Source organism: Talpa europaea (genome assembly GCF_964194135.1).
Source record: "Talpa europaea genome assembly, chromosome: 4".
NCBI lineage: Eukaryota > Metazoa > Chordata > Mammalia > Eulipotyphla > Talpidae > Talpa > Talpa europaea.
The window spans coordinates 15993060-16569775 of NC_140070.1; the positions used below are offsets into that span (position 1 = coordinate 15993060).

General features: G+C 34.8%; 1 protein-coding gene across 4 annotated transcripts; it reads left to right on the forward strand.

Annotated features, from left to right (window-relative positions):
- Window positions 1-110473: 110473 nt before the first annotated feature.
- On the forward strand, window positions 110474-409760 carry SPOCK3 (SPARC (osteonectin), cwcv and kazal like domains proteoglycan 3; the record flags this gene model as incomplete). Of its 4 annotated transcripts, XM_084231677.1 has the most annotated exons (10): window positions 110474-110662; window positions 226934-226979; window positions 262657-262771; window positions 311227-311347; window positions 329420-329534; window positions 387727-387846; window positions 397836-398057; window positions 404297-404359; window positions 407703-407840; window positions 409588-409760. In XM_084231677.1, 10 exons carry the CDS (start codon window positions 110474-110476, stop codon window positions 409758-409760), a joined length of 1302 nt encoding a protein of 433 aa, XP_084087803.1. The 4 variants fall into 4 exon arrangements, with proteins under 4 accessions (XP_084087803.1, XP_084087804.1, XP_084087806.1 ...); XM_084231678.1 differs by lacking the exon at window positions 387727-387846; XM_084231679.1 differs by lacking the exons at window positions 226934-226979; window positions 262657-262771 and having other exon boundaries at window positions 110592-110662.
- Between the last annotated feature and the right edge of the window lie 166956 nt (window positions 409761-576716).

The window sequence follows — 576716 nt, forward strand, 5'->3', positions numbered from 1 at the left end:
CCCACAGAATGAACTGTAAATTCTTTAAACTTATAAACTTATGCCAGTATCAATCCACATTATGGTAGAAAAACTGGTTCGCAAACTAAAAAATGTCACACAAATATTAGACCTAATTTCTAATCCCTCATTCTTTGACTTTCTTTCAGCCTTGCTATGTCTCCTGTTAATAAAGCACCACATTTATCTCATCATTACAAACAATATTCTCAGAGATACTCTTAGTGTATATTTTTTTAACACCAGAAAAAGGATTAAGCCCAAGAAAAAATAAAGAGTGTGGCTGAAGAGGTAAATTTATCCATCTTGATAACAATGTTTTGAAGGTCATCACAGAGCAATGATGTATCAGAGAGACTCTTGGCTTCTTTTCCCCTACAGGGTAGAAGTAATTTTTGTGTATCATTACCTTTAGCTACACTCTACTTCTTCTCAGAGTGACCTTTAGCTGTTTTTACCCTGGGGAAACTGTTAAAATTGTTATAGGTACAGATTTCTGTATTCTAGAGATTTAGGTGCAGTGGATTCTGGGTAGGGACCAGCAATCTATATTATTGATCTCCAGCAGATGAGCCCAATGCATCCTGTATATATACCAGAAAGCCAAGTGCTGTTCTAGCCAACTAAGAGTCTGGTCTTAGTAGGTTCATAAAAATAAAATTTTATTTACAACTCAATTTATGGATCTAGGTCAGTTATAAGTCCTAGTTATCTTCATGCAATTCTTTACCACTTTATGAAATATGCTTAAGTATTTTGTTTCCCTAAGGGACCAAAGGAATTGAATAACATATTACAACTGCTTCCTTTCCAATTTTTTCTCTTCAAAAATCCTTTTAATCTGACTTAGATTCATCTTGTGTACTGCTCTTATTTACTAAATCATTCCTTTGTGTTACATGAAATGGAAGCTAAATTTTCAGAAAGTTATTTTTTCTCAACATCTTTTTAAAATCTATGCATCATGTTTTCCAAGAAGTTCTTCAGCTATGCTATGGACAGTCTGATGCCTGCTCGCCATATTCTCTCATGTGAATTGTTTTTAATTCAGTGTTAAGAAATATATGTAAATGACCTAATGAATGATTTGGGGGGATAAGTCAAGGAATATATCTTCCACGTAGATGGAGTCATACAGAATCCATGCATTTTATTGAAGACTTAATCAAGGCTTAACTTACAGTCTTTCCAATACAAGATCTTGAGTCCTTTTCTAAGGCAGTTGTTATTGTCACACGCATCATACAAAGGAGGAATCTGGCTTATGGGTGGTTCTCTGGAAAAGTTCACACATAATGCTAAGCCATTAATGCTTTTATTGACTTTGCCTGAAGTGAGTATTCTGTTTTGGGTAGTAGGTATTGGGGGTAACAGACCATGCCTCCTCTTCTTCCTTTTTCACTTTTTCTTCCCTTCCTTTTCTGTGAGCCCACAAACCCATGTACCCACTTTCTCCTATCTAGTCAGGGGAATTATTATATAAATAGAACTATGGAATGCTACGATTTTTAGACTTCTAATTTCTCTTAAGAATTTTCCAAGGACACACATGCGCATCAACATCTTTTTCTCATTGGTGTCCAAAACAACTACTACAAACATAAACACTAAGCAGGATTTAAAGATACAAATCTGTGTAAGAAGGGGCTTCCCTATATTTGTTGCCTTGCTTGCACCAGAAGTAAGTGCATGAGTACCACTAAAAGCTAATTGTGTCACTGGATCATAGCTTAGGAATGAAAATCTTGCTTCATTTTTAAAATAATCAAGGCATGACCCATAAAAGAAGAACCATGTCATTTGAAATGGATAGTTTGAGTCACAGTTTGAAATCAATTAAGAATAGTTGAAAAATTTACAGATAACTCCAATTCTCTAATCCTCAAAAGACAAAACAACCTGAACTTAGATTTTCCCGAATAAAGTTTTAACATCCAAATGGCATTTCAAATTAAAAAAAAAAAAAAAACTCTAAATAAAAGCAGTACCCAAAATCTCTAAATCCTACATATTTAATAATGTATAGAGTAGAGCCGCCTACTTAAACTAAATTAATATCTAGTGTATATTATGACCTTTCCTATCACATTTTATTATGTGATTGTCCTTAGTGTAATTTTTCTGATATTCCCATACCTTTTAAACTGCAGACGGAAAAAAAAAAAAAAAAAAAAACTACAGGAAAAGGTCACACAGCAGCATGGTGTGCAGCTCCAATTTCAAGGGAATATGAAATTCAGATACTGAGTAGCTCTGGATCACTTCCATGAAGCTGTCAGGAGAAAGAGCTGCCTTTAATGATCACAGGCCTCTATGTTCAATTGAGTGTGACTAGATGAAGCAAGAATTCAAACTGAGTCTCCTCGGTGAATTGTCTGCTGATTGAGATGTAGCTCAGCAAGAGGAAAATGCTCCCAAGAGATTGTGATTCTATTGAGAAAGCAGGAGCGAAACCTGATTTCAGGCTTGGGAGTGCACTTCCATTTAGGTGCAGTACAGAATTCTAATGCAGTAAATAGACAAAAATAGGTTCACATTCTTAAGGTGCTTTCTTTCTTGTCTATTAGATATTCTAAAAATCACACAGGAAATATTCTGTATTTCCCAAAATCTCAAAATATTTTTATCTTACTAAATCATGACATCTTTAGAGTACATATTATTTAAGTTAAAAGAGATCATTGAAATAGAGTCCAAAAAAACTATTACCTTCTTTTTGTGTGTGTTTGTCATTATTTATACATAACAAACAGGTTTTGCCCCTGCAAGCTTAAGTTTGGATTACAAAATGCTCTGAATAATGTTTGAGCATAAAGGTATCATGTTTTTTTAATACTATCCACCCATTTCACAGATGAGCAAATTGAAAGCCTCAGAACATTGCAAATCATTGGCATGTTAATCCTAAGAATGCATGTGGTTTTCTACCATCCTAAGGATTTTTTTTATGATTATGTCATGATGAAAGGAATGACGTTTCGGAAACACATACCAATGCTGCAGGCACACATATCAATTGCCCAGTGGTTAGCAGCATCACGTTACCAGGAAACTTAGAAATGCAAGTGTTCAGGTCCCGTTCAAGCGTAATGAACCAGAAACTCTGGGTACAGTACCCAGAAATCTAAATTTCACAGCTCTCTGACTACCCCCCTGGGATTTTGATGAACACTAAAGTTTGAGAACTTCATTGACGCAGATAACCAGACCTGGCACAACTTAGACTTTTTGTTATAGCCACATAAAAATCAGAAACAGTTTGTCCAATCCTATGAGAAAAACCCATTGTTGAGAAAATGTCCTTACTTGTCACAGGTCTATCCATTTTTCCCAAACATTGACAAGACAGTTTCTTCTGTACTTTGACTGTAAGTCAATGATTATATAACTTGGATGAACAGACATTCAATATATAACTTGGATGAACAGACATATCCCCAGAAATAATTTATTCATGTTATTACTGCATATTTTTTTCATTTCTGTAAGTTGATAGTAATACCCCCCATCTTTGATTATTGACTCTTCTACTTCATTGGTTAGTTGAGTGTGAAAGGCTGTGTGTTATGTTATTTAGCTGCTTACTACTCCATCTTCTCTGCCTGCCATTTTCCCCTAATTAACTTAACACACTTCTTGATTGACTTATTCTCTCCTGACTCAGGATATTCATATACTGTTCCCAGTGATGTCAAAGTTCTACTGGTCTTTTACCAACTTAGCTTTCATATCTCCACTTGTGTGTCCTTTAATAGAAATCTATCCATTTCCAATGCAATTCTCCCTATCTCTGTCTTTAATGAGAGCTCTTCTCTCAATTATTAATAATGAATAATTTTGATTATTTGATAAAGATTCATTCCTTCTCCTGGTGTGAAAGTGTAGTGAAAATTAGCACATCAATTTTCTCTGCTTCATAACCACTATCTGGGTAGCATGGTCACATTAAACAAATTTCTATTTAAGGTACACAAAAAGACAAATAGATAATCTCTTAGTTCCAAATTCACATTGTCAGATAACTATATAAAATCAGCATATGGAAATATATTTATTCCATATGTAAGTAGAATAAAAATAATTTGTAGATAAAGATGTGGATGGAAATCAGTAGATGTGAAGTACACACAGTTTTTGATATTTAATGTAGATGTAGGAAGTTTATGAAAAAATAAAAGAATCTTACTAGATCACCTAGATTCAGCTTTCATCAATTCCTGCTAGAGGGCTAGATCACACAGTAAAATAATTACTACCAGAATTCCAAACTTGAGGCTACAAAAGCAAGTCAGTGGGTATTGTGAACCTAAAATACAGTTGACCCTTGAACAACCCAGGTTATCAGGACCAATCCACCATCTACCCCAAACTATAAATTTTGACTCCCCCAAAACTTGACTACCAGTCATCTTTGTTATCTGGGCAATTCGTTTCAGGACCACCTCTCCCCATTATCGGTACCAGTATTTGATTGAACTGAATCTTGAATGCACAACCTGTGGAAATGGAGTGTGACCCATATTCCTTGGGGGAAAAGATCTGTATGTAAATGGACAGACACAGTTTGAACCAGTGTTTTTCAAAGATCAACTGTAAACATAAATAGGAAATTGAAAATTTCCTCTTCAGTATAAGTTCCATGTGAATGAACTTCTTAGTCTAATAATTGCATTGTTTCATCACACCCAACATCAACACAAAGACTTGTGCATAGAAGATACTCAGAACTAAGCACATTTAGTATCCTAAACTTAGATATTTGAGATATTAGAATTTTAAAATTGCAACTTAACTTTCAATATCTCCTTTTCAAGAAAGTTTACATCATTATCTTTACCAACATAAATGATGTTTTTACATCATCATTTACATCAGTAAAAAATTCCATGAATATTTGTGGATAACTATATAAAATCAGCATAAGGAAATATATTCCATATGTAAGTGGAATAAAAATAGCTTGTGGATAAAGTTGTGGATGGAAATCAGTAGATGTGAAGTACACACAGCTTTTGATGTTGGATGTAGATGCAGGAAGTATATGAAAAAATAACTATGCTTACAACTGGCTCTTCACAATATTTATGTATATGATTTCCAGTGTTTGACTTCTTTTAAAAGTAATCGCACTGGTTATTTAGGAGAAAAATCAATATGGTGTTCTTTTTACATGGAATGTATTTTGCTCTAGAAACATATTGCTAAGAATAAACTTTTAGCCAAGAGTCAGTAAGGAATGACATTCATAGGGCAAAAATTGGGAGAAAAAAGTACCCAAGAGTAGCTTTCTTGCATCATTGCTTAAACTTATTTAATGAAAAACTATGAATTTCAATTAGACAGTTTAATAGATACAAATTAAGAAAATGGTAATTTAAAGTGAAGGTTAGGAATATTGTTTGCATAGGTGCTTAAAGAGGTGGTTAAAGAGGTTCCCTGGGATTACACTATGGAGTTGCTCAATTATTCACATAGGCATTTACATAGCATTGTGCTTTTTCATAAAATTTATATACTTAAAGTTTGTATTGTTTGACTATAGAATGCAACAAAACCTAGCTACAGATCCTTAAATGCAAAAAAATGAACTTTTTTGTCAATGTATTTTTAAAATGGAATAGTTACAGTAGACATCCTCAAATTTTTCCCAAAAAAATGACATAATTGACATATCCTATTATTTAAAATGTTTCCATCCCTTGCTTCTAATTTAAGTGATTTTATTATTTCAGATTCAGAATTGAGACCCCAAGGTTTTTTTCCCACATTAGTTTAAATCTTTGAAATTTAAGAAAGTCGTAAAATTGCATAGCATAGCTGAAAACCCAATCAGTGAGGCAGAGGCATCAAGGGACATATTGTTCCTTATGCTATTAAACTTCTTAATGATTTGAGTCAGAAATTTCATTAGTGATTTTTCTATCTTAATTCTAATTCAACTATGTGCATGAACATTCAAAGTCTGACACTTAACAAAAGTTACTTTTGTGAGCAAGAACCCCACTTTTACTATAAAATTCATGTTAATTACTTTTTAACTTGAAAAATCTAATATTTATAACAACTAATCATTGAACAGAAAAATAAGTATTTTCCATAAGGAATATATTGCACTTTTAAAAAGGGAAAGTTATAACTGACTAATCTATTTTAGTTTATAACTAGGCATAGTCACTAGGAGAACGCTAAGAGTATTTCTACTAAAGAATAATCTTGTAACAAAAATTTAGATAAGGTTGAAATGATAGCGACAAAAGTACTTTAAAAACCTTATAAAGAGTTTGCCTGGGAATGGAAGACCCTAGGATTGGGACTAGGCCAGGTACACACAGAACATCTTAATATCACCTGATTGAGTGCAAATATCCAGGATCCCACAATGTGCCATTTTGACCATCACCCACTGGTTTCTTCTTGAAGTTGCTTTAAGCATTTATTTACATACTTTGCTTATTTTGTATTCACTTAATACTTTTTCATCAAGACACAAAGTAATCAACTCTTTATTTATTTATTTATTTATTCAAGCACTGGGTACAGTGAGAAGTGTGGGAGGGTGAGAGAATTCACCAGAGCCAGAGTGGAGTGCAGAACATGCAAATTGACGAAATACACTGCTGAGGGAAGCAGCGGGCGTGGCAGGAGAGGTCTGCGCGCCATGTGGGACCCTCGCTGGCAGCCGGGGATCAAACCGGTGCTGCAGAGGTGGCGGGCAGCTTCGGTAGCCCAGAGCTCAACCGCTGCGCCACCAGGGGAGGCCCAAAGTACTCAACTCTTAATCACACATGTTTATATATTTGCACATGTGAACTGCAGCTATCTATCACCAAGTTTAAATGCAGAATATTTCTACAGGTTTCCTCCATTCCTTTTCACACTGAACCCTCTTCTTTCCTGAAGTTCCGAAGTAACTACAATTCTGACCTCCTACCACTCATTTCTATTTTTCTTGTTTTTGAATTTTTTTATAAATGTGAACTTATAAAACATGCTCTTTTGTGTCTGACTGTCTTTGCTCAACATTATCTATGAAGACCAGCCAAGCTATTGTGTGTATTGATTTGTTTTTACATCTGAAATTGCATATATGTCAAGGTTTTCTTTCTTTTTGGAGAGGGCATGCTCATGTGTTACATTAGTTGATGGAGTCAAAGTTTTGAAGATGACACATTTAAACACTGCAGTAGAGAAAAATATTAATACAGGTATACTGATGAGAATTTATGGCCTGTTGTAAGTCAAGAGCCAAGAATATCAGCATTAAACCTAGAGAATGAACTCCTCCCTAGAATGAAATATTCTGAGAAGCAGATGGTGGATATTAATTAAATGACCTATCACAATTTCTTTTTATCTCAAATCTTAGTAATATTAAATTGAAAAGTCCAAAGGATACAACATTCTAATAAATTGACATATGAATTACTTCAGAAGGCTATGACATATGGAGGACTTCCGTTTTAATTTACCAACTACCCATTCTCACTACTTCTGTTCAGTAGATCTAGGGAATCATTGATATATGTCTCCCTTTGATGTTGGAACCATAGTATTTAGGATTCTCTCCTCCCTATTTTCATTAACCTTACAAAGTATGACATAAAGATGCTTGATATCTACAGGAAGCTATTTACTATTTCCATTGAATGGCCAAAGTTTTAAATAGCTAACACAGACTTAGTTTTTCTACTACAATCAATGTCTTTTTACCACTTGCAACACTATGAGGATTTGTGTCCCAATTCATATGGTCCCACACACAAGCTTTCTTACACCATAACCTGTGCTTAATGCAGAGTCCTTCCTGGCTCTGCATTCTATTCAGAACAGGTAGCCCCTCATGGTGCATAGTAATTAGCCCAGAACAGTGTCCTAGTGAGGAATATGTGGAATTCAGAACTTAAAGAGACCCATCAAGTAACATGCTTCCATTTCATGGTATGAACTACAAACTGTAGTAATTTGCTTTCTCTTTAGATAGAACATCAGAGATTCCCTAAACACTGGACTCCTATAATATGTGCATGCATGCACATGTATCTGATATATAGGAATATATATCATATATCATATATATGATTATATATACACACATATAGATTCTGTAAAATTTATCCTTCTCCTCTGGAGTACATGCATCTTACCAGTGCCATCAAGATTCTAGCTAAGCTTTTTCTCTTCCAGACCAATCAATATACTGAATATACTGTCATTAATGTAATGAATTGATGTAATTCTCCAGGAGTATCACAGGTAGTACTATCATAGATAGAAATTTAGAACCATCCAATTGCTTTCTGTTGCAGAAAATGCCACATCTACTTGATGCTTACAAACTCTACACTGGTCTCTGCATCTGAATCTATATGCCGGTATTGTTCTGCTGATACACTTTAGTTCTGGGAACAAAGGCATTTTACATGGGGTCCTTTCCAAAGTAGTTCAGAGTTGACTTCATTTTGTAGGATCTATGTCTGGTCCCCAGAGTTATTCAACATCTCTTGTTACTATTTAGTTCAAAGGCAGACACCAAACTGGATAGTTCAGAAGTCAGATATCTTCCCTTGTGCTATTCTATCTCCAAAGTACACATGCCGAAGTCCACAAAATGTTTACCTTGAACTATTCCTTGCATAGCTTAAAGTGATAGAGGTTTATCTCCAGAAGCACAGTGAACTGGAAGTTCCTATGAAATATATACAACTTTCAAACAAATCTAGTTTATGTCCAGAGTTGGGTAATAAACAGGGTCACAAAACAATTTAAAATATCTTATCTAGTCATATTTAGGTCATGTAGCACACATTTTACCTATTGGTACCTCAAGGAACTCTCCCCAAACTTTTAGACAAAAGGAAAAGCTTTCTTTAATATACTTCTGTATAACAGACTAACTTCTCCAGACATAGAAATAAACCATAATCCTGCACTGGTTTTTTGCAGAAAAGGGTAGGTAATGAGAAGAGACTGGCCTAAGATTTCATTAAGAAAATAGCCAAAGTTATTAAATTCCAATATAGATTACATTTAAATAGTTTTGTTTTCATATATCTTTCATTTTGAGGATATTATGAAATAGTAAATGCCTACTACATATCATGGAATTTGTTCTATTTGATTTTACAATATATCTGAAAACATGGTACCACAAATACTTCTGCAACTTAGGTTAGAAAATTGAGGCTCCCTGATTAATAAATTCGCTAGTAAATCATGGCTCATATCTCAAATCCAGGTCTGCTAAATTCAGAGCCCAAGTATTTCCAAGGACAATTTTCCAGTCAATATTTATCTATGATCAGCAATGAAGACCAAAATTAAAGGATACACTTAATCAGCATACATTTACTTATACATTTAAATTATCAGGGTCAAATTTTAATTATAATTCTATTGTGCCACTAACAACTTTTCACCCAGGCATTAGTGTGTCTTTAAACAATGTAGTCTGTTTGCACTGAAAATTATCTAAGTTTGAAATGAATAAACTCAAAGTGAACTCTGGGGGTGATGATAGCAAAAATCTCAATATTAATTACTTTACAAAGCAGGTATTAAATAATAATTATTGATTCTAATTGGTGGAACCCAAAGAACAGATGCATATATATATATAACATTTATTCATATATGTCATATATGTATCTGTACATGAATGTATCTCTGTGTGTGTGTGTGTGTGTGTGCGCGCATGTGGAGAGAGAGCACACATATAAAAGAGAGAAGACGCATTTGCACAAGGGACCAGAATACGGATTAAGAAAAAAACACAATTATTCTTATAGGCAAAATTAGCAGGAGTAGAGTATATTTTGGGGCCACCCCTAGATACCTATTTAGTCTAACCACAATAAATATTTTTAGGTATCTGCTATGTTACAAGTGAATAAAATAGACATAGTCTTTCTCCATGGGGCTTACATTTTATCAGCGTCAACATCTAACCAAATGATAATAATTATGTTGGTTTGGGTGTTTGGTGGCTGCCTCCTTAATGCTCACCACATGCTCAACTCACATCAGTAATTAGAGGTAATTAACAATCCCCCTGTTTCAACAAACAATTGTAATTACGCTTTCCTAACACTTTTAAAACATTTAGTTTTTTTTAACCAAGAGCCAATCTTAAATTATAAAGAGAGACTATTAGTTCCCTCAGTAGGCAAAAAATATTCCTTAAGGTGAATTCAGGAAATGGATGGAAGTCAGGTTTCAGCAGCGAGTTTTGGGAAAAATTCTTTTCCTTCTCTTGGAGACTTCCAGGACCTACTATTCCACATGTCTCCCTAGAGATATACAGGGAGGGTACACATTTGGCTCCTACATGCTGGGATTTCATATTTTGCTGATATTATTTAGAGTTTGTATTTGACTATGTCTATGCTTTTATTCCATAAATGCCAAGAATTGTAAAATGAAACTATTGCATAATTCTAAAGGAAACATCACTCCATTGCACAGCCAATACACTGAAAATACATATATTTCTTTTTTGCCAGGTTAGAATATGAAGTTGACATCACATTTTATTTTGATTTTTGAGAGAATTTATCACCAAACTATGAAAAAGTTTCACAGACATTGTATTTTAAGTAAATGAATTCTCAACAGAGCTGGCTATTTGAAGTATATCCATGAAAATTTGTCTTCCCTCAAAAACAATCTTTTTCTACCTACATCAAAGCACATAGTACATTCCTATATCGATAACATTTCAGTCTATTCTCCCTTTGTTATCTGCAAATTTCTATTCTCACATTTCTATATTCTTATGAAGGCATATGCTTTCAAGAATTACATTTTTTTCCTCTTCCTTTCCTATTAAAAAGTGTACTTCTTTTGAATGTGGAATACCCATCACTCATTGCCATTTTCCAATCTTGATTTCCATTTCACAAAGTCACAGTGATAATAAACTTGTATTTACTGTCCTGTTTTAGAATCTCAACTTAAGTTTACTTATTACTGATCCTTGGTGTGTTGGTTTATAGATACTAAGTCCATAAATATACTGCAAAGATAGTATTTTAAGCCATAGTCCTGAAATCTAATTTCAACTCATGGATGATGATTTCAAACACAGATATCTCCTTATAGATTTTATTTTCTGTTCTGTAGTCCCAAAACTCTAGGATAATCTGGTACAAAATTGAAAGAATAAAATAAAGTTTTGTTGGACTTATTGGGTTTCTAGATTTAATACTCAGAATACTAAAAAAAACATTATTAATAGTTTTTTTTATATACATTACAAATGCAATCCCTCTTATAAGAGTATCAAACTTAGAATAAAGCAACCTGGTATTGATAACAAGGAACTCCTTTTATTCCCATGTTATTTTTGTAGAGCATTTATTAATGAAATAAGATAGCCTGAAGAAAGCTAGAACTAATTTATTAACCTCTAATAGTAAATTTCATGATAATTCAATAAATAATTAGCTGAATGGATGGCTGAAAGGACAAACACAATTATGACAACATGTAGAGTAAACCAAAATAATAACAACATTATTTTATAGATTTTAGAAATGGAAAAAGAATATTTTATAGAAGTTATTCTGAATATAAGTGAATGAATTAATTCAAATATATTTTATTAGGTATCTATTTAGTTTTATCCAGAGTAAATAGTGAACAAGTAAATAGTGAAAAGGCCTTGTCATTCTTAGGATACATTATAGCAAGGGAAAGATTAAATGTATAAATGAAGAAATAATTTCAGGAAATACTAAGTAATAAGAGAAAACCATAAAGAAAGGTAAAAGATCATTGAATGATCAAGACCGAGGTTAGATTGTGCATGGGTCTGGGGAAGAGACACAAACTAGATGATACGTAAAGCCTATGGTAAAAAAATAAAATTTAAATGTGCATTTTAAAAATGTAAAGACCTGGGAGAACAGCATTCTAGATAAAAAGAAAAGTTACTCAAAAGCCCCAGACTTGAATACTGGGGGGGGGGGGGGGAAGAAAACAACAACAAAAAAAAACCAACAACAGAGGAGCCAGTCTGGCTGCAGAAGTAGAAGCCAGAAAAATAGCTGGAACAGAGAAAGGCATTGAGCACAGAACCTGGAGCCAGAAAACCTTGGTTAAAATTGCAAACACCATGTAACTTAGTTCCTCTGAGCTCAGTTATTCAATGTCAGTTTGACTAGTAGCACACTTACTCTAAATCATTGTTGGTACTGAGTGACTAACACATCCAAAGGACACTAGGTGCATTCCCATAGCTCCCTGGTGGTAAATGATGTCAGGGCTAGGCTGGACCAGATAATGTTGACACTGGAGAATTCTAAGTAGCTGACAGACATGAACTGATTTATCTTTTGAACACATCACTTTTTTGGTGAGGTGTGGGATTGGAGCATGAAGAAAAGCAAGGAGAATGGTTAGGACAAGATTTCAGTAATCCCAGCTAAAGATGGCCTGTGTTTATGTGAAATTAAAATATTCTCTTTTGGGGACCTCCCTGGTGGCGCAGGGGGTTAAGCACCACACTATGAAGCAATCCGCAGCCTCTGCAGCGCTAGTGGATCCCCAGCCAGCCAGGGAGCAACCCACATGGCGCAGACCTCTCCTGACTCACCCGCTGCTGCCCTCAGCAGTGTAATTCAGTCAATCTGCCTGTTCTGCTCACCACTCTGTCTCTGGTGAATCCTCTCACCCCCCCCCCCCCGCATCTCTGGCCTGTATCCCAGCTCTTGTATGCATAAATAAATAAATCTTTAAAAAAAATTCTCTTTTGCTTTTTTGACTATAGCTTGCCTCCAGATCTGAAAAATTTCCCCTGTACTTGTAACCAGATGTAATAGAACATTAGGAAAACACTAATCATTAAAGGATGAGAAAGATAATCTTATTTTTAGTTCTACATATGCTAATAGAACATTCTATTAATTTGAGTGAATCATTTGATATTTCGAGCACTTATTTTTACACAAAATCTACCACTGACTTGATGATAATAGAAGATACTTCTGGATCTAAAATTATCTGCTAAATTTTACTAGGAGTTTTGAAAGTATATTTTTATATGTAAAGAAAAAAGAAATATCACACAATTTTATCAAAAATGACTTTACAATTAATGGTCCACTTAATTTTCTTTAAAGATTTTTTTATTTATTTTTGCATAGAAGACCTGGAGTGTGGGCCAGAGGTGTGGGGTGTGGGGGTGAAAGGATTCACCAGTGGGGAGCAGAACAAGCAGATCTAAGGGGAACAGGCCACAAGATAGGAGAGGTCTGCTGCACCATATGTGGGTTAGCTCCCTGGCCAGGTACAGAACTCAAGCTATCTCAGTGATAGTGCTGAGAAATAACCCCTGGTCTACCAGGGGAACCCCACTTAAATTTAGATCTTATTATAAATGAATTGTTCTGTTTGAAATTAAAATTTCTATGTTAAATACGCATTTTTAATAACACAATAACCTGATAAACCTCATTCTTACTAAGGCAGGTATAATTCCTTAATTTTAGGATCATAAATTCAGATAAGATCTTAAATATTTCCAAGTTCTCATTTAATGAATTATTCAATAATACATGCATGTGTCTACAAATGTTAAAAATATATGAAGATTTTGTGTAAATATTGATTTAGATTTTTTTCCTGTTGACCTTACTAGCTTTTATCTTATCTCTTATCTCTGTTTCTCCTGTGGCCACCATTATACTACTTTCTTCTGCATATATTTCTGTATACCTTCATATTCCTGTCTATACTGACAACCCCCCTTCTACAGCAATTCATTCTTGTTTTTTTTTAAAGGCATGTCTTCTTATCTGTTGAGCACCAGGGCATTTTATGGAAATATACGGACACTGCAACCTAAATTACAGAAATAACGATCTATACCAATTTTTTTATTGATTAATACTCAATATCAAAAATATTTTTCACAAAATATAGCTCTTTCACTTGTTGCATATTTCATACTTTACTTTTTACCAAAAGGTCACTTTAAAAATTGCAACAATAAAGATTTTAGTATTGAACACTACTTAATTAAAACACTGCATTGCCAAAGGACATTTAAGTCAGGAAACCTAGTACAGTAAGTCCCCACTTAATATCCTCAATAGGTTCTTAGAGAGCCTCCCTGGTGGCACAAAGGGTTAAGTCTCAGCACTGTCAAGCTATCTCGGGCCACTGAAGCACAAGTTCCATCCATGGCCAAGGAGTTACCCACATGGCACAGTAGATCTCTCCTATCTAGCCCGCTGCTCCCCTCAGCAGTGTATTTCAGTAGATCCGCCTGTTCTGCTCCCCTATCTCTCTGGTGAATCCTCTCACATGTCACACCTCTGGCCTGCACCCCAGTTCTTGTATGCATAAATAAATACATGTTTAAAGAAATAGGTTCTTAGAAACCACAATTTTAAGTGAAATGTTTAAGAGATTACCGTAAATTAACTGATATAAACAAGACCTAAATTCATAGGACATATTTCTAATTACAAAATCATTACTAAACATCTAAAAGACCTCAGATGTTCTAATATTAAACAGTTACTTGTATTCTTTCATTTATGGGACAGCTCAGGGTACAAGGTGGGGACCATCCCACATGCAGGGCACAATCACACACACTGATATTCACTCCAATCTGGGCCATTGGGACACAGCAGTAAACCCAATGTGACCTCTTTGGGTGTAGGAGGAATTCTTAGAACCCAGAAAAAACCCATATTGACCTGGAGGGGGGAGATGCCAGGAGTGGACTGTTTGTCTTCATCAACTTTATAACAGAATTCCTTTGTATAAAAGCAATTTGCTATTTGAAGACCTGCTGTATTAGGCTAAAATAATCTGTGTAATAGTTACTTCAACATTAAAACAGAATCCAATTTCTTCCAATAATACCATTGATGTTAGAAAGTGGCAATGGTTAGTTTGCCGGAATCTGATGCATATATTACTTCCCCTTTTTGTTCATCATTTTTATTACTTTTTAAATGATAATGTTAATAGGTAGTTTTTAATTATTATCATGGACACGTTTAGAAAGCAGCTGCGGTTAACAGTGTTTAATTTTTAATTTTTTTTAAAGATTTATTTATTTATGCATACAAGAACTAGGATGTAGGCCAGAGGTGCAGGGGTGGGGGGGTGGCGGTGAGAGGACTCTCCAGAGACACACACTGGGATGCAGAACAGGAGGATCTACTGAAATACACTGCTGGGGGGAGCAGCGGGCAAGTGGGAGAGGTCTGTTGCACCATGTGGTTTAGCTCCCTGACTAGGGATCAAATTCAGGCTGTAGTAGCTGGCAAGCTTGATAGGACTGAGACTTAACCCCTGCGCCACTAGGTAGGACCTAGATAATTTTTAAATTGTAATGTTTTTATCCAAATCCATTTTTGGAGAAAATGCTAAGAACTAGTTACACTGAAATAATGACTGTAAAATGAAAGGATAAATGCAGTTTTAAAAACATATTCCAAAAGTCTCTGAATATCATTAGAGCAAATATTTTTGATAATAGAAAAAGATAGGAAAGAAAAAAATTCATTTTTTGAAATGCTTTTGAACTATAATAATACCATTACTGTAATACTCCATAGACTATTTAAATTTATATGTTCTGAAATTTCAATATATTCAAGAAAAAAGTTACCTAAATGGTGTCTATAATCATGTTGTCCTGATTATGATGAGGTACTTTTGGTTGTTACCATGAAAAGAATATTTCTGTGTATATTACTATTAATGTTATGATAAAGGGATATGATTACCTTCCATTTTTATGTATTTTTCTTTCTTTGTTAAAATAGACTATAAAATAATTAGACAAGAGGAGCCTTGGAGGCAATTTTGTTAAGTGCTAAAATAATGGCATCCAGTTCTTGTTTGAGTGCTATGAGGGAATGTGGAAATAGCAGAAGGATGTTGGGTGAACATAAGGTACTTGAGCAATGAGGTTACAAAAAGTAAGGAAATAGGTTTCATCTAGAAAGTTTGTAAATTATTCTTCCTCCAGTGTTTTTGGAAAATTGGCTCTAATGGTTTACTTCTAGAAGGAAAATAAAAACAATTATAATAATTTAGTTATCCATTTTATTTGTAACTTTGCTTAACTGGGCAGCATTGAGTCAGTTAATTACTTATGATTCATGATGAGGGAAGTTTGCCTTTAATTTTAATATTATTTTAGCTGATTAAAGACTATTATGTATAAAAAATCATGCTTATGTCTAGTCTCCCATCAATGTGTCCAATTAAATGTATACAACAGTTTTCTAGTGAGTCTTTTAAATCAAAACAATTTCCTTTGTAGATACATACAATGGAATATTATTCAGCTATGAAAAAGGAGGAACTCCTGCTATTTGCAACAACATGGGTGGACCTAGAGAGGAAAACTCTAAGCAAAGTAAGTGAGAAGGAGAAAAACAAATACAGAATGGTGTGACTTATATGTGGACTATAGGGAAACACAACAAAGGTCAGTAAAAACCAATATACTCCTAACATCTGACTGTAAAACTGAGGCAATCAGAGAGGAATGGTGCCAGGGTGGGAGTGGAAGAGGGAAGGGGCTAAATGGAATATTGTGGAGTATCGTTGGGGCACTGGTGGTGGCCAGGTGTGAAAATACACATTTTTAGAGGTTTGGACCTATAATCTCCAGAGCAGATACAAAGATATAAGCCAACTTTCCCTCAATAACATAATTTAGGAAAAAAATTCCTTCCAAATGACAAAAATCATATGAAAATTAAATATCCAAAACAGTGTACTTCCTTAAATTAGTATTTATTTTACTCTATAAGAAAAAACTCTGAAGAGAATATAAATGATAAAAAGGATTGAACATGGGGTGGTGTGGAGAAAATACTTGTTTAGAGAAAAGACAGTGGAAATAATACTTTTAAATCAGTTTAAGTTCATTCCTTTGCTTGATAAATTCAGATTCTATTATGAAGAGAAAAATGGGGAAAAAAACTCATGTTCTTCAATTTCTGTATTAGTGCAAAAGTGTCTATATGCAAATAGTTTTGTTGAGTTATCTGAGGAGCTAAACCTTCTCAGAGACTGTAAAATTTAGAAAAATTATATAAAAGTTCTTATAACTTGAAGTGTCAGAACAAAAATTTAAACATATGTATTTTGACTTCAGGCCCCAACCTGTTAAAATTAGGTACTAGGCCAAATGGCCTTCACTCAAGGCTGAATTACATTTCTCAAATATATAAAGTTGATAATTTGCCCTACATTCTTTCCTAAATCTAATAAAATCTCAGATAATCTAGTTAATTTTCTGAAATAGTCTAAGCAACAAGTTACAAGTTTCTTTTTTTGAAAAATTTGTATCCAATTTTTCTACATACTGTTTTTGGACTGATTAGTCTTACTCCGTTAAATTGCCTTCGATGGTGGCAAAAAAAAAAAAAAAAAATCAATCAAGTGTATGTGTGGCTCTTTCTGGACTCTCCTTTCTGCTCTATTGATCTTTTTGTCTATCCACCAATACTGCACTGTACTGATTACTGTAGTTTTGTAATAAGTCCTGAAATCAGAAGGTGATTGCCAGTTTCTACCCAAAAGACTTCTGCATTTTGATTAGATTTCATTCACTCTAGTGGTCAGTTAGGCAAAAACTATTATCTTAGTTTCATTGATTTAACCAATCCATAAACATAAGTCTCCATTTAATTAGACTTACTTTCATTTATCTCAACAATGTTTTGCTTTTCTCTGTGTTCAAATCTTGAACATTCTTTGTCCTGCTTATTTCTATATATTGCTATTATAAGTGCTATTGTCTTTATATGATTTTAAATTCAATACCAGAGATTGGAGACCACCCAGTATTTTTGGCCGAAATACCTTTGTTTGGTTGCTAATTTATGCCTGATTCAAGCTTTATTCAACAAGAGTGGTCACAGCCCAGGTAGTAAGATCTGTTGTATCATAATAACCAGCAGACATAGCAAAATTATGTATCAAAATGCCTAAATAAGATTTCTTAAAGATTATTTCATAGTTTGTTTTATGAACAAATCATATACACTGCAAATATATATTCTACCATTGTTGGGTTTCCTGGTCTATAAAATTAATTACATCAAGTTAATTAACAGTGATATTCAAGTCTTTGATACGATTATTGGTATCTATTTTACTGATTCAATCAATAAATTAGAATTATTGATGTCCAAATATAATTGTGGATTGTTCAATTTACTTTTTATTTCTTATCAATTTTTGCTTATTTTGAAGCTTTTTATTATATAACCATCATAATTTTATGCCACTCTGCAGATTTACCTCTTTATCATTTGAAAATGTTCCCACTTTATCTTTGTTAATAGTTGATTTTAAGAATATTTTGACAATATACCTTTTCCAGTTTTCTTTGGTTTATACATGCTTAATGTTTTTGTCCTTTTTCTTTTAACCCAGTGTAAATTTTTTCTTACTTTAAATGGATCTACTTTATACAGTATGTAGTTGGGTCATGCTTTGATAAACTGCCTGAAAATGTTCAGTTAGTATTTGACCATAAATATTTATGATATAATTGATATGGTTGCAATTTAATCTATTATCTGGCAACAGCAGTTTTTTATGTATACTTTGCTTATTGAAGATAGGTACAATCTCTACACTATCAAGAGCCAAACTAGAACTATAATATTGTATCATTATTGTCTCTTAGAGTCTGTGCCTTGGTGTTATATCCTTTATTATGGAAACGTTTCTTAGAAATAAAGATTTTCATATCCAGATGATTATCTCAATAGATGCAAAAAAAGCATTTGACAAAACACAATAAACTTTCATGACAAAAAACTGCAGCAGCAAACTGAGTATAAAGGGAACATCTCAACATAATAAAGGCCATATATAACAAAATACACAGCACACCACACACTTACTATAAAAGATTGAAAGTTTTTCCTCTAATATGAGGATCAAGACATGACTCCTGTTCTCACTCTTGTTCAATATGTTACAAGTCCTAGTTAGAGCAATTAGGCAAGACAAAAAAATGAAAGGCATTCAAATAAGAAAGGAAGAAGCAAATTCATCATTATCTGCAAATGATTTTATCTTGTGCAAAATCCTAAAGACATGACTAAAAAACTTGAAACTAATCAACAATTCAGTAAAGTTGAAGGATATAAAATCAATGTACAGAAATCAGTGTCATTTCTATACATCAACAACAAACTATCTGAAACAGAAATAAAGGCAATGATCCCATTCACAATGGCATCAAGAACCATACAACACTCATTGTAAAGCAACGACTCCAAGAGTTTGATGAAATTGAAAAAGAGAAACAAAAAGTTATTGGGTGTTCAAGGATCAGAATTGTCCATATTACTCAAAGCCACTTATAAATTCATTGCAATCTCTGTCAAGCTACCCATGGTATTTTTTTACAGGGATAGAAAAGATAACAGTAAAACTTGTATAGAACCATAAAAGACCTCAAAGAGATAAAGCATTCTTGAGAAAAAAGAACAAAGCCAGAAACATTAAACTCACTGACTTCAAACTATACAAAAAGCTCAAACCAGTATCTTACTAGCATAAAAATAGGAACAAACATTAATGGAGTAGAATAAAGAATCCAGAAATAACGATTTCACAAAGGAGACAAGAACACTCGGTGGGTAAAGGAGATTCTCTTCAACAGTGTTGGCTAACCTGGATAACCACATGGAGAAAAATTTGGCTCATCTTCTACCTCTCACAAAAATAACTTAAAGTGAATAAACAATTTAACATAAGATCTGACATAATAAAGCCTCTAAAAGAAAATGTAGGGAGGAAGCTCCTTGATATTAATCCTGGCAAAGATTTTTTTGGATAGGACACAAAGAGCACAAGCAACAAAAGCAAAAATCAACAAATGGGACTGTGTTGAATTTAAAAGTTTCAGCACACCAAAAGAAAACAGTAAAAAGGCAACCTACAGGAGTCAGTTTTTGAAAACCGTATTTTGAAAGGGGTTAAATATGGACAGCATTCTACAATTATCAAAAAGAAATATGAAATACTTAAAAATGGGGAAAGAATGTGAATAGGCCTTTTTTGAAAGACAACATCCAATTAATCAATAGCTACTGAAAAGACAGTCATCCATAAATAAAAATGAAAACCACAATGAGATATCACCTCACATCTGTTAGGACAGTTATCAGCAAGAATACAAGAGATAACAAGCTTCTAGGGAACAGCCCCTGAGGACAGACAGCTGTTTGCCAGAAGTGTCCTGGGGAGTGCCTGAGGGAACAGCAAGACTGAAAGCAGGGCAGGCAGAGGAAGGAGAAGAGACAACTAAAGACTGAGTTGCAACTGGAGGCCTCCTGGGGTTGTGTGTAGCCCTGCAGCTAAGATGATCATTCAAAGTTGTCCTCAATGGAGGTGAAGGGCTGAGTCTTTGCCTGAGAAGGAACAGATCTGGAGTAAGAGCTCCCTTCTGCTGATGGAAATGCCTGGGAAGAGACTCAGCTATAAGTATCAGCAGATAATAGCACTGGCATCTGATGGATAGAAGACCAAGGATAAAAGGAAGAGTTATGCTAATGTCACCAGGAAAACAGGCTCTTTCAGAACAGTAATAGGGTTAAGAGGCAGTATACTGTGTTCATTTGAGATTGAGAATCAGATTGCTAAAGTATAAACAAGTGCTTCACCTCAGGAGACAGGATACATGTTAGGGTTTTAACAGAATAGAATGAAAGAAAGACATAAGAGAGTCAAGGGTGATTTTAAGGGGATGATCTGTGATGGGTTAAGGAATCTCACAGGATAAGGAGTGTGGTAGGGAAATAGGGAGAACATATTGTAGCAGGATCAGCAAATATTTGCAAGTACAACAATCATGACCATTCTCTGTCTGGTAATTCTGATTTCACTATTCCTCACAAATCTTCATGTGTTTTCTTGCTGCTCATTTCTGTTGAGTGCCACCAGGTAATCTGAGATCACACAACATCATGGCCTCATTTTCGGATTTTATCTACTTCTTTAGAAGATATTAACATAAAACAAAATTATATATCTTAATTCTCCTTCTAATACATTCATTTGGAGATTTCCAAATATAATTTTATAAAATCACTTACTGGTATATTTAAACTTTAGTTAAATAAATGAAAACTGAAGTTTTCATTGTTTGGGATTTTTGTGAGTATGTCGATATTTTTTTCATGTGTAAATATGGGTATTTGGCTGTCACAATGACTTTTTAATTGGCCAGCTTGGTTGTCATTGTTGACTTCTTTATCTACCATTGGAGGAAACTTCTTTAGCCTATGGCTTGAAATTTCAGCTATAAGCAAGAAAATGTCTGTTTTTATGAAACACCATTTGCCGCCTCTAGAACTTCTTGTAATAGTGTTAATTTTTCATGTAAAATAGCAACTCTGCATGTTGATTCAAGAATTTTGGCTTTCAGGAAACCGCAAGCCATCATATATATTTTTTATTTTGGAGACAATGGACAGAACAATTAAGCATGTCTATTTTCGCACGCTCTCTCTCTCTCTCTCTGTGTGTGTGTGTGTGTGTGTGTGTGTAACATTTCTATGCAGGTTCAATTTCTTACAAGTTTAGATAGAGGGCTAGTGATCAATTATAGTGGAATAATATTTAGTATCTGGTCTTCGAAGTCTCTATTCTTTCCAAAGCTTTGCAGCTCTGAACTGATTATATATGTCATGACACAGGACTGGACAGATCAATAATTAGTCTATGAGCCTTGAAAGTAGTTTGACCTCTCATATCAGACCCAGCCTATGCCTATAATATTAATGGAAATACTTTAGTAACCACCAAGGATTGGGCAATTATTAATTCCTGCTTACTTAATAAAGCCAGTCAAGGCCAATGCTTTGTGAACATTGTATAGCTTTGTTCATTCTATGTGTGCACTGGTTTGTTGAAATTTAAACGTTGATTAATACCTTACATCTATTAGTCAGTGTTGCTCAATGTGTTTCCAGTATGTCTTAAAGTTGCTTCCTTTTAACTACTTTTTCTAACAACCTCATTTCCTGAATAAAAGCAATAGAAAAAAAAGGCATATCCTCCCATAAACCTTTGATCAACGTGTGCAGCTGTTAAAGAAACTGAAGTTGATTACTCCTACAAGCAGTGAATCCCATTTTTTTCCCCACAATTGTGTACAGTCATAAGTGGGCAAATACCATTCACACCAGCTTCTCTGATCTAGTGTTTGAATTTTTAATGATGACAGCTAAATAACAAAAGCTCCCAAAGGTAACAAACACATAGCAACAGGCTGGAGGGTTCCTGTTGTCAGATGTGGAGACAAAACATCTGTGAAAAATGCCTTCTTTTAATTCTATGGAAGACATGACCTTTAAAATGTGTACAAAAGCAAATCTTTAACTACATGCTGAGTAACAGAGGGTACTGTTTATGTCGCAAGTGCTTCCATTCATGTAAGTGGAAAACATTGTGAAAGTCCACAGTTGCATTGAATGGCTACATAAAGAATAGAGATCACATAGAACACTCAAAATGTTTTTAAATCTCCCTATTGCATAGTTTTGTCTGGAGGTTACATTTCTGGGAGTATGTAAAGCAAAACGGTGATTAAGAACCAGGGACTAATGAAAATGACTTTAAATGATCAATCTCAAGGAATAATAACTTCAAGAAAAAGTGTTCGAATGACACCATGTGGGAATAAATAAGATTTTAAAATATTAAAAGCCAAAAAAAATTTAAAAGAAAAAATATCTTAATATATTTAAAATTACAGTTGACATCTTATGGAAATGTCCTTGACCTTCAAACACTTGACATTCATAAACATACAGTGATGCCTAAAGTTTGCATATTTATGCAAGATGTAGTTTTCCTTCTATCATTTGACAAATAATAATTTGCACCCTGACTGTGCTGTTGGAGAAAATGCCCAGATCTCATCCAAATTGAAGTGAGTTTGCCAGCTTTCGATGTGCCCTAATAGACGCACCTGTTCTCTATACCCATTGGTGTATGAAACATAATTTTATATCATAGGTTTTGACTCTTCCATATATGACCTCCCTCATAAATACATCTATAGGTGATTCTTCACATAGCCTGCTTTTCGTTTTCATAAATGCTTTAGCTACAAGTCAAAAACCACCTCTACATTTGCAAATCAAACCAGGCTAATTTGACTCATCAGGTTCTTTGTCTTAATAAAGGCATTTCAGGGAATTTCTTTATAAACATCATTAAAAGATTTTTAATATAACGGCAATTATAACTATTCCTATAACATTAACTTGTATAAGTTTTCCTGGTTCCATCAACCTGCCATTCATCTGAGCAATTATGTAATAGTATCTATAGAGTTTCTAGAGAACAGATATTGACATGAATAAATATTTTCACAAATCACAAACTACCTCTTTTGCTTGAAGTGCTAAAAAGAACAATGTTTGGCAATTATCTTGAAATAATAGCCTTTGCAATATATTTATTTCAAAGAATCCCTAATGTTAACCCCTCCACCTCCAGTGTTACAGAAAGCAATGGATTTGTATAAATAATCTTCTTTGTGATTATTCTACAATAACTAGAATGATTCTGACCCCAAGAACTTTCACTTTTTTTCCTTCAGTGCTTAATTCAATTCTCCTCATCTCTTCTGCCCACTTTTACTTCATTATCTATAATTGATATTTCCTCTCCAAATTCTTTAGGAAAAAATATGTTTCTTAAAAAGCACAAGTTCCATTTAGTTAGCAAATTTAATCTGCAATGCTGGATGACGGAGGAACCAGAAATGGCAAGTAAGAGTTGGTCAAAAATAAATCGCCCTTCTCAGAAGATGTACAAGATGTACTTGCTACTTGTGTTAGAATTAGAGTTTAGCAAAAGCACAATATGAGAGAGAAGAGAGAGAGAGAGAGAGAGAGAGAGAGAGAGAGAGAGAGAGAGAGAAGAAAAAGATGGAGAAGGGCTTGAAAGATTTCTTTGTATTTTATGACATCCTTCTAAATAAATAATAAGAATGCAGTGGTTATGAGTTCAACAGGGTCTGATTTGGGACCACTTGGTTTAATATTGACTTTACCAATTCCCTGTTGTGTGGTTTGAGGAAATAAAAACATTTCATTTCTCAGCTACCACATCTGTACAATGGGGGTGAAATTAGTAACATGACCTCCGAGGGTTTGTCCTGTGAATTAAATGAGTTAATACTATAACCGAGTAGTGTCTGATACATGGAGAGAGCCAATAAATGTTAGTTTTATTTCCATGTGTGTGTGCACGCATGTCTGCATGTGAGAAAACCTACTGAATTACCACCTCTGAAATGTCCCAGGTATAAGGAAAGGGTCCTCAAGATCACCTGTCACCAGCACTCAGCCCATGTGTGAATCTTCTCCATGACATCCCTGTCAAGCAATCATTTAACCTATGCCTCCACCATTTGTTTTGCCCATTTTTCTGAAAGTCATCATTCCACCCCCAGCACAACTTGTGAGTACACTGTTAGAATATGTGCCACATGAAGGGCCTCCCCGGTGGTGCAGCGGTTGAATGCTGGGCTGCAAAGCTGCCCACAGCCTCTTCAGTGCCGGTTCTATCCCCAACCACCAGCGAGGGTCCCACATGGTGCACAGACCTCTCCTGCCGCCCACTGCTCCCCTCAGCAGTGTACTTCGTCAGTCTGCCTGTTCTGCTCCCCGCTCTGGCTCTGGTGAATTCTCTCACCCTCCCGCACTTCTGACTGTACCCAGTGCTTGTATAAATAAATAAATAGATCTTGAAAATAAGTGTGAGACATCTCCTATCTTAAAAAAAAAAAAAAGTGCCATATGAAGCACAAAAAAACTTCATTATGGAAATAGAATGATACTAACTGCTGAGATCAGCATTCTAGGTGCTGTTTTCTTTTTATTTGTGCAGTTAAAGATGAACTAGACTCTTGGGAGCTGTAACACTACTGATTCCATTCTCCGTTCAACAAATTTTCATCATGTCGATAATTTTCAACAACTAACTGTGATAGACAAAGTTATTTTTGTGCTAGTCAACATTCTTCTCGTAATCCACTAGCAACTCTGATGATGAGGCAGAACTTTTGCTGAGAAGATCACCAGTGATCTTCTAAATGTGTTCTAAAAAAACACATTTTCCCCCATAATTGTAATTAAGCCAAAGCATTTCATGTTTGTTTCCTCATACCTTTATGGATAAGATATAAGAGCTACCTACATTTTGAGCAATATTGCATGAGATTGAGTCTGATCTGTTGATTTATTCCAACTTGCTGAAGCATGTCTATTGACTGTATTATTTCTACTAATATTTCTAATATTTGTATGTTTAATGTTATCTATGTTTCACTCAAGTGACTGAGTTTCATGACAGAGAGCTAGTCTTGCTCCCTTAATACACAATTTTCCATCCTGAGGCCAGAGTGATAATTTTGATAATATTTATATTATATAATAAGATGTTGCTAGAAATTTTATATATTTTCTCAGAACTGTGGCTGAAAGTAACTTGAACGTCAGAGAGTCTCACTGCTAGCATTTGGCAATACCCTACCAGTGCCAGAACTTACCTAGCCATCAATAGTCCACCCTCACCCAGGTGATAAAGAAGATAGGAAAATGGATCATTATCAACTTTGTGGATGAAATATTTTGAGAAATTATTCTCTATTTTTTCAAGGGAGTGATAATCCCTTAAAGTCCAGTGAGTAAGGAATCCCAAGGAAAGCATTCCAGTAGAGGAATGATGGTTATCCTGATGGATGTTGCTGATATACAGAACTTACAGATACACTCTAGTGTGAACATAAGGATGGAGTACAGTGGGAGAATTCATAAGCATTATGGGAGACTAAGAGAATGGTGGGCTGTCCCCTTTCTGCACCCCTCCTACTTGATCTAAAAGTGGGGTATTTGCCATGAGTTCTCTGGACTTGGGGGCATCACACATGATCTTAGTCTGTTACCACCTTCAAGGGTCCAGGGTGATTCTCTTTAAAAAGTTCCACTTCAGGGCCTCCCTGGTGGCACAGGGGTTAATGTCTCAGTGCTATCATGCTATCGCCAGCCACTGCAGCATGAGTTTGATACCCGGCCATGGAGCTGTCCCACATGGCGCAGCAGACCACTTTTGTCTCCCTGCTGCTCCCCTCAGCAGTATAGTTCAGTAGATCTGCTTTTTCTGCTCCCCACTCTCTCTGGTGAAACCTCTCACCCCCCCTTCCCCCACAACTCTGGCCTATACCCCAGTTCTTGTATGAATAAATAAAAATAAATCTTCAAAAAAAAGTTCCACTTCAATTAAGTTTCCCTGGCCTCAGGTGATATGCAAAAAGGGGCTGTCATTCTTGTGGCTTTCTGCTAGACCAGTGGATGGTGGTAGAGTAGGAACAACACATCCCACAGGAAATGCATACTCCCACATTGGAGAAAGAATGGAAAACATATCGCTGAGGAAAATGGATCACATGAAATAACTCCAAGGGTTCTCTAGCTACAAAAGGCAAAGCCAAAACCCAACCTGTACCCAAAGCACAGCAGCACACTCAGACTACAGTATCATCAGAGCCACCAACACTGCACAGATACTGGCTGAACCAGGGAAGACCGTGGGTCCCTTTCCATGGATTTCCAACACATCATGTAAGGAGACCGCTCTACATCTCTAGCCTTAAAGACATCTATGCCTGGAAAATACTTAAGAAGCCAAGACCTTGAAGTCTGACTTCACCTACTTTCTTATATGCCAAGCAGCTGTAAACACTTTAGTAACCACCACTGGGGGAAAAGGTGAAATCAATATTGAATTGAATGTGAGATTCAGCTTTGAAATGAACCAGTCTGAGGATTAAAACCTGATAACAGACTGTCTTAATAAACCAAAGTTGTAATAGGAACAGGGAGGCACACAAGCCAGTGAATGATGGTCTGGATAGAAGCCCCAGCTGCTCCACTCCAGTAAGATCTCAGGCACTGAGGATTACAACTTCCACATGTCTTGAACCTGATTTCCCGAATGGGAGCTGCTAGGAAATACGTGCTTCTTGGAACTAGGGGCAGAGTTAAGTTACAAGCCAAGCATGGCTACTTAACACCTGCTCTTCCTCTCTTGCCTGTCCGCCTTTGACTTGCACCCTGGTGCCTCAGTTCAAAAGACGTTGCTGGTAGAGAGTGACAACCAATTAATATTTCTCTCCCTTTCCCTCCCCCTTTCTACCCCCTCTTCCCTGCTTTTCCTTTCCCCTTGTAAATAAACCTTCTCTGGTGTCTGCTTCAGGATCTTATCCCAAGTTCTTCAATGGAAGAGTGAGGACTCGCACCTAGAACACCAGTTCCCCCTGGGGTTGCCATAAAACAATGTGACAAGATAATTATGCATCCAGGAAAGGAAAAAAAAGGTGTTGGTTTGGCCTCAGTCATCCAGTGGGAAAGGGGCTGTAACTGGAAGAAATTAAAACATAAAAGAGCTGAGACTGGTTGCACATGTAATAGACACTTAAATGGATTTTATCTAAATTTCTCTGAAATTCTGTTCCTTGCAAAAGGATTACAGTCACGCAGCTCTAGCCTTAGGGTGAGTATATATTAGGGGATTTTGAAAGAAAACTGACAAGTATTTAAGTCACACTGTGTACATAATTCCCAAGCACTCATTATCCTCCAGATTAGGCTAAGCAGAGCTGGAGGGCTTGCACCATAATCAACATTTTAATAATAACCTCCTGTCCTATTCAGTACCCTCCATATCTATAGAGAAGTGGGGAGACCATTTATGCTCGTAACATGGCAGTGTGCTACCAGGTCAGGGCTAGAAAGGGGGGGGGGGGGTCTAGGTAACACAGGGTGGCCTTCAAAAAAATTCTTCCTCTGAGTTATGCAATGCTCCTAGGTCAAATCTCTGAAACTCAAAAATGGGCTGAGGAATTGTGTGCCCTCCCCACTCCCCAGGCCATCAGATCTTCCCAGGCCTTAACCCTCAGGTATTTGCATTCCATTAATGTAGCTGTTCTTCCTGATCTGCTATTCTAGTAACTCCCCCAAAAGAAATGAGGCTAGTTGATATGAATTGCACTTAAATGTGCCCAGGCCAGGCTTTTATGATTATGCCTTTGTCTCCTAGGCACTCACAAATCATCATTTAATAATTGGATTTAGAATTGTTTGGGGATTTGATGTCAAGCTCACAGATTTGCAGTTTACATAATGCGCATGTTTTCCCTTCCAGCCATCTGAGCAACCTCTTTGGTCCTCTACTGTTTGCTAGGCTCACACAGAGCCCCTGCCAGTGATCCCCCTGGTGAAATGTCTGAGCAACCTGACAAGTCCTTGTCTGACCCTGCAGAGCTAAACTAATTTAAAGTTGCTAGGTGTTTTCTGATAAATCCAATTATTTTCCCCAAATTTTCATTCAAACTTATTTTTTGTAAGAAATTCATTTTCTATAGACAAGATGGGAGTTAAATCAATATATTGATATTCACTTTGTTGAAATAGAATGATTGTAAATCTTATGTAATCTGTGGATTCTTTGAGCTTGGTGATGTATTCAATTATGACACTTAATCTGCGCCTCCACATGAGACATCGCTCTAAATGTCTCCTTGTGACTTGCTTTGAGAGATCTTACTCATCCATTAGGCCCCTGCTGAGGCATATGCAATAGCTAATGTTTAAGACAAATGAAACTACATAAATTTCAAGTCTAACTTCTAAAAGTCAGTTTCTGATAGCTAGAAAATAGCTTAATAAATATTTGTGGTAAGACAATGTCTGAGAATCAGAGACAGTTTATCAATTGTTTAAATTTGCTCATCTGATTTCTAACTTCTTTTTGAAACCTTGCACTATAACATCCAAGTGCATGTCTTTAAGATTGGCAGTCAGTTTCACCAACTATATGAAGGTAAAATCAATATTGAATTGATTATATTATTTAACTGTTAACTATTATTTCATCAACAAGAGAAGCAAGGCCCTATCATGGGGGAAAAATTAAAAACATTTAAGCTAAAATTCCTTTACTATTTATACATCTCATTCTTAGATTTTTCTTTACTGTTGTACTATAGGATTTTTCCTTTTACTTACTCCCACACTTAATGCATATGGTTCTTGTTTGACACAATTCCCTATAGTATTTCAGAATGCATGAACTGTTTTGTAAATATTTGATTTGTATTTCCTTCATCATATCCACTGTGGAGTTATAATCGGAAATGGATTTCTACTCATAAGAAGCTCCAGTTAGCAAAATATATCCCAATATCAACTTAAGATAGTGATAAATCAGGACGGTGACTAAAACAACTCCATCCTGCCCACACTTGTCAACCCCCAATCCTAGGAGATTATTTTTTTTTCAGGTTGGATATTTAACTATTTAAACTCTCATTAATTCTAGAAGTTTGAAAGGCTAATGTTTTACAAAATTAAGAAAACTATTGCTAATTTGTTTAATTGATAGAAGTAGGTTTTGCATTTACCTTCATGACTTGGAAATTTTAAACTTCTTACCAAAAATCACCAATTTTAAGAGGGTACCCATCCTTGATCTCAACTGAACCAAGCAAGCCAAGAAGGTTTGCACTCAAGGTACCTTTGGTCTGGTAGAGTGAAAAAGACTAAACACAGAAAAAATACTGGCTCTGGGCAGAGCAGTTAACTTCAATGAAACAAAGACTTAAAAGTTTAGGATGTTGGAGAACTGGGACACGGAAGATAAACGGACGACTCCAGCAAACTGCCCGAAGAAGAAAGTTGCCATAAAAGAGGGCGAGAAGGGAGGGAAGCGCAGAACCCTGCTCCCCTCCCCCGCCCACAGAGGCGGCACTCTCCGACCAGCAGAGACGAGGGAAACAACAAACCAAAACGCCCAACAAGAAAAACGGATGCAGCAAGCGGGACTGTGAGTGGAAAGGAACTATTTCAGCCACCACACACCGTGAACGGGAGCTGAGGCGAACCCTGCAGGATCCGCCGGGGAGGTGAGCTCCACAAGCCATTAAAGAGAGCCCCGCCCCCCAGGAGGAGACCAGCACCAGCACACAGCCCCGGCCGCCCGGTAAGCTTGCTCGAAAGCGGCGCTCGGATTGCAGCTGCCCAGGTCCCCGTGCGACCTAGGCTTGCGGGGAGACGGCGGAGGCCCTCCCTGAGTGAGCAGGAAAAGGTGCCCAGGCAGGGGAGCGGGATTCAAAAGGCGCCATTCCCGCGCCACTGATCTGGGCTACAGCCCGCATCCTGGAACTGAGGGCTTCGGAACTGAGACCCGGGCGGAGGCCCTCCCTGAGTGAGCCGGAACAAGGCGCCCAGGCAGGGGAGCGGGATTCAAAAGGCGCCATTCCCGCGCCACTGATCTGGGCTACAGCCCGCGTCCTGGAACTGAGGGCTTTGGAACTGAGACCCGGGGCACGAAATTAGGGGCGTGGGTTCCCCATGACGGTGGGGCACAAGGCAGACACAGCACCCCAAAGCCGTTGAGGTGTACCCTACCATCCCCGCTCTGCTCCCTGTCCCACGGGGTGGAAAATCAGCTCCCCAAGGGCTCTAGGAGAGATCTCTGGTGCCACCTAGCGACTTGACCCCAGCACAGGCTACTGAAGGAGCTAGTGGCCAGCTGGGGAGTTAGCCCACACCGGGCCCCTTCTGAACAAGTAGTCTGAGCCCACAGGGAGAGCGAGCACCCACAGCCGGGGCAGACCAGGCGCGCAGAAGAGTGTGCCTGAGACCAGAAGCGCAGGGAGTGTGTCCCACATCACCATTTTAGAACAGGGACATTTCTTCAGTAAAGACTACCTGCAGAAGGCTTCCTCAGGAGCCAGAGGTGAGCGGGGGAAGTTCGCCCACGCCAGACCCCCTCTGGCCTGCAGTCCAAGCCCAGAGGGGAGCAGGAACCCACCGCCGGGGCAGACCAGGCGCACAGGGGAATGTGTCCCCACATCGGCATTTTAGAACAGGGACCTTTCTCCAGTAAAGGCTGCTTGAAACTGACAGATGACTCCTGGAAGAACCAGAGGGGAACAGAGAAGCCCACCCAAGATGCCGGCAAGTCCCAACAACACAGTGTCCCAACGCATACGGCAAATTAGAAAACAGACAGTAGGGAGGAGAAGAACCACACGCAACCTAGCAACTCTCCAGAGAAAAAGCACACCACAAAAAGAAAGCCAGCCCCCAGATTGCAACGACAATAACTTGGAAGAATTTCTGAGCCTTCCAGAAAGAGAATTTAAAATTGCCGTGATTAAAAAACTGACAGAAGTCATAAAGGAAAACAATGATAAGGGAAAAATAATCAACGATCAGAAGAATGCAATTGAGTCCCTAGAGAGGGAAAACAATGGTCAGAAGAAAGAAATTGAGTCCCTAAAGAGGGAAGTAAAAGAAATGCAGGAGATCAAAGAATTAATGGAAGAACTAAAGAATTCTGGGAAAAGCAATGAAAGCAGAATAGATGAAATGGAAGAACGAATAAGTAATCTTGAAGACACAGAAATAAAAAGAACCAAAACAGAAAAGGAAAGAGAAGTACGAAGGAAAAAGAACGAAGAAAGACTTCGGGAACTATCTGACTCCATGAGGAAAGGAAATATAAGAGTTATAGGAATACCAGAAGGAGAGGAGAGAGATGTAGGAACAGAGAAAATATTCGAAGAGATAATTGAAGAGAACTTCCCAAATGTGAAGAAGGAGCTGAAAATTGATATACAAGAAGCAAGAAGAACACCAAACTTCCACGACGAAAGGAAAAATACAGCAAGACACATAATAGTAAAGCTCCCAAGAATCCAGGACAAGGAAAAAATAATGAAGCTGGCAAGAGGGAAGAAACAGATAACATTCAAAGGAAAACCAATCAGGCTGACATCAGACTTCTCCGAAGAAACACTACGGGCAAGGAGAGAGTGGAGGGACATAGTCAACAGACTCCAAGAAAACAGATGCCAACCAAGAATACTCTATCCCGCAAAGCTCTCCTTCCTCTTTGAAGAAAGAATATGGACCTTCCCAGACAAACAGAAACTCCGGAATTTCATTGCAACTAAACCCCCACTCCAAAAAATACTACAAGGAGTCCTAAAGCCAGAACCTCAGAGGGACGAATAACAATGAAAGAAGGCCAAAAAAAAAAAAAAGTTATTAAAAGAATAAATAAAATCAAAGGAAAGACAAACACAATGGCAAATACAGATGCTAACATATCAATATTAACTCTAAATGTAAATGGACTAAACTCTTCAATAAAAAGACACAGAGTTGCAGCCTGGATTAAGAAACAAAACCCAACCTTTTGCTGTCTCCAGGAAACACATTTAGCTACAAAAGATAAAAATAGGCTCAAAGTTAAAGGATGGAAAACAATCCTACAAGCAAATGGACCAAAAAAGAAAGCAGGAACAGCTATACTTATATCAGATAAAACAGATTTCAAACTCAAAAAGATAAAAAGAGACCCCAATGGTCACTACATTATGATCAAGGGGACAATACTTCAAGAAGAAATAACACTCATTAACATATACTCACCAAACGAAAGAGCACCAAAATATATCAGACAACTGTTGTCCTCTCTGAAAACAGACATCAGAGAAAACACATATGTAGTGGGAGACTTCAACACACCACTATCAACAATGGATAGATCAACAAGACAAAAAATAAGTAAAGAAACCAAAGCTCTAAATAAAGACCTAGAGCAATTGGGCTTAACAGACATCTATAGAACACTAAACCCCAAAAAAATGGAGTACACATTTTTCTCAAGCGCACACGGATCATTCTCCAGGATCGATCACATACTGGGGCACAAGACAAACATCAACAGATACACCAAGATTGAAATCATATCAACCATCTTTTCTGACCATGAAGGCATCAAACTAGAAATAAACCATAAAAAGAAGGCAAGGAACTTTCCTACCTCATGGAGATTAAAAACCACACTACTGGAAGACCATTGGACTAATGAGGAGATCAAAGAAGAAATTAAAAAATTTTTTGAATTGAACGACAAGGAGGACACCAATATCCTAAATGTATGGGATGCAGCAAAAGCAGTAATAAGAGGAAAATATATAGCAATAGAAGCTCACATCAAGAAACAAGAAAGAACGCAAAGAAACAACCTAATCTCGAAGCTCAAAGATCTAGAAAAAGAACAACAAAAAAAACCCAAAACCAGTAGAAGAAAAGAAATAATAAAAACCAAAGCAGAAATAAATGAAATTGAAACTAAAAAAACAATCCAAAAGATCAATGAAACCAAGAGCTGGTTCTTTGAAAAAAATCAATAAAATAGACAAACCCCTAGCCAGGCTCACAAAGGAAAAAAGGGAGAAAGCACAAATAAACAGGATCATCAATGAAAGAGGAGAAATCACAACGGACACAGCAGAAATCAAAAGAATAATCAGTAACTACTATGAACAGTTATATGGAAACAAGTTTAACAATCTAGAGGAGATGGACAAATTCCTACAACTCTACCATCACCCAAAGCTAGATAAAGAAGAAATAGAACACCTAAACAGACCAATTACAATTAGCGAAATTGAAATGGTAATCAAAAACCTCCCCAAAAACAAAAGCCCAGGACCTGATGGATTTACAAATGAATTCTACCAAACATTCAGAGACGAATTAGTGCCTATCCTTCACAAACTCTTCCAAAAAATTGAGAAGGAAGGGACAATACCAAACACGTTCTATGAAGCCAACATTACACTAATACCAAAACCGAACAAGGACAACACAAAAAAGGAAAACTACAGGCCAATCTCCCTAATGAACACTGATGCAAAAATCCTCAATAAAATTTTAGCTATCAGAATCCAACAATGTATCCATAAGATAATTCACCAGGACCAAGTTGGATTCATTCCAGGGGCACAAGGATGGTTTAACATCCGAAAATCAATCAACGTTATCCAACACATCAACAAAAAGAAATATAAAAACCATATGATAATATCAATAGATGCTGAGAAAGCTTTCGACAAAGTGCAACACCCATTCATGATAAAAGCCCTTGAAATTCTTGGGATACAAGGAACATACCTCAACATCATAAAGGCCATCTATGACAAGCCAACAGCCAGTATCATTCTCAATGGTGAAAAGCTGAAAGCAATTCCATTAAGATCTGGAACAAGACAAGGATGTCCACTCTCACCATTGCTTTTCAATATAATACTGGAAGTCCTAGCCAGGGCAATAAGACAAGAGAAAGACATCCAAGGAATCCAAATAGGAAAAGAAGAAGTCAAACTATCACTATTTGCAGACGATATGATATTATACATAGAGAACCCCAAAAACTCCACAGAAAAGCTAATTCAACTCATCAATCAGTTCAGTAAAGTGGCAGGATACAAAATCAACACGCAAAAGTCAGTAGCCTTCCTATACACAAACAATAAATCTGAAGAAGAAGAAATCAAAAAGACCATCCCTTTTGTTATTGAAACAAAAAAAATCAAATATTTGGGAATAAATCTAACAAAAGAGGTAAAGGACCTATACAAAGAAAACTATAAAACACTGTTAAAAGAAATAGAAGAAGACACAAAGAAATGGAGAGACATCCCCTGCTCATGGATTGGAAGAATAAACATTATTAAAATGGCCATCCTTCCAAAAGCAATATACAGATTCAATGCTATTCCAATCAAAATTTCAATGTCATTCTTCAAAGAAATAGAACAATTATTGATGAAATTCATATGGAATCACAAAAAACCCCGAATAGCCAAAGCTCTCCTGAAAAAAAAAGAAGGGAATGGAGGCATCAGACTCCCAGACTTCAAACTATACTACAAAGCTATAATCATCAAAACCGCATGGTATTGGAACAAGAACAGACATACAGACCAATGGAATCGAATAGAAAATCCAGAAATAAACCCACAGGTTTATGGTCAACTAATCTTTGACAAAGGAGCAAAGACTATGCATTGGAGCAAAGAAAGTTTGTTCAATAAATGGTGCTGGGAAAACTGGGTCGCTACATGCAAAAGAATGAAGCTTGACCACCACCTCACACCATACACAAAAATCAACTCAAAATGGATTAAAGAACTAGACATAAGACCTGAAACCATAAAATATATAGAAGGAAATATAGGCGAAACACTACGTGATTTGCACATCAAAGACATCTTTACAGACACATCACCCAAAGCAGTGATAGTGAAGGCAAAGATAAACAGCTGGGACTATATCAAATTAAAGAGCTTTTGCACAGCAAAAGAGACAATAACAAAAACAAAGAGAAACCCCACCAACTGGGAGAACATTTTTGCACCCAACACTAATGATAAAGGACTGATCACAAAAATCTGCAAAGAGCTGATGAGTCTCAACAACAACAAAGAAAATAATCCAGTCAAAAAATGGGCAGAAGAGCTTAAAAGAAACTTCTCTGAAGAGGAAATGCAAATGGCCAACAGGCATATGAAAAAATGTTCAACATCACTTGTCATCAGGGAAATGCAAATCAAAACTACCATGAGATACCATCTTACACCAGTGAGAATGGCACATATTAAAAAAACTAGCAATAACAAATGTTGGCGAGGGTGTGGAGAAAAAGGAACTCTTCTGCACTGTTGGTGGGAGTGCAAACTGGTCCAACCACTGTGGAAAGCTGTGTGGAGATTTCTGGACCTACTAAACATAGAGCTTCCATATGACCCAGCAATTCCACTCCTAGGTATTTACCCAAAGGACACAGAAACATCAATTCCAAAGAGCACCTGCACCCCTATGTTTATAGCAGCACTGTTTACAATAGCTAAGCTTTGTTAACAACCCAAATGCCCAAAAATAGATGACTGGATCAAGAAGATGTGGTACATATATACCATGGAATATTACTCAGCATTCAAAAAAGATAAACACATGCAATTTGCTGCAACATGGATGGCGCTGGAAGGGATCATGCTCAGCGAAATAAGCCAAAAAGAAAAAGAAAAATACCGGATGGTCTCACTCATAGCAGGAATCTAGAAAACTTAAATAAGGGACCAGGAAAATGAATAACTATAAGAAAGTGAAAATCAAAATCAACAAAAAACTATGAACCAGAGACACTTTTAGGGGGGCGGGGGCGGGAGGGGAGGGATTGGGGTCAGAATGGGGGGCTGCAATTGTATGGGGAATATAACAATAAAATTTATAAAAAAAATAAATAAATAAATAACATCAAACAAAAAAAAAATAAAAATAAAAAAATAAAAAAATAAATAAATAAATAAAAGTTTAGGATGTTGCTAAAACACCCAGTTCCCAGAAGATCTGGCTCTAAATAGATTTTAACAACCCTCTAAGATTTCCTCAACAGATAACAGGTAAATATATTAACCAGACCACAATCCAACTTTTCTTTGCTCTGCAGAAATCCCCGAATGAGTATCTGTATACCTCATTGAACAACTCAGAATTTAGAATATTTAGACAGAGCTATTTGGAAACTTCCTAGACTCAAGTCTTCACTCTTGATTCTTTAACAAACTCATTTAGTTTTGCTTGCCTCAACTTATTTTAGCCAACAATCTAAGTTAATAACTCAAATAAATATTAGAGCATGCAACACATCTTATATCTCAAATAGTCTGAGGTACTGTCAAGAAATACTTTAAAAGTTAAGCAAAAATTCACATTAGTCATAACTATAGCTTATCATCTACAAAGTCAAACTTTTTTATTTGAAAATACATGTAGAAATATGAAAGCTTTGCATAATTAAAACATGATATATAAAAATTGTAAGGGACAATGGGATTGAAATACTTTTTCCTAATTAATATTAGCAGTAACCTCTGTACCTAAGTCTTTTCTGGTATTTTTAGACTAACATGCAAAATTCTGTTCATGATTTTCCCAGTGTGATTTTAGTGATAAGAATTCAGTGATAGTTCAAAAATACCAAATGAAAAATGACTTGTCATTGAACTATAAAGCTAGGTATTTGCAATATCGTCAGAGTGGGAATGCTTTAAAATATTGAAAAGGACTATATATTACATCATTGAAATTTGCCAAGTAAAATTTGTCCAGGTCAAATCAGGAAAAATGGAAATCTCAAAATTTTACTGTGAGAAAAGTACCAATAAATTGTTTACATCTTGATTTCAAATCTTGATTTATTTTTCTTTGAGGAAAAGCAAGGTACCATCTATAAAGCATAGATAATGACAAATTCTGTATGCCTTAGTTTGTTCTATCTGGGGGAAAAAGATTCTTATAGATAAAAAATAAATACTGAAAATTCATTCGGAAGTGTCTGAACTTAATTAATATAGTTTATAGTTTCCAGAATTCAAAAAACATCTCCTGAATGGTATAAATGGTATAAAAGTGTAAATAGAATATGGAAACCATAAATCTCAGAACTGTGAGCATCCTGTATAACCAACAAGAAATTATGAAAAATGCATAACATGTCATTCTTACTATCCAATTTGCTCTTTTTTTTTTTTTGGTATGGGAACATAAACATTTATTTTACTAGATTTTCACACTATTATTTATTACTATATTATTACCTTATATATCCTGTCGAGTATTACAAGGTCAGGCAAATTAGGCAATAATTTATCAAAACAAAAAGTAATACTGTTAACAGAGAAATTATTCTAGTTATAATTGATAAGGTAAATCTTTTCTCACCCTCACCTTTAAATCAAGAGTGGTGGGAACTGTATGGGGACTATAATCAAGATGAAAATGCATACATTGTACAAAAATGAAAAAATGATGTAAAAAATATACAAAATTAAAAAACCAAAAATAAAAAAAAAACAATTTGCTCTATCTTAACACACATTTTTATCAGCCACTTACACTGTCCCAGACCATAACCATGGCCAAAATCAAGACTCTTAGCAGAATACTGATTGATTTTAGAAATGATCACTTAAAAATATAAGACAGAGAAACAGAAGAGTTAAAACATGGATGAAGTATCTTGTTATAATTCATAATTGTCTTAAATAATTGATATCCATGAGTATAACAAGCTGATAGTGAGTCATCAAAAAGCTTGTGTTCAATGTCCATATTTAAAGAGTGAAAGATGTTTATTATATTAGTTCCCTAGGCATGCCATAACACATTACCACAAAGAGGGTGGCTTAAAATACAGAGGTTTGGGCCTCCCTGGTGGTGCAAGGAGTTGACACAACCTATGAAGCTATCAGCAGCCACTGCAGCACGAGTTCGATCCCTGGCTAGAGAGATACCCACATGGCGCAGCAGACCTCTCCTGCCTCGCCCGCTGCCCCCCTCAGCAGTGTATTTCAGTACAGCTGCCTGTTCTGCTCCCCACTGTCTCGGGTAAATCCTCTCACCCCAACTCTGGCCTATACCCCCATTCTTATATGCATAAATAAATAAAAAATAAACCTTAAAAAAAGACATGTTAATTATTTGGGAATGCAATAGTTTTCCTAGTTGAAAAGCATTACTTTAAAATAAGTTACATAAAGTCAAAATGAACTGATATTTCAGGAATGTAAGACATTCCTCCTTTGCATCTACCTTTTAATCAACAAATTAGACATCCCTGCATGAACAAAAACAACCTTCTAGTGCGAATTACCAAACTTTGCACATTGATGGAAGGGACCCAAGAGGAATCTCATCTACCAGTGCAACCATTAGGAAATAAGAATGCCTTCATAGCATTGCAGAACCAGCAGACCCAGCTGACTGCCTGCACCCTTCCCGTCAGTGCTGGGCAAGAATCTGCCAAGTATAGAATCAGGCAGGCAATCCCAGCAATGGAAAGCACAGAGCTCAGATTTGCCAAAGAGAAAATGCAGCATAACATTGGAGGGGGGGGAAAGAAATAGATTAGTTGGGTCTCAGAGGAGGTCATAAGAGAAACTTGCCCCTGGAAACATCCCCCAGGAGGAACTGCTTGGGCAATCAAAGTGACCTCTCCTGCCCGGAAAGAGGAGGGCAGGGAGAGAGGACCCACCTCACCAGTTTGGTTGGATGTGGCTTAAAAACCCCATTTCTCTCCTGTAATACCTGGAGCCCTGAAGTGGCACACTCTTTTCCTGGGGAAAAGTAAGATATTGGCAAATAGTCAAATTAAGAATTTTTAACAGTCTTGAAGGAATTGTGCCTAAGGAAGAAAGTTTCCTCGGGAACCTCTGGCAGATGTCCCTGTTAGTGTGTTGGGGGCAGCCACAGACTGAGTACTAAAGTTATACCTCCTCCACTATGCTGAGGGCTCCTTGAGACTCTCCCCAGTGCATTGCCACGAGCAAGCTCCAAAAGGCAGGACATGCTCAGAAAGTAGACCCTAGGTAGTGGGAAAGGAAAATCAACAAACTTGAACTATAGTGCCACCTTCTGGAATGCAAAAAAGAGGTAGTTCAGCCTAGTAAATTACCGACGACGTAATAGTTAAGAAATTACTTGCTATTTCAAATATGAAAGCAGAAGCATGCAGTGACAAAACCATATGAAAAAAAAAAAATCAAGGAAATATGGCATCACCACACAAGATATATTCTCCAGCAACTGAATTCAAAGACATGGAATACTGCTGGCTAAATGACAAGAAATTTCAAATAGCTGCTATGGACAAAGTCAAGAGCTACAAGAAAAAAAAAAAAAAAAACATGAAGACAATTTAATGAATTGTCTACTATTGACTAATGCTAACAAGTAGGAGTCCTTTACCAAAGAGATGGAAATTATTTAAAAGAACTAAACAAATTCTGGAATTGCAGAATTCAGTGACTAAGAGGAATAATGAAATGGAGAGAATCCACACCAGATGAAGGAAAAAGTGACAGAGGACAGGGATATAGGAAAAAAACATAGTTAAAAGAGGAGATGGAACTAAAGCTTAAAAAAGAGTGAAGAAAGAACAATCAAATTCCATCCGAAAGGAAAATATCCAAACAACTGGTATCTCAAAAGGAGAAAGGAGGGAGAAGAGGACAGAGGGATTATTTAAAGAAGTAAGAGCTGAGAACTTTCCAAACCTGGGGAAAGATAGGCATACAAGTTCATTAACAAATAGAACAGCCTAGAGTCCCAATGCAAAAGACCTCCATGACACATTTTAATGTGTTGGTCAAATTAAATAACAAAGAAACAGTCTTAAAAGCACTTGGGAGGAAAAAAAGAAATGTTACCTACACAGGAATTCCCACAAGGATATCATTGGATTTCTTAGCAAAAACTCTATAGGCCACAAGAAAGTGAAATGACGTTTAAAGTGTTGAGAGAAAACTTATCAAGAATACTTTACCTGGAAAAGATATTGTTCAGTTATGAAGGACAATTAAGAGCTTTCCTAGACAAACAGAAGCTGCCTTGCAAGAAATACTGAGATGAGCTCAAGGTGAAATGAATAGATGTTAATCAGTGACATGAAGACATGAAAGCACGCTGAAAATCAAAGTCATGTTGAGACATTTGTAACTATATTAGGATGATGTGTTAACCACACAACTATAATATGCATGTTAAAGAAAAACAGTAGTAATAATGATAGCCACTATAATTTTTTAATGAATATACAACATAGAGTTAATGACAAGAATATTAAAAGGAGGTATAAATGGCTAGGGCCAGCACAGATGTTTGAAGATAAGCTGCTATCACCTAAAATGGATCATTTTATCTGTAAGATGTTTTATGTAATTTATAAGGTAACATGATGCAAACAGAGTTTTTGGAAAAGACAAAGGGGAAACACAACATACCACCAAGAAAATTAATCAATTTACATAAATAGGCAGAAACAGAAAAATTAACAAAGCAGACAGAAATAAATTAATAAGGTGGCATTAATAATTCTTTATATATTAATAGTTACTATAAAATAAATGGGTTTTTAAAGATGGGTTCAATTCACCAAAAGGGACACAGTGTCTTGATGGATTAAAAAAAAAAATAAGATGCAATTATAAGCAGTCTAAAAGAAAATCATTACAGATGTAACAATGTACATTTACCCAAAGTGGAGGGATGGGAAAAAAAAAATCCCATGCCAATAGAAAGTAACCCAAAGTACAAGAGAAACAAGAGGAAAAAAAAAACTGGATAAAGGGATCAGTTATTCAAGAAGTTATAACAATTAAATATATACACACGCCTACACTGGAACAACTAAATACATTGGCAAATACTTATAGATATGAAGGGAGAAATAAACAATACAAAAATGGGAGGAAACTTCAACACCCCACTGTGAACACTGGATAGATTATTCAAACTTCACTTTGGGTAGTGTGATGGACTGAACCATACATTAGAGTCAATGCAGAAATAGATTTCTACAAAACGCTACATCCAACCGCAAAATATACATTTCTTTTCAAATGCACACTAAACGTTCTCAGGAACTGCTTTTATACTAGGATACAAAATCAGACTTAGAAAATTTAAGACAATTAAAACCAGACAACAAAATTCTCTTGTACAAAGTAGGCTTGACATAAGTATTTGTTGAAAGAGTGGATGATGTATATTATTTGAAAGCAGTATATTATAGATTTTGCTCTATAATTTAGGTAAAGGCAATAGTTCCAGCTGAGGTGACACTTCTGGCTAATATACCTATCAGACTGAGGTCTTTGCAAATGATCATGCCTCACATCAATTTAATATGGGACAAGTTTTGTGCTATGAAATGTACATGCATCACCATATTTAATCTTCGTGATGTCCCAATGAAGTAAGCAATATCTGGACTCCCATTTTGCCAATAAGAAAGTGAGTCTTAAAGACATTATATAACTTGCTCACTTGGTGAATAGCAGAGCCAGGGTACTTTGTGTCTCATTTTATTTCATAGATTAAACAATAACAAAAAAAAACCAAAACTAGACATGAACAATGTTACAAATTGACCTCTACATCTTGAACATCTTGAACAGCAATTCAAAGCTCAGATCCTTTAGTGATTGCTCAATATCACCATTTTTAGTCATAAAGACAAAAACATTATAGAGTACACTTAAAATCCTGACCCACTTAATACCAGATCAAAGAATTATGGGTATTAACTAATTAGGAACTAAATAAAGTTCTCTAAATCCTTTAAGTAAAATGTGTTTTAGACAAATTAGCAAAACCATTGCCATATTTCTGGTTCATTTGCCTGAACAGTCAATTTCTGCTATTAATAACCAGTGCTCTGGGTATTGAAAGCCTTTAAAAATCAATGGCTATTGCTCCTGTGTAATTGTCAGGCTTCAGACCACATAGCTCTACATCATAGATTTTCAATAAGGTGGTAATTGTGGACAAAATTGCAATGGCAATTTGCTCCTTTGTGATGTAGATTCATACTGCCAGCATTCACTGAGAATTGAGACCAGCTCCCCCCCCCCTTTTTATGGTAGGTCTGAGAAATAGGAGATTATGGTTGGAGTTAATGAACTGTTAAGATTTTATGACAATAATCAGCCTTGTTCCTATTTAAAAGCCAGCGATTTCCAATATCAAAATACCATTGGCTGGGAGTACCTAATTATCTTCCTGTTACCTTATGACATTAGTAAGGAAGAGCTTATTTTTGATTCTTTGTGAAATGTGATTTACGAAATGCAGTTATCATTACCATCATCAGAACTTTCACAGTATGTGTTATCGGCTATTGGAAACCACAGTTTGTCAAATCAAATTATCTCTAAGAAAATAATACAGGCAAACCAAAGATGGAAAGAATATCAACTGTGGTTAGAGGTACCCCACGTAATTGTAACTATTTCCCTTGCTTTAAAATCATTGGATAGGGCCTCCCTGGTGGAGTAGGGGTTAAAGACAGTGTTATCAAGATAACTCCAGCCACTGCAGCTGGAGTTTGATCCTAGGCCAGGGAGCAACCCACATGGCACAGCAGACATCTCCTGTCATGCTCGCTGCTCCCCTCAGCAGCATATTTCAGTAGATCTGCCTGTTCTGCTCCCCACTCTCTGGTGAATCCTCTCACCTCCCGCACTTCTGGCCTATACCCCAGTTCTTGTATGCATAAATAAATCTTTAAAAAATAAATAAACAGAAACAGCCTTTCCTTAACAGCCTTTCCTTATCATTAACTCTCTTTCCCTGCTTTACTATCAGACACTAACTCAAGCTGAATAAACTAATTTTAAATCCCATTTTAATAGTTATTGACAATGCTGATGACTTGCTCATTCCTAAGCATTTCCCTTCACTACTTTTTTGACACCACCATATTGAATTTCCTCTTTGTGTTGTAGATATTCCTTACTTTGAAGACTTGCTCTTCCTTATTAGGTCACTAAATGCTAAAGTTCAAGTTAGGATCCTACTTCTTCAAATTATCTTGTGAAGCCCCATGACATCAACAATTACCTACAAATACACTATGCATAAAGATATACACCTAGCCCAGAACTTTCCTAGTAGCACTTAATGCATAATATTACCTCTTACTGGTTATCTTCTCTTGGATGACAAATAAGTATAAATTCTATTATTTTGACTTTAGATTTGTGATTACTTCCAAATGTCATCAACTTTCAGTGATAAATTTAGTAAGTGGTATAACAAACTCAATCCTATCACTTCTCTTTCTCAGCTCTAATTTACCATATTTGATTCATCACCAATACTACCAATATTATACCCTACATCTTCATTCTATCATCTAACTGGTCCCCTTTTTATCAGTTATCTTAGCTAATTTCTCTTTTAATTTATTAAAATAGTCTCCGAACTGTTGAGTCACATCTATCCTATTCCTTCCTCTAATTTCTTCTTCATAATACAACCCACATGATTATTTTACAAGACAGTTATAATATGGAGTCCTTTCTTAATGCTATGAATGGTTTATAGTAATGTCCATTCAGAAAAAAAAAAATGCAATAGGCATTTCAAACAGAAGATTTCATTCAAGAAATTGATTACTGCTGTGTTGGAAAGCCAACAGTGCAAAAATGAGATAACCCAGAGTTTAATGACTACAGGGCAAAAAACAACTACCTTCAGGGCTTCGTAAACAAAAGGAAATTAGTGTTACAAGAATTTCAGGGTTCAAAGGAGGTATACTGCTGGGATCTTGATCAGACCTTTGAGGGAAACTTTCATGCAGCTGGTGCCAGTAGTGGCAGCAGAATTTTGGAGCCCGCTGCTGCTGCTACTGCAATGCTGATGCAAACTAAAAAAAGTAGAAAATCACATTTCCCCTTGTCCAACCTTCTAATCTCCCTCTAGCCTACTTCCTTAATTGCTAAGCCTAATGGAAAGACCTCTGAGGAATATGTTTTAGTTTGTTCTGACTGCTAGATCAAAAATAGCATAGAGTAGGTGGCTTATAAACAATGGAGATTTATTTCTCACAGTTCTGGAGGCTGGAATTCTAAAATCATGTTGCCAAAAGATTACATGTCTATTAGGACCTGCTTCCCAATTCATAGATAGCTATCTTCCTTTTGTGCACCCTCATGGTGGAAGGGAAGGGGGAGCAACCCTCTGAGGTCTCTTTTATTAAAGCATTCACTCCCACAAGTCCTACCTTCAAACACCATCTCATTGGAGGGCTAGGATTTCTAAGTATGAGCTGGGATGGGGGTGAGGGACACACACATTCAGTCTATAGCACTGTTCCCTGAACTCTCAATATTCTACTTACATACAACACAGCACAACAGAATGGTCTCCAGTAGCTACCTGCCTGAGTCCTGTAGTAGCTCTTGGTGGAGGCCCTATGCCCACAGCTCTGCTAGGCAGCCCTCCCTGTTCTTGAAATCTAGGTACCTGTAGTTATGATTCCATGACTTGTGCCCTCTGCTCACCAGCAGAGCTGGCCTCATACAGATGCCACCAAGGTGTGCTCTTCATGCCCTCTATACCAAAAGACATTCTGCACTGGAGCTGGCAGGAACCAAAACATGGGGCAGCCAAGGAGATGGCAGCAGAGTGTTGGGGTAGAGTCTGCAATGTGAGGTGGCACTTGGCCTTTGTAACTCATTCTCCCCCACAACTCACCACCCCCTCCTCTCCCTGGTCCACTCCTATTCCCCATCTCTCCCTCACACACACATTCTGTGATAAGAGAGTGGCAGTCCTGATATCTCTAAATTGCTTCCAGTTCATTATTTCATTGTCTTGGAGAACAGCCTGGCTTCTGTTGAGAAAGCTGATCCCTATTAATCTCTTTAATGAAGGATTCCTTAGCCAAACCTCAGGGTTCTCTTCTTAGTCACTGGGTTCAATTTTATTTTATTGAAAGGCACTTGGTCATTACTTAATCATATTTAAAATATATCAGTAAAAGTAGTATGATAAAACACTTTCATCATTTTCTACATTATCCCTATATTCCCAAACTTTCAGTTCTGCTTCCTTTTTGATTAACAATTGACCTTTAAGTCACTTCTTTTTCTTGCAATTTACTGTAAACAGAGGAACAAGGCTATACCTTCAAAACTTTGCTAAGTGACTTCCTCAGCCACATAAACAGTCCCATGGCTTGTATGTTCTACTTTCCACAAAACACTCAGGCATGGACACTGTTCAGATAATCTCTTTGCAACCTTATAACAAGGGTTACCTTTCTTCCACTTTTCAATAACAATTCTCATTTCTGTCTGAGACTTCATCAGGCGACTTTTACCACTCACATTTCTACCCATCTCATCAGGATCACCCAGGTATTCTTTCAGAACATTGAAGCTGTTCTACCACTCCCTCATCTCCTCAGTTCATCAGAAATGCCCTTCATGATGCATTCATGACAATGCAGGTTTTTTCTAGCACCGACCTCAGGTCTCTTCCAACCTATAACCATTACCCAACTCTAAAACTGCTTCCACACATTTTTGAAGGTAGTTGTTACAATAGCACCTCATACCTTGTACAAGTTTCTATTTTATTTCCTTCTGGCTACTGTAACAAAAATATCAGACTGGATAGCTTATAAATAACAAATATATTTCTCATTGTTTCTGAAGCTGAGAAGTCAAAGATGAAGATACTGACAGGTTCAGTGTCTGGTGAGGAGCCACTTGCTGGTTCAAGGATGGCCATCTTTCTCCCAGTCCTCACCCCTCATGGCCCTGATATTAAGCTCCTAAATTCGTTACCTCCAAATACCAACACTTTGGGAGTTAGGACTTCAACATATAAATGGAAGGATAGACACAAACATTCAGTTTACAGCAAACCCTGATGGGAGAGGGGGAGAAGTCTGATATTTTTCCCAAGAGTTAACAGTAACAATTATGATTGCTTATTATGAGTCTGAAAATAAATTTAAATTTCTTTAAAGAGCTTATCCTACATGCAAGGGAAAAAAAAAAGTGATATTTGTGACCTTGACAGATTACAGGTACTACAAGCCCTGCCAAGTCTACCTTTTACATAACATCCCTTTCCTATGTTAACTACGGGTCAAGTTTGGAAATAGTAAGTCAGTCATTACTTTTTCTGATATATTTTTGAGTATGATTAAATAATCCAAGTGACTTCTTTAAAATAAAATTTACTGCAATGACTATATTGTGTCTTACTGTATGTGATCTTGGGACTCAGTTTTCCTTGGTCTGTATTCCATAAGAGAAGGAAAATTTCTTCATTGAGGTATAATATAATCACTGGAAATTTCTTGAAGCTGTATTCTAGTGACATATAGTGAGTTTCATTAGTAGAAGCAGTGTTTTAATAGATCTAAGGATTAAATTGTTTTAGTCTAAAATTTTTCTTGATATCATGAAAATTTAATTGGAGAAAATTTCAAATGGGATAAAAGACAAATTAGGCTGGAAGGTGATATTATTAATAACATTTTACTCATTAGAAAGTCAGGGAAAATGTCATAATTATATAATCTTAAAGCCAATTTAAAGATGTTCTCTTTAGTTACACTGCCAAAGTACAAAAAGAGACAGAAATTAATTGTACTCAAAGCAAAAATTGTCAGTAAAAAGGTCTGTTAAAACTAGGTTTATATCTCTAGGACTCAATCAAAATTTTAATGAAGGATTACAACTGGGACTTTCAAAAAATAAAGAACTCTGTGGATTTAGCCTGGAAAAAGTCATTTAGACTAAAACACCGATGATTTAAGGATTTGAGGACTTAAGCGATTCACTTTCTTGTGTGTATTAAGATTATTTTATAAGTCCCTCATTAAATTTTGTTTGAGCCATTAAGGAAGCATTTGCCAAAACAATTTTTTAGTGCTGTCCAGCTATGTAGGGATTTTTTTCCTTTGAATTTGTAGATAGGAAATCTCTTTTTACTTTTTTCTATAATTGAAAATATGCTCATCTCAAATCACATGACTTCTTTTTGACTATTATAAATACTAGAATAATAATTATATTCATTTTTAAGATTGTTGTATTTCTCACCACTCCATAGTCACTTCAGTTAAGCATTGCCTATCTCTTGTATCAATAACTTTGTGAATATGTATTAGTATTTTGATTTTTTCATGGATAAACTATTCATTTTTAAATTCATATATATATATATTACATCATTCTTCCTTTTTTGTACAATGCATGCTTTCTCCTCTCATGTTCAGTCCTCACAGAATTCTCACCACCAATTCACCTATGAACCATCACTGTAGTCCCTGTGCTCTTTCCTCCCTGTTTTGCTCTCTCTCCCACCCCCTCCCCGTCATTATGTCTCTGATTTATAGTTGCCTGCTAATTTTGATTTTTTTCCTTTGAATATACTCTTTAAAACCTTATTTGTTTCTTTTTATAGTTAGGAGCCTTTTAAAATATTTTATTTTTAAATAATATTTTAAAGGAAATTAAAGTTACTTTCTTTTATGAATATATGTGTAAATTAAACAAGAAAAAATTTCAGTGTTAGCTTTAGTAGCTTGGGAACCTGTGGAAGGTTGAGATACATATTTAAGTATTAGACTTTGTCAGATAACATGATTTACTCTAAGGAGTCAATTTTTCTCTATTCCAATCTGAAAACCCAGTTATTCTCTATTTAGATATTCATGCTAATTTATTTCATACACTTGCTTATTAGAAGATGACATTTAATTTGCATTTTAAAATTTATATTGATTTTAAAAATTGATTTTCACCAAGTATGAGACATCTGCAGACTTTCTGCTGAGCCTGCCTAGTACTACAAACAATCATACTAACATATTATACATCTGCCATCTTTTATAATCTAAATTGCTGCAAGAAGGAAAATGCATTTGTATTTCATAATGAAATGGAAGTGTCTGAATGTTAACTAGTACACACAAAAGATTACTATCTGAGTTGCCAGGCTGGGGTTGCCTGACATTAAATGTTTTAGCAGTTAATTCCTATGAAATATTGATGCTCTTATCATTTAGCAAATGGATCACATCACTATCATAATTAGCACCCTGCTTCTTCTGCTTATCCTAGCTAATGTGTCATGAAAAAGCTTAGTTTTAAGATTTAAAAAAGTGATGAGATCTGTTTATATTCCCATACTAAACAGAAGATAATTTTATTCTTAAGGATAATGTTCAACAAGTTTATGGTCTCAACATGGTATGAAGGAAACTATTGTTTCTTTTTCTGGAATTTCTTTTGAGAAAGTAATAAAGATATGTTCATCTGGGAAGATAGAACTTAATATGCTTCCAAGTTACCAAAAATCATATCACTTAATAGTGTACAATCAACAGTGTGATCGAACACTATTAAGTAGTGATTTTAACCAGGCAGAGAAAAATAATTTCCAAAATAGTTTCCACTTTATAACTTCAATATCTATTTTTCTTAGCCAGAGGGCTTATAAAGCAGACATACATTATCACGACTAACCATTAGAGTTATTTGGAATTGTTTGGTGAAGGACAAGGTGCTCATTCAGGCCAAACTGGTTAAAGCAACATGCCCAGAAAGGGTAACCTAATATTACTTTACGTTCATCAACATCCATTTACATAATAAAATCCTCCCTACCTAAAGGGGTTGCTCAGTCACCACTTTGACCATCAGGTACACACAGAGCCATGATCTGGTCTGGTCATGAAACTACCAAGTGTCCACAACCAAGATTCCACTCTGCCCCAACCCTCCAAAGCGCAATAATCCTATAAAAATCCTAACTTCCTTCAGAAAAGGGAGGCAGAACTTTGGGAGTTAAGGACTCCTGCCACCTTACCTAAGTAAGTAAAAACTCTCTTGAACCTGAAACCTTGATTTGGTCTGGTGCTTATGGTAAGGTGAGCCAAGCGACAAACTTCTTATATTCTATGACATTCTTCTTTATTATTGGCAGTTACAACTGAAAATAATATAATTTAAAAATATATATCTTAAAATAATTATCATGTAAATACTTAAAAAATAATATTATGTGGTATGGATATCATCTTTTTTCTTTTTGGTTTTTAACTTCAATTTGCAATGCAGTAATAATGTCAAGGCTTCAAACATTATTGCACCTGAACTACATTTAAGGGTTCTCAAGAATAGAAAAACATGTTATGCAGGGATATAGTAATTTTTTGGCAATTTTAATAAGCAAGGTTCATTCTGTTATAACCATGAAATTCCTTATTGTACTTGATACTGGAAGTAATTCAATTTTGCTGGTCTAGTATTCCTACTAGTCAAGTAATTTTGGCTTCAAACATACTCTACTATGAAAATTCATTTAATCTAGGGATAAAAACATGTCAGATCCTCTTACACCTTGTCTAATTGAACATCAAAAATGTAAAAACCCAGGATTCTACCCAAAATAGCTCTCCAAAAGTTTGTCCATTTCTACTGACAGTAGTTATTTCTGATTGTTGGTCAAGTGATTGCACATGTTTTTAGATTCCTGAGTTGCTAGGAATGTGGTAAGTTCGAAGCCAAGATCTACACCCAGTCTCTCCTCCTTCTGCCTGCCTATTTGCTACTGTCTATAAGTGATGAAAATTACATTTGTCTTCTGTCTGTAGTCCCATGCACTGGGGCTGTTAGAAGAACAAGAATTATTGGAGCAGGAAGTGACTTTATTGATGGATACTAATTATATCCCTAATAGCTTGAGGTGGGGTGTGTGTACTTGTAGGAGAGCATTTCATGGAAATTGTCTTTGCCCTATGAAGTTTGAAATTAATGCAAGGAAGATCTTGGCAATCATGAAATATACAAACAAATCACGAATATATGTTTGGCAAAAGTAAATCAAGATAAAACATCAAGTGAGAAAAGACAAGTTTCTATAGATTCTGTAGTGATAAGTGTTTTTACAAAATTGAAATCAGTGAATACAAAATCTTAACTGCAATTAGAGTTTGCTGTTTTTTTTTCGGAGAGCAGTCAAGTTACACGACTCAACACTGATTTCCCCTGAGACCTGTTTTACTCGACCCCTACAGCACAACTCAGACCTGAAGTCATCAGGTCTCCAGGTCTCTCTGGGGAGACAGCTTGTGATTGCACAAAAATAATTGAGCATCACAGTTTGGTGTAAAAACTTTAAGCTAATTAATCTCTTCTGGAATTTAAAACATGAACACATTTGCCTGTACTGTATACAGTGTAGAAACTAACTATCCAAAGCATTGATTCAAACCATATTACCTCCTTCAAAAACCATAACCAGACACACTCAACCACAGAAACAATTTTTAGATACTCTGTTTAGCTGTAGGATTAGCATTCATTACTAATGTTAAATTAGTGCAATTTTATGAACCTATTTTAATATATCAATTCTTGACACAATCTTTGCCTAAGAAATTTGGCGCAGTAGATAATATCAATATTTTCTCAGTCATCCAACCAGATCTTTAAAGTGGCAAAAAAGTGAATCAAAATATATGTATATTAAAATATCCCAAACTATGTTTTGTCCATGCAAAGAATATAATAGTAAACAAGAGACACTGAGTCTCTGCTCTCAAATAAAGACCTGCTTTCTATTCAGAACACTCAAGGAAAAAAAAATAGTAAATAAAACATTTTGGTACTAATGCAAAGATAAGATAGGATGTGTGACAGAATTTGGGTTTAGGGTTGAAGTGCTACTTTAGTCAGTACAGTAATGGAGGTATTTCTTCTTTTAGAAGACAACTTAATTTAGAAAAACACAGTCATGCAGTGATTCAGGACTACAGGATTTCAAGCAGAAAAAGCCTCTTCTCCCAGAAATGGTGCTCTCACTGCAGTGGGACCTCTCCCCAGCAGCCCCAGTCACACTGTGTCCTGCATTTGGGATCAGGATACCACAGTACCTCATCCTCTATGAGGCCATAGCTGTTGTTGCTTTGAATCCTGTCCCTGGTTCTAAGGCTGCAGCCTTCATCATTTCCAGTGCCACACTGCTGCCTGGGTCCCTGACTAGGGCTTTCACCTGCCATTACGGGGGTTATGCAACAGCTGTTCCGTGCCTTCCACCCTGGGCCCCCACCTGCAGCCTTAATGGGCCATTGCCACGGATATGCTGCTACTATTCTGTGACTTCCCTTTGAGTCCAGAGTTGGGACTTCAGCTTGGAATTCCCAGGATCTGTTTCTAATGTAACCTAATCCTGGTACAAAGCCACTACTGCACACTGTTATTACAGGTCTTATAAAGCTGCTGCATCTCTTTCCTTCCACATCACTGTGGAGAGTCTCAGAGACTTGGGCTCCACTTCTATATATCTGCAGACACTTGCATTTCTGACCCGAGCATCTTTGGTGAAGCAAGTGTAGCTTGCCCAAAGGCCTGTGGTAGCTCTATGTGCACTGATCTTGCCAGCTCTACTGCTGCTCTCAGGCCCATGCATCAGACCTGGCACCAAAAGGTATTCGGAATGGGTAGAACTTCTTCCCAAGAACACAAAACAGAAGAACCACAGCAATCTTTGTCTCTGAGGACCCCAATAACCCTAACCCTCATTGCCACACATGGGGCCTTGGCATTCTTGCCCACCAAAGTTTTCAAAACTATGTCAACAGATAAAGCTTTATGGATGCTTTAATGCAGTGCCCACTCAGGAATCAGACTGTTTTATCCCACCCAGCTGGCACTCACAACCATCTTCAAGTGCAAGTCTTTCCCCAATAAAACCTGTGTGAAAGTCTAGAAGATGATACTTATGCTTCAATTGTTCAGACATCAATGCAAAACCATCATAAGTAGAAAAAGGCAAGGAAACATGACATCAACAAAGGAACACAATAATATGCCATTAAACAATCCCAAGGAAATAGGGATCTTGAAACTGCCTGAAAAAAAAAATAATTCAAAGTAAGTATTTTAAGGAAGCACAACAATATTCAGGAGACCACAGACAACTCAAAGAACTTACGAAAACAATGCATGAAAAAAATAAGAAGTTCCAAAAAAGGATTAGAATTCATAACGAGAACCAAATAGAAGATCTGGAGCTGAAAAAATACAATTAATGGAATGAAAAATGCAACAGAAATATTCAACAACATGTTCAATCAAGCAAACAAAATAATCTGTGAACTTGAATATAGCTTTTTGATATCATGCAATTAGTGTTAAAACATGAAAATGAAAAAGAGTAAAGAAAACCATTATGAATTATGGAACACCATAAAGCCAATCAATATTCCCACTATGGGAATCCTAGAATGAGATGATAAAGGGGCAGAAGTATCGTTAAAAGAAATAAAAGCTGAAAACTTCCCGAATCTAGAGAGAGATATGGCCATCTCTGTACATGAAATGTAAGTGCCCTACAGAGATTCCTTCCAAAGAGGTCCTTACAGAGATACATTACTATTAAGCTCTCAGAAATCAAATAATTTTTAAATTAGCAAATGAATAAAAAATGACTAATTACATGAAAGGAATCACAATAATGTTATACGCAGATGTCTCAGCAGAAGCCTTTCAGGGCACAAGAGAGGGATAAACTAGACAAAGTTCTCAAAGGGAAAAACTGCCATCCATCCAGAATACTGTCAAGTAAATCTGTCCTTCAGATATATAAAGGAGATTTACATTTTCCCAAATAAAAGCAGAGGGAATAATTACCACTAGCCCTGTTTTACAAGAAAAGCTAAAAGGAGTCTTTGCATAGAAATTTAGTAGTATTCAGTGAGAAAAGTAGGAAAACCCTTCCATTTGTTACAACATGTATGAACCTGGAAGGCATTATGCTAAGACAAATTCTATGATATCACTTATACATGGGTCTAAAAATGAAAAAAAAAACAAAATAGTTTAGCACCTCCCTGGTGGCACAGGGGTTAAAGACATGGGTACTATCAAGCTATCGCCAGTCACTGCAGCATGAGTTTGATTTCTGCTAGGGAGCTAAACCACATGGCGCAGCAGACCTCTCCTGTCTCCCCCTCAGCAGTGTGTTTCAGTAGATCTGCCTGTTCTGCTCCCCACTCTCTCTGGGGAGTCCTCTCACCCCCCACAACTCTGGTCTACGCCCCAGTCCTTGCATGCATAAGTAAATCTTTTTAAAAAATAAATTTGTAAAAAAAAAATGGTTTAATAGAGTGTCAGTCTTGTATTAGCTGTGACAAAACAATGAAAGAGAGCTGTATCAGGGCTTGGAGTAGAGTGGATTAGAGAGACAGCTTGGAACATTTGGCAAGAAGGGACTGTAATAAGCTTTTCAAAAGTTATTGGAGTGAAGCTGGGGTTTACTGGTAAAAAAGTAAGAAGTGGTATGCGTCATAGAGATTACAAGCAATCTCTATTTTTTTTAAAAGATTTATTTATTTATACAAGAATCGGGGTACAGGCCAGATGTGCGGGAGGGTGAGAGGATTCACCAGAGACAGAGTGGAGAACAGAACAGGCAGACTGATGAAATACACTGCTGAGGGGAGCAGTGGGCACAACAGGAGAGGTCTGCTGTGCCACATGGCACCCTCACCGGTCAGCTGGGATCGAACTGGTGCTGCAGAGGCTGTGCTCAACCACCTGCACCACCAGGGGAGCCCAGCAATCTCTGCTTCTAAAGAGTCTTCAGAAATAGTCTGGTGGAACTAAGTTTCCTATTATAAATTAGTCAATTAGAGGCAATAGTGTCTCCAAAAGATAATCTCAGAAGAGTCTATAGTTGGGGATCTATAGGAGTAAAAGCAAAGCCATGTTTTCACAGTACTCACAGTGAAACTTCCCCAATAGTTTCATATGCAACTTTAATGAAATAAATCCATAATATCTCCAGGATTTAAGTCCAGTAGTCCTGTGCTCTGCTCTGCCACTTTAGGGACACCCATCCTCGAGTGAGGGAATAGGTTACATTTTTATTGCAAGCTAGATATCTAAGTTATGACTTAGCATTCCTCTAGGCACAAATATAATACATGTGAAATCACTATGCAAATGTCTTATTCAAATTGGAAAGAGCTTCTTAATTGCTCTAGAATCTATCATACATTTGAGCCACTAAAATTATTTATACTGATGAGGAAAATGTCTGATTCAGACTATCTTTTAATGTTATTAACTTTATTCCTACTACGAAAATGCAGTTATTTCTCAGAAGAAACACATTTGATAGTAGGTGACTAATCCAATGTGTATGATAATTTTTTTATTTTGCAAATCAATGTGTATGATATATAACCACACATTTGCTAAAAATGGGACAATAGAGTTGCAGCCTACCACACTATTGCAGTGAACATTTCAAATGACCATCTACCAACCAGGAGCTTTACTGTTTTGATGACAAATCAAATTTTTCTCCATTTGGAACTATAGAAGTTTTAAAAATTCATTTATTCTTAATTGTATTCAATAACTTTTACTATCTTACCCACAAATGTTCCATAACATTATATTTTAAGTGCTATACAATTTTACAAGAAATACAAAGGGTATTTTATCAGAGAAGTGCTTTTAAAGCCTGGAGGAAAGTGTGTATTAATAAAACATTTGGCATATAGAAGAGGCCACAAGAATCTGCACCAGACTTTGATTTGAGTCTCAATTTTACAAGATACCATAATAAGCTCTACAAAATGAAGTTTATAAAAGCTCTACTTTGTAAAAACTATACTCTGGGGAGTTTTTTTGGGCAAGAGTTAAGGTGTTAAATAGCTTGAATATAGGAGATAATTTCAGACGTGAAACCATGAACTCATTTATCCTGTCAGTCTTTGGTGTGGCCCTGGTGGCTGGAGAAGAATGTGGAGCAAAACCAAATATAGTGTTGGCCATTCAGAAACATTGGTAAGTAGCTACTGATCAGGTGCTCAGCACCTACATATTAAAATCCAAAGGTGATAACTGCATTGAGGATTTCTGATGCTGTTAAAGCTTCTAAGAGGGGATCTGCCAAGCTTCACATTAACTTTTTACGTGATTTTACAAAATTAAAAACTAGCAATTTAACAGGGAATTAACTCCCCTCTTCTTCCCCTTTCTTCCTCTGCTTTTATTTTTTATCTTTCTCAACTCTGAATCTAATAGAAAATACCATTAACAATCATTTTTATTTTAAGGAGTTTCTTAAACTTTACAACAGTGGTATATGGTTTTGCATCCTATTTTATGAACACAGCTCAATTTCAATTTACTTAAATTTATCATATCTCTGCACTGTCCATTCTGTCATACATATTTCTCCATTTAAATGAAGCTGCTATCTCAGAAATATGAAATGTGTGCTTTACCAAACCTAATTGTACTTGTCAGGAGAGAACTGTATTGTCATTACAAAAATTGTCAGAACAAATTAACTCACAGAGAATGTGATAATTCATTTGGGAAATCATGTTTTACAATTTGTTTCATTTTGTATGACTTAACACAGTTCTAAAAAAAGAAATAAAAATTTTACACTCTTTAGAAAATGTATGAATACCATAAAGAAAGACAATTTGGTGAAAAGCTGTCTCTAGCTAAATGATATCTACTTGTAGCCTTGAAAACAAATGAACAGTATATTAAAGGTTGATATAAAATTTATTATCTTTGCTATATAAACACCTTAGTAATGTGATTCCTGTAGAAGGTGTGCTTAATCTCTCTGTCAAGGAAGTTTATGAGAAAATATTGTTAAATGCCTGACACCACCTTTCAGTCACATATTCCAATTCACATCTATCACTAGACAGAAAATAGTGAAAATGAAAAAAAAAAAACTGTTTAATGATTAAATCATTTTCACCTCAGTCTTCCAATTTATGCATTAAGAACTGACAGGACCGGCACAGATACCTTAAAACCAAATACAACCTTTAAGGGTATAATAAATTATACTTTCACAAAAACTCTTATGTTAATATTACTGTCAACATAAGCCCAAACGGCATTAAATGTTTTATTTCCAAAGTTCTCCACTTGAACTGGCACCCATTAGTTTGAGAGGGAAAAAGTTAAGGAGGCAGCAAAAAAGGATGGAAAGAATGCAGATGTGAAGACCAGAAAAGTTAGAGTTGAGTTGTATCTTTACCGCTTACTAATTATACTAGAGCAAGCACAGTCAGTATACTAAAAGCAAATATGTTAACTAGACTAAAGCCAGTATGAAACATCTCTGAACACTAGGGGGAAAGGAAGATAATAACAGTTAACATTCTTGGATGTGATAAAGATTGAAAAAGATAATGCATTGAGAGTGCCCCAAACAGTAGCTGCTACATGGGAAAAAGCAATTAAAGATAATTTTGATAGTTCAGTCTTACGTAAATGAATACTATTCAAAGTTTGATTTTGCACTATCACAAAGCAAAAAAAAAAAAAAAAAAAAACCTCATAAATTGAGCCATCCTGAGTTGGGACTATCTGTACGTACCTTCTCTGAAGCTCAAACCTAAGGGCTCCATTTTCCAAGGCAAAATAATGAATACTTGGGGGCAACCTTGACTAGTAACCCCAAACATCTGAACACTGCTACATTTCTGGCCAGATACTTCATTCCTCTCCCTGTGCTCATTGTATTTTCATTGATTCATGGGACCTTTAATGCTTGTTATCAGAAAATTTGATTGATCATCCTGAAGGACAATCTAAAAAATGGAAAGACCTGATGCACTCCAACTTCTATGTCCTGTCTGATATACTAAACTTGAAAAATTCCCATTTTACAGATTTGTAGGAAATATTAAACATGATTTTGGTTGATTAGAATCGTATTAAAATAAGTTATTTTTGTTTTATGGTATTTAACATCAATGAGTTACAGTTCATCGATTTGTATATTTAATTTTTTTAAATTTACATAGTATATTTTGTATGCATATCTGTGTATGGGAATGTATGTGTGTGTGCCTGTGTTTAAACCTCAGAAATTTCACATTTTTGCAAAGCTTACTAACTGGATACTGGGTTTATGATATCCAGTGTTTATAATGGCACCCCAAGCCCACCACTGAGCCCATGTTATCCAAAACTGAACTGCAATCACTTCATACAAGAGCAGAATATAGGAGCCTGGTCCAGATTGTCCCAGTTTCTCACAACTCATTTACCTTGTCAATATGAATGCAAACAAAATTCTGAATGTTTTTCCTCAACTACCTGGGGTATTCTTAAAGGCACTTTACAAACCTGTTCATTCCTCTTTCTTCAATGTGCTCTTAATATTTTCCTACCTTCCAGTCATTTTAAATATAAAAAAATTGTTTCATTCTATCTGGAATGCTCTCACTCACCCAATCACTTACTATATAAAATTTCTATATATTCCTTTTAAAAACTGAGTGACTTTTCTATTATAAAGGTGATACCATCTTACAACAGAAACTGCAGAATATTAGAAGCAAAATTATCTGTAGGTCTTCAGTTCATTTTTAATTAAAATTTCAGTATAGTCTCTTTACATAACTTTGCATTTACATGGCCTTAACAAATATGTATCACTACTTTTTAAATTGTTTTTTTCTGATTAGGAAGGTAACAATTGATATCACATAAATTTTGGAAAATTTCAATGTATTAGATTTAAATGACAACACCCAGAAACCTCTTAGCATAACTAGTAGCATTTTTGAAATGTTCATCTGGTTCTTCAATGAATATTGCTGTGCTGTTGATACACTCTACATGTGTCTTTCAGTACAATTTATCAAGGAAACATTCAAAGGCACAAAGCATGATTAAAAGAAAGGATCTTATTGAAATACCTCAAGGTGAGAGTCTCATTAGTGTTTCTCAGTTTAAGACACACGAACATGAATTTTAATGATGAAGAGAATAATTTCTTACTTTTTTGAAAGTAATGCAAACAAACTAATGATAGGAGGTAACATTTAATAATGAGATATCGTAGTTTGGATATTGCTATTTGAGTTTCCGTTATATTTTATTCCAACTATAAACAACACAAATATACATATTTTTCCCCTTTACAGATGAAACTATTGCAACATGAAGTGGTCACATAATAATCATTTTTTCATTAACTATTTTTGAATGTCCATTATGCTAGTTCCTGCATAATTTCCAAGAATGGAACAGTGAGAAACACTTTTCATGCAACAACTCCAGGCCCTCACAATAAGTAGCAGGCCAGGATTTGAGACCAGTCTCTGCCTGTAGAATGTAGGTGTTTATAATTTTTCAGGCGACCATAGAGTCGCTTTCAAGTCTTGTATATGTGTAAAGAGAATTTGTTATTTATCCCAGCAGAGTTTCCTAAATGAAAATAATTTGTATTTATTTATGTAAGATGCATATATATATTAGCAATGTGTGTAAGTAATTAGTAGATCAGAACATAACTACTTTATGATCATTAAATCTGGCAAAATATTTCTTATCATATGTGGAGGAAAGGATGTACATATGTAACATATCTTCTAATAGGAAGAGTACAGAACAGCTCAAGGCAAGATAAGGGACAAGAAATCATGCAGTTACAGTTTCTGCAGGAGGATCAACTTAAGGAAGAAAAGGTCCACAGAATGTTCTCATTTACAATTTCCCCATTTTATATTTCTTCCTTCTATTCAATTTTAAGCTAGCTGGAAATTCCTTCAACAACTTTTTATAATTATGTGGATGATATATCTTCTAAACTTTTGAATATTAGATAATTTTTTGTTCATCTATGAAGTCAAATAAAATTAACAGTATTTCAGTTTTTCTTTTTTCAAAATTATGAGATATTGCTTTTTGAATTTAGTGTTACAAGGTGGCATGTTATCATCCAGGCTGCTTTGTAGAATATGTAATAGTCTCTCTTTTAATGATTTCAACACCTGTATACACTTACAATTTGGATTTATGTCATTCTAAACTTACTAGAAATGCCATTACTAGCTATGTCATTCTAAACTTACTAGAAATTTTCCAACCTTAGTCTAAAAAACTAGAATGGGGCTTCCCCGGTGGCACAATAGGTTGAGCACAATGCTATGAAGCTGTCCATAGCCTCCGCAGCACAGGTTCGCTTCCTGGCAGACCAGGGAGCTGACCCACATGGCGCGGCAGACCTCTCCTGTCTCGCCCACTGCTCCCCTCAGCAGTGTGTTTTGGTCCTTCTGCCTGTTCTGCTCCCTGCTATCTCTGGTGGATTCTCTCACTTTCCCACACCTCTGGCCTGTACCCCAGTGCTTGTATAATAAATAAATCTTTAAAAATAAAATAAAAAACTAGAAGGTATTGGTTACCCTTGAAAGAATACCAAAATGGAAAAGGAGAAACAATTTACTTTCTGAGTGTTGAATGACCAAAATTATCTTGTCCTAGTTCACTCTCCAGGCAAGAACTCAGGTGTGGCCTCTTGAATTTAATAAACACTAAAAGAAAAAAATAACTAATGCTAATGAAAGGGGAGTGTCCCATTTTAAAACACAGTTGAAACCTCAGGAGTGAAGTTAACCATTTACCATCACTGTCTTCAATGTTCAGAATTTCTAACCAGATTTAGTCTCTAAAAACAGGTAATGCAGTGGTGATGGCAGGAAGTGCCTGCGAAGAGCATGGAAACAGTCTTCAAATAGCAGGTATGAAACAACCACAATAGCAAGAACAACCATTCTCCAGGACTCTGGCAATTAACCCAAATATTTGACAAGCATGTATTTATGGAAAACTGGTAAAATTTTGTGATTTTGGGCAAGAGTAGAAGGCTTCAGCAGAATTATGCTAAGTGAAATAAATCAGACAGAGAAAGACAAATTCTGTGCCATTTTACTCATACATGGAAGATAATGAGACAAAGTAAATAAGCAAAGTCACACTAAAACAAACCTTTAGATTCTCACAACAGAGTGATAGTTGCCAGAGGCAAGAGGATTGAAAGATTATAAAACATGTCAAGGAGACAATTGTATGGCTGTAGATGGAAACTAGACTTCTGGTGGTGATCATAACTACAGATTGCACACCTGAAACTTACATGGTGTTATAAAGGTTAGCTCAATAAGGAAAAAGGAAAAAGGACAGGCAGCTCCAGGCTTTCTTGCCCACAGCTGCTACCATTTCTCTCACTCCACCGCAATAAAAGTACAGTTTTAACAGGGAAGAATTTACTATGAAAATCCACAACTTCTGTGCCAGGAAGTGGCCTTGATTTTAGAAAGCGGACAAAAATTTCCTGGCATCATTTGTAAGTGTGCAGCAACACAGCACTAATTTCTCTGGCAGCCTGAAGTTGCAAGACCAGTGTGGCGAGGCTGGTCTAGTTAAAATTTAACAAAGAAACTCTGAAGTCAGAAAGCCAGAGAGGCTAGAGAAGCCGACCAGGGTTCCTGACTGGGAAATTCTGTGCCCCAACAAGGAAAAATGGCATCTACCTGGAGATGCCAAGGCAGACTTCTGACGCAAATCAGCTTTGGATGTATTCCCCACCCCACACACAGATCCAGTGGCCAGGAGTGTCAGCTTACAAAAAATGAGGTGTCCCCGTACAACCTGACCCCAATAACTATCGGATCCCTAAGCTGCGCAGGCACACAAGAGACTCCCAAAAATCCAGGCTAGAAAATAATATTTAGCAAAACTGAGCAGCATTATCAACAGTTACACACATCAGAGGAAACCGATTCAGTTATTAAGTCTTGGGAGGAAAAACAGAATCAGGAAAATAATTGCCAAAATATGTAATATCATATAAAATGTCCAATTTTCAACAGCAACAACAAAAACTAATGAGGTATGCCAACAAGCATGATATTGTAACCAATAACCAAGATGAAATATTATCAATAGAAAAATGACACAAAGTGAACCAAGCTGGACCCAACAGGAAAACATTTGCATCAGATAATGTAGCATGTTGAAGAATATACAGAATTCAAAAAAAATATATATCACAATGACCCAGCAAGCAAAGAACCTCAATAGATTAACAAACACTATATTCTAAAAGAACGAGGAGCTGATCGCTTCTCGGCCTTTTGGCTAAGATCAAGTGAAGAATGAGGAGCTGAAAATTACAAGAGGGACTCAACCACAAAATTGAAATGGCAGAAAGAAAGAACTCAAAAGATGAGATGGTACCTCTGGATCAGGTCCTGCAAATCATCCTCTTGGACGTTGTTCCTCATCTTCTTAGAATAAAACTAATTTCAACAAACTGAAAACCAGTGACTTTTCTTGGATCCATCAAAGCCCAGAGGTTGCAGAGCAAACAATCTCAAATCTGGAGAGGCAGACAAACGTGGATAGTCATGGCTGAGATTTGTTTACTGGGAGCAGAAACTGCCTGCTACCCCCTTAATAAACCGGTAGTGACAATGAAGGCTAATTTAAGTAATTGCTAGAAGCTGAATGTGGACTGTTGTGAGAATGAGCAACTCCTGGGTCCCATTGTATTGGGGCATCTGCAATTGTGTAACCACACCGGGTTCCCAATGTAATGCAAGGAAAGACACCACTGAGGAAGAGAATCCTTTGTGAACTCCTCCAGAACATTCTTTATTACAAATGCCTAATCTATAAAAGAGAGATTCTACCAGAAACTTCTCATACTCAGGGAAGAGCATTTCTCTGACTTCCAAACCCTCTAGGTGCTTCCAATGTCATATAATGGGGGGAAGGGAAGGTAATACCAGAGGAAAAAAAAAAAAAAACTTGCAGATGGGCTCTTTAGAGGAAAATTGATTCTAGGCCTGAGCAGGAAGTGTGGGAGATGTACCCAAAGCATCTTACAGTGCCTGGAGGTAAGGGAGTGCTCGCCCACTCCTTGACACATACATGAGCTCCATAATGTCAACCACATACAGTAGTCAACTGAAAGAGTGCTCCAATTCAACAAAATTGGAGCAATTAGAGCAACCAAATAGTTTAGATTATAACCTAAGGTATAAGATAAATATCCAGGATTCCCTAGTTTTGTACTACTATAAATGAAGAAATTAGTGGGCAGTGATAAATCTGAGCAAAAGAATTACAAATTACATTCATAGATATTCCCTCTTAAATGAGGCAGAGCATAACTCTTAACTCTGTAAGTGTGGTTTATCCATTGTGAATTCCTTGCAAAGAGAATACGTGGAGAATGGGGAGAGAGTGACTTTATAGAAGAGGGAGCGAACACACACTATGCACCAGGTGATCAAGTTTAACACCATCAATAAAAGCTTGCCAGTCTACCCTTCATGTGATAGACAGAATGCAGTAACTTTGCTTCTGTGTTCTTTCTCTCAAAAGCGCATAAACATAATTCAAGCATAAGAAAACCCCAGACAAATCCCAATAGAGGGCTATTTTAAAAACACCTGATCAAGACTCTGCAGAACAGTCAAGGTCACAACCAGGAGCAGTCTAAGGAGATTCAATTACTAAATGTAATGTGGTTTCCTGAAACAGAAAATGGAAATTAGGCAAAAACTAAGGAAGTCTGTGAAATATATAGTTTAATTAATAATTATGTAATGATATTGATTTTAATAATTATAATGAATTTACCCGTATTAAAATACCATGTTAACAATGGGGAAGCTGTATGATTTTTCTGCAAATCTAAAGCTGCAAGAAAAATACATTTATCTTTTAAAAACAAACATTAGAGAAACAATCAGAGATCTTCCAAAGGGTAAAACTAAAATATTTTGAGCACGATGACATTTTTAATGCAGTCCAAAAGTCAAATCCTTATTAATATAAAGGAATAATAGAGGGGGGAAGTTAAGGAGGCAGCAAAAAAGCATGAACAGAACACAGATGTGGCAACCAGAAAAGCTAGAGTTGAATTCTATCTTTATTGCTTACTAATTATACTAAAAATATACAAGTATAATTAGTATATTAACTAGTATGTGAACTAAAGCAAGTGTGTTAACTAGACTAAAGCCAGTATAAAACATCTCCAAACACTAGGGGGAAATAATAATAACAATTATCTTTCTTGGATGTTATAAGGATTGAAAAAGATAATGTATTGAGAGTACCCCAAACGGTACCTGGTCCATGGGAAAAGGCAATTAAAAAATTTTCATAGTTTAACAGTATTATTTAAAGGGATACTAATCAAAATTTGATTTTTGCACCATCACAAAGTCAAAAAACTCATAAATTGAACCATCCTAAATTGGGATTGTCTGTATGCACCTTCTCTGAACCTCAAGTCTAGGGGCTCCCTTTTCCCAGACTAAATAATGAATACTTGGGTACAGCCTCGACTAGTAACCCCACTCATGTAAATACTGTTGCACTTCAGTCCAGAAATAAATATATACATTTATAAATAAATATGGGAGAAAGATACTGCTCTTTTGTGCAGAAGAATTCAAACTGACAAATGGAGAAGGAATATAAGAAATAGAAATTTCCATTAGAATAGCACAGTAATAATTATTTCATTGTCAAAATCTAATAATGGATTCTAAAATTAGAGCAGAATTTCAAGAGAAAACAGGCTATTTGCATAATCTTTGAGTATCTCTCCAAAGATATTTATGGATTACTAGAGGAAAATGGTTATTTTACAGTAGGGAATCTAACAGACACTACCTTATGAGTTAAGGTTAACTTAGGTTAGTTTGATGTTTCTCAAGATTTGATTGAGGTTATTTTTGACAAGAATACTGCAAGGTGAGAGACTTCTGTTAAAATAAATGAGCAGTATTCTTCCAAAGTGTCAAGACCATGAAAGACCATGAAGAAATGTTACTATGTCCCCTGTTGGAACTATGCCAAATCTCCAACTGGATCCTTAATCCATAGAGCCTTAGTTGACAGATTTATAACTATTGGCAAGAGCTCAGAATAAGACATTGGATGAATGCAAATGTTGCATCCTTGAGGATAATGAACTCCCATAGTGCATTTTACCAACGCTAAAGCTAACTCCTTAGCTTAGTAGTCGTGTAGCCTAACATTGTGTTTGCATCAAGATGAGGTGCAAACAAGAGATGAGTGGACTGCATAAAATTGTCTTAAATGAATCTCTTGCAAATAAATAGGCCACTCTGTAAGATTACTTGTAGAATGATGACAGCAATAAATAGCACTGCAGGCAGGAAAAGCAAACACATCCAGTTATAAGTATCAATTCCAGTAAAGATTAATTACAGACACCTTCAGAGTGGAAAGGTCTGATGTAATCATCTCACCACATCATTTTAGAACTGGTTTTAAGAAATGGCACCAGATAAAGGTCTGAGCTCCACTCTCGATTCCTGATAGGATGGAAAAGCAGCTCTGTGAGTTGCCATATGAGCCTTGGTGAAAAGGAAAAGCCTTGGTGAGTCCATTTGTAGTTTCATTGCTGACTCAACTCTAGGACTTACATTAGGACGAGGATGCAGGAATGCTAAAGAGAAACTCTGTGGTGTACATTTATAAACTTTCAAATACTGACATTATTTAATTATTTAAATTTATTTTTATAGTCTAATGTCAGAAATATATATTACTATCAGGAATACTTCCTGACATTTAAATTTTTTCCTTTATTAGAGACTGAGAAAGATATAAATCTATTATATTGCATTGATCTATTATAACAGGTTCAGAAATGAACTTAGTGATCAAGTTAGTAATCAAGCTTTACTTAGCTTTTATACTTTTCTCAGATTTATTACATGACCAACGAATTTTTTTAATTGCATATATATAAAAAGTATAAAAGACAAAGCATAGAAAGAGGTTCAAATATTGAAACCTGAGTGGAAATTTACTCAACAAGCTTAGTCAAAGGCTCTCATATCTGTGAAGTCTAGAATGATAATCAGTACATGAAGTTCTGTGGAGAATGACATAGATTAATCATTTTATATAAACTATAAAACTTTAAAAGTGCATAATCCTAAATGCAGTAGAAATTTTATAATGTAGGTGTGCACACTTGAGTTTGCATAATTGCATGCAAATTTATGTAAAAAGACATTGTATAATCAGTCAAATCTGAAAGCAACCTATGTTATAAACTGTCAATAAAATAATTTTATATGTCAAATATATTTTCAAAAGTTAAATATTTACTAAACCTATAATTGGAATGTCAGATGTTAATACAGTCATACAAATAAAAGCAAAAGCTCATTAATTAACTACCCTTACTTTTCAATAAAAAGTAAAATTTGCATAGTGTAACAAGCATGACTTTAAGAATTGACTATTCTAATTTACATATTTAATTTATACTTTTGTCCAGTAATGCTAATAGTATCCCAAAGCAATTGGTAATCATTAAACAAATAAACCAATCAATAGGAAAATGATAAAAAGTTGTGTATATAGCTAATATTTTATTGGTTAATATGTAAGCAAAGATTATATCAAGCTACATTGCTTCAATTTTAGTCAAAATCATCTAGCTAAGCATTATAAAATGTTATGGGGATCATTATTGTTTTGATATAGTCAATGAATTGAAATAATTCAATTAAATCATTATAGTCAGGAATTATAATAATAGCTTTTCTGAGTTCTTTCCAGATTCTGAAGCTTTCAGCTTCCTGGAAATATTGAACTGTGTACTTTTTAAAAATGGAATGCCCACATTTCAGCAAACTACATGGTATTGACCTTGACCAAAAAAATAATTGAACAAAGTAAGTTGAAAACTAACTCTTTTGACTATTAATAAGAAGGTTATGGAAATATAGGAGATTGATTTTAGTCTACCAAATATTTGTGAATTAAAACATATTTTTGAACTATGCTTGAATTATTTTATATAGGCTTATATAAAAAAGGCAAAAAATAGAAAAATATTCAACAAAGGTCCCACATAAACTAATTCTCTTTGTCCTTAAAAATTAGAAATGAAATATTGGGTTTCAAAATTTTGAGGATAAGTATGGCAAAACAATATGGTAAGAATTATACCACACAAGCACTCAGCCTCACTTCTCAACATCATCATATCAGTATGTTTACAAAGGAACTTCAGTTTTGAAGATACAGTAATGAATGAACTGAACTATCAGCTGAAAATTAAATTACTTCCTCAGAAGAAGTGTATTTTAACAAATAGGACCTTGAAACTATCAGAGCAATAAATTGCCTTAGATCATTTTAATCAAATTTTAATAACATTTAAATAAAAATCAAATCACTCTGATTATGTCAAAGGATGCATGACACATGCATGCTTGCATAATTTTATGATTTGGAATGCTTTATGTGTTTCAAAAGTGCTTGAAAGATAAAAGCCTATACTCAACCATTTGAGAATATTTTATTCAGTCTGTTTATTAATCGCTATATCTCAGTTTCCAGAGTCCTCAATTTCCCATAAAGGGTAAATGGATTAAACTAGTAATAACATATCAATATCTACCATATATGTCAAAGAAATCAACAGGTACATTAAATCATTAAATCATAAATTATTTAATACATATAATTATACAGACATTTATTGTTTTATCATAATGTCCCCCCAGTTGATCAAAAACTATCTGTAATGAAAATTTTCTCTCATAATCATAAGGTTAGCTTTGCTATGTTTTTGAATTCATATATAACATTTGAATTACATTTTAGAGCAGCCCTTAAAAATTAAACTTGTTACGACATTTCTAAATAATTTTTCCCTGATGGAATTTAAACTGCATGGTTATATTATGCATTAGATCCTACATGTGCTAAATGTAAGCTAAAAAACTCACCTTATTTGGATTATAATAATAGATGGACATCAAGTCAATCCTCATTTATAATAAAAACATGTACTTAGTATTTGACTGTTTAGTACATACTATATGAAATACACTACATAAAATTATAATTGACCAGTACTAATGAATCACTTTCTTGTAAAGTATGTTTCTCTGTTTAATTTTAAAGAGGTGAGTTAAGACAAAAGCACACTCTTCTACAGAATCTTTGTCATATTCTTTCCTTCCAGGCACCAACATGAATTCCATGATGGCAGGAATTTGTCTGTCTTCTTTGAAATGTTCCAATTACTATGAAGTTGTCCTGGAAGGAATGAAAAGTCTTTTCCTCAGAAATGCAGTGTAGAATCTATCCATCTTTTCCAATCTCTGGGTTTCACATAAGGTCATAATCCCCTTTCTGAACATATTTCTTTATTGCACACCCTCAATTGTCATCTTTTATAATTTTTCAAACTAGAGTATATTATGTTTACACAATCTTTTAAAGGGAATGTGGCCAATGAAAAAATTGTGAATAATAATTTGTCTAAATTTGTAGAAATAAACTACTTATTAAGAAAAGAAAATATGAAAGCATTTAAAGAAGTCAGTATAGCAGCCAGGGTGCGTTATGAAGGTACAGATTTTGAAAGAAAAAAGTATTATGATGCCATTATTAGCAAGAGGAAACACAAAATACTAAAACAAACCCAAAATAATTTGGTTGGAATTATCAAGAGCAAAGTATAAAACACAACAAGCCTAGTACATTTTTCTCAGTTCTGCCTGAAGTATAAAAGCAAAAAAGGATATGGGTAACTCCCAGAGATAGGCAATTTGTTAGCAGATGGCAAGGCAAGGAAAAAATTCTACTTTTTGGATGGATTTTATATCATCTAATAAAGATAAATACCATTAATTAACAAAGGAAAAATATGTAGAGGGCAAAAAGTATTCTTGTTAAGATTTCTGCCAGTCCCCATATTCATATTCTGCTATAACATAAATTAAATTATTATTTAGATGGTATGTGTGGTCACTGAACAAAACATAACTCTATCCTAAGTCTCATTCATTAGGACTATCATGAAAATCAATTTCTCCATGGATTCTTAAGTAAAAGGAAAGGTAATTTCTTTAAGCATACTGTGTGGAATCTACTGGCAGTTTTGCATAAATAATTGGATATTATGCAATTAGAATGTTTTATAGTTAATTATAGATTTATTCAAAGGGCATTGCCTAATAACATTGAATAAAATGGAGAGCATTCAAGGACTCTCTTCAGCCCTACCCTATTTTGTATTTCAATCAATTACATACATAAAGATATAAAATACAGGTTTATAACAATATTAAATTGTCAGTAATTAGCAATATGTTGAATGATGGAATCAAGATTGAAACTATTTGTTTGACTAGATTTTAGCCCTCTGCATAAGAATACATTTATCATTCATCTCTATAATCTAAATATTTCTTTTTAGAGGGTTGAAGAAAATTAATTGAATAAGGAAAAGAATAATAGACTTGTGTGACTAGTTTTTTATGTCAGACATGAAGGAAAACAAATCTTGGAATTTTTATTCAGCAATCAAAATAGTCTATTCACAAAAGATAAAGTCGTTTAGTTGTTTTAATAATAGATTCACAAGTCACATGTGATGGTTCAATGTTCTTCATTCAATCCGAGTCGAGATGTGGCATTGAGTTGAAATTATATATTGTGAGGGTAACTGACAAACTAGAAAAGACTCTAAAACTAATGACTCAGAATCTGAAGGCAAGGAACCAGTTTAATGATTAAGTTAAATAAATGTATAAATAAATAAAAATTACTTGAATTATATAGTCCGGAGAAGAAACGGATATTATATAAGGAATTTATAGTGGAACTTAAAGTCCAAATGGGGACTGTATGACTTAGATTTTGATGTCTCTTACTATGTGACATTCTAGGAGTACAGATGTGTATGTCAGTAGTAAAAAAATGTAGAATGACTTATGTGTCAAGATGAAGAAATTTGGCATAAAATTAGTGTAAAGGTTATGGAGTTGTGAGGGTGGGTACTGGATGAGCAATACAAACCATGAAATGATGGGAATCCAGTCATAGGGTCACGGGGATTAGGAAGAAGAATCTCCCAGATTGATGCACACACCACGGAGACAGATATAGGAATGTAAAAAGCTTGATTAGTATATAGCAAGTGGTTCAAATTGATTAACATTTTTCCCATAAAGGTTAATCATCAAGAAATTATTTTTGTTTTGTTTTATTAGAGGAGTGATATAATTAATCTGTGCTAAAGAAAATGTAGCCTGGCAATGGTGATGGAGATAAAAGACTCATGATGATATTTGAAGCAAGACAAAAGCTGTAGGAATAAAGAGAAGTCAGGGGCATTATAAGATGGACAGAATTTAGCAACTAATTTACTATCAAAGGAAGAGAACTGAATAATGTATAATCATATTTCACAAAGGGAAGGGGGCAATGGATGATGTCTGGAAGATGATTGGTGCCATGACAGAAATAGGGTCTAGGGAAGGTTAAGCAAGTGAAGGCAGAAAGATGACATCAGCTCTGCACCTCCTAAATTTGGGGCACTTCTCATGTTACTGGAAACTTCTATCTGTGTAATTGAAAATTTTAATCAAGACTAACTTATTATCTGTTTACTTTATTTCATGCAGTTTTAGTTCATATTATCCTAAAGCCATATGTGCATATTTTTTTAAATAATGCATGCTGACAGACACCATAAATACACATTAAAAGAATCCTCTAATTTCTTCCCTCAAGAATTCCTTGATGTTTCTTAGACATTTGCGTTCTGATATAAATGTTAGAATGAACATTTCAGTTTATTTTTTCCAACTTTATTGAGGAATAATTGACAAATTTACTTCTTTAAAGAGCACAACATGATGACTTGATATGCATATACATTGTGGGGTGATCATCAAGGTCAGGATAATTAACACATGTATCACCCCATATGGTTAACTTTTTGATTTTTCATTTGTGGCAAGAATGCTTGAACTCAACCTTCAGTAACTCTCAAGTATTCAATACCATATTAACTATAGTCAACATGCTATAAGAAGAGCTTGTTCTTCTTATAACTGAGAGTTTTTTTACTCTTTGCCTATATGCTCCCATTTCTCTTGTCCCTCCTCCCCAGGCCCTAGTAACCTCCATTCTATTCTGTTTCAATGAAATTGGCTTATTATAATCTTTTGTAAACTCCACATACAAGTGATAACATAAGTATTTGACTTTGTCTGACTTTTGTCACTTATAATGGCTTCCAGTTTCATCCATATTATTGCAAATGGGACATTTCCTTTTTTAAGGCTGAATAATATTCCATTGCATAAAGTACATATATTTAATATTCTTTACCATTCATCCACAGAAGGACATTTCAAGTTATTTCCATATCTTTACAATTGTGATTAATTGTGCAATGAACATGAAAGCATAGATATCTATCTGAAATCTTGTTTTCATTTCCATTGCTATGAACATGGGTTAGTTTGTGAAATTTTGAGTAACTTTGGAAAACACACAAAGTGAGTGACTAACTGTGGGCCTCTTTCATGCACAATTCATTTACAAATATTACAGAAGATAAGCAGACTATGTTCCTGATCCACAAATACTTGCTGAGTGTCAGGGATACTTACAGAGTCTCTCTATAAATAAATAATAAATAAATATAAATATATGTAAATAGTGCCATATTTATTGTTAAATATAATTGTGAAGCTGGGTTTTAAAAGATAATATACATTTGTTTTAAAGAGGTCATTATATTCTAATATAAGATAAACAGAAAACATTCTGAATTGTAATAGTAAGGATTTTTTAAAATTACATTTTTGTTTCAAATGAAACAATAAAGGATTGTTAAGGACGCAGTTTTTTTTTTTTTTTTCCTTTGCTCATACTATCTGGAGAATTATTTCATAAATAACACTTTAACAATCCCTCTCCATACTTTTTAGTATTTAATAATTTTAAAAAGTATTTTAGACTAATACTTTCAAAATTCAACAACATGTAAATTATCTTCATATGTTCACTGAAATAAGCAAAATATAATAGTTCAATCATGGTTTCAGAAGGCAAAATTAAAGACTTGCTAATAATAGTTCTGAAATCACTTTCCATTGATTAGTTCCTTACAATTACTGAAATTTTTCTCTTATTTTCTAATTCTTATTTTTAAGAAGAACATCACCTGAGATGTGTGCTGTTGTTTTGTTTTGGGTTTTTTGGTAATGTTTTTTGAAAAGAGAACAGAAATTCAAAGAGAAGAAAACGGGAAGCAACAGGAGACTCTAGATAGGGCATTCTTACCACAGAATTATAGACTGTTTCTGAAGAAATTTAAGAAAAAAAGATAAATCAAGAACTTATCATTAACCATGTTCTACTTATTCTACTTGATAAATGTTTATTTTTGCCAGCAAGGATACTGCTCAATTAACAATGAACTTAAGCCCAAAGAAAAATACCTAGTGCCATATGCAATCTAAATTAAAATTATTTCTAATTTTCTCATTGGCATCAATCTCCTTGCATTTTAAATATTTTTAATTTTATGATCTGGTAAGTAAATTCTAATAGCTAATTGTGAGATCTGTGATAAGGAAAATTGTCACATTTGATTGCCTTTTCTTAAATTAATATGTAAAGTACTTTGTTAAGTTATGGTTCTATGTGTTGAATTAAATAAGCTTTCTTATTATTTTTGAACATTTTTTATAAACCTAGTCTTAGCAGATAGGAGATGCTGACAAATGTTTTACAATTTCTTTGTGGATTTTATTTTTTCTTTATAAAAATATTTTACAAAAAGAGAAGGACCTAAATGGAAATTTATTTTAACAGTTTAGATTTTGTAGATGAATAAAATACACTTTATTAATAAATGTCTGCTTACAGTTTAGGGTTTGTTAGAAAATCATTGCTTATTATTTAGCATAGTAAAACATATGGAACATTCACATTTATTATACAAGACAATATGAGGAATGTATCTTTGAAGAAATATTGCTTTCCTATTTATTTGGTGAACTATTCCCTAATGGTTTAAATACATTTAAATAAGTTTTAAATATTTATCTTTCCCTCAATATAATCTTTTCCATAAACAGGTTATTGAAGAAATAGTCTAGTGCTAAGCAAAATTTCTGAGTAACACTTTTACCTTTTAAGAGAACATAATATAAATATGAAGGAAAACCCAAAATTCCTTTTGATAAAATTGGTAAAATATGAATTTGATTCTAAATATATATTTCAAGCATTGATATAGCATTGACCTTGAATCCAGAAGTTCTCTAAGCCCCATATAAATCATCCTCAATATCCAAATACATACAGATAAAATAATATAATGTCTTTTTGTGTCAAGTTACTCTCCAATGTTCAGTTTACTGGTTACTTTTTCATTTTCTCTGCATGTTTTAGGATCTAAGAGCTCCACACGCACCCAACAAATGTCAACCCTACATTACAAATGTTTTCTTTTTCTACTGTTATGCTTAATGCAACATCTATCATTTTACCTCAATTTATTATTATTTCTATTAAGTTAATATTTTCATTCTCGATAAGGAATCATTTAGAAATAAATTTCATTAAAACATTAGACACAAAGCACATCTGGAAAAAGTCTCTTATCACATAAAAGAACTGGGTCGATGAAACAGCAAAAGTTTTGCTGCCGGTAGGGAGACAAATGAGACAAGTGACGACTGACGGTATTAACAAGAGCATTCACGGGATGGTGGTGACCTGTGCCAGTCCTTGCCTTTCTTCCATTCAATGAACACGCATTTGATTGAAGGAGTTTTCTCAGGTAGACCTTAACAGTTACTTCCCTAATGATTCCAATTTCAACCAGTGACCCAGAAATGAAACACTACATTTCACAAAACTCCTGGAGTGCACTATAAACAAGACTTACAAAATGTCATGTCCTTGAAAACATGAAATCCAACATACTGGTATGTGTCTTTTACTCAAAATTGAGTTCAGAAATAAAATGTTTCATGGGCCACAGAAGGAGGCTAGGTCTAAGTTTAAAAAGAAACACAAATCTTTTCTCCTCTTGAAGTTAAACATCAGAAAATCAGAAATGTGAAGGTACAGTGGATACAAGATGGTCTTCACAATTCTTTTCATACCCAAGTAGTGCTGGTTGGTTCAATACTATTTAGAAATCTGTAAAGACTGTAAAGGCTGTTTTGTGGTTTTTATAAGGTGCTGTTTTAGGAAGCTCCTGTTTGTCTACACGTGAAAAGCATTAAATCTATTTGAGCACTAAGTGATAATCTAAGTGATATTTTTTAATCCAAATATTAATTAGGGCTTCCCTGGTGGCACAAGGGGTTAAGCACCGCACTATGAAGCAATCCGCAGCCTCTGCAGCACGAGTTTGATCCCCTGCTAGCCAGGGAGTAACCCACATGACGCAGCAGACCTCTCCTGACTCGCCCACTGCTCCCCTCAGCAGTGTGTTTCAGTCAGTCTGCCTGTTCTGTTCCCCACTCTGTCTCTGGTGAATCCTCTCACCCCTCCCCACCCCCACACCTCTGGCCTGTACCCCAGCTCTTGTATGCATAAATAAATAAATCTTTTAAGAAAAAACAACAAATGATAATTACTGTGACCTGTAGGGTAACGTAAAAGTATCAGGCTTTTCTGCCCTCCCGCTATTAGGATGGATACTGGATCCTTGGGGTCCTGAATGCATGCCTGATGGTGGGCACCTGGAATAGGGTGTGGGCATAGGTAGATGGGATTCACCTGGGCTAAGACTGGGCTTTCCTGGGCAGAGTCACAGGGACGCCAGCAGAAGCAGAGAAGCAGAAGCATAACCACTAGAGGGCAGAGTAGCAGAGACCACCAGAGAGCACCGGAGAGCCCAGAGTGAAGACTTGCTGGAGGCTGGGAGGCCTGCCAGCCTCCCAGGCCCCCAGTATCCTGGCCTGCTGTGTACCAGGTAAATCCCAATAAAAGCCTGCAAAAGCCACTGATGGCTCCAGGACTCTCTCCTTCTTTACCCCATGTGCATAGAATCATAGAGAACCTGCTCCTTGTCCTGCCTTCTGTTCCTTACAGACCCAATTCTTTAAAACACTGTTAGCAATTTATAACTTAAAATTTGGTATGTTCTTTGATTCTTACTACCAAAGAGAAGTACACATTTAAAACTAACAAATATTCGATTCAAATGGCTTATTAGTAAAGGATTTTGATACCAACCTACATAGACATTTCTTTGACTATACACCTAACAATTAGATCATAATGTTGCATGTGCTCACCCAAACATCAGGAGACATACCATACACACACACGCACATATATGGTTGTGATATAAAATAATTGATTCTGTGATTGCTGAGCTGCTGATTTTTTTTTACATCAGTGATTGCTGAGTAACAGCTGCTATTGTGTTATTTAAAGTGCTCTGATTTTTGTTCCTATCAGTAATGTAATTTAGTTTCACTTACTACTAAGAGCATTATCACCAGCATTCAGTATTGCCAGTTATAATATTTTCTAGACTATCTACACAGTGTACAGAAGTATCTTACTCGGTTCCACTTGCAGTTTCCTAATGATTAATGACTTTGAGCCTCTTTACATATGTGTAATGTACACATTTTCTTTGGAAAGTCATTTGTTCAAATCTTTTGTCTATTTGTATTTTTAATTATTATTTAGATTTCATAATTTTCATGTGTTCAAGAAATGTCTTTTACTACAAATGTGGTTTATAATTATTTTCTCACACTCTATGCTCTGCCTTCTCATTCTCTAAGTAATTTTTGGAGACAAATTGGTCATTTTTATGTTATCAATCATGTTTTTAATATTTTATCTAAGTAATATTTATGTAAACCGGGGTCAAAAATGTCTATGTCTATATTTCATTCTAGAAATTTTAAATATTTTTGTATAATTACGTTTTTGTTTTATTTTCTTACATCATTGTTCTCACCTAAAGTGTAGTTCTGTAGTTCTCCCACTTAACACCAGTGAACCAGTGCCTTAACACCAGTGAATCAACATCATAGTCCCTTGTGCACTTTCCTCCTCCCTTTCGACTCCTCTCTTCCCTGGCTATTTGCCTCAACTCTATGGTCAGCTTGCAAGTTTTATCTTTTTCCTGACCCTTTGTTCAATTTTCCTATTTTCTACCTGTGAGACTTAGCCACTATTCCTCCATCTTGTGTATAACCACCATCTTAGTATTTCAAGTTTTGCTTACTCAAGACTAAATAGCCTGATTCCAAAGAGGGTTTATGACCCCCACCCCACTCTGGTCTTATCTCAGCCAGCCAGCCACAGCGGAGCCGAGTAATGGGTCTAACTGGCCATAAAATAGAACCGAGCAATGCAGGCCACTAATGGGGTCAAACTAGCCATAAAATAACTGTGTACCCACCGTTGTTAAGAAATGCACCTGTGTAATCAATGAATGATGCCCCTATGTAACTAATGAATGATTGCCAACATGATTAATTTTTAGAAATCTGGGCCTCCCCGGTGGCGCAGCGGTTGAGCGCTGGGTTGGGAAGCTGCTCGCGGCCTCTGCGGCGCCGGTTCGATCCCCGGCTGCTCCCCGGCCACCAGAGGAGGGTACCGCATGGCGCGCAGACCTCTCCTGCCTCCCGCTGCTCCCTTCAGCAGTGTACTTCGGTCCTTCTGCCTGCTCTGCTCCCCGCTCTGGTTCTGGTGAATTCTCTCACCCTCCCGCGCTTCTGACTGTACCCAGTGCATGTATAAACAAAACAAACAAACAAATAAATAAATAAATAAAACATGCCTCTATTAAAAAAAAAAATCTATAAAAAAAAAAATTTTAGAAATCTACTACCCCTATATAAGATCCCTGTTCCCTTTGTTCAGGGCTCCTGACCTCCGCTGTTACATTGGTGCTTGTCACAAGCCCGGACTCAAGCCCGTAATAAACTCCTTTGTGTTCTTACAGCGGCTGTCTGTGTGTCCTTGGGGGCTGCACTGGTCGACATTGGGCACAACAATACCTATAAGTAAAACCATTCAATAATTTCTTTTTCCTTCTGACTTATCTCACTTAGCATAATCTTAATGTTTGGTTTAACATATAAGTTTATGACAACAGTTTGAATTAAAGTTTTTATGTGGTGTGAAATATAGATCAAAGTCCATTTTGTGTATGGATACTCATTGGGCTAGCACCATTTGCTGAGAAAACTTCCCTTGCTGCTTGAATTGTCTTTGTACCTTTGTTGAAAACAATGAGTGATGTGTACTTGGGTCTATTTTGAAATTCTCTACTTAGATTTATAGATTTATATATCTGTGCTTTTGCCTAAACCAAGAGTTGACATCTATTTCTGTAAAGGGCCAAACAGTAAATGTGTTAGGCTTTGAAATCATATTTTTCTTTTTGAAATCTTTAAAAACATTTCTTAAAAAATCAACTTATGGCACCTCCGCTGGTGGCGCAGTGGTTGAGCGCTGGGTTGAGAGGCTGCCCACAGCCTCTGCAGCACCGGTTCGATCCCTGGCCACCAACGAGGGTACCACAAAAAAAAAGAAAAAAAAAATCAACTTATGGGTCATACAAATAGAAACTGGGTGAATTTGACTTCTTAGACATACATTGCATTCCCTTGGCCTATGCAACATTCTCTTGATTGCTTTAACCTTACAGTAAATAATTGTTATGCAGGAAGGGTTTTCTCAATGTCTTCTTGGCTTTCAATTACTGGTTTTCCCTTTGTTGAGCCTGGGAGTATCTCTTTCTTCCTAGGCTGTTACTTCTTATCCAATAGAAACTGCTCTTTTTTATTACCCTAGAGGTAGGGGTACTTGGTGGTAGGGAGAGTGTTCTCTTTTCTCTGCATCTGCTCAGATTTTTCTCTGTGCTATGTTCCTGGTTTTAGAAAATGAACTTTATCAGTACTCCTGATAGATCTTCACCTTTGGTCTAATTCCAATGCTCTGGACCCAGAGCATTTTCCTTTCTCTCCCCTAGGTAGGCTTTCTACTAATGCTTTGATAATTAAGTGATTACAATCACATTATTATGTATATATTTGGTTCTTCTATTGTCAAATACAAATTTGAATTTTTGTAATCTGGGAAATTTCAGAAAGAAAATTGAGTATTATTTAAGTATCTATCACCTGATAGAAATAACAAACACTGGAAAACTGGTGAAAAACATTCAAATAACAGCATCTTTTATAGTATTTCCACCTCCTCCCTCCCCAATCCAAAGTGAAGTGACATTTAGAGATCATCTGATCCAACAGTCAACAAACTATGACTCACAAGCCATGTCCAACCTGCTACCTTTTCTAAATATGTTTTGCAAGTAAAAATCAATCATCACACTCCTGTGGCATATGCATAAATATCTTCAAATATTAGACAAGTTAAAATTCTTCAATAGTCTATGGGTAGTTAAAATTATTCAATAGTCTATTTATTATGTGCCAAAGGACTAAAAGCTATTGTGTTCATTCTTTAAATTTCAGGCTTCCCACCCAAGATGCCGGCCAGTCCCAACAACACAGTGTCCCAACGCATACGGCAAATTAGAAAACAGATAGTAGGGAGGAGAAGAACCACACGCAACCTAGCAACTCTCCAGAGAAAAAGCACACCACAAAAAGAAAACCAGCCCCCAGATTGCAACGACAGTAACTTGGAAGAACTTCTGAGCCTTCCAGAAAGAGAATTTAAAATTGCCGTGATTAAAAAACTGACAGAAGTCATAAAGGAAAACAATGATAAGGGAAAAATAATCAACGATCAGAAGAATGAAATTGAGTCCCTAAAGAGGGAAGTAAAAGAAATGCAGGAGATCAAAGAATTAGTGGAAGAACTAAAGAATTCTGGGAAAAGCAATGAAAGCAGAATTGATGAAATGGAAGAACGAATAAGTGCTCTTGAAGACACAGAAATAAAAAGAACCAAAACAGAAAAGGAAAGAGAAGTACGAAGGAAAAAGAATGAAGAAAGTCTTCGGGAACTATCTGACTCCATGAGGAAAGGAAATATAAGAGTTATAGGAATACCAGAAGGAGAGGAGAGAGAAGTAGGAACAGAGAAAATATTCAAAGAGATAATTGAAGAGAACTTCCCAAATGTGAAGAAGGAGCTGAAAATTGATATACAAGAAGCAAGAAGAACACCAAACTTCCACGACGAAAGAAAAAATACAGCAAGACACATAATAGTAAAGCTCCCAAGAATCCAGGACAAGGAAAAAATAATGAAGCTGGCAAGAGGAAAGAAACAGATAACATTCAAAGGAAAGCCAATCAGGCTGACATCAGACTTCTCCGAAGAAACACTACGGGCAAGGAGAGAGTGGAGGGACATAGTCACAGACTCCAAGAAAACAGATGCCAACCAAGAATACTCTATCCCGCAAAGCTCTCCCTCCTCTTTGAAGAAAGAATATGGACCTTCCCAGACAAACAGAAACTCCGGAATTTCATTGCAACTAAACCCCCACTCCAAAAAATACTACAAGGAGTCCTAAAGCCAGAACCTCAGAGGGACGAATAACAATGAAAGAAGGACAAAAAAAAAAAGTTATTAAAAGAATAAATAAATAAAATCAAAGGAAAGACAAACACAATGGCAAATAAGATGTTAATATATCAATATTAACTCTAAATGTAAATGGACTAAACTCTTCAATAAAAAGACACAGAGTTGCAGCCTGGATTAAGAAACAAAACCCAACCTTTTGCTGTCTCCAGGAAACACATTTAGCTACAAAAGATAAAAATAGGCTCAAAGTTAAAGGATGGAAAACAATCCTACAAGCAAATGGACCAAAAAAGAAAGCAGGAACAGCTATACTTATATCAGATAAAACAGATTTCAAACTCAAAAAGATAAAAAGAGACCCCAAAGGTCACTACATTATGATCAAGGGGACAATACTTCAAGAAGAAATAACATTCATTAACATATACTCACCAAACGAAGGAGCACCAAAATATATCAGACAACTGTTGTCCTCTCTGAAAACAGACATCAGAGAAAACACATACGTAGTGGGAGACTTCAACACACCACTAGCAACAATGGATAGATCAACAAGACAAAAAATAAGTAAAGAAACCAAAGCTCTAAATAAGGACCTAGAGCAATTGGGCTTAACAGACATCTATAGAACACTAAACCCCAAAAAAACGGAGTACACATTTTTCTCAAGCGCACACGGATCATTCCCCAGGATCGATCACATACTGGGGCACAAGACAAACATCAACAGATACACCAAGATTGAAATCATATCAACCATCTTTTCTGACCATGAAGGCATCAAACTAGAAATAAACCATAAAAAGAAGGCAAGGAACTTTCCTACCTCATGGAGATTAAAAACCACACTACTGGAAGACCACTGGACTAATGAGGAGATCAAAGAAGAAATTAAAAAATTTTTTGAATTGAACGACATGGAGGACACCAATATCCTAAATGTATGGGATGCAGCAAAAGCAGTAATAAGAGGAAAATATATAGCAATAGAAGCTCACATCAAGAAATAAGAAAGAACTCAAAGAAACAACCTAATCTCGAAGCTCAAAGATCTAGAAAAAGAACAACAAAAAAACCCCAAAACCAGTAGAAGAAAAGAAATAATAAAAACCAAAGCAGAAATAAATGAAATTGAAACTAAAAAAACAATCCAAAAGATCAATGAAACCAAGAGCTGGTTCTTTGAAAAAATCAATAAAATAGACAAACCCCTAGCCAGGCTCACAAAGGAAAAAAGGGAGAAAGCACAAATAAACAGGATCATCAATGAAAGAGGAGAAATCACAACGGACACAGCAGAAATCAAAAGAATAATCAGTAACTACTATGAACAGTTATATGGAAACAAGTTTAATAATCTAGAGGAGATGGACAAATTCCTACAACTCTACAATCACCCAAAGCTAGATAAAGAAGAAATAGAACACCTAAACAGACCAATTACAATTAGCGAAATTGAAATGGTAATCAAAAACCTCCCCAAAAACAAAAGCCCAGGACCTGATGGATTTACAAATGAATTCTACCAAACATTCAGAGACAAATTAGTGCCTATCCTTCACAAACTCTTCCAAAAAATTGAGAAGGAAGGGACAATACCAAACACGTTCTATGAAGCCAACATTACACTAATACCAAAACCGAACAAGGACAACACAAAAAAGAAAAACTACAGGCCAATCTCCCTAATGAACACTGATGCAAAAATCCTCAATAAAATTTTAGCCATCAGAATCCAACAATGTATCCATAAGATAATTCACCAGGACCAAGTAGGATTCATTCCAGGGGCACAAGGATGGTTTAACATCCGAAAATCAATCAACGTTATCCAACACATCAACAAAAAGAAATATAAAAACCATATGATAATATCAATAGATGCTGAGAAAGCTTTCGACAAAGTGCAACACCCATTCATGATAAAAGCCCTTGAAATTCTTGGGATACAAGGAACATACCTCAACATCATAAAGGCCATCTATGACAAGCCAACAGCCAGTATCATTCTCAATGGTGAAAAGCTGAAAGCAATTCCATTAAGATCTGGAACAAGACAAGGATGTCCACTCTCACCACTGCTTTTCAATATAATACTGGAAGTCCTAGCCAGGGCAATAAGACAAGAGAAATACATCCAAGGAATCCAAATAGGAAAAGAAGAAGTCAAACTATCACTATTTGCAGACGATATGATATTATACATAGAGAACCCCAAAAACTCCACAGAAAAGCTAATTCAAATCATCAATCAGTTCAGTAAAGTGGCAGGATACAAAATCAACATGCAAAAGTCAGTAGCCTTCCTATACACAAACAATAAATCTGAAGAAGAAGAAATCAAAAAAACCATCCCTTTTGTTAGTGAAACAAAAAAAAATCAAATATTTGGGAATAAATCTAACAAAAGAGGTAAAGGACCTATACAAAGAAAACTATAAAACACTGTTAGAAGAAATAGAAGAAGACACAAAGAAATGGAGAGACATCCCCTGCTCGTGGATTGGAAGAATAAACATTATTAAAATGGCCATCCTTCCAAAAGCAATATACAGATTCAATGCTATTCCAATCAAAATTTCAATGTCATTCTTCAAAGAAATAGAACAATTATTGATGAAATTCATATGGAATCACAAAAAACCCCGAATAGCCAAAGCTCTCCTGAAAAAAAAAGAAGGGAATGGAGGCATTACACTCCCAGACTTCAAACTATACTACAAAGCCATAATCATCAAAACTGCATGGTATTGGAACAAGAACAGACATACAGACCAATGGAATCGAATAGAAAATCCAGAAATAAACCCACAGATTTATGGTCAACTAATCTTTGACAAAGGAGCAAAGACTATGCATTGGAGCAAAGAAAGTTTGTTCAATAAATGGTGCTGGGAAAACTGGGTCGCTACATGCAAAAGAATGAAGCTTGACCACTACCTCACACCATACACAAAAATCAACTCAAAATGGATTAAAGAACTAGACATAAGACCTGAAACCATAAAATATATAGAAGGAAATATAGGCGAAACACTACGTGATCTGCACATCAAAGACATCTTTACAGACACATCACCCAAAGCAGTGATAGTGAAGGCAAAGATAAACAGCTGGGACTACATCAAATTAAAGAGCTTCTGCACAGCAAAAGAGACAATAACAAAAACAAAGAGAAACCCCACCAACTGGGAGAACATTTTTGCACCCAACACTAATGATAAAGGACTGATCACAAAAATCTGCAAAGAGCTGATGAGACTCAACAACAACAAAGAAAATAATCCAGTCAAAAAATGGGCAGAAGAGCTAAAAAGAAACTTCTCTGAAGAGGAAATGCAAATGGCCAACAGGCATATGAAAAAATGTTCAACATCACTTGCCATCAGGGAAATGCAAATCAAAACTACCACGAGATACCATCTTACACCAGTGAGAATGGCACATATTAAAAAAACTAGCAACAACAAATGCTGGTGAGGGTGTGGAGAAAAAGGAACTCTTCTGCACTGTTGGTGGGAGTGCAAACTGGTCCAACCACTGTGGAGAGCTGTGTGGAGATTTCTGGACCTACTAAACATAGAGCTTCCATATGATCCAGCAATTCCACTCCTAGGTATTTACCCAAAGGACACAGAAACATCAATTCCAAAGAACACCTGCACCCCTATGTTTATAGCAGCACTGTTTACAATAGCTAAGCTTTGGAAACAACCCAAATGCCCAAAAATAGATGACTGGATCAAGAAGATGTGGTACATATATACCATGGAATATTACTCAGCATTCAAAAAAGATAAACACATGCAATTTGCAGCAACATGGATGGCGCTAGAAGGGATCATGCTCAGCGAAATAAGCCAAAAAGAAAAAGAAAAATACCGGATGGTCTCACTCATAGCAGGATTCTAGAAAACTTAAATAAGGGACCAGGAAAATGAATAACTATAAGAAAGTGAAAATCAAAATCAACAAAAAACTATGAACCAGAGACACTTTTAGGGGGGCGGGGGCGGGGGCGGGAGGGGAGGGATTGGGGTCAGAATGGGGGGGCTGCAATTGTATGGGGAATATAACAATAAAATTCATTCAATAAATAAATAAATAAATAAATAAATAAATAAATAAATAAATAAATTTCAGGCTTCCAACACTTAACTTTTTCTCCCCTAGCTCTTGTAACAGATTTATAGAGACCAATTAAACTAGTACTTAGTTGGTTAATACTGTTAAGTGAACAAGAGGCATGGGAGAGCTGAGAGCCCTTAGGGTCAGATTAGAATAGGAAAAGCCTCAGGGGATAAGGAGGGCTCCAGAGATAATGGCAACAAATTCCAAAGGGGACTAATCAAATACCCCAGGACTAGGGGCAACAGGTTATTCCTGGATAAGGACAAGACAAAGGAAAAAGATAGGGGCTGGGACAGAGACTTAGTCCTGGGCACAGAGACATCAGGGTCATGAGTGAAACCACCAAGAACTAACCAATCACAAAGATACTGATGGGGCTTTAGAATAATGAGGGAGAGAAGGTGCATATTCCCTGAGGCATGACTCCACTTTGGCTTCCTTGCCCCTCCCTGGCTTGGTTCCACCAGCCTGGGAGTCCCACTTTATTTCTGTTCCCTTTTTCCTGAATAAACTTTTTCTTTCTCTAAGCAAATCTGCCTCTTTTCCCTTGCTTGCTTGAGCATCAGCAAAGTTCCTGCTGCAGGTTCGTGAGACACCAACCTGTGGTGGTCTAGTGGCTGGGATCAGCAGTGCCCCTGTGGGATCCATTCCTGGCTGGGAGACTACCTGAAAACCTGATGTTATGGAATTAAACATAGTACACTTTGGAAAAGCACATTTAAACCCACTGTATTTAAGATCATGATACCAATCTTAATTTTGGATAGGAAAAGCCTTTTCTTGATAGCCAGAAAACTAATGTTTAGTCCAAAATAGTATAAATGAATGGTTCAATGACTACATATCTTAAAATGGTAAGGTTGTAGGGTCTGAATTCCTGCCTGCAAGGAATTCAGTTTTTATTTAAGTGAATATTTTCTCTAACTATGAACTAAGTCTTTTAATAATTCTGTATGTGAGATGGATAGCCTTAACATAGTTTTTTTCTGAGTTGATTAGAATTCTAAGGATTTATCTATTGGTTTAGTTTCATACATCTGTCAGGTGGAGTCTTAAATGATATAGCTATGCATGAAGGCTAAATTTCTTTGTAATGGCATTGTATCAAGATGTATTATGCTGATTACTCCAAATCTCTAAATGGCTTCTTTATTGTTTGTAAATCTCGATTCAAATGAGGGAACAATCTGGGTTAATTGTTCATGAGTTAGGTAGAGACTTTTTCCCACAGTTGGAAATTAACTCTGTGTTTTTTTTTTTAATATTTATTTATTTGTTTGTTTGTTTGTTTAGATAAGCACTGGGTACAGTCAGAAGTGCTGGAGGGTGAGATAATTCACCAGAGCCAGAGCGGGGAACAGAGCAGGCAGACAATGAAATACACTGCTGTGGGGAGCAGCGGGCATGGCAGCAGAGGTCTGCACGCCATGTGGGACCCTCACTGGAGGCCGAGGGTCGAACTGGTGCTGCAGAGGTTGCGGGCAGCTTCACAGCCCAGCGCTCAGCCACTGTGCCACCAGGGGAGGCCCCTATGTTGTTGTTGTTTTTTTTTTTTTTTCTAATATCATTATATCTTTTATCTATTTATGAAGGCCAAAGTGTAAGTTCAGTGTTTAAAAGAGTGAAATTGAGATATCAAAGTGAGGATTATGTTTATGGGCATTTCTACAGCTTTCCCTGAGAAATACAAATATATGATTTATTTCTTAGAGATTTTCAAGTGCATTCTACATTTTCCACTAATCAAGTAAAGGGATTAAATGATTTTGTTTCATGCTAGAAAATTAAGAATATCAACAATTAGTAACGAGTTAATGAATCATTTAAAAATCTCTGCACCTTTAGAAAGTACTCACAGGTACCATTTGATTTCCCTATGATTTTCAAGATTCTTTTGTACTATTCCCATAAACACTGACCACTAAAATACACAATACAAGCAAATTATTCGATTTGCTCAACTCATATACTTGGCTCTGCCAGGAAGAGAAAGAAGAAAATAAGTTTAAATGAATCCCATACTTAAGTATTTGAATTTGTAAAATAAAGTTCCATAAAGAAAAAAAATATGTTCTTGGATTATTGTCACCTTTGGAGAATCTAGAGTACCATTTTTCAAAATGTAGTTTGTAACAGATAATACAAATGTAGTTTTTAACCAGATAATAGATTTCTGAGCTCCACCCCAAATATCTCCACCCCATGTAGGAGTGGGAGAGTGGGTAGGCGTAGGAAGACAATGATAAAGCCTAGAATTCTACATATCCATTTATAATTTTTCTTTACACATAGATTTTTAAGATATCACTGTTTTGAAAGATATGACAAACGGGTGGATTATTTTTTAAGTAAAAGAAGAATGCTAATATCTATACACAAGGTTTTTCCTTCAATGTGTTTTCAAGTGAAGAATATGACAAGTGACATGAAAAAATCCTAGCTGAGAAAGCTTTATAGGTCAGTTAAATGTAAATTTCTAGGTCTCAAGCAAGTTTCCCCACCTCTGCACTTTTTCCAGGGGACAATTCTTGGTATGATTCTGGGATTTTTTTTTCTTGTATACTCATTTACAAGTGTTTCATAATTTGATAGTTAATTCTGGACAGACCGAGTAATATCTACCATTGATGTGGTTGTTTGTACTTCTGATTTATATCACAAATAGTCTACAAAATTTGATCTACTTCAAATTGACATTTTCTAGGCAAACTAATTTCCCATTGCTGCTTCCTCTTTTCTTTTACCCAAATCACATTTCTCTTTCAAGATTATTTTTTAACTGAGTAAAATTCAGAGTTTTTTTTTTTTTAAAGATTAGAAATGGATATTAATGTATAGAGTTAAAGTTATTTCAGGACAAGCTATTTTGTTTTATAGTATGTTTTTTATCCTTCCTAGAGAGAACCGTGTTACTGTGAAAAATTAATTAGCTACATTGTTCATAAATTATTGACTGAGTATATAAAGTGGTAGGTATGCTCAGACTAGTAACTGTGCATAAACTCTCCAATATTCCACTAACTTAATTTCATAATTTTTCCTTGGTAACACATTCTGTTTGATGCTACTTTGAGATGTTCTCCAGTGTTTCAGAACTGCATGATCAAAAGTCCCCAAAGTCATGGCATTCTGTGTCAAAATGTGAGCTGTGCTGTTCTTTTCATCTATATAAACAACCCCTTGTTGACATTGCTCAGAGACCCACTGAGGAAAGTGAGAACATATGGCCTTTCCATTATGTCCTTAGGTTCATAATGAAGAACAAGTCAAAATAATGCTACAATGTGAGGACAATTCTAATGAGTGTGAGCTCAGTAGCTGTATTCTCTAGGAACATGTGTCTTTAGAGAGCCTCCTACATAGGCATAAAAATGGAAAACAGCAACAGTATATTGCATTTCATAAATTGAAGTTCTAGAATGTTTAGTGATTTTGTTAAAATGATTTTTGATCAGTGCCCATGAAGCATTCTACTTCACTTCTAGTAAAATAAATTTAAATTTAAAATTAGTTTCACATTTTAAAAAAGAATTTGATTGTATCTTCAAAATGAAAGCTTTTTTTTAATTATGAAAAGTCCCCAATATTAGTAGATCTTGCTGCTTATACTGTATAAAGTTTTAAAAATCACAAGGGGGCACTCTTTTACTAAATACATCAGGAGAAAGGGCAACCATGTAAGTGTTTGACTTTTTTAAAAAATAAGTTTTCAAAGACATAATAGTTATAGTCATACATGACTAATGCTACTTTTCAATGCTAAATTTAAAATATTCTAAGTTTTTGCCATTATTCATAAAAATGTATTTTTTTAAAGTTCCATAAAATGTATTTTTTTAAGATTTATTTATTTATACAAGAACTGGGGTACAGGCCAGATGTGCAGGAGAGTGAGAGGATTCACCAGAGACAGTGTGGGGAACAGAACAGGCAGACTGACTGAAATACACTGCTGAGGGGAGCAGTGGGCGAGGCATGAGAGGTCTGCCGCGCCATATGGTTATCTCTGCTCTCGGGCGAGGCATGAGAGGTCTGCCGCGCCATATGGTTATCTCCCTGGCCGGCCGGGATCGAACCGACGCTACAGAAGCTGCGGACAGCTTCACAGTGCGGCGCTCAACAACCTGCACCACCAGGGAGGCCCAAAATGTATTTTTTTAAAAAGGGTTAAACTTATTTTAAAATTATAATGCAATAAAGAACTCTCTTAAAATGAGTAAATACTGTGACTGAGAACATAAGTTTTAGAATTTTTCTTTTCATTTGTTGTTCTCAGCATGAATATTTTTGAAATAGTATCTGTTCTTCTTATACTAAGAAGAGTATTGATGAACTGATTTGTAATTTTTTTTGTTTGTAAACAATTTATCTTTCCATGAATTTTATGGAAAATTCCATAAATTGGAAAATTCTAATTTAGACACTTAAGTAGAAATCTATAATATATCCTGTGTTAATATGAAATTTTATTATTTTTCTTATAAGACTTTAATGCTATTTAAGTGATGCAGGATGATGATGATATTTGAAGATGAACAGAGATACATTATTTATCATTGTGACCAAAACTGAGTCTGAAAGTGTTAGATAGTAGAAATGGAAATAAACTAGTACACTTGAATATAAAATCAGCATTAAACTAAGTAGGAATATAATCTATTTGATTAACAGTCAGAAATAAAAATAAAAGTGGAAGACCTCAAAATAACAATTACAATTTTAATACCTTCCTTGTGAAGAGGAAAAGGTATTCCAACATAAGTAATAAATGTGAAATCCATTGAAATGTTTCAAAAGATTCTAATTATAGTAAATCCAAGAGATAAGAAATTATAAACCATAAGTATAATCATACTTAGGACTTACCAAAGGACTTACCATAATACCTAGAGAAGAACCTAGAGCAGTTAAAGTCTACTATTACTAGCACAAAGAACCCTAACTTACAATGGCGAATCTACAATCTACATATAACGTCTTGACACATGTTCTAAGATTGCAATGACCAGATGTTAACATAGAAAAGCAATAAATATTAATAGTTTACATTAAAGCATATTTCAGAAATTTGGAGGATCTAGACAAACCTCTCAGCAAAGTTTTATTAATTTTGAAAAGAAATACTCTTGAACCAACACTAGAGATATCACAGTCATCATAATGAGATTGTTTCTTATGATTTCTTCTCACTACATAAAGATTGTCTTTTAGAATTTACAGACATAATCCTGTCTTGTTTATAGTTGTGGGTATAAATTTTTGTTACATGTTTATGTATTCTATTTTCTGATTTTTAAAAATGTTACTATTAAATATTACATCAACCATTCATTTTGACATTGGTTTTAATCATCACATTTCAACAATATTTGATGAATTTGCTTTCATATAAATCAAGCTGTATGTCAATGGTATACAACAAGTTTTAGTTGTAGGCTTAGAATCAGAACTTACATTTAGAATCAGAACTTAGGTTTAGAATCAGAACTTAGTTTCCTCACTCAAATTCCAGTGTTTTTTCTTCTACCATTTCTTCACTACCAAGACATGTTTTCTGTGCATGGGTGACAGGATTTAAAATAACTTAATTTTAAAATAGTAGATACCTGAAGAAGTTATGTTTATCATGAACTGTAAATAAATCTGAAATGCATGCATTTCATACAGAAAGTTGCATCCTCCATCAACACAATTTTATTAATACTCCATCAATACACTTTTAGTAATATTCCTATAGGATATATCTATATTATTACTAAAACTGTTCTCTCATTATAAAAATATAGCAATCTTACAATGGATGATAAAAGCAAAATTGAGATCACTGAAGAAGTATTTATAAGCTAAAACAAGATTTGCGCCTGAAATATATGCTTCCCCTTTTTCCTTTCCTTCAGTTCTTCCTTTAACTAATTATTTTCACTTATGAGTCATCTTTACTCTTATCCTTCCCTATCCTTGTCCCTAAAAAGACTTTGTTTCTGTTTAAGAATATGTCTGATTGTCAGACTTTTTCAGTGTCATGTAAGTTACCTGCAATATTTAAAAGTATGTTTTAAAACATACTCATGGGGAAATACTAATATTGCTATTTTTCTTTTCTCCCAAAGGGTTTACTCAAAAATTAGTTACTGGTCATAAAATTCAACTAGAGTTTGATGCCAATGGAAGTATCAACTCACTGAATTCTTGCTTTCCAACACACCTTCTATGAAATTAAGTAATTCATCTTTCTTTACATTTTTGTAAATTTTCTGCTTTTACTAAAGGAGGAATTTTTTTATCCTTGTACAGTGTTAAGTATGCATTTTATATGAAGCATGAGTATTGCTGACACTATTGACTATTTAAAGTGAATCCACCTAGTTGTAGATATAAATGAATTACAAGTACTTTTGAGTGCAATATCTTGTTACTATTGTTATTATATTTCCTTTTAGTAGACACCTACGAATTAAATTGTCACAAAGGATGGCAAAGAACTTAAGATTCTTGATAATAGATGCCAATACGTTCCCAAAGATGGTACTATTTAATTTTCCCACTAGTTTCATATGGAACAACCATTTGATAACCCACTCTAGTAAACTGTCGGTGATTTCTCATTTTGTGTTAATCTAATTTCCGAATCATTGCAAGTTGTGTAGCATGGTAGACTTAAAGGAGGATGTGGGCTTCCTCTGTTACCCATAATGGGCCTAGTGCTGAATTACCATTGAGTCCTTTCAATTTTCACAATGGAGACCTCTCAGCCAGAGGTTTTTAGGAGGAGAAGGAATATTCCAGATAAGGCTTTTAAATATATATACTCTGCAGTTCAGTGAGAAAGCAGCTATATACAATGGTGACAATTGATTTTCATATCAGTGTGCATCCTGATTGATTAAATCAGGCTGATTTTTTAAAACTAGTAGTCTTTAATCAGTGTCAACTTTACAGGAGAAGCCTTATGTTCTGCATACTACTGTTTTAAAACAATCAGTATGAATGTGTATGTTTGTGCATGATTATGATTGAGCCCATTCACCACAGCCTACACTCTTTATAGATGGGTAGACTGGCAAAACAGTATATAGTATGATCTCAATTTTATATAGAAAAATCTAATTCAATAAAGTCTGTGTCAAAAAAAAAAATCTATGTTGATCTGTTGCAAGAAACATGAATTCCAAAATGCGGCCAATGTTCCATTAGATGTTGTTTTCCCAGCAACACTAAATGGTACCAAGCAAGGGAAAATATACTTTTTAAAAATCAAAATTGACTTTAGGAGAGAACTCTCCTTTAATCAATTAAGAAGCTCTTGCTAATAACAAAAAAGTAAGTTCTTATCCATATTTTGACAGCTGTGTTTTGAGAATTTTTATTGCCCTTTTAAGGGTTTTCTTTTCTGTCCAATTAGCATGTCACATTTAGGATAACCTCAAGAGTATTTTTCTCAATGACATTACATCTATGTATACAAGTTAGAAAGAACACTAGAACACTACCTCAGGCTAACATGGTAAATTGTTTGTATTAAAGGACTATGATTAAGCTGTATCAATACCCAAGGTCCTTTTCAGGTTTTCTAACTGTCTAGGCTGACCCATATTACTTAGCATCCCAAATTGACCTATATCTTAAACTAGGTGTGTGTAAAAGTTATCCAAAAATGATTTGAGTATTTCCATTCTTTTTTATTACATCAAATTCTATTTATTAAAGAAATGAATATTTAAGAGCCAAACACTGGGCTACATCATTAGTAAAGGACACATCATTAGTAAAGAATCTCCCTGCCCTTAAGCAGTTTAGATTCTAGAGGGTAATGAGACAGACACATAATTAATAAGAAAAGTGATCATTTCATGTGTAATGAGCAACTGGAACAAAAGACAAGAAATAAGGGAATGTAGCCTAGAGAAACTTGGGAGGCTTCAGAGGCATTTGAAAGAGGAATGGAAATTTAAAAGGAAGAAAGTATGAAACTGTCTAGGAAGAGGAAACAGAACATGCTAAGGCATGGAAATCTTTACACATGTATTATGAAACTCTAAAGGAGGAAAACAGAGTAAAGGAAGATGTGGTCATCTATGTAAATGTCCATAGAGAAGCCAGACATGCAGATACACTGTTATTTGTGACCTCAGAGGAGTCAGCAGTGTGGTCTGAACAAAAGCCAGATAATACAGAGTAAAGCACCAAATGGGGAGAGGGTGTTAAAAGACATTAGAGACAATGAAATGCATAAAAGATACTAATTAATATCTAGATGGAGGATAAGATTAAGGGAGGCTGGTTATTAGTAACTCACTATTTTTTTTTCAAAGATTGATTTATTTATGCATACAAGAACTGGGGTATAAGCCAGAGGTGCAGGGGATAAGAGGATTCACCCAAGACAGAGTGGGGAGCAGAACAGGCAGATGTACTGAAATACGCTGCTGAGGGGAGCAGCAGGCGAGGCAGGAGAGGTCTGCTGGGCCATGTGGGTTGCTCCCCTGGCCTGCTGGGGATCCAACTCGTGCTGTAGTGTCTGGCAGTGGCTTGATAGCACTGTTTTTAACCCCTGAGCTACCAAGGAGGCCCAGTAACTCACTATTATTGGCCATTTACTCTGCCATCTAAATGATAAAAATATAGTGGAGAACAAGAAAAATCTCTGTCCTCAAGTTACTGTCTGTTGAGGCAGATGCAATATCAACATTTACAAAATAAATGAGAGAATCATCGGGATAGATACAGTGAAAGGTTTCTTCAAACAAGGGAATGTGGCAGCTAGCCACTGTGAAGAGCTTGGGCGAGGGGATCAGTGAAGTCCTTTTGTGGCACTAAATGTTGAGGGCCTCCCTGGTGGCGCAGGCGGTTGAGTGCCGCACTGTGAAGCTGCCCTCAGCCTCTGCAGTGCCAGTTTGATCCCGGCCATCCGGCGAGAATCCCATATGGCACAGCAGACTTCTCCTGTTTTGCCCGCTGCTCCCCTCAGCAGTGTATTTTCAGTCAATCTGCCTGTTCTGTTCCCCGCTCTGTCTCTGGTGAATCCTCTCACCCTCCCGCACATCTGGCCTGTACCCCAGTTCTTGTATAAAATAAATAAAGCTAAAAAAAAAGAATTAAATGTTGAAAAGGAGGAAGTCGTGAAAAGATGTGCGGAAGATAAGTCTGAAAAGGACAAGTCTAAGGTTTAGAGACAGGCTTAGGACAACATGTAATTCGTATTCTAGTTTCAATGGCAAACTATTAAAGACTCTTAAGTGAGGAAGTGACCTAATCTACACTTTAGGACACTTGCTGTACCTGCTGCGTGGACTTTAAGCGAGGTTGGAGAAGACATGACAATAGGCGGAACCAATGGGAGTTGAGTCTGCTGCTAATAAAAGCTGCTACATTGGGAGAAAGTTGTATTCTTTTGATAGCTGCGGTATTTTCTTGGGTGTGTTACAGGCTGCAAAAAGGCACAGGCTACTTGAACTTTGTTAGCTTCTATTTCCTTACCCTTATAATTAATTAATAGAAATAACTGTCCTGCTCCTTACTTGTTTGCTGCTTGGATTAAATAGATCATCTTTGCAAAAGCCTTGAATCAGCTATAAAGCATTCACCTAGTGTTGTTATGGTCTGTTTTGTAAAATTGTCATTTGCAAGAACATGTGCTTCCTCAGAATTGATTCTGGTGTTGAAAGTATAAAAAAATATATAACAGTTTGCTTTGTGAAACACATCAAAACACGTACATTTCAGAGAAATATGACATAGTGGCATTGTTTTTATTGTTTAGTGACTTACCCAAATTTCCACTATTTAGTAGCAGAGTTGACATTAGTTCATTTATTATGTTCAGATATATATTCCTCAATATTCAGAGATCAAATATTGTCATTCCAGCCAAGAGTTTCAAAGAAAGAGATTAGGAAGCATGCTCAATTTAATCAAGTCAGACATATGACAAGTTATTTGTCTACCTACTCATCAAATAAAAATTATTTATTTTGATGGTTGTTTTCCTGATTAGGTTCAAAAGAATGCCTGAATAACTTTAAGGAAACGGTCAAGACTTTTGATGTTATCACCCAATAATGTCTCCATGGTCACTCTAACAAATTTCACTTTTAAATTATTTTTTTTATTATTATTTTTTTTAATAGAGGCATGTTTTCTTTCTTTATTTGTTTGTTTTTGTTTATACATGCACTGGGTACAGTCAGAAGCGCGGGAGGGTGAGAGAATTCACCAGAGCCAGAGCGGGGAGCAGAGCAGGCAGAAGGACCGAAGTACACTGCTGAGGGGAGCAGCAGGCGGCAGGAGAGGTCTGCGCGCCATGTGGGATCCTCCGCCGGTGGCCGGGGAGCAGCCGGGGATCGAACCGGCGCCGCAGAGGCCGCGGGCAGCTTCGCAACCCAGCGCTCAACCGCTGCGCCACCGGGGAGGCCCTCACTTTTAAATTAAAGAACACTCTGTGCTACTTAGTCACTAATAGGATGTCTGATTTTTTTTTTTAAAGATTTATTTACACAAGAGCTGGGGTACAGGCCAGAGGTATGGGAGGTTGAGAGGATTCACCAGAGACAGAGTGGGGAACAGAACAGGCAGAAGGACCAAAAGCAAAAGCCTGAGGGGAGCAGCAGGCGCAACAGGAGAGGACTGCCGTGCCATGAGGGTATTTCCCTGGCTGGCCGGGAATCGAACCCATGCTGCAGAGGCTGTGGACAGCTTCACCGCGCTGCTCTCAACCCACTGCATCACCGGGGAGGCCCAGATGTCTGATTTTTGATGTGCTCTAAGCACATTCTCTTTTCTGCTTACTCAACTTGGAGATACAAAGAACAATCTAACATCTAAAAGTTGTGATTTTTTAAATCTAGTATTTTCCATTTATTTTGCCAACTCTGAATGAATTTGACTATCCCATCTTGGAACTTAGTTGATTTCTTGAACTGTAAGTTTACAACCAATTCTAAACTTATCACACAGCTCCATTTCATTTTTGATAAATTTTTCCTTTGTTGAAACTCTTTAGATCGGAATAATGTCAAATTTTTTAGACTGTGCAAAAATTGAATAATAAATCTGTAGCAAGAGTATATATTATGTGGAATAAATCTGCGATTTTGAGATGAATCCAATTTATAAATTCATTTGTTTATAAATGAGATACTGTATTGCCAGGCATAACGCCAAGCACTTGGTACATGTCAATGGAAAATAAAAATCCTGACAGATGTGGAACGAAGTTTCGAGTTGTGGGAGACAAACAATAAGCAATAAGCATAAAGTTGAATAAATTGTATACGATTTTAGAAGAAGATAAACACTATGGTAAAAATAAAGCAGAGTAAGGTTTATATGTTAATTTCCATCTTTCTATTTTCTATGCTGATCTACTTTTAAATTGGCAGCCTTGACATCAAACTCTTGCCTTTGCAATTCCATTTTGGTGTTCAGCCCAGACTGGCAGGAATTTCTTAATGCAATTTCCTAATTCCTGAGGGAGAGAATTGGATTGTTCCAACATGAGTCAGGGTTCCAGTTAACTAGGGACCAGAGCCAAAACACATCCTATAAATCTTCTGTTAGAGGTTCATCCCTGTATAAAGAGAAATCCTTTTAGAAGAGGGTTGTATCCTACATACACAGTCCATTGAATGTCTAATCTCCAGTTTATAAATGTAAATTTGCTTCCAGAAACCATATTCTCAGAGAAAATATCAGTATTATGAATTAAGAGTGGAGAGAGTTAAACTCACACATCTCTTTCTTACAGGGAGGAGGGTCCCTCAGATTTCTCAGATCACATCAGTCAGGACCAGATCATTACATTGGAAAAGTCAGTATCTGACATTTTGATATTTTTGTTTGGGAGGCAAGTCCTTACCAGTAAGGAAAAGGTGGGAAAATATTTAGGCAACTTGTGGTATCAACTAGTGTTAGATTCCTGGCTATTTTGACATCCAACTAAAAAAAAAATATATATATATATATGTATATATATATAAAGGATGCATATTAATTCTTAGCTGCAAATTAATTCTTCTATGATTATTAACCCTTGTGAACATTAAAAAGAAATGGAACGTTTATGTCTTTCTATTAGTAAAACTAGCTTGGTTAAAATTTCCAGGAAACAATAGAATGTTAGTTAGTTAAAAATTATAAATACCCTGAAACCAACACTTACTATCTCACTGGACATATATATTTTAAAAAACTAAGATCTCAAGGAATTAATAAATGATTACTACCAATAGTTTTTCTAGGAATAGCCAAATTAAAATATCTATATTCATGTTCTCATTAGTAAATTCACTTTAAGTGAGCCAATGTCTAATGCATGGCACATGAACTGAACTGAAGTATGGCAAACCCATAGAATCTATGAAAAAATTAGAAATTTTTGAAGAATGGACTTTTTTGCATTGCTTTCCTTTCTCTTTGAAACACAGGAACATGCTTCCTGTAATGAAGACTAATGAAGACAGTAAGCGTGTCACTCCTTCATTTAATAGCTTGACTGACAGTTACTATTTTGGAGCTTAGGGTGCAATATGGAATTATTCATTTGCTTTGGTCTCAGTGATCACAGTCTTTTGATAAAGATATTGACGTGAAAAGTATTTCAACCAAACTATAAAAGCTAAAATAGAAACACGAACACAAGACATAATATATTCCGAAGTAGAGAGGAGGCATTTCTAACATTGGTTAAAGAAACAGAGAGTATTTCCAGGGAAGGGGACATCTGTGCTGGTCAAATGAAAATTATTTTCCCAGATACTTAAAAAAGAAGGCAGGATTAGGGTCAAAATAAGGAGGGTGGGAACTGTTTGGGGAATATAACCAAGATGAAAATGCATTCATTGTGCAAAAATGAAAAATGATGTTAAAATATATAAAAGAAAAGAAAAGAAAAGAAAAGAAAAGAAAAGAAAAGAAAAGAAAAGAAAAGAAAAGAAAAGAAAAGAAAAGAAAAGAAAAGAAAAGAAAAGAAAAGAAGGGGGTTCGGGGGAGACACAGCATATACTAAAACATAAAGACACATGTGGGCACATCAGGAAATATTTACTATGTATATTGGCATGAGTCATAGCCAAATGAAACTAGAAATGTGGACAGAAAGCAGACTGGATATCGGAGCACCTTGATAGACCCTGATATGAGATTGAGGACTAGGGACTTTATTTTGCAGGAAGTTACAAAATCACCAGAAGTGCTAAAAGAGGGGATGGTATGAACTAATTTAATTTTTAAGTTATCATTCTGACAACCAACGTGAGACACCATTAAACACCCACCAGATGTCAAAAACTAAAAAGACTAATAACATGAAAAAATGTCAAGATATTGAGCAACGGGTGCGCTGAAATCTTTTTAGTGGGAAATCAAAATGCACAATCACTTTGGAAAGTGACAATTTTTTACAGTGTTAAAAAAAAAGACCCAGGAATTCCACTCCCCCATATTTACTCCAAAAGGAATATAAACATATGTTTGCAACAAAGAGGTGTATAATAATGTTCAAAGTGGCTTTCTTATAATAATCAAAAATTAGGTGTAATCCAAATATTCATTAATAGCAAAGTAAACATGTAGTATATTTATACAATGCAATACTACTCACCAATACAAACTAATAACCTAGCTTAAACAATCAGCATGATGAATCTCAAAAATATTATGCTGAGCAAAGAGACCAGACACAAAAGAATACCTACTGCATGAAGCCATTTATATAAAGTCAAGAAAAGCCAATCTGATAAATTATTATATAAACCATTACAGTGGAATTCTAGAGGGATGGGGAACAACTAGAAGTAGCCTTGAGGGGATATTCTGGAGAGATTAAAATTCTTGAAATCTTCTTTCATGTCTTGGTTAATATATTTATTAAAGCATACTGAACCTTTAGGATTATCTGAATTTTCCCAAACATTTGTTGTTTTTTTAAAGCAATAACTTTTCTCAATTTAAATGGATATTTACTTCACATTGAGTTACTAATTTTTTTAAATGTTGAAATGCATGAAATATAAAGACAAATGCAACTTCTCATACATTTTTACTTTTTAGTTGTGATTATACAGATATACATAAAATATCACCCCCTTCCCCCCAAAACTATCCATTTGTATGGTTGCCCTTTTCAGGATAGTTAAAGATTATACTCTCAAGAAAGTCATGATATTGTTTAAATTTTCTATTGGGGGCAGTTGGATCATTCCCACAAGACAACTTTAGAAATTAGTAAGAATTCCATGATAATAAGCTTGCTATCAACAAAGTCCTTGTCAGGTTGCTATGGTCAATGCAATTAAATTAAGAACCTTGGTTGGCATAAAAATGGTCATATTGCTATGGGGTAATGACTAATAATTGTAGAAAATTCTGAATCTGCTTCAGTTTTATCTAGGATAAATAACCACAGTATAAAACAAATGTAATCATGTTGATGTAGCAAAAATTTGCAAGAATATGAATGTATAATAACGGAATTGGTTAATTTAAATATAGTAAAATCATAAGATGTAATACTATGCAATCATTTAAAATTATATGTTGAAGATTATGTAATAATGCAATGGAGATTTATAATTTTGGTTAAAGGGAAATAGTCTCAAAAAGGGCTTTGGACAGGAAAGACTAATCCCTATTCTAATAATAAGCAGTGACTCTTCTGTAGCTTCTTGAGAACTTCTCCCAGACTCGTAGCAAGATAACACTAATTTTACCATCTTCTGTCTGTGCTTAGATTGATGATGAATTCATAGAAGAAAGAGGTTTACTACTACTGGCACTAGCATTTATGATCCATAGTGGTTTCATATACCTACTTCAATATGTACAACAACAAAGAAAGTCATGATTTTAAATAATTGAATCTAAAAGATGATAAAATTTGTTTCAGATGCAGAATATTTGATGTGATCAAAACCCTAGGACATATCTAGATTCACTTGTTATTTTACTGATAGGAACATTGAAAGACTAAATTTTAGGTAATTCTAAGGTGTACCATTGATGGCACGTTGGTCGACAACATAGGGGTTTTATGCAGAACACTTCATAGCTTTCAAATGTCAAAAACAAAAAAAATTAAAACTGACAAAACTTGAATAAGTCATTGACAATTCCTCAACTTCTGATAGCCATTACAGAAACATAATATGTACTACTTAAATTTGATAAACACAAAAACCTTTTAAAAAATCCTGTATTTTCTTGAAATAGTTTTGTCTATTAAAAGAAAACCCGTATTGTTCAAAAATCAAGAAAAATAATCTGAAAGCTATCACCCATACAGTAAACCTAGATAATCTTATGAATGACTTCTACCAACTCTGCAAAAATAAGAGGTACCTATTTTTTAACAGTTTATTCAATTTAGTTAAAGGACAGAATATTTTTACATTCATTCCACAGATTAAATAAAATTATGACATAAACTCTAAACACAAAAATTCACTAGAAATTCCTCCCTTATAAAAATAAAAATTTTGAGAAATATTAGGAAATGAAATCCAATTCTATATTAAATAAGTCATAAATAAAAATGATTGCTATCTATGTGGAATATATCTTAGTATAATTCATCACATTAACACTTGTTCATAATGAATAAGAAGAATGTGAATCAAAATAGTTTATGAAATGTGCTACATATAGACAAAAAGCTTTATGAACCTAAAGTGACAGTATTAGTTACCTATAATAATAGGTAATTTAATGAAGAAATATTAGGCATAATCTCCTTAAATAAGAGGAAGCAAGATCACCTTTTCTCATTATTATTATCTAGAATTTTACTAGAGGTCCTAACCAATTCTAAAAGACTAAAAGCAATATATATATATATTGGGGGCAAAAGAAGCTAAATGTCATGATTTTGAATTAGTTGTTGATTAGAAATAATAATTGCAACAGGATTCCTAATAACACTACCCAAACCAACAATAATATATTTCCAAAGACTAAGAAATGTGAAAAGATATGAAGTGAAAATTATGTGAAAAATGTGAAAATTATGAAGTGTAACTGACACTAGAAAAAGAAGACTAATATTAATTAAGAGACACACTAACATCATTACTAGGTGGGTAAACTCAGTAGGACTCTCTTCTTCGGGCAGTAGAACAATCTGTTTTATGTTTGGTAAATATCAGTGGGACCCTTGAAATCACTGATATCTTTTTTCCACAGATTATTTCAACATACATTAAAAGTTTAGGGTGTGATTATATTTGTTTGTTTATTATATGATGCACTAAAGAACATTTCCTTAAACTTATTTAAATTAGCATGCTTTCTGTTTTATACCTCTCTTAATCTGTCTGCTTTCCTATTGGATTGTAAAACATTTTCTTATTGATTCATAATTTATCTTTGCATAATAAGTGAATGTGTCAAATATTTTCTCTCAGTTTGTTGTTATTCTTTTGCTTTACTGTTGGCTGTTTTCATTTGTTTTACATAACAAGCATTTGCAATTTTATGTTATCAAATTTCCGTTTTCATGTTATTGCTTACTGGGTTTTTGGTTGTGCTTAATAATGCATTCCCCATTCCAAGATTACAAATTTAATATACATTTTTAAAAGATTCTGTGTCTATGATTTAAATATTTAATATATCCAAAATGCATTCCAATTTGATAAGTGAGATATTAAATTTCAGTCAGTGTTATGCTGATTTCTACAAGATTTCTTTCTCTAACTTCCACACAATTTATGTAACTTCAGAATTTTCTGCTGGTAGACTTGATCTATGTAAAGATCTAAGGCTGAATTTTTTTTTTTAATTCATGTGTGAGTGGTAGCACTTCTAATGTATTTCTTTTCATCTTTTCTGTACTTTATAAGAAAATTTATATTTTTTACTGAAAATCATCAGTTTCTTCCAATTTTTAAATGCACATGCTTATAATTATTTAACTATATTCTTATTGTTTTCCTTGGAATACATCTTTAGTTCTCCAGCAGCAACTCAAAATTTTTTGATTAGTTTTTTTATTTTTCTCAACTATTTAATCAATTTCTTTTCATATTAATATTTCCTATTTTTCTTGATATTTAAAGGTTTTGATGGGTCTCTTTTGTTCTTTTTGTTTACAAGTTTTTGTAAGACAAATGTTTAGTTCATTTGCTATAAAATTTTGTTCTTTTCAAAGATATTCAAAGTTATAGCTTGTTCTAACATAACTAATTACTAATCTATACATATTTTACAGGTAATTTTCCAGCTTTTGTTACTGCAATCAATATTCTAATTTGATTGAAATTCAAAAAAGGGGACCCTCACAGATTTGAAAATGTTAGTCAACAAAAATAAGGAATTACAGGGCCTCCCTGGTGGCACAAGGGTTAAAGTCTCAGCACTATCAAGCTATCTCCAGCCACTGCAGCATGAGTTCCATCCCCAACCTGGAAGCTAACCCACATGGCACAACAGACCTCTCTTGTCTAGCGTGCTGCTCCCCTCGGCAGAGTATTTCAGTAGATTTGCCTGCTCTGCTCCCCACTCTGTCTGTCTCTGGTGAATCCTCTCACCCCCTGCACTTCTGGCCTACACCCCAATTCTTGTATGTATACATAAAAATAAATCATTTTTTTTTAAAAAAGTAATTACAAATTACAATGCACATTTTCCTTTGTGGAAAAAAAATGTAACTCTATGTCTTTTACAAATTCTTTGTGATAGTAGTTTTTGGTCAAGTACAGGACCAAGCCCTCCATTGCCCTGTCTTAGGAAATAATTGATTATATTTTGCTTCTAAATTCACTATCCTTTGCTTTTCTCTATTACTTTTATCCATTGAAATAACTGTGATTTTTTTTTACGATTTATTTATTTATTTATACAAGAACCGGGGTACAGGCCAGATGTGCGGGAGGGCGAGAAGATTCACCAGAGACAGAGCGGGGAGCAGAACAGGCAGACAGACTGCTGAGGGGAGCAGTGGGCAAGACAGGAGCGGTCTGCCTCGCCGTGTGTGGGACCCTCGCCTGCTGGCTGGCATCAAACCTGTGCTGCAGAGGCTGCGGACAGCTTCACAGTGCTGCGCTCAACTGCCTGCACCACCAAGGGAGGCCCTGTTTTCTTTTGTTTTAATATAGTTAAGTATTTTTCTTGATCAAAATTTCTGAACTCAAAAGTCTCCTTTGAGCTAATTGATATCTAACCCAGGATCTAAAAGGATAAACAGGGCATTGTGATACTGATAAAAATATTTTAAGGCTCACCAGACCTGCCTGAACACTGGCAGAATATAAATTTACCTAATTTCTTACCTTGTAATTTCAGTTCTATGTAAATTTAACTGATTGCTATTCAAATTTAATGGTTGCTATTCAAATTCTCATTGTGGTTTCTATTTACTCCACCTTAAGATAAGAGGCATTTTACCATTTATTTCTAAGGATAGGATTCTCCTTCATAATAATGGATTTTCCATTAAATGTTTCATGAAGAATCATTTTACTACCAAAATATCTAGTGGAAATATACTGTTACGTTTTAAAATGAAAAACCTAGGGTTTCGGAGCTTGCAGTACTCAAGGGAACAGACAACTCTGATCTTCCAATAATTCCCAATTTGTGGTTTATGTGAGTTCTCATTTTTAAGGCTAAACAGAGATCTTATCAAATATTCTTAAAAATTATTTTTGGAGAGTTAGTTTTTTCTTCTTAAACCATTGCATAGTTTTGGTACTAATCTGAGAGTGGAGAAAGATTCAAACTCCAAGCTCACCAAAGATTTCATTTTATTGAAAATAATTTCACACTAAGAGAAAACTTCAAACAAACTGAACACCCACATTAAACTTCACCCCCCTTCGAAATCACCACCAAGTAAAGATGAATAATTTTTGAAGATCAGTAAGCCATTAAGGAAAAAGCACAATAGATGATGTCAGCTATAAAATGATACTGGAAGTTAAATGGTCAAAAGGGAAAGAAATAAGAGAATCAAAAACTCAGATCCCAAAAAGTGGATAGGAAAGCAAAACATACAATAATGATAACACTGAATCATCCCCAGGAGACTCAAAAACTAGTGGCACCCAATTACTTGTTCATGATATGTAAAAGGAGAAGGCTAAAACAGGATTGGCAGAAAATATATTTAAGAAGCAGTTAGACTACAAATTCCTTTTTCTAATCTAAATAGTTGACCTCCCCTCACCACTGTAAGAGATTGTGTTTTATTTTCTAGATAGGACAAAACCCAGGCTGTCCAGATAAAAGATCACCATGCAGAGATGAGTAGAGTTGTATCCAGAAGCAGAGATTAAGCAAACACATGTCCTCTACCCCAGTCCATTTCCCCTTGTTTCTCTCAACTTTGCGAGAGACATTCCACCTTGTATGCATTCTAGGAGAGACTTCACATCAGAATCTGAGCAGAAACAAGCACAAACACAAAGAAACTAAAACGGCATGTTCCCAGGTGAGGTTTATCCAAGATTGAAATTTAGAATGTAAAAGGTTGATAGATTGTAAGCAGAAAAAAATGATCTAATATGAGAAAAACAAAACATCTAATATAAAAGGCAGCGACTAAGATAAGCAGAAGAAAATAATATGGAGAGACCAAAGTCCATACAAACTTATTTTTAATTCAAAAACTATAATTAGCATCTTCAGACAGAGAGTAGAAAATATTGTAACCAGAAGTCAAGAGTGACAGAATAAAATTGAAAACTGTCAGAGAAAACAAAATGTGTGTGTGTGTGTATATGAATTTACATTGGTGTTATTGGGAATTATCTCTCAGAGAGAAGAGGAATCATTTTCTCAGTAAGTAGAGAGAAAGGCAGAGGTCCATAAAATGGGCAAAACATTTCATAACTTAAAACACTTGAAAAAATTCAGGAGATTAAAAATAACAAAGTAAAGGAATTGTAGAAAAAGAGAACCTAGAAAAATCACTAATGAAACAATTCAAGAAAATGACAGCATAATTTCTAGAACAAGTAAGTGTGCAGCACAGTGAGTCGAAATCGGTCCATGCCAAAGAACTTCATTATGAAAACATAGACTATTACAAATTATTTCTGAATAAAATAAATCACATGTAATGTTATTAGCTATCATCCTGAATCTACTTTTACATGGTAACACTGTCAATTAAAAGGCAATAGAGGGCCTCCCCGGTGGCGCAGCGGTTGAGCGCTAGGTTGCGAAGCAGCCCGCGGCCTCTGCAGCGCCAGTTCGAACCCCAGCTGCTCCCCGGCCACCGGAGGAGGGTCCCACATGGCGCACAGACCTCTCCTGCCGCCCGCTGCTCCCCTCAGCAGTGTACATCGGTCCTTCTGCCTGCTCTGCTCTCCGCTCTGGCTCTGGTGAATTCTCTCACCCTCCCGCGCTTCTGACTGTACCCAGTGCATGTATGAACAAAACAAACAAACAAATAAATAAATAAATAAATAAATAACATCCCTCTAAAAAAAAAAAAAGGCAATAGAATAACCATTTTTTAATGATTTTTCAGTAAATGTAATTTTTAAACTAGAAATCTACATCTAGCAAAGTCATCCATCACAGTTGAGGGCAGAATCAACACTTGAAGCCTCAGATTGTTTATTTCCTCTGTGCATGTATTAGATGGTAGTTCCAACCAAACACAGGCAGACAAAAAAGAGGATCTTGTGTGTACAAGAAATGGTAGCTCCATCACAGGGAAGAGACATCAGGGACTCTACAGGGCAATGATCAGGTGACCCCAGCATGAGAGCTGTGTGCCTGCAGAGAAGGCCACATGGTCCAGATGGAAGCAGTTAGATGACTCTAAATTAGATTTCTTCAGAAAGATAAGTCTGATGAGACTGTCTGATCTGGATATCTTATTTTTTTAAGATTTATTTTTATTTATTTATGCATACAAAAACTGGGGTGTAGAGCCTCCCCTGGTGGCGCAGCGGTTGAGCGCTGGACTGCAAAGCTGCCCGCAGCCTCTTCAGTGCTGGTTCAATCCCCGGCCTGCCAGGGTCCCACACGGTGCAACAGACCTCTCCTGCTGCACTCATTGCTCTCCTCAGCACTGTATTTTGTCGGTCTGTCTGTTCTGCTCCCCGCTCTGGCTCTGGTGAATTCTCTCACCCTCCCGTGCTTCTGACTGTACCCAGTGCTTGTACAAATAAATAAATCTTAAAAAACAAACAAAAAAAAAACTGGGGTGTAGGCCAGAGGTCCATGGGGTGAGAGGATTCACCAGAGACAGAGTGGGGAGCAGGACAGGCAGCTCTACTGCAACACACTGCTGAGGTGAGCAGGGGGCGAGACAGGAGAGGTCTGCTGTGTTATGTGGGTCAGCTCCCTGTCTGGGGATAAACTCATGTTGCAGTGGCTGGAGATAGCTTGATAGTGCTGAGAAGTTACCCCTGCACCACCAGGGAGGCCCTGATCTGGACATCTTGAGAGAAGATTTAGATAACTGGTGAAAAGGTTTACATTGTCAAATATTTAAAAATGTAAAAGAAATGAGGGGGCCTCCCTGGTGGCGCAAGGGGTTAAGATGCAGTACTATGAAGCAATCCACAGCCACTGCAGCACAAGTTCGATCCCCAGCCAGGGAGGTGACCTACATGGCACAGCAGACCTCTCCTGTCTCGCCTGCTGCTTCCCTTGGCAGTGCACTTCAGTCCTTCTGCCTGTTCTGTTTCCCACTCTGTCTCTGATGAACCCTCTCATCCCCACACCTCTGGCCTGTACCCCAGTTCTTGTATGCATAAATAATCTTTTTAAAAAGATTTTAAAAAAGAAAGAAAGAAATGAGTTACTCCAAGGAAATAAACAATTATGCAAGAAAGAAAAGGCATTATAAGGGTCAACTGTGAAAAGAATTTACCTCATCAGATGAAGGCAAATTCTATTTCCATCAAAAGGACATACCTATACTAGGATGACAGGATAATAAAAGAAAATTTGTGTGTGTGTGTGTGTGTGTGTGTGTGTGTAGAACAACAGGAAGCAAGGAGACTCAATATGGAATACCTAGCAAGGGGAAAATGAAAAGCACTAGCAGTCACCTACTGAGTATAATTCCTATCTTAACACTCATCATGTTTTACTTTAATGACTAATTTATGTATTTTTCTCTCCAACAAGCCTGTGAGCTTGTTGTCAATGGGATCATGCAGTAGCTTAATCTTATTTTTAACTTCAGTTTCAAGCTTGTTGCATAGCATTTAGAGAGCAATCAATAAATATTTTTAAGTAGCAAGAGAAAAGCTTTATAACTTAGAGGAGAAACTTACAATAATTGTGACTTGTTTATATTTTAATTAATTTTTATTTAAATACTTTCTTTGCTTTCAGCAATTCTGTAAATCAAGATTCTTGACTTTGTATATATAGACAGTAATTATAACCTTCTCTCTTTTTTAGAATAACTTCCTTCCAAAAGGAGAATTCCCCATTTATCCCAGAGGACAAAATTAAGTGGCAAGAATTGATAGTAGCACTTGGGATTGCTTTTATTCTCTGAAGATAGCTAATCAATAATAATTTAATAGATGATGATATGACTGTTTTTGCAATAGTCAGCATAAAATAAGTAAACTAACAAAAATTCACAGAGATAAACATAAAAGGTTCCTTGTTGATCTTGATTTATATACTCTATCTATAGTCATTTGAGAACATAATACCCTACCAGGTCACATGACATACTGAGTCAAAGAATATTCTCTCTCTCCAGACATTCTTATATGAGGTCAGTATATCAATACTACTGCAGGTCAAACAATTTGTAAGAAAAAATACATCGTATTAAACTCAAGGACAGAGATTTTTTTACAATAATTTTGACTTACAGATTTTTAAATTTGACAACAGCATCAGAATCTGTGTATTTCTGTACATATAGAAAGAGTTTATTGTTTAAATATCCTTACATATTTTATTTTATTCATTTTATGTCACTATCTTATAATCCTCAACACAATTTATGTATTTATGAATATACAATTTATGAAAAATAATTTTTCATAAAATATAGTCAATAAATATATATCTCAGTATAAATAAAAACAAATTTTAGTTGCTTTTTTGGCCACATTCCAGTATCATCTACTTCATAATCGATTAATTTAATTAGATTCACCTTCTGGTTTAAATGTTGAAGAATGCCTTTTTAAGAATCGAATCAGTAATTGAACCGATTGATGTGCTACTCATATTTATTTCAGCTTTTAAGGTCTTTTTATCAAATTAGGTTATCTAATATCTTCTAAGTTTGCTTAAGTGGAAATTGGACTCTACAAACAAATAGCCAATACCTACCAAAAAAGTCTGTTGTCCTGTTCTGGCATTTCCATTCCAGATTTTATTTTTGTTTATTTCTGATTGCCCTAATGCAAATTTTAGTAAATATCCCTACTTTTATTAAATTAAGAGCAGGTGATTTATAAGACATAAATAGTATTAATATATAAAATTCCAAATGAGGACATAAAATGCTCCCTTTTGATATATTTTTATATCAGCAGGCCTTTAATGTTAAAGTTTTAATACTTGGGATTTTCCCTCCTTTCTCTTTCATACCCTGAATTTAAGCTTATAAATGAATTTGTCATAAAGCAGCAATCGAGGTGGTTGAGTTTTATAGATCAGGTGTTACTTCCTTACCTTCTAATGCCATGTAGATATGGTCACTGTCTCTTTGGGATAATGGCTCTACCATGAAACCAGTTTCTGGTGTTTGCATACTCCGAGAAAGGCCCTCAGTACCCATCATGCCTTAGTTTCCACCAGCTGGCTATAATGGAAAGACAAACAATACTTGCTTGCTGGACAAACATTTTGCACATAGACAGGGAGTCAGGCTTAGTGGATTCCCTCTCATTCAACCCAGTGGCTTGCCCCCAGGGTTCCTGACTCCATGGTGCTGAGTGGGGGATCTGATTGGACATTGAGGTGGGGGCTAAGGGACTCAGCTTGGAAATGGAGTGACTTCTCCCTTAATCTAGCAAGCTGCCTGATGAAGCTATCTCTTTCTTTGTCTGACTTTACCCAAAAATGAGTCCTAGTTCTTACTGAAATAAAAGTAAATAAATACATAGGAGGTGGGTGAAGAACTATATGGGGGCAGAGGAATTAAAGATGATGATGATCCAGACAGAGATGATTCCATCTAGAGGGGGGCACCTATAAACAATGTAGCATGATCCTTCTTATAACAAACCCCCTAAATCCTTCCTTTGTGCTTACTAACTATGGGTTCCTGGGCAAGTTGTGATTAGTAGTATTTATGTAAAGTGCCTGGCTTTATACCTGGAAGACAGAAGATGTACAATAGCTTGGACTTTTCCATGATAATAGCTAGGAATAACAACAATGTTGCATGTTTTTACAGTAGCTGAGAAAGAAATAACCAATGGGAGACAACTGAGTGAGTGTGTGTGTTTAAAGAAATGATGATCCATCCAGGTCTTAGTAGGTCCCATCTCAAAGGTTGTTAGAAATATTCTTTGTCACTATATGCTTAGTATTTATCGTTTGCAAATGGTGGCAAATCTAAAAATGAGGGTAAGAAAACCTAGAGGAAAATTCCTAGGAACTTGTTTTGCATATATTTTAGAAAATATATTTGTTGATTGATTACCTAAATATTTAGAACAGGAAATGTTAAAAGGATAAAGAAACAAGTATAAAGGTAAGCTCAAGCTCAGAGTGGTTCTTAAAATTGGGTTTTCATAATATATATAAACTGTTACTTGAAGTGACAGAAATGATAGAAATGGTGTTGGGAATCAGGAAACCTGTGTCCTGCAGTGAATTTCAGTTTTGTAAAGGATGATCAGAAACACAAAACCAAGGTCCAGCCCCACGACTTACTTCTTGGCACGAGTGCCCTACTCCACTTACTCCAAACACCCCTATTCACTTTTGGCAATTTTGGCTTTTCCTGGTTCTCAATAAAGCCAGGAAGCAGTCAGTCACTTATTCCCCTGTGTATCCACCCACCTTGACTTGCAAGGTTTCTAACTACCTTCCCATACCTTACCTCCCACTTAAAACATTCCCTGTATTCTTCCCTGCTATGTTTTGCTCTCAGCAAACTTTCAATTAATCGCCATTGAGGTGTTAACTGACAGCCAAGGTGTTAGTTAACTGAAGTGTGGATTCTCTCAGGATTATTTAAATTTTGAAAGCAGTTTCTTTGAAGACCCAAACTTTCAGTTATATAAAGAAGCAGAGAGGAGACTTCCCTGTGATTAATAACAACACATCATTATACTTAGTAGACTGTAAACTCAGGACTAGCATGCCCAGAAGCTTAGCCTTTACAAGGGCAGTGGCTTTGGAGGCAGGGCGGGGTGTGAGAGGGTCTGCTTGCAAGTAGAAGCAGGACGTGAACTGGTCCAGATCAGACAGCACAAATACACTGGAGAAAGGTTCACTTTGCATTTTCTGACTCAGAGTATGTCAAGCTTGCAGTTTGTTGGTAAATCTTGCTCTATAGTCTGTACTGTTGGAAACACTATTTAGAGGCTTTTTTTTCCCAAGGCAAGTTGTTACTTTGTTCTTCAACAAGTAGTAGTCCCTGTGGTGCTGCATTTAGAAAGTTGCAGTGAGTGTTAAATGTGAATAGATTCTGTGAATATGTCAGGTTGCACAAGAAAATACATGCATTCTAGGATAAAGGAGGTATAAAGATAAATGGATGCTTACATAAATATAAGGGTGGTCCTGTAAGTTTTAGGTGGCAATTAGTATATTAAAATATAGAATGGATATTAAACAAGGAGGATCACCCCCCTCAAATATTTTGTATCTTTTTTTAAGGTAGGTTACAAGGTCAGAAGGTCATTGTAATTGAACAATTAGTGACTTCTGTGCATCAGGTGTCTTCTAGGGCATAAAATCGGACCTTTCACTTGATGTTTAAATAAAAGGAATGAGGTTTATAAGCAAATTCATATCTCCTTACTGAACTGAAAGGAAATCCCTCCTTCAAAGTTTGAGGAGAGGATAGGGTCCTAGGGGGCTCTGGAGGATGGGCTGCCTAATGATTATGTGCCCTAAGCAAGATAAAGAAATGCTACTGTACGTGACATGGCCATTACAAGGAGGCCAAAATAAATTTCTGTGGGGAATTAGTACACACCAGTGATTTAAAGTTATCTGACAGTGTTTACATCAATCAGGGTTTCTATGAATTGCATCTGTAGATTGCCCCTCCCCACACACACACTGCTGTGCATCAGGTTGGACATGAGGGCAACTGATGAAAATATTTTTGTGAAGTTAAAGAGTTATCTTTTCCTTTCATTGGACATATTATGCATTCATTTTCAAATCCTACGTTAAAAGTTAAAAGTTTTATCATTATGTTTGATTCCTATTTTAATAGTTTGAAAACGTCACATAAGAGTTACAGAAGGCTGCAAAGGAAATATGAGAAGGTTCTGCTGCTCTTCCAATGGCTGCTATACTTTAGGAAGCCACATGAAATTTTCAAAGGCCATAGCTTTGGAAGGTGTAGTTTTGCATGGACTAAGCTCTAGGTATTCCAAGAGAGATACATATTGGAATTTTTAGCCTCCACAGATCTCTTGACACCTAATTCTGGACACTAATTACTGGTTTTCTTCAATTTATTTAGAATATGCGGAAAACCTGAGGAGTACCAAGTATTTCGTGATAAATGGAGGTTTGGAACTCAAAATTAGTAGATAGGTCTTCAAAAATCGCTTCCATTTTGCAGTATGGAGACATAAGTCTGGCTTACTGGCTTTTAAAGTTTTTGATTCAGGTCTAGAACGTAAAATATAATGGCTGGAATAGTGGAAAATAATCTCGCCCGGTATATGGGAAATTTAGATGTACTCAAACGCCCTACCTGGCAATAATTCTCTTTAAAGAAAAAAAGAAAGGAAAAAAAGAGAGAGAGAGAGAGAGAAAGAACAAAAAACTTGCAGCCTTTCACCTGAAAGTTTGCACTCTGTAATAACCCAGAAGTTCAGGCCCGCACACTTTACACGTCTGAAACGAAGCACACCACGAAGCACACCTCCCTGGAGCCTGGCGACCGCTTCGCCTTAGGGCGGAGCTCAGGACAAGAGCTTTATCAACAGACAAAGTCCAGAGGATTCTTGACTTGGTGATGCATAAAGTTTTCTTCCCGATCCTACCCCCCACGTCTGCCTGGCCAGCTCCGAAATTGCAGCGCAGAGGCAACTGCGAGAAATACAGCACGCCTTGTGTGCCTCGTGTTAAATAAATCCAGGAGCAGAGAATGATCAGGCAGCTCCAGACCGGGAGAGGCTCTTCTGGAGGCGAGAGGTTAGAAAGCAGATAAGGCTTCCTAGCGCGCAGCTCACCGTCCTCCGCCGCCCGCCCAGCGTCGCCTCGGGAGACTCTGCAGCTCGGATCCACGGAGGAAGGTGGGACAGGAGGAGGTGCAAGAGGGAAAAGACGCTGGGGAGGGAGGGGTGAGCCGAGGGGAGCTGGCGAGAGCGCCGCGCGGGGGGAGGCGGCGCAGGGGGGAGCGCGCCGGGCGCTGGAGCTGAGTGGACCGCTCGAGACCGCGGCGCGTGCAGCAGCTCCAGAGAGCCGCGAGTTGGCAGAACCGGCTGCATTTCCAGCAGGCGCTGCGCGCACCGTGCGGGCTCCCAAGGTGATGTGCCCGCAGCAAGCATCCTTGCGCCCGCCCGGGCGGCTGGACCGCGGCTGGCTTGCTCGCGCCCACCTCTCCTCCCCTGGGTCTGCGGGTCTGCGTGTCTGCGCGCCCGGGTTTGGGGGCCAAGCCTGCGGGGAAGGAAGGGGCACCGTGGTCCCTGCTTGTCTCCTCCCCCCTCTACCCTCGTCGTTGCGAATGCCGGTCTTGCAGGGGCTCCCCGGGCTTCGCACCCCGTCTTTGACACTGCGCCCTCCGCCCCCCGCTTGTGTCTCCTTTCGCAGATGCTCAAGGTGTCAGCCGTGCTGTGTGTGTGCGCGGCCGCTTGGTGCAGTCAGGCTCTCGCAGCTGCCGCGGCCGGGGCTGCGGCCGGGGGGCGGTCGGACGGCGGCAATTTTCTGGATGATCAGCAATGGCTCACCACCATCTCGCAGTACGACAAGGAAGCCGGACAGTGGAACAAATTCCGAGACGTAAGTGCTGCGCACCCCGGGGCGCGGGCTCAGGGGCGCGCTGCCGCGAGGCGGGGCCCGCGGGCGGGTGGGCACCCGGGGGCTGGGGCTGCCCCGAGACGCGGCGGCGCGCGGCGCCCCGAGAAGTTGGCACTTCCGACGCCCCCCTCGCGGCTGGTGCGCGGGGAAGGGCTGGCGTGCACGGGGCACGGGAGTTCAGGTGTCGCCAGGTTCCCACCCTACCTGCACCGGGCCACTGTTCCTACTCCACCTTCCCCCCGCCCCCGGCCCCCAAGGTGTGCAAAGTGCTGGCTCTACCTGCTCAACTTTTGAATGGTGTTTCTGGCTCTAGTAAACACAGCCGCCGTGCCTGTGGGGTGCATTGCTACGGAAGTAACTAGCATCGATCCCGTTCCTAATGGTCCATTAAGGAATTTGAGGGAGCAGATAGGGAGATGTAAGATTTATAAATGCCCGCTCTCCAAGGGTGGGGGGTTGTTGGGCGCACCAGAAGGCAGAAGTTAACTGCTCCCCATGACATGAAATTGCCGATCACGGTCTGTGCTTCTGCATTAACTTTAGTACAGGGTGTGTTTACAATGCATTCGGTTACGATTTATTGCAAAATGAATAAAATCTGCAGGGGGAGGGGTGGAAGGGTTAAACTGTAGATTCCTTTGGGGACTTTTCCTAAAGGGGCTTTAAAACAGGAGCCTGGTGCAGAGACGGCCCATCCGTCTGTGTGCCTTGGAGCCGGTGGCCTTCACCGGCAGGTCGCTTTCCCCACCTGATCTGAGTGGAGCTCAGCAAACGCTGCCCACGTGCGGAGCGCAGTTCACGTCGCGTGCAACGCGCTGGCCCGGGAGTAGAGGTCGTGCTGGCAGTAGATGGCCGCCCCCCAGCACACCCTTTAAAAGCCAGGAGGCCTGAAAGGCAGCGCGAGTGATTCAGACACAGTGCCACCCCTTCCTGTGACATTTGAGAGAATTTTTTGAGGAGTCCATCTGCAGTGCACTACGTGGGGATGAGCTGAACTTCTTTCATCAGCTCACGCTGTGTCATGATTTGGGAAAATAAATGTCAGGAGCTTAGGTTAGTTTTTACATCCTGGTTCCTTTATCTCCCCACCCCCCCACCTACACACACACACACACACACACACACACATACACACCCTTCCCATGAAGTAACTGACAAGTCAGAAAGTCATAGCTAACACACGTAGCTGATTCTAGCAGAGGAATTCCTGAACACATGCTCATTTTACTTCAAAATTAAATGTAGCTAATTGATGGTAAGCATGGAAACTTGGGATGAAAAATGATAATGGCAATATTTAATGGAGGACTTCATTTTACATGTTTTTAGAAAGCTGAAACGTTTACATTGCTGAATGAACGCCTTGTAAAAGAACCCTCTTTGCACATTTGTTTCCAAGTTCATGCTAATCTTGAATATAATGACATAGGCAAGCAAGCAAATGAGATAAGTCTAAAGGTGGAGAATTTCTGTTTGTCATGGCCTCATTTAGGGAAAAAAAAAGTGAAAAATCTGCCAGTATTTGAGCAAATGTCTCAAGTTAGGACAATTCATTACTCAATGGATGCTTTACATTTTTAAGAATGAATCTTAAATTCACCTCTGTTCAATTCTATCCTTCGCCATAAAAAAGTTTTTGTCACAGTTTACCTACTCCATTCCCCCCTCTTCTGATAATCAGTTTGTCTTAATAGTCTGAAAGTTTTTCTTTGTTGTTTAGTTATCTGTTTGTTTTCTCTTTATACCACATATAAGTGAAATCATACAGTTGCAGCCACATATTGATTTTCAATAATACGCACCTGAAACTTACATAATATTATAATGCATTATTACTTCAATAAAAGTTAAAAAATAAAAATGAATTTAGGTTTTCTTCTCTAAAGCACATATTAAATCTTGAATATCTTAGTATTCAGTGACTTTGTTCAAATCACTGTATTGAGTGATAAGCACTCAGTCTATACTTGGACAGTTTGTGAATGTGTTTGCTTTAGTGAGGCTGAATTGTCCTTAAGAATGAAATACTGTAGGATTCATGCAGTCAACTTTTATATAGACAGTGTAGTGTTTTATTGCTATTGTATTTTTAGCTATTCCTATATGATGGGGGAGTGAGAAATCCATTAAAATTTTGTATTACATTATATAAATGATTTTCTGAGATTTTTCTAACAAATATTTGTTTGGAAGTACATGCAATACATAAAACTATAATGGTTTACTTGAAAATCTTGTATCAGGCTTTTTTTTAGCTTTACTACTTTAGTAAGACAATTAATTTTTTGTAAAGATGACTTCTGGAGGGCATAGAGAAGGTAAGTGCTATCTTTTTCTCCTTTAACCACCTGTTGCTTATTAACATGATAAAATTATGCTGATAGCATGGGGTTTCCACTCAGAATGCATAATATGGAAGCCTTATTTAAACCATTCCATTGGTAATTTTCCTTCCCTTTGGGGGAATCATTAGCTTTAATTTTTTTTCTGTATCTTTCAGGAAGTTGTTTATTTTTTAGTTCATTTTTCAGCTGGAAGCAAAATGGTGATGAAGCATTGCTTGAAAAAAGTCTGCACAGCATAAATCTATCTTTAAGTGCTCTGCATTTGCATTGATATCTTAAATAATGGATTTGCATGCTTAGTTTATAGAAGGGAAAGAACAAAGGCATTTGAACTTTTAAAAATTAAAGTTCTTCTGATTAATTCTTTTATCCCATAAAAATATAATGAATATTTTTATTTAGAAATAATGATTTGACGTGCTTCAGCATAATTCACACTGAAATTAATTGTTACTTCTTGTGAGTGCTTTGCTCAATGACATCATTTTATAAGTCAGTCCTTAGTGAAAACTTGAACTATATCTCCTTTTGAGTTATATTTGAAAGCTAGTTGAGATGCTATTTAAAAATAAAATTTATCATTATATCTTTATTAAGTAATTTAAGAAATAAATATTACTCTTTATCATATTTTTGTATATATAACAAAGCCTTAGGATTAAGGAACATCGATAGGAAATAAGGAGTAGAAGAGCATAGGAAACTACCACTGATGATTCATTTTCTCGGTTTCTTCACTATGCATCATATAATAAAATTAATAAAACCAAAGGAAGGTTTACAGTGACTATCAACACAGGAGAAACTTTGAGTAACTTTGACTACCCAGAACTTACAGCCCTCTCTGGATAAAGTTTTGTTGCTCTTAAAAGTGTACAAAATGACATTACATAGGCATAGAAAACTTTCATACTTTAGAAAGGAAGTATATATACTATATCATTTAGAAAATGATAATATTTTATCAGTGTAAGCATTCCAGTAGAGAATCTAATATCATAGGATATGTTTAGTAGAGCCATTGTTTGCATGGTATTTGCCACTTTTTTGCCTCTTTTGAGTAGTCATAAGGAAAAGACACAGAATTTCTCAGTGGGGGATTGTGGGAATACCACTAACATCACCAAGAACAGTGGTAAAGGAAACTCTCACCCCATTCTCACACAGATAAATATATATCCTGGCCTATTAGGAGAACTGGACATGAGGATCATTATAAGGAAACTGAGTCATTAGTTTATGAATCAAGTGGTTCTCATATTCCATATTCCAAACATTTATGTGTTATAAATCAATTAAATCATGCCCTTATCATGTAATAAATGAGTATGGAATTGGGAAGCAGATCAATCTATTGGTAATGCATGATATTGTATCGCTATCGATTTCATCTGCTATTGATTTCGCTGAAGTACATATAGTACTTAAAAATGACAGAAAAGATAAAAAATGAGAAGCTGTAAATGCTGTATGTTGTAAGCAATATAATAAAAATATTGCATAGGTACCACTGATGCCATGCTAATTTTAAATAACATATAACAGAATCAGAATTTTACCCTTAGTTTGAAATTCAGAAAGTTATAGATTAGTTTTTCTTTTTCAATGAAAATGCTTCAGGGTAGGAGCTAATGGAGTGGATGAAGAAATGGAGCATAGAGGATTTTTAGGGCAGTGAAAATAATTTGTATTTGTATAAGGCAGATATACCCACAAGCCCACCATCATACCCAGAAGCCTATCATCTCAACAAACAATAAAAAAACCTAGTTTTTTAAAATATTGCTTGAAGAAATAGTTACCATTTGTGTTGCAAATTCATAATCAACTTCAGTTAACATTTATTCCTTACATGATTTTTCATATCCATTATACATAGTGAAAGCCATAGTATAGTTGAACAATTTAATTAAAAAAAATCAACTTCATTCTAAGTCAAAGTACATATACAACTTGAAAATATAAATGCAAGGTACCTCAGAGGCACTCAAATATTAAGTCAACTTTTAAAAAACTGCCAGATTAGAATATATTGACTAGTACATAAATTTTTCTAAGATTCTTTTTACTTTTATTTCCCCTTTTTACCTGAGCTGAGGTTCTACAATGTACAGATTACTTAAGAGATAATGACTAATGGGGCTGGTTACTTCCTGGTACTTACAAAGCTTTTGTGAAGCCCCCCCCCTGCGCTCCCCCTCCCCCCCAGTTTATCAACTTTATTGTTACTAGGAAGTAAATAAAACAATTGAATTCTGTGTCTCTTCCAAGTAGAGTATTCTATTGTTTTAAAAGGCATTAAAATTCAGGGCCTCCCCTGGTAGCTCAGCAGTTGAGAGCTGGGTTGTGAGGCTGCCCGCAGCCTCTGCAGCGCTGGTTCGATCCCCGGCCACTGGGCAAGGGTCCCACATGCCCCGCAGACCTCTCCTGCCTGCGCCCGCTGCTCCCCTCAGCGGTGTATTTCATCAGTCTGTCTGTTCTGTTCCCAGCTCTGGCTCTGGTGAATTCTCCCGTGCTTCTGACTGTACCCAGTGCTTGTATAAATTAATTAATTAATTTTAAAAAAAGGTGTTAAAATTCAAATAGTGAAAATCTTTACAGAAAACCCTCAGTGCTTTCTTTAGATTTATGGCCGACCCTGGTTGTATTTTCTGAGCAGTAGGCTTACCCATAACACTGAGGGTTCCTTCTTTGTGGTAACTTTTTCCCAAAATTATTATTTTTTATGGAGGTGTAATTGACCAATTGAATTAAATATATTTAACATGCAGGATATGATTATATCTTGTTTATATTCATTGTGAAATGATTACCTTTATGATAAGTTTAATAGTAGCCAATAGAGTTTTACCACTTTTCAACAATATGGGCTAAAAATAAAATCTAAAAAAAAAAAATAATTTGGAATATTTAACAATTAAACCACTATTCTTTGTGTTTAGGATTGCTTTCAACAATGCATATCCAATTGTGACCAAAAAAGCACGTGAAATAATATTTTTAGCTGTTGTAACTATTACCTCTATCTTGACATAATTAAGCACCTACTGTCTCCTTGGGAATTCTTCAGGGTTTATGCATTGCATTATGATGAGTATTTTCCTCTCTGTCTCTCTCTCTGTCTCTCAATATATTTTTTTAAAATATTTACGCATACAAGAACTGGGATACAGGCCAGAGGTGTGTGTGTGGGGGGGGGTGAGAGGATTCACCAGAGACAGAGTTGGGAACAGAACAGGCAGATTCACCAAAGTACACTGCTGAGGGGAGCAGCGGGCGAGTCAGGAGAGGGCTTCTGGGCCATGTGGGTTGCTCCCTGTCAGGACGTGGACTGAACTCCTACTTCAGTGGCTGTGGATTGCTTCATAGGTTGAGTCTTAACCCTTTCTCCACCAGGGAGGCCCATGTCTCTCAATATTTTTGATGAATATGAGCCACACCATTTACAAGCCCTTAAAAGCCTGAATACATGTTTATACGACAACACTGGGAAAGACTATAGCATGGGCAGCGTTTTTTAAATACTTGACTATTATACAAATTGTTTAAGTCATTAGGCAGTTGACATAAAGGCAGTTGACATAGAGAAGCAATGGAGAGAAGGGTCTGTGGCTGGTGCAGCTGCCACCATCCTATTTCTTTCTTTTTTATTGAAGTAACACTGCATTATAACATAGATGCATTTTAGGTGTGCATTGTTGAAAATCAACACCTGTACGTATGTATGACCATTAAGTTCAACACTGAAAGTCTAATTCTCTCCTTCACTATATAATTGACTTCTTTTACCCCATTTTCCCAACTTTCCTTCTTCCCCTTTACATCTGTTAGCTACTCACATGGTCATATAGTATAAAAGTTTATTTTTGTTTAATTTAGTTCATTCATTTGTTTCTTTGTGTACTACATTTGAGTGAAATCATATGGTGTTTGTCTTTCTCCTTCTGACTTATTTCCATAAACACCTTACTCTCTAGGATGGCAATATTTCATCTCTCTTACAGCTGAGTAGTATTCCACCGTTACATCTTCTTAACGCACTCATCTGTCAGTGGACACTTGGGTTGTTTCGAGCCCTTGGCTATTGTGAATATTGCTGCAATGAATATGGGGGTGTATATGTTGCTTCCAATGAGTGTATTTGTATTCTCCGGGTAAATGTCCAGAAGTGGGTATAATACCTATTTGTTAACCCCAACCCCACCCACCCACCACCATCACCATTAGCACTCTCACCAGCCAGAATTAAGATTGATTTTGTCAGGTGAAGTGTCCCAGGCTGTCAGAGAATGTCCAGTGATCTCCTTTCTGGAGTGTGACTCTTAGGTAGAGTGGGGAGTGCATTGCAGACTATAATAGAGAGTTTGAAGATAGTACAAAATGTTACCAATTTTCCATTAGCTCATTCTATAAGATTAAAAATAATAAGAAAAGACAATATTTTTAACTCTCTAGTTCTCAGAACTTCTAGTGAATTATTAAGAAAATTGCAGCTATGTAGATTGGGGAATAGATTAATCTGTGTGAGTTTGCATGTTACATGTGTTTATTTCCATGCATATATAGCTCTATGCATGAATATGATATGTATTATATGTATAGACTTTATATGTGTATGTCTTCAATTAGGCAAATCAAATGGAAAATTGAAAAAGATTACATATATATTATTGATATTTTTATATGCAACATAGACATCTAAAATGTTCAGATGTGCTAGTTTCTCCTCCCACCCTACTCCCCCATTGGGTTTTCTGCATCTCATAAATTGATGACACAATCTCATTTGCTGTTCCTTGTGTGGTTACTATGTGCTTTCCAGGTTCTTAGGAAAGTCAGTTTGCTCCTCATTATAAGCTGAAACTTTTGTGCTTGACATGCAAAAGGAACATTGTGTACTGCTATGAAACATTTATTTTCCTACTCTTACAATAGAACTACAATAAGGCTGTTTTTGGAGCTCATGATTCTGACTCAGAGCAACATTTTATGTTCTTATGCAACTTTAGTTTTCATGATTACATGATGTGGGTTAAAATTATCTAGTACTATGCTATATATTTATTTTTCCAGGCTGGTATTTGAATCTTCTACACACAATATACAACTGTTGCAGTGTTTACTTGCATTTTTCCATTTATGCAAATCCTTAATCCTAGAAGAAGTCTTTGTACTTCTTCTAGTTTGTAGACTTGGCTACTGCTATTAGACTGTAAACTCTACAGCTATAGATAATAGTGTCAACTCCCCTCAAAATCCAACAATCAATTTAGCTTTACCACAGTGACTGACTTAGAGTTAGCATTAGAAAAATATTTACAAAATAAAAGGATGTTTTATACATGTACCTTGCCATGTAGACTAACTCCTAATTAAAGGTTTTTAGAACTGCTGTTTTTTATTGGCCATGTAACTTAAATGAAAATTTAATTTTTGTAAAAGATAAGATAAAGTTTCAAGTACTAAACTACTTTAGATCTGTAAGTTCCAAAATGCACCAAAATGGAACTGCTTTGCCAAAACCTGTACTGTCCCATTTTGGAGTGGTAAAAGTAAACCATCATTTTATTCATGTTGGCACATTGGTACTTTCTTTGCCAACTCATCCCATTTGTTTCTAATAGTTTCTCTTTAACCACAGAATTGTATCATTCAAAATTTTTTTTTTTTAAGCAAAATCAAAGACCAATATTTTCCTTTTTCCACTACTGCAGTTCAGTGAATGGCAGGGTAGGTGAATACAGATATTTCACAGTTTGTCTTCCACTTCTGCCTCACAATTGTCAGTGCCTAGTTAAAGATAGGTTACGTTCCTGCAAAATGGAGACCTTGAGTCACAGTGCCTGGATTAAGTCAGAATTTTATTTTCCTGCTGTGTCGCCATTAAAGAGTGAGCTTCCAGGCTTGGGCTATCAGGAGAACTGATAGCCCAAGAACTCTCCTTAAATTGCCATTTCTTATCCAGCAGAAAGGATTTACTAGATTGTCTAGGATAAGCAGCTTGTCCTAGAATTGACCTGAAAGTTATCACACATGACTTCTATTGGTGTTCCACAGGCCTGAACTTAGTGCCATGGCTACCTTAGCTGCAATGCAGGCTGGGAAATGTCATCTCTAATGAGACAGGATTAGCACTAAAGGAGATAAAATGATTCTGAGAACTGGGAGAAAAATGATGATAATGACTGTCTTATGGTAACTTGTATATTAAACATGCTCTAAATACCCCTGGATAATATCCTCTCTCCACTCTGATGCCTATTAACTATCTTGTTTTCAATCGCTTTCCTTCCTAATTTCATATTATCCTTCTATCTTCCATCCAGGGTAGAACTAGGATGCCTGGTATATAAGATTGTGGGTGTAGAACTTGAGGGCAGGTATTCATGGACTCAGACTCACGGCTAAGAGGAAATGTAGGTCAGAACCAAGGGTATCACGTTCAGGAGTGCCTGCTTCTGATGAGTTATATTTTCTAGTGAACTCATTTAGCATTGTCTCTGAAAACTTTTTTTTTAAGCAATGGATCTGTGGTCATATATCTAGAATGCTTTTGTGTAAGATAATAGTTACCAGTGGAAAGGAATTAGTATTCATTTCTCACACCCTTTAGTTGAAGGACCAAATAGTTTTCCTAGCCAAACTGTATTTCCTATGGGAAAAAAAAAAAAAGGAATGTACCATTAATGCAAAGAAACTTGAATAATAATAGAAATTATGCATTGTAGGACTCATGAAGCTCTTAGCCTTAGAAGTAAAGAAAACTTTTTTTTTTTTTTTTTTAGCACAAGTGTCTCTGGGACATTTGCAAGGCAGAAAATACACCAAGTCAGATTTGCCAGCTGATCCACAGAGACTTTCTTTACGCTTTCGATTTTGTATCTTGATATCAGAGATGACTGACAGCCAGGGTGGCTGAGCTCCCTGCCTGGATCATAAGCAGAGATGTAAATTACACCATGTGCCCATCAGTTTGTTTATTTAAAGAAGTTTTTTTTTTTTAAAGATTTATTTATTTATGCATTCAAGAGCTGGGGTATAGGCTAGAGATGCGGGGTGGGGGGGTGAGAGGATTCACCAGAGACAGAGTGGGGAACAGAACAGGCAGACTGACTGAAGTACACTGCTGAGGGGAGCAGCGGGCAAGTCAGGAGAGGTCTGCTGCGCCATGTGGGTAGCTCCCTAGTCAGCAGGGGATTGAACTTGTGCTGCAGAGGTTGTAGATAGCTTCATAGCTTGGGTCTTAACCCCTTGCTCCACCAGGGAGGCCCTTAAAGAAGTTCTTGAGTCCTTCCTTGATTAAATTTGTTAAAGGAAAACTTAGTAATTTAAATTATTATTTACCCTTTTCATATGCTTTCATGGCATGATTATCTTACAAGTGATGATTATATAATTTTGCTTATTTTTTACTCATAAATACCTTTTGATTAAATTATGATACTAAATAATAGGGTGTACAAATGTAAAAGGTAAAAAGACAGGTGAAAAAAAAGCCTTTGTAAAATTTACATTTTGCCACTGCAGAAATTTTTTTCCCCAAAGAATTATGTTTTCCCCACCATTCTTTCAGTGGAAGTCACCTTGCTCTCAGTAGCCTGTATATAAGCAGCTTCTTTTCTCAGGGAAATAATAGCCTTAACCACAAATGCCTCCCCCTTCAGAGCATGTATTGTAGATTTTTCTATTCAGAATCTCCTCAATCTCCTCAAATGACTTAAATAAGTTAAATGGATACATTTTCTCTCTTTTGTATAAATAGGCTACTCAAAGTTGGATTCATTATTTCTAGAGGGAGTGACGATGAGAAAAATGTTCTCATTAAAATACCAAATAATGGAGAACTACAGGTGCCTTGGCAGTGTGTGTGGTGTGGCCATGTGTCTCTGAATAGGTGCCACCCTCCATTTCTGAATCATGTACAATGTTACTACAATAAAAAGAAAATCGAATTTTTAAAAAGGTGGGGGGAAAGTTAAATAAAATATGACATAAGACAAATATTAAAAATAAAATAAAAATATAAAGACATTCTTATTCAGATACCAGCGTCTTTCTTATTCAGATACTACAATATATGAACACATACTTTTCTACAGCTTATTTCATGTGAGCATTAGTATACATTTTTTATGTATTAATTAGCAACATCCTGTAGTGAAGGCACACTTTTTTTTAAGATTTTTTAAAATTTATTTATGTATATAAGAATTGCGTGCAGGCCAGCGGTTTTGGGGAGGTAGGTGAGAGGATTCACCCCAGACAGAGTGGGGAGCAGAACAGGCAGATTGACTGAAATACACTGCTGAGGGGAGCAGCAGGCCAGATAGGAGAGGTCTGCTGCACCATGTGGGTAGCTCCCTGGCCGGCCAGGGATTGAACTCATGCTGCTGGCTGCCAGTAGCTTGATAATACTGATATTTAACCCCTTGCGCCACCATGGAGGCCCCCAAGGCACACTTCTTACCCAATTATAAGTGAAGAAAAGGGGCTGAGGTCACAGCTAGTAAGTGGTGGTAGGTGCTGTCTCTCTACTGCTGACATTTGGCTGCACAATCTTCTTCTTCCTGTGCATAATATTTCTTGATCTATAAATACTATTTTGGGCTATATATTAGATGCAGACACTTTAAGTATCCTGTTTAGTATAATCTGTTAGGTGTGTAGCTCAGTGGTGCTAAGTAGGTGCACATTATTGTGTAACCAAATGCCGTAACTTTTTCATTTTATAAAACAGACCCATTAAACTACCATACCCTGTTTTCTCCTTTCCCTAGTCCTGGCAAACACCATTTTACTTGTTTCTGTAAATTTGACTGTTTTAGCTATCTCAGATGAGTAAAATCATACAGTATTTGTCTTTTTGTGATGGACTTAGATCACCCAGCATATCTCAAGCTTTATCTTTTTGTGACAAGCAGCAGACTTTGCTTCCTTTTAAGTGTTGACTATTATTCCACTTTTGTTCATTTATTGTTGATGAATGGGTTGCCTTTACCTTTTAGTTGTTGTGAAAAATGCTATGAGGTGCCTCCCAGGTGGCACAGTGGTTGAACAAAGCTGCCTGCAGCCTCTGCAGCGCCTGTTAGATCCCGGCCGCCACGTGGGGGTCCCACATGGTGCAGGGATCTATCCTGCCACCTGCTGCTCCCCTCAGCAGTGTATCCTCAGTCTGCCTGTACTGTTTCCCGCTCTGGCTCTGGTGAATTCTCTCACCCTCCCACGCTTCTGACTGTACCCAGTGCTTGTGTAAATAAATAAATAAATCTTAAAAAAAATGCTGCTATGAATATGAATGTCCAAAATCTCTTTGAATTCTGCTTTCAATTTTTTGGAAGTGGAATTGGTGGGTCATAAGTTTTCTTTAGTGACTATCCTCCGCCCACCAATAGGCACGAGGGCCCCAAATCCTCCTCACCTGGGTCAACGCTTACTATTTTCTATTATTTGATAGTAGCCATCCTAAGGGGGATGGGTATCATCACTTGGTTTTGATTTACATTTTCCTAATGATTAGTGTGTTTTTCATATACTTATGGACCCTTTGTGTATAATTTTGAGGAATGTCTATTCAAGTCATTTGCCCATTTTTAAAATCAAGTTGTCTTTAGTGTAATATTTTAAAATGTAGACATTATTAATCTAATTTCATAAGAGAAATTTAGTTTCATCAAGTTTAATTAGCATGTTCAAGATTAGTGAAACTGAATCTGCTTTCTCTAGCTTTAAAGATGTTTGTTTTCTTATTAAGAGTTGACCACTTAGGGCCTCCCTGGTGGCACAAGGGGTTAGGCACCGCACTATGAAGTAATCCACAGCCTCTTCAGCATGAGTTTGATCCCCGGCAGGCCAGGAGCTACCCACATGGCATGGCAGACCTCTCCTGACTTGCCCGCTGCTCCCCTTAGCAGTGTATTTCGGTCAGTCTGCCTGTTCTGTTCCCCATTATGTCTCTGGTGGGTCCTCTCACCCCCCAAATCTCTACCCCAGCTCTTGTATGCATAAATAAATCTTTAAAAAAAAAGAGTTGACCACTTAATGTGCTAATAAAACTCTAAATCATATACAGTGTTGTGAACTAGTGTGAACAATGTGAACAATGTGTGAACTAGTGTTACCTCAATTAAAATAAAATTGTTGATCACTTTAAATAAGTTATTACAAGTAACTCGAACTGGTTTTCTATCTTTTGAAATGTTGTTTGGCCCTTTTAAATGATCACATTGAGCTATCTTTATTTCCTTTTCTGCTATGCAAATACATCATTAATAAAACCTTGGGATTTTTTATCAATTATTGAGGGAGTGTCTAATACAGAACACAATGATATTACTATAATTTGATCATTTTATCTTGAGACTACAAGACTTCTTTGCAGTAGCCTGTTCATTAGTCTTACATTAAGTAACATTGGTGTATGTAAAACCAGTAATTGCAGATCACATTATTGTTCAAGAATAATGATTATCTCTTTAGGCATACTACATTTGACAATGACATATTCTGGCATTTTTATTAGAATTTTTTTGATATCACAATGCAATTCTGAATATCTTAGTTGGGCAGGAGTGACTGGTAAAAGGAATACTAATAGACTCTTATGATAGTTACTCTTTGATCGTAAAAACAGGTGCAGTAGATTTGGAAATTTAGCCAGGCTCGTTGTGCCTCAATTTCATCTACTACAGTGGTAGATTTTTATTTTCAGAGACGAAAGAAAAAAAGAAAAACAATCATTTCCTACATTTTAATGTTAGTAATTCCAAAATTACTCTATGCAATCTTCACATGCACATCTAAGAGAAGTGTGATCAGGTAGCAGGGGCTCTCAGACAGCCTACCAATCTCTGTCCACATTAGATCGTATGGTTTTCTGTTTTTTGTGTTGAATATCAAAGATTAATATAATGCTATTGACTTTTTAAAAAATGAATTCACATCATATAAGACAGGTGAGGGTACAAGTCCTCGAATAACTTCCTTCTTTCCACTCTGTTTTGTTCATTTTTTTACAATGTTATTTAGGAAAAAAAACAGTCCCTTCCTATTGTGAACACACAATGTTATGAAATAACGTTATTTGAGGACTTGTTTTTGTTACATGCCATTTCACTTAAATTGCAGTGTCTACAAATCTATAGTGTCCTTACTTGAAGATTTTATATCTAGTTTTTAAAATGTATCTACATGTATTACATTGTATTACAATGTTATCTACACATATTTTGGAGAAGTCTCTATCTTGAATTTCATTGACATTATTAAGTATTACTGTCTCATTGAATATAGGCTCATAGAGTCTATATTCTTTTGCTATGAGAATGGAAAAAAGTATATTACATGAAATAATTTCTATGTTCTTATTCAAGTTGATTCTGAATATATTTGAGGCTGTATTTTTTAAACTAAGTGCATGATATAAATTTCTCTATGAGATATTCTGTGAAAAAAGTTAAAGTAAATTTACAGGGTCACAATTTTGAAATATGTTTGGATACTTCTGTGGGATTTTGACTCAGCATCATGAGAAACCCATTCTTTAACAGGAATGAAAGAAAGAGAGGGATCAAGAATTCAACAACTTAATCTAATTGTGACTCCAAATATATAAAACATCTTCCTGATTGTGGTAAAATGCATACTCAATAGAGTTAAAAAAATAGCTATTTGATAGCCCATTAGTCACAGCTCATTTTTACTTTTTTATCACCAGGCTACTTTGTGACTTTCAAAATATTTACATAGGATACTCTGGGCAGGATACTCTGAAATATGAGCTTGCTAATTGCCTTGGCACATGGTATTAGCATCTGCTGAAGAACCAGTTTTAGAATATCAGGAGAATATTTATAGGTCTTTCATGGCATACAGTAGAGTATGAAATCATGGCAGCCTCCTTTTCTTCCAATAAGATTATCTAAGGTGCCCTTGGCAACATCTGATATTCTCCCCAGCCTGATATCCCCAGGCTGTCACATTCAAGTAAAATGAGCATTCCCTAAGGCAAAACTTCCCTAGAACATTGTATTGACAAGCATTAGCCTAGATTATCTGAGAAATTTTTCTTTGACATGAAATATGATTTCCTGGAGTTGAGATGTTACACACTTCAAAGTTTTGAAGCACTGCTGCACTTAATGGAACTGTGAATTAAAGGCCCACTCCACACTGATAACTGAGAAAGTGTTAGTTTGGAAGCTGTGAAATTTGAAAGTAACCCTAGGCAAAGTAATAGTTTTACATAGATCAACATTTAGCACATTGTCCCTGGAATTTCTTGTTGATTAAACATGCTAACTTGGCTAATGTTGTTATTTAAAATAATGATTCAGAATTGAAAGTTTTCTGTTATTTTTTTGTATTCTATGTATTTTCCTAAGTAAAAATTTAAAACATGAGAAAATTGCTAATGGGAATATCTGTTCAATTCTGTTAGCAAATTAGTAGTAAACTTAGAAGACATCCCACATAATTTTTGGAGAATAAAGAATATTTGGGAAAAATTATCTTAAAAATATGCTATGCATCAAGTTTTGAATATCATTGAGACCCACAAGCAGTTTATAGATCTAGAAATCTAATTTCAGATTCTGCTTTGTTTGCTCAGAGTAGCTGAAAGCCGCCCTGTCTTTGCTGCCAAAAGCTTGTGTTTGTTCTTGGAATGAGTGCCCCTTTATTTATATGTATTGTTTGCTCTGACATGTGGGCTTGGAAGGGTACTAGAGGAAGCTTGTCATCAGATTCAAAGGTGACAGAAGTACCTCTGGTCTTAGTCTCAAGCCTCACTTGCTATTATCACCCCTGCTGCCACCACTGGAAATAGAGTAAAACTCGAAGCACTGTCTAAGGTTGGGTTAATGTCCAAGAGGCATTAACCTGGGGCAGTTATTTTGCTGTTCCCGTGCAATCACGTTTGAGCTGAAAGCAATTTGCAGACTTGTAATTGATCTGCCTGTGTGTCTCTGAGCGGCTTCTACATTTCCTTGCTCCATAGCCTATGATTTCGACTCCACATTAAGTTCTTGGAAAAAGTAGTCCTTGTAAGTAGCAGGTAGTTGTAGGGGTAGATAATCTTAGATGCAATTAAAATACATCTGTTCTTAATATTTGATTTGAATACATAATTTAAATTTACTTTTTGTTGTTGGATTAGGCTGTGATGTTTTTGATTTGTAATACTTGTTGTTGAATAAAAACCATTCTTTATTTTATTTTTTTTTACTTGAGTTAAAAAAAAAAAGTATAGGGCCTCCCTGGTGGTGCAAGGGGTCAGGCACAGCACTATTAAACAATCCGTAGCCTCTACAGCATGAATTCGATCCCCCCAGCTGGCCAGGAAGCAGCCTACATGGTACAGCAGATCTCTCCTGTCTTGCCCAGTGCTCCCCTCAGCAGTGTGTTTCAGTCAGTCTGCCTGTTCTGTTCCCCGCTCTGTATCTGGTGAATCCTCTAACCCCCCACCCCCTGCACCTCTGGCCTGTACCCCAGCTCTTGTATGCATAAATAAATAAATCTTTAAAAAAAAGGAATACATTTAAATTTCTTTCTCCTACATGATATGATAAAAATCCCACAATCCCACAAGGGTCTATCAATACTGGTATTGCATATATGTTAGAACATCAGAGGTTCATTTTTTTTTTTTAAATATTTATTTATTTATCTATACAAGCACTGGGTACAGTCAGAAGCACGGGAGGGTGAGAGAATTCACCAGAGCCAGAGCGGGGAACAGAACAGGCAGACTGACGAAATACACTGCTGAGGGGAGCAGTGGGCGCGTCAAGAGAGGTCTGTCACGCCATGTGGGACCCTCACCAGTGGCCGGGGATCGAACCGGTGCTACTGAGGCTGCAGGCAGCTTTGCAGCCCAGTGCTCAACCACTGAGCCACCAGAGGAGGCCCCAAAGGTTCATTTTTAAAATATACATAAGTTACGTGTTTATTATCATGTTTTTTCCTTAAAAATATTGACTAAATCACATAAAAACCAAAATAAGTTATAAGGAGCATATGATGTAATTACGGATGGTATGCAAATTTGAAGTAATTGTTACCGAGTTTTTATATTGTAATATATTACAACTTTTAAAAAAAAGATTTATTTATTAAAAATAGATAGAAATAGATTTATCTATACAATATAGGTTTAGGTGAGTTGTGCAGTACATTCATTTCTATAGAACTTACGACAATCTTTGATTTTAAAGCTAGGTGAAGATTTTTTTTTTTTAATGTTCTCTGATTCCAGGAAATAAGTCATTGAAGGTAACTTGGACATTGTCTTCCTTCCTACTATTCCCAATCAAATCTTACAAATACTGTCGAGGTCTCTGTAGTACTTTCCAAATCCACAGCTCCTATTTCTTCCTTAGTTATATCCTCATTATCTCTCTTCAGGCTAGTTGTATAGATGACCTCCATGGTTTCAGACATTTTTTTTGCCTACAGTTTCTAATGCTTTCTTGATAAATTAATTTCCCCCAATGATAATTCTGATCTTATTGTTCCTCTGTTCAATAGCTTCCATTGACCTTTCATGTACTGCAGAATAGGAACACATAGATCACTGTAGCTGTAAGCTGCCCATCAAAAATTTGTGACTAGCCTTCCCTCCATGAGAGCAGCCCCACTTGATGGATTAACTCATGTATATCTATTGTCATCGCTATGGGAGTTTCTGTTATTCCTGGTCTGTTAGAGTTAATGTATGCTGTTTGAATATTATGTTTAAAGATTTATTTTATTTGTGCATACAAAACTGGGGTGTAGGCCAGAGGTGTGGGGGGTGAGAGGATTCACCAGAGACAGAGTGGGGAGCAGAACAGGCAGATTGACAGAAATAAACTGCTGAGGGGAGCAGCAGGCAGACAGGAGAGGTCTGTTGCATCATTTGGGTCACCTCCCTCACTGAGAATTGAACTCAGGCAGCAGTGGCTGGAGATAGCTTGATAGCGCTGAGATGTTAACCCCTGGGCCACCAGGGAGGCCCCTGTTTGGATATCTTAAGACATACTTGGAGAAAGATTTTTCATCAGAAGGAATCTGAAATGAGAGAGAGGAAAACAATTGACGTAGGCCAAGCTTAGGCAGTGCTCAAGAGAAAAGACAATGGTCATGTTAAGGTTGATCTAATGTTCGATAATGTGTGGATGCCAAAACAATTCCGTGTCTCCAATTCCATGCTCACCCAGCAAGCGTCTGATTTTAATGTGGCTCAGCCTCAGGGACAGAATGTACCAGTCAGGCTGACACGTGTTTTCTGCTGACAGAACCAGGTTTTGGAGGCTTCAGGGCTGAAGGCCAGAACCTAGATGGTAGCAAATTCATCAAGGTAATATCACCATGTGAGGTCTTTGTGAGGTGTCAGGATCTTCCTGGTGACAGACAGGTCTCCCCAGGAGCTTTCTATTCAAATGTCAGTGCTAAATAAAATCCAAATTTCATATCTCCAGATCCAAAATTCCTGCCTTCAGTAGCTGCCTCCAAACTATATTGGCTTTCTGACCCTTATTTTCTCTTTCATGCACTCTTCAAACCAGTCAAATGACGTTTTCATCTAGCTCCTGCTGCATTCTGCTCTCTTTTAGTGTGAAATTCTCAGTGTGCTTTGGGATGGAAGTTCTTTGCCCTATTATTTATCCCTTTCCTACTATTTCTAATTTTTCATCTTATGGCCTTATTCTTAATCCCTTTCCAGATTTCCATAGTCAAATGCAAACTCTCTTCTCTGAACTCCTGAAGCAGTTTTTGAGAGGCTGTGTGACTATCGAAAAGAGACATGTGTCCTAAGAGGTCTGTGCCTTGAACTCCAGGAGTGTGTAAGTGACACTCAGGAATAGATTAATACTAGAATGAGTGGGAGGATGTGGCAGGTTCTCTTCAGATCTAGTACAGGAGTTAATAGTTAATGTAAATATGAAAGCTCGGGTTAAAAGTTGATAGCACATCAATTTATCTTATGTTTTTCCATTGGGATTGTATTGATCACACTATTTATAGACCCCACATTCATTCCAATTTCTAGACAGTCTTTCATAAATATCTGATGTATGCATTTAAGTTTTCTTTATTTTACAGGAATGTTGGTTTTGCTACCATTTTTGAAAATAGTAAAAAGAAAAATTAGCAAGTCTTTGTCATGTTATATGTGACACATTTTTGCTTCTCCATGCAGTTAGCTCCTGATCTATAATTACTATGAAAATGTCAACAGTAGACTGCTGGGTTTTTGCCATAAGTCATCACAGAAATTAGACCACCTCAAGACAACCTTTTAAAGCTAGGTAAAGGATTCTCCCTGCTTCTTTATATTTAAACTCAAACTTTCTAAAAATGCGAGTCCTATGTAAGAAGAAATATCAGCAAACTGCCATTAAGAATGTAAGGATTGATTTATTCACTATATAGTGTAAAGACGTTAAACTGTGGAGACTTATTTTTCTTTTCTGGAAGAGCATCTGTTGAATGGTAACTTTGTACCCTGATTTTACATTAAAAAAATATAATGTTATGAATAGTTGTTTGCAGAACACCTGAAAAAAATACAACTGCTTTGAGAACTAGATAGCCTGAGGCTTTATCAGGCTCTATCAAATTAAGAAAATTATGCTTATTACCCCAAATGAAATTGATTTTGCAATTTCTCACTAACTTTTTTCTTTTGACTTAGAATATTATAGTTTTATGCATTCATCTTTGGATAATCTAAAATACCATGAAGGACAGTAGATTTACAATTCATAATATAGGTGAAATTTTCCAAAATAGTGACAATATTGTTTATAGGTATTTTATTCTTTAAACTGTATAAAAACAGGGCCTCGCTGGTGGCGCAGGGGTTAAAGTCTCAGAGCTATCAAGCTGTCATCAGCCACTGCACACAAGTTCCATCCCTGGCCAGCAGAACTCTCCTGCCTCACCCACTGCTGCCCTCATCAGTGAATTTCAGTAAACCTGCCTGTTCTGCTCCCCATTATCTCTGCTGAGTCCTCTAACCTTCCCCCAACTCTCGCCTACACCCCAGTTCTTGTATGCATAAATAAATAAAAATAAATCTTTTAAAAAAGCAGAAATCGGGTCTTTGATAACATAATCTACAATCAAATCATGTGTTCTACTTGCTGTTAATATCATCATGGCATCCTAAGGTATAGTAGTGTGGGATTAAGTAAAAGTTTTGATTGGCATTATAATAAAAACTCAGAGTATTTGAATCATTATACAATGGAACAAATGAACAATTCATGCAATGAAAGGTGACCTTGTAGTTCACAGGTATTTTTTTATAGTGACTGCTTGTGACATTATAATCTGATATTTAATATCCATTGATCTTTTGTAAACATTTTGAGAACTTAGGAATTGCATTGGTTAATTTCTTATGATTTCAGGACATAAATTTCTTAATACAAGACTGTTGAACATTTATTCTAACATTTAGTTAGAAAAAATACTTAAAAGTATCTTCATGTAAACAAAGAAATTTAAAAAATAATTACAACCTTAGAATAAATTCTCATACATCTATAATGGCAGTATTAGCAATATCCATGTATAGTCACTTCACATGCAATTTTAAAATGATGTTACATTAAAATAATCAAATAATAACAAAAAAGAAGAAAATTCAAAAGTTTGTGTTATATTGTTCAGAAAAAAAGTTAGACACAAAAGAAAATAGATTTAGATACTGTTTGTAAGTACCATTAATGTGTTGTCAAAATAATGGAAAAGTGAATATTTTTCTCAGGTACTTTTTTTTTTTCTATATGCAAATACTCAATGACTTCCCTTTTCCCATATTTCCTTAAACTTGAAATAAAAAGGATGATGCATAGGGCTAAAAGTAGTTGTTTATTATTAATATTACTATACTTTTCTTATTGGATCATTATCATTAATGGTTTGAATAGCTATAGATGAACTTACTTTCTGTTAGCATTATTTTGGAATTGTATGGACTCTCCTGTTTCATTATTAATTTCATGACACAGAATAACATCTGCCTTAGTACAAAACAGAGAGGGGATTATACATGTAAACAATTACCTGCATGCCAAATTTAAAATTAAAAATAGATCATTCTCACATATCAGTGGCTAAGTTTATTTCGAATAGCTACAGAGCAAGGCTGCTTTCTGTCCAGAGCCCTGGACTGAGACCTAGGGCAGCAGTGATGCCATTGACTGTGTCACACTAAGCATAGGCTGACACCATGCTGGCTCTGTAAAACCTCAGTAATTCAGGCACATGCTACAGAGAGCAGTAAAATCACTGCAAATGAACCAGTGGAAATGAATGGAGGTTATGCTCCAGTGTTTACATGTAGTAGCTGAACCAAACATTCTAATGCAGTTCTTACATTCACTTGGACTAATGCTTTTTTTTGTATTTGTTGTATCTTCCAAAAAATGCAGCTATTAACTTCAATTTTCCAAAGTACCTTGACTGTGTTGCAATATTACTAAGACATTAAGACTACATGTTTCTACTGACATATGTAAGCAAGTTTAAACAAATAATGGTGTATCAATTTTGAAATGATTTTAAATGGATTTTAGATTGAAGGGTTTCTGTTCTGTACTCTGATCTAGCTAGAGAAATGTGACCCCAGGTTGTTGATTCTCTGATATACATCAAATCACTTACTATTATATCTTCTAGTAATAGGAATAGATACTAGAGAAGCAATAGGAATAGAAGGAAATAGATTTGAGTTAAAGTATTCAAAATATTCTTACATCCAAATGTTTGTCTACAGTTGAGTGGTAAAAGAATAAATTTTAAAAAAGTGAAAAAGATAAAATGACACATTACTGAATTTCAAAATAGGATTACTTCGAATATCTAACCAAGACCAAAAAGCACTTATTGAAACTGGTTTTGTTATGTATCAACAAAACCCTGTAACATAAAAGTTATTATCATATTTAACAGAGAGCCTAAGTTGTCTAGTAGAAAATAGAGGCTGGAGACTTCTAAGAAGTTAAAAAATCATGTCTAGGATCCTTGTGTTTACACTGTTCAGTATGTCTTGGGCAATTAGGTAAATAGTAATGCAACTAGATCTTAAAGTCTCTGTAACATGCAATTTCATGCATTGCCCAATGTAGGAAAAGTGATTTAAGATCACGGATTACCAATATGCTGTTTTTGTTAAAAAAATAACATGCCCCTCATTGACTGCATTCTAACATACGTATCGATTTATTTTGAGAAGACTTTCCTGAAAGTGAAATGAATTTTTATATCAGTATGAGGATTTAATATGGTGATGTATTTTTTGTTTGTTTCTAAAGCTATTGTTAAATAAATAGGAAGATAGGCACAACACTCATCTGACTTGAAGAGAAACAATTATTAAAAATTTAAAGTACTTTAACTGTATACAAAACTGATTTGATTAATTTGTATTGAGTTGTCTATTAAGATTTGTAGTTCAATGTCCACTGTTTGATGGTCTATAAAAAGCCCTTTTAAAGCAGTCAAAACTGCAGTGCATGTACTTAATTAGTCTTTGACATCATTTAAGATAAATACATATTAACAGCTGACTCATTGGATTATGTGGAAAACATTGGTATTTTACTTGCAGAAAAATCATTTGAAACTAATTATCTCATCTAGGAGAAACAGTTGTCATTTTCCAAGATTATTATTCATTTTCAGTGAAAAGATAATATCTGGAAATGTAGTGTCTCCCTTCTTGGAGGGGTTATACATAAAAGCTGGCAAGATTCTTTGCCTCCTTGAACTCCACATAAGAGTATATAAGCTAATAATATTTAATAATAGCTATAAGATGATATGTATAAGAAATTTTATAAAGTTTTTTTAAAGAATAAAATAATTGATGAGAAAAGCAGAGTTTTGCTGTGTGCTGTTTTTTGAGGTTCTGATTAAACATGAATGACTCCATTCAGAAATTCCTAGATTCTATTTTTCAGTGATGCCTAGAGATATAGGCACCTGTTTCTGAAAGTTCTTCCTAAGTTCTGTATTATTAACATCTTAAAATCAAAGCCTGATGTTATTGATCTGACTGACTGCTTGGCTGAATACATTCAACAAAAGTAAAGCTAGGAAATGCTTCAATACACAGTAACAGCAAGGGGCCTTATTATAAGTGCATAAACATAGCGGAGATGTCATTTATTTAGTTCAATACAGCCTAATCTTGCCATTGACTATTACGAGGTTAGGGCTTGTGACTTTAATGCATGCCATTATAGCTTGATTGTCATTTTGCAGTCAGGCTCCCTGAGCTTGAACCCTGATTCTACCACTTATTTTTAAACAATTTCAGGCAAATTATCTTTTTCCATATTCTCTGGTTACGTGAAAGAGGGGCTGGTGACAGTAACACCTTCTTCCTAGTGTTGTGGTTGGAAGCTTATGTGTTAATACAAAGGGAGTTCTTAGTTTACAACATACACTAAGTACTAAGTACTAAGTTAATCAACTTTATTTCTATGTTGAATAGCTATCAATAGTTAAATTTATAATTTATGTTGAACTTTTAAAAAATCATTCTTTGATCAACAACTGAATCATACTTAGATTAAGCATACTGTCTGAGATATGTAGGATCTGGCATTTTACATTAAATGACAGTTATCTATTCAATAACAAATACTATCAGAGAGTAAGAGAAATATATATACATATATGTCCATATATAGAGAAAGAAAATAATTGCTGAAGTTTTATACCATTAAAAAATTCCTCATTTGTTTATCAGTCTAAGTCCATTTTTGCTAAATATGTACATTAATTTTCAGTACTTACAAAGTTTATAAAAATGAGACTAAAAATATATCAGAACAATGAGGAAAAATCTGCTTTAGCTTTTAATAAGTATGTATGCCACTTTTAGCAAGACATGCTATCTCCTCCCAGGAGAACCTTGAAATAGTTGAAGAGATTGACATGTTGAAGAATGATTAGAATGTGTTGTGACAAGGGGAGAAAGATAAGTACATGCACATTACATCTGTAGGGGAGGTGGTTCAATGCGGGCCTTATGGATTCCATGACACTTAACCTGCATTTTGATGGATGAACAGCGTGCCCTTTGGACAAGTTGAAGAAAGTATACCTGACATGGGTTTGCGTGCACAAAATAGGGAGGTGAGAAAGGACAGCATGTTTTATAATTAATTATAAAACAAGAAATAAGTGTGGCATAGATAAAGAGTGAATGAGAGAGAGGAAATCACTGCAGACGAGACTGAAAAGATTGCCTTTTTAGACAATGGAAGGTTCCTACAATATCCACTAGCCGTGGCTGCTTGATTGATTTTGATGGATGTTCACAGGTTCAGAGTAAGGACTTAGCCGATCTGAGTCCTTGAAGGAACCCCTTCCCTGGCCCCATATGTAATTCAAAATTAAAAGAAAAGGGTGAAGTTAGTATATAGGAATTGCTGTGAAGTTGTCCCTTCACCCCATCTATGATGTTTACTTTGTTTTATTTCTTTCAGAAAAATTGAAAAAGAAAATAAAATTTTAATTTTTATTGTTTTGGTACATCTAGTTTAGTGTTCCAAGAATATGCTTCAGCTCAGGAATGCAGCGCTAAATGACTAGCTTTCTACAGAATGGCTAATGAATGCATTCACATGTGATGATCTGTCTATTTCAGTGAGAATGAGATCTGATATAATTTTTTATTCCAAATAGTACAAGAAATCCCTAAGAAAAATGAGGGTATTTTGAACATAATGGCTTATAAAGATTTAAACTTCTGTCTAGCCTCCAAAGACAGAAAATACCATTTAATTTACATACTGCATCAGATTGTAATTTTTTCAATGTTTGCATTAAAATAACATTTTTCTTTGAAATCTGTATGCATTTCCATTCTTGCACAAATGATAAACTCTACCTATTCCTCTAAACTCAGATTAAGCACCATAAAGCCATCTTCAATTAAAAATAATAATTTCCAGTACTTACTACTTGGAAAACTAATATATTGGGAGTTTAGAAGGAACTGCAGTGGCTTTGAATATCCCATAGCATGCCCTCTAATACACAAACCACAGTCTGAGAAGCACAGTTTTAACAAAAGCTAACTAACTCACCATTCTTTTTGCTTATTGAAACCAAACTACTACTGATGACCTTCCAGCTTCAGTTGTGACTTTAGTAGTTGAGAGAATAATCTTAATCTAACACTTCTTCATCCAATGTTACTTGTATATTAAAATTTCCAAGGAGAAACTTAACAGCTATTCACCTTGTAGAGAAACAAATAATTATATTATTAACTACTATTTTTAATTGTTGAAAATTATAATGTATTGGTTGTAGTTAATGTATGCCAGATTTTAATATGTGTACCTTATTAGGATCATGTTTTAGATTCTTACTACTATTTACTGCTATATGGAAAGAATGTTTTATGACAAAATATTAATGAAACAATGGCATAATTTAAATAGGTAAAATCATGCTGTTTATAGAAATATTTTCAACAAGATCTAGTTGTGTAAGTTAAAATCAAAATTGAATATATTCAATTTACTAGCATCAAGTAGTAAATATATATCCATTCCAAAATGTGCTTAGTTCAAAAGGATATAAGAATATGAAAAGAAAAAGAAAACATGAATTTCAATTAGCTTGGAAAATACGATTGAGAATTTAAGTTATATGGTGACGATAACTTAGCTGTTAAATCCAGGTGACCTTTTTAAGTCTTAAGCCCAGTGACCTTATGGTCACTGTTGCCTACTAACTTCCCAAACTAGGATGAATTTTCCTAAAGTTAAATGACTTGAGTCTCTGTTTGAAATTGTAGTTCCAAAATCAAAGAAAATGTCTATATTTTTAATTATTCCCACTCGGAGAGAGAAACATGTAGAAATATAATGGCAAACTGCAAATACATGGAAAGTTATCTTTGTTGCTACAACATTTTAGTTTTACTTATTCAATAAATCTCTATAATATAACCTTTCACCAATTTTTTAAAAAATTATTTATTTATGTATAGGCCAGAGGTGTTCGGGGGTTGAGGGGAATCACCAGAGACAGAGTGGGTAGCAGAACAGGCGGATCTATAGAAATACACTGCTGAGGGGAGCAGCAGCAGAATGAACACAGGCTGCAATGTCTGGTGGTAGCTGAGACTTTAGCTCTTAGACTTTAACCTGCACCACCAGGGAGGGCCCCCCCCCACCCCTTTCACCAATTTTTTTTTCCTACTGTGTTAGGCAATGTGAAATAGAGACAAATCTGTATGGGCCTTGCCTTCATCTTGTAAGCCCAGAATATTCTCATAGAAGGGAGATTCTCTGGTTTGACTATTGAGAAATGAGACTCTGCCCAGTACTTAGTGATTGAAGAACAGGGTAGCACTGAGCACAGAGACACCAGTGAATGGGAACATGAACTCCAGGGAAATGTGGAGGACCTCTTACAAATCAGGCCTTTTTCTGTTGCATTCCTGATCATAAACTAAATGAAGGCAACTGGGCTAGAATTTTAGCGGATAGCAGAGGCAGTCTGTAGCTTAATTTTTATCATGTAAAAAAAATGAGTAATTCAAAACTTTCATTGCATATGAACTTACTGAAATAGAGTTTCATTTGTATTTGCCACTGTTCAAAATAATATTGAAAATATAATATGAATATTACATATAAAGAGAAAATTCTTGCATTGCTTAAAAAGGAGAATGAGATATCACTTTCTGAGCAGAGGCAGATGTTTGCTTTGATAACTAATGATTTTGCTTTGTGCTCATCACTGATTAAAATGTTTCAAATTTCTTCATATTAGAAAAAATATGTACCACCGTAGTGATTTTTTAATAAATATATTTGCTATAGAAATTGAAAAAGATTATTCTAGTGTTATTTTCTTATAGTAACTCTACAGCTTTCTTTGTTACAGAACAAGACCGCACATTGTAGTGGCAGGATAGGGATGGAGCCTTTTTTCTGATTTGAGCAGACTGAATAAAGGAGTCTTGGAGCCCTGGGTGGCTTTTTCAGGCTTTTACTGAGCTTTTACATGTAGAGCAGCAACCAGGTACACAGGAGGCAGGGGTGAGGGGGTGTGCTGGGTCGGGGCAGGAGGCCAGGAGGCCTCCAAGCCCTCAGTCCCCCAAGCCCCTGCAAGTCTTCACTCTGGGCTTCTCTGGTGTTCTTTCTCCCTTTCTCTCTCCTGCCTCTTTCTCCTGCCTCCTGCAAGCCATGGCCCACAGAAGTAAACACAGCTTACAACAATGTAACAACTGCAGATGCCCCATCAGGCAGGGCAGTGCTAGCCATGGGAGGGCAGAAAAGCCTGAAAACCATTTACCCTACACATATTAATATCTATATTAATATATTCCTAAAATGCATTCATAATGCTGTGTCTCTGTATTAGACCTTGAATATTCCTTACTTCTATGATCAGGTCTTGGTGTCTTTAGTTAAGGTAGTAGTACTTTGACATGTTTACTGTTAGAGATCATAAATAAATAATAGTAAATATTCAAATAGTAAACCAAATCTGTCAAGATTTATTAACTATGCTTTCTCATGTAATTTTATTTCAGTTAAATAAAAACAATTTGAAGACAAAATCCATGGAGTATTTTCAAGTTGACAGCTGGCTCCCTTAGTTACAGTTTTGATAATTTTCAGTCATACAACTTGCTCATTACATTGAAAACCTGCCAAAAAGTCAAGCACAATAACAGAAAAAATATATTGTGACTTAAAAAGAATGGATTTGATATCTAGTAACAGAAATGTTTGAGTGAATTTTAGTATGTTCAATTGATGTAATATTCCATTTGAATCAAGTAATACTTCATATTTCCCTTTATTTTTCCTCAAAACTCATGAGTTCCCAGAACAGACATGTATTTTTGTTGTGGAAAATAACATCTCATTCTCCTTGGTGAACCTTTAAGCACATGATACTTTTATCTTTACTCATAAAGTTTTTATTTTTATTTTTATTTTTTTTAAAAGATTTATTTATTTATACAAGAACCTGGTTATAGGCCAGTTGTGTGGGCGGATGAGAGGATTCACCACAAAGCACAGAACAGAACAGGCAGACTGATGAAATACACTGCTGAGGAGAGCAGCAGGCGAGATAGGAGAGATCAGGAGCGCCATGTGGGATTCTCGCCACTGGCCTGGATTGAACCCACACAGCAGAGGCTGCGGACAGCTTCATAGTGCAGCACTCAACCTCCTGAGCCACCATTTTTAAAGAAAAGGAGTGAACAAATAATAGAAACTGAAACATCTCAAAATAATGTTTAGAGAAAAGGACCGTAATGTTAAAAATAAATTTAAATGTTAAGTCTAGTGGCTTGGAATTTTTTGTATATCTTAGTATTGCTGAGTCTGATTGTAAGGATGCTTGAATAAGATAAGGAAAATACATTCTCCTTGGTTCATTCATAAATACTCGTAAAACTATTTTATGCATATTTTTTAAAATTAATTTATTTATTTATACAAGCACTGGGTACAGTCAGAAGCATGGGAGGGTGAGAGAATTCACCAGAGCCAGAGCGGGGAGCAGAGCAGGCAGACTGACGAAGTCCACTGCTGAGGGGAGCAGCGGGCGCGGCAGGAGAGGTCTGCGTGCCATGTGGGACCCTCGCCTGGTGGCTGGGGATCGAACCGGCGCTGCAGAGGATGCGGGCAGCTTCGCAACCCAGTGCGTAACCTCTGTGCCACTGGGGAGGCCCAATATGCGTGGTTTTTCTATCAAAGTGTATCAAAGAGCCCTATTTTACAGGACAAGGGAGACGTGTGCATCTCTGCCTTTTAGTTGAGGCTCACAGCATGCTTAAGACAAGTATAGAAAACAGAAGAGAGTTACAGAAATTGATTCTATTGCAATTAATGATTAGTCTTAACAATTTTGGCATAAATGCTAGGGTTTATGTGGTGTCCCGCAATATGTTGGTTGGAAAAAGCTCTCATGTAATCAAATGTGCTTGTTATTTACTTGTTGATTAAAATGGCCACTTTTGGGCCTCTCTGGTGGCACAAAGGGTTAAGATGCAACCTATGAAGGAAACTATCTGCAGCCACTGCAGCACAAGTTTGAGCCCCGGCCAGGGAGCTACCCACATGGTGCAGCAGACCTCTCCTGACTCGCCCACTACTCCCCTCAGCAGTATATTTCAGTCAATCTGCCTGTACTGTTCCCCACTCTGTCTATGGTGAATCCTCTTACCTCCCCACACCTCTGGTCTGTACCCCAGTTCTTGTATGCATAAATAAATCTTAAAAAAATGGCCACTTGCATGAATCTGACTGTATTTTATGTGCTTTGTGTAAAATGTCATGTGCTCAGTGATGTTTCTTATCTATCTCCATCTATATCTATATCTGCTGGCTAAAAGTACACCAAATGACAGCACAATTTTTATCTCTTTAGTCAGATAAATGGGATAAATAATGGATTGCAGTTGCTATCATAGAACTGCATAAATGGCACACAATTTGATGAAAATTACATTGTTTTGATCATGCAGGCAGAATATGGTATTTAACACTAACATTTAACACAATTCAAACATTCTATTGACTTTTCCCATTAGACCAACAAGTGAATTCTAATAATGGTCATAAAATTATAACAAACCATTGATTTCCTAATGATTAAATCAGTTGCATTTACTTTGGAAATCAAAATATAGAATTGACCAAAAGATTAATAAATTCTGGCCTATAAGTTGGACAAAGGTGAAGAAATGTAATTATAGCCTCAAGGGTTTATGATCAGGATATATTGAACTGAGAAATTGTTCTATAGATGTCACACCTAAATCATATTATTAATTTGGGTGTTTATGATCAGGATATATTGAACTGAGAAATTGTTCTATAGATGTCATATTATTATGCCATATAACCTAAATCATATTATTAATTTGGGTGTATTCTGGGAATGTCTACATATACAGCTATAATTTTTCTTTAGTCAGGATCAGTTGCAGCTGTTCTACTATAAATCTATATTCCTACTGTATCAGTAACTTGGAGTATGTATTGTAACTAACAAATAAAATATTTGGCTTTAATTTTCAAAATAGGAGAAATAGCCACAGTGATTATAGGAGAAATAATGGATATGTATTCGTTATAATTTTGAAAATGTGTTTTGATATGCATATTTATGCAAGAATAAATTTTTACCTTCTATTCATTACATGCACTATACAAATCTGCCTACAAATCAGATAGTACTGCTCTTGCAGAACTGGGCAGGCTTCATTTTGAATTATTTCCAGTAATGGATTTGGCTTTCATTTGAAGACGTTCATGAGATATATGTAGGAAAAGATGAGAGGTTTTATGATCATTCTTTATATTTCTTTTCTTCTCAACTTTTCATATGCAAAATTATTTACTGAACATGGTTTTAAATGACCAAGAGAGATATCATCATCTGAAATCTTTCAGTCCATTAAAATGTAGTAACCATGTGTAGTTATTAATTTGTTACTACCATTAGAACAGTGATAATACACACTATAGTTTCAATTTGCAAATCTTTTATGTTCTCACTTAATTCTTAAAAGAATATGTTTTTTGTTTCCTTCTCCTGGCCTTTTTTCTGTCTTTCTCTTATATGACCTCTTTCCCTTTCTCTCTGTTTCTCCCTCGATATTGCTCACCAAGGAGGAAATTTTATTCATCTCAATTGCCTCAAAGGTTGATGAGAAGCTTTAATAAACTATGCAACAAGAGTTAAATTAAGTTGGATGATTATAGCTGGTGTGTCTGTGTGAAGCCTCAGGGGGGTGGTTTCTGCTGAAGGGCTATGTTTCGGATGAAGTATTATACAGAATGCTAAGCTAAGAGGATGCATTTTAATTTTTTGTTAATTAAAACTTCAAGGTAATTTTACTTTTAATAAAATAAATCTTTTTAATCATTATATTTAATATGAAGTGACATAACTTAAAAGAATTTCCAACTTGTTTTTTCAACTTCCAAGGTTAGAAATACAAAATTCCTGAGTGATGATGAAATCAGCAACCTCAGGGAGGCACTTTGCATTGTTTGAAGTTCTTTTGCTTCTTAGTATCCTTCAATATCTGATGACTTTGCTATTCATTTCTGTTATCACTGGTAATACTATATTTATGTTATTACAGCAAAAATGCTTACATATGAACTATATGAAAAAGATACTTGTTGAGAGTACTCAGTGGTATATCTAGTGACTGATTGAGTCCATTACCTTTTCAGTATAGCATTCCCTGCTGTATGGTGTAGTTTGTAATTTCAGGCTATGGGTTTAAATGTTAATAAAATCAAGTCCTTAGCCAACACTATTCATAATTGCATTGGATCAGTTTCAGTGGAATTGTCTGAATTTATTGTTTATACTATTCCTGTGTGTTTATGCCAGGAGTATATAACATTATATGCCAATATTCTTCTTTTTTATTAATAGCATTTTTTAAAAGATTTATTTATTTATTTATACAATCACTGGGTACAGTCAGAAGTGCGGGAGGGTGAGAGGATTCACCAGAGCCAGAGCAGGGAACAGAACAGACAGACTGACGAAATACACTGCTGAGCAGAGCAGCCGGCAAGACAGGAGAGGTCTGTCTGGCCATGTGGGACCCTCGCCCGGTAGCAGGGGATCAAACCTGCTCTGCAGAGGCTGTGGGCAGCTTCGCAGCCCAGTGCTCAACTGCTGCGCCACCAGGGGAGGCCCACTCCAATCTTCTTTTATCCAATAATCTGTTAATGGGCACTTTCCAACTTGAGGCTATTATAAATAATGCTGTGATAGGATGAAGATATTGCTTTGAATTTGAGTTTTTGTTATTGATTCCTCATTTTTAAAAGAAGCTATATGTTCAATGAGAAATAAATTCATATTTATTTCTCTAGAAACTTCTGAATCATGTTCTATAACCAAACTATTAGAAAGGGTTGTTACTTGGCAAATTGAAAAGCTACTTTAAACACTCTGTTTTGACTTTGGGAATTGTTCAAGGGAACTCCATGGACATAAATTTTTGTTATTGTTTTAATGCTAAGTAAGTAGGAGGGATCTGTGGTGGCATTAAGACTATATGGATCTCACCATAGCCTAAACCTGATCAAATGGGAGGTATACAGGCATGTGGTGCTTTTGATAACATGTAAGTGTAGTTTGGAAACAGTGAAAAAGTATTTAACTGAACACTTACCTTAACTAATGCAATAGTGTATATCAAAGTGTGTATGTATCAGAATTAGAGAAAAGTGGATGAAAGGAAAGCTGGAACATTTTGATTTTTATTAAAAAATACATTTTTAAAAATTAAAAACTTCTAAAATAATTGATCCCTACCCCCCAAATAAATGGTAGTTAAATGCATTTAGATTTATCTTTAGTCAACATTTACATTTTTTTCCTATTATTGCGTAGGAATTTTTTTACCCCTACAATTTGAATTTATGTGAAGGGGCAGCTGTTACTAAGGAGGAATGTCCCTCCTACACTATTGGTTTAAACTGAAATGTAGGGAGCTTCAATCTGTCCTGCTTTTTTCCTGTTTCTTGTCATAGGTGTGACCACTGAATACTGTATATTCCTAATCAACTCAATTATTTGTGGGCGCAGAACCCACACAACAGATGTCATTTACATAGGGAACCTGACTCATGGTTGTGAAAGAATTGTGGATAACTTAGAGTTGGTTCCATGGTACGGAACGAGAAAGGGAAGATAAGGAAAGTAGAGTCAGGGAAAATGAGTTAAGGGAGAGGACTAGAGAGAAAACACCACCTTTTGCAAGTATGTGGGTATAAAGTTGGACTTATTGAGGGAGTGAGTGTTCTTGGAGACTTACTTGGGAAGTCTGATGGATTTATAAAGAGGTAAAATATTTCAGTAAAAATAAGTACATCACATGCTTGTCAACTGAGTTTAGCCACTCTCTTAATATTAATTGAAAGTATTTTTTACTCCTCCTCTCGTAGTTCATGTTCTAAGGAAAACACCATTGCCTTAGGAAAGGTCTTAAGCTTTCTGTGGCTTTTCAAGAATTTTTCATTGTTTTGGTCAAAGCCATGTTTTGTTTTACTTTCATTATATTCATTAATATATATAGAACAAGAGGTAGAAACTTGAGATCTTTGATTGCTGACTCTACAACACATAAAGCTGTTGAAATATCACTCATAAAAGCTTGGGGAATGGAGCTAACTTGCTGAAATTATGGGGGAACAGAGTTTTATAATACAAAATCAAACAGCTGAATGTCGAATTTCTGACATCTCTGTTTTTAAACATAATTTCTACTTCCTTTTCTGCTGAATGTGACCGTGCTCAGTTTCACTTATTCAACACCATATATTCCATATTTAATGGAATTTAGTGATTTCTTCTCTTCCCTCAAAAAAAAAAAAAAAAAACTGAGATAATGAATTCTCTCAACTTTCAAATGAAAAAATTTGCCAAGGTGTTTTTCAAAGCAGACTGTTCTCTTCTAAGATTAAATGTGGTGACAACTGTTTTACTTTCCAATGTTTTAGATTTCTGATATAATGACTAAAATAGTCAGTCATCCCGTTATATTGCCCTCATTCTATCTTTCTTCAGCAAAGCGAATCCTCACTTGTCTCGATTGTAAAATGGAGATGACAATAGAATCTGTCTTATAAAACTTAAAGGAGTTAATTCTGGTAAAGTGCCTCTGATAGTACCTGGTTAGAGTGAATACTTAGTAAAAGCTATCTTACTAAATCTTTATGAAAGTAATTTTCATTGGAAACTTAGAATACCAGTGAAGATAGAAGAAAATACTACCAAGTGAATTAGGAATATTGAAGACATAGATAGCCAGTGTTCATGCTGTTGGCCTTTTGGATTCCTAGGAGCTGAAATATGACACCTAAAACTGAGTTGTCTAACTCTAGTGATACATTCTCTTGTCAGACCAAAGGGATTGCTAATGTCCAGATATATATATATATATATATATATATATATATATATATATATATATATATGATGATTCTTTCGGGAAAATAGGCCTAGGAGTGATAGGGATTAATTTCCAAGTCCCTCCAAATTGAAATTTCCATTTAAGAAATATTCCGTGTGCACATGAAAAGGCTAATTTCTTTCAGTATGTATATATTTAACAAGAACAAATGGGACTTTAAGCAAATTACTTTCACAGCCCGTTTGATTTATTAGCATCTTGGTGACTCATGAACCATTTGGGCTTCAAATAAATGATCCTGGTATGATATTCAAGGTTTCTCAATCAATGTTTTATGATGAACTCTAATAAAAAGTTTCTAAGTCTAGATTTTTCTTCTATATCCTCTTTTAATGGATCCTGAGGGTAATGTTAGGTTGATTCCAGTAAGCTCCCATGACTGAAGACTATTTGTTGGCATTGTACTTCGTAAGCTTTTAGACCCTCTCTTATTTACAGTCTGATAAATTATATGCTTTTCTTTATTCCATTTTAAAGGCATTTTATTATTCTGGGAATTCATTTCTTTTAGGCAAACTATAGTTTTGTGTGTCTATTGTATGCTAAAATTCTTTGTAGAATAATAAAATGCCAACATCAATGACGATCACAAGGTTTTTTCTTCCCTTTATTCCTATTTCGTTTTGTTCAGACTCCTTTATCATGAAAGCACTTTCAGTTCCACATTTTATTCATAGTTTTATAAGAAAATAATTCATTAGTAATTCTATTTTTTTTAACGTGTCCTTTTTCATGCTTAATGTTTTGACCTAAATTCTGGTTGGAAGTCATTTTATATTTTTGTACCTGGTTGAACTTTTCCTGACTTATCAAAAATAAATCTTTTTAAGGAAGTTTAAGGTATAGTTTGGAGAGATTATACTGGCTTGCTATCGATGTATAATAAGCTACCTCAAAACACAGCTCTTAAGACAGTGATCATTTACTATTCTTCCACTGTGTGTGGCTTGGCATGGCTTGGTTAAACTCACCTAGGCTGAGAACCTTCTTTAAGCTATTGTAAGCGGGCTCTTTTTGACTCTGCTAGTCTGTGGATTGGTTGGACTATATGGGCTTTATTCCATTGCCTTTCTTTGTTCTTTAATATTCAGGGTAGCCAGGTTCTGCACTTATCATTGGAATGACCAGGAACAAAACTACAACCAGAAATACACAAACCTCTTTAACTCTGTCAAAGCTGTCAGATTCTCACTGCCTTCATGCTATTGGTCAAAGCAAATTACACAGCAGAGCCTACAATTAAGAAATGGGCACCTGCTCTTTATCAAAAATGAGGTCATGCAAAGGATGTGGTTATAAGACATAGAACAAATTGAAGTTAATGATATAATCTACCAAAGAAGAACATGAGAAATTTGTTTTATGAGTGTTGTTAGATTTAATTTTTAGAATTGCTGATTTTACATTCCCTTACAACTTTTTCACATATATTCAAACATGAATATTAGTAATAAATATTTTGTTTTTATCTTTCTTTTGACTTTAGAGAATTCCTCCTAGTGGTTCTTGTTTTCTTTTTTCTCATATAAATGTTGGAGGGTTGGGTGGGGCTGGGTGGGGGTTAATGTTCATTCTGAATCACATCATTATACTAAATATTCGTTGTTCCTGTTCCAATTCTGTTGGAAAAATGGCAGATAGCATAGTCTGGTTGTATATTGAAGGTTCGAAAATTGAGCATGATTAAAATTGATAACCATGGGAAGAAGTTAAAGTAGCCAAACTATGTACACTGTGTTCTCTAATAATTTGTTAAAAACATAGAAATTGCTAGATTTTTAAACAATATTTATTTATGCATACAAGAGCTGGGGTACAGGCTAGAGGTGCAGGGGGTGAGCGGATTCACCAGAGACAGAGTGGGAAACAGAACAGGCAGATCTACTGAAGTACACTGCTAAGGGGAGCAGTGGGTGAGACAGAAGAGGTCTACTGCGTCATGTGAGTAGCTCCCTGGCCGGGGATTGAACTCGCGCTGCAGTGGCTGAGGATAGCTTGATAGTGTTGTGCCTTAACCCCTTGCGCCACCAGGGAGGCCCCCCAGAAATTGCTAGACTTTTATGAATCATACCTTTGCCACAAGTGTGAGACACTTAGGAAGTCATGAATGACTAGATTTAAAAAAATTGGAATTTCTAATATTTTACTTTATTTAATTCATCCAAAAGACCTTTTAGAACATGTGATATACATGTATTGGGGATAGTATGGTGAATGCAGTGGACAGTAATAGACATTCTCTGGAGGACGTTAACTGCTCTCTCCTCCTGACCTCCATGCCAATCTTAGTCTGTTATTTTTATGAATTATTTAATTCTCACTGATGTCATTTTTGGAGTCAGTGCATTTGGAGTTTTGGGGTCCTTAGGTTCACTCTGGGAAAGGTGTCACCAGAGCTCCCCTTTCAGGGCACATAGCAAGTTCCCCAGGCGAGAACCTAGCCAGGCCTCTTCCCCTGTGGACCCTGTGGCTAGACGTGGCAGCCTACCCACCCTTTGGCAGACATACCAATGGCTAGACATACCCACCCTTTGGTAGAAGTTAAGGATTTCCCTGCCTGGTTATGCATAGTTTTATTTCTATTTTCTGTATTAATCCAATTCTGTATATCAAACTTACTGCCCAGGTTCCACTGCTCCATTTTTAGGAGACTTGACAGCACAGGGGTGAACAAATTGATATCCAAGAACAGAAAGACATATAGGCACTATCTCTGTGTACAACACATACCATGCATGGTCAATAGAAATATGGACAACCAAAAATGCCAATGACATCATTTAGGAAGGACACAAACAACCGAGAACAACTGTTTTGTGAAAATACAATGAAATTCTAAAATGGGAAAGCTATGACTGTACTCTCAGAGGTGAGCAGTAAGAATTATTTTAACCATAACTTTCATTTGACTAAGGTAGTTCTTTTAAAGGGCAGCATGATATTGGGAATTTGCCATGTTGTACAGTTTCTTGACTTATTGGTTTAATAAGAAGTGGTAGCGTTGATACTACCGCTGGGATACAATTTCAATTAAGGGAAATGACAATTTAATAGTTCTAAAAACAACTCCCTGTTCATAATTATAGATGATTTCCTTTGTGGTGGCAGAAGTTCTTTAAGTCACGCATGCTTCCTCCTGAGGTCTGTGTAAGTATGTAGTTATTATCTCATTTGAGCATCCCCCAAAAGTCTGTAGGTAGTAGGCAAAAAGCATGTCTAATATAGGAAGTGGCAGCTGCATTTCACTACAGAGGAAGCAAACCAAATCATATTCACCACTGAAATCTGACTTTCATTAGATTTGTCCTGAGTCAGTCGAGTTTAAAATTTCAAGGACTCCTTTGAGAATATATATTACAAAGAAAAGATTCATTTCTCACCAGAAATGTGCCATTGTGTCTGTCTCTGTGTGTGTAAACACAAAGTTTGCATAAATTTTAAACTCTTTGAAGGAAGGCATTTTAAAGTTTAGTGATGAGCCCCCGGGGCCCTGCACTATAACCTTTTTTCTGAGGCAGTTTCTCCTGAAGGCCTTGTTGGCTTTAACCTCATCTCCAAATGTGGCATCTTTATTGGCTTCTAGAGCCTTGGTTCCCATTCCATAGGCTCTAGGTTTATCTCCTTCCTCATGGCTCTTTGTCAGCACTCACAACCTTGTATATGACCTTACTGATCCTTGGAAATTCTCTGAATGCCACACTTTATAAGCCACCCTCTGCCTCCTTTCATTGTGGAATGTGAGAAATCAATAGTTGTAAATCCCTCTACATTCTGGTCAGCTATTACCTAAGTTAGCTCCTTGTTTTAGGGAATGATTTTTTTTTTTTAAAGTTTAGAGTACAATTTGTAGTGCATTTATAATGAGTTGTTTTGCTCCTGTCTTTGTTCCATGAAACATAAAAAGCATCCTTAAAGTGCATTTTTCCCACATATACCATATGTACCACTGTTTTAAGTCCTACACTTTTTATTAACCTTTAAAACACATATTATGCTTTTAAAGGAAAATTTGCAATACAGCATTACTATTTGGTATATTACTAAAAGAATTCTTGAATGATACTATTGTATTAGACAAACCACATATAACTGTAGTATCTTATGATGGCTTTTAAAATCCGTATCAAGTAATTGCATACTTTTTATGGGTTGGCTGTTCCATTGTATTTTCTCACAAAAAGTCACAACTAAAAGGCTACTTTTTCTCTCAGAATCTACTAGAAACTTTAACAAAACATTTTTATTAACAAAACTTAACTTGGTATAATTCATATTGCATATTCCCTTGGTCCAGCTGTTCCTTCTGCTTTATCTTTTTTGGAAAGGTGCAATTTGATCCATGAAGTATTTCCTGAGCACCTATTGTCTTCTTGGTTCTGAATCTCCAAATCTAGGAAAACTCCCTATCAGCAATTATGACATTAGCTCATAATCACTGCTTTCTCCCTCTCTGTCTCCTTCCCCTTTTTTATCAGCCTCTCACATTGTATTCAGATTCTTCAAGTCAAAGTTGGTTATTTTTGTAACCCTAGCACCTACCTTAGTTCCCTTTAGTTAAGAGGCACTCAATCAATACCTGTTGAGTCAATAAAAGAAAGATTAAACCAGTGGCAAAAATAATTGGAGGCGTGAGTTGGCATACTCTTCATATTAAAACTTTTTTTTTCTCATTGTCATTGTCACTACTGAATAATTTAGATGAAGAACTTCATATGAAGATATTCAGTAAGAGTGTTATAGGGCAGGGAGAGGGGCAGCCCAAACCCCGCAAACCTGCCTGTTCTAAATGGATTCTGCCATCCGCCGCATCAACACAAAACATATGAGACTTTAATGGGAAGGAACTTTAATTAGGAAACAATACAGGAAAGGCAAAGAATTTAGTTTCTAAATGAAGCACCCAAAGTTACCCATCCCCTCGTGGGTAGAAGTCCATCCATATGGGAATGGCCCAGAGCAAGGCCCCAAAGACTGCCACAAGTCTAAAGCATCTTCCAGTGGGGACCCACAGAAAAGGGTCAGAAACAACCAGACAAGCCCGGAAGGAAAAGAGCAAAATCAACATCAAGATAAAAGCTGCCATTGTCACCTCCCCATGGGTCTCACCCACATCTGTGTCACCCTGTCCACGACCAAAAGACAAGCGCAGTTTCTTCACATGTCTCTAGGGCAGGGAACCTGGAACTTCCCCCTTTCCTGGGGACCACCCTATTACAAGAATATCTAATCTTTTTAGTTTCAGAACACTTCCTGGACATGGGGGAAAAAGAAAAGACACTGCTTTTAGGAAATTTGCAAAGCAGTTGGAAATATCAGCTTAAAGTACCAGAAAGTTACTAAATGCAAAATAACTTAAAAATATGAAAGGCAATATTGTGAAAGCTATTTACATATATATTGAGAAGCTGTAATAATGGTGATTGGTCCTGCTCTAAGAGAAAGAACAGAATATAATGAAAAGTAAAAATACAGAGATATTTCAGCTTTTGTAGCAACATCAAATGGAGTGCCACTTATGCATAGATAAACAAAATGCTTATGGGCATCCATTCCTTTTTCTTTAATCCTGGTGAGTGAAAGTAGTCACACAAATATAACTCAAGGCAAGTGAAACATAAACTTGCAATATACCCTTGGACTGCAAGCACATGATGCTAATGAATGATAGAGATGAAAGGAAGATGTTTGATTTGCATATGGCTATGCAAATATCCAACTGATGTAAAAAATATTAAAAAATTAACAATGATTCATTTCCATGATCACATTTGCCATATTCATTACATGAAAAACTAAAATTTTTAAAACTGTGTCCCAAGAAATAACTACTGTATAATATAAATGAACAGATTTCAATCATCTGGACAAAGTAGGGTGAATAACGTGAAATTTCTTGTGTGTTAAGAAATATGGTTTCTGTCATATTTGTGCATTATAATTTGAACTATATGAAGGAATAAATAATTATTAGGAATCCTATTTTAATAAATAATACAGATGGTTAGTTGTCTGTTTATATAAACATCAAATTGAGCAGCCTTAGCTTTCACTGAAGATGCCTTTTTTAAGTAAATGAATGGATTTTTCTTAATTGGGTAAGCATTACCTTGAAAAATGATATTCAATAATTACTTGCAAATTACCACAATAAAATTCAATGTAGTCTATGTCAGAATAATTCTAGATATAAAATGAATGCAGTTAATAAAAATTGCCTGGTAAAGAAATTCTGATCATAAATTGGATCTGCAATTGTGGGTCATGAATCCTGGATTTGTAAACAGCAGTGTTGTAGCTGTCTCCTTTTTGGTTTAACTGTCACTGTCTTTCTCTTTACAGACCACACTCTTTTAGGGATTCCAGACTGTCCTGAATTCACTTCACTGCCTATATACTCACACAGGCTGCCATCTTTTGTGTATTTCCTTTAGCTCTTCTCTTTTTCTTCTAAGTACAGTTAAATTCATTCCATATAAATCCATCTACCTCTGTAGCAACCTTTCTCATCCTCTTTCTGCCACTTACATATGTATCTCCTATTTCTCCTATTGCTTCTTAAGTTATCTGGGGGGGAATCTCCCTTTTTTTCATATTTTTTCCTTTTTAATTTTCTATTTTGGTCTTTCTATTTATTCCTTTTGGTCTTTCTTATTATTCTATTTTGGTCTTTCTTATTATTCCATACAAGAAAGAATTGAAGTAGATCGTGAGAAGAATACTTAACAAGATATATTTCCACATTAAAGAAAAATAATGTCATGGGTTTTAATGTGAAATTAGATACAGCCCCCAAATTATTAGAATCATTTGTTCTCAAAACATTCTTCAATTCTTAGAATTGAGTGTCTTGTGCTCCTCTATCCCCCTTCCTCATTTTCCTCTAAATAAATCTATGTTGTTTTCTCCAGCACTCATTTAAAAGAAAATTGAACTTCTGAATCATGTGGTAATGACTCCATTATACTATTATTATCTATTTATTATAAATATTAATATTTCATTAAGGCCAAATTAAACCATTGATAACTGGTTAAAATAAAGGTTTATCAAGTCATTGATAATTAACTTACATTATACATTTTTTCCCATTGGAAATGGACTATTAGCTTCAGATAAGTAATTTTTTTCATTGAGGTTACATTGGTTTACAATATTGTATATGATGGAAAGGTAAAGGTCACACCCTTCAGGTGTATGTCACCACCACACCCACCACCAGGCACCCATAGTCCACCACAGTTCACTGTACCTCCTCCCTACTTCACTCTAGCCCCCCAAACCCACCCCCCTGCCCCCACCCCTGGTAGCCTCAATTCTATAGTCAGATTTCCAAGATCTGTTATTATTTTGGTCTTATCTGACCCTTTGTTTTGGTCTCTATATTCCACATATAAGTGACGCCATCCGGTATTTTCTTTCTCTTTCTGACATAATTTGCTTCGCCAATCCTCTTCCTGTTCCATTCATGTTGTCACAAATGGCAAGAGTTTACCGTTTCCTATAGCTGAGCGCTATCCTACTGTGTATGTATACCACATCTTTCTAACCCACCCATCTCTCTCTGAACACTTAGGCTATTTCCATAGATGGACTATTATAAACAGTGTTGCAGTGAACATAGGCTCGTATATATCTCTTTGAATTAGTGTTTTTGCTCTTTTTAGGTTGATACCTACGAGTGAAATTGTTGGATCACGTGGCCGGTTGATCTATTTTTAATATTTTGAGAAATCTGTAAAAGGTTTTCCATAGGGACTGGACCAGTTCACATTCCCACCAACAGCATACAGGGTTCCTTTTTCTCCACATCCTCACCAAAGTCTGTTGTTTCTGGTCTTTTTACTGTGGGCCATTCTCAGTGAGGTGACATTTCATTATGGTTTTGATTTGCATTTTCCCTGATGATATGTGATATGAGCATTTTTTTCATGTGCTACTTTCTGCTTCTTTATGTTTTAATTATTTGTTTTCTTAACATCTTTGTTAAATTTTGGATAGTGTTTGCTTTCTCCCTTCAGGTGTAGTTCCCATGACTTTCCTACCAGCATAGCACCTGTGATCATCACCACGGTCCCTTGTGCTCTTCCCTCCCTTGATTTTTCCCTTCCTCTTCCCCCTCCTCTGCAGTATGCCTCAGATCTATGTCAGCTTGCAAGTTGTGTCTTTTTTTTCCCTGAACCTATGATTGGTTCCTCTAAATTCCACATATTAGTGAAACCATGTGATATTTCCCTTTCTCCTTTTGGCTCACTTTGCTTAGAATAATCCCTTCTTTGGAGAAGTGTCTTTTTAGCTCTTCTGCCCATATTTTGATGGGTTATTTTTGTTTTCTTTTTATCATAGTGATAGTTTTTTTTTTTAACTATTCAGAAGCCTTTCAGTTTTATGTAGTCACGATCAGTTGGATATAAAAGGGACACAAATTGGGATAGAAGTGAAGCTATCATTATTTAGAGACCCCATGATAATAGACATTACTCTAGCCAGTGCTTACAATACCAGATGAGTGATTTTTTTTCTTTCAAATATTTCTTGATTTGCCATTGTTCTACAGTAATATAAATTTCAGGAGTACAGCTTCATACCACTATATGTATTTATGCACCACTGCACTCATCACCTAATTTTTGTGGCTATCAAACAATCATATTGATTCCCGCTACCCTTTCTTCCTAACCCCTTTAACTTTTTTGGGGTAATCATCTTATTTTTCAGCGTCTAAGAGGTTTTTTTGTTGTGTTTTGTTCAGTTTGCTTTGTTTATATTCCAGGCACAAGAGAAACGATTTGGTTGTTATTTTTCACTTTCTGACTTTCTCAGTATAATCTTAAAATATATTCAAATAATTACAAAAGGAAAGACTTTATCTTTTTTAATAGCTGAGTGGTATTCCATTACATATATGTATACACACATATACATCTTTCACGGTCCAGATAAGTATTTTAAAAGTACGTTTAGAAACCAACCCGCTTTCTCTTAGGAAATGTCTATATTATTTTAGGCTTTTAATGATGAGTAGGGAGCTTTATGCTGCTTAATGGAAGTAGTCTTATAAAATTGTATAGTTTTAGTTTTTATCAATCTATGCACTCTCAACACTATGTATAATTGCTATCTAGGAGAATCATGATAAATCGTTTGTCAAACAGATGAGCTTTCTCTTCCAAATTCACTCTTTTAATAACTTGGAATTTCATTTTAAAAAAAGGTATTTTAACTAAAAAACTTGGGGCATTGCATGACTTGGGGTGTCAAATCATCTGTTCTTAATATAAAGAGAGTATCTGGCAACTGTCTTTCTGGTGATAGTTTCTGTGTCTTGACCCTTTTGTTCACAAGTTTCTCTTTTTGTCTTTTTCTTCCCACCCCACTTCCCTGTCTTTTGAAATCATAAAATCCAGAGTAGACTTGATATTTTTTCAGCTATGAGTCAGGTCCCCCAAACTGTCTTTTGATTTTCTAAACCAGTAAATAGAATAATCCAAACTTTGAACTTTGAAGGGTTTAAATGGTTGACATTTGACTCTTCTCTACCTTAGAGGTCTCCTTACTCCACATTGGGAAACAAGATGGTTTTTTCTGAGGTATTTTCAGGGTCTGGATGATTGTTTTCTTATAAAATGATAAACTTATGAAATCAATAGAAACCAGTGGTTTAAATCTGGACTTGAAGCTAAATTGCCAGGATTCAAAGATAAACTTGGCTGCTTTCTAGGTGTGTGACTTTAGCAAGATGTTATTGGCTGTGTATACCTTCCTTCTTTTCATCAGTATAACAGGAATAATTAGAGAATCATAGTGAGAATTTAATGAGTTAAGAGAAAGTATTTAGATCAGTGCCTTTCTGTTGAAATTGCTCAGTAAGTGTTAGCTTTCTTTATCTCAGCTTGGAAAATTATGTAGCATATCATGGGCATATAGTAAATATTTGCTGAATAAATGAATGATCTATCACTGCTCTATTCTAATAAACACCTTATGCATGTTTAGAGCCTTTTGCTTTCATTTATTTAAAGTTATCAGGTATTCAAAAACTCTTAGTGCTTGTAAAATTCATGTTGATTTATTCTGGTATTTAATGTGGGCCAAATTAATTAGACAATATTCCTTATTTATGTGAAATACCTGATGAGAGTATCCAAATATCACCTCAATTAAAACTAAAAATTAAAAAATAATTAAAGCTAAAGATTTACTCCACTCTGGAGACACTAACAGTTATGCTATGAGTTAAAAAAAAAAATAGTGAAACAGTAACTTTCACTACTGTAAGTTTCACTATTATATAAATGGTGACATTATATAAATGAGAAATGGCTAGTCTTTTAAACTGAATTTTAGCATTTTTAAAACTGTAATATGCTATTATATACTGCTTTTTGACATTGTTTATACATATGTTTCAGGGACCAGTAGAGTCAGTCTCCTAAATGAATAGTGCCCTCAATACTTTATTTATGAATATATATACTAAGCTAAATTATTTGTTGACAAATTACATCTATCATTCTGAACTACTTGATTTTGGAATAAATGTTCCCTGTCTACATTCATTTCTTTTATTGAATTGCTCAAATTACATCAAATGATTGATGATTATTAATTATATTTAATTTAATCCCATCACACCTTCTTACTATACAAATTTCCTATCATAAATATGGCATTTCATATTTGTTAGCCTGAATTCTTATACAAAAATGATACTATTTTTTTCATATACTCCTCCTCATAACAGTGGAAATGCCATACCATTCAAGTCTGATTTATTACATTTTCCAAAACTATTTTAAAAGGCAGATCAAGTTTGACTTAAGATAATTATACTGAATTGCAAGATATTTGCAGTAAGTCCCTGCTTTCAAACCATATCTAATAATTAGGAATTGACTATGACAGGTGGCAAAAGAGGAATATAGCTTAAAATCACCACTATTCAAATCACAAAGCTCAATCTGGTCTCAAAATGACTAAAGGACTGTTGTTCTAAAGCCCAATTCAGAAATGATTAAAAATTAAAGTTTCAATATCGTGATTATTTTTTGTATACCTGTTTCTGGATTTTACTGATGATCTCATATTTCCTTGAAATCTTATTACATCATTCTTAATCAAGAAAGATATAGAAAAGATTACTAGATGTCAAGGCATAATTTGCAAGTGGAGAAGACAGAAATGGTCTAACAAGAATTAAAAAAAAAAGGTAAAATGAGATGTCATGTTAGGGCTTTTGACTAGGGAATGTTCCATAGCTCATGGAAATATACTGGAATATTTTTCCTTGTTTTTCAAACATATTAGAATATGAAACTCCACGATAAAAGTAATAACTCATTATGAAAAGTTTCAGTCTGTTTCTTGTGATTGAAATCTTTGGGAAATACTCAGAATAGGTTTGCTTTAAACTTAATTCACTAAGGAATCATGGTGCAAAAAGACTCCTGGGTATTTTAAAACTATTTCCACTTTCAAAAATCCCCTGCATACATTTTTAACAGTTTTCAAAAGAAATATATAAACTGCTATTCTCCTGCTGAGGAGAGAAATTAATGATTGGTGGGCTGCATTTCAACAGACCATTTACCTTCCATTGTCATAAATATTAGCTATCTGACAGGAGACTATTAACTAGTCCCCAGGAAACTAATTGCTGAAAAGGCTTACAGGTGCTTTTATAACTAGAGTTACAAAAATGCAGAAAACTCTGTCAGTAAGAGCACATGAACTCTTGACAGCCTAGTAAGAAAGTCAACATTTTTCTGCTCTTGAGAGATGGATTGTAGTACCAGTGTCACTGACAGATCAGTTTACCTTTTAGTGCAGTACAAAGGGAGAGGGTTGTAGGCTGTCAAACACTTCAGCAAGTAAGAAAAATGGTATAGCCTTAAGGTACAGTTGAAAAGAATTGAACCTATTGGATTCTGTGGAACACTCAGTTTTGTTTTAATTTCTTAGCATTTAGTAGACATTGACCTCTTATTCCAAAGAAATCTGAAATCTTCTATTTTTTTGTGCAGGGAATATTAAAATAGTGCAAAACTTTCTAGTTTTCTGCAATATCAAAAAAAAATAGCCATTTTAAATTTGGTAAAATATGAGTTTTATAGCAGTAACTTTTCCCCCAAATTTTCTTTCTCCATTGAATCCCATTAAATGTGTGTTTTTTGTAGTTGCCTGTCTTGAATAATAATTTGCCTCCTTGCTTAGAGTTCATTGCTTTCTCAGAAAGATGGCATTTAAGCTGTATAAATTTTCATAAATCAGTTTTCAGAATTCATTGTTTTTACTCTTTCACTTTCATTGGTTATTCTGATGATGCCAATCATTGGATGAAAATAACAGAAATTTTAGTTCTCCTGCATTCCTCTCAATGTAGTGAATTTCTATGAATGGAGATTTTCCTGACTCATTCCGAAAGTATTTTTTTCATTTAATCCACATGTGTCCTCTCAACTAGACATAAACTTTATCCATTGACATTTGTTTAGATTTTTCTTAAATTTCTGATGACTCCCACTTGTGTGCAGTTACCATATTTTTGGAACTATGATATTTTGCTGTGCTCAGCAGTCTTCCCTAACATTACACACTCCATTGTGAAGTCTTTATTTGGCATTTGATATCTGTCTTATATGTATACAGAGAGTTAAAGTAGATATATTGCTTACTTTATGTCTTTATCTAATTTATATAAATTTAATATTGGAAGAACTTAGCTTTTTACCTTGTATGAATTTGTTTCTGCTAAGTCTCATTTTACCTTGTTAAATTTTTGAATTCCCGTATTTTTACATGTTTTTCCCAAATGCATATATACAAACTGAGGATAATAAATACTTTAAATTTTAGAATAATAAAACTGTGTTGCTTATAAAATTCACATAATTTTTGTATACATGTGACTATGCTGAAATATCCTATTGATTAGAATGTTATTCTCAATGACTCAAAGTTGGGTTGTTTGGTGACAGAATAAGTTCCTTATAATACATTATATTGCTATTTTCCATACTTAACTGGAACACTGGACTGTTCTTGTTTGGATAAGACTGAATAGTCTTATAATCTCTGGATTTGATAGTATGAAGAAGACGAATAGAGACACTTCAACCTCAAATCCTGTGATCTTATTTTTCATTTCAAAACCTCAAATAAAATTCTAGGATTTCATCATGTTTATTTAATAGACTAAGAAAGACTTTTCAGACTTGGATAAACTATAAAATCAGTTATATCATATAAAATCATTATTAGCTTTTTTATATATATTTAGTTTATCTTCAGGTTAATGTTTGGCATCTTTTTTGAATCGTACTGACTTGAATTTTATACGCTATCCACTTAAGTGATTTGCATTTAGTTTGCTGATTTAGAAAATCTGCTATAAAAGACACATGTTAACATAATGGCATTTTCTCATATGCCACATAGTGTGGATTGCCTAAAATTTAGAGTTGTCAAAAAAAATCCTGTCTTTTAATTTCAGGATTCAACTCAACTTTACAAAAAACTGTTTAAATAAAAATATAATATATAAAACTGTATCTGGATCCCTGCATTGCCTAAAGGCCACAGAGCAAGAATTATTGGGCTTGAAGCCTGCTGGCTTTGGCCCACTGCTATTCCCCCTCATGCAGCCCCAGCAAGGCCAGCTCTAACCATGGCTCCAGGGAGCTCACAGGCCCACAAGCCCACCCTGACCAGAGTGCAGGCCAGTCTAGGCAGTGACCTAGACTCCCTTTTTATCTATTATAATTTATCTATTATAATTTATCTATTATAATTTTGCTTGCTATTATTTTGAGAATTTAATGTAGCATGGTTATTGTGTGAGTATTGTACATCTTCATATTTGATTTTTAAAATCATCCTATATTTAAAGCTTTATAAAAAATGAGAGTACATGCAGTCATATTTATTGAATATTTGCCATGAGGTAGGAGGCCAAATTGTGTAATGGAATCAGAATGCCATGATTTCATTTAGTGCCAGCCCTGCCTAGTAGTATTGGCCTTTGGCAAGTTCCTTCATCTTTCACTAACTCTCTTCCCTTTATTAAATGGAGATATGAAGTAAACACAACTATATGCCTTATGGCAGTGCTGTCCAATAGGCCTTTCATTGTTGAAGGAGTTGTTCTGTATTCTCTGCTGTTCCTGTGGTGGTCACTGCAACTAATTTTTAATTATAATTAATTTTATTTTTCTAAGTCTAAAGCATTTTATTTTGTCAAATAATTCACTTAACCAAATCCTTTGATAATGTGGACCGATGTTTCTATCAAGGGGGTGTAATACTTTGTCTGGCATATGTAATAAGTATTTAGCATAGATGTTTTGGCAGAAACAAAGGGAGCTATTTGACTAATTTGAAATGAAACATAAATTTTCATATTTTTCAGAAAGATGTCTAAATGTCTTATTAAAAGAAATTTTTAAAAGATGTTTATTAGGAAAAGTTTGTATAGCCACACTTAGTATTGTTTCCAAGCAAGTTTTCCCAAATTTTTTTTTATAAAATTGAGGTTACATTGGTTTAAAAAAGTGTGTATGTTTCAGGTATAAGATTTAAACTTTGACATCTGTATTAATTTAATTTAATTTTTTTAAATGGCAAATAACATTTTTATTTTATTTTATTTTATTATTTTTTTAATTTATACAAGCACTGGGTACAGTCAGACGTGCGGGAGGGTGAGAGAATTCACCAGAGCCAGAACGGGGAACAGAACAGGCAGACTGACAAAGTACACTGCTGAGGGGAGCAGCAGGCAGCAGGAGAGGTCTGTCGTGCCATATGGGACACTCGCAGGCGGCTGGGGATCGAACTGGCGCTGCAGAGGCTATGGGCCACTTCTCAACGCAGCCCTAGCCATATGGGGCTAGTGACTGTAGTATTACAAAGCTCAGACATAGAGGATTGTTGCTGTGTTGTTAAATAAGATAATACATGGCAAGTGCTTAAAATAATGCCTAGCATCTATAATAATAATAGTAATCATCATGGTGCATAAGGGTCTGTTAACCATGTGTTAGGGTCTCCCTGGTGGCACAGGGTTAAAGTCTCAGCACTATCAAGCTATCTCCAGTCACTGCAGCCTGCACTGGATTCCTGGCCAGGGAGCTGACCCACATGGCTCAGCAGACCTCTTCTGTCTTGCCTGCTGCTCTCCTCAACAGTGTATTTCAGTGGATCTGCCTGTTGTGCTCCCCACTTTGTCTCCGGTGAATCCTCTCACCTACCTCCACCTCTGGCCTACACCCCAGTTCTCGTATGCATAAGTAAATAAATCTTTAAAAAATATGAGAAGCTACAACTGAATAATCTTAGATTTTTTTCTGTGTTCCTATATTTATTCTTCTCTGTTCCTCCTCTGTCTATAACCAATTATTTTCATCCTCCAATATCTTGTTTATATTAGGTTGTAAAATGCTATATATGGTGATTTTACATTTATACTTTTGACCAGCTAAGTCCAGCTCTCCAAAATATTTGCCAATGCCAACCAAATATTTAATAAAGAATAGAAAGGAGAACTTTCTTAATTATCAAAATAAAAATATTTATTAACTTGCACATGTGACTTACTGCAAAATCTGTTCTTCCATGAAAACTCCCAGTGCAGTAGAATTGATGGTAATCAAAAATATAGGCTAAAAGAGCTGTAGATGCCCATGCTTAGTGAAATATCAGGGAAAACAAAATTAAACCTATTATATAGATATAGATATCATAGTTACACTAGGGAAGCATTTCTAGAAGTGTTCATTTCAGAAATCTAGATGAGTTATGTTTACTGGTATTACATACAATATGGTTATAAAAACCTAGTTATTAACTAGCTATTTTTGAGGAACTTTTAAAAATGTTCATTAGGTGAAAGTGCATGGCAAATGTTCAGGAAAAGAGATCTAATATGTAACATTTTCCAAAAGCTTTTACCACCAGCATCACTGCTGCCCACATTGCTTTTTAATCTGTTAAATCTCTGGGGTTAGTAAAAGTTTAGAATTTTTAGAGTGCATTGCTGGTCAGGGAAATTTCTAAAAACTTTTTTATTGTTTTATTTTTTTAAAAAATCTATAAATTGCTAGACATTTTAATTTGCTTCACATTTTTAAAGTCCCCATCTCCCCAAGCCGTCCTGTGTCCTGGGAAATAGCATGTATTAACCTAAAGAAACCCCACCTACCAACTTTGTGTAATTGATTATTCTCAAAGATATAAATAAAGCTAGTTAAAATTTGTGCTTTTGGGGTTTCCCCCTCTTTCTACCTCTATCATTCTCCAGTTCATAATTTATTTCATAAGTTATTAAAACAGAACTTGGTGGTCAAAACTACAAACAGATTTGGATGGAATGGTTCTGGAAATTGTATTCTCTGCCCCACCACTCCCAGAATACTGCAGTGACAAAACTTTATGAATAATTCTTATTCTTGGGAGCCTGCATTTATGCTGCGTTTACACTCAGCATCTCAGATTAGGATACAGCACTATGATGTTTGTTAAAATCTACAGATATGTTCAGTGAGTACTTTGAGTAGAAATACAGTGTTTGGCCAAATTCCAGTTCAAGTAATTATATCCTCTTTTCCTAAATCTCACCCTGTAATTTTCATTCTTGAATTGAGTAAGAGTCTTAACAGTTATGATCATTTAAGTCTATGCTTCGATTTTAAACACTTTAGATGTTTTGGATGGGAGGCTCTGGGTACTGTAAATGCTTAAAATGATTTTGACTTAGCTGGTTAGGCTTTAAGGGCATATTTCTAAGAAGGTCCATTAAATGGAATAGGGAAATTATACAGACATGAGTTAGTTACAGTACCTTATTTTCCAGGTTCTTGCTTTCATTATAGCTTTAAGTAAATCCTATCTTTTACATTCTTCATAATTAAAAGAAAAATTCTTTATCTCATAGGTTTTCTCTATCAAACTGCTGTTGCTCATTGCCTTACAAGCTAAATTACAGAAAGGAGGCACAAGCACTATATGATTAACAACATCCATTCCATAAGCATGTGCTTATGGTGCAGAGGAAGTAAAGTTGCATATGTGTATATATATAAGTGAAGATATTTCTTAAGTTCTTACAATATAAATGGGTGATGACTCAGAGGAAAAGAGTTGGGAATTACTAACTTTATGTATTTTTATGGATTGAAGTTGGAAACAGGGGACAGAGTCACTATAATTGCACCGTACATATCCCTCCATCTGCACTATCCAATATGGTGGTTGTTGCACACTTAAATCATCTTGAATAAATTGAGAGTTTGCTGTAAATAGAAAATAAATCCTGAAATGTTAAAAAGCTCAATTCTTAACTGATTGGATATTACAATAATATTTTGGATATATTGGATTAAAAAATATCTTTTAAAATTTATTTTAGCTGTGTTGTTTAACTTTATATGTTTGGCTACTAGACAATTTGAAATTGCATATGTGGCTCACATAGTGTCTTTTAGACAAGGATATTTTTTATATTTTCAATGCTATAGTCAATAATCTTCTCCCTACCATTTTAATTTTTTGATCTTTCTAAAATTTTTATATTTTCTTGTTAGCAATAATCCTCATTTAATATCTCCTCCTACCCAATGAATATAAGCACTTTCTCTGAGGTTAGTACATCTCAAGTGAATTTAAAAGGTGCCATAGGGGTTTTAGACTTTTATGATCTGAAAAACAATAGATTTTGAGTTGGTTACACAGCAATTTTTAGCATAGATCATGTATTTTGCTTTATTTCAAGGTTTGGATTTAACTTAAGTTAAAATGCTTGGGCAGGCCCTCCCTGGTGGCACAGGGGTTAAAGACTCAATGCTATCAAGCTATAGCCAGCCACTGCGCTTGAGTTTGATCCCAGGCCAGGGAGGTAACCCACATGGCACAGTAGACCTCTCTTGTCTTGCCCCCTGTTCCCCTCAGCAGTGTATTTCAGTAGATATGCCTCTTCTGCTCCCCACTCTGTCTCTGGTGAATCCTCACACCCCTCAAATATGTGGCCTATACCCCAGTTGTTTTATGCATAAATGATCAAAAATAAATATTTAAAAAATTGTTTGGGCATATTGCTTTGTTTCATTTTCTGCATCTTAAAATATTAGACAAGTGAAAAAATCATGGAATAAATTACATAATGTTGCCAGGCATTGCATGTAATTTCCTGTTCTAATGGCTATAGACACTTAATTGGATGGACAATTTAACACAGGTATTAGATTAAAATAATTTCAAGGCAAAATATTAGGATAATTGAATACTGGCTTTCCTTTCATCATCACAACTATCAAGTAGAAAGAAAGTAGGGAAGATCAGAAAGCACAGCATTATTGTCCCTCCTTTGCTAGATGCTGGTCCTTTCATGTAAGATTCATGCAATCAAATTTGAGAGCTCCTTTTCGATAGGCCTTATGTTTCTCAGTCATTGACTCTAGTATATATGGTGTTCTGTAACATCGATAGCAGTTTTAGAACATGAACATTGATTGATTTAGAACACAGAAATGATAGAATTTTTCCTGTTTGTTTTGAATCGTAATAATCATAGGAAAAGGATTTTTGAAGAGGTCACAGTTGGATCTTACTGACAGTGAATGTTGAGCAAACATTTTATTCCTCGTTTGTTTTCTTTTGCTTAGTTGCTTAAAAGTATCTCTGCATAGAAACCGAGGTCTCAAATATGTTTTGGCCTGGACGCCACTATTTTTTATTTTTCTTTCCCCTAACTCTCTCCTATTGAAAGCATAGGCCCATTTCTCTCAGGTTCTACATCCTCATTTCACATAGATAATTTTTGCTGGGGAAGGTGTTTGTTCTTAGACCTCTGATCTTGATTCTAAAATGGGCACCTGATCCAATTGGTCAAACTGGGTTGGTCAAAACCTTTCCTGAGAATTTTGGAGTTGAAGCCAGAGACAATATAATTTTAGTTTCTCTCCAGATACAAGTGTTTATCAATGTGTTTTTTTGTGTGTGTTTTGTTTTTTTGTTTTGTTTTTGTCACAAGAATCACTGATAAAAGAAATTTATGGTCCCGGGCCTCCCCGGGGGCACAGTGGGTTGAGCGCAGTGCTGTGAAGCTGTCTGCAGCCTCTGCAGCGTGGGTTCGATTCTCGGCCGGCCGGGGAGATTCCCACATGGCACGGCAGACCTCTCCTGTCTCACCTGCTGCTCCCCTCAGCAGTGTATTTCAGTCAGTTTGCCTGTTCTGCTCCCTGCTCTGTCTCTGGTGAATCCTCTCATCCTCCTGCACCTCTGGCCTGTACCCCAGTTCTTGTATAAAATAAATAAAATCTTAAAAAAAAATAAATCTATGGTCCCTTTACTTGGAATGTTTTCAGATGTGTATAATAAAATATGTTGGATATTAAAGAAAACAAATTATATTGAAATGACAGCTTTCAAAATGTAAAAGACAAACCAAATGGAACGATAGATGATTCTTAACAAAGAAGACAACTGGACTCAGCGGGATTGGGACAGATAATGAGACAGAAACAGGTCTGTTGGATAAGAAGAGATGGAAAGTGGAGAGACAGTATTTTGACAGTGATTAAGACACTGGTTTTACATTTTTCCATGTAAATCAGCCATATTGCTGTCATTTTTTCCCATTTAAATTGATTTCAAGTTGCTACTGTCACCTGAAATCAGCATATTACTAAGTAATATCATTACATGTTCTGGCTGATGACTTTCAAATAAAAAGCTTCTCTGTGTGCTTGGATGCTGTCATTTGACAGGTAATGTTGCTCCATTATATAATTGACATTAAACAAGTTAGGGGAACACTTCTAACATTTTAAGTCACAAAGTTAAAGATCATGATATACTTTCTGACTCTAAAGTAACAGCATATAGTACTGTCCAGCAGAACTTTCTGTGATAATAAAAAAGCATCTGTATTGACACTGCCCAGCATGGTAGCTGCTAACAATATAGGAAAGGTGACCAAGGAGCTGAATTTTAATATTTGATTTTATTTTAATTAATTTGGTTAAGAAGTTACATGTGGGACAGCAGAGGTTATAAAGCAAACCTCTTTGATTTATGTAATCTAATAATTTCTTAGGCATAAATGTCTCAGATTGATGCTTAAAGTTGCTCTAGTTACTGTGCTGTAGACATTCCATTTATTTCCATTTTTTTAAGTTATTACTAAGAGCACAGTAGGAAAATGGCTCCATGAAAAGGACAGATGTGGGGCTTGTAAGTCAGACAAGTGACCTGTGATTCAGCCTGCACTGTTCACTTGCCAGCTGGAGGGAGTAGACTTTGGAATGTTGTCTAATCTCTCTGAACCTCAGTTTCATTACCTGCAAAATGAGGATTTCAACAATTCTTTACATAGTATTATTATAAAAGTAACACAAAATATATTTAGAATATAATAAAACATATCTAAAGAGTTTAGTGTTTAACTCTTATTAATTGATAAACATCTGCTATTACTGGATTTTTCTTTTACCTTGAATAAATGTTAAAATAACCAAATAGTTGTGTTTACTTCAGTTCATGCAAGAGAAAAGATAATACAACTTCTATCTTTATCAAATTAATTTTTTGTCTCAAAATACTTAGAACATATATTGAAAATCATATTTTTATATGATAACCTGGTCAATACATTATGCTAGATATGAGAGTATTATTACTAGACTATGTGATATTTGTTTTACTGCTATGTTGAGATTTTCCTACATTTTTGAAGGAGGATTTATTCTGTCATTATGGGAAATTCTGCTCTTGGCTATCAAAAACTGCTTATAATTATATTCTAGTTAGATGTAAGTGCATGGTGATTATTAAAGGAATTTGAATTTTAGTGATTATTAAAGGACTTTAAATATCAGTTTTGTTCAAATTTAGATGATTTTAAAGTATTCAAGTGATGCTTTAATCACATAAATTTGTGGGATGTCTGTTACCACACTGTTAGGGAAATGAGCCTATAATAATTCTTGATTATACTCTATATCCAATAAATTGAGAAGCTACTCAATGGTAAATTGTTATATATGTAAAATATCCATGATGGCCATATTCTCCTGTAATGTTAGTACCCTTTATCACTTGGTGCTCTCTATTTTTTTTAAAGATTTATTTATTTATTTATACAAGAACTGGGGTACAGACCAGATGCACGGGAGGGTAAGAGGACTCACCAGAGAAAGAGCAGGGAGCGGAAAAGGCAGACTGACGAAACACACTGCTGAGGGGAGCAGCGGGTGGCAGGAGAGGTCTGTGCACCATGTGGGACCCTTGCCTGGCGGCTGGGGATCGAACCAGCACTGCAGAGGCTGCAGGCAGCTTCGCAACCCAGCGCTCAACCACTGCACCACCAGGGGAGGCCCTGGTGCTCTCTATTTATGGGCAATCTGACCTACATACAATGAAATTTATAGCTAGCTAGCAACTGTTCTAAAAACACTTTTCTGCAACAATTATATTAACAGTATACTTTAGCTTGATATCTTAAGTTGTGAAATTATTTATGGATGTCCCCATAACTAATGGCTACTTTAGGATGTGTGGTGCTATATTACAATGCTTATCTTAAAACACTTATTCCCATTTTTCTGTGCATTGCATTGTTCCTTTTTATTGATTTGTATTTGGGCCACATTATGTATTAAATTTTGTATTTTAAGTAAAAATTGGAACCAATTATTGCATTTTTATGGAGAAAAAGCTGGTAGAGACCCTTTACAATCAAAGCAGAAAGCCATTCTGATACTAATTTTAACTGAAGTCATAAGCTGTGAATGGCTTTAATTTGTCCTGAATAGCATGGGAACTGGATTGCTGATGAAAATGACAATATTTTTCTGGTCAGAGGAAAGATATTTAAGGCCTGATTTCACATTCTTTAATTGAGGGAGGACCATGCCCTGCACTTGAACATGCTTTACCAGATGTCTGGCTCCAATGGCATATTATTACCTTCAGCTGTGTCAGTTGAACTGCTATAAAATGAGGCCATCAATCTAGTCTCTTGGTTATTTTTAATTCTTATCATAAAACTCTTAAATAAATGACACACTTACGCCTTTAGTAATCTGGGCATCTATGTTCGTGACTCTGATTTACTTAAACTTGTACTTTCTCGATTTTCTTATGTGACTCAGTGAGTGTACAGCATTGACCACAGCTACTAGCTGCCCGTCATTAAAAGCACACTGGGGAAAATTCACTGCTGGGAAACGAAGCCAACATTTCCACTCTGATGCAATAAGATGACTTCTTGACAGTCTCACTCTCTCATTTATGGACCAAACATAACACCTTTATGTCTCCAATAATGTATTCATTCCTCCTGACACACAGAAGGCCGATAGATGTGTCACTATCCTAATATCTTTGGGAGACTTGTTTCCTACTATTTCTCTCTGCTTATCTTTTTCAAAATTGTCAGAGTTGGTTTACTCCTCTCAGCTAGTTTAGCCTTTTGGTCTGCATCCCACTCATTTTACCCTTTTTCAGGATATCTTTGAAATCAGTTTTATTTTCAACCTTTTCTCCATCTCTTCAGGTTATGCATACACTTTCTTTTGAAAAACTATCCATTCTTGTCACTTAAAAACCATCTATTCCCTCTCTAATGTTTTTGCCAAATAATTTAATCCTTGAATTGTGTTCATTTGTATATTTAAAAAATCATATGTCAATAACTTCTTCATAGCTTAAAACCTCACATTCAAACTTGCTCTTCTAAGCTTCCCTTTAAAAATTTGTGATAAGCTCCTTATTGCCAAATTCAAGGATGTGATTTCAGATATCAAAGTGCTCTAGCAAAGTAGAATAAAGCCATTATTCCATTCATACATTATTTTTAGCAGTTGTAGGCCATTTACCTCAAGGTATCTCTGAGAGATGGACCTTTAATAATTAAGCTAGTGATTCAACTAATATTTATTGAACAGTTCTTGTCTATTGTATGCTTTGCCCAGACCATCCTGCTTAATCCTTATGGACAGTTCTTTCTTTCTTTCTTTCTTTCTTTTATTTTATATTTGTGTAGAAGCACTGGGGTGTAGGCCAGAGGTGTGTGGGAGGTTGAAAAGATTCACTAGAGACAGAGTGGGGAGCAGAACAGGCAGATTTACTGAAATACACCGCTAAGGGGAGCAGTGGGCAAGACAGGAGAGGTCTGATGTGCTTTATGTGGGTTAGCTCCCTGGTGGGAACTCGAACAACTCGGGCCTTAGAGGTGACAGCACTGAAATTTAAAACCTTAAGGGTAGCTATTTAAATTAAAGTCCTGAAACTTAGTGATGTTAAGTAACTGACCAAGCTCCAATTCAAATTCAGATGTTTCTGACTACCAAATTCAATTTTATGGCACATATGTAAAGTGTTTCCCACAATTCAGTAGATAACAGTTTAGTGTGAGCATAATAATATTAAATATTTGATTATGCTAACCAAATAAGAGAAAGCTATGTGTTGTAAAATGGTAACAGCCTTGCTAATGGGTTAGCACTGATGAACTAGTAAACATTTAACATTTGACTTGACTTGAAAATGTTAATAAATAAATTAACGATTGAAAATTATGTGTTAATGAGCAATGCCAAAGAATAGAAGAATCTGCATTTCTCTTCAAAGCATAATGGAAATGTCAGGACACAGCAGTTTGTAGTAGCCCATTAACATGCTTCCTTTGACAGATATTCTCTTAAGAAGACTTCACAGACAAATTTAATTGTGTGCATCTTAACCATTTTTAGCCAGGAACTTTGCTCTCTATAGCAAATAGGGATTGCTGAGACAGAAATGAAAAGGACGAGTAAATATATTCAGCATGAGGCCAAAGGTCATGCCTAATTTATCAGGACTTGGGAAACCAGTTGATATAGTGGATGAAAAATATTTGCAGGAGAGAAGAAAGAATGACTGTTCTCACAGTCATGTGGCCTGGAGTTCTTTTTGATTAATTTTCTATATGCATTTTAAATGTTTAGTGAATTTAAAGGGCCATGTCTAAATATCCTTAGATATTCACAATTCAAATTAATCCTTTCTTCAAAGTGAAATAGATGTTTACTTAGAACTGATGTGGAGTATATTTCATGTCTTTGGCTGTCCTTTGTTTCTTAGAATGATGTTTCAAATAACTGTTTTTTTTATTTTCAGAACAAATTATTCACCTTGTTCACTTTGTCTTGCAAATCACTTTTAATGTGCGTGAACAACTTTATGTAATTTATTCACTGTGGATTCAAGGAAGACACTATATTTAAAGGAAAATATGCTTACTAAATTATTTCAAAATCTGAAATTAAGCAAAATACATGTCCCAAGAGCAATTGGTTTGTATGTACACATACATGTGTATATGTGGGACTATTCACTTATTGTCAAATTTATGGGGAGCTTAGGGAGATATCAGTATATAAGAATTCTGTAGTCAGAGAATCATTTACTTTTATAGAAATGATTTTCTAGTCTGTGGTCCTCATTTCAATGATGACAAAACAAACAGCTGTAAGTAATAGCTTAATGTGATTGGTTAAAGTGAATTAGTTATAACCTGTAGTAAAACTTAAACTACTATACCTCATTTGTTAACTCTTCTGTCTCTGAAGGACTTGATAATAATAGAAGATACCATTAGAAAAGGGGTTTTCAATCTCACCATCATTGGCATATTTGGCATAGCAATTCTTTGCTCTGGAGAACTGTCTTGTCCATTTTTAAGACATTTAGCATTGTCCGTACCCACTAAATGTTAGTAGTTACACTCCCAAGTTGTGACAATCAAGTGTCTCCAGATTATGCCAAATGAGGGCAAAATCAGCATCAATGTTCAGAGTAATGAAATTGGAAAACAAGACCTTCCAACATCCCATTGCAACTGCTATTTTCAAGATCACCAGTGAACTGCAAGATGCAGTGCTCATTTTTCTGGACCTCAATTTATTGATCTATCTGCATCATTTATTAGCTGATCTTTCTAAATAAAAAATTCTCTTTTCATTTGGCTCGAAGAAAACCACACTCTGACCATATTGAAAGAGAGTTGAATCACTACTTGGATTCTGTAGTTGCTATGCTGGAAAAAAGCAAAGTGATTTGGATTTTGAATAAAATTGGAGGTGATATAATTTATTGTTCACTGATATAGATAGTAAATTACATGCAAAATTAATTTATATATTGAACATGGTTATTTAAAATATCTTAATTTTATATTAGTTTAGTATACAAAATTTTGCATTTGTCCCACTAATAAATGAAAGTGTCAATAGTTTTTTCAGTTATCTGTTATAACTGTATACTATCAGGTAAATTGGATCTATTTGAGTAACAATAACGTTATTTGCTACTGATTATTTTGTCAGCCAAGCTGTGATCATTATAAGACTTCACATATAAACTATACTTATTAAGATAAATGTGTATAGCATTTGTAGTAAAGTTAACCTTCCAGAATATATACACCTGTCACCAACAATATGTTCCAAAAGATTTATTGTTTTAAAAGGGTTTGCTGGAGCATATAGACTCATTCAGTGTTGTGTAAGGTGCTTTCTGCTGTAAGCAACTAAAAACCAAAGAAATTCAAAAGTAAATTAGTTCATCATCTCATATGAAGAAATCTAAGGAAAAGTGATGCCATCTGGCTAATAGAGTTATTAATTATGTAAATGAGCACCCAGATTCTTTTGATCTCCACATTCTACTAGTTTCTGAGTGACTTTGATTGCAGAATTCAGTGCATCATTTTAGCAAACTAGTATATACCCAGATGTGACAGTGCCCAGGAGAGTAAGAGTAGTTATCTACTTCTTGTGTATCTTGGTAAGAATGAGAAAACTTGCCCCAGAAAATCCAAACACATAATTGGGTCACATGGCCCAACTGGGTGATATGGCCTTTCCTAAAATAAAAATTGGTTAGGGTAATGTAATTATCATGATTGACTTAGAGTAATTATTTGACATAGAAAGGACACATGCAATAATGAAAATATTATTTAAATTTACTTTTTTTTTTTTTTTTTAAAGATTTATTTATTTATCCATTCATTTATTTAATTATACAAGCACTGGGCACAGTCAGAAGCGTGGGAGGGTGAGAGAATTCACCAGAGCCAGAGCGGGGAGCAGAGCAGGCAGAGGGACAGAAGTACACTGCTGAGGGGGGCAGCGGGCGGCAGGAGAGGTCTGCGCGCCATGTGGGACCCTCCTCCGGTGGCCGGGGAGCAGCCGGGGATCAAACCGGCGCTGCAGAGGCTGCGGGCAGCTTCGCAACCCAGCGCTCAACCGCTGCGCCGCTGGGGAGGTCCCTAAATTTACTTTTTAATGAATTGAAAAATTCGTACAATGAAATTTTCATGAAGTATTCACAGTTTCACAAATAAAATGCCTATGAAAATGTCATTGCTGATTGGGTTAAGAAAACTTAAGTATGTTGTTTTGAAAATCCTCTTGACCATATTTTTTAATTTCACATTTAAAGTGAAATAAAAGCAGTTATTTATTTTTGAAATATATCAATAAATTGCTGTGGAGTTGTTACCTAATATGTCTGCTCCATTGACTTAAATTGTCTCTGTTACATATGAGCACAGCCTGCAGAGTAGCTCCTCTGGAATTATTTTGTGTTCTTTCCACTAGAATTATTTGGTTTCTCACACAAGTTTAAGATACATATTAAAATACATTTAAAATATCTTTTTTTCATTCTTTCTTCTTTCAGTGTAATTCATTTCTTTGCTCAGACCCTATCAATCAGCTGAGTGAATAACACTCAGGGATAGACAAATAATTATTTTGTAAGTACATTCTGAAAAATTGTTTAATACAATAAAGTTGTTATATTTATACAATCAGCTTTTTATCTGCTATCTTATCTGGTTTTAAATGGATCATTGCATAAGATATTAGATGGGCTTACAAATGAAGCAAAGACTTAAATTTAAGCACTCTGATAGAATCCCTTCATATTTTAGAAAAGTAAACTAGAATTAAGATCTTTTTGAAAGTGATTCTATTTAAGTGAAAATTTCCTTTACCCTCTAGCATATTTTTCCATACTGAAGTATTAACACTTTTGTTATTGTTAAATAATTTAATGAAATAATTCACTTATAAGTCATATTAATTGAAGATCACACATCTACCTTAATTCACACCAATTTTCTGAATCTTTACTCCTTCTTTTTGAATAATTGACTCCTGTGAATATTTGTTTTTTTTTTTTTTTTCTGTGAATATTTGGAAGAGAAAACACCTGGGATAAATATCTCTCTTCCATCCGTTCCTGCCCCAGTAACTTCTGTCTCCATTTGTGCTTTTCCTTTTTTTTTTTTTTTTTTTTTTTGGAAAAAGCACTGATATTTCCAGGAGTGTCTGGATGCAAAAGTAATGCAAATTTACTTTTTCTTAAGGCAAGTCTTTATTATCAACAGGAATGCAGCAAGAAGTGAAACTCTTCTTCATTTCCTCCTAACCTTAAGTTTTCATGATATGGTTCAAATTTATTTTTTATTTACTAGTTATACAATAGTTTTTCTCTCTAGAGAAAATAAACAGTGTAATCCTGAGTAAAGGGAATATAAGTAATATTTCCTTTTTCCACTGAATACATGTTATTAAATATCTAGCCTGGAAGAAGCCATAAATGTAATCCTGAATATAGCTATTGTTCTCTGGTCACCTCCAGCAGTCTCTATATAGGTCTCCCTCGGAGATAAAATAAATCTTCAATAAAAAATTTTTTCTATCCGAAAATCAATCAACGTTATCCAACACATCAACAAAAAGAAATATAAAAACCATATGATAATATCAATAGATGCTGAGAAAGCTTTCGACAAAGTGCAACACCCATTCATGATAAAAGCCCTTGAAATTCTTGGGATACAAGGAACGTACCTCAACATCATAAAGGCCATCTATGACAAGCCAACAGCCAGTATCATCCTCAATGGTGAAAAGCTGAAAGCAATTCCATTAAGATCTGGAACAAGACAAGGATGTCCACTCTCACCACTGCTTTTCAATATAATACTGGAAGTCCTAGCCAGAGCAATAAGACAAGAGAAAGACATCCAAGGAATCCAAATAGGAAAAGAAGAAGTCAAACTATCACTCTTTGCAGATGATATGATAATATACATAGAGAACCCCAAAAACTCCACAGAAAAACTAATTCAACTCATCAATCAGTTCAGTAAAGTGGCAGGATACAAAATCAACACGCAAAAGTCAGTAGCCTTCCTATATACAAACAATAAATCTGAAGAAGAAGAAATCAAAAAAACCATCCCTTTTATTATTGAAACAAAATAAATCAAATATTTGGGAATAAATCTAACAAAAGAGGTAAAGGTATTTTTTGTCTTGTTGATCTATCCATTGTTGATAGTGGTGTGTTGAAGTCTCCCACTACGTATGTGTTTTCTCTGATGTCTGTTTTCAGAGAGGACAACAGTTGTCTGATATATTTTGGTGCTCCTTCGTTTGGTGAGTATATGTTAATGAGTGTTATTTCTTCTTGAAGTATTGTCCCCTTGATCATAATGTAGTGACCATTGGGGTCTCTTTTTATCTTTTTGAGTTTGAAATCTGTTTTATCTGATATAAGTATAGCTGTTCCTGCTTTCTTTTTTGGCCCATTTGCTTGTAGGATTGTTTTCCATCCTTTGACTTTGAGCCTATTTTTATCTTTTGTAGCTAAATGTGTTTCCTGGAGACAGCAAAAGGTTGGGTTTTGTTTCTTAATCCAGGCTGCAACTCTGTGTCTTTTTATTGAAGAGTTTAGTCCATTTACATTTAGAGTTAATATTGATATGTTAACATCTGTATTTGCCATTGTGTTTGTCTTTCCTTTGATTTTATTTATTTATTCTTTTAATAACTTTTTTTTTTTTTTGGCCTTCTTTCATTGTTATTCGTCGCTCTGAGGTTCTGGCTTTAGGACTCCTTGTAGTATTTTTTGGAGTGGGGGTTTAGTTGCAATGAAATTCCGGAGTTTCTGTTTGTCTGGGAAGGTCCATATTCTTTCTTCAAAGAGGAAGGAGAGCTTTGCGGGATAGAGTATTCTTGGTTGGCATCTGTTTTCTTGGAGTCTGTTGACTATGTCCCTCCACTCTCTCCTTGCCCGTAGTGTTTCTTCGGAGAAGTCTGATGTCAGCCTGATTGGTTTTCCTTTGAATGTTATCTGTTTCTTCCCTCTTGCCAGCTTCATTATTTTTTCCTTGTCCTGGATTCTTGGGAGCTTTACTATTATGTGTCTTGCTGTATTTTTCCTTTCGTCGTGGAAGTTTGGTGTTCTTCTTGCTTCTTGTATATCAATTTTCAGCTCCTTCTTCACATTTGGGAAGTTCTCTTCAATTATCTCTTTGAATATTTTCTCTGTTCCTACATCTCTCTCCTCTCCTTCTGGTATTCGCTACATGCAAAAGAATGAAGCTTGACCACCACCTCACACCATACACAAAAATCAACTCAAAATGGATTAAAGAACTAGACATAAGACCTGAAACCATAAAATATATAGAAGGAAATATAGGCAAAACACTACATGATTTGCACATCAAAGACATCTTTACAGACACATCACCCAAAGCAGTGATAGTGAAGGCAAAGATAAACAGCTGGGACTATATCAAATTAAAGAGCTTTTGCACAGCAAAAGAGACAATAACAAAAACAAAGAGAAACCCCACCAACTGGGAGAACATTTTTGCACCCAACACTAATGATAAAGGACTGATCACAAAAATCTGCAAAGAGCTGATGAGACTCAACAACAACAAAGAAAATAATCCAGTCAAAAAATGGGCAGAAGAGCTTAAAAGAAACTTCTCTGAAGAGGAAATGCAAATGGCCAACAGGCATATGAAAAAATGTTCAACATCACTTGTCATCAGGGAAATGCAAATCAAAACTACCATGAGATACCATCTTACACCAGTGAGAATGGCACATATTAAAAAAACTAGCAACAACAAATGTTGGCGAGGGTGTGGAGAAAAAGGAACTCTTCTGCACTGTTGGTGGGAGTGCAAACTGGTCCAACCACTGTGGAAAGCTGTGTGGAGATTTCTGGACCTACTAAACATAGAGCTTCCATATGACCCAGCAATTCCACTCCTAGGTATGTACCCAAAGGACACAGAAACATCAATTCCAAAGAACACCTGCACCCCTATGTTTATAGCAGCACTGTTTACAATAGCTAAGCTTTGGAAACAACCCAAATGCCCAAAAATAGATGACTGGATCAAGAAGATGTGGTACATATATACCATGGAATATTACTCAGCATTCAAAAAAGATAAACACATGCAATTTGCTGCAACATGGATGGCGCTGGAAGGGATCATGCTCAGCGAAATAAGCCAAAAAGAAAAAGAAAAATACCGGATGGTCTCACTCATAGCAGGAATCTAGAAAACTTAAATAATGGACCAGGAAAATGAATAACTATAAGAAAGTGAAAATCAAAATCAACAAAAAACTATGAACCAGAGACACTTTTAGGGGGGCGGGGGCGGGAGGGGAGGGATTGGGGTCAGAATGGGGGGCTGCAATTGTATGGGGAATATAACAATAAAATTTATAAAAAAAAAAAAAAAAAAAAAAAAAGAGGTAAAGGACCTATACAAAGAAAACTATAAAACACTGTTAAAAGAAATAGAAGAAGACACAAAGAAATGGAAAAACATCCCCTGCTCATGGATTGGGAGAATAAGCATTATTAAAATGGCCATCCTACCAAAAGCAATATACAGATTCAATGCTATTCCAATCAAACTTTCAATGTCATTCTTCAAAGAAATAGAACAATTATTGATGTAATTCATATGGAATCACAAAAAACCCCGAATAGCCAAAGCTCTCCTGAAAAAAAAAAAGAAGGAAATGGAGGCATCACACTCCCAGACTTCAAACTCTACTACAAAGCCATAATCATCAAAACTGCATGGTATTGGAACAAGAACAGACATACAGACCAATGGAATCGAATAGAAAATCCAGAAATAAACCCACAGATTTATGGTCAACTAATCTTTGACAAAAGAGCAAAGACTATGCATTGGAGCAAAGAAAGTTTGTTCAATAAATGGTGCTGGGAAAACTGGGTTGCTACATGCAAAAGAATGAAGCTTGACCACTACCTCACACCATACACAAAAATCAACTCAAAATGGATTAAAGAACTTGAATAAGACCTGAAACCATAAAATACATAGAAGGAAATATAGGCGAAACTCTACATGATTTACATATCAAAGACATCTTTACAGACACATCACCCAAAGCAGTTATAGTGAAGGCAAAGATCAACAGCTGGGACTACATCAAATTAAAGAGCTTCTGCACAGCAAAAGAGACAATAACAAAAACAAAGAGAAACCCTACCAACTGGGAGAAAAATTTTGCACACAACACTAATGATTAAGGACTGATCACAAAATTCTGCAAAGAGCTGATGAGACTCAACAACAACAAAGAAAATAATCCAGTCAAAAAATGGACAGAGGAGCTAAAAAGAAACTTCTCTGAAGAGGAAATGCGAATGGCCAACAGGCATATGAAAAAATGTTCAACATCACTTGCAATCAGGGAAATGCAAATCAAAACTACCATGAGATACCATCTTACACCAATGAGAATGGCACATATTAAAAAAACTAGCAACAACAAATGTTGGTGAGGTTGTGGAGAAAAAGGAACTCTTCTGCACTGTTGGTGGGAGTGCAAACTGGTCCAACCACTATGGAGAGCTGTGTGGAGATTTCTGGACCTACTAAACATAGATCTTCCACAGGATCCAGCAATTCCACTCCTAGGTATTTACCCAAAGAACACAGAAACATCAATTCCAAAGAACACCTGCACCCCTATGTTTATAGCAGCACTGTTTACAATAGCTAAGCTTTGGAAACAACCCAAATGCCCAAAAATAGATGACTGGATCAAGAAGATGTGGTACATATATACCATGGAATATTACTCAGCATTCAAAAAAGATAAACACATGCAATTTGCAGCAACATGGATGGCACTGGAAGGGATCATGCTCAGTGAAATAAGCCAAAAAGAAAAAGAAAAATACTGGATGGTCTCACCCATAGCAGGAATCTAGAATACTTAAATAAGGGACCAGGAAAATGAATAACTAAAGAAAGTGAAAATCAAAATCAACAAAAACTATGAACCAGAGACACTTTTTGGGGGGTGGGGGGCGGGAGGGGAGGGATTGGGGTCAGAATGGGGGGATTGCAATTGTATGGGGAATATAAAAATAAAATTTATTAATTAGAAAAAAAATAAAAATCTTTCCTCCATTAAAAAAAAAAATTTGTTCTATGGGGTCACCGTGGTGGCGCAGGAGGTTGAGCGCAGCACTGTGATGCTGTCCGCAGCATCTGCAGTGCCAGTTCGATCCCAGCGGCCGAGGAGCAACCCACATGGCGCAGCAGACCTCTCCTGCCTCGGCCGCTGCTCCCCTCGGCAGTGTTTTTCGTCAGTCTGCCTGTTCTGTTCCCCGCTCTGTCTCTGGTGAATCCTCTAACCCTCCTGCGCATCTGACCTGTACCCTGGTTCTTGTATAAATAAGTAAATCTTTAAAAAAATAATTTGTTCTATGTATAAACAATAATTGAAGCAATAAGAATGCTAAAGACTCTAGTTCAATCTTAGAAATTCAGTAGAGTTAAAAATTAAAAGAAAACTTGCTGGTGGTAATAGTTCTGGGGATCAGGTTAATGCTTGAATATCTTCATGGTTTTCTTACTTCCCTCTTCTACAGCTTCCTTTTACAGTTGATCCTATTAGGTCTGCAGAAACTGAAATGGAAAGGAATAGTCTGTAGGAGCCTGCATTCTAGTTATCTAAAAATCATCTGGAAAAAGGTGCTTGACTGTTGGTCACTTAACAAGTAAAATAATATATTTTTTATTGATTTATATTGGTTTAAAGTACCACAATTTAAAACTAATTCTAAAATAAATTTCAGGTTATTTAAAATATTAAATAGTGAAGTATGACATTATTAGAAAAAATGTTTTTTTAATTGATGGATCTCATAATTGAGAAGGATCAATTAAGTTCAGAGTCAATAGAAGATTAATCACAGAAGAGATGACTGTTTGAAAACAGAAATATTTCTTAATTTTTAATTGAAATCATGCATATTTTAATATACAGTAGTATAAAAGACTGAGTATACTTAAATAAAATATTTTCCTAGGTATTTTATGATATGTATTCTTTTATTATGTTATAATTGACATTTAAAATTTGATGTTAGGTTGTAGTATTGTAATGCTGACAACTAATACAGCCAAATTAAAATTTCACTTACAAGTTTAAAAACATATACATAAAAGGTTAACAAAATGATAAGATACTGCCTATGTGCCTGGTTTTTTAATTGCTTCAAATTTCTGGTACACTTTCAGTGATATGACTCATATAGTATTTTGTTAAATTGCTATTAAGTGGCCAAGGCAAGTGACCTTTCTGCAGTGAAGTTGCTGAAAGATGAAGAAGATAACAATTTCTTGTGATTGAAATTAAAAATTATTATCTTACACGAGGAACATCCTTAAACTATTCTTTTTGATCTGTGTAATTTTTAGGGGATAAATAGTAAGATCAGGAGTTTGTTTTTTTCTTTAACCTGCACTAAAATTTGAAATTAAACATTTTCATATTTTTAAAACTTTGATATCATTAGTATGTTTTGAACACTTGTGGAGATAGCTAGGTTTAAAGCAAGACCTTCTTTTAGTTCTTATAGATAAAATAATAGAATAAATTACATTTTCACTTCTTATCTAGATATTATTATGTTCTACTGTGGAAAATTCAAATCAGTTAATAAGAGTTAAATATTTGTATATCGACTTAAGTGTATCTGAAACAATGAAGAACTTATAAAATATTCCGTTACATTCTACTCACAACTAGAAAGTCAAAATCAGTGTAAGGGTCAATCTTTTTCACTTTATGGATCTGACAACTCTAAATAGAACTGGAAATAGGGTATTAAATAGTGCTGACCAAGGCAGTAGGGGAAAAAAGTCAATAAAATGAAATGGAGAAATAATACAAGTTACCAAGGTAAACTTGATTCATACTTATATCCTTTCATACTATTTTTTAAGAAAAATGTAATAACAACTAAAACATATTAAAAAATGAAGTAATCTTATTAATGGTGAATATAACATGTAATTACATTTAAAACTCCTTATAGTCTTTGAGACATATTTTTAACTTTAAAAGGAAATTAAAGTTTGTGATCCATAAATGAAATTAGAAATTCTTACTGTGACAATCAAAGACTGTAATAACTACCCAGGATTCATTTTTCACAGGATTAAAATAGCATAGGAATAAACAAAAATAGTAGCAAACAAAAATTAAGAGACTGATTCATCAATTTCAGTATTCCTTGATGCCACTGCTCCTTCCAATATAACTTAGTTGCTTCTTTCAGAAAAATGTAAAAACAAGATATACAAATCATCACTGTTATAAGCAAATCATAATATAGCATATAACAGCATCTTGACTTTTAACAAATGTCAGCTCTTTGAAGTAGAATAAAATAATTTTTGAAATTGATTAGTTATCTAATGCTTTTCAAGTGAGATTTTAATAAATACAACAATTTAGCTCATAGTTTTTAACAGACATTTTATTCATTCTATTTTTATTTTTTTAAAGAGTTATTTATGCATACAAGAGCTGGGGTACAGACCAGAGGTTTGGGGGGAGGTGAGAGGATTCACCAGAGACAGAGTGGGCAACAGAACAGGCAGATTGACTAAAGTACACTGCTGAGGGGAGCAGCGGGTGACTCAGGAGAGTTCTGCTGCACCATGTGGGTTGCTCCCCGGCCGGCCTGGGGATCGAACTTGTACTACCAAGGCTGTGGAAATTTCATAGATTGCGTCTTAACCCGTTGTGCCACCAGGGAGGCCCTTAACAGACATTTTAGACACTACCTTACTAGAAGGAAGTGACCAGTAAGAATAGTTCCATACAGTGTGCTGTGTTCATCTTGTACCATCAATCACAGGTATTACTTTAAAAGTAAAGGGAAAACAAACAATGCTTCCAAATATTGATTATGTTAGCTTTGAATCCCATTTATGTAAAATCACTCACATCATTAAAAGTAAAATTGATTTTACTTTACTTTTCTCAAATCAACAGAACCCACATGGTAAGCTAACATCAAATTAAGTTCTATTCTTGAAATCATACAACCAACTGTTAATCTGCCTTGTGTACTATATTGTTCTCTGTTGCTCTTTAACAAATTGATTCAAATTTAATGGTTTAACTTTCACATACTATTCAAGGTGTTAGTGAAAGTTCTAGTTAAAGCAATCAAACAAAGGTACAGTTATCAAAGGAATACAGATTGGGAAAGAAGAATTAAAACTATCATATTTATAGGTGACATGATAATGCACATAGAAAACCCTAAAAACTCCACTAAAAACTAATTGAAACAAAAAATCAGTACAACAAAGTGGCAGATACAAAATCAATATGCAAAAATCAGTTGCATTCCTATATACAAACACCAACAAAGAATGCCAGGGAATGCTAGTTCCTACCCAGAAGTATGAGAGAGATTTTCTTCCAGATCTTCTGCCAATACTATTAGCTATGACTTCTAGCCTCCAGGACTGAGAAATAAAACATTTCTGTTGTTTCAAGCCACCAAGTTTAGTCCTTTATTATAGTGGCCATAAGCATGTAATACAGTCTCAAAATATAAAGTTGTTTGACGATATACTTGGAATCATAGAAATTTTTCAAAAGAAATTTACAAAAAACTTTGATAGTCATGTTTCATAAACTATATAATCTGAAACACATTCACTCGTATGATATGTTAAGGTACATCTTTAAAAGACCATATAGAAATATCTCAAGGTATACCCAAAGGAGAGTTTTAATTTGTGATAACAATTGAAATATAAATACTTGTTTTTTGATATAAAATGTTGCTTTGGGGTTCAATAAAATTTTATAGGATTAAAAAAAGGCTTGCTCTAGTTTTGTTGTTGATGGACTAGGCAAAGTATATTTATAAACCCACTGTGTTCATATTGATTCAATCAAAAATAAATTTATGAGAAAAAGAAGAGATTGAATATGACATTGTGTCCCTGGGTAGCAAATATAGGCTTGTAAATACATTCACAATATACTGAGTTTTCAAAAAGATATATAATAGAGTATGTAAATTTCTTATTGATTCTTATTTATATTTCTCATTATTTATAAATTTTCTTGAATTTTTGCTAGATGGAAAAGTAAAGTTGAAATGTTAAGACCTGGGCTTCATTAACATTTTCCAAGGAGACAGGCATATAGAGATGTACTAAATAGCATAGGAATACAAATCAGCAGGAGCCTTTGTTTTTGAGATTAGCAGTAATTATACTTTATGGGTTATCTTTATTGTCATGTTCCCTTTTTTTATATTGACTATATATTTTATTTCTGAACCAAGTTTTAATAATGTCTCACTTTTTAAAAAAAGATTTATTTATGCATACAAGAACTGGGGTATAGGCTAGAGGTGCGACGGTGGTGAAAGGATTCACCAGAGACAGAGTGGGGAGCAGAACAGGTAGATCTACTGAAATACACTACTAAGGGGAGCAGCAGGTGAGTCAGGAGAGGTCTGCTGTACCAGGTGGGTCATCTCCCTGTCTGAACTCGTGGATAGCTTCATAGTGCTGCGACTTAACCCCTTGCACCACCAGGGAGGCCCCTAATGTCTCACTTTCAATTCAGAGTTGTCAAATGATGCAAATGACAGTGAGAACATACAGAAAATGTTTAAAGTAGGATGGCCTGTAGTTATCAAAGGGGTAAATATGTATTAGAATTGAAATATATTTGAACCACTCCCTGTCTTTTAATTCCAAGTTTAGCACATGTTTTTCCCTTTGCTTATGGCTCATTTGATTTTAATAATTTGATTTTCAGTGTGCGGGGGAGAGGGGAGTAAAATTTAAGCCACAAACAAAATAAATGATCTTATACAAGATTTAGTGTGTGTGAGTGTGTGTGTGTGTGTGTGTGTAAGTGATTTAACATTTAGTGATTTAGCATTTGAAGAACACCCTAAATCTTAGAATGGTTCAAATAATATAAATTTAGAATATTCTCTGTTGGGGGTTAGTTGATTTTTGTTCACTGTTAGTTCCAGAGACTCAAACTGTGCATGGCATCAATGTATTTGCTTAATGAACACAGATGTGAAATGTATTTATAACCTGCTTATTAAGAATATTTCCCCCTGGAATTAATGCATCTTTTAAATCAAGGTCAAATTTTATTATCTTAAAGTGTTTATGGGTCTAATGTTTTCTAATGACTTGCTTATATCCAGTATTCTATGATTCAATCCATTTATTATAAAAAGGATTTCTTATAGTTTTATTGACTACAACACTGATTTTATGTATTTTTATAGTATCATCTAGCTATATTGATTTACACAAAATGATGTGATGTTTAGCTGACTTTTAGTGGAAAACAACTTAATTAAATATTTCCATTTGTCTAATGTTATGTTTTATTCAAATATTGATAATGAATGTGAGGAATCAGGAATTTATAGGTATTATATCATTATACAATATGTATCATATCTTTGTTTTCTCAAAATTGCTTTACCTCTTATTTCCCATGTTCAATGTTTTATTTAGTAATTGTAGTTTTTGTTTATTTTTTCCATAATCCCCCCAAATTTAGAGTCTAATTTAATTAAATTTAACTTCAGTATTAGATCAGAACAATCTAATATTAAATTTAACTTTTGAAATTATATTAATAGATATGTTTTATCCATAGATTAGTTCCTTAATCACTAAATTAACCATGATGACTATAGAAAGAGATAAAACCAAAACCTTTCAATTTAAGGTCAGGAAATCACTGCACAATTTTAAATAATATCTACTCTAAACTGTGTGGTTTCAAAACTAACATTATTATGGAAAATTTATATTTTATTTTGTACCAAGTTTTCTTTGGTAGTCAAATACAGACTTCTAAATTTATAAATTCTCAAGACCATAAGTTTAAGTATGTTTTTACTACTTGTTTTATGATAATTCTGGGCTAAAGCAAGATGCAGCAAGATGATTCTGGGCTAAAGAAGGAATGAAAAGAAATGCAGAGAGCTTTTCAAGATGCTTGAGCATTTAGGGAACAAGCTAGAAGGATTGAATGCCATTTGCATTTTGTAGCAGTCTATGTTCTATCATATTTTAAACATATCATTATAGTTGGAATGATAAGGAAAGAAAGAGGCATTGCAGAAAGAAAGAAAGAAGGAAGAGAAGAAGAGACTGAGGTAAGGGCCATGTCTGGAATTGCAAAGACATTTAAGGAAGAGGGAAGGGAATAGCTTAAACACTAAATGGAATAGGTTAAAAAAGATGAGGTTAAAAACTGGCAAATAGGAAGTACAGGAACTAAGAGCTGTTCCTGCCTCCATCAGCGAATAGATTATTACAGAGATTCAAAACAGATAATATGTTTCCAACAAAATATGTTCCCAGTTTGTATAGTTCTCACTATAAAAAAGTAGAATATTAATATTTGCAGTTATTTGGTGGGTTTTTTTTTTAAGTTGGGGAAAATTAGTTATCATTAGTTTATATGGAACATTTTAAGCCTGGTATCATACTCTACAACTGTGTTTCTCAACCTCAGATCTATAGCAATCATATATACATTAGCTAAAATACAATTATTAGGGCCTCCCTAGTGGCGCAGTGGTTGAGCGCTGGGTTGCAAAGCTGCCCACAGCCTCTGCAGCACCGGTTCGATCCCCGGCTGCTCCCCGGCCTCCAGAGGAGAGTCCCACATGGCGCACATTCCTCTCCTGCCGCCCGCTGCTCCCCTCAGCAGTGTACTTCGGTCCTTCTGCCTGCTCTGCTCCCCGCTCTGACTCTGGTGAATTCTCTCACCCTGCTGCACTTCTGACTGTACCCAGTGCATGTATAAACCAAACAAACAAATAAATAAAAACATGCCTCTATTAAAAAAAATACAATTATTAGGTCCCACTCTTAGTGTGTCTAATTCAGTAGGTCTGGGGTGGGACTTGATAATTTGCATATCTACCATCTTCTTGTTTATTGGTCTGAATCAGTAGCTTGAAAATCACGACTGTGGTGCCATTCCCACTCTTACACCTCCCTGCTCTGTTAGGATATTCTGATGGGATGGAGTGGAGACTCCTGGTGGAAATGGAAGAAGGATAAGCTAAGTATGCAGAGGCTTTTCATTCATTTATGGACAGTGACAGCTGGGAGGAGAAGGGTTTATGAAAAGGCACTCTAGGCATAACATATAAACACCAGAAGAATGAATCCCAAGAGGACAAAGACCACTATTTTTTTCCAACAAAATGGTGAGTGGCTGCTCCCCAAGTTCATATGGAGAAGAATCAGAAGAGAGGTGAGTGATTACATGTTTCAGAGCGGTACAGGATGATAAGTATAAAACATCTAGCTTGCAAATAAGAAAACTAACTGGGAGAGTTTTGGTGAAGTGGTCCTGGTAGTAGCAAGATGATTCTGGGCCAAAAAAGGAATGAAAAGAAATACAGAGAGCTTTTCAAGATGCTTGAATAGAAGGATTGAATAACTTTTGCATTTTGTGGATAGAAAAAAATATCTGAACTTTTTAATCTGCTGAGAGTAAAGATCTGGTAAAGTGAGAGACTGAACAAACAGGATGAAATGGATAAGTAATTCCAGAAGAGGAGAGAAATATCTGACTTTGTAAATCCCTTTAGGAAGTGAGAGGATTTCAGGGTGCATAGCAACCAGGAAGCTATTAAATGTCAAAAACTGCTTCAAAGGTATTGCTTGGGACTGTTGTCACAGGTATATGGTAATTTATTTTGACAATTTCATTTTATCTCAGTTATAATGAGAAATTGAAGTTTGAGGAGTTTAGGGCAAATTTTTATTTTCTTTTCAACTTATTCAAGACATTGCTATTTATCATCACTCTTTTTGTACATGTCTATTAAATGAATAATTGGTCACCAGCTAAGAATTTTCCCAGCACTGTTTCTTGTATTTCAGGTGGCTTACTTGATTTATTTTTTTCTATAATTTCAAACAGCATTCTTGGAAATATCACAGAGTACAGAGAACATCAGTTTGACTCAATTAAGTGTGTATGTGTTTTGTTTTGCTTTTTTGCTTTTTGTTTATTTTGTTTAGGTATAATATATTTCAGCTAGGATACCAAATTTGAAAAGTAGTGTCTGTTAATTCATCTCATGTACAAAAAAGTGGCAATGCTTGATTTTGAATCAAATCTTAGAACCACTCCTCAGGAGTACTTTAGATGATATCCTTTTAAACTTTATTTTTTTTTCCCCAGAGCATAATAACTAAACAAACATTATTTTCAATAGGTAGAGCAATCGGTATTATCAGTAGGGTATGTCCTCAGTGTACTTTGCAAAAACAATCTGTAATCATGATCAATGGACCATCTTGATTCAGATAGATGTTAATTTTGAACCCTAATCAAGTCCATTCTAAGATAGATTATCTGAATAGATGTAGATCTCTATATTTTAACTTTAGCACAGCTACCAGTGCATTTGACATGTTCTTTGGAACATTTTTTTTTTTAAGATTTATTTATGTATACAAGAACCGGGATATAGGCCAGATGCGCGGGAGGGTGAGAGGATTCACCAGAGACAGAGCAGGGAACAGAACAGGCAGACTGATGAAGTACACTGCTGAGGAGAGCAGCAGGTGAGAGACAGGAGAGGTCTGCCGCACCATGTGGGTTGCTTTCTGACCGGCGGGGATCAAACTGGCACTTCAGAGGCTGCAGATAGCTTCACAGTGCTGCTCTCAACCACCTGCACCTCCAGGGAGGCCCTCTTTGGAACTTTGAAAATCTTAAAGTGAGTGGCTTATCAGATAGAAAAATCCCACCACCGTCTTTAGGAGATTACTTGTGACAGTAAATTATTAAAGCTATACTTTTCCATAAAAATTGATGCTGCCTTCAATGATACATGGGTATCAATGATGTTATATGTTTATTATTACAGTCATGTATTGATTAATGATGGGAATGTTTTCTGAAAAATGCATTGTTAGTAAATTTCATCACTGTATGAACGTCATAAAGAGTAATTACACAAACCTAGATGGAATAGACTACATCCACCTAGGCCGAAGGTTATAGTCTATAGGGACTGCCTTCATATATGTGGTCCTTCTTTCACAGAAATGTTGCTATCTGGGGGCCTCCTTGGTAGCACAAAGGTTGAGACACAACCTGTGAAGCAATCTTCAGCCACTGTAGCATGAGTTCGAATCCCAGCCAGCCAGGGAACAACCCATATGGTACAGCAGACCTCTTCTGGTCTGCTTGCTGCTCCCCTCAGCAGTGTATTTCAGTTAATCTGCCTGTTCTGTTCCCCACTCTGTCTCTGGTGGGTCTTCTCACCCCCCAAACCTCTGGCCTCTACCCCAGCTCTTGTGTGCATGAATAAATAAATCTTTTTTTTTTTTTAAAGAAATGTTGCTATCTGGTACATGAGTGTATTCATTAACCTGTGAATTCCTATGTCATGTATATAACATCATTCATAATAAGCAATTTTCCTGTCACTATCTTGCAGTATAATCTACTGCTTTTACATACTGTTTAACTTTTCTACATTCTAATCTTTTGTATTCCTCACTTTGATACATATTTTTTAAAGATTTATTTATGCATACAAGAACTGGGGTATAGGCCAGAGGTGCAGGGGGTGAGAGGATTCACCAGAGACAGAGTGGGGAACAGGACAGGCAGACTGACTGAAATACACTGCTGAGGGGAGCAGCGGGGAGACAGGAGACATCTGCTTTGCCATTTGGGTAGCTCCCTGGCCCTGCTGCAGTGGCTTTGGATAGCTTCATAGGTTGCACATAGGTTGCATCTTAACCCCTTGCGCCACCAGGGAGGCCCTATTTTCATATTTCTTAAAAGATTGGAATGTTATTAAATTTCCTTCTACTGCCCTTACCACCTGTACTACCATTTTTGGTTTAGAATAACATTATGCATATTGAGCACACAGATTTTTTTAAAGCATCCCCTTACTTCTGAAAACTCTCATTATTTAATTATTTGGTAGCATAGTATCTAGTTTTATTTACTTTTACTCTAAGTCTGGTATTGTTATTGCTTTGAATACAAGATGAACATGTTTGCAATAGGGAGCATGTTTTAATGAATTGGTTATTCCTTAACATGCATGATCTAAAAATATTGGGAATATAGTCTATAAATTTAACATTTCTCCAGAAATTCTAAATGAGTTTTGCAGTAATTATGACTCTACCATATATCACTTCACTATATTTACCTCATTCTTTAAATGCCAGTCATAGAAATGAAGAAAGAATGATTGGCATATGTGAATATTATGTCAGTGATGTATTACATCTGTCTGAAACAATGATAACTTCAGTGATACAATATGACAGTGTTTTCGCCCTACATTGTTGTTTTATAATCTTCACTGATGTTTTCTATCCCCACAAGAAGTAATAGTGACTTTCCTCTACTCTGATAGGAAAAAGTTCATTGATTACCCTTGAAAATTTTTTAAACGGGCCATCTACTAAAGCAAACATTGAAGATAATTGATGGAGAACTTGGAATGATAGTTTCACACAAATATTCTTTTGTATTATTTTGTACTTGTGGTTACATTTACTAGAGTAATTTTTCATTTTATTCATATGATTTATTCATAAGTAGTCATATTATTTTTGTTTAGGATTTTATGAATGGTTTGTTAAAATTACCTATTATAGGTATCTTATAGGACATGTCTTCTTTATGCCCTCAATCCTTTCAAAGGAAGGATTGCCATTATAAATCATTCTTGCATTTCTCCATAGATGGGTTGACATGACATGGTTTCTTTGGAACACTAGATGATCACCACTGTCTCTGTTCTGTAGGTTGGAAAAATGTGGAGTTAGTTGGTGAACATGAATCCTGATAACACCCAAGACTAGAAATAAATAACATAACATTTTGTTAAGTGATCATATAATACAAGGAGTCCTGTCAGATCAAATTTACCTTCTACTCTCTCTTTCAACATTCTCTTACTTCTGTTGCTTCTTACCATTTGATTTAGCTCCAGAGGAAGGATTCTTGTCCACATTCACTTTTCTTTTCTTTTCTTATTCTAAATTTATTTATTTATGCAAATAAGAGCCAGGATGCAGGCTAGAGGTGCAGGTGGGGGTGTTGAGCGGATTCACCAGAGACAGAGTAGAGAGCAGAACAGGTGGATCAACAGATATACATTGCTGAGGGGAGCAGTGGCAAGGCAGGAGAGGTTTGCTGCACCATGTGGGTCACCTCCCTGGCTGGGGTCGAACTCATATTGCAGTGGCTGCGGATAGCTTCATAGGTTGCGACTTAACCCCTTGCACCACCCGGAAGGCCCCCACAGTCACTTTTCTTAGTTGAAGATTGGGAAGAAATTTCTATAGGGAACTGAAGAATTCTGACATGTCTTATCTAATGGTATGACTCACAGCTTAACAGAAGATAACAGTGAGGTTGCTGGTAGGAAGAGGGATACACACTGGCTGAAAGAGGAAAAAAAATAGCTAGTTCCATTGTTATGCTTTCCAACAAATTTAAGTATCATTTTATTTTCATACAGTGAATGTAACTTTTAAGGAATATTAAAACGAAAACCTTTCCAAACACTTTACAAGGCCGAGTCTTAAAGCATCTGCTTTAACATGCATTTAGTAGGAATTTATTCATAGGTTTATTCTGTCTTTTAATCAAAATCCTCTCTTGTTGGTATGCTTATTTTTGGCTCATGGCTTTTATGTGTGAGAGCTGATTGAGACTCTGTTACCTATCCATCTTGGAGCATACATTCCTATAAAACCAATAGAAATTTTGCTTCTACTTAATTCCAGGATCACCAATACAAATCATTCTCATAGCTCTCCATAGCAGAAATGAGGTGTTGCTTTTTTTCCTTCTCCTCTTCTAGTTCGGAACATAAAATTGCATTGAATTTGCTTTGTACTTTATATGTATTGATACATTTCTCGTATACTCTGGAGCCACAGTGAATTTCTCCATTCAGTCCTGAGTACTAAGCATGTGAATGGAACCGAAGGGCTGAGATGGATGGAGGGTGGAGCAGCAAGAGCCTAAAATAGCCTAAGTCAAGGTAAGAACAGCTGGAAACAGAGGAGATACAAGAAGTGATAAAAATTTGAAAGTTGGTGTGAATTATATTAAGTTTCTTCACATAGATTTGTTATTGCCATTTGAACATTTAGGGAGAAAGTGACAGAAAAGCCCAAAGAAACTAGCATTTCTATTTCTTGAGCAATGAATGATGCCAAGTTGTCCTTTTTTCCTGAGGGAAAAAGAACTTAACATACTTGTAAAACAGGACATAATGCCACTTTGATGAAGCATTTTCAAGAATAACTAGTACATGAAATATGAGCAATTTGTCTATTTAAGATTTAACTAGGATGGCAGCTGGCGTTCAGAAGGATTCATTGACATGAATTTTAAAGTTGAAAATGCTACATAAGCAATCATGAAATATAGACAGTCAAAATAACTGAGACAGTCTCTTAAGGTATAAACTATTCACAGGAACATTTCAACTCTGAAACTGCACAGCCTTTTAAAGTGAATAATATGGGTATTTCTAGGTATCATTAGGATGAATTTATTCAATTAAGGCTGAACTTTAGAGATAGGCATTCTTTGAAATGTAATGGAGCACTCACTGCAAGAAAAGTAAGGGAATAATTATGTTGGGTTTATAAGTGATTATGGAAATCTTCTGATAAGAAAGCTTTTCAATAAGATGTGTGTTTCTCATTATGGGACCTAAGCTTCAAAATTCCTTTTAACATCTAAATCCAGCCAATTTACATTTTGGATTAAATTATATATACACAAAAAGAAACATCACAGCCAATATATTATTGCTCAGAGAAATTCAGAGACTGGCAAGTAGGAGAAGGTGTTGTATATTGAAAATCTTTCCCATCAGGAAAATATTGGTACAACTACAATATTGGTGCAACTGCAATAGGGTCTGTTGCTCCTATTTTGAGGTCATATAGCCCCTCATGCCAAGCATTTTATGTGAAAGAATAGTAGCAATGACATAAACACCATATTCCTCTGCCCTTTCTGTGTCATGCCACCATGGAGTGATGTCCATCTCACCTACCTGCATTTGTGTTGAATCTGTTTTTTTGGTGTTTTTTTTTTTTGTTTGTTTGTTTGTTTATTTTTTTGGTGGGACCCTCGCCAGCGGCAGGGGAACAAACTGGCACTGCAGAGGCTGCGGGCAGCCTCGCAGTCCAGCGCTCAACCGCTGTGCCACCAGGGGAGGCCCTGTTTTTTTTTTTTTAAAGATTTATTTATTTATGTATACAAGAACTAGGGTGTAGACCAGAGGTGCAGGGGTTGGGGTGAGAGGATTCACCAGAGAGAGTGGGGAACAGAACAGGCAGATCTACTGAAATACACTGCTAAGGGGAGCAGCAAGGAGTCAGGAGAGGTCTGCTGCACCATGTGGTTTAGCTCCCTGGCCAGGAATCAAACTCATGCTGCAGTGGCTGCCGGTAGCTTCATAGTGCTGAGATTTAATCCCTTGTGCCAACAGGGAGGCCCCTGGTATTTGTTTTACAGATTTTCTCCTGAGTATTATTCCAATCATCTTTACCTAATCCATGAGTCAGTGATCTTTTCCTGTAAAAGTTCAAAAAGCACATATCCTATATCTTTCATACATAAAGTCTTATTTACAGCTACAAAACACTGTTATAAAAAAAGTCATAGCATTAACTAGATGGATATACTTGTCTCCCAATAAAAAGTTATTACCAAAACAAGAAGTATTACAGATTGGTTTGCCAATCCCTTGTCTAATAAAATCCACTAAATTCATAATTTCAATTATCGTAATGTTCATGTCTAGAATTTACTTTTGACCCTATTCATAGAATCTAGTTTCCTGGTGAAATCTAATATAATGCCAGTTATTTTCTGAGCATATTAATTGAAATTATTTTAACATGATTGTCTGATGATTCCAATTTCTGTATGAACTCTGAGTCTAATTCTATTATGTTTTTTCTTAATCATAACTCATGCCTGTGAATGTTTTATATATGTTGAAGTCAGTTATGACAATCGATAAAGGCTCTGAATGAGACATTACCTTTAGCATGTAGTTAGCACAGGGAAGACCACCTAGAGCAATCTAGTTTTAAGTTATATCAGTGCTGAATGTTAATACTTACAAAATGATGGTATATTTCTGCTTTTCCCCTGCTAGGGTTAATTGTTTTCAGGGGCCTCAAATTAAAATGTTGGGAATCTATTAAAAATTATATTCACTGTAATATCCTATATGCTATATTTCATCTCCCCAGTACTCTGTGATGCTGAAAACTCTATTCAAATATTTACTTGTTATTGGAATTTATATTTCTATCCCTACACAGCTTATAAACTGGTACATACCTAGAAGAGATATGTAGCCAGCTCATTTATTTGACTTTCTTTTTCATGAAGGATCAGGTCTACTCAATTTTGCTGTCCCAGAAGCTGAGAAGTTCTAGATTTCACCTACCTGCCATCAGAAATGGGGAGAAACTGTTCAGAGCCCATGTCTCCTAACATCCATTCTTTTATTCATTCATTTATTTATTTATTTATTTAAATTTATTTATTTATTTTTATATTCCCCATACAACTGCAAACCCCTGATTTTGAACACAATCCCTCTTTTCCCCGCCCCCCCCCCCAAAGTGTGTCTCTGGTTCATAGTTGTTTGTTGATTTTGATTTTTTTCTTTCTTATAGCTATTCTTTTTCCTGGTCCCTTATTTAGGTTTTCTAGATTCCTGCTATGAGTGAGACCATCCGGTATTTTTCTTTTTCTTCTGGCTTATTTTGCTGAGCATGATCCCTTCCAGCTCCATCCATGTTGCTGCAAATTGCATGTGTTTATCTTTTTTGAATGCTGAGTAATATTCCATGGTGTATATGGACCACATCTTAGTGTTTTTTTTTTTTTGTGGGACTCTGGCTGGCAGCCGGGGAACGAACCGCGCTGCAGAGGCGCTGCAGAGGCAGCCTCGCAGCCCAGCGCTCAACCGCTGTGCCACCAGGGGAGGCCCTGTACCACATCTTCTTGATCCAGTCATCTATTTTGGGGCATATGATCCAGTCATCTAGTTTCCAAAGCTTAGCTATGTAAATTGTGCTAACAGGCATTGTTAGAAACCATTTGTGTTTGGCTGTTCATTTTTCAGCTTAGAAACAGAACTGTGTCTTGTAGTGAGAGCCACATTTTCTCAAGAGCTCCCCCTTCCTGGACCATTACTTTTGAAGTCTCAGCTCACTTGTAGTTCTTTGGTGTTTTCAAAGAAGTGTTTGATGTTGGTTGCTTCCCAAGTGTGTCTTTAGCTGACAGTTCTGTGATCTAGTTCATCATTCCAGGTGGCAGTGGGGAGGTAAATATTCATCCACTACTTATTAATCTCTTGAAAACAATTCAGAACAGTGTTTTTCTCTCTCTCAGTCACTTTGTAGATTTTCAGTTTGCTCTATCAAATTCCTTCTTTTTGTTTTTCTTGCCTACTCTGTGCCTCAGTGGTTCATCCAACTCTGTTGCCCACAGACACTGCTGGCTGCCTTCCAGTTGAGTTTAGGAAGCATCAACAGGTATCCACGCACTGCAGCAAAGTTTCTGGGGCTGTCATTTGATCTTTGTAGAAAGAGGTAATCTGAAACTTTGCCCACAGTTCTGTGAGACTGAGGCTCTTGCTGGTCTGGCTTCCATTCGGTGCTACTGTCATCATTCTCTGTCTCTCATGACTAAGGTAGGAAATAGGATTTCCTGCTGTTGCCTGAACCCTGGTGTTTAATTAGCCCTTTGTTTTCCCTTCATCCTGTCAACTCCTCTAGTCCTTCAAGTTTCATCAGTTAATCCCTTGGGTGTGCCACCTGCCTAGACCCTGAGTGATATACATCCTCAACCTAAATCCTGGTAACTAGAGAGTCTGCTGGGGATGTATGACTAGTACCTTGAAGTTTTTTTTTTCCCCCAAATTATGGACATTTAACTTTTGCAGCCTTGCAAAAGTTGAGAAAAACTAACATAAGATAATGAATAGTAAAAATCTTATAAAACTAACTTCCCAAATCTAAGTATATATTAATGTAAATTTGGGGGTTACATGAAGACACAGAATTAAAAAGCAAATGTTAGATTATTGTGTAGAAAAAATGTGTTAAGTTGTTAAATAAGACTGTAAGTGGTAATGTACTGCAAAGAGAAGTCAGTAATTAAAAATGCAGTGGCCTGGACTAAAATGCGGTAGAAAAAGCTCAACTGGCTTTACTTTGTCAGTGTCATTGACTTTGAGTATTTTTCATTAGTCTAACAATTGGTCTAAGATTTGCAGTTCTTCCCTTGACATGCTGACCTTTTCACATTGATTCTTTCTACCTGCTGCTAAGATACAAAATCAATATAATCAAGCAGGCAAATCACTTGATACTGAAATAACCTGATAACAGGGGAGAAAATCTAGTTATCTAATGTCCTTGGATGTGCTCATACTTGTATTAAGACAGCCACACTTTAAAGAGATCTTTATTTATATGTACCATATCATAATGTAACATCTGTGTATGAGGCATCAGGATCACCACCAAATGTCTAATTTCTATCCATCTGCATTCAATTGACCACCTTTACCAACCCCCTTCCCCAAAAAAAGCAACGTTGTGCAGTATGCAGGAAGCAGATATGTTAGCCTGAGTTGGATGGCATCTGTCCTTGATGACATGGCCCAGTCTTTTTTCCCCTAAAGCAGTTTGGTGAGACTTCCTCCAATCCCTGTTTTTCTACTGTTCATGCATTTCAGCCGACACCAAGTCTGTAATGGAAGCATCTTAAGGGGTGATGTAAAGGGATGATAAACCCTTGATGTTTTCCTTCCTTTTCCATCTCATGTTGGAGACTTGACAGTCACTTGAAGTATCTACAACAGGTCTTTCAAGTCCTGTGCTTTTCCTACCAGAGTACTGGGTCTTGTTCATAAAAATCCAAACCAAGTTATTTCTTTTTTTCTTTTTTTTTTTTTTTGTTTACAGTCCTGTATGGGTTTTAGAATGTAGTGATTTCTTTCACATGAAATTGCATTGGGTGAGAGAAACCTGACTCAACATTTTACAACATAGTAGGTCAGTAGCCACCAGTTTACCCGTTAACTTTAATAGACTAGTCAAACAATTATACAAAAAACTTGTGTACTTGTAACAATTTTAAAAAGTCATTCCTAGAACACTGTGCTCTTTTCATGAAGTGTCTAATGCTACCGTTCTACCTCCTGTGCAAGAAAATACTCTGAGGGATTAAAATGACTTAAATATTTGCTGGAAACCATTTTATTCAGGAATGTAATATTAATAGTTTTCAAGAGTACTAAAGCATACATGCTAACTGAAGATGCTACTTATTTAGATATTTCATTTTGAATATTTCACTAAAATTTTAAAAAGTTACTTTTTTAAAATAGTGACAATATGTATTATTATTGTTGTTGTTGTGATTATTATTATTACCACTATAGAGGCAGCATTGGTTTATATTGTTGTTTGCATTTTGGAAATCCAGGAACCCCCTTTCTGGTGCTGCTAATGTAGAACTTCCTCCTCCAAATCACCTATAGTCCACCACCACACTGGTGACAGTGTATTTTATAATTCCTTATTACAGATGAAGGCATAAACCTTAATAGCAGGATAATTTACAAAATTTACAACATATGTTTCCCTTTTATAGTAGTCTTCATGTAATTCATCTTTGATAATGATACTAGATTTCTCAAAATACAATGAATTGATGATAAGAGAAGGTATTCATTTTTAGTATCTGGTTGCAAATTATTGGTAGTATCAATTTTTAAAATTGCCATTTAAAGAAATAAGCAATGTTATTACAGAATGATGTGTTTTTACAGGTTTTTTGGGAATTGTTCAAGAAATAGGGCAGATGGGACTAGTTGGAAAATCATCTTAGACAGTACCTCATAATGTTTACTGAGAATAGGTTTCAGCACTATGATATAAAAATGCTTTCTAAATAAAGACCAGCCAATTATTTCAATTTTTAATGGGAAAAATAGGGATTGGTCATGGCGTTTAAATTATGAACTTATTTCAGAATTGAGTTATAATTGGGAAATAAAAATATTTTTAGAGCAATTCAAGGTACACAACAGAAATGGAAGTTATAGAGATTGCCCAGATTCCCTCTATCCCCACACATGCATACCCCCCACTGCCTTGCTCATCAGCTTCATTCATCAGAAAATTGCATTTGTCACCACCAAGGGTGAACCTAGTTGATACACATAACCACCCAAAGTTCACAATTTAAATGGACTAGGAAGATACAGTATATACACAATGACATACCACTCAGTTATAGATAAAGTCCTGTCATTTATAACAATATGGATAGAACTGGAAGGGATTATGCTAAGCAAAATAAGCCACAAGGAGAAAGAAAAATATTGGATGGTATCATTATCTGTGGAATATAGAGGAACAAAATAAAGGGTCTGATACAAAACCAATTAACAAACCCTAGAAATATGTAGAATGGAGACTACTGGAGGAGAAGGGTGGGGTGAGCAAAGTGAAAAGAGGGACTCAATAAATTGTTGGTGGGTGTGTTGTGCTAACATACACCTCAAGTATGTGATCTCATACCTCTGAAGCATAGAGTGTTGTAAGCTAAAATTGCCTCAATAAAAACAAAATGAATAGAACCCCCCACAACATCTGTAATTTATCTAGTTTCACTCTTGGTGTTACACGTTCTATGGTTTGAACAAATGTATAATGACTTAGATTCATCATTACCATATCATACAAAGTATTTTCATTCTTCTAAAAATTATCTCTCACTGTCTGTTCATCCCTGCCCCATGCCTTCTAACCTCCTGTCAACCAGAAGCATCACTATGCTTCTCTGGTATCTGTAGTTTTGTCTTATCCAGAATGCCATATGGTTGGAATCATCCAATGTAGCCATTTTAGAATGGATTCCTTCACTTAGTAATCGTCATTTACATTTCCTCCATGCCTTTTCATGCTTTGATAGCTCATTTCCTTTAAGCATTTAATATTTTCCATTGTTTGAATGGTCCACAGTTTATCTATTCACATAGCTGAATGATGTCTTTTATGTTTGCAAGTATGGCAACTATAAAAAAAAGCTGCTATAAATATCCATGTATATTTTTTTGTGTAGATGTAAGTTTTAAGTTCTTGTGAGTAAATATCAAGAAACATAATTATTGATGAATATGTTTGGTTGCCTGTTTGGGAATAATTTGGTTTAGGAATAAAATGATTTGATTGATGGGTATTTTGCTTAATTGAGGATAACTCATAAATTAACAGGCATTTAAATAATTAATATCCTATAAAATAGAAACATTAAACTCTATTTTTTAAATAAATTAATTGCTTTTGAGTTGATATATTATGCCCTAATATTTCAGTGGAGTATATGCAAAAGGATTGGGTGGGTGTGATGCGGTTGACTTTACATTGACTCTTTAATTTACATGATAAATAATTTTCTGAGAGAGAATGAGGTAGTGTTTGTATATTTGTGTGGTAAAAGAAACATGCACACACCCGCCGACACACTCACATATGAGGTGGGAGACTAGGAAGAGATTGTGAGTTCTGAGATCTTTTGTGATTTTTTTTTTATCACTTAGTTAAGCAAGCAGTGAGGCTATCATGAACATTATTGAATAGAAGAAACTGGTTAGAAGAGGTCAGTCAGAAGAGAAAGAGAGAAAAACGTCTAACAGTAACTGATAAAGTTAAATGACATTTGAAATTACTGAGATAATTGATCCTTGGCAAAAGTACACCTTGTGTTGCATTATTTATTGATAGAAATAAAACATTTTATAAGAAGAAAGTTGATAGTAGGTATTTTCTATTCAGTACTTTGACAAGGATGGACTTATATTTCGTAGCATGAGCATAAATTGATACAGAATGTGAGAATAAATGAACTAAATACATTATAGGACAAAAAGATATTAGGTTATACTTATTGTAAGAGCTCAGACAAAATCACAGAATGTGATTTCTATGTGAATGTCACATAGAAAGAAATTAATATGTCAAATTGTACTTCAATTTTGATAAGATCTCAACTCTTTTCCAAAGTGATTTCAAATAGTCTATTGTCATTTTCTCTTTGAAGTAATAGAGGAATCATTCAAACAGAGAAAATTTAAACAGAGAAGAATTTAGAGGCACTGGCAGACATGATTTGAACTGAAAACCATTGAATTCTAATGCATATACTTTCTAAATTAAAAGGAAAAAAGTGGAACTATACAGCAATTTTTAATTGATTTTGGTATCAAGGTAATACTGACTTCATAAAATGTGTTTAGATTATCCTCCTGAGAGCAAACAGGGGATCCCCTCTCAAGCCATCTTTCCCTCTCATTAGGTATATATATATTTTTTTTAAGTTTTTTTTTAAAGATTTATTTATTTATTTATACAAGCACTGGGTACAGTCAGAAGCGCGGGAGGGTGAAAGAATTCACCAGAGCCAGAGAGGGGAGCAGAGCAGGCAGAAGGACCGAAGTACACTGCTGCAGAGGCTGTGGGCAGTTTGCAGCCCAGCGCTCAACCGCCTTGCCACCACGGAGGCCATTAGATATATTTTTTAAAGTACTTCTATGTTCACAGCAAAATTGAACGTAAGGTAGAGATTTCCCGTAAGCCCCCTATACCCACAAATACTTAATAGTCTCCCCCATAATCAATATCCTGTACTAGAATGGTACATCTTTATAATTCATAAAACCAAGTTTGACACAAAATAATAATCATTCAAAATCCATACTTTACGCTATTATTCAATCTTGGTGTTGTATATTTCATGGGTTTTATAAATATATAATAATTTGTGTTTACCACTATAGTATGGTACCAAATAATTTCAGTGCCCCCCAAATCCTCTATGCTCTGCCTATTCAGTAACCTCTGGTAACCTCTGATTATTTTTTTTTACTATCTCCATAGTTTTGCCCTTTTCAGAATGTCATAGTTGGAATTACAGTATGTAGCCTTTTCAAATTGGCTTTTTTCACTTAGTGATATGAATTTACATGTCTTCCATATATTTTTATAGCTTGATAGCTCCTCTTTTCTTTTAGTACTGAAAAATATTCACTTGTGTGGATAAACACTTTATCCATTCACTACTGAAGGACATCTTAGTTCATTCTAAGTTTTGGCAATTATGATTAAAATTGTGATAAAAATCCATGTGTAGGCTTTTATACAGACTTAACTTTTCAATTCGCTTGTTGAGTACCAAGGAGCACAACTACTGGATGTGTGGTACAAGTATGTTTAGTTTTGTGAAAATACTACCAAGCTATCTTCCAAAATGTCTATATGATTTTGCATCCCCATCCAGTAATGAATAGAGCTTTAATTGCTTCACATTCTTTGCCAGAAATTGATGTTGTCAAGTGTTTTAGATATTTGCTATTCTAATAGATGGGTATTGGTATCTCATTTTAATCTAATTTAATTCAATTTAATATTTATGTAATTCTCTGATGACATATGGTGTGGACTAGATTTTCATATGCTTATTTGGCATCAATATATATTATTTCGTAATGTGTCTGTTCAGTTTATGCATTACCCATTTTTTATCCAGGTTTAACCAGGTTACCCAAGTATATGTACTACCCATTTTTTAACCAGATTTTTCTTTACAGATTGATTACCACATCATAACTACCCCACCAAAATACTAAAAGTCTTCCATAGTTTTGATTTTCTTTCATTTTAGGCAGCTCTTCACAGTTGGTAGATCAGTGATAACTGGGAGAATACAACTCACAAGAATATCTCTGAGGCTAGGTGTAGCCAGAGCTGTCAATTTCCTGGCCTCTATGTTTACAAACTTGCCTTTCTGAGTTTGATAAAACTCTGCATCTTTTTTACTTCATTTTTCCAGACACTGAGGAAAATGCTTATAAGCACTCAAAGATGTAATAGGAGTAATGGAGAGAATTTTTCATTCAAAAGCTTGAGTAATTCAGTAATCCATAAATTTAATATCCAGCTCCGAAAACTATTGCCTTTAGTAATCCTTAAAACATCTCTGAACAATGTGTTCTTTTTCAATTTTCATAGTCATCATGATGTCAAATAAATAATAGCAGTTTTTCTTATTTGTCTATGCATTCCATTTTTTCTGTTGCCAAATCATTTGTAAATTTTATCAAATTTCATATAATAAAATAGAAGACATTCAAAGCATGACTGATTAATTGGTTCACTTTTATCCTCCTCAATTATTTCAACATATCCTTGCTACCAATATTATCCATCTTATCAAGTTCAATAACCGGGGATGTTACCTTTGTCACAATGACTTATAGGTGTCGTTTATTTTATAGCACATGGCATATTATCTGATAAGAGTATTAAAAATCTTCAAAAGAAAACTTTTTGTTTTCATGATTTATTCAACTTCTATTGTGAAAAATCGGTGCCTACTGGTAAATAATTAAAGTAATATGACCTTTGTTGTTTTATATTTGTTTTATTTTTAAGTGTGGCAAAGAAAAGAAGTAAATAGATAAGTGATATAAATTCAGGCATGATGAAAGCTGTTTACAAAATAAGACCATTCTAAATGGGTAGAGAGTTATGGACAATTTTAGTAAGGGTGAGAGAAAACACATTTCTGAAGTGACATTTTAGTGAGATCTAATAAAAGAGTGTTAAGAACAATTATGATTTGTTTATGGGTAGCAACAAGAACTGGGTTGCTAGGAGGAGAATGAATAGAATTGGACTGGAAAAAAGGCGGCCCAGAGAACTCTGGGCCTTGTACAATAGAAGTTGATAATTCATAGAAACCATGGAAAATAAAGTGAAAATGAAAACTCCTTGGGTAGAGTTTTCTCACATAGCACCAAGGACACTGACTGGTGTATTAGCAACACTTATTAAAGAAATAGTTAGTACTTAATAAGAATAAACTCCAAGTGGGGGATAATCCTTGAGAATCATTTTGTGCAAAACCTCCTACTGCTGCTTTTGCTTCTGTTTTGGCTTCTGTTTCCTCATCCCTCTGCTCCCTTGCCCTGCCTCTCCTTTCTGTCTTTACTTTCCCTCCTTCTAAATGAAGTAACTAAAACTCTCACAGTCATCTTTGCTACTTGCAGGTTTCTAAATTTAATGCATTTTCTAAATCACAAGAACCACCTCTGAAATGGAAATTTAGAGTATTAGTTTGAGTATTAGTAGTAGTAGTTTCACTTCTTTTTCTACTGAGTTCTATTTTTGTTCAGTTGTCACTTCTAGAAACACATGGGGAGGATTATGGGTGCTTGGGGGTGGGTATAACATACATCTGAAGAGATGTGAGCCTGTAGCCCTAATTCATATACAATATTTTAAGTCATTGCTACCTCAATAAAAAGTAATGCAATCTTTAAAATTCTAGATATATATCTTTTGTTGATCTTATATGTTGCAAATAACTTCTGTCGCTTGGTGGATACCTTCTGAACTCTTATTAATGGTTGGCTTTGATGATGTAAGTTATGAGTTTTTATGTGTTTAGATTCATAAATATTTCCTCCTTGTAAGCCTTTCTTATTTCTTTTTAAAGAAATTCCACCCAATTTTGAGATCATGGTGACCTCAAAATGCAGTGCACAAAGCTCAGTATTCTGCTTTTAACTTTAAAATTTAGAAGATGTAAAGTATAATGATCAACTACATTTATTTTTTTATGGAAAAATTGTTCCCTAAGACCATTCCATGGAATAATACCTTTGAAAGAATCTTTGATGAACACCTTGTCTTATATAAGGTGCATGTATGTTTTGTGGGCTTTCTAATCTCTTCTAATTGTGTCTTTGTACAGCATCAAACTATTAGTAATTACTGTATATATGTAAGTCTTCATAACAAATCTTGATATCCTACAAGACAAATTGTGCCCATTTTATTCTCAGATATTCTTGATTTTTTTACTTTCTCAAGATTTTTGGAATCTGACTATTAAATTTTGTCAATACAATTTTTGGGACTTTGCTTAGGATTACCTTAGACTCTTTTTGGAAAGAAATAATCTCTTTCTCGACATTATTACATTTTCTTGTCCATATATATAGCATGTAGTGATCCTTCTGGGGGTGTTCCCAAGGGCTTCCAGTTTATTCATTCTTTAACTTGTATGTAATGTTATTTAATGTTGATCAGATCTTAATGTTTACAATTATTGCATTTATTTTAAGAAATTATGTTGTTTTTTCCAGATCTGTTTCTGATTCTACCACAATCTTTTATTACTTGCTTTTTTGATATAGTACATTTCTCTTATAGCTTTACTGTACTAGCAATTTATATTATTAAAATCATAGTTCAGTTTTTCTTCATGTTATACTTTTTTTTAAGATTTATTTATTTATTTATACAAGCACTGGGTACAGTCAGAAGCACGGGAGGGTGAGAGAATTCACCAGAGCCAGAGTGGGGAGCAGAACAGGCAGAAGGACCAAACTACACTGCTGAGGGGAGGTGGCCGGGGATCAAACCGGCGCTGCAGAGGCTGTGGGTAGCTTCATAGCCCAGAGCTCAACCGCTGCGCCACCAGGGGGGGCCCAGAATGTGCACTTGTTTCTAATGATAACACTATATATATCTCACAAAAGTTTGTGCCCACAACTATACTTAACAAACGTATCCTAGTAGAGGATGTGAATTCCATATTTTTAATACCTGAATAGCTAAAGTATTAATATTTAAGTAAATAGACTTCATTTACAAAGTGATTTTGTATTTGTTATTTTTTAAGATTTATTTTTTTATTTATGCATGCAAGAACTGGGGTATAGAGAGTTGTGTGGGGGGTGAGAGGATTCACCAGAGACAGAGTGGGGAGCAGGACAGGTGGATCTACTGAAATATACTGCTGAGAGGAGCAGCAGGTGAGACAAAAGAGGTCTTCTGTGCCATGTGGGTTAGCTCCTTGTCTGGGGATAAAACTCATTCTGCAGAGGCTGGTGATAGTTACGCCACCAGGGAGGCCTTGATTTTGTATGTTAACTCTGTGAGGTAGCTATTGGTATCATCATTTTACAAATGAGGAAAAATTAGGTTCTGAAAATAAACATAATCTTGGCACATAACTAATAATCTACAGAGACAAAATTGCATACTAGTACTTATAATCAGCTCATTTTCTAGGTTATTTTTTGATACTATGTAGACAACATTCCAAAGTCATTTAATATGAATGGAATGCAATTTTCTATTTGGTGCACAAGCTAAGAGGGTTAGTTAGGAAGGTTTCCAGGTAGAATCTTCAGGGGACAATTTGCAGCAGTTTAGTGTAAAATGCTTGGAGCACATGGTTTTTCTTTTATAGGGGCAGGATTATTAGAAAAAAGAAAGAAGGAGAAAGCCCTTGAATAGACATAGGCAGGCAGAGAGCTGCTGTCTTTTTAAAAGGGATGGGTTTGTTAGGAGTGATGCCTGCAAGGACACAGGTGGACAGTTTTGGGACAAAAACTGCCACAAATGGTATTTGTAATTGTCATATTTAATTCTGTGTTTGACCAAGTATGTAATAATAGGAATTACAAGCATTTTTATGTGATTATAACTGGCTGTTTTGATTAGTTGTCAAAGTTTTAATGGTAGTGTTTCCTGATCTCAGTTATATATTCTCATTTCTACTTTAATTCCTCATTGCTTAGATCTGAATAACCTGTTAGAACAATATTATGTTAATGATAATGTTGCTGCTTTTGGATTTTAAAACATTCAGTTATACTCATATAATTGTGTTGATATATTCTCATAAAAGGTGTTTTAAAATACCCACATTTATTTATAATATCTTAGAAAGTAAAAATATTACATGATAAAAAAATACGAAGACTTCATCAAAGAGGAGATATGGATGGCAAACAGGTCCATGAAAAGCTGATCAGCCTTATTATCATTGTGGAAATGCAAATTAAAGCTAGATCTAATACTATTAGGATTAGAATTATTGGAATGTCAAAGAAAAAAATGTCAAGTGCTGAGGCAGATGCAGAATAACTGCAGTTCATATATATCATCAGTGGGAAAGTAAGAGGCCCAACCAAGTTGGAAAACAATTGGGCAGTTTCTTATAAAGGTTTTTTTTTTTTTAAAGATTTATTTATTTATGCTAGAAGAGCTGCGGGTGAGACAGAGGAGGTCTGCTGTGCCATGTGGGTTAGCTCCTTGTCTGGGGACTAAACTCATTCTGCAGTGGCTGGTGATATCAAAGGACTCTGAAATTGCCACATCCCAGACATTTTAGTCCCTTTATGTTTTTTTTTCTGTCCTCTTTATCAATTATACTATATGAAATATTCAACTTATTTTTAATGCAATAGTACAGTACACATGAGAAAGTTATGTTCATTATTTTTTCATTAATTGATACCAGCATTTAAGTGCAGGTCAGTATGTACTTGTGAACTAGTACATTATTGAATGTAATGAGTAAGTTTAGTTTTTGACATCCCCAGTTACAAAAAGAAACAGGTCTTTAGTGAATAGAGACACTGAAATGGCCAAAAATAATCAAATACTTACAACCTGTTTAATACAATTGCAAGAGCTGTGAAGTTACAATACATCATCAAATGTAGTGAAGAGCTACCATAAAATGAATTTTAAAAAAGTTTGAAGTTATAATGCCAGAATTGACCTTAAAAATGCAAATGATTAATTCAGAGAATATAAATATTTCATAGATCTTATTTACAAAACAGCCTACATTTCCTCCATGTTTAGGAGAATATTAAGTTTGATGCCTTTTCCCCTGAGAGTTCCAAGATATGATTAAATGCTAAAATCCCAAAGTGATGATTCTCAAAGACTATTCCCAGATCAGCAACATCAGCATCACTTGAAAACTTGTATGAAATGCAAATTCTTAGGCACCACCTAATACTAACTTAATCTGAGTCACTGAGTTTTGATTCTAGAAGTTCATAACAAAGTCCTTCAGGTGATTCTGTTGCAAGATAAAGTTCATAAGTGCCTAAAGCATGTATTAGGTGCTAATTTGTTTCTTACACATCTAGAATCTTAAATACCATCCCAAGGGGACATTAATAAAAGCAATCAGTTGGGCCTCCCTGGTGGCACAAGGGGTTAAGCACAGCACTATGAAGCAATCTGCAGCCTCTTCAGCATGAGTTTGATCCCCAACAGGCCAGGGAGAGACTCACATGACACATCAGCAGACCACTCCTGTCTCGCCCTCTGCTCCCCTCAGCAGTGTATTTCAGTCAGTCTGCCTGTTCTGTTCCCCACTCTGTCTCTGGTGAATCCTCTCACCTTTCTGAACCTCTGGCCTGTACCCAAGCTCTTGTATGCATAAATAAATAAATATTTAAAAAAAATCAGTTAACTTTCCATTTACCTTTAAGATACTCCTTCTAGAATAAATATCGACAATAAAACTTTCTCTGAATGATACCATTTATAAATTTCCTTTTGTCAGTTGATTGTATATGATACTATTTTGTTTATTTAGTACTATCCTTTTCTGATTGCCTTAAAAAAACACTCAAAATGTATATTTTACATCACTGATTTTATTAAACACAGTTGTGATAGCCCTATTTGGGCTATAAATAAGCACTGTTCTGAAGCCATGTGTTCCAGAATTTTATAATGAAAGGCCATGTTAGCTTCCTAGGATGTGGAAAGTAAATGAAACATGAGAGAATGAAGTGTCTTTCATGTCAATAGTGGCATTTATTTTCTATATGATAACTTGAAATAATGTCAATACCTTTAGGTGATTTGCTGCAGGAACAATCTCAGATAACTTGTACTCACCATTGAGTGGTTCTCAATGAGAGTGAAGGGCTGTCAGCATTTATCTTGTGATAAAATGCTGTAAGGTTTGTTTAAGAACCCAGGGGAGAAAGGAACAGAGGTATTTCGGGATAAGATTTGTAGCTGACGTATTTTGTTGTCACACACAAAAAAATAGTATTAAAAAAAAAGATCCCCTAAAAGTAGTTCTTATTATCACTTTATTATATCTATTACAAATAGAATTATAGTGTGTATTTTAAGAGGGTAATAATGACTCATTTGTTCTGAAATATTTCATTATAATGGAAAGTTTGGAAAAGAAGAAACTGGAGATCCTCTAGTCTGGATTTGCATTTTGGTTCTGGAATTTACAAGCTCTGTGATCTCGGACATGTTATTTATTTAATTGTATGTTGCAGTTTTTTCATTTATGAAAAAGAAATTATGGTAGTACCTTTTACCTCTTAGATTTGTTATGATTAAGTTCATGTCTTAAAGTTTTTCAAACATTGCTTGTCACAGTGTTATGTAAGTAATAAATAATAGGACGTGCAGAGAAATTGGTAATCTAGAAAATTTCGTTGAAAGAAATATCTCTTATTTATATACTGTTGGAGATGCAACTTCAGGAGCATCCCAGTTATTATTTGAATCCAGCCCACACCCACAGAGGTTAGGGACAATGAAGAAAAAGGTATTCCACTCCCAACTGGTAGGTATCAGTTTTTTTTTTTTTTAAGATTTATTTTATTTATTTATACATAGAAGAGCTGGGGTATAGGCCAGAGGTGTGGGGGATGGTGTGTGTGAGAGAATTCACCAGAGACAGAGTGCGGAGCAGAACAGGTAGATCTACTGAAATACACTGCTGAGGGGAGTAGCGGGTAAGACAGGAGGGGTCTGCTGACCATGTCTGTCAACTCCCTGGCTGGGATCGTGCCACAGTGGCTGGAGAAAGCTTGATAACACTGACACTTTAATCCCTGCACTGCCAGGGAGGCCCTGGTTGGTGTCAGTTTAATGAGCAAGGGAATTTTCTTACATGACTCTTCCTGGGTGATCATTGTACTCTTGACCCCTTAAAATCTTAAACATTTATGTAAGGATTTCAGCTTTGTTCACTCCATATGCTGTACAGATAGTTTCAACAACACATTATACATTACAACACAAATAAATTTCTAAAGATGATATCCTTGGAGCAGATTCTGGGAACAAACATTCCAAGGATAATGTTGTACATGTTCCAAGGGGCAAAGCTATAATAAATGTTACTAGGGGAGGGAGCTATAGCTCTCAATTTCTGGGTTTAAAAATGCCATCCTAAACCAGTTTGTATTTTAAACCTGTTCATTCATTCAATAATCAAATATTTCTTAATCAATGGGTTTGTTTATGACATTGTGTTAGGGAATGTAGGGACTATAAACAGAAATACAGTTGTTGATTTTAAGGCGCTTGCATTCAGTGGAGTAAATTAGATACATGTGCAACATATAAGCTGAGTGATCCGAAGTAGAAAGTGAACACTTGCATCTGAAATGGAGAAGAAATACGATAGTTTTAATTCCATTTATTTGGTATTTGGCTGAATAAAAGACAATTGAATCTCACAAAACTCCTGTGAAATAAAAATTGTTGTTAGTTGCCTTTAGCAGGGGTAAGCAGAACAAAACAGAAATATTAAGGTAACTTTTGAGGTTACAGAGTCTGTTAGAGTGGACCGAACCCAGAATCATATTCAGACTGATTTGATTCCAAAGCCAGATCCTTTTGTGGTTTACTTTATGCATAAAATATGACAGAAATAAAATTAATTTCAACTTCTACCATTGACATCCTTTTGTTTCAACCTCTGATATATCTAATTTATTGAACTTTAGTGATTGGAGAATGCTTAAGTATTAACTGCAGTAAACTGATTTTATTGTGAAACTATGATGTAATTAGCATGTGACTCATTTTTCAATAACAAAACAAAGAACTGAAATTAAATTCTTCTGATGTACTATTATGTTAAAGCATTACATTTCCTGTAATCTTTTAGAAATTATTAAATCGAGATCAGTATTATATATAACCTTTTATTTATTGAGGAATAGATAAAAAAGTAAAGTTTAAAAATTACTTAATTATGTTCATGAAGAAATGTAAAAATAAAGTTTTCAATGTGATTTTAAATACTTCCTAGTGTCCATTTTATTCAGGTATCTATTTTGTCCTTTCTTTCTGCATCATCATTTTAATCTGGGTAATTTGTTTATCACAACAATGGATTTTTTTTAATTAAGCACCTGCAATGTGTAATAACATGTCATGATGTTCTTAACATAAATATCTACATCATAATGTGACCTTCTTGTATTGTGGGAGTGTAATGAAAACATATATTAGTCTATTTTGGAAAAGTCATTTACCATAATGCCAAGGGACCTGACATATGTATTGGGCCTTGAAAAAAATGGAGAGCATCTCTCCAAGTAGAGATGGCAAGGGAGGGCATTTTAAGGATCCAGTGTAGCACAATATCAAAATCTATAGTGATCTGGAATGTGTATATAGAATGGATCCCCTCCCCTTTACTATGTCATTAGATTCTCCTGGCAAAGCTTGAATTTCGCTATACCTCTTTCTTCCATTAAGAGAAAAGAGATCTCTAATTCAATAGCGAATATAACTCACAATTTCAGAAGTACAACCAAGCTAATATCCCAGAAAGTTTAGAAAATTCTTTATTAAACAAAAATTTTCCTCAGTGTAACTTCTGAGAACTCCTCGTTCTGGTCCATGTATTAATGTGGTTGTCATAGTCATATCAATATCATCCTCATCACTATCAATAGCTATTAATAAAAGACTTCCACTCCATACAGTCATATTATGTGGAATTTTATGTAAATTATTCCATTAACTTTTCATCCTGATCTTCCAGGTTGGCTGTCATTCTTCTTAGTGAAGAAATTGACACATACAACTATTAAATAATTGACTTGTGTCAAATCACTTTTAAGTAAAGAAGTAGCTATTTCAATTTAGCATTGCTTGATTCTGAAATCGCCATACCTTTGAGAAATGGCCAGAAAGAATATTGGACTGGATATTGAAGTCTTGGGCTAAATTTAACTCTTGCCTTTTAACAGTCAATATGACCTTTCTCAGTGCTTGTCAGAGTTCTGTTCAATTTGATAAGCAATTTAATAATAAATGAAAATGTTCTTTGAGCTTTTCTTCCCCCTCTCTCCTCTATATTCCCCCTGTTCTTTGAAGTCTTTTCTCTTCCAAGATAAGCATCCAAATTCCTATAACCACTCTTCAGAGGATGTGATTTCTAGATTCTACTTTCAGACCAGGGAAGAAGGAATTTCAGCTATTACTTCCTTTGATCCTGACATTTTACTTCCTAGCTTTAGATGGCTTTAGCATTTTTATTGAGGTTATTGTTAACCATGTCACATGACTGGTTCATATCAGCTTGTTGGCTCATCACTCTGGGTTCCCTTTGACTAAATGGAAGGGAGGAGGCAGGCTAAACGGGATCATTCAGTTAATAAGGTCCTCAGAGTCAAACTGAATTTCCAAGGACTGTTTGCTCATCTATAAAATATATGTTATGTAATAAGTTCTTTTTTTTTAAATTACCATTGTCTTTGGCACACTTATGACTCACTCTGCCACCTAACTTTACAGTTTGTTATGCAACTTTTAAAAATTAAAATGACTTGCCAATTACTAATAGCAAATGTGTATTTATATTCATTTTTATTCTAACTTTCAGTAAAGACTCCAAGATAAGGAGAGAATATTAGGGAAGTAGGTATCTAGCTCCATAGTATGGGTCACCCTAAAACTTCTTGCTTCCTAAGGAAAGGAATCTAAGACAATTTTAAGAGCAAAAGCTATGACATTGTAATCATGTGACATTTTTGACAATACAATCCACATAGGTCAGGGTGATTGTAAAATCAGCAGTCAAGATAATATTTCTGTACTATGCAGGTTCTATCCAGATTTCAGTTGACAACAGTGTTCTAGCCCCAGGCCTGTGCAGTGACACTTAGTGCCAACAGTGGGCATATTCTAGGACAGAAAAGAGCACAAAAAAAGAGAAAAATATAAAAGGGAAAGTAATGCAAAGAAACTTAAAATTAAAGGGGGGGGATAATACTGGAAGAAAAATATGCAGTCCTTTTTCTTTTTTTTTTTTTAAGATTTATTTATTTATTCATACAAGCACTGGGTACAGTCAGAAGCATGGGAGGTTGAGAGAATTCACCAGAGCCAAAGTGGGGAACAGAACAGGCAGACTAACGAAATACACTGCTGAGGGGAGCAGCGAGCGACAGGAGAGGTCTGTGTGCCATGTGGGACCCTTGCCGGCGGCCGGGGATTGAACCGGTGCTGCAGAGGCTGCGGGCAGCTTTGCAGCCCAGTGCTTAACCAGTGCACCACCAGGGGAGGCCCTGCAGTTGTTTCTGATGGTATATTTATCAGATGTTGTATTTATCTTCCCCATTTTGAGACTAAGATGGTAATTTCTATCATATTCAGGTAATTCTTATCTGTATTTGTAGCAACTTTTAATATATAACTGGAAATTGAATAGCCTAATAACATGACTTCTTACTCAAGTGTATTAATGGTATATATAGTCTTAAAAAAAAAAAAATCATGAAATGTGAACTCAGTGGTTACACTAGGGTATTCTCATATATTCCAGTATCTCATGCAAAATATTTGTTCTCCATACTTGGAGTGACCTTGAAAACCATTTAACTTCTCTATTACATAGTCACTCAAGTCACAGTCATTTTATATTAGTAAAAACTGTCAGTTAGTTTAACCCAGATGATATGTCATTATTTAATATTTAGTGATTTTAGCTGAAAAATGTAGCAATTCAAATTTATATGCCCTGCATCTAAAGAAATTAACGTCTGGAATCCCAGTGTTATAACTGATATTCAGGAAATATTAATAAAGAAAACTAAGTTTGTGTAAATTTCTGTTACCCTTTTTTTTAATTTAACCCTTTTTAATTTTTTTTATTATACAAGAACCGGGGTACAGGCCAGATGTGTGGGAGGGTGAGAGGATTCAACAGAGACAGAGTGGGGAGCAGAACAGGCAGCCTGACTGAAATACACTGCTGAGGGGAGCAGTGGGCGAGACAGGAAAGGTCTGCTGTGCCATGTGGGCATCTTCCCGGCCAGCTGGTATCGAACCACCACTGCAGAGGCTGCGGACAGCTTCATAGCTCTGCACTCAACCACCTGCGCCACTGGGGAGGCCCTCTATTACCCTTTTTGCTATCATTAGTTTTCTGAAATTAGTATTAATATGAATTCATTAATGAATTTTCACATTATTAATGCATATTTATTAATACTCTCATGAATTAAATACCCCAGTTTGACCACAGCATTTCAAGTAGACAATTCCTCTGCTAAGACTGCCCTGAATGTAAACATACATTGAACTTTAAATGAAGAGTTATGTTTTATTTATATAAAATGTCAATATAGTACCTCTCAAAGTTTAAGAGCCTCTACATGCAGAATCCAGGCTGTATACTTGGCTATTTTGTAGCTGGGGGTCCTAGAAAACAAACAGGAAGTGTATTTCAGCCAAGCCCAGACAGGACAACTGATAGTTGAGTAAGGGAGAACCATGAGGTAGGTGGGAGTGGGGAGTAGCTCAGGGGGTGGGGGGCTGGGGTAAGAGTGTGTTAGAGGAACACTGATACAGGATTTGGGCTTTGAATATTTTTAGGAAGAGTCAGTGTGGGTTTACTTTACATTGATGTCAGAAGTGACTTGTCTGTCTCACTCTATCTTATCCTTAAGGAGAGTATTCTAGACTGAGGATAAAGTTGTGGTTATTAAAGAAGTACCAGGTACTCATTTAGCAAGAAAAGATGCTATCTGGTATTTTTCAGGCTATACAGTGACTTTTTTTTTAAGATTTATTTATTTTTTTATTTATACAAGCACTGGGTACGATCAGAAGCGCGGGAGGGTGAGAGAATTCACCAGAGCCAGAGCAGGGAGCAGAGCAGGCAGAAGGACCGAAGTACACTGCTGAGGGGAGCAGCGGGCGGCAGGAGAGGTCTGCGCGCCATGTGGGACCCTCCTCCGGTGGCCGGGAAACAGCCGGGGATCGAACCAGCGCTGCAGAGGCTGCGGGCAGCTTCGCAGCCCAGCGCTCAATAGCTGCGCCACCGGGGAGGCCCATACAGTGACTTTTTACTGAAGTTTATGTTCTGTGTGATTATTAAGAACCAACAGGATGTATGAATTAGCTGGAAGTCAGAGAAATGTGTAAAAATGTTGAGACTGAGTTGTGGATTGTTTTTTCCTTCCCTCCTCCCTCCCTTCCAAGACTATTTTTACTTCCCTTCTTTCTGCTCCTATCCCTATCTGTCTTTTTCTTTATGGGAAAACGGAAAAGTAACGCCAAACCCTGAGCCCAGTACTCTTCAGAGCTGGTGTTCCTACTCTTCAGTTCTCATCTGTGCTCATTCAGGGCACTGGACCTCTTGGCTTCTGCTCCCACACCTGCAAGAGGTGAGAACAAGAAAGTTTTAGGCCAAATTCTGCAAATCCACTTCAGTAACCAAACAAAAATTGGTCATAACTTGCTGTTGTGTGCTTGAGAGCCTTTGCACCCTCTTTCCTCAGAAACTGACCCACTCCCCATAGGAGAGGTTCCCGCACACAGGGAAAACAGGGCCTGGGACACTTTTGCACAGAGCCAGGTAGCAAATTTATGGAGTTTTCTGGTTTATATGATTTCTTTACAACTACCAAACTGCTGTGAAGTCCTCAAAGGTCAGGGCATGCTCTAGTTTTGCCTGAAGTCATGGGATCCTCCCAATCCAAAATGTCTATTTGAAAACACTCACTGCAGGGGGTGGGGGGGCTGACCTTCCGGGAACAGTGGGGGGCAAAGGAGTGCTGGACTATCTTTTAGATCAGAGGTCTGTCAACTCTTCACAAAGTATTTTTAAGTAAAATATCACTCAGTTGGTGTATCTGTTTGACTTTGGCTGGTTTGGTTAGAGGTGACCTGGTCCCTTAAGTGTTGGCTATTGAATGTGAGGGTGTATGCACTGATTAGAGAGAGCCCAGGGAGTTCATGGCAGTAAGTGAAGCAGACCGTGCTTTGTCATTCGGAAGGTTGGAACAGGAGTGCCATTCCGCAAGGAGATGGCATCTGGCAGGTTTCTTTGTTTCTTCCTATTTATTAAGACTCAGTCATCATCTGGGCCTCCCTGGTGGCACAAGGGGTTAAGTCTCAGCACTATGAAGCTACTACCTACAGCCACTGCAGCATGAGTTTGATCACTGGCCAGGGAGCTAACCCCCAAGGCACAGCAAACCTCTCTTGTCTCGCCCACTGCTCCCCTCAGCAGTGTATTTCAGTAAATCCACCTATTCTGTCCCCATTCCATCTCTGGTGAATCCTCTCACCCTCCTCCCCAACCCCCATACCTTTGGCCTACACCTCAGCTCTTGTGTACATAAACAAAATAAATCTTAAAAAAAAAAAAATGACTCAATCATCTTCTTACTCTGATCCCAGGGCTTTATCCATTCTGCATTTTTCTTTTTTACAACTTTGTATTAACTGTAGATTTTATTTACTTTTCCTCTGGGCTTTCTCTTAACTTTGTTTCTGTTACTACCTCTCTCTATTTAAGGTCTTCCAGCTGCTGTTCTTGTTTGTACGTTTTGTTCTTTATATAGTTTCCATCTAGTTCTCTAGATGGAGATTTTATTAATAGGACATTATTTTCTTATGAAATGACTTGTAATGTTTCACTTACATATATTTTGGCGTGGGCTATAAATGTTGTCTTTTTTCCATGTGTTAACATCGTATGCATTATTATATATACCAAACTATAATTATATGGGTGAGTGAGTGAGTGAGTGAATGAAGAACTTAAAACTGTGAAAATGTTAACAGGAGAGTACTGACATTTTAAAATTTAACATTATTTGTGAGTGAAAAAGAAGGCAGCAGGTTTTATTTTGAGAGCTCACTAAATGCCAGTGATTGTGCTTGGTGTATTTTCATATCCCTTTATTTAATATCCATAAAACCCTGTAAAGGTAATATTAACCATTGTTGTTCAGTTGAAAAAAATGAAGCTTTACATTTACAATTTTTTGATTATCTTTCACCAGTTCATTGTTCAGTTAGAATTTTTACCTATGTCTGTATTGTTCTTAATCTTTCCTCCATACCATGTTGTCAGAAGCTGGCATCATTGACAAAACTGGGATTTGCAGGGTGGGCTTCCAAAAGCATTGTCCCAAGTACATGCAGCAGATCATTAAGCCAAGAAGTTGGCATATACTATGGAGACCACGTGTGTCTTTTCAACATTCCATGTGTGCCTCCTCCCACCCTTCAGGATGTGGGGTATTCACATCTTGTTTTTCAGTGTCACTTGGTTGAGTGCCTTTCCCTAAGTCCTAAGTCCAAATTGCATGGCAGATGCAATGGGTTTTGTCATTTAATTTACTTTTCTTTTTTTTAAAGATTTATTTTTTATTCATGCATACAAGAACTGGGGTACAGGCCAGATGTGCAGGAGGGTGAGAGGATTCACCAGAGACAGAGCAGGAACAGAACAGGCAGACTGACTGAAATACACTGGTGAGGGGAGCAGCAGGCGAGACAGGAGAGGTGTGCCGCGCCATGTGGGTATCTCACTGGCCAGCCGGGATAGAACTCGTGCTCCAGAGGCTGTGGACAGTATTACAGTGCTGCACTCAACCACCTATGCCACCAGGGGAGGCCCCTTCACTTATTTCTCTACATCCCACACTTGAATCAGACCCCTCCTGCTGCCTGTGGATTTCCAAATATGCTGCTCAGACTTTACTCTAGAACTCTGCTTTCCTAAAATGACTTATAAAATCCCCCTTTGTCTTATATTTCCCTTTGGAGCAGGGATGGGAGGAAGTTTCATTCCCATTACTGAGAATCTCCTATTGTTCAGCATTACTGTAATTGCTTTTTAGGAATGACTGATTGCAGCTCTCAGGGGCACATTTGCAATATAAAAGGACAGTTGATCGATCCAAATAACAAATTGCTGGGAAAATTGGAAACTTGTTTGCAGGTGGCATTCCTAGCATCAGGGACCTCCTGAAGCCTTTCACTCCCTTAGCTCCTAGTTTAAAAGAAGATAAGTTACCTGTACTAATAGGGATTACTCTTCTGTGTTTTAGAATGTGAAATATTTTAAAGCATAAGAAGTTGCTAATAAAGACAAATATAGCTATATCTATTCTCGAAATCATGAAAGAGACTGGCTTGGAAAATGGTAGGAATGGAGAACATTTGTAAAAGGAAAACCTGTCATTAATTTATTTTGCAAGAACTCTGCTTGATGGGTGTATACCTGCTTCCCCAGAAATGTCTTGCATTCTCCACTATAGAGATTTTTGTTTTACTCTATTTGCTGCATTTATTTTTATATCATTTTATAGCACACAGGGCTTTCCACCCTGAAACTGATACACACAGTTCTGATCTAATTTAATAGCTACATTACAGTACATTCTAAATATCATATCACTCAGTCCATAAACAACTATACTAATGTAAGAAGTAGCTCAGCACAGTTCAAACCACATTACAGTTGCCAACACCATAAAATCCCATTTACTTTTTCTTAAAAGTGTTTGATATTGGATTTGCTTTCTCTTGGACTGTAATTAACAACATTCTGAACTGCTTACAAGATTCAATTGACTGGCAATATTAATCACACATTCACAGAGAAATTGGCTATTGCATTTGCCTTTTTTCTTTTTCTTCTGTGTTCCTGGCATCTAATCACTGTTTAAAACTAAGGAAATGGCTCTTTCACAATGCTCCATGGACATTTATTTTCTTGGTAGGTTTTATCTGTAAAGATTTCTCCTCTTTTCAAATGGATTTTGCTTCTAAATTTCTATAGATGTAGAATAAAACAAAAAAAAAATACCCACCAGTATTTCTTGTCAAGAGAAACAGTTTATTCCACATAATTAAATCCAGGAATGTTCAAAGAAAACACAGCAAGGAGCATAAATTAGGTTCTATCAAGGGATATAGGTCGTTCCTCATGAATGGATACTGACAAAACAATTTTGTGGGAAGCTTTGAAAAGTCATTAATAGTTTTGAAACTTTTGAACACCAGCACAGTTTGCAGAGAAAGGCAATGCACATTAGTTCTGTTTAAAAATGTACTCCAGACATTCACAAATGTTTCTTCTACATATTAATGGCATTTCTGAGCTTGCATGAAAGATTTCTGCACATACACTTTTATAAAAACTAGGGTATGTTTCTCTCTTATTTTTTGTATTTGCCCAATAGCAACAAATAAACTGTAAATATAAAAATGGAATAAATTTGGAAAAAGGGATCTTTATATTATATAAAATTATATTGCTCAGTTACCCCAGAATCAGACTGTCTGCTCCAGAAGACAATGGCATTTTGTCCTATCTACTGATTTTACCTTGCTGAAACCTGGAACTTAGTAGACAATGAATAATTGCTATATAAATTAATAAGCAAAACAATTTAGGTTGGAATTCCTAAATTATTTTACACAGCAGATTATTACTTGTACTTGGAAATTAACTAATAAAATTAAAAATAAGAAAATGAAACTAAGAAAATGATTAAGAGAATGGGCTCCATGAGCAGGTTGTTCAGGTTTGAGTCCTGCATCTCATAGTCCAGGGCCAGGAGACAGCTCAGCAGTCCTTCCTTCTATGCACAGTAAGGAAAGGATGATACCTGAATCACAAGATTACTAGACTGTTTCAAGGATGACTGGCATAGAATAAGCACTGTATTAAAGGTTCTGGTTGTTGTTCCTGTTATATTCCCATGATTCTGAATTCTGTGCAAGTCTTAATGACTCATGTAAATATGCCAAATATACCAATGTCTTGATTTTTTCTGGAAACCATGTGTTGATCCTAAAACATTTAGAGATTTTGATCTAGAAGGTTTGAGTCTGGAAGAAAAGGAATAAAATATATCTTGCACTAGTAAATGTAGTTCTAATATGTTAGCCTGTCTATATTTAATACCTTGCCTCTCACTCTACCACCAACCCCATTATGGTTTCTTCCCAGCATGTCCAAACCTTTTATAAACTCTCTCTCTCTCTCTCTCTCTCTCTCTCTCTCTCTCTCTCTCTCTCATACACACACACACTCTATGATTAGGTGGCTGGCACACATAAGTACATATTTACATTATGATCCCATAGAATGAACGCTTGTTCTCAAACTTCTCAAACTGTCTATATGTCTTTTTTTTTTTTTGCTATTGTTTTAGCAATGAAATATCACTGTCATTTTCAAATTACAACTCTTGCACTGTGAATTACGATCCTGTTCATATAAGGCTAAGGCAGATTTAATCCTTTGTATGTAGCTGCTTGATGTTGCTACCATGATTTCAGACTACATTGCATGAAACAGACAATTCTGTGTGTTTCATCTTTCAGTGGCCAGAGTTTACCCTGCTACCTGGCACATAAAAATATTAAATGAATGTTTGTTGAAGACCCCTCTTTTTACCTTTCCTCACTCCTTTCTGTCCTCTTCTTTCTATAAGTTGACTCACCTACAATAATTTAGTAAAAAATGAAAGCAGATATATGAAATATGTTATAATGGTTACCAATATTAATCTTTTCTTCCAGAATATTCAAAACTTAGTTAAAATTTGGCCTTATTAAAGAATAAATAAGGAGCACAGAGCACCAATAAAAGAAGATACTGTATGTTGAACATTAGCACTACTGAGCAATATTAAAAAAAAAAAGTTTAGTTTTTTGTACATTCTGGAGAAAGAAAAAAAGAAACAGAATATTTAATTGCAACTATTAAATTATAAATACATTTTCTATCTTTTGGAGATGTGACTTTTTTCATAGCATTATAAGGAAAAAACCTGCAAACTTAGAAGCATGAAGTTGAGGGGATGTCTCTAACTCCATCTCTCTGCATCACATAAGTGATTAAACTGTGGTTCTTAGGTTGAAGCTGATATTCAATCTGTATTGGATAGTGCAGAAATTGAGAGTGAGCATTGCAAAAAGCTTTCATAACAATTTGATAGCAAAAAAAATGTAGTTTGATCAACTCTAATAGTAATTAATTTGGGTTTGTACATATTTTGTTTGTCCTTGTTTTCATTTTATAGCTTTAATAATTCGTTTCATTGTATTCTAGGAAGGTTTGTTTTGCAAGAGATTGAGAAAATAAAACTGGTTCTTTACCAAAAATAACTTGAAACACTGTGATTTAGTCTAAGTATCTACAGTGAAGTCTATAGAATCTTGACGTTAGATAGATGAACGGGACTTGAATTCTCTTTCCTTGAAAACCTTGACAATAGAAAAATGAAGTACAGTTGATCCTTGATCAAATGCAGGGTTTAGGATTGCACACCACCCAAGCAGTTGAAAATCTGCCTATAACTTGGTACTTTACAAAGCCTTATATACTGATAGTCTGCTGTTTCCCAGAAATCTTACCAATAATATGAACAGTCGATTAACATGGATTTAGTACTCTTAGAATAATGTAACCCAGAGACAAGAAAATATTTTTAAGAAAATATTAGGAAGAGAAAATGAGTTCACAGCATTCTATTGATCAATACTCCAAGTTTACATCATTTGTTTATAAGAAATAAATGGACCCCTGAAGTTCAAACACATATTGAAGGATCAACTGTAGTTTTGTGATACATGTAGAAAAGAGTTATTAGTGTCCTCTTGTTATAGCAAACCTCCACACCCAATGACTACCCCCCCCCATTACTGGTATTCCTGCTGGTGTGCTTGAATTTGGATTGGATCTAGTGATTCATGTCTAACAAAGAAAACAGTGTGATGGTGATAGGATGTTATTCTGGAATTGACTTTTGAAAGACTGTGTTCTATACTGTGCATCCTCTTTCACTCTCTGTGGGAATCCTAACACGAAGGGAATCATGATGTGAGCCCCTCAGTGGAGATATTGATGCGGCAAGAAACTGGAATTGTGGCAGCAAGGAACTGAAATTCACAGTCCAAAAATTAGCAAGGAATAAGTATGTAACTTTTGGCATAATTTTTTGTGCAATCATAAATAACTGTACTAAAAAAGAGAGTGGAGGCTGCCTCATCTTCTACCAGTGCTCAATCAAGTGGGCTCCTGGGGACATAGACGTTTTTAGCTTCTACGTTCCATATAATTTTTACTATGGTTTGTAACTTATTTTTGGCTTTTTGTTACAGTGGGTATATGTTTAAAAAATACTGTACTGTTGTTTTTAATAGTAGCATTGTTATTTCAATGTTTTAATTTAAGAAATGTAAACTCTAGGACTTAACTATCATGACAAACTTGAAGATACAGATATATTACATTACATTTTTGAATTGGGCAAAAGATTATTCTTTTAGAAAGTCTTATCTGTAATATTGAAAAGGAAAGGGAAGATAATAGTCACAAAACAAAGCTTCTAGGCAAGAATAAATCTTACTTTCATTCAATGATTTTACAAACCATTGAACTATGAATGTAACACTATTACTATAGATGGTAGCAACTGTGCATTAGAATCTCAATTTATATATGATGAAATCAAATGGTAGTAATAACAACAATGAAGGAAAATAAAAAATTATCTTAAAAAACAAATATGGGAACTCAATGTGAGCAAAACAGCTTTTGGTTTGTGCCTAAGAATAGATATGCTCAAAAAGATATTCACAGGTATTAATCATGATAAAGGACCCATTTGGAAAGAAATTGGAATTTGCTTACAAATATATCCTTTCTCTTATTCAATCAGTATAGAAACTGAGCAGCTTATTTTTGCTATTGGAGAAGAAAAAAAGCACAGAATTATATTCTTGACTTAATAATGAAACAACACCCTTTGTTTCTTAAGCTAGTAGATTCTAAAAAGTAAATATTATTTTGCATTCATTTGTGATGATTAGCTTTTCCCTAGCTTACATAGCACTTTATTTTTTTTTAAGATTTTATTTATTTATTCATACAAGAGTTGGAGTACAAGCCAGAGATGCAGGGGGGTGAGAAGATTCACTAGAGATAGAGTGGGGAACAGAATAGGCAAATTGACCAAGGTATACTGCTGAGGGGAGCAGCAGGCGATTCAGGAGAGGTCTGCTGTGCCATGTGGGTTGCTGTCCCTGGTTGGCAGGGGCTTGAACTTGTGCTGCAGAGGCTGTGGATTGCTTCATAGTGTGGTGCTTAATACCACTTTATATTTTGAATAGTACTATATTTCCTTTATATAAATGATACTAATGATATATATTAGTCTGAAAATAAATTTAAATTCATACACTATATAAATTTATATATATATATTTGATATGAATATTCTTATATCTAAACTATATTAAATAGTTTTATAGTGTTTTCAGGCTTAAAAATTAAGAACACTAAGAAAATGCTCTTATATACCAATATACCGATACCAAAATAATGTGAAATAAATAAGCATATATTTATACTGCACTGTTGCCTTAATAACTAAACAGTACCTCATGTTGTGCTTTCCGAATCTGAGTTTTCTAAGATGAGAAAAACTTCCATAGAACCTCGCTGACTCTTATTTTAATTTACCCTTTGGTATTAATTTTAAATAGGGGCCCATGATATTATAGGGGCCCATGATACCCATTTTCCAGCTGTACCAAATACATACATATCTATCTCTATTTTATCTCTCTCTATATCTTGAATAGCATTCTAATTTTCAAATTTCATTTTTAAAGTTGCATTTTCCCTTGGTCCCAGATTATATATCTTGGTAGGCTCAACTGTAGATTATATCCAAAGTTAGAGGACATATTTCCAACCAGAAAAGGGAAACGAAATAGTAGGAAAAGTTACAGACTATGATTTTGGGATTCAATCACACAGAATGAGAACTCTAAACATTTTACACACTTTTTTTCCCTGCAAAAATGTTTTTTTATGTGGAAATAGATATTTCACTAAATAATGTTTTCTCATTTTTAGTAAGCATTCTTTTATGAGGAACAGAGTAGTATGGGATATTAGTACGGGGTCCTTTTCCTTGTAAGACCAGCTTCACAGTCTCAGTTATAGTGACTCCACTCTGCTATGGTAAGTGCCAAAGCAGAGACAATATGTAAAAGGATGTGTTATTGTGTTCCAATAAAACTTTATTTATAAAAACAATGGATATGATCATGAGCCATATTTGCTGATCTGTGGAAGAGTGGAATATTTAAGCACACAGGCTCGAGGCCATACTTCTGAGCTTCAAATGCCACCTCTACTTCTTGATTGTGTGAGCTTTTATGGTTTAGTCTCTTCTGCTTTACTTTCCTTCTCTATAAAACAGGAGGGGTATTAGAAACACTTTCTTTCTCAGATTATTTTTGACACTAGAAATGTTTATTTCTTGCTCCTATAAATAATAATACGGATGTTCCAATCAGGTAGTTTTCATAGCAGCTTCTCTCCAGGTGTGGACTCAGGGATCTTGGCTTCTTCATCTTTTGACTCCACCACTAAGACTTTTGGATCCCTTCACTGGTCTTATGCATCAGCTAGCTGATAAACTCTATAGACATTTTCCTTCATTTTCTGACAATCATACCATTCCATGGAAGGAAAATATCCTTGTTCCTACACTGAAAGTATTCTCCTTTCCTGAAGTCCATTTGTTGGAAGAGGTTATTGAGAGGATGTCTCCTCACACTGACTCAGGACCTAGTCCTGGGCACTCAAAGTTACTAATCCACTTCCCAGTCATTGGAATGTAAATTCTGCCCACTGTTTATATTTTTGTAGTCATTTCAAAGACTCTAGTTTGAGCAGGCAATGTGTTATTGAGACCATCTGGATTATGCACATGACTTTAAGACCTCTATATGAACTCTAAAGATTTTTTTAGATGGGACTACCTGTGTGGTGGTTGCATAAGAAAAGCAAATTCTAAATAAGTAAAATTCCCTTGTTATTAAAATATCCAGCTATCAACCTGGAGTTTACCTCATCCTTTTCTGGTCTTTTCCTTCCTTTTATGGGGTCTAGCTTCAAGTTTTATTGGGGGGAAACCAGTTACATTCCCTTCGAACTATGTTTAGCTAAATTTTGCAGTCTTCACTGAAAGTTGAGTATTTACAACAATTCTTGGTTAAGGGTAAGTGAGCAGTAACTTCAAGTCAGTTTTTCTCCATTTCTTTATGTGTGTTAGTGTTTTCATAGTTTTAACAAAGATTCCTAATATTTGAAAGACCTCATTTTAGTTTATTAAGAACAGCTATTTTCTTTGCCTTTCCCTGATATTAATGAATCATAAGATTTGTATAACAATGTAAATATTACAAGTCACATATTCCACATATATTCAGATGGTTTTTATCCTCTATTTGCAGGGATTTTCAGAGACAATTGAAGAATTATCCCAGTGACACTGTCTTTTTAGTACAATTTATTTTATTTATGTGTTTAATCTGTGGTGAGTCAGAGAGCATAAAATGCTCTCTAAAAAATATAGGGTTTACCAATACTTTATAAATGAATTCATTCAGGGTCCTAGAACATCACTTGGAAAAATGAGTGCTTCTTAGGTAATAAATGTGACATGTGGGAGCCGGAAACATATAGTTTGTCTCATATAGATAATTCCTTTACACCCAGATAAAGCTTACTTTGTCTTCAGATAAAATCATGAGCTAAGTGTTTCCACACAGGGAGTTTCCTCTTTTGTGAGATTTACTGGTTTAACTGTTATTCCACCCATTCTTCCCATAAGAGAGTAAGATGTGTAAATGAGGTTGTCATAATATATAGCACATTTCATAAAAACCATATTTCCACTGCTATTTTTTAGCTTATAGAACTAGCAGTACTTCATGAGTTGGCTAAGCTATTGAAACATGGAAAGCAGTAAAAGCTAGTGTTAGTAGAGATAATTTGAAGTTTTGAATGGATGGTTTTCAGTACATAATCACAAAATACAGAAATCCTAGGAAACTTACCTCTCCATGTCATCATAAATTCATATAATCATCATCATCCTATTTATATTTTTGTGTACATATAACAAGATTAATGAAGTTATTTGCTTTAACTCTGGAGATTTGAATTAAAAATATACAGCTGTGTGCTGCAAAGCAAGTTTCTGTTAAGAAAGAAAGACCACATATATGATTGCTAAGTATTACCTAGGTGTGTCATAGTCTATACCATTTATGATGGTGTAATTATATCCCATAACCTTCACACAAAGACAAAATGCCTAATGAAGCATTTCTCAGAACATATCCCCATTATAAGTGATGCATGGCTGTAACTGTTGTAGAAAGTGTGAAATCAGGTTTCTTCCTGATTTTATATTTCCTCCAAATTTAAACATTTTATTGATTTACTTACTTTTGGAAATAAATGGCATTTTCCAGTGTGCGACTTTGGCACAATCTTTCTTTTCCTGAAGATATTTAGGGACCAAAAGCATTCTTAGTCATTTCAGATGTGTTCTATTGGGTAGAATTTGAGAATTGGAAACCTTTTGTTTCTTCCTCGCTTGTGGGAAAAGGTATTAGCAGTCACTTGGGCAAGAGTGAAGTGAGGTAATTGATAGGTAGTAAGGAATGAATGAAAAGTCCAGAAAGAGAAGTGATGTCAGTGGATAATTAAGAGACTCCTAGAGAAGAATGGAGAATGACATCCATATGCACCTGAGGATTCACTTTTAAGAGTCCACCACACAGTCAAGTACCTATATGTGAGATGTCTCATATAACTAAACTATTTAGTTCATTTGTTATAATTTAAATGTTATAGACAGACACTAATGAAATGTATCTTAGCAATATACCCATCTATTTAAATACACACATGGGCCTCCCCTGGTGGCACAGGCGGCTGCCGCTGTGAAGCTGTCCACAGCCTCTGAAGTGGCGGTGCAATCCTGGCCAGCCGGGGAGGGTCCAACAGGGCATGGCAGACTTCTCCTGTTGCACCTTCTGCTCCCCTCAGCAGTGTATTTCGTCAGTCTGCCTGTTCTGTTCCCCGCTCTGTCTCTGGTGAATCCTCTCACCCACCCTCGAATCTGGCCTGTACCCCTGTTCTTGTATAAATAAATAAATAAATCTTTAAAAATAAATAAATAAACACACACATAGATATTTGCATACATCAGCATATATATATAAATATATATATATTTATCAACAAATGTGGTACATGTGTATATATTTCAAATGGATAACAATATACTAAGTTGCAGTATTAAAATCCTAGCTATTCTGATTATATACTTATGATAGAGAAGGCAGAGGTCTGTATATCACCACCTAAACTATTTTGCTATATAGATTTTCATAAAATTCTACATACCACCCTGAATTAGACATCATATTTTCAGAATGTGAGTGTGTTATATCAGAAGTATCCACCATTGTAAATCATCACTGTTTAACACTCTTTTATTTTTACAATGTGTCATCTAAAGGATTGTTTTATGTCTCATGTTATAATTATGTCACACAGTTTCTGTGTCTTAAAGGTGCCTATTTCCCTTTGTATGTTCATCTGTTGTAGAGTTTTTGAGCATCAAGATTCTCCCAATGCCAGGATGCTTAACTAATCCCTGACCTAGTTTGCCAATCCATGTTTTTCCTTCAGGCAATGGGAGAATTTATCATTACAGATGTAGCAGTGAATGAGTGAATCAAACAATTGAACTTTGGATATAAACTTATTCTTCTGATCTACTTCATCTAAACAAAGCCTTTTTTTCTTGTCATAGGAGACTAATTTCTCTACTTGGCCATGGTATTTATACCCACTAATTACCTTCCGAAACTAATAACTGATGTTTATGAAAAATAGATACTTAGACATTTATGTATGAGTCACTTATTACAGCAAAATATTATAAGCAATATGAAAACAGAAATAAAAAGTTTACTAAAATATGGTCAATCAACACTAAAAGATATTAGGCAGTCATTAAATATTTTGACAAAAGGTTTTAATAGAATTATAAAATGTTCTCAATAAAGTATTACACAAATAACTTGGCCATAAAATTGGATATATAATTGGATATATAATATTATCTTGCTATTATAAAACATTCCTGGAGGAAAATCTGTTGCTGCTAGCAGTCCTTTGTGATAAGATCTTTTGATTCATTTGTCTTTCTGTATTTTCCAATAATCTTACATTAGTGGCCCTCCTGTAGGTGATTTTCCTTCCCAAGGGATGATAGGCAATATTTGGTGACATTTCTGTTTGTCACACCTAGTGAGAGGTCAAGGGAGGGATGCCCATCATTGGTATATTGAGGGTAGAGACCAGAGAAGCTGCTAAATAGCTGCAATGCACAGTCCTGCCCTTGCCTCCCAATTCAATAAAGAATTGTCTGCCTTAAATATCTATAACGCCAACATGGAGAAACTGAGCTCAACTTTAAATATGCATTTCATTTATACTTATTAGAGAATTAAAACTATAATGAAAATGTTTAAAACAATAATACACAAATCAAAATTTTTATGCAGACTGTCTTCTGGAAAATTAACAAACATCATTCTTTTAAATATAAGAAATTGGAACAGGTACAGTGTGAAATTCTTGCAGCCACTCCAATTCACCACTGTAAAGTTTGCAACATGAGTGACAAGATCCAGCTTTGCCTTTTAGAAATGTAAGGCTTGGTTACTGTCGTTTGAACCCAAATTTTTCTGATTGGGGATATTTCTTGCAATTATTTTCTAAATTCCTGGTTGACTTATTTTGAATCTAATTGAAGCCTGAAAACAACCAGTATTCACACAAAGCTTTTTGAGACAAAAGAAATTGTGCTTGAATGAACACTTATGTGAACATAGTTTTATTTCTCATCCTGGCAAAATTCCTAAGATTTAATGAGTTGAATCCATTTTCAGAAAAAAAAAATGTCTAGGAACATGAGAACACACACAAAAAAATCTAAAAATAGTCAATAGGCAAACTATTTTGCTTTTCCATACTGTATCAGATCCCAAGATGCCAGATGTCCACATTGTCCTTGATGTAGCCCAAAGAACCAGGCTCCTGTTTTACATTATGTTTATAGATTATCATATAGCTATGGTTTCAAAATAACCCAACATAATTATTCTGATGAAGCTCATTAAATGTGTATGAGTTTAGATTTTACCACCATATTCTTTTTAAAGATATGTCCACTTTATTGTTGATAATCTGTACCTATTTTGAGTATTGCAAACATCGTGTCAAATGTTGTTTCTGGTTATCAGATTTCATTGCTAACAATGTCAGTTGTACATCAAATCCAATCTTTCTAGAGTTCTGTGATATTTTATATGGAGGGAGTCACTATTGTAATATAGTTTACCCAATTTTTCTTGGGTGATGCTGTTGGTAATTATAACACTTCAGAATAGTCTAAGGTGATGGCAGAAACACGTGCCTTTGTTGTACTAACTGTAGCTGTAAATGTGGCTTTTAGAAAGTTCATTGCATCTAATATTTGACATTGGTGTGAGAGGTAGATTTTGGACATCACTTTAAAAAATATTATGAAGAGTCCATGCTTCTTAAAAAAAAATACAAAAACAACCAAGGACTTTGTCAGCAGTAGTGAGAGCTAGTCTATACTGATGTTGCCCAAATATACTGAGATGACCATGGCCCTTTTCGTTAGCAAGTATGTTTTAGCCTCTTCTTTTGTCCAGATAATATGTGATGGTTTATATTTTGATAACCAATCCCTATAGTAGTCTTACCAGATAGATAGGGTATTATCAACTTTAATAACATGATCTGAAGTTTAGAACATCAACTCTTCTAAGGTGATACAACTAAAAAGTAAAAGCCAGACTTAAAATTAAGTATTCGTGTTTCCATATCTATCCTAGTTAGGTGCTGTTCATGTTTGGAATGAATAATTGTCATTGTCATCAAGCAATAATATATAATTTCAAAAAGTCAATGTTATTAAATGAGTGTGTTATGATACTAAGTTAAAGTTTTGGAACTGAGTGGAATAATTTAATTTGCTTTGAAAACTTAGTTTTCCAAGAATTCTATCATGCTACAATTGTTTACTTTAAAGATTTGTTAAAAGATATAAATCAGGATTTATTTAATTTTACAAGGTATTACCCTCCCTCAATTTGATCCTAGCTAATATTTCAGTGCAGGACCTTTTCACATGGGTTGTCATAACTCACCCCTCTCCTAATATAATCCTATCTCAACATAAATACAAAACTGACAGAGATGTTTTTCTGTTTTTTTTTCTTTTTCCCTTTCCTCTCATTTGAACTTAGTGAGGGCATTTGCAGAACAATGATGAATGATTACTCACAATAAGGAAAAACATTTGTGACAACTTAATTTTTTATATAAATTAGAGAAGAGTTTTTAGTCCCATAATTAAAATGTATACCACAAATGGGCCTCCCCTGGTGGTGCAGCGGTTGAGCACTGGGCTGCGAAGCTGCCCACAGCCTCTACAGCACCAGTTCGATCCCCAGCCGCCAGCGAGGGTCTCACATGGCGCAACAGACCTCTCCTGCCACGCACGCTGCTACCCTCAGCAGTGTATTTTGTCAGTCTGCCTGCTCTGCTCCCCGCTCTGGCTCTGGTGAATTCTCTCACCCTCCCGCGCTTCTGGCTGTACCCAGTGCTTATATAAATAAATAAATAAACAAACAAACAAACAAATAAATAAATAAATAAATAAATAAATAAATAAATAAATCTTTAAAAAAAATATGCACCACTTTTCCTGTTTTGTATATCAGAGAATATTAGCAAAGAGTTTTGGAAAAAGAGTCAAGGAATCTCTGTGATTTTTTTGGATTCCCTATGTTTTGTGGCTTTACAGCAAACTAACTTTAGTGATTTGAAGACTATCGAATAGGAATGCTTAATTAAGAATGCACCATCACAGGCAGCTTTTTCTTACTATAGTGAAAATAGTTTATTAATTTGAACAAATAGATCCCATTTATCATAAAACATGATATGTATGAGGTGTTTTTGGAAGATTTTTAGTGTAGTAAAAGCAGTAATTAAAATAAAGTTAGTCAATTTGAGTTGGCTTATTAAAAACTTTTAGTATACATTGTCCCACTTTAGTATTATATAGCTGTATTTACTAAGTATATGGTAAATAGATTGTAATGATTCTTTTTCATATCCAATATATAACCTGTAGCCAGATTTAATCAGGTGTGCATTTTTTTCAAGCTACCAATTGTATTTTGATGAACCACTTAGATATTAACAAGTGAGTCATTTGCATAATATATATATATACTGTATGCTCTACTACAGAATCAGTTGGTATTTCTTCTGTTGTTTTAATGGCTCTATTTACCATTGTGCTAGTGGAAAATGAAGTTGTATAATTGAAAACTGGTAAGATACTTTTATAGCTTATTATATTAGGGTCATTATCTGCATGTCATATTGCACATTGAATTGCAATATAAAGTATTGCATTATCATATTTAGGTGAAGTGGCAACCAAAAAATGGTTAAATCATAGTCAACATCAACTTACCATGAAAATGAATATAATATTGAAAGACATTTCTGTAGCATGTAAACAATGTGTTCCCTTGTGATAACTATTGTTTTTCTCTTGTTCCTTTTTTATTTATTTATTTTTTTTTATAATTTGCTGCTTGCCATTGCAGGAAGTAGAGGTTTGTATTCAACTTCTGTATTTCATATTTTATTTTAGATTTTATTTGAATGTCTACTTTTTACTTACTCATATACACTCAATTCACATTATTTTCCCCCTTAGGATGATTATTTCCGCACTTGGAGTCCAGGAAAAGCCTTTGATCAGGGTAAGAATCTAATTATTTTAAATTAAAATCTGTTACTTTGTTATAATCACTGTGTTTAAATGTCTGGTTGGAGTTAAAAATACTAAACAGAGCTTTTGTGAATGGGAACACTCATATAATAATTACTTTCATTGCAGTATAATATGTTTAAAATAAGTTTGTTAGGCATGATTATCTTTTCCTTTAGAAATGTATCTTAGATAACCAATTTGGACTGCTGAAATTTTACATACTCATTTTTAGTAGTTGACACAAATCACTTCTTCCAGTTTTCAAACATGTTCAAGTGTAATCAGATAATTATCCAGTGTATTTATTTGCAGAATCTGCATTTAAAATTTTTAAAAAGTAATTTTGATTGGTAATTAATAAATCAAACCAAATGCACTAAGAGACAGGTAATGAGAAAATAATGACCTAGAGACTAGATTATATCCACAAGCTTTCTTGGGAAATAAATTATTATGGCAGAATTATAAACCTTGAAAAAATCAGAGTTATATATGAAATGGATGTTAATACTTAAATTTGCCAGACATGGTGCATCCAGTTACAATAAAGTTGCTTTAGATTTTTTATCTCTGTGTGTGTGTGTGTGAGTGTGTGTGTGAGTGTGTATGTGTGAGAGAGAGAGAGAGAAAAGGAGAGAATGTGTTGAACAGCAATTTATCTCTTGTCAAAAATAAAAAAATAAAAGTTTGCTATAGGAAACTTACAAATCCTGATATTCCCTTAGATTTTCTTTAATTTTCCAAAACCTTTTTTAATCTATTAACATGCCAATAATGTATTTATCAGAGAGACACTCATGATATAATAGCTGATGTTTATATTGCCCTGTATCAGTTACTATTCAAAGTATTCAATATATTTGTTTCATTTTCACACTAACTCTGGCAGGTAGGTGAGGAAAGTGAGACCTTGAAGACATGCAAAGTCATGTCTCTACAAAGATGCAGAGTCAGGATTTGAACCCAGGCAGTCTGAGTCTTGAGCCTGTTTGCTAACTACTATGTGGTACTGTTTGTGCATATGATTGCCCTAAAATGGAATGATGGCTTAATAATAGGGCTTTGAAGTTGATGCTGTAAAAATAAATATTTACTTGAATGAACATTAGAAACAGCTGTCAGCTTTGTTTCTATGTTTAAAAATAATATCTCCTAGATTATCAGACCCTGTGGTTTTGTTTTTTTTTAATGAAACTATAATTGATATTCAGACCATGAGTTTTGATTGGTTGAACATAGAAATTTGATAAATATATGTGAGAAAGTTATATATTAAAAAGTGGAAATTTTTAATTGAGGAAAGTTTGTTTTCTACTTCTTTTTGGTTTTGCGTCATATGAACCAACGCATTTGTAGACCATACTGAGGAGTAAGAAAAATTGTGCTGTTCTCATCTAGCTCTAGATAAGACAATGCATCACTAGGATAAAGTTGACTTGAGATGTGTTCATTGCTGATGCTTCTAGTTTTCTCTGATTCCAATATAATTTCCATTAAATATTATAATCAAAACCTGATAGAACTGTTGAACATAAAACCATTGGGGATACTTTTTATGAATAGTTATAATTTTAAATATATTTAGTTTTGGCATGTGGACATTGATGCAATATTTCTATACGTTGATTGTATTTGCATATTTTATGAGAAGAGTAAAAAAAGGTGACCTTAAAATATTCCACCTTTTACATTGATGTTTATAATATTTTACCTTACGCATTTAAAATTGCACTGTGGGTCTCCCCGGTGGTGCTGCATTTTGAGCACCGTGCTGTGAAGCTGTCTGCAGCCTCTGCAGCACGGGTTCGATTCCCGGCCAGCCAGGGAGATACCCACATGGCTCAGCAGACCTCTCCTGCCTCGCCCACTGCTCCCCTCAGCAGTGTCTTTGGTTGCCTGTTCTGCTCCCCACTCTGTCTCTGGTGAATGCTCTCACTTTCCCATGCCTCTGGCCTGTACCCCAGTTCTTGTATAAATAAAAATAAATCTTAAAAGAAAAATAAAATTGCACTGTGCATCCATTTCTATAGAATGTGCCACAAAATATACAGAAATTAAAATACCACTCAAGAAATATTAATTACCATTTCATAATACCCTTCAGGATACAAATGACATAATTTCTCAGCACAAAACCACCTACATATCTACATAGATGTGTATATACATGCATAAACATAGGTACATATTTACACACACGAACATAAATATTTGTATCTGCAAATTTGCTTCTAGGAAAAATCAAGTAATGATTCATATAGAGCTCATCTACCTTCTGGGTTAGCTGTGACCAAGTTTTCATGTCATGTAATTTTTCTTCCACTAGTCAGAGCTTTCCACTTTTTTAAATCACTAAAATAGAGGCTTTGGAAAAATATAATGGTTTCAAGTAAATGTGAGTAAAACAATTTGGGTGATGGTAAATCTGCTGTAAAATTAAAGAAAGCATGTTGATGCCAAAAATAAATTGATTTGGATTTCTCCACATAGAATTTTCTGTGCCATTACTTCTGTTCATTAGTGTGGCTAATCATGAGTTGACACAACAGAAATTGACTGAAAAATAGTTCTAATGAGGACATGCATCTTCTTGAATACAGTATAAAATGTCTGTTTACTAGACATTCTGAAGGGGGGATGCATGGCTAGAACTAGACTGGTATGATAAATTTTTTAAATAATTCAGAAAATGTGTATCAGTATGCTGTAGCTATAAAGACAATCACTTCTTTCCTTTTTGCTACTCTAACCCTGTCATTTTTTATTTGATCCCAGATTAATTTGAAAGTGTAACTGATAAATCACTGAAATCGTTAGCTGTAAGACCTTACAGTTGTTTGGAAACCCAACTTGTACTAAAGTGCTGTATCCACAAGGATCAGATTTTTATCTCAAAATTATTTTCTTCAGTGTTTATTAGGTTTCCTAAGATGAAAGAGTTGAAGATGACTATGTTTTCAATATTTCCCTAATTTTACTATCCAGACCAGCTTGGCATTGCTCTACATGGTATCTTCCATGGTCAAAAATTATAATTAATAGGCTAATAAAATTAAGCTGTATTTAAATAGATACATCAATTTCAAGACAAATCAGCTTCATGCTATTTATGTGTATCCCCAGCTCAGACAACTCATTTCTGAGGATATGGAGTCAGGGACAAGAAGTGAAGCTGTCGCTTAGATCAGCAGACTTCTGTCATTTCAAAGCACTCATCCTATGCTCTTTTCCTAAATCTAGACCTCTCTGAGAAGGGCAGCCCGACTCACACTGGCATGTGAAGTTGCATTTAATTCAACAAAAGATCATAAAGAAGTGGCATGCTAGGAAATCATTCTTAACCCAAGCAGCTCAAAATCTAGCCAGGAGACATAGACATATGAATAGCTAACCTTGTATCTACTGGAGTCTTTCCTGTAAGAATTGGCAAGGAGTGAGACAAAAGACTCAGCTCTTTGAAAGCCCAGCCTCATGCTTAGCCATATACTTCTCCATTGTTTCTGTCTTTTCAGGAGCACTTCTTAGTACTATGTGATTCCCATAATTTACCCCATCCATTTGCAAAACATCTCACATCCACCCATAGCCACAGTGTGACCTGTGCCTTTGTGGTTGATCTCTGGCTACAAAGGAAAGGCTGTTGAGATTTCATCATGGCTTTTATTCTCTTCAATGAACAGAGCTGTTCAGTATTATAGCTGTGATTATTTATGACATTGAAAGAGACTAGTGATTGAATTAATGGACTCCTAACATGTCTTTTTCTCCTTCTGACCTATTATCATGCTTTTTAAGCACAGTATATGTAAGTTACACAATGAAGATATTGCCTCTCTTCTAGATGCCTTTAATTTCCACTTATTTACATGAGGACCATTTTTTGCCTATTTTCCACTGATATTTACTGATTGTAGTCTGAAACAATAGATAGGTCTGATCCATGCTTCACAATAGAGGCATGATAGTGCCACAATGGGGCTTTGTTTAAGAACTTGGAAATTTTTGGCTTTTTTCTAGTGGAAAAATTGGTGTTCTTAAAATTGAGGTTCAGTGGGGACAATATGCAAGTATGATCCCATGATTGCAAAATTTTATAAAAATACTTTCAATTATTTAAACATGAAAATCTGTACTATTATTTGATCTGAACCATTATTTGATCAGCTTACAAGTTCTTATTTAGAGCTTTTGTATAATTTTGGACAAATTGCTTGATGGGTATTCAAGTGCTAACGATCATGTTGATTTATCTTATGCCTTATTTTATTGTCCATGTTTGGCAACTTTAGGTTATAGAAATCATTTGTGATACCTGCTAAGAAACTATTTTCAACCTAGGAACTGACAGTGTGTATTGATTCTATTTAGACATAGCACATATGAAAACATAGAGTTTCCTAGTTTATTTCCTTTTTCTATACATTTAATTTCTTTATATAAGAATATTATTTAAGTTGTTTTACACCATAATCTATATAATATAGGAATCCAGAATCTTACTTTGTTCTATGCTAAAGAGTGTTATGTTTTCCATTGAACAGTAAAGATTGTATAATATTCTGTGTTTTAAAGTTGTAACACATAATTGAGAAAAAAATACTCCCTTAAGTTTCATGCCACATTTACCTCCATAGTTGTACAAGAAAGCAAATCATAATCATATTTTTTAAAAATATTTATTTATTTATTTATACAAGCACTGGGTACAGTCAGAAGCACAGGAGGGTGAGAGAATTCACCAGAGTTAGAGCAGAGAGTAAAACAGGCAGAGTGACAAAGTACACTGCTGAGGGGAGCAGTGGGCGGCAGGAGAGGTCTGCGCACTATGTGGGACCCTTGCCTGTAGGATGGGGATCGAACCAGCGCTGCAGAGGCTGCGGGCAACTTCGCAACCCAGCGCTCAACCGCTGCACCACTGGGGAGGCCCCCATAATCATATATTTTTAATGACCTGATGGGTTACTAAATTCTGAATCAAATATATAAGGCAAGAGATTAATCCAATTTACTTTGATGGTGTTAAAATATTTTAGAAGCAACATTCTTATCTTAAAGTTTATACAGCTAGCATAGTAATTATTACTATGAAGACTGAAAAAACATACATATAAAGTTAATTTTTAACAGGAGACTTCTCTGACTAGAGGAGTTATTCTCAGTCTTAGCTGCCAACACTCATTTGAAAAGGTCAGTTGCCTAGACATGGTCCCTAGACATATTTTTTTTTTTTTTTTGAGAAAACATTGGTTTACAATGAGGATGTGATTCAGAGGTATAGGTATGGACCTCTTCAGATATATGTTACCACACCTGCCACCATGTTACATAACACTTAGTTCTCTGGTAATCTTCTTTCATATGATTTTTTTTTTTTTAAGATGTATTTATTTATTTATTTATTTATTTATTTATTTATTTATTTATTTATTTATACAAGCACTAGGTACAGTCAGAAGCACGGGAGGGTGAGAGAATTCACTAGAGCCAGAGCGGGGAACAGAACAGGCAGACTGATAAAATACACTGCTGAGGGGAGCAGCGGGCAGCAGGAGAGGTCTGTGCGCCATGTGGGACCCTCACTGGTGGCTGGGGATCGAACCAGCGCTGCAGAGGCTACAGGCAGCTTCGCAGCCCAGCACTCAACCACTGCGCCACCAGGGGAGGCCCTCATAAGATTTTTAATAGAGCAGTAATTTGTTAACAGCAGGATGAATTTAATTTTCAATAAAAGTTTGCAAAAATAGGGGCCTCCCTGATGGCACAGTGGGTTGAGTATAGCGCTGTGAAGCTGTCCACAGCCCCGGCAGTGCGGGTTCAATTCCTGGCCAGCCAGGAAGATTCCCGCATGGCGCAACAGACCTCTCCTGTTTTGCCTGCTGCTCCCCTCAGCAGTGTATTTCAGTAGATCCACCTGTTCTGCTCCCGACTCTGTCTCTGGTGAATCTTCTCACCCTCCCGCACCACTGGCCTGTACCCCAGCTGTTGTATAAATAAAAAATAAATCTTTAAAAAAAGCTTGCAGAAATAATATTTTAGAATAATATTGGGGAGATTTTTGTTCAGTTAAATTTAAGACTATCATAGATATATATGGCTAATTATCAGTTAGTGAGTGCTGAGCCTATGGTATTTTGCAATTGTTTTATATAGCTAATGTGAGGCTAAAATTTTTTTTTGTGATTGTAAGTATCAGGATTGCTATGCCTAATTTGATAGTCTTTTATTCAAAAAGGTAAGGGATTTGCCCAAAATTATATTAATGATCATTTATATCAAGTGACACATCTAGAACTAGATATCATGTCACATATCACTTAATTTGGTGTTCCCCATTATTCTATTCTCCAAAATCATCACCTAGTAATTGTAATGATCAATGTATAGATGAGCTAATTAATGTCATACTATGATGGGGGTTGGCTAAACTTCTAGTTGAAACATCCAGAACATTAAGAAATGAAAACAAATTTTATTGGCAACAATATGTTTAAAATTGTAAAGTGACCTTTTATGCAACATAGGAGGCAGAGTAATTTTAAGAAATTGTGTGACCTTGGTAATCAGATATACTGGGTTTGAGTCTGGGCTCACTACTTATTAGCTTGGCAAACTTGGAAAAATTTATTAACCCCAGGCCAAAGATAAGGTGTGTAGATTAATGTTTAACTTAAGCCCTGTATGATTTCAAGAGATACTTAATATAAAAGTAGAAGAGCAAGGGAAACCAACTAGTCTGCCATTAAAGCTCAATGTATCTTAATATTTTATACAACATTGTCTTTGATACATACACAAACATTGAGAAAACATTTATAAAATTTATAAAATGTTAATTTTGTATTTTAGAATAAAATGTTAGTTTCTATCAAAAAGAGAACAAATGTACATAACATATAGTTTTTATTTAGCGTTGACACTCTATACTGTGTAAACTTTTAGCAATGTTTTTCAGTAAATGGAGGTAGAAATCAATGCATAAGTTCTGTCTTCTACTTATTTAAAAATTAAAACATTAATAAGACATAGATTATTACAGTATTCTCTATATACATTATATACATTATATGTACTCACACACGTATTAATCCACTAGATCTTAATCCTAGAAATATTCTTTTAAAAATAAGGCTCTAATTTTAGATTTTAAATACTATTGTCTCTTACCAAGCAGTGGTAGCATTTCACATTGAACTGTGTCCCCCAAAGTGAATTGTTGAATGCCTACTTCCCTCATACCTCTGTTTGTAACTTTATTTGAAAATAGAGTCTTTACAGATATAATCAAGTTAAGATGAGGTCATATTAGCTTAGGGAGAACCCTCACACAATATGACATCCTTATAAAAAGAGGAGAGTAGAGACAGAGACACATGAGGGAGATGCCCTGTGATGATGGAGCAGAGACTGGGGTTTAAGTGTCCAAATCCCAGGAGCACCCAGAATCACTGATAGCCCCCCAAACAGGAGACAGGCATGGAACAGATTATCCCTCTGAGCAACAGAGAAGTAATCAATTTCTGCTGATGCCTTGATTTCAGACATCAAGCTTCCAGAAATGGGAGGGAATAATTTTTTTTTAAAAGCCACCCAGTTTGCAGTGCTTTATTATATCAGTGCTAGGAAACTAATGCAGTGATGTGTAAATCATTCTGAATCACATTTCATTGCATAAACACAGAGCTGATATACAAATAGTCACAGACTGGTGTCTTCTTTTGATCTTCAGTATTTCAAACAGTATATATTAATTATGCTTTTGAGTTTTTGAATGTTAACATTATGTAAAGAATATGTGTGTTGCATGAATTGTCTCATTTAAGCTGCATCTGTTTTCTGGCTTCAGCACCTTAGTTTTTCTTTTCAGAAAATAAACACAACTCCACTCTTTATTTTAGTGTCATGATAGGCTGCTGTCACACACGCATCTGGGAGGGGTACTAGTGACCCAGATCTGACCATGGAGAGCCTCCCTGCCATTTGTCCTAAGCAGCTAGTTTAAGGATGAGAACATGACTGAAATCAGACCACGTAGATTCTGGGATGTGCAGGGGAATTGGAGGAAAGAAAAACTGACATTTTGAAGGTGTTGCTTTATAAATGACATTAGTTTTGAGACAACCAAAGTCACTTTGGCAAAACCCCCATAGTTGTGCAGTGTGACAAGATGAGGTGAGTAGAAGCTAATCTTGATTGTAAGATTCAGGCCCTTGCTCCAGCCACATCTGAAATGACCTGTAATCCTTGATTGCTCTAACTTTTCTTTCTTTGGGCAAGCCAAATGTAATCAGTTTCACTTATGTCCGGCTAAATTATCTGAAGTATATAGCAACTGAAACCTGGAAGTGAGATATAGAACATCCTAAAATGTCTGTAGTTGGTTGAGCTGAGCTAGGGAAAGGTAGAGAAGATTCCTGTCCTTCTGTGACAAATTGTCATTCTGTGCATTATAGGAATTCTGGGGCTAGTCTGTGACCTATTATCTCTGGACTTTCTCAGTCCTTTCAGGAACCTCTTAGATAATTGTCCCTTTTTATGTAATTCCATATATTGGTAATATACAATTGCATTTTCCATGCAGTTTTCTTTATTATTATTTCTGTGTCTAGTCCTGGCATTGCATCAGCAGTTGAAACACCAAAGAATTTTGTTTTTGAAAAGACCTGACAGTGAGATGCCGCCTTACCCCGTGAGGGTGGCCTGTATCAAGAAGAATGGAAACAGCAGATGTTGGTGAGGATGTGGAAAGAGGAACTCTCGTCCACTGTTGGTGGGAATATAATTTGGAAAATAATACACAGATAGCGTATGACCCAACACCAATAGCCCAGGTGTTTAACCAAAGACTATGTGAACTCTAAAATGAAAAGATTTACACCCTCCTGTGTTCATAGCAGCATCATTCACAATAGCCAAGACATAGAATCAACTACTAAGAGCTCAACTACAGATGACTGGATAAGGAAATTGTGGAATACACACACACACACACATACACATATATACACTCCATGGGATACTACTCAGCTATTTAAAAACAATGAAGCAATGCCTTTGGGGCAAAATGTATGCCTCTTTTATTGATTTTGCTAAGTGAAATAAGTCAGGAAAAAAAAAAAGGATAGATTCTGGGTAGCTTCACTTATTTGTGAAATATAATAAAGAAAACAAATTGGCAAAGCACAGCAAAAATAATTCTTAAGAGTTTGTAAAAAATATACTTGTTACCAGAGGAGGTAAGACAGGAGTGCAGGCAGGAGGAGATCAGGGCAGGAAGTGCGTAGGGAATTTCTGCAGATTGTGAAACATATACTCTTAGATGGTGTGAAATGTACCCCCTAAATGATGCTGTTATGCAAATGACTGACAATAAAATTTGAGGAAAAAAATGTAAAAGACTTGAAAATTACTTGACCTTCTTCAAAACTAAAAATTCACTTTATGTAATTGGATTTGGAGACAAGTTCAGGAAAATATTTAACTAAGCTATGCCAAATTAAATAGTTGGTTTGACGTAGATTTTCTTCAAAGGTGAAGTCACTTCCCCTTATTTGTTCTAGATGACACAGTAATTTATTTTTTAAAAGATTATTTATGTATACAAAGCTGGGGTACAGGCCAGAGGTGCAGCGGTGGGGTTGAGAGGGTTCACCAGAGACAGAGTGGGGAGCAGAACAGGCAGACTGACTGAAATACACTGCTGAGAGGAGCAGCAGGTGAGACAGGAGAGGTCTGCTGCACCATGTGGGTCACCTCCCTGCCCGGGGATCGAACTCATGCTGCAGTGGCTGTGGATAGCTTCATAGTGCGGCGACTTAGACCCTTGCACTACCAGGGAGGTCTTGACACATTAATTTATTGTAGCTTCTTTACTTCTTTTCCATTTGGTCCCCACAATGAAAATAGAGGTCTTCCAGGGCTGTGTTACTGAGCGGGGAGCAAAGGGAGACTGAACTCTGAAAGCAGTAAACAAATCTGGGAAGACATGTTAAAGATGCTTGGGGAGATTTAAAAAGTTCTTGAAAGTTGGACAGCATTACTGGAAAATCATTGATCTGAATAATTTAGATGAACCACAAATTTCCTTCCTCTCTCTCCTACTTTGAGGATGGCAATATCTACCAGAGAAATAAGCAGCCAGTCTCAAATTCCCCACACAACCGTCTCTTCTCTTAAGAAAGGCATACCTTCCAATCCTTCTTCAGCTTGTATTACCACTTGATAATGGTCAAGTTCTTTCAGGAAGAAAGAATAAAATAAGGAACTGGATCCAAAATATTACCCGGCGGGGGGGGGGGGGAATAATTATCCAGCAGGATTTCTGAGACTAATATTATAAAATCCTGAAACAATGTGGATCTCTCAGTGTTCCGGTGGTTAACATAACAAGATAACAAGGCATCCATTCCTTTGATCCAACCAAATTAAATTTTTAATTAAAAACTATGAAAATATCGAAAGTTATATTGATTTCATCAGAATAATATCAATAATGTGTGTCTCTATAATTTTGCTTAGCCATTAGTTTTATATCTTTTGTTATAATGGACTATACTTGCAGGGTGTAAAGGATGAAAGCCATTATCATTCAAGGGTAAATTCCGAAGTTATTAGCTACTTTACCACAACTCTTTTATTTGAGAGATCACTTAATAACAATCTAAAATCACTCCAAATAACTGTGTCATGTCAGCAAATGTATTTTAAAGTTGTGTTTTGTATTTTCTTCTGCACCTGGCTTATAGTAGGACTGGAAGGTATTTTTGGTTGAAGCTGTGACTCAGCACAAGACTGCTATTGGGATATAAATAAAGAAATGAGGCCAATGAAGACAAGTGGCATGCTTGTAGGAGAAGAAACTCTCAAAAACTTGAAGTGTTTTCCAGTTAATTTAGAACAAAGGGGAAAAAAAGCAGATGGACAGCTATGAAGCCAAACAATGAATTGTAAATATCCAGAGAAATACATTTCTCACACAGGTATATCGAACAGACCTTAAGTTGTTGAGGCGATTGCTTTATCTTATTGGGAATATCAATATCATCTTCTATCATTAAGTAACTACATCTGTAGGGACATTCTGATTTTAACTATTTGGGGAGCAGGGTAGCAAGAAAGGTTAAATGGGCTTTTGTTGCATTGAGACCACACTGAGGTACACACAAGTCATGGAGCAGGCTTGCAAGGCAAGATTCTGCTGTTGAAGCAGAAGTTATTATGCCATTTACTGAAAGCATACAGGCTAGTAAAAGCTGATCATGTGGCATTGGTATGAGGATCAAGGTCTGGGAAGCAAGGGCGACAAAGATTTTTGAGAAACAGAAAAGGGGACATTGTGAGCATAAGTCAAGGGATCTTTTGCACCAGCAAAGTATATGTGTTGATGTTAGCTCAGGCAGTTTTTCTGAGACCACCAAGGAGTCAGTCAGATAATCAGGTCAACGTTGGCCTAGGTGTCCATGGGTCTGCCTCATGATATGGGCTATTGTCCGTAGTCAGTCAGGAATGCTCTGCTGTGATTTGTAGATTGCCCATGATTAGCCAGTTCATAGGAACGCACAAGCTTTCACAAAAAATTAAATATGAAGCTGAAAAACAGGATTATTTTATGGGAGTTGCATTTAGTGGAAATTCATATGTAATCTTTAACTTTCATGATTTTATTAAGCTTTAATAAATAATTTAATTCAGGTTCTGGCCTCTAAGAAATGGAGGTTATTAAGGTCGAAGTGGCTTTGAAGAGGCTTACCTACAAAGAGTGAATATGAAATTGCAGAAATCAGCAAAAAAAGCAGTCTACACAACTCCTGAGAGTAGGGACATGAGTTAGAAGGTTTTAGCCATTCTCTGTGTTAGTGTTCAAAGACAGGAAGGACATGGAAGCCTTTGGAATAAGAAGGATGGTTTGTCTAAATTAGGGGAGGTCTGATCTTAGAGCCAGGAACCAGGATCTCCCAGAAAGCATTCTGGCAAGGAAAGAAGATGAAGAATGAATGACCAGGACTAAGACACTACAGAGTAAGTGTCAAGGTCACAGAGCAGCCTGATTCACACAAGATCCCTGATGAGATGCTTGCAGTAGGGGTTCCGCACAGTCTGTCCATCTGAAGGGGTTAAAGCAGAGCTCCTTCCTGTCCTTCTGCCCAAGGAAAGTAGGAAACAGAACTTCTGCTAAGCCGGCAATGAGATTTCTCTTTTATACCCTGGGGTATACATGTGATTTTTCATCATCTTTTAAACTATTTCATTTGCTTCTCATGCTACTTAAACCTGCCCTTTCAGACACAGACCTTCAGTCCCAAAATGTGGTCACCTTTAGGGTCATGATCATCACAGAAATAATTAGCAAAATAAAAAAAAAAACAAAGTAAAATAAAGGGGATACCGATATGTCAAGCCTATGAGACATTCAGAGTCTTTAGAAGAAATAGTTTTCTTTTTTCTGTCCTTTTTTTTTTTACCCCCAAGACTTTAACTCTGTTTGTTTTCCTTCTACATGTTAGTAATGATAAAAGATGGCCTTTGAGGATTAGTTTTCAAGCAAACAGAATCAGCCCTTACTAATCACTAGTCTAGTTTCTATTTTAACTACACTGCATAGTTACCTATAAAGATTTAAATTAATTTATAAAGTAAATCAATTTATTATTTATTCAATTAATTTATTAACTTTTCATAAATTTAATTTGTGAAAACAATCTATTTGACCAATGGGTACATTTTAATTTGGCAACTAGTACATTATTCAAAATGTAGTAAGTACAAATATGCTCAAGCAAAATAATTCCTTAATATATGAAGCCTTAAGATTTAAAAATTCTATGTGGAGATTCATTTTCTTTTTATACAAACACCTTGACATTTTCTTTTTTACCCTGAAAACATAATTACTGTTGATTCATTTGAAAGATCTATGTTGCTTCATCTAAATTTTACATTGTTTTATATGCAAATATATTAGACTCCAATAATTTTTCTAGCTAGAGCATTGTTAGCTGTAGGTAAATTGAAATTCTCACCAGATACAGATCTCAGAGGCCATCTTTTATCGTTATTAAAATGTTTGTTATTGACAGTGCAAGTGTAAGAGCTACAGTTTTAATCACAGAACATGACTTAAGTCTTGCTGAGCTGATAAAAACAGAATCATCACCAGGCTGCCAAACGAGGTTCCAGATTGCAGCCCTGTTTTTAATTAGGTGGTTAAATCGCCATCAAACTGTGCTTTCAAACCTTATCTCCATCTTTCCATTAAGCAAAAGACATTTAGTATCTCCTATTGAGAAATACAGGGATGACCTTTTTTTTTTTTTTAATCTGTATGTCTTATCCATGCCTACTTTCTTTGCTTTTCAGCAGTTTCTTTCACTCTTAAAAATAAAGCTCTAATGATTAGATTCACATTTCATCCCTAATTTCTAAGTTTTATTTTATTAAGAATGATATTTTGCCCCTGAAAAATTAATAAGTGTTATTTTACAAACACATAATACATTATCCTCCCCCTCATCTGTAGGTTGGTTATACCTAAGTAGTTCTCCAGAAATCAAGAGAATTCAGAGCTTGAGAACCTGGGATACTTTTAACATTCAGCTTCTTCCTTAAACTTTTTTTTGTAAGATATTTCAGAAAGAAGTTTGTGGCTATTTCTATTAGAATTTTTAAAAACATTATAGGTAATTTCTTCTGGATAGAAGAGAGTTCTGAAGATCAGTGGTATATAATGGACTTAAAAATTATTAGCAAAGCGCTTGAGATAAAATTGCTGAGGAATTTGAAGTGCACTTATTGGAAGAAAACAAAGCTTTGCTTGCAATTTTATAAAGGACAGTCTTCATCTAGGAAATTCAAATGGAAAATTAAGACAGATATTGATAAAGTAAGCTTAAATGTAGCTTAATTTTATATATATAATTTTGGGCAGAGGCTGGCAAGGAGTATTCCTTTAGTCTCGTTGATTACACTGTGTTCAGAATCACTGAGATGCAACATGGATGAATTGTGAGTGCCTACAGGACAAATGTTTACTGACTCAACATAATCTTGCAATTAGTAAGGACTTGTTTCTGCCCACCCAATTTTACTTTCACTTTCCTCTTTGCAAATAAGCAATCATTCTTTCCACATAGGATTGGTGAGAATATTAACTAATATATATAAAAATTTTAGAATTGGGGCCTCCCCGGTGGTGCAGCGGTTGAGCGCTGGGTTGCGAGGCTGCCCGCGGCCTCTGCGGCACCGGTTCGATCCCCGGCTGCTCCCCGGCCACCGGAGGAGGGTCCCACATGGCGTGCAGACCTCTCCTGCCGCCCGCTGCTCCCCTCAGCAGTGTACTTCGGTCCTTCTGCCTGCTCTGCTCCCCGCTCTGGCTCTGGTGAATTCTCTCGCCCTCCCGCGATTCTGACTGTACCCAGTGCTTGTATAAACAAACAAACAAACAAACAAATAGATAAATAAAAACATGCCTCTATTTAAAAAAAAAAAATTTAGAATTGTACTTAACCCATAGTAAATACTTCATAATATCAATAATAATAATTATAATGACCAATAACATATTAGGAAATTATATTCCTTGATGTCTATATAATCTTAAAAACAAAATATATTTTTTTTTCTTAAACATAATTCCTGAGAACACATATGAAAAAATATAAAAACTTAAAATGCCCAAAGATAAATTATATTGATACTCATCAAATATTCCTTTTCTAATGGTACATTTATGCTATAAATATTTGCCACAGTGAAAAAAAAAATCATTTGACAGCTTTCAATTTTAGCCAAGCTGGAATCCTAGAACACATTCAGGTAATCCTCAGGAAGGTACAAAGGGGAAGAAAAGTACAAGACACAGAGGAAACAGAAAGCATAACTTAGGATGGCAGATACAAGCTTTAACATATCAACAATTAGCTTAAATATAAGCAGCCTAAAGGTTACACAAGTTAGAGAAATTGGCAGGCGCAATAAAAAAACATGGTCTAATGATATACTATCTATAAGAAATCCATTTCAGATCTGACATAGGTAGATTGAAAGGAAAAGGGTAGATGATGATGTATCATTCATATATTAAGCAGAATGAGAAAGATTCTACTATATTATTATCAATGCAATCAGTAGTGAATAATTTTGAGCTATGTTTCAAAAAGTTAACTTATAGATAGAAAAGTCGATATTGAAGGCTAAAGGGAATCAAAGATTCTTTTTAGTATATTCATGTTTGGCTCTCCTGATTTTCTGCTGTTAATTAGTAATAATGTTTATGATGATGATGATGATGTCATGCTACATGATATCATGATTAATATATCCTGCCAGTGGCTCTACACTAAATTAAATCACAGTGGTAGTAATGGGCAACCCTGCTGAGTGTCTCTGCTAAGCATGAACAATTAAGAAATAAAGCCATTAATTGTAATTGAAGAACTCATGTTTGTATGTAATAGTTTTTCATAGGAAACTTAAGAGATTGAATCAAATCAGTACAAAAAAAAAAAGAAAGAAACCAATCAGTCTTCATCACTACATTAGCATTATTATCTTAAGAGATAATAACAACTGAGCTCTTTAGTGTGATTTTCAGAATCTAATTAGAAATGCAACTTAAAATTTTTAGAATTGGATGTAGAACAAGCATTCCTCAAAAATATTTTTTAATTCAGCTCTTCTAAGCTTTCTGCTTTTTTACGATAATTGTTAAAATTAAGATGAGATAATCCCATATCCTAGTAGAATTTGTTTTTAATATTTCTTTATAAAGCTTAGATATTTTAGCCATAAACACCTGTTTTTATACATGGCAAGGTATCAGCAATGAGTTAGCAAACACTGATGGAACATTTACTGTCTGCTGGGGGTGATTTGAGATATTTATATGATCTTAGAAATTGCACAAATGGATATTGCATCATCTGGCTGATAAAATGCCAAATTTCAATAGTGCTATAATTTGTGAAGCTGGTTAATTTCCAGCATTGTGTGTCATTTCCAACTGCATGGAAACCTCCAACCTTACTTTCTCAATTTCTTATTTCCTTTTCCCAATGATAATAGTTTGCTATGCCCAGAAGAATCACCATTTCCAATTTTACTTTTAGAGTGCCCCCCCCAAAAAATAAATAAATAAATAAAATAAACACCTTCATATTGATAAGTTAGATCATGTATAAAAATTGGATAATATACCTTTGCATTACCTACTCCCCCCAGCAAAAATAAAAAAATACCTAAAATTTTTTATTTAATGGTAATTACATTTTTGATTTCTCAGTCTTGTGAACTTGGGTTGTTTTTCAGCCTTTTCCTCTTCTTTACCCAGACCTCCTATTTATTTGTTGATGTAAGTTAGCAACTATTCATTCTATAATAAGTTTATATAATTTTTCATCTTTTACTGGCAAGAAAAATAAACTAGCCTGGCTAGGTTATACAAGCAAAGAATGGCCAAAGGGATTTTCAATAATCAAACTAAGACTTAAATTTACCAATCTTATGAGTGGTCCAGATTAAGCTCCAGTAGAACTAGATTTCATTGGTGACATTTAGGTCAAATAATCACTTTATATAATGAAAACGGTTTCAGTTCTATCCTTGAAATAGAACCACATTGACATGATGATGGGCAGATACAGAAAGGAAAAGAAAGTTTCTGCAGCTGAAGGAGAGAGAATGATTGCTCATAGAGGGATACAATTTCTATTTTATTCCTTTCCCTTCATTCCTAGGTAATAACACTTGACTTCAGGCCCAATCTTCTTTGTGTCTAGTTTTTCTTTTTCAATTCTATAATCCACAGGAGATGAACAAATATCTTCAGGCTAAGGAACTAAATACCTCTTTCTCTTATCTGTCACACTTCTCTTAACAGCATATAATTTTTTGTAGTCAGTGAGTCATTTATCACTTATAATATTAATAGTGTATTGTATTTTTAACATTTTGATCACAGAAATTGTAATTTTATGATCCTATGTTGCTTTTAGAAAATAAAATATTTTAGTTATGGGATATTTGTGTTTACTGAAGATAATGATAAAGTAGATGTATTCTCCTTGCCCTCAGCAAATGTGAATATCCCTACACCAAAACAGTTCATGTCACATAATAAAACAATGATACTATTTAGACTATAATATATTTATTCCATTCATCTTGTCTTTTCTCATACCTTTACTGGAAGTACCACTTTTGACAGAGTAGGACTCAGTCTATATAAAAATATTATAGGTCCTATTTTTTTTTAAGATTTATTTATTTATTTATACAAGCACTGGGTACAGTCAGAAGTGCGGGAGGGTGAGCGAATTCATCAGAGCCAGAGCGGGGAGCAGAGCAGGCAGACTGACAAAGTACACTGCTGAGGGGAGCAGCGGGTCCGGCAGGAGAGGTCTGTCGCACCATGTGGGACCCTCACCAGCAGCCGGGGATCGAACTGGTGCTACAGAGGCTGCGGGCAGCTTCACAGCCCAGCACTCAACCACTGCGCCACCAGGGGAGGCCCTATTATAGGTCCTATTTTTATGAATTAGATACTATTAATCTCAATATAAAATATACATGGCTTTACCATAACATTAAGGGAAAGATAAACCCCTATTAATTTATCTCTGTGAACTTTATTTTTAAAATTTAACTTGTTAAATTTAAGCTTCAGAGATATAAACAAAATATAAAAAAATTTTAAAAAATGATTTGTTCTTGGGTCTCCCTGTGGCCTAGGGGTTAAGTCTTACTGCTATCACTGCTGCTGCCTGAGTTCAATCCCCAGCCAGGGAGCTAACCCACATGGCGCAGGAGATCACTCCTGTCTTACCGCTGCTCCCCTTAGCAGTGCATTTCAGTAAATCTGTCTGTTCTGCTCCCTACTCTGTCTCTGGTGAATCCTATTATCCCCCCACCTCTGGCCTACACCCCAATTCTTCTATGCAAAAATAAAATAAAATAAAATAAAACAAAATAAAATAAAATATTTTTTCCTGCTTATGCAAGATAAGCTTGTCCTGGGTGAGCGGGAGCAGTGAGCCTGGGTGAAGCTGTGGGCTCTTGCACTGTGGGTCTGACATTGTGCAGAGATGGCCAACAGTTTGACTTAATGGGCTGATGGGTTAAAAGTGCCTTTTAGGGAACTTTATTTAAGAATTGATGACTGTTTGGAAATAGGGGCAAGGGTAGGTTTCCTTCCTGCATGTCTGAGGCACATGGGGGACACAGCAGTAGTCTCTATACATGCCACAATGGAAATTTTGTACATGGAATTCTTGAATGGAAATGGAATGATGGAGAAAAAAATCTTTTGGGATCAAGAAAGAAATGACATTATAGGATGGAGAACTCCCTCTTGGTGACATTTATTGGAACACAAAAGTCTACTTTGTGTCTATTCTGAAAGATCTATCCACGTCTCTCCCACTGACCTCTTGCTCCCATTTAATCAATCATGTACTTTCTATCGAAAGTGGACAATCTGATATTCTGCCCTACAATCTGTCAAATAGGCTTTTTCTTTATCAGTATAATTTGGGGTTATCCCTGAATAGCACCATAATGCAGTGGAATTTTCTTTTCATTTGTCTATAAACCTGGGTTGTACTTGACATCATCTTTATCAGCATATGAGTGTTGTAAGTTGATGGAAATTTAACACAGCAGTAAGACCAAGAACCAACGGTGACTGAGTTACTTACTCACTTAGTTTCTTTCTTTCATTTTCTTTCTCTTTCTCTCTCTTTCTTTCTTTCTTTCTTTCTTTCTTTCTTTCTTTCTTTCTTTCTTTCTTTCTTTCTTTCTTTCTTTCTTTCTTTCTTTCTTTCTTCTTCTTTCTTTCTCTCTCTCTCTCTCTCTCTCTCTCTCTCTCTCTCTCTCTCTCTCTCTCTCTCTCTCTCTCTCTCTCTCTCTCTCTCTCTCTCTCTCTTATTTTCTTTATTTATTTTCAGGCCTCTTGGACTTGCCCTCATAGATAGACATTTATTTAATAACGTGAGGTTGCTACACATTAAAAATTCCCCAATTTATAATCAGGTCAATTGGTAACTTGGTTTCTCCTCATTAGCCTTTGGAGATAAGGCTCTTTTATTATAACGCTCAAATAGCAAAGCTACTTGTCTCTTAACCCGCCTGTTTTCTGATTCTTACTTTGCTGCAGAGCTAGACAAGTTATATGGGGTATTCAGTATGTGGATAGGAAAGGCACATTTAAGTGATCTGGAATATTACACTGCCCTCCAAATTAATAGAATATCTGTAAACTTTACCACTGTGACAAACCCCAAACTTATATAGTGTTTCCAACCTATTCTTTGGCAGGTAAACAAAGAAAGAGGTAGTATTTAGTACTCGTGGCTATTATTTCTGATAACATATGTTAAAATCCCACCATCTGATAAATGGGATCCAATACACTCAAGCAGTTAAAATGTCTATTTTGCATTCTTGTGAGGTTCAGAAAGGATCTAGGCATGCCTGTGTGTCTGGTTGACTAGCGCTCCATGGGTTCATTTGTAACAAATGATCTTCATTTGGGTTGCTGTTTGGTGCCACCTAGTGGTAGCTGTTTGACCTATCGCTCTAGAGTTATGGCTCATTCTAGACCATGTAGCTTGCTTCACTTGTAGGACAGCTGTAATTCTAGGAATCTCAATTTTGTCATCCTGATCTGGGGATATTTGCCTGAGAGAGTAGCAGAGATGTGGGAACTCATCTTCTCTCTGACATTTCACTGGTTGACTCCCTTGCCTAAATTACCTTCAGTAAATAAGAAATTTTGACACCTGCTTTTGAGAACTTGACTGGAAAGAGAACTTGACTAGAAAGACATTAGAGCATGTTGCTATTTATACCTACATTCAGAGCTGAGATAGGTGGGCTATCACAGATTTATTCTAATTGTTCTGTCTAACATTTTTCTCTCATCAAGAGCAACTGGCAAGAATTGGTATCCATGAAATTTGGGTGACATGAGTAAATTATAAGATGTATTTCTGGGAGTGTGATACAGAACATGGTGACTATATTTAACAATATGGTATGTTAGATTTGAAAATTGCTTAGAGAATAGATATTAAAAAGTCTTACCACAAGAAAAAATTGCAACTATGGGAGGTGATGGCTGTTAACTAGACTTATTTATTGTAGTGATCATTTGCAGTGTTACCATATATGGAATCATTATGTTGTGTACTTTAAATTAATACACTATTATATGTCAAAAAAGATGACTTAAGTTTTCTGTTTTTAGAATTGTAATGGTCTTAAAAATAAAACACTTGGCTTATTATTTTAAAAATTGATTCTTCATCTGAACATTTTATTTCAAGATTTATTTTTTGTCAACATTCTTACAATACACACTTCATGAATTGCAGAGTGATAGTATTTTTAAAATCTAGTTTCAGTACATAACCCAGTTTAGCAAATGCTTCTCTAATTACATGCTCAGATATAGTCACTTACCTTAATGAATCCAACAGATCCTGAGATAGTTTTAGTTAGGATTTGGAGCTCATTATTCCCCTCTTTATCTGACCCTAAGAAAATATGCATTCCTGCTTACTCCATGCCTTTTCTCCACATTGCTGAAGCAAATTCTGCTTTGAACATTGTTTTGCTTGCATTAGTGCTTATTAGCTGTGAATGTTTCTTATTTTTGTGATTGGAAGTAGAAAAATGATTAATGTTTGTGGGAAAGCATCATGTGAGTTTTGTTGGAAAAATGCATCTTAAAGTTATGTTTAATATTCTTGTAAAATTGGAGATTGGGACATTATAGAGAAACCTTGAATTTATGTTGTTCTTTCTGGGAACCTATAAATAGTATTCTAAAAACTTCCCATAGAGGGCCTCCTCACTGGCGCAGCAGTTGAGCGCTGGGCTGTGAGGCTGCCCACAGTCTCTGCAGCGCCGGTTCGATCCCCGGCAGCCAGACGAGGGTCCGACATGGCGCGCAGACCTCTCCTGCCGCCCGCTGCTCCCCTCAGCAGTGTACTTCGTCAGTCTGCCTGCTCTGCTCTCCCCTCTGGCTCTGGTGAATTCTCTCACCTTCCCGTGCTTCTGACTGTACCCAGCAGCTGTATAAATTAAAAACAAAACAAAAAACAAACAAACAAAAAAAACCAAAAAACTTCCCATAAAAGCTAAGCGGACATTTCTGTCACGATAGTCATAATGCATGACTGTTTTACAAAATATTTTACTACTGCATGGCATGGGGTTCCCACTTTTCCAAGCTGCTGTATTTCCAAACTCCATGTTACCTGAGAACTGGAATCAGATTATGTCTTACTTGAACTCTTAATCAAGATCTTTCAATATACTTTAACTGTGTATCAGCATAAAGAGGTGAACTTGAATGTGTAAAAATTATAATCTATTATTTGCCTTCTTCCCAGATCCCTTAATAAGAAAGTTTCTTAATGTGTCTCTTAAAGAGAAACACAATAGCAAAGGTACACTCTGTTTTTTTATTTTACCATTTTATTAACTAATTAATTAAAATTCATTTCATTTGATATATAGGTTTCTTCGCTACCTCCCCATTCCATTTTCTTTTTCCAAGATTACGTCTGTCTGGGCATACAATGGGAAGGCCATGGTAAAGGATAGAATAGACCTTATCTTAGTCCTGTTATGTACTGATTGATGCTCTTTGTCATAACCTATGTCTACACCTTTCTTTTTAAGATTTATTTATTTATGCATACAAGAATGGGGTACAGGCCAGAGGTGTGGGGGGTGAGAGGATACTCCAGAGACAGAGTGGGAAGCAGAACAGACAGATTGACTGAAATACACTGCTGAGGGGAGCAGTGGGCGAGACAGGAGAGGTCTGTTTTGCCATGTGGGTAGTTCCCTGGCTGTCCAGGGATGGAACTCGTGCTGCAGAGGCTGTGGATTGCTTCACAGTGTTGTGCTTAACCCCTTGTGCCACCAGGGAGTCCCAATATCTACAATTTTGGTAGCAGAATCACCATGGCAAGTCCTGGTGGCCTCAAGTTAGTGAACGTGCTGAGCAAGAATTGATAGTGGCCTTGAATGTCCAAGCACAGGAACTTTTCTGTCTGAGTTGCTATCCCATCAGGCTGACTTGCTTGTGTCAGTGCCTCCAAAACATTCCAAGAAAGTCGTGAGGTGGCATCTGTGTTCATGTCCAAAAGGTGGAGCTGGATGGTCAATGATCCCATTTTCCCTCTGTTTCACTCTTTCTCTCTGAGTGTTCTTCAAAAGTCATGTGAATGGCCAAATATGTTTCTTATAAATCACAGTATCTCACATGGCCAGTCTAGAAAAGGTCCTTCCATATCACAGAATCATGTTATAGACCTAGTCTTTCAGGTCCATTGCTGATATCTTTCAAGCAGGGAAAACAATGATATAATCAGAATCTGGAGCCTACTCCTCCCACGCTATTTCTTCACCAAAAAAAAAAATATATTCAAGTTTATACTGAATATTTTCTCTCTCCCTCATCTTGCATCATAGTGCTATATTCTACCAAAATGATATAATATAGTAAATTCAGAAAATAACATAATACAATTGAGCAATTTTCAAAATATTATATCTATCATAGAAGCTTTAAAGTTGAGCAGTAGCATACAGCACCACTGTATCCTCCTTAGCCTTATTATTGCATTAATCAATAGTGAATGCTTTAGAATGTCCTATGTCTCAGTTCCTTGGCATTATTGTTATATAGTATTGTTCTAATCATATTCCTTTATTTTCTAATAGCTTAGTCAAATAATACATTTCTAAGACTTGATATTAAAAGCCACTTCCAAAGAAAACATCATAGATAACATCTTAGTCATATGTCTCTGCTCTTTCTATCATGTTTAATATGAAGCCACATCTTATAATAATTCTACAGGCTTTTGTGTTAGTCACTGGCATTGTATTATGCTGCAATGATTTAGACAGTCCAAGAAAGTGACTTCAAATATTTTTTCAGTGTTTGGATATTGGGATAAATACCTTAGTCAACAAAAATTTCCAGTGTCTAGATTTCTGAATTAGGCACTTGTGATATCAATTTGCCCAACATGACAAATCATTAGTCCAATAGACCCATGCTAAAGATGCAGACTCTTAATAGATAGCAATTTAGAAATTTTTATTTTCATCAGGTCAAGGTACAGATTTAACTGTCTAGCAAAATAAGACAACTGAGAAGGTTGTTAGTATCAGAAAATGCACTAACATTGAATTTAGTGGCTGGGTAACAGAGGTTTTAATCCAATGTCACCTAAGTAGGTAATAGTCACTGAAAGTCTCATAGATCAGTATTTTGCAAGGAATTTTTTTTTGGGGGGGCAAGCAATGATACTAATTAGGAATGACAAACTGACAGTTAGGGAAGATCCTTAAGGCTCACATTCCCGCAGGGCAATTGTCATCAAGACTTCCCTAAAATACTCTGTGATTGCTGCATTTATAGCTCTGTTTAAGAAACACCAGTCTCCTGAAAAAGGGAATATTTGAAAATATTTAGAAAGCCTTAATTCATGAAATTTGTTCTGAAGATTGCTACTTATATTAAAAATTATTCTTTGTAATAGATTCTACTTAATCTTGTTACTTCAGGCAATATTATTATTGGTTCAAAAAACAATCTCAGTTTTCAAGATCTGGAGATAAGCAAAAACTTTTTTCCATTTTTGGACAGATTCCAGTAGTTTCATCCAAATTCTTTTATAGATATGCCAACAGTTTTTGAATGTAGTTTTGAGAAAGTGAGATCCACTGCTGTATTTTCTTTCTTGTCATTACTTGATTTTCTTTAATTTTACCTGTTTGTAGTGTGCAGTGTTCACCTCATAAAGGAACATACTCCATTGCTGGGGAAGAATTGATTTTTAGTATCTAAATTTTGGTGGTGAAATTTATCATCTTTGTTTTTTGAATGAATGATCTGTTATAATTACAGCAACGATCTTGATGGAGAAGGCTTTAAATCTTCTCACATGATGAGTGATTTTTAAAAAAATATCCACAAGTGAAGGGTGTTTCCTTCTTATTGTACATAATTTAAATTTTTAAAAGATTTATTTTTATTTATGCATACAATAGCTGGGGTATAGGCCAGAGGTGGGGGTGGTGGTGAGAGAATTCACCAGAAATAGAGCGGGGAAAAGAACAGACAGACTGAACCTGAAGTACACTGCTGAGGGGAACAGCGGGTGAGTCAGGAGAGGTCTGCTGCTCCATGTGGGTAGCTCGCTGGCTGGGGATCAAACTCATGCTTGATGATTGTGGACAGCTTCATAGGTTGTGTCTTAACCCCTTGCACCACCAGGGAGGCCCCATAATTTAAATTAATAAAATGTAATAATTGTAGCTGTCAAATGTAATTTTTTAGACATGTGGTGACTACAGATAATTAAATGGCCACTACCTGCATCGAGATAAAGATCATTTCCATTCTTCCTGCTTTCCACCCATTGCCTACTCTGCCTTACTCTTCCCCAATCACTCACAGAATAGCGAGGCTGTCACTGTTCTGATTTCTTAATTTAGTTTAGTTTATTCTAGAACTCAATGTAAATGAAACTACAACCATATAAATACTTTCATGTCTGTCATTTTTTGTTTGATATTATGTTTTTGAGATTTATCCATTTAAAAGTTTATGGGTTTTCTTTTTTATTTTATTGCTGAGTAATCTGATATCACAATCTGTATAATCAGTCATCTGTTGATGAATATTTGGGTTACCATCTTCTGTGAAATGAGGCCATGAAGTGTTTTTGTGGACATTCCAAATTTCTCTTAGAATATTCATAGATGTGGTATTGTTGTATTGTTTTATTTTCCAGAGAGCTGTTAAAGGTGTCAATTTATAATTTCTCATTTCTCATTCCACCTTTCATTACCTGTTCTGAAGTAATGGAGCTGTATCCTATAAGCAGGTTGACTTTGTAGCAAATAAATTTTAAGTTTTGTCAACAGAGGAGAATACAAGGCATTGCAGGATGAAAAGGGTTCTTTTTTCCACCCTGGGGTGCCTCTGTTTCTTATTTCTACTGCAGTGGAATATGAAGGGGGATATTCAGGTTTGCCTCCTCTCTTCCTGCCCAGCTGAAATCACAGTGTGCCACCTCCCATGGTGAGCTTGCATACTTTTTGGTGGGCATAGGGCACCCCAGCACAGGACCACTGCAAATGGGACCCCACTGCTCCCACTTCCTCTATGCACCAGCTGCCAGATTCAACATGCTGGGAGAGTGTTTCCTACTTGCCAGTCCCAAATGTTGTCCCCTGCCTGCCAACCTTGAGGTGCTTATGTGTCAGGGGAGTAAGTATGTAGTCGCCTATTTTCCAAATGACTATGGAGCAACTTTGACCTTGGGACCAAATAACTTAAATATCTCAGGAGCTGCATGCAATTTTTTTCCAGTGACTTCTAAATTCCAAATTTTGGGAGGAAGCATTTGGTTTTTTAGTTGTTTTTTTTTTTTCTTCTATACTTTATCTTATCCTTAGAGTTTGCTTAAGAGCTCTTTTTACCACTTTACGGTTATTTCTCTGCTATAATTAGATATTCTCTATTTTAAATGTTTCCTAATTAGGCCAGGACTGATAACAGTGATTGTACCATGTTATACTTCCAGCAGGCATATATTAGGGTTAGTTAATCTACATTGCTGCTAACACTTCTTATGCTAAATCTTTTAAATTTTTAACACATCTTCTAGTGGCAAAGTGGTAACTGACTGTGCTTTTGAGATAAAATTTAACAGCTTGATGTCAGGAGAATATCAAAGAAAATGGTCGTAATACAGCTCACACACATATATGTGTGTTTGCACAAGTGTGCAAACTGTCTAATAGTAGCATTAATTGTACAGCTTCCAGAGGAAACTTGTAGGCTAGAAGTCTTGGTGTGATCTTTTAAGGATCAGGTTCTTTGTTCTTTTAGGAAGAGTTCGTGTGGAAATTATTACTTTTAAACAGGCAAAAATAGAAGAAAGGGAATTTATTTAGGGAAATGAGTTTAGAATCAGTGACTTTTATTGCATAGGGGTAATTCTATGCCTTATGAGAATGCTGAGAAAAGCATTTTTGAATGCATCACTTCAAGTTGGCCTGAGATGTTCTAGCAAAGTAGGAACAGCTATTGATACATAGAAAGTTACAAGAGATTTTGCAGGACTATAATATTGTCATTAAAAACACAAATGGTAATGCCAAAATATAGTGCCTTCTAAATGTCAGAATATATTCTAGGCATTTAATACACATTTACCACTGTCATATAAACATCTTTTCTGCTTATTGTTCATAAAAAAAAAATCTCTTTTTTTTATGTAATAGTTCCCAAGTCAGCTAAAGCACAAAAATTAAAGAATAGGTTTCCTTATATTTTGGAATTAGTCCAATTTAATTCTGGGTGAAGAGTTCATGGGAGATAATAATTAGGGGGTATCATCTAGTTTCTACTGGTAAATATTATGTCAGTAAGCCAAGCCAACATGATTGGTTCATTTGTAGTGGCCTTTGTTATTCTGATTCAGGCAGCCCTTTAGTAAATGTTAGTCAAACCATAGGTATATTTATCTGTAATACTGGAAAGAAAATTCCATGTCTTTTCTAATCAGGTATTCAGTATTATCATCTCCAGATGTAAAGTGATAGATTAGAATATGGAAACCAATATGTTGGTACATGTTGGAATGTACCTGTTTTATAAAAGACCCAATATTAGCATTTATCAATTTAAAAAGTTTGTGGTGGAAGACTGTGGGCACTTGTGTGATGGGATAACTATGGTGACTGCACTTAAGGAGATAAATCCTGTATTGTAAAAAAATAAACAAGGATGTTTAAAAGATTTTAAACGTTTAAATTGTATTTTAATTTCAATTAACTCACCGTTTATTTGGAAAATGTAACATATACATGCAACAGCTTAAAAGACTTTTGAAACACATACCTGCTCTCAGTTGTTCAGCTAATAAATATGTATATGCAAAGAAAAAAATCCAAAGACAATACGATGTATTGACAAAAAAGAAATAATAAAGAACAGAAGATAATGGTATTTTAAAAATCTTCATCAATCCTTTAACTGTATAACAACAGTAGCATGAAATTCTACTTTGTGATAGCATCTTTTCGTTAACTTTGATTTATCAATGCAGTAGTCAGTTGCATTTAAGACAGTTTTATAAGATAGGGTATTACTGAAATAAACATGATTATGGTTTGCTATATATATTTGTTACAAAAGGAATTAATCCATCAGTTGCATATAAGTCACTAATTGCATAGATCTCCACATTTAATATTGATAGTAGAGACACCACATTTAGAATGGATAGATTTTATATAAGTAATTTTAAGGTTTGAAACAAAGAAAGTCACTTCAAAGACTTGCAGCTACATTTAATCACATTTAACACCACAAAATTGGCTGTCAAAAGTCTAATTAACTATCAGGCATTAACTCTCTTTTCCATGCTGCTCACTTACCCAGTCTTCCATTATAACATCTGGCAAGTTTTAAAAAATTCCCTAGAAAACCAGTTGTTCTTATAGTTTTACAGCATAGAGTTATAGTGAAGTGAACTGTTAGAACACAACAAAACTTATTTGATGCTTTATATTATTGAACCACTAGGAAGGTTTTAAAAGCCATGTTGAGTTACTGGCCATTTCATTTTATGTAAGCTCATATATTTAAGCCTAAGGAGATCTTTTCTAATTGAATGCTGATATGTATTTTGATTTCACTATTTAGTGATGTGATTTTTCCAAAAAATTTCCAACATTGAAACCCAACTTTTAATGGCACAATTCACTATTTCTTAAATCATGATGAATTTTCAAATTTTTTTAAAATTTTTTCCCAGCTGCTAATAAGTTTTTCCATATCCTTCATATACCTTATATTATTAAATGAAATTCAAAGTGAAGGGAATATTTGCTGATAAATTTGCTATAGTAGAGAGAAATGTTCCAGAATACAAATTTATGATGGTAATGAAATATTATAATATCCTGGGAGCAAAGACTGATTGCTTGCAGAGAACTACAGGCTGATAATATACTATTTAATTAGTGGTTTCTGATAGCAAAGGAACATGAAATAATGTCCTTATTATGGGGAAGAAAAAATAATTATCAAATAGAATTCCAGACACAGCTAAATTATACTTTAATTAAACTAAATTATACTTTATTTTTTAAAAGATTTATTTATTTATGCATACAAGATATGGGGCACAGGCCAGAGATGCAGGGTGAAAAATATCCTTCTCTACTAAGCAAGCTTACAAATGGAAAATAAAGATATATTCAGGAAAATTATATCAAAGGTATAACTCACATAGCACATGTTGAAACACTTACAAAAGTATACATTTCAACTAATAAAAGTAACTTATTCAAAAGAACCCAAAAGGGTGAATTGCAAAAAGCAATAATGGTCAAATAAATTGGTAGAGTTGTCCCAATGCTCATCCTCATACTCATTTCCCTCAGAGAAGATTCTTATTCAATCTCTCCTGAACATCAGATTACTTCCTGTCTTGATCACAAATACTTAAGAACATCTCCACATTGGGCTGAATGATTTATCATACAAACTTAATTTTGCCACTATGCAACTTCAAATCACACAAAGGTGTGGTTTATTAGCTAAAGGTAAACCTGCAAGAGGTAAGAAATTTCTGTCTCCCCAGGTGGTTCTGCTACTGGGATCGATTTCCTCTTCTTTGTCTTCTTAAGAGCTGACTCCTTAATACCCAGCAGCTCTACCATTGATTTTTGGACTTCATTTGAATCTTTCCCTGGGCCTTGGGCCATCTCCTATGTGGAATATATTTTTTTTAAGATTTATTTATTTATATAAGCACTGAGTACAGTCAGAAGCGCAGGAGGGTGAGAGAATTCACCAGAGCCAGAGCCGGGAGCAGAACAGGCAGAAGGACCGAAGTACACTGCTGAGGGGAGCAGCGGCCACAGCAGGAGAGGTCTGCGCACCATGTGGGACCCTCGTCGGCAGCCGGGGATCGATCCGGTGCTACAGAGGCTGCAGGAAGCTTTGCAGCCCAGAGCTCAACCACTGCGCCACTGGGGAGAACCTGTGGGATATATTCTTGAACCTCAACTTTGACTTCTTTTTACCACATACTTCTCTAAGACTGCTCTGCATGGAGTCAGAGAGTTTGTGGGACCCTACAGGGGTGTCTTCACATTGTGTTCCTAGATCTCCCCTGGTTTTCTTTCTGCCCAGAGGCTGCCCACTCCTTGCCATTCTTTTCTATAAGCAAGCAGACAGAACATGCTTCAATCTTGTAGGACCAAGTGTCCCTGGCTGATAGTCCATACGCACTTGGACCATTTTCTTCTTGTGTTTTATTTTTTTAATTATACATTTTTAATTTTATATATCTTTTACATCATTTTTCATTTTTTGCACAATGTATGCATTTTTATATTGGTTATATTCCCCGTATAATTCCCTCCCATCCCCCACCCTTGTTTTGATCCTTCTCCCTCTTCCCCCCACTGTAGTGTGTCTCTGATTTATAGTTGCTTGTTGATTTTGATTTTTACTTTATTATAATTAGTCTTTCTCCTGGTCCCTTATTTAGGTTTTCTAAATTCCTGCTATGAGTGAGACCATCTGGTATTTTTCTTTTTCTTTCTGGCTTATTTTGCTGAGCATGATCCCTTCCAGCTCCATCCATGTTGCTGCAAATTGCATGAGTTTATCTTTTTTTGATATACTGGTCCAACCACTATGGAAAGCTGTGTGGAGATTCCTCAACCTGCTAAAGATGGAGCATCCATATGATCCAGCAATTCCACTCCTATGTATTTACTCAAAGGATACAGAAACATTAATTCAGAAGGGCACTTACAACCCTATATTTATAGCAGCACTATTTACAATAGTTAAGCTTTGGAAACAACCCAAATGCCCAAATATAGATGACAGGATAAAGAAGATGTGGCACATATACACAATGGAATATTATTCTTCTTGTGTTTTTAAGCTCATTGTAGACTCTGGTCACCTCCTCGTGCTGTTTGGGGTCTGTGGAGATCTTCTCTTTTAAGTCAGGGGACATGACCAGAGGTAATAAGAACTTACCCTTTTTTTTCTCCTGACTGAGGAATGTGGAGGAACCAAGAACCTGCTTTCTGGAGCTGGGTGACTTTGTTCACCTGGCAGGTGACATGGTCTCTGATGGAGGGTCCTACCAGAGGGTGCCATAGGCACTAGGCACTTTTTTTTTTAACTAGGCACTTTTTTTTAAAGATTTAATTATTTATTTATACAAGAACCAGGGTACAGGCTAGATGCACGGGAGGGTGAGAGGATTCACCAGAGACAAAGCAGGAACAGACTAGGCAGGCAACCAGAGTACACTGCTGAGGGGAGCAGCGGGCACAACAGGAGAGGTCTGCTGCACCATGTGGGACCCTCGCCAGCTGGCTGGGATCGAACTGGTGCTGAAGAGGCTGCGGACAGCTTCGCAGTGCAGCACTCAACCGCCTGTGCCACCAGGGGAGGCCCCGGGTGCTGTGGTTCTTTTTCTTCATTAGAAGCATCTGGAGTGCCTGTCCTTGAACCTTACTCTTAGAGGGGGTTGTTGCTTTTGTGGGACAGTCCTCAGTATAATAGCTGGCACTGTTTAAAACTGAGTCTAGAACCATCAGAATTTAATTTCCTGCAGTCTAGACATCTTCCTTGTGTAAAGACATTTAAAATAGAGAAATGGGTTTGTGCAGCTTCGGAGCTCCAGGCTTTCCAGTTGTTGTCAGTAATAATCTAGTTTTTTAAAGATTTATTTTATTTATTTATGCATACAAGATCTGGGGTGTAAGCCAGCGGCGTGGAGGGAGAGAGGATCCACCAGAAACAGAGTGGGGAGCAGAACAGATGGATCTACTGAAATATACTACGGAGGGGAGCAGAGGGCGAGACAGGAGAAGTGTGCTGTGCCTGTGGGTATCTCCCTGGTGGGGATCAAAATCTGGCTTCTGATAGCTTCATAGTGCTGAGACTTTAGCCTTTGCACCACCAGGGAGGCCCCAATAAACCTATTTTTTCCACCTTAGTAGCATCACTCCTTTCCTTTCCTTCTATCAAGAACACCAGCACTAAATCTGAATACTAACGATGATTCTTTGTTCTGTTGAGAATTCGGGACCTTTCAAGCACTGTTCACCTTTGTTTTTCTGACCTGTCATCACACTGTGCACCCTTCCTTCCAAGTTCCCCTCACCTGTAGTCTGTGCAAGAATTGGATCTTACTGACCTAATTCTCTACACTCACATGTTTTCAGTTCTTGCCTTTCTATGCTTGCTTCATCCATCATTAGGAGCTACATGAGGTTGAGTATTTCCTTGCCTACCTAGTTCTGGTCATGGTCTGGTCATCACTAATGAAACAGAGGTTAAGTTAGAAGGCGGCTGTTTGAAATTCAGTTTGCTTTCTCTGAAAACAAAGCCAAACCAGTATTATTTAGGTGTCTAGGTAAGTTCACCTCAATCAGAAAAATTATTACATTTTTAGATCACAGATATTCCTAGACCCACACTGGGGTTAGGGCTTTACAAACCCATCATAAATTAAGAATATTGTTAGTCATAAATGGATTTAATGCCCTTAAACTGTGGAGCACCATAACTAAGCCTAGCCCACCTTAAATGTGCTCAGAACATTTACACCTACAGTTAGGCAAATCATCTCACACAAAGTCTATTTTTATAATAAAGTGTGGATTATCTCATGTAATTTATTGAATAGTGTACTGAAAGTGAAAGACAGAATAGTTGTTACCTTGTACTTCAGAGCCAGGTCTCGCTGCCCTGAATTGCGAGAATGTTATACTGCATGTTGCTTGTCTGGGAAAAGATCAAATTTCAAAGTTGGTAGTACATTTTCTACTGAATGGCTATCACTGTTGCGTCATAGTAAAATCGAGAAATCACCAGTGGAATTATCATAAATTTGAAACCACCTGTATTATTATTATTAATTTATTCAGATAAAAGAACACAGCCAAATGCACTTTTGAAAACTTTCTCAGGGTAGTTTTGCTGAATATTTGAAGAAACTTAATTATAACAGTACAGAATAGAACAAGAGATACTAATTTGAAAAAGTTGCAAAGAAGGAAGATAATAGAGGGAGGTGGTGAATTTCTGCCAGGCCTCTTTAAGATAGAGGGTTGATTCTAATCCATGGGCTTCTGCCAAGCGGGAGATGGTTGTGTTATTGTTGTGATTTCAAGAATAAAATCTCAGGCATCTGTATTTACAGTGTGTGATGTTTTATCGTTTTTAAGCTGCCAACAATGTGAGTTTTAGAAAAAAATACAGCTGGTTTTAAAAAATAAAAAGTACAGCTGTTAAAATCACATACACAGAAAGTGGTCTTTTCCTTATTGCAGATCCTCTGTATCTGATTATTCATCTTCACTTTCTATTACATTTTTCCATCTCCTGACAAATACTGCTATTCTTTTATTTGATGATTTATGTCAAATTTTATACAAGTCTTTCATTAAATTCCTCTTCATGTTTCTATATTTGTTCTGATAAGTTCATTCTCGTTGTACACCAGTTTTTGAATCCTGATTTCTCTTATTAAGTAGATAGAATGTTATAAGTGTCACAGAACTTTTGAAAAATTGTCTACTGTAGGTTGGGTAAGGTAAAAGAAGCTAGAAGAAATATCTAAAATTAGATATTAATAATGGACTTTTGAAATATAATTAAATTAGATTAGCTGTGATAGTTTTATATGTACAATAGTGTTTTATTTCAAAATGAAAGCATTCTGTTTTCATAAAACTCGGTCCTAGGTATATACATTTATAATAAACTTATAATATAGCTGAATATAAGGTACAGAGATAGCTACAATGACATTAATTGTTAGGCAAATTTTAAAATTTTAATTAACATTTAAAAATAATATTAATAATTAAAAATCAAAATAGATTAAAGATTGCAAAGAGCTCAAAACATTTTTAATGCCTTCTAAGTTATTGTAAGGTATTCTTTTATCTGTCCCATGAAAAGTCATACATTTTTGTGGTACGAGTTTAACGACATAGTTGTTTATATAGCAACAATTTAAACTGGTGTAGTGTAATGATAATGTTCTGGAAATTTGCATTTGCACAGTGAAACAAATAAATTCAAACTTTTAAAAAGTATAAAACAATTTATAGATCTTAAATTAAATTTTGAAACTACTCATAAATTAAGAGAAGCTATCATTGGTCTAGTTATTGCTAACCAAAAAATATTTTTCCTTAGAATGAAGGGACTTGAAATATCTGTACTCCACATAGATGTGTTTAATGTCATAGCCATTTTATCATGGTATAATATGTGTATTAATTAATATTTTTCAACTATATGTGTTAGTATTTGCTTTAAATCTCATGCTTATTTGAAATTTGAAATAAAGAGATTTGTAGTATATTTTATATTTTTAAAGAAAATACATGTTAATATACATGCATCTGTATATATAGTATATATCTGTATTTTATTGAAATCATTAACAAATTATATTTTTAGTCTATTGAATAAATATACTTAAGATTTAATACATTCATAAAGCTAAATTTGATTGTTCAACAGATATTAGCTCTGGTTTACCCAAGCTTTAAATCTTTGAATGATTAGTTCGAATCTATGTTTTATCCAGTGAAAAGCCCACAACCATCCAGTAAATGCTTAAGAACATCCGATACACATATTCTTCCATTTTTCCATGTTTTCCACACTTGAATTTTATTTTCAGTTTAACATCTTTCATGGTATTTTTCCATTAACTTTCACATGTACCCAAACTGGACATTCAATAGTTTTTACCTATTTGTCCAGCCCTCTCCCCATAATTAATTGCAACAAAATATCACTAGCCATCACCATAATGATTTCCAATAGCAGTATGTATCATTCATAATACACAATAGTAGGAACAACGAATTGTCCATTAAATAGCAAATGGAAAACTGAAGAGTGGCATATCCATACAATGGAATACTTTTAGCAATGTAAAGGAATGAAGCATGATACAACATGGTTGTACCCTGAAAATATTGTATGGTATGAATTCAGTCACACAGGACCACATATTATATAATTTAATTTATGTGAAATGTCCAGACTAGGTAATCCATGGACTCAGAAAGGAGATTAGTGATTGCTTAGTAGTAGTGGTTGTGGGAGAGTTGGGAGAATGGAAAATTTAACCAAAGGGTATAGGTATTTTTTGAGTTAAAAAAAATCTTCTCAAATTTGATTTCAGATAAAAGATTCACAATTATGGACATACTGAAAACTATTGAATTTATATATCTTTTAAAGATTTATTTATTTATACAAGAAATAGGGTACAGGCCAGAAGCACAGGTGGGTGAGAGGATTCACCAGAAACAGAGCGGGCAGACAGACCTCAAACACTGCTGTGGGGAGCAGCGGGTGAGACAGGTCTGCACCGCCATGTGGGTTGCTTCCTGGCCAGTTGGAATTCAACCTGTGCTGCAGAGGCTGCAGACAGCTTCACAGCACTGCGCTCAACCCACTGCGCCACCAGGGAGGCCCCTGAATTTATATTCTAAATGAACAAATTGTGTATGTGAATATGAACTGGTGAAATGATTTTGGAACACCATCTGGACCTTAAAATTCTAAATATGGAAGTATCGATGACCCAGCAGCCTCACTGTGGGGTGTATATTCAAAGAACATGAAATCATCTACTCAAAAATTATATACTCTACAATGTTAATTGCATCATTACTTACAATAGCTGGGGCATGAAAACAACCTAAATGCCCACTGATCAACGGCTAAATCAAGATGTGGTACAGCTACATTAAGGGATACTATTTAGCCATAAGAAAAAGATGCAATGTGAGGGATATATGTGCAATAAAGCAAGTCAGAAAGACAGAGGCAAATATTGTATATTTCCATAGTTGGAGGACTCAACAACAAACTGGTGGACACTAAAAATATGAGTTTTCTGTGGTTGGTGGGAGGGGGAGAAAGACAGAGTCAAAGGGTATTAGGGTAGTGGTGGGAAAAAATAATGAAGAATTAGAAAAAAAAATGAATTGTAGAGGATGTGAATTGCATCTGTTTTAAAAAGTTTACCAAGAAATCACATAGTCTTTCTTGATGGCCACCAAGATGGAAGTTTTGTCTAGATAAATGGTCGTTCAAATGTCAGGCATGCACAATTTAAAAATAAAATGTAATTCCTCAGTTCTCACCATGATGTTTTTGGCCAGCCCTCCAGTATAGACACAGACTTTCCTTGGCGATCCAACAACTCATTTATGCCTACTACATGTTTTTGAGCTTCATCCTTTACCCACGTGCAGAAATATCAGTTCTAAAAATATTGGGGTCTCAACATTTTCTGTTTTGATTATACATTGTTCAAAAGAGTGTACTTTTGCTCAGTTTATAATGGATGATACAACCTGTAACTTCCTATTGTTTCTGAGTTATGTGAGTAGAAAACAGAGGTATCTCTTATAACAGAAGCATGTGAAGAAATATTACAGCTAAATGCTATGTAAATTACTCCTTAAAATTTTATTTGATGGAATTAGATGCCTCCATTTTACAGAACTGCATTTTAACATTTTCTGTTCCCTCCCTACCTCCCTCCCTCCCCCAGCTTTAGATCCAGCTAAAGATCCATGCTTAAAGATGAAATGTAGCCGCCATAAAGTATGCATTGCTCAAGATCCTCAGACTGCTATCTGCATTAGTCACCGAAGGCTTACACACAGGTAAACATCGTTAAATTAAATCCCGCTGATTGAACTGTACTCCTTACCATGAATAACTGCAGAGTCTAAATATTTGGCAATGTCTGCTAAGCTTTTATCCAGTGTTATTGAAACAGTTTCAGAAGCTTGGTTAATACAATTATGATTCACTTGGGATAAACTTTGTTATCAATCAGAATTGCTATGGAGTATAGAATTTAGGCATAATTTATTAAATAGAGAGGATTTTGTGAAGTTTAGATTGAAGTGTTATATTTGTAGACATTTTTTCAAGTTTAAGGAACAAATGCAGGTTGGGTGCTTTCTACATGCCTTTGCTTATGCCTGTTTTCCTCCGGGAACCATTGGAAACAAAGTTTAAGAAAGAGCAAAAAGAAAAAGACTGATGTTCACAAAAAAAGATGAAAAGTCACAAAATAGAGCTCTGAGCCTGGAATGCTTCAGGCTCCCTTTAAGCCATCTCTCCCAGCAATGGAGGGAGTCCTTGTGTTCTGTTCCCTGAGGGCTGCCGCAGAATTCCACAAAGAGAAGAGGATATTTGAGTATCTTTTGTAATGATCACTGGTTTTCTAAGGTAGTCTATATTTCAGAAATAGCCTTTATGGTTTGATGCTGGGTTTTAAGGGCTGGAAATTACCACAGCTGGAATTGAAATTATTTGGTGACTGAAATAATCAAATATATCTGTGTCCTGTGCTACTTGCAAAGGAATTCTGTTTGTGCGTGCCTTTTGTAATTTGTGTTTTGGTTTTACATCAAATGAACAAGGGTATTATGCCATTTGGATATGTTCAGAAACTAATTGAATTTTGCCTTTAGTGTATTTACATCTTTATTGTATTATTCAAACATACCGACAGTCAGAGTGTAAGAACATGAGTAGCATTTCTAGAAAACAGCAAGTATTTAATATTCCTTTGATGTTTCCTATTTTTATAAAAGCACCCATGCATTAAGTCCTTTATGTCATGCTGAATGAGTTAAGGAAGTCACTTGGGACAAAAGATTCCAGCTACTCACATTTAACACCTTTGAAAGTGTTGATCTGTGATTTCACTCAGGGCCCCTGAACCCAAGGAACAGAGCAGTGAAAAATCTCCCAGTTTATATCATGCCTGAGGCAGGACTCTTCACCTCTGGCACCTGCTGAACATGAAGCCAATAGAGGTTAATGTAACTGATCATGATCACATAACTAGGAATTTTAGAGCATTGATTCTACCTTATAATTGCCAATGCAGGGTCCATGCTTTTTACAACTGTCTTCTCTCACTACTACTCTAACTTATTTTAAATGCAGACAAAAAGGTACTTCCTTTATACTGTGAAGATCAGATCCTATAGCTAAAATATTTTAATAGAAACAGATAAGCATTCTGAGTAGAGACCATTACCAGCTTTGCCTTTGGTGTGGCATTTTGCTGGGGTAGGAGGGGAGATGACCAAACTCTAAGTGACTGCAAAGTGGTTCATGTAAATAGTATTCAGTCCTATTCTATTTGTGCCACAGCCTATTTTAAAATTATCCCACACTACACATTATATTCAATAAATAAATAACTAGTTTACAAAGAGTTGATATTAAGATTAATATTTGATATGCTCTATTTGCTCTGAAGTTGTCAATACAAAGTGGATGTTTACACAACACTTAGGGAAGGGGAGTTTGCCAAGCAGTTGGATCAATAAAGATGGCTATTATAAATAATGGAGGTTTTCAATTTGGGGGTCGTGTGTATTTCGATAATGGGGTGCAAAAAACAGAAAAAGGTCTTAGTTTGGGCCATTTCTATAGTTTAGATTAGAAATTTCTTTTTTTTTATTTTAAAGGATCAACATATGTTTTCTTTTCTTGATCTCATTAAAAAGAAAAGAAATGGTGCTTGCTCCTTGATTCTACAGGAGGAATCTTGTTTTTCAAAGAAATCTTCCTAAGTACTCTGCCACACTAGATACCACACTCACTTCACCCTTACTTAGAACCTCAGACCTCTCATCTTACTGTATTCTCCACATTTGTAATACACTGTCTAACAACAATTCCTTTATTGACCAGGGGTTGCATAAAGGTACCCTCTGGAATTTATTCATCACTTTTTATTTAGAACTTACCATACTAGCCAGTATGAATTTTCTTTAAAAAGTATATTTAAATAGCTGCTACTTGTAGCTTATTTAGAGGAGAGATTGGGAAGTAGTTTGATTAATTGAACTTGTCAATTTGACAAGTAGTTTGATCAATTGAACTAGATAATCTCTAAAAGTTGATTTCTGTGTTTTATATTTATTTGTTGAAGGTGGATCAGGAAGGGCATAGGAGTCAATCAACAAATGTTTTAAAACATTTTTAAAATGAATTTGTTGAATGAGTGAACAAATAAATTATTGCCAGAACAAAAAGAGGAGGACATGAAAATGTGAAGGTTAGATGAGTCCAACAACTGGCTTTAAGTAAGTGGTAAATCCTTGTCTTAAATTTGTAAATATTTGAGGGAATTGCTAATTATTTCCTTACTTAATGCTTTAAATAACAATACTTTTCTTCTGAGATCAGTCATCAGTGGCCTCAAAAGCGATGTTTTTTACACTGACTTTGGACATGCTTTTGGTGGATGCTGTAAACTATCCAAATATATCATGTTCAAAATTACATATTTGGATTTTTGTCTCCAATGGCATCTTTGTCAGAATTGGCCTCAAAAAATCATGATACTTGTGTTCTTGTGAAGGCTTTCTGATCGTCTTATCCAAATAGATTTAGATATTCTAAACCAAACAGATTGAGAAGGGAAAACTTCAACTGCAACAAGTATTCCAAAATGGAAACATACCAATTATCTCACAGGTTTAATGTAAAATACATGACAGACTCACCAGATTTTATGTATGGCACACTTTTTACATTATTACTCTGCGGGAAAGTTCTGCTGTTGCTTGTATCTGAGGGCTTTATGTTTCATTGTTTTGCTTCATTGTGAGCAAAAAGCAGTGTTTTATGCTCGCTTTGCTGGTTGTGCAGCTGCAGATAATTAACACTATTTCTAGATAGTGTTTTGAGGACCAATCGATGCTGCTGATATTTAAAAAAAATGGCGTAATAAGATAAAGTTGAAGAAGTTGTCATAGGACAAAACTAGCCCTGTTAATTACTGCTTTATTTGCACCAAAGGATGAAGAAGATCAATAAGGAAATCCTTTTGGTCTCATAAGAAGGCATTATATAAAGGAATGATGAAACTAATTTAAAAGGCTACATATTGAAAACATACCAAAAGAAGGTGAATCCTACAACTCGTCTATTGAAAATTATGCATTTGGGGAAATTGTAATTTTAATGGCCATATTTAAAAGAAGGTCCAAGGTTTTTAGAATATGATTAAGTATAAGACAGTGATATTTATATTTCTGTTGCTCTAATGTTGAGATATTTATGATGGAATAATTCAATTTCAGAGCTTAAGTTATAGTAGCACCCTAGAGATGCTTGTTAAACAGAATTGAACTTATCATAACTGTTTTAAAATAATATTCCTAATATTTATGTAAAATTTAGCCTTTATGGAATATGAATGCACTGATAATATCCTTAGGGAGAATGAAATACAGTATTTATTCGACACTTAACATGTGCAGAACTCTTCGCTAAGTACCTTAAATTGACTTAGCTTTTACAATCCTACTGCCATATACTAACGATTATTATACCCATTTTTTAAAAACTGAAATTCAGGGATTCTGAGTATTCTGCCAGAGAGGACTTATATATAAATATGATACATAGATAATTGGATAGGTAGATAGATAAATGGATAGAGAGAAGAGATTTAGTGTTTGTGATTATTTTTATGTTTTATATACATATATCTTTTTTAATTACAAGTGAATTTTAATGATGTTTATGAATTGATATAAACTTAGAAAATAGAAGATTTACACTTTAAAATTGACTTAGTTTTTTAGAGTTTAAGTTTCAAGGAAATTGAGCAAAAGTCAAAGAAGTTTCTATATACTCATTGTCCCTGTTATCAATAGCCTACCCCAGGGTAATACGTTTGTTTAAATTAGTAAACATACCTTGATATCAATCTCATCCAATGTCCATAGTTTTCATTACTTTTTAGCATTAATTGTATTTCAAAACAAGTTATATTCATATCACATTGTTTTATTCTTTTTAAAACACAGATAATAGTTAAACTTATGTCTGAAAATTTTATAGTGCTACAAACACATAGACACACATAGCCGTGTACATATGTATGGATAACTAATTTAGCCTTACCAAAATCATGTATGGTAAAGTGGGTTAAAGTTACTACTCTCATTTTACCAATAATAGAAATTGAGACATAGAATTCACATAATTTGCTCTGGTGCTATACTTGGACATTGAACCAGGCCATTTAGGTTCCCAAATTTGTTCTCTTATTTGTTCTACTGCCTTTGAAACATACTATTTAATGCTTATAAAGCCTGTTATATAAATAAGGCTTTCTTCTGAGCATTTTAGATATGTTAATTCATTTTATCATACAATAATCCTGTTTTTATCCTTTATAAAATACTCTGGAAAATGATTGCCTAATGTAGTGTCTCAGCACATTTTAACACAGGCTCTTCTTGCTGAGCACACAATTCTTAGGTGCTACCTTATTTTGATATCTATCACTCTCAAGATGGTGTAATCCCTAACCACTTAAGAATCAGTTATAAGAAGAGAACTGAATTCTTTAGATTATAAATCTAGATCAGCCAATATAATTTGATCGAATTTTACTTTAGTTATTCAGCATTACAAAAACAGAAGGGAGGTGTCTCAAATATAAAAATGCAACAACATTGACTATACTTATTAAGTACATTGCACATTTTATCTTTATTGAGAAATTATTCCCATTCCAGTTGCAAATCGGGACCTGTGGATGAAAGTCCAACATCCTTAGTATAGTCCTTTCCAAATTGATATAGGTAGCTTCACAGTGTCATTGCTGGTCTTCCCCCCAGAACACTGCCGGCTAATTGCAATAGGAAACTTGGTGTTTAATATCATGTCTTATAGCGGAGATGAGAGCCAGACTCCCTGGCTGCTCTCCTTAGCTGTGTGATCTCAGGCAGGTTACTTGAACTCTCTGTGCTTCAGTTTCTTCCTCTGTGAAGTAGGATTGCTAATTACTTTCTGGTGATGTTGTTTTAAGGATCGATGAACTAATATAAAAACAAAACTTAAAAAACAAACAAACAAGTACTGACCTATAATAGGTATTATGTAAGAGTTAGCTACTGCTATTTTCCCTAAGCATGTTGTTTATTTATATTCCTAGACTTGTTATGTCTGAAATATTTTTTCCCCAGTGAAATGTTCTGACCATTTATCCCCTTGTACTTCTGGAAAATACTCCATTCCTGAAGAGGCTTTTAGCGTCATGGTTAATGGTATGCAATTTGAAGCTAGACTGACTGGCTTGGAAGTCTGTCTCCATGTCTTGGTAGCAGATTGACTTTGAGCTTATTAAACTCCCAAGACTCAGTTTTCTTGTTTATAAAATAGTGATGATAATTATACTATCTATCTCCCTTTGTTTTTGTAAGCATTAAAGACATAATTTGTGTAAAGCACTTTTCCCAATGTAAGCACTCAATAAACATTAATTATTGAGAAATCTCTACTCAGCTTTCTCCCACATGTCTCCCAACCCATAGCAGAATTCAATATTCCCTTATCACTGTGCCCATAGCACATTACGACCACTATTTATCTACCTGTATTATAGTTATTTGTTTATGAATTTAATAGCTCGAGGTTATATTGCAATTGACAATCTTTGAAAAAATTGGTTGACTCCTTTCAAAAGGAGTTGTGTGATTTCACCACTTGAAAATGAAGAGAATAGGAACAAGGTAGCATGTTTGTTTTGGGGGAAAAAAGAGACAGCTGCTTAAGGGGAAATAGCAAGGAAAAGGGCATCCAAATCTCTCCTGAAAGTTACAGTGCTGCAATTTGAAAAATGCGCTGATTTTAATGATCTTCTAGTTTATGTCCTTTTGTAGTATTCAAGTCCGCATGTCCAGAGAAGAGACATTTTAGATCCCAAAGTCCAGAATACACAAGAGGGATTCCCAGGTGCTAAATCCCTTATGGGATATTGCCATTTATGAAGGGCTGGTGTGAGTCCTCTCATGGCCTTTCACAGAGCTTGTATATTTCAGTGGGCCTTACTGGCTGGTTCCTTCTGCTTAGCAAGAAACCCCCTTGTGTTTGGAGAAAGGAAACACTAGGTCTGAATAGGGGTCTTTTCCACCTTGGCTTGCTATATATACTAACTCTAAAGTCTGTGGAAAGATTTTGGCAAACATATGACTGTGTGCCTCTGAATTTCCTGACACTTAGATTTCAGCCATGAGAACAAGGTTTGACTTATGAGGGCCATTAGAGGGGAAGACAAACCGCCAGCCACAAGAAGCCTACAGGATGTTATCGCAGGGGAGAGATGAAACCCAGTTGGGGGCACATTCTGAACAATGAATCTGGGGATTCCTTCACACCTAAACCTTTTTCTCTGCTGTGCGATTCTTGCTTCATGAATCACTCTCATTTAAGAAAGAAAGAAAAAACAAACAAACAAACAAACAAGAATTAGAAGACAAGACAGTTAAGGAAGCTTCAAATATGGGTTAATGAATAGTTTCCAAAGTAGATGAGAAAACAGTAGAGGTTTTTGAAGAGAGGAAAAACTGGGTAATTCATGACGAAGATAACTTTAAAAAGACATTTTAAATGAACCTTAATATCTACCCAACTGAAGTCCTTAAGTGGTAAAAACTAAAAGATTAAGATCCAATGTCTAATTATATTACTTATTTGTATAAATTCTAAATAGAGAATTATATAGCTTAAAAAGATGCTTTTTACATTAAAAGGATATCCCATCCTTTTGTTTGTAATTCCTGTTAATAATAATTACTCATGTTCTTATAAATAGAAATTCACTTATTTATAATTTAATATTTTGAAGGAACTGAAAAAAAAGAATAATTGTTTAGTAGCTAAATGTAAAAGGTAGGAGGATATTACACAAAGATGATATGTGATAACTTTTTGTTTAAAAAAATTTAAACATTTTCTTTAAAAAATTTAAACTCTTATAATATGTGGATAAAGGAACAGTTTTATGTGATAGAAAAATATAGTATATATTAGGTTCCTTCTCCCTGAGCTACTCGGTACCACTCCAAACCTTTCAGAAATTTTCTACACACACACATTCTTGAAAGTTACATGTTGTAGAATTCCAACTATATAATATTCTGAAAAAGGCAAAACTATGGAGATTGGGAAAAGATCAGTGATTACCAGGAATGCCATAAGGGTGGCACTGGGATGAATGAAGAGGTGGTGCTCAGAGTACTTTTTGGCAAAAAAAAATTCTCTGTATGTTTCCATAGTGATGAATGCCTGTCATGCTTTTGTTCCAACCCACAGAGTGCACATCACTAAGAGTAATCCCTAATGTAAACTGTGCATTTGTGGAGATTATGATGTGTCAACATGGGTTCATGGCTTGTAACAAGTGCACCACTCAGGTGAGGGATGTAGATAGTGGGTAAGGCTCAGCATGTATGGGGCCCTGGCCTATGTGAGAAATATCTGTCTATATTTCTCTCAATTTTTCTGTGATCCTTAAGCTTCTCAAATAAAGCAAAAGACAAGAAAGATATTGGTATACGTAAGAGTCTTATATTAATTTAAGTTTCAAGAATAAATGTGTGTGTGTATGTATCTTTAATAATGATGGCATGTATACATATTGGTAGTGGTTTAATTTAATACCAGTCTTTATTTCAGAGTTGTAACATGGTGAAACACAATTATAATAAAAAAAAAGAATGTCAACTTATAGAAATTTAACTATACAATAAGTTTTTGGAGCTGCAACTTTATTTTTGTTGCAAACAAGAGGATAGTCTTATCACAAGATAAGGAATTTAATCAATGTATCTCAATAGTGATTTTAAAAAGTGCTAAATATAAAAACTATAACAAGATATGCATGATTTCCTTATTCTCATTATTGTTTAGACCTCTTATCTTTAAAGCAGTTGGTATTTGATGGAAAGGTGCTATGAAGAATCTAATTATTGTTTTTACATCTTTTTTTTTTGGTAATCTTTTCATCAGATGAATATTTCTTATTCTTAAATACTTTCCTCTCTAGGTAATCAATTTCATTTCTTAGCATTTTAGAGAATTTAATGATATTTTCTTACTATGTGATTTTCAATCATTAATCCTGCTAGGGATTCATTTAATTTTAATTATGACTTATAAAATATTAAACCTAAGGTTTCTATTACTGAATTTTTATTTAAGAATCCCACATTTTGGATAAATCACAGTTGAATCTTCTGCTAGCCAAATATTGGCAGAGAGACAATAGTATTTCTGGGTAATGGGCATTAGGAGCTGGAATATATTAATTTTTAAACTTTGCAGAATGCCTTCTTTTATTGTCACAAACTAATGTAGATAAACAATTAGAAGATTTGTAATCATGTCCTGCTATAGTTCAGTGAATGACCTGTGTTTTTTCCCTAAATTTCTATTTTGCTTGCTTCCTTTAGATTTCCTTAAAATATTTTTTGAAAACATTAACACTGGGCTACACCATGTCAACATATGGAACCCACTACTTACTGTTTATTTCTCTCTGCCTAAGGTGATTTTAAATGTCCAACTATATTCATTAATATTCATCTGTGGCCAGGTAACAAAAATCATATCCCTTTTCACAGGGGGTAGGTTTCTGTTTGGGAAGTGACTGCCAGGACAGTTACTACAATTGTCAACAGCTCTACTCTCTAGAGATTACTTCTTTATCAGCCATATAACTTGCTCTTTCATGTCCAACCAGAGTAGAAGTCATTTTTGTCAAATTCAAGTCCAGATGGTGAAGAAATGGTTGTGTACTATTTCCTTTCTTATTTTCTGGGAAGCAGAATCCCTCCTGGTAGAGGCACAGCCATGTGAAGGCTCATCTAAGGACCAACCTCTTCTGTTATATGATAGAAAAATAAACTTGCTACATTAATGAAATTTTAAGATGTGATAATATCCAGCATTATCATCATAATGCTATTTGAAATTTACTATCAAGAATATTTGAAGGTGGCATTAATGGTGGCAAGGGCATGGAAATATATGATGGAGACATCATATATCATGTATTGATTAAGAACATGAGATGATAAATGTGTGGTTTAAAGAACTAGTCAGATGGAGCCTCATCTTGACTTAATATCATTTCTGCTACCTGGGTAGCAATTATATCCTAGAACATAATGTGACTTAATATGTGCACATAATCTCCTTAACTTTACTAATACTCATAAGATTGTTGCATTTAAGACAAAATATCCACTGATTGGAGTTTCCAGATGAATATACAAAGATCACTTCAGACTGTGAAGTTTTAGTAAAGTTAAGGAGATTTTGTTTGTTATAAAGGATTTTGCCTGTTTCTCCATCTGCCACACATGATTATAAAACCGTCCCATAGATTTTATATTCTTTTTATAGACTTTTATCTTAAAATTTAACTACTTAACTTATAATTTTATACAGCTAAAACAATGAAACTACCTTTCCATAGATCATTGGTAACTTCTAAGTTGACAAATTCATTATCCAATCTTTTGTTCTTTGAACTTTCTGTTGTATGCATTTATTTATAACTTGTTCATCATTAAACACACCTTAAGCACTTATCATGAAACAATCATTCATGCAGGACAAAAAGGCCCTTAATTATTTTCTACTTTGACATTTTAAAGTGAAAGAGAGAAATAAAGTAAAAGATAATTAAATAAAACAATACTCAAATATAGTTGATTATCAGGGAGTCTGAGTGGTAGAAGCTGCCTTCTCATAGTAGATAATTGAAAAATTACCCAAGTGAAATAAATTATTTTCATATATCAGGGAAGAATGAGTCAGGCACAGGACACATAGAGTGAGAAGCAAACTTGGCATATAATGAAAAACAACACAAGCACCAGTATGTACACAATAGAGGTCAGATTCCAGGTCTGGAGAGTGGGTGAGGCACAGGTTATGATGGGGGGTGTAAATTGTGTGTTTTGCATTTCTTTCTAAGGGTAATGGTTGAACTCTGGAATAACTTTGGTCAAGAGAAGGCTAAGAAATGCATTTCTTTTCCAAAGGATCACTGCAGATGCCACTAGGGGCAAAAGTAAAAGTCTACGTTCAGCCAGTTAGAAAGTGAATCCAGTAATGGAATATTGGAAATCTTGTCTTGAGGCATGCGTATGTGTGTGTCTGTGTGTGTATGTGTGTTTTCTGGAAGAAAGTTGGAATTTGTGATAAATAAAAATAGCCCCAGTATTGCTATCCAAAATCAATAGTACAGAGCTGTTTGTTTTGTTGCATCATCCTGTTATATATTTTATTCTTTCTCTTCTTCGAGATTAGAGTCCCTTTCAATGCAGCTTACTTTCCCCATTTGTTTGGTAGCCGTGACCATGAAATGTGAACCTGTTTTCCAGAGGATACACATCATGGTTAATTCTGTATTCATAGGCTAAATTCATAGGTAATTGTGAATGAGATGAGAACTTATAAGGATTAGAACCTGATCCTGAGAAGGTGGAGATTTCTAAGCCATTCAGCATGGATAGGCTGATGGGAAACTGACTGTGTGATCTCTGTGATAATTGCACCACTTTAGCCTGGATACTTGGCGTGGTAATTGGATATCACCCAAGAATCAACTGGAATGTGAGGAGGACAGTGACAACAAATGTGTGTGCAGAGGTGAGGAGGAGGGAGGCTGGATAAATGTCCTGCGTCGTCTCTGTGACCAAAAGATGCTGTGGAAATGTGTGAACAACTGGGCATACTAAAAATTTGACTTTGAGATGTTTTGCCTCCCAGCTTTTTATTTCAACTCTGAACAAGTGATGTGCAATAGGAAATGATGACAGCTTCATAAATTTGGGAAATTTGAGTGAATTAATTTCAAAGTGAAATCATTTTATTTTCCATATATGCTAAATGCACTCTTACAGAAAAAAAAAGGTATGTTAAAGTTTTACAGTTTAGGAAAAGAAAATATAATGTCAGCTTAAACTTTATCCATTCATTTTGTATGAATATATTAAACCAAAATAGAAATTTTTATATTCTAGTGTTTGTGAGATTAAAATTTTCCATTGAGAGATAAAAGGCATATCCTTTCCCGTTTAGTATCATACAGTAAATAGCTTCCAGTCCAAGAACTGGTCTTTACATTTTTAAAATATGAGCATAAATTTATCTACCTTTTCACCTGATTGTATAATTCTAATGCTAACCTGGGTGCCAGAAAATGCAATGCATTTTATAGTGAAACACCACATTGAAATTTCAGTTTTATAGAATGGTTTCCAAGGAATATAATCATTGTAGGTGTTTTTCCATTTGTGAAAATCTAATATTGTACACAATTGAACATTTTCTAAAAACAACACATTTTAATTAACATTAGATTACAATATTGATGATTTACAAATATAGTATCACACTCTTAGTATATGTTGTCGCACAACACCTACCACCAAAACATCCTTAATCTGTATAGCACTTTGTGTCCCCTCCATATTTTGCTATACACTTTTTCCTTCTCCACCTGGTAGAGTTGTACAGTCAGATTTCTGGGATTCGCAATAGGTTTGATTTTATCTGACCCTTTGTTTTATTTTCTATATTTTCGCATATAATTTACACCATCCGAAATTTCCCTTTCTCCTTTTGATAAATTTCACTTAGCATATCTCTCTCCAGATCCATCCACATTGTCACAAAAGGTAATAGTTTATATATCCATCTATACTGTATTACATATATCTGTGTAATAGTCCATTGCATACACACACACACACACACACACACATGCACACACGCGCACACACACACCACATCTTCCTAAATCTACTCATCTGTCTTTGGGCACTTAGATTTTTTCCATAACTTGGCTACTGTAATTTGCAATTAACATAGGAATGTTTATGTCCCTTCAAATTAGTGTTTCTGCATTCTTTGGACAGATGTCCAGTGGAACTGCTTTGATAGCAATGATAGATCTATTTTTAATATTTTGAGAATTCTCCACACTCTTTTCTACAGTGGTTGGATCAGTCTGCATTCTCATCCATATAGTACAGTGGTTATATTTTTCCCACATATTCACCAACATTTGTTATTCCAGGCTTTTTGATGTTGATAGGATCTCTCTAAGCAATTTTTCTTTAAAGGATATGTGCAACACAATGGGGAGTGCTATTATATTTTAATAAAATGGTGTGACACAGATGAAGATTTCCACTATAAATTCCATGTGTTAAAAATAATGAGTTCAGAAGATTTGACTTGTTGCCACTTCACCTGGCTAGACTATGTCTATTGTATAGCATTTGGTGATCTTTTCTAACATTTTAAAATGATATTACTACTTTGATGCTAGTTCCAATGTTAAATTGTCATTATAAGGGATATCTAGGTCTGTAATGCCAAGTTCAAAGATACCCAGTGAGAAATGAAGCTGGAGTGCAAGTCTGTTTTTTTCTCAGTCTCAGTAGTAACACAAAGAACTAAAAAACATACAAAATAATGAAATTGTCAATTAGAAACCCCCTGGACATCAACTCTGGAAGCTAAGATGTCTCATTTTTCAATGTAATCAATTCTCAGACTGTATCCCCAATGGCTATTAAATAACAATTGCCAAACCAAATATTTTCCAGGCCACTTTAGTTGTAAAGTCACGAAGTGGATGTATTTATGTAATGAACTAAATGATTGGTCACTAATATGCAATTAAAGAATCTAGTTATAAAATACATCATTCAAAACATTAATATTTAATGACACCTTAACAAAGATACTGTTATAGCCTTTTCATAATCTAAAATCATGCAGAAAAGATAAAATGGCTTTTAAGAGCAGAAGGAAAAAAAAACCTGAATTTTATGTATGGTTTTTGATGGCGATAGATATTACATCTTAGCCCATTTGTGCGCACAGAGAATGCAGTCTTCACACCGCCCTTGTTCAGCCAGTTTTCATTATTGTGATCATCATAATCTGTCCCTCAGTCTGGGGTAAACCTGCCTCCAAAACCAGGGCTAAACCTGCCTGAGATAGAATTTTTACAAAGGGGGGCTACTCAAACACATCAATAGAAGAATTCAGTATTTTGTAATAAATCTAGCACAAAGCATTTTGCTCTTACAGATTCAGTAGTGATGTTTTCCCAGTTCAGAAGTCAATTAAATTTATAACTATGTAAGGGATGCAAGGCTACTTTTATTAGAAATAAACTATGTAGTTTATTAAATTATATAATTGACTTTTACTCACTTACATTTATTTCCTAGAGTTATTAGAACAGTGTCACCAGAAAGCAGTGAAAGCAGTTAATTTGTACAAGATTATTTTGCTAACTCACATCTGTAGTGTCCGTTACTTGGCCTTGAATGGCAATAAGGCCATTATTTATTTAAAAATAAATATTTTGGGGCCTCCCTGGTGGCGCAGGGGTTAAAGAGAGTGCTATCAAACTATCTGCAGCCACGGAAGCACAAGTTCAATCCCTGACCAGTGAGAAACCCACATGGCACAGCAGACCTCTCCTGCCTCTCCTGCTGCTCCCCTCAGCAGTGTTTTTCAGTAGATCTGCCTGGTCTGCTCCCCACTCTGTCTCTGGTGAATCTTCTCACCACCACCCCCACATACCTCTGGCTTACACCCCAGTTCTTGTATGCATAAATAAATAAATAAATATTAAAAAATATTTTTATCTGCATTTGTTAAAAGTTCCACATTCTCTTAGCGTCACTTTTAATGTTTTAGGTCCCAATGACCAGCTCCACTTAGATCTTAATGAATTCTGAAAAGTCATACAAATTGCTTTTTTTAACCTGGTTTTCTCTCAAGAGAAAGATAACTCATTTAGAAAAGTATGAACATAGTGATAATTAAACATTAGTTTAAATGTACTTGTGGTACTAGATTTATAGAAAGTTTCATTTTCTAGGTAGAAGTACAGCTGCTTCAGCTTTTATTCTTTTTAAACATAATTGTCTGAAGACTTATTAGCATATTGCTGAAAAGAAATATGATTTCTTAGGTTTTCTGCAATTTTCCAAAAAGAAACCATGACTGCATTATAAATATCTCTGTGATGCATGGTATTTTCATTCTCTTGCTTTATTATGCTCAAGTAAAGGAGCAACTTGATACCCATTAGAGATGTAAAATAAGTAGTGGGGTTTACAAAATCAAAGAAATTTGGTCTGGAGTTACATTTCAACATACGAATGATATTAAAACTCATGGAAATGGATGAGGACACTAGAAAGATACTGAAGACAAAAGGAAGAGAACTGATTCCAGAGAAACTCCAGCTAGAGAGGTAAGTATTGAGGAAGAAGCTCAAATGCTCTTCCAAGGAGCAACATCAATATAGTCAGTAGGAAATCAGCAGTTGATGGTGAGACAGGAGCCAAGAGCAAAATTTCCAAGTGGAGGGAGTTGTTTTTTATGGTCATTCCACAGAAAGGTTGAGGTCAGATATTCAGGAAAATAACTTGAATTTAAGAGTTTGGGACTGGAATTCAAAGCAGAATAGATGTGGGATGAAAGAAAATAAGGAATTAAAATTATGTTCTGGAGAGAAAAGAATGGGAGAATGTCATTAAAGGCAGAGGGTTTGTGGTGGTTTGTTTCACTTTAGGGTTTGAGGTAACTACCAGACACTATTTTGTACTGATGGGGAGTTCAGTAGCAGGAGAGAGTTTGGTGTAGAAAAAAAGAATTAAAGTCTTTGAGAGGGTGAGGAATGAGGATCATGGCTACACGTAGGTGTGGTGGGTATTATTCTGAGTTAGAAAGAGGAATGTTTTTTCAGTCCTATCAGAAAAAGGGAAAGATATATGCAGATGCATTGAATCTTCAGATTTTAAATTCTGCAAATTACTTCCATCCCCCAACACCTTCTATTTTCTAAAGGGCTTATACGTTTTCAACAACAGGTATTTGAGAAGTAAATTATTATGATTGTTCTTGTTATTTGAATAAAGATGCATTTCAATGCTTCTAGATTCAAAATATACTAAAGTGTATGCAGAGCAAAATGTCCCTCCTGATCTGTACCATACCACCCTACTCTTTTACCTGGAACCAAGTGATGCTTTCATTGTCTTTTGACTATTTCCAGAAAATCTTTTTCATATGTAAACAGATGCATTGTATTAATTTTCTTTCTTTATTTAATTCCCTATTATCTGTTCGTGTGTGTTTATTTGTGTGTGTGTGTGTGTGTTTGTGTTCATTGATTAGGTATTTTCAGATCAGTCTTAGCAAATATAGTTTCCTCTTTTTAACATTTCTAAATTATATGTGTTGTTACTATTTTTAACCTATTATATATGTGATAATTTTATACAGTGTATTACTCCAAACAGAGCATATGGTAGATATATAATGTTAATCTTCCCATTCCTTCAAATTTAGTGAGATTATAGCCCAAATTACAGGTATGATATGAATTTATCTGTGTTATTACCATGTTAAACTTAAGGCTTTGTTCTGATAGCTGAGCTCATGTGCTGTCCTCAACACCAAGTGTTGCTCCATTTCTACTGACTGTTTCTCTATTTGACATGAGGACTTTTTTGATTACTTTTCATTATCCTTTTTCTCCACTTGGAATGAACCTCTGCTCACTCTGTCCCAATCCATAGGACTCCTGTATTGAAGTATGTTCCAGAATTCTTTCCAGTTGACATTAAAAAAAAATGAAGTGAAAAGAGAATTAAGGCTTTTGGAGTATAAGGGCTTCACCATCTTAACTTGAGGAATTGCTGTTCCCAATTATTACTAATGTGGTTCTTGGGCCAGCATTAGTGAAAACATGCTTAGGATATACTTAATGATAGACTAAATCAGAAACCTGGATCAATATGTTTCTTCTCTAATGGAAGACTTGTCCTTCGTTTCAAAAGCATCAATGGCGACATTTAAGCAGATTTATAGCAATAATTTTGAATCATGGCTAGACTTGAGTCAAAAGCTTATGTTACTAATAGAAATCTAAAATCTTTGTGTAGATGCATTTGCAGTTTTGCTGAGAGAGAAAATTGACGTAATGCTCTACTGATTCAAATCTGTTTTACATGCTTCTTCTTAAAAGAGGAGAGCGTTGGCAGCCTTCCCAACTAATGGACGATTTCCAGAGAAAAGTTAGTGACTATCAGATACTGGTTTCGCTATCAATGGAACAATCACTTAAGAAGCATTAGGTTTAAATGCCTCACTCTAGAATGTTCATTCAGACTTATCTGATACCCAAATCCTCCAAATATCCTTGAAAATGTTATTCTAAAATTGAGAACCTTAGCATTCAAAGCCAGTGCATTACAGATAACTATGAAAACAATAGACAAAAAACACTGAAATTTCTGTAATTTAAAATAATGATTTTAAAGAATGGAAAAGAAAACTTACAATATTATTGTGTATGGGAATGTTATACTTATAAACTTTTACAAATAATCTCCTCCTCCCAGTTTAATAATTATAATGAAAATTTTTAAAGCATCATGAGATTTACAACTCTTTATCATTCATCATTTGCAACTTTAGCATTATCACAAACACATTCTATTTAAATTTTCAGAACTGAGATTAAATATAAACACATAAGTTGGATAAATTGAGTCCACATAAAATAAAACCTTCTAATATAGTCCCTAATTGGTAATTTACTAAATACAAGATGATTGTAAGTAGGTTACAAAATAATGTAAATGAAATTTTAATAGAAGGTATAATGTTTTGGGTAAAATATCTGAAAACAAAAATAATACATATTGAAGTGTATTAAAGAAAGAGAAAAAAACCAAACATCTTGTTTTATTTTGAAAATAAAGTGAGTTTTAACATAAGAAAGTTTTGATTTGAATTTGATTTGATTTGCCTCTTAATTATGTGAATTTGGACATATTGCTTCATCTTTATCTCATTTTCCTCATATATAAAGCTAGTATAAAATAGTTTTACAGAACACCCGAGGTTCTTCCCGGTGGCGCAGCAGGTTGAGCTCAGTGCTGTGAAGCTGTCAGCAGCCTCTGCAGTGCAGGTTCGATTCCCAGCCGGCAAGAATCCCACATGGTAAAGCAGACCTCTCCTGTCTTGCCCACTGCTCCCCTCAGCAGTGTATTTCATCAGTCTGCCTGTTCTGTTCTCCGCTTTGTCTCTGGTGAATCCTCTAATCCTTCCGCACATCTGACCTGTACCCCAGCTCTTGTATAAAAATAAATAAATCTTAAAAAAAAAAGGACACCCAATAAGAGAATTTTTGGATAATATGTACAAATATCTGTGCAATCTTCAATAAATGTTATTTTTCTAAAAGATGACAAACAGAGGTAGTTAAGCAAGTGATTAAAACATTTAATATTTAATGGCTAGATTGAGCTCTCAACACTAGTAGTATCAGTTCTTTTGTTTTTTTTCAGTAAGTAGATATTGAACAATATTTTGTTTCGTGTACTATTTTTTGTCAGCACTAATAGAAACTTAATTTTTTATTTACAGATTCATTACGCATGCAAGAGCTGGGATGTAGGCCAGAGGCATGGGGGAGGGGTTGAGAGGATTCACCATAGACAGAGCGGGGAGCAGAACAGGCAGATTGACTGAAGTACACTGCTGAGGGGAGCAGTGGGCAAGCCAGGAGAGGTCTGCTGTGCCATGTGGGTCATCTCCCTGGCTGGGGATCAAACTCTTGTTTCAATGGCTGGGGATAGCTTCATAGTGCTGAATCTCAACCCCTTGTGCCACCAGGGAGCCCCCAGAAACTTAATTTTATAGAGAAAAATAAGTAAAGAAGAAGGATATTGTGTGTTGGTGAGGTAAAAGTAGAGACTGTTAATTTTAAATAAGGTAGTCAGGAGTGGCTGCATTGAGATACCAAGTGACCATAGGTAGGGAGGTCGAATCACATGTGTATCCAGGTCCTAAAATTAATATCAAATTCCAAGACTGAACAGAGTAAGCAAAATTCACTGTCATTATTAGATTTAAATTTTCTTAAATTCTTCAGCCACGCTGAAATTGGAGTTGAATGGGCAAGGGGAAGAGCATGGAGACCAATTGGAGTGATTCAGGTAGAAGGTGCTGGTGGTTTAGGCTGAGATTGCAACAGTACAGATGATAAGAAGGGTTTAAACTGGAAATATCCCTATTGTAAAACCAGTAGGGTCTGCTATCAGGTTGGACTTGAGACATGAGAGAAAGAAAGGGATCAAATGTGCCTCCAACATTTTGGACTGAGGAAGCAGAAGGATGAAATTGTCATTAAGCAAGATAAGGAGAATAGTGGGAGAAGGTGCTTGTGAGTTGTGTGTGTGTGTGCACACATATTTTATGCATGTGTATGTGTTGGATCTTATATGTGAAGGTTGAACTAAAGTCACATTAAGAAATATTAGCATAGGGCCTAACCTGGTGGCACAACGGTTAAGCGCTGGTCTGTGAAGCTGCCCACAGCCTCTGCCGGTTCAATCACTGGCCACAGGAGAGGGTCCCACATGGTGCGACAGACCTCTCTTGCCTTTCCCGCTGCTCCCCTCAGCAGTGTATTTCATCAAGTCTGCCTGTTCTGTTCCCCGCTCTGGCTCTGGTGAATTCTCTCACCCTCCCGTGCTTCTGACTGTGCCCAGTGCTTGTATAAATGAACAAATAAATCTTTAATAAAAAAAGAAATATTAACAGAAATATCTATGCAACTTGACGCACATGTCTGGCATGTAGGTTAGGGGTTTATATTCCAAATTATGCCAAAAGCTATCCAATTGAATAATAACAACATTATCCAGGAAAGAGAAAAGTTCCTGTATAAAACTGTGGAGAAAGCCAAATTTGATGCATAGAGACAATGCTGAAAAACAAATAAAGGGTTTGGGGAATGAGTGGTAGTCATCAGAGCAAAATGAAAACTGGGGAGCATGGTGTGATAGAATCCAAGTGGATGTTTCAGAGAGTAGGGTGAGCCAATTTTGTCAAATGCTTCTGAAAAATCAAATGAAGAACTTAGATATTTTTTACAATTTGGATTTTAGTTATGTGAAAATTATTGTAAGATTGACAGGATGGTTTTTGTCTGGTGAGGGTTCAAGGATATTTGGTAAGAGAGAAATTAGACTGTAATCTTTTTTGAGGAATTTTGGCACACAAAACCCAGGTATGGTAAATGTATTTTGAGTCATTATTAGCAATTAACTAATTAATTATGAAGATTAGTTTGCAATTGCCTACAAGAATAATAATACAAATATAAGGTTGATTCATGGTAAATAAATTGTACATATTTTTGTTTTTATAAGTTATTGGAAGTATATTATTTTGTCTTAATGTTAATTTTTAAAAACTAGAAACATAGTTCTGTCATCTACTTAAAAATTCAAATTCCACAATCTGAATAAACATAAAAAAGATAACTAAAATGTAGACTTGATGGATATATCATTATTGTGAGAGGAATTACATGATCCATGTAAAAATAATATTACTTTCTTTTCAATAATCTTATTGTTTTAAAATTGCATAAAGGTTTCCTTTTTTGTAATTTTTTTATTATTATTTTTTTAAGATTTATTTATTTATTTATTTATTTATTTATTTATTTATTTATTTATACAAGCACTGGGTACAGTCAGAAGCGCGGGAGGGTGAGAGAATTCACCAGAGCCAGAGCGGGGAGCAGAGCAGGCAGAAGGACCGAAGCACACTGCTGAGGGGAGCAGCGGGCGGCAGGAGAGGTCTGTGTACCATGTGGGACCCTCTTCCAGTGGCCGGGGAGCAGCTGGGATCGAACTGGCGTTGCAGAGGCCATGGGCAGCTTCGCAACCCAGCGCTCAACCGCTGCACCACTGGGGAGGCCCATGCATAAAGGTTTTCTGTCTTTGATGGGATTCTTCAAAAATGTTTTTCAGATTTTCCTCCTGTAGATTATAATGTGGTGGGATTTGCAATTGATAATACTTTCACTTTACTATTTAACCCTTTCATATTTTTTAGACAGCAGTTTCATATTCTGAAGACAAATTTTAGTTTTATTCTTTGAGTTCTTCAAATATATTTATTTTTGTATTGAAAAGTCTGTCATAACTTTCCGTGGTAAAGGTTTTGTTTACTTTTAAAATTTAAGAATAACATGACTTTCGATTGAAGTTATCCCTTTTTTATCCCAAGTTCACTTTTTTTGGTGGTTAATGAACCAACTTGTCATCAAACCACTGTTTTTGTATCTCATTGTCTCATGGAAGTGTTTTAGGGGAAAATTCATCTTGTGTTTATTTTCATCTAGAAGTAATAGACAAGCATTTTCCCTTACATTGCATGGCAATTACATTTCTTTATTCAATTTGATATGTGTAAGAATTTGAGAAAACTCAACTTGTTCTTATGAAAACAACATATAGTGAAATTCATTAGTACTTTCTACTTATTCTGGAGATGTGCCTCCATGAATAAATTCTATGCTGTGGAATGTTGAGTATATTTTGGAGACAATGCTTAATAATTATAAACATTGTGTTCTGGAAATAATGGCATGCATACTGAAGATAAACAAGCCATTATTTGTAGAGTAAAATAAGAGAAGCATACTTTTTCAGATAGTTTATTAAAATTACTGAATTAGTTTCATGTAATTGAAATTTGCTCATTTATTAATGAATCACAAATTTAGTTATTTTATGTATTGTTAACATGATTTTCCAAATTGTTATATACCTTAAATATTTTACATACTTACTGTATTGCTAAAGTTATAGTGTCATTGGTTCTACTTTTGATCAACAACTAAAATTAAAGTCTATGTATGTTTACATTTGCATACCTTCAAGATGAAGTCGAGGCATAGAGCAAAGTTTAGCATACATCAATAGGTTATACATTTTTTTAAAAGATTTATTTATTTATTTATACAAGCACAGGGTACAGTCAGAAGCGCGGGAGGGTGAGAGAATTCACCAGAGCCAGAGCGGGGAACAGAACAGGCAGACTGACAAAATACACTGTTGAGGGGAGCAGCGGACATGGCAGGAGAGGTCTTCGCACCATGTGGGACCCTCACCGGTGGCGGGGTATTGAACCGGTGCTGCAGAGGCTGTGGCAGCGTCTCATCCCAGCACTCAACCACTGCACCACCAGGGGAGGCCCAATACATGTTTTGATATAGCATTTCAGAGATTTTTGTTTTAATAGTCTTTATAAATTTAAGTGCTATCAATATAGAAGAATCATCATTTATGTTTTTGCTTTTCCTTGTGAAAGTGTTAAAGAATGGTTGATGTTCTTTTGATTTGTCAGTTTTTCTCTATGATGTGCTTGTCAAAACAGGGAGCTAACTTGGGACAGAGATTTCTGAAGCTGCCAACACTGCTATTTAGAATGTCATCATTTTACATTGTAACATTGCTGTGTGATGAAGGCCAGCTGGTGCATTTAAGTTTCTTATTGGAAATTTTCATCTGATTCATTATTGTGATTTGTGGTTTTGTACAGAAACACTTAATCATTCTTATGTAGCAAGCACTTCTGAAGCTGCTGAAGGCTTTCTGTTTCGCTGAGTAATTTGTGCCATCAATCTGCTGGTTTAGAAGAAATTTCAGCGTGTTGTATTATCAATGTTTGTATGCACAGGAAGTGATGTGCCATGAAGCTGAATTGATAGTAATGGTTTGCAGTGGACTAATGTGCAGCACTGCATCCTTCATGATGATAATATTATAAAACTTAAATTAGCACAATTATTGTGTACCTATCAGGTCATAATACTCTCTTGTATCATTTTAAGAGCCAGAAGGGAACCACTTATTTTCTCACAAAGTAAAAATTAGCTGTGCCTTGTGCCTCGGCCGTAGTGCTGTACTCTAAAGACATTGGACCATACTTTTGACATGCATCTTTTGATTGAAGTAACCTGCCACTAGTAATTTCATACAGATTAATTCACGGTTGTCATTATTCAAAATTGCTTTAATATTTCTTTTCAGTTGAAAATTAAAGCTACTGATATCTAGTATGTTTCACGGAAATTCCATTTCAGTTTTAGAGTTTTAGTTTATTTATTGAAGTTATTCATTCAAAATTTAGTGACTACCAAGTACATATTAACTACAATGCAAATTAGTAGCTTGCTTTCAAAGACAATACAGTCTAATAGGACATAGAAAGTAAGGATATAGTGGGAAAGTGATTATGTGAAGATGTGTGCAGGTATTGTGGAAAAATTTCTTTTGATCTTTCCCATGACTATTATTTCATATTTTAAATCATTTTACCAGTCAGGGTGTTTTATCCAATGACTTATGATAGCTAATACATAATATAATTATATTCTATGTTACATTTCTGTTCATATAAATCAGTAGAAAATATAGTGTGACATTGGGATAAAAAAACAAGTTTCAAAATGTGCTATCACTGTATTTGTATTCATATCCTTCAATTGAAAAATGGAGAATATTAGCCAAGGGCTTTGTATAAAAACAGCATTTTTGCATGCAGAATATCTAATAACACATTTTAATTTGTTTTTTTAATTGAATAATAACAGAAAGTGTGAGTTTTACATGATTCTTGGATATTCAGTATTTTCTCCTGGGATTTAAGTTAATGGATTTTAGTAACAGGACTTGGGGACTGCTTGAAGGTCTTAATGTTCTTAGTGTTATGGTGCTAACACTAAATTTGTTTAATATATTTCATTACCAGAATGATGATTCATGGGTATAATGTTTTCTTTTCTTAAATGAGAACAGAAGAAGTACTTGTGTCATTAAGATAACATTAACATTTAACTTCCAAATAACAAATTACATTAAAAGGAAAAAAAAATCCTTATTCACTTACTTTTCTGTTTAGCTGTCCAAATCATGTGTATTTCTATCCACCTGTCAAAAATAACAACATATAGGCCTGCTTACTTTTTGGTGATAGTGGGAAAGATTCAGGGACAAAAACTACAATCAGGGAAAGGTGGGGAGGTCTCATTTTAAGTGGCACAGAAGTAGTAGAACTTAGGTCTGGAAAAATTGGGAATTTGAATTTGGCAATACAGGCTACCAGGACAAGAGGCGAGGATACAAACTGGATAAATTTATGCAGCAAAGATGAGGTACAATGTGTTGGGCAAGAAGTAAGCATGAATGACTGAATGTCTTAAAACAAGGTATTTATTCAAATATGGACCTACATAAACTACATAGCACATTTTGAAGGTGGCCATACTGAGATTTTTCTGTGTGGAGATTCTCATGGTGCTTTCATTATTAAATGAAACTGGAGTCCAAGGAGTTTCATCTGGTGATTTTACATGGTATTTCCTTAGGCTGGTTCTTGACAAATGTTCTTTGATTGGAGATAGAGTGTTATTTTTTTTTAAGATTTATTTATTTATTTATACAAGCACTGGGTACAGTCAGAAGCACAGAAGGGTGAGAGGATTCACCAGAGCCAGAGTGGGAAGCAGAACAGGCAGACCGATGAAATACACTGCTGAGGGGAGCAGCGGGCATGGCAGGAGAGGTCTTTGCGTCATGTGGGACCCTCGCTGGCGGCTGGGGATCAAACTGGCGCTGCAGAGGCTGTAGGCAGCTTTGCAGCCCAGCACTCAACCACTGTGCCACCAGGGAGGTCCTAGAGTGTCATTTGTAACAATTACCTAGGATCCTCTGAGAACTTGCAGTGTCTATGGAATTCCTGGAAATGTTTTTTAAATAATTTTCTGATATTGGAACATTTTAATACTGTCCCAGGTTATCAGCCTAGTATATACATGCAAATTCAAAGAATAGGTTTCTCCCACAATCCTTTTTCTTCTTACCTTCCCTTTCCTATATCTATTCTCCCTACAATATTTCTAGCTGGAAGTAACATTTTGGTTACCTGAGAAAGATTTTCTAATACTTCTGGGATCAATAGATGACAGTAAGATCTATGAAGCGTCTAAGAGCCCCCCATAATTGCTAGCCGACAAGTTAATCTACCACATTTCATTGATTCCAGGAGAAGACATGAGACTTCTGGGTCGGAGACAGAGGATGGCATGTTACTCATAAGAGTAGCAGGCAGAATAATACCATTTGCAGATTCTTGTGTCCCTAATTCTACAAAGTGGGGTAACAAGTCTCACATAAAACATTCATGCACAATGATTCCCACTATAAAAATGGCAATTTCAAGATCTTAAAATGAGTGAGGAAAACAGAACAATGACTTTCCAGAAATATCCATCTCTTGTCACCCAAGCTTGTAAACATACATGAAAGAAGAATTTAGATAGGAAATATAAAGTTGCTAATCAGCTGACCATAGGTAAGGTGAATTTCTGGATTATCCAGGTGGTCCCAGTATACTCATAAAGGCCATTAACTGTAGAATAAGACAGAAAAGTCAAATTCAGAGTGATATGATGTCAGAAAGACTGTGAATGGAGACAGCCTTGAAGAGCTGGAAAGGACAAGGGAACATTTTCTGTGATCCTCAGAATGAAATGCCTGTTAATATGTTTCGTGTAGCTCAGTGAGACCTATTACAGATTTTTGAAATCCAGAAATGTAATGTTAACCACATCAATTTGCATTGTTTTATGTAATTTCTGTTTCTGGTAATCTTCACAGGAATAACAGAAAATTAATAGGTGAGAATCATTAGCCAACCTGCCCAACCTTTCCCATAGAGTGAAAGAAGAAATTTAGGAAGTCTTTAATTCTTTCTTTCTTTCTAGCTCCCTTTCAGTCTCTGCTTGGGACGCTTTGTTTTCTTACCATCTCGGACATGCTCTTATAGGGATTTTACTCTGCTGTTTTGCTGTGGGACAGATGCAATAGAGGTCATATAATTGTGTTAAGATTTGGTTAGGTTTGCTGAGATCAGTATTTGTTCTGATCTTGGAGTTGTGATACTATTTAAAGATCTAGATTTGGGATCTGCAGTTTTCACATAAATACTCTGGGTTGTTTTTAAAGCTAACCCTCTAATGATGATAGAAGCAACGATAGTAGTAATCTAATGCTCCAGTTGTTTGACACTAGTGGCAAAAGGCACTGAATCCTTTTGATTGAATAATATTCCAGTGCTCTTTGAAAGTTAAGGATGGATGGCAGAAGTAGGAAATATTACCCTCAATACAATGACACAGAAGTACTTGAATCAATAATAAACAAGATAAATTGATAAGAACTTATTTGGTGGCCCAATTGGTGAAGAAATTACTATTGGTAATATTAGCAATATAATCATACAACTTTCTACAACACAGAAACATCTATATTGCAGATAACAGCATTGATAAAATTTTATTACAAAATATAGATTAATCTCAAACAATAGGAGAGGCAAAACAGTTTAAGGAAAGAATAAATAGTTCTAAATAAAAAAAAAAGAACTCAACATAATCTATTGTTACCACAGTGCTAAGTCATACTGGCCTACGTTACTGTCTACTAATATTTCTGCCAAATTGCTATTTTAGCATTATCTACCAAATTTGTATGTTGAAAGTGTGCAATATTAATGTGTTTTGGTTTATGTTGTATTATTCTTTATATAGAAGACATAGATTTCATCTAACAGTGCAGGCAGAAGAGGTCCCATGTTCATTGGAAATGTAATAACATTAATCATGAGTATATACAGAAGACAGTTGGGAAAATAAGCCATAAATATAATAGTAACATATACTATTATATATAGTAATAGAATGCTGAAGAGCAATTATATGATTGCGATAAGAATTGGAAGGAGACATCTTGTAGTAAAAATCCTGTATTATTTAGTCATAATGAAAACAAGTATGACATGCTATATTAGATATATGTAGGAACTTCCTTAATGTTCAGAGAAGCTGTCTGAATTAAGAACCATTTCTCTGATAAAGAGGAGCTGGCAAATGAGGAAGATGATTTTGAACAGCATTACTCTTCCACAATTCATTTTCTTATTGTTTATACTGTTAAAATGATTGATATATTATTTTCTTCACTGACTTGGTTGTTCCACTGCAAGTAAAGAAACCCTCTTTTGAAACTTTCTTTTGTAAGAATAAAGGAATAACAAATCAAAAAGAAAAAATGCTCCAGATAACAATAATAAACTTGAGCCAGGAACTTGAACGCCATTAAACCTCCTTCTATCTGCCCATTTGTTTCTGTTTCCATTTTATTTCCTACAAGAAACAGTCACCTCAGTTTCCCTGCCCATGATTGCAAAGATTACATCCACAGAATGCTGAGAGACTAGCTGAAGGGATCAAATGGAATACATGTACTCTATGGCATTTGCTAAGTTGTTCTCTTAAATGTTTTCCTCAATGAATACTTAATTCATAAAATTATGAGAATACCAAATTCTACATTTCCTCATTTAATTGCATTTATAAAAATTGTTTTTAGAAAATGTATAATCTATGGGTACAAATACCTATGTATCCATGTTTAAATATTTTTGCTAATTTTATGGGTGCAATTCTCATATTTATTTTTTAATTTTAACAGTGTTTTAAAATTTTATGAATTTCATGCATGCAAATATTGGTCTATATTTTACTGAGTTTGAATTGGTTTTCTTTTCATCTTTTCTGAGCTATTTCTCTTTTCTCCTTTATGATGTGATTCTCTCATTTGCATGAATTTGTTTTTGTTAATTTATTAAATATGTTCTGGATATTCTTCATTATTTCAACAGTTGTATAATTCTAAATCTATAACAGTCTGATTGATCATCCTTTAGAATGAGAAATGTCAGTGCCATCTCAATTCTAAAATTGTTGGATCCAATTTCCTTATATGTGGAAAATTTACCCCTCAGCCCTTGAGTTAGTCTACAGTATCATTTCTAATTTCATTCTAATTCTGTGTTCTTACATCATTACAAAACCTATGAAATTGAATTTCATAAAACCTGATCACTTATGTGCCTGTCTACTGTGGCTGTTTTTCTCCTGCTGTTTCTTGTGTGTAAATATTCACATACAACTCTTAGGTTATCAATGTTCATCTTATTCTGAATGCAAGCACAATTTGTCACCCTCCGCGCCAAGCATTGATTTGCCTGACCTGGCAAACTGGATGGGACCTCTTCTGTCTTTACAATTCCAAAAGCAATTGTGATGCCCAGTCAAGAGGTTGACCTGCCAGAAAAGTTGTTTTATTTCTATGACATTTGTTTGAGTAGCTGCCCTTCCCTATCAAAGCCTCTGCTAAAGCTCTTAAGATTGATTATTTTATACTCTGGGGTAATGAATATTCTTAGATAACAGACACATAGATCTACCCTTTTGAGTATACTCAGTGAAGTTTTTATTGCATTTTTCCACCTGAAGTTATTTCTCCCTCTTTTATGTCTCATAGAAATTTATATCCCTCATTGTGGCTTTTCACTATTACAGTGGTGGTACCTACCATCTGCTGGAGACTATAACCCTATTTTTCATTTTTTCTTTCTTTATATTCAACCTGCACAAAGCCTTGCTTTGCTGTTACCATGGACAAAAATGAATTAATATAAAATAAACTGCTAAATGAGTAGTATTGATTTTATCAAGGGATTTCACTTTTCAAATCAAATATGTCTATAATATTTGATAATTTTAATGAGTACATACTGTTTTCATAATAGGAAAAAAATTAAAATATGTGAATTATTAATTCTATCTTTATGAAAAAGTCCGAAAATCATTAAATCTAATTAGACTAAAAATGTTTCAGTTATTCTAGTATGTTTTAATTGTGCTTCATTTTGAAAATGTCATAAATGGGAAGTGGAAATTTTCTAATCTTTTAGTGCCTACTCAATTAAAGACTGTTTACTTTTTATGATGACTATTTTTACCTTGCATATGATGTACTTATAGTTTTATGAATATAATAGTATTATTATTAATGAGTAATATCCTAGACCTATCTTTATAAGGTCTAAGACTATAGTTACATTTTATTTAATTTTAATTTAATTTTATTAATTTAGATTTTTTTAACTGAGGTAATGTTGGGGTACCCCATCAGATATTACTACCATATAGTGCACCCACCACTTACTCACCCATATTTCACCACCATAGACTATTGTGCATTCCTTTTCTCTTTGTTCTTACTCCTTCCCAAACTTTGCCCCCACTTCAATTCTGGAGTCAGCATTTAAGGGTTAATTTTTAAGCTTGTCTTTATCTGACTATTATTAGTTTTAGTTACTTTATTTTCCACATATTAGTGACACCATTAGGTATTTGTCTTATTTCTCTTTCTGACATATTTATATTTTTTTAGTAAAGATGATGTCTTACATTTTTATTTAATTATGTTTCTCACTATCCACATTCTTTGAGAATTCAGTTTCTTCACTCACTTTTCAGGTAACCTTTTTTTCATTTCTTACACAAGCATTAATTAGTTCGAAAAAGTCATAAGCTCTACATTTTTCTTGATCATTCCTATTTCCTTCTCTATTTTTTGCTTCATTAACTTAACAGGAACCAGGTAAACAATGTCAAATGAGCAAACCATATTTGGGATGAGGGCAGCATTTCACACACTCTAAAATCGTTAAAAAGTAATTAATGCTATGCTTAAAGCATCAGCTGGATGCTTGTCAACTTTTATAAATGAAAGTTAATCTTTGTAACTAAGTGTTTATGATATATAAGATGTTATCAAATATTTACTGACATTATTTAAGCTTGTCACTCTTCTCCCTTACCCTAACCCATTTAATGACTTTAAGTCAAAAACTCATACTCTTTTTACCTTGGTCATGCCCCCTTTCATGTGCCTATATGAGTATCCTTCATGACATTTGAAGGAATACATTTCTCAGTTTTAGAGATACAGTGATACGCAACAAAGAGAAGTTCCACCTTCATGGACATTATTTTCCACTACATAGAAAAAGGAAATAAGCAAAATAAATAAGTCTCTTAAATATCACCTTTTTCAGCTTGAACTTCTATAATCATCTTATTTAAATTGTAACTTCCCCACATGCCCACTCTATCCTACCCTCTTTGCCTGACCCATGATAAATTCTCCATAGTACTTTATATCATCTTTATATTGGATACTGTTATTAAGGTAATAGGAGAAAAAAAATCAATGCAGCTGTGGTTTGGGTAAAAAAGAAACGTAAAGTACAAGAACCCAGACTGGGAGAGATGTTAAGAAGTAAATGCAGTGGGCCTCCCCGCTGGTGCAGCGGTTGAGCGCTGGGTTGCAAAGCTGCCCACAGCCTCTGCAGTGCCGGTTCGATCCCCAGCCACCAGGCGAGGGTCCCACATGGCGCGCTGACCTCTCCTGCCGCCCACTGTTCCCCTCAGCAGTGTACTTCGGTCCTTCTGCCTGTTCTGCAACCTGCTCTGGCTCTGGTGAATTCTCTCACCCTCCTGTACTTCTGACTGTACCCAGTGCTTGTATAAATAATAAATACATATTAAAAATAAAAAGAAGTAAATGCAGTAATTGAGATGACAATGGCTTGGAAGTGTTGGTTATAATAGTGGTTGAATATGGAATATGTTGTGAAGAGAGTCAACCTCTTTTGCTTTAGGTTGTGAGAAATAAAGAGGGGCCGATGATGAAAGCAAGGTTTTTAGCTGAGATGTTGGAGTTACATTTAAGTGGATGGAGAAGACTGAAGGGTGTTCAGGTTGGGCCATGTATGTGTTTGTCATTTAAGAGAAAATAGAGACTGTTCTAGGAAAATAATGCCTGGCTTCCTGCCACTCTTAAAGTTAGTTTTCAGTAAAACCAAATATTGAATTTGTGTGTTTTCTTTTAAATATGTTCATCTGTGTGTAGGCACAAGGGCAGTGTTGTAGTTTTGCTAACTGTATGATGCAGTGAGAGAGAGGAAGGTGATTTTATAAATAGTTCCTGAACTCTAGGCTGGGTCAGTAAAGAAGAGAGAATATAAGCAGAGGGAGGAAGACGGAAAAGATTCTGATGGGGTGGAGAAGAGCTGGAGTTTTGCTATAAGGCGGAATGAACTTGGATCTGAGATCATGGAAACCCAAGTTAATGGTAATAACTGATCGAGTATGTAATTGTAGTAGAGAGTGATGGGGTTGGGTGGAGGAAAAGATCACTGTCATCAGGGAACTGAAAATATCATCGATGTGGACATTAAAGTCACCAAGAATGCTGTTGGAGTGAATGATGGTGTACCAACAGCAAAAGCCACTAAGGAATAATTACGACACAGAGTCTGTGTATCTCTGTAAAAAATAAGGATGTGAAAGTCTGATGAAGTGAGATTCAAAAGTGGGTAATTTCAGGGAAAGCGACAGAGAATGAGGAGCAAGGGAGACATATTTGCTGCTTCTCAGGTCATAACATGAGTCATGTTAGAGAAAGAAAAATCTGAAGAGGGTTGAAGAAAGTGTCTTAGGAAATATCAAAGTTTGTTTAGAGTAAGAATGTGAGAGAAATGAATCTACCTTTATAAATTATATATTTGCAAAGGAAACTATTCATTACTAATTTATATCTGCATGCTTTCAGAGAAATACTGGGAACTATGCTTATGGACTACCAAAATGTGCTGAAATGTGGAGTTCTGTCTGTGATGTAGCAGTTAAGCTTTTTAAGTCCCGCTGGGAATGAGAAATCAGCATGGGAGTGGCAGGGCAAGGGAGTGAATTAGAATACTTAAATAAAAAAATGTAGGGACTATGTCAATGCAGTAATCTTTTAAATATTCAAATTGGGGAGGGCCTCCCTGGTGGCACTGGGTTAAGTCTCAGCACTATGAAGTTGTTGGCAGCCACTGCAGCACAAGTTTGATCCCCGGCCAGGGAGTTAGCCAACATGGTGCAGCAGACCTCTCCTGTCTGGCCTGCTGCTCCCCTCAGCAGTGTATTTCAGTACACCGCTCCCCACTCTGTCTCCAGTGAAACCTCTCATCCCCCAACACCTCTGGCCTGTATCTCAGTTTCTTCTATGTAAAAATAAATAAAATCTTTAAAAAGCAGTTCAAAGTGGAGAGGGAACACAGTGGCTCTGGTGAAAGATTATGGGTGTCTTAGTGGAGGGTGTGGTCTGGTAACACCACTGGAAGAGGGAGATCCAGTACTTCTAAATCATGTAGAATATCGCAAACCAATGTTACCTCATTAACAAAATAAATAATGAAAAATATCTTCATATTCTTTTCCAAACGGGGAAGCATTACATTCATTTTTCTGTTCAAAACAGAAAAAACATTTTTCTGTTCAAACAAAGCTTTTACGTATCAATGTTTTTAAATGTTTTATCCTATTTTTTTAGAATAAATTATGTGAATCATAAAATCATCAGATCAGAAGACTGGGAAAAATTCCATATTGAAGGAGACATTTTTAAAAATGTCAACTAGATATTAAAAAAAGATTGTAATTAACATTTATGTGCTTAAAAGGACATTATTGGAGCAATGAGCAAAACTTCAATGGAGTTTGAGGGTAAGATGCAAGTAATGGGTCAATTTCTCATTCAGATGGGGGTTTTTATGTTAAGTGGGAGATATGGCACTGTAGCAGATCCGTACTAATGTTTGGCGGGTGATGTGGAGTCCTGTCAGCAATATACTAACACCTTTGTGCAGATAGATAAATCTGTTTGAAGAGTACTTTCTAGTAAGGATTACTGAATCAATTCTTGTGACAGCTATAATATAAGAGTTATTTATGGGCCTCCCCGGTGGCACAGCGGTTAAGTGCTGGGTTGTGAAGCTGCCCGCAGCCTCTGCAGCGCCGGTTCGATCCCTGGCTGCTCCCCGGCCACCGGAGGAGGGTCCCACATGGCGCGCAGACCCCTCCTGCCGCCCGCTGCTCCCCTCAGCAGTGTACTTCGGTCCTTCTGCCTGCTCTGCTCCCCGCTCTGGCTCTGGTGAATCCTCTCACCCTCCCGCGCTTCTGACTGTACCCAGTGCATGTATAAACAAAACAAACAAACAAATAAATAAAAAAAAATGCCTCTATAAAAAAAGTTATTTATAACAATATCTAGTAATGTCATACACTATTGTTTAACTGTGTTAAACTATATACTAAAATTAAAATATACTGGCCTTTTATATTATTTGTATTTTGACTATACACAAATTATATTTAAGTAGCAAAATATTTGTGTGGTGTAAGGAAAAGGGGACTACTAGCATTTATTGCTCAGACTCCTCCTTTTCAATAGGAAGATTAATGAAGTAACTTTATTTATTTATTTATTTATTTTTTTGGTGGGACTCTCGCCGGCAGCCAGGGAATGAACCATCCCTGCAGAGGCTGTGGGCAGCCTCATAGCCCAGCACTCAACCACTGCGCCAACAGGGGAGGCCCAATGAAGTAACATTTTTTAGCAGAAATTAAAAATAAGGACATGTAGCATATATGGAAAATAGTTGACCACATTAGGAACTTGTTAAACCAAAACTTGAGAGATAAGAATCAACCTTTAATATGTTTCAAAATTAATAGTAACATCAGCAAAAAGGGGAACTCCTGGAAGCATTTCTACTTTAATAATGTCACTCCCATTCAATCTCTTTTAATCCAACTGTCAAGAATTGATTGACAATTTGATATCGCTCTTAGCCTAAATGTTTCTGTGATTTCATGATGTATCTTCTTTTTGCCAAATTCTAATACAGTCTTTCACTAAATAATGTCATTAAGATCCAGTACACTGAATTTGTTTAAATCATAAGTTTCTAATTTGTTGCTATGCCTGGAGACTCCCACAAAGTTAAGTTTGCATGACCAGTGGATATAATTAGGGAGAAATAACTCTCTGTTTCAAAAGTGTCACATCCTTGAATAGTGAACTTACAACTAAATCAAGTAGCATTTTTAAAAGTTTTGTTAAAATCATACACAAATACATACAACTACACAAACTAAGTAGAATGCAATCAATGTTTCCTTCTTTCCTGATATAGAAAAAAAGAGTATGTGCACATATTTTCTCTCAAACTAACAGATATAAACAGCTTCCACATGTCAAAGTTTTACATAATGATGATTCTAAAATGGCTTAAAATTGCAATAAGTCACTTTCATTAAGTCATGAATATTGAATAGCAATTATTGCTTAATAGGTTTTTTATAAGACACTATTTACAGTACAGCTGCTAAGTTGCTATAAATTCTGCTTGAATGTATCATGCAAATATCAACACCTGTGATACTTTCCAAGTATTAAACCAAATTCCATAGAGTATTCATAGTCTAATTTTTCTGTCCCATAGCTTTTGAGTTTTTGACTTATTTGCCTTCTTTTTATTTTCTTCATAAAATAATACTTATTGCCTGAAAATGTAGTTTTCTATGAATATTGGGAATTATTATGAAGGAAAATATTTTTGAACACTTCCAAAAGTCATGACCTTTTGACTTTAACAGGTCAATTCATGTAAAAAAAAAAGTAAGGCACATAAAACAAAATGCTCTAAAAACTCAAACTATAAATTTTAGTTTGTGATTATTTTGTTCGAAAATACAAAGTAGATGAGATAACATTTAAATGTTTACAAAATATCTTAAACCTAGCAATTGATACTTTATCAACTCTTTTTAATTTTTTCACATCCTGGAAAACACAGTGGCCTAAACAACAAATGTTCTCTGGTTTAAGGTCTCTCATGAAGCTGCATTCAAGCATTTTCCCTTGTTGGAGTCATTTCAAGACTTGCCTGTGTCTGAAAGATCTATGTCCAAGCTCACCCAGGCGTTGCTTGTTAGCCTTCAGAAATCCATTGACCACAAGATTAGTTGTATGAACTTGACTTGGAACTACTCACCATATGGCAGATTGCTGCCCCAACATGGGTGATCCAAGACAGCAAGAGAAAGTGGGCACTCAAGACAGAGGGAAGACATGCTTTTCTTATAACCTAATCTTGGAAGAGACACCACATCACATTTATTATCATCTATATGTTAGAAAGAAGTCAATGAGCTTAGATAACCTTGAGGGTGGTCCTTACACCAGGGTAAACATCTGCAGGCAAGGATCTTAGGACCCTAACTGTGCTGCCTGCCCTTGGGTATTGAAATGTCAATGGGACAATATCATGTAGCAATTTTCCCACTCTTGGTGTTAGTTTATCTTTCAGGCAATGACTGGGAGGGCTAATGCCACAATTGACTAAAAGGGGAAAAGTTCCATGAATATGGGACACACTCCCCTCAAATGTTTGCATATTTTTGTCATGGAGTTAGTAAACTTTGTTTTTCTTGGTTTAATTTTGCTGATTCTCGTATCATGCAAATATCAACACCTGTGATACTTTCCGAGTATTCAACCAAATTCCATAGAGTATTCATAGTCTAATTTTTCTGTCCCACATCTTTTGAGTTTTTGACTTATTTGCTTTCTTTTTAACATTTTGCATAAATCACAGCATAAAAATATTATATAAATTCAACTACACGCACACGTGCGCGCACATACACACACATTGTTTCTCAGATTCTAATTTAACACTTTTCTCCATTAAAAATAGATGAAGTTCCCCTGCATTCTCTGGAGGCATTGGCTGTTTGGCCCAGTGTCTGTCTGTTGGCCTTCCTGAATCCATTTCAGCTATGCCCAGGCATGGCTGTGGATGCACTTCTACTTGTGAGGACAGTGAAGGACAGCCATGTGCTCTGTTCTGAGAGTGGCTAGGGAGGCGATTGTGGCTGAAACCAACCCAGGTCATCTGGTAGTTGTGAGAGAAGAGAGAAAGTTGTAATCTGGACACACTCAACTGGTGATTCCTAGAGATTATTGTATCCTGCTATTTAGAAGGATAAATGGATTACTAGTAGGAATCATTAATTCTTTGCTGAAAATCAGGCCTAGATAGAGTAATAGAAAAGATGATGTCATTGACCAATTGTACCACCCATCAGGTATGACACATATGATTGGTGGTTGCATTTTGCCTACATTTCCACAATTGTTTTAGTGGCTGAATTTTAAATGTCTTTATTTTTACTGCTATAAAAATGCCAATTTTTTGTATCATTAGATCAATTACTGTGCTTATCATTAAATAAAATCCAGATGAAAGTAAAATCAAGGAAGGCAATGTACCTTATGGTAAACTCTTCTTCTTTCAGTACCTTATGGGTAAGTAGTTAATAGCTCCTCCTCTTTCAGTTCCCAACTCAAGTAACATATTCTGTCTTAGAACTACCTGTGTATCTCCTCTGTGCGCTATAACAGCCACAGGGGTGGGGTGGGCAGAGAGAGAGCAAGAAAGAAAAGAAAGATAACTTTCAGAATAGAAACTAACTGCAGTCAAGACAGGCTTCTATGTGGAAATGACTCTGGATCTGAGATCAGGAGAGTGTTTAGGAAATTTAGGAAAAGTGTTTTATACAAAGAAGCCCATCCTCTAAGAAAGCACATGAAATGTATGAAATAATTGAATGTAGAAGGACCCATGGCTGGGGTACCAAGAACCAGGGCAGAGGGATTTTAGGGGAGGATGGAGAGATGGAGAGGTGAACCACCTACATCCTCTAGGTTGGGTGAAGCCTTCAGTGTTTGCAAAGATAAAAAACAAACCATTGAAATTTCTGCTTTGTGTGGTTTGGTTATTTTGTTGTTGTTGTTTATAACAATAGAGTGACAAATCATTAGATTTTTACTTTGAAAATCTCAGTTCAGTGTAGAGAGGAGCCAGAAAACGGATTTAGAGAACTCTTTTGCAATATATTTATAATTTTGATATTATATCATGAAGTTTAGTCATGTCTAAAATTTGAATAAAATTTGGTACTCACACCTCCTTTTCTTCTTTCATAAAATACTTTTAGCAAATTTATCATTGCATGGAGTTGTCAGTAAAGGTAGAAGAAGATGTTAATGGGACCCCTAAAACAGCCTTTTTACTCTCTGGCAAGTGACAAGTTGACGTATTTATATTTTTTAGTGGCAGATCTAACTGAGATTGTGTTTTATATTTGAAACTTATTAATTCTCATAAGTGATTTAAAAATAATCCCTATCAAAAGTATTATGTTTGGGCTCAAAAATAAATTGATCTTATGGAAGCACGTCTTGCAGGATAATGCTGTTAACTTTCTCATCTGTACTTCATCTTTTGATCACTTGACAGGAAATGCAAATGTTTTCCAGAAGTGCCTTCTGTGTTAATCTAAGTGTCTGACCTTTTCATAATGCAGTAATTTTTTTAGTCATTTCTCTTTGATTTATTTTCTCCTATGAAAGGCTGCTACCCCTCCCCCCATTTTTATGGTGTCAGCAGAATTAATAAAGAGCTGTCAATTGAACTGTGGCTCTCATTGTCCCTGCTTACAGGGAGGGAATATTAAACATGATTTATGTCAATTTTATATGAATCACTCCTTACTACATACATTTGTTGCTTATGATGATAGAGTAAAATTCTGTCATTGATGATTATAAAAAATCTCCATAAACATAACATAAGCAATAAATGAGGTTGTTGACAGCTTTTATAGGTGTAAACATGTATTACTCTGTGTTGATGGCTCAGTCTTTATTGCCCTTGTCACTTCCTTCTAACCCCACTATTTTGAGGGAAAAAATCATATATTTTCTTTATCATTGTATTCCAACTATTCCAACTACTTTGCTTTTGAAAGAACAGTTGCTCCTAGAAAGTTTTTTTTCTAAAGAAGGCCACTCAAATTTATTTATCAGCAAAAGGATTAAATTCAGAATAGTGTGTAGAACTAATAAGTTATAGAACTAATAGTTTTTCAGAAGGTGTTCTAAAATAATATAACTGCATCATGTCCATATTCTTCATAGAAACATTTAAAAATTTGTTGTTGTTTAAATGAAAAGGTTTTAGCAGACAAAGTAAATATCAGTATATTTGCATGGTTATTAGTCTCATTTTGACTGTTAGTTGGTATACAACTTATACATTAGACATTTTCAAGTATACTATATTAAAGTTTTGAAATTAATTTTCTTACAAATGTGTAGACTAATAATACAAGTTGGGTGTGACTTAGGGACTCTTTTAGAGGGAAAATATGCTGAGTAATCACTTATTTTCCAGTGGAACAAGCGAAGCCAGAGAATCTTGTTATTGTGTTTAAAAGAAGCTACCTATAATAAGAGTACTCAAGAATTAAACAGATATTTGAAAACAAAGAATTCTTGATTTTCTGAAGAAGCTTCCTAGAAATGGCAGATTTCTGAAGGAAAAAATTATCAGGCTGCCTTGTGTCACTGTAAGGATATTTCAATTACTGGAATATATTTGATCCTTCAGTTGATCTTATCAAAATCTTCTATGGGAAGTTCCTATTTCCCACTCACAATAAAATATTAGGAGTGATTTATGATATTGATCAGTGATCCCTGTGCCTCTGCAGTGTGGATACAAGAAGGAAAATAAAGATTTGAAATGCTCCATACTTGAAACACTAATATCTCTGGGAATTAAGTGAAAATTTTGAATATGCAAGAAAATGTATGGAATTGCTCACTGTTGCTAAGAAAGGCTAGAAAATTGGGCCTCCCCTGGTGGTGCAGCAGTTGAGCGCTAGGCTGCGAAGCTGCGCGCAGCCTCTGCAGTGCTTGTTCCATCCCTGGCGGCCCGCGAGGGTCCCACAAGGCACTCAGATCTCTCCTGCCATGCCTGCTGCTCCCCTCAGCAGTGTATTTCTTCAGTCTGCCTGTTCCGTTCCCCACTCTGGCTCCGGTGAATCCTCTCACCCTTCCGTGCTTCTGACTGTACCCAGTGCTTGTGTAAATAAATAAATAAATCCTTAAAAAAGAAATAAAAGAAAGAAAAGGCTAGAAAATTACCTCTAAGCTAGTGATCACAGGGCTCTAAACCACCAAATCAAGTCAGAATAATTCTGCACATGTGTTTTAAACATAAAGGCAATGTTTTTATAAAAATTAATAAAAGTGTGGTCAAGAGTTAAAAAATCAGGGCCTCCCTGGTGGCGCAAGGGGTTAAGCATAGCACCATGAAGCTATCCACAGCCATGCAGCATGAGTTTGATCCCTGGACAGCCAGGAAGCTGACCCATATGGCACAGCAGACCTCTCCTGTCTTCCCTGCTCCTCCCCTCAGCAGTGTATTTCAGTCAATCTGCCTGTTCTGCCCCCCACTCTGTCTCTGGTGAAGCCTCTTACCCCTCAAACCTCTGGCCTGTAACCCAGTTCTTGTATGCAGAAATAAAAAATTTAAAAAAAAACTTAACCATTATTGGGGTAAGTGCACTATTAACAACCATATATCAATTCTACCCTTCTGTAGCATATCAGCCTTAAGTAGGAGGTAACTTCATTGTACCTTGGCATTTGTTACTTCCTATCTAGTTCCTCATTTGTCCTTCTTATATATTGATTTTGGATTGTATTTTAAAGTTGTATTTAACATAAATAGAAAAATGGTAAGGGACAACAATTAAAATTAACCAAAATGTTGAACCTAGATGGGAACTCTTTGCCTTCCTTTTGCATGTTAAATAGGGTTATTGCCCCTCCAAGTATAACCCAAATTGTCTTTTTGTAGAGTTTGAAGTAACAGCTACTGAAACAAAAAAGTAGAAATTTAGGATTTTCTTTTTGGTCTGAAAATGATTGTGACATAAATACTTATTATTCATTTCTTCTGATCCCACTTAGGGGAAGAGCTTGGGGGTCATAGGGAAAGGGAAAAAAATGAAAATATCTTTTACCAGCAGTTGGGTTGCATAGAAATGAAAGTAACATTTTAACATTCTGTCAAAGAAAGAAGCTTAAGTTCAAATAAGTCATCAGAAAAAAGCAGATCTCAAACCTTCCCACCAAGTTGTTTCAAATGACATCTGGAGAATGTAGCCTGAAGCAAATGCCAAAGGTGACAATTTTCTGTTAAATGATTTTTAATTTTCCTCCTCTCCTTGAGAAAACTGAAGTTCTGTAGATGCAGTCATACCTGCTGTGTGGCTCTAAGTAGCTGACACAATCCTCAGAACCCTCTGGGTTCTCATGGTTAGTGAATATAAAACTCAATGAATAATTCATGAACTTCATTTTAATTTCTTCTCATGTTCTATATTTAGTAAAGCTTCACCAATTACCCAACATCTGCATTTCGTTCCAATCTAAGGGTTTGTAAAATTTAGCTTCACCAAAGGGATTATTATATCATAATTTATTTTCACTTGATGACAATGATAGAGATGCTATTCAAACAATAATCTTCCTATAAAATATTCTCTAAGTTTTGAAAAAATCCATCTGCTAATCATTCACCCAGTGGTTGTGTGAATTTATGTGTGTAACTTTAACAAGAGAAACATTATTTGATTTCTCAGCAGGACATAGAAAAATTGTATACTGTTATAAAGTGAGTTGCATAAAAAGGAAAATTTAATGCTTTCTTGTGATTTCCATTATGTTAAAATAGAATGAGTTTGGAATGTACTCATCTTGCATGTTAGCAGATTTACAAACATAACATTGATTTCAATGTATATTTTGTTCAAAATTATGTGTTCGTTTTCTCTATTTCTTCACACTGTCATGTTCAATGCTAAGATTCTAAGCTTGGGGAAGTTTAGAAAAGTTGAATATTTTTTCAAAGATAAATTTTATTTGAAGTGGTTAAATTGATATCCACCTGATTCAAAGAGAGCTAGTAATTACTTTCTAGGCTTTCATTTTTGACTACATTAAAATGGAATATATGTTTGATATTTTTAATATATTGATCCCTTCCTATATCTGTACCACTTATCATAATGTTATCTTACAGTAAAAATACCACAAAATTTCAGTGGCATAATACAATAAAAATCAGTTTGTTATATATATATATTAAACCAAGGAAGTTTAGTCCTGCATTGTATTGGTAGAGTGGAGGCCCTATTCAGAGCCAAGATTATTTTTGTAAGTATGCTTATAATGTTCTTTCTTTACAAATACCATAATAGTACATAATCACAGATCTGCTGAAATTTTTTTTGGACAGGATCACCAGAAAGATTTATGTGGTCTGCAGTTGGAGAAGGATTAAAGGAATTTGGGAATATTCAAATTTTTCATCAAGGGATAGATCTGCCAAGGAAAAAAAAGTAAATATATTAATAATTGCCCCATGCTAAGTTTTGGTGTAAAACCCAGTGCATGCCAATCTTCTGTGTTGTAAACTGTGAAACATGTCCCGACTAAAACTTGGATGTCTGGATAATAGAGCAACAGGATCAAATTTAGCCAGAGATTTTCTTTGTGCAATTATATACGAAATCCTATGTAATCCAAACTTTAATTTTATCAAATCAATGTAAACAAAACAAATAAAGAAAAGATCAAAGCTTCCACCAAGAAATACAAAGAGAGCTCACAGATATTATTTGTCTAATGTGTATAGCAGAGTTGCCATGGATTATGTCACCCATTTGCACTTTCCTTCAATATAAAAGGAGCATTTTCCCAGCCATTTTAATCTAGCCATGGGAGTCCACTCTCAGGAATGCTCTAACTTTGTTTTCAGTTTAGTATTTTACTCCCCAGCTTTTGGTTAGTAAAATTATAGTAAACAGGGTAAATCACTGGCCAGCTTTCTACCCCTTGCAGGCAATGCTAATGGAGGCATTCAGTGATGTGGACTGTTCTTACTCTACTGTATGTTTTATGATCTCCAAATGGGCAGAAAAAAACATTGTCAGAAGGTCAAGAGAGACTGTGGCACAGTATCTGTCAAAGGAAATTAGCATGAGGTTGTAGATTAAATGGACTTTATTATTTCAGAAAGCCAAGTGAGAAACAAAAAATGCACTAAATTAGCATTGTTTTTTTTAGAGGAATTAATATATCATTGGAAAGAAGCCTATATAAATCATCCTTCCCCATTCAGTTGTGAAAAACCAGATTGTTAATTTTCTGATGCTTTCTTCCTAAATAAGTAATGAAGAGCATGCTAAACATTCTAAATCATGGGACTGAAGTTTTTGAAGGGAATAATATAAAATTCTGTGTCATATTCCTTTATGTTATAGAATAAGGTAATTGCTAGGAAAAATAAGACTTGTTTTAATTTAGAGTCAATTTTATTATTATTTTTTTAAGTTTTATTTATTTTTATACCAGAACTGGGGTACAGGCCAGATGCGCGGGAGGATGAGAGGATTCACCAGAGACAGAGTGGGGAACAGAACAGGCCGACTGACAAAATAAAACTGACACTGCTGAGGGGAGCAGCGGTTGAGACAGGAGAGGTCTGCTTCGCCATGTGGGATTTTCGCTGGCTGGCCGGCATCAAACCAGCACTGCAGAGGCTGCAGACAGCTTCACAGTGCTGCACTCAACTGCCTGCACCACCAGGGAGGCCCCAATTTTATTATTTTATGCTCTCTTAATTGACTAGTTTTTTATATGGCAATTTATAATATTAACAAGAATTTAATTTATAAATTATTTATAAACCTTTATTCGGGAAGAAAGTAATGTTAGAGAATTTATACTAATTAATTGACATAAGAAAACAGGAGCAATCCTTGGTACTTCAATGTCCTCCTTTCCTTTCTTCCTTCCTTCCTATTTGGTCTTTAGATCATAAATATGTCTACTGCCTAATTCCTGGAATCTGTATCATTAAAGTGAAAAAAAAAAAAACACTGAATAATATTTGAAGATGGAGCAGAGGGAAATGTGGCCCCAAGCTAGGAATGCCAACAGTGACCAGAGGACAGAAAGGCAAAAGATTATCACCTGGAATCCCCAAGAGCATGCAGCCCAGCCAACATCTTGACTTCAAAATCAGTAAAACTGATTTTGGACTTTTGATCTCCATAACTGTGAGAAATTAAGCTTCTCTTATTTTAGCCAGAACATTTTGGGTAATTTGTTATAGCAGACATAGGGAAAAAAAAAAATCATGGCCCAATTTTAGAAATTCTATTTCTGGAAGAATGATCTAACCAGAGGAAAATCAGGAATGTGATTGAGCTAATTACACATAGGTCAGAATGTTGAGTATGGTGACTCCAAAGGATGATGTGGTTCAATTAAATTTATATTCAATCCATGCTGTGATTAAAATGACCTTTGTAGCTACCCAGCTTTTTGCTGCTTGCTTATGAATGGGGCAACTCAACAGATGATACAAGTATTTTTAGGACACAGAATGTGGGCCTTTACTCTGTTATTTTCTAAACTGAGAGCTAGGAGAAAAAACAACAGAGGTAGGAAGTGAGTAGGTTTTTGGCATATCCATACACCCAATGGTTCAGCAGATGTCACAGGGGCGAGAAAGAGACTCAGAATTGGGGGAACATGAGTATAGATTTGGTGATTTGAGAGTTAAGAAAGATAAACATACAGGTGGCTTTTATAAAAGAAATAATAAGTAATATAGGTTTAAGTTACAAAGAGAGTATATGGAGCAGAAAACAGGTGGTGGAAATATGCTTAGAGAATCAGAATTTTTTTTTTTTTTGAGAAAGAACCGAAGGTGGGGCCCCACTTTGCTCTTTCCCCTCCCCATCACCCTCAGTCACCTTAACTCCAGTGACATTCCTAGGGCTTGTTCTTGGTTTGGCTTTTTCTGAACTTTATTTTGTCTCTCTCTGTTCCACATATGAGTACAAGTGGGGCCTCCCCAGTGGTGCAGCAGTTGAGCGCTGGGTTGCGAAGCTGCCCGCAGCCTCTGCAGCACCAGTTCGATCCCCGGCCGCTGGCGAGGGTCCCACATGGTGCACAGACCTCTCCTGCCGCCCGCTGCTCCCCTCAGCAGTGGACTTCCTTCATCTGCCTGTTCTGTTCCCCACTCTGACTCTGGTGAATTCTCTCACCCTCCTGCCCTTCTGACTATACCCAGTGCTTGTATAAATAAAGAAATAAATCTTAAAAAAAAAAAAAGATGACTGCAAGTTGTGTGTAACTGCTAGATTGTTCTTCTTACTTCCTGATTTGTGGGAAATCCTCACACCAAGCTATGCTTTTCATTTTGTTTTCCAAAGAAATTTGAATTCCATGAATTCTATATCTCTAGATGTCTGGTACCTCCTGAAGTATCAGTTCCTGCACATACTGTAGAGAATTTTCATGAGTAAATAAATGAACAGTAGTCTGAAGTATGAATAGCTACTCTTTATTGAAGAGGACACTTTGTAGTGTGAAATACTGATGGGGTTTTAAAAATGCCTAATTTAACTCCTAAAACATGATAGGTAGTTGTCAGTAATAATGTACAATAAATAAAAATACTAAAACTGTTGTAAAAGGTTTTTCTGATAGCCTTTTAGATATGGTGCAAGTTGTCAAGATAATATTTTATGGAGGACATTCCCTTGGTTAGTAAATCTGATGCTACTTCTGATTACACAAAAACAATCAACACCTATCTGGAGTATATGCTTTCAGAACAGGAGTTAAATACAATCAGGAGACAATAAAATATGTATCCAACAACCTAAATTTCCTATTAAATATCATTAATTATTTAACTTGAAAAATACTGTAAATATTACTGCATAGTGAGAACTTTGTACTTTTCTTTCTCATAGTCTTGTGAATCAGCCTCAAGCAAAACATGGTCGCTTCTTTGGGGAGAAAAAGCTTTCTTTTCCTTCTATGAGCATTGCGTGACCTTTAATCACTGCTTTCTAAAATAAAATGTAGCACTGAGTGGTTAAAGGCTTCTGCTAAAGCTGTCAAGTTTATTTGTTCAATAGCAGGTAAAAACATTTCCTTCTGTTTTTTAAAAAAAATATTTTTTTTTTCAAAATCGTGACATTTTCATAAAATGTTTTGACTGATCAAACAAAATATTTTCCATGTCTTTTGACAAATGTTAGAATAAACTCTAATGTTGTTAGTTATATTTCAGATGGAATACTTTTCCCTCTTTAAGCTGCATCTCCGTCATTTAAAAAAATACATGTTTCAGACATAGAGTCTTTGCTCTTTAAGAATCATACATTTTTGTGAATTAAACCTTAGTTCATACACTATAAAACAAATTAAGGTTAAAGTGATAACACTGTTTATGGTAGAAACTTGCTTCACTTATGAATTTTAATAATTGGGATTATTGATTTTTTTCTAATTCTTTTTTCAAATGGAGGTAACATCAGTTCACAATACTGTATAGGATTTAGAGGTATAGGGTCACCCCACCCCCATCACCACAGCACCCATAGTCCTTCCTCCTAGTCCACTGTGTCCCATCCCCACTTTGCTCTTTCCCCTCCTCATCACCCTTGGTCATCTCCACCCCAATGACATTTCTAGGGCTTCGTCTTGGTTTGGCTTTTTCTGAACTTTATTTTGTCTCTCTCTGTTCCACATATAAGTGACACCATGTGGCATTTGATTGTCAGTTGTTGAGCCATCCTTGTGATCCTGGAATGAATTCACATGGTTGTGGTTGTTTGTGGTTCTATTTATTTAAGTCCCCTCCCTTTTTTTTTTTCCTTGAAAGTCTGCTTAAGATCTGTCTATTTTATTTTTTCAGTCAGCTTTTGGTTTCTTTAATCTCTTGGTGGGGGTGGGGAGAAAATTTAATATCCTCTCCTCTTCATTGGGGTCCTGGCCCTACTGACACACCCCAGCTTCTCCACACATATCTCTCCTCAGTTAAGGATGCAACTTCACCGTAATCAGCAGTCTCCAGAGGATGAGCCGGGCCGGGGCATAGCCTCGCACCAGTCTCCCATCCCAGTTTCAGTCTCTAGGCATCTCTCTCCACCCACTTTTTTTTTTTTTTTTACAGATTTATTTTATTTATTTATGCATACAAGAGGTGGGGTGTAGGCCAGAGGTGTGGTGGGGGGGGTGAGAGGATTCACCAGAGACAGAGTTGGGAGCAGAACAGGCAGATCTACTGAAATAAACTGCTGAGGGGAGCAGCGAGTGAGACATGAGAGGTCTGCTGCTCCATGTGTGTCACCTCCCTAGCCACGGATGGAACTGGTGCTGCAGTGGCTGCTGATAGCTTCATAGTGCTGAGACTTAATCCCTTTTGCCAACAGGGAGACCCCTCTCCACCCACTTTTTGCTTAATGGAGTTGTGTTTCCTCAGTGTCCATTCTGCATGGTCAGCGTTGGTTCCTGATGTACAAGAGATGCTCTGCTTTTGCCCCGAGTCATGGAATCCTCTGGGTCTAGCGCCTCTTTAGAACATTTTCAGATTATCCTCCTTGGAGCAAAGTAGAGAATCTCCTTTAATGCCATCTTTTCCATCCTCATCTACTTTTATTTTAAATATGAAAATTTACCAACATTCTTATCTGCTCATGTGGAATGAAAATGTACCTTTTGGCACAACTCAAATCGAACCAATTCATATATTAGTTAATTAACCTTTGTAATGATTCCCTCAATAAAACTCATGTATAGTGTTGTATTATTTGTAACACTTTATTTAAATTTAAGGTTTAATTAAACAGATATACTCTCTCTATACTTACTGATAGTGGTGGATTAAGTTTTCTAAGTAAAATTTTAGGTTGCTTTGCTGTGTTTTTCATAAATTAGGAAAAACTGATCTAAAAATTTATCTAACATGGGAATGTGATTTTCTATGACATTAAAACTTTTGTGTACACATTTATGGAAGGAAAAAAGTCAGTAACAAAATTGAAAGGAGACCACTTGAAGTCTGTATCTATTACAAGCAATAGAAGTTTATAAACATTCCCTCAACCTTCTTCCTTGTCTCAAAATTTAAAAATAATATATATTGCATAGGGTTCCCAGAATAACAGATAATATTAAAATATATATGTATGTGGTCCATAATAAGACAAGTAATACACCTGATAGTCTAACCTTGAATTTGTGTAAATACTTGGCTCAGTTCCTAAAATAGTGCTTTATGAAAAATTATTGTCTTGAAAGTCAAAAGTAACTTCCTAAAACTTGTTCCAATAAATATGTTTATACATATATATATATATATATTTAACTTGGTGATACAAGGTCAGGTTCGCAAATTATATCATCAGTATGTACTGCCTATGCTTCTAATTTATATTGGGTGCCCTTATGTAAGTATTTTCATTCAAGATTTATATACTCATGGAATGCTTAACATCAAATGATCCATCCTGATCAGGTTTAGCATTGCATAAGTGAAGAAATTAAAATCCCAAGGAGGTTACTGACTTGGTTAATAACACTGTCATGTGTCATGATGAGATATTTTTTCTGTGAACTATTTTATTCTTTTCAAAATCATATAAAACCTAAAACATGAAAGCTTTGTTCAAATTGTATTTCTGATATGCACATTCCTTCCAAAGCATAAATAATGTGTATAACCTGTTATAACAAAATACTTTTTATTCATTATAAGTCCAAAACTGTTTAATGTACCTGAAGACCAAACGATTTGCCTCATTTTATGACTTGTTTTGATTATACAAAGTGAAAGAACAATACAAGGAGAATATTACATTTGTAAAATTTCTCTCTGTTCTGTTTCTGTAACTTATATGACTTAAAGTGGGAGGGAATAATAATATTCCAGTTTTCCCAGTCATTGCTTAAATTCCCATTAGAATCTTGCACCAATTATTTAATTAGTAAGATCAACATGATTATCTCTCTCACTGTATCTCTTATGACATAAACTTTGGTCAGGGAAGGTTTTAAAGTGGTCTCTTGGTAACATTTATAGAACTGAAGTGAAGACAGCATGTTTCGAGCTATAATAGACTTCATGGAAAATCTTTTGTTGGGGGAGAGAAAGAAAAGATAATAAACTTCTTAATACCCACCCACATTTTATCAAAATTTGAAACATATATTTTGAACTTCTTTCCCTGTAATGATTCTTACTATATTTAATAGGCTTTTGTGATGGCCTTTTGTAGGTTTGACTTACTCATGAAAAAAGTGAATAAAAAGGAAACAAGTGTTTCTAGTAAAGCATGTTTTCTCATTCTGATAGACATGAAGTCACTATCCTAAAAAAACAATTTTGATGAATAAGAATGGACACTGTTTTACTAGGGTACTTGTACAAAGTATGTTTGTACATAGATTCTATTTCTCTTGTTCTTATTTTTGTGTCCCTTAATCTCTCTCCCTATAAGTAATTCACATAAATTGTTAGAACAATAAGCTATTTAATCACAGACGATAAAGATACTATTATTCTTAGTGTAGACAGCAGAGAATGGGTTTCTCCTATGTACTAGACCAAAGTCTAGTGGATTCATTGAGAGACATTGCTACACAATAGAAAAAGAATTTGCCATCTAAATATTGGTCATTACAAGAACAGTGTATTTCTTTTTTTTTTAAGCTTTTTTATTTTTTTATTATATTTTTTAAGATTTATTTATTCATTCATACAAGCACTGGCTACAGTAAGAAGCGCAGGAGGGTGAGAGAATTCACCAGAGCCAGAGCGGGGAGCAGAGCAGGCAGAAGGACCAAAGTACACTGCTGAGGGGAGCAGCGGGCGGCAGGAGAGGTCTGCGTGCCATGTGGGACCCTCCTCCGGTGGCCTGGGAGCAGCCGGGGATCGAACCGGTGCTGCAGAAGCTGTGGGCAGCTTCACAACCCAGCGCTCAACTGCTGCGCCACTGGGGAGGCCCAAGAACAGTGTATTTCTTTATTGTGGTTTTCTTTAAAAGTAAACTACTCAATTTCAGACACGTCAGGCACATGTGCATTAGGTGTTTGTTTTCTGAGGTGTGATGCTATTCCTATTGGAATACTAGACTGACCCTTTAGAACGTTTCAGATGTGTGAATACTTATTGTTGAGTAGTTATTGATTGTTTCTGGGGCTATCAAAATCCTAATGTTGCCTCAATGAAAGATAAATAAATAATAAAATGTTCCACAACTAAAATGAAAGGCAAAAAAAAAAAAAGTATAAGTAAATATCTATGCTCTATAGCATCTAACAGAATATTTTTAAGGAATATGGTCTTTATTATGGGAATATCTTTTTTTTTAACAACTTTGTTTTTACATAGAATAACTGGGGTACAGGCCAGAGGTGTGGGAGGGTGAGAGGATTCACCAGAGACAGAGCGGGGAGCAGAACAGGTGGATCTACTGAAATACACTGCTGAGGGGAGCAGAGAGCGAGACAGGAGAGGTCTGCTGTGCCATGTGGGTCACCTCCTGGCCTGGGATGGAACTCGTTCTCCAGTGGCTATGGATTGCTTTAATGTACTGACACTTAACCCCTTGTGCCACCAGGGGGGCCCTATTATGGGAATATCTTTATATATGAAGCAAAACAGTATGACAAAGGACACTGTATGGATTAATACATTGAAAATGAGGGTTCAGTTTACTGATTCTCATTTATCTTCAAGAACCACAGTGATGATAGAGAAAGGACGTGATGCTCATAGAAACTTATTTTTTCAAATAAATGCGCTATGTTGTTGTTGTTTTTTCTTTTTTTAACAGTATGAAAGATGCAGGAGTAGCTCATAAGCAGTGGAGGGGTCCAATATCTACCTGCAAGCCATGCCCCGTGGTCCACCCCAGCCCCGTTTGTGGTTCAGATGGCCATACTTACTCTTCTCAGGTAAAGATAATTATAGTATGAAACACAAATTCATATTTATAAGTGATTGAAAGTATTAATGCTATAATGTGATCATCCTAATGATTTATTTAACTTTTAAAATAATATGTCCTATCTTGCTGGCTTGGAATATGATTCAATGTAAATATGTTTCTCCTCTATAAGAATTTTTTAATGTTTGAAATATAAAGCTGTAAACATATAGAACCCTCAAATATTGAAACCAACTTTACCTTTACTGCTACTATAAAGGGGTCAGAAATGTTATCATGCCGTACAGTAATTGCAATGGTTATTACCATAGCAACAAAAGCAACTACAACCTTTTGAGATCATTATTTCTTTTTTTCTTGTAAGTTACATCCCATATTATCTTTAAGTCTTCAAAAATCTTCCAGTGAATGAGAAAACTAAGATTGGCAAGAAATAGCAAATTTCACATATTTTTCTGATATTGAAGTCAAACTTTGATGTCATTTTTGATTCAATGTTTCTGTTCTCTCCTATACATTATTCTGCTTCCGTATTTGGTGTTCAATATTGGTCAAATATTTGGGAGTTTTGAAAAAATTTACTTAACAAGACCTTGATGAGTTTTCTCTGATTATGTGACAGAAAGGAAAATAGGCTCATGGCCTCTTACCTGAATCTTTGGGACCAGATACATTTATGGGTTTAGATTTTTTAAGTGTATAGTTTAGAAAGGTAACATACCATATCATATAATGTCCTCATTGGAATCTAATTAAATGTATTAACATCTCTTTAAGAAACTGTATGAATGTTCACATTAAATAGGATACCTGAAATAATGTAAAGGAACCTTACCTCACTTCATGTCTGATTTTGCTTACTGCTAAGTTAATTTCAAAACTTTTTGGCTCTCTGAACATTTTATTTTTATAGATAACTCTTTGTCTACCATATTATATCCTAGTAAATATTTTTGTAGATCTTTCACTTACTTTTTTTTTTTTTTGCTAACCTTAGTAAGAGCACCTCAAGGATAAAATAAATTCAGTTAGTAAATATGGGCATAATACTTATGGTTGCTAAGTACTATATGTCCTGAAGCTGCCATGTGTTTATATGCTAAAATTTTAAAGGTGCATGTAGAGATATAAACATTGCTAGGGGAAAAGGTATAGTATAATCAGTCTTCTCAACAAGATGATGATGTTGGTAAATTTATCATCATCCCCCATCTTTGCAAATTTAGAAAATCAATGTTGTAAGCAAAAAGAGAATGAGTCTATCTTTTATTGTTAAATCATACATGATAATGATGTATGAACTATTATGTTGATTTGTTAAATTACAAGGAAGAATGCAGATGGTAATATTCAAACTGGTAGGTTAGAGCTACGTAGGAAGCATTTTAATCCCAATTTTACTTTCTCAACATTGATGGTTAAACAATTTGAGTCAAAGGAGAGATTGGAATTTTTATGAATATCCAACTTAGACTTGTGTCTTAACATTAGAAATAAACATGACAGAAGTATGACTATGTCATATGTTGTATCTAAGATGCCTGGAATGTTAGTCCATCACCTGCACATTAGTCCACCACTTATTTGTGCAGGGTTCTTTGTAAGATGCTCCTTAGAGATAATCCATCCTCCTCACAAAAAAGTTTCACAGGATAAGGGACCAGGAAAAAGACTAATTATAATAAAGTAAAAATCAAAATCAACAGGCAACTATAAACCAGAGACACACTACGGGGATAGGGGAGAAGGAAGTAGGATCAAAACAAGGGGGGTGGGAAGTGTATGGGGATTATAACCACGATGAAAATGCATACATTGTGCAAAACTGAAAAATCATGTAAAATTATATAAATAAAAATAAAATAATTAAAAGAAAAAAAGAACAGATGGATGACCTTGATTGAATATTTGGGACAAACACAGTCACCTACCTTGGAGTGACTACACTTATCACAATTTGACTAATTCACTAATTCACTGTTGTTCTCCTTTGCAGGAGGCACACTGTAAAGTTCTAGTTTACAAATCATATAGATTTATTAATATTGTCAATTAAGCCATTCTAAATAATCCATACCTCTTGGTCTTGACTTGATCAATGGCAAACCTCGCGATAATAAACAAGTGGGGTGTTTGAACCAACCAAAGTTAAAGTTAAGAGCCTGAAGTTTGCAACAGAAGCTGCAATTACCATTCTTCGAATTGATAATCATATTAAACTGGAAAGCAAAGATGATAAGCATGGAGGATATGAAGATGCTGTTCACGCAGGAGCCCTTCATGACTGATTTGTTTTCTCTTTAATGTTAGATGCAATTGTCTCACCCCTTGAGTATTAATATTAAGGTACACCAAGCCAGAAAAAATTAATAACCCATACTTCAATTATTATTTAATACTTCTTTGCATAGACACCACTCTCAGTGAACGACTTATCTATAATAGAAAGACATAAATAGAACATGGTTCAACTGAGTAAGTTTTTAGAAACCTCAAATTGCCATGCTCATTCCTGTTAATTCTAATTTATCAAGATGACTTTTACTGTAGAGAACCAAGCCTAATCTTAAGTGTATGAACTGGCAACAATGTATCTGAGCTACATAAAATAATAGAAACAAATCTTAGCTTGTTAGTACATATATTAAATAATTTTCATTAATAATTTTCATGTTATGGAATTTGAAATTCAAATTAAGGTCCTCATATTTTATTTTGATTTATGTAAGAGAAAATATTGTGCTAGACTATGTAGATACTAATTGTAAACAAAGACCACAGGCAAGATATTGATAAGGCCATTCAATTATTTTTTCAATACCTCCTTTATCCACAGATATGAGCAAGAGTTGGATAGAGAAGTTAGAGGATCTTTCTTCTGGTTCTTGACTCACTAAATATTCTTTGTAGACCAAGAAAACTCTTGACAGGGAAAATTTAACAACTTTTTGAAGCTTGTGTGCATTTGAACTAACAACAATGGTTAGCTCCAAGTTCTAAGCTCAGTATGGTCCATGAAGCTCCTTGCTTGAAGCTTCTAATCCTTCAGTTGAGTAATCCTGGTATAGTAAAGATTGACTATAAAGATTGGATATAATTGTCACTGACTTCTATAAGTCCATAGTATAAAACCCTGCCTCCAAGATGGAAACCAAGTCCTACTCTCCAGACCTTTTTACTCATCTCCCTGTATTTTGAAACCCCTACATTGATAAACAGTTCTTTTTTCTTTTTTTTTCTTTTTACTCCTACAAGTAAAGTCCTACAGGTTTCATTTTAGACCCATAATATTTCCTCATCTCCTCATTACTTTCAGTTCTATTCATAGAGATAAAATTATAAATTATATTTCCACTGAACAACTTAATTGAGGTGACATCATTATAAAGTATAGTAGTTATAAGAGCTGGGAAGAGGTGCAAAAGAGAGTTATTATCAATTATCCAAAACAAGAGTTTAACCAGATGACAATTAGAATATAATTTTGAAAAGTTTATCTCATTATATAATGTGGCCAAATTAAAATGATTATTTTATTAGAATTTAAGTTCTAAACTTGTCAGCTTGTCTTGAAATCCTCAACAGAATATTTATAACAATATATGAAAAGAAAAAGGAACTGGGACAAAACTATGAAAAATAGATTACTTGAATAAATAATGAGAATTTTTTTGATTTTCATGAGAAGCATTTTTCTAACATCTATTTTTTTCTTGTTAAGAAAAGCAATTGACTTTTTAAAAGAGTTTACTTAATCTTTCTTTTAAGAATAACCAATGACTTCTAAATTCTTTCAAATTCAGCAATGCTGGAAAAATCAAAATATGTCTGTTCAAGGTTATTTGAGAGGTAATCATTCCTGAAATTGACACAAAAGATGAAGGTCCTTGTTTCTTTACTTCAGGCAAAATCTATTTTGATTGTATTGTCAATCTTCAGTAAGAACTAGAAATTGTTCTCCAATCCAATATAGCATCTATATTAGAACATGGATATATTTGTCACTGACTTGTGTAAATAGTGAACTACATTCACTGAGCAGAAGTCAATAAATAATATTAATGTTTTAGGACTCAACAGGGCATCCATATATAAGTTCCCTAGGGACAGTACATTGGACTATTTTTGAACTCTATCCTATCATTTTTAGTCATGCAATGCTTGTCAGTTGAACTAAATAATGATAAATTCCTTAAAAATGAGCATTGTTTATAAAAAATTATGTATGTGTGCACATGTATATACCTGCATGTGTGTTTTAAGGGAAGCAAATAAAAAATGTATCTATTGTATACTGGAATTCCAAACTCTGGCTTATAGAGATGCTACTTAAATTGGTCTGATATGGGGTCCTGTAAATTTGAATTTTAAAGGCTTCCCAAGTGATTTTTATATATAGCCATAGTTCAGAACCACCGTTGCATCCCTCCAAGGTTTTGCATTTGAAATCTTAACTATAAGGTTCTTTATTTGTTTATTAAAAAAGAATTTTAACATTATAGGGGGAAACATTTGCTGTCATAATTTGAAAAAAATCCACTTTAAGATTCATTATTGCATTACTGTATTTCAGTCTTTCTTTCCTTTATTTTTTGAGTCATTTATTACTTTCTCTGTATAATAGTTATTAACTCTATCAAGTGTATGTGCATTTTGAAAGTTAGAACATTTCTGACTCCTTTAGACATTTGGTTTGTTGCAACCCATTGATATTTAGTATTTAATTTTCTTATCTGTGTTCCTCTAAATACTTTGCCTGAACTGATATAATTTTATGTTGAAAGGTCAGCTGTCAGAAATGGGTATCTGATGTTCTATTTGAACTGCTTTCAACATCAATTAGGTTTTACTGCTGGCTTTGGAATGGCAACCTGATCAAGATTAAAACTCTAGCATATTATCAGAATCATTGACTGGGATGTACTTCCTACTAAAGCTCTGCACATTAAAGAAAATAATACAAGTGAACTTTATCATAAAATCTCAGATTTAAAGGGAACTCAATGGGCCATCTAGGACTATCTTCTTCACAACACACAAGTCCCTGAGATGATACCATTCTCTGTGAGATAAGTGTCTACATTTATAATTGTCTATAAAGCTTTCCCCTCCTTACAATGATTTGGCTTCCAACACAACCTATTTTTATCCCCTGAAGTATGGATTGTAAAGCACAAAATACATACTCTTTTGTATCCATTTATTAGGAAAAATGATAATTCCTTCATTTTCCATGTACAATGGAGAAAGAAGCTACAAGGCAACCTAAGGGTAGAATATATTTAATTTTTATAAAACTAGTGTTTTATCCCAGTCTTTTAGCATTCTCTCATAAATAAACAAATATTACAGGGATCTTTTTAATATGAAGCTCACCTTCACTGAGCCTGGAATATACAACATTGCTGTCATAGAAACTCAACTATATTTTACATTGATATTTAGTCATACTAAAATTATAGAATTATATATTGATTTATATAAACAAATTTTAGGAGTCAGAATTGTGGAGTGGCAGTTAGCATTAAACTTATTGGACAGAATTTAGAATGTTTGCAGTTATTTATTAGGTGTAAGAATGTGGCATGCTGTGGGTATCAATGATTTCCTTAGAGGTTGATTGAGAACTTCAAGTGTAATTTTATTTTTGTCACCAAAAATATTAATTCAGGAAAAACTAGTTAATACATTCATCTTCTATAAATAGTAAATGTTTAGATTAAATAGAATTATTGACTAAAGGCAAACATGATTTTTTAAGTCAGTTGAATTTGGAGAGTTACAAATAACCACTGAATTATCAAAATCCTTATTTTCTAGGAAAACATTAAACAAAAATAAATTCTAATCTTTTTTTCTATAATCTTGGATATATTTGATATAATATTTTATATGCATGGACTATAACATGTTGAAACTTTAGTTATTTATAATGTTATGTTCATATTATTTTCAAATACACATATGAAAGCAAGGGGAATAATTTGAAGTGATGATTTTTGTTTTTCAAGGAAAAAAGAAAGAAGCAAATTAAGTTTATGCATGAAAATCTATGTGCTACTGATACAAAAAGTTGTGAAAACCAACTTGCTCCTATTACTATTATATATTCTGAAAATTCTTCCACTTTTTAAATTATGAATAGTGTAGTATCTCATTGCTGTGACAATGGAAATTTTTGTCTCGCTCCTAGGTCATTTCACTGAGTAAATCACACTTTGCACTTTAGTATTATATTGAGGAAATTAAACTTCATTTTTATTTTCTTGTATAAAGTACTTTAGAACCATGGCTTACTGAAGGTCTGCACGGTGAACTTTTGAGGGTTAACACTCTAATTAATCTCACCCCGTGCTCTAAATCCTTGTCCTTTCTACTCTGGGAATTTGCTTTATGGATTATTTTATGCCTCTCATTCTTTAAGTATATGTACCAAACCTACCACTAATGCACTTTCAACAACACTTTTCCTTTTATAGGAGCAGAAAGATATTTTATTTTTTTTAATTTGCCCTTCATCTCCTACAATATTACTACACATCATTAATATGATGACTATATTTATTGGAATCACTAAGTAGAGATTGCAGTATTGGACCTTTAAATTTATGGTTGCTCGTTTCTCACTTGTGTGAAACTTTTAATTTCAGAGCAGTGTTTTAAAATTACATTTCTTAGAAAAAATCAAAATCAACAAACAGCTATGAACCAGAGACACACTAGGGGGTGGGGGGGTGGCGGGGAAAGGAGGGATTGGGGTCAAAATAAGGGGGTTGCAATTGTATGGGGAATATAAAAATAAAATTAAAAAAATAAAGAAAGAAATAAAGAAAATTACATTTCTTAGAGATTTTACATGATAAAAATATTCATTCATCAGTTATCTAAGGTTATAACTTTTTCTATTAATTTTTTTCATTCCAGAATATACAAATTAAAGAGAACAGAGGCACAAATAGAGAAAAATAATCTATTTATTTATTTATTTATTTATTTATTTATTTATTTATTTATTGTGTATATATGTATTTGTAGTTACAGCAATGCATATGATTTAGGAATATAGGTTCACACCTTTTGTTAGATGTATGTTACCACACCAGGACTACCACCAAAACACCCATATTCTTTCATCACAGTCTTTGAGCACCCCCGCCCTTATTTCTCCACACTCTTCACTCCCATTCTTGTAGGCTGATTTCTACAGTCTAATTTCTGACGAGATCGGGCGCGTTCAGGGTGGTATGGCCGTAGACTCTACAGTCTAATTTCTAAGATATGTTTTTGGATTAATAACTTCATGTATAAATAAATCTGTCATGTTTTCTTCTAGAAGTTTTAAAGTTTAACTTTTAGTCTTTGATGTATGATATTTATTGATTCCTTTTTGTATATGGTAAGAGGTAGGGGTTGGATATATTTTTTAAAATCTAGCCAACCAGTTGTTGTGGCAGGAGTTGTAGCATTGTATTCCAGTGGGTTGCTTGGTATCTTTGTCAAAAATGAATTGGTTATAAAAATGTAGGTCTGTTTCTGTGGCTCATTTGTTCCAATGAATTATGTGCCTGTCCTTGAATTGGCACCTCACTGCCTAATGACTCTATCTGAATATTAAGTTTTGATTTCAGGTGCTCTAAGGTTGATTTTGTTCAATTGTTTTTTTCAATATTTCTTTACCATTTGCCATTTGCATTTCCATATGAATATTGAATCAGTTTGTCATTTTCTACACAAAGCCAGTATAATGATGACCCAGATTTTTATGAACTATCGATAAATTTGGGAAGAATGGATAGCGATATTGAATATTCAAACCCATCCACTTTGTATATCTCTCCATTTAATTAGTTAGACTTAATTAATGTTTTGTACTTTTCGTAGAAAGGTCAGTTATGCCATGATAAATTTATTTCTAAGTAATTTATCTTTATTAAAGCCATTATAAAATTAATTATTACATTTACTTTTTAAATTGCTTGGTGCTAGTGTACTGAATTAATTTTTCTATACTGACCTTGCATATTGACACCTTGTGAAATTCACTTATTTTCAGTAGTGTTTTGTAGGTGTCTCAAGTTTTCCTATATTTACAATCATCCTCTATAAGAAGAGGAACATGTTTATTTATTTTCTTCTTATGAATGTTACTTCTTTTTCTGGTTACGTTTTCAAATATAATATTTAATGTACCTCTTTTTATATTCCAAATTTAAGAGAAAAGTGTTCAGTATTTTACCTTTTGATATGAACTGATGTATAGGTTTTTACATGCAAAAAAATCCACAGAGCTCTTATTATGTAGAATACATTTGAAGAATTGTGGTGGCTCTATAAAATTAATGTTAATGGCAATTGCTAAAATACTCTAGCAATTATATCAGGTAATGTTCTAAGTATTTTGTGTGTATTAATTTAAACATTAAAACCACCCTAAAGACAGTTTCTAATGTGTCCTGCAACTTATAGATAAATGAGACACAAAGCAACCATTAAGCTGGTATGTCACATGCCAGATTTGGAGCCCAGTTTAGATTTCACAGTTAACCATAGTGCTGCTTATTGTGCAATAAAACTACCAATGATTTCCTGATTGGTGCATTTATCACATGTGGCTCTTACCCTAATGATGTCCTTGGTAACTGTAACTACATGCAACCTTATTGAGAAAATAGAACCATGAACAATGAGGGTGGTTTTAAAAAGCCATATATATTTCAACTCTTCCAAAACTTATAGCAAGATTAATCCATGTATAAATATATCTGTAGCTTGTGCCATTCTTGTTCTACCAGTAGAAGGTAGTCCAGTTGAGTTTCTAGGTATTAAAAATCAATGTAGGGGCCTCCCTGGTGGCACAGGTGGTTGAGCCTAGTGCTGTGAAGCTGTCCGCAGCCTCTGCAGTGCAGGTTCGATACCACCCGGCTGGTGGAGATACCCACATGGTGCAGCAGACCTCTCCTGTCTCGCCCTCTGCTCCCCTCAACAGTGTATTCTGTCAGTCTGCCTGTTTTGTCCCCTGCTCTGTCTCTGGTGAATCCTCTCACCCTCCCACACATCTGGCCTGTACCCCAGTTCTTATATAAATAAACAAACAAACAAACAAATAAATAAATAAATCTTTAAAAAATCAATGCAAATACAACTGTATCTGTATCTCTACTGTCAAAGTCACACAACTTATGCCAACAAAATATATTTTTTTAAGTTATTATTTAGCTTAAGACGGGAAACTCTGTTGGGGGAAGGTGGCATCAGAGGAGGTTCCCTGCTACACTCTCAGTATTAAATTCTAAAATAGTCCAGACAGGCACTGGGCTTAGAGAATCCCATGATTTGTGGAAATGAGAGCACAACTTGGACATTGGAGACCAATACTGACCACAGCGACATAGGAGACACTGAGGAAGTTTAACTCTAAACAATAAAGGTGAGTGTGAGAGGTTCCAAACAAGGAAGAAACCGAGTTCATATGTACATTCCTATTATAGGGCAGTGCCAGGGTGGGCAATCTGCTTAGTGTGCACCTAACCATAAAGACCTATGTGTGAACATGTTGAAGGCACCTCTTTTGGCATTTGAGCCCTTACAGTGAAATTGCAATGGACAGTATATGAAAGTATTGTGGAGAAGTCGCATAGAAAGTGTTGTCTGCAGACTGCAAAGATAGGCCTGAAACCCAGAGAGAAGGGCTATCCATGGTACCACAGGCACAAGCTGTCTCCTGCTCTGCCTACAATACTCACTAGCTACAGACCCTTCCAAGACACTCTCCCACCCCCAGAAGAGGGAGCTACTGATTAGTTCTCCTTGATATATAGTGCCATCTACTGGAAAAGTGGCAGCTATGCACACTTAAGACATGAATAAATTATAACTTAAAAATATATATAACTGGGCCTCCTGGTCGTTGAGCGCTGGGTTGCAAAGCTGCCCACACCCTCTGCAGCACTGGTTCGATTCCCCGCTGCTCCCCGGCCACCGGAAGAGGGTCCCGCATGGTGCGCAGACCTCTCCTGCCGCCCGCTGCTCCCCTCAGCAGTGTACTTCGGTCCTTCTGCCTGCTCTGCTCCCCGCTCTGGCTCTGGTGTATTCTCTCACCCTCCTGCGCTTCTGACTGTGCCCAGTGCTTGTATAAATAAATAAAAATCTTAAAATATATATATATATATATATATAACTAATAATGAGGAGATAATGGGAACTTACAATTTGGCAGCTTGAGTCCTGGAAAGTACTTCACCACACAGAGAAAACTAATTTCTAGAAAACCACCACAAAGACATGGAAGTTCTTTCTTCCTATCAGATACAGAGCTCAAAATTGCCATAATAAAGAAATTAAAATAAATGGAAGAAAACACAGAGAAGTCGATGAAAGATATACTAGAAAACTGAGAAAAATGAATGTCTTATGAAATTAAATTAATAAACATATGATGAAAATAGAAGCTTTCAATCGGAAAATAATGGAGATGAAAGATGCAAAAACATCAATAGAAGAGATTAAAAATTCTAGAGAAAGCTATGGATGAAGAATAGACAAATGGAAGATTGAATCAGTGGCCTTGAAGGATGATAAAGAACAAAGAATTCAGGTGGGATAAGATAGCTATGAAGAAAAAAAAATGGAGAAGCACTTCAAAGTTATCCCATTCTATGAGAAAAAGCAATATAAGAATTGGTTGACCCAGAAGGCTAAGAGAGAGAGAGAGAGAAGGAAACAGAGAACTGATTTAAGAAATAATAGAGAAAAACTTCCTAAACCTAAAGAAGGAACAAAATATAGACTATAAAATTAATGGAACCTGGTCACGTTAATTTAATGGACACCTGAAGCAAGACACAGAATTGTGACATTTTCAAGAGTCAAAACTAAGAAATAATATTGAAGCTGACTAGGGGGAATAAGCAGATAACCTGTGAGAGAACCATGATCAGCCTTACATCAGACTTCTTTGAAGAAACTATGAGCAAGGAGAGAATGGAATTACATGATCAGAATCCTTACATAGCAACTAAGAATATTTCATCCTTTTTAAGGGAGAAATAAAGGCTTTCTCAAACAAGCAGAAGCCGAAGGAGTTTGCAAATGCAAACCTTCTCTCCAAGAAATGTGGAAAGAAGCTTTTGTATATAGAAGAGAAGAATACCCCTCCATCCTCACCCTCACACACAAACTGAATAAGGGAATGGATAGAATCACTAAATAAAGGGCAAAATGGTAGACTCAGACTTTCATATGTTAATAATCACCCTAAATATAACAGACTGAACTCTCCTTATCAAAAACGCTGTGGATGGTTGGATCACAGAAAGGAATCCACCTTTCTGCTGTCTGCTTGGAACTCATCTGAGCTCTAAACATAGACTCAGAATAAAGGGTTGGAAAGTAATTCTACAAGCAAATGGGATCTAAATGAAGGCAGAGACAGTCATATTAATATCAGATAAGATAGATTTCCAGCAAAGAAGGATAACAAACGACAAAGATGGACACTGTATAATGATAAAGGGACTAGTACATCAGGAAGACATGGTACTCATCAATATATACTTCATTAAACAAGGGAAGGATATAAAAGCAATCCAAATTGGGAAAGTAGGAGTAAAGCTATCATCATTCACAAACAGAATGTTAATATACATAAACAACTCTAAACACTACACTAAAATACTAATTGAAACAATAAATCAGTTCTGCAAAGTTACAGATTACAAAATCAATATACAAAAGTCAATTCCCTTCCTATATGCAAACAATGAGCTAGAATAGGAAGAAATCAGGAAAACAATCCTGTTTATAATTGCATCAAAAAGAATGAAATACCTAGGAGCAAACCTAACATGAAGCGAAGGACCTTTATAATGAAAACTATGACATTGTTAAAAGAAATAGCCAACACACCGAAGTTGAAAATATTCCCTGCTCATGGATTGAAAAAATTATCATTGTCAAAATGGCCATCTTACCTAAGTAACAAACAGATTTAATGTAATGCCTTTCAAAGTTTCAATGGCATTTTTGTAAGATATAGAACAAACCTAACTGAAATTCATATGAAACCGCAAGTGCCCCTGAATAGCCAAACCAATCCTGACAAAAATGAGAAAGAATGGCAGTATCACAACCCCACATTTCAAACTATACTACAAAGTTATAATAATCAAAACACCATGGTACTGGCATATGAACAAGCAGAGACCAACATACTAGAATTGAAATAACCCATATATCTATGACAAAGGAGCCAGGAATATACATTGGAATAAAGAAAGCCTCTTCAATAAATGGTGTCCAGAAAACTGGCCAGCCACATGCAAACAAAATAAATAAAGGCCTTGGATATAGGACCTGAAACTATAACATATGTATAAGAAAGTACAGAGAGAACCGACCAAACATAGGCCTCAAGGTTATCTTTGTGGATTCAGTTTCAACAGTAAGGAAAATAAGATGATTTAAACAATTTGGACTATATCCAACAAATGTTTCTGTACAATGAAAACAAAAGACACACTACTAAAAATGGGAGAAAATATTTCCACACCATACATCTGACTCACACTTTTATCCATGATCTACAAAGAACACATACAACCCAATAAAAACAAATGCCCCAATCAAAAATGGACAGAAGGGACAAATAAGCATTTCTCCAAGGAAGACATATGGATGGCCAACAGGCACATTGAAAAATTCTCAAAAATGACAGTCAGGGAAATGCAATGAACACCATAGTGAGATACCACCTCACTTCTATGAGAATGACTCAGATAAAAAAGATCAGTATTAGTCAGTTTTGGCAAGGATTTTGAGAAAAAGGAACCCTCTTAACCTGTTGGGAATGTAGACTGGTCCATTCCCTCTGGAACATACTGTGAGATTTCTCAAAATATTAAAAATGAACCTACCATATCACCCAGCAATTTCACTCCTGAGTATCTACAAAGAATTAAAAACACTGTTTTCCAAGAGATACATGCACGCTTACATTCATCCCAACACATTTACAATAACCAAATTATGGATACTGTCTCTGTACCCAAAAAGAGATGAATGGATCAGGAACATGGGATAACTACACACCATGGACTATTAGTCAATGATAAAAATGCCTTGCCATTTGTGATAATACAGATGAACTGGAGGGGAATATGCTAAATGGAATATGTCAGAAGGAGAAAGACAAATATCAGATGGTGTCACTTATATGTGGAAAATAGAAAAACATAGCAAAGGGTCAAATAAAACCAACGATAATAAACCTTAGAACAGCATAAAAGTAATATAAAAATGTTTTAATATAGTATGTGTAATTATATAATTAGTGATGCACTTGTATCAATATGGATAATAGTAATAGAACGTGGTTTTAAAATAAATACAGTAAGAATTTCATTTTTCTACACAGAGAAAAAAATGAGTACAACAAATAATATACCTGTGCATATTTGCATTCTAATCATAAATTATGGCATGAACACAGTAGAATGTGACTGTTATATCAGTACATTACCTATTTTCCCCAATATCTCTTCTGTACTCAATGAAGTCTACATTTTTATGTCTTCTGATCTCCCTGTACCTTAAGTGCTCATACGGAGGAAATTGGTCTTTTTATGTGGATTGACAGTGAATTAAGTATGCTATTGCATTTGAAGCAAGCCAATTAAATGAACGCTACCTGAAACTATGTGGCAAGTAAATTATAACATAGAAACTAGGGGAGACAGGAAACTGCCAGTAGGTAGAATCAGGAAATATGATGATGAATACCTATGACACCATGCTGTAGCAGGCTTCAGATGAAAGCATAGAGGTGTAGATGGTTTAGAGAGCCTCTAGACAGCTGTGCTGCCAGTCCATAGAAAGTGAGCATGTTTCTGTCTTGAGCAACTAAGAATCTGAAAAGCAACATTTGTCTATGAATAGATTTGGGTAATAATTACATTTATATGGGATGTTATTTGTATTTTTAAACCTGCTGTCTCCTAGATCTGGGATTTTGGAATACACTGCCTCAGAGCAGAGGACAGGGAAGCCTGCAGGGTAAGAAATAGAATTTAAGGAATTCCAATTATTCAGTTCCCCTTGCATTGGATGGTCCAACACATATTCTCTCTGTAACAATGAATCAGGATTCCAGATTCCTCAGGACTCTCCGGATTTTATCCTGCCAAACTTTTGTTCACACACAAATAAATGAATAAAAATAGAAGGAACACTCTAATACAACACAAATAAACCATCCACCACTTTGAGGTCCTTAGAGTCTTGTCTCTTGTTAGCTGAATTTAACCTCTGTCCTGAATCTTTCATCTCCTTGTGTGTTCTTTTAAATGTATTCCACCTTCTTACCCTCTTTAAAAAAAAAATAAACTCCCATTTATATTTGTAAAAGTAATTTCTTTTTAAATGTCATCCTCATTTTTAGGAGAACTTGGTTTCAAGGCCTATATTCATCTATTTTGAAATTATTTTCAACCACTTCTGCATCATTGTGGAAAGTTCAATGACTTGCTGTCTCTTACAGCTAACATTATATACTAAGAAAAATAATGAAAATATAAATAAATTAATAATAAATTAAAATATTTCATTAATCTTCTGCATTATAGCAAGCCTCAAGAAAATGTTTTCATAGGTATTATTTTAATTGAAGCTATTACTGGTCATTGAAAGCAATATTGGTCTGAAATCACTTAAACAAGAATTATAGTTTGATAGCAAAATTCAGAAAATATGTAAGAATGAAGTGATAGTAAAATAAGGATGATATTCTCTCAGTTTTTAATTTTTCAAAATTTATTATGGGATTTTGAGGTCTAGAGTTGCTGTTTACATCCATGGCATACCAAAGAGGAAAATCCATGCATGAGATCACATTATGTACACAATCATAATATAAGAGACATTAGATTATATTCTTCCCCTCATTACAAATATTCTTATAACTCAACTATTGATAAATAAATCAGTCATATGAAAACATTAAGATTTACTTTAATATCCCTACACTCACAATCTTGACAGAGGTAAAGGGATCACAATCCTGACATTCTAGAATTACTTTGGATTAAATTGAGTTTAAGGCAGATGTAATCCAGCAATCCCAAGTACATCCAAATGTTCTTCAAAGGGAAACCATCCAAAAGCCATTACTGCCTCCAGTTCTGGGTCCATAGTCATTTGTTAAGTTTTCTCCTTGGCATGTTTTAATGTTGCACTCCAAGCTATTCCAAGCTCTTTGCCTAATGAGAAGTTTCTGTTAGGTATATTGAGATGTGTTAAAAAAAAAAAATCTGGAATAATTCCTGTTTAGAAAACTGGTGATATAATATACAAAGAATATACTCTTTTTTAATTTTTTTAAGATTTATTTTATTTATACAAGAACTGGAGTATAGACCAGAGGTGCGGGGGGTGAGAGGATGCACCAGAGACAGAGTGGGGAGAAGAACAGGCAGACTGACTGAAATACACTGCTGAGGGGAGCAGCAGGCGAGGCAGGAGAGGTCTGCTGTACCATGTGGGTGTCTCCCTGGCCAGCCGGGATCGAACCTGTGCTGAAGAGGCTGCAGACAGCTTCACAGCACTGCGCTTAACCCACTGTGCCACCAGGGAGGCCCAGAATTTCCTCTTTTTAAAGAGAATGAGTTCACTAAGAAGAGGGCTCAGTGGCAACAAACGTGTCTTCAGATGTCCTCAGGGGAGCAAAAGCGCCTACCGCAGCTGAGAATCACTGATTTAAGCTGTCTACCACAGCCATGATGCCTGTATCTTGAAAACCTGTAACAACACCTAGTCCCAGAGTTTCTTGACCTGATGGCTGGGGGACTTTTCTGTGAGCAGTTCAGATTTCTTACTGCTCTTTTCTTTGAGGTGTGGGATCATACTTTATCCTTTGATCTTGTTATTAAGCAAATGATTTTAACTTACTTTCCCTGACAGGTGTCAAGGTTAAATATTGAAAAATCATTCTGCAGGATTTTTTTTTTTCACAATACCTCAAGTGTTCTCAAACTTAGGGTCTTAATCAAAAATGTATTAATCATGTCTTTCTCTACAGTATTTGCATTTTTTGGTAATTATAGACTAATGAGTATGCCCTTTATGTGATATTTTAGCTCACTTATACCTTTATAAATATTTCAGTTTTGTGATAATTAAGTAAATTGAATGTAATTAATTAGAAATGCAATCAGTGGATATAGTTAGGAACTACTCTAATGTAGTACTTTTAATGTCCTAATATTCTTTTAATAAAATTCTTCATGAAGATTTTTTTCTTTTTTCAAAATCAGTCCCTAAGTAAATAAACTAAATAGTTTTCTGATTAAAGAAAGTTCAATTCATATAACAAGTGAGGTATATTTGCTATTCATTTGATTTTGTTGCTCTTTACAGGAATTCATACAGAAAGTGTTCAGCAGAGTCATTCTGAAAGAAATCATTTCATTTATATAGTAACTCTTTTGGAAAACTAAGTTTATTATGCAAATCTCAAGTTTTGAAATATTTAATTATAATTATGTCAAAGAAAATTAGCTAAGAGGTGAAACTTTTTGATGAAAAGTAAACAAAGATTGTGTGCTTTATTGAAAATTATTTTAATGAGTGATATTATAATCAACTTTTGAGCAGAAAGTATGTGATCGCTCTTTTTAATAGACTAACAGCTCATGTATTTTCATTGTTCAACTATTTTTCAGACTTCCATTTTCTTAGAATAAAAGATTACTGCTAAAATGTGTCACATTTAAAATAGAAATGAATATGGCATAACATACCTTTGAAAGGTGTTACCATATTTTCAAATTTTAAAATTCAATATTAACTTTAAGAAACTGACTATGAACATTTCCTGCTTGTACATCACTTTCAATTGCTCTGAACTTTGGAATTATGTTATAAATTATGTTAGAATTTTCTTCTGACCAGATCCAAGGTTCTGTAACATTTTTTAAAGAAGTTAAAGAAGATAATATTAAATTTAAATTCTCAAAGTTTTATAAAACTTTTTTGTTTTTTATTAAAGCACTCATATTTTCTTAAGTTTTTCTGCTTTAGCTATTGGGATTTTTTTGATTAGATTTAAAATTCATTGTGATTTTACATGAAAAAATATTTTTCCATTTATTGAAACATTGAATAATAAAAATAAAGATGCCCTTTGATTAGATTATCCCTCAAGAAGTTCCACTAAACCACTACAAATATATTCCTAGGGTAATACATTTTGATCACTTGTGGCAGGGCTAGTTAGAATTTTTCCTGCCCGTTATTGAGTTATTGGACAAAGAAAAAAATATTGTACAGATGTGAGTAATTTGATTTGCCAGTGGGTGTATTCAGTGCTTCTTGATATCAGATGAAGCTGAATTAAATTAGTCATTGGTGCATTTGTCGATTGGAGCCTGAAAGTCTGGCCTATTTAATTTTAAAATAATTTGTACTGAGTAAATTATGTACATAAGCACTAAAGAAATCACATTACTTCAGAATTAGCAAGATCTATTTCTTTTAGAGTAGGAAGATAATTATCTCTCAAAAGATGGCTTAGATTTACAATTTTTTAATCAAGTCAAATATGCAGTAATAAAATATTAAGAATGAGTTAAGGATACTCAGGCTTAAAAGTTTATAAAGAGTAATAATTGTGAAGAAAATCAAACAAAAATAAACATTAAGAAAACCTTACATACCACGATAATTTGGGTTATTTGATTTTAACTTTATATAAATTTTGTTAACATTTATTCAGAACCTGGTCCGTGGTAGCTACTCCTCTGGGAAAACTGGCTGATTTGTAAAACTCTAGGTTCAGTGTTGTCCCAATTATTCACATGGAAAAATTGCAGTTGAGAAGACTAAAGAAGCTAACCCCAAATTCCACATTTAGGAATTGACAGTGTAAGATTTGAATTCAGATATAATGTGCAGATATAATGTTTTATAACATTCTTTTATCTTTTTATATAGTGTGTGCAACAGAATTGCCAATGTACTATTGTCACTCTTGACTTTCTATCGATACAGCTAAATGTATTTAAATTACTCTTTTTCTTTTTTTGTACAGTGCAAGCTAGAATATCAGACATGTGTCTTAGGAAAACAGATCTCAGTCAAATGTGCAGGACGCTGTCCATGCCCTTCTGATAAGTCCACAGGTACAAGCAGAAATGTTAAGAGAGGTATGTGAATATTTATAGCTTTACATTCACTCCTGCTATTTGGATGTGTTGCAGTAAATGCTGTCATTAAATATGCAATGAAGTTTACTAATAATAATTATGTTGTAGGTGAAGCTTTTTGTTATTTGTTTTTTTCTGTTAGCCTAAATTATAGTAAGTAGTGATTTGTTTTCCTATAGGTTTCAATTTATATTAGTAGTAATAGCTGGGTTTTGCTTTTCTATATATTCACTGTGTACAAGATATCTAAAACAATACACATTTACTGTGTTTTAAATGTGCTTTACTTCTATATGATACATATATAGTTTATATAAATTTTCCTACTAAATAATTTTATAAATTGAACTTTCTTTTGATTCGATCTAGAGTTTTTACCATTTTTAAATTTGTTTGGTGGTTAATAAGATAATGGCATGCATTTAATACTTTGTGTGTCAACAAATAATTTCACATTTCCTAGATTATTTATTGTAGGACACTTGGTATTATTATTATTTTATTTTTGATATTGTTTATGACTTTAACGTATCTCCTTGGTTCTAGTAAGTTCCTCACAGCTATAAAGAAGGAAATACAAGGAGTAGATTTTTTAAAAAGTCAAAGGCTATTGTATAAATACTATCATCATTTATTATATAATTTATAGCCATCTGAATCTTGTAATTTAACAATTATTATACTGGGTTCTTAAGGTAGAGAATTTGTTTATGGAAAAATATGAACCATCAATATGCCTTTAGGGGAAAGAAATCTTAATTAAAATCAAGTTAATTTAATGTAGGCTATGTATTTACTATTGTTATATTTAAGATAATTTAAAATTTAAAAAAAGAACCTATGGTATCAACTTTAATAATGCAATTAGTCAATTTTATTTTTCAAAAATAAATAATAACTCCAAAAGTAATATAATTATTTCTCAAATTATTGGTAAGCTATTGCTCAACTGATAGAAAATGTAAAAACAGACACTAACTGGTGGAGGAAAGCTTCTAAACTACCTACTAAGAGTCATCCTTAGTGCCTCTCACCAGCCTAGAGCCAGCTTCAGAGCTTGGTTTTTCTGGAACTCCCACCAACACTTGTCCAGTCCACTCCCTACACCATAGGTTAATAGGAATGCTCAATAAGACCTTGAATGCATTAATCAATCCCAATATAATTAAAAGCTAAATATAGTTTTCTTTTCACTGAAGTACTGTGATATCTTTGCTTTTCTCATCTCCACTCTGTATTCACACAATTGAATACATTTTTCTGTGAATGTTTCTTGAGGTATGAAGTAAATCTTATTCAAGTAAATCAATATCCATGTCCCAATCTTTGCATTGGAGATTATTGAGAACACCATTTGAGAAGGAACAGTCAACATATGTGTATACCTTTAGCAGATAATACTTTATCCAGATTTCTTTTCAATTAAATTGTCTGCTTTTAAACTATTGGATGAGAAAATATGTTAGATGTAGTATCAATTTATCATAACCTCCAATAAACTATGAAAGGAACTCAATAGGCATTAAATATGGACAGTAACACATCTAGAAAGTGGGTCCCTTGTGAATAAACAATAATTATGTTTCATGTTGTTCACATTCTCTGTACAATGTTTACATTAATATGTCAAGAAGGAAACTTTTCTTAAAGTCCTATCATCAGGGGATAAAGATCATTTGTGTTCAATTGTGCATAGAATGAGAAGCAAGAAGAATCTAAACTAATCCTGTTCTGATGGATTGTCAGAGCCAAGCAAGTACAAGATTTTGCTAACTGTTGTGAAAAAGCAGTACAAAAAAAATCGTGAATGTCATTTCTACACAGTGCGAAAGGCCAACAGACATGGGAAATGCAAAACTTAGTTCAGTACCATATCTAATCTTTGAAATGGCATTTACATTGGAAGCATGCCTTCAGTAGTACAGTATAGGAAATTCTACTTACTGACATCTCTGTTTTAGAAAGTGTGAGGAAGACAGTATCAACAATGGAATATTTCTTAAATCTTTCTGATTTCTTACACTTAAAGCCAAATTGACATCATAGAATGTTTACATTATGTTCAAAGCAGAATGAATTGTTTTAAATGACTTGAAACATATGAAAACTAATGAATATGCATGTATATTTATGTAGTAGGGAAAATAAAGTTTTCCTGTTTGCAATTCAGTAATAGGTGTGCTTCATTTGGTCACTTATGAAGAAAAATAGGTAATTTGCATTTTTTTCAATGGGATGCATTTGGGTGGCTATTTCAGTAGTTTAGAAAGAAGGCAGTTAGATCCTAGCAAGAAAAGTGGATGTGAAAATAAGAGAAGAAATTGAGCTAGAATAATACTACTGAGGATTTACAAAGCTGAAACCAGCTGTATGTGATGGGCAGGAAAAGGAATATGTCAAAGATAATTTTGAGTTTAGTGATCTGGATGAACTATAGGAGGCTACTAAAAATATCAGTTTATTTTTCCTGGTCCTATGATTTATATTTCTTCTATCTCTCATCTGAATTATTTTTTGTACAACTTACAGTTCCTTTTATCAGAAGCTGAGAATTATGTAACTTACCATTTATGTCTCATTTTCTGAGGGTGTCAAAATTAGATTCTCAATCACAGTAACTCCACTCGCCCTTCATTTGACTATGTGTGTGCGATTGTGTGTTTTAACCCTTTACAGAATTTTCTTTTTATGTATTTTGTTATCCTATGGAGTAGTATTACTTGTTGGTTAAGAGGACAGCTTTTAGAATTCCATTTCAGCGCCAGTTGTGTGGCCTTTGGCGATATATTTAAATATTTGAGTCTCAGTTTTCTTCATGTGTAAATCCAAAATATTTAAAGCCCTAAGATTTATGGGTGCATTTCCTCAAGTTAAGCCATCTTTGTATCCCTACTTCATATTAATTGATGATGCTTATAATATGCTGTTAAATACCAATAAATTATTGATCTTTGTCCTATATTAAGTAAGATTTGTACTTTTATTTTTTATACTATCTTTCATCAGTTTGGGTTTCAGAAAATTGGAGCATTTTCATTATTGTTATAGTAAATAGTTTTATATACTTTGAAAAATATCCATGCACTGGGAGTTTGAAATAGTTGAACATAACTCTTAAGCCTGAGTTACTAGTTATTTTCTCTGATAAATCTTTGATAAATTTTTACATTTTTGTTGTGACTAGCAGTTGCATAGTGTATGTGTGTAGCTTTTTAATACAATTGTATTAATATATGCTTTATCAAATAAAAATCTGCTTATTTAAAATTTAAATGCATTATATAAAATTTTGTATGATGCTACTTTTATAATTGAAAGTCCTCTACAGATCAGAAAAGTTACGGTGATCTGACTACAACTCTGAACACATTTGTTAATGCCTATACATTCATTCCTTCATTGTGTTTGCAATTATAATTTTATGGAGTTAATATAGTAACTCCTTAAATTCTTAAGTACTTAGTTTTTTTGCTAATTAGCTTACATCAGAATATGGGCATAATCAAACTGGCATTATAGGACAAGAAATGTTAGAAGAGGGCCTCCCTGGTGGCTCAGTAGTTGAGCTCTGGGTTGCGAAGCTGCCCGCGGCCTCTGTGGCCCCAGTTCGATCCCCGGATGCTCCCCGGCCACCAGAGGAGGGTCCCACATGGCGCGCAGACCTCTCCTGCCGCCCACTGCTCCCCTCAGCAGTGTACTTTGGTCCTTCTGCCTGCTCTGCTCTCTGATCTGGCTCTGTGAATTCTCTCACCCTCCCGCACTTCTGATTGTACCCAGTGCTTGTATAAATAAATAAAAATAAATCTTAAAAGAAAAAAAGAAACGTTAGAAGAAAGCTGTTTTGATTTATGTGCTGTCACCAAAAATGACAGCATTTTTAGGGGAAAAAACAAACAAACAATAAAAAACATGGGCCTTGATGTTGGCCACATATTTTTATACCTGATGGGCATAGCAAAAAACAACAACAAGAAAACATTGTGTTGTTTTCCTTCTTTAGTGGAACCTGCATCTGACATGGAAGAGAAGGAATCCCCTGGTATCAGACCCCATTGGTACTCATGAATTTGGTATGGAGTCAGGGATCATTCAACAATGTCAACAAAAGCATAGTTCTTTTAAGAAAAGATACCTCAGCTAAGATGGAGTGAAATGCTTTTAAATAGATGTGGGGAGCTGCAGGTTTTCAAAGTCTTGAGTTGGTTTTCCATCTGTTCAAGTAGAAAGCCTGATAATATTTAACAACAATAGGGCAATGTGGTGATAAGTTACTCTGTGATCTGACAGTAATTTTCTTTCTATTCATTTCATTGCTCTGAATCCTGTGGAGTCCTATGAAGGAGATTTTATTTAATTATTGTGTTATGAGTATATATAAATTTATTTTATAATAGAGAGCAGTATAAGTGCCATATTTGCCTTTTTTAATGGAAAAATTGTTTTAACAGTTCCATTCTGTAGTGGAATTTTAAATAACTATGATGAAGGGATGAATATTCAATAGGGGTTTAAGAGGAGAGGGATGTCACCTAGATGATAATAAAAGAGTTTCCTTGCTTTGCTTCGGAGAGGAACATCTAACATTTAACCAGAGGAACACCATAGTAACAGTGTGGCTCAGGATGAAACTGAAACATCCTTTGGATCAGACACTAAAAGACTGCAGTTTAGGGAACATGGTGGAAATTCATGCTTCACTGATAAGAGATAGGTGGAGTGAAATGTCTGAGGCTACAGAGGGGGCAGGGAACACAGAGCAGAGGAATACTGACTCATCTAGGGACCCTGAGAGGGAGTTGGGGGGTGTGGGAGAGCAGAAATGATGTGAAAGCACATGCACTTCAGTGAGGGGAAACTCGTGAAGGAACTAGGTTGCTCCACACAGGCTGGATTCCTGATGGAGAAAAGGACAGAGAAGGTACAGTACTTCCAACCTCCACCTGCCAGAGCCTCCTGAAGTGTACTGACACCCCAGACACTGCCCAGTCCCAGATATGGAATCACAGAGAGGAGGGATACTGTGGTGCCACAAACATGAGCCAGGAGGGATACTGTGGTAGGATACTGTGGATACAGGAGGGATACTGTGGTGCCCCCAAACATTTACAGCAGCATGTAGACCTCTCCAGACCCCTTCTCCACCTGCTGACTCAACAAATGCAAAACCCGATCTCTGTAGCTACAGAAGCGAGTAAAGGTCAAACAAATTGTCAATTCAAAGGACACCACAGCACCCCCTACAGGAAACATAGAAGTAGTTCAACTGAGTTATAGTTTTTTGTTTTTTTTTTTAGTAGTAAAATTTAAAATAGCAAGATGGACAGACGAACATATAATGTATGGCAACTTGACACCTCAGAGGAACATGAAATCACATTTAGCACTCACCTGTATATGCTTGACTCTCCTATAGGTGATTTACATATATTATTTTATATGATACTCATAAACCCCATGAAGTAGGTGCTGCTTGTATCCTCACATTAATGATGATTAAAATGGTTAAATCATAGAGAAGTTAAGAAATCAATCTAAAATCTCATAACTACTAAGTGTCAGAGCAAGAGGTAGAAACTGCCTCTTAACTACATGACTGGAGAATATCTTTAACCATATGTCATATGCTCTTTCAATGATACTATATATTTTGTAGTATATATGTAAAATGACTTACAGTATTTGTATTATGTTATATTTACCAAGGAGAGAGAAAGAACATTAGATTTTCAAAATGAATCAAGTATAAGAAAACATTTCTCTATTTAAAAGAAGCAATGTTAAATCATTTTAAGTTTCATGTTGAAAAGCTAAACATGTATTGGCTAACAACGTGTATAATCTTGGCCAATTTCTGCTAGTGTATATTTCTGGAGCCAAATTTTCATAAAATATTACATAATGAACTATGTTAGATGATAACAAGGAAACATATATCATTTAGATTTCTCTTCTTACATGTTTTATTCACACCTCCCTTGGTAGCATTTTTAATGTTTACAGGATGATGCCTGGAGACAGTTATTTTTAGCAGAACACAACTTAATGTATTACTAATCTTTTCTTGTTCATCATTCTGAAGTATATTCATTCCAGTTTTTGACTTATTAGCAAAATGATTATTGATTCTGTTGTTTTTTACAGAATAACTACTCTCAGGTAAATGTTAAATCCCATGTATTGAAGATGTTATCAGAAATAAAAATCTGTGCAAAAATTTTAAATATGATTTCCACAAAATCATCTCTAACAACAAAAAGTGTATTTGTCTGCCGACAAAAATGACCTAATGATGAGGACTTTTTTTTTTTATCATACTGTGCCCTCAAATGTAGTGAAATCCTTTCATTTTCTATTTGTTGTCCCTTTCAGTTTTTTTTTTTTTAATACATGTTTTATCTCTGCTTGTCTTCACCAAAGGTCTAGTATGAGATATTACTTATGGTTTCAAGTTGTATTTCGTTTGCCTTCAATTATATTTATTTGTTCTTAGCTCAGCTTTTTTTGAAGGAGAAAACTGATTATTCTTTTAAATGAATATCTTTACTGAAAAATGTGATAGTTCTATCACCATAAAGGATATATTTTAACTCTAATAGCAGAACACACCATAAACAAAAATAACTTAGCAAAGAAGGTTTAGCCATATCAAAGAAAATATGCACAGTGAAATCTGTTTTTGTTTGTTTGTTTTGAATTACAACAAATAAGTTTAAAATGTTTCTGGAAGGTTTAGACATCAATATCTGTAGATGATTTTTTTTTAAAAAACTTCAAAATAAGTCATGTACACCGTAAAATACTAGTGCAAATTGAGGTAAATGAGAACATTGTTTCCTGCCTCATCTCTTAAAATGCTGTCTTGTTGATTGAAGTTAATCACGCTTGTATTTGTTTTAGTTCTTTCTATCATTACTCTAGTATACCTATTTTTTTTTTATGGCTCATATGTTAATTGTAGCCAATATCTGCAAAGTTTGTTTTAAAAGAGAAAAATTTAGTTTCCTTCACTACCCAACTGCAATCTCCCAATGGCAATGCTCAGTTATTATTCTATCGGTAATGTTTGTAACTTTAAATAGTAAATGTATTTTTTTCTTTTTCTCTCAGATTTGAAAGTGTTGCCAGACCCACTTAATTGTGTAACACTTTCCACTGTAAATCTGGATTATGTTTTTTTATACAGAACCATTATTCTTCAAAATATCTTCAGTGATATGTTTGCAGTTTGATTCTAAATGTTGGAAATCAGCAAATACAGTTAATATTGCTATGTCTATAATTTTTTACCACAGTGTAATCCCCTATGTTATGGATACCTGTCTATCACTACTCTCCGATACTACAATCCTTACCCACTGAAATAAGAATGTCAGGATCAAATGAGTATTAACTTTCAATACTCTCAGTTGCTTAAAATAATGCCAAATTTCAGTTAGCTTTATATTTGAACTATGACTCTCTTCCACAAAGTTTCTAAAGAGCTTTCATTTTCTTTCTGATGAAAGAAAAAAGTTGGAAGAAAACATCACTGACATTTCTAACTGTTGGGGAGCAATTCTCCATGTGTTTCCACATGTCTTGAACAACCTTTTCAAGCAGACTTAATTTAATTACAGGATATCAAAGTCCCCCACTTCTCTGAGATTTGGTTGCATCCCACAGATTCAGTGTTCCACGTTGTTTCTGTGGGGCTTAAGGGGCAGTAAGAATCCAAGGGAACAAATTCATGCTGCCTGCTGTTCCATGAGAATAAACTGTCCACATTTTGCAGAATTGTTTTAATTATTTACTGAATTTATGGAAATGTGGTGAGCGACATGCCAGTTTCCACAACCACTTGCCCTCCACTCAGCCTTTGTCTAGTCCAAACTTTTCTACCCTTTTGCTGTGACCTGTTGTTGTCTCAGAATACAGCAAATTCTTCAACTGTACATCACTTGTCCTCCTTGGACAACTTTTTTTTTGGACTCAGTATCTCCCATTTTTTTTTCATTTTTCTATCTGGAATTTTCTTGAAAATATCCTTTCATATTTTCTTAAAATGGATATGGGAAGTTAGACTCTTTAGGACCTGCTACCTCTTCCTGGTGGTCTAGTGGCTGGGATTCAGCAATGCTACTTTCTATACAGGCAGCTCCAATCCTAGAATGAGCAATTTCTCCAATGGTACCAGACACTGCTCTTAGAGAATGTTTAAAAAACAAGTTCTGAGTTAGTTCATTGATACTGGGGTCTCATTGCTTCCGGGCCTTCTCAGGACATTGAACTAGGATATAGGCATGTGTGTGTGTGTGTGTGTGTATATATATATATATATATATATATATATTCCTGTATTATGAAGGTAATTTTTATATGTCAACCTGAGTATGTCACAGGTTACTAAGATATTTGACAAGCTTCTCAACCTCCAATTACTGATAATAAATTGTGTAAGCCAATTCCTTGTAACATAACCCTACATATATATAGATGCATGTGTATATTCTTTACTAAAACTCAACCCAATTAAAAAGCATACCAGAGATATGAACAGATTTTCACCATAAAAGGCATACAGGTGGCAAATAAACAGACAAGTGTATATTCAATATCATATGTCACTAGTGATATGCAAAATAAAATGCTAGTGAAATAGCACTGCTTTTCCATTTAGAATAGGTAACATTTAAAAAGCTAGCAATAGCAAGTGCTTGCAAGGATACAGAGCAATAGGAATTTTCATTCAGTTATGACGGGATTATAAACTGATGCAGCCAGTTTGGAAAATAGTATAGCAGATTCTTTTTTTTTTTAAATATTTATTTATACATACAAGAACGGGGTTACAGAGGTGTGTGGGGGATGGTGAGAGGATTCACCAGAGACAGACTGGGGAACAGAACAGGCAGATTGAAATATACTGCTGAGGGGAGCAGCGGACAAGTCAGGAGAGGTCTGCTGCACCATGTGGGTCAGCTCCCTGTCCAGGGATCGAACTCGTGCTGCAGCTTCATAGGTTGTGTCTTAACCCCTTGCGTCACCAGGGAGGTCCGTTATATAGAAGATTCTTTCAAAACTAACTATAGGGGCCTCCCCTGGTGGCACAGCGGTTGAGCGCTGAGCTGCGAGGCTGCAGCCTCTGCAGTGCCGGTTCGTTCCCCAGCTGCCAGCGAGAGTGCCAAAAAAAACTTACTATTCAACCCAGCAGCCAAGCTCCTAAGTATTTACCCAATTGATACAAAAAGTTAAAAGGCTGTACTGGTATAGGGTCTGTTTATTTCAGCTATAGGCATCGGAGATTTCAAATTCTTCTTTGTCACTTTTTTGTCTTCTCCCTAGCTCTGAGACTTCTTTTTGTTCTTATCCTTAAAGTCAGCATCTAGCATTTGTTGTTGTTTATTGTTAATATTATTGTTGTTTATTGTTAATATTATTGAATGCATGTTAGAATGCTAATGTAGTGTGAACATGGAGGTGTATTTTCTAATTATGTCTTAGTCTTCACTGCCTATTTCTTATGGCAGTGACTCCAAAGTGGTTGTTCCTCATTCAAGTGTAGAAGCTTTCTTTCCTCTCTGATCCCTCTTCCCTTCTTCAACCACACAGTGCCTAATCTATTTCCCTGATTTGCAAATAAATCATGATCTTTACTTATTTGTTGGTTTGCTGTTTGCTTTCTTAGGTAGAGATGGGGCCTGGCAGTTAAAGAATCCCCTTCCCCCACCTGAAATACAGAATTGGAAAATTATCCCTACAATAAAGAAAGGAGATCTCTGTTATGGTAAAACTCCAGGTTTATTTGAAAACTATCACTCTGGGGCCTCCCCGGTGGCACAGGGGTTGGAATGCAACACTGTGAAGCTGTCCGCAGCCTCTGCAGAGCGGGTTCAATTCCAGCTAGGGAGCAGCCCACCTGGTGTGGCAGACCTCACCAGTATTGCCTACTGCTCCCCTCAGCAGTGTTTTCCATCATCTGCCTGTTCTGCACCCCACTCTGTCTCTTGTGAATTCTCCCACCCTCCTGTGCATATGGCCTGTACCCCAGTTCTTATATAAATAAATAAATCTTTAAAAAAAAGAAAACTATCACTCTGTTCTATCAGAGCTGCAAACTGATATTTCCTTGGCTCCCAGAAAGGAAGCCTACAAAAGTATGGAATCTCCCAAAGACAGCAACCCCCCACCCCCACCAATTTCTCACTCTCATTAGCTTGAGAGTTCACACAGCCTTCAGCAAGTTTGTCAATATTACCATTTATGAGCCCCTATCCTTGTATGCCAACAGCAGCATCTGCTCAGCTAGAACATCGCTCAGCTAGCACAGCCCAGCTGTATCTCTTCAGCTGATGTAGAGCAGAATTCCTTTCCCTGACCTGGGTTAGACTATCAACATTGCCCATATTGAAATCCTTATCCCTAGTCCCTGGAGATGAGGCATTTCATGGGGAGAAGAGGCTGAGAATGCTTCTTGATGGCTATTCTTTTGCTGCTTCCAAAGCTCTGTGGAGAACTTTCTCATATTCTCCCCACAAGAACATATTGGGGTTGCCTGGAAAAAAAAGTGTGCAAAAATTATTCATCTAGCCCTTGACTTCAGCCATCTGGAGCTTCTTACTCTCAAGCTAGCCCACACAGCCTTCAGTAATGAATAGCAACTATGATTTAATTATCTTTACCTGTTTATGGCAGTTATCAGTTCAAGTGTAATGTAGATAAATTTTAAGTATTGTATCTATCTGGCTTTCTTATACTCAATTTACGGTGGTAATTTGCCCTGTTATTCAACTTTCTAACAGTTCAAGTAAAGTAAGTGACTTTCAATCTTTTATGTTTTTCTTGGTATATAGATAGGAATAATGATTTTCAAGCTCTTCAAGTTGGATTTGAAACTTGAAGTCTCTAAACATAATTTTAAAATATAAATCACTGCACAATTATTAATGCATCAGTAGTTATTACCATATAATTTATTGAAATATAATGCTGACCAATTCTTTTGAACAAAAGGAGGACAATGTGATTCAATAGTAATAAGAGATGTGGGGACATGTTCTTATAAATAGTACAGTTGTTTGAATTTATTCATCTCCTGCCTAAGATTTTCTGGAAACCAATAATACAAATGTGTGAAAAAAGCAAAGATATTTGAGGATTTAGTTTGTAGCCCTGAAAAAGAGGAGAGAGAATCAAAAATATTAATGTTGCTGGCTTACTAGATGCTTTGCAATTGTACTACAAGATTGTTGACTATATAATTTGGTATGTGTTTAACTCTCTTTTAACTCAAAGACAAAAATATCGACATTTCATGTCTGTGAGATTAACAGCACTGTCCTTTTAACTATTCCTGCTGACTCTGCAAGATCAAGCACCAGAGAGGCCTCCCAGGCATTTGTCAGCAGCTGCTCAGTCGAATCAAATTGAGAGCTGTGCTCCATTAGTGTGGGAGCAGCTTTGTAATTTTCTGAATAATTAATGAAAACACCAACTCATAGTTCAGTTCTCTCCTAACTGAAAATTTTATTTTAATTGATTTTCCTAGCATATGCTTTTTCTTTAAAACTTTATCAAAAAATAGACTCAACTATCAAAAATATAAATTCACAATAGTCAACTAATGAGTAAAAATAAAATCATGCCAGCACATCATTGCATAAGAGATAATAGAGATATTTTGTGTTATTTTGGCAAAACACCATTTTATTTGGTTTAGGTGGATCCTGATTTCAAATAGAGTAGGAAATTTACATTTAGAATAGTGTCATTGTTTTGCTTTGTAGGATTAAAGGAATAAAACTATATTGATATAGTTTGACTTTTTCAGCAAGGTTATATGTTTTTCTGATTTATAAATAGATAAAAGGATCAATGTACTTCTAAGTTAAATGACTGTTTACAGGAGGGATCGAAGTTTTCTAAGATTTATTTTATGAACTATATTTGAATATTTTCATCCCCTTAAAAATATCTGGATGTACATTGTAAGAAAGCTTAACTTTTAGAGTAGCCCAGGTTCATCCAGATAATATTCTGTGATTTATTTCAGAAATTGTGCTTCTGGATGAATAACTTCAGCAGCTAGAGATAATAAATACCTTCAAAAAGATGTAGTATAGTTTACTAATTAACTTTCCTAAAATTACAACTGAAATGCAAAACTGTTTAAAACCTCAAATAATAATTTCTAAACAGTACCATTTGTTTCTTTTTTTTTTTTTTTTTTTGGTGGGACCCTCGCCGGCAGCCGGGAATGAACCAGTGCTGCAGAGGCTGCAGGCAGCCTCACAGCCCAGCGCTTAACTGCTGCGCCACCAAGGGAGGCCCACCATTTGTTTCTTAAGCAAATAAACTATACCATAAACACACATCAATTATATACAGATAATATGTAAAATACTGACTTTTTTCTGACATATATAATGGCAATTAAGAATATTTTTGCTTTAGCATAAGGCTTTTTTCAAGTTTAGATTTTCCTTTACAAAAAATTAGTATGTAGTATTTAAGATGATATTATCATTAAATATTGTAATACTTTATGAACTAATTATAATTTTTATCACATATCAACTGCTCATTTTTGTAACCATGCTTAGTATATTTACGTTAGTTTACCTTTAATATTCACTCAGATTAGTCATTTACTTAATCTTTTAAACTATAAAGCAGTGTTCTTTATGTTTCATTAATGATTTCATGTTATTTTATAATTTACTATTCAATAATCACTTAGCCATTGGCTAAATACCATCTCGAAATTATGACATTTTATTTACAAAGTATAATACTTTTAAATCACTCATCCAAAATGCAGGCATTTATTAAATAATAGCAGGGTTCCTTTGTAGGAATTATAATAGTTTAAATATTACCAATTATTACTACAGTATTTTTGACTATATAATTTGGCATGTATTTAACTCTGCTTTAACTCAAAAGACCTCCTTTATACCCTCCATATCATAAGTAAGTTAAAAAATATTTCCTTTTCCTCCCTAATGTTAAACTCTCTCTTCTACTTCTTTCTTATGTATGGTAAAGCCATATGTACTAGAAAAAAGAAAGTATATTGTAGTCATATATCTTGGAACTTATTATTATCATCATTATCATTTTACTGTTATTGTGATCTTCATCTAGAATCTCAAAATAACAGAGTGCTTTAATAAGAGTATAGGCTACTCATTAAGTAATTCTACTCCAGGTTTTGCAAACTGTACATTAAGTGATGCCTTCAGTGAATGTCTTCTTTATAATTCTCAGATGAGCTTTTAACTTAATTAAAGTTACAGAAAGTAAGGATTACTCTTGATAACTTCATTTGCATGATCCAAATTAGGTAAAACTGAATGGTATGATACTTCTTAGAAGCTGTTTGTGTTTGTGTGTGTGTGTGACAAATACCTTTCTTTTAATGGTAGATCATGTGTTTAATTACATTTATGTTTAACTCTAATTCTATCTATACTTATCTAGATTTTCAATCTAGAAATAATGGAGTAGTTGATATAATGATGCATTAATGAGGGTTAAAATTTATTTTCTATAGAGAAATATATTTCTATGTCAGTATTTCATAAGCTAATATAAGACTGAATATAAAATATTTTAATAGTATAACATTTGTCATATTTTATAAAAATTATCAACTATACTCCTAATTTACCATAAGTTTATACTATTTTTCATTCTACTAAGATGTTTTTAACAAACCTTTTCTTGGATTATGTTAGAATTGAATGTGTGTCTGTTTTCTATATTGGGTGTTCTGGCTTATGTTAATAGAGTTGAGGATAATTTTTTGTCTATTTTATATCAATTCATTGAATACATCAATTAATTTATATGGCAATATTTTATGAGTATTCATTGAAATTTCTCTTTCTAACTTTATTTTTGATTTCCTGAATTTACAAAAAAAAATTATAAAACAAAATCTTATGTCAAATACTATGCTTAATATACCTGTGCTAAATTATTTTTAAGAGTATAATTAACATTGTAAAGATGTTTATTTCCCCCAAAGTAATATATAACCATGATACAAATCTCTAATTATAATGTGCAGTTTTGAAGTTCAAAAATACTACTCAAAAATTTATGAAATAGCTCAATTTTAATAAAGAATAGCATAGCAAATGGGGCTTAATATTTCTAAGAAATAGCAAATAGACAGTTTAGTGATAAAAACAGAGCCAGAATAGATAAGGACATCAATACAATAAAATATATTGGTAAATATTGGTAATTTATAAATAGAAAGTGTAAATAGGGAATTTTGATATAGAAATACAAAGTTGAATAGTTAACTGATAATTTGTATTATAATCTCCCATATCATCAAATAACTAAATGTGAAACAAACCTAAAATGTTAATAGTAAAATATCTTTGTGACTCTAAAATATATAAGGAATTTTTAACAAGGTCCTAAAAATACAAAATGAAAGTGAAAAGATGGGTATTTATACATCATATATGAAGGCTTACACTCAACAAAAGGCATGCAGTTAACACATGGGCAGAGCAGAAGATGTTTTAGTGTTCAAATTTAACAAGGCCATAATTACATAATATTCCCATAAACCAGCAAAAAAAACCCACACACACAAAACATTAACGCCAGCAGAAAATGGCCATATTCATATATATAATGTGATAAATTAGTACATTTTATGAATTTTAATTGAATAAGAAAGAACATGATTTATAAAACAATAATATCTAAATGAATTAAACAAGTAAATTGAATATTTTATATTTCCAAAGTTTATTAAAACATTAAAATTCAAACCTATGGGGAAAAAATGAAAGGAATATAGGGATCTCTGCTGAAAGGCAAAAATATAAAGGGAAAATATGAGAGACATTTTCCATGGTCTGAGAGAAATGGTGCTCTTTGAACCAAGGAGTATAATTAATTCTATTTTCTGCACGAAAGAATAATAGACAAGTGAACTGAATGCTTATCACTAGCTAATAAAATAAAACCAGAATTAATTTTCTGTGAATTTAAGGATATTTGTTGGATATAAAAAGTATATGGTGAAGAAAATACTCTGACAAAAAAATGGAGAGGTGGAAAAAACCCAAAATATGTAAAATGCTGGACATATCATCAAATTTAATCATCAGATTAACAATGGTTGTTACTAATACAGTCATTGGAGGGAGATTCCCAAGATGACCTCTGCCAGAGCTGGTATTATTGAGGTTACATGAGGTCCCCCAAGTTATGCTGGTCAGTGTTTCCAACTTGGGGAATGTCCCGAAGTCACCTGCCTCTCTGACTGATGCTCTAAGAATAGTGGAATACCTTCACGGATAGTTTGGGTGAGTGAGTCTGTGTGCTTTGTCATCAAGGGTCTTCTGCGTTCCCTACAGTTCTTGAGTTCTCCTGGGTCGTTCCTAACTGGCCCTTAATGCTGAGGCTCCAGGGGCTCATTTGTACTGTGTAAGATCAAACGTTTGGGGTGACTGATGTAGGGGTGAACCCTTGCTCAAGTGCCCAGGAAAAAAGTTCCACACCTTAAGATTACTGCCCATTGTAAAATGCCCTACCTGGAGTGGCATTTCTTCTTAGGGAAGAGTGTGTCTCTGTCTCTCTTACCTGTCTCAGTGTTGTCTTTTATCATTTGTTGTGTATGGTTTGTTTAGTCAGTTTTCAGACCTTTTCAGTAAATTATTCCTCATCTGTGCTAGTATGTTTGTTGTGTCTATGGGAGATTATTTCAGTTTTCTGCTATGTCACCATCTTATACTAGACTCCCATATTATATAATTTTAATAGAGAATTTTCTTAATGTTTAAAGTTGATATTATTTTGTAAAATAAGAGGGTGTGGTATGGTAACATACATCTGAAGGGTGGTGTCATCCTCTACCTCTAAATCCTATATGGTGTTGTAAGCCAATGTTACCTCAAGAAAAGTATTAAATAAAATAGCAATAATATTCCTTGAATGCTAGGCTGTTAAAAAAAATACCCACAACAATTTATACTTTTCACAGTTGCAGTACCTTCCCATTTTTCACATTTTTTCACCTTTTCAAGAGTAACTTTGTTACCTTCAAATATCCCATGCCACAGTAGACATATTATTTACATCGAGTAGGAAGTCTACCTTCCAGCTGCTTTTTTCTAAATTTAATCACTGTGCTCATTTTCGAAGTTTCTATTTCAGACATTATTTGAAGGAACCTGATACAGTTCCTTCCTCCTTGCTCCATGTACTCTTAAAGTTATACAGATTTACAGAGTTTAAGTCATTAACAGAATCAAGGTGAAAACTTAATTTGATTAAGCAAAAAATGTTGAACAAATGCCATCATCCAGTCTAGGTAGGGCATAGAGTATGAATGTCTAGAGTGAGGAGGAAGCAAAATACCACAAGGAATTACTAAAGTAGAGCTAATGAATCCACAGATGTAAAAGCAAATTATTACAATCTGGAGAAACAAAAGGCAGAATGCCAAAGGGAATTCCACACCAGACACGTGTTGAAAGGTTTGTGGCCACTGCCAAAACACTCTCTTTTGTTCATGCTTTCCGGATGATTTCATGCAATATGCATTGCAATGAAAATTTCTAATTGGAGATGTCTACACAAAGGAGGATGTATTTTTTTTATTCTGTGAAAAGAGATCTACAACAAACTCTCAGAAACTAGGATATATTATTGAAGACAAGTATGGCTTTGAAGGTCAGTGTGACTGGTAAGTGCCACATATCTGACCTCTTTGTTGGAGACAACCACAATATAATGGCATAGGAATGGCAGTGGGTACCCAACAGAGCAAATTTATTCAACTTTATTTCATCTTAAACAAATGGATCACACGTGTTAATTTGGGGATAATTTTTAAATGGCTTTTGAAATGTGATTTTGCCATTTGAAAAGTGCTGACCTAGAATTTTAAAGTAGAACTCAATAAGATAGGATTTGCTTTTATTGGAGCCTATCTAGGTCAAAATATTGCTACTAAAGTGTGTTGAGAAAGATATGAAGAACAGAGAGCTGAGGGAGAGAGATTTGATTGACTGAATGACTTGCTGTCATTTTAATTTGAATTACCCCAGAAAAAGTATTCCATTATTTTTTGATGGAGTAACCTTCAGGACACTCTCTTATCCAGTGATCACACTCTATGGAACTAATTCAAAACAACCAAATTCATTCCCTAAAGCATTTCTCAAAAGCTTGGTTTGTGGACAGATTCCTGCAAAGTCTGAATCAGAGCCTTTGGGATGATCCTAATGTTTTTTTTCACTACCTGGTCAAAAACAGCTAATTCCTCCAGTTGCCTTCCCAGAGAACCAAAACCCATAATTATCAGTTGAGATACCTCCCATTAAAATAGTTATACTAATCATACTCAATATAATGATTTTATGCCAGACTTTATATCATCCCTAGAAAGGCAATATTACAATCCACAAACTCAATTTAATATATAAATTCTGAAGTTTATAATGCAATTCACTTAAACATGGAATGATATTTTCTGGATGTGCATGTATGCATTGAGCATGATGGGGCAGAGAGTGAAGCTCGGAAAATAGTCTTTTCCTACCATGTGCTATCAAAACCCTGACTTACATGTGGTGGTGGGAAGTACCTCTGTGCTGCACCTCATCTTCTGCCTTTTTGATTATGTACCAATTCCTCTTGAAATGAACTTCTTTTGTATAAGCTAGGTTGCTCATCGACTGCACTCTTCTAGCGAGTATTTTAGAAGAATTAACAATCTGTTGCAGCACTTAGACTTCAATAGTCATCTTCTCAACTATTTAAAATCTGTTTCTCTCACTCCCAGGAAGGACACTTCAAATAAGTGTGTAACTAGCCCCAAGACTTTCACAAAGGAATTGAGTCATACAATGGAGAAAAGATAGCATTTTTAATAAATGGTGCAGAGAAACATGGATAGCCACGTGAAAAAAGAAAGTAAAGCTCAATCCATATTTAACTCTATACACAAAAGTTAATTCATAATTAGTGAATTGTAGGTGAATATCTAAAAAAAAAAAAAAAAAAAAAAAAAAAAACTAGCCCAAAGAATAATCTCTTTCTTTTACACATACAACATACTTTCCTTTTTTTTTTTAAAAAAAGCATGTTCTATGTTTATCTCTAATGGTACATTGAAAAATTCATTGCAGCTAAATTTTTTTAGCTATAGGAACTCTGCTGCCACATTATGCTGTCCAATCATGGTTTCTAACTTAGCACTTCTCAGGTGATATGCCAGCTATTGTTCCTGATTTATTAGGACACAGAAAGTATCACACCTTGCTGCCTAGTTGAATGGATTACAGTTTCATAAGAACCTTACATTCCATCAGTACTTTCATAAAATAAATAGAAGCCACCTTGCTTAATCTAAATAGATCACACTTTCTCTTCCTGATAGAGAATAGGAAATACTTTGTTGTCAACACTAATACATTTAAAATGCTCTTTCTTGTCAGATTATTTAGAAAAGTGATATGTTTCTGCTGTTGTTGGCTGTGTAAGTTTTTACTAGAGTTAGCGTTTTTGGCTAGTGACATTTTCAGATTTACTGTCTTCTTACTGAAGATGTGTCCTATAAAGTACCAGGAAAACCCTGAGTGCTAGTTATTTAAAATATCGCCTTTCTGATCTTTTCTTACAATGAAAAAATGTACAACAGGTAAGTTTCCCATTTCACAATGACCATTGTATTCCAGTTGATTCTCAAAGACATAATGTTTGAAAAAATTTAGTATTTCTAGCATTTTTTTTGTGGTTAAGGATATAAAAATGCCACAGCACTAAATTAGTCACAATTTATCATATATCTTGTATATTGTTTCTCAAATGTGTGCTGAATTTCCACAGACCACTATGCTTTTATAATAATTATTTTCTAAAGTATAATAAATACATCCATAGACTTTAAAACTCATGTTTATACATGCATACATATATACATAAGTAATAGTGTTTTTATTTATTTAATTATGCTCACAATAAAAAGCAGCCTCCAGTTAACTGTGTCCTTATATAGTTCATGTTTGCTTAACTTAAAATACATTTTAACCATAATTAATTAATTTTTATTCATGTAATGTCTTAGCTGTTAGCCCTGCTCTGTCTTCTTATAAAATATCTTAATTATTCTATCTTTAATTTTAGAAAATGACCATTTTTCCACATATATTATACTTCATATTAATATTTGATAAAATATTTGAAAGAAATTTAAACTTACCTCGATTTTGTATACACTAAAATATCTTACTTTCTATTAGGTATGTCTATATACAGACTAGATCTGTGTATTTTTTGAGAAAACTAGATTTTTTTTCTCCTCCAGCAATTTTCAGGTTATATAATCTGTATGTAAATACTATGATATGAAGTAAAGGCAAGCGAGTGCCATTAAAATATAAAGATTAAATTCTGTTGCAATAGAGAAGAAATCAGGCAGGACTAAATGGAAGTTTGCATTTGACATAGACTACCCATACCTATTCACATAAAAGTGTGAAGAATATAGACAGAGCAAGGACCTGATCAAATTCATTGTTGTAAGTCTTAACAAGGAGTTTGGTAAAATAGGGAGTCTCCTACATTCTGCATAATATGTTCATACTTGACCAGTCCACATTTTGCTCACCAGATGTTAACTGCTATCTATTGACATTAAATTGGATGTGAAGTGACCAGTGGTGTAATAGAGGAAATCATATTCAATTAAAAGAAGTCTGTCAAGTGTCTTCCTTACACAGCTGCTCTGCTAGGTGTTCCAATGCTCTAATCAAAGTGTGGTGGCTAAAAGGATTATCACTCCTGGGTTGGTGCTATTTATGTACTGTAGGTTGAAGAGAATATATTATGCTGCAATATAATTCAAAGTTACATATAAAAGGAGACTATAATTCTAACATAATGGGATAGTACAGAGCACCCTTACTTTGTAAAACCAGCTCAAGCCTAACCATAAAAATAAATACCTAAATGATCTAGTTAGAGTGCCTGGCAAACAATTCTTCTATTACTTTCTCCACATATAAATAGATTATATTTGGAGCTACAGACCATGAGGAAAAAATATTTTAACTGTGTAATCTCTCTAGGAAAAATGTTTTTCTTAGTCTATTCAAACTACCTATGATAGAACATTGAAATTCAACATTTCAATTTTCTCTCATTTTACCTCAGTGGCAGGAAAGAGGATTACTCTGAAACTCATACCTATGGTTATTTTTCTGACAAGTTTGGGTCCAAGACATAGTGAGACTCAATTGTGGATGGACAGAAGAACTAGTTTTATTCCAGACACGTGAAATATTGATATATAAGGGTAACCAGAGTTTCCAACTGGCTCATATAGATTTTCTAAAGGTGTTTGTTCAAAAGATTCCGTCTCCTCCCCAGTTGTCCCACCCATCTGGTACAGGCTTCTGCATCTACCAGTGTGAACATAGTTCAACTGTCTACCATTGGGGGGGCATCAGCCTGGGGATGCGATATGGTGGCCATGGTCCCTGGGCAGCTCAGTGCAGTGTGGGCTGACCTCTGAGTCAAGGACCTGTAACCTGCATGAATGAGCTGAAAACCAGAGAGGAGAGAAACTTTCAATACATTTTATAACATTTAAATACCATCCCTTCATAGATCATTTACCTAGTTTAGGGTCAGAACAAGAAATCCATGCACTTGATTGATTTGCTTTACCCTTGAAAACTGCCCCAGTATGGCTTCCAGAAGATTTAGTTCTTTGTATTCTGTGGCACAGCCATCATAAGAATCTAGCCATGAACAGTAGAATTGAAAAATCAGGCTGCCTCAGAGGAAGGCTGCATTAATGTGTATATGAATTCAGTCAGTTTTCTCTGACATAATAACAGTCAAGGTACTCACTCTTTTTACAAATCTTTTAACAAATATATTCCACAAGAATGTTAGGATTGAACAAGGAAAGGAACTTTGTCTTTTGCCCCTGTTACTCCTACCACTAGAAAAAGGGTTCTTATAATAGCATATCATATTCTAAATAGGACGGACAGGCAGGGAATATTACTGAGAGAAATCTTGAAATGAATTGTAGTTGATGGTGAGGCCATGTGTCTTTTATAACTTTTTTTAATAGAGTAAGAGAATCCAATTTGTTGAAACTATTTAGGTATTTCTTAATTATTCTGCTCAGTGAACAGAGCTGAGCAAATAGTGCCAAACATAATCTGTTAGTTAAATCAGGATTAGACAATTGAAAAAAGATTATATTTATATTCCAAATCAAATCACATATTTATTCAGAGCACACTATGTAGAGTTACCATGCTAAACTGCTGTTGGGAAACATAATGAGTATCAGAAACCTCTTTTGACCCCAAGAATCAACACAAAACTTGAACTAGAATACATTGAAAATTCTACTATTCTATGCTTTGCTAATATTTCAATTTTTGTGGGTTTGGGGAGGGATTATTTATTTACATGTAAGTTCAGTGTACCACAATAGTTATAAAACAAGTAAGAAATACAGATTATATTGGGTTAAACTGTGTGATGTTGTCTTTTTTGTAGATCAAAATCATAGAATATCAGCGATTTCATATGATTCAATCTAATGTTTTAAAATATTTCTTTGTATTTTGTGAAATGGTGTACTTTTTTTTTTTTTTTTTTTTTTTTTTTTGCTAATGTTACTGTTGATTGTCTCCTGGATGATCTGGGGAGTTAACGTATCTTCTGTTTATTTCCATTCCCCACCCGAAATTTTCATTGTGAAAATTTGGGGGAAATTTTTAGTGCCTTATTGCATCACAAATTAAACAGTGCTCTGGTAGCTCTGAAGAGTTTTTCAGCTTCAAAAATATATGTACTCCTCCAGGAGAAGAGTTTATCAAACAAGAGGCACTCGATACAAAGGAAATATTTTACAGTGCTTCATGTTTGAATTTTATCTTTGTATTATAAGCACGATGTGAACTATTTAGAAAATGGCCTTACACGCATTCTTTTTTTATTTTCTTCTATTTTAAAAAGACAGGTTTATTAGGAAAAGGCAAAAGATAAACAGACAACTGCACAGTCACAGATGAGCAGGAGAGCTGTTTTATACTTGTTTCTACATTAAAGTAAATCTTTGACCTTGACTTTCACATATTGTTGGTTTTTAGTGATTCTTCTATCGCTGTTTAATGTATTAAATAAATGAATATATACAATTTAATTTTCAGAAAATACTAATGATATATTTAATATTCAACTGGAAAATTTTTAAATATATTATAAAATTTGATACATTATCTTTAAGATTTTTTTTTTTTTACTTCTGACATGGACTAAATATTTTTTAAAAGAAAGAAAGTTTACAAAAGTAAAAGTAAGCTATCAGCTAAGAAATTAAGATTAAAATCCAAGCCTATAATTAGTTCAAACTAGTCATTTTTTTAAAACAGTCCATATTCTTTTTTCTAAGCAGATATGTCATATAATCAGCCATAAAACATGTTATATTTCTCTATATAGGTAGAACTATAGATTTATCTGTATTTATCTGTTAACTGTCTGCCTTTCTTTCTGTCTGTTTCTCTCTCTATTGGTCTGTACCAAGGAGCAGCAAATGTAGCCACATTCACTTAGAGCATACACAGAGTTCAAATCTTGGGTTACTTTTGATCATCTGGCTGTTTTTGAAGTCCAGCACATTTTTTATGAAATGTCCAGCCTGGAACACTCAAAGCAAGTGGCTGCTCACCAAGCAGTTCAAACCAGAATGTTTTTTAATACATCCAGCAAAGGATTTTTATTGACCGTTTCTCTGTTGTATTTTATGTCTCAGAGCATTGCAAAACATCATTCAGTAACAGAAAGAGTTCTGTCTGCCTTAGGGCCAACTAATTCAGGATGCTGCAAACCACAAGAAAGGAAATGGCACACCAGTGTTTTGGCATTTTCCCCTTTTCCTCAAGTGTTAAATACAAGTTCTCTGACTCTCTTCGAGAATCAACACAGATACATATGTACTGTGGTCATTTGAGGAGTTCATTGATCAAAACTCGATTAGTATTGGAGATGTTTATAACTTACAATTCAAAATTTTAACCCTAATTAACAACTGAAGTAAATATAAAATTAAATGTCAATGGTTCCTGACATTAGTGTAGTCATTATAATGTACTACTAGGGTATTGAAGTGTTGGTTTCTATTCACATTTTTTTTTTTCTTGAAAGAACACCATCCAACAGTCGGAATTAATTTTAATAACTATTGGGTTTAATTTGCAGGGAAGTTTTTTATATTTTGAATCTTGGTTACAAACTAGATGACTCCCAGAGTAATTTCTTGAATATGGTTAGAGAATTCAGATAAGACAAACATTATCCAAGTTTGTTTGCATTATCAGAAATCATTGACTAGTTATGTGACTGGCCTATGGTCAAATTTTATTGATAGTTTCTGTTTTTCTGATGGTTTTGTTGCCTATAGAGGAATTTCTGCTTATTTGTCTTACTCTCAAGCTATAAGGAATGGCTGGTGTTTGATTATTAAATAATCCTGAGAATTAGATTTCATACTATAAAAAGTAAACAAAAATAAAATATATCTTCCATTGTTTTTTATAAATATTTCAGGTAAAGTCTACAGTGTTCTGTTAGGTTATTGATAATTTAAAATTTGCTTTGCAAATTAATATAAATCTGAGAAATTACACCATAGTGATTACAATGTAAATAGGAAAATGAAATTTGTTCGCTGAGGTGTTAACTACTAGGCATTACATATAACCATGCACTATACCAATTTCAAGTAGACAAAGGAAAGTGAGTTCTGAGATAAAAACAAAAAGCAAGCTTTATACTAGTTTACCAAGTATCTTAAAATACTATTACCAGTAATGATCTGGTTTGTGCCTACAATATTAACCACCATAGTTATCATTTTTCATGTAGATTGCATGAATTTCCCAACCTTGATTTTCCTCTCTGTTCACTGTTAGAATATTTGGATGATGGTATACACAGAAGACTTTTCTCTTGCTAGCCAAGATTCCACCAAATGAGCAATCTAAGAAGTCAGAGGACTAATTGTCAGTAATCGCTCTACCCTTGCTAAGTAAGAGAGAAAAAAACGATAGCTACTTCTCACCCAAATAAGAAAGGGTGAGGTGAGTAGGGAGCTGGGGTTTTCATTCTCATTGAGTGAAAATGAATCTGCCCTACTCACCACTGAGTTAGTGCAGAACATGCAAGGGGTGTGCACTTGCGCTGCCCTTACTGGAGTGGTTTAAAAGGAAGCCAAGAGCAAATTTGAGAGTTTCATTAACACCCTCTCTCATGGGCCCCTCCCTCTATTGTCAGTGGAAACCCAGGTGAGCAACAGTAATGAGGCACTCACAGCACTGCCAGCTAGACGGGAGTCCGTGGTGACCTAGGGAACAGGAAGCACCAAACCTACTGGTTCATTTAACAGTGACCAGGAGTCATAAACCCTCAGTGTCAAATAAGTGAGGAACCTGGACTACTGACATCACTTGGAATCTCCCTTTGCTTACTTGCCAGAGCAGTGTTAGAAAATACCAACTTCAGCAGAAAATTTAAGTAAGATTCAGAGTCTTAATGTGAGGGGCTAGCATGGCCCTGTCACCTGGGATCCCAGCTCTGTGCTGCAATCTTCCAGGCCCTTATCTCAAGACATTGAAGCAAAGGCCCTAGTGGGTTGTGGTTCTGAAGTAGAGCCCTTTTCAGTGGGCGAAGGGTTTGTGAGACAAGATTCTAGGGGAGTCCAAGAATAGGCATATTCTCTGCCTGTTTTCCAGCAAAGTTTAAGATCCTTTGTAGCAAAGGATAGACTCCATTCTGTGCTCAAGGAAGAAGTGATGAAAGCTGAATACATTCCAGAAAAAATGCCTCAGCTCACAAAATGTTTATCAGAAATATTAAAGGTCAATTAACAGGAAGGGCTCAATAATTATCTCTGTTCTCTCATGTTTGAGAAGATCTGCTTTCTGCCTTTAAACAAGAACATATTTTTGATAAATGTAATGATTTGAGAATTGCATTTAACTGATACAAAATGGTATCAGTACAAGTAGAGATTGGAGAACAGAGAGGCAAAGGAGTAGTCATTTGCCTCTGGCTGTTTCTGGGAAGCAAAAACTGACAAGTACGCACACAGTCTTTGCACAGAAGACAGTCTATTCTGTATGGAAGCCGCATTTGGCTGTTTCTTCTATTAAATCTTTGAGAAGCTGGCAGAAGTTATGACCATGGAAAAATACAAAGTTTTTTTACGTTAAATTATCTTGACAAAGTAAAGTTGGCAGTTGGTAACTGAGTCTGTTGAGTTTTAGACATTATGTTTTTTATATGTTTTGATTTTGTAATATGTTCTTATTACATTTGAAAAGTGGTGAAAAAAGTAGAGGAAAATTCATAATTCACTTGTTCAAATATAACCAACTGTAAATATTTTGACATGTATTCTACCATGCTTTTTTTTTAAATTTTTACAACTTTTTGCAGGGTTAAAAATCATATGTAGATTTTTCATTTCTCACATGTATGTTTCCTGGCCTGAAACAAGGCTATCTATAGCTTGAAATGAATGGTAATCAATCTTCAAGTGGCAGAAAGTAAAAGAAGGGCTCAAATTAAAAAAAAATATATATTGTCAGGATCAATCAGAGATTATTCACAAGTGATTTGAAATACTAAGGTGCAGTGGCTAAGGCCTGTGGTTCTACTATCCCTAAAGGAGAAAATGGACACAACCATCTAGGGTCAGCCTGGTAACTAAAGATTTATAGCCCTTAAAGGCAATGAACAAAACTCATCCTAACCTCTTGGAGATCCAATAATAAGGGAGAAAGTCCTCACAGGGTAATGAGCAGTAAGAGTTGTCTGGGAGATGCCAAACATCCTCTAACCCTGTGGAGTTGATACTGGACTCAGCAAAATTAGTGTAAAAGCTAAGAAGAACTAGAGAAATCCGTACGACCTTTGAAAAGACAAAAATGAAAACACTTTTTGAGTTGACTTTGCTAACACACTGTTTATCTTACATGGTTTGAGATTTGTTTTCCTGGGATTCTACTTCAATGAAGTTCATTTTCCCTCCTGCTTTCTAGAAATAACATTAGCATGTGGAAGTTTTAGCTTACATTCTTTATAGGTGGATGCTGTATGAAGTTAGAGAAAGAAAATGAAGTAATGGGCAACCAAAACATATTTGTAATATGTTATTTTTTAATCTGGCAAAGCTTAAAAAGTGAAAAAATTCTGTTAATGTAAATTTGAATATATGAATTCTTGTTATAGCTTGCTTATTAGTATTGATTAATATTACTGATTAGCATTACTAGAATTCTCTGGAGTCCCTGATTTAGGATATAGTGGGTCATTACATCAGCTATTTTTCTTTATTAAAGACAACTTGAGAACAGAAGACCCAAGAATGCAACTTATAATAAGATGTCACTGTGCTCAGGCTGATAGAGTGAAGAGTTAATACACTTTTTTGAAGACATCTCAAAGGTTTCAATAATGAAACAGCCTTCTTTGCAGGAATATTTATATTGTAGCAGGATATTCCTCTGGCAATGAATAAAAAGGGTCTACAGAGTATAAACAATGTTTAAAATCCACAAGAGCATAGCTCACTAAAGCTGAAATATAGAACAGACAGCATAACTAACAAATTATTTAAGAAATAGTTTGACAGAAAAGGAACTGTGAAAGTTTCTACACAGATAAAGGAAAAATGAAAGTCTAGTTTCACATTGGCTATTTCCTTTCAGTCCTTTTGGAATAGTTTGAGACTCAACATAAAAGATAACCTCAGATGTTAAAAATATATATCTAAAGGATGTGTTTTGTTTCCTTACATAACTCCTGCTTAAATAGTGTCCTTGACTCTTCCCAGCTAATGCTGATGTCATTGTTGATATTTAAGTATTCTTGGTCTCATGAATTCTGAAAATATCATGGGCAAGAGGTTTTTTTTTTGACGTTATAAATATACTTAATAGAATTTTATACTGTAGGGAGAATCTCAATATTTATAATTTTTAGTTCCTTTTGCCCTAAGGTGTAAATCAGTATAGGCAATTAGTTCAGAAATTTACTATTTTGTGACTAACAACAATTATATAAATAAATGCATAACAATGTTATTGGTGGCAATGACTATACAATAAACCTATAATAAATATAATAGCAAGTTAACAGAAAATATTTTTATTTTTAATCTATTTATATGTTGCAAATTCTGGTTTGCCATATTGATGATAAATCTTCACAGATCTACTCCAGGAAATGTAAGAATTGTCCAAATTCACCCAGAAAAGTGTTGGGATGTTAAAAAGAAACAGGGATGTGAAAATAGAGAAACTATTTTTGAGAAAGTAAAAGGTATAGCAGAGGTTCTGATTGAAGGATACATAGTCAAGTTTTCCTAGTTAACAAAATGATACAGAAAAAGAGTGAGAGAGAGTAGTTAAAACCCTCATTCAAAAATGTTCTCAAGCTAAATATAGATTTCTATGGTCACAAATATTTTTGGTACCAAGAGATTCATATTCATCTTTTTGTTTGTTTATTATTTTGGTTTTTTCTCATCTAACTTTTAATATGTACTAGCAGATCAGCTACTTGGTGAAAGACCTTTGGATAAAATATGTCAAGGAAGAGAACCTCTTGTACTCATAGGAGAAATTATGGCATACGTTTCTATTTAGAATGTCAAAAAGCTTCAAGAGAATGATCCCACTTGAATCTTTCCACCTGAACATGGAGAAAAAGCCTAGTAATCTAAAATTTTATTATTTTTCCTGAGCTCATCAGAGAACTATTGCAGCAAGGCAATAAAAAAAAAAAATAATTCCAAGAGCCCCTCTGTAAAGCCAGGAACTGGGCACAGTGCAGGTTTTCTGATCCCATGCAGACTGGGTAAAGGAGGAGTCAGAGTCCTCAGTGGTTTTGCAGGTCTTTTATTTGGGGTTCACCAGGCATATGGCAGGCAGGGGGGCTGGCTAGGGGCTCTGGGAGGCTGGCAGGCCTGCCAGCCTCCCAGCCCCCAGCAAGTCTTTACTCTATCTGGGCTCTCTGGCGTTGGTTCTGCTGCTTCTTGGCTTCTCTTTCGGCTTCGGCTTTTACTGCTGCTCCTGCTGCTGCTGCTGCTCCCGTCCCCCCGTGACGCTGCCCTTAAAAGCACAGTCTTAGCTCAGCTGAATCCCATCTACCTATGCCCACACCCCTATTCCAGGTGCCCGCCATCAGGCATGCATTCAGGACAAGGATCCATCATCTATCCTGATGGCGGGAGGGAAGAAAAGCCTGACGTGGGTCGGTTTCAGACACTTGAGAGCCTTTGACATACAGGAGTTATATCCACTAAGTTTGTTTCCATGAGCTTTCATTGGTGCTTAAAAGACTTGGGGCAAAGCAGAAAATCCGTGAGGCCCTCGGTGGTGCAGTGTGCTCTGGGAAAAGGGAACAAACCCTCTTAGCCCCAAAGAGATTTCATGCTTTGGAATGGGCAGGGATGGGCTAACAGTGGTCAAGCAAAAGTCTTCTGCTCTGAAGCAAAATAGAGATAATGCCATGTGGGTGACCCCCAAAATTTATATTGCTAAACATTGTTCTCCCATATTGTTCAATATATTCCACAGGATAATTAAAATCGCCACAGGCTTTTACTTTGTTTTGGAAGAATCTGACAAACTGACTCTGAAATGCATATGAAAAAGCAAAGTACCTAGAACAGCCAAAATAACTAAACAATAAAACACTGGAGCAATCCTGCACCTGATTGTGATTTAAGCTACCTTTTAATGATACCTGTGCAAACCAAGAAAGAAATTATAAAAGAAATACTTCCTTTCTAGAGGAAGTTCCCTCAGTGTTTTTATAATCGGGCTGTACTTATGCTCACCTATTTGTCACAGTTTCCCCATAACACAGAAAAAGACTTAAAAATATGGCTGTCAAATCTGAATATCAGACAAACAGAAGAATCAATCTTTCCATGAGTGAACCCGTAAAACTCAGACTTACCAAAAGAAATCATGAAATAACTTGGAAGGTACATTTTTTTAAAAAGAGCAGAAATATTTATAGAGACTTGTATTTAGTGCCTTTAAAAATCATTTCAGAAATGACATAATGAAAGTCACGTGATTTAAGAGCAACTCATTTAAAAGCTAAATTTACCTTAGCTTTCAGTATGCTGGATAGAGACAAAAGTGTGGGTTACCATTAATGTATTTACACAGACTTGTTTAATGGAATCATCCAAATGGAAGAAATGAAACCCGCAGAACAGACAGGGTGCTGATAGATAATTATCCAAAGTAAAATGATGAGTGATTTAAGGCATTAAGATATAAAACCTGAAGAAAGTGAACCATTGCTGGATTAGAAAGGTGAGCTTTTTTAAAATTCATAAGGTTGCATATAAAAGAGAAGTGAGATTTTTAAAGTTCACTTAAGTACACATTTCTCATAGGTACAGAATACACAGTGACACAAGTCCTGTTTGTTTAAACAACTTGAATTTTACAGCAATGAAAGAGACTGTCCACTGAGCGAGAAGCATCCACAGGGGGCTTGTTGACTCTTTGTCAGACCTTACATAGAAATGTTTCTGTGTTGAGAATAGCAATAGGTTAGGGGATCATTCTAGAGTGCTGGTGCTTTAAACATTGTTTTGTTTCTAGCAAACAAAACAAATAAGTAAATGCAGTCGTATTCCTAACTCAAACAAAAATATGCTAAATCAGAAAAAGGAAATTTCAAAGCCAGAAAGTTAGAAAGAAATAAAGGGGCATTTAAACTAGTCCTTTTGCCCTAAATCTATCACAAGTTCATTTCTACAGAAAGAAATGTACTATTGGTGAATTTAAATATAGTCTGCCATCTGGCTCAGTTATGAATGCCATCATTTTTTACAAAGGTGAGCTTTAAAATTACCGACCTCTCAGTTGTGTAAATGGTATATGTCTATAAAATTATTAGTCTTGATTATATTTATCGATATTAATATGATGCATACTACATAATCTATATCATTATCTAATCCAACCCATTTTTTTTTGCTTGTGTGTTCTTAGCTATATGTTTGGTGAGATATGTAATTTCTTTTATGTAATTTCTTTACAATTCTTTCCTCAGAAACTGGCTTATATTTAAAAATAGCGCAGGTAGACCCAGCATCATTTAAGTAAATTGTTTAAATTGGTTCATTAAAATTTTCTTAAGTAACTACTTTCATAACATTCAACATTTCAGATTAAAATTTTACTTCAAAGACAAGCACATAGATATATTATCAATCTTCTCAGTAGAAATACCTCATCTCAGAATGAGTCTCCCGTTAATTAAAAGTAAGATAACATTTCTCTTTGTGGATTCCAACCACTTAGAAAAAGCTTGAGTAGAGTGAAGATCAGTGTCCAAGAAATACTTGTTTATGAACTCTATTATTTGTAAATTCAAAAATAAGAGCCTCCCTGTGTATGTGATATCTCAATCTATAGGCATTTATTCTTAATGTTTTAAAATGAAAATGAAAAAAAAAAAAACACCCTTGTAAGTGTTTATTTTGTACTGCCAGGCTGCAAAACAATCACTTTCAAACCACCACAATGTCAAGAAGGAAGCTTTTTATCCTAGAAATATGATTAAGCCCTGTGATAAGAATAATCTGTATTCCTTGGCAGATAAGTAATTCACTATCAGAGAATCCCTGGTGTAAAGCAGTAACTGAGAAAAGCGTTGCCACGTAATATGATGTTATACATTATTATCTAATTCCTATATATTGCTGCTAAATATTTTTCTTCTCTAGAAATAGCCAAGAAAAAGGTGTAAGTCCAAACTAAATTTTATTTGAAATGTATGTTTATTAATCGAGTACAAAGGAAATTTTGGGAAATCAAACTAAGAAAATACAATTTTGACACTAAATTAATAAACTAAGATGAATCATCCTTTGTGTTTTTCATAATACAGAAACTGCTGATTATTTGATATTTACTTCAATTCTTCAATATTTAGAATATTAGATGTAAGGAAAAGACTATAGGACACATCAACCAATAATTTTTGTAAAGCTTAAGACATTAAATTACAATGAATTAAATTTGTGATTATTAAAGAAAACAATGAGAGAAAATAATTACACTGTCAAAAATTGTTCTATTTACATATTTTCCATAAGTGCCATTTCCTTTTAATTAACATTAATTCAGATTCAGTGAAATTACAGGAATTTAAGTGCTACATTTATGGACTACTAAATGCATTTTCTCAAAAAGAGAGGTTCTGTAATAGACAAAAAATGTGTAGCTTATGTTCCTTGTATTGTGTTCTTAGAATTATTTTCTTTTCGTCATTGAGGTTCTTTTCCATCAGGAATGAAGGATGGACATGGACCATTATCCTCACTCTAGATTTGAAGTGGATGTCAGGCACAAAATGTTTTAATATTTGGGGAATGTAGTTGATTTCAACAAGCTCCACAGATTTACTGTTCATCAGAGCAAGTAACATAGCCCAAAGACAAGCTGGCTGTGATGTACAGTCCTAGCATATTTTTCTGATTTAAAAATGATGCAGCATTTGTTCATTTTTCTGTTTTATTTTTCATTTTACTGACCTGAAATTGCTTAATTTTGCTATGGTAAATCCTAGTGATAATTGAAGGCAGCCTGGAGGGGCCTCACTAGTGGCACAAGGGGTTAAGTCTCAGCACTATGACGCGATCTGCCGCCACTGCAGCATGAGTTCAATCCCCAGCCAGGGAGCTAACCCAAATGGCACAGCAGACCTCTCCTGACTGGCCCACTGCTCCCCTCAACAGTGCATTTCAGTAGATCTGCCTGTTCTGCTCCCCACTCTGTCTCTGGTGTAACTTCTTTCCCTTCTTTACCTCTGGCCTACACCTCAGCTCTTGTATGCATAAATGAATAAATCTTAAAAAAAAAAAAGTAACTGTAATACATATAGCTTTTTACTCTAAGCAAGCTAGAACTTGCTACAAGACAATCCTCATACATAGCACAATGGAAATGCTCATTAAATGCTATTGAAATTTGTTTAACTGAGTGGACAGTTACAGAAGTCACCATCATTTATGTGCTCACCCCTTGGCAGGCAGAGTCCCAAATAGCTTTACATATGTGAACACAACAGATCTCCTAATTACCTCTTATTTCTCCCCTTTCAAAAAGAAGGAGGTGGTTAAGGGTCAATATCTAATAATTAAACCACTTGTCAATGATTGAATATTTAAGGAAATCTTCATTTAGAAATAGTCAATGTAATTTGACATTGATTTCTTCAGCAACAAATAAATTAGTCCAATTTTCAGGATACCTGTTCCCTAAATTCCAATGGTGGGAAATAAAATCCAAACAAAAACATAATTGAAAAGATAAAGTTGATTAAATATAGACTGCTGATTACTTGAAGTTCACATATTTCTTTAATCTCTAAATAAACAAGCAAAACAAAATTAAAATGCTTTATTTTGATTTTCTTAATAAGCCCAGCAAAATTTTTATGACAGTTTCAATTTTGGTCTTATCCTCATTGCTTCTCCTAGCTCTGGACGCAAATAAGAATGGATATTTTTTTATTTTCTAGCCAGGCCATTTGCTCTTCTCATGACCCAGTTCTACCTAAAACAGAAATGTTGCTATTATATGGAGGATAAGATTGATTTACTGGAAAAAAAGAAAAGGAGGAAAGTTACAAAGAAAAAAATCACATTCCTATTAAATCTTTCTATTATAGCATAGTGCTCCCAGATATAAGAATATTCTCACATAATGCAGGTTCAAATATAATTGGAAAAAAAAAAAAAACATTTGGTGAGTTAAAGCTAGATATTCCTTTTTACCCAGAAAACCACTACTGGGAAATTAAACTGAGTCCATTTTCTAAGAGTATTCCACAAATATTTTAATCAAACACACAGTGATGGGTGCACAGAACAACTAGTTTGCTTATTTTCTTTACCGAAATTATTGTTCTTTCCAGTTATTTGAATGAATAAGTGAATAAATCAATGTTGACATGACAGTCCATTATATTACCGTATTTCAGATAAATAATTGATGCAATTATTATACATGACACTAAGACATTATTCATTTTACTTGAAGACACTGATAGCCAATTGTTAAACATTTATGTGAGAAAAAATGTGTCTCATGTAATTGGTGACATACAATAACAAGTAAAGTATATGTTTTAGCATATTTCTATACTTTCTTTTTATAGCTGAGTAGATTGTATGGATGTACACTTTTTGTTTAACCATTTACTAGGACACTTTTGGACTATTATCAATAATGCTGCTATAAATATTTCTAGCATATCATTTTTGTATTACCACTTTTATTTTGGGGAGCTAAGTGCCCTTCAAGAAGAGTAGATGAAATGTTCAGTGTAACTCATTATACCAGACTTAATATCTTGTACCTGTTTGCAAAATCAGGTGTTAAGAATATTTGTGGCAGACATTTTTAGGTGATTTTTTTTATCAGGATAGGGAAATTTTATTCAATCGCTACGTTTGAAACTTTTGTAATGAATGAAGGTTGATATTTATTAAAAATTATTTTAAGCATGTGATTTCAAAGTTTTTTTGATTTTATAAACAAAACTGATGTTTTTAATGTTAAAAAATCTCAATTTCTGATTCCACTCCTAGGTATTTACCCAAATGACACAGAAACATTAATTCCAAAGGGCACCTGCACCCCTATGTTTATAGCAGCACTATTTACAATAGCTGAGATATGGAAACAACCCAAATGCCCAAAAATAGATGACTGCGGGGCCTCCCCGGTGGCGCAGCGGTTGAGCGCTGGGTTGCGAAGCTGCCCGCAGCCTCTGCAGCGCTGGTTCGATCCCCGGCTGCTCCCCGGCCACCTGAGGAGGGTCCCACATGGCGCGCAGACCTCTCCTGCCGCCCGCTGCTCCCGTCAGCAGTGTGCTTCGGTCCTTCTGCCTGTTCTGCTCCCCAATCTGGCTCTGGTGAATTCTCTCACCCTCCTGCGCTTCTGACTGTACCCAGTGCTTGTATAAATAATAAATAAATAAAAATAAATCTTAAAAAAAAATAGATGACTGGATCAAGAAGATGTGGTACATATACACCATGGAATATTACTCAGCATTCAAAAAAGATAAACACATGCAATTTGCAGCAACATGGATGGAGCTAGAAGGGATCATGCTCACTGAAATAAGTCAGAAAGAAAAAGAAAAATACCGGATGGTCTCACTCATAGCAGGAATTTAGAAAACCTAACTAAGAGGCCAGGAAAAAGACTCATTAATACAAAGTAAAAATCAAAATCAACAAGCAACTATAAACCAGAGACACACTACGAGGGCGGGGGGGGGGGGGGAGCGGGGACAGGAAGGATTTCTGTCAAAATAAGGGGGGTTGCAATTGTATGGAGAATATAACCAAAATGAAAATGCATCCATTGTGCAAAAATGATGTAAGAATTATATAAAATAAAATATTTTTAAAAATCTCAATTTCTGGAATCTACTCAAATTATGAAATTTTAACAAATCTACAGTATCAGGCTTCAAAATATCAGATAGTAATAATAATTTCTAACACATGAAACTATGGTAAAATTGTGTTCAAAGTTTGTATGAGATAACTCATTTTATTCTCATAATGACTTTATATGACAACTTCTGATAAACATTTTCAGATGAAAAAATTGAGGGACATAGAGATTAAGCAACTTGCCCAAGTTCTTCCCATTGGTTAGCTGAAGAACAAAGATATCAGATTATCTAGGGTCAGAGAAAATGCCATTCATGACTGTACATTAAGACTCTAGTAAGGGAAATATATCAGCTTAGTAATGAGATAAACACAGATATGATTAGTTTGATCATTTATTTTTTTTGCAGAATTATTTATGCTTACAAGAACTGGGGTATAGGCCAGAGGTGCAGGGGGTGAAAAGATTCACCAGAGACAGAGTGGGGAACAGCTCAGGCAGACTGAACTACGCTGCTGAGGGGAGCAGTGGGCAAGGCAGGAGAGTCTGCTGCACCGTGTGGGTAGCTCCCTGGCAGGCTAGGGATCAAAATCACACCACAGAGGCTGTGGACAGCTTCACAGTACTATTAACCCCTTGTACCACTAGGGAGGCCCCTAGTTTGATCATTTAATTGAAACGTAAGCATCAATATTATTTTCATTGTACAGTTCAAGTAAAAGAGCAGAGCCATTTATAAAATGTCTATTTTTAAAAAGCATTATGAGAATGCTGTTCCACTTTAATACCTACTAAGTCATTTGAGCATTTTCAAGCATGTATTATTGTGAACTTATTATAAATAATAACAGATTCAATCTTTATGTTATTTTAGGTAAAACTGATGTATAAAATGCACTCATTTTAAATGTACAACTCAATGTGTTTTAGTGAATTCATGAAAGTGTAACCTTCACAATCCAATTTTAGAAGTTTTGTATTACCCCAAAAGAAATCTTGTGTCCATCTGCAGACATTCTTGGTTTCATCGTCATCACCAGGCAACTACTAATCTAATCTGTCTCCATTGATTTGTCTGCCCTGGACATTTCACTTAAATGAAGTCATACAATATGTGATTTGATATGCTGGAGTCATCTCAGCATAATTATTTTGAGGTTTATCCATGTTTTGGTATATTTCTGTACTTTGCTTTTTATTGCTAAGCAGAACCCATTGTGTGGATATATACTTCTTGTTTATCCACTTACCAGGAAACTTTTGGACTATTATCAATAATGTTGCTATAAACATTTCCAACATGTCCTTCTATTGACATATGTTTTAATTTCTTTTGGAGTGGAATTGCTGGATCATATGGTAAATTTGCATTTAACTTTTTAAGAAAATTCCAAGTTCTCTTCCAAAATATCTTCACCATTTTACATTTCCATGAAATATATGAGAATTCCAGTTTTGTCAACATGTTTTTTATTTTTTCTTTTATTACAACAATTCTAGTGGCTGTGAAATGTATCTGTTGTGGTTTTAATTTGCATTTATGATTACTAATGATGTAGTACATCTTTTCATGTTCTTATTGAACATTCAATAGTATTTTTAAGAAAACATCTATGAAATCCCTCTTTGAAAAATCTGCATTATCATATTATTGAGTTGTAAAATATCTCTATATGTTATTATTGCCAGTATTTTATAGGATATAGAGCTTGTAAATATTTTTTCTCTATCTGTAACCTATCTTTTTACAGTCTTGATTTTTTTTGGTTTTATTTAAGAAAAATTTGTAATTAAAAAAAATTAGTGTGGTACTCTTATTTTACATCTTTGTATGCTTTTTCACAGTATAGGGTTTTCCCCCTCAGATGTTAATCACCTTAGCTCTCTTCCACCCATAGTTCTCCATCATAATCCAGTGTGGCCCCCACTCCATTTTCTCCCCACACTTTCACCCCCCTCCCCTCCCACATGCTTCCAATCCATGGTCTGCTTTCTGAGGTCAGTTTTATGTCTTTGTTTGATCCTTTGTTTAATTTCCCTATATTCCACACTTAAGTGAAGCTGTCTGGTAATTATCTTTTCTTTCTGGCTGATGGCATATTTGAAGTGCAACAATTTTTATTTTTATAAGCTCGAATTTATCAGTTTTGTTTTATTGCTGTTTTTAATTTCGTTGCTAAGTGGTCACCACCTAGCCAGCCCAAGGTGACAAAGACTTAGTCCTATTTCTTAAGAGCTTTATAATTTTAGTTCTCACATTTCAGTGTATGGTTCATTTTAAGTAAGGATTTGGTGTAAGACTGCACATCTTTATCATAAACCAACTGGTCATAAATATATGGGTTATAAGACCATAACCATGTGTTTATATCTGCACACTCAATTTTGTTCCATTCATCTCTAACATCTGTCTTTATGCTAATACTATACTGTTTTGATTACAGTAACTTTGTAGTAAATTTTGAAATCAGGAAATATAAGCCCTCCAACTTTATTTTCTTTCAGCTTTGTTTTGGCAATTCTAGTACTTTTGTACTTGCATATAAATTTTAGAGTTAGCCTGGCTGTTTCTAAAAATGTGCCTGATGGGATTTGGGTAGCTATTTCATTGGCTCTGTACTTGTCTTTGGAGAAAACTGCCATCTTTATAATGTCGAGTCATCCATTCCATGATATGAAATATCTCTCTATATATTTAACTTCTTTCAGCAGCATTTTACATTTCCAGTGTGTTCCTATTTGTTAAATGTATTCATAAGTATTTATATAAATAATACTTTAATATATTCATATATCAAAAATGTATCTGAGTGTCTTTAATTTTTTAACAAAAATGTTTTCTTGATCACTTATTTTATATTGTAACTAGTATATAATTATAATGAATTTTTGTTTATTGATCTTGTAACCTTATGACCTTGCTGAGCTCTTTTATTCTAGTAGTTGTGTGTGTTTGTGTGTGTGTATGCACACCTGTGTCAGTGCATTCCCTAGGACTTCCTATATACAGGATCATGATGTCTGTAAATAGAGTTTTACTTTGTCCCTTTCCAGTCATGATATCTTTTATTTCTTTTTCTTGTCTGACTTATGTGGCTAAAACCTGTAACACAATGTTGAGTATAAATGCTAAAAATAGACATCTTGCATTATTCTTTATCTTGGGGGAAAGCATTTGATTTCACTTCCACTATGGTGTTAATTAAAGGTCTTTCGTGCATGTTCATCAGGTTGGAGAAATTCTCTATTCCTAATTTGTTGAGTTTTTATCATGAATAAATGTGTATTGGGTTTAGATTTTGGTCATATTACTTTTTCTGCATCTATCAGAGCATCACATTTTTCTCTTAATAGACATAATTTTAAAATGACAATGAAGGATTAATAAGGATTTGGTTTATATTCTTTAATTTTTTCCTAAATACTATCAAAGGAGCAGTTATATGGTGTGCTGAAAGTTAAGGGGACAATTCACAGCTAAGTATGGCATGCCTCAAAATGGACTTTAATAAGTTAATTATAACAAAAGTGTAGACACTTTTTAGAAGTCAGTTAAATAACTTTTTTTTTTAAAGAGGCATATATTATTTATTGATTTGTTTGTTTGTTTTGTTTATACATGCACTGGGTACAGACAGAAGCGCAGAAGGGTGAGAGAATTCACCAGAGCCAGAGTGGGGAGCAGAGCAGGCAGAAGGACCGAAGTACACTGCTGAGGGGAGCAGCGGGCGGCAGGAGAGGTCTGCGCGCCATGTGGGACCCTCCCCTGGTGGCCGGGGAGCAGCTGGGGATGGAAGCGGCGCCGCAGAGGCCGCGGGCAGTTTTGCAACCCAGCACTCAACCGCTTGCCACCGGGGAGGCCCCAGTTAAATAACTTTTTATTTATAAGTTACCTTTAGGTAAAAAACACGAAATTCGAAAAATATTATTTTAAACTCTCTTTATGGAAAACCATTTTAAGTGTCCTATCTGCAGTGGTAAAAAGACTTAAACTAAGTTGGCATGTCATTAAATTAATTTAAATAGGAATCTAAGTATATGTGTTCCCAGAAGACTATGAAAATAAAGTTGATGTCTTATTGTGATTTTTTTTAAGATTTTTTTATTATTATGCATATAAGAGCTGGGGTACAGACCACAGGTGTGGGGGTGGGGGGGGCGGTGTTCACTAGAGACAGAGTGGGGAACAGAACAAGCAGATTGAAACACACTGCTGAGAGGAGCAGCGGGTGAGTCAGGAAAGGTCTGCTGTGCCATGCTGGTTGCCCCCTGGCCGGGGATTTAACTCGTGCATGTTAACCCCTTGTGCCACCAGGGAGGACCTTATGTGTGATTTTAGCAGTAGGTGTGATAAGTGAAGTATATGTCTATTTTAATTGGTAATAGAGAGGGATAGAAGAATTTAATGAATATGATGCTTCAAGTTCACATTATGTAAAAACAAACAAACAAACAAAAAAAAAACAGTAAGACCAGTAACTTACAATACATTAAAATTCTACTTAAATGAAAAGAAAGTTAACCTAACTTTTCCCAGGAAAAAAATATTCAATTACTTCTCTTTAAAAATATAATTAACTGGGCCTCCCCGGTGGCGTAGCAATTGAGCACTGGGTTGTGAAGCTGCCTGCAGCCTCTGCAGCACCAGTTCGATCCCTGGACACTGGGTGAGGGCCACACATGGTGCGCAGACCTCTCCTGCCGCCTGCTGCTCCCCTCAGCAGTGTACTTCGTCAGTCTGCCTGTTCTGCTCCCCTCTCTGGCTCTGGTGAATTCTCTCACCCTCCCGCACTTCTGACTATACCCAGTGCTTGTATAAATAAATAAACAAACAAACAAATAAATAAATATTTTTAAATATATATATAATTAATTATTTAATAGCTCTGTCCCCTTAACCTTTCAGTGCTGGATATTATGTTAAGGCATTGGTTTATTATGCTAAAAAGTATTTTGTATCATAATGGGAACTAATATTTACTAGCACCTTTATAGTTTTAGGCACTATGCTGAGAGATTTATAGTTTTGATTAATTTAGAATAAAAACTAACATACTCATAGGACTGCTGAAATTATTTACAGAATTCATCATTTAAAGAGTATAACAGGATCAGTTACATTACATGGACTAATGAAATAGCTTTATTTTCTACTTCAGGGGACTGTTGCTATGTATGTGTCTGTCAATCATTGTCATACTTTCTTAATCTACTGCATCTTTCAAAATATTTATTTTATCTTGCTACCCTTATATTTCTTATATTTCATTTTGTTTGATGTTACTATTTGCTCTGATTCACTTTTGGTTGCAATTACTTACCTCTTTTTTATATTTAATTTTTAATTGCTTTAGAGATCACCTCCTTATTTACAACTCCAACATCAATATAGATGGGGAGATACTGACAACAGACCACTTGGGAGTGAATAATATTTTATATTAATTATAATCTGTTTTTTACTATGTTCAATACTGGTCCACCCAGTTATCCTGAACCACTATCAGTAGGGATTCAATTTTCATGAGTTTCTCACATTCACAACATCTTTTGGAGACAGGCCCTGACTGACTGGGTCTGGATTGCTTTGTCAAGGATGTTTGTGTGGTGAACCTTCAAGAGATTGTTTGAGAAGACAGAGTGTCTCCCTTCACAGAAAAAGGCAGGATTGCTTATAGCCTGGAAAGAGAAGTGTTAAATGCCCCTGGCTTAAGAAAGGGCAGATTTGTCAGTAGTCCAGACAAGATAAAGTTTTCCCAAGCTCAGGGTTCCTCTCCTGTTATGCAACACGCGGACTGTGCAGACATCATCTGTCCTTGCATAGTCCCGGACTTTGTCACAATGTCCTGCGTGAATCAGTGTTTCCAGAGATAGCAAGAAAATGGTTATATTCTGGCTTTTCCTATTGGCACACACTGAACTGATCTTTGTTTCTGACTGAGTCTGTGTCTTCTGCCAATATCCAAAAACTGTGGCACACTGCTTGTAAGTAAGGTAAAATTTTAGACTCTCCATGTTTCTTGACACTGTTCTTGTGTGAAGTGGTGAAAAGTAGGGTTGGTTCAGGCAGGACAATTAGAAGGTAAAAGGATATCAGAACTCTCCACCTGCACTCAAACCCATCCTCCGAGTTGAAAGTGTTCTGCTTGCACCAAACACAGAGGCCTCTCTCTTTTCTGAGACCTCAGATAGTGTTTTCCTTAATTGTTTTCATCCATATATATTTATTTTTCCTGTGGTTGCTCCAGGTTTGGTTTGAGGAAAGGAATAAGGATTATATCCTTTTTCAACATCTTGTCAGACCACATAGAATTTCTATGATCTAAAATTAGTTATGCATTTGTCTTAACATAAAGTGATTCATATATAATTTCCTTTCCAATCAACAGTGATATTATGTTGGCTCCAGAGGAAACCTGCCCTCTCAGAGAGAGAAGAAAAATAACACATTTGGCAGACTGGAAAATTGCAACCTTACAAAGCTACTTGAGGGCAATGAAATTAATTAAAATCGTCAGGGCCAAAATGTATACACACATACGAATCATTTTGGTATGAATTAGCAGAATGAATGATGAAGTTTATAGCACCAATTACCCAGTGTATAAAAAGAAATTTTAGACAACCTAAAGGAAAAGCAGATATTATTTATATACATATTTGAAACAGCATCTGTGAAGAAAGATCATACATAATTTAAATAGAAAAGAGATAGGATAACAATAATTTTAGAAAAATAGGAACTGTTTTATAAAAATGGCATTTAGTGTTTTTGAAAATAATTATTTTCATTTCCAAGGGGACAGGAAAGGACAATATAAGCTGCAATTAAAGTAGAAATTATTTAAATTTATTTTCTAGAGAACTACTATATCTTGAGAGGAATTATTAAATAGTTTTTATCAAATTATTCAGGTTTTTTTTTAATCTTTATATAAATATAGATGCAGGCACAGAACAGGAAAAAGGCATGGGTTGCAAATTCTTAATGGTTTGGATTTGAGAATAGTTTTCAGAATTTGGCAGTTGTGTGGATTTTGATTAACTATGTAAATACTCTGATCCTTAGTCTCAACATCTTTAAAATAGAGACAAAGCCTCTCAGCTTAGAGATCATTATATTGAAGATTGTTTTAAGTTCCAACATGAATTAGACATTTTAATATGTGGCCATCCCTTTATTAGGTCATATTCAATATTTGTGTTTTATGGAACACCAGAGAATATACTCAGAATTGTGTACCAAATTCACAATTATTCATCACGAAATAAGGTGAATCTATATTAAGCTACATGCAGTTTCATGATATATTAACTTTTTTCATTTGTTTTTATGACGTCACAGCTCTGGAATCATAGTTTTGGTTTTTTTTTTTTCTGATTAGCTTGTAGGTGCATTGTTCATTTATTCTCTGAGAATATGGAAAAATTTCTACAGCTAGTTTACATACATATATCTAATTAAAATCATTTTACTTTACCCCCAAATATAATTAATATAAATATGTTGCATAAGATAGTTGTATTTTAATATATATGCAATATAACATGCATTATAAACTATAATGCATATATACTCAAATTTTTCCTCATCATATTTCAGGTATGCCTTCTACTAATAATTCTTCCCAACAATGACATTTCAAAGAATGAATATGAGAATAAAATTCTAATTACTATATAGTATTACTTTTACAGCTATGTTCAGTTTGAAGTAAGCAAACACTGATGTCATTTTACATATGTTCTCAGTGCCTACTTTTTCCTTGGGTCTCCCATTACAGGCTGTTCATTTTCAATCTTCATACTTGAATTTTAAATTTTAAGCGTGATATTTTATGTGAGAATATGCTTCAGACCATTTCTAAACTTTCACTGAAGATCTATTGCCTATTCTTGCTTATACAGTTATTTAGTCTTTGTCCTGTAGGCTGAGTAATAGTGGTCTTACCAATTGTGACAAGACATTGAGATCAGATCTACTTTATGAAAGTGTAACTTAATTTAAATCATTTGAAGGTTTGTGATACATTAATCATGGCCAGAATGTGTATATGGAACATTAATTTGAAGCAGTGAGAATAAACAGCTGTGTTTCCCTGATATGATAACTATAGTATTTATATTAATTATCTCATGAAATGGAATCATTGGAACAGAAAATTCATTATGTTTCATTAAAGAAAAAGGAAATAAAAATGCTTGTATTTGTTAATTTGAAAGTATACCCCTCATCTCCTACATTCCCCAAACCAGAAATCCTCTATAATCAAATCATTTGATCAATGAACTTAAAGAAAATATAGTGTTAGTTATGTTCTATATGTTCATAGATGTATGAATGAGTGACTTTGAAAATGTAAATAAGATGATTAAATTAAAAAATTAAATCATCTCAATGAAGAATTATGATCTGATGGATGCATGCATCAAAATTTTAAAAACTCATTTCAGTATCATGACCTTGATAAAATTTGAATATTTTATTGAACATTTTAATTCTAGTATAACTAGAAATACAATTCTAATATAAATAGAAATTGAAACACTATTTCTCAAAATACAATATATTATCACCCAAATCCTTCAAGATTGTTCAGTTGGAATCTCTTTCTGTTTTACAGTGAAAATGTTTATGTTTAATTTTCTGAGTGTGACAGTTGCCATCAAGTGAAATCTAATAATTGCGATACTTTTCTTGAGGGAATACCACATGTACTACATAATTATACTTTTCTATGAATGAAATATAAATATTAACTTTACTGTTCCAATAAGCTGATTAATTTGAATTTAAATTGGATTTAGACAGCATTTATTAGAATATCAACTACCTAGTTGAAAGTGATATAAATATTAAGTGTTCCATGACAAACACTGGGTCATAGAATATCATGATGGAAGAAACTACTTGACTAATTTTGTTCATTGTCATGATTTGGGTGCAGCTGATTTCCTAACCACAAGAGTTAAGTTTTCAATGAACTTGTTAAATCATGAATGTTGTATTGTACTGACTACTGCAAAACAATATTGACTAGGAACCTTAATTAGTTAATATTAAGAAATGGACATCTCTAGATTTTAAAAATGTTACAATAAATATTTTTCAAGTATATAATGAAATATTCAAAACATAGATCTCAAATTTATAGTTGACTACAACTTATTATCATTGTGCAATTTGAAAATATTAAGCATTATGTATCCTATTTCTCAATCAGTGAAGTATGTATCTAATCAATAAAATTAAAACATTTTTCTCAATTTCTGTTTATTCCAAGCAGAGATAAGAATAATGCAGAGATCTTAGAGCATGTGTTTTTAAAGTTGAATTTTATTTGAAGTATAGCAAAATAGAATTTGATTTAAAAATATGCATTTATATTACTTTTAATAGGGATGTTGCAAATAATAGCAATCACTTCCAACATTGCCTTGAGAGAACTATTTCAAGCTCAACATTGCACTCCCTATTATTAAGATTAATTATCACATATTTCTTATCTTACTTGAGCTCTTAGGAGCATTCTATGCACCTAACACCATCACTGCCCTACTTGAATCACTCTGTGTTCTCTAATCATGATGAAATTAAGTTAGATATGTACAACAATGATAATATTAAAATTCTCCATATGCTTTTGCCTTAAGAAATGCACTACCCTATAATATACAAGCCAAAGAAACCACAATGTAAGTAGAAGCATTATTAAACTAGATGATAATAAAAACAATATATACTATGGATAGATATGTTGGTGCTTAGAAATCTTTTTTTTTTAAAGATTTATTTATTTATACAAGCACTGGGTACAGTCAGAAGCGCTGGAGAGTGAGAGAATTCACCAGAGCCAGAGCAGGGAACAGAACAGGCAGACCGACTAAATACACTGCTGAGGGGAGCAGCGGGCACAGCAGGAGAGGTCTGCTGGACCGTGTGGGTTGCTCCCTGGCCAGGGATCAAATTCATGCTGTACTGGCTGCCCATAGCTTCATAATGCTTGACGCTTGCCCCACCAGGGAGGCCTAGTACTTATAAATCTTTAGCTTGAAATGTATGCATGTATAAAACATCACAATATCAGTGATCAAACCATCAACCTCAAGAATTTAAAAGAGTAATTTAAACACAAGAACAAAAGGAGGGAAATCATAAAGAGAAGAGAATAAATTAATAAAATATAAAATTAAGATGCTATTAAGAATATAGCAACATTTGGATATTTGGTACTACTGAATGAAGCCTTCAAGTGAATCAGAGTGAGAACACACATAATATCAACAGAGAAGGGGACATATTAGTTGATCCATCAGAAACGAAAATATAATGAAGTTATCAAATTTCAGTTAATACATTTCAGTATTACCTAATGTTAAAGTAGACAAATACTGAAAACAATTAAATCAGCAAAATAACCCCCACCAAATCTAAATAATCCAGTCATTGTAGAAGTAGAATTTTTAATTTACAGCTTTTTTGATGTTTCCAGAAATTTAAGGAAAAAATAATATGAAATTTTTATACACTTTTAGATAACAGAAATAAGTAACACAATTTCATGTGCAATCTGTGTGATTCAGGGGGAATAGGTATACCTCCTCACAGGGGACCTGACCCATACCCAGGGCACCCATCAGCACACCTGACCCATACCCAGGGCACCCATACCCCTTTATTTTTTTATCATATATAAATATATTACTAAAATATCCTTAAGTGAATATTGCAAGTATTTGAACTTTAATCACAGTGATAGAGATTGTAATACAAATCAATTATAATAATGTAAATAAACAATTTTAATGTGTACATGTGCATTTGTTTTATTATTATGTAAATAGTGCATTATGGTTTATATACTTTTTATGGAAGTACCATTTTAGGATAGCATAAGTTTCAAGTGGCATCATTGAGAATCACCATGCATATACACTATATATTAAGTTCACTTCTTGAAAGTTCAATTTTATCCTTTTGCTTCATACCTGGTAAAATAAGTTCAAATATCTGTACATGGAGGAGCAAAGTGCTTAAGATTTTAAGATTATTGTTTTGTAAGAAATATTTTCACAGAAAGTCATATAAATTGCTCATCAATTTCACCTTGTGTAACTTACCTCATTTACATGCAAAATAGAAGCATCATCCCCCATCTGGTGTTAACTCCTCTTAATTGTAGGTAAATTGCCTAAGAAATAAACAATCTACAAAGAGATGACCTTGTTAAAACAAAATTATTCACCTATTGCAAACTATAAAAAAGAAGCTATTAAATGTGTAGCATTATATATTGCACATTATCAAAAAGCTTTATTATTGATGTCACAACAAAGACTAGAACTCTATTGATATTTTAAGACACTAATATAAGGACATTTTCTAATTTGTGGATTCAAATTAAAATATGAGATGAATTTGACTGTTTCTATATTGTTTATGTACATAATATTTAGTAGTAATTTAAAAATAACTATGTTAACAAGATTGCATAATTTAACCACCTTTTCATCTGTATTATTTTAAATATTTAAAATATAAATGAATTTATACTACTGCTTTCTATAACTCTCAATTATGTTTGAATCCAATGTAGGCAGTATAAATTCATTTATATTTTATTGTGCTTTCCTACAAACTGCAATTATATTTTAATGCAAAATTAGATTATATCGTTTACTTTATGTGGAAGAAAGTCAGTTACACTATTTAAGTGATATTTGTTTTAGGGTACTTTCTGAAACATGCACCTACAATGTTTCATGAACTGAAAATTCTTCCACTTGTTTCACTTAATATATGTTGCTCTCGTAAAACCAGTCAGGTTTTATTATTTTAAATGATTGCTGAATGTGCCAACCTTTGAGCTTATGGCTTCATTTTTACCCTACAGTAATTCTCTTAATGGCCACTAGAATTGATCGTAATAGCAGGCATGCCTTATATTAATATCATGCAGGAGGAAAAGCAGTTCTTGGCAGGTTCCTGAATGGAATTCATCTAATTAAATATGCATTTTTTGATTACTATCTAACCTTCTACAACCTTTAATGCCTGTCTTTTGCTATTAAAGATTAATCCCCCAGTCTATCAGATAAAATAATAATCTGAATGGATCTGCATTACTTTACCCCATTTAGCAAATCAGATATGACTACTATTTTTATTGTGTATATATACATATATTTATGTGTGTGTATTATGACCATGACATTTCCATCCAATATGGAAAAAAATCTATTAGAATGCAGTACTATGTTTGCAAAATATATGGTTTAGCACATACATTTCTGGACTACTAAAATTTGCCAAACTTACAAAAGGAGAATCAGTGTATTATTCTCATACTGGCAGTGATTAGAAACCATCTTCCATACAAACTTCTGAGCATGCACAATGTGAATTTTAGGTACCTTGAATGTCTGCAACACTGTGCCTCCAGCTCAATGCTTCCATTGTGTTACAGTGAATCGTACCCCCTCCAATTCATATGTGATAACCTAATTCCCGAGAATGTGACAATATTTTGAGACAGGGCCTCAAAGAAGGAAATTTACATAAAGTAAGGTCATATTCATAGGCCCTAATCTGATATAACTGATGTTTTCATAAGAAAGTAGTACACGGTCAACATAGATCAAGAGATGACGGAGGACACAGGAGGCAGGCAACTTCAAGTCAAGGACAGAGGTATCAGAAGAATCATACCTCAAACAACTTCATCTTAGACATCTCACCTTTAGAACTGTGAGGGAATATATTACTGTTGTTTAAGCCATCCAGTCTCTAGTATTTTGTTAATGCTAGTCCTAGAAGAACAACACACCTACTAAGCATTTTCTTTAGATCACATGGTCTGCTGAGGCCCTCAAACCCAACAGAAGGTCACAATGCAATGTTACCCTGACCCCTCCCAATGACAGCAATCTTAGAGGCCCCATTAGCTCAAGGAAGCTGCTAGTGAAACGCTTTGTCTTTTAGTTTTATTACTTCATGACTTTTTTCCCTAAAAAATTTGAAATAGCTCTCATAATTGGGGCAGGATTGTTCCCTTATCAACTCTACCATTAGTCTTCATTTAATAAAAGTATAAAAATAATTCTCTATATATTTAGACAGATCAGATAAGTGTATCACATTGCTCTTTCCAGAAGTAAGAGTTAATAAGTATGTAGGTATGGAATTTTGTTAGTCTTTTTAGTTACATTATAATTAAATAGTGTCCTTTGGCTTTAGTAGAAAGGATCCACAGATAATCAAAGTATTAAGTATGTTGACTCAAATAGTTTGAAATGTGTTGACACACCCTGTTATTCATTCCCCTGGTCTAATGAAAGAAATGGAGTTATCTGTAGTGTACAACAATAACTACTCCAACAAAGTTTGTCATGTTTAGAAATGTGTGTTTAGAATGTTACTTGTTCCTATCTCTTAGTTGCTCCTGCTTTTCAGAGAGACCTTTTTTATAACCCAAAATGCCACTAAATGTCAGCAGGTAATGAATCATGATTTCCCTCTGCCCACATGTCTGCTTGGAGACACATCCCATCTAATATCTGAACACTAAGCCTCTCAGAACAAAACACCTGGATCCTAAGGTTGTTCCTCAAAAAGCAAATTATTTATGAAGAAGAAAGTTTCAAATACACTTTTGAACATCAGTATTCTTTAATGGCTATAGAAATTGTAGTTCATGTTTTAATAAAACTGTATGATTTATGACAATGCTGAAGCCTCATGGATTCACTTCTATAATTTATCACTTAAAAAATTTACTATGACTTTAATGTACAGCACACTCAGACTGATATAATCCTCAGTAAAGAATTATTCTCTAAGATGTCTGTACATGTGTGTGCACATGTTGTGTATTTGTCAGAGAGGATTTGGAAGGCAACATAGCTGATTTTGTACTTATGTGAACCAGAGACTTGAACCCTGTGGCATAAATCCTGTCTCTCTATAATGATGCCTGGAGAGATTTGTAAACTGAACTTTTAAATAAAGAAGGAGTTCTAAATTGCTCACGCCTGCCCTAGATTGCAGGTGTGTTTCACTTTAAATTTTCAGCTCCTCTTTATTTGCTAGCAAAACTTGTGGAAGAGTTTCTGTGGATCAGGTGTTCGTTTTTCAAAATCAAAGACATGATCTATTTCTGAGTTCACACTATTGTCCCTTCTAGCTTTCTCCATCCTCTTCAGTCTCATAAGATCTTGAACTGTCGATTTTTACAGTACAAAACCCTTAATATCCGAAAATGCCCAACATCATTTACTTATCAGCCAGAAAATGTTCTCCTTTTCTCTAATATATATACGTTCTTTCTATTTCATGGCTGTATTGTCCCCTTCAAGGCAGTGATAGAGACATTTTTACATCTGCTTTGGGATTAATTTTCTGACTAGGCTCTATTTTAAATACATAATTCACAATTGAACAGAAGGTAGAAAATGTCATTTATCTTGGAACTTCGTGAACATATTCCTGGGAGCAGTTTCTATCTTTCTTTCACTATCTGCCCTTCACATTCTGTAGGCTACACATGGCTGTGGTCATTGATTAAATTGTCCTAGATAAATATATAAGTCATGATTTTTTTTTTTTGTACTGGAGAACTTTTTCTAAACTTCAAGTCTGTTGAAATCACTACATACCTATATTACGTCACTTCTCAAGAAGTAAAATATAAATTTCAAATAAAATGCATATTTTAAATACGTTAAAATACTTTGCTGGGTTAAACATGTGTATATTACAGACACACATTATCGCTTTCTACCAAAAATCATTAAATGTTTATATTTTATGACCCAGTAAAAACATCTCTAAGATTGTTCGAAGGAAAGAAAAGCAGAGCGATAATTTGTTAAATAAAGGCTCATCCTAATTCTTTTTATGTGTACACAAATTGAAAGCCTACCCCATGCATGCAATATTCATTGGGGAAATTTTTAATAAGTCCTGAAATTGTCATATATGGAACTTTTGCTTCTACCATACATTTTGTTGTCATATGGTATAATAATCTGAGAAAACTATCGTTTTATAATGTAATGCAAAGGAGTAAGTTTAAAAGTTGTCTGACATGCTTCAAATCATGTCAAGTATACATATCAGTTAAACAAAATTAATATTTTAATGGCAACTACCTGTTGGTATTGATGTTCAATATGTGGCTTTATGTTTATTAATATACATTAGAAAATTTATGTTTACCAAATTATCAAATTTAGTAATCAGAAAGTGTTTTCTTAATACTACTGAAACATAAATGTTGCCATCTTCATGGATGTGAATTAGAATTTAAAGTATCTCATAATTAGATTGTTCGTAAATAGTTTTTCAAATTAAAGCATAAAAATCTAATGATGGTTGATTAGAGCCTAGAGATAGAAATTCTGGAAGGATAACATAACTACCAGTTAAACATATACACATAAACTTAAGCAATTTTATCCATCATTTACATATCTGAAGCCATCCTTGGATGTGGATTGAAAAAGAAAAGATCAAATACAGTGAAAATACAAAACTTTGTGATCAAAGTATTCAGAAATATGGACATCCAGGCCATTTACTCCTCAAATATTTTTTAATCACCTCTATGTTCTGGCACAGCTATGTGTAAAAATAGTCGTAATTTAAGAATACATGATTATCCATACTCAAGTTGTTCAGAGTGGAATTTATTTTTTCTAAAGATTTATTTATGCCTACAAGAATTGGGTATAGGCCAGAGGTGCAGGGGGTGAGAGGATTCACCAGAGACAGAGCGGGGAACAGAACAGGCAGACTGACTGAAATACACTGCTGAGGGGAGCAGCGGGTAAGACAAGAGAGGTCTGCTGCACCATGTGGATGGCTCCCTGGCAGGCCAGGGATGGAATTCGTGTTACAGCAGCTGAGGATAGCTTCACAGTGCTGTGCTTGACCCCGTACACCACCAGGGAGGCTCCAGAGTGGAATTTAACAGAAACAAGCTTTCCCTCCTCATCTTTTATCTGAAGTCAGTGGCCCTGCTCCTCATGGTCTTTTCTCTTATGTTGTGATTTCATGTCTCTGCGACATGGTCTTCTATGTAATTGGAACACAGGAATTGATGTTGAGAGACAAGTTCCTTGGATTTTTTGTGTAATCCACTTGCCCTTGCAAGGAAATAGTCACATCAAAGCAATGCTAAGCTCCTTTACTGTAGAGTAGTTGTTTTCTGCAGGGTTTTCGTTGTATGACATTCACACTTCAACCCAATCCTATAGACAATCAGAATTTCCATACCTTAAGCTGTTGCAGTGAGTGATGGCAAACGTTTTTATTTACCGGGAGTTAGTAGTGGTGATCTTGCATTTCTTTACTTCACAAAAAAATCAGAAACTTAAGAGAATCTCTTTTGTACCAAAATCTCATCAGGAAAAAAAGATGTATTTGAATATATTATATCATTATTTTCTAACATTAACAAGAATGAGTCATTTGAGAAATATATATATATTTACATATATATATATGCAAACCTATGAGTTGAACCTAATATAGTAATCAGTTTGTTAAACCTATTATTAGAAACAAAACTTGTTACATTCTCTCAGTTAGTGGACAAAGGGTGTGGAGGCTACCTCTGATTTGAAACTTCCCAGAGTCCTCTTTGTCTGCAAGCCTTTGTTTAAGTATGAACCTCTCATTGCACAACATTGTTTCAGTTAACGACTCAGAGTGACACACATTAGGATTATTTCTTTAATAAATTATAGTCTAAATAATTGCATTTAAGTATGTTACTGTACAAATGTATCAGGGACATTTTAACATATATATATTTTTTAAAGGCTATTGTACTTATCAAAATGTGAGAGCCTACTGAAATGTTTTTGATTTAAGAAAATATTTATCGGGCCTCCCCGGTGGCACAGCGGTAGAGCGCTGGGTTGCAAAGCTGCCCGCGGCCTCTGCGGCGCCGGTTCAATCCCCGGCTGCTCCCCGGCCACCCGAGGAGGGTCCCACATGGCTCGCAGACCTCTCCTGCCGCCCGCTGCTCCCCTCAGCAGTGTACTTCGGTCCTTCTGCCTGTTCTGCTCCCTGCTCTGGCTCAGGTGGATTCTCACCCTCCCGCGCTTCTGACTGTACCCAGTGCGTGTATAAACAAAACAAACAAACAAATAAATAAATAAATAATGCCTCTATTAAAAAAAAAATTATCCACTCTAAAAATATAAAATAAAAAGAAAAATGAATTATCAGAGCAACTATTTGCTTAATGAATTGATATAATGTGTCAACTTGAATAATTTTAAAATTTCATGTTTATAAAATTTGATTAAATTTTAGAAAGTATGTGGTTAAAAATGTCTGGTTTGGCAAGAATTCTTACTTTTCCCAATGTTTTCAGATAAGTCATGCCAATATTATATTAAATGAGTTCATTTTTGGCAAAAGAAAATTAACTTGAAAAGCTATCAAAAGCTTTTCATCGATTTCATGCATAAAATATTGCTCTTAATATGCTCAGTTTGGAGTCTATAAAAATAGGATGTCTTATGTTCATGGAAGTCTCTAAAAAGCTCCCAAAACCTTTCCATCAATCTGTCTACATGCGATCCTCTCTGAGTAATGTTATGGACCTGCAATGTGAATGCATAACATACTTCTGTTCACAACATAATACTTTGTATTGCTTCTTGGTAATAAAAAGGTGCAAGTTTAGCATAGTAGAAATTGTCCTGAATTAGCAGTACCAGATTGCCACCCAATAGCCATGACTTAAAATCCTGAGTCTCTGAGCTTGTAGGTGTTAGAAAGGAAGCTAATCCTTCAGTGTTTAATTTAGTGAATGTGATTCGTAAACATTAACTGTCTTCCCTTTTATCTTATCCCCATAATAAATTTCCATTATTCAGTGGATTTCCATGAAGCAGAGAGACAGTAAGACAGTTACTTTCAACTGTGGGGTTAAAAAGTCAAAAGGAATGGAATGGGTTGTAATGAAAACCAACCATCAACCTCTGGCTCCACTTCTCAACCCCTCTCCTGTCTGGGTCAGGGAGCTAATCATTTTTAAGCCTTGCTGGTTTTCCACATCTGGTGATTATCTCATTTGTAAAATAGCTATTAATCAACTTCAAACATTACCTTTAGATTTTCTGCTTTGATAAATGAGAATGCATTTCAATTCACTCTCACTTTCTAAAATAATTATATGACTCGTCTTAGTTTTCCACTGGCTACATCTACAATTTGAAAAGCTGAAGCGTATGAGCCACAAAAGTGAAAATACCTCACTTCCAATTTCCAGTTCCACAGACATGTCTTGCCTCTTCATTTTGGAAAGTGAAGATCTTTACACCACCTCCTGTATCTGGTGGTGATAGTTGTCAATATTGGTAACATTTAAATTATATTCTATAACAAATGTTGTCTTCTATGAAATCTTTGTAAAAGGAGTCAATTTGCATATCAAAAATGTTTACACTATCATGATGATGTAAATATTGTTCACTGAAGAGTTAGAATTTAGCTTAGAATTACCATTTTTGTCCTGTCTCAATGAGAAATAGCCAGCAATTTTAATGCAGTCTATCATTTCATGTCCTAACTCCCATTCTCATCTTGGATAAGTTTTTCAAACTGTCAGTCAGACACTATTCTGTCAAATCTTCCTTTCCCCAACTTCCTGCCTGAATTTTTGCTACCTGAGGTGTCCATCAGCTAGCTCCACCTTTAGATATACTCACAGTAAGTGTGAGGGCTGTGTTTCTCAGTTTTTCTTTGAGTAACTCTTAAATTTTATGGTTTTTTTTTTTAATTTTCTTTCATTTTGCTCTAATGCATTATTATGGCGGCATGTAAATGCAAACACCTCTGAATTCTAGCATATATAAAAAAGCCTTTATACTGCCCTGTGTGCTTGATAATTCAGTAGATCTGGGGTGTTAGATTAAAACCCATTTTCCTTAGAATTTTGAATGTCTCCTTCTATTCTTCTATAATCCATTATCGCTAATGATTATTGTGATACCAAGATGATTCCTTTGTCTCTGATGCTAACCTTTGGCTTGTTTTTCCATGTGTGATTATTTTCATTTTTCTCAAAAGCCCATAATCTTTTTCATATTTTATTATAAATGTTAAAAGATGAGTTGGTGTCATTTCTGTATGTGCTCACTCATCTGAGAACTCAGTGACCCTTCTCTCAGTAAACATATCTCCTTCTGCTGTTATGGGAACGATTTTCAAAGTTTAAATAATAATTTTATCCAATTGATTTCTTCTTTCCCTCTTAATATCTTCTATAATATAGATAGCAATGTTCTTAATCTGGTCTTCTATACCTTCCCTCCTCTTTCGTGCTCTGCTCTAGTTTCTCTCATTTATATTGTACATTTTACAGTAATGTTTTGGCTTCTCTATTACATGTTTGGTTTTATCAAATATGTATGGATATGTTTGTATGTGTGCACAATAGAAATATTATATGTACGTTATTAAATTTCCAAGATTTCTTTTCCACTGTAGTTTGCTGCATATAACATCATGCTCTAATTAATAACTTGACATAGTTAAAGAAATTTATATTGGATCCTGCCTTTTATTCCCATTTAATTTAAAATCATTTATTATGTCATTATGATTTATTATCTTTCTATTCATTATCTAATTACAAATACAGTGAGAGCAATCAGTACTAGCATTGTTCTAGTTCACTACCAGCTCTAATATTTAAGGCAGTCATTTAATTTCAATGTCCCAGTTAATATAACTATGAAAATATACAGATAATAATCCTTCACCTAATCTTTCCAACTTGATATTAAAATCAAATGTGAAATCTCACTAGAAACATTTCATGTTCTATAGAGGCGAGTTATTATATCAGGGAAAAGTATCCATGTTGTAGAATTATTGGAAAATATGAAATAAAGACATTGACTTCTGAAAAAGAGCAGTAGGACATGTCCAATGGCTTCCAAACACATGCAGGGGTGAGGTCTGATGTCCATGTTCCACTGGAAATATGTCTGCAACAAAGGGTTTGGGAGCCAGTGAAGATGGAAAGTCATCCTATGAATAATGTATTTCAATTGTATAAGCTAGATAATTCCTTTTTTGCAAAGCTGCCTGCGGCCTCTGTGGCGCCGATTCGATCCCGGGCTGCTCCCCCGGCCACCGGAGGAGGGTCCCACATGGCGCGCAGACCTCTCCTGCCGCCCGCTGCTCCCCTCAGCAGTGTACTTTGGTCCTTCTGCCTGCTCTGCTCCCTGCTCTGGCTCTGGTGAATTCTCTCACCCTCCAGCACTTCTTACTGTACCCAGTGCTTGTATAAACAAACAAACAAACAAACAAACAAACAAACAAATAAATAAATAAAAATCTTTAAAAAAATTGGGTCTTGAAAATCAGTTGTTACTGGAAGGAGAGGGGAGGAAGTGGTATATAAATTAGGTAATAAGGGTCAACTGTATGATGAAGGTGAGAACTGGAACTTTAGTAGTGAACTTAATGTAGTATATTTACATGTTGATTTATAGTGATGCACCCCTGAAATATATAATGTTATAAAAATATGTAATAATATAATATGGCAGTGTTACTTCAATACAAATCTTTAATTTGGCCTTAAAGATATGTGACTTCTTTAAACTCAAGAATCTATGTTTATACAGATTTTGTATTGCTATTTAAAAATGTGTTTGCTATTATTGATCTCTACAGTGAGGATCATCTTCACATCACTACAATAATTATTTTCTGAAATGGAAATGTGTACTTTTTTAAAATTTATGTAACATTTGTTTACAACACTTGTGTAATTCAGAGGCATACAATCAAATTGCCTCATATGTGTGTCATCACACCACACCCACCATCAAGGCACCCATAGTCCTCCACTGTAGGCCATTTGGTCCCCGCCCCACTTTTTTCCAACTCTTCCGCCCCTCTGGTATTCTCAATTCTACAGTCAGATTTCTAGGTATCACTGTATTACAACATTATATGAATTAATTATTAATTATTAAGAATCAACATGTGTATATACTATAGTAAATTCAGCCACTAGAAGTTCAAATCTATCCTTCCCTCTTCCATTATCTACTTTCTCCCATTTTACCCACATTCCTTTTAAAATTCATTTCTGGAAAAATGATGTAAGAATTATTTTATTTAAAAAATAAAATAAAAAAGTTCATTTCTAAATGTCTAAAGTAATACATTAGCTTCATGCTTTAATTTTATGCCATAAATGCATGTATTTGAAGTATCCCACCATCACCTCCTCACTGTCCGGTTACCATTGCAGAGGTGACCAATGTTTCTGTTTCTCAGGTTATTTCCACAGATGTTTTAATAATATATAAGCCATTGCGTGTTTGTGTTTTTCCTACCTTTTTTTTACAAATGGAAATATACTAAACTTACTTTTCCAATTGATCCTTATCTTTTTCAACAAAAATATGCTGATATGTAACTATAAAATATAGCTTTTGGTGTAGATAATCATATTAGGAGCATATTTATTTTACCTTGATCATTTAATCAATCAATATGTATGTATCTTATCAGTTATGTATCTTATCAGTAAAGTGATTTTTCTCTGACTTTCCTTGTGCCTACTTGTTTTACTGGATGGAAGGATGGCAATGAGTTGTACACATTGCTCTGTCTAGGGCCAAGGATTTTCAAACCTACTATCATTTGTCTAGACCTTGGCATACAGCACACATTCTGGGAATCTCTTTGCTGTTTATCTAGAAATTCCTTGCATTTCTCTCTTAAACATTTTATTTCCTGTGTCTCAAACACCAAATTTCTTGCTTGTGTCTTTGGTGTGTCACATCTTCTAGTAGCTTCCCGGAGAAAGATAATGTGATTGGCTGATTTTTCAGCTCTCATATATTTAAGCATCTCTTCAGCTTACTTGTCTACCTGACTATTATGGATATAGGATTTATACTTAAAAAATGTCTTTCTGTCTCCCAGTGTTGCTATTAAAAAATCTGAAGATATTTTGATATTTTGGTTGCTTATTCTTTGTATATAATTTTTGCATATCTGACAATTTTGTTACTTTTCCCCATTGCAGTTTTTAGGATCTTCCTTTTGGCCTCCAGTGTTCTGAAGTGTCACAATGATTTAGTACTAGAAGTGTCCTTTTAATTGGGAATTTTATTCCCTTTAGTGCGAGGGAATGTTCTTAAATTCTAATATATTATGCTCTATTTGTTATGTTATATCTAAAATATAATATAATTAATAGAGTATATGATATCATTGTATAAGTGTTTATCCTTAACAAAATAAACAGGGGGCCTCCCCGGTGGCGCAGCGGTTGAGCGCTGGGTTGCCAAGCTGCCCGCGGCCTCTGCGGCGCCGGTTCGATCCCCGGCTGCTCCCCGGCCACCGGAGGAGGGTCCCACATGGCGCGCAGACCTCTCCCGCCGCCCGCTGCTCCCCTCAGCAGTGTACTTCGGTCCTTCTGCCTGCTCTGCCTCCCACTCTGGCTCTGGTGAATTCTCTCACCCTCCCGTGCTTCTGACTGTACCCAGTGCATGTATAAACAAAAAAAACAAACAAACAAATAAATAAATAAAACATGCCTCTATTAAAAAAAAAATAAACAGAAGGGTACTAATAAAAATCCCTTGTCAGTTCAGGAAGTTCTATATTTTTCACATGCAGAGGAGTTACACCTACAGTTAGCAATATTCTCTAAACAGTTAGCAATATTCAATAAATCACTGCTTTTTATACTTTGCACAATATTTTAGCAACAAATCACTTGAGATATATTTCAGCATTAGTCACACATACGTATGTAATATATTCAGCTACTCTTATGCAGAATATTTCCTATATCATTGCTGAATAACAATATTGAGAAAAATGAATTTAAGGTCTAAATATCAAAGTATGCCAACACTTTATTTTTACATTAGAAATATATAATTTTCTCACATTTTACAATCTTTCCTAGTCTCAAATGCAGTAGCTTTTCATTATCTCTGTTTAACAAACATATAGGATTAAACTAAATAGAAATAGGACATATTGATAACTAATAATTCTTATACTTTTCATATACTAATGCAGATTTCACATCATGACATACTACAATGGATATGGCCAATGATAAAGTATTACTTACTATACATGTGTATAATGACATATGATATTGTATAAGTATTAATGTTTGTAAGCATTCATTTTGGATTTTCAATACCTTCTTTCTCTAGATATCCTGTCTTACCATGGTAAAAATTTTGGCACATAAATATTTTGACTCAATTAATGTGATGTTAACAGTGGGAATTTTCAACCAAAGACATGCTTAAGAATTTTCATAACAGATTTATTATAATAGTCTAAACTGAGACACCACACATATATACACCAACAATGGAAGAATTTAAAAATAAAAACTGTGGAATATTTATTTTTAAAAAAGACTGCAATCAAGTATTATATTCCAAGAAGAATGAAAACAAAATTCTATTAATTCTTAATTCTTAATTAAATGAAATGTTATCATTATATTACATTTGTTATGTTTGGAACACATTTAGTTTTATAAGAGGGCACAATTAATAATTATATTATTTTTTCTCTAATTATTATTGACTCTCAGTCATTGAAATAATTTGAGAAGTGTTGTGGACTTAATGCTAAGTTATAATTCAAGATTTGTGATATTTCCCTTTGTTTTTAGCATGTAGTGACCTGGAGTTCAGGGAAGTGGCAAACAGACTTCGGGACTGGTTCAAGGCCCTTCACGAAAGTGGAAGCCAAAACAAGAAGACAAAAGCTTTGCTGCGGCCTGAGAGAAGCAGTAAGAGTCCTAAATTGAATTTGTGCCATTGTCTTTGATAGGGAATTCCATCTACAATGCATTAGTTAGATCAAAACATGTATTTGACTTTATTATTTACTTAGATGCTAAATAAAAATCATAAGATTATTATTACATCCAAACACATTTATAATATTTTGAAAGTAAATTTAATATCTGTGTCAACTCTGATTGGTAGGAAAAGGAATCACCCCCACAGAAGACAGTTAGCTTCCAGTTGAATTGAAAAAGAGGGTATATTTTTCAGTGTTTTGATAGAAGAAGTAAAGAGTAGAACAACTTATTTCATAACAATGAGAAGTTGGGTGTACGTTTTAGATGTTTAGAGAGCACAGTTAATCTCTCTCCACCAATTAGCATTTTCATTATTGCTTTGCAGAAATTTCCAATTTGACCAACTATGACAGTACATAAAAGGGATGTTTTCAATAACACCCAGCAAATCAAATATATAAAACACAGAAGATAAAAAGAAGTGCCTTATGAGCCTTATATGATTCTTTTATCATCTGTAGAATCTCCCAGAAGTGTTTTTTTAACTTCTTAGAAATAGGAAATGCAAATTGAAATAGCACACTTGTTATGAATAATTTTATGAAATTTTCATTTTATATTATTTATTTATAAGAATATTCAATACATAGTTAATGCGTGTAAAATTATATTAAAACGTGAACTTCAATTTAGGGAACTTTCAAAGATTGGAGCATTTGCTTTATAATGCAAGAAGAGGAGGGAGGGCAATAATTATGAGGAGCATCTCACAACAGAGAAAGAAAATCCCAAATGTGTGTCCTTTGCTTATTATGACATCACCACCCACTCTCACTTGTAATCCTCAAATACCAGTTTTTAACAGTATCACTTCAAAAGACGTAATAGCCAAGCATAATACAAAGGCCTAAATGCCTTCTTTCTTTTTTTTTCCTTTTTCCATCAGGGAATTTCCTAGAATTTCACCTTTTGTATTTATGAATCTTTTTTATTTATGTTCTTAAAGAATTTAATAATCACTTAAATTAAGCTATCTAGTTAAAGTTCATTGAAATACTTAATAATTGTTCTTGAATTTATGATGGTTATGTGTATACCCTGCTTTATTTGAAGTTCAGAAAGAAATTATATTTCCTAGGCTGCAGTTATGTTTCTCAGGTTTGTGTTCAGAATTATTGATTAAATTTTGGCATACATTATCTTTTGGGGTTGCCTTGAGAATAAGATAAATTATCTGATAGAAACAATAAGTTTAATTGCATCTGTATGATGAAGAATACATATCTGGGGTGGGTGAAAATTTCTTCCAAGCTTTCACAGGATTTTTTTTTTAATTCACATCCATATGATCTTGAATATTGTCAAAGATTCAAATTTCTCAGTTGAAATGAGTTCAAGTTAATAATTCTTAGTAGTTTCAGATACAAATGAAACTAGATTGTATAGAACACTCAGCACAGTGCCTGGTTAATTGTGCACATTTATAAATTTTATTTCTCTTTCTAGCTTTTTCTTGCAAGAAATGAGACATTTAATATAGTGGGTTAATTATAAGAAGTTCCTTGGGAGTTGAATATCTGTGGAGAGTAAAGGAAAATGTGAATACTGGATTTTCTATACTGCTTGAAGGATTCAGAGACCAACAAGGAGTAAATTTCTAACAGAAACTTGTACATTAGAATTGATTTGAAAATATCCATATATAATGTCTCTCAACCACTCAGATTTGTACCTTTTGTCTGAGCTCTTCCCTAATTCTATCATATGTAATTTACAAAGCAATGCTTTACATCATACTCCTTATTTCCTTTCTATTATTGTTTCTCTTTCATAGCATTTATAATTCTCCATGATAATGATAATTTATTGGTTTCTTTTATTTATTGTCTTTTTTACTCTTTATCAGCTAGACTACTGTATATGCAATGTAGGCAGTATCATCGGAGTGCAGAATAGTTTAGGATATTATAATCAGTAAACTTTGTTATATTTTGTTTCATTATTTTTATCTCCAAAATTTAAAGGACAGAGAAAAAATAAGGGTTTGTTTGTTTAATGGTTGCAATTGAAGATGCGTGTGTGCATTTTTGTGTCCTTTGAAAGCTGTATTGTATTAATTTTCTTTCGATCAGTTTGGAAAACATCAGGACATTAGAATCATATGCAAAATCTCAGATTGAAAGTCTCACTCAGATTAAGATATTGTCTTAGTTTTGCTTTCCAATACAGCAGATGCTCTCCTCAGTCAGAGAAAATTACAGAAAATGAATACATTTTAATTCCTAACCAAGACATTGCTCACTTTATGTCATGCTCTCTTCACATTGAGAGGAAGATTGATTTTGGAATCAGATGACTTTAAAACAATGTCCAATTTTAATGCAATTAGAAGCCTAAAGTCTAGCGGAGAACTTCATCTTAAAAAGAATATATTTGTAAAGTTGGTAGAAAATTTTCTTATTTCAAGTATTAAAATGAAAGATTGAGATGGCTGCTTATTTTATTTGTTGTAATTATTGAGACACCTGGCATTTTCATCTTTTATTAGGTATATAAAATAACTCTGTGTAATAAAATTTAATTATGTACTGTAATATTAAGATATGTTAATATGCAAATATTATAATTCTGTAGAAATCATATCTCATATGTAAATAAATTAGTATATAGATTACAACTATAATTACAAAATAAGTATTGTAAGTGAAAGATATGTTATGATAAAATTGTTTTCTTATAGTAATGCATCCTGGAAAAATATCCAACTGGAATTTTAGGTACCAAATTTTTGGTGAGTCTCTGATCTTTAAGAAGTATATTATTCTGAATAGAATTACTGTTAGCATTGGAATTTTTTTGACTCATTAACAAGTAGGTGGCTGCTCACAGAATAAGTGAAATATTCTCATGAGCATTTTGTATGTACCACTTAGCCATTTCTGTTCATTTTTTGATTGGGTTGTTCATTTTCTTTTTGTTGAGCTTTATGATGTATGGTGTGAAGATATTTTTTTCCCATTCAATAGGGTATCTTTTGTTTTAGTGACAGTGCCTTCAAAAAAACTCATATGGAACTACAAAGGAGCCCAAAAAGTTAAGGTAATTCTGATTAAAAAAAAAAAAAAGGAAGAATAGCAGTATCATACACCCAGACTTCAAACTGTACTGCAAAGCTATACTAATAAAAACAGCATGGTACTAGAACAAAATCATACACACAAACCAGTGCAATAAAACTGAGTGCCAGAAATGAATACACACTGATATGGACAGTTAACTTATGACAAAGTAATCAAGAACATACAATGCAAAAATAAAAGTCTATTCAATAAATTGTGTTTGGAAAACTGGACAATCACATGCAAAAGAATGAAACTAGACCACTGGCTCACACCATACACTAAAATTAATTAGAATGGATAAAAGACCTGGATGTAAGACCAGAAACCACAAAATACATAGAAGAAAACTTAGACAAAACACTCCATGACTTACGCTTCAGTCTTTGTGGATTTGTCTCCAATAGTAAGAGAAGATAAAGGAAAATATAAACAATAAACAATTGGCACTACATCAAACTAAAAACAAACCATATATATATATATATATGATATATATGATATATATTATATATATCCTCTATATATGATAAAGAACTTGGATCCAGAAAATCAGAAAATATAAATAACATACTCATATGTCAATACCCAATTAAAAAACAGATGGGCAAAAAATCTGATACTTCACAAATGAAGATAGATGATGATGACATAAGTTAAGACATGTAAAGAAATGAACTAAACATCAGTCTTCATTAGGGAAATATGAAATGAAATCACCTATTAGAATGACAATCAATCATAAGTAACAATACCAACTGCTCGTAAGGATGGGGGAGTAACTGGATCTCTCATGCTTAGCTAGTGGAATGCGAAGTGGCACAGTCACTTTAAAAAAGTTTGACTGTTTTTAATTTTTTTTATGAAACAAATACCATAGGATCCAGCAATTCCATTTTAAGTTGTGTATCCTAGAGAAATTACAACATATGTTGACATAAAAACATATATGTGGATGTTTACAGTGACTTTATTTATAGTGACAACACTGTCAACAACTCAAGTGTCCTCTATCTGGTGGCTAGAAGAAGAAAGGGCAGAATGGTATAGAAAAGAGCCTTCACACTGGTGCAGGGTTAAATTAGTCATAGAGTAAAAGTCTGCTCTGCTTGCCATAGCAAAACTTAAAAGCCATTCTTAGAAGAGTTAAGCTGATCCCCAGGTTATTTAACTACATGTAAGTACAAAATATAGTGCTGTGGAAGAATGCCACACAGCCTAGCAACCAATAATTTAACATTCACAATATTCTGCATCTAATTAAAATTTACCAAACATTCTAAGTGTAAAAATACGGTCCATAAGTTGGAGAAATTGCAATCCTGAAAATATACCCAGAATTAACAGTGATGATGGGGGTTGGTGTACAAGGACTGTAAATATTACTAATATGCAAAGTAGTATAGCAGTAAATATGGACATCCATTACTAGAGAATGGCTAAAGGAATAAAACATCCAAATAGGATGCCTAGTGATTAAGTTTACAATAAATGGAATGAAAAATAGATTGGGTGAACTTAAACCACATTGGGTACTGCAGAGAAAAATAATCCATGTGCCAGAAGATGTATGATAGAAACTATCCCAGCAAAAAGCACATAGGAGAAAAAAAGACATTAAAACCAAAAGTCTGTGTTTTAATGAACAATATCTTTTATATATTTATCTAAAATAAAGATTTTTTCAACAATCCAAAGATGAGTTCAAAAAATGTTAAAAGGATTACTTGATGAAGTAGGTAATGATATTAGACAGAAATTCTGCATATAAGAATGTAGAGGGAATTGCTAAATATGTGTATAGATATATGTGATACAGTACAATAAATGTATGTTTGGTCTGTGCTGCCTATTCCTGACACAGAGCTCTTAAAACCCTGCAATTCCCTGCATGATGATGGTGATAGAAATATCTTACACAGAATTCCTGAATTCTTTGGCATTTTCTGGATTATAGGGGCATCTTCTGTTGTTATTAGGCAACTCCTGGTCAACCCTGGATGACTTCAGATGGCGCCTATTCACTAGAAAGACCAAGTTGTAATTAGAAGATTGGAACTGAAGAGGCTGAAGATTGAGTTAATAATCCATCATGCCTACATGATGAATACAAATCTCTAAACTGTGGGTTTTAGAGAGCTTCCAAGCTGGTTAATGCTTTCACCTGCACCCCAATTCCTTGGAAATTGAAACTTCTGTGGCTGGGAGCCTTCCAGACCTTAATCTGTTTTTCTTATTCATTTTTCCCCTTTATCTTAAACTGGCAAATTAAAGTGCTTCACTGAGTTTTGTGAGCTGTTGTAACATATTATAGAAACTGAGAAAGGAGTTGTGGGAACCTCTATTTTGTAGTCGAATAAGATTGAACTACGGATATTTCAGGAACCCACTATTTGCTGTTGGGACCTGAATAGGGGCACAATCTTGTGGAACTTAAGCCAGGACCTATGGAATCTATGCTAATTCTGTATATATGGTGCCAGATTTAATTAAATTGTAGGACACACAGTTGGTGTCCACAGAGAATTGGAAATCTGCTTGTTGTAGAAAAAACACACACTGTGTATCAGACGTATATATTTTCCTTTAAAATAAGATTTAGTTATTTCCCTTTTTCTCATTTCAATCAGTTGGAAATATAATAAGTGGTTTAAAGCCAACATCTTAGAAAGGATTGTGGGGTGTACAACATATTTAGAATTAAACAGATGACACCAACAGCAGGAATTGTAGAAGGTAGAGAGCTGAAGTGTGATCTGGTAAGTTCCTGGCAGCATATGTGAAGTGATACGTTATTTGAAGGGAGGTGGTTATAAGTTAATGATATATACTGTAAAGTCAAGGGCAACCACTCAAAATAATGATATATAGTTAATAAACTATATTAGTTTCTATTACTTATATAATAGAATACATAAATTTTGAGTCAAATACAATATTATAAACTAATGTTACCTCATAAAAAAATAGTACTTTAAGCAACTCAAATTTATTATTTACATCTGTAGGTCGAAAGTCTAACATAGTGGGGCCTCCCTGGTGGTGCAAGGGGTGAACACAGCACTATGAAGCAATCTGCAACCTATGCAGACGAGTCAATCACTGGCAAAGCAGATCTACCCACATGGCAAAGCAGATCTCTCCTGTCTCACCCGCTGCTCCCCTCAGCAGTTTACTTCAGTCAATCTGCCTGTTCTGTACCCCGCTCTGTCTCTGGTGAATCCTATCACCACCCCTCCCACACCTCTGGCCTATACGCCAGTTTGTGTATGCATAAATAAATAAATCTTTAAAAAAAAAAAAAAGCTTAACATAGTGATCACCACACTAAAATCAAAGTGTCTTCAGAATGACATGCCTTTCTGGAGGCTTTAGGAGAGGATGTGGGTCTTTGATCATTGTCAATTCTGTTCCATGAGTTAGGGCTGTTTCCTTACTGGTGTTTCTCAGTTTCAAGATAGCATGCACATTCCTCGGCTTATTGTTTCTTGCCTCTTTTTCCCGTCATTTTTTTTTTTTGTTGTTGTTGTTTTTTTGTTTCATTTCTGTCTGACTAGAGCTAGAAAAACTTCTTCACTTTTAAGGTTTTATAAGATTAGATTGTGCCTATCCAGATAGTCTATGATAATCTTCCAATTTTAAAATCAACTGATTAGCAACTTAATTCCAACTATAATCTAATTTCTTTTTGACTTATCACATCACATAGACCCAGGTATTAGAATGTCGTTGTCTTTGATTGGCCATTATTTTGCTAACCATATAAAGTAATATTGGAGATTAAATAGGAATCATAACAAAGGGAAAATTTTTAATCAAAAGAAGACAAGAAAATAGAAAAATAAGTGTCAATAAAGATAAACAAAATAATAGCAACATGGAATTTGTAAACACAACTATATTGATAATATTAAATACATATAGTCTAACCACTTTGGTGAAAAGATAGAGATTGTTAGACTTGGAAAAATGTGAGGCTTGGTACTATCCATCTCTTAGAAACGGATTATAAGTCCAAGAATGCAAATTACCAGTTTAAAGTAAAGTTTAGAAATTCTATTCATAAAAATGCTGGAGTACCTATATTTGTATAAGACAGAGTGGGTTCAGAGATTCAATAAAAGCTGAATCATTGTGGTGACATAAAAGTCTGTTGTCTGACTAGACCTAGAAATTTGTTTTTAATGTTGTGGGTGTGTATATACATTTCATAGTTTCTAGGCATTTTCTATGTGAGTGACAGACAGGTCTATTTATAACTCGGAGGAACTATCTGGTGATTTTGAGAGTTCTTTGATTATGTTATCATATAGTCACTATATATATTAATAATATACTAGTATATGTATAATATATATAATATTGATATATATAATATGCTAGTATATGTATAATATTTTTAGTTGTATCTTCAGGGTACTATAAACAGCAGTTTTGAAAAATCCCCACATTCTCTAGATATGGCTATGAAAACATAGCTGTATTAACTAACAAACAAGCTCATGTCCCACCAGGTGCTATGTCCTAAATCCAAGACAGATACATTGACATTCTCCTTATAAAATATTATTTCATTTCATCAAATTGATTATTCTTCAGGCAGGTACTCATTAGGTAGGTCTTTTAAATAGAAGGTGTAAGATGTAAGCCATTTATTTTGTTATGACTAGAATTTATTGAATATCTGTGCAAATGATTTTCTGTGCAAGAAACACTCTGTTATGCTTAACTGTGTATCGTAGACTAAGTTCTCCATAAAGTAAAGCACAAAAGTTACTGAGCAGTCAAGGATACATTTCTTTCAGATTATATTGACAAAAGAAGAAGGAAAAATGTGCTGAAACTGACAAGAATGTCTATATGGCACATCTTAAAAACTGGACAGAGAATATTTTTAAATTGATATTTGATAGACTGATGAGTTGTCAAAAGAAACTAAGGTAATTGTGAAGACGTGAGACATATAATCCCTGAAAATGTCTCTGTGGGACTTGTCAGTTTCTTCCTCTTGGTCTCCTGTTTTCCACCCTTGCTCCATATAATCCTCATGACAGAAAGTGGTTTTTGTTTCAAACAAAAATCTGTGAGCTCCAAGAAAACAGGGGTGTGCTGTGCATTTTTCAACCCTCTGGTTTCCAAAACCAAAGTTGGAAACCAGAAAGAAAACGGAATGAACAAATTATGTTTGCCATTTATTTGTTCATTTGAGTGGGAGAAATTTGTTTTGATGCTACAAATAATTTTACAAAGAAAACAATGAAAAGTGTGCTGAATTGCATTCTCTATGGTTTTTCAAATGTGCTATAAACATCTTTTAACCTTTCCATGTTGCTTAGCCCATGTGAATTAACATATACCTGAAGAGGTGGGATCCTATATTTCTGAATCATATATAATGCTGCTTAAAGGAAACAAATTGAAAGCAATTTGTGGTTTACAACAACAACAAAATCACTAAATCTGTTCTTGATTACATCAATAAAATAAATTCTGAAAGATGGTGAAATGATGAATCTCTCAAATTAAAAATCTCCTAGAATCAGCACCTATAATATTTAACTTCTGATCTCAGGTGTCTTTAAAGTCCTAACATAAATCCTAAATACCCATCCCTTTATCTGCAATTCTCCTTACAACTTGAAGTGTAATAAGCTAAAATTATCTAACTAGAGTCTGTACAAATAGAACATAATTTTAACAACATGTGACAAAATCCCACTCATAAATGGTTAGCCTACTCTTCAAACCCTGCTTTTGAAAATTAAATCCTTTTGGCCTTCAATTTTAGAAAGTTTCTACATCTCCAAATACATCCTCTCTGCCATGCAAACTGAGTTATTTTCCTTTCACTTTTAGTGAAAATAAAATATATAAATGAGTCCCAGTTTTTCATATGGAAAACTAACATTTTACATAGGAAATTTTGCTATTTCAATGACTTTTTTTTCAATTATTCCTAATGGTTTTCACTTTTAGTGAAAGGAAAATAGCAAATAAAACAGAAACTGGATGTATAATGTACATGTTAAAACAAGTATAAACATGCAAAATAATCCAAAGTATATTTTAAAATATTGTTTAAAACAGACATTGCATTTGTTGCTATGTAGCAAGGTTACTAAGGTCACTGAGCCTTAGCAAGGTCTGTGACTTCACCAGGTAAACCATTTTTTTGCCAGCATGTAGCTTGGATACAAACCTTTTTCCATCCTCTCTCTATACCTGTGCCCATATCGTGCAAACTGCTGCCCCCATGTAGCATATCTGTCATTGTAGAAATTGCCTTGAGGAAAACAGAAGACATAGCAACTGTGTAAGTCACATGTTGATTTTTATTCTTCCTCTAGATATTACTTGCAAAATATCACAATCACCATGGTTCTACCAAGATACAGAACTTTGTTAAGATCATTATTTGTTGTGTGTCATTTACACATTTTTTAAAAACAGCATTTCATTCTTTTGAATGAAAATGAAATGTATCTCATTATTAGTAGGAAATTGTTATTCAATAAAACTTCTATAATCTAGTATGACATTATCACGACAACCTATTTATTCAGAAGAAGCTTAAACAATAAAGATAATAGCAAATAGCATAATCAAAAGAGTAACTGTTTGGAATGAATGACAAATTAGTATCAGATGCTTTATATTTTTAATTAATTCTCACAACTCTTCTGAGTGGTAGTTATTATTACCCCTGTTTCACTTGAAACAAGTTACTCAGGATAAATTTAAATTTCTACTTCTGACCTAAAGATACTCTACATTAACAACTTATGTTACTTTATTTTGCTAGCCGCTGATGACAACTTCCATATTTAACTAATCATTTTCTGTCTTTGTCTTTAGGATTCGATACCAGTATTTTGCCAATCTGCAAGGATTCACTTGGCTGGATGTTTAACAGACTTGATACAAACTATGATCTGCTACTGGACCAATCAGAGCTGGGAAGCATTTACCTTGATAAGAATGAACAGTGCACCCAGGCATTCTTCAATTCTTGTGACACATACAAGGACAGTTTGATATCAAACAATGAATGGTGCTATTGCTTCCAGAGGCAGCAAGGTAAAAGATGAGACATCTACCAGTGCAGATAGTTGACCTGCATGTCAAATTTCTTCTATGCCTTCATGCTAAAAAAAAAAAAAAATAACAGTGCACTATACCCCAGCCATTTTGATAGATATTTTCCTAATTAAAGTGTTTAATAAAAAAGCAAATAAGCAGCATGTTGAACAAAATAACTTTGCTAGAGATGCAAAACATACTAAACAAGATGAAAAATAGTAATTAATATTTTATATTAATGTGCTTCATTATACTTTCCATTATGAACCACCAAGAAGCACATAGAGATATGAGAACATAGATATTAAAAGGAATCATTAAAATTAATTTGCTATCTGCTTTGCCCACGGAGCAAAATAAATGGGTTTTTTATCACTGTACTGTGGGATTTTAATGTTCTAATTTCTGCTCTTCTTAAATGAGCTGAATGAGCCACACAGCATTCACCAGAAAGTTATTTTTTATTCATTTGATTTGAAATGACTTAAGTCTTTCAAGCTTTTCAAGATAAACTTAGATTTATACATATTCACTAGAAGAAAAGTATCTCGATTCTTCTGTGGGAGAGGGGAACCAATCTGAAGAGTTGGCATGATGTGAATTCTTTATGATCCTTCTGTATTAGGAAAAGTGAGCCTACAGTAAAATTGAAGTCATGCTCACATGATCAGACGAATGATAGTTAAAATTAAGTGCAAAAAGGAAATAGATCCAAAAGCACAGTCTGAGAAAGTCTGGAGATGCCAAAGGAGCAATGATATGTGCATTTTTTTTAAAGATTTATTTATTTATGCTTACAAAAGCTTGGGTACAGGCCAGAGGTGTCGGGGGTGAGAGGATTCACCAGAGACAGAGTGGGGAACAGAACAGGCAGACTGACCGAAGTACACTGCTGAGGGGAGCAGCAGGCGAGTCAGGAGAGGTCTGCTGCGCCATGTGGGCTGCTCCCTGGTTGGCTGGGAATCGAACTTGTGCTGCAGTGGCTGCGGATGGCTTCATAGGTTGTGTCTTAACCCTTGCACCACCAGGGAGACCCGATATGTGCATTCCTGATGCTAATTTAGACAAACTGGGGACTAGTCTAATGAGATACACTGATCTTGTCACTGCATTTTAAAATTCTTTATAATTAATAGAATAAACAAGCTAATTAAAATATATAAATGAGTCCCAGTTTTTCATATGGAAAACTAACATTTTACATAGGAAATTTTGCTATTTCAATGACTTTTTTTCAAGTATTCCTAATGGTTTAGAGTTAGGGATGAAATGGTTACCGAAATTGATTAGCAGTGAGTGAATAGCAGGGTCTGTAGGAGAGCTTACAGTTTATAAACCATTTTAAGCAGTTTCATAATTAGATTTGCTCTATTAAAGTATTTTAAATAACACACACAGAGTTGACTTTACTATATCTATGTGCTTTCTATATAATTTCCTAAAATGCTGCATCCTATTTTTAATGATTAGTATACATGTAAATCATTTAGAAAGTAAAATGTAGATTCATAAATCAAAGTAAATTACCATTAGAAGACATGCTTTTTTAATGACAATTCAATGTCAAATGTTAAACTAAGGGTCTTTTTAATTTTTATGATTTGTTATGATAATGTGATTGTTTATACATGAACATTTAAAAATATTCTGAATATTTCTAAATGTTTCTCCTACAAAAATACCTTCTTCTTAAAACATTACTGGATTTTGCAGTTATATTTGTAGAATTGATGAAAGATTCCCAAAGAAATTTTATCTTTACATATATATATATGTTAATATATATATATTAACTGTACTTTTGCAAATTCTTATGATCATTATAGTCACAACAAGCTAGTCTCTGATGTAATTTAATGCATAGTAAAATAATTTTATAAATGACATCTAAGATGCTAAAGGGTTCATATAGCTATCCAAAATAATAAGTAAATTTGACTAATTATGCCCTTATATAATGTGTTAGAGAATATTGTAAAGCTTTGACAGAGTAACTGACATGTTGAATTAATTCATTAACTTATAAAAAAGATTAACAACTTTTTAAAAGTCAAATTAAAAAAATTTGTTTCTCCTAGTTTACTCTAAAGAAACCACCAAATCTTGACTTCACTTTGTTTAAAGTAATGTGGACTATCTTAGAGTAACTATAGAGAGAGAAATAGAAAGAGGAGAAAGAAAATAGTGTAGAATGTGGAGTCATTAATTTATTAATCCAGGTTGATCAAGTTGCAATCAAGACTACAATGTTGGGAATATCTGAAAAATAATGTCTTTAATATCTTTCAAACACGTAAAATTAATTTTAATTTCAAAAGTTTAATTTCATTTAATTTCAAAATGCAGTTGAGAGTACCAAGTTTCAGGCAATTAAAATACTTGCAGGGAAAATACCCCAAGGGAAAATGTGTCTGAATTTTAATGCAAATGAAAGTTTTTTCTATGACTAATTTTCTAAAATCATTACATTTAAGCAATACAAAATGAATATGATTGTGCTTTGTATAACTATTATTTTAAGTAAATATGAAAAATGTGAGTAGGAGGGATATTACACTGGGATTTCGTTTATCTTAGGTATTAATGACTTACTTTCATAAAAGTGTATTTTATGCCTCTACTTTAAAAAATAAATTATTTGCTGCTATTTTATTTAAAGTCCTGTTTTGTAAGTACAGGAAAAAAAAATGAAAACTAACATTTATTCATGCCCATCTAGGAAGATCAAATACCTAAAAGCATTTATCACTCAAATTACCCTGTTTGAAAACTTTGCTCCCATTACAAGACTTCACATTACAAAATGAGTACAGGAAGTGAATTTGAAATGAATGTCCTTGATTTCTGTCTCCAAGTAGTTTTAATTCTATTTTAAGAGTATGGAGGAGGGCCTCCCTGATGGCGCAAGGGGTTGAGTCTCAGCACATGAAGCTATCCACAGCCACTGCAGCAGTTCCATCTGGCCAGGGAGTTGCATCTGGCCACATGGCGAGCAGACCTCTGCTGTCTCACCTGCTGCTCCCCTCAGCAGTGAATTTCAGTTAATTCAGCTGTTCTGCTCCCCACTTTGTCTCTGGTGAATCCGCCCACCCCCAGCACCTCCAGCCTACATCCCAGCTCTTATATGCATAAATAAATAAAATAGATCTTAAAAAAAAAGAATTTGCAAGATAATTCAATATAAAATGCGAAGAGACATCACTGTGCATCTTGTTGACTAATGCTATTAGGTACAGGTAACATCATCAAGTGTTATGTAATCAACAATATATCCAATAGTTTTTCCTAAGGACTACAATAAAAATAGATGGCATTTTTAGAGATTAATTGTACATTTAATCTGCAAGAAGAGTATCAAAGTATGGGTCACCTGTATTAATTACAAAAAAGAGATTTCTCCTATGTATTGAAAGGCATTAAAAACACAGAATTTTGTTCTTTGGTATTATATTAGAATTTTCCCTGGCAGAAATATTCAAGTATGTCCATTCTGTAAATGACTATATGACTAATAAGTACTGAGAGGAAGTGGAAATAAGGGGAGTGGCTTACTGCAAGAAAGTAAGAGGACTTCCCTGCTATACAAGATCAGGGCACCCTTCATAAAAGAGGGGAGGGTGATGTCCCTTAGGAGCTGTGCAGTCCACAGTGTGGGCACCCGTGAGCTGCTAATTTAGAGATTCATTCATAAGCTTCTATAATGTCCAATTTTTTTGTCGTTTTGACTCTATATTGCCTATATGTATATATGATGACTAATAAATGTATACCCTATAATTGAATAGTACGACTATAGGAAAAGCACATTTGTATGTATGTAACTATTGTGAACTTATAGGTATTTATTTATATATTTTTCCCAATGACATTTTTTATTCAATTCAAAATTGTGCAGGGAAAATAAAACGCATTATTATCATTGTATTGAAAATCATCAATTTAAAATGTGTCAATAGCCCAAATATAGTAGTTTGAATTTTTAAATCCAGAATGAGAAACAGTGAACAATAATATTTAAAAATAACATTTTTTTAATTTAACTAGTAAAAATTTTTCGTTCTTCTCTTTTGCTGGATTTTCTAACATTTAGGAAAATTGCTTGTAAATTCTGTGAAATATTAAATTTTATATTTGTTAGTGATTCATGATTCTTAAAAATTTAATAACATAAAACCATATTTTCCAAAAAGTTAGAACATTATTTTTTAAAGATTTTTTTTTATTATTTATGCATACAAGAACTTGGGTATAGGCTACATGTGTGGGGCTGTGAGAGGATTCACCAGAGACAGAGTAGGGAGCAGGACAGACTGATCTACTGAAATATACTGCTGAGGGGAGTAGCAGGTGAGTCAGGAGAGGTCTGCTGTGCCATGTGGGTCAGCTCCCTGGCCAAGGATCGAACTCCTGCCACAGTGGCTGGCGATAGCTTGATAGTGCTAAGACTTTAACCCCCTGTGCCACCAGGGAGGCCCCACTCCCAAAATTAAATTAGGGGATGCTATATCTGTGTTTATATCCTCAGCTAACTATTCATAGTCTGATTATGTTCAATCCTTCATGTAATAATCCGGTTCCCAACCTTTCGCTTAGATCATCTCTTTGCAAGTGAGTTGAAAATATAGGTGATATCTCAATTAAGCACTCCAAACATACCTAAAGTAAAGGTCACATAGTGCTGCCTTACATAATACAAAAAAACATTTTGGAATAAAATGGTATGTGTTAACAACCTAATCTTTCATGGGTCCCCTCTTAATCTTAAAATATACAGAGCTTCCCCTATACAGAGCTAGTAGGATTGGTACTTACAGTATATTCAGTGAGGATACTAATCAAGACTCAGACTAAATGTACCTAGATTTTCAGGTGTTCCATTCATGACCATATTGGAAGAATTGCCTTCGCTATTGCATTGAAACTCAGCTAGAATCTTTCATATTGATTCCATTGTCATACTTGGGGCCCAGCAGATTTTACAATGTCTCTTTTATAAGCTGATGTTATGCAACTTGATGTCATTTTTTTAAATATGTAATATAAGAGGCTACCAAGATTATTAGGAAAAATAAAGGGATTAATTGGACCAAAATGAAGTAGAACAATAAAGTAATTATTGAGGCTCTTCAAACAAGTCACATTTTCTTCTCATTTTAGATTCCTCAAGAAATCTCAAGGAATCTAAAATAGACCTTACACACTAAACATAAATATAAATATATTAAGCAATTTGCCTCATTTCCTCATTATACTTTTTTACTTACATGAAAATTTGATTATTAAATATGGCATTGCTATACTAAGTACCTTTAAATTATTTGAATATATCTTGCTTTTCCCAAAAAAGTTGTAGTATAGAAAAATAGGTACTAGTTTGTTTTTTTTGCTGTTTCAATAGTTCATGATATATTTATATAGCAAATATTAATTCAAGTATTTAGAATATGATTTTAAAATATATGAAACCCTCAGTTAAAAATAAAAAATATAAAAATAAATTAAAGTTTCCAAATAAGAATACAAATTACTTATAAATATGTATATATAATATATAAGAATATATAGTAGTAATATAAGCCAAACTATATTATGTCCCTTTAGAATTGTACAATTCTAAAATGTTCTCTTTTAAGATGTTTTATCAGAAATTATAATGTATATGGTCCTATTTTCAAGTTATATATATATATATAAAACTATTTTCAAGTTTTTATATATATATAAGTATATATATATGTATATATACTTATTTGGTGAAACTATAATTTGGGTGAAACTATAAAGCCTAAAGTCTGTCAACATTATTCAGCATAAAAATTTATAACATAAAGTGGGGAAAAAACATTAAATTTTTCATAATTACTTTTTTAATGCAAGCTACTTCTCTATCATAGAAACTTTTAAATGAAGAAAAAACAATCAGTTTATTGCTTGGGCATATTTACATCGCTGAATTGATTGACCTCTTAAAATTGAATGATAAGAAGTATTTTTCCATCCTATAAGGATTTTATATCATTCTCTTTTTTTCATCCAGTTTATTTTGAAGAAAATCATGATAATTTATTATTAATAATTAGGAAAGTATTCCTTTATTATATGCATGTATCTCCATAGATAGACCACCTAATATGTTTTTATGTCTCTTCTAAAGTCATGTAAAATTCAGTAGCATAGACATTATACTCTCTTCGTTTAACTATAATCCTTGTAGTAACATTTTAATGTCATTGCAGACCCACCTTGCCAGACGGAGCTCAGCAATATTCACAAGCGGCAAGGGGTGAAGAAGCTCCTAGGTGAGTAATAGATCATTCTTCTGAAGCCTTTATTGCTTACATAAATAACCCCAGGGAAACAGCAACATAAAATCAATATTAATCCAACAAAGATAGACTACACTAAATTTCAGCAACAAAATTTATGAAGTTTTTGAAAGCTGTTAAACTTACTTTTATTATCTTACCTATTGAAAGATATTATGTCTATTTTATTACCCTAATATAATGTTCATCTTGAAAGTTAAGTAAAAAAGAGATTTCAACAATACTAAAATTAAAGCATCAGCAGAAATTCAGTTCCAAATCTATGATTAACAATTCATGAATTGATTATATGTTTGTGTACATATATACATATGTATCGCTTCTCAGCCTTCTGGCTAAATCAAGTGTAGTACATATATAGATATATGTATGTGTGTGTGTGTGTGTGTGTGTGTGTGTGTGTGTGTGTGTGGAAACAGTGAGAGAGACCACGTCCTCAGGGAAACTGTTTAAACAGTTTAGTGTTTGACATAAGCAATCAATCTGTTAGCTAGAGAGATGACACATAGACAGTTTCAGATTTTACCCCATATTTTGAAATATTAGAATGTTTAGCTATCAATAAATAATTTAAGTATTATGGATGCTATTTTGTCTATTCTTATAAACACAATTTGTAGGTGAGCTATTTGGAATAATTTTCAATTTTAAAAAATTTACAAATATAGTTTCCATATATCCTTTACCCAGCCTCCCCTAAAGTTTACATTATACACGATTCAAATACCATTTATATTTGTTAAATCAAAAGTATTTACACTGTTATAAACTATGAATTAAGTTTCAGACTTTCTTTAGATTTCACTAGTCTTTCCACCTGGGTCCTTACTTATTTTAGGGTTCAATGCAGTATATCACATATATACAATGTTTTATTCATATATATTAATGCCCTTATATATTTCAAGGCACATTTTTTAAAGATTTATTTATTTATACATACAAGAACTGGGGTACAGGCCAGAGTTGTGGGGGGGTGAGAGGATTCACCAAAGACAAAGTAGGGAACAAAACAGGCAGCTCTACTGAAATGCACTGCTGAGGGGAGCAGCAGGCGAATCAGGAGAGGTCTGCTGCGCCATGTGGGTTGTTCCCTGGCCAGGGATCGAACTCATGCTGCAGTGGCTATGGATAGCTTCATAGGTTGGTTCTTAACCCCTTGCACCACCAGGGAGGCCCCTCAAGGCACATAATTTTATGATATTTCTGGATTTTTTACTGTGTATTACACCTTCATATGCTATCTTGACAATTACAATATTGCATGTCAGATGAGAAAATTTTTCACATTCAAAATCCATAGTTCAAAATTAAAAGGATAATTTTTATAAATCATTGTTTAGAGTGAAGCATAAAGACAAAAGCTACAATGTGTTTAATTTCTTTTAACTCTTTTTTCAAGATGCATACCATATTGCATCTCACAAGTGGAAATAATATATCCATGCATGGATTTGTTTCCACAAATCAAAGTTTAACCCTAGAAAATGGAAAAAGTAAGATTTAATTGAAATATATATTTACCTTTATTGCTTTTTTCTTGAGGTAATATCGATGTACAACAATGTATGTGATTCAGAGGCATAGGACCACACCTTACCAGATGCTCATCACCTCACCACACCCAACACCAATGACCTCAAGGTCTATGGCCACTGTTAGTAGTTACAGAGACCTACTAAAATTCAAGCTGCATTTATGTGAGCTCACAAAAATTGAAAACATATTTAGTGTCCATTTTGAAGGAGTCACTTTTATTATTCTTACATAAAGTCATCATTCTTATATAAAGTCATCATGAGACAGTTCTGAGTGCTATAAATAATTCCTCTACTTGGATCAGAGGACACTTACCTGAAAATCTCCCACTTGTTATATAGGAGTCTGATGTCCTAAGTCCCAGTTTGTAGGTTCAGTCTGGGTAATGTCTTCGGTTCTAGCATAATTTTTAATAATGTCCTTTTGCTTTCATATTGCACTTGCATGAAGGATGCATTAAATGATCACACTAACTTTACATTATAAAATGTTATGTCAAAGGTTCCATATCAAAGTAGATGTTTTAAGTGGTAGTGATAAGAAAAATTGAATATTTTCCTTATTTTGCTGGCCTTAAATATGAAGATGCTCTTGAGTTTTTCTTATGGGTGCTATTCTATTTACCTCACTGAAAAACAACTTGTCCAAATATACAAACAAATTGTAATTTTTAAACTAAACTGCATATATATAAGAATACTGAAACTTTTAAAGGAGTAACATTATGACCTTATATTGTTATAATATTAGGTGAAAGAGTCTCATTCTATTTATTCACTATTCAGTCTTTTTTTTTTCCCCCACCAAATAGCTATAGCATCTGGTCACTGAAAAAAAAAGTCAAACAAGTAAATTTTTTTCTGATTTCCATAGAGCTTTCATTCTAGTGTTAGAATTTTTACTGAAGAATGTGAAGTCACTTCTAAATTATTAATGAAACAGCTATTATTAGCATTGAGCCAAGTAATATGTAAATTATTATAGATATAAAAATATCTCTCATCCACTGGACTGGGAATTTGATTCAAGACAGACTACACACAAACATACACACAACTCCACATCACACATAGACACACGAACACATACTGGCAGAAGTATATCAGAGTTCTTCCATCATGAATTGGTCTTCTTCTTTTTTTTTTTTTGTGGGACCCATGCCTGTGGCTGGGGATCGAACTGGTGCTGCAGAGGCTGCAGGCAGCCTCGCAACCCAGCGCTCAACCACGAGGGGAGGACCATCATCATGAATAGGTCTTATATTAAAAAGTGACAGTAAAATCAAGTCTTAGAATGGAAAAGGAATCCCATGATATAAAAGATCTGCAAGGAGATGAAGCAGCATTTCATCTAGGAGAAACAGTTAACTTGATGTGGAAGAAGACTGGAATATGTGAACTGAAATTTTAGGAACTGAAAATAGAAGGTTGGAAATGAAGAGACAGCGGAGGATCTGATGTGCTAGGTTTTGTGGTCTGCAGGAGCTGAAATGTATGACATGAATCAGATTCTCAGTCTATCATGCCTCAGAAATGGTGCCCTGTGCTGAGTGAGAAATAAAAAGACAGTAACTTTGCTTATCAAAAGAAATGTGAGCAGACGAATATGACAATATCCAACTGCGATAGCTTTGATTTACCTGCTCTGTACTATGTGCACCACTAGTACTTAGCCTGGACTGGGCACTGCACATGCAAGTACTTTGAGTGAATTAATACAAATTTTATGGCCATCAAAAAAGGCACACAAATTATTGTGTGTGTGTTTCATCTCACAGGACAGTACATCCCCCTCTGTGATGAAGATGGTTACTACAAGCCAACACAATGCCATGGCAGTGTTGGGCAGTGCTGGTGCGTTGACAGATATGGAAATGAAGTCATGGGATCCAGAACAAATGGTGTTGCAGACTGTGGTAAGGAGAAGAGTTACTTAAGAATTTCTCAGGCATGGTTTTGAGTACTTAGGCATCTCAATCATTTGTTCAAGCACTGATGAGGACTACTCTATGGCTGAGAATGCACTGAGGGGTGATGAAAGATTCACTCATAATAAAAGTTCATATAAACATAATTCTTACTTCAGATCTTGAGAGGATGCTCTATGCCTCCTGTTTTCCTCTGGGTTAAGGCAGACCTTTGTCATCCATTCTATTCCTAGTGTGTGCCCTCTCCAATATGGAAATGTGTGTGACACCTTTAGATTATTGACCTATGGGTTCTATAGTCTTGCCTCCCAAAGGAAAACTAAACTTTTTTTTTTAGAGGCATGTTTTTATTTATTTGTTTGTTTGTTTGTTTTGTTTATACATGCACTGGGTACAGTCAGAAGCGCGGGAGGGTGAGAGAATTCACCAGAGACAGAGCAGGGAGCAGAGCAGGCAGAAGAACCCAAGTACACTGCTGAGGGGAGCAGCGGGCGGCAGGAGAGGTCTAGCGTGCCATGTGGGACCCTCCTCTGGTGGCCGGGGAGCAGCCGGGGACTGAACCGGCGCCGCAGAGGCCACGGGCAGCTTTGCAACCCAGCGCTCTACCGCTGCGCCACCGGGGAGGCCCGGAAAACTAAACTTTTTAAAGTGAAGGTTTATATTATATATATCTGTATATATGTATATATAGATATATACATATATATATCTGTACTATGTGTATATATATATCTGTACTATATATCTGTACTATATATATTTTATATATATATACATATATATAAAATAAAAAATAAAATGAAGGTTCATAAAATATATATAAATATTAAAAATAAAGTGAAGGTTTTATAAATTACAACTAATTTAGCATGTTACATTTATTTTAAAAGAGTAAAAATATAGTTTATTTGAAAGAGAATTATAATTAATATTCTAATTGTTTTATAAGCTTACATATATATCTTAAAATAAGACAATAAATTTGAACAGAATATACATGCAATTTAAAGTTCTAAATATAGCATCTGTTTGTTTCATAAAATAATTTTTCAGAATGCAAGCTTAATTTTTTTGTTTGTACTATGGAGATTTTCACTACAGATGCCACCTAGCTACACACACACACACACACACACACCTCCTTGACTCATAGACCCCTACTCAAACTTCAAAATTCGAAACACTGCATCTCTCTAACCATTCTTCTGTGGTCTCACTTCCTTCTGAATTTATAATGAATGTTTCTTTGATTATAAGGATCCAGGTGTTCATCTGGGGTTACCCATATAAACCAGGATAATTGCCTCATTACAAAGTCCTTCACTTCATTATTTCTACAAAGTCATTTTTACCTTGCAGGGTTACATATTCACAAGTTTCATTGATTAGGAAGTGGCAATCTTTGGAGAGCAATTGTTTTGCCTACCAAAATAGTAGAAGAAAATTTTTAAGTGCTTTGTAGAATTCTAAGTTTGATATGGACTTCTATTAAAAAAGGTCTAAAATTAATATTACTAAATGGAAATCTAGTGTATCAAATCTTAGTTATGAGTCTGTTTTCTAGCACATAAATATCAAGAAAAGATAGAGAATGGATTTGTCTTCGTGTTGGTAAATAAACTAAAGGCCAAACTAAATTTTACTAAATTTATCAATATTTATCAGAATTTTAGTTCCCTCAGAAATTATCCTACTGCTTCATCAGGTAACATTAATATTTATTTTTTTATCCAAGCTATCGATTTTGAGATCTCTGGAGATTTCGCCAGTGGGGATTTCCATGAATGGACTGATGATGAGGATAATGAAGAGGATATTATGAATGATGAAGATGAAATTGAAGATGATGATGATGAAGATGAAGGGGATGATGATGATGATGGTGATGACCACGATGGATACATTTGATTGAGGAGAGCTGAGATCAATAAATTCTACATTTCTATCATTTACAAAGTAATAGCCTATTAAAAATTACCTTCTGGTCCAAATACAAAATGATTCTAAAATTCACATATATTTTGTATAATTAATACAAATATTGCAGCTAAAGTCATAGAACTTTATGTTTAAATAACAATCATTTACTTTGAGTTTTTATATGCCTTATGGAAACAGAAAACATATATGGAGTCTAGCCAGATTAAAGAAAGTTATGAAGAGCTATGGAACTAAACAGATTATCATAAGAACAAACTGACATTAATATTCCACAAATAAAACAACCAGTGCTTGAGATCATATATGTTATTTTTCTGTGATATAGTCTATGTTAAATTTGTAATAACTTCTTCGTGACCTGGTGGGCCCCAAGGATTTTACAAAATTATGCATGATCTTAATTACAATTCTAAAGTCACATCGCCCCAAACCTAGACTGAGTTCAAGGTAAGTGAGGGATACCACGGGTAAGGAAAACAAAGTGACAATTGTAGAGTCCTCCATCGTGTTTACATTGGTAGTGAGGTTCTTAATATGAGATTATTCTGGGTATGATAGGATATTCTACAAAATGGCCAATATGGAAAACCATGGATTCTGAAAATTAAAAACTTAGTTGTCCTTTCTAATTTTTATTTTAATTTGGATGGTGGTCTCATGTAGATTTTGTTTTATTCTTAAACAGCATGATTTCTTTACCTTCCTAGGTTTATCTTTCTGACCAGCAACTTTGGGTACAGAATTTAAAGTAGGAAAACAAAGGGAAAGACTCATTTAAATCATATTTTCAGGAAAAGTTTGTCATGTGCCCCAATGTTAAATTTTAAAATCATATTTAATTTTATATTTTATATAAAATTTTGCATTTAATATTAGAATTATACCATTTTTGTTACTAGTGTCAAAACTTAGAGAACGTATTGTATGGTGCCTTGCAAAATAGAAATAGAAAGGTTTAGCATGCATACCAATATAGGATATTAGGCAATATATAAGCACACCTAATTAACAAATTAATGCCAGTAAAGGTACTGCTGCTGGAATGAAGAAAATGGAATATGTTTATTTTTTTTCTATTGTTACATAATTGCCATGTGGACTTGTTTATGATTATTGTGTAGAGTAGCATTAAAAATTTAACTGTAACAAAAATTATTTTAATTGCTGTACTTAAGTTGGCATGTTAATTACTTGAGTAGCTTTTTGGCACATCATCATTTTAAGTATATCAGACCTATGGTTTTGTGCCCATAATAAAAATGGAAAAAACTGTTGAATGTTACACATTGGTATCTTAGTTTATACAGTGGGTCAACTGGATTCCCAATATACAATTCACTGAAAGTAAAATTGGTGGATTACTTTCCATTTTATTTGTATACACTAAAAAAAGAATCTTGACTGTTGACTTTATGTAATATTTAAAGTATAATGCATTTTCTTTTTTACTGTTTATGTATAGTTTACAAAATAAAAGATCTTGTAACCAAATCAAATGGCTCCTTAATGCTTTTCTAAGTTATCAGTAGCAATGTGAAGAGTTCTTATTCTATTGAAATGCCTTCAAATTTTAGGGAGTACATCACAAACTAGCTAGGAAAGGTTTTGAAATTTTTGAATTTTAATGTCAGGGCTCTGGCATTTGGATACTGTTTCCCAGATATGTTAAAAGTGACTTTTTGCAGGATGGTTTTCATGTTTTTCTTTTGTCATTATATTGCAAAGTAGATAATTTTCTTTGTTGAGGGTGATATATTTAAACTCAATGGTATCATTGCTAAAATATTTAGCTAAATTTCTATAGCAACAGCATTTCTAGAGTGATGGAATAACCTCAGCTGCTTAGTAAATGTACAAGAATCACAAAATGTAAAGTGGATTGGTTGGAAAATAGGACAAAAAGCAAATTATATATTAGAGGTTTAGTAAATTAAAGTAATAAATTCAGTGGTTTTGAAAATTAAGCTAATTTTTCAATAAGTATCATGTTTCAGAGTTCTAGGGAAGCAACCAATTCAATAGAAAATATAAAGTAAAAACTATGTTATTAAAAATTATACATATGAAGTATGTGTGTAAAACTGCTTGTATGTGTATAAAATATACTCATGATATATATTAGGTCTCTTTATCACAATTTTTAATATTTTGAGTCAATGCAATTATTTATTTCAAAGTATAAATATTGAGCACCTACTATACCAGACACTACTTTAGGCATTATAGTTTCATTGATGAACAAAACTATCATGAAGTTAATATTCTAGTGTGGAGGATAATCAACTTATTTCCTAACCCTTAACATAATGTAATTGCATTCACCATTGGAAGAAATATATCAAGACTGTCTCCTACATTTAACCTGAATTAAAGGTGATGTGCTTTGAAATCTATAAAAGAATCCTTGATACAAACTCCAATTTTTAGAGGAACACTTTTGTTAAAAAGAATCAAACTACCCCAACATGTTCTGCCTTAAGTTGAATTCAGAATCATAGGCGTTAATTTATACTACGGGTTGGGTTATATTTTAAACCTTGTTTCTACTGAGTTATTATAGGGAGTAAATATACAAGTTAAAAGCAACAGGACATTCTGTATCACAACAAAATAAAGTTTAAACTCTTCATAGAAAAAGAGTAGAAGCACACCAGTAAAATAGTCAATGTCCCTAGCATGTCAAAAATTTGATATGGAAATTTATTAATGCCTTTTTTTGTGTTTATCTAGCATGATAATTTGGATATACTATATAGGGGGGAACAAGCTAAATTAAAAACAAACCATTTTAATTTGATCAAAAGAACATGTGGCCTAAGGCAAACCTTTTATTTCTGACATTCTTTTAATAGAATAAAATCAATCAAGACAAAACATCAAATTCTTTAGAATTACCTAATTAACTGTAAAATAGGTATTGAGTACTCTCTGTATAAATATATTTTATAAATTTTCATTTTATAATAAGAAGATATGAAAAGTAACTCAATATAAACATTGATCCACATATACACTAGTCATAGTTTATTTAGAATGGATTTAGAAAGTTTCATAAATATTTGTTTTGAAACAAATATCTTGATTACATTTTTTTTGCGGGGGGGCGCTAAAATGAATGACACCTTGGTTGTATGCTGTATGGTATGTAATACAGGATTCAATACTTAGTCTACTCTGGGCCTCCCCAGTGGTGCAGAGGGTTGAGCACTGCACTTTGAAGCTGTCTGCTGCCTCTACAGCGTGGGTTCAAATCCTAGACAGCCAGGGAGAGACCCACATGGTATGGCAGACCTCTCCTGCCTCACCGGCTGCTCTCCTCAGTAGTCTCTTTGGTCCATCTGCCTATTCTGCTCCCTGCTCTGTCTCTGGTGAATTATCTCACCCTGCCATGCCTCTGGCCTGTACCCCAGTTCTTGTATAAATAAATAAATCTTTTTTAAAACAAAGAAATGAAGATTTATTAAAAAAAAAAAAACTTAGTCTACTTTGTGACAACCCTGTTAGGTGGGGGAAGGTAATAAGAACGGGGACTACCTAAAGCAAACCAAATACTGACACTCTTCTACATGATGAATGAAATATATTGGATCATATCATCGATTTCTCAGATGCAGTGAAAATAAACACAGAAATCTAGAATATATACAATGGTACAAATATATAATAAATTCTAATGAGATCCCTGTAGTTTATTATTTTCAACATTACTTTAAAGCAAATAGCTGATATTGAGAGTAATAGCATATAAAAACATTTTCACTCATCTTACTATACATTTTAATATAGAATAATATATTTTTTACTTCTATGTGTTAAAAATATTCTTGAATTGTAATTTGACTTTATAAAGCTATTTTCAATAGTTGAGTCAATGGCTCTTTAAAGAGAACATCTTTATTATTAGCTGTACAATACGTATGTCACAGCTCCTGGAATAAGTCAATTTGGAATAGTCTTGGAATAATCACTATTTTCTTTCCCTAATTGTATATGAGTTTCTGCCATTTTTTGTATTACCTAATGTCTCTTTTACTTAGTTACTAAGTGCCTCAATAAAAAAAAAATTACCAAGTAAAATTAATATAAAATACTGTGAAACATGATTTAAAATGACAAAATGAAAAATCATAAGTTTAGAAAATGAAAAAAATATCAGTCTGTTCACCCTTTCACTCCCACACTTAACTCTTTCAAATACATCCATGGGGAAATTATTTTAATGTATTTTTAATGATCAATCACCCTATCACTCTTTAAACACCTAAGTCACACAGCTGGATTTGAAGTCTATACTTCTTACCTTTCTCATCAATCAAGTAGCTTAATGTACTTACCCTGGCAGATTGAAATGATGTTATATGAAGTAGATATTTAAGACAGGTGCTTTGTGTGAATCTCATAACAGGAGTCCATTAAATGTTATTTTTTCTAAGTCTTTAAAATAGGTTTGCAAGAGATCTTGCTGAAGGTTTCAAGATATGCTGATAAAATTAGCTTCTCTTTAAAACATTATTAACACTCAGTCAAACACATTATCCAATTTATAATATCTTCATATACTAATTGGGAACAATAAAAGATGCTACACCATAAGATCATTGTGAATAAAAATGAATTAATGCGTAGTGTCTGAAACAGGAAATACAAAGTAAATTCAATGAGTAGCATTACTTATAGTGACATGGCATAGAAAATCATCTTAAAAAATGAAAAGATCAAATCCAAACCCAAGCTATCTGTCATAAGTATTTCTTCATTTTTGAATTGGTACTTTTCAAGACTAACATGAACTAGTATTTGTGCATTTACTGCATGTACCATACATGCTAAAAACATTTAATCTATAAATGGGGAGAAATGTACATTTATGCTATTAGTGGCAAAGTTTAATATAATAGAAATCACTAGTACTCACCATTGCTTAGTTCTCCTTTCCTTCTTTTCATGAGGCATTTTCCTATTTTTTTCCTTCACAGTCAAATTGGGATGAGAAGTTCTGGCAAATGATACAGTGAGCTGGAGTAACGTGTGCAGTGTTTGATATTCAGGTATCATAAACTTTAAAGGCATGTGAAATTCAACAGTGATAGAGCCATAACCTTAACCATGTTTTCTATTTTTGCTAGTTATTTCACTGCTATTTACTTTGGCATTTAAAATGACAACTATACAATCCAGTGCCTATTCTTACAGACCACACAAACCCATAACATATTTGGAAAGCATCTCATATCCATCTAAAATGAAGCAGAGCACTTATAAATTAATTTAGTTGATTTATGAAATGTATTTGCATGATAGAACAGGAACTGCAGCTTCTGGAGTCAGAATTCCTAATCTCATACTGGTATTGCTTTGTGTCATTGGGCGAGCTATTAACTTCGCTATAGCTCTTTCTTCAGCCATAGAATGATAATAATATTAGGATTTACTTTGTAAATCTATGATGGTTCTTTGGTGAGAATCCTACTCAAATATCTAGGTTTTAAAAAATAAAAATAACTGCTATTATTATATTATGTTATTATATTATTTTATTATTATATTATAGTGTATTATATTATTATAACTGTTATTATTTAAAATAATAACATATAAAAGAGGGGAAGTAAAATGTTATAAACCATGGCTACTCTAACCCAACACCATGTTACTTGCATTGCAGGCTGTATGATTTTGGAGGAGTTACTTAACATCTCTGTGGTTTAAGTTTTTCCTCAGTAAAATAGGTATGGCGGATTGTGCCTGAGTATTACAAGCCTACTTCATGTAAAAGTCCTTACAATAGCGTTGTGCAGTGTAGGGTAAATGGTTTTTCAGGCTTTTCTGCCCTCCCACCATTAGGATTGTCCTGCCTGATGGGGCACCTGCAGTTGTTACATTGTTGTTAACTGACTTATTTACCTCTGTGGGCCATGGGAGGAGTATTGAGAGAGTCACAAAAGAAGCACAAGTAGGGGAGAAGCAGGAGAGAGAAGGGGAGAAAGAAGGCCAGAGTGAGGACCTGTCGACCTCCTGACCCCTCCCCCCTCCCCCCTGGCACCCCTGCCTGCTGTGTACCTGGTTGCTGCTCTACATGTAACAGCTCATTAAAAGCCTTAGAAAGCCACCAAGGGCCTCAGGACTCTCCTTTACCCGTCTGCCAGATCATAGATAACCTGCTCAGTGGCCCTCCCTGCCTCTACCATGCAGTTAGCACTGTATAATAGTTATTATTAATAGTAGAAAGAAAAAGAAATCAATATACTAATCATTATTTTTAAATCTATCATATTTTTAAGATGGGAATACAGATATTGTTATCCTTATCTTTACTGTTAGGAAACTATTCTACAGAAATCAGGTGCCCTCTGATCAGACTTCAATATAGAAATTAAGTTTTAAATTTGCAGTGTCAACTCAATGCATTTCAAATTAACTTGCTTTTTATCTTTCATAAGTGTTCTTTCTTAAAATGTACATTCTGGGCCTCCCCTGGTGGCGCAGCGGTTGAGCGCTGGGCTGAGAAGCTGCCTGCAGCCTCTGCAGCGCTGGTTCTATCCCCCGCCACCAGGCGAGGGTCCCACACGGCGCGCAGACCTCTCCTGCCGCCCGCTGCTCCCCTCAGCAGTGTACTTCGGTCCTTCTGCCTGCTCTGCTCCCCGCCCTGGCTCTGGTGAATTCTCTCACCCTCCCGTGCTTCTGACTGTACCCAGTGCTTGTATAAATAAATAAATAAATCTTAAAAAAAAAAAGTACCTTATATATAAGGTTTAACATTTAAAACATTGATAATGTAGAATTTAAGATGTCCTACATACAAGAGTAGGTTCTTAAATATTGTTTTTTAGCCCCTTCAGGACAAACTGTGTTAGTGTCAGAGTGAAAGAGAAGCAATAATTAGACACTATAAATCTGTTACAAGGTTTAGCAGAAGTTGCAGCAAAATGTCATTTCAAAATTATTACAATAAAAAAGCAAAAAATTTATGAACAATATACCTTAAACTTTAAAACTAATTTAGCTTGTGTTTGGGGAGGAACAAGTAAAAACAGAACCATGGAAGTGACAATATGATCCTCAAAGAGCTGCAAAAGTATAAATCTGTGACATAAACCATTTTACATTTGTCTGAAATTTCAAAGCTCTTATTTTCTTATATTAAATATTAGTATGAAAATAGGGCATTTTGGGTAAGTTATTTTAGTTTAATTTAGTCAGATACAGTTTTTCCTGATGTGACATGTAAACTTCCTTTTTAATTTTTTTTTTTTAGGATAATGTGTTCCAGGTGTTTATCATTCCCACTCCAAATAACATACCTTTTCAGAACCAATTTGACCATCTGGACAAAAAGAGATAAAAGTTGGCAGAAAATGCCTTCCCCTACCAGATTTTTTGTGCGGAAATTAACTTAATGAGTAGAAGCCTTAATATAGGCCTCACTTTCTTGTTATAAAGCAAATGATAGTCAAATAAGTTATAAATGTGTGTGTATTTTATATATAGACGAGAGAGAGAGAGAGAGAGTGAGAGAGAGAGAGAATTTGGCAAAAACATACCCTTAACTTTATTTTAGGGTTGGTCAAGTCAGTCATGTAAATACTGGACAATTGAGAACACTGATTTATTAATTAAAAGGTTTATTTGGTATCAGCTTTATAATCATAGGAGTAATGAGTATCTATGTTGATCTCATTTTAGTTTCTAGAATTTGTGATTATTTCGAATAAACTATTATTTTCCACGTCAGTGTGTGTGCGTTCTGGGATTTTTTTTTTGCATTAAAGTAACATTTCAGTTTCACAGTTTCAGGTGTCTGTCATTGAGAATCAACATGGTTATGAACTCCATTAAATTCACTGCTCAAAGTCTTAATCAACAGTATGGTAAAGGATAAATTTGGTCTCATTTTAATTGGAACGTCCTAAAAGGGCCACTCATCAAAAAAACTGCATTGTCGCAATTTAAAGTAAGAAGGAACAAAGAGAGTTAACTGGATTAAGCATGTTCTGCACACAGGTAGCCCCTGTTTTTGGAAAGCTGTCTTGGTGTGTAGTGGCAGGACAGGGACAGAGCAGGTTTCTAGGCTCCAAGCAGACAGGCGGGTAAAGGAGAGTCCTGGAGCCCTCAGTGGGTTTTTCAGGCTTTTATTGAGCTGTTACATATAGAGCAGCGACCAGGTACACAGCAGGCAGGGGTGCCTGGGTCCTGGAGGCCAGCATGCCTCTAAGCCCCCAGCAAGTCTTCACTTTGGGCTTCTCTCTGGTTCTTTGTCCCCTTCTCTCTCCTGCTTCTTCTCCTGCTTCTGCTTCTCTTGGTGACTATCTCTCAATACTCTCCACTGACCCACAGAAATAAAGGAGACAATATGCAATAATGTAACAACTGCAGGTGCCCCATCAGGCAGGGCAATCCTAAAGGTGGGAGGCAGAAAAGGCTGAAAAACATTTACCAAACCATTCACCCTACATGGTGTCACTTCACTTTTATGAAAGACCTGCAATTTGGTTTTTTTTTTAATTATTTATTTATTTAATAGAGGCATGCTTTTATTTATTTATTTGTTTGTTTGTTTTGTTTACACATGCACTGGGTACAGTCAGAGGTGCAGGAGGGTGAGAGAATTCACCAGAGCCAGAGCGGGGAGCAGAGCAGGCAGAAGGACCGAAGTACACTGCTGAGGGGAGCAGCGGGCGGCAGGAGAGGTCTGCGCGCCATGTGGGACCCTCCTCTGGTGGCAGGGAGCAGCCGGGGATCGAACCGGCGCCACAGAGGCTGCGGGCAGCTTCGCAACCCAGCGCTCAACCGCTGCGCCACTGGGGAGGCCCAAGACCTGCAATTTGTACCGGTTTTCTGAGAGCCTGTAGGGTAAGGAAAAATATCAGGCTTTTCTGCCCGCCCGCCATCAGAATACATGAGGGAACCCTGTGATCCTGAATGCATGTCTGATGGCAGGCACCTGGAGTGGGTACACCTGGGCTAAGACTGTGCTTTTAAGGGCGGCGTCACGGGGACGCCAATAGAAGCAGCAGCAGAAGCCGAAAGAGAAGCTGAGAGAGGAGCAGAGCCATAGAAAGAAGCAGAGAACGCCAGAGAGCCCAGAGAGAGTGAGGATTTGCTGGGGGCTGAGAGGCCTGCCAGCCTCCCAGCCCCCTGGCACCCCTGCCTGCCATATGCCTGGTGAACCCCAATAAAAGACCTGCAAAAAACCACTGAGGACTCTGACTCCTCCTTTACCTGGTCTGCTAGATCAGAAAACCCGCACTGTGGCCAATTCCTGCCCTTTACAGGGCCAAAGAGAAAGTTTGCTTACGACAAAGGCGGAAAGCAAATCACACCTGCGCCTGTATGAGTTTTGCAACAACAGCTGTGCACACCTGTAACTGCAGCGAGAGGACAGGGCCCGCAAGCTTCCTCCAGGAACCACCAGGAGCATCTCGGCATCAAGCCACCACAGCTTTGAGTCCTGTCTGTGAGCATCCCCCCCTCCCCTTATCTTGATTTATTTTGTGCTTCATTAGCAAGATTGTGTCCTAAAGTATCACAAAAGCCGAGGAGAGCTCATGAAGTAAGTAAAGTTGTCCAGGAACTATGCATGAAGCACTTGCTCGAGATGTTTGCTTGGTTTAACCGTGCTGCAATGATTGCAGGAAAAGTATGACTTTCACTTGAAAAGGCATCTAGCTTTTGAGCTCTTTGTGTGCCTAGAAAAAATTGTGTGTTAGAAAAATGTGTGGGGCTTTGCAGACAAGCAAAGTGCCATATGTCAAGTCTTCCTCGCAGCCAGGCAGCCAGAGCAGACGGCAAACCTTGACCTTCAAAAGCAACATGTAGGAGGCAGAAATAAAATAAGATGTAGCTGCTGTGATCTACCTGCTGTGATGGATTCAGAGGATGTTGAGATGTCACTAGATGACTTTCTTGCTTTCCCTGCACCCCAGACTCCTGTACTTCGGGCACCCCAACTTCAAACTACTGAGTCTACTCACCACCACCCCCACTTCACCTGCTTCTAGAGTCTTCATTGCTTCTTGTATTTGGTAAGTGAAACTACACTTTACAAACATTATTTCTTCCTTATATAGGCCATGTTTTATCAGATATTTCCTGCTTTATATTGTATGTTGGTGTTGTTTTAGATTTTATGTGTTATTTCCTATTATTTGGTAGATTATTTTTGGGAGACTGGGAATCCTCAAAATTAATAGCAGTTGCTCATTCACCTTATGCCATTTCAGCTTAGGGTAAGTTTCAAAGGAATGTTCTACTTCAGGTAGCAGGAAATCCTGTTCACACTGGGCATTTAACATTTAGCATTCAACATTTGAATTATTCCAAGGTCATTTTTTTCTGTGATAACTCATGCTTCTCAGCAGATGAGAATAAATCGTTAGTGACTTGTAAGGGAACCTAACCATTCACCCGTTATCCAATTTCAAAATAACTTCACAAGTTATCTCTTCTATTTTGAGACATTTTCATTTATGTTTTAATCTCACATTATGAAGAAAATTACAAATGAGTGTCAAGAAAACCTTGGCAAATATCCCTGAAGGGTGTTGAGTGGGGTAGCAAACTACTGCCAACAGTTTGTAGTTGTGTTTATAATTATCTCTAATGGGAAGTGACTTCATGACCTGTGTTAGCTGGGTAACCTATTCTCTAGGGCAGTTATGAAGTAGTTGTGCCAGAATCTGATCCAGAATCTTGCAAGAGGAAAACACAATCCATGTTGCACTAGGGTATGTCCTTCCCCAGGTGTCTGTAATCTGAACCTCTTTAATGCCAGGATAGACACAGTTGTGTCTTATCAGCAAACAACCTGACTGCCTTGTAGAGCCCCAGGCAGGCTAATTGTAGCTCTGGATTTTGGTGGGGCTCCAATCAAAGGGCAGTTCAGTTAAAACATGGTCTAGATGTACTGTGAGGGAGAATGGTTAAACATTTATAAATATCACCATCTCTTTTAATTTACCATGCTGAAGGGGAAAAAAGACAAATAATGAGGTTCAAAATGAAAATTAAATTTTTATAATAGGTCTTGCATGCTGTTGCAGTAGTAACCACTAAAACATATAACATCTCCACTTATCACTTTCAAAGGGCATTCCTACGGCATTATTTCTGGAGGAATTATGGATCTGGCCACCCCCAGAATTATAATGTCCCATGTGTCATCTGTGTCTCCCACTTCTTTGGTTCTTCTTTCTGACTTCTGGAAATAAAAGTGATACATTGAAGGTGAGAAAATACAAATCAGTCTCCTTGTCAGTGCTCAGACAAGAAGAGGTTAATAATAGATATAATTAATCTGGGTAAATTACATTGAAGTTAATTAACTTTTTCATGGTCTTTTGTGCTTCTGGCCAATTGAGCAGGCCTGGGGTGCCTCAGTCAGCCCAGCCTCTAACACAGATGAATATACTGAGCGCAAACCAGCACTTGTCACTGCTCTACCTGCTGGGAATCTGAAGGATGGACTCAAGGGCCCTGGTCCCAGGCTTAGGAAAGGGCTCTTGGGAGCCTCCGATCAAGCCTGAAAAGAGACTCCACAAGCACCGATGATGAGGGAGGCAAGGAGTCAGCATTTATTGATTGATTATGAAAAAGCAAGGAAAGAGAGCTCTGGGGAGACCTCTTTGGACCTGAGAGTGACTCTTGAGGTGCCAGGACTAGGCGTCTATATAGGTTTTAGAGCTGGGTGTTGAGAACAGTGGAATTAAACTTTATTGGCTGAGAAAACAAGGTGCATGGACTTCGCTAAAGTCCATGTGTCTGTCCGAGTGTGGTCCATTTCTTGTTGCCAATTGTGAGCACTAATTGGCTGCAGCTCGGGGTCGTGCAGGGCTTGTGAACACCTCATGGGTGACTAGCTCATGGAGATGGTGTGCCCACAGCATCATTCTATCCTGGTCTGTTGTCAAGGTTTGTAAAGAGATAGCTCAGCAGTGCCCAGGCTGGGCAAAGGCTAAGTTTCTGGAGTCAGAGCAGGAGGCAGAATAATTGTTCTATGTGATCAAGTCTCATATGTCTCTTAAATCCAGCAATCTCAGAAATATCCCAAGGTGGACATGTCTCCTTCTCACTTACATTTCCTCTTGCTCTTTTCTACTCTTTTTCTGTAACGTGTTAGAAAACATGACTCAGTTTTCAAAGTACATACAACAGAAATGGTTATGGTCACTAATACACACACCATCTCCTATGCCCACACACGTGAAATGAAGGAAGATAACCAAACACTTACTTGTGTTTAAAAGAGAACCAACTTTTTAAGTTCTCATTCTTCCTTTCACTGAATGCACAATAAGCAAAATTATATGGAATGTAATTACACTTGGAAAGTTGTTTATCAATTTTAACATGTTCAAAACCAATTATGCTCTAGGTTCTATCTGAGGTGTGCGGGCGCTGAAGGATCCTTTAATGATGTCTTCCTTGCACGAGCAACCCATAAACAAATTGCTGCTGCCTTACAAGCACATTAATTTCTGATGTAGGAGGAAGTTTCTTTTTTGACAGAGCAGAGCTTATAGTCCAAGCATTACCACCTGCTTAATCATAAAAGCACATGATGTGATATAATTGAGTTCTAGGTTAACTCCTTTATAAATTTAATGAGTAAGTCAATGAGGATTAAAGGAAAATGCTGAGTGATTATTTTATCTTTTTACATAAAAGCTTATGAAATAAAATTGTTGGTAAATTAGTTACTAAACCTATGTAACAGTTGTTCTAGTATAATGATGTGGATTGTCTGACTTCTATAATTCATAAAAACAGGTGTTTATCTGGAAATGTTAATGCACTTACCATAACCTTGGAGTCTATTTTCAAATAGAATTACATTTGGCAAATTTAGGAAAATAATATTTAATCCATTTTCTTAGGGAAATTGGGGACTTTAGATATTACAAGAAAAGAGAATATTTTCAAGCAAATAAAAGTGATCAAATGTCAGCTCAAGACTCGTGTGAGCTTTGAATTCTATCCCAAGAACTACTGTCTCTTTTTACACTTAGCTTGCTACTTGTCTAATTTTGATGATGGGGTTTAACCCCCTGTCTCATAGAATTTACTATATTAAAATTTAACTATTATTTGCATATCAGTCTCTTAAATGGGGAGACAAGTGTATTCTGCTTTAAATTTCAGCAATGAAAACAGTCACTGTATGCAGAAAATGTGTTAGGAATGAAATTTATAGACAGAGAGCAAGCAGCTCAAATAGCAAAAGGAATGTGAGGGAGGATGGGTTGGAAGTGACCCAGAGCTTGGATGGTTGGGGAAGGGCTGGCAACTGAAGCAATTACAGGAAGGCAAGTCCCATAGTGGCTAGAGCCTGGAAGAGCATTTGTGGAGAGTTGTATAACTTCGGTCCAAGTCTGGAGAGTTAGAAAAATGTTAATGGGAAGCCAAATTTTTAAAACTACAAGTGTACTTTAAAAAGGAGTGTTGGGCCTCCCTGGCGGCGCAAGGGGTTAAGCACCGCGCTATGAAGCAATCCACAGCATGTGTAGCACGGATTTGATCCCCAGCTGGCCAGAGAGAAACCCACATACCATACCGAGGCAGACCTCTCCTATCTTGCCCGCTGCTCCCCTCAGCAGTGTATTTCAGTCTGCCTGTTCTGCTCCCCACTCTGTCTCTGGTGAATCCTCTCACCCCCTGCATCTCTGACCTGTACCCCAGCTCTTGTATGCATAAATAAATAAATATTAAAAAAATAAAAGAGTGTTATGATAACTGCACAGGAAGGGGAGAATCCTATACTTGTGATTTACAAACCATGTAAACCAAGATTACCTCATTAAAAAAACAATAATAATGAATATTGTTGGTATGTTTCATCAGTAGAGATTTGGTAAATAGAAAAGGAACTATATACTTATGCCACACAGTAAGCCTTTAACAGTGATTTTTGATATACTCAAATATATTCTAGTATTTCTGATGTACTCAAGTATGTCTCAGTGCTAAATCACTGGAAGAATCAGTAGGCAGTCCATTTTGAAGGCTTCTGTATTCATTGACAGTTTCAATACTTTTCACTTATTATACAGCTCAGGGAAAAGAATTAACTCAGTTTCAGACCATTACTTTATACTTAATTAATACTTAGTAAGCAAATATTAGACTAACTCCAACTATCTCCAGTAAATATTATATTTTTGCCCATAATATCCTCAAATGACTAAAATGTCATACTCAGGCCAAACATTTTCCTGAAAGAGTACTCAATTGGTTTGATTATGTGGGCTGGAAATAACCAAACTCAAAGTACTATAAACAAAAAGGGAAGTTACTGCATTTTATAATTTGTGGTACAGTATGCCCCAGTTTATAAATATGTAACCATCTTTTAGGGCACTGTTTCCCTTTCGCATGTTCTGCTTTCCTTTGTATTTATTTTGTATAAAATGAGGTCATCTTGTGCTGTTACAAATATCTCTTTATAGTAGTGTTATTGTCAGCTTGGTAATCAAGCAGTAAATGCAAGCCTTTTTTCTCTGAAAGTTAGCAGGAATAATCCAGATAGTCTCTGAATTCCCTGAGGTTTTTGGAACCATCACTTTCAACCAGGGCAATGTGGCATTCTCGTAGGTTCTGCTGGTTTGTGTACCTACCTGTCATGTCAGAGTGTGATCAATCCATTTGCATGAAGGAAATGTAAGCAATTCTCCAAAAAATAAGTAAAAGTTTTGTAGAAGGAAGTTTGGCTTGCCTGAGAGATTGAGGGATCACAGGTATTTTTTTTTTAATAGGGATACATCGTGTAGACATGATTTTTTACTGTCTGTTCTCATAAGGCTTTTGAGTTCAAAGAAAATGTAGAGCACATTATTGCAGCTAATTCCTCCTGCTTTGTGTCCATCTCCTCATGCAAGCGCATCCGTCTTTCAGCCTGGACCCTCTTCCCCCAATTCTTGCCCTTATAGACCTATATACAAGGCTCCAAATTGTCTACCATGTTGTAAAATTCTATCAAATGTGATATATTCTTTTGGTGAGGCTATAATGAAATGGGCACTTACATGCTTTGATGATGGCAGTGCAAACTGGCAGGAATTTTGCAATATCTAACAAAACTACTCATCTAATTACCTTCTCACCATCAATCCCATTTCTAACAATCTAGGAAGATACATTAAAAAGTTCTAAAATAACTTCCAAAATTCAAAATATATATGTATAAGATTCTCTGTAATTGAAAAATCTCAAGAAATCATCTAAAAATTCTCTGAGGAGAGTGGTTGAATGATCTATGATATAACCACATGATGGTATGATTTGCAGGTTTAAAAAAAAAGTAAAATCTTTTTGAAGTTTAATGATGGAATTTCTAGAATGTATTGCTAAATGAGAAAGGTCAAATAGTGTTTCTTGTTGAAGAGATGAATCCCATGACTTCTGATGAGGGTTATTTTATGATTCTGGTGCCTAATTTTAATTGCACGAGGGATTTTAAAAAGTACATTGATACATATGAGAATACAGACAACTTCTCAAAATAGATCTTATGTTTTTTATGAAGATTATCAAAGTCTTCCATTGGCTACACTCCAGCTTTTAGGAATCTCTGGACTAAAATGTAGCAATTAAAGTAAATATCCATGTACTTAAAACTTTCTTGACCATTATCAAAGCCTCACAATCCACCAAAAGTATGCGATGTAGAAGGCTGGAAGAGGACCAAGACTAGAAACAACAACCCTCTTTTTAATTCCCAAGTTCTCCATGATTACATGCTCTGTAGATATCGTAGAGTTCCTGGGTCCCTTCTCTTTGGTAAAAGGAACTTTTGAAGAATATGATTGGAGATGGCACTTTCTAACCTTATTTTCCAAGATCCAGGAGGAAGATAATTAAGATTCCTTTGGTAACCTCTCTTGTCATTTTTCAATATTATCATCTCTCATTTTTCAACATAGATGAAAATAATACAATGATTAAATAAGGCAGTTAATATGTCATGGACATGGCAATGATACTAATTTGCTATGAAAACAAAAGTTACAGTGACCTTTCTCCTCAGAGCTTCAATTTGCCCAAAAGGAATAATTTACTCTATATGCTGAAATAGGAAACTTGTAATTATATAAAATGTAAACTACTTGGACCTGCTTATAAGGCAGTGAGTAAAACACAAAGCAGCATAAGATACCACCACGTTCCTCATGGCCTCCTTCCTCTTTAAACAGATTACTGTAATTGCCATCTCACAGAGTATTTTCCAGACTCTTCTATCCCCAGTCTCTTCTATTCTACCAAATCTTCTTCAAAGAGGTGTAGCATATATTTACAAAATGTGTGTCCAATTGCCCTCTCATTCAGAATCATTTAACAACTTCTAATCACTCCCCAATACTTTGGGGTAGTTCCCCACCCTTTCTAAACATATGTCTGTCCACACATTTTATGTTCCAGTTAGCCAGAATAGAATGCCCAGCTCTCATTTGCCTCTGTTAGTATAAAAAGTGAAATAATCTTTTTTTTTCCCTTCTCTGTCTATATAATTCCAAATCACCCTTTTGGTCTCTGTACAAATCAGGGTTGGATTCAGTCCACCAATATGCAGTGCCCCTACTTGGAAAGTCTGTCCCGTGGAGGGGGTATACAGCCCGCTTAACTTACTTTTCCTAGGAAAAGCAAAAAAGTATGCAGAAGCTGTATGGCTTGCTGTCAGTATGTATACACCATGCACCCCTTTCTTTGCTGTAGAACATGAATAATCCAGATAGAGACTGATCCATTGGCTTATGGATTCAAATGAAGATGATGGAAATAGGACTGTGACAAGCCTGTGACAGTGGTGCTGAAATCACTTAGATTTTATCGTTTCTTTGTTATCAAAGCATTAACTAAGCTCATGACTGATATATTATCTATTTCCACATAGTGACTGCGAGTCTTTTGTTGTTGGTTTTATGTCTCTCCCATTATTCTTTGAAGAAAGGAACTGTAATTTTCAACTCTTTTCCTCTAGCAAATAGTAAAATGCATAGTGTATACAAGTAAGGTGATAAATGTTGATAGAAGTAGAATGAAGATGTATTGGAAAAATATGTCAGCTACCCCACACTAGCTCTAGGATGTAGATAAAAGCATACATAATATTCACTTAAGCAATAAATCAGCATTATGATCCTTTGCAACTAGTTTATTTCTGACAGAGACTAGGTAGACAGATAGTAGCATTCATATTTGTTTTCATTTCTTCAGCAATGACTTGTGTGCCTAGCAGGTTCCAAACACATACTAGGCGTTTAAATACTGAGAAATAAGCCTTGATGGAACGTAGAGGATTCTAGGAAGAAACACAGGCTATTATAATGAACGACTAAAATGTAATGTGATCACTGCAATGACAATCACCACGGCATATGGTATATGCTCAATAATAGTTAAGATTTAATCAGGTACAAAGAGAAAATCAGGTTTTTTAGGTGGAGGATGGAGAAGGCACAAAGGCCCAGAATCAGAACACATGAAAAATAAGTTAGAACAGTGCAGTCAATGAGTAGGATGTGAGATGGTGAGTGGTAAAGGCAGGACTGGAGAAATAATAAGATCAGATCATGAGACACTAACATGCTGTTGTAAACTGTTTGAACTTTATAATAACATCTGAGGGGAAAGCATTAAAAAATTATTAAAGATGTGAAAAGACCAAATTTGTGATACAAGAATTAATTTCTTAGTATGTGGAGAATGAAAGGGGATTGTGAGGGTGGTGAAATGAAATACATAGTTAAATATATTAAAATGGTGATTTCATCTGAAAAAATATGAACTGGGGCAAGACTATTTTGTTTCTCAGGAATTTGGGAAATTAAAAGAACTTGCCAGTCACAGTGCAAGCTGATGTTGGGATGTGGTGATGGCAGCCAAATGTACAAGGATCCACACAATAAAGATTAGAAACAAATATGCATCTATTGGAGGAGGAAAAAGTGGTAATGACCCAATAATACTGTGGGGCTCTTGTCAACAGTGAAGCATCAGAAACATTCACTCCTGTTGCTATGGTCTCTACACAGTCCTTTGCTCCAGCTCTATCCTCATGCATGTCATCTCTACCATGGCTTTTCTCCTGACTTTTGAAAAGATGCCCATTTTCTATATTGGTTCACATGTGCACTTAAAATTTTGGGACTTGAGAGTTTTCATTCTTTATAAACAAGAGATGTTTTAAAAGGTGGCAGATTGGTAAACATCTGATATCCTGTGAGCTCACATGAATTGTATATGATGAGTCAGATGGGAGGAAGTCTGAACTACAGGATATAAAGCTTGACTCATGTGGTTCTGCTAGACTTAAACGGCCTGCGTGGCCATCATCTTAGTAACTGTGCAGTTATGTCCTCCAATACAAGGTCAGAACAGCCCAGTCAATTAGTTATCTGATCTAAAAGAATGTAGGGCACCAGACCCTCCTTTCAAATTAATCAAGAGCAGGATGCTTGATTGTTCTGGAACAATGGGTATGCAGCATGAGGTGTGCCAGGGGGCTGTTGACTGATGTGTGACATTACATCTCAGAGAATGATCAGTGGAAAGCCTTCTTAATAAGATTGGAACCATGGGTGGTCATGGTGGTATGGTTTCCAATACAATACTGGTCATCAATATGTGGTCAGCAGACTCACCACCCCCTGAAGCCCTAGCTGAGATAAGCGCCTTTTCAGGTTTCACACACCCTTTCTCTTTGTTCTCCTACCCCTTGTAATTGATGTTGAATGATTATTCTATTAATAGAAAGCCAGGATCTTGCTCTTTTCAGCAGCATCCTGCACTGTACAGCTTTCTCTGAGTCTCCTGTTTGTCAGTGCAATGTTGTCAACTCAACAGACTTGGAGGATGAAATAACTTTAAAGGACTATAATAGAGATCATGGACAAGATGAAACCCCAGCTGATCCGAGAGCAGAACCCAGGCAGACATGTTTCTTACTCCCTCCTGAGGCTTGGAATGTATCTTTAGTCCACTATTGCCATAGCCAGAACCATTGCAAAGATGCAACCTTGAGAGATTAAGGTATTGTTGAGAGTATCTGGACTGAATACCTGTTCCTGAACCCTGTTAAAACCTGTATATGAACTTTTAAGATTCTGGAAATGTGTGGTAATCTGTTGATCTTGAGATAGCTCAAGACAAATTTGCTTCAGTAATTTCCCTTGCCTATTAAAACCACACTTACCAGTCTGAAGTGGTTAGCTTTTATTATCAATCTCTTCTTTCCCTGCACATATGGGGGCGGATTTGCAAACTCACAGAAGAGGAAATTTTTTTATGAAGTTACATGTTCTGAAGCAGACATATACATCAGTGACTGGAAAATTAATATGTTGCTGTATTTCAGTATAGGGGAGTAATTCAAATTGCACAGCTTTAAAAAAAAAAAGCACCTTGGGATATTTCCAGATGAAAGATGTTATTTTAATATAAAAGGCTTTTTTTCAATCTTTGGTATTATATCTTTCTCTTTTAACAAGTTTACCTGCTTCAGGGCAGTAATATTTTTTTTTACATGAGGCAAAGTGTTGTGATGTGTATCGGGATTCTTATTCACCATTTTATCTTGTTTGAGATCCCATCTCATACAGTTATTTTGGGCCTGGGGACAGGGATCTTGGGAGACAGAATGACAAATTGAAATATTTGACAATCTTCCTGCAGTTTTTGGTCCCACTGGGATCTGATGTCAGTGAAATTGTGATGATCCAATTTATGGCACAGTAAACTGCATCTGAAGAATAGCCTTGGGTCATTTGGGAAATGTAGTTTCAAGTCAGTGATAAATTAGAACTTTTTTTCCTATTTACTATGATAACATGAGTTGAAAGATTTGGTGAAGGCATGAGGGTGAAAGAAAGAGATCTTTTTAACAAAGCTTTACGACCTAGGTCTAGTTGTGGGAGGTTGAGGTGCTTGTTATTCCCAAAGGACAGTGTGGTCCAGAGGTTAAGAAGTAGCATAGAAATCCCAGTCTCTGAAATTACAGTCACATTGGTGCAATGGGAATCTCAACATTGATCCTTGTTTCTCTACCGTTTAAATAAAACCATTACAAAAGAACCAACAGTCTACAACAAATGGTATTGGGAAAACTGGACAGTGATATACAAAAAAAGACACTAGTCCACCATTTCATACCATCCTCAAAAATTAACACAATATGCATTAAAGTCTTGGATAAAAGGTCTGGATTCATAAAATGAATAGGAGAAAACAGGCAAAAATGTTTGAGTCTTTGAGGATGCCATGACTTGATTATTCTAAATAGTGCTATAATGAATATAAGATTGCTTATATCCTTCAAAATCAGTATTTTTATATTCTTTGGGTAGAAAGGTAGGAGTGTGTATATATATATATATGCATATACATATAAACATATATATTCCTATTCAAAGCCCCTCTTGGCTTTTACCACACTATTTGGAAGCATGTGTTGAGTTTTCTGTCATCACCAGGGAGAGTAAGAACCTGCACAGCTGCCATGTATCTTTCTAACTTCATACCCCACTGCCTAGCATATTGTGTGGCACAAGGAGAAAACTGGTAAATATTGTTTGAAGCATTAAACTGGTAAACAGAGCCTAGTAAAGCTCTGGTGTGTGGTTTGTTGAAACAAGCCCTTCTGTGTATTATATTGAGGCTCTATGTAAATTCTAATGATGGCATCATTGCTCAGATTCCAATGGGGAATTCCCAGTGGGATTATTTTAGCTGATTTTCACTTATATAAATGACAGACTGCCAAAATTAACATATTCAGCCCATCATCTGGCAATTTGGTAAACTTTTAACTTACTTTTTTTTAACTTTTGAGGAGACCATATCTGCAAATGTCTCAGTATGGTATCTAAAAGCATCCAGTCAGTTATAAAATTGGCATATCTTATGTTTCTGACAGAGAAAAATATTCAACTGATAGTAACTTTTACTACCATCAGCAGCACTAAAGACAAGTCATTTCAGAATTGGTTGTTTAAAATATAAAATAATGATGACTTGCCTTATAAGGAATGTTTCCTTTGGGTTAAAACATACCTTTGCCTCATTGGGGAACATTTTAGGTTCTTGTCATCAACTCTGTCACTACATTTTGATGCATGTTTAAACTTGATCATTCTTTTTCGTAAGTGAATTTTCATTACATCCATAGTAGATATCATTTTTGAATTGTTTGATGACTTACTGACAAAGATCTGGCTGAATTCTGGGGATTCTCATCTGCTGTGCATTGAGAAGTGTCACATGGATGAAAATCTTTTCATGAGAGTCCTCAGCATGCTATGGGCTCAGTACATTGATGTCTTTGTGTTGCCTGAGATAGAAGTCAGGAAAATTCCCAAACCGTGCAAGTATGGAAAAGGGATTGTTTTTGAATACTAGCAAGCAGCAGGCTATACCTGCTATGAAGAACATGTCTTTGGGAAGATATATTTTTGTAATGTATGAGAAAGAAACCATTCAGGACAGAATGTTGCATAAGGCGCTAGATTAAGACTCAAGAGATTGAAAATCTAGTAAAGCTTCACCACAAACTTCTGTGATTTTCTGCAGACTACTAGGTTCACAATGATTTTCAAATTTGAGATGCATTTTGACACTGGAGCATTCTACCAGAATTACAGAGAGCACGTGACATCAGTTGCTATTCATGCACAAATTTATCAAATCACCAGACATGGCCATAGGTGTCCTCTATCAACATCCACTTCCCCATGCAATCATTTCAATGTTTTTAGGTGTGCTTTCTTCTTTCCTTTCATTTTCCCTGCTTTTCTTTCAAAATCATTTATTGTATACCTGTTATGAATCAAGTCCCTTGCTAAGCAGTGGAGAAAAAGAAACCTATTACACTTCTGGTGGGAATATAAACTGGTATAACCATTATGAAAAGCAATCTGGATTTACCTTTAAAAACTAAAAATGGAAATATCATACTACCCAGCAACCCACTTTTGGGTATATATCCACAGATATGATATGTGTCCACAATGTTTATAGCATTATTTACATTATTGACAATATTTATGACATGGAAATAAGACATTAAAGGACAACTGGATAAAGATGACTTTATCCAGACCATGGAGTATTATATAGCTATAAGAAAGGATGAAATACAGGCATTGTTAAAAAGATAGAGGGAATTTTAGAGAATTATGTGCAGCAAAGTCAGAATGATAAAAAAAAATACTGGATAATTATACAGTAGACAGTTTGATAACATAAACATTTTAAAGACTGTAGATATCAATAAATATCCTCAGAGCTTAAGCTTAAGAGGAAGGAAGAGAAAAGCAGATACAGAGACACTAGGAATGATTGGGGAGGAGGGTGAGATTCACAATATATATTAAATTAAAAAATATTAAAAATCTAAGCCTTAGGATACTTATTAAATGTATGTATATAACTGTTAAAAACATCTTTAAAATTGTTCAGCATTTAAGTCCTAGGATACTTATTAAATATATGTATATAACTGTTAAAAAATCTTTAAAATTGGGCCTCCCAGGTGGCGCAGCGGTTGAGCGCTGGGTTGCGAGGCTGCCCGCGGCCTCTGTGGCGCCGGTTCAATCCCCGGCTGCTCCCCGGCCACCAGAGGAGGGTCCCGCATGGCGCGCAGACCTCTCCTGCCGCCCGCTGCTCCCCTCAGCAGTGTACTTCGGTCCTTCTGCCTGCTCTGCCTCCCGCTCTGGCTCTGGTGAATTCTCTCACCCTCCCGCGCTTCTGACTGTACCCAGTGCATGTATAAACAAACAAAACAAACAAACAAACAAATAAATAAATAAAAACATGCCTCTATAAAAAAAAATCTTTAAAATTGTTCAGCATTTAGAAAATATTAAAAGATCTTTAATTACAACAAATAAGTGACTTTTAAGGCCAGAGATGACAGGTTATAAAGAACAGTCTGTCAGATATCTATATCAAGATCTCCACAGTGGTGTAGAATTTAAATGCACCAATCAAGATTCCCTTACATCTCTTTATGTATCAAGGAGGTTTATCACAAGCACAGTTATGAAAGAATTAGAACAAAAGCAGAATTGGAGTCTTAATCTCCAATCCTGATACCCAAGAAATAAAAATAGAGGAAGAACATCTCGTGACTTGTATTATTGGTCCTGAGCCTCTTTTTCACTGAACAAGGATAAGTAACAATTTCAGCAGCATCAAGTTCATGGACACATGAGGATGAGGCAAAGACATTTCTCTTTGAATTCAGAAGCAAATATTATCCATGGTGTTTAAAATGGTTTTTAATTGACTTAGGTGGGTGAATTCCTGACAAAGACTTTGATCACTAAACATTTATTACAAGTATTGGAATCCCCAGCAAAGTTAAAGTCCAGTGCTTTAAACAATAATGCCGTGTGGGTCTGTCTTCCCTTACTTCTGCATCCTTGATCTTCTATCAGACCGGATGCCTATCATTTAACACTGTCGATGACTCTACCTAGGGACTTCAGCTTCATCTGCTGTTTCTGCTGTATAACTCTTGGCTAACCATACTCTGCTCTTCTTAGGAGCAATATTTTCATTATAAGATTGATACTGCTTGGATCATTTATATTTTTTAAACAGTTGACATGGCGGTCCTTTCTGTATGATGGCACTTACCCAATTTTACATAATTCATGCCACATCTATCATGGCAACAAACATTTTACAGAGTCTTACAAACCCCTCGGGAAAGGAACATTCTTATGGAAATGGAATATTACTTGCTGAATCAACTATCTGCTTTCAAGCATTGGTTGTTAATACATAAGGCATGTCATCTTTCTTCAAATATATGACCCATGTAATTGGCAGCAGATTTTTTATCACCAGCTATTTAATTCATTTTTCTTAGCTTTGGATTTATATATTATATATATGTTTATATATATATTTATATATATATATATGTGAAGTTCAAGGCTTATGGGGAGGAGCCTGGGTGATAAATGAATAACTTGGAATCCACTAAGGATCTGCTTTTATTTAAACAACCTTGAAGAAATAAAATATAGGTATTTTAAGACTTAAATATAATTAATATATATTATAAATATGTATACATTATGCTCATTATAGATGCATATATTTTAACCCAATTTATTTCTCTTCTAGTTATCCTGTATTAAATATATGCTTTCTATTCATGTAGATCTAAAATGAAAATTTTATTGTCAAATAATAGTTTGAATTATAAATACTGTTTTTGTCTACCTGATGTTCATAATTAAATGTTTTTCTGCCTATCTGTATGTATATTTATATATGAACCTAATAAATCTGTATTTAAATAATAGTATCTTCAGATTGGACTGTTTCCGAAAGTTGTTTTGCATGCTTACTGTGTCTTTAAAATTTTAACTGTTTTATGTTGTGTGTGTGTGTGTATACGAGAGTGCGTGTGTGTGAACAGAGGAGAAGGGTAGGTGGGAAAGAATTTGAAGAGAGGAAATGAAAAGTATATGCAATGTGATTTCTAGTGGATGTACAAGAATTGTTACTCCTTTATATGTTGGGTTTTTTAACCTCAGTGCAAACACATGCATTCGTTATATTTCCATGTTTTATACATTTAGAAGGAAACAGAATCTCAGAGTTTCTTTGTAGGCCAAGAATGTGTAGGGAGGTGGGGTTTTAAAGTGGCATAGGGTAAATCAACTATGTTAGAGAAATCCACACTTCCCTTTCTGCCAAATACCAAATTCATTATATTTGCACATTATCATGTTATCAGTTTTAAGGGAAAAAGGCGAACTGTACTACCCCAGGTTATATCTCAAAACACGAAAATTATTGACAATAATAAAATTTTCATTTGAGAGATGCCTCGACAGAAAACAAAAAGATCAGTGCATGTATTTTTTTTTTTTTTCAGGTTTGTTCAGAGGGAAAAATGCAACTATGTCAAGAAGTATATGCAATTCATAGGCTATTTAGATCAGTGATTATTTCTAGGAGTTTTCTTTTCTTTTCTTTTTAGTGAGATACTTCAGTCATAAAGTAGTACATTTAACACAATTGGGAGAAACTAATTTGAAATGACAACTTGTTTGTACTAAGAAAACATGAACACAAATGGAACTGATAGGGGGAAAGTATGTTCTGAGCAAACTCCATAGAGGCTTTGTGGACTCCACCCCCACGGCACTGGGAACTACAAATCCCATGATCACCAAAGGGAAGGTTGCAGGACCTGAGGGTGGAGTTAAGCAACTGGCTCCCAGTTTGAATATTTAACTGGCCATGTGGCCAGGGGGTGCTGGCTTGGCCACAAGGCTTGCTGGTCATCAAGATTCCAGGTCAGCAGAACAGGTAGGACGCATTTACAAACTTATCTCCCTCTTTTTCTCCCTGAGTTATTCATTTCCCATTTCCCCTTCCCTTGTAAATAAACCTTTTATCAATCGTTTGTGTGTGTCTGCAGTTTAGCATTCATAAGTCCCCTTTAAGCCCGCGAATGAGGACCCACAGTCAGGGAACCCCATTTTATATTGGGGTTTGCCCTGTAACACAACCAATGAGAACTGAAAAGATAGGGGTGCTTAGCTTATCAGAGTATCTCATGTTTTCAAATAAAGACTAATATGTTTACAAAAATGAAGGATGTATCTATTTTCTGAAAAGAAGATATTTTTCCAGAATTGTAAAGAGAAGTAAATGACACAAAATGTCTGTTTAGGTTTGCAGCAATTTATTTATTTTATTGCACAGAACTAAAATGTTGAAATATTTTTTTTCTTTTACAAATGTAAAAACATTTAAATGCACTTAATATTTTTAAATGTACTTCTGTCATTTGTAAAAGAATATAATCATTCAGTCTAGTATAATAAAAAGCAAACAAGACTTCAGCCTTGAGGGTAATAACTTTGAAGAATATTGCAAATTTAATTTAAAATAATGGTGCTATATTTCTTATTGACATTATTTTATAAGCATTCAATGTGAGTGATCCTTCTTCCAAGTTCTTTGCTGGTCACTGACCTTCTGTTTTGTTTGTGTGTTTAAAATCCTTGCTACTAAACAAGAGGCTCAGTTTGCAGTGAATTCAGTGAGATATGAGGAAAATAGGCATTGAAGTCACTACTGCATTTTGTAAAACAGAGAAACTTGCCGACCTACCAGTGACCTATGCTTTCCAAACCAATATACCAGTGAAGCATATAAGATAACACATTGAGTTTTTGAATATTGTGTCCATATAAGAAATAACTATTTACTTTAATACTTGTTAAAACTTTTCTGGAATGCAAGAGGCAAGGAGATCTCTCTGTCCATGGATCATTTAAAAAAAGCATTTATGAGTCAGACAGCATAAATATGGAAGAGTAAACCCAGGTTGAAACATTTGGCTTCCCCCAAATTCTTCAAAGACCAGAGAGTCAATGCTAGCTTAAAGGTCAGGTTTACAAAACTAAGTGTTTAGAACTGAGTCTAGAGAAACTCCTGTTGCAAATGAACAGATAGTTGGGGACCAAGAGGGTAGAGTGAGGGATCCCTGGGAAAGAATTTAATTTCTTCCTCTGCATCTTGTGTGATTGCATCTATTTGGCTCATATTTTTCTTTGGATTATTTAATGAAGTATGTGAATGCACAATGCTAAAACCACTGCTTTGAACCAGTGCCTGTCTCTTAGCCTGCAGGTTCTGCCATAGACATCTTATGAAGCACTGGGTCTCCTTATCCCTCATTGCTTCTGGCATTCATTCCAGACTTAATTTTAAAACTCCCATCTATACTTTGGTGTTCTGGCTGTTGCTGCTGCAAAAAATCTATGCTTAGGGCTTAGTCTCTATTTGCCCATAGATTTCAGATTTCATATTGCTTCCTTGACTCCATTCTCTGGTATTCCGGTAGATTCTAGTAGATCCAATAGATTCCTTGACTCCATTCTCTGGTAGATTCCAGTCCTTCCCTTACTCAGCCTCATATCCTGGAAGCCCAAATTTGGTTAATACCTACTTCCCCTCGTTACGGCCACTTACTGTCTTCTTGCTGAAATGCAAGAAAAAGTAGAAACTGCTGCTACATAGAGTGTGCATGTTAGACTCGGAACATTTTAACATCAGTATCTAACAAATATGAAGAGTGTATCAATTATATGAAATTTATTTAGCTTCATTTTTTATTTATATATGATATGTGTTTAAAATATATTTTTAAATTGAAATGTTACTAAAATACAGCTTGAGATTTTAAAAATTCCATTTCAATTTTTTGAAGGTGATACGGTAATACTAACAGAATGAGTCTAAATGGTAAGGGTTAACATTTCTAAAATTGAACCCCTGCAGACTGACCTTCCCCAGAAAAGGACATTATCTCCTGCAATGTCTCATGAACTAGTGGTGGGGGAATGATATAACAATCAGTAGTAACCAAACATCCTTTACTAACCATAAAGACTGATGCTGCAGATTTTGATAGCTTGCCATGTAATTCAGCTGGCTAGAATCCAGAACCTCTGATGACTTCAGTGAAGTGGTTTGCTTAACTATGGGCACTGTGGTGGCAAGTTCTGTAAGGTCACTCTGTTATTCATCTTATCAGAGGTTGGGTAGGTAGTCATAAGATTTCTACCTCTCCTATAAATCTAATAATAAATATTAATTAAACTTTTGGAATCAATAAACCAAGATCATATATGTTATGCTTTTTTACTCAATAGAAAAACTATTTTTTTAAAGATTTGTTTGTTTATTTATATGCGCACTAGGTACAGTCAGAAGCATAGGAGGGTGAAAGAATTCACCAGAGCGGGGAGCAGAACAGATAGATTGACGAAATACACTGCTGAGGGGAGCAGCGGGCGCGACAGGAGAGGTTTGTTGTGCCATGTGGGACCCTCGCCAGCGGCCAGGGATTGAACCAGTGCTGCAGAGGCTGTGGGCAGCTTTGCAGCCCAGCACTCAAACACTGTGCCACCAGGGGAGACCCACAATAGAGCACCTATTCCCAATTTCTCTAACTGAATGACAGTCAACATTATCTATTTTCCTATACTTCAATGTCTTATCTTTTCAGTCTTCACAACATTGCTGATTTGAATAATAGAGAATAAGGAACACAAGGCAGAATACCTTCCCATATACACTTTTGTTTACCTTCCCACTGTCATTTAAATGATGATTATCCTCATTGTTATACCTGCTTAGAATGCTTTCTCCTTTCCCCTGAGATTTCACGTTATGTTGTCTATCGCACTGCAGATTTCAAGGAGGCACCTTACTATGTAGTAAGACTTCCATCTACTTTATCAGTTGAACTTTGTTGACAGAAAATCAGTTATGTCTATCATTGTCAGGGGAAGCCAAGGGTTTAAATAAACCTGATAAATTTGAAAGAAATTCCAACATGGAGAAAATATTTGACATCAAGTATTATTTGCAGTGAAGTTTGATGCTTGTAAGAATAATATTTTATTAAGTTTGCTTATTGTTGATTGACATTAGGCTGATACCATTGGGCAAGTCAATTTAAAATTGCTTGGTACATGAGGGAATTCTGTTAAAGGGATTTTAGTGAACTAGTTGGAATTATGTATGCTTTGCTCGCTTTATTCTGCCTAGCAGGACAAAGATGAATTGAATTGTGGTCGGATGCTGTTGCTTGTTTATTGTGCCCTCAGAGGGGCACCTTTGAACATGTACCACTTTAAAACAGAAAGCTGTCAATCCATCTTGATTTGTAGGTCTCCGTGGGAAATGAACATTTCTTTACCGTTGAAAACAAAAAACAGATAACCCAGATGGCTTGCTATCTGAGCTACACATCTTTTTTTCCTCTTCAGGTTATTATCTGTAGTAATATTTATTATAACTACATGCTTTCACTCAGTTGATATTTTGCCATTCTTGCTTAACTGATAGAAATCTTAGCATTGTTCCTTTTTTTAATTTTAGAACATTAAGAATTAAAAGAAATAAATTGATGTATTAATGACAATGACTTTCTAGCAAAACAGGATTTTAAATAAACCAAACTTGAAGTTTTATTTTTTGTTTGCTATTGCTCTGTAAACCTTAAAAATTAATTTTATTCATTCTTATATTTACACACATGTGTAATTTAATATAAATTTTAATTATGTATAGTTTTAATTATATATATAGTTAATCTTGTCTTCATTTAAGTGTACATTTAGATGAATCTTGAAAAATTTATGTATCTGCATAACCATGAGAACTATTGATATACAAGATATTCTGTTGTTCTCAAATTTCCTGGATGGCCCTTCCCAGTCCTCTCTATACCCATCTAACCCCCAGACAACTAATGATCTGCTCTTTCCTCGCTAAATGTCACTTTGTCTTTTCTAGAGTTTCATTTGTCAACTCAATGGTTTGTGTTGCTTAATGGTTTTGAACTTCATTCATTCAAATTCTTTTTATATCAGACTGTTCAAGTGTAATGATATCCCTTTTCTTGTTGAAGGACATTGAATTTATCATCATTGTCTGTTACAAAGTTTCTATTAACACTCCTATGGAAATATGTTTTCCTAGGAATGGGGATAGTTGTGTTAAATTTATACTTAGCTTTAGAAGAAACTGTTTCTAAAATGCTTGTGACCTTTTATATCATATCAGAAATGATGGTAAGACTTCTGTCTGGGTCCCTTGAAATAATAATTTATTTTGAAGCCCTCAGTCACCATGAAGTATTGCAAATGTCCTGAGAACATCATCTGCCAAGAAAATACAAATTTGTCCACATGAAAAGACCACAATGTGAGCTCTGAGTCAAGTCTGGAACAAAGGATAGGAAACCAAACATGCCTAGATCAAATTAAAACCCACCACTTTGAGGGCCATGTGGTTGGATATTAGGTCTTACTTATGAATACCCCATTAGGTGTTGTACGCTAGAGTTTTACACTTAGAGTAACTCACCCTGATGGCCTTGGGACTAATAAACCTACACTTGCATGACCTTAGGAGTGAGAGCCACCTTAAATTTTGTATCCTAAACATTTCTCTTGTCTTACTGTAATTCCACTTCTACTTTGAAATTAATGAAAAAAACAGATATAAAGTAGACACCTAGATATTTCAGTCAATATTTTTGCAGCTTTATCAACAGTTCAACTGCAATTGCATGAAAGACCTTATACAATAAAATCCCTGTTGCAATTGTTGACCTATATTTAGGTCAAATATATCTATATTTTGGATAATACATTGTGATTTTTTTGTTTTAAGTAACTAAATTTTGAAATATCCTATTATATAATAAGTAGTAGTCAAAAGAGTTCTATTTGCATATCTGTAACTTCTGATTAAATGCTAGACATCATACTTGGAAGTGTTCGGTCTCAAGATCATATTTTCTATGGTGAGTGTGATGTGGCAGCATATACCTGAAAAAGTAGGATATTGTATTTCTGAATCACATACAGTGTTGTAAACCAATGTTGCCTTAATAAAAAAAAAAAAAGTATATACAGAAAATAAGGACATATTTTCTTCCTTCAGGGAAAATTGATCTTTTTGAAAGAAAAAAAGATGTACTTGATCAAGAGTGATAGTTTGATATGTTCTGATTTGCAAGTAATCCAAGTGATTTGCCCTTCTTCATATTTTAATTTTAAGTGTTTTCTGCAGGTCCTTTTGATGGATAAATTTATGTATCTACTTTACTAGGGCATGTTTTGACCCCAAAATTGGTTAAAGAGTATTGTGGTGTGTCTGTGAGGGTAATTCTAAAAGAGATTAGCATTTGAATTGGTGGCTTGAGCAAAGCAGATGGTTTTCCCCAATAGAAGTGGGCATCATTCCAGCTGCTGAAGGTCTTGAGTTGCACAAAAAGGAGGAGGAAGTTTGAATTGCTCTCTGCCTGACTGATTGAGTGAGCACATCAGTCTTTTCTTGACCTCCAGTTCTCAGGATTTCAAATTGTTCCATTGACTTCTCCTGTGTCTCCAGCTTGCAGACAGCAGATCTTTGGTCTTCTCTACTGCCTTAACATTCTAGTAAATGTCTGTGAGGGGTGTGGGTCTGAACTGGCTCTGTTTCTCTAGTGAACCCTGACAGTGTCCTAAACTCTATTTGTATGTGTGTGTGTTTTCTTGGGTCTGTGACAAGACCAAAATAAGCTCCAGGCTTCATGTTTAATCTCTTAGCAGCACATTGTTTGCTGTTTTTTCCTCCTCTTGACCAGACAATTTAAGATTCACCAAATGTCTTGAGGACAAATCTGAGAAAAGTAATGGCAAATGCATCAGAGGAAAGTGCAGTAAATGTGGATCTCTCACAAATGACTTTCCAATCCCTATCAGATCTTGCTTCCTCCTCACTCCATGTCTTGCCTAGCTTAGTTGCTTAGCAATGTAACCAAAATTCTTTGTATTTCATCTAATTTTTATATGTTTTGGTGAACTGTAATAGAAGTCTCTTCAAATCTCTTTGAAGTTCAACACAATGGAAAATTGATTTCTATTTATGAATCTACCAAGATATTTTCTAATATATTTTAATTCAATTTGAGTAATAAATGCAGTTTTGAATACTCACTGTCATTTTTGCAGCATTAACAAAGCATGTGCCCTTTCTTTAAGTACTTGAAACTCTAGAGGCAGTTTTAAGTCATACTCTGAACTCTAATTACAAGTAATGTTTATTAAAAATAAAGATTAACGAGTCTCAATATTTTCTAAATGTTATATTACTTATAGTTGCATCTCTTGTTCTAAGAGTCCACTTCTAATATTCTAAGTAGTATATTGTAACTGGTTAAGTCATCTTTGTAACCTGTGCTCTTGTGAGGCAGGCACACTGCCCTCTGTTATATTTCTTGTATGATGGCTATTGCCCTCATTATAGGTCATTTCAAGTCTCAAAGGTTGGAATCTTTTTGCCTTTGAGCCATTTTCTAACAAAATAAAAATGACTTGCATTTCCTCTTGTCACTGAACATGCTGTATTATAAAAATTGCTTCAATTACAACATCATTTATGTTTGCTTAAGCAGAATAGATTTTGTTTTCATGTTGTAGGGATGAAAGTTGGCTTAGCAAAAGCTTTTGTAAGTACTATGTTCTTGTGCCTGAATCTTTATATCATTCTGATTTTGCATAATGATAATGACATTATTTAGTATTTATTTTGAATATTTAGACAGAAAAATCTTTTGAAGTACAATCTGTTGTCTGTGTATTATAATAAGAGGACATTGGGTTTTTTTGTTTTGTTTTGTGCAACGCTCGCTCGCCAATGCTCGCCAACGCTCGCCGGTGGCTGGGGATCAAACTGGCGCTGCAGAGGCTGCAGGCAACCTCGCAACCCAGCACGCAACTGCTGCGCCACCAGGGGAGCCCAAGAGGACATTGTTTTAGAGTTCATTTTCAGAAAATTAAAATAGCATGGAAGTTCTTTCATTGAGCATCACGGTACTAGCATCAATAATCGTCTTTTATCCTGGCCAAAGCCAATGATTTTAATAATGGAATAAATTCAATTGTAGTACTTAGCTTTTACACTCTTATAGATAATGTAAGAGGCATTACAATCTGTGTTGGAGCAATTTTCAGTGTATCTTTCTATTCACAAAAAGTACAACTAATACCAGATTCAAAATGCCTTTATTATAATATATCACAATGTAATTTTGCTTCTAACCTCTACAAATGGATATTTTCACATCCTGCTCACCACCTTGCCCCAACAATCTTCCACCATGTTCCATTGGGCACCTGCCTCCCCTTTCCTACCCTATTACTGTACCCTTCTGGTTGCCTTAGTTCTATAGCCAGATGTTAAAAGGTTTTTATTGGTTTAACTGAGCATTTTTTATGTTTCTCCATATTCCACATGTGAGATCACATGGTACTTGTTTTTCTCCTTCTGACTTACTTAGTTTAGCATTATCCCCTCCAGTTCTGTCCATGTTGTCACATGTGTCAAGAGTTCATCTTTTTTTTTATAGATGAGTAGCATTCCATTGTGTATATATGGTCACATTGTTTAAATTGCACTTTCTTCCCTCACATTAGTTTCCATGGCCTTTCTTGTTTTTTTTCTCATTAGTCCTTAAATGAGATTAGTATTTCTATTATTAAACTTGTTATTTCTCTTAATAGATGTGTCTCATAATACACCTCATGAGATAGAGATTTCTGTCTTTGAAGTTTCTTGATGTCTTTGCATAGAACTGTAACTGCCTATATTAGGTATTCAGTGATATTCAATAAATATCTGAGTAAATTAATGGCTGAATAAATAAATGATATACTATATGAATAGGACATATTATTTAAGCAGTAATGTGAGTTTTATGAATGAATAAAAACATAAAATTGGTAAATTGGCTAAAACAAATAAGCATTTTCTAGATAAAGCAATAAAAGCTATTTTCAAATGGTAATATCACAATGTTTGTGTATATAAATTGGATTAATGTATTTTATCTACATGAACATATCTTTTAAATTAGACTAAAGCTCTGTAATGCAAAATACATGCTTGAATTTCTATATGCAATTTTATTTGATGGGACAATTTATTTCTACAATAACTTGAGTTACCATGGTAGGTGTTAATCTTAGACATCTTAAACACTTCTGATTTAATATTTGAATCTATTTCACCAGTCCTTTGTCAGTGCTATTTTTTTTTAATTTTTCTAAAATAGTCTAGCAATTCCATGAGTCTTCAATTAGTTTTGAGGTAAGAAAAGTTCATACATGGGCCTCCCCTGGTGGTGCAGCTGTTGAGCGCTGGACTGCGAAGCTGCCCGCAGCATCCGCAGCGCAAGTTCAATCCCCGACCACTGGCAAGGGTCCCACATAGTGAGACAGACCTCTCCTGTCGCTCCCGTTGCTCCCCTCAGCAGTGTATTTCCTCAGTCTGTCTGTTCTGCTCCCCGCTCTGGTGAATTCTCCCACCCTCCCGTGCTTCTGACTGTACCCAGTGCTTGTATAAATAAATAAATAAATCTTTAAAAAAATGAAAGAACCTAAAAAAAAGTTCATACATAAAATAATTATTTGGAAAACAAATTGATTAGCTCCAACATTAGATAAAGAGATGCACCAAATACAGTTGACAAGGAACACATGTGCCTAGAGGATCCCTCCAATAACCCAATACTTGGATCCCTCCAATAACCCTAAAAAAAAACAGCAGGCCAATACAATTAACTAAAATCCTTACCATGGAGGTCAGCTGTCAGAGTTTCACATGCCTCTGCCTCAATTTGAGGTTACTTTTGCTTTTGTTAAATGATTCTATCAAAGATACTAGAGTAATCCTTTCTGAGAAAGAAGGTAAGGGAGATTTATACTAGCAAGGCTGACTTTGTCAATTAAATCTTTTAGAAAATGCCCAACCATAAATAATTTCAGACTCATGCTATTTCAGATCAAAAAGTCAGCCACATTACAGATTTAAAATAGTAAATAAAAAAGATATAATCATTTTCTCCCACTAAACTAGAAAAAAAGTCTTGTTTAAAAATTATTTTCCAGAAATGTGTCGAATAATTGAATTATCATTTATATGACTTCATTGATTGTTGGTTTGCATTTTCTATCTCTCTCCAAAATATCATAAACTAGCACCAACAAAACTAATATCTACATATTAACTATCATTGATCAGCAGTGACAATCTGTAGGCAGTACAGAAAGTCTTAATTATTTTTGTGAACTAGTCATTGACCATGAAATAGCATAATCCCTTTAGTGTCATCTTCTTTTAGCAATGCCTAGATGCTACTTTTGTCTTACACAGCATCAGATTATCACTGTTTTGCCATAGGTCTCTAGAAGAACAGTATGAGAGGGAATATTTGAAAAAACAAACAAAGGATCAGACAAAGATTCACTTTAAAACCAACCCTTTAAAGATGACTATAAACCTTCAGCTTTGTGTGTGGGGTTGGAGGGTGGGTGGGTGGTGAAAATGGGGGCATCTGGAGCACAATGGATTTGGTGGGGGACTAGTGGGGCTTCAGCCATTGTAGTGCTGTAGTAACTACACCTGAGGGGGGAAATCTTGTTGTGTCAAAATACTAGCAAGTGTAAGGGCAGGACTGACATGGAGCAGGTTTTCTAGGATCCAGCAGACCAGGTAAAGGAGGAGTCAGAGTCCTCAGTGGTTTTGCAGGGTTTTTTTTTTTTTTTTTTTTTTTTTTTTTTTGGGATTACCAGGTTCACAGCAGGCAGGAGTACTAGGGGGCTGAGGGGCTGGGAGGCTCACTCTGTGGGCTCTCCGGCCTTCTCTCAGCTTCTCTTTTGGCTTCTACTGGCATCCCCATGACGCCGCCCTTAAAAGCCCTGTCTCAGCTCAGGTGAATCCCATCTACCTCTGCCCACACCCTATTCCAGGTGCCCACCATCAGGCATGCACTCAGGACTGCAAGGATCCATCATCTATCCTGATGGCGGGAGGGCAGAAAAGCCTGACATTTTTTCCTTACCCTACAGCAAGGTTGTGAAACAATGGTACTTCAATAAAAATAAATTTTTCAAAATAAAAGGTGAAAAATAAACATGTGATGTCTTGCAGAAATCAAGTTTTTCTGATGTTTTTCATGAAAGGAGAAAAAAAAATGTGCTAAGGGAATGAGCAAAGCAAGACAGGGAAAAAGAACAACCTAAGGCAGAATATGGCCTAGTTCTAGCACTGGGCTCACCCCAGGCATCGGAATGGGAGTCTAAAGATGAAACTACTGCATTTTTTGGTTAAGGAGTTTGAGTTTAGACTCCTTTTTTGAGTTTATAGCTACTCTGCAGGTTAAAGTTTTAACTTCCCAGGTGTATCTCCTGTGATGTTGATTCCCATCATCTAGTGGAAATTGTTAGAAGGAACCAAGAAGGTTCACGTTATACACCATTACCTAAATTGGTTATAGAGTGTGAGTGAAAGATTTTAATTAAGAATGACTCCTAAACTTTTGACCAGAGCAGCAGGAATACTGGATTTGGCTATGAACTTAGATAGAAAAATCTCTAGGAGGTACTGGTTTGGGGTAGAGAGAGTTTATTTTTGAACATGTTGGGCTGAGATATCAATTAGACATGTAAGTGGATACTTTGAGAAAAAGTAGATATACTTGCCTGGAGCTCTGCAGAGATCATCAGACTGGAAATATAATTTGGCAAATCATTAGCATATAAATGGTATCCTAAGCTTTGGGGTAGAATAAGATTGCTATAGAAACAAAAATAGATAGAGAAGGATAGAAGTCCAAGAAATGAACTTTGAGGCACTTCATAAATAGGAACTTGAATGATGAGAAAGAGTAAGTAAAAGAGCTATACAAGGGAGAATCTTATAGTAATAACAATTAGAAGAATAGATTTCTTGGAATAAGATAAAAAATATTTGGAAAAGCAGGAAGTGGTCAAACATAGGAATGTAAGTTGGGAATGAGTCTTTTTCAATGTGGAGGTTGCTGATGATTTTGCAAAAGTCAGTTCAGAGACAATATCTGACTGGAGTAAATCCAACAGTAAAATAGAGAGAAGTCACTGGAGACTGAGTAATGACACCTTTTCAGGAAAAAGAAAAGAGACAATGGTTAGAGAGGGGTGTGGGGGTTTAAGAGATAGGCATGAAATAAAAGGCAGGCCATATGGACGCAGGGGCTGGTATTGTGTAGATGTGATGATAGAAGTTCGTGGGAAAATCTTGGACTCTATTCTCTCACTGAAAAGGGTATGGGGTTGGAAGCCTGAGAGGCATGACATCATCATTTATAAGAGGAGACTAGGTAGGCTGGCTTGTGGTGTGCAATAAGATTCTTATATAGCCATAATCATTCATTTGCATTTGTGAGGTAGTGCCTATAATTTCAAATTTTAGTTGATGAAAATTGAGAGAGATTTTTGGTGAGCTATCTAGAAAGATAGCTCATGTCAAAGACACAATCGGTCACTCTGACCCCACACTCACTGTTTTTCCACAAGGTGAAGCCAAATTTTCTGCAATAATAATAAAAATGTCTTTAAATAATTTGAATTGTAAAATATTTCTACTTTGGTATTTTCTACCATGATAAACCCCAGGATGGGTGGGTGGGTTGTGCGATTGATTGATTTTTTAATATACATCTACTTTTGAACAGACAAATCTTGACTTAACAATCTTTAAGCAGAGGGCCTTTATATGCAATCCTAAATGTTTATGAACTTTTTCTTTCTGTACTACAGTTGAAAAATATAAAAGCATAGACTTTCAAAATGTGACCTTTGTTTGGCTTCATACTGAGCATGCTGTCAATGTTTCATGCCAACTGAACTTCCTTTACTAACCTCCTGTTTCTCTATAACCATCTGGTCATTTAAAACATCAGATTTATCACTGATAAAATGCAACGCTGATTTATTGTTATGTGTGAAGATTTGTTTGGCTCTGTTCACACAATCCCCCAAACTCAAATCTAATTGAGGGAAAACGACATGGAAATAAGAGTTTGTTAGGTAAAATAGAATTAGGTTCCACTGCTATCTGTTCCTTGCCCAATGACCAGAGATAGATTGGTCTAGAGAGGAAAGGGGCACGTAGCCAGCGAAACTAATTGGAAAATAAAAAAAGCAGGAAAGGAAAAAATTATCATCGTTTAAACTTGTTCTGCACGGTGGTTTCTCTGCAAACCTTGTTCTAGGAGCTTCTCCATGTATTAAGCCTGCAGCCTAGCTCAGTAGCATCTGTGATCAACCATGGGGAAACTTCTCTCTCAGCATGTCAGCAACATAATAATTTGACATGATATTCATCAACTTATTACAACTGCAGAAATTAATTATACTTTCGAAAGGTATCTTTTTCAATACACTATAATGAAAGCATATACAATGGAATTTGAGGTTCTATGGTTAAGCTTCCTGTGTGACTTTCATCCAATAGCTTTGATCCCTTAGGCAATTTCTTTTGAGTCTCAGTTTACTCCCATTTTCAATAAAAGATTAATGCTATTAAGAATAGGCCTACCTATTTCAGAAGAGTGTTTTAAGAATTAAATAAAGCAATTGATAGGTAGGCTCTTAAGGGATTCATTTTCAGAGATCAATTACTCATGTGAAGACATGTGATATACACCTCTTCAGGAATAAATTATTTCCATGTCTTTGGGTGTCGAAGTTGAGAAACAGTGATGAAAATGTGTGAGTCACAGATTACAGAAAATAATGAGGGATGATGCCAGTGTTTAGAGGCCTGTTTGACAAAATCACTAGGCTCTTTGGGCTAAGTTTGTAAGCTATGTATGTAACTTGGTGACAGAGTTGCCAACTTGGATGTATTCTGTCTTTCAGAATACATGTTGTTTACAGAATTTAGAATTTTGGTCTAAATTCTTTTTAGTGTGTATTGCTGCTAACTGCAGGGTTTAGTTGGATATGTATGCCATTGTAAGTGGCCAAAAAGTGACTTTTAAACCTTAAGAAGAATCAGGAGTGCTGTGAAATCATAAGGCAATATATAAAGCGATGATGATAAAGGAAATCAGTTATTTTAATATCTGAATATATACTTTAATAGATAAATATCTGAATAGGTAACTGAAAATTTATTTGGCAGATTAGATTAAAGCCTTCAATTTAGCTGTTTATATAGGCAAAAGCAATATGAGAACGCAAGCTTTCCCTCCTTTAAAATAAGTGCAAATAAAGAGAAGGATCTTTTAGACTAATAACTCTTTTTTCACTTTCTTACTATTTATGAAAATTATATTAGAACCCCATGTGAACATACATATCTCAAAATATTCTTATTTATAAATGAAAGTTATGAAAATACTTAAATGACTTAATATTACCTAATATCCAAAATATCTATATCCATTTTGCTTGATAATCACATTTACTATTTTCTTCACAACAACATAAAATAAATTGGAAAATTATGAACTTCAATTTTGCTTTTCCAAGTCATACATTTATTTATAGCTATAAGGCCAAAAATTCCAGGAGAAAATAATAACCATATAATTTTAGATTTATAGCTAAAATTAAGCTTGTTTAATGACTTAAAATAGTTTTTTAAGTAGAGCCATGTAAATGTCTCCATGTAGAAATTTGATAGAGTAGAATACTATAGAGATTGCAATTATCTATGGATATATCTATACATATACATAAGCATGTATGCACACTGATGAGAAATATCTGTTAATAGAGGCTTTTTCTCTTAAGAAATGGAATCACATTTTTTTTTATTTTATGAGTGTCTTGCAATACATTTTCAATGTGTGTCCTATATATACATTCATATATATATGACAATAACTTTTATAATTAAAGAAATTATTCAGAACAAAATCATTATCTCACTGTAAAACAGCACTTAGTTAGCTCTCCCCAGAAGTTTTTATTCTAAAAAAACTCACAATTCAAAGCTTGGCATAGAAAAGTAAATACAAGGCTATTTCCTAAGAGCTATCAGAAGAGAAGTATGTTTAGCAAAATTACTGCCATTCCAAATAATCATACAAGCAAAAGAAAAGGAATTTTCTTTGGTTTCCCATCATCACAAGTTTAAATTAAATTCCCTTTTCTCTTTGTTTCTTTGTTTTCATATCTTTTTTTTTCTTTCTTCTGTGTGGCTTAGAAGAGGATCATTTTATGTGAATGTCTCATCTCTATGGGAACTCTAAGAAAAAAACAGAAAGACCGGCAAAGTTGGAACAAACACAAACAGCAAAATTCATTCCTTTAGTTCTTTTGTTGACTATGATTGTCCAGCCCATCATTTTCTTATTCTTATGCTGAAATTCTTCACCTTCCCATTTTATTACTTCTGCCACCTGTGAGACAGATTGTCCTTCTGGACCCTCATTGTGAGGAGGAAAGGATTTGCTATCATAGATAATAGCACCAGCAGGAAAGTTGTTTTCATCTTTTTCAATGTGTTTGAGAATCTGAGGTAAAGAAAATGATGGCTCTCTCTTGTTCTAGTGCTTTGCTTTTTTCCTTTCCCCTTGATTGAAACTAAAGTTCTATAAATGGCTACTTAGTAAAAGGATGTAGCCTTTCTTTTGTATTGAACCTCAAATGAGAGGTTTTGAAAGTATAACTTCTCTCTGAAAGTCATGTGACACTTAGATGGACATATGGATGATAGATGATGATGACAGACAGATGATTGATTGATTGATAGATATTTCTCAATCTCTCTCACTCACACACACACCACACCCCCCAAAAAGATAGAATTTGAGAGCAAAAATCTCAATATGAAATTATGTAATGCACAATTTTCCAAACTTTGTTTTGTCAAAAATTAATTGCACTGAGAGATAGTAGTTGACTATTTTCAATGATACAACTCTGTGTGTGTGTGTGTGTGTGTAGAATAAATCAACAAGGTAATGGTTATAAGGTCAATTTATAAAAAGAAAAATAAAATGAAACAATATATTAGCATTCTTTTTTGTCACAAAAGAACCAAACAGACCAGTTAAGGGCCCTGAAGATGTAGACCCACGGAGAAAAAGATATGTATAAAAATGTTTGTATTCAATATTTATTAAAAAGTAGTAACTGCAGCATTGTACATAATATAATAGCTAGTCAATTGCTAATGAAAATGAACAATACCTTAAATAAATCAACCTTATACCTATGCAAATAGTGCCATGAAGGGAAACAGTTCTGCTTGATTTCTCATATAGCTACATGTTTCTGAAAAAAAAGACACTGCCCTTATTTCTATTAATTTGTCAAGGGCTTTTTTTTTTTCTGTTTTTTTCATCTTTGATGATATAGTGTCTACCCCCAGAACAAATCCAGGCATTTTTACTGTACATTTGAAAAATTTGAGGTTCTCTTAAGTCCAGTGTTCCTATCCTATAACAAAACTACAGGAGTCTCCTAACTTTGAATTACTCTGTGAGTATCAGGGCTTAGGTAACAGGCACAATAGAATATCAGATATTCTGGCTTCTGCGACTGCTGAGATTTTATAAGAATGTCTTTTGTCTCTGACCCAAAAACTTCATGTTTCCAGCAATTATAAAAATTTGGCAGGAACTCCAATAGGCCAGCAACTGATATAGAATCTCATACTCCTCATAACTCGTAGTGTGACTTTCTAGAAGAAAAGAAAATGAAAATTAAAGGCACGTACTTTAATGTAAACGAATATGTAACATATATTGTAGAGTGAAATCAGCATTTAATGCACATTGTCATTATTTACATAATGTTTTAAAATGTGCAAAATTGACTGGATTTTTATTTGGTATATAAATGTATAAAATTATTCATATATCTGGTAGTCATCCAGCTGGACTAGGATCAGAAAAGAGCATCCAGGAAGCTTGCAAGGTATTTATTATAGTTTTTTTCAAAAAAGAAATGTGGAGGGCTTGGCTTCTGTAAGAAGATGAAGAGTCATCCTTCCTGTGCTCACAGGAAAAAAACTGAACAAACTGAAAATCAGCTTCTATTCTTAGACTTTTCAGAAAAGTTAGGTCATAGGAAAAATGGTGCCACAAAAACTGGAGAGATCAGTGAATAGAGAAAAATCATAGTTTATTTGGAACAGAAGCCCAGGAGCAGAAGTCTGCCATTGGAACCAGTTCTGGAAGGAAAATTCAGACTAATTGAAGAGTTACTGCATGCGCTGTGAGTGGGAGAGTTAAAACTTGGGAGGGCAGTCTTAGTAAGGTCATCTTAGGGAGGCCTAAAACACCTTTCAGAATGACAAATTTCCAAACACCGAAAAACTCAAATGCTGGAGAGGATACAGAGCAACAAGAACTCTGACCTTTTGCTGATGGTTATGTACAAATGGCCTGACCAATCAGAAGACTGTTTGGTGGTTTCTAACAAAAGTAACCATATGATTAAGGATCCAATAATCAGTCCTTCTGATTTACCCCAAGAAGTTGGAGAAAATAGGCTACTCATAGATGTTTATAGCAGCTTTATTCTTAATTGCATAAAATTGGAAGCAACCAATGTCTTTCGGGAGTGAATAAACTCTTATACATGCAAACAATGGAAGATTATTCAGTATTAAAAAAATAGCTTATCAAGTCATGAAAACACATGGAGGAAACTTAAATATATATTACTCGGTAGAAAAAAAAAACACTCTGAAAAGACTGTACGTTGTAGGATTCCAACTATGTGGCAATCTGAAAAAAGGAAAAAATTATGGAGACAGTAAAAAGATCAGTGACTGACAGGTGTTGGGGGGGAGGGAAGGATGAATAGGAGGAGCACAGAGGATGTTTGGGGCAGTGAAATTCTCTGTGTGATGCTATAATAGTGGACACACATAGATATGTTTTTTGTGTCCATTGAATATACAATTCCAAGAGTTAACGCTAATGTAATATAAACTATGGACTTTGGACTTGGGGTGATTAAGATGGGCTAATTTATGTTTATCAGTTGTAGCAAATGTGCCTTTCTCATGGGGAAGTGTTGATAATTGTGGAGGCTATGTATGTGTGGGGCAAAGAGAATATGGGAACCCTACTTTCTACTAAATTCTGCTGGGTAGCTAAAACTTCACTAAACTCTAAAATCTATTAAAAAGAAAGCAACAAGCCTCAGGATCTGGGTGAACTTTTCAAAATTGACAAATTAAAGCAAGAGGGCTTTGTCTTTGAACATCCATATTGATTATTGGAAAGAACCTCTGAAATGTCTAATATGGGGCCAGGCAGTGTCCTTCAATCATTGGTGATTTTTAGCAATGAGATTGAATTGTCTGCACAGCATTTTTAGCTGGGATGTTAGTTCTCAGGTATTTCTGAAAGGCCTACCATAGCAGCTATTACTAAATATATTTTATTTTAGTACGTGCTTTGAAATAACAGAAAAAAGGCCTTCAGCTTTTATTCAACATGAAAACTAAATCATAATACATGTATAATTGTCCATTCAACAAGTATGTACTGAGTATGTTAGGCATTGTACTGCAAAATTTATGTTGAAATCAAGTCACCATGGATATTATAAATATTTTTGATATAGTAGAAATTAATTGGTATAAAATAACTTTTCTGATAAAAATTAAATATACTGATGACCTTTCATAAATATTAACTAAAAATGTGAAGGTAGTTACCATAATTATTCTAATGGTTTTATTAATCACTTTACAGCTTTATATGTGTGTTTCCTAAAGGTAGTTGTTTTATTTAAGAAGTCATATATTCTTCCCAACCAAATGTTTCCTTTATCTTTTTATTTTGTTATCAAGAGGAATGTGTTGACTTTATAGACCTTCATTCTTTAAAAAGACAAATGTGGAAGAGGCAATATTTGCCATTAATTTTAAATGTCATTATTTTCAGAAATTAAACCTTATAGTGGCAACAAATCCTTCCTTTTATTGTACTTCATACTTGACTGGATTTGTTCTCCATTTGGTACTGTGATATAATGTCCTGCTGATTTTGATGCAATTATTATTGCTTAGAAAGAGAGCAATTGTGTATTTAATCTCACTGTGTTCAACTGTGTACTTGGTGTGTCCACAGTCGGGGACACTTAAAGATATACTTTGGAGCTTAGGATATGGAATTTGGAAATGTTTATTTTTTTATAGTCCTAACCAATTTATTTAGCCTTTCTTGATGTTGCCCCACATTTGAAATCACTCTGTTTAATTCCTTGTATTTGACTTATTATCAACAGACAATAGAGAAAATAGGAGAAATACATTTTAGAAGTCTTTTCATGAAAACTCACAGATATTTTTATACTGAAACTACCTCTCTGTAAAGATGAGGAATTCTATTTTTAAAACACCTTGATTGACGTAATTGACTTTTTAAAATGGGATTTTATTTGTCTAGTAAAAGAAACTTGAGAGAAACTTGAATGTGACCAGACATGCTGTGTTTGTGTCTCTGTGGAAAGCAAGATCCACTCTGGTTTGTCTAAGCTGAGTCTAGCAGGAGATTCAGTTCAGGCAGTACTCAGAGATTCATTCTGATAATAATACTTAGTTTAAAGTCTTCAAACTATACAGTAATTATGTTAAAAAAGGAATGCTCATTCTGATTTAGAGTGGAATAATGAATTTCTTCATTATTATGAAGTAGGACTTATACCTACTTTCTTTTATATGATTGCATATTTTATATTGTAATTTATATCTTATATGTAAAAATTTCAATCATTTACTCTATATTTATGTACACTTTTATGTTCAGCACAAAATATATAGTAGTAAACAGGCAGAATACTATTTCTGTCATCACAAACTTTTTGTAAAGGGGAAATATATAACCAATAAATAAGATTTTAAGTTATTAGTGAACATAAATTTTGTTTTCAATTGTTCTGTACTAAAAACAATGCTACAAACTATAAAAGCACCCTTTTTATTTCCACTTTGTAAATATCTGTAAGATAATTTCTTAGAAGAATTGTTGGATCAAAAATCACCACATAAATTATTTTTTTATTTTAATATGGACATTTTAGAAATATTTTTCTACATAAAATATTTTCTGCAAATATACTTGAAGTTCTTTATTCTGATTGATTTTCTTGTACAAACTGGATAAGTTCTATAGTTGTAATCAATGAAAGATCAAATCTTTTAAAGGCTTTGTCTATGATATGTAAAAGTGGATCCCTCAAAATTTGTAGTGTTCTGGCTTTTTATATTATATAATGATAGATTTTCCTTATAGTCAGAGACAACCTGTTGCACTTCCCCTCAGATATTTAATAGTGCAAAGTGACATTGATCCCAATGATTACAGTAAATATTACAGTAAATACTCTTTACAACTGATACTGACTTGTATGTATTTCTAGCAAAAGCCTAGAAATTGATATTTGTTAGCCAAATATGTCAACACTTTGTAGACTATAGATCAAATAACTTAATGCATAAAGTTATAGATAAAATAATAATTCATTAATCTATTTCTTTTGTTTTCTAAGTTATAAAATAAATTGTTCATGGGCTTTAAATTTTACATAATATCAAGAATATGTTAAGGAGATATTCAAAAATTGCTATTGATTTTCTTTTTTTAATTATTTTTTATTTATTTATGCATACAAGAACTGGGGTATAGGCCAGAGGTGTGGGGGGTGAGAGGATTCAACAGAGATAGCGGGGAGCAGAAAAGGCAGCTTGACTGAAATACATTGCTGAGGGGAGCTGTGGGTGAGACAGGAGAGGTCTGCTGAACCATGTGTAACTAACTCCATCGTCAGGGATGGAACTCATGATTCAGTGGCTGGCACCCACCAGGGAGGGTCCACTATGCTTTTCTGTACTAGTATTTTCAAACTGATTTATAGCAAAATGTATCAAATATCAAATTAAAAATATATTTAGTGAGAAGTTTCTGCTTCCTATAGTGATAGATTTGCTTCTATTGGAGCAGTCATCCTCAACTAACACCTATGGTCTTAGAAAAAAAATATAAAAGATCAATCCTCTAAAAGCACTGGGGTTTGATCAAAGCTCCTCCTAAAAAGCCAGTGAAATTAAATGGAGATATATCAGCCATTCACATGAATGAAAAAGGATATGAGTTTTATAAGTCAACTTAACTTCCAGCTGAAGCAAAAAATTAAAACAAAATTAAGAAAAATCAAAAGAAAATAAACAAGAAATCCTTCAGAGAGGAACATAACAGAATCCAGAATCTTTACAAGGGTATATCATATTTTAATGTCCAGAATGGGGCATTAAAAAAAAAAAAAGTCAAAGGAATCTGAAAATAAGTGGTACTGGCATTGAATTTAAAGTAGTTAGAATAACTGTATTCAACAACTGTGTATAGGATAATATACTTGATTAAAAATTATAGAAGAATTCAGCAGAGAAATAGAAAGCAAAAAATGATCCAGATAGAAATTTAAGGTAAGACCTAACTAGTTCTGTATCAAAAGTAGAAACATAATCACAGGGAGATGAGAACAGTTTAGTAGTAATACAAAAGTAGATAAAACTGTTAAAGAGAAATTTTACAGTAGGGAAGAGAAAAAAAAATTTAAATGAACAAATTTTAGTCTGGTGGCTAGGAACAACATCAAATGGTAATTGAAAAGCTAAAGAAGGAAAGAAATAGGAAAAAAATGAAACAGTAATACTTGAAAATTCCCAAAGTTTGTTGAACTAAACCTTGTCAATAAGCACTAGTGAACTGAAAGTGAATCCTCCCACCCATGAACCTTTCAGTTGGCTTAAGTTCTTTCATAAAAGACCCTGAGGCGGAAGTATCAGCTATGCTGTGTCTGGATTCCTAACATTTTAAAATAATTCATGTTTGCTGGTTAAGCTGCTGAATTTCAAGGAAATTTATTGCAAGCAACATATAACTAATACATGATCTATTTTGATTATGAGATATACCTTACATATTATTCTGTGGTAATATTGAAAATAAAAGGACATGGTATTGTAAAAAATAATTTCCATCAGCATGGAATCAAGAATGTGAGTGCAAATCTAAGAAGAACTCTCATTTTAATTTGCTTTCTTTTTTTCTTGATCACTTGTATGATTGATCTTTTCACATTATAATCAACTGTACATTATAATCAACTGTACATTATCCTATTTCTCTATGTCCCTATATATCTACATGTAACTATACATCTATTTTTTAGTTTTTTTATTTTAACATTTATCATTTTTTTTACATTTTAGACAATATTTGCTAATATTGTCTATCTATCTATTTTTAAGACTGTGTTATCTGACAGTTTTAATGGACGATTTTCAATGGCAATACCACATTGTCCTTATTCCTCCATAGAACCTTTGCATTTAAGTGGTCTTAAGGAAATATCAAACCGAAAAATACTGAATTTTTTACCATCATTTTAAATCCATGAATACTTATATTAGCATCATGAAACCTATGAAATTTGCTTTGGGAAATAACATGATGAATCATCTCAAAAATTATTAAATCAGACTTTGGGGTATATGGACTATTTTAGGAATGACTAAGTAATGACTGAGCTAGCACTTCTTTTTAACTCCAGATCTATTGAAACTGACAAAATGATTAATGGTAAGATTTTGGCAGGGGTTGACAACTTACATAGAAGTTAAATGAAAGGTTATTTCTTCTTACTTTAATCAATCCAATCCTTCCTGTTGATAAGACATAAGTCAAGGCTCTTGTCTCTCTACCTCTTAATATCATTCACTCATAAAAAAATTAACAAAGGGCAGAAACTAATAACATTTTTTAGAAATTTCTTGATACCAAATGAGAATTTTTAGCAAAGTATTTACTTTAGATAAAATTGTCACAATATTAAAAGTTGAAATTAGAAAAAGCGTTAAGAAAACACTGATGGAAAAAATTGTCAATTTAATTTTTTTTTTATTCTTAGTGAAGGTAATAAATATTTAGTGGCATTTAATGAATTGTAAGTTTAGAATTAGTTTGTTTCATCCTTGGAGCAATAATGTCAAGGGAGTATTTTTAATACATCCTGAAAGTGTCATATAGCTTAGGTTTACATAGATAGGAATAGCTAGATACATGTATAGATATCAACTAATATTTGTTTTGCTTTGAGAGTAACAAAACAATAAAGAAAAACATTTTGTAAAACCACAGAAAAAGGTAAATTAGTTGTCATAGGGTTTTTAATTGGAAAAGTGCTGACTAGGCCTAGGCATCCTAATATTTTAAATTATTCTTCTTCTATACCAGACAATTTCAAAAATTGAGCATCTAAGAAGGAAGCAGAAGATTTTTCCATTTCCATATTTTATGTTTGCATGTTTACATACACAAAGGATAGTCAGATATTTTGCCTCTAGGCCAAGTAGTAGGCCTCTTTACTTGCAAAAATAAAAAGTATTATGCAATTTTGTTCCTCTAGTCACATGGAATTTTATAATTTTCTGTAATCCCAAGTTTAACTCTATTCTTTTGCTATGAGTCCCATGTCTCTGCATAAGCTGGTAGTAATAATATCCAGTAGTCTAATTTAAAAGACTCCGTCTAGAAAGCTATACTAAATGATCATAAATTTTTTATGTAGGAAAAAAATTTCCTCAATCCAAGGCACAAACTCTTGCCTATTTAATAAAATGCATTGACTCTCTTCTTAGTAATCTTTTATTGTTGTAAGCTATTGTTTTTATCAAAACTCTAATAAAACTTCAAATAAAGCAGTTGAATTTGGAGGAATTCTATATTAGAAAGGGAATGTATTTTACCAAAGATGGCAGAGCTGTAGATAGCAAAAACTGATAGAGAAATGTGTTCATCCTGGGCTTTGTAACCATAGCTAATTGTATTTTCCTTTCTCTTTCATCTATTTATATACATTTAATCACTTAACAAATATTCTTTCTCTTTAAATATTATGCAGAATATAAAAATTAATGAACACTTTGAGGTCTCAGAAGCAAGAGTTGGGAATTCAGTCTATTAAAATGATCATATCACAAAACTTTAACAAAGTCTTTCATATTTCAGGTTTACTAGCATCTCATCGACTATACACATATTTAATAATGCAAGACCTAAAATAAAACAGAAGCTGGGAACCCACTGCTCACTTTGATTTGAAGAATTTATTATCAAAACAGCATTTTAAATATTTAACAAGGAGTGGTGAAACCACTGAAACCCTCTAACTCTTCTGGGCTATAACTGTCAATTTCTGCTAGTTAGTTTTATTTTTAGCACTGGTTTGCAAAGTTATTTCAGAATGGATGTGGGTCCTTTGGAGAGAACTAATTCTCTGAATGGTGCCTGAGACAGTATGCAGGGCACTCTGTGTTTATTGACACTTCTGCTATTGACTGTTACAAACAAAACAAATAACTCCTAAAGCACTCCTGGGATGGATTGGTCAGCTCTTTCTTCACATGAAGTTGCTAGGGATGAGTGTATGCCCCACACCTCAGAGCAACCTAACCAGTAGTATCAGGAGTGACTTCAGTTGTTCCCAGCACATAGCAGATTCTCAACTGATTTTATTGAACAGATGAGCACTAACCCCATTCATGAGTGTTCCACTTTCATGAGTGCCTCCCAAAGTTCCTCCCAAAGGCCCCACCTTCTGCCAGTATCACATGGGCATTGGGATTTCAACATATTCTAGGGCGGACACGAACGTAAAAGAAGAGAAAGTGAAAACCTTTGGCTCCTACTTTTCCGCCATCTATTTTTAACAAGCAGAATTTAGAAGGCAGATTGAGGTGCACCACATTTTATTATTATTGTTTTAATTGAGAGACTTTATTTTTAAGTTAATAGATTTCATTTTTAAATTAATAGGCATTTGAGTTTCCTAGCAACAATGAGTTGAAAGAGCAGAGAGTTCCCATGTGCTCCTTACTCAAACTCACCAGCCACAAACTATGAATTAAACATTAATACTGATGCAAAATTATTAAGTAAAAGGTATACTAGTCATAAGGCTCACACTTGTGAGTTTTAACAAGTGTGGAATGCCTGTACCTACTACTATAGTGTCACAGAGTGTCTTTCATGATGTTAAAAATTGCCTATGCTCCACCTTAACCAACTCCTGCACTGACTTTCTGCTATTCCCTTGTTTTGTCTCTTTCAGGATGTCACACAGTTGAAATCATATACTATGTCACCTTTTCAGATTGTCTCCTTTACCATAGTGATATATATTTAAAATACTTCCAAATCTTTTCATGGCTTAATTGCTCATTGCTGTATTTCACCAAATAATATTTTATTTATATGGAGGCATCGTTTTTTTCTTTTTTTTTTAAGATTTATTTATTTATTTATACAAGCACTGGGTACAGTCAGTAGCATGGGAGGGTGAGAAAATTCACCAGAGCCAGAGCGGGGAGCAGAGCAGGCAGACAGATGAAATACACTGCTGAGGGGAGTAGCGGTCGGCAGGAGAGGTCTGTGTGCCATGTGGCTGGTGTCCGGGGACCGAACCTGCGCTGCAGAGGTTGCGGGCAGCTTCGCAGCCCAGCGCTCAACCGTTGCACCAACGGGGAGGCCCGGAGGTACCATTTTTTCTTCTTATCCATTCATCTGCTGGAGGATATCTAAGTGGCTAAAGCTGGGCCATTATGAATAAAGCTGCTGTAATCAACGTGACACATGTTCAAAGGCTTCATGAGGAAAAAAAAACTGCATAAAGTATCTGGTTTCATTGCTTTCATTTAAAAATTAAGTGGAGTATATGTGAAATTTACTTACACATTTGAAAAATGATCCTATTGTGATCCAGAAGTCTAGAACAATGCAAATGTAAAAAATCTGTAAGGCAAATTATAAAGACTCCTGTTTAATATCAGTCAAAGAATTTTAGTTGTGAAGCCACTTCTCTGATTTTACTGTGAAAATACTTTCTATGTTATAGATAGAGCAGCAATATTATTTTATTATTTGAGCTAAATAATTTCATATGACTTTTTAGCTCAGAGTTAACCAACAAGGAAGTTTTTTTCCAGGAAATAAAAAAGTAAATAACTAAAGGAATTTTATAATGCACATAAACTGATTTATCCTTTGGGTCTGTATGCATTACTCATCTCTGTGACTTCATCTTTTCCCATCCTATTTTACAACAATGTTTATGTATAATCTTAAAGATTTATCTTTCTGAATCCATCTGCTAGCCAGTTGTCTGACATAAAATTAGCATGTTCAGAAATGTTAATGGCAATAAAATGATCAGTGTTCCTTTTTACTTCCATACCTACTGAAAGGACATTTATCAGCCCATCTCTGTGCACATTAGGAAGCTAGTTGTGTGATCTCAACAAATCTGCTCTTTTGGCATAAGATTTACAGTAGTTAAAATGTAACATTTGAATATTTTTATTATGATAGCGGTCATAATTTTTATTAAATTTTTATTAAAGTTTCTTGTAGAAACTTTAAAGCTATTGGTCATTGAGGAATTCATAGTAGTGATTTTCATAGTTGTGTTGGATATTAAAATTATATTCCACCTGTGCTCAGAAAGGAAAATTCCAAAATTTAAGAAAGACAACAGACATAACCCTAAACTTAATCCAAATGCAATTTTATAATAATGTATAAACTACATGGCAATATTAAATGATAAATTGTAAAGTATAAACTCTAATAGATCAAATGCACTACAAAAAAATTCCTAAAACTCAGCACTCTTTACTAATAGATTTAAAATAATGGGAATAAAAATTATTTTATTATAAATGATGTATTTTATGTCAAATTAAAATATTAAGGAAGGGGGCCTCCCCTGTGGCTTAGGGGGTTGAGCGCCATGCTGTGACGCTGTCAGCAGCCTCAGCAGCACTGGTTCGATCCCAGCTGGCCAGTGAGAAGCCCACATGGTGCCTCAGACCTCTCCTGTTGTGCCCGCTGCTCCCCTCAGCAGTGCAATTCTGTTGTCTGTCTGTTCTGTTCCCCACTCTGTCTCTGGTGAATCCTCTCACCCTCCCACACCTCTGGCCTGTACCCTGGCTCTTGTATAAAAATAAATAAATCTTTGAAAAGATATTAAGGAAAATACATGTAATATTGTCATTAAAATAAAAAAAAATGATTCTGCTCCTGATATTATTTAGTATTGTTCATATAATTCTGATCAGTGTACTCAGGCAAGGCATATAAAGATAATTTTAATTAAAGACTGAAAAGAAAAAAGTCATTAAGAATAACAATATGCTTGATACCTGAAAATACAAGGGTGTACTAAAATTTACAAGTTTTTTAACCAGAAAATTAAGGTTATGTTTTCAATATTTATTATTTAACACAACAGGGTTTCTTTTTTTTAAGTTTTTTTTTTTTTTAATTTATACAACAGCTGGGGTTCAGGCCTGAGGTGTGGGAGGGTGAGAAGATTCACCAGAGACAGAGTGGGGAGCAGAACAGGCAGACTGACTGAAATACACTGCTGAGGGGAGCAGTGGGTGAGACAGGAGAGTCTGCTGCACCATGTGGGAGTCTCCCTGGCTGGCCAGGAATGGAACCTGGGCTGCAGAGGCTGCAGACAGCTTCACAGCACTGTGCTCAACCTGCTGTGCCAGCAGGGAGGCCCGCAACAGGGTTTCTTGATGTCAACCATAATATTTCCAAGATATTCTAAGACAGTTATGGGATAGGTATTTTTGACTTATCTTACATAGTCTGATACTGTATTCCTTAAAAAATGGAATTATAATTATCATTTGCAAGCAAATATCATTTTAAGTAAATGGCAGAATGAGATTTTACATAAAATTATTTGACCCTGTTATACTCATTTTAATATAATGATCCTGATAAAATGGGAGAATTTTTATTCTGAAAATAATGAAAAATTATATAAATGAATGTATTAATAAATAAAAGGTAAAGTTATATATTTTTTCATGGCAAATCTTAGTACACTTTGTTGTTAATCATATTTCAATTAATTTTCAACATTATCTATTTTGCAAATTTAACATCCATTTTGCAAATAGATTTTGTAAAGAAACATGATGTTAACATTTATAGAAAAAATAATTAGGGCCTCCCTGTTGGCACAAGGGTTTAAGTCTAAGCACAATGAAGCTATCCTCAGCCACTGCAGCAAGAGTTCAATACCTCCCAGGGAGGTGACCCGCATGGCGAAGCGGACTTCTGTATCACCCGCTGCTCTTCTCAGCAGTATATTTCACTGTTTTGCTTCCCACTCTGTCTCTGGTGAATCCTCTTACCTCCCACACCTGCACCTCTGGCCTGTACCCCAGCTCTTGTATGCATAAATAAATAAATCTTTTAAAAATAATTAATGGGGTGGGTTCTATTAAAAACATTAAACACAAAAAGACCAACATTTGACCAATATATGAGTGCCCTTTAGAAAATATATTTTTTTCAGAAGTTAGTCAAAATATTTAACCACTCCTAACACATTGAAACTGACAAAAGCAAACAAGATGGTGTAGATGAAGCCAGAGCAGTGAGAATCTAAGGAAGGAGAGGTAGGGCATTGGGAGGAACAGAATTAATCCCTAATAAAGCCAAACAGGGGGGGTCCATCAAAGTACCATGTAGTTTTTACTGACTTTCTAAAACTCCTTTTGTCTAAAAATGAAGACTATTCAAAAAATGATCAAGGAACTCTCTTTTAATTAAAAAAAAAATCTGATTTAGAAAGTTAGGTAATTTGAATTAGAAAAATGTGTCCATTTGCCAACAACTTTCCTTGCTATTTTAAGAAAAATAGTGAAATCAGTCCAAACTTCATTAATAGGATCTCAACAGTATCTGAAATTATCAGAGATGTTGAGTTTGCTCAGTTTTTTATCTAATATAATATAGTTAAGTGAATTAATATACATAGTAAAATGGAAATTTTGTTATTAATGTGTAATTTAGTACAAGATATGTTCACCCTATTTCTAAGAAGATTTTCAAATTAGAAATATTTTAATTATAGTGGCTAATGAAATCTTGCTTTATTTGAAGATGGCACTCAATTTAATTCATTCTTGCTGAGCAAGTTGTAAAAGTATTTCTGAAATTATCTATGAAAGTTTAAAATAATACTCTTCAGAACTTGTTCTCATTATAGACATGGTTGAACAGATTTTACTTAAGATATTCTAAGACAGCAAATTACCATATCATTATTAAAAATGGTTCAGTCCTCCAAAAATTTAGCACAGAAGATAACTATTTCACATTTCCATGAAAAAGGAATAATAATGAAATGACACTGGTAGAATATCAAATAATCCTTGAATCATTATTTAACAAAAACACAACATTCATTAAGCTTATTGAAAGTATCTGATTTCTAGTACTAGATCATTGGAATAAAATTAAAACCTTTTTCTCTTAAAACTTAAAATTTGTAATTAGTTTAACTTGTAATATAGTTTTATTCCTTTCTCACAATCTACAGTCTATCGTGGAAACTCCTCATATCCATGCTGAATTTTTAAATCTATGTATACTAATTTTTTTCTGCTTTGTAGGTTTTGAGAAATGCATACAGTTATCTGCCAGTCAGCTTCCATATTGTTGCATGAATTAAAATTTCTCCCTATTTACTTTGTGAGTCTAGTAAGAAGTTTGTCTACTTTCTTTATTTTTTTTCAAGAATAAGCTTTGATTTCATTAATCTTTTGGATTTTTTTATTTCTTTCATTTATTTCTGCTCCACTTTTTATCATTTGCTTCCTTCTGTTGGTGTTTGATTTTCTTTTCATCATTCTTCCCCATTTTAAGGTCTTATGAAAATTCTGCCAGTGGTTCTTTTTTTCTTATTTCAGTAAATCCAACAAAGTAAGCTTTGTTTGCTCATTAGGTCTGTTTGGTGGTGTTTTGCTGAGCTTAGAGTTGACAAAACTTTGTTGCTAGCTTTATTCACATGCTTTCTGAAATTATTTTCTCAAGAAATACAAAGGACCTTCAGGTGACATGGTCCTCAACCGATGAATAAAAATTGTTGGTTTTTATAAAGATAAATGGGTATGAAGAAAAACTGTTGTGTGGAGGTGGAGATAGAAAATATAGAGGAAAGGGAAGAAGATATTTTTTATAGCACAAAATTTTAAATATATTATTTAAACATATATATGTTCAATAGTTATACAAATGAATTGCAGTCATCCCCAAAATGAAAAATAAAACACAACATAAAATAGATAACTTGTAGCTAACTCTATACCTATTCTATCTCCAAACTCACAGATAAAGAAGGCTATCTGACATACTTTCTCTTGTAAATTTGTTCATTTATGTTTACTTTATTGCTATTAATGTGTAATTTAGTACAACATATGTTCACCATATTTATAAGAAGATTTCAAATTAAAAATATTTTAATTATAGTGGCTAAGGCAATCTTGCTTTATTTGAAGATGGCACTCAATTTAATTCATTTTTGACTTGGGTATTATCAGATGAAAAATTTACTAGTGGATCAGTACTCAAGGTCTGTGACACCCCCACCCCCCACCACCACCCCCACCACCACCCCCACCACCACCCACCCCCACCACCACGGATTTTTGAAGGGTGGAAGTGCTTATTTGACACCTGACCTGGAAGCGATTTGTTAGAGGTTTGGGACAGAGGAGGAGAGAACTAGAAAGACTGGCATTAGGTCAGTGTGTATATGAAGGAAAATTAAGAATGCCTTCTCCACACACACATACCCCACCCCATGTCTTAATCTCTAGAAACTGTGAATGTTGTCATATGTGGCAAAAGGAAATTTGTAGATGTGATTAAAGTTTGTGAGATGGGGTATTAGTCTGTATTGTTTGGGGGGACCCTAAGTGTAATTGCATGGCTCCTTGTAAGAGGAAGGCAAAAGATCAAAGGTGGAAAAAGGCACAGTGACAATGAAAACCAATATTGGATAGCTAGACACTAAAATAAATATTGGTAAATGTGCATACTGTCGTTCGAATACCTATGTATGTTCCCTTGCTGTGGTCACTGGGTGGCCCTGGAAGCACTGACACTCAGTAGTTCAGCTCTTGATTTATAAATACCATTTTCTACTAAGCAGTTCCTGGTGTTCTTGGAGAAATGATTGGTTCTAAAATGGGGTAATAAATATTGAAGATGTTATTGATTTGGCTTTATCTGACCCTTAAGAAACTCTAGAATTCTTACTGTAGAGCTGAGGCTGCCAGACAGAGAAGGTGGGGAGAGGAAAGAACTGAATATATATATATATATATATATATATATATGTATATGTGTATACATATATATACACACACAGAGTGATACTGAAGGTGATACTGAAGCATTTTTCTAATGCCAGAAAAATGAAAGTGCTCAAGAAACAAAGATAAGATAGAGGGGGGCAATCAAAGGGCACAATTAAACAGCAGTTTAAATAGTTATAATACAGAACAACCAAAAAGTTAAATCCTGAGTCCACACTGATGCAGATAAGTGATTGAATTAGTTAATTAGCTAATTAAATTGGAAGAAAGGATAAATCTTCCTTAAAGAAGATATATCACATATTCAGGTATTCTCTACTTCAGGTTTAGATTTTAATTCCTGTCCCATTGAGTGTGGGCTGGGTTTCATAATTTCTCATAAAGAGAATGGGGAAAGAAATGGTAGTAACTTTCAACAAGTGATGAAAGTTGGGGCCTACCCTGGTGGTGCAGGTGGTTGAGCGCTGTGCCCTGAAGCTGTCCGCAACCTCTGCAGCGTGGGTTTGATCCCAGCTGGCCAGCGAGGGCCCCACATGGTGGGGCAGACCTCTCCTGTCTCACCTGCTGCTCCCCTCAGCAGTGTATTTCAGTTAGTCTGCCTGTTCTGTTCCTCACTCTGTCTCTGGTGAATCCTCTCATCCTCCCGCTTGTCTGGCCTGTACCCCAGTTCTTATATGCATGAATAAATAAATCTTTAAAAAAAAAAACAAGTGATGAAAGTTTATATTGCCAGTGGCAAAAAATATTATGTCCCTTTCCCTACATGTCATTATTCCTAAAACCCATAATGCAAAGTCATCATGAGAAAACATCAGATACGCCCCTACTTAAGGTCATACTGTCTAACCAGTACTCTTCAAAACTGCCAAGGTCATAAAAATAATAAAAAAAAAGATTTAGAAATTATTACAGATTTTGGACACAATTTAGGATACCTGATGACTGAATGCTACATGGCAGCCATGAATGGATCCTGGATTGAGAGCAAAAAATTTTAATGGAAAACTAAAGAAAGCAACATAAAGATAATTGATTTAATCGTATGATACCAAAGTTAATTGCTTAGCTGTGACTATATGAAACAACTCATTAAAACATAGTAGGAGAAGATAATTAGGTATACAGGAACTCTGCAACTGTCTTTGCAAATTTTCCATAAATCAAATTATTCTGAAGAGAAATTTTGAAGATCAAAGCAATTATTCAGTGCTTACATATATAAGCACAACATTTTTATCAGGCCTCAAAGTTATTATGGGAAAATACTATCAAATCTTTAATAATATCAAAACTTCCTTATCATGGTAACCAAAACAGTCATGGAGATTTTGTCATTTGTTTCTTAGATATGATTCTATTTACTTATTCCTTTTAATATCATTTGGCAAAGGAGCATGAATACAAAGATCATAAAATTATTGAAATAAAGATGAAAAATTTTGTTTAAGAAGATTTTTTTCTGGTAATGAATAAATCCACTGCATTAATTTACCACTGTGATAAATACTTTATAAACTTTAATGCCATTTTTAGACTCTGCAAATCCTGCTGAGATTAGTTTAGGGAATATTTAATTTTTCTCCACGATTGAAAGAACATGCAGAAATCAAGTGTAAGGTACTATTAAATTTTCTGTGCTGAAACATGTGGATTTTCCCCCAATATACTACAACTCAATAGCAAAACAGAAATTGCTCATGTTGCCACAAACTTAGGAGGCAATTTGATGAAAGAAATCAGTTTTCAATGGTCTCTTATTTTTCACTTCATCTAAAAGTTAAACACAATACCTTTGAAAAAAAAGTTAACAGAATTTAGAAACCTCCAGGGACTTACATGCATCACTATGATCTTTATAACCTTGGGAATGAAGACAAATCTCAAAATATTGCCCACATCAAAGGAGATATTTAAAACACTAAACTTTACAGATTCTGTAGCTTTATCTAAAATGGGTCAGAAAACTAGCTTACAGAAAAGTCTCAGAACTCTATCCTTTTATCTGGCCTGAAGAGCTCATCCTGCACTTGGCTCGTCCTGCACCCAGCCCCCCCAACCTGGCTATGCATGACCTCTTCTGTTCTTTTCTGATATGAATGCAATGTTCGAGATCTCAAAAAAAAAAAAGACTCATTCAATCTTCTTTATCTCACATAATGATTTTTATGAACCAAATTTGTGGCAATTATATAGAGCTTCTCACTGATCAATTCTGATAGCTTTATGATTGACAGAATAGTGATTAAACTGTTTAAGACAGTGGAAAGTGAATTTAAAATGTCTGATTGTTTAAAGTTACACATGGACATGGACAGCTGTGTGTTACAAATAAGAATGAGATTGCAAGTCATTTACTTTCAGTATCTTTTTTACATGTTCTTGTCACTAAGTATGCATTGTCCATGGAGCCTAACAATGTAGAAACATAAAGATGTGGTAATGGAGGACAAGGAACTTACAGTTTCAGATCTTAAATTGTTATGTTATTAATATGTGCTTTTATGTTATTAATAGTGCTCTCAAAACACATTTATAACTACTGTTAAAAAATAAAAAAAAAAGTCAACTTTATGTTAAAATGTAAGTGTGTAACTGATTTAATATGAAAGATGAAAGTTTATTATTAATGTTAATGAAAAACAATGTGTAAATTTTTATTCATTTATCATTTACTTGAGTACTTACATAACAATAGCAAAGCATCATTAAATGCATCCTATTCAGCCTGTGCTATGTGCTTACATAAATTAGTTTGTGTAATAGCATATAACTATATAACAATGACTTCATATATGTATGCACTATGAAATGATTGCCACGATCAAGTTAATTAACACTTCTATCACCTTGCTTACCTTGTTTGTTTTGGCTTGTTTGTATATATTTATTTTTTGGTGGGAATGTTTAAGTTTACTCTCTTAGCAAATTTCAGCTATACAGTATAATATTATTAATTGTAGATCCTTATAATTTATCCATCCTATTACTAAAATCATATATCCTTTGATTAACATTTCCCTATTTCCTCCAACCTACTCCCCTGCCTTTGGCAACCAACATTATTCTATTGTGTTTCTATAAGCCCTACTCTTTTAAAATGTTTGTGTAATATCCCTTTACATGTAATCACATTTTCACCCATTTATTTGCAATGGTCACTTAAGTTGTGTTCATATCTTGGCTACCCTGAAAATGAGGAAGTAGATATTTCCTCTAGATACTAATTTCACTCCTTTTATTATATTCCCAGAAGTAGAATTGCTGGGGGATTCAGTAATTTTATTTTTAGTTTGTCAGGATATCTCCATACTGTTTTCCATAGTGATGGTACAAATTTGCTTTCCCACCAACAGTGTACAAGGTTTTCTGTCTCCACATCCTTGTCTATATTTTTATTAATGTCTTTTTTATGGCAGGTGTTTAAATAGGCATAAGGCAATATCTCATTATGGTTTTGATTTTAATTTCTCTGATGATTAATGATGTTGAACTCTCTCATGTACCTGTTGGCCATTATGTGACTTCTTTGAAAAAATGCCCAATATAGTCCTTTAAAGGAAAATTCAGATCTTTTAGAGGCAATTTTCCATCTTAATGTTAAATTGAAGAATGATGATAATCAGTTTTATAGCTCCTACGTGGTGCACTTGAATTCAAAACCAGATCTAGCTAAAAATGAAACTAATTTCTTATGCATACTGTGGCATAAATTTCTTTGTCTCATTTTCATAAACAGGAAATAGAAACAAAAAATATTATAATTTAACTGTAAGTAGATAGCCTTTTTAAAAATGCAATCATATGACTAAAATTTACTGAAAGCTTGATATGGGGCAAGTTATTGTTCTAGGACATGTATTTTAATTTTCAGAACAATTCTATAATGTTAATAGAATTATCTTCATTTTAGAGATGAGAAAACTGAGGCTCAGAGAGATTAAACAACTTTCACTAAATCATAGAGCTAGTAGTGGGTAGTAAAGATTATGCTTGAAGTCCCTTTTCAGAGATGCTTTTACTTTATAGGCTCTGAGAGTCATCATGTAAAAGTTCAGTCTTATGCTTTTCGCATTGATCAGCGTTTTTAATGCATGCCAATTATTAAATCTTTGAATCATGGAATTTGTGACAATATCACATCTATGACACCTGAAAATTTAAACTGAAAATTGCAACAAATCTTTTTAAGATGTTTTATGGTATAATTATACACAATGCTATGTCACATGTAATGTCTATTCTGAATTTTTATGTAGTTTTATATCAGTGTATTTATTAAAATTTTATGGCATTTTAAAAACAAAAATTTAAATATCTTTACTATAAAATTGATGGAATATCTGAGAATATTGAGAAAATACATATTCATAGTACATATTTGAAAACAGGAATAATTTATATCAACAAAAATATTAAATTTTCATGCATAAAGGAACTTGTTAGACCCAGAGTCCTTTTAATACTCGATGAAGTAAAATGCATAATAGTAACCTGGACCTGAAAAAATGCAACCTTATTTTTTGAGGGATTGAAGAGGATTTGGATTTCAAAAGAGACAATAATTGACTAAATGGCATGTAGCAATATATCTATCAGTGTTGAGATTGAAATTCTTTCCCTTGACACATTTTTTATTTGACACTGTGGTTGGGTTTATTTGATTTTTCTGAATCAGCAGAATCAGATGTGTCCAAAAAAAGCATAAGTTTTGATCTTCTGAAGCTTAAGGGGAAGGCCTTACAAATAGATTTTGGTGTACAGACATTTCCATCACTCACAGTGCTGGGTCAATAATTTCCAGTAAACTAGACAATGATATTTTGTTTCTATTAAGCTCTATTGTGATCAGGCAGAACCAAATATATTTAAGCACAGATATCACTTTATGGATCACTGGATTTAGTCTTTTAATAAATGAGTCTCATAGACAAAAATGGTAAAATCTTATTTGAATTTATTTCCCTAATAACAATTGCTAGTAATTATTAAGTGCTTAAGGTATACCAGAAAAGAGTATGTACTTCAAATCATTATCCAGTTTGTTATGTAATTGTAATAAAAGATGTTGTTCAAAGATAATAAGATAAAAATATGTTGTTCAAAGATCGGTAAGATATAAGAAATTGCTGAAAGTATATAAATCTGGTTTTATGAACAGAAATCATGTGAGCAAGTGTCAGCAGCACTGACTGTTTAAGACACTCCTAAGGTACTCAATTAGATTATATCTACATTTTAACAGGTGCCAAGAAGACATTTCATTAACAAAACTAGGTCAGCACTTTAAAATGAAATCCATTTTGGATAAATTGATTTTCCATACATTTCTTCCAAATGAAATCCATCAAAGAAATAACATTTTGCTTATTTTAAAAACTTGTCTTCTGATTGTTTTCATCAAGCTCAGGCTTGTAGGACATATACTAGTCTGTGTTTATAGCTTAACAAATAAGAGGTCACGCTAAAATTGTGTCATTCCTTGACCTATCAGTATCCTTTGATAGTTGAATTCTACTAAGACTTCCAAGGGTCAATAGTGGCTGTGGGGATTCTGTCAATTAGAGACTGGCTTAGAGCTTACACATAATGTCCTGGCCTAATAGAGGAGTGAGGCAGGAAGCCAGTCCAAAAATGAGTGTGTAAACATGTGGGGTTATAGTGAACAGGGCAGGGGTGCTGTAAAGTGTCTGGCTTAGGTTAGCCATCAATACCAGTGAGGAGGACGGGCAACTGGTATGTTGGTCCAGAGAACTGGCAGAATAGTGCCCCCCATTTCCTCCAAGAGGGTGACCTCTTTATCTGCCACTTTAGGGTCACCTGAGGCTCATCCATAGCGACAGTGAATAGCTCATCTCACCTCTTCACTTCTTCAGAAAAGGAGTTTTCCTCCCACAATAGGTTCTTCATAGACAATGACCATAGTCAAGCCAGCTGGCGGCCATCTTGCTTCCCATCTGGCCTGTGCTTTGGGCTGGCCCCCTCCCTCTTTTTAGAGTCCCTCTGCTCTGCTCTGTGCAATAGCACAGAGGGCACAGCAATGGGGGCACTCTCTTCAGACACTCGTGACTGAGGTGTCTCAGTGGTTGGCAGAGGACACAAGTGAGGAGCACTTTGGGAGCTGAGGTCCTGAACAGCCTGGGGGGACTGAAGTCTTGGGTGAGAGGGAGGTGGCAGAGTGCTGGAAACACAGTCACCATTTATTGGGCCCTCCTCTTGTCTTTCTTCCTCTCTTTTCTTTCAGCCTGGCTGGTCTTCTCCTGTTATTGTTGACTGTGAAGGTCATGTCCAAAAGTATTGAGGAAGGGCTCTGAGGCCCTTGATTCTGTCTATGGAGCTTGCACCTGACATCAGGATGGCTTGTGTGTCTATAGTCCCTGCGGCCAAATTAGTCTACTTTCTCATGGCCTCAGCAAGTATGGCCTGAAATAGTCCAGGATTTTCATTGGGCTCCTGAGGAACCTTCCTTAGCTTAAGAGTTGGAATTCCTATTGAGGGTCAGTGTTAGGGGACTGCCTATCAGAAAATATTAGGTTTTAATCAGTCTTATTTATTTTAGAATACTCCTATTAGTTTGCATATATGTTGAAAGATGTAGCTCTTCATTCCCATGAGGTTTCAGTATATCCACACTGACCCAATTTTTTTCCACAAAGAGAACAATTTTATCAGATGTCTTAGTTGTCCTTCCAAGACAAAGATTAATACTTTGGAATTAGGGAATCAAGAAACAATTCTAAGTTGGTTATAGTTGGAAGATTTTTTTTCTGATATATTCTTTCATCATTCAAATAAATATTGTGCTGTTGTGCTTATCAGTGCTAAGCTTATTACTGATATCATTGCATTTATAATATGGCTATATTTCAGGATATCAATACATTATTTGTGAATTCTAATAATTGTAAATTAAGTTGTTGATGATCTTTCAGTATGAGTATATTTTACTTTGTAGCATCTTCTATTTTATTTGTTTTGATGAAAAACCTCATGCTCCTGATTTTCATTTTGTCCTTTCCTAGTATGAGTGATTTTATCTTTTTCTTACAACTTAATTTGATTTGTGAAAAATCACTTCATCCCATTTGGCATTTAAGATACAGTTCATTATTTTTAGACAGGTAAAAATTGAAAAGCATTCTATATAAAATGTGTAAACTTCAAAGGAATTTTTGTCTTGAGTCTCTTTAGCAGTAACAACAACAAAAAATACCCATAAGAGAAATTTTTACCTGGACTTTTATTTGAAAAGGAAATAATAAACCTTTTCCCTTGCTATATTAGTTATCTGCCAGTCATATAATCTTTAGCTCTGTTCTCTGGGAAAAAAAAAAAAAGCTAGTAAGCATAAGAGATGGCTTATAAGGAAAGTTACTTATGAAACCAGTGATCCCTTACTGCTAAATTACATCTGTGGGAGAACTGATAAATGAATTACAAATATTTGACTGGAAGTCAGGACACTGGGTTTGTCTGAAGATAGTAACCTCAAGTGCTTCAAGTGCTTGTCTTCGTGGACCACTGCAAGGTCGTCCTGTGGATTGTAACCAGAGATCATTGGCTTCTGCGTGGAAGAGGCATGGGGGGCATGCATTTGAATTATTGTGGACTCCACATGAACTCATGTTGTGGATCTTACTTTCTGGAACCCCGGGGTCATTAGGGGAGAAAATAACTCTTCTGATGCAAAGTTTCCTGCTGAAAAGAACTTTGCACTGCCCTTCTGGCAAGCAGTAATTTGTGATTCCATATTTTTCAGAGTTGATGGTGCCAACCAAGTCTGTAATGGCCTGCTGAGTCAGAATGTTTAGTTGGACAAAAGACACCCTGGTGGGCAAAGCAACATTATGTACCACAAAATAGCAATATATTAAAAATGTCATAAGGTGTTTCTTATCTTCCTTGCTTATGTATTAATCCTTTCTTTTTCTCCAGGGGTCGGAGGTGGGAATCTCATAAACCAGATACATTAGAGTAAAAGAAATATTTGCAAAGCATAAGAATAGCACAGCAAATCTACAAATATTTACTGGATTATTCAGAGCAAAGCTAAGTCACTGCATGATTCTTTTTTTTTTTTTTTTACTTTTTTTTCTGTTACGGGCACAAGATGCTACTTGGTGGCTGACATAGAGCCTGGATATTTCTAATTAATGAATCAAAATTCAGAAACACAAGTGAGTAAATATGTACATGTGCTTGTTTATTCATTAAAACGTTCTTTCAAATTTTCATTTAAATATTTCAGTGTCAGTAGCTAGTAAATATGTTAACTTTTGCCCTGTGGAAGGTTGTTCTATTTTCAATATTAAATTACTACAATTATTTTGTTTATTAAGCTTAACAAAGATATCACAGATTTAAAATGCAATCATATACTTTTTGGAAAAAATGATGGTTATTGTTTATTCGTTTATTATTGTAAGGATTTGCACAGAAGGATTAGCAAAGGGTAAATACTTATGAGGCAGGTTCTGGAATGGGGGCACTGGAAGGGATGAAGATGGCAAAGCAGAGCATACTTCTTTCTTGAGCAGTAAATGTAATTTATGTACTCAAATTTCAGTATTCTTTCACCAGTGAAACAGTAGTTAAAATAATGGAATAAGAATAAAGTCATCTTCAAAACTGAATATTAAAGAAGAAATATCTCATTAAATTAACATTAAGAAGTTAACTACATTAGTGATTAGCTATTGATTGAAGTTATATTACAACCATAAAGTGTTCACACCAGACAGTCTAGGGTGACAGAAAAAATAATAATAATAATACATCTCAGTATTATTTTTCCATGTCAAAGTTAGAATGCCTTTTAAAAATTCATGTTTTTACATATATTTTAGAATCATGTCTCCTTATGTTTCCATCAATGACCACTGTGAAAATTATGGAACAGAATTCTTTTAAGACATGCTTATCTTAACCACTAACACTATCCTTGACTTTTTTCATTTACATCAAAACAAATCTTACGCCTCTTTCACCTCATTCTTATCCATCTTTGAATCCACATGCATTTCTGATATTCATTTTTTGAGACAAGAGAAACCTAACAAAGGAAAAGTCAAGCAAATAATTAATTGTATTGTTTTCTATGCTGTGTAGTTGTGAATTGGCAGTGATTTCTGATTTTTTCCTTAACCCAAGTTTAGTTTTTCCCTTAGTGATTTTTTCTTCATGCCTTTAATATATGTTGATTTTTTTTCACAGAAAATACTGCTTTTAAATGAAATCCAATCTCTTCTTTAAAATATCTCTGAAATGTTTGGCCTTGTGTGAACAAAAGAACAGAACCATGTAGAAAAAATCTGGAACTATATAATACCTGAACTCTGTCACTCCATAAAAATACAAGTGTTGTAGAACAAAAAATGGTAATATGAAAATCAGACATGCTCAAAGGGCTCAAGGAGGAAAATTAAACCTTTTAACACCAGAAAGATAACATCAAGATGTGAATGTTCAAACATTTCTTAGTGGGGCCTCCCTGTTGGCTTAGGGGTTAAGTCTCAACAGTATCACCACTATGGCCTGAGTTTGATCCTGGCGAAGGAGCTAACTCACATGGTGCAGTGGATCTCTACTGTCTCAGCTGGTGCTCCCCTCAGCAGTATATTTCAGTAGATCAGCCTGTTCTGCTCCCCACTGTCTCTGGTATATCCTCTCACCACCCCCCTCCACCTCTAGCCTAAACCCCAGTCCTTCTATGAATAAATAAATTAATAAATCTTTAAAAACAAAACATATTTCTTAGTGTAATTTCAGTGTGACATACATAGTACTCTGCTTAAAGATGCCACTTTTTATTTAGACAGACATGTTGATGATAACTACAAGTGTAAGATGGCCAAGTATTATATTATGAAAGTTTGATATGATATCAATAAAGTTGGAAATTTCTGGGTTTGTGTACTGCCAACATTTTTACAAAAAGTTTCACTAGAATTTCAGAACTAAAACTTAATTTTCCCAAATGTCAAAGGCATTCAAAAAGAAAGTCTGGTGCATGAATTGGCAAGCATGAACTATTTTTTAAATAAATACTGTTTTGACTGAATGAGGCACTTCCTTACATGAAAAATTATTAAATGTTTCAACTATGTGAGAAGCAAAGAAAAACAACTCCTCAAGTAGCTTGATGTCCATTATGTAGCATTAAAAGTCAAAAAGGAGAAAAGGATCAAAGAGAAAAGAAACAGCGAGATATTGGAGAGAACATTGAAAGGATCTGGAATTTTGTAAAGCATATTTATTGATTCATTTCACTCTCGTTAGCCAGCCTTGTAAATAGTTTCAGTATATCACTGATAGGTCCACTTTCATTTTAATGTCAAGACTGTGTCAGCAGAATTAGGTTGGGGCATTTTACCAAAGAGACTTTCTTTCATCAAGTTTCAGTGTTGTGCACATGCATAAAAATGAAATATAGGAAGATGCAGGGGAAGATTGTATGGCTTCAGGCAAAATATGCTTGCAGGGGCAACAGTAGTGCAGAGAAGGAGGGAGAAAGAGTCTAACACAATTAGACGTGGTGAATATGGTTCTTCCACCCTCCACCTGGAGTGACATGCCAAGTTTCAGGCCCATGCCTTCAAAACAATCTTGTCAAAAGTCATTGCCATGGAAGTAACTGCATTTAACATAGGTATAATGAGGCTAACATTTCTGTTCCTCTAAAGTGTACCTCTTTTAGTACATTTAATGTTGATTTTGTAGGTACTTAAATACTACCTACTATAATATACTTAGTATGGTGGAGCAATGGCGGCAAACTGGATAAAGGGAGGAACCAAGGGTGAGGAATGGAGCCAGGATCAGCTGCTTTTTACCACTAGACAATGTTGTGTTGTGTTTTGTATTGTTATTATTTTTCCCCCTGATGTCTTGTTTGGTTCCTCTATATTCCTCCAAAAGTGAAACTATCCAATATTTTTCTTTTTCCCTTTGACTTATCTCACTGAGCATAATCCTTTCTAGCTCCATCCATGTTGCTGCGAATGGCATTGGGGGAAGCAAACATTGTTTAAAAATGAACAATGATGTAAAATATATATAAATTAAAAAAGGAATTATAAAAAAAGAAAATGCAGAAAGAGGAATTCCTCAAAGAAACACATCTACATTTGATTTTTATTTTTACAGCCTAACTTTTTATTCCTTTATCCAAAAATTTTCAGCAGCTTATCATTCTACGTCTAGAGAAAAATAAAATAATTGTATGTCTAACCTGAACTAAATTCATTTAATCTTATATTATCTCATATAGTATCTAATTTAATCTTATAACTACCCTGAGAGGTATGTTCTATTTCCCTTTTTTCATAAGGGGTACGAAGGATCAAACAGATTTTATATTTCAGCCAGGACCACATTACAAAGTAAATTTCACCTTTTAATGTAGTCTTCCTGATTCTAAAATCCAGGAAGTCCTCAATTCATGTTGTTGATAGGTTCAGGAATCTGAGACATGAAGCAAAACAATCTATAACCTGTGTGGAAAGCAGGTCCTCAAATAGTGCTATTTAGTTCCATATGGACAAGAACTTTATTCTCATGGATATTATAATAGAATGACTAAACAGAAAGCCACCATTCAAGGGCCTGCTACACTGCCTTCTCATTACGGAAACATGATTTGATGCTTTGTTCACACACACACACACACACACACGTGCACGCCCGCACCCATACGCCCATCCCCCTACACCATCACCAGTACCACCAAAACAAAAAGCCTCCCCCTTATTGTATCAGTTTTAAGTAAACATTGTGTTTAAAATAAACTTTAAGAACTGTCAAAGCACACCCATCACTGCCTTTCTTAAGATATTTAATTGGTACCTTTAGTCCAAGTGTGTATAATTCTCATCCTTTGTTTTGTCACATCTTTTCTCAATAAGAAATTACAATATTTGACTTTATCTGCTTTGCTATGGCCTTTAGACATACATTTTTCTTTGGCAAGGACAGGGGTTAGATCAGATCTACTTCAGTTCTCTTTCTGATCCTTTAAGTATTTGCATATTCTGTTCTTTGCTTTTCTCAACAACAAGGTAGATTCTGATCACCTTTTTGTTTTACCTGGACTCTGGTTTTGATTAATTTTTTGAGTGGGGCACTTTTTCTCTGTTAATAATTTTTAGTATCTTCTCTTTATTTTCTGGTAAAGTCACAGTATCTCCCACTGATGTTTGATTTTTTACTGAGTTAATAATTAGAATCTCTTTGATACATATTTTTAAATACTGTGTTTCTAGATACCACAAGAAATGAGTCAGTTTAATTCAAGTTGTTAATGTTCACTGACTCAACAAATGTTTATTAATTCTTGATTATGAACTAGGCTCTTGTGTAGGTGCTAGGACTAAAACCAATGAGTGAGCAATCAAAATCTGCCCTCATGAAGCTCAAATTGTAGGGAGGAAAAAAGACAGGCAATTCATAAACATATAAATGTAAGAAATTATGGATATATTACATAGTAATAAGTACTATGAACAAAATCAACAGAGCAGGGATTTAGGGAATGGCTGGTGACACAGTTTTCTTTTAAACTTTGCCTAAGGAATATCTAAGAAGGTAACATTTGAAGAATGACTTTAGAATAATTGTGTATGAGGATCAAGTGGATATTTGTGGGAAGAGTGTTCTCAGAAGACAGAAACATTAATTAAAAAGGGCACCTGCACCCCTATGTTTATAGCAGCACTATTTACAGTAGTGAAGCTATACAAACAACCCAAATGCCCAAATATAGATGACTGGATCAAGAAGATGTGGTACATATGCACCATGGAATATTACTCAGCGATCAAAAAAGATAAACTCATGCAATTTGCAGCAGCATGAATGGAGCTCCAAGGGATCATGCTCAGCGAAATAAGCCAGAAAGAAAAAGAAAAATACTGATGGCCTCACTCATAGCAGGAACTTAGAAAACCTAAATAAGAGACCAGGAAAAAGACTAATTATAATATAAAGTAAAAATCAAAATCAACAAGCCACTATGGACCAGAGACACACTACGGGGGTGGGGGGTAGGGAAGGGTAGAAGGAAGGTCAAAATAAGGGGGGTGGAAATTATATGGGGAATATATCCAAGATGAAAATGCATACATTGTGCAAAAATGAAAAATGATGTAACATATATAAAATTTTAAAAAAGAGGAAACACAAATGCAAAGACCTGTAGGAAGGGGAGTTTCTGTTTGTTTACAAAGCTCAGCAATGAAGACTGGCTAACTGAATGCAGCCCAGTGAGAGGGATACAGGACTGAATCCTGGGGCTAGTGCTGGATTATTTTAAGGGTTGTGACTATTACTCTGAATGACCAATACTGTCTTTAGAGGGATTGTAAAAGAAACATAAAAAGGGCATTATCTCACCTAATGTCAATAGCACTGAAAATTATTATTTAGTATCCAATTCCATTACATTGGGATTTTATTTTTAAATTTTTAACAGAATCTTAAATCGGAGCATTAAGTATCAGAGAAAAGTGACATGGTAATAAATATTGTCAATATTTTGATTAACTTTACCATCACCTTTGCTGATCTCCTCTACCAATCCATGTGTTTACCCAATCTCCAGTTCTTATCTCTAGGGTATTATTATGTTTAAAGTATTTATCCAGGAAGAAGATTCACTATGTGTTATGTTATTATATATATATAAGAGGCATATAAGGCATGCCTCTTATATCTCTTATATGTGCAACAATGATAATACACATTTTCTCTAGCATAAAAATCCTTCTATAACCATACTATACTAAAAATAAATTTTCCTGGTTTACATTTTCATGCATGTTCTGTACATATATTTTATTATATGTGTTTTTGCTGCAAAAACATGTTTAATAATAGCATATTTTATTAATTATTGGTAATTATTTTGTCCAATAGAAAGCTATTTTTTTAAAGCAGATAAGGATTAACCAAAGGCAATTGAACTCATTCATTTAAAACTCTCTTCCTAAGGAAGATGTTAAGTGACTTGGTGGTGTGTGTGGTGTGGTAAGTATACCAGCAGGGTGTGATCCTATACCTCTAAACCATGTACGATATTATTACCAATGTTGCCTGAATTAAAAAATATAATGATAAAGAAAAAGCAACAAAAACTCCCTCCTTAGAGTAGGTAAGTGCAATCAATGAATTTACTCATTCACTCTTTTTGAAAGTCATAGTTTGCTATTTAATACGATGTTATCGCCGGCAGCACTGTTAGTCTTGCTATGTTGACATATACCCTGCATTCTGGCATATTGGTTTTTACTTCACAAATGCCTTGATTCCCTGCTTCTACCAATCTGTTATTTAGGGCTCTTAAATTTAACAGCTTGTCATCAAACATGGGATAATATTTACTTTGACAGCACCCCTTCCCCTAAGGAACTGTCAGGATGCCAGCAAGGCATGAAGAACTTTCAGATTCCATTTGGTTCCTGTGTTAAATAGAGAAAATCCGTACAGAAATGGGAGAATTGGGGGACTGCAAGGCCAGCCAATCAGTGTTGCCTAACGAATGCCCATGACCCTGCTAATGGGGAAACTCTGAATGTCATTTTCACAAAAAGGAAATAGACTTCTTTACTTGAGTGCAAAGGACAACAGATGGTGATTCTCTGATTTATTTTATTCTTCACCTCCTTCCTTTGGTACCACTATTGGGTAACCAGGTGACACTGTCTCTCTGAAAGTAAGTAACTGGAAATGGATGGTTGTGATAGTAATGCTTCCATTTCCTTCATGGCCTTTTTGTTGGTTCTTCAATGAGAAGAACCGAATGGGTAGAATTAGGTACAACAAAGCATCTAAATAAATAGAATGTTAACCAATTCAGTTCAACCTCACTAATGCTTATTACCCATCAGAAGAGGCAGCTTCCTGGTTCACTTCCCCTAAGATCATTTTATTGGAAATAAATACAATAATTATATATGTATTAACTCCTAAGAAATAATTATTAGAAATATTTACTCTAATTTTTATTAGTTCAACACATCATTTTTCATCAGGAACCATACCAGCCATTGAAACATTTTTGTAGTTCTCAAATACCTAATGAGAACAAGTTTTCATCTGCCTTTATATTATAGTCATGAGAACATGAATTTATTCTTTGTGTTTTTTAATTTTACTCACCTGGCCAAATAATCGTAACTATTTTTACAAATAATGAACAATTATAAATTGTCTAATATGTGCTTAAAACTGACATTGTGGTTGAAAATGATAATAACAACTAGGCATTATTTTTGCTTCTGATGAACTTAAAACATTAAGTATATAACTGATGTTTTGGCATTCTCCTGACCATTTATTCCTAAATGAACAAATATATCTCCATTTTAGATCCCCTTACATCACAGTATGATCATGGGCTATCTACTACTTCATCCACTGGAAATTATCACGGTTCTCCAAGGACAGTCTACATTTGTGAGTTTGCTGTAAGATATATCCAGCTTTAGAAGTCAAACAAGTTATTTTTACTGAAGTTGGAAAAATAAGGAGACTCTGGGAGGTTGACAGAAATAGAATAAGCTTACAGGAAACCTTTGGGAAACAGTTCAATGGAACTCTTTAGTTGGTAAAATAAGATGACAACAAAAGAGCAAATTATATAAGGAAAATAAAGGTTGCTTTTGCCAGCCATAGCACATAGAGTTTGCTTGCAAAAGAAATAATGGTTATATAGCTTGTTTTTCTGAAGTTTTTAAATGTTGTATTAAAATTACATTAATATTTTCTCTTTGCCTATATCAACAGCTCCACCATTGTTGTATGTCCTTGCAAGCATATAATGTTAATCCAGATATTTACTTAGTATCAGATATATATTTTTTTTTGGTTGATCTAATTGTCATTATTCAAACTTTCTACTTTTGTTCTTTTGCTTGAATATTTGTTATCTGAAATAAATCTATCATGCAGTTACATTTTTTCATAAATTTTCTTCCCTGCAACATGGTATCTTTTAGGTTCTGACTATATCCTTTTAGGTCTTGGGGATGAGAGTGAATGATAAAATGTCTGTGAGTTAAATACTACCATCAACTCAGTTTTCCACAATCCTTTGCTCTTCTTTATGATCAGCCAGTGTACCCCATGGGAGATACCAAGTACAGTTGATTATATTAAATTGAGAACTTTTTAAATTTTACTTTAATTCAAATCAACATTGTTATATGCCAATTATAGCTGAATAAATTAGTTTTTATTTGGGAAACAGTAATTAATAGTAATCAACAACTTTCCTTTGAACTTCTATCAAAGTATCATGCAATACTTTTTCTAAAATCACTGAGTCTTATTGGAATTATCAAGGTAAGTCCCATAAAAAGTTTTCTCCTTCATTGTGACTTTCCTCTTAAAAATATGTTGCCTGCTCCAAGTTTTCAGTTTCCTCATTACATATGTGTAAAATCCAAAGCCATTGAACTAGCCCACAAAAATCTCCATAATAGTTACCTTGTGAATCCCTCAGCTCATTCCTCACACCCAAATATTTCTTTTTATTTCTCATAACTCTTCATCTTTGCACACATTGTCTTCCCTTCACTCTTCACTGCCTAGAATCCCCCAATATCCTTGAAGATTAACCTAAATGCTAATTTTTCTAAGAGGGCTTTGCGTCCAGCATTTCATTTGAATTCCCATCAGCAAACACATTTTAAACACATTTGAAAGGTTTTATGCAGGATCCTTGTCATCCTTTCCCTGCTTTTGAGAATGCTATAGGTTAGCAACCCTTCTCTTTAGTCCTTAGTATCTTGTAGGTTACATGAATATTACCAATATCACAACATAAAATAACGTTTCATTTATGTGACTGTCTCTCCTTTTAGGAGATAAACGTCTTTGGGTTTGGTGATTATGTCTTATTCCTCCCTGAAAACTCAAAATCTGAGACGTCTTCAGTAAATATAAGCAAATAAAAAATGGTTCTATTCTTTATATAACTTATTTCTAATATTTGAAAAATGGAGATAGACTAATTTTCATATAGTAAAAATGTCATATTATTTCTGTTTTGCTGCTATCATGAGTGTACCCTTCTTAAATATTAGAGTCATAACTTCTATTTCTTTTAATCTCCTGAAATTGCTTTTTAGCTCTGCCCAACATGTGTTCATAATGGATTAAAGATAACTATAATTTGAAGGCACTGGTGGAAAATTAAAGACACATGTACAACAATAGATATTTTATTGGCATGTAAATATTTTAACATTTTATTATTGCATGAGGACTGACATTGTCTCTTTGAGGGATGTTTGCTGTTCATTTTAAAAGTGCATCTCATTTGGCAGTTACTTGATTTCACTTAAATCCAAGACAAAAAGAAAAATCCAATATAATATAATAAAGAGCCAAATTTCAAATATTAAAAATTAAATCACAAAGAAGCAGAGGAAGAAAATTGTTTTTATTATTGGAGATTTAATTTTATTTATAACCAGTGATGATTATTTTTGATACATTATTCATCAGGAATTTGTTTCTTGAAAACTCACATAAGACGATCCATCAACACTACAGTTAAATTTTCTTAACTTGATGTAGCAAATTTAGACCCAGCTATAGTGTTATTTTTTATTCAGTTAATTGCCCAACTTTTAAAGTACTTTGCTTAAACATTCACATTCCATTTTAGAATTGTTTAAAGCCAAAGAAATGTGCACTCATTTAAAAGAACATAAAAAGTAAAATACATAAAACAACACCTATTTGTTTACTGGGAATCCAAAATGTTAAATGTATATATAAAATTAGCTGAAATCTAGATAGAAATTTTGGATCTCTCCTTGCTCTGACCTTTTTCTACTCAGTTTCCTAAGAGGCGGACATCTTTGCAGAAACTGAGTGTTCCGCAGTGATGAATATAAAGGAAAATGGTGGCATAATTTACACCAATGTGAGTGCCAGAAGCTGATATATCTTCCTCTAGGTAGGTGAGTGGGCAGGGGCAGGATTTAGTTCTCAGAAAATACCCCCATAGTTATGCCCTAAGGATACCTGATGCTCCTAATGAGTGAGTAATTTGATCCTATTTTAGTTTGTTTTTAAGATTTATAAGGTTAAATCTCAAGCAATCTTTATTCTAAAAGTAACTTAGCTTCATTAATATTGACGTATTCTTTGACAGTTTTACCCCATGAATTAGGATATCTTTTTATTTGGTTGGTGAAAATGTATACTATTTCTCATCTTGCCTGAGTTCTGGGAATTTCTCAGTCTACTCCTTTCCAGTCATTCTTTCCCTGATCTTTGGTACTTTTTATTCATAAACTTCTATAGTATTGAATCAATGGTAAAAGAAACCCTTCTGCACATCTCATTATGACTTTGTCCTCTTCAATGGTCTGCTTTGTAAATTATTTGCTAGTTTGGCCTCCCCAAATCCAATTTCTATCTGTTTAAATTTGGAGGAGTTCAGTTTCTGTTTGTATTCCCCTTCAAAAAAAAAAAAAGTTCCTGGGCCTCCCCTGATGGTGCAGCGGTTGAGCACTGGGCTGCAAAGCTGCCTGCAGCCTCTGCAGCACCAGTTTGATCCCTGGTCGCAGGTGAGGGTCCCACATGGCGTTACAGACCTCTCCTGCAGCGCCCACTGCTCCCCTCAGCAGTGTATTTCGTCAGTCTGCCTGATCTGTTCCCTGCTCTGGCTCTGATGAATTCTCTCACCCTTCCGCGCTCCTGACTGTACCCAGTGCTTGTATAAATAAATAAATCTTTGAAAAAAAGTCCCTATTAGACTTTGAATGACATTTCCACTTTAGCCAATTTGTGACCATATTGTTAGGTTAAAAACATCCTTTTAAGTAGCAGGCACCAGTGTAAGGTTATGGCAGGGCAGAGTCTGAGGCTTCAGGTGGGGTCTTGGAGCCTACGACTAGCAAGATCTACCTGGAAATGTGTCTGATTTGAAACCTGGCACTGCAGGAATCAACCTACAGCCAGAGGTCATGGGGTCAACTTGGCATGAGGGTCTATTGTTGTGAGCCACATACTTAGGGCCAATACAATGACGTGCTTACCTTACTCTCGTCCCCCCAAGTAGAGGTAGAGGGTATCTTTGTTTGTCTGGTGGCTTGGGGCAGGTCACCTGCCCTAAGATCATGTGAAACTATTCTTTGTATCCTCTCCCATACGTCTTTTCTTATTTCTGTGCTCTACACAGTGCTATAATTTTTTACTTGAATTCCTTAGTCTCGTGATGATGTATTCAGTATGGTTCGTTGTTCATTTTAGGGAACAAGCATTGGTAACTGCTATTCTGCCATCTTGCTCAACAAAACAGTTTTAAAATTTTATTTATGCCAGTGTGGCACATACATTCTAATAATAGGATAAAATATTTAAGATGTATATTACTTATACTTTATATTTGAATGTGACTGTGTTTCAAGTGATTTACTTAAAATGTTATGTTATCAATTTTATGTGAGATACTGAATTTTTAAGTTTTTTAAGTTAGCTCATTGCATAATTTACATATTATACACTAATCATTAGTAGTTATAGAATTCAAAATATTAAGTATGCGATTTAAAACAAGAGGATGCTCTAACAGTGGTAGTTTTTCATAACCTGTTCATAATAGTCATCTTTTAGTACTTAATATCTCACAATACTGTTTGTCTCTACTCATCCCAAATGTAAGGAAGAACAGTTTTCCAAAAGTATGTTTTTTCTTCTTTCTTGTAACAACTGCCAGCTAAGAGTCCTTCATTATCATACATTAAATTGTACGCAATTGAAAAATATTATTAAAAGTAGTTTTCTTTTTTTTGCCTAATGGAATAAAAGAATTACTTAGTATTCTTTTAAGTGAACTTCTTACTACCCTTCAGGTCATATGCAATTATGTTTTTAAATAGAAAAATAGAATGCAATTTCATGCATTTAAATCTTTTACATTTTTTCTCAATTTCAAACTTTAAGTCCTCCTTTCTAATACATATGTAGTGTATCAAGCACTTATTTTTCTTAAAAAAATTACCATTAAGCTTTCCATTTTAGGGAATAATACATTAGTTGTCATGGTGTTGCTCTTGACATGTTTAAAAATATAGTTCTCAATAATATTCTTTCACTAAAAAAATAACAAGTTACTGGTTGAATTAGCAAAGGAAACTGTAAGAGCAGAAAACTAAAATTTTATCAAAATAATGAATAAGGTCAATCAAAAAATAAAACACGAATAAGCGCATTGCTGTTTTTTGAAACATCATTAAAATCTTTAGTAATAGTAAAATTTTTCCAAACTATGAGAGTCCCACATGTGATATGCATAATTGCTACATGATAAATAATTAAACGCAATCCTTTTATATATTCCACATGGTCCAATTTTAATCATAGAGAATTTGGCCGAGCCCTTCATTTTATAAATGCAAGATCCAATTTTGATCTTCATTTTATATGACCTAACATTAGACAATTTCCCATCTCCTATTGCTGAAGTATCTTCTTCACTTAATGGGAAAGATTGCAAAGAATTATCACAAAGTCTTTGCAGTTCTTTATAAAAATCAATTCCATTTTCAATCTCTTTAATGTAGTCTGGATTGTTACTCACTTTGACCAACTGTATGTGTTAGAAGTGATGCTGCTTTAGTCCTAAGCCTAAGGCTCAAAAATCATTGCAGAGCTTGTATTCTCTAACCGGAAAGTTTCCACCATGGGAACAGATCCAAGCTATCCTCCCAAAAATGGGCTACCTTGTGGGCATAGGCCTTTCTCATGCCCATGTTCACAGATGAAGTCTAGACATGTAAATGAGACCAGGCAATTTTACATGGAGTAGATATAGACCTTCACTGAAGAGTCTCACCCAAGTTGTCAACCACAAAATAAACACACACACACACACATATATATATATACTATGTATATATATTTGAAATATGAAAACATTCATGTTTTATAATAATATAACTTCTATCATGTAATACCTAAGATAACCTTGGTATCATCACTATGAATTATCTATGAAGGACATTTAATAGTATTATTTTCAATTTAGGGCTATTATAAATATTACTACCGCGAGCATTCCTCTACAAGTCTTCATTTGGACATGTATTCATTTCTCTTCATATAAATGCCTAGGAGGAAATTTCTGGGTCATACAAATATATTGTAAGAAGCCTTTCAACTATTTGTGGAGTACTCATATTATTTATGTTTTCATTAGAAATGTATAGGGATACAGATTAATTAATTTATTTACCTTATATAGATCTATTCAGATTTTCTATTTCCCTTTTCTGATGTTTTTGGCCTTTGCTTCTTTGTAGGAATTTGTCCATTTCATCTAAGTTGTCCAATTGTTTGGCAAATATTTTTTATAATAAAATAGTCCTTAATTTATACATTTCTATAGTGATTATCACTTTAATTTTTCACTCTGATTTTTGTGGTTATTTTTAGCCAGCATAGTCAAAGATTTGTCCAATTTAATGATTTTTTTAAAAAAACAACTTTGGTTTTCATAAATTTTCTTATTTTTTCCTATTTTCTATTTCATTAATTTCTGCTCTGAATTTAATTATTACTTTCATTTTATGTATTCATCAGCCATTTTTATAATAACTGCTTTAATAACTTCTAAGTCCACTCTGAGTCACTTTAAATTGACTGTTTTATATTTAATACCCGTAAGACCTTCCTGTTTCTTTGAACACTTTTTGTTCTTGCTGTTGGTTTTTCTTTTTGAAGACAGGTAGACATTTAGGTAATATTTTTAGCAACTCTGGATTATGTTTGATTTTTTTTTCTCAATGTACAACCATGATGTCTCTGGTCAATTGCTTATTCATTTTTATTTTTAGTCTGGACACCCAATGTTCAACCCTTTGGTAGTTTGGTCACCAGTTACTGCATTGGCAGAGGTTGTACTCAAACACCTCAAGGCCTGCATCTTCTGCTAATGGAACCCATTGTGGACTGGGAAAATACATCCAGGTTTTCAGTCTAGTCCAAACTTGCCTTTGACCTTCACTATTTCAGTAATCCCTGGGGTTTTCTCAGTGCAAGCTCACTTTGGCGGTCAGGCGGGGATATGTGGGAAGAGCTTATCCCAGCTCACCTAAGTCTTCCTCAGTTTCCAAATCCTCCACTTATATTTCTGACTCTGACTGATAAATGTCTTGCCTCAAACCAGGACTATAAACTTGATTTTTCCCAAGTGTTCCCATAAAAATCTACATAATAAAGGTGTACCTCAGTGGATTGGATTTTTACATATCTCTCAGTGAACTGAATTTTCCTTCTCTGGTACCAAATTGTTGTATTTTTCAATCAGCTCCAATCTGGTAAATTGCCTATGAGTGAGTGTGGGAGGATGGGGTAGCCCCCCAGCAAGAGGACCACGCACACCAGCTTTTCTAAGTTTTTCAAAGATAAGCACTTCTCAATTTGTTTTCTAACATTGATCAATTTCCAACATCATAAATGTTGGTATTGATCATTTTACCCAATTTTATATTATTTTTGAAAAGAATAATTAGTCAAATTGGCAACCTCTTTAACATTATCTTATCAAAATTATGTTTTAAGATATTGTAAACAACTCAAGTATGCTGTGTTTTCAAGAATAAGCTCTAAATTCTGTGCTATAAATCTTGAGATTTGTATGATAAACAAACATGAAAAGAAATTTTATAAAGTGATGGTTGACCAGACTTACTTCTGGGACTTTAATAAAATAGATACAGTAAAAAGTCAGTGAACAGAAAAGTGTGCTTTTCCTCCCTCTGTGGTTGATGAGTTTTGTTTTGTTTTTTTTTTGTTTTTTTTTCCCCTATGTGGAGCAAGACACAATGAGCTTTTAATGTCAGTACTTAACATTGCTGTTTCTCACTATGTTAATGACGGCTTTTAAAATGAACTTCTTTGTTTTATTTTTTCTCATAAGAAAAGAAGGAATCAGATTTCATCTTCTACCAGTGAGGAACTTATGCCCCATCTTGTTTTTTTTTATAACTCCCTACAATGGTGCTGACTGTTAAAATTCCTCTAAGAAAGAGACATCTATACCTTCTCTACTTTTAACCCAACTACCCACACCTTCACTTTCTTCTTTTCATTTCTGCCAACTAGACCCCTAGTGTAGCTCAGTAAGATGGTGAACTAGGCTACTGTATAGCTCATAGAACAATTGTCTAAAGTCACTTGTCAGTATCATTGCTATTCCTCAAAAAAGAGTAAGCATTTCTTTTCAAATTGCCAAAGTTTGAGAGAAAACTCTAAAGCTAAGTAAAAACCATGCTGATAAAACTGTGAATAGAAAGTCTGTCTTCCTTTTATTTAAATATAAGAAAATCGTACCACAAAGAAAGAGTTAACTATAACTAAAATGGAAGTTATAATTTGAATTTAAATTAGTTTGTCAGTCATGAACACCCATTCAAATACTAAATACTTACCATCTTGGAAAAACAATCTTTCTCGTTTGACTTAATAATGGTGTTGATTCACATCACAGGATAGATTGAAGATCCAAATAATAATGAAAAATAATTGCAATGCACATACAGACTTTTTGGTCTGTGCCAAAAGTACTGGTCTGTGCCAAAAAGTACTGAGAAGAGGAAATCTTATCATTTATCATTTTCTGATATGAAAGATTTTTTTCTCCCTTTGGCTATGGCTTATTTACAGTTAGTATCAGCAGGTGGGGAGGAAGAAGCAATGCAATGCCTGCTTTGCTTCAAATTGATTTATATAATTCTCAGCAAAGCAGACAATATATATGATGGATATGCTGTTTAATTAGACTGTTGTAAAAGCTGTAATTACATCTACTAAGTGCACTTTTATGTCTGCATACATAAGCAATTTCAAAGAATGTCAATTATACTCCACAAGGCATTGTCTGGGCTTCTGGAATTGGTTTTTGGGTATAGTGTGTATTCTAGGTTTTTATTTTGTAATCAATAATGATTTCTTAATGAAATGATCTATTCAGAAATAACTTTACAAAATACAGGAGACAAGGGAAATATAAACAAAGAAATCTTTAATATAAACCACAACTTTTGGACTCAAATATTATGGGTTCCACAATTTAATTAAGCCACATAAAAACATCCATTTTGAACATGAAAAAAAAACCAAAAAAACAAACTTTGATATCCCAATCTGTTCAACAGCTTACATAGGCATTAGGAGTAAGTCTAAGAACTAATGGTGTTCTCTACACTCAGTTTAGAATAACATTTATGTCATGTTCTTACCCTCTTTGTGATCCATTAGTAAAATGGCTTTGCCTTATGCATGAAATAAAAGTGATTTATTTTAAGGTTGCTATTAGTCTTTGGACTCATGCTGTATCTTCAGCTGTTAGAGAGCTATTGTAACCCATAGAAATGCATTCTACATCTGAAGCTGATAAAAAAACATTTGCCAAAAGGCAAAATAAAATTGACTTCAGCAATTCAGAGATTCTATGTAAATGAGCTGCTGTTCTTTTATTGTTCTTGTTTTCAAGTTCTCTTTTTTTCACTGCAATCTATCAATAACACAGGTAGGCAAACAATATTATGTAGTGTTATCAAACTTCCTGTAGATTATTTTCAGAAAATTATAGCTGTTACTACTTAAACTGTAGCATTTTTAAAATAGAAATGTTGTTATTAAATAGGTCTAAACAATTGTACTTATTTGAAACAAATAAACATAATTTAAGCAAAGTGATCAAAATGATTTAAAACATGAAAAATCTTCCATCTGGAAAACAATTTATATTATCCTTATTCTTGTTTCTATTAACTCCATCCCCAAGCCACCCCTCTTCAATCATTGCACTCTTAGTACTAAACCACATCAGGTTATCTTAGGATCTTGAAAGCTCCTACAAAGAAGTTTTAAAAGCCAATATTTTCAGTAATTTTTATATTAATAAGGACAAAGTTTTGAAATGCCAGTGGATCGACCTGACTTATTTTGTTCTGTGTCAGTAAAAATAATTTGTTCAAAATAATAATTGATAGCAGCCCCTTACCTCAAATTAATTATGTTTTGCTAGGTTCATTCAATTTTTTTTTTTTACTCTGAATAGTATTACAAAGAGAAAAGCTTTGTAGTAGAACACAGGAAATAAATGAACTTGATATCTCAGGTCTCTGCCATTGTCATTCCTCATAGCGACTGATGTCCCATTGGAGAAATTATTAACTATGTTGATAAAAATTCTGTATAATGAATTGGTATCTATTTTCTTCTGTATATTTTTATAGTGTATATTTCTACATATTTTATCTTGGGGAGGATTTTTAAGTATAGAAGTAATGGAAAACATCAAAAAATCACAAATGACAACAAAATTTTTAAATATCTGTATTTTAAGATGTGTAAGAGAATATCAAGGGAAAGATAAAGCTGTAAAATATTTCCCAAAGAAATAAAAAAGGATTCAAAATCTTAATATGCAAAGAACCTACTCAGGCCAAAATGAAATCAATGCCTTGAATGCAGAATTATATAGAAAAAATGATAATTATCAGGACTATAAATACCTAGTAAAATGAGAAATATCCCATCTTACTAAGCATCAATTAAATACAAATTATATTATCTGTGAGATGTTATTTCTGCTCTTTAAAAATAATATTTTAGTGTGTATAATAAAAAATCAAGTACATTAAGTAATTCCATGAGCAAGACATAGTAATATACTGCTTCTAGAAAAGAAAAAGGTATAAAATTTCCAGAAAGAATTTTCTAGTATGCAACATTGGACTTTAAAAGTTAATGTTATATTACACTAATACCAAAACCGAACAAGGACAACACAAAAAAGGAAAACTACAGGCCAATCTCCCTAATGAACACTGATGCAAAAATCCTCAATAAAATTTTAGCTATCAGAATCCAACAATGTATCCATAAGATAATTCACCACGACCAAGTTGGATTCATTCCAGGGGCACAAGGATGGTTTAACATCCGAAAATCAATCAACGTTATCCAACACATCAACAAAAAGAAATATAAAAACCATATGATAATATCAATAGATGCTGAGAAAGCTTTTGACAAAGTGCAACACCCATTCATGATAAAAGCCCTTGAAATTCTTGGGATACAAGGAACATACCTCAACATCATAAAGGCCATCTATGACAAGCCAACAGCCAGTATCATTCTCAATGGTGAAAAGCTGAAAGCAATTCCATTAAGATCTGGAACAAGACAAGGATGTCCACTCTCACCATTGCTTTTCAATATAATACTGGAAGTCCTAGCCAGGGCAATAAGACAAGAGAAAGACATCCAAGGAATCCAAATAGGAAAAGAAGAAGTCAAACTATCACTATTTGCAGACGATATGATATTATACATAGAGAACCCCAAAAACTCCACAGAAAAGCTAATTCAACTCATCAATCAGTTCAGTAAAGTGGCAGGATACAAAATCAACACGCAAAAGTCAGTAGCCTTCCTATACACAAACAATAAATCTGAAGAAGAAGAAATCAAAAAGACCATCCCTTTTGTTATTGAAACAAAAAAAATCAAATATTTGGGAATAAATCTAACAAAAGAGGTAAAGGACCTATACAAAGAAAACTATAAAACACTGTTAAAAGAAATAGAAGAAGACACAAAGAAATGGAGAGACATCCCCTGCTCATGGATTGGAAGAATAAACATTATTAAAATGGCCATCCTTCCAAAAGCAATATACAGATTCAATGCTATTCCAATCAAAATTTCAATGTCATTCTTCAAAGAAATAGAACAATTATTGATGAAATTCATATGGAATCACAAAAAACCCCGAATAGCCAAAGCTCTCCTGAAAAAAAAAGAAGGGAATGGAGGCATCAGACTCCCAGACTTCAAACTATACTACAAAGCCATAATCATCAAAACCGCATGGTATTGGAACAAGAACAGACATACAGACCAATGGAATCGAATAGAAAATCCAGAAATAAACCCACAGGTTTATGGTCAACTAATCTTTGACAAAGGAGCAAAGACTATGCATTGGAGCAAAGAAAGTTTGTTCAATAAATGGTGCTGGGAAAACTGGGTTGCTACATGCAAAAGAATGAAGCTTGACCACCACCTCACACCATACACAAAAATCAACTCAAAATGGATTAAAGAACTAGACATAAGACCTGAAACCATAAAATATATAGAAGGAAATATAGGCGAAACACTACGTGATTTGCACATCAAAGACATCTTTACAGACACATCACCCAAAGCAGTGATAGTGAAGGCAAAGATAAACAGCTGGGACTATATCAAATTAAAGAGCTTTTGCACAGCAAAAGAGACAATAACAAAAACAAAGAGAAACCCCACCAACTGGGAGAACATTTTTGCACCCAACACTAATGATAAAGGACTGATCACAAAAATCTGCAAAGAGCTGATGAGTCTCAACAACAACAAAGAAAATAATCCAGTCAAAAAATGGGCAGAAGAGCTTAAAAGAAACTTCTCTGAAGAGGAAATGCAAATGGCCAACAGGCATATGAAAAAATGTTCAACATCACTTGTCATCAGGGAAATGCAAATCAAAACTACCATGAGATACCATCTTACACCAGTGAGAATGGCACATATTAAAAAAACTAGCAACAACAAATGTTGGCGAGGGTGTGGAGAAAAAGGAACTCTTCTGCACTGTTGGTGGGAGTGCAAACTGGTCCAACCACTGTGGAAAGCTGTGTGGAGATTTCTGGACCTACTAAACATAGAGCTTCCATATGACCCAGCAATTCCACTCCTAGGTATTTACCCAAAGGACACAGAAACATCAATTCCAAAGAACACCTGCACCCCTATGTTTATAGCAGCACTGTTTACAATAGCTAAGCTTTGGAAACAACCCAAATGCCCAAAAATAGATGACTGGATCAAGAAGATGTGGTACATATATACCATGGAATATTACTCAGCATTCAAAAAAGATAAACACATGCAATTTGCTGCAACATGGATGGCGCTGGAAGGGATCATGCTCAGCGAAATAAGCCAAAAAGAAAAAGAAAAATACCGGATGGTCTCACTCATAGCAGGAATCTAGAAAACTTAAATAAGGGACCAGGAAAATGAATAACTATAAGAAAGTGAAAATCAAAATCAACAAAAAACTATGAACCAGAGACACTTTTAGGGGGGCGGGGGCGGGAGGGGAGGGATTGGGGTCAGAATGGGGGGCTGCAATTGTATGGGGAATATAACAATAAAATTTATAAAAAAAAAATAAATAAATAAAAAACTAAAAATATTTAATACAAAAAAAAAAAAGTTAATGTTATTTTTCTCAATTAGTATCTCTTTTTTTCTTCAAATGTTTGAGGTAAAATAGATTTACACCCTGTGTCTGCTCCAAGGGTGATAGGTACAGACCTCTAAAATGATCTCATTTAGATGTGGAATATAAAGAAACATAATAAAGGATCAGTCAAAACCAAACCTATAATAAAGGCTTAATATCTGACTGCAAAACTAAGGCAACCAAAGACAGAGTGGCAGCAAGGGATCTGGGGAGAGAAGGGACCCAGGGGAATATGATGGAGGATTGTTGGGGTGCATGTGATAGTCAGGGTATGAAAATATGCATTTCTACTATAATTTATTCAACTTGCTGGCATTTCTTATGTACAAGGCTTGAGTTTGAAATAGTTCAATACAAGTTTAAAAAAAATATCTTAAGTGTTTTTAGAATGCAGTAGCTTTTGAAAATTAAAAAATATCTCATTGCTTTAGATAGTTTTAATGTTTTTATTTCCCAAATCATAACCAAGGTAGTTTGGGATATATATTTCACTGAATAACAAATTTTAATACTAATGCATTGATAATAAAACATAAATGTTTCTGTTTACTTTTAGTTCATAAGCCCAGAGCCAACCTGTTTTGGAAAGCATAATGACTTAATGGTTAAGTAAATGGGTTTGGGAGCCAGAGTTCTTATTTTTTATTGTAAAACTATTAACTGTAATCTTGAGCAATTTGATCTTTCTAAGATTAGGTTTCAAACAAAGAAATGAGGGTGAAAAAAATCTCTTTCATGGTGTTCCTGTGTTAGTAATAATAAGAACTTTATGAATGGTTCTTTCTAGTAACTGCGGAGTAGCAATGTTATCATAAGACATACATCTCAGAATTACATTCAAATCTCTGTTCTTTTGTAATTTATGTCTTTAAAGCTTTGTACTATTTTACATAATATTTCCAGTGTTTGTTGAGTACTGTGTTTAACCAGACACACACTGTTCTATGTGGTGAGGAAATAGCAATAAAGAAAATAAGTTTCTTTGCAGTAATGACTATAATGAGTCATGGGCTGGTTAAGACCTGAGGATGAACTTAAGGACTAGATATGTCATTTCTCTCAAGTTATTGCAAAAGCAAATTACTTAGTAGAAATCCTGTCACATAGTAAGTGTTCATTAGGAACTAGCTATTATTATTTAATATATGTTCCTTCTACAGGTAGCATTATGAATTTGTCTTAAAGATAATATTTCTATAATAATAATTTTTAATTTCTATCATTTCTATAACATAGCTATAGTAAAGTGAGATGTATTTTCCTCCCTTAGTCTGATATATAAGGAGTCACATAAACGTGATCTTTTCCTCCCAGCATTTTGTCTACATTTATTCTTTGAATCTGTTGTCTCCCCACAGAGCTAACCTTTAACAAGGTGAGCCTCTACACACTTAGAGTTCTTTGTCAGGGATGACAGTTTTTGTAGAATGTATGACAGAGCTCTAGACATAGCCTACAGTATTTAGATTTCCCTTCCATTTCACCATTGAAAATAACATTATATTCTCTGCTGCTAATCAATAACTATATACTTAAACTGAAGTCCAACAAAGAAATAAAATATGATTACAAAGGTGTCTTGTAAACTTAGTCCCAATCTTTGTAGACCTGACTTAAATACACTGTGAAGTTTATTGTAATTTTTGACACGCCATGACTATGGATTATTTCCTGAGGGAAAAACAAATACTTCTCTTAGGTTTAACTAATAACCCTCAGTTAATAAGCAGATCATGGATTAAGAATTGGGTTTGACTTTTAGGGCCCCTGTGAGAGCTGGACAAAGGTAAACAAGCTGGAGGGCATTCCAAGCTGATTTAAGGAAACAGGATCTTCAGATTTGTCTCAGGAGTCTGCTTTAGCTTCTTTCTCCCGGCTCCAAGCAAAAGCTCCTTATAAAATAACGCAGACACAGAAGACTCAGGGCATGATATACATTGTCTTACTATTCTGTGGAATTTAGGGGGTTGTTGGTATCCCTGAAAGGGCTGTGACTACACACAGAATGTAGTCTGTCTTCCTGATAGAAAAGTAACAAGTAGAAAAAGAAACACAAAGTTATAGCTTCTGAGTAGAAGTCCTTTTTTTCTGATCAAAACACTTATTTAAATATATTTTCACAATAAAAATATCTTACACATCTCCCCTGGAGAATAAAAATGAACACTGAAAAAAGTCAGATATTGGGCCTCCCTGGTGGCACAAATGGTTAAGTCTCAGCACTATCTAACTAACTCCAGTCACTGCAACATGAGTTTGATCCCTGGCCAGGGAGGTGATCCACATTGTGCAACAGACCCCCTCCTGTGTCACCTGCTGCTCCCCTCAGCAGTGTTTTTCAGTAGATCTGCCTGTTCTGCTTCCCACTCTGTCTGGTGAATCTTCTCACCCCCTGCACTTATGGCCTGCACCCCAGTTCTTATATGCATAAATAAAAAAAATAAATCTTTAAAAAAAAATCTAGACATTGTTTCTCATTTTAGGAAGAGGATCCAACCAATCATAGAAATAGTGTTTATAGATGTCAGCAAGCATGAGGGATTTGGCTCACAAGTTCAGAATAGGAAGAAAGAATAGCAACCTGTATTTACTGAAAAGATTATGTCCTTGGTACTGTGCTAGCTGCATTGACAATTTTATTACATTAATGGATTTATATGATTATTTTTTCTCAAAATACAGTGAATTATCTCAAGGGTATACCCTGTTCATTCAGCATGCAAAAATATGGAATAAGCAATGTAATTATAGCCATGCCTTTGTGGAGTAGAGAATGAAGTAAGAATTCTTAATCTATGTTGAGTACTAGTCAAGACCAGTCAGTGTCTTTATTAAAAGGTTAGTAGTTATGCCCATGTGTTCTGATTCTAGGCTCTGCCCCAAAAAACTGCTTTTTGGCAGTTGCCATGTTCTGCAATGTTTGTGGACATCTGTAGAGCAAAAGTAAATATCAGATTCTTGAAAAATTATCTCGAATCTAACTTTTCACCATGCCTACCGACATCATGACTCTGGACTTCAGGATGAGTCGAACTGTATTTTCAGGATAAATCCAGTATCACAAAACTTTTAGAAACTTGGATCTGAAGTCAGATTCCCCAAATTTAGAGTTAATTGAATCTTTCTTTTTTTTTTGATGGAAAATATTTTGACATTACTCAATCTTGGGCCAAATGTGTATATCTGTATTTAAAATAGAAAAATTTGAGACTTTTGTTTTTATTTTTCCCATTTGAAGTATTTTATTTTTATCTAAATATTTTATAAATATTATTTTTATCTAAGTATTTCATAAATGTTATTAGAAACAAATAGGATTTTATTTTTTTAATTTTAATTTTGTTAGTTTCAGGCAGTATGATACAAAGGAATAAAAAGGAAAAAATAACGTTGGTTTTTAATAAAATATCTGGCAAATTATTTGTCTTGTTGGAAACAGTGAAGCTTGCTTTTACTGCTGGCATATTACTATACTACAGGCACAGAAAATTTTATGGTATGCATCCCTATCACCTAGCATAGTTTTATATCACCCAGAGAAGCAAGTGTTTTAGTAGCTGTGACAGGAAAACTCATTGCATTTTGCTGATTATGAATCCCTGTAACATTCTGAACACTATCTTAATGAGTTTTTTCAGTGCCCCTTTGCCCTACTTCCCAGTTGATTGACAGTGATCTATATAACTCATGAAGCAGGAGCTGATAGAATGATGAAGAGCTGCGCTTCCCTTTGCCAACAGTGTCTTCATCTTTTTCTCTGTTCTCTGCACATTGTTCATCTTTGACATCATCAGTCACCAGGCAGTACCATTTACAAATACAGGTGTAACAGAGAGAAAAATATGTCAGTTCCCTAATATGGAGTCTATCAAATACCTGCCAGGCTGCAACTTGAAGAGCTTTCTTTAAGCTCCAGAGAGCCAGATCAGGACTTAGATAGCAGTTTTTCTTAAAAAAGCAAATGGATTTTTCTCACTCTCTCTTTGTCAATCTACTCCGAGTGAGATGAACTATTCAAGACCCTGATCATCTGTTGTTGGACAGAAGCTGATCAAATTCTGGATGACAAGAGTCCCAATGTCACCTGGGTTAGTCTTTGTTAGAGAGAGCACACATGTGGCCTACAAAGAAATTGCATATAAATTTTGCTTTCTGGAAAATATAGTCTAATGCCAATTACTAAGTTTGAAATAACACTGGGAATTCATTGTGCAATGTTGTATCTCTAAGAACTTGCAACTTTTGGTTTACAGAGCAAGTAAAAGCACTGCATCAATAATAAACTCCCACTGTTTTTATAAATGTCCTCATTTTAGAGACTAATCTATTTCTATCATAGAAGTAGATTCAACTTTAATTGAAATTAAATTGAACTTGGTATTCATTCAATATTATACATTGTCATTTTACTAAAAAATTCAGCCATATAATTTAAAAATAATGCAGCATATTTCAGAATTATGTGTAGAGCAAATTGGGTAATGTATGAATGTGATCTGACCCAGGGCCTGGCACATTGCGAGTACACAATTAATAGTAGCTATTATCATTATGATTTGGTATTATCACTATTATGTATTATCACCATATTGCTAAAAAATCTTAAACATTAATAAATTTACCACATAAAATTATAAAACATGGTACATGCAAAAGTAAATGCACATTAAAATAAATATGTTAAATGTCAGTTATAACACCATTTTGAAAGTAAGTGCACACACATATGCTGTTTTTATAAAGACCTACTTCTAATGAGTGTGGTTCAGTGACTAATGGTGGAATAAGTCACTATTTTGAGTTAATGATTAAAGTCTGATTGCACATAGAAGGCATTGCACTTTTATATAGAACTGGGAGAATTTAGAAATTTAGGTTGCAATTTTATTTCACACATTTAAAATTATGTGTTATATACCCAAAAAAGTTCTTACAAAGGGCATCTGTGGCAAATGGTCCAACATGATATTTGTATCTTTATCAGAAGCAAAGCAGCATGTAGAAAAAGAAAACGCTAAGGATACATCTGTATATGGAGTCAGAATTATGGCATAAGGAGAGGTTAGGCTCACCCAGAGCACCATTAACAGGAACAAAGATGCAGGATGTTTCTTTGTTGACTTTGAGACAAAGTCTTCCTTTGAAAACCTGTGAGTTTACTTTGTTCAAAGATTGTCCTTCTCCCCTGGAATTAACAGCCAATGAAGTCAGTTTCCCTCTTCCTGTTAAAGACAAATCCTTCTTGGCTTATCTATTACCCCTTTTAAGAATCTTCAGCTGCTTTCTGTACTAAGTTATAATAATATTTACACATACTCAAGTCTGTCTTCTGAATCAAACGACCCCCACTCTAGAATTTGTCATTCCTCCAATTACCTGTTTGCTTCTCTCCTTGAACCCATTGCCATTTGTTGAAAGTGCTTTTTCTTCCCTTCTAATTCACTGTAAATAGACTTTTCTATATCACTAGTTCTTTCTCTTTTGCTTAAATTCAATACACATGTGTAATCTGTCTAGATCCATAATAGAATGTCATACTATATGTGATATAAGTAAAATTTCAACCTTTTTAATACATGATGACTTAACGTTGACAATATTTAATAATATCAACACTATCTTCCAATATTATGTGTAATCCCTTACTGAAATCACAGTGATTCCTCAATCCTTCCCTAAGTCATTCTGGTTGAAAATATAAACTTGTATCAACACCATCCCCTTATTTACCCAAGAGTTCACTATCCATCCCTTCCTTTTTTGTTGGCTCTTGCCCCTTATAGGAAGCCTTTAATTTCTCATACCCAGGGAGACTGGAATTTATTTAAATTCGCCAGCTATGAATTTAAACAAGCCATAATCCTTGTACTCAATCATGACAACTCCTTTCATCTTCCCATATTACTGTGCCGTCATAATATCTTACCAGTTTAGCTCCAAAATATTACCACCATATTTAATAATCTCCGTCTTTATACAGACAGTTCTTACACACACTTGTGTTACTGCAAGACCTTACTTTCTATTATATACCCTCTTCTCTGACACAAATGACTTGTCCACAGAGCAGCAGGGCTTACTTTTTCCAAATGCAAACGGGAGCATATCATTCTCCTTCTTGAACACATCAACATATTTGTGGGGTTGTTTGAAAACTTGCCTGTAGTTTTTGGATACTCTTCCTTTTCAGAGGTAAAGATTACTTCCTCTCCTCTTGAGTGTGGGCTGGATTTAGTGAATCACTTCTAAGGATAAAATAAAGTAGAAATGACTATGTGTACATTTGAAGTTTAGATCATTAAAGTCACTGCAGTTTCCTTTTACTCTCTCTTGCATCACTTCTTGGGGGAAAGCTAGCTTTCCCCTCGCTGCCATGTTATCAGGACACAACAGCACTTATGGAAGGGACCATGTGGCAGGAAACTGAGCTCTCCTGCCCACAGCCATGTGAGGGAATCACATTAAAAATGGCAACTTTGGTCCTAATCAAGACATAGAGGACTGCTATCCTTGCTGACATCCTGACTGCAAGTAGAGAAGAGACCCTGTGCCAGAAGCACCCAGATAAACTGCTGCCAGACACCTCATTAATGAAAAATGTTACTAGTAATATTCTTTCTTAAGCCACTGTTTTGTTATAAAGCTATTGATAGCTATTACTACCCTAATAATTTAACTTCCTTCCATCATCCACTAGACCTTCTAGTCCAGTCTACCTTTCCAGGATGTATGCGATGGTTCCCCTCCCTTGCACACTCCAGTCACAATGGCCTTTTAATCCAAAGTACTTTCCTTAACTCCCATTAGCACAGGATTTTTTTATTCCCTCTTTTAAAAGGTTTTTCTTGTCCCTTTACTCTTATCCCTTTTCTATCCCCTTATTTTTAGAATAACACATACTCATCTTTTAAAATTTAACTCAAGAACCATTATTTCTAGAACTTTCTTGAATCTCATCATTATTCTCACTATACCAATGTCTGTGTTGCTTTCCACATTGTGATTTTACCAGCATTTATGTTATATTTGATTACCATTACTATTAGTAACAGCAAACTATGAGTTTGTTTTATTACATTCTGAGTGCCTCGTGTCATTGTAAGCATTATAAGTAAGTCAATGGATAACTAATAACAAGGCTCCACACTATGAAAACAAACATTTTGATACTGCATTTGGCATGTTAAATTCATTTATATGTTACAAGTAGTTCAGTTCTTTCAGAAATGAATGTCATCATACAGGCTTCAAGTGTATTGTCCTTCAAAATAACTGAAAAATGAAGTGGGGCGGGGGGGAGATAAATACCCACTTTTAAAAACTGAAATAACCTGTTTGATGAATGTGGTTACCCAAATTTATCGTTAAGGGTATTCATCAGATCACACTGTTATTTCAACATTTTTGGATACCTCTGCAGTATAAAGAATTTCTCCATGAATCTGTAGAAAACTTGCAAAAAGCACTCTTGCTGAAATTCTCACTTACACATTTCAAAGCGATGGGAGCAAAACTGCCTATAGAACTCCCATTAATGTCAATGAGAATCACTGACAAATTCCCAAGCAATACTTTGAAAACATCTTCATTGTTGCCTTGGGGCTGTTGCTAATGCTGAGCACAAATAAGATTTAGCTCTTAAAGAGACAATTGCTTTTATATTGCTGAGCCTGTATTTTCATTGATGCTAAGCAGAGATGGCAAGACAAGAATGCATTGTTCTTTTTACTTATCTGAAAGACATTATTGTGGTCTTTCTCAACTGTGTCCTGATTTAAAACAAGCCGAACAAATCTTTCTCAAAATAAAGCTGCAATATGATTAAGTGGAGATGACATACAAAATACTTTTTCAAGTGCGTATATTAGAAAATTCTATTTAGTCACTCCATTTATGCACAAGCTGCTGAATATTCTCTTTAGATACATAAAGAAATAATTATGGACTAAAATTGATTTACTAGACATATCATTCAAAGCTATATAATGCATCTTTATTTTTAAATCTAAACTAATTATTAAGTTACACCATTTAGAAGACCAAAAGAGAAACAGTATTTTTATGTTCTCTCTATAACTCTGATATTTAGTATATTTTAAGGAGGTATTCTCTACACGAGTCAAAACAGCTTTTCAAATTCTAGACTCTAGGCTTTTGAGGGCATATGCATAAAGCATTTAAATAAGAAAGAAGTGATTGAAAATGGATGTTCAGGAAAACTTTAAATAGCATGAGTGGCTATTGCATTTTGCTCCACCACTTCTCCATAATTGTTTTCAGGGCCTTCAATTTACCATTGGGAAATGAGGATTTTGAAAATAAGCAGACTTGCCTTTTCTAACTGATTAAATGGAGTAGAAAGGAAAAAAGAGGGATTGACCTTTCATTAATAGAAATCATGAAAAACTCTTGGTAGCTTCCAAATGGTGTTGGTCTGCTTATTTGTTAAAAAATAATATTTACATCTGTTAATATTCAAACAATTAGATTTCTGTTTTAATATCAGTACACAATGTTCTTTGTACATAGTGCAAACTAAATAAATTAAAATCATCTGTTCAGTGGTTGCAGTGAACAATTGAGATGAGGACAATTAAACTGTATTACATGACCTGTGTGTGCTGAGGAATTGACAACAAGCCTGGTTTGATTTGCTATCTTAGTTTCCATATAAAACACAGAGAACTGGCAAGCAGTGTTGGCCCAGACATAACAGATTTTTCTGGAGCATTTCTATAAAATACTGCTCCAAAACCACCACCAATAATTTGTTCTTGGATCTGTGTTTGTTTCTTGGCCTTAACATTTCCATGGTATAAGATAGCATGGCATTCTTGTAGAGAAGCACCTGGAATTCTCTCCCTGCAGTGATATTTAACTTGTCCTGTATTCTCCTTATTTCCAATATAACTGACACAATAGAACCATATGATTATTTTTAAATACACTTTTGCTATTTCTTTACTTCCCATTTGTAGATGGCACCTTGCTCTGTAGTAGGCGTTGACTCTGGTGGCCTCTACATGTTAAAGCAAAAGATAAAATAGCCATATCTCCTCACCATTAAATGTTCTGTTTCTGTAAATATGCAGCTTTAACAACCCTGAATCTCTGTCTTTGTTTTAAGATTTATTCATTTATGCATTCAAGAACTGCATCAAGAGATGCAGAGAGGTGAGAGGATTCACCAGAGACAACATGGGGAGCAGAACAGGCCAATCTGCTGAAATACACTGCTGAGGGGAGCAGCGGGCAAGCAGAAGTCTGCCATGTGGGTTAGCTCCTTGGCTAGGGATTGAACTTGTGCTGCAGTGGCTGAAGATAGCTCCATAGTGCTGTGTCTTATCCCCTTGCAATACCAGGGAGGCCCTGAATCTGTCTTATAGTTCCCTCCCTGAAAATAAATTCCATAATTTGGTTTGTGAATTGTCTTGAGAGACTGTATTTTTTGACATTTAGCTTGTGGTTATGAGAGGTTGACCAATATTACTGACACGTCTGAGCCTGAAGGGAATCTTCAACAGTGTGTTTAGTTCTTTTCTGGTCCTGGTGAAGAGAAAGGACTTCCACTAACATACAGTGTGTCTAAAGTCAGAAATACTTTTTGTATACTCAGCACAAGGATATGGATTATAAACCATTTTACATGGGGCCTCAATAACAGAAAACGTGTTTTCCACTTTTTCTGGCCTATGTCCATTCTAGAAAGTCTAGGTATTTGTCTGTAGAAGTTTGAAGGGAAAACAAAGCCATTAATAGAAAATATTCACTGAAGGAAGCTCAGTATCAAGGAAATTGCCATAAATTGCAAATATTAGTTGAGGAAGTGAGTACTTTGTTAAATCATGAGATATCCATTTCTTCTTTGAGCAATATCTCTCAAAGCCCTCTTATTAAAAAAATAGTTTGAACATTATTATTCATAGGTGAGTTCAGAAGAAAAGATGGTTAATCTCAACCAATCAATTGCAGTATGATCAACAGATGGGAAATTTTATTTGAATCCTCTGTAAAAAGATAGCTACACCCTCAATAAAAGGTTATCTAAAAAAATCAGAATCCACTAAGTGTCATGTGTAATGAGAGCTTATTTTTCTTAACTTAGGCTCCTTGAAATTTCAGAATCACAATTATGCCTGCAATCAGTCTGTGATGAGAATATATATTACTGAGTTTCTCAGGAAACTCTACACTGAATAAATAGTACATAAGGTAGCCCTACAGCAAAAAGAGCATTCAACATTTGCAAAAACAAATGCAAAATTGATTTGTACAGATGCACCCTCAATCCAGGTCACATAAATTCAAAAGGAAAATGCTGTAGAATCAGAAAACAAGCAAAATTAATCTCCCAAGAACAAAAGATATCACATATATTGAACCAGTATAGATTTCAAGCAAGAGAATAATCAAATGAAGTTTATAAAATAAGTGTATTTATGACAAAATTGTATAAAACAGAGGACAAAAGAGGAGGAAAAGATATTTTTAAAAGGTTGGATTTGAAAGAAAAATCTTGATATTAAATATAGTCATGTAAGTAATAAAACAAATAGATAATTTTAACAGCAGACTAGAAATATGACTAAAGAAAGAGTATACCTCACAATTATTAGTTAGAATTCAACTCAGAACATAATGAAGTTGGAACGTATGGAATAGAGATTAAGAGACATGAAGGATAGATTCAGAAGATTGAATATATTTTCAGTAGAAGTTACAGAAAGATCAAAATGAAAATATTCAGGAAACTGTCAAAGAAATAATGAGTATTTTTTTAAACCTGAATGAAGACAAGATGGTCACAATATGCGACACCAATCCAGAATGTTTAAAACTAATTCCATACCTTATCAACTTGTAGAACTATAAGAATCCCAAACCATAGATTATCATCATAGAACTCACAAATACCTGAAATATTCTAAAAAACTGATGGAAATTGACTGACAAAGACTTTTTTTTTTAAATCTTTTATTTATTTTTAAATAGAGGCATGTTTTATTTGTTTGTTTGTTTGTTTGTTTGTTTATACATGCACTGGGTACAGTCAGAAGTGCGGGAGGGTTAGAGGATTCACCAGAGCCAGAGCGGGGAGCAGAGCAGGCAGAAGGACCGAAGTACACTGCTGAGGGGAGCAGCGGGCGGCAGGAGAGGTCTGCGCGCCATGCGGGACCCTCCTCTGGTGGCCGGGGAGCAGCCGGGGATCGAACCGGACCCGCAGAGGCCGCGGGCAGCTTGCAACCCAGCGCTCAACCGCTGCGCCACGGGGGAGGACCTGACAAAGACTTCTTGACAATAAAATTATGTCAGAAAACAAACAAAATATTTTCTGAATAAAAGAACTATTATCTACTATATATATGTGTGTGTGTGTGTGTGTGTGTGTGTGTGTGTGTGAGACTATGTATAGAGGATGAGATATTATACTAGCTACCAAACATGCACTATATTTAGTATACTATATTATTTCTATTTCTACCAGCTAAACATGTTTTTGGCTATGGGTTAAAATTATCTTTCTCTGATACTGAGCCCTCATTACGTTTCATGCCCTTCTCATGGCAATAATTTTTTGTTAGCAGACACTTGGCATGATTTATTTTCACATTTTCTTTAATTATCTGTCTCTCCATTGTTAGAATGAATTCAGGTGAAGTGAAAAGTCATTTATTTTGTTCAGGGTTGTCCTGCGGTTGCTTGGTTCATAGTATGTGTTCAATAAATAGTTGTTGAATCAATTTTTTTTTAATAAATCCATAGGCTATAGCTTGGCATATGTTTAGCAAACTATATTATTCATTTTTTCATCATCTGTGTGTTCTTCACTGTATCATTAACACCCATTCATTGTTATGTCTTTCAAAGTATTTAAATAGGCACTTTGTGCCAAACATTTTGCCAAGCACTTTGGATTGATGTTAATTCCTGACCGAAACAGAGCCTCAAAGCTCCAGATACCTTTTGATGGCCACAGAGAATCAAAGTAGCAGTAGAACACCAAGTAATAAACACTTTGCTGGAGGAAAGTTCAGGTTGCTATGGAAACACATATGTATTGAGACTGACTTGTTTTCGAGAAACAAAAGCACACTTAAACTAACACAAGGAAAGGAATATTTGTCAAGACACACACGAAATGATATGGAGATCTCTGTGAAATTGAAAGCAGGACTGGTAATACTGTTGTCAACACCACAGTGACTTTAGAGATTATAGACTGAACAGCTAGCCAAAGTTGGATTCAAGAAGCCATCTTTGCTAACTGTGGCTCTGAAAATGTTATTTCATTTTTCTGTACCTTGGTTTTTCCATATTTAGAGTAGTGTTAATTGTAGTACAAATCTCTTAAGCTTGTTAGGGAATAAAATGAGCTAATACTTATGAACCATTTAGATTAATATCTTGCACAGGATTCATTTAATTGTTGAATTTAATAGGATAGTGCTTTATTGAGACTGAATTTGGAGAATGTTTTGTACTTAAGACAAATCTGGGTAATGCAAAATGTTATGACCTTTGGCTCTGAGTTATATTTTGTGAGCCAAATTTTTCTTACTACCAGTTTGTTTTTTTTAACTACTTTAACTTATGTCTTCATTTTCATTTACTCTCCGAAGGGTGACTCTGCAGTCCAAACACTTTTAGCTGTAGCTTCTAAACGCTATTGTCTAATTATTTCTGTTTTTTTTTTTAAGTCTCCAAAAAGGAACAATATCATTTAGTCTTCTTTGTATCAAAGGCCACAAACACCAGAAACCCCTGGCTTTCCTTTAGTCTATATTGCAGTTATCTTTGCTTATGGAGGAAGCATATGAGAAAAGAATACAACATGAAAACTGACAAATACAACAGGCCTAACATTTTAATAAACATTCCCCCAAATAAAAAGTTAAAATTGCATTTATCAATTTTTATAAAGCAAAATGAAGTAGTTGTAATATTAATTTTGTACAGAATATTAAAAGTGTATTTTTAAGTGTGTCTCTAAGCTGAAAGTATAGGAAATCATGCTATGTCCTAAACTCAATGAAACCAAGAATCCATAAAGTTACTTCTATGAACTCAGAAATCTCTGGTTCTCTCAGGACTCTTGCTAGTTCTTAGTCACTTTGAACTTCTGATGTCTGTGAGGTGTGTGGTGACAGAAAAAAGTCCAGTGTTTACATGGAGATACCACCTTAAAAACTCAATGGAAGGAATCACTCAGAATTGGAAGGTGGAAAATATAGCTCGACTCAGAATTGATAAAAGCTTCATGTACATATAACCCTCATGTGAATTTAAGACCTACTGGCATGATCCCCAAAATCTCCAGTAGGCATTTACTTTAAGTGAGTGTCCAGAGCAGGTAGTGTTTGCAAACATCAAACATAAGCACCTGTGAAATAAAGCATCAACCCATGAGGACTGGTAGCATATCTCCCAATGACATCAGTATTTATAACCTGATGATTCAGATAGCTCAGTATTACTGAAATTTAATTTATATGTCTTCAGAAAATTCTTATATTTTATTTTTAAAAAGATTTATGCATCCAAGAACTGGGGTACAGGCCAGAGGTGTGGGGGATGAGAGGATCCACCAGAGACAGAGTAGGGAACAGAATAGGTGGATTGATTGAAATACACTGCTGAGGGGAGCAGCAAGTGAGCCAGAAGAGGTCTGCTGTGCCATGTGGGTAGCTTCCTGGGTGGGAATCGAACTCGTGCTGCAGTGGCTGCAGATAGCTTCATAGGTTGCGTCTTAACCCATTGCGCCGCCATGGAGGCCTTCTTATAATTTAATCTTCAAGGTATATCATTTTTGTATTCATATAACATTTAAGAGCTAAATTTGGTGATCTGACTTCAAGGTTCATTGTTCTTAAATTTACAGGAACTGTCCCTAATCTTGGGTTATTTGACTCCTTTCTTTAGTTCCATTGGCCAAATTCCATTTTACATATGTATGTAATGTCTGAGTATTCTATTTAGGAAAAGCAGTAAGGTGATGTACTGTCTGAGTTACCATATACCAAAGCGTGTCCTTTGATTCAAGAACAGAAAAATACAATATTATGGGATACATTGTTCTTTTTCCATCAAGTCCTCTGTCATTGCTTTACATGTTTAGTACTCAGTATTTCTAAGTAAAGCACACCTTTGGTTGTTGTGGATTAAACAATTTTGTACATTTTTTCCTTCACATTTCAAACATTATATCTCTGCAATTAAAAATTTCATATTAATTCTAGAGTTTTAGATTCTCTTTCATATTTTAAACTGGAAAATTGATTGAAAGAAGTTCTTTATTGCTTTCTCATGGAAATAATTTTATTCCAATATATTCTTAGTTGTTCTTCTATATCTAGAATTACTGAAGCAAATACAACAATTCACAAAGCAATTGCTTGCTTAGCTCTTCCTGAACCAACATCTTTTTATCACTACCATCACACACCTATATCTAAACCACTCAGAGATACAAAAGGAAAGCTGTTCATCAGCATATGAAATAATATACATCATACTTCCTATTTCAATAATTTGCAAAGACATACCTCATTTTCTCCTATGTCATATTGAATATTTTCCATCTTGTACATTATCTAGTTAATCTCTTACACAATTGTGTATTGCCATTTACAATGCATTAAAAATAAAAATAATTAGATTGAAAGATTATTTCAACTTTTCAGATCCTATTAATTAGTTCTAAAAGAAGATAAAGTATGAATGAAAGTATTATAATGCAAATTCTAAATATTCTGTATGGTTATATCTACCATTTGCTTTAGGTCACAGAATTTAGTGGAAAGAAAGATAAAAAGGGGAAGGAAGAAGAGAAGGAAGGAAGAAAAGCAGAAAGAAAAGGAACAAAAAGGTGAGAGGGAAGAAGTTCCTACACACTGAGGGTAATTATGATTAGGGTAACTTTTTGATGTGATTGAGAGCTGTCAATACCTCAGTTCTCACTGTATGGAAGTGAACTATAGAATTGAAATAAATGGGCATATGCCTTCAACAACAGATTAACAGTTTTATCTATAGAATGCATTTATTTTGTGTGTAAAATTGAAATAAAATTTGAGCTCAAAATGAATAGAAAATTTTGGTTATTAATTAAAATCGCTGTTCTCTCTTTTGTCAGTAAACAATTAAAATAAAGAATACAAAATCCCCTCATAAAAAAGCTCTTACAGATAGTGACCCTTTATATGTAAGGTTTCTTTCTACCTCTCCAGTACACAACATAATGTACTATTCCTGCTGTTAATCTATCTTAGTTATTTTACATATAGTTTATCACAGTGAAATAATTGAAAAATAAGCCTATTTCCCCTTATTTTTTTATTATAAAACATCGCAGCACAATGAACCTTTATCTGTCTTAGTGAGGAATAGTTTAATTCTGCATCTTTTTGTAATCTTCTTAAAACAAGAAAATGAGTTTGCTAATGTCAGTGCTGAGTCAGCTATGTATTCACCTAATGCTGTGCGCAATGTTTAATCTTTTCCTCATTAATGGTTTAAGTAAACATATGGTAATATCCAGCTGAGGTCAAGTGTAAGTAGATCTCTCTTATCAATTCTATGGAGAATCAGTTTAACACTTTGGAATTTTCTCTTGAGGGTAAAAAATTGACATTTAGTCACACACTCAAATGAACTTCATAAATCCTTCACTTCTAGATTGAACTGTCATCTGGCATGACTAAATCAGTTTAAACGATGCCCATTAATGTCTCTTATATGGTCAGTGAACTTGATCTGATAGATTTTCACAGGGATCTACCATGCCTTTATCTAAATAGTCTGGAAAAGTTATGTCTTGTCTCATTGGTTTCTCATTGAATTTATAGTCTCCTCATAGGCTAAACTAAAAACTCCTCATTCACCCTAAAGACACCATTTTCCATCTGACCTTGTTCTCTTAAGACAGGGACCATTAATTATGACAGTGTTAATAGGAAGGAGCTCCGAGTTAAAAAAGGATAACTGAATCTTTACTATATTTTCCATTCTTCACAGTTACCAAGAATTCACTTCTCTATTGAACCTGCACCCCATTTATTTATTTGATTGATATATGCTCTGCTATAGCTTCATACTATGAATCCGCCCTTAAGTTGTGGAGCAAGTATGGAATATTAAGTGTCAATGTTACTTAATATGAGCATTTAGGTAAAAGTGAGTGCAAAGAAAGAGTACATTAGGATGACAATTGGTTTTGCTACAAATCAACTTAAAAAAATACACTAAGCTCTATAGATTAAAAAGATGGAAACAGTAGAATTGGTAGTGAGGGTGAACTCTTTTTAAAAATAAGCAAATATAGTAATGAATCTTAATAGCACTACTATTAAAATTCTTTTTTTAGCTTTTTTGGGAATATTTATTTATTTACACATGCAAGAACTGGGGTACAAGCCAGAGGTGCGGGAGGGGTGAGAGGATTCACCAGAAACATAGTGGGGAGCAGAACAGGCAGACTGACTGAAGTACACTGCTGAGGGGAGCAGCGGGCCAGTCAGGAGAGGTCTGCTGTGCCATGTGGGTAGCTTCCTGGCCGGCTGGGGATTCAACTCGTGCTGCAGAGGCTGTGGATAGCATCATAGTGCAGTGCTTAACCCGTTGTGCCACCAGGGAGGCCTTATTAAAATCCTTACAAAGGATATGATTATATTATATGTTTCAAGATAATCATAAAGACTAATTGTGATATAAGTGAGTATAGCATTTTTCAATATATTTGTTCTCAGGATGTATTTGAACTCAAATATTTTTTAGGAATTTAAATAACTTGATTATTGATACATGTGCTATTGTTAACTGCATTAGAAATTAAAACTGTGAAAATGTTCAAAATATTAACATATTTATAATGAAAATAACAAAGGCATTATATGGATAAATCCAATATAAATAAAACACTTGTATTATATTTTTCAATGAAATTAGAAAAATGGCATTGTGTTTCACTTATCAAATATCTTAAATGTATAACTTAATGTAAAAGAGATGGATTTTTCAGAAATCTGTACATTTAATCTATCAGTATTTTACTATATTAACATCATGTAGCTTCTGGAGAACTGCTGTACACACATTGGAAAGATACATAACATCTTAACATAATTAAGAAAATGGCTTTATATCATAGATTCCTTCAAAGGGGTCTTCAGGGACTTCTAGGGAGTTTCTTTGGGCCATGGCTTGAGACTGCTAGACTAGTAAAGCACGTGAGGTTTAAAGTTGTATATGATATATATCTTGGTTGTCTTCACTACTTGCTAGTTATTTATTATGGAGTAAGTATCTTAACCCTTGTAAAACTCATGTATTCCATTACAAAATGGACATAATAATAGTGACTACCTGATCAAATTGTTTTGAGGTTTCAAATAAATGCCAAATACAGCTTACTATTTAATGGTGAAAAAAAAAAAAAAAAAGAACCGCAGTAGTCATTTGTTCTTATTCTATAATTCAAATATTTGTCAAGGTGAACCATTTAAAATTTACTTTTCATAGCCTGAAGTTAATTTTGATTTTACTTAGTTCACATTTGTTTCTCTCTACTTACCATATAAATGAAATTGTATGTTTTTTGTCTTTTTCTGTCTGACTTATTTCACTAGCTATAGTCTGTCTAGGTTCATTCAGTTGTTGCACATAGCAGGGTTCATCTATTTTATGGCTGAATAGTATTCCATTGTTTGTGTGCCACATTTTCTTTATCCATTCAACACTTGATGGGCATTTAGTGTTTCCAGTTCTTAGCTACATAATAGCTGTAAACAGTAAATGCAATAAACTGAGTGCATATATCTCCTTGAATTAGTGTTTTCACATTTTTGGATAAATACTCAGTATTGGATAATTAAATCATATGGGATATATATTTTTAGTTTTCTGAGGCATTGCAACAATTCTTTTCATCATGGCTGTACCATTATTTACATTTCTCGGGCCTCTCCTGGTGGTGCAGTGTTTGAATACTGGGCTGCAAAGCTGCCCGCAGCCTCTGCAGCGCTGGTTCGATCCCCGGCTGCCAGAGAGGGTCCCACATGGTGCGCAGACCTCTCCTGCCGTACCTGCTGCTCCCCTCAGCAGTGTATTTAGTCAGTCTGCCTGTTATGTTCCCTGCTCTGGCTCTGGTGAATTCTCTCACCCTCCCGCACATCTGACTGTACCAGTGCTTGTATAAATAAATAAATCTTAAAACAATAGATATATATTTACATTTCCCTCAACAGTGCATAAGGATTCCTTCTCTCCATGTTCTTCAGCACTGTTGTTTCTTATCTTTTGGGATAATAACCATTCTCACAGGTGAGATTTGATATCTCACTCTCTAACACCATGCACACAAAATAATCCAAAATGGATTGAAGACTTGAATATAAGTCCAGAGACCCAAAACACATAGGAGAAAACACAGGCCATATGTCTTTGACATCAGCCTTAAAGATGTGTTTGGGGACTTGACTCCAATGGTTAGGGAAAAAAAGTAAAACTAAAGTAAGTAGGACTGATTCAAACTGAAAAGCTTCTACAAGTGAGAGACGATTGCCTCTAAACAAAAAGCCATCTGATAGAGTATGAGAACATATTTGTACATCACACTTTCAATAAGCCATACAATACAAAATATGCAATGAACTTATAAAACTCAACAATTAAAAAAAAAACCTTACTAAAAATTGGGAAGGAGAACTGAATAGTCTTCTAAAAAACGACGCATGGATGCTCCATAGGCACATGAAAAGATGTTTATCAGCTGTTACTATTAGATAAATGCAAATCAAAAGCTTTTTGAAAATATACTGTAATGAAAACTATATTATTTTTATTTTCATTTGTGTTTCACCTGCTCATAACCAATATTTTTAGGAAAACTTTTTTAAATGATAGTATTTTTTTTTTATCCTACACAATCATCAAGCAAGATGAACTCTTTGGTTCAATTTATAGTCCTCAGGTTTCAATGTGTATAAAAACAAAGTGATCTTTCTTAAAGAAAAACAATAAAAACCACCAAGAATTGTAACAAGTAAGATTAAGGAGGGGAGAGGCATTTTGAAGAAAACCAAGTCAATAGTGATTTCCTTTGACATGGATGTCCACGTAAGCTGTGCTCTTATTGCTTTCTTACCATATATTTCCCAAAATCCTGGGAAGAAAAAAATGTAGTTTTGTTCTAAAATCTTACAACTTAAGAAAATGCTGTGATTATGTATGTTTGATACATTTATTGCTAAAAATGTGGTAACAGCATGTAAGACATAACAGTGAGAAGAAATTTGCTTCATTTCTTAAATAGGAGTAAAATGAAAGGTATAAATTGCAATTATATTTATTACTATAATTAAAATTTATAAAAGAACCAAGCTAATATATGTGTCTAGGATTCATTGTCATTATTGTGTAAAACGCTAATTAGGCAAAGAATGAATTCTTTTAAATGTTGATTTCACATATATGACTTTTTAATTATTATAATTATAATTATGTTTAATTTTTAATTTAAGTAAGTATATTTAAATTATTCAAATGGGTATATTTAAATTATTTTTTTCTTACTGACTTGTTTTGCCATCTATAAATAGCATTTTGTCAGTAGATATTTTTTGTGTGCTAAGAGAACCTAACATGTGAACTATTCTCTTAAAAAATGTTTGTGTTCAATAAAATGTTGTCAACTACAGTAAGAATGTTAAACAGCAGATCTCTAGATCTTATTCATCTTATATAACTGAAACTTTATTCCTATTCCACAGCCACTGCCCATTCCTCCTGCCCCCAGGCTTTAGCAGTCACCATTCTGACTGCCTGTGTCTAAGAGTTTGACCATTTTAGATACCTTATGTAAGAGGAATCATGCAGTTGCTTTTCTTTTTGTAAATACATACAGTCAAAACACACCTGAAGTCATATCCATGTACAAATGGAGTAGAGCAGTCAAATGCCAAAGCCACCTAATTTTTCTCTTTCAATATCATCTCTCATATTTTGATGTGACTATTCTTTGTTAACATGTTCTGCCACTCTCTCCCATCCTTATCTTAAACTTCTATCCCATTTGAATGATCCATACAGGGGATCCTGAAAGCGTCAATCCTGAGGCAGTGGAAGTGCAGACTCAAAAGTCTACAAAGAACTGAGAGAAGGGGTGTTTGCCCAGGATCTAAATTCATTCCTCCTTACTGATCAGAAATGGCAGAACAAAATAAAAGAAAGAAAACACCTCAGAGAGAAAGTAAAAAAAAACTACATTAAAGTGAAAAAATATACATTAAAATCATATTTGTGAACACAGACTATCAAAGAGACAGAGAGGAAAAACCGATATGAAGCAAACAGAGAAAGCTACTAATATGTGTTTCTGATAGTATTTCATGATTTTTTTATCTAGATTTTTTCTCTATCCCAGGAGATTCTTAAAATATCCTCCAGCAGCCTAGCATAGCCAACCTAGTACAAGAACTTTGATAACCACAAGTAAGTTTTTAAGGGGAGGAAGAAATGATAATCTCCTATCTCGACATCCTAAATGTATTGTTTCAATCTTGCATTCCTGTTCAGACTTAGGAGTAGGTTATTACTTAATGTGATGCAGAAAAGCTCACATGCCTCAAATTATACTTTCTTCATTTACTTGCTGACCCATGAAATTATCTTAACACAGGTCATTGGCTTTACTTCTGTCATTAAAATGCAAAGGATTAAAAGGTAATGGCCTAGCCACTGGAGGAAAAATAAAGCACATTGATGGTAAACATTCTATATCTTTCTTGAAAAGTAACTGGTTCTTACCAACAGAGAACAGAAAGAGAGAGCGAGAGAGAGAGAGAGCGAGAGAGAAAGAGCGAGAGAGAGAGAATTTGGATATGTTGGAGAAATACAGGCAGGAGAATATACAAATAAAATTCTCAGGATAGTGAAGCCTTACTATTTCATATCAAGTACATTTATTTAACATTGTTAAATATATTTAGACAGATAGTGACCTATTCTACTTATTGCAGTCTGGCTCCCTGGATTACCCCACAATAATGGCAGCTGTAGAAACAAGAATCTTTCACCACATATTTGAAAAACATATACCAAAAAATAGATAAAGATCAATAAGGAGAGAAAATAATAATACACATAACTTACATCTTTAGAATAATCAATAAATAGAGTTCAATGAAGTACAAATATCGTGTAAATATGCATACCTTATTCCTATTTATAGAGGGAAGTGGAAAGTTTAAGGCCACTGTAAGATACAAAAAAGAACCCCAATAAATACCCTATGCCAAGGCTAAAGTGCTAAAGACATTTCTGGGCCCTGATGGGTCAGCACTACTAAAGCATTACTCAATGATATGCATAAAGAAATTATTCAAAATGTGGTTATAAGCAAAAATATGAATTTTTATATCATTACTAAAACATTATACAATAAGCAAGTTGAAGGGTCATTTGACTATAAGGAATTATAACTTGTCCTTTTTACTATCCACTATTGATTAGAATTCGGATATTTATAACTCTGTAGAGTTAAATGTTAACTTGTAGAACACTCTTAAGATTTAAATGAATCAACATAATGCAGATGCAAATAATTTTTGTCTGCTAGAGAAGAAATATTATGGGGTTGTTAGTCCATAGGGCATTTAATTGGAACTTTTATTGAACTATTCAACTTATTGCATCATTTTTAGGTGTGCTTCTTTGAGTATATATATACATGCACACATGTGTAAATGTGTGTGTGTATTTCTCGTACCCTACTTTGAAAAGTCATTGTGATCATATTACCCTATTAGGTTCCTCACTAATATAATAAAACAAATACTGGCATGGGAATTACTCTGTGCCTTTATCCTGCCTGTGGTTTTAATATTTTGAGAATTACACTTTGACAGCTATATAAGTTTAGACTTAGAATGGCATTGCTTCTGGCAGGAAGGGTAGTAATTTATGAAGACTGGCAACATTTGAGATTTGGTGATTGAAGAGATTATTTTCAAGGAATTGAGTTATGTCTATAAAGGTTACAAGTCTGTAATCTAAAGGTAGGCCAGCCGACTGAAAACTCTTGGGCCAAGGTAAAAGTTTTGAAGCAGAATTTTTTCTAACTCAGGAAATTTCAGTTTGCTCTTAAAACTAATTGAATGAGGCCCACTCACATTATCAAGGTAATCTCACTGGAGTCAACTCATTACACACATTAACCATATTCACAAAATACCTTCATAACAACACAATATTAGTGCTTCATTGAATAGATGTGTTCTACAGCCTAGTCAAATTGATATATAAAAATAATCAGCACAATGGGAAAGGGAAAATAAAAAGTAAAAGGGGAAATTAAATGTCCTGAAAAAACAAACAAAAACCAAACAATTTCAAAGATTCATCTATACTCCCTAAATCCCTAAGGACAATTTTATTGAATGAATTTGTGTTTTGCTATATAGACACAAGGAAATGCCTTTGAACCAGTAATCTCATAATTTATATAAAATCCTATGGACCTAAATTCCATTCTACATTCAGAGAAGGCAAATAGATGAAGGAAACAGATGATGAAAATTCCTGTTTTCTCACATGTAACAATTTTGTTTTTAAAAATCAGGTTATAATATTTTTTGACCCAAGAGCTATTTAAGGTCTTCTAAAAATGTTGGAATGAAATGTTTATTTGTTCACTTTACCAATTATGGGGAAATAGTTCTCTCAGGAACAGAGGATAGTCTAGCACACATTTAGGGACTCTACAATATGTCTTACTATTTGGTAAAACTACAATCTCCTTATTACTATCATTTTGCCTACAAGCAACTCTCACATATTTTTTCCATGTCCAACTTACCAACTTGTTCACTTCCAGGAAAGGTAGGCCAGCAGACTGAAGACTCTTGTGCCATTTCCAGGAAATAAATCTTGTTTATATTTGGGTTATACTAAATTTTTAGCTCTATAACGATAATTGAAATCTATATAATATTCAGCTGTCTTATCCAAGAACATTGATATCTTTTTTTATATATAAATATATATATATATATTGCACAACTGATTTTTGTATGTCAAGTTGTATTTTTGTATGTCAGCCTTGCTGAACTCATTTATTAGTTCTAGTAGTTGTTCAATGAATTTCTTAGAATATTCTAAGTGTAAGATCTTGTCTTAGCAAATACAGATGCTTTTAATTGTGAATGTGTTACTGAGCAAATGCTTGCTGCCCAAAGCACATGGAAGTCAAAACTATGGTCGTGACTTCTGAGAGAATAAAAAATTTAATTGGAAAGTCAACCAGGAAGGAGACAGGAGACAAAACTCATATTTGTTTTCCTGGTATGGGAGGTGAGATTGTCTTTATGGAAGAAGAAGAAGAAAAACAGCTAGGAGTAAGGAAATTATGAACCTGTCAAAGTTTGATTGGTTATTCACAAATAGATCATATATGGAGAGGTTTTTCCTGATAACCAGATCTTATTGACGGACCCATCACTTTCGAATCTTAGCTTCTTGTCATTGGCCCCTTGTTTTTGACTTACTTGGAGTTCAGCTTAAGGTTAGTCACTTTTACACATGCTCAGGTTGTAAGGTCTGTAGACAAGTGTCAAGTTGTGATTCTTCTGAGAAAACATGCTTGATAGGGATATGAGATTAAGTTGATCATGAGTTTGTTGATATTATAGGGAATTGAGGGCAGATGCAATTTGTTTCTTAGTATATATATGTGTGTGTGTGTGTGTGTGTGTATATATATATATATATTTCTTTTTCTTACCTTCTTCAAGTACATAAACACTCCAAGATAATGCACAACAGAAGTGACTACAATGACTATCTTATTTTGTTTCTGATCTTTGGAGGTAATCATTCACTACTTTGCCGTGGGGTTGTGTGTTTGCCATGAGTGTCTCATACAAGCCTGTTGGCAGTTGAAGAGGATCCTATGGCTACTTTGTTACATGTTTTTATCATGAAAGGGAGTTGGATTTTGTCAAATGCTTTTTCTGCAACTATTGTGATCAAACAGTTGTGTTTTTTTTTTTTTTAACCCTTTTAATATTGGGCCTCCCCGGTGGCGCAGCGGTTGAGTGCTGGGTTGTGAAGCTGCCCGTGCCCTCTGTGGCGCTGGTTCAATCCTCAGTTGCTCCCACATGGCGCGCAGACCTCTCCTGCCGCCCGCTGCTCCCCTCAGCAGTGTACTTCGGTCCTTCTGCCTGCTCTGCTCCCCGCCCTGGCTCTGGTGAATTCTATCACCCTCCCGCGCTTCTGACTGTACCCAGTACATGTATAAACAAAACAAACAAACAAATAAATAAATAAATAAAACATGCCTCTATAAAAAAAATATATATATGGTATGTCATAGTGACTTAATTTTGTTAATCTGAGTTTACATTCCTCGCATGTATCTCACTTGGCCATGGTATATGATCCACTTTATATATTGCACAATTTAGTTTGCTTATATTTTGCTGAGGATTTTAGCATCTTTGTTTATATTGGCCCCACCAGAGTTGGGAATTGTTACTTTATTCTATTTTTGATAGGAAATTTTGTGGTATTTGTACTGATTCTAAGTTAAACATTTGGCACAACTCACTCGTGACCTGACACTAATATTTTCTTTTGGAAGTTTTTAAATTACAAACTCAACCACACAATTCTTGATCAATCAGTCCAAATTTTCTTTTTTAATTCCATTTTTTAAATTTTATCAATTTTTGTTTCATGGGTTATGAATCTTAATTATTAGATAAAATATCTTGTGATTATGTCATCTTTCTGATGAATTGATCTCTTTATAATTATTTAACATTTTATAATTTGTGATACATTTTTTCTCCTTAAAATACATATTTTATCTGACATTGATCTAGTCATTCCATTCCTTTTCTGCTTACCATTTATGTTCATTGATTCCACATCAATTATTTTCTTTGTTTAAAGTACGTATCTTGTAGACAGCACAAAATTGTGTCTTGCTTTTTATTTTATACATTTCAATACTCTTCCTATTAACTGCACAGTTCATGTAATTATTAATACAGTTGAACTGAGAATACCATTCTGTTATTCTCCATTTTGCTTGGTTTTTTTTGTTTGTTTGTTTGTTTTGCTTTACTTTTCCTGCTTTTTGGACTATTTTATTATCTTTAGGACCATTTTATTATCTTTAGAACTCCATTTTAATTTCAATATTCCTATTAACTTATAACATAAATCTCTAGCTTTTCACAAATAAGTTAGTTAAATATTGCATCACTACATATAAAATATAGAAATCTTGTAACCACATGTCCACCATCCCTTCCTTGTTCTTTACATAATGATATTCATATGCATTACATCAATGAGTACTGTAACCATGCAAAAATACCATACATTTAGCTTTAAACAAATTCAAAAATGTATAGAAATGAAAAGCAAACTAGCAAAATGATTATTTTGTATTTACCCAACTATTTACAATGCTTATGCTTTTTGTTTCTTTTTGACTATCCTCTTCTCCATACTTAAGCCCCCCTTCACTATTTATTCACTCTTCAATGCATTCATGTGGATGCTTTTTACCATGTCTGTTTTTATAGCTAGTTTCTGCTGACAGAGCTGGACATCTTTGTAGTAGAATCTTGCACAATTATTAGTGGAAATTTGGCTCAGTGATTTTAAAGCATTCTTTACATGACTAAGTTTTATGACCCTGGGGCTGTAGTTATCTTCCTATAATATTCTTTGCTAATAGCAATGTTCAAAGACATTAAAATGCAAGTACATAAAACTCAAGGCAATGTATCTGGGAGTACTCAGAGAAATTAACATTTTCCTAAAACAGTATGTTATGAGAATATTATCTGCTTAAACCTAACAATATTATACCGTGTAAATCTGTGCGAATCAAGTATTTATAATTCAGATTTTACAGCTGGGGTTACACTCAAGCTTAATAATACATCTGACTTCACAACTGTCTGGCTTCAAGGTTTATGCTTTTTCCAGCACACTATGCTGCAGCAACTGGTATTGGTGGTTTTCCAGTGGAAAAACAGATAAACAGCCAATGAAAAGACCATGCCTTTTTCCTCGGGAATAATTGTGACCCAACATTTAGAATGGATTCTGAATTCTGATTCCTTTGCCTACTTCTTCCAACCTGATCTAGGAAAAGTTTTATCTATTTTCTGTGTGTCTTCTGATGAAGGAACATCTTGTTGGAAGTAAATAAAGGGGCTAAGTCATATATTTCGAATTACCCTTTATCTAAGATAATTTGCCAACTCATTCACATAGAATTTTTTCTGCTGGTTGAAAGCCTAAATGGTATGGATTAATTTTCATAAAATAAAAGTTTTTCCCAAATACAAGTACATGATTGCCTACAACAGAAATGGTTTAGAGTCTATAGATTACTGAGCTTGAAATAATCTAGCCTAGAAGATCTATAATGGATTTTTTGTAAGGTCTTGTTGCAGTCTAATGTGGGGTGAGGCTCAGAGCCACTGGGGTGAAAGAATTCACCAGGGCAGAGTGGAGAAAAGAAAAAGGTTTATTGAAATACCCCAAGTGAGCAGGCGGTGACACTGGAGATATTGTCTATGCCTGAAGAAGTGTGTGGCCCTCTCTTTAACACCCTGTTATCAGGGTGTTTTCCATGACTGTGGCTATCAGGGTCTCTGCCATTTGCCACCTGCTGGGACATCAGGTTTCCGTGGTCTTTCTGCAGAGGAGGTGTCCTGCTTGATTCAGTTTGTCCTGTTTCCACATTGCTTAGAATTCTAGAAAGACCCCCTATTGGTCATGTGCACCTGTGGGCAAGTTTCTGTGGCAACCCTATTAGTTTCCCTTTCTTGTCTATTACTCATCTAAGCAAACTGCAGAGACTAAGTTTTAATACTACTAAATGATACCCCAACAGTTTATTTTTTTTCAGATCTCCCCAATTAATTCATATGAACCATTATAAACCATTCAGGAGAATTTTGTTTTGCTCTGTGAATATATCCTAATTGACCTGGGACAACCCCACTCAGTCCCCCACCTTCCTCCATGCCCCACAAACCCTTATCTAGCAGGCAAAACATGCATAGATTTAAAGTCAGAATAAGATTCTTTGAAGGAGTCATGTAAGAATCTGGTGCCTGAGAATAAACCAATCTTTCAGCAGCCACTAAAGACCAAGGAACCAACTAAAGATTTTAACAATGAGTCCTTTGAATTTCCAGAATTCATTCTTTAGAAATCTGGAAAATGATTAAATCCTAGCATTTACCCTCTTCTGTGCGTGAAGTCTGCAGTCAGGAATAGCTACCTTTTTACCATCAATGACTAACAGTTCTTTTTCTTTTTCTAAAAGTTTGCTGTTTTGTAACAAGGTATATAAGCTTAATTCAAACCTGTGATTGCTGGAACAGTTCTCACAGAATTAAATCTGATTCTTTTCTGGGTTCTAATCCTCACTTTGATTATCCTAATTAACTTGTTCAACTATCATCGAGGCTTTTATTTCAGCTAACAGTACTAATAATAAATAAAGCATCCATTCCTGCCTGTGAGGAGTTGTTTGCATTTTTAGTGTTAGACAAGACTGATTCAAAGGGAGGATACTGTATTTTAAAATTATAGTAATTTGAGAAGATGACAAAAATAATTAGATGGCTGAGCAAGCACATATCTTAACCTTACCGTGGGTTTATATAATCTACTTTCAAAGATTCTACCTTTGTGTTAAGGGGAAAAAATGGTGAATACTGTTCTCAAGCAGTTCTGTTACCATTTCTTAGCTTTATTATGTGACGCATGACCTGAGATTATCCCTAAGGTGTGGTGAAGTGAGAGTTTATACCAAGGTCTGTGTGCACATGGGGCTGCTTTGACATAGCAGTGACTTAGGGAGACTGTAGGCTTTTGATAGCAAAAAAAAAAAAATGACTTAAACATATAATTCTTTATATTTTCCTATTCTCAACAAACCTAAATAGATAGAGTTCTGCCTTCCCTCACGAACTATCAGGCGATGTTTTTGTTACTTTTCAAAGTTGGAAAGGAAGCCAGTGGCATTTCACTTGACTTATTATTTAATACAATGCTCAAATTAATGAGGCTGAAGACGACTCTATAGGTTTCTCTGTACATCAAATTATTGTACTTAGGCCCTTGACATCTATTGTCATATAAAGCCAAGTGATAAAATTCCATTGCTAGGAATGATTCACAAAGAAAATAGATCAAATGCAGAACACCAGGCTATGGCAGTGATTAATCAGTCTCCCTGCCTACAAGCAACTAAGTGTTGAATTGATTCTACAGTTAAAGCTACAGATTGTATTATGATATACTTCAAGTAAAATAAATAAAAGTAAACAGATCTGAAACATTTGTTTATTGAGAAACAGCTTTATAATCATAAAGGTTAAGAGTAAAGTAGACATGAGTAGTATGTGTAGAATGTGCCTTAAAAGTTTTATGTAACACAGAAGACTCTGAAGGTATGGTTCATGTTTTTCTTTGTTGTGTTTTATTTTTTACTAATGATGTGCCATTATATTAGATACTTGTTTGTTTTTTAACAATATGGGATTTCTTCCCTCAGATGTGATCACCAGTTTTCCCACCGCCAAAGCATCCACAGCCCATTATGCTCTCCTCCTAATGTGTTTTCTCCCCTCCTCCTCTTTTCCTTACCTCCTGGATGCCTCAGATCTATGGTCTGCTTTCAAGGGTCAATTTTAAAATGGATCTTTGTCTGATCCTTTGTTTGGTTCTTCTATATTCAACATGCAAGTGCACTATCCAGTATTTATCTTTCTCCTCACTCATTTCACTTAGGATAATCCTTTCCAGTTCCATCAATGTTGCCAAAAAATGGCATGGATTTATAGTTTTTATTGCTGAGTAGTATATTGAATATATAGACCATATATTCTTCATCCATTCATCTATTCTGAACATTAAGTTGTTTCCCTATCTTGACTATTATAAATACTGCTGCAATAAACACATGAGTGCAGGTTTCCCTTTGATTTAGCATTTTGGTGTTCTTTGGGTAGATACCTAGGAGTGGAATTGCTGGTTGATATGGTAGATCCATGTGTAGACTTTTGTGGAATCTCCTCACATCTTTCCTTAGGGGATGGACCTGTCTATATTCCTACCAACAGTGTATGAGGGTTCCTTTTTCTCTACATCCTCACTAGCACTTGTTTTCTGTTTATTTTGATATGGACCATTCTTACAAGTATGAGGTCATATCTCATTATGGTTTTAATTTGCATTTTCTTGATGTTTAGTGATGTTTACCATTTCTCTTTTTCTTTTTTTTAAAGATTTATTTATTTATGCATACAAGAGCTGGGGTACAGGCCAGAGATGCAGAGGGTGAGAGGATCCACCAGAGACAGAGTGGAGAACCGAACAGGCAGACTGACTGAAATACACTGCTGAAGGGAGTAGCGGGTGAGACAGGAGAGGTCTGCTTTGCCACGTGGGTTTCTCCCTGGCTGGCCAGGGATCGAACTCATGCTGCAGAGGCTGTGGATAGCTTCATAGTGTGGTGCTCAATCCCTTATGCCACCAGGGAGGTCCGATATTGATCATTTTTTCATTTCATAGGTTCATTTGCCATCTGCATGTCTTCTTTGGAGAAATGCCTATTTAGCTCTTCTGCCCATTTTTTTGATTGTTTATTTTCTTTTTTGTTGACTTATAATAGCTCTTTGTAGATCTTTCATTTCAGTCCCTTGTCAGATGTATGTAGTCCAAATATTCTCTCCCATTCAGTACATGTCTCTTTGTTCGGGTCACTGTCTCTCGTTTGCTGTACAGAGTTTGTTTGTTTGTTTGTTTGTTTTTGTTTGAGCTAGTACCAGTGGTTTTCATTTTTTTCCCTTGCTGCTGGAGATGAGTCCACAAAGATGTTTCTGAAGCTTATACCATGGAGTGTATTGCCTGTTTTCTTTCATGTATTTTATGATTCCAGGTCTTATATACAAGTCATTTATCCATTTTTAATTGATTTCTCTGTATGGTATGCGGTAACAGTGTAGTTTTATTATTTTGCATGTGGTAGTCCAGTTTTCCCATTTACTGCAGATTATTTACTGAAGAATGTTGATTCTTCCTATCTGTAAACAGAAAATATCTCATTTGTTTGTGTCTTCTATTTCTTTTAATAATTTTTTTTTTAATTGAGGCATGTTTTATTTATTTATTTGGTTGTTTGTTTGTTTGTTTTGTTTATACAAGCACTGGGTACAGTCAGAAGCATGGGAGGGTGAGAGAATTCACCAGAGCCAGGGCGGGGAGCAGAGCAGGCAGAAGGACCGAAGTACACTGCTGAGGGGAGCAGCAGGCGGCAGGAGAGGTCTGCGCGCCATGTGGGACCCTCCTCCGGTGGCCAGGGAGCAGCCGGGGATTGAACCGGCGCCGCAGAGGCTGCGGGCAGCTTTGCAACCCAGCGCTCAACCGCTGCGCCACCAGGGAGGCCCTCTTTTAATAATGTTTTATAACTTTCCTTATATAACATCCTTTGCCTCCGTTGTTAGGTTTATTCCTAGGTGATTTTTTTTTGTTTGTTTGTTTTGCTTTGTTTTGTTTTTTGATGAGATTGTAAATGAATGGCTTTCTTAATTTTTTCTTCTAGCTCATTATTTGCATATAGTAAGGCAGCTGACTTTTACATGATGATTTTCACCCTGCCACTTTGCTAAGCTGGTTTATTGTTTTAATTAGTTTTTCCATGGATTCTTCAGAACACTTTGTGTGTATTATCATGCTGTCTGTAAAATACTGATAACTTTACTTCTTCTTTCCCAGTATGGATTCCAGTTATGCTTTCTCTTTCCTAATTGCTCTAACTTGGACTTCTAATACCATGTTGACTAATAGTGATTATAATAGACATCCTTACCTTGTACCAAATCTTACTAGAAAGACTTCTAGGTAATCACCATTGACATACTAGCTGTGGGCTTGTCATGTATGGCCTTTATTATGTTAAGATATATTCCGTTTATCTCCAATTTTTTAAGAATTTTTATAATAAATGGATGCTGAATCTTATCAAACGTTTTCCTACTAACTATTGGTATGGTGGTTATTTTTTTTTCCTTTTTGTTGATGTGATAAATTGTGTTGATTGATTTTCAGATGTTGAACTATCCTTGTGTTCCTGGTATAAATCCAACTAGGTCATGGTGTATAATCGTTGGATTCGGTTTGCTGAGAATTTAATAAGGTTTATTGTGTCTGTGATCATTAGGGAAATTTTTCTGTAGTTTTCTTCCTTGTGCTGTCTTTGTTTGGTTTTGGCCTCATAAAATGTGTTTGGAAGAATTTATTCTTTCTTGATTTTCTAAATGATTCATGTCTTTAATGACATAATAGAGTTGGGATCAGCTTGCAAAATACAATTTGAGAAAATTATTACTTTAAAAAAAACACAGAACAGGAAAGTTTGTGATTATCTTTCAAAAGAAACAACAGTGTATATCAATCTGGACAGTAATACAAATAACTTGATGTCAGACAATTCATTTTATCCCTTTCAACATAGTTTCTGCTTTAAAATCAGAATGATATATTTTATACAGGTTATTTGAAGCATTTAAAATAATTTCCTAGGCAGAACATAAACCTTAGTAGACAAGCATAATAAATGCCATTTTTCTTATTTCTTTTATAATCATCTGAATGGCATTATGTTTTTTGGGGGAAAAAAAAAAGAGCAATGAACTAGAAATCTGGATGTCTGCCCTCTAGTCTCTGTTTGGCAATTTATTGTCTATGTTCTTGGGCAATCACTGGATACTCTTTATTCTTCAGTTTCTGTTAAATAGACTTCATGCCAGTTTCTCTAACCACTACTTATGTTTGCTTTTAAAAAGTCTAAAGCATCATCCAAATGTGCTATTATTATTAAACAGGAAGTTGAAGAGGGAAAATAAGATATTTCAATGTCAAAAGAAACAAAAATACCCTGTATTTTAGACTAAATCATCTAGACTCACTGCCCATGTGTCAATTGCACTTACCAGGAATTAAATATTCTGTTCTTCCAATCCACATTGCTGATAGGTTACTTGCATCAGCTGAAGCTTGAATGTGAGGAAAGTAGGGCATGTGTGGGGATGCATCAGAATCCATTGGAGTATAAAAATATATGTGTTTGTATGACTTGCCCTGAGCTAGATTTTTAACCTTTTGTGAAGCTCTTTATTAGATTTAACAAATATAGAGCATTATAATGAGTATTTGATGTAACATTAGAATACTAACATAAATACCTTTGTTTTTACTCACAATAAAGATCTTTTTGAACTATGAATGTCATGACATTAAAGGCTGGCAAACACACATTTAGAATACAAAATAAGTGTTTTGTTTTGTTTTTATTTACTTTCTTAACACAATATCTGTCATTGTCCCAAATGAAACCTACTTAATGCCAATCAACAATAAAATGATAAATAAAATTGTGGAATTTTGACATAATTGAATAATATATAGACACTTCATTAACTAATATAATTCAACTAAGTGTACAACATACAATAATTCAATATGAATTTGACAAACATAACATCCAAAGATTATGGAAATACTAATTTGAAAAGTATAGGCAGAGCTGTGTTCATTGCAGCACTATTTCTGGTAGCCAAGACATGGAAACCACCTAAGTATATAGCTATGAATGACTGGATAAAGAATATGTGATAGTGTTCTACATATAATGGACTATTACTCAGCTCTAAAAGAAAATTAAAATCCTGCCACTGTGACAGTATGTGTGGAAATGGAGGGCGTATGCTTAAGTGAAATAAATCAAAAGGAGAAAGGTAAACACAAGAGCACTTCACTCATATATGAAATGTAAAGAAAAAAAAAAAGGGAACATACAAACCAAAACATCGTTTTTTTTTTAATAATAGATTTTATTTTTATATTCCCCATACAATTGCAACCCCCCGTTTTGACCCCAATCCCTTCCCTCCCACCCCCCAACCCCCAAAAAGTGTCTCTGGCTCATAGTTTTTTGTTGATTTTGATTTTCACTTTCTTATAGTTATTCATTTTCCTGGTCCCTTATTTAAGTTTTCTAGATCCCTGCTATGAGTGAGACCATCCGGTATTTTTCTTTTTCTTTCTGGCTTATTTCGCTTAGCATGATCCCTTCCAGCGCCATCCATGTTGCTGCAAATTGCATGTCAAACCAAAACATCTTTATTCAGACTAGGTAATTGAGGTGATCAGAGAGGGTGCAAAAAACAAAAGATAGAGGGATCCAATGGATTTTGTTTTTTAATGTTGTTAAGTAGGGAATTTCTGTTATAAATTATATTCCCATGACTGGTATCATACAAAAGATATGATTCATAATTATATGTGTATTTGCCTACAATATAAACTAGATATAAACATGATGCTACTATATGAAACATTAAATGACTTCTAATCTGAAAGCAAGTTGTATAAAGTAATGAACAGCTTGGATCGACTACACTTTTTTGGTTACTGCTGTTTGTTTTCATTGATGCCTTTATTTAATTCAAGACTCCACTGTAGGTGCTATAGAGAACACAAAGGTAAACAATTAAACAGCATGCCTGCCTCTAAAAAGCTAGAGTGGAGTCAAAGAGACAAATATGTATACACCTTATAATATTTAAACTCTCATGGGTGCACAATTTCAGAAAAAGAAGGATAGATATTAACTTTCTGAGTATAGGGAAAACTTTTGGAGGAAGATGATATTTAAACTCTCCCTTGAAAAATGACCACTGATAAGGAGATAGTACACTTTTCACATGAAGGTACTTAATATAAAAGTGATTCAGTTACATAGAACTCAAGAGGGATAATTAGCTACATTAAAGTAATTTTATTCTGATTTTTTTTCAATTTTTTTCCATTGAGAGGACTATAAGGCGAGGTGAAACAGAACTAATGAAATCTATTACATTTTAAAATGGAGATTAAAAACATAATAATCTCTTCTCTACTCTGCTTCATTCTGCCAAATTAGTCATGTAGCCCAAACCTCAATGACTGTCTCTCCTATCATCTTTCTAGTTCTAGGGATCTATCTACTCATGGTGGAGAAAAAATTTACACTGACTCATCAAGCCTTGCCATCCCTTTGTGTTCATTCAGGATTTAGCCTTGTAAATCTTCAAAGCTTTTGTATGTTTCATAGAAGTAAAGAACATTATCTGATATAGACACTAACTGAGGGGAATATGTACGAAAGGGAAACCTCACATATAGCTGGTAGAAATATAAACTGGTGCCATCACTATGGAAAACAGTGTAGAAGTTCCTCTGTAACAGTTTAGCTGTTCTTTCATACTGAGTATCTTTTCCTGTACATTGCTTTAAATAGTCATTGTCCAAAACCACAGGATTTATAACTCAATTCTCTTTATGCTATATGTGAGGGCTACAGAAAGAACAAATTATTTGAGTTAATGCAGACACAGTTGTGAAGGGAATAAATCAAAAAGCATATCAATAATTGCTGTGGTGACCTTGAACAGGAGGTCAATTTCTGCAGGTTGTAATGTTTATTATTAAAAACTCTCTGTTATATAATCTGATTCTTCTGTAGTTTTGATGTAAATAGCATAGTACCCCTATATGCCCTTTCCTTCCTAAGTACAGCAGGGAAATAGGGGACTGAAATAATTGTCTGATAAGTCTCATTTCAACAAGCAACAAAATCAATCAAGGGCGTTCAATGGAAACCACAAAGCGGAGAGGATTAATGCATTATTTAGAAAAAAGAAGTCTCCCTACTTCAAGTCTGTGCCACGAGTGTGAGTATAATGAATGGTTGCCTGAATTCTTCTTTTGTTTGCATTCTTCTTTTCACTTAGGTTATTTTTTATTACAGAAATTCCCAGAGGGTTTATTTTCATTTCAACTGATTTTTTTTTAAGTACCACAAAAGCAGCCTCTAATTCACATCGATTTTAGGAAAAGGGTATTGCTGTTCATTAATAGAATGGGAATCAAGTTTAATAAGTGTACAGGCTGCATGTAATATGAAGAAGATGGCTTTCATGGGAACTTTTTCCATATTATACTCAGGGCTTAGAAAGTTTACTCCATGTTAGAATAACATTGGACTACTTGGAGGTTATTTTATTCTTTGCAAATGAGCAAATAGAGTTTTATACGAAACAGTGCTGTTGCTATACAGAATTTGTAGTGAAAGCTTATATGTAGCATATTAGTATGTACCAAACTGTATTGGCTTATTTCCCGAGAAGCTCACTTGAAAAAAAAAGCCATAACATTTTTATGGCTGACTAGTGTTGTTTGTGTATATACCCCAGTTTTCTAATTGACTCCTCTGTTGTTTGGCATTTAGGTTGTTTCTATAAATTGGCGAGTGTAAATAGGGCTGCAGTGAACATAGGGGGTGTGTGTGTGTGTGTGTGTGTGTGTGTGTCTTTTTGAAATGTTTTGTATTCTTTGGGTAGATACCTAGAATTCCTGCATCAAATGATAGATATATTATAAATATTTTGAGAAACCTCCATCTGTTTTCCATATGGGCTGAACCAGTGTGCATTCCCATCAACAGGGGACCAGAGTTCATTTTTCTCCACATACACTGAAGGCAGGACAAAAATTTACCAGTGGGCAGACTGAGATCTCTGTGGCCACTTGTGGGATCTTTCTATGCATGGAATGGGATGGAGGTCACATGGTGGGGGGGTTGGGTGCTTTCTGTGACTTCCCATGGCACGCATGGACAGTCCTGACAGTACAGAGGTTGCATGGGGTTGGATGAGTAGTTCTCCCCACTGGAGAACTTAGTCACTGCTTGTCCATGTGTCCGTACCTCAACAGGTAAATAGACTTTACTGTGCCTGAGAATGATGCATTCTCCTTCCTGGACCAGTGGATTTGTTGAGCCCAGAGGACTTGGGAAGAGTGGGTCTCACCCTAATGGACTGGCACCTTTCCTTACTTACTGTCTCTTAGTCTTCCCTACCCTTGCCAGTGGTTACTATCTCTCTTCCTTGTGGAGACACTGGTCCTCACATCCCAGCTCTGGTCCAGATGTTTCTGCTCCCTCTAGACACCTATCTTCAGTATCCCTGAAGGAAGTGATGACTCAAGGATCCTGTCTGTCTGACATCTTTCTGAGATCCCTGAAAAACATTTTATATATAGTGAACTCCATGTCACAGTTTCTATATGGTATCTAGATGGCAGCAGTGTCTGGTATATTTATTTTTTAATTCTTCCTGATCTAAGGATTTTCTAATTGTGACTTTCTTATTTTCTACTCAATTAATATTCTCTGTATATTCATTATTGCATATTTTTCATTTTTTTGTATTTTGGTCTGATCATTTATCTTGCTAAGTCTCTACTTTTATAAATTAATCAGTTAAAAAGTTTTGATCAATTACATTTTTTTTGGTTAATGACCAGCATACATATGGAAATTATTAGATTCTACTTAGATATATGATATTGGCTATATAAATTCATATATAATAATTCAGTTTGATTAAAGATACTGTTTAACCCTGTGTTTCTAAACTTTTATTTACTGGTTTCCTAATTTTAAAGAGATAAATTGATTCTAAAGAGATATATTGAAGCTCCCCCCCCCCCCCCCGGTGGCGCAGCAGTTGAGCACTGGGCTGTGAAGCTGCCCACAGCCTCTGAGCGCCGGTTCGATCCCTGGCCGCCAGCGAGGGTCCCACATGGTGCTCAGACCACTCCTGCCGCAACCCGCTACTCCCCTCAGCAGTGTATTTTGTCAGTCTGCCTGTTCTGCTCCCTGCTCTGGCGCTGGTGAATTCTGTCACCCTCCTGTGCTTCTGACCATACCCAGTGCTTGTACAAATAAATAAAATCTTAAAAAAGAGAGATATATTGAAATCCCCATTACATATGTAATATTTTGAATTCAAGTTCTTGTTATCTAACAGTTTTGCTTAATGTTTGGATTGCTGTTTCATGCATAGAAGTTTTTGATTTTTTTTTATTTTTATAGTCTACTCTTATCATGTAATATTTTCTCGTACTCAGCTTATTGGCTTTAACATACATGTTTTCTATATTATCCATGCTAAGTTCTTTATTTTCTACCTTCCTATGTCACGTTTCTGTTGTATAACAATCTTTCAAGGTTTTACAATTTAATTTGAGTTTTGATTTCCAATAAACATGTAATTTATGGCAGGTTTATTTTATCTTTACATTTTGCAACTTTTATTGTTCCCTTTCTTTTAAAAAATAGTTTTGGGCTTCCCCTGGTGGTGCAGCGGTTAAGTTCTGGGTTGCGAGACTGCCCGCAGCCTCTGCAGTGCCAGTTCGATCCCCCGCCACTGGTGAGGGTCCCACAAAAAAAAAAAATAGGTTTGATATAAACAATGTTTTCTGTACATTGCATTTCCACCCTGAGTTTGCTTATCATATCTTCTCATCTTTTCTACTTCTTTATAGCTTAATCAAATTTATTTCCAAGATTTCATTCAATTAAGAATTTACAAGGTTAGGTGAAAATTTATGCAGTGGAGACCAGGATTTCTTCCTCTTAGATGAATGTCATTTGTAGCATTTAAATATTAATGTTAACAATTCCTTCCCAACAATGAGATACCTTTCTAGATTCCCATTTTCCATTTTTGGGTAGAGGTAAAGATTAATTTTGACTCAAATTAGCATCCTAACAAAACGCTTGTCATATTCATCTACAACACAAAAAATAAATACACAGACTTATACTAAATGCTATACTTCCATGTCTTAGCAGACACTAAATTCCTTCTTTTCTGTAAGTCAGACATTGTGCTAGAGCCCTTACTGGTTAAAACACATATGACTCTCCTAAATGTAAAGTCGACATAGCAAAGAATATTGATAAAATTACATGTTGACCTATTTTAAAATTCCTCATTTAGAGCTGCATCACTTTCATAGATTTCAAAGGATCTGCCCTATATATTTTCAGGTCAGAATAATGTAGAAGGAAAGGTTCTCCTGATGGATGAGCTAATTTTGCATTTCACTAAAGCACAGTTATAAATAGTTCTAATGATTTTTTAGAAGCCTTGATGGCTTCTAGCACACTATACATATTAATTATCCAATCATTCTAAGTTCTTTGATTTTTCTCAAGAGGAAGATGATACAGGAAGTCAAAGAATTTAAAGCTTGAGTCTGTAGGTGCATTAACTAGACACAAAGCATGGGTCAGGTGGATCATATGTGACAGGCAAAGCTGTCACAATGGCATGTACCAATTATATAGACATAATGTATTAATCCAGGTTCCTTGGAATGTTATAATATATACTACATAACTATGTTGCCATTCCAGAACTATAGAGGGGATGTTATATGTCTTGAGACAGAAAAAGAAAAAAAACATGAATGGATTCACCAGGACAAATTAGGTTATTCGGTGATAGAAAGCAACCCTCAAATCACACTGCCTCTTAATGGCTATATTTTATTTCCCCTCACATGACTTGTTCAGTGCAAGTTGCTCAAGGGTCTTTGACATCATGGTAATTTGAAGGACCCAGATTAATGGAATAACCTCTCTGTTGAATATAGCCCATTGCCCTGTCAGAGAAAAGAGAGTTCTGGATAATCACATACTAGTAATTAAGTGTTCTGCTGAGATCTACAATCCACATCATATCCATTTAAAATCATTGGACAGAAATGCCTACATGCCTCTACTTACTCCAAAGTGGGACATGATGTGCAGTTGTTTGGTGACTGATTTCCTCACAGTGTTGGGAGACACAAGCTTCATTTTCTGATATACCCAGTCAGGGTTATGTTCTTTTTTCACAGAGAGTTAATCATAATGAGCACATGGTAAGGACCACAGGGGTTAATTAGATGTATCTGAAGATAATATTAATTATTTTAAATTAATATATGCCAAATATCTTGAGGGCTTTATGAAATCAAAGCTTTTGGTAAAAAAGGAGAAATATTAACTAAAATATAAATAAATGTAATAAAACAAAATAAACATAACTTTCATATTTTAATGTATCAAAAAGTTGATACTTTTATAGTGTTCTATTGAGTTGATACATTATAATTTGTTACCATTTGTTATTTTGACATAGAAAACATTAAAAATGATAAGCAGGTGCCAATTATTTTTTCTGAATTGTTAGGTTATTTCCAAGGATAGATAAATAAAGAAGAAATTATTGAGACAAATATTAGCATGTTCAAGACTCTAAGTCATTTTTCTTAGGTGTTAAATTATTTGTTCAAAAATATTTATGGAATGCATGCTATGTGCCAATAGTCACTTTCCTAGTTGATTAAACAACACACAGATGTACAAAAGAACCATCTCTGTTGTTAAAAATTTTACACTCTATCAGGGTACAATGAATAATAATATGTAGCTTAGCAAAATAGTTTCACACTACCAAAAGTGCAATGAAAATAGCACATGAAGATAATTTGATAATTCTGTACAGAACAGGGATCTCTTTAGGAAATGGAAAGAGAACCTCTCTAAGGAAGATTTATTTGAGCTGATAATTAAACTATTTTGGGAGCGAACAAGCCACCTAAGTGAAAAGATGTGTAATATGTTAATATGTGATGCCAATTTTACTGAATATAGGTGACATTATTCATCCTGAGTTATTTAACTTTGTAGCTCTTATAGATGAAAATGTGTGCATGATTTTGTTCACAGGTGAGATATAAATAGTCCTAAGAGGGAGAGTAACCTGAATGATTAGTCATTAACATCTGGCGTAAACTGATATATCAAGTCCTGAAGTAAAGGACGGGCAAGTTAGGATTTTGATGATAGAAAGTAGATTAGGAATGTGTAATGTGGTGCCCACCAAAGACCACATAGGGAGTTACAGGCTCATGGAAAAAGTTATGAACCATGGAAAAAATGACTATAAAGGCAGATGAGTGAACAATGATTATGAACTCTCTGATCTACTTTTCAGCTAATGAGACGTCATTATAGAAACCATTGCTTACATTGACAAATTAGATTTTTTGCACGTTTACATTATCTTTTCCTCTAATTTTTTGGTTTTACATGTTCTTCTTTGGTAAAAGAAAAGCATTTTTTTACTGTTTTGCTTGTTCTTGGTTATTAAATTGCTTTTCCACCAATCCTTAAATACCCATCAAGTCAGTTGACCCCAGTTGAATAAGTGGTGGGGTTCTGAGACTGGGGATTAAATGCAGGGTTTATTTAAGTGTCTTAATAGTTACAGCATATCCCTTATTTACTTATTACCTCATATTTTCTGAATGCCCAATTTAATTTCAAAGTATTATTTCCCCCATGTAGACAATTTAATAAACTGAAATACCATCATAAAATTCAGCCATTATTTCTTCTTTGGAGAAGTCATAACTTTTTAGAGAGGGTATATTTCTCACAATTTCTCACAAATCAACAAATATCACCTAACAGCACTACCCATGTATCCCCATATTAGGTCTTTTGTTACTAGAAAAGTGAGAAAAGCAATCCAAGCAGACCAATAGCATATACAGATTTCCTGTCTGTACCACAGAAACAAAACATTCCCTTTGTCAAAACTGGCTTACATTAAATGACTCAAACTGATAAATACATGTACTAAAACTACACTGAAATGCATAATTTTAGAAATAATTTTCATCTCAAAAGTGCTAAGTATATAGAATAAGTGATTTTAAATGTGTAGTACCTAAAATATCTTAAAATAAGTTAGATTATAATAGGTGATTAAGTATAGAGAAATAGAATATCTATATCTATAATATGTATGTATATATAAAGATATTTATTATACGGAAGTGACTTAAAAGTTTTTAGAGGCTAAGAAATCTCATTATCTCTACTCAGCAAACTGAAAACCCAGGAAAACCTGTGGTATAATTTCAGTCCCAATTTGAAGGCCTAGAACTCTGAAAGCCATTGGCATAAGTACCAATTCAAGTCTAAGTTCAGAGGCTGAAGACAATGTCTCAGATCAAAACGAGGCAGAGAGAGAATTCTCCTTAATTCAGCCATCATTCCAAGTCAGATTGGATGAGGTCCAACACATTAGGGATGTCAAATACTTTTATCAGTCTACCAATTTGGATGTCAATCTCATCTAACTCACAGTAACAGTCAGATTAACTTGTAACCAACTGTCTAAGCCCAGATATCTTATTGTTTTAATCTAAAGCAAATACACCCTCCAAAATACTATAGACTACAAAAATCACAGGTCAGACTTTTGTGAGGAATATTATTACTTTACATATAAAGTAGGAAATAGAATCTTCCTAAATCATGCCACTAGAACTAATTTTAATTAGTATTTACTGTATATTGAGCTCTGTTCAGTTCTATATACAATTTAAATTTTAATTTTCAGAATAATCTGAGACAATTATGTTTATTACTTACCTTTTATAAATTTCTCCATATTTTTGCAGATAGTGATGAGAAAGTTAGGATCCTGAGACCAGAGTAGCTGGCATCATATCTGGACATAAACAGGAGAGTGCAATCATGTTCTACTTACTCCCTCTTCTATCCCAGGAATTGTATTCCATACCTTAAAAGCTGGGAAATATTTGTCTATTTGAAAATATTTATTACACATGCATTCCTGAAATTTATGTAAAATTCCATTTCACTTGGACATTTTTCAATGTAAAGTTCTTTCTAAAATTATTTGGTAATTTGAACAGTTCTTCAAAGTAATGGATATCAAAGTAGACTAAAATGTTTCTGTGAGAATCATTTATGCACTGAGAGACTGTCTCAGTGTGAGGACCTGTGTACAATTTAGTGGAAAGTCATTTTACTTCTTTAACACTTTTATGATCAGAAAAACTGTATGTTAGATGTAGTTACAAAGATAAATTACTTCAGGTATAAACTACATACCATAAATACAGCAGTGGTCTTGTTTCAGTTGATAGGGATAGGTTTTCTTGCCATCTTTTCTTATACTCTAACTCTCTTCCTCTTTAAAACCCTGTCACTATAATTCAGCTGTGCTGTAACATTCACGATGCCTATAATTCCACTGAGATTTGAGAAGCCCATAATGTGTGGGTTGGAACAGTTCTATCATATTGCCTTGGGCATTGTGTACCTTTCAGTACCAGTTTATAGAAATGACACTAACTTTTTGCTTTCTGTCTAAGGCATAGTTGAAATATTCTGTCTTGTGAAAAATGGATTGAGGAAAGGTCTTCAATTTTGTTGTTGCTGCTGTTGACAGTAACTTACTATTTCATTCCAAAACTATCAGGTAATACTGAATTATAAATGGGAGTAATTTATGTTTGAAATGATTTTGTCAATTCGCATTCTTTACATTTAAATAATGAGCTATGGTTGGAATAATAATAGAAAAATATGGCCCTGCATACAAGAAGTTCACCCACTAGTTTGAGAAATTGCACAAAAAAGGAATCAATCTGGCAGTATGTGTGTTTAATGGGAGGGAGTAAGTCTGGAGAGGGTAGAAATAGAATATGCCGTAAATTAGAGAATGAGAAATTACCTAACTCTCAGTGGGCACTTTGCTCGTGAGCTTTGGAATTTAGCTAAGTCTTACATATTTAGCAAAGTAGTTGGAAAAAGTATTGTATGTATCTTGGAAAATATCTTGTATAGTTGAGGCAAAAAACATCTAGATGAGCACTCTTTTATTTTTAAAGCATTATATAACCCTGCATCCTTTTTGGCCTTTATCATCTGGAATAATTGACAAGAAAGTCAGAACATGTCCTTTTCACTGCATTTAACCAAATAATAAGATTATCTTCTTATCGTTTTCAGCAGGAAAGCATACAGAAACTTGATAATTTTAAATTTTGATTAATTGAAAATTCTTATTTATTTATTTTATACTGTTTTTACCAATGAACTTGGAAAATAAAGAATGAGTAAGTTCTTTGCTTATAGTCAAATGGCAGAATCAAAGAATCAAGTCCCACACAGATACTAAAAAGAATGTTATATGATACAATGGCAAGAATATAACATTTGCAAACAAAGAATGATATTATAAAATTTTTAATATCGGGTAAATTATTATAACAATTTTTATCCTCTTTGCCTCACCAATAATATACTAAATAATAAAGGAATCACTGTACTCTTTGGGTAAATATTTTAAAACACTCATGGAATGGATAATATTCCCCAGGAGGTATGATTTCATTTAAAAGTATATAATTCCTAAACAAGTTTCAAGAGATCACAGGGGAAGAGAAGTCAGGGTATAGCTCTGTTGATCAAGTACACTTGTGCTGAGATAAATTAATCTGAAAGCAAAAGTGATTTTTTAGAATGACTATTTTCTGAGGGGAAAGTTTAGTAGGAGAGCAAATCTCTCAGCTGGAAGAAGCTTGAAGAGACGTGTCTACAGATGTATATTTAAAATTTTAAATGTAGTATATTCTATCGGTAAACACTCTCCAGTCAATCTTACAGAAATTTCAGTACCTCTTTCTTTCATGCTCTTTTGTGTAGAGTTGCTTCTGGACACAAGTATCAATAGCTAAATCCTGCTTTTGAGTTAACATGGGTAAAATCAGAGAATGTTCTTCATACATAGGTTTCCTGAAGTGTGGTTAGAATTAAAGTTTCCCATTCTAATGTTGGGTTTAGAGGAGTAAAGGAGAAATGTATTTATTTGATCGAGCTACATTGTGACTTAGAACTTAGTGGGATTTCTGAAGTTTTCTTTATTGTAAGAAAACTAAATGATTGTGGCCTATTATTTTAAAATTAAAGCATGATTGGAAAAGGTAGATTGAGATGCAATAGATAAATTAGTCATGTCAATTTAAGCAAAAAATTTACAACCCATGCCAAAAAATACTTACTTTCATGTTAAAATTACAAGACTTGAATGAAATACTCCTTCTGAAAGAAATAATTTAATAATTACATAAGAAGACATGCAATTCTTGGTGATAGTAAAAGTAGTAGTTTTCTTCAAACTAACAATGATTATTAATTTATAGATGGTCTTGCTATTCTCCTAATTTTTCAATGAGAACATTATATTCACTTTTACATAAAGGTTATATTTAGGTTCTCTGTTTCTATAAGCCACATTTTTTAAAGATTACAAATACATATATAGAATATACATCTAAAATCATCAACAAAATTTGTATTGAATAGCTCCCTAAATTGGTTTTAAAATAAATTATATAATTCATTTTTTTAACATTTCCCCAAATTTTTATTGCCATCCATCCTGAGTCACCTCCAGAAACAATTAGCAAACAATACCAATGAGAAACTATTTAGTGTTATTGTAAGATGTATACTTACACCATATAAAGTGCTTTATTCATGCACATCTATGGCATCGTTTGATACACACAGGTGTCTTATTATAAATATATTTGCATATTTATATAATTCATTTTTACATGTAACTTCTAAATAACATGGTTAAAATCTAAGAAACTGTCTTTAGATATTAAGTCATTAAAATATATATGGATTTGTCCCACTTAACAATCAGTTGTTATAGCCATATCAGATATATGAATTTAATTTGCTATTTACAATATAGAAATCCATTTATGGCTTTTATACGGCAGTGCATGTCCAGTGTCCCTGTAGGAAAAGATAATTTTAGGAAGATTACTTTTCCATTTAGATTGCAAGTGTTTACAAATATCATAAAATGTTGAAGTCAATTAAAAGTAGTACCGTAATTCAGAATGAGAAATCTATTTCTAAACAGTTATGAAGGACAGAGCATTCCAATTCAAGAATTTTATGAGACCAAGGATGAACAGTCTCAGATTACACTTTGGTGTTTCTATAGTAAACAAATGTTTGCTATTCACTATTAAATAAAAATGAATAAGAAAATTTAAAATAAGAATTAAAGTTTAGATTTAATTTAAACTTTAACGTGCAATATGTTTTGGAGAAAATATGAACCGCTGTAAATACTGATTTCCATAAATTTATTTGCAATTTATTGAAAGTGCAGGAAGTTTTAGAATATGTCATGGAAGTGGTTCTTTGTATAGTTCTCTGAAAAGCACTGATTTGTAAATCTCAAAAAAAATCTCATAATAAACTGTCTAAATGCATTCTATTGCTAAGTTTCCCTTAATGACTCCCACCATATAGACACAGATTTTAGTCTTAAAGGGGGCAATTTTTTATGATGCCTCCTCTTGGGGTGAGAATGGCAGGTGTTTGAAAGGTGAGGATGGAACAACACTGTTCTTCTAATTCTTCTAGAATGTAAAAAGATTCCATGTCAAATAGGCAGCTCTCTAGAGAGTGAAAAAGAGTTCTTCCACTTGGAGATCATTTGTGCCAAAGCCTAACCATTGTCCGTAAGAGGGCTCTTTAGAAGCTTTGCTCTTATTTGTCTTAGAAGAGAATAAATATAACAACACGAGGTCTGCAATAACTCAATACCTTTCAGCTCCTCAAAAATCCAGTTCCATCTGCTCTAAGCAATACAGCCCACACAGCCTCCAGAGACTCAATGATTTCACATTGGCTCCTAAAGCACATTAGCACAGACTGAGTAAGGAATCAAGAATGACCTCCTTTTATTCTGATTAGAATATATATTAAGGTTTATTCGTTTCCTTGATTAGTGTATGCTCTTTCTCATCATGCCATCTCCATGTCTCCCTGCTCACCTGGACAGCTATAATGTGCTTCAAATTTCAGTTTAGATATTACTTCCTTCTCCTGCAGTTTCCTTTGCTTCTGAAAATGGGTTACGTGCCTAATTTAGTTCCCATTGCACCTTGTAATTATCATTCTGGGTTATGCTGCCCTGTTTTTCTGAATTCCATGAAACAATAACCTCAATTTGACTGCTGCATATTCAGCATCAAGTCTCTAACTAATTATAGAAATATATATTTGTTGAAATGATATTTCAGGCTATTTTAACAATATGCATTTATTAAAATATGTAATAAGTTAATTATGTACTCTACTGGAGCTCATGCCATTGTCACTATATTATTGTACTAGTTTATTTTTCTTCCCTACCCACAATATGTGATATTCCCAGAAATTAGCAAGTAATTGCTGCATATTATCATCTCTCAGAGCTATTGAATACATACGTTAGGAAATGAATGAATGACACTGATTTGGAAATAACAAATTATATCAATCTATATGTTGATTCCTTTTGACTTCTTATTGTTGATTTGTCATGTATATGTGTATGCGGTATAAAAACTCAGAAGATGGGCCTCCTCTGTTGGCGCAGCGGTTGAGCGTTGGGCTGCGAAGCTGCCCACAGCCTTTGCAGCGCCAGTTCGATCCCTGGCCACCAGCGAGGGTCCCACATGGCACGCAGACCTCTCCTGCCATGCCCACTGTCCCCTCAGCAATGTATTTTGGTCCATCTTCCTGTTCTGTTCCCTGCTCTGGCTCTGGTGAATTCTCTTACCTTCCCCACCCCCACCATGCTTCTGACTGTACCCAGTGCTTGTATAAATAAATAAATAAATCTTAAAAAAAAAAAAAAAAAAAAAACTCAGAAGATAAGCCTCCCCTGGTGGCGCAGCGGTTGAGCACTGGGCTGCGAAGCTGCCCACAGCCTCTGCAGTGCCAGTTTGATCCCCGGCCATCAGCGAGGGTCCCACATGGCACATGGCGCGACAGACCTCTCCTGCCGTGCTCACTGCTACCCTCAGCAGTGTATTACGTCAATCTGCCTGTTCTGTTCCCCACTCTGACATTTGTGAATTCTCTCACCTCCCACGCTTATGACTGTGTACCCAGTACTTGTATAAATAATAAATCTTAAAAAAAAAAAAAACTCAGAAGACTATATTTCTGGTTAAGGAAACATTGAGAAAGAGGTACTATTTCTTTTGTGGAAAAACAAAGAGCTGGTTTTTTGGGACATGGGATCTCCTTTATTCAGGATTATTTTTGTCCTCAGCCCATTTATTTTTCCCCTCAGTATTTTATGAAGAAAACCAAACCATTTATTGTCTAAGTTGCAGTATTAAATGAGCACTCTATACTAACTGTATATTTGCTTACAAAATAACAATAACCTACAAACACATATGGACTATGCTATTTCTCAGTTTCTCTTGTAGTTCCGTTGGTGAATCAAACAGCACGAGATGTTTTAGAAACTCCGTTCTTTTGCTTTTTCAGGTTCTGATTCTGTGTGGTCAGTTTGGGAATGGCCACTTCCTCTTTCCAGGTTTAAATTATAACTCTGGATTTCAGGTGCAGAAGAGGATATGACTCTTAGTGCCTATGTATAGAAAATAGAGACCAGGCCGATAAACAAATGAGCATAGTTGTTAGATATAACCTAGCCAGAGCTATGAAAAGTAAAAGCCAGGGGAAGGGCCTAACTTGTAGCATTGACAAATTCTCCAAATGTTTCTTGTGAAAGTCAAAACAACTGCACTCAAAGTTTTAACCTGAGTATTCAGCATCTCTTAAGATTTTCACACTTATGTAGATCATTCTATACCCTTACATAGACATTACAGGCTATATTTTAATATAAATTATTGTGCACTCTGTGCACTACCTGAAAGTTCTTGAAAGACAGATCAATTTGTAGGACTATGGAGATTCCATACTTTCCCTCCCTTCCTTGGATTATTTTTGAATGACCAATATTATATAGAACTAAAATTTATTCTTCCTCTTCAATAATGAGCAAAGCATCCTTTATCAATTTGTTGCCATTCAAATTCCGTAGTCCCTTGGCATTAATGTAAATAGATTGCTAAAGTCAATCGCCACCCCCTATTCCTTCAGTAGAGTAGACATCAAACTAAGGAAATGATCCAAATTTGGACTGTCATATGTTTATAAATAAAGTGTCACTCGAATATAACCATGTTCAATCCCTTATGCATTATATCTAGCCCCTGTTACAAAGATATAGTAGAGTAGTTGAGATAGAAACCACAACGAGCAAAACATATATTTACTATCGGCCCTTTACATAAAAGGCCCATGGTATAACCTTTATATCTAGTTGAACTAACATTATAAAAGATCCCTATTAGATATAAATTCTTTACTTTTTCTTCATCTTCCTTTATTTGTTAATTTGCAGAGAATGAAATTAGGTTAAAAACTGAGCATGTTCAGTTAATATTAATATGGCCATGCATGACCAGTGCACTCATGATTAATAGTGAATTATTGAAAAATTTACATGTATAGTAATTTCATTATGTGAGACCAAATTATAATCAGGATCCTGACTACATCACTAACAGCTTTCTACAAAGAAATGACTTTCCATTCCTTTAAGCCACTTTATAGGCTATAATTGCCTTTGCTTACATATGGACCATTAATAGTTGACAGCTGTCAGATGAGGTTAGATAAAATGACTCATTAAAGACATGCTAAAAAAAAGTCAAAACAACTGTTTTATTTCCTATAGTTGGTAACTGAGTAACTACATTGGCAAGAATTCTCTCTTAGCCTCATGTGTTAACAGAATAGATGACTATTCATGTGATTTAAGTTTAGTCATATGAGTGAAATTTTTAGCTTCCAGTATAAAAATAGGCATAATTTATTAATAGATTGATTCCACAGTTGTTGGGGCTAAGGGAGGTAGGCGGGAAGATCCATGTACATGATTTTGTTTACCTTAAACTACAGAATTGGGATTGCAACGCTTAATTGATTTCCATCCAGTTCAGTTACTGTTTTTTAATATTAGCTATTCAATTCATCAATTAAGTTTTTAAAAAGATTTATTTATTTATTTTATACAAAAATGGGGGTACAGGCCAGATGCATGGGAGGGTGAGAGGATTCACCAGAGACAGAGTGGGGAACAGAACAGGCAGACTGACGAAATACACTGCTGAGGGGAGCAGTGGGTGAGACAGGAGAGGTGTGCCACGCCATGTGGGACCCTCCCCGGCCGGCCGGTATCGAACCAGTGCTGCAGGCTGCGAACAGCTTCACAGCACAGTGCTCAACCACCTGCGCCACCGGGGGAGGCCCTCATCAATTAAGTTTTTAATGGGAAAACTTTAGGTAGGAATGACTACACTGACATTTTGGTATGAGGTCAATATTCTGTACATGGTGTGCTGTGACATTGGGCTTCTTCCTTCTTCCTTAAGAATTGCTGACAATGCTTGTATAAATGAGAGAATTAGTTCTAAATGTAGCCATTTTGTAAACTCTTTGCTGTGTCCAAAATATTCTTGATCCCTTTAATGTGCTTTTTTTTTAATACATGACCTCAACATTAAGAGCAGTTTCTAGTTTTTAGATCATGTGTTCATTTCAATTAATGTTTATACCATATTTTAAAATAAATATGACTAATACAAAGACTATATTTTGCCTTTATATTTTTCATTTTTTTTTGTCACCCAGTCTGTGTTACTTTGTTTGAAGCCCAAGCTGAGTAATATAGGGACTATCTATATAGGGACTATATAAGTCAGCTTGATCATCAAAGAAAGTAACATAGACTGGGTGACAAAAAATGAAAAATTTATTTTTTCATAGTTCTAGGTTCTAATGGATTCAAATTCTGATGCATGCTCTCTTTCTAGCTTGTATATAGCCAGCCACCTTCTCACTGTATCGTCACATACAAGAGACAAAGAGTGAGCTTCCTGGTGTCTCTTTTTATAAGGCCACCATACTTATGATCTCATTTAATGCAAAATATTTCTTAGAGGATTCATTTCCAAATACAATCACCCTGGGGATTAAGGTTTCAATGTAGGAATTTTGACTGTATGCAAATAGTCAGTCTGCAAGGATGTATAGAAATATGTTTCGTTCAATTTTTTCTATACAGTTGCAGGCATCTGCTTCACTTAAACAAATTTCTTTTATCCTTTTACCAAGATCTCTCTTTCAGACTTGCTATTTGACCTCTTTGACACCTGCTTTTATATGAAGTTTTGATGATTTTATAGCAATAAAAAGTGCATCTGAAATGTTCATAGGCAAATTTGGCCTTAATTAGGAGGTGAAATCAGATATTCAACCCTAAACGCTATCCTACTTCCTTGATATACTATCAGATTTCCTTCTGGAAGCAATGTCTTAAATAATTTATTACCTAAAACAAATTTATTTTTTTTAAGTTTTATTTATGCATACAAGAACTGGGGCACAGGCCACAGGTGCGGGGGTATAAGAGGATTCGCCCGAGACAGAGTGGGGAGCAGAACAGGCAGGCTGACTGAAATACACTGCTGAGGGGAGTAGCAGGCAAGTCAGGAGAGGTCTGCTGCACCATGTGGGTAGCTCCCTGGCTGGGGATCAAACTCCTGCTGCAGTGGCTGTGGATAGCTTCATAGTGCTGTGTCTTATCCCCTTGCGCCGCTGGGGAGGCCCCACCTAAAACAAATTTAAAGTAGAAAATTAAATTAGAAAAATACTATATTCCAAATTCTATTAGGTCAAACGACATGTTAAGTAATACTGTACCATATTTCTGAAAAGAAATGTAGGATATTGCCTTCCTTTATTTAAAAGTTTTAACTCTTTGCATATGGATGAAAATAATTGTGCATGGAGTAAGTTCAAAACTTTGAGTGGCAATTGAAATTCCATTTATCCTTGGAAATTTCTCTAAGAGTTTTATGTCGGTGAGGATTTTCTTGGGGATCAAAGAATTTATCAGTGAAATAATTAGAAAAGAAACTAGTATCTTTCAAGTAATCATCTTAAACCAGTAACCAGAACACACAATGTTTAAAATGTTATGTGATAAGAGGATGGGTGCAGTTTTTTTTTCACATTTCTAGACTCATAATTGCATAAGGCTTCTGCGAAGGATCGCAAAGACCTTCAACTGGATAAATGACACTATAGGGATTCCATAACTCTCTGAGAAATCTCATATTGATCATTTGATGCCAGCCATATTGTCATCTAAAAAAAAAGAATAATAATATCTATTTAGGGTGCTACGAGCAAAGTCAAATAAAGACTGTCCAAGGACATTGTGCTGTAATATGTACCATTATACAAATACTGTTATTCACTTTACCTCAATCAGAATAAATAATATGTAGATTCTGATCATTCTGTCATCATTCACATTCTAGAGCGTTATTTTCTTTCCCCTTAGCCTACCAATTTGTTCTGAACGTAGGATATAGATTTCTATTGGACAATAGCATCTTACTTTAGGCAAGGAAACAAACAAAAAAAGAACTAAAATTGAAAATTGAAAGTCTCAGTGACAATAGATGTAATAACCATTAGATGATATGAGTTTTTCAAGTATAGGGATTTCTTCAAAACTACACATAAAATCTTATATTTAATATGTTGACTTCTCACTCCTTAAAATGTATATATTTCCCAGACATACTAAACTAAGAAAAATGTGCTTTTTCTTTCCTTTGTGTAATCTTCATTTTGTAAACTGAGATGCTGATTTGTTAACACTTAATCCAACTTGTTAGAATCCAAAGCCTAGAAGTAAAAATAGTTGAAGGTGATCCTTTTCAGCAGGTGAATTTTGTCTTACCTCAGGGATAAATATGTCTGTTAAAGGTTTATTCTTAGACTTGTGAATTAAAACAGAATTCCAAATTTGTATAACTGCAGAATTGGCTCACTTTGATAACCCAATTTAAGGGGGAAAAAAGAGTGGAAATTGTATTCTGATTGAAAGTAGGAATCATTTCTAGTTTATTCATATTAGTTATTTTGACTGATTTTCAACTATAAAATCTACAGAGTATTTATACAAAATTCAAAGTAAAAGTTGTACTACAAGAGAAGTAAGAAAATGCTTGAATAAATTCTATTAAATATTCAGATTGAAAATGTTGATGATCATCATATGATACATTATATAAGAAATAAATAAGTTATTGAATAAAACAACTAACATTGGATGTGATCTATAGAGAAATAAAGAGAAGCACTTTTTCTTTTCTTTTTCTTATTTTTTTAAGATTTATTTATTTATGCACACAAGAACTGGGGTGCAGGCCAAAGGTATGGGGGGTGAGAGGATTCACAAGAGACAGAGTAGGGAACAGAACAGGCAGATTGACTGAAATATACTTCTGAGGGGAGCACTGGGTGAGTCAGGAGAGGTATGTTTTGCCATGTGGGTTGCTTCCTGGCCAGGCATCAAACTTGTGCTGCAGAGGCTGCGGACAGCTTCATAGGTTGAGTCTTAACCTCTTGCACCACCAGAGAGGCTCCGAGAAGCACTTTTTCTAAGAAAAACATTTGGAAAACTGTGTTAAACATTAAAAATATTTTCAGGGCCTCCCTGGTGGCGCAGGTGGTTGAGCGCAGTGCTATGAAGCTATCCGCAGCCTCTGCAGCACAGGCTCGATCCCGGCTGGCGAGAATCCCACATAGTGTGGCAGACCTCTCCTGTCACGCCCGCTGCTCCCCTCAGCAGTGTACTTCATCAGTCTGCCTGTTCTGTTCCCCACTCTATCTCTGGTGAATCCTCTCACCCTCCCATGCATCTGGCCTGTGCCTGGGTTCTTATATGCATGAATAAATAAATCTTTAAAAAAAATCTTCAGCAACATTTTACATGCTGTTTATATGATAGTGAATGTATGAATTAAGTCAACACAACGTGACACTAAATTGTAATTTTGGGGTATTTCAGGTGTTCGAATAGTGAGCTTATAAAAGACATTCCATGTTTAATTACTTCTCAAATTAACCTTTCAGAAAACTTCCATGAAGAATGATTTATATATTTGATATGGAAAATTTTACAATTTTGAATTATTTTCACCTTTCCTTAACATGCTCTGTGTAGCAAGAGGTGACTCCATCAGAACTAAAATAGACTAATTTACTGTGGAAGCCATCAATGAATCATAATGAAAATAAATACTTAAAAATATATCCCATTATAAGGGCAAATAAATAGAAGGATAAAATTCAGGTTCATATCCCTTTGAAGTTTGCTCTGTGTTATATATCAAACATATGCATGTGGAATGCTCTAGGGCATATGTGAAAGCAGAAACAAATCATGACTTTTATAACCAGTTGCTAACACTCGACTAGATTATTTCAGGCAGTCATAAATTTGCAAAGGGTCACCATCTGCGTCTCTTTAAAATTTATATCTGAAGAGAAAGGAGAGTATGTCTCAAGACTTCAAGAGTTTACTCTCTCTGCATAGGCTTAAACCATCCTTCTTTTGCTCTAAATCCAGAAATTTATGTACTTGAAATTTTTCCTCCTTGTACATCAGTTACTACTAAAAATCAACACAGATGTGCTACAGAATCTGTTGTTACATATAATCTCTAATCAACAATTAGGACGTTTTTTATTTGATTCCGTAATTTTATTATTCTCTTTAGTATGAGTGTATCTCATTTCTGCATAACACTATGACTATAAAAAAATTTAATTGCAATTAGTTGGCTAAAGTTACCCAGTGGGTGTTTAAAACCTTCTGATGTGACTAATACATGTTTTTAGTTCTCATCATTTTAAACAACTCATTTTATCGTAAATGAAATTTTTAAGTCACCTAAATTGAAAATGACAGTGAAGATATCTTAAGAACTTTTAATTTCAGCCATACCACTTCAGTACATAAATTGAAAATACAGAGATGGAAAAGTAAATGAAAGGTTTTATTTTAAACAATTTATCACCCTTAGATTATTTTCTAAATAACCTATGACTTGTGAAGTATTTCTGAAGTGAAAAATATCTCCTATGAAATGGGCAAAGTGGTTATGTACTTATGTCTATACTAAAGAAATGAGCTTTGTAAAGGTCAGTAATTTTAGTTTAGCATTTGAGGATGATCTGTATTTTATTCTTCATTTTTGTATTTCTCTATAATTGTATTTCTTGAATAATTTAAAGGCAGTCACTTTATATAAAGCCGATGAACAAGACACTTTACTTCCATCTTTGTGATCAGTTGCTTAGCAACCCTATGGTTGATGAAATCTATCAGATATGATGTCTGTCTCTTTGGAAAATGTCACTGAATGGGATGACTTAGATTTTTCACAATATTTTAGCAGTTTGCAGTCTCTGAAGTATCAATAAGTCATTTTATTGTATCCAATAATTCTTATTTCTGTTCTTCAAAACCAAATCTTTTTTTGACTTCCATTATTTGAAAGCTAAATATATTAGTCTATCTTCAAGAGATATTAATTACCTACATTTGATGTATTGTTTTGTGTACTGGTTTTTACAGATTTAATCTTTTCTAATTAATCAAATTATTTTTAACAAAACACCAATTGTGCTCTAAATGTAATGCCAGATTATCCATAGGTAGGCATGATTTCTATTTCAACCGAAAGGGGTTAAAATTCATTTGGAGGGCCTCCCTGGTGGTGCAGGGGTTAAAGTCTCAGTGCTATCAAGCTATCACCAGCCACTGGAGCATGAGTTCCATCCCTGGCCAGGAAGCTAACCCACATGGTGCAGCAGACCTCTCCTATATCGACTGCTGGTCCTCTCAGCAGTGTATTTCAGTAACTCCACCTGTTCAGCTCCTCAGTCTGTCTCTGGTGAATCCTCCCACCCCCCATCACCTCTGCCCTAAACCCCAGTTCTTGTATGAATAAATAAAATAAATCTTTAAAAAATAAAATTCATTTGGAGACTGCACATTTTATACTAAAATTGCAGAAAATGAAGTTTTTTTTTTTTAATACAATTGATTTTTTTTTAGATTTATTTATTTATTTATACAAGCACTGGGTACAGTCAGAAGTGCGGGAGGGTGAGAGAATTCACCAGAGCCAGAGCGGGGAGCAGAGCAGGCAGAAGGACCGAAGCACACTGCTGAGGGGAGCAGCGGGCGGCAGGAGAGGTCTGTGCGCCATGTGGGACCCTCACCCAGCGGCCGGGGATCGAACCGGCACTGCAGAGGCTGCGGGCAGCTTCGCAACCCAACACTCAATCACTGCGCCACCAGGGAGGCCCAGAAAATGAAGTTTTTGATAAGTTACCAAGTAGATAATAAAGGAGTTAACAAAAAAAAGCAAGATTATATTATTTAGGAAAGGATAATTGTGATAGATATCTTATTTTTATTTATTTTTTTCTTTATTGCAGTAACATTGGTTAGCAGTATTGTGTATGTTTCATAAATACAGATTCTTACTTCTTCAAATATGTGTTCCCATATGCCCACCATGAAAGTAAAATAAACACTCCTCAATTGTCCAAGTGGTGCAGTGGAAGCTTTGCCCTGAAAGGCAGGGACTTGTGTTTCCATCTCAGCTGAAACATGTTAGACCACATGGTTTCTGCCTAAAGATCTACCTGAAGATTTTCAGATTCCTTCTCATGGGGATCACTGGTTGGCTGTAATTTTGTTCCACTTTAAGCTTGATGTGCTGAGGAGAGGAGGAGGAATTCCAAGAGCTCTGATTTGTAGCATTGTCTGATTTCTGTGATGTCAACAGCCCCACAGTGGCTGATTTTAAGCTCCTACCTGAAGTGCCTGAATGAACTTGGAGTTGGAAAGAGATATGTATAGTTGGCTGTGGACAGTCATTGCAAACCAGCCCCAGAAGATCACTCATTTAAGACATAATTTGGCTCTCTTTGCTTCTTTGTATACCTAAAACTATTATTTCATTAGATTTTTATCACAGCTCTTTTATTATTTACACTGCACACACACACACACACACACAGGAGAGGGTTCATCTGTATATAGCTGCACATATAAGCGTATATATGTATAATGTGTGTATATGTATGTATACATTATTCTCTCATTTTTCCCTTTTCAACAATGACAAGATAACTGGTATTATACTAAAATGTGGTAGCTGAAAAAAACTTCAGTTCCAAAGCAAAAATGACAGAGCAGGAGACAGCTGAGCCATAGCAGTAGGTGGGCAAGAAATATGTTTATGTTGCAAAGAACTAATTGGTGTTTGGGATCATATCTTATCACCATAACTAACCTCCAGGACTTAGTATAATGTATCATGAAACTAGTGTTTAACCACTAGTTCCAGATAATTGCATTTATATTTTCTCTCCTTTGAAAGGTAACTCCTTAGGGGAATTGGAGCCTTCACCTTAGCTGTGGACTTGGGCAGCAGTTCAGATCATGCCAGCAAGCTGTCCTAGGGAAGAACGACAGCCTGGAGATGACAGAGATTTGGGCAAAAATTCCCACCAGCAGGAAAATTGGTTTCTAGGCCATCTTACGATGTGTTGCCTCATATTTTGAAGTTCATCTTTTTCCTCATTAAATAACTGGGACTTTAGAAATAATAGTGACAGTTTTCAATATCTTTTTAAGTAAGTAAGAAATGATTCTCATAAATATCTTTACAGTATAATCCCAGATCAAGGAAAATTTTATTAACAAATCAGATAACCTGACTTTCTCTTTAAAGAACCTCTAGTTGAGGTAGATCTTTGCTTATGTTTTTTTAAAAGATTTATTTATTTATGCATACAATGGGGTACAGGCCAGAGATGTGGGGGGTGAGAGGATTCACCAGAGACAGAGTGGGGAACAGAACAGGCAGACTGACCAAAGTACACTGGTGAGGGGAGCAGTAGGCATGTCAGGAAAGGTCTACTGAGCCATGTGGGTTGCTCCCTGGCAGCCGGGGATCAAACCCGTGCTGCAGAGGCTACAGATTGCTTAATAGTGCGGTTCTTAACCCCTTGTACCACTAGGGAGGCTCCCTTTGCTTATGTTATCATAATATTTTTTACAACAATCGGCCTACCTGTATAAAACACAGATCAATGCTGATCTCTCATCCAAACAAGCCTAAAAGAATTACTCTTCTGTCAGCACTCAGTGACATCTTTCTCTTATAATAAGGGAAAGGATCAGTCTTCCATTGCCTCACATTCCTAGGATGAGCCCCGCAGCTTGTGACTTTAGAATGATTGAGGGCAGGGAGGGTATTATAAATCTTCCTAGATTTCAAAAGGAATTATGAAGATTCCCTAAAATGTTTCCAAATTTCTGCCAGAAGAGGACATTATACCCACAGATCCATTGAAATAGGCTCTTCTACCAGCTTCCTTCATTTAGCCTGTAAGTTTGGCTGATTTCTAGCTTATCAATTTTTACTTCGAGATGAAAATACTTAATTGATTTTTTCTCATTTTCATTTAACAGACTTTTCCTTATTTTCCATTTTTTGAACTATATTTGACATATAACATTGTGTAAATTTAAGGTCCAAGACATAATTTGATGCATGTGTGTATTGTGACATTATTTCCCCCTTTTAGCTAATTTCAAATGTACAATACCGCATTGCTGACCATAGTCAATCAGTCTTCTATCTGGAAGTTTGTACTCTGATCAACTTTAACCATTCCCACTCACCCAGGGGAGCAACTAGCAATCTAATCTGTCTGTTTCATAAATTGTGTGTTTCAGATACCACATTTTCATGAGATCATACAGTATTTGTCTTTAACTTGTGTCACTTAGAAAAATACCCTTTTGTTTCATTCATGTGGTCACAAATGACAGAATTTCCTGCTTTTGATGGTTTAATAATATTATCCATATACAAATATGTAAATATAATATTTTCTCTATCCATTCATGCATTTGAAGGACATTTAAGTTGTTTCCATGCCTTTTGAAGTTCATCTTTTTCCTCATTAAATAACTGGGACTTTAGAAATAATAGTGACAGTTTTCAATATCTTTTTAAGTAAGTAAGAAATGAGTCTCATAAATATCTTTACAGTATAATCCCAGATCAAGGAAAATTTTATTAACAAATCAGATATCCTTGACTTTCTCTCTAAAGAACCTCTAGTTGAGGTAGATTGAAATAGGCTCTTCTTCCAGCTTCCTTCATTTAGCCTGTAAGTTTGGCTGATTTCTAGTTTATCAATTTTTACTTCAAGATGAAAATACTTAATTGATTTTTTCTCGTTTTCATTTAACAGACTTTTCCTTATTTTCCATTTTCCATTTGTGAATAATGTCACAGTGGATGTGGAAATGCAGATACCTCTTCAATATATCAATTTCACTTTCTTCAGATGTATACCCAGAAGTAGAATTGCTAGATCATAATTTTTGTTTTAATTTCTTAAGGAACCTCCATACAATTTTCCATAGCTGCACCAATTTAATTCCCACCAACAGTACACAAGGCTTCCCTTTTCTCCACATTCTTACCAACACTTGTCATCTCTGGTCTCCTGATAATCATCATTCTAATAGGTGTGAGGTGATATCTCACTGTGGTTTTCATTTGCATTTCCCCCATGATAAGTAATGTTAAACACATTTTCATCTACTTTTTGGCCATTTGAATGTTTTCTTTGGAAAAATGTCTATTCTACTCCTTTCCATCTTTTAACTGGATTTTTTTTTTGTTAAGTTGCATGAGATTTTAATAGATTTTGATTATTAACCCCTTAGCAGATATTTCCTTCCATACTATAGATTGCTTCTTCATTTTTGTTGATTATTTTACTGTACAAAAACTTTCTAGAATGATGTGCTCAAAGTTTTTTTTTTTTTTGCTTTGTAGCACAGAATGATTTTTTCTTTAAATATTTTTATTATTATTACTTGTTATTTTTTACATCATTGTTCATTTTTAAGCAATATTTGCTTCCCCCTTACCCCCTCAGGTGTAGTCCCCATAGAGTTTCCTTCACCAATGCACCCGTGCACCATCACCTCAGTCCCCTGTGCTCCTCCCTCACTCCCTGTGATCCCTCCCCTGTCTCCTCCCCTACAGGATGCCTCTGATTTATAATTGTCTATTTTTGCTTTGTTGTATTTTGTACTGTTATTATTTTTTACACTGATATTCGGGTCCCCTATATTCCTGCTATAAGTGAAACCATCCAATATTTTTCTTTTTCCTTATGCTCAGTGAAGACAGAATGATTTTTTAACCTTTGTATGCTTTTGACTCTAAGATTCTCTCACTTCACTAGTAACACTTTTATTCGACTGTTGTAAAAGTGGACAGGAACAGTAAAACTGGGGAAATTTATTCAATTACAAAAAATGTAAACCTTCCTAATATAAAATGTTACCCAATACCCAAAGCTTACTATATGTAGGTGAGTTATCAAATGAAATTTGAGAAAAAACTTCCCAGGTACCTTTGTTGTTCTGCAATTAACACTAATACATATATGCCCTCTCTCCTTCCCACAGACTATCTTTGAAATCACTGTGTTCTGGTTGAGAAGTTGCCAATCTTTTTCACTTCAAAATTACATGAAAAGTTAACATTCTGTTAAGATCTCCCTAATCTAATTGATTAGAATCCTATATAGGGATGAAAATGTGGAATTTTAAAAGCTTGCAACTGATTTTTATACAGATTCATTACTTTAGATCGTCTTTACTCTCAAGACAGACAATTGCAGTGAATAGAATCTGAATCTCCCTTCCATGACTAATATCTAGTGAGGTCTGTAATTCAAAATTTAGTGGAAATCATTTCTAATTAGGTTTTTCAGATTCTTCTGGTAGTTAGATTATCTTTACTTGACAAATTCTAAATCATGGTATAATGGTCTCTCATTGAACTACCCTTGTTAGCAAATATATAAATAAATGCATGTACTACCTTATATGAATATATAACTGTGTCCAAAATATGTACATTTTCTATGTCTGTGCATCTTCAGTGGTTAGTAGTAACACAAAATTTAAACCTAAATTTTAGCACAGGTTTTCTGTATAAAGAAGTTTACCATATAATCCATCTTATGTGCCATTGTCCATAGATGTCTCTATCCAGAAGTCAGCAATGAACTGATGAAGAATATTGTTCCCTATATGTGGTCATATTCAATAATTCCTCAACAAATGGTCAATCTTTATCCAGAGACACCTTATTAAGAGCATTCCAAGGTAAGGACAATTCCTCTTATAAAAATAGCATTATACTACTTACTTGGGGTTCCAGTTATTTTGTTGATAAATAAATTAAGGTGGATATCCATCCTTTTTGTTTCACTTTGAACATCCCCACTCCACTATCTTCACTCACCAAAGAGAATTGAAACTGGTATAAGTTTCCTATTGTTGCTATAATCAAATTATCACAAACTTCATGACTTAAAAAAACATAGAGTTATTGTCTTAAAGTTCTATATTTAGAAATCTGATAAGAATTTCACTGAGCAAAAATCAAGTTATATAAGATTTGGTAAATTTGAAGATATATAAGAAAACCATACAAAATTAAAAAACAAACAAAAAACACCTGAAGAAAAATGAGTAAAGTGGTGTTGAGACAATATCAAGCAGTGTACTTTGGCTATAGCTCCCATGAGTAAATAAATGAGGGAGGAGGGTGTGGAAGGAAAAAAAGGGGGGCAACTAATATATGAAAATTTTCTAAATGTGGTGACTATTATAATTCATATATTTATTCAAATAAGTGAACCCCAAGCAAAAGAAATATAAAGAAATAACACAAAGACAACCAAAATAAGTGCTGAAAATCAGTGACCAAAAAAATCTTAAATATAGACAGAAATAGAAATGACACATAGAGAAGAAAATAGCAAAACCCTCATCAAAAAGTAGAAAGCTGGAAAGTAATAGAACTGAGGAAGAAAACAAAAAAAAAACATTTTTTGATTGCTGAGTAAGAATTATATAAAATAAAATATTTTTAAAAAAAGAAATAAAAAACAATTACTATTACACTAATCATGAACTGCCAAATAAAAACTCAAAGGAAAAAAAAAGAAAAAAGAAAACAAAAAACCAAACCATCAACCTATAGTTCTATACCCTGAAGTATTAAATCTTAATTCAAGATTTTTTAAATCACTAAAAATTAACATTTATTTATTATCACAGACAATCATTGCCAGGAATTTACATTAATATCTGAAAAAAACCTGACTTCAACAAAATAGCTTATCAAAAATAGAATTGATATATGATTAAATGTTTAAAACTTCAATTATAGACTTTAATAGTAAAACTTAGCTTTTGCTAAATGATAGGATGGCATTATACTCACCATATTAGGGAAAACTAAGGGATGAACAGATATAGGGAGTTTGTTCAAAAGTTAATTTATGAATATTAACTTTGAGATGTATTTAGATATACCAGAGGAAATAATACGTAAGGTGTTGAATGTATTAGCCTGCTGTTCAGAAGATAATTCTGAGGTAGAGATAATATCCTTACAAATAATCATTATATAGATGATATGTGTATGTTTGAGACATAATCAAAGACACAAAAGAGGAAGTATAATTAGAGGAAATAAACAAAGACTGAAATAAGGGACACTTCCATTAAATACATTAGGTAAAAAGATATAGATATGTAGTAAATGATATTTAAATCATGTGGCCAATTTTGTAGCAGAAAAACCAGAGTGAGTTGTCTGGGAAGACAAGTGAAAAAAAGTATTTCTAAGAGGAGAGATTGATCAATTGTTCTGTGCTGCTGGGTAGGCTAAATAAGATGACATTTGAGCATTAACCATTAAATTCTATAATCAAATTATCTGTAACATTGTCACAACACAATTACAGTTGGCAGGAAATGCATATAAATGAATAGAAAGAGAGAAGTTAGGGGCAGAAAATGTAAACATCTTTTTTAAAGAATGTTGAAAATAAGATTTTTTTTAAAGACATATACATATATGTTTATAGTATGATATTATTGATTAGGAAAAAATAGTAGAGAGGGAAAATTAATAGTGAAAGGATAAATAGGGGAGTTGCTGAGACAGAGTCCTTGTGTAGGAAAGAGGATATAAGGCATTAATACAGGAAATATCTTCACACTATGTATTTTATCTTAATAAAAGACAAAAAGGCAGAATGTATGGTCTAGATGGCTATCCTGTACATAAATGTAGTGATAATAGTCTTCTTATTGTTGATATTTATATTAATGGGGAAAACAAATCCAGTAAATGACACTAAAGATGGCAAGCGTTCTTGGAAACTTAAGACAGAATGATAGAATGGAATTATTATCTAGAGAAGGAAATGTGACATGATTATATATACTACACTTCCACCCCCTCCAGTCCTGAAAGTTTCTGCTGAAGGGTGAACCCTTAAGCAGCCCAGACAACACTAAGACTATATATATATATATTCCTGGTCATGAATTTAAAGTGGGGCTAATCAGTGTCATTTGTGTTTGTTTCAAGTCACATTCTTCTATCCAGGTAAAAATCTGCAATAAATGGGGCCTCCCCTGATGGCGCAGTGGTTGAGTGCTGGGCTGCGAGTGCCGGTTTGTTGCCCGGCCACTGGCGAGGGTCCTACAAAAAAAATAAATAAATAAATAAATAAATAAATAAAAATAAAAAAAAATCTGCAATAAATGAAGAGTTGAATTTATTCTGGGTTGTAGTTACTCCATGGTCATATCCATAATATACGGAACAAAGATGACCCAATGTCATTTGCTTTTCTGACCCAATTTTCTAGTTCATTTATTTGAATTTGAGGTAAATGAGAATATATATGGGACTAGCAAGTGCCTTCAGTATACTAATGCAGAGATATCTTGGAAGGAACAGAAAAGTATTTCATCGTGAGCTAAGCTGCATACTTTTGTGTCAGTTATTCAAAATCCACTGAGCTGAAAATAACAGAAATTGGATTACTATTGAAAATTGAGAAAATAATATAGTATTCCAAGGCAGTGTACAACTCATAGATATCTATCTTTTTTCTGAGAAAGTGTTTGAAACAAATGGAAATTTCCCCTCAAGAGTTTATTGTACTGCCCTGTAATTTTACTAGACAGATGGTCAGGCATAAATGCAACTGTAGAAGGTATTCCACATAGTCAAAATACATTGCCCCACTCTGTCAATTTTCTGCCTATGGTCAAATAAGCATTATTTATTCAAGTGAATGAGAGATTATATCAAAAAGTTAGAGAAGTAGATAGCACAAATAATATAAATTTTCCTTCCCGTTTTATCTTACAAATTACTCATATACTTAATTTTGTTCTTCCTATTATGCCGTTTAAAAAAAATAATAATAACCTACTGTGCTCTAAGCTAGCTCCTCTTCTGAAAACTTTAAATTTGTCTCTATGATGCTTCCAATTTAACTGCGTTGTCTCCCATCCAAAGACAGTGAAACAGTGGGGTAACTACAAGTACCGGAGTCCTTTTTGCACAGTAGACATAGTTACCATGGCAACAGTGGACAACAGAGAACAGCAGCATACCAGGAAGTTCCTTGCTCTGTAATAAATGGTTCCTTTTTATCTATTGCTATATTCATAGCCTATACAGAATTTAAACTCAACAGGATCCTACAATCTGCAATGCCCATATAATAGCATAAGAAAATGCAGTCTATTCTGCCTCAAATTTTTATATATCCTTTACAATACTGCTTTTCAGTATGTGGAGGACTCGGGTCTCTACAAAACTATGATTTGTCATAATAGAAGAGAGGTAAACAGAAAGCATTACAAACTAAGCAGATCCTTCATTACTCTGTGCTTAGCTTCTGTGAGTATGTATATGGGAACAGATCTTGGTCCCCAAAATTCATGCAGATAGAGTCAAGGGTCTACCTCTACTTGTTTATTTTTTTCCTTTTAGATTTTTTTTTTAAATTAAGGTAGCATTGGTTTATATCACTGTGATTTAGAGATATAGAATCTCCCTTTTCGGGTGTTGTTACACCACCACACCCAGCACCAAAACACCCAGAGTCCTCCACCACAGGCCACTGGGCTTCCTGCCCACTTACTCTCAATCCTCTTCCCCTTCTTAGAAGCCTCAGTTTGAGTCATATTTCTCGGGTTTGTTATTAGTTTGGTTTTATCTGACACTCTGGTTTTTTTGCCTATATTCCACATGTAAGTGACACCATCAGGTATTTGTCTTTCTCCCTCTGACTTACTCACTTTTTAATGAGGTTTCTACATCTGTTAAAAATGGAACCACATTACCAAAGGCAAATGCTCGGTATCATTGTACCTACTTAGCCATCAAAGCCATTTAGTTTGTATTTACAAAAATAATTAGTAATTAAAATAGAATAAATAGCTCATTTGAATACTTCAAATATGTATATATTAAACATTAGCTAGAGAAAACATCAAAATGAAAGATTATCAATTTGCCGCAGGCTTCAGCATTTTCAAGTGATCTAATTTAAAAATTCCTCTTAATTCTCATTCTCTCTCTCACAACTCCTCTAGTTTTTGCTTTTAAAGTTATTTTTTTAGGGCCTCCCCGGTGGCGTAGCGGTTGAGCGCTGGGTTGCGAAACTGCGCGCGGTCTCTGCGGCGCCGGTTCGATCCCCGGCTGCTCCCCGGCCACCGGAGGAGGGTCCCACATGGCGTGCAGACCTCTCCTGCCGCCCGCTGCTCCCCTCAGCAGTGTACTTCGGTCCTTCTGCCTGCTCTGCTCCCCGCTCTGGCTCTGGTGAATTCTCTCACCCTCCCGCACTTCTGACTGTACCCAGTGCATGTATAAATAAAAAAAAAACAAAACAAAACAAACCAGCAAACAAATAAATAAAGCATGCCTCTATAAAAAAAATAAAATAAAATAAAATAAAAAAAAATAAAGTTATTTTTTTAAATCTGTTCTACTTCTAATTTTGACCAATAATTTGATGTATTTTTGCTGGAATGATGACCTTGTGCTTTAATATAGCAGACATTGATTCTTAATTCTCAAAAACAAATTCACAAGTCTAGTATAATGTTGTGTTTATTCTTTGTCCTGCCATTCCCAGCTCTCTAAGCTACCTAACAGATATTTAGTGCTGACAAATTCTTAATTGCCCACTATTTTTCTTGCTTTAAAACAGATAGAAATTGAAGTTCACAAAGACTTTATTTTTGGTAAGGCAGCTTTATTAAGGTAATCACACCATATGATTCATCAATATATGCAATTCTGTAGTTTTTAGTATGTTTACAGATATGTGCAACAATCACCACTGTCAATTTTAAGATATTTTTATCCTCTCAAAAAAATAACTTCATTATTCTTTAGCTCTCAGTACCTCACACCTAATCTATTTTCTTTTTCTATAGATTTCCCTATTCTGAACTTTCATATGAATAGAATCATAAAAAAACATAATTTTGGGTGTGACTGGCTTCCTTCACCTTGCATAATATATTCTCAAGGATTAGTCATGCTGTAACATATGTTGGTAATTCATTCTTTTTATGGTCAAATAACATTTGATTGTATGAATATGCCACTTTTGTTCATCCATTCATCTGTTGTTGAATATTTGTAACTTTTGGTGACTATGATTTATACTGATATAAACATTTATGTGCAAGTTTCTGTGTAGAAAGATATTTTCGTATGCCATAGACCTAGAAGTAGAATTGTGAAGTGTTCAGACTTACTAATCCATAATATCACTGCCCTTGTATCCATTTTATATAGCCCAGTGACTTGCAGAGGCCACACTAACACCTCCCCTGAGGCCATACCTTAGGTGGCAGCCCAGTGAGTCACAGGGACTGTAAGTTTCCTTACATTTGGAAGCTTACATAATTGAAGAAATGAAGATGGACACCATCCTTTCCAAGAAACTATGTAAGAATCAGTAAGAATGGTTGATTCTTGGATTGTAGGTTGCATTCTAGTCAAACAGAGCAACTCTACCCAAGGAATAGGGTACATATATAAACACCTCTAGAGAAGACTTAAAATTATGAGATTTTTATCAACAATCATATGCTAGCATAATTATCATAAATTTCAGATAATTAGCTTAACTGTTTAGGAAGTAGAAACACAGTAAAATATAATATTTAATCTTTAGCAGTTGAACACATGGAGAATTTAGTGACGTAACCCCAATTTAAAGTCATATTTTCATTAAATTAAAATGTATTTAATAGCTGTAACTGTTTTTAAATTAACAGCCACCATTTAAGACATTACCTACAAAACTCTCTAGATTTAAACTGAAAGTTTTAATCAAAGTCTATAGAGATAAAAGAACAGATTGCATCTTTATTTTTTTAATATTTTATATATATATATATATATTACATCACTGTTCATTTTTGTACAATGTTTCATTTCTCTTCTCAGGTGTAGTCCCTGTAAAATTCCCACCACCAATTCACCCATGAGCCATCACCATAGTCTCTTAGAGTGCTATTCCCTCCCCTGTTTCATCTTTAGATTAAAGAGTAAAGCTGGGTAGAATGAAGATTTAAAAAGTATATTCTTGAAGGAAAAATAAAATGCTATAATTTTTGTTTTTTTATTCTCCAAGTGCTTGACTGACCTAGAAAATCAATTGAAATAAATTCTTCAACTTGACAAAATTATTTCACTTAATTTGGAATTATAGTGCATAAAAAACTAATAAATTAATTTAATGTTTAGTGGGATAACTGAAGAAAATTAAAACAATGTTATAATGTATGGTAAATAAAATAGTAAATAAAATTTCAATGAGCATTAACATCTGATTAATGTGATAGACTAGAAAATCCAGAAATACAGAAAGTCATATATACTTATTATGTAATGAAAAAAAAATATTTCCAAGAGAATTTATTCAGTATTTTTTTGGCCAACTTGTTAAACAGTGTATTCAGGAAAATAACATAGAACAGAAGTAAAACTAAAACAAAGACAGAACCTAATATCTGACAAATGACAACGTAAGTTCCAAAAGAAATGATAGCAGAAATAATATAGGTATCTACTTGTTTTATTTTTGTGTATGGAATGACTTTTATCATAAACCTAAAAGGAATGGGAAAATTGGCAAAACTGATCATAGTCAACTACTTTTAATTCTTTGAAAATTGCATAATAATATAAGGTAGCATGAACATTCATAAAAACAACAGATTTTTAATATTAATAAATGAATGAATGAATGAATGAATAAAACTAAAAGAAAACAAAAATAGCCTAGGGATATGAACATATGTTGCTCAGAATAAAAATGTACAACACAAAAGGATGTTCAGCCTCACTGGTCGTAATAATGTTGTGTATTAGAATAAATAATGCTACTTCCTACAATAGACAAACAGAAATCTCAGAAGCTTAACAGAATGAGAAATATATATACATATATATATTTACATTCATGCATTTATTTTAATCTTGTTTTGCAGCCTAAGTTGTTTGTTTCCTAATATAGTGGTAATAAAGTAGCTAAGATTGGGTGGCTTAACAATAAAATTTTATTTTCTCTAAATTCTGGAGACTAGAAATCCAAGATCAAGGAGTTGGCAGGGTTGATTTCTTCTGAGGCCTCTCTCCTCACCTTGTCCATAACTGTTTTCTCCTTGTCTTCCTATGACTTTCCCTCCATGTGTGTCTGTATTTTTCACCTCCTCTTCTTATAAAGACATCGGTCATATATTGGATTAGGTCCACCCAATCACCTCATTTTAAATTAACTCCTTAAAGATTTAATCTCCAAATACAGTCACAATAGAGTTTAAGAATTTAACATATGAATTTGAGAAAGACATAAATCAACCCTAACACCTGGGTCAGATTTTCCTTCATCATTTTGTTGCTAAATTGAGTCATTCGGAACGATTGCTCTCAAGATGATATGTAGACACTTAAGCATGGTCTACTTTTAAATAAAAGGCATTTATTTCAGGAAATAAAACTTCAAAAAGAGTAAAAAACAGGGCCTCCCTGGTGACACAGTGGGTTGAGCACAGCGCTGTGAAGCTGTCCGCAGCCTCTGATCATGGGTTCGATTTCCTGCTGGCCAGGGAGATACCCACATGGCGTGGCAGACATCTCCTATTTCACCCACTGCTGCCCTCAGCAGTGTATTTCATCAATCTGCCTGTTCTGCTCCCCACTCTGTCGCTGCTGAATTCTCTCACACTCTGGCACCTCTGGCCTGTTCCCCAGTTCGTGTAAAAATAAATGAATCTTTAAAAAAAAAAGTAAAAAACAACTATGTAGTAAACAGACATAGAGTTATTTAGTATAAAAGCACAGCATTATAGGGGCCTCCCCTGGTGGCACAGGAGGTTGAGCACAGTGCTGTGAAGCTGTCCACAGACTCTGCAGCGCTAGTTCATTTCCAGCCAGCTGGAGAGAGTCCCACATGGCATGGCAGACTCTCTTCTGTTGTGCCCTCTGCTCCCCTCAGCAGTGTATTTCAGTCAATCTGCCTGTTCTGCTCCCCACTCTGTCTCTGGTGAATCCTCTCACCTTCCTGCACATCTAGCCTGTACCCCCATTCTTGTATGCATGAATAAATAAATCTTAAAAAATAATTATTTTTTTAAAAAAGCACAACATTTAAAGCTCTGTAAATGACCCATATAAAAAACGTTGCAATGATTTTAAATTCTATTTGAAAAGAATATATTATGAGGGGCCTCCCTGGTGGCGCAGTGGTTGGGCGCTGGGTTGCAAGGCTGCCGTGGCCTCTGCAGCACCGGTTCGATCCCCGGCTGCTCCCCGGCCACCAGAGGAGGGTCCCACATGGTGCGCAGACCTCTCCTGCCGCCCGCTGCTCCCCTCAGCAGTGTACTTGGTCCTTCTGCCTGTCCTGCTACCTGCTCTGACTCTGGTGAATTCTCTCACCCTCCTGCGCTTCTGACTGTGCCCAGTGATCGTATAAATAAATAAATAAATGAATAAGTAAATAAATAAATAAATAAATCTTTTAAAAAATATATTATGAGAAATGAAAATGCTCTTGCCTAATACACATGAAATAGAAACAGAACAATTTTATGATGTATTAGATGCAACATATTCTTCAAGGAAATAATTGTATCATAGAGATAAGAATGAAAATAGATATTTCCCTTTTAAATATGGATAACTGTGAGTAGTGAATACTTTAAGTCATTTTTACATTATTATTTGTAAAGTATTTATAAAGGATTTCTCTTGCTGAAATCTTAATAGCTAAAAATCGAAAACTATTTTGAAACTAGAAGCATGTTTGGTAATGTTATTGAGCTATAACTTATCATAAAATTAACTATTTTAAGTATACACTAAATAACTGTTCAGTAAATTTGCCAAATTGTAGAATCATCAGCCCAGTGCAGTTTTAGAACATTCTCATCACCCAATAAGATCCCTCATATTCATTCACAATCAATTCTCATTCTCATTCACAGCCCAAGGCAATCATTCATTAATTCCCTGTATTTTCTAGACCTTTCATATAAATGTACTCATACAATATGTTAGTTTTATGTCTCTGATGAATTTAACATAATCCCTTTATATTTGATGGCAGACTAAATTTGATTGTGAAAGGGGAAAATTAGATATTTGCAAAAGTAAATCAAAACCTCCAGTTTAAAGAGGTTATCAGCTCACCACTAGCACATGCAGTGTTGTTCCTAATGTTATAGAATATATTTCTGGAAATTATGATTCATTTTAGAGAAAATGTGGTTTTGATTTTGTTTTGCTCTTAGGGAAAGGATTGATTTGGTTATTGATAAGCAATGTTATAACACAAATATCACTCTCTGGAGTGGCTCAAAATCTGTCTTCTAATTTCCTGCACTATCTGTATGCAGATAATTTTATTTAAGCATTTTATTTTATTTTTTATTGCACATAAGGAGTAAATATATATGTAGATAGTTAAACCCATATCCTACCTAATACCCATAGGTTATTTAGGGAAGACATTTTTTTCTTGTTACCTTTGAATCTATATACATTATTATTCTATTCTTTAGATATTACCCCAAAGTCTTTCCATGAAGTTGGCCTAAGTGTTAAAGTCGCTTTACTTTATTTGGAGGATAGGTCTGGGGGAAAGTGTGTTATCTCTACATCTTAGCCAAAAAACTAAATATTGAGTTTCAGGCATCAAAATTCTTAAAATTCATTGGTTTTTACTTTCTCCTTTTTTGAGGATCTTGCCTTCAACCAGGTTATTGGTGCTATTCTATTTTAATGAACTCATTTCATCTCCACTTCTCTCAAATCTGCTTTACACTAAGAAGAGCTTGACACATTCCAAGTGCTGAATATGTATTAGCATTTACTGTGATTTTTACCCATTGCAATCATTATTTCTTATAGTTGATATTACTAGATGTAGATTCTTTAAACCTTGAGAGGCATTCTAATGTCAACATCCTAAAAAAACTACTTATTTTCTTTTCTTAGTGTGCATACACATGTGTGTGTGTGTGTGTGTGTGTGTGTGTGTGTTTCTGTCTGTCTTAAATGTCTGGTGGTAGCGTAGATTGCAAATTAGTTGATTTATTATATGGATTGAATATATTCAGAATTTTGATTAGTGAAAATGTCCTACTTTTAGAATCAGAAAGTTATGTTTACTTGTTTGTGTGAAAGGAGAATAATATAAATTTTTACAAAAGAAGTCAACAGTATAAAAATCTTCAGGAAAAGAAATGACATGGATTCCTCTTGCCTCTTAAAGCTGTCCTTCCAGTTCCCACTCTGAGCAGGGTATGCACAAAGCTCTCTAGCTACTTTTTTGCTGGCTGCAGTCTTGAGGTCAGAGCAATATCAGTCGACTAATTGCCTCTGGTCAGAGGAAATTAGGTTGAGGCCCTGAGGACCCCTCCTCCCTTCATTCTTGTTCTCAAATCTTGCTGAACCCTCCCTTTTTCCCAGGAGCTATTGATGTTCATTCTTGACCTTATTTCTTGGGTTTGAAAAATATATGAAGTGTTACTGCATGCAAATAGATGGGATGTTTCGGAATTAATGTAGGTAGCAAAAAGTTTTTACAGTTGTTTTATCTTAATATTTTAATGAAGCTCTCCAGTGTAAAAAAAAAAAAAGTAGATCAGAAAAACCCTAAATTTAAATGGGAAAATACTAATATCTGTGAATTGATGCTAAGGCATAAACACACAGTAACTGTGAAATGCATTGGGTTTGTGTTGAAATATTTAAGTCATAATCTTTTTATTTTCATCAAAAGAGATTTCAGACTTAAATTTTAAAAATTCAGATAAAATTATTTGTTCCTGGAAAGATGGTAGTTCAAATGTTTATGATGCATCAGTTTCTGCTGTATTGGGAAATTTTCTGTTGCAAATATTAGACATTAATAATATTAGGTTAAAACATTTGCAAATATGTGTTAAAATCAAAGGTGCATGAATCTCTTTCATCATTCCACATTGAATTAAAACACTTTATTAAAGTCAAATGATCCCAAAACTTAATTATTTACATAAGAGTTTAACAATTCCAGTTTTCAGGGAGGAAATTTAATCTTACAATATATCAATTAAGCATTGCATTTATTCTGAGGGAATGCTCCCAAAAAGTTTAGCAATGTAGTTTAGTGAATTGAGTGTTGTGAAGTCAGGTTATGTTATTTAATACTTTCCTTTTGTATTTCCTTATAGAATGTATATGGAAGCACTTTGAAAAATACATAATTATACAATATTCTTTCAAAAGCTTGAGGGATGGGTAAAATAATATACCATTAGAAATATTTCTTGTTCTTACAAATGGATCAACATGCCAAAAAGTATTATGGCTTATAGTAGTTATTCTGAGAAATAAACTAATGTGGGATAAATGTATGCTAAAGCTTAGAGCTGAAAGACTACTTAAAACTTCACAATGAAAATATTCTCTTCTTCCAAAGTCACAGAATCATCTCAGTGTTGTCAAGGATCCTAGTGATTTTCTCAGAAAAAAAGAAAAATCTCTTAAATTCTCTCACAGAATTGTTGAAGTTTCTGATCGAGTGAATTTTTGATAGAGTTTCATTATTATTATTATTATTATTATTATTATTATATTGAACAAAAATAATAGGGTTTGTTTTATTCAGAATATATTTTTTCTATTAAAGAATCAACTCTAATAATTTCACTTATTCATACTATGGAAAAAGGAACTCCTAATAGTCCCAAATTTGTAATGCAGAGTGAAATTGGACACTACTGAACAGCCATTTTATGCATAAAAGCTGATTTGAGTTCTGATTAATGAAATTAATGAGTAAGGGTACAAATGATGTAAGGACAGTTACTTGCAATATTTTATAATTGTGTTTTGGCATATTTTGATTTCTAAGAATAATCTTTTCCTAGACTCCTATTTTAAATTGTAAATAATATTCTGTATTAGAACAGCACAGCACTGAGACCTACAGCTCTGCAGAATTTAAATTTAGTGTAACAGGCACAGTCATCATAAATACAGACACCATATGTGACTGTTTTTCTCTGGTAAGAATATTTGCTGAAGAAAGATTCTCTGAATAAAAGTATGATTCAAAGAATTTAAAATTTCCTAGACTGGCCCAAGCTTTAGATTACAGAGGTTTTTAAGAAAAAAACTTGGTAATAATAAGGCTCTATTTAAAAGTTTCTTCAGAAAAATGCAAATGACATAATATTAAAAACAGTATTGGCTAAGAACACAATGAAAATATATGAGAATCAAGTCAATTTTATATTTTTTGTAATTTTATTTATTTATTTTTTTAATATTAAATTTTATTTTTATATTCCCCCATACAATTGCAAATGCCCCATTCTGACCCCAATCCTTCCCCTCCCGCCCCCACCCCCCAAAAAGTGTCTCTGGTTCATAGTTTTTTGTTGATTTTGATTTTCACTTTCTTATATTCATTTTCCTGGTCCCTTATTTAAGTTTTCTAGATTCCTGCTATGAGTGAGACCATCCGGTATTTTTCTTTTTCTTTTTGGCTTATTTCGCTGAGCATATCAATGGTAGGTTTTCAGCAGTTTTAATATAAACACATTTAGGTAATTATTCATTTTTGTTTAATACCAATTGTAGCCCTTTATGAAATGCTTTTAAAATTATATATTATTATTTTATAATCTCCTCTTATACTCTAAAGTATCTCCAGATTCACATGATAAATTATGCTTTGTCTGTAGACCAAGTATTATACTTAACTAATAATATATTCCAATCTTCAAAGAAAGAGATTTATAGTTACAAATTGTTTTAAATTCAAACACACCTGTGATTCTGGTGTGTTTATTCTTTGCTTTCTCTCAGGACTATTGACTTTTTCAGATGTAGCAATTCAAGTAGTAATTAGCTATTAATTCATTAGCACAAGTTGAAAAAGTAAATAAATCACTAGCATATAGAGTGGCCTTTTGGAACATTGGCAGAGAACTAAACACATATTAATTAATGTCTTGGAAATTTTAGTTTGAAGTAATAAAAAAGTAAGAAGACATAATAAAGACCCTAATATTAAATTTAAAGTGGTATATATTTACTTAAACTTGTTGTATTGTTTGAACATTGCTATGCTAAATATATTTTTGAAGATTACAGAACAATGTTTTATAAAAACCTAAAGTAAACAGATTTTATTTTGACAACTAAAGTCCCTGGATAACTTTGCTCAAGATATTTGTGGCATGTTAGACTAAGTAATCCATCCTTCAGAGGGTCAGTTATAGAAACACAAACCTACAAAAACCCTTGAAGACTCTCCCTGGATGTGACCAGCAGAGCAATGTTTTAAAATAGACTTTTAAACATTTTTTCTTAAAATGTTTTTTATATAATTTGAGGCATCTTATTTTTCTCTTTCAACAATTTATTGAGGAAAGTCATTTAACTAATTTAGGACAACTCATTTTCTTGGCATTAGATTGTATTCCATGGTGTGAAAATGTCATGATTAAACATCTCCCTGCTGATGTACATTCACATCTTGCCAGCACTCAGCTGCTCCTATGAACAATAAATATGCTTTAACACATGCACTATGTACTTCTGTTTTTATCTCCTATGAAATGGAGTCCTGGAATTAAATTTTTGGGTTGATTCAAAATCTGAATGCAATTAAAAGTTAACAATTTGATGACTTTTCCCCCTAAATTTGATGAAAATCACCAGTAAAAAGTCAAAGGAGAAAGTACTTGCAATACATACCACCAAAAGACAATACTATAATGTATCAGGATATCTTCACAATTGAAGTTCAAAGTACCAAAACCAAGAGAAAAAAATGCCAAAATGCATTAAAAGGCAAATCACAAGAGAGGTATAAAAATGACTTTCAAATGCATAATAATTTGGCAATAACAAAACTATACATGACCTGCTCTTATGTTTCAGTCAGTAACTTTACTTCTAGGAAGTTATCTGGAAAAAGTACCTATAAAAATATGAAAATGCATATGTACAAGTTACTTCTTTGCATCACTGTCTGCAATTTTAACTCACTGGAAACAAATTAAATGGCATACATTCATAAGAGAATGATTGAGTAACTTATGGAGATCCACACACCAAAATACTCCCATGAAGCTGTAAAAATGAATGAGATTATTTCCATACACTGATATGGAGCTATTTCTATTTTGTGAAAAAAAGCAGACAACAGAACTATATCTATAATATATAACCCTGCATTAAAGAAAGAAGGGATAAAAATATTTCAGACATTTCTGCTTATATACTAGGTTAAAATTACAGGAGGATTAAATCAGAAACTAAGGAATCTGGTTACCTTCAGGGAGTGATGGGGAGAGGGATTAGAGTGTAAAATGGTATCACAGTAGTAGAGGTGGGTGTCCCTTCTGAGTCTATCTTTTGTGTGACTCTGATGCTTAAAACCTTACTAATGTTTCACATCAGCCCCCCCCCAAATAAACATTAAAACTAAAATTCAGAGAAAACACAACATGGAAGGAAAATATTGACAAATGAACTGTGTATTATAAATATCACATTGGCTGTGGTGGGAAAGTAAAAGAATCAACCTAAGCAACCCCAGAGACACCTTGACTAGATCCTGTAATGCTGATGACCACGACAGTAGACATAGATACTGCAATCCATTAGCAAATGTATTAGTACTGGGGAATGGGCTTGCAATTGTAAACTATATTGTGGACATACTAGCATTTGAAGATACTGATATGAAATACTGAATTTCTCGTTGTTCAAAAAAATGAAAAATAAGAAAATGGAAAAGGCTAAAATAAATGCTATGATATCCAACTGGGATCGGAGTTATGAATAATAACTTATTGATAATAAGTTATCAATAATAGGATATGCATACACACAGAGATGCAGAAATATAGGCATGCATAAAGGTATATTTATTTAGTATACTTAAATATATCTCCTAATTTTATCTGCTGAGATGGTCTAGAAGCAATCCTATCATGAGAGCAATAAGCATATCTGACACTCCAATCTGGATATAACCCATTTTCTTTAATATCTTCCCCTGAGAATCTCAAACTCTCTTTTTAACTTGAAGGAATTACTTGAATAATATCCTATCTGGGGAAATTCATGGTGATGCTTATTATCCTAAGGTAGAGGGTACACAGACATAGACACTCACATCTGTTAACAATGACACAGCCCTGATCTTTGGAGCACAGCAATTATTCAATTCTTGATTGATTTCCTCAGACTTTGCCAGAATATCTTTTCTTTGAAATAGACAGAAAAAACGTATTTCCTGACTAATGTGTTCTTGCAAAGTTTCAAAATGCATTTATTCTTCCAACCTAATACATGTCAGTATGACCCATTGCCAGTATGTGATTAAAGAAACAACATCAAACATAAACACCAACTTACTCTGTGCAGACTGCAATATAACTCCTGATAATGGAGAATAGTTTTTACATTTTATAGAACTGAATATGTCTGACATCTTGGGATGCTTAGAAACAAACCAAAAATGTTACTATTCTAAATTTATTTTCAGAATATAGGCAAACTGCTTCCAAATGACTGTTTAGGGTTCACAATACACATTTTAACATGTAACATTTTTCAAATACCAAGTACAATAGAATGTTTTTGACAGAGCTTAATTGCCCAGCTAAAAGATGTAATATGTTGAGTTTGATATGCCCGTTTTATATGCAGAGTCATTTCTGTAATGATAAATAGTTATACTATATGCTTTTGGATTTTTCTTACTGAAATGATTACTTCTTTGAAGTTGCACAAGGTTGGATGATTTGTTTTCAAAAATGCTTCCTGACAGGAGATAAAAGATACTGTTCTTTGTTCTGTTTTTCATGCTGAAGTGCAATTTTTCACTGTTGCTCTTATTTAAAAAAAAAAAAAAAACTTGTGAAGCTGAACTATAATGTTCCTTTAAAAAATGGAGTAGTTAGTATGATAAAATACATATTTTTAAAAGTACATTTATACTTTTAATATCTTGTTGAATAATGTCAGTTCTTTAGCAAACCTATAGTTCATCTTCACCACTCTGTAAAAGCAAATTTGTTTTTTATTCAGCCTTATGGTTCCATTTAATGAGAGATACTTGAAAAAGCAATTGCTATAATGTTTCAAGAAATGGATATTTATTAAAAGTGTATTTTGTTAAGAGTCCAGTTTATATAAATAAAAAGCCCTTTTAAAATCAAATATAATTGTGGATTTTAAAATCTCTTAATGACACAATTTTATCAAACACGTTTGAACTGTGATGAAATATATAACTTTCTAAGACAATAGAATTACTAAATGTGATTCAATTGTCTGTTTGGGGCAAAGGATAGCAGAAGTTTGGCTTTCATTCTACCCCCTTCTCCTGCCAAACGTCAGATCAAACAACTAGAAAAACAAAATTAAAACAAATAAGGGAAGTTAGATGACACCTTGAGAATATAGTGATAGGACTTTCCATGTGAAAACATGTTGGGTGCAACAAATCTCCCAGAAGGTTTTTAAATCAGTGCAACAGGTATAATGGTAGGGAAATGATAGGTTATACAAGGCACAGATTTCAGAAATGACTTACCTTCACTTACAGAAGAATTAGAGCACTGCCCTGAAATTGGCAGGTGACTGCAATTGTACACAACAGTACAAGTGGGTAGTAGTGGAGGGGGGAAATTCTTCAAAGACTCCAAATGAGTGTGAGTGCCGACAAGCACAGCTCCAAAGAAAGAATGACAGCGCGAGTAGCTAAGGACCTCAGGAAGATCAAGTATTTCTGAGGTATATGTACACATGATTTCAGAATTGCATAGCAGTTTCAGAATTGGATAGCAGTTTCAGAACTGCATAGCATATTCCCTGTGAAGCTTAGAGACTACTCAGGGAAGAGCTAATAATTGGAGAAATAAGGTTATGTTGGAGAGGAAGCAAAGTGCTGGTAAAATATAGCTGTAAAAGTTGAGAGCTTATCTCTGAAAGGCAAGTCCTCCATCAGGTTTATGCTTTGTTGTTCCCCTAAGACCAAGATGTCTTATACCTATCTTTGTACTGAGCAATCTGAAGACAAAGTCATCCTATGTGACTGAGATCCACACCTGAAAAACTGGTAATATTGCTTACATTTGTTTCTTCTCTCATACCATTTCTTTATCTTTCTTAAAACTCTTAAGAGTTCTCTGTGGAATTTTGTAAGATCTCTCTTTAGTGACATGCTTTCAATACTTTCAGTTACTTGCTCATGTCTTAATGTCATGTAAGTTTCCATACTTGTGATTGGACAAATTGAGGTACTTCAATGAGCTTATGCAGGTTGTGTAAAATTGGTTATGTGTGCTAATTCTTGCATTATGTTTAAGAACATAACTGCTTGTTAGTCTACTGATGACTGCCAAATCTATACCCAAAGCACATATCATTCTCCTTTGGTAGAATAGTTCACCCAGCTCCTACACATGGATCACTTTCTATATGAATCATCTGTCGATATGTCTAAGACTGAAGTCACAAAACTTTCCCTGTATTATAAACTCCCATATTTCTCCTTTTCTAGACTATTCGGTAAAACTAGGATCTAGAAGGCTCCAGTTGTTTTCAAATTTACATACAAAGACTCAACCACTTAACCTATTAGCTCTCCAAATCTTGGCACTGCATTCAGCACTCAAACCCAGAAGAGGTTGATTGTGTTGTCTGCCTATGTTATTGTTCAGAAATACAAAGTCATAGCAACAAAGTTTTTTTTTTTTTGAGTGATGTGATAGTACACCCTATATGACCCACAAACATGAGAACAGTAATTACATCTTAGATAAAATAGCATGATACTAAAAAAAGAATTCACAACATAAAGTACTTCCCTGTCTCTGAAGGACTCCTCCTCTTTGGTATACATCTCCTAAGATAAGAGAAATAAAAGTGCTTAATGTGTAGCATAATGGAAGAAATGAAAAATTCTGGAAAAAGCCAAGGAACTAGAATAAACCAAATGGAAGATAGACTCAGTGAGTCCAAAGACACAAATGGAGAAATAAAATAAAAAAGAAAGAGCGATAGAAATAGTGTACAAATACAAAGACCATATTAGCTACACAGATACTCTCTCTTCTGTCCCATTATCACTGTTATCTTTATACACTTTGTGAATAAAATTGACAGATGCTGTGCATTTTTTGTAATTGGAAAAAATAATAGTTCAATATATCATATTTTAATTTTGCTCTGGCATATATATTCTGCAATCCAATGCTACTTCAGCAATTTTCCCACTCCAGGAAATTTTCCTCTAACATATCATTATAGCTCTTTAAAAGGTGTGTCATTTATGGCTTTTGTATTTTTTTCCCTATCTGACAAAGGTGGTTCAAATTTTTTAATAAAAAGAAACATTTTATAATAAACATAATAGATTAAAATCATTGCAAAATATAAGATAATGTATGGATAAAAATTACTGTCAGCAAATAAAGATAACAAATATCTCTGTAGCTTAATTTTCAAGCAATACAACCATGTTGAAAGATATGTATACATACCTAACTTAATAATATATTATCCTATTTTTTCTTTGCCTTAGTTTACTTTTAAAGCAATTTACTTTAGGTTTATTTGATCATCTTCTTCATATCCTTTCATAAAATGGATGAAGAATGGGCAAGATAAATATTGCTGGATAACATTAAAGATGTCTTATTCTTGACAATGCTGCTTTCTTTATATAAGAATATTTTGATTTTGCATAAATTTCCCTCTTTTGTAACAATATAAAATAGTCCTAGAAATAGTTTATATTCAAATCTAAGAGTTACTGCAGACCTTGATTTATAATAAAAACCATAAAATATTTTAAACAAATGATAATTACAACAATGACATGTGTAACTGATTGTGATTTTATTCAAGGTGATTAATGTATATAATTTAAATATAAAAAATGACAATAAGTATAAAACAAAAGAGATTATTGGACTTTTCACATTCTGTGTGATCTTATTTAATGCCATTACCACCCAGCAATTGGTAAAGGCTTGTATTGAATGTGACTTTCTTCCATTATCATTTCCAGATGGATTTATCAATTTTGATACAAATCTACCTTTTCTCAAGAAGATTTAACTACTTTCAGGCCTCCCTGATGGCCTACAGGGTAAGTCTCAGCACTATCACCAACTGTGGCCAGAGTTTGATCCCTGGCCAGGTGGCTAACCCACATATGGCACAGCAGACCTCTCCTCTACTGCTCTCCTCAGCAGTGCATTTCAGTAAATCTGCCTGTTCTGCTTCCCACTCTCTCTGGTGAATCCTCAACCCCGCACTTCTGGCCAATACCCCATTTCTTTTACACACACAAACACACACACACACACAAGATTTAACTTTCTCTTCCTCGTGTTTACTACATAATTTTTCCAGTTACCTACTTAACTAAGTAGATAAGTCCAAAGATCTTTTTTCTAATTAATGGAAAAACAACAACCTATTTTAAGCAGCATAATCATGGAGCAGGAAAGATATTTTACAAATACCTATATTTAATCAATGTTCTTGTCTTATAACAGAGTAATTGAGTCCATCTCCTTAGTTCAAGATGTAAAAACAAGTAGAATTTAAGTCTTCAATTTGAACACTATTTCCAGCAGTTTCTCTACATTTAAAAAACAAAAGTATGCAATTAATTAAGTTCCCATGAAAATTCATATCAAAATTACAGATTTGTTATTTGGTTGTTTTGATCACTTCCAACATGTTAAAAATACCCAAAACAAAAAAAAATGTTTTTTTTTTGAAGTATAATATTAAATTCAGAATAAGATGTGATTTTAAAAGTCAAAGGTGAATGGACTGATGGCACCTGAATAATCCTCATTTCCTCTCATGGAAACTATCACAAGCACTATGATCTAAAGTCCCACTGAGAACCGACCCATGTTGGCACTTAATAAATGTTTGATTAAAGGACCAGACTGCTTTGCATTTCAAACATTTATTTCTAGAACTTTGTGTTCTTTCATTTCAGCTTTGGCACTTATTTCTACCCCTGCATACATATTAAGTTTCAAAAAATGTAAGAATTGGCAGTAGGTAGTTCATGAATGGTATTATCAAAACTCTTAAAAGAAAATCCAAATATAAAGAGAGAATTTTGACACATGAAAAAGCATGCAAGCCATATGGATGAAATTATAATATGGAAAGGGAAACATTCATAACCAGCTTTCCCTGTGAAATGAAGATTTCAAAGGAAATGGAAATATGCATTCACTAACCAGGGTAATATTTATAATTTAAAGGTTATTACTGAACATTATACATAAGATTTTATGGTATTCTGGTCCTTTCCTAATGAAGATACGCGTATTTTTAAAGGGAAATATAATTCCATTATATGAGCTTTCAGAAAATCACATGCCTGTGGGAAATTCTTGGACTGCTGAAATAGTTTTAGTTTGTTTTTAGCTTTCTTTTTAGTGAATTAAAAATGAGAGCTTTCTCCAATTTGCTGAATAAAGGAAGCAGCTGTTATTTTACTGCTTATTTGGTATTGAGATCTGGACCCACCTGAGTAGATAACAGTTGTTTTTAAAGCTGACTTTCTAAGGCTTGAATAAGTTCTGTATCTCATTTAACTCGGTGTTGAAATTCCTCTAAAACATGGCTACATTTTTTAAGATTTACTTATATATGCATAAAATAACTGGGGTGCAGGCCAGAGGTGTGGGGGGTGATAGGATCTACCAGAGACAGAGTGGGGAACAGAACAGGCAAATTGACCGAAATGCACTGCTGAGGGAAACAGCGGGAGAGACAGGAGAGGTGTGCTGTGCCATGTGGGTAGCTCCCTGGCCAGGAATTGAACTCCTGCCACAGTGGCTGCAGATAGCTTCATAGGCTGTGTCCCAACCCCTTGCGCCAACGGGGAGGCCATTGGCTGCATTTCTATTTTTGCGTCAACAGTTTGAATGATAAACCACCAATGACTTCTAGTCAAAACAAGATTAGTTAAATGGAAATCTTTTAAAGCATTTCAGTCTATTGAACTAAACTAGACACACTAAACACCTGATTTTACCCAAGTTAGGCAATTTTTATTACTTTAAACCTTTGTCATAATTAGAACTAATGTATTTTTCTTTGTATTTTAACAGATCAATGAGCTCAGCCACATATAGCCTGAATAATTTAAAAAAAAAATTGAAAATGTGGCAATTATTTTTAAATGCCAGGTTCAGAGTAAAGCAATTTAAAATTTCTAGAGATTCCTTTTTTCCCCAGTACTTTAATTTGGAACTGAGTAAAGTAACTCTACTATAGCAATCTAAATTGCTTTAAGCCAATTTACAAATGGAGCATTTTAAGAACCATAGATGAGGCAAAGTCCATTAAAATAAATAAAAATGAATATAGAGAACTATTAGAGTGTAACTATTCTGTACTGGAAGCACGAATTTAATCATTTTTTTACACATGATATCGAAGAAGAAAAATCTTAGTAAACTTTAATCTACCCTGAGAAACACAGGTGCTATAATAAAGTGCTTATTTGTAAATCTAAAACACATAAAGGAGAATAAATTGGATCATTAAAGAGATTAAAAAGACTTCAAATATAAAATGACATAACTAAATTATATACAGTATTGTAAAGCAGTGTTAACTAAATTTTAAAAAAATGACTTACATGATTAGAGCTATTTAGATAAGAGAAAACCGAGAAATTCTAATTGTTTTAAAAGTTCTTTACTAACTCTGACATACAATAAGGATACTTGTCAATTTCTGAAGAAAAATATGGATTAAAATAGAACTAAAGAACACATGTGACCATGGAAGCACTTGCAATTAACTTGAAAAATAATTTTCTACCAATTAAAAATAGATAATTGTGGTTCAAATAAAAGTTTCCATTGCCAAAATTACACCTGTAAAGACTAGAAAACTAAATTTTAAAGAAGTTGCAGGGAGGATATATGTATCAAATAGCTTAGATTACTTAGTGAATAAGACATAAATGAAAAGTCATTGGCCAGAAATTCAATTTTTCTTTCTCCTGATGAAAAGTAGTTAAAAGATACAAATTAATGGAATCTCTTTCTCTGGATTCAAAGCTAAATCTAAAATTAGAATATAATATTACAAAATTGTCCATTACTTTTTATTATATTCCCCATCAGGTTTAAAAAATGCAACTTAATAATATTCTTGAGCAAAGAGTGGAAGAACTTATTTACAGTAAACAGCCTATTTCAAATGTTTTCACTTGAAATAAATTCAATATCAGAGATAGTCAATATGTGTACCAGGTCTTAGTGTGTGGTTTGAATTTCTGAATACCAGTAAGAAATTTCTTTAAGTTCTCACTCTGGGATTTTTGAATGAATTTTAATGTCCCATTCTAATAGAGTAAATTGTTAAACATGTTATATGACATTTTTACAACTTTTATAGTAAAACTGATGCTTTACAAAACTGCCATGTTTATGCAGTAACTTTATTGTTTTCTGTCATGCCATTTAGCATTACTTGTTGATTTATAAAATTGCATTGGTTTACCATTCTTTTACAAGCTACATAAAGTTCAAGAGCACAGCTTCACGTCTCTATGTGTGTAGATGCCTCACTACACTATCAACAAAGTTTAAGTGCCATTCACCCTACCAAACTGATCCCCTCTACCCACTCCTCCCACTTTGCTTCTTCTTCATCTCTGACAACTGTTGTATTTTTCAGAATCTAAGGAGTTATTTTTGTTAATTCATTTCAATTGCAACTGGTATTTATATTCTACTGTGAAAGAGACCATCTAATAATTGTCTTTCATTTTCTTTTTCATTCTCTCTTATTTCACTCATCGTAGTTCCAGCTATGTTGTCACAAAAAAGCAAAGTTTCATCTTTTTTTATTTTTAAGTTCATTTATTTTCTTATATCATTGTTCATTTTTGTACAATATTTGACCTCTCT